Genomic DNA, 484,588 nt, shown 5'->3' on the forward strand with positions numbered 1-484,588 from the left:
AATATCTTGTCGATACAGTATGAGGCCATAGTGAGGATGGGTGTGTGATGAGAGAGCACAGTATAAAGACTGGGCAGTATAGGGGGACACAGTGTAAAGGACAGTGTGAAGAGTGGGCTCAGTATGGAAACGAGAGGGTAGTGTGTGGGGCATGCATAATAAGAGGGACACTGTGTGGATCATATTTTGTGCAGAGAACACAATGAGGGGCCATTATTTATTCTGGGGCAGATATTTTTTAAAGAGGAGTATTCTAATCATTCTGCTATTTTTAGGGCATCGTGTCGGGACGTGCTTCAGAAGACCGGAGAAGATGGAAATCTGCAGAGACGAAATGTGAACGTGAAAAGTCATCATGGCTCAGGACAAGATGAAGAATAGAAAGAAATGACTCAGAGACAACATCATCTATAAGGTACCTGAATGTAAATGTTTATTTGTGATACTGACTATGTACCATCATTAGGTCTTGGTCCCACTTGCGCATTGCTTCTGATGTGAGCACAATGGGACCCCCACTGATCAGCTGTACTTGGTTCAGGTGGCCGGGAATTCTTATTTCTGAATCTACTCCATCCTCTGATTGTGTCTGCAGCCTGGTACTGCACATCCGCCTCATTGATTTTAATAGGAGGCTGATGCCACTATCAGAAGATGGAGCAGATCCAGAACTGAGCACTTCCGGCTACCTGCCACCACTGACACGGCACCTAGAACAGGTGATTGGCTGGGGTGCCAGGTGCCGGACCCCAACCAATCAGACATTGGTGACCTATCCTAAGGAAAGGCCATCAATGTTAAAGTAGTGGACAATCTCTTTAATAAAATCTTGTGCCGTCTGATAAATTAAGGGTTACTAGGCTTTTATTTATGTTGTTAGGACAATTAAAGGGGTAAGTTTGTGATGAGCCTGCAGTCACTCTATGTGTCATGCTATGTGACTGCAGACTTCTGAATTCTCACAGTGCGCACACTGCATGCTGTCAGGATTCTCTGGTGTCGGCGGTGAACGTGGGAGGTTACAAAGCTGCATGTATTTGGTTTACATACACTGTGCAGAATTATTACGCAAGTTGTATTTTAGAGGATTTTTTTTATTATTGATCAACAACTATGTTCTCAATCAACCCAAAAGACTCATAAATATCAAAGCTTAATATTTTTGGAAGTTGGAGTGTTTTTTTTTTTAGATTTGGCTATCTTAAGAGGATATCTGTTTGTGCAATTAACTATTGCTGTGCAGAATTATTAGGCGACTTAATAAAAACAAATATATTCCCATCTCACTTGTTTATTTTCACCAGGTGAACCAATATAACTGCACAAAATTTAGATATAAACATTTCTGACATGCAAAAACAAAACCCCAAAAAATTGGTGACCAATATAGCCACCTTTCTTTATGATGACACTCAACAGCCCACCATCCATAGATTCTATCAGTTGATTGATCTGTTTACGATCAACATTGCGTGCAGCAGCCACCACAGCCTCCAGACACTGTTCCGAGAGGTGGACTGTTTTTCCTCCCTGTAGATCTCACATTTTATGAGGGACCACAGGTTCTCTATGTGGTTCAGATTCGGTGAATAAGGGGGCCATGTCATTATTTTTTCATCTTTTAGATCTTTACTGGCCAGCCACACTGTGGAGTAGTTGGATGCATGTGATGGAGCACTGTCCTGCATGAAAATCATGTATTTCTTGAACAATACCGACTTCTTCCTGTACCACTGCTTGAAGAAGTTGTCTTCCAGAAACTGGCAGTAGGTCTGGAAGTTGAGCTTCACTCCATCCTCAACCCGAAAAGGTCCCACAAGTTCATCTTTGATGCTACTAGCCCATACCAGTACCCCACCTCCACCTTGCTGGCGTCTGAGTCGGAGTGGAGCTCCCTGCTCTTTACAGATTAGCCTCTGGCCCATCCATCTGGCCCATTAAGAGTCACTCTCATTTCATCAGTCTATAAAACCTTTGAAAAATCAGTCTTCAGATATTTCTTGGCCCAGTCTTGACGTTTTATCTTATGTTTCTTGTTCAAAGGTGGTAGTTTTTCAGCCTTCCTTACCTTGGCCATGTCCCTGAGTATGGCACTCCTTGTGCTTTTTGATACTCCAGTAATGTTGCAGCTCTGAAATATGAAAATAGCAACAAAAAGAGGACAATGTCCTCCAAAAATTAAGTATTTCTCACAGCAAGTTGGGCTGCAGTGTGTACATCGCCCAGGCCAAAAGCTAATGCTCTACCAGGATACAGCTAAACCCCCACTAATGTGGAAGCGTCACAGGTGCAGGAGAAGCAGATCACACACACACCTCCATGGAATGGAGGGGAGGCGAATGCTAGATGATAAGACTGCACACTGGTCGGCGGCGTCGCTGTGACTGCCGAACAATCCCTCCTTCAAGGGGGAGGGACGTTTGGCATCACAGCGACGTCACCGCAACATCACTAAGCGGCCGGCCAATCAAAGCGGAGGGGCGGAGATGAGCAGGACGTAACATCCCGCCCACCTCCTTCCTTCCGCATTGGAGCCGGCGGCAGGTAAGGAGACGTTCCTCGCTCCTGCGGTGTCACACATAGCGATGTGTGCTGCCGCATGAGCGATGAACTACCTGGATAAACAACCCTTACCGATTTTTGAGTTTGGGATGACCTCTCCATGGTGAACGATTTTCACCATTTTTGAGGTCGCTTAAGGTCGCTGGTCAGTGTCACACGCTGCAATATCGTTAATGACGCCGGATGTGCGTCACTAACAACTTGACCCCGACGACAAAACATTAACGATATCGTAGCGTGTAAAGCCCCCTTTAGTGATTTAAAGCACATGTGCTATTGTGTTGATCGTACTATGTAATCTGAATGATGATAATGGATTACATGTGAAGGTCTATATTGCTCAGCCACCATTTTCACGTCCAGTTTGGAGGTGTAATATTTACTTATACTGGTTCATATAAGTGGTGATTGTATTTTACTATATCCATTGTTTTGACCAGATATAGTGGATATATTCACTTTTTGGGAAACTTAGCAATAATTAACCTGTTGTTTGCACTAAGCACTTTAATTGTATTATCCAGGTGATCTGTACACTATGGGCATACCCGTTTGGATGCACGGATGCACTTTATGAGCCAACACCCGCTTATGTCTACAACAAGACACAGTATTTTGGGAGGCTCGTTTCACTTATATATACACTGTGTTCCAAATTATTATGCAAAAAGAGTTTAGGAGTGATAAGGTTAGAATTTTTTTGTATGTCATTTAAACTCATTGCTGGTGATGTGTGTCAGGGCTCTTTATATCACTGAAAGCAAATGCAGATACCTGTGCAAATTAGTTTGGAAGTTGTGTCCAAATAAAGGCAAGACTACTTAAGAGGGATGTTCCACATTATTAAGAAGCCTACATTTTTTGCCAAAATGGGAAAGAAAAAGGATGTGTCAGCTGCTGAGAAGCAACAAATTGTAGAGTATTTAAGGTAAGGTATGAGTACAATCAACATTGCCAAGACACTTCATCGTAATCATCGCACAATCAAGAAGTATGTACAGTAGCTGATTCACAGCACACACGTGTGCGTGCTGATAAGGAGAAATTGAGGACTCTTTCCAACAGGCAATTGCATCAAGTTAAAAGAGCAGCTGCTAAAATGCCTAGTCATAGCAGCAGACAAGCTTTTGAAGATGCTGGTGCCTCCAACGTCCCCCAAACAACAAAATGCAGGGTACTTCAGAGGTTTGCAGCTGTGCGTAAGCCATCCTGTCGACCACCTCTATCCACTGCACACAAGCAGAAACGGCTCCAGTGGGCCAAACGATACATGAAGACTGATTTCCAAACTGTTTTGTTCACCGATGAGTGCCGTGCAACGCTCGATGGTCCAGATGGATGGAGTGGAGGACGGCTGGTTGATGCACACCCCATGAAAACACGGCTAAGGTGCCAACAAGGAGGAGATGGAGAAATGTTTTGGGCTGGAATCATGGGGAGAGAGATTGTCGGACCCTTTAGGATCCCTGAAGGGGTAAAGATGAACTCCATAATCTATGTGGAGTTTCTAAAACAGCACTTCCTGCCATGGTTCAGGAGGAAGAACCGTGTATTCCGCAGCAAGGTCATTTTCATGCATGATAATGCACCGTCTCATGCTGCATATAACACATCTGCATCTCTGTCTGCTATGGGCATAAAAGAGGACAAACTTATGGCGTGGCCACCATCTTCCCCTGACCTCAACCCCATTGAGAACCTCTGGAGCATCATCAAAAGGAGTGTCTATGATGGCGGGAGGAAGATCACATCTAAGCAACCGCTCTGGGAGGGTATTCTGTCCACATGCAAAACAATTGAAGCACAAACCATCCAAAAACTGACAAATTCAATGGACGAGAGAGTTCAGAAGCTTTTTTCAAACAAGGGGTCCTATGTACAAATGTAACATCACCTAGAATTAAGTTTTGACTTGAAAACTGTTTGATTTCATTTTGTAATAAGCTGATAATGCTTATAATTTCACAATTGACCATTTTGTTTTTCAAAATAAAAATAAAAAGGTTGAAAACTCTGCTGTACATAATAATTTGGAACATGCATTTTGAGTGCATTTTGAGTGTTTATTATTTTAAAAAATATACTGTTTTCATAGGCAGTTTGATCAAAAACATTTCAATTATACTCGAATAGTAGATGACTGGAAAATAACAATGACTGCAATTCATAAAGTTAATTTAGGAAAATATGAAAAAATATTTTTTGCATAATAATTTGGAACACAGTGTATATATATATATATATATATATATATATATATATACGAGGCATCCTTGTGTATGCTCTACAGTCCATCTATCTGTTGCTACGCATTAGCAGGAGGAATAGACCAATGCAGGCTCCTCCTGTTTGTCATATCAACTACATTACTGCAACAGATATTCAGCCATTTTTTGTCCTCCGCATCTATGTGTGTTTTGTACTGTCACACTTCAACCTTTTAATGTTCATGTACGGTTTTTATACTTGTCAGTATATGTGTTCAATAAAATTATGTATTTTTGATATGCGTAAGTGCTCCGGTGTTCTCTTTGTTTAAAATATACAGTAGTGGAGTTAGCATACAACTATTGATAATGAAAATCTGGATATATGTATTAAATATCGCATACTTAGGGACACCTGACTGCCGTTCCCAGCTCTAACACCGGAGAATCTTTAGGGTATGTTCACACAGTGCATCTTTTTTTTTACCACAAGGGTGAAGCGTTTTTGTCCCAAAAATGCACCGCAGCAAAAAGACACGTTTTTACCACGTTGTGCTCAATGTGTTTTTTAAATCAAATCTATTGAATGGAAGGGCTCAAAAATGCTGGACAAACGCAAAAAGAATTGACATGCTGCATCTTCAAAAACGCAGCCAAGATGCAGACAAAAAAAGATGCAGTGTGGCAGCAAAATAGAAATCTCATAGACTTTGCTGGGGGAAGAAAATGAATGCATTTAGGTGCATCTTTTTGACCTCAAAAATGCACTAAAAACGCAGTAAAAGATGCCCTGTGTGAACATTGCCTAATGCGGGCGTCACACGGTACGATATATCTGGCGATATGTCGTCGGGGTCGCGTCGTTAGTGACGCACATCCGGCATCGTCAGAGATATCGTACCGTGTGACACCTATGAACGAGCAGAAATACTCACCTTCTCGTTCATCGTTGACACGTCGCTCATTTTTATAATCTCATTCCTTCTTCTGGGCTCCGGTTGTTCGTCGCTCCCGTGGCAGCACACATCGCTCCGTGTGACACCCCGGGAGCGACGAACACAGCTTACCCACGTCCCGCTGGCTATGCGGAAGAAGGAGGTGGGTGGGATGCGACGTCCCGCTCATCTCCGCCCGTCCGCTTCTATTGGCCGGCTGCCGTGTGACGTCGCTGTGACGCCGAACGTCCCTCCCCCTTCAGGAAGAGGATGTTCGCCGCCCACAGCGACGTCGCCCGGGAGGTAAGTACGTGTGATGGGGGGTTAACGACTTTGTGCGCCACGGGCAACTAATTGCCCGTGATGCACAAACGACGGGGCCTGGTGTGATCGCTTATGCGATCGCACGATTTATTGTCCCGTGTGATGCCCGCATAACAGTGCGTGCAGTGTGAAGATTCACAAGTATGCAGTCACGTAGAGTAACTCCAGACTTGTCATTTTAGACATAATTGACAACCCCTTTAACCTACGTTTGAAATGAAGAACTAGAGATCAATACAGTCATAGAAAACCTCAGAGAATTATACATCTTTTCTGGGCAATTACAGGCTTAGTAGCACATGACATTCATGGTAAATTAAGCTTTTGAGAAAGATTTTTTCAAAGTTGGAGAACTTAAATTATAAGATTCCCATGTTTCATGGTCTGTGTATGGACCTTGATTTCCTGACCCAAACTTTACAGCATCATACACAAGTGGCTGCTGATAAGTGTTTGGCTTTACCCAGAAAGAAACGAGATAGGATGATGAAACTTGACATTTATTGCACATACTCAACACACTTCTTACATCGGTAGTCCAAGTTTTGTAAACCTAGCAAAAAGAAAGATTTCAGGTGTGCCTCAAACCAGGCGTCCGTAGCAGCCATGGCATCAGAAATGGTGTGATATTTGGTACCATTAAAGTGTTTCTTCACGTTTGGAAACAGATGATAGTCGTAGGGAGCTAGATTTGGTGAATAAGGTGGGTGGTCAACAAGCTGGAAGCCCAGCTCTGCCAGTTTTGCCGTGGTTGCTTGTGCAGTGTGAGCAGAAGAGTTGTCTTGCAGGAACAAGATTCTTTTGGACAGCTTGCCGTGCCCTTTGGCCTTCATAGCTGCCTTCAATTGGTCCAAAAGTTCAAAGTAATACCTTGCATTGATGGTGGAACCCTTTTGAAGGTAATCCACTAACAGCACGCCCTCCTTATCCCAGAATACATACGCCCTCACTTTAGTGGCTGATTTTTGCACCCTGAACTTCTTTGGATGAAGAGAACGACTGTGCCTCTCCTCTTTTGACTGATTCTGGTATTAGGGTCATTCAAATAAATCTAGGTCTCATCCATAGTGACCAGTCGATCCAGGAAGTTCTTATCAGTCCGGAAACGCTGACAAATGGAGCGGAAAGTTTTCACTCGCATGCTTCTTTAATCTGTTTGCAAATATTTGGGGACCCACTTTGCAGATAGCTTCCTCATGTCCAAATGTTCATGGATAATGACACAAACACGTTCATGGGAAATCCCCATGATGTCTGCTATTGCTTTAGCTGAAATTCATCGATTCTCAAGTATGAGGTTGTGCACAGCATCGACGATCTCCGGAACAATAGGTTGTCCAGGACGTTCTTCATCATTGGTGCTGGAGTGGCTCATTTTAAATTTGGCAACCCAGTTCTTAACTGTGGAATATGAAGGGCATTGATCCCCCAATGTCTGCGACATATCACTATGAGTATCTTTCACGGACTTTCCTTGCAGAAACAAGAATTTTATCACTCCTCTGCTCTCAGTTGCTGTGAATATCGCATTAGACTCCGATATTTTGTTCTCCTGTGCGCATAGAACACTGTTGCCACAAGCAACAAATACTAAATTGTGAAAACATATATTAGACACATAAGGCTTTCATGTGATGTAACATTTGTTACTATAGAAACAAAAAAAGATAAAACAAAAGACTTATCAGCAGACCCTTGTATGCCTATGAGACTGTTGAGGTAGGGCTAAGGCTAAATGCGCACGCTGCTTTTTTTGCGGCGTTTTTGGTGCTTTTTTGGCTGCAGTTTTGTCAGCAGAACTTTCTGACATTTGACTTCCCAGCAAAGTCTATGAGAAGTCAGATTTGTCATGTGCACATTGCAGTTTATTTGTCAGCGTTTTTTTTTGTCAAAAGTTTGTGCCTAAAAAAATGCAGCATGTTCATTCTTCCTGCGTTTTTGTCAACATTTGTCACCCATTGAAATCAATGAGGGCATCAAAAACGCAGGAAAAATGCACGCTAATCAAAAGTGGTGCATTTTACCTGCCTTTTACCTGCGTTTTTGGTACCAAAAACGCAGGTGATTTGTCAGGAAGTGAAGTACCGCTGTCCCCAGGGGAAATGATGTGTAGGACGGGACCATCAGCGGCGGCGGCAGCGAGAGGGAAAAATCAATGTTTTCAGCTGCCAATGCTGCCAATGTCCATCCCCCTCTCGCTGCCACCGCCGCTGCTGATAGTCCCGTCCTCCAAGCTCCTGTCAGCTCCACGCAGTAGCGCGTCGCTTCCAGCTCTGCTGCATGGAGGTGACCGGAGAAGCAGCAGACACCGCCGCTCCGGTCAGGTCCACGCAGCAACTGAAGAGAGCCGCGCGATCAGCTGAGCTGTCACTGAGGTTACTCGAGGCCACCGCTGGATTCAGCGGTGGCCGCGGGTAACCTCAGTGACAGCTCAGCTGATCGCGCGGCTCTCTTCAGTTGCTGCGTGGAGCTGACCGGAGCGGCGGTGTCTGCTGCTTCTCCGGTCACCTCCATGCAGCAGAGCTGGGAGCGATGCTGGACCATCCTGGATTACGCCAGACATGGAGGGCTTTGTCGGGCTTATTAAATGGGAGAACGAGGGAATTTGTTAGTGTTTTTTATTTCTAATAAAGGATTTTTTCAGGTGGGTGTTTATTTACTGTAACTTACAGATTAATCATGGAAGGTATCTCGGGGAGACGCCTGACATGATTAATCTATGACTTATTGGCAGCTATGGGCTGCCAATAACTCCTTATTACCCCAATTTGCCAACGCACCAGGGCAAATCGGGAAGAGCCGGGTACTGTCCAATAACAGCCGCATCTAATGGATGCAGCCATTCTGGGCGGCTGCTGACTGATATTGTTAGGCTGGGGGGCTCCCCATAACGTGGAGCTCCCCATCCTGAGAATACCAGCCTTCAGCCGTATGGCTTTATCTGGCTGGCATTAAAATTGGGGGGGACCGCACGCCGTTTTTTTTTAATTATTTATTTATTTCTAATTTTTTTTTTTCAATTCAACAAGCTTTATGGGCTTGTTTGAACTGAAAAATACATGAAACAATTGTTGACAAAACTGCAGCCAAAAACGCACCAAAAAAGCAGCAAAAACGCACCAAAAAAAGCACCTACATTTTTTGTGACATTTCCAGGCTCTCTCTGACAAGGTGCAGTTTTGGCTGCAGTTTGTGAACACGAAAAAGAAGCAGCGTGCGCATGTAGCCATGGCTGCTTTCACACATCCGTTTTTTGCTGAGCGGCACAATACGGCGCTTTGCAGAAAAAACGCCGGTTGCGTTTTTTTCTGCATAGACTTGCATTAGCGCCGTATTGTGCCGCATGGCCTTACGTTGCGTCCGTTTTTTGCCGGATGCAGCATATTTAGCCCATGCGGCGGCCGGATGGAACGTTGCCTGGCACGTTTTTTTGTGCGGCGAAAAAAACGCATTGCGCCGGATCCGGCGCCATTTACAATGCAAGCCTATGGATGCCGGATGCGGCGTCCTGCGGCAAAAACCGCATCCGGCCACTGGATGCGGTTTTTTGCACTGCGCATGCCCAGTATCAAGCCGCATCCGTCAAAAAAAACGGACGGGCTGCATGGAAAAACTTATGAAACGGATCAGTTTTTTTCGCCGCATCCGTTGCATAGGTTTTTGAGCCGGATTGAGCCGCACTGCAAAAAACGGATGTGTGAAAGCAGCCTAAGAGATCGCAACTAGGACTGTGAAACAAAGATGTGTGATGCGGCCTTATTTTTAAATACACCTCCATGCTAAAGGGTACAGTGGGCTCTAAACATGAGAATGTAAGCTATTGATGCTTAACCTATATAAAGTATTCTAATGCAGTTGCTCCTACATATGGTATGTTTCGGCATTCTCGTCCAGACATGTTTCCTTACACCTAACCCATTCACTCTCTTACATGCCTACTAAATTACACATATGCATTGGCACAAAAGAACATCGTACCATGTACAGATTATACTAAACCATTTTCATAGACAAGGCCCCTGTTAATCTAAGTGAAATACGTTATGTTGGGAGCTCCTGTCATGTTATTCAGTGTAGAATTAAAGGAAGGGTAGGCACAAAAGAGGGGGAAATGTTTGTGTCGCCTGGTCACAGATGGCATACCATAAGGTTTGCTGTGCGTTACAGTACGGTAGTAGGGCTGGAACTGCCCTTTATTTATTGATTTCTTGTGTTCACATTCCTACAGCTATTTTAATCTATCTGGGATTTAAAAGAGATCCATCACAAGATTTCACATTGCAAACTTTTAGTCTCAAATGTTCTAACTTTATTAGAGAGATTTGCACATTTTAGTACATTTTGCACAATTTAAACCAACACCGGTTGTTACAAATCTGCCCTATAATCCGGGGTGGTAGTTGGAGTATCTCCTATATTATATTTTATGTCCTATTTGGGAAGGGTTTGACTATTGAACTCCATAAGGAAGTAACAAAAATACAGCCAGCTAAACCAGTGACTCATCTGTTTCAGGATTTCTGCCCTGCACATCAGGGAAGGCAAAAAAAATGAAAGAGCAAAAATAAAAAAAAAAAAAATAAATTGATGTCTTGAAAAATGTTAAATAAAATTGTACCCTTTTTTTAAGCTGCTGCCTAGCACTCTGAAACTGGAAATGGTAGAGGCCCATAAAGCAAGAGAAGGCTATAAGAAAATAGCAAAGCGATTTCAAGTTGCCATTTTCTCAGTTGGAAATGTAATTAAGAGATGGCAGCAACCAGAACAGTGGAGGTCAGGATAAGGTCTGGAAAATCCGTTCTAACAGATGATTACAGGACATGTGAACTCAGCCTAATAACATTCATGTGGCCTACACCATGGGCTTGCATTGGTCATACAGACAGCATGTGAACGAATTCTATAGATGTCTGAACGAGCCCTAATGCAGAGAAAAATACAGAATTAAGTACTGTCCTTGACATGAGATCTCAAGAACCACCTCTCATATAAAATGGCCATTCCTTCATGTCTATCTTCACATACCAGCCAATATGAGTCATGATGTTAGTTACTTTCTTATCGGGTTCTGTTCACATGTTCATTTATTTTTTTGCTTTTCTGTTGAATTTTTTTCTTTCATCCTAAAAAAATTGAAATCAAATAGACCCCCTATAATAACCAATTGGGCCCCTCTGTCTGTTTAAAACAGTGATGCATTGGGTGACAACTACAGTGGGTACGGAAAGTATTCAGACCCCTTTACATTTTTCACTCTTTGTTTCATTGCAGTTACTTGGTAAATTCAAAAAAGTTATTTTTTTTCTCATTAATGTACACTCTGCACCCCATCTTGACAGAAAAAAAAACAAATGTAGAAATTTTTGCTAATTTTTTCAAACAAGTAAAACTGAAATATCACATGGACATAAGTATTCAGCCCCTTTGCTCAGACACTCATATTTAAGTCACATGTTGTCCATTTACTTGTGATCCTCCTTGAGATGGTTCTACTCCTTCATTGGAGTCCAACTGTGTTTAATTAAACTGATATGACTTGGAAAGGCGCACACCTGTCTATATAAGACCTCACAGCTCACAGTGCATGTCAGACCAAATGAGAATCATGAGGTCAAAAGGAACTACTCAAGGAGCTCAGAGACAGCATTGTAGCAAAGCACAGATCTGGCCAAGGTTACAAAAGAATTTCTGCAGTACTCAAGGTTGCTAAGAGCACAGTGGCCTCCATAATCCTTAAATGGAAGACGTTTGGGACCACCAGAACTCTTCCTAGACCTGGCTGTCCAGCCAAACTGAGCAATTGTGGGAGAAGAGCCTTGGTGAGAGAGGTAAAGAAGAACCCCAAGATCACTGTGGCTAAACTCCAGAGATGCAGTAGGGAGATGGGAGAAAGTTGCACAAAGTCAACTATCACTGCAGTCGTCCACCAGTCAGGCCTTTAAAAAAAAAACATACATGACGGACTCCCAGACTATGAGAAATAAGATTCTCTGATCTGATGAGATGAAGATAGAATGTTTTGGTGATAATTCTAAGTGGTATTTTTTAGCTGCAGGGACAGGATGACTGGTTGCAATTGAAGGAAAGATGAATGCGGCCAAATACAGAGCTATCCTGGAAGAAAACCTCTTCCAGAGTGCTCTTGACCTCAGACTTTGCTGAAGGTTCACCTTCCAACAAGACAATGACCCTGAGCAAACAGCTAAAATAACAAAGGAGTGGCTTCAGGACAACTCAGTGACCATTCTTGACTGGCCCAGCCAGAGCCCTGACCTAAACCCAATTGATCATCTCTGGAAAGACCTGAAAATGGCTGTGCACCATCCAACCTGACGGAACTGGAGAGGATCTGCAAGGAAGAATGGCAGAGGATGCCAAAATCCAGGTGTGAAAAACTTGTTGCATCATTCCCAAGAAGACTCATGGCTGTACTAGCTCAAAAGGATGCTTCTACTCACTACTGAGCAAAGGGTCAATACTTATGACCATGTGGTATTTCAGTTTTTCTTGTTTAAAAAAAATGTGCAAAAAATTCTACACTTCTGGGTTTTTTTCTGTCAAGATGGGGTGCAGAGTGTACATTAATGAGAAAATAAATTAACTTTTGAATTTACCAAAATGGCTACAATGAATCAAAGAGTGAAAAATGTAAAGGGGTCTGAATACTTTTCATACCCACTGTATTATCTGTTCCATTTGCCCGTTCTAAGCAAAACTGAGATGGAAAGGATGAACGGACATGTGACAGAGCCCAAAATGACCATCACAAGTAACACCAATTTGCCAAATACACTTTCCTTTTTAGCATAGAATCGTTTTTATTGCATGTAGCTCCAGAAACAATGACCGGCAAGGGGCTGTGTACTGCATTGAGGAATATATTGGCATCATATATGTAACAGAGAAAAAAAAAGTAGTGTTTCAGTGCAATGAGGCAACGCTATGATTGTAAGAGCATGCAGGCACCACTTTAGCGTTTGTTTGTTTTTTCGGGAAGGGGGGAGGCAGTTGTCAGTGCTGGAGTGATGCTTTAAATCTAAGCTCTTACTATTATACTTACCCTTCTGCATTTTCATGCTTTTCCGTGCCGCTCCGGTCTTGAGGGTGCCATCCCTCTGACTGTAACTTCTGACTGGCCAGAAGTCAGAAGTTATGTCTACGAGAGTCTGACTAGTATTGAGTTGTGGCCTCCGGCTCCATGAAACATTGTAGCTGCTGGCTGCTCACAAATCGCTGGAGACCAACAGGGGCGGCGGCGATAAAAGATGAAGACTGTGGAAGGCAAGTATAGGAAAATTATCGCTACAGCTTCACATGCACATATCTGCCCTGCGACGTCGCTCTGGCCGGTGAACCGCCTACTTCCTAAGGGGGCGGGTCGTGCGGCGTCACAGCGGCGTCACATGGCAGGTGGCCAATAGAAGCAGGGGGGCGGAGATGAGCAGGACGTAAACATCCCGCCCACCTCCTTCCTTCCTCATTTTAGCCGGGACGCAGGTAGGAGATGTTCCTCGCTCCTGCGGCTTCATACACAGCGATGTGTGCTGCCGCAGGGGAATGAGGAACAACATCGTACCTGTCGCTGCAGCGACATTATGGAAATGCCCGACACTACACCGATCATACAATTTCGACACTTTTGCGCTCGTTAATCATAGTAAAGAGGATTCACATACTCCGATGTCGACAACGACGCCGGATGTGCGTCACTTTCGACTTGACCCCACCGACCGTAGTGTGCAAAGTACCCCTTAGATTTAAAGCACCAGTTCAGCAGTGCAATAAGAAAAAAACCTATTGGAGTGCTGCTTTGAGAAACCACAATAGAGGTGAATGAGTCAAACCACTGAATTTAGAGTAGTCTGGAGAGGTGCCAACCTCATGCCTCTGGAAGTGTCCAGCATACTCAAACATTTTGGTTAATTTAATAATTTGGAAATCTGGGATTTTTTTTTAAACACTGGAGGAGGCTGGATCCGGTGAGGGTGTGGGTATGAGATTACAACTTCCAAAATGCTCCCAAATTTGTTAACACTCCCTTTCATCATGCATACATTTTGGCACCAGTGACAAGTCTAGACAGTCTCTTGGGAAGTCATTAGTCCTACATTTTAATGTAGTTTTCAAGCAAGATAAATATAGATAAATCAACTTTAAATAGTAAGTTATGTGATTTATTAACTGCCATAGAGATAGTTCTGTTTCATATAACTTGTTCTTTTTTTTTTTTTTTTTTTTTTACTGCACTATTCTAAGTCCTGTTGTGTATAAATACGTGACTCTTCAGATTTTGTGTTATACCATGCCTGATGAAGAGACCTGAGTAGTCTCGAAAGCTTGCAATTATTACCATCTTTTCAGTTAGCCATTAAAAGGTATCAACCACTGAGGACTCTCTGTTCTTTTAAACAATTTTTTTGTGATTTATTAAGGCAGTTCAGATTGCTTAAAAGCCCCCATAATCCAATACTCAAATCATCCAGAGTCGCTGTTCTTCCGGTCCTGTTTCAGCACATGACAAGTGCTGTGTGCGAAGGAGCTGGTTATTTCAATAGGTCAGGCAGACCTCTTTTCTCTGTTATATCTGATGCACATAAGCAAGCATTGTTGACCTTAGGGAGATCAACATATCCACTGCGGAGACACCATCACGTGTTTCTCAACGCAGTGATTCTAGAGCAACGCCCCCTGGGAAGTATGCAAATAAGAAAGCCGCGGAGACACCATCACGTGTTTCTCAACGCTGCCAGGAAACTAGCCAGGTCTTTCACCGGGAAGGAACAACCACGGGAAGGGCAGTCTCCAGTCAAGGAGACCACCTATACCAAACATGGTATCCATCCACAGACAGCCGTTTCGGGGTATTTGCCCCTCATCAGTGTGGAGTAGGAATCTGGCTAGTGGGGGCAATGCCTAGTAAAAGACTACTTAAGCAAGCATTGTTGACCTTAGGGATATAACTGAAACCCAAGGTATGTACTGTGTTTACCTAAGCATATAAAGTCTTTTGTTAGGCTAAATACATGGATTTTTTATTTTTTTTAAACCATGTTAGTGATGCACATTGCATCATTTAATGCATATTGGGGGCAATTTAATCTAAAAAGAAAATGACATGATAGGTTCTCATTAATATGAACAATGGGAGCCGACTCCTGTCTGAGAGCTGAATTAAGTTTTGTGTTTTTTGCATCACTTTGATGTGACCGGGAGTGACGAGGAAGACTTCAGCATTGCAATGTACGTGTGAATATGCGTCAGCGAACCCCGTCTTTCAATTGCCAATGTATGTACTATGCATACAATAGATAAAATGAAGATTGTGAGGGTAAGTTGGCCCACTGGGGAGCTGATGAATTCCCAAGTGGAAAACTGAAACTAAAGCTGGGTTCACACTAAGCGACAGCGACAACGACGTCGCTGTTACGTCACCATTTTCTGTGACGTAACAGCGACCTTGTAAGTCGCTGTTATGATCGCTGCTTAGCTGTCAAACACAGCGACGCAGCAGCGATCATAACGTCGCTGTGCTACATGTGCAGAGAGCAGGGAGCCGCGCTTAGCGCTGGCTCCTTGCTCTCCTAGGTACAGTACACATCGGGTTAATTAACCCGATGTGTACTGCAGCTATATGTCACAGTGCAGAAAGCAGGGAGCCGCGCACACTGCTTAGCGCTGGCTCCTTGCTACAGTATACATCGGGTTAATTACCCGATGTGTACTGCAGCCACATGTGCACAGAGCAGGAGCCGGCACTGGCAGCAAGGGCGGAGGCTGGTAACGAAGGTAAATATCGGGTAACCAGGGAAAGGCCTTCCCTTGGTTACCCGATGTTTACGCTGGTTACAGCTTACCGCAGCTGCCAGACGCCGGCTCCTGCTCCCTGCTCGCTTCATTTCGTCGCTCTCTCGCTGTCACACACAGCGATGTGTGTGTCACAGCGGGAGAGTGACGACCAAAAAATGAAGCTGGACATTCAGCAACGACCGGCGACCTCACAGCAGGGGCCAGGTCGTTGCTGGATGTCACACACAGCGACAGCGACGGGACGTTGCTGCAACGTCACAGAAAATGGTGACGTAGCAGCGACGTCGTTGTCACTGTGTGTGACACCAGCTTAAAAGTGGTCTCCCATTTTTAATGACCGTGCAATCTCCAGTGTGAAAAGTACTTCTCCTCTGCAGCACTACACACTACCTACGACGGGGAGTAGTGATATTAGATAGCCATTCGGGAGTCAAAAATGCCAGCTCTTAGGTAGCTGAGCCACATATGGTAATCCAGCTCAGAGGAATAAGCTACAATGCCCATCACTAGTGCCGACACAAAGTGCTGCACCCACATGATGGATCGACTTCAAAACACTAATTCATTAATTTTCACGAATAAATCACTAATTCTCAGCAAGTTAGAATATTGGCACATTTATTAAAAAAAACAAAAACAAAAAAAAAACACTTTATAAACTTCCCATACATATATATTATTTAAATACCAAATGTGTTATACAAGTGTATCTCAATAAGTTAGACTATCATCAAATATTCATTTATTTCAATACAAAAAGGAAACATTATATAGAGTCATTACACACACAGTGATCTATTTCATGTGTTTATTTCTGTTAATGTTGTTGATTATGGCTTACAGCCAATGAAAACTCAAAACTCATTATCTCAGAAAATTAGAATAATTACCACAAGACACCTGCAAAGGCTTCCTAAGCATATAAAATGGTCCCTTAGTCTGGTTCAGTAGGCTACACAATCATGGGCAAGTCTGCTGACTTGACAGATGTCCAGAAGGCAGTCATTGACACACTTCACAAAAGGTCATTGCTAAAAAAGCCGGCTGTTCACAGAGTGCTGTATCCAAGCATATTAATGGAAAGTCGAGTGGAAGGAAAAAAATGTGCTAGAAAAAGGTGCACAAGCAACCGGGATAACCGGAACCTTGATAGGTTTGTTAAGAAAAGGCCATTCAAAAATTTTGGGGGAGATTCACAAGGAGTGGACTGCTGCTGGAGTTAGTGCTTCAAGAGCCACCACACACAGACGTATCCAGGACATGGGCTACAAGTGTCACATCCCTTGTGTCAAGCCGCTCATGACCAATAGACGACACCAGAAGCCTCTTACCTGGGCCAAGGAGAAAAAGAGCTGGACTGTTCTCAGTGGTCCAAGATGTTGTTTTCAGTTGAAAGTAAATTTTGCATTTAATTTGGAAATTGCGGTCCCAGAGTCTGGAGGAAGAGTGGAGAGGCCACAATCCAAGCTGCTTGAGGTCTAAGATGAAGTTTCCACAATCAGTAATGGTTTGGGGAGCCATGTCATCTGCTGGTGTAGTGTTTTGTCAAGAACAAAGTCAGCGCAGCCGTCTATCAGAAAATTTTAGAGCACTTCATGATTCCCTCTGCCGACAAGCTTTTTGGAGATGGAAATGTAATTTTCCAGCAGGACTTGGCACCGGTCCACACTGCCAAAAGTACCAATACCTGGTTTACTAACCACAGTATCACTGTGCTTTATTGGCCTGCAAACTCGCTTGACCTAAACCCCATAGAGAATCTATGGGGTATTGTCAAGAGGAAGATGAGAGACACCAGACCCAACAATGCAGATGAGCTGATGCTTTTAATGTGAATAAAAGATATGAAAAATATCCCTATGGTGTGAACAGTCCTCTTCATCTCATATTCTTGTTGGATGCCGAACACTTGGGAGTTAAGTATACTAGACGAGCTGAAGGCTCCTATCAAAGCAACCTGGGCTTCCATAACACCTCAGCAGTGCCACAGGCTGATCGCCTCCATGCCACGCCGCATTGATGCAGTAATTCACGCAAAATGTAGTATTGAGGCATTTACTGTACAGACTTTTCAGTAGGCGCCAACATTTCTGAGTGTAAAATCATGTTTTCAGTTGGTCTTATATAATATTCTAATTTTCTGAGATAATGACTTCTGGGTTTTCATTGGCTGTAAGCCATAAATATCAACCTTAACAGAAATAAGCACATGAAATAGATCACTGTGTGTGTGTAATGACTCTATATAATATATAGGAATAGATCCCTCTGTGTGTAATGACTCTATATAATATATAGGAATAGATCCCTATGAGTGTAATGACTCTATATAATATAGAAATAGATCCCTCTGTGTGTAATGATTCTATATAATATATAGGAATAGATCCCTCTGTGTGTAATGACTATATATTATATAGGAATAGATCCCTCTGTGTGTAATGACTCTATATATAGGAATAGATCCCTCTGTGTGTAATGATTCTAAATAATATATAGGAATAGATCCCTATGAGTGTAATGACTCTATATAATATATAGGAATAGATCCCTCTGTGTGTAATGACTCTATATAATATATAGGAATAGATCCCTCTGTGTGTAATGACTCTATATAATATATAGGAATAGATCACTCTGTGTGTAATGGCTCTATATAATATATAGGAATAGATCCCTATGAGTGTAATGACTCTATATAATATATAGGAATAGATCCCTAGGAGTGTAATGACTCTATATAATATAGAAATAGATCCCTCTGTGTGTAATGACTCTATATAATATATAGGAATAGATCCCTCTGTGTGTAATGACTATATAATATATGAGTTTCCCTTTTTGTATTGAATTACTGAAATAAATTAACTTTTTGATGATATGCTATTTTATTGAGATGCAATTGTATAGAGAAAAATCTGTGCCCTTATCCTGAAGGTCACATCCTTTAGTCCACAACTCCTGCATTCTGTACACTGGCGGACACAGACGGAAAAGGCTCCTGTGCAAGAACAATATATGGGCCCTTTGCAGTCCAATAACTCATCTGAATGCCAAATTCAACACACTCTTGAGGTATTAGTGAGCCCCTTACCTCTTGGGACCCCCGTGCAGCTGCACAGATTGCACCAATGGTATATCCTCCCCTGATTCTGTAGGACACTATTTTTCCATAAAAGCCAGGAGAATAAAATGCAAGTGGAAGAGTAGAGCGCACTCTCTTGCTGCCCCCTCACGCCCCCGTTCATGTCCTCCTTCCCACACACCTCCACAGCCATCCTCTGGGTTGTAGACCCCCCATCACGCTCAAGCAGTAGTCGCCACGGTAACTGAGTGATAATACCCACCAGCAAGTTTGCAGCCTTGTAACTCGTTGGCCTTTGCAGTTTATATAATCTCCTTGTACAGTGTTAACAAAACTGAAAGCGTCCTTGCAGGTTACATCTTTCTTTAGATGCAGAAGGCTGATTGCACGCACAGCGTTGTGCCCACACACATCCGTATACATGCAATGCTTAGGCTTCTGCAGCAAATGGTTTAACGTGAGCTGGTCTGCAATGCACCATATACAGTAGCACTGCAAAATATAGGGCTGTGTGGTCCAGTGACATGCGGGAGGGGGTTATATACTCCGCTAGAAGCCATGTAACAGAGGAACACGTATTATCTGATATAGATTGAAGAGAGTATACTATATAAATAAAAATGCAGTAAACCTAGTAACAAAAGGATATATACAGTAGTCAAAGATAGAAATAATAACTTTATTAAATTACATATAATAGGTCACATTTAACACTAGAACTACTGAGGTAGTCATTTTGACTACTTTGCACCATGTATTTCTATATAGGTGTCACGAGTCCAGTAGTTCTAGTGTTAAAGGGAACCTGTCAGTGCAATATGCAGTCAGAACCACCAGCAGCTCGGTTGGGGGGCATATTGCTAATCATTTCTTTACAGTTTATGAATAGTGTTGAGCGGACCCGAACTGTAAAAGTCAGGATCCACGCGGTTTCAGGGTCCGACCTGTACCCGTGAATAATAATCCTCCTCCTCTCCCCATTCACTTACATGGGTCCGGATTTCCGGATTGGATCCGGACTTGTTTGACAACCCGCAACGGATCCGCCAGACCCGGATTATAAGCAATCCGCTCAACTCTATTTATGAACTACAAATGCAAGGCCAGTTTGGCTGAGGGACTCGAGTGTCCAGTGTAGTACTGAGGCTATCCATACCTTTTGTTACCCACTTGTCCCAATGCAACAAGCACTTCCTCGCATCTCCTCTTGGCCAGTTTGGCATCCTCTGTTGTGCATTGAGTTACTGCATCAACCCTGTGTGGACCGATGTGGCTCTCTCCCTGGATTTCATAACCCGACTCAGGCGGTGCAGCATAGCCTGAGTTTTCAGGTAGTTTGCATTCTTCCATTGATTTGTACTGGTAACCGCTGCTATAACACTGCTATTCTGAGCATGATATTGTTCCAGCTCTGGTTCATCAGTCATCGTTGTTCCAGCACCAATACAATCACGCTATTCCAGTCATCGTTCTTCTAGCACCACATTGTTGACCACCCATCATTGCTACAACTTTGCTTTTTCAGATCTGTATCATCAGTCATCATTGTACCAGTTCTGCTACATCAGTCATCGGGGTTCCAGCTCTGCATCCCTCTTCAGCCAGTTATTAGGGCAGCAAGGTGGCTCAGTGGTTAGCACTGCAGTCTTACAGCGCTGGGGTCCTGGGTTCAAATCCCACCAAGGACACTATCTGCAAGGAGTTTGTATGTTCTCCCCGTGTTTGTGTGGGTTTCCTGCGGGTACTCCGGATTCCTCCCACACTCCAAAGACATACAGATAGGGAAACTAGATTGTGAGCCCCAATGGGGACAGTGTTGCCAATGTATGTAAAGCGCTGTGGAATTAATAGTGCTATATAAATGAATAAAATTATTATTATAGCTTCAATAGCTCTGCAGCCTGTCTCAGCATTTAGCTCTACTAGCGCCATCTGTCCATATTGCTAAAGAACTAATCATCGTGACCACCATTCTCAGATATCAGACTTCGACTACAGCTGATAATATAACATATACACGTTACAATTCCCAAACCACTGACAAATAATTGATTCTCTGAAGAAAAAAAAAATATGTATGAGCGTTGGATGGTGATATCCATTATTGTAACTTTTCTAGATTATCAACACCTTTGAAAGCAAATTTGATCATGGTGGAAAAGTTGGACCTACATACATTTACAATATGAAACAGATAAATAATACATCTCTAAAATAATGAAACTAGTGAATAATACTGGCTCAGAGCAGAATCACTTGTAGTGGTGGAGAGCAGAGCACCATATTATAGATGGACCATGAGGAGGCAGATGGTGTGCTTACTCTTCCGTAATACTGAGCTCTATGGACCTGGTGTGCCTCTATAATGGCTGCATGCACACATCTTAGCTAAATACATGGGGCATAGAGACTACCATACACAACGGATAGCTGTAAGATGATAATTCGGCTGATCATTCAGCCATCAGAAATTTAGTAAGTTGCCCTGCAGCCTCCATGTCTTGCCATACGGGCTCTGTTGGATGTATCTGTGCAGAGACTTGTGTCTGAAGGGATATTCGCTTCATAAATTTGGTCTCCAGCAGAGCAAGTCACATTTTTTTTCTGACAAAGTATATCACAAAAGTGACATTTTTGTAACTATTCTATTATATCTTTTCGTGGGACAACACTGAAGATGTAATGCGCCCCGATGAGGAGGTGGCGAGCGGGAGTGGACCCAGTGGACCACAGTGGGGACCCGGACTTACCCTAATGTGGAAGGGGCTTGACTAAGCACCTACCAAATAGACGCCAGGTGCCACTCCCAGGGAAGAGCCCTGGACTGTGACAGCTGAACAGAGCCGGGTGACAGCAGGAGAATAGGGCAGAACCAGGAACACAGACTGGACGGGAACTGGAGCACCGATACAGGACATCAGGCTGAGCACATCAGGAGAGACTCTGGTCATCACAGCACAGGTTCAAGGCTTCATACATCAGGTTCGGAATTGAGGTACGGAACATCAGGAGGGAGACCGAACATTGGGCATAGGTCATCAGGCACGAATCACCAGGCACAGGACATCATACAGGTGCAGCTGGAACGGCTGAGGCAGACAAGACAACAGGTGCAGGAGAGGCACAAACAGGACAGGTCCAGAGACACAGACAAGGAAGACACAGCAGACTCACAGCTGGTTACGTGAGCTGGTTACATGCAGGAATGGTGCCGGATACTGGTAGTAAGGTAGAAACCTAATGACTAGTTCTGGCCCCTCGTTTTGGCCCTTCCCATCAGAGGGAAGGGAACCTTAAATACCTAGTGTCTCCCAGCGAGGGGGGGGGGGAGGCGAGCTGAGCGCTACACAAAACGTGGGCGGCTATGAAGAGGACTACTAGCCTGAGGATGGCCGTGCAGGAGTGCAGCAGACCCCGTGATAAGTGTCGGATACATAGATATGCAGAACACCATGCAGCATGAGCATGGTCGTGCAGCGGGACAAGGAACCAAGAGTGCAGGGACAAGGACGATGGCGCGACTGAAGATCTGACACTTTGATGCAATGAACAGTAATCAGTGTGCAGCTTGTATAACACGGTAAATTTGGTGCCCTCTAAATAACTCAACACACAGTCATTAGAGAGGAGGAAGACGCTGGATAGCTTTGAACTTGCGGTTTATTCTACATTTCATCCATTGATGTTTCCTGGACTATTCCATCATGAGGTCTTCAACAGAAGCACAGACAAAAACATGTTTTTTTTCCCTTCTGCTATAACACGTTGGTTGGAGATGGCTTACTTTCACATGTTGGTAGGGCATTGAGTTGGTCAGACGTTATTTAATTTAACACATCACTGATATAATTGAAGTGTACTTGGAGTCAGAACACTGTATGGTTTATACTTAAGAAAAAAAATGATCACAAAAACAAAAATGGGTTTCACATCCTCCTCTACCTGCATTTTTTTTTTCACCAAAAATGCACTGAAAAACTGAGATTAGCCTTTTTGCACTTACTCATTGCTTTATTTGGGTGAAAGAAACACTGCAAAAATGCTGACATGTTGCAGTTTTCAAAAAACGCAGCCGTTTTACAATTCGGTCAAGAGAAAAAAAAAGGTCTGTGTGTGAGATTTCCAAAATCTCAGCTTACTGGTGCTATAAAAAGCAGCTTTAAGTTTGGTTTACAAAAAAAAAAAAATGCCGCAAAAGTGCAACATGTGCACACAGCCTAAAAGTCCCAGTCGGTGATGTAACTTGAAGCTCGTAAATCCAATGCAAAATCTTCTTAAGTTTAATGGGTCCTTAAAGGGAACCTGTCAGGTGCAATATGCACCCAAAACCACGAGCAGTTCTGTGTATATTGCTAATCCCTGCCTAACTGTCCCTGTATATAGCAACATAGATAAAGAGATCTATAGAAAAAGTACTGTATTTCTAAAGATCCCATATGATAGGCTAATGAGGCCAGTGACTAGTCACAAGGGCGTCAGTTTCCTTGGCTAGTCGGCCCCCTAAGCATTGAAGCATGACCCTGTGGGTGTACTAATATGCTAATGAATGTGTAGCTTCAGAGGATGGTCACTCACCTCTCTGCTGCCATCGCATGCAACTCCTGGATTTTAGCTCCTGTAGAGCGCATGACCCTAAGTCCGGGATCATGCGCACTGAGCCAAAGTCCAGGACTTGGACGTGATGGCAGCAGAGAGGTGAGCGCGACCATCCTCTGACGCTGCACATTCATTAGAATGTTAGCATGCCCACAGGGTCGTGCTTCAATGCTCAGGGGGCCAACTAGCCAAGGAAACTGACGCCCTTGTGACTAGTCACTGGTCTCATTAGCATATCATATGGGATCTTTAGAAATACTTTTTCTAAAGATCTCTTTATCTGTGTTACTACATACAGGGACAGTTAGGCAGGGATTAGCAATATACACCCAGAACTGCTCGTGGTTCTGGGTGCATATTGTACCTGACAGGTTCCTTTTAAAATGGACTTCTCATAAGGGCTGTAAAGAACTTTTGGGCACCATTACGCACTAGGGCCTGATGCCCCTGCAACCTCTGCACCTACAATAGTTACGTCCCTAGTCATAGCACCTCTATGGGAAACACATTAGGCCAAAATGTGCATGAACACTAAAAGCTATGTGCGCACTAGGCGTTTTTTCCACACTGTGTTTTTTGTGCGTGTTTGTCCACAAAAAACGCACCCGCAGCAAAAAAAGCGGCATTTTTACCGCGTTTTTGTGCACTACATTCAATGAGTGAAAACCGCAGAAATAATTGACATGCTGCGTTTTTGTGGTCACCACAAAAATGCAGCTACAAAAAAAAACACTGTGTGCGGACAGGACTTGTGAAAACCCATAGACATTGCTGGGGAAGCAATGTCACAGCCTTTTCTGCACAAAAACGCGGTAAAAAACGCTGCAATAAACGCAGCAAAAACGTCTAGTCCGCACAGGGCCTAACATGACACCAAAAGATACCTCCCTAGTAAATCTTTAGAGATTTCTATAGCTTAAGTGAAAATGTATTTTGTCCCTTAAAACATGTTATGGGACTGTGATATCTGTATATTGCCAACTTAAAAGATGAAGCCTCCCCTGACATTCCTGGAAGCAATTTTACAATCTGCCCACTAGGGAGTACAATTGGTATCAGAAGAAAGGAAATGATAAGGAATGTTGCAAAGCTCCACAGTTGTGATTAATGCAAATTCACACAAACTAATTATCTAAGAACATTCCACAGGCCCAAACCCTTAACCCTTTCCCGTCCAATACATCTTAAAAGTCTCTGCAATGCAATCTTTCTTACATCTTTACAAAAGTAAGAGAAAATAGGTCTACAAAGGAAAATACGAATAAAATACTGGTTATTAATGAATAATTACAATGGAAGGGAATGCCATATTATAGCTCTGTGGCTGTCCTGATAAGCAGTGGCGCCAGTATGACCTTCTTCTACTTTGTGCGATCCTTGTATTCTTTTGGGTGGACTTATTTGACCTGCTTCTAAAGCGGAGGTGCACAACCTGCAGCCCAGCGACCATATGCAGCACATCAAGTCATTCTAGGTGGCTCGTAACCACCCGGAAGCAGAAATGCTCACCTGTGGCTATTCAGAGTCAGAGAATGTGTGGTGCTTGACAGGAACAAGGACGGGCAAGTACAAATGGTGCACTGTATAGCCATCTTGGAGTTCTTCATATATCAGAAAAATGGAATCCTCTAAAGGGGTTTTCTACTCTTTATTAACAGCATCTGATGGGATGCCACCCTTGTAAAAGGAGGTATGCTTATACCAGGGGTGAACATATCATTGCTGGAACTGTGTAGCCATAGAGGGCCCAAGCCCACTTCCACCTCCAAATCGGGAGGAATTCAGCATTAGGATGAGCTATTGGACTACAAAGGACCCATATATTGTTCTTACACAGGTGCCCTTTTCTGTCTGTGTTCAGTAGAGTTACTGCTCCTGAGGACAATAATGCTCTTGAAAATGCTGCGGGCTGATGCTGTCCACTGCCGGACCAGCCAGTCAAGCCCCGATTCCAAAATACAGTGGAACCTTGGATTAAGAGTAACTTGGTTTGAGAGAGTTTTGCAAGACAAGCAAAGCTTTTAAAAATGTGTAACTTGGTTTAAGAGCAATGATTTGCAATAAGAGCAAATACTCACACTTCCGGTTCTGTCCTTTCACCGCGCTCTGACCCACTCTGGAGGTAACTTTCTGTACATATGTTCTGTATACTGTACACAGTAAACCACTGTACAGTACAGTATATACTATATAAGAGCCCAGGCCACCGTATAGAACATAAAAAACACTTTATAATATTCACCTTGAAGGTCGCTCCGGTACACAACAGTCGGATGGGTGTCTTCGTTCTCCGGGACCGGCGCCTCCCCTTTCGGCCATCTTTGTCTTCCTTATTCTGAAGCCTGTGTGCATGACGCGTCTATGTCATACACACGCGTCGGCATTGAGGTCCTGCGCAGGCGCACTACAATACTTTAATCTGCCCTGAGAAGGGCAGATCAAAGTGCGCCTGTGCAGGACCAATACCACGTGCATTTTTTTATATTCTTACTCATATTTTTAGAACAAAAAAAGTTTTAAATTTTTTTTTATGCAGGATGCAGCCAAGTCCTTTAGTGTTGGTTGGGAGAACTGTGGGGTCTGTCCTGTGGGATGCACTTATATAATGCTGGGCAGGCGCCTGATCTAATAGTATGGGCGTCATCAATAGGCTGTAAGCCGGACATTGTGCATCACATGTACTTGTGTGACTGTCGATCTATGTAAATGTCATTGTTGTACTTGTCTAATACTTCGTCAAGAATTGGTAGGTTGTCAATGATTGTTTCATCAGTATATTGCACCTCTGCTGCCCCCACCATAGGCCTCTTTCACACGTCAGTGATTCTAGTACGTATGTGCTAGTTTTTAAACGTACCAGAATCACGGACATACGCAGACCCATTATAATGAATGGGTCTGCTCACACATCAGTGATTTTTCACTGACAGTGTCTCTGTGCGGCGTACACGCGTGTCCGTGATTGCCGCACGGAGACATCCATTTTTTTCTGGCATCGCCGATGTCCCACGGACCACACTATGGTGTGATCTGTGAAGCACGTACCAGAAAAACATGGACATTGATAATAAAAAGCATTTTAAACTCACCTTCTCCAGCGACGCTCTCCCCGGCCTCTGCGGTCTGCAGCTTCAGAGCCGGGTCATTACTGGCATGCATATTTATGTATGCAGCCAGAGCCAACCCGGAAGTGGCTGCAGAGGTCAGACAGCGGCAACAGGAAATGCAGCAGAGACGAAGAGTTCAGCACCACAGACAGCAGGAGCAGGGATAGGTGAGTTTATCGCAATGTGCAGATCAAGTCTCACGGATTGCACATGGGCAACCCACATGTGTCGTGAATCACGTAACACGGAGGAACATATGAGTTTTTAAAACGTCAGTGAAAAATGTCTTTTATACACTGACGTGTGAAACAGGCCTTATCATGGTGACCTGTGGCATCCTGCTAGTGCATTGGTAATCTGGTCTTCTGATAGTAATGGCTGCTGCTTCTACGATGTTTTTTTGAGTTTATGTCATATGTAAGCCATTCTCCTGGTATACCATTACGTCCATTTGTATTAGCAGCACCAGAATTTGCACATAATGGTTCGTCCATCTGCTGTACATGGTTAATTTTCAAGGCACATTTTCAGAGTTTAATAAATAAATAAGAATAAGTTGTAGATGTATGAAGGGGAAAAGTTGTGGCCAAGTTATGTGTCTTTAACAATTTTAGGTTAAAGGGGCTGTCCAGCCTATGAAGAAAAGACTGCAGTCACTGAAGGGAATCATAGCAGAGCGTGATGTGTCCACAGTCACGGTTCCTCTGTATCCTCCGTGTGGATGGGAGGTCATGTGATCACAAGTATGAGATCTGTGCACTTGCAGTCATGGTGTGAGCAGACCATCCTCTGTTTTCCAATATTCTATTGTAGGGGTCTAGTCGGCACATGACCACAAGTATTCAAATCGCAGACCCATGGTGACGTGACCACCCACACATAGAACACAAGGGGATTGTAACAGTGTGAGCATCGCCGGCTGCCAGCAGGTTATGTGCAGAATTGAAGTTTGGCCAACATGAAAAGTGCACCAGATTCCCTAACATGCCTGCATTAGCCATTGTTTCCTATCCTTATCAGTATAAACCTACAAGAACTACTCCAAATTCATAATAAAATATAATCTTTATTGGAACATACCAAAAATTTAAAATTCATACAAATAATTTGCAAAACAACGCACAGTAATGGGGAATGACATAAAAGGAACAGCAAAAGCGGTAAAATAATTGATGTCTATCTGCTATATCCTCCTTCTCCTCTCGCTTCCTAAAGCTCAATGTGGCCAAAACTGAACTGATCATCTTTCCTCCGTCTCACCTACACTCTCCACCTGATCTATCTATTCCAATAAATAACACCAGGATCTCGCCAGTACCCAAAGTTTGCTGCCTCGGAGTGACCTTTGACTCTGCCTTGTCCTTCATACCACACATCCAATCCCTCACCACCTCCTGCCGTCTTCAACTCAAAAATATTTCCAGAACCCGCCCTTTCCTCAATTCTCATTCTACAAAAATGCTAGTGCTCCCCTCATAATCTCCCGCCTCGACTACTGCAACATCCTCCTATGTGGCCTCCCTGCTAACACGCTCGCCCCTCTCCAGTCCATCCTTAACTCTGCTGCCCGACTGATCCACCTCTTTCCTCACTACCACCCCGCTTCTCCTCTCTGCAAATCCCTCCATTGGCTCCCAATCTTCCACCGTATCCAATTTAAACTACTAACACTGACCTACAAAGCCATCCATAATCTGTCTCCTCCGTATATCTCTGAACTAATCTCCCACTACACTCCAACAAGTCACCTCCGGTCCTCCCAAGATCTCATTCTCTCCTCCTCTCTCATTCGCTCCTCATGCAACCGACTCCAAGACTTCTCCCGAGCATCCCCAGTCTCCTGGAACTCGCTGCCTCAACACGTCAGATTATCTGCTACCCTTGCAAGCTTCAAACGGAACCTGAAAACTCATCTGTTCAGAAATGCCTATAATCTACAATGACCTCACTGCTTCACTATCGTGCAAAGCTTTCGCCCCACCACCGTGCGGAGCCGCCGCCCGACCACCGGGCGGGGCTGCTGCCTCACCACCGTGCGGAGCTGCCGCTTCACCACCGTGCGGAGCTGCCGCCCGACCTACACCCCACCTACTGTCTCCTCCCCAAAATCCTATAGAATGTAAGCCCGCAAGGGCAGGGCCCTCTTCCCTCTGTACTAGTCTGTCTACTGTAACTTGTGTATGTGTTCTGTATGTAACCCCCTTCTCATGTACAGCACCATGGAATCAATGGTGCTCTATAAATAATTAATAATAATAATGTAAGAAAATGATGTGGCAAAGATTATGAAAAAAAAAATATAATAATGAATAGTGAATATCCAGATATACTAAACGTCTCTCCCTAAAAAACAATTGTAAAGTATACAACATTGAAATATAATATAACAATCAACCTTAGTGATAAATAGTACCCACAAGAGTAACCAGATAATGATGGTGATTGAAAGAGGAAGAGTTGATAAATATACCAAGAAAAAAAATAATTTTTACAAAAATAAATCAGCCACATACATTATAATTGTTAGAAAACTGATACATATGCTGACAATCCTTACCAATGAAACACCCTGACGTGTTTCGCCATGGCTTTCTCCAAGAGTGTGTGAAAAGCCATGGCGAAACGCGCCATTTCAATCACTGTCATTATCTGGTTACTCTTGTGGTTAATATTTATCACTAAGGTTGATTGTTATATTATATTTCAATGTTGTACACTTTACAATTATTTTTTTTAGGGAGAGATGTTTAGTATACCTGACTATTCATTATTATATAATCTTTGCCACATCATTTTCTTATATCAATTATTTTACCGCTTTTGCTGTTCCTTTTATGCCATTCCCCATTACTGTGCATTGTTTGGTAGATTATTTCTATGAATTTAATATTTTTGGTATGTTCCAATAAAGATTATATTTTATTATGAATTTGAGTAGTTCTTGTAGGTTTATATTCATGTCAGCCAAGTGACACTACTCTGTCCTCCTCCTGGACCTGTCCTCTGCCTTTGACACAGTAGACAACTCCCTTCTACTAGAAAGTCTCTCGTCTCTGTGCATCACAGACTTGGCACTATCTTGGATCTCCTCATACTTAACCAACCGAACTTTCAGCGTCTCCCACTCTCACACCACTTCCTCATCTCGCCCCCTATCTGTCGGTGTCCCCCAAAGGTTCAGTTCTTGGACCCCTGCTGTTCTCCATCTACACCTTTGGCCTGGAACAGCTCATAGAGTCCCACGGCTTTCAGTATCATCTCTATGCTGATGATACTCAGCTCTACCTCTCTGGACCTGACATCACCTCCCTACTAACCAGAATCCCACAATGTCTGTCTGCTATATCATCCTTTTTCTCTGCTCGATTCCTAAAACTGAACATGGACAAAACAGAATTCATTGTCTTTCCTCCTCCTCACTCATCTCCTCCAATCGACCTATCCCTCAATGTCAATAGCTGCTCACTTTCCCCGGTCCCACATGCTCGCTGCCTGGGAATAACTCTATAGACTCTAATCTCTCCTTCAAGCCACACATCCAACATCCAAGCCCTCTTCACCTCCAACTCAAAAATATTTCTCGGATTCGTACATTTCTTTCCCAAGAAGCCGCAAAAACCCTAGTACATGCCCTTATCTCCCGCCTGGATTATTGCAACCTCCATCTTTGTGGCCTCTCTTCTAACAGTCGCGCACCCCTACAAACTATTCTAAACTATGCTGCCCGGCTAATCCACCTCTCCTCCCGCTACTCCCCGACCTCTCCTCTCTGTCAATCCCTTCACTGGCTTCCCATTGCCAAACAACTCCAGTTCAAAACACTAACCATGACATACAAAGCCATCCACAACCTGTCTCCTCCTTACATCTGTGACCTAGTCTCCCGGTACTTACCTGCACGTAAGCTTCAATCTTCACAAGATCTCCTTCTCTACTCCTTTCTTATCTCCTCTTCTCACAATCGCATCCAAGATTTCTCCCGTGCCTCCCCCATACTCTGGAATGCTCTGCCACAACTTATTAGACTCTCGCCTACCTTGACAAGCTTCAAAAGGAACCTGAAGACCCACCTCTTCCGACAAGCCTACAACCTGCTGTAACCCTCAGTCTGATGCAGCGCCGCACAATCAGCTCTACCCTCATCTACTGTATCCTCACCTATCCCTTGTAGACTGTGAGCCCTCGTGGGCAGGGACCTCTCTCCTCCTGTACCAGTCTGTGTCTTGTATTGTTTATAATTATTGTACTTGTCCCTATTATGTATACCCCTTTCACATGTAAAGCGCCATGGAATTGATGGCGCTATAATAATAAATAATAATAATGTCACTGGTGGACTATTTTTTCTTGATTAGTTAGGTGGCTCATTTTTGAGTAGTGACCAAAATTGTAGTTTTTTTCTATCCTTATCAGTGTATAAACTCTCAGCTGGTGTTCAAATGTATTTATGCCATCAAACAGACTTGTTTTCCCTCTGCATTTTGAGTTTCAGGTCTATAAACCTGTGCATAAAGATGGAGGAGGTACCCATAGCAAGCAATAGCCCCTATATCCATAGCAACCAATAGGCTAGCAGCTGTCATTCTTCCCGTGCAGGATCCGAACTGAAAGACATGATGTGATTGGTTCCTACAAGAAGCAGTAATACACTAATAGCCAATCCCCTCACCAATGTCGAAGATGTCATGCCCTTAGTCAAGATGGCGCCGCCGGCTTCAGCCGGGGGCCCGCACCAGTCGTAGATGCGCAGGACGCACACGCAGGAAGAGGAGGAGAAGGTTGGGCTGAGGCAGCGAGAACGAGAGGGAAGAAGAGGGGCGAGCAGAGCGGAGGAGGGTGAGGAGCGGCAGAGAGCGGGTTGACTGTGAGGCGGGCAGCCCGAAGGAAGAAGGAGGAGGCGGAGGGAGTCCCGGGCTCAGGGGCTGACGGAAGCCGAGAGGAGGCAGTTGCAGAAGGCTTCTGTGAGCGCGAAGGAGGAGAAGAAGATGGCGGACGGGGATAGCGGGAGCGAGAGAGGGGGCAGCAGCGGAGGAGGCGGAGGCCCCGGCGGCTTCCAGCAGCACATGTCCCGGGAGCAGGAGACGCAGGAGCTGGCCTCTAAGCGGCTGGACATCCAGAACAAGCGCTTCTACCTGGACGTGAAGCAGAACGCCAAGGGCCGCTTCATCAAGATCGCAGAGGTCGGCGCCGGGGGCTCCAAGAGCCGCCTCACCCTGTCCATGGCCGTGGCCGCAGAGTTCCGCGACTACCTGGGCGACTTCATCGAGCACTACGCCCAGCTGGGCCCCAGCAGCCCCGAGCAGATCGCGCAGTCCTCCGGGGATGACGGCTCCGGGGCCGGGGGTCCGCGCCGGGCCCTGAAGAGCGAATTCCTGGTCCGGGAGAACCGCAAATATTACCTGGACCTGAAGGAGAACCAGCGCGGCCGCTTCCTGCGCATCCGCCAGACCATCAACCGCGGGCCGGGCTTCAGCGGCGGCGCGGGCGGGGGCGCCGGCCTGCAGAGCGGACAGACCATCGCGCTGCCCGCCCAGGGCCTGATCGAGTTCCGCGACGCCCTGGCCAAGCTCATAGACGACTACGGCGGCGAGGACGACGAGCTGGGCGTGGGGCTGGGCCCCGGCGGAGGGGGCGGCGCGGCCGGCGGGCTGTACGGGGAGCTGCCGGAGGGCACGTCCATAACCGTGGACTCCAAGCGCTTCTTCTTCGATGTCGGCTGCAACAAGTACGGCGTGTTCCTGCGGGTGAGCGAGGTGAAGCCCAGCTACCGCAACTCCATCACCGTGCCGCTCAAGGCCTGGGGCAAGTTCGGCGGCGCCTTCTGCCGCTACGCCGAGGAGATGAAGGAGATCCAGGAGCGGCAGCGGGACAAGCTGTACGACCGCCGGGGCCCCGGGGAGAGAGGCGGCCTGGGCTCCGGGGGCGGCGAAGACTCCGAGACAGAGGACGTGGACGACGACTGAGCTCAGAGGAAGGCGGAGGAGAAAGCGGAGAGCGACGGTGGGAGGGGGGAGGTCAGTACCAACATACCACAACCAGCCGGCGGACTGCGAGGACCACAAGTCCCAGCGTGCTCCTGTTATCTGTAGGGCCTGAGCGACCTATGAAAACTGGCCAATAGAAACGGTTGCCCGTAGCAACCAATCACAGCGCAGCTTTCATTTTACACAAGTTTTCTGTATGAAGAGAAAGCTGCGCTGTGATTGGTTGCTGGCAAGGCAAGCTCAGAATGTTGCCAGCAGCAACCAATCACAGTGCCGCTTTCATCTGACAAAAATACATCAAATGAAAGCGGCACTGTGGTTGGTTGCGGTGGGCAGCAGGCACGCTCAGAATGTTGCCAGCAGCAACCAATCAGCACAGGTTTCATTTGACAAAAATATTGTATCAAATGAAAGCGCTGTAATTGGTTGCTGTGAGCATCAGGCAAGGTCAGAATGTTGCCAGGAGCAACCAATGACAGTGCAGCTTTCATCTGACAAAAATATCAAATGAAAGCGGCACTGTGGTTGCTGTGAGCAACAGGCAAGCCCTAAAAGAATCTATTGCCAATTGCAACCAATCACAGCACATCTTTCATTTGACAAGAGTACTGTATGAAATGAAAGCTGCACTGTGATTGGTTGCTTTAAGCAACACATAGGCAAGCTCTGAAAACGTAATCTGATGCCCCTTAGCAACCAATCACAGCACAGCTTTCATTTTACAAGAGCACTGTACTAAAGGGAAGCTGCGTTGTGATAGGTTGCTACGAGGAACATAGTTTGTCAGTTTTGCTAGATCTTTCATTATACTTGTATGAGAGCCCCACAGATGGGAGCACAGGCTGGGACTTGTTGTTCTACCACCTCCGGAGAGCAAGCAGGTTGTCAGCTGGGGGTTATAGGATCCCAGATATTATAGTCTCATCACACATGAACCATTATATGTTACATATAACAGCCTGTGGTGTATAAATATGTTAAGTGACTCAAGGCTTAAAGGGGTTGTCCACTTATGGGGACTGTTTAACTTGCATGTATTTGGGGCTAAACAAAAAAAAAATTGCAGTTTGGTTGCATTAAAAGTGTAGTGCCGTTTTCCTCCTATAGCCTCTACTGCCCTGTGCAGAGTCATCTGAGAATCAGTCAGTGAGCTCCTCCTGACCGGATAAGTGCGTACCTGTTATCCGTCTTTTTCCGAGCTCCTCTCTGCTGATTTTAGATAACGGACTACATCAAGGTTGAACCTTTAGGGGAAGCAAATAAGTCTGTAACAGCAAAACGGTGCAAAAGTCTTAATGACGCCCAATTGCAAAATGGATTATTAGCCCAAAATAGATGCAGTTAAGAAAAAGTGTCGTAAAGGTGAACGACCCCTTTAAATCTCGTTAGGCTTTAGAGCAGTGCTCCCCGTCTATAGAAGTAAAGCTCCCCTCCCCCGCACATTTCCACCATATATGATGTGAGTACTGGCATCGGTCAGCCTGTGCCCGGTCACCGCCACCACTGGGCAGTGACTGAGGACTAATTGTTTTTATTTTTTTGGATTTGTACGCACCAGCGGCAGGAGTAGGAGTACCCCACCCCTAGATGGTGCTAGGTCATACTACAAGCCACTGGGATAGGCAAAGCTAGACGTCCCGTGTGTTCTCCTGGGCAGGGGAGTGAGCAGAGGGTACAGGGTGGGCTAGAATAAAGGGAAACGAAGGCTAGTCCAGGCGCAGGCTCACCCCTTTCTCCCTTGCCTCTTCTCACCACCAATGTCAGTTTGCTTCAAGGGGCTTTCCATTGATGCCCCCTTCCCCCAAAGAGAAAAACCAGCAGTTCTGTTCCTACCACACTCTGCAGTTACCTAAAGACGTCACCCATTCCTAAAGCACAAGGAAAAAAAAAAACAAAAAAAAGAAGATAAATCTCATTTTCGGATTTCTTGGCAAAGCTTTTTCTTCTCCAGTCTGCAGAGTGACCGGACCAGCGTTACCATTCCTACCAGGACTGAACTCTTGATCCCGCCAATCATGGATTATTTCCGACTGCCATACGGTCACCGTCGCGTGTTTTTTCAATACCAGCACTAAGAGCAAAATTTGACATCTCAACATAAATTCGAGGGGGAAAAGAAAAAAAACAATCTGAAATCTGTGACTTCTCCCAATCTATAAACCCTTCCGACCCCCGGAAGAGAAAAAGACAAAAAAAAGACCTTTAGGTTCATGCAAACGGACAAACGTCAAATAAAAGCTAAGCTCAGGTCCATGATTCTTCACAGGCTTTCTATTCTTGAAAAGACCTGCATTCAGTTCTCAGTACCTCGGAGGGTAATGGTGCCTCCAAAAATAAAACTGTCCAGGTGGTGAACAGTCCACAGCACTACAAGTAACGGGGGAGAAGCGCGTGCGGCCTGTGACCACCCCAGGCCTCCTACTTGATTCTACGAACTTACTGCCTACAAGATGCTCTCATATTGCCCCCCTCTGGTGGAGTAAAGATGGCGGAGGGGGCGCTCCGGCATCTCGATCTCATCCTTTGCTTTTACTGTGACTTCTACAGAATTATGGTTTTTAACTCTACTGGACGGCTCCCTCGCTTCTACTCATTATGACGAGAAATGAAACTTTTTGGGAACGGGGGCGCCTGTCGTTTCCCGCAGCCGCCTCCGTCCCCAAAGAGTCGAATGAAACCCTAGTATTTTTTATCTTGTGTGTACATGTATGAGCTGATCATGATCTCTCCCCCCTTTCTAGGTGTGTGATTTCTCGCCATCTCCGGAGCCTCGGCAGTATGGCCTCCTCTATAGGAGGCTCTCGGAGATGTGGCAGCTTTCAGTATATAAGGCATAGACGTCATCCATCTTTTTTTTTTTCTTTTCAATTAAGCTGCCTTTTTTATTTTTTTTCCTCCTGTCTGCACCACTTCATGATTTTAATGTATTTATTGTGCTCTGACCTGATTAGATTGACCCTGCCGGCCCCCCCGAGGGTCCACGTGTGCTCGGTATAGACAGGGAACGGATTTTGGCAGGTGACTAATGGTAGAGGAGAGGCCTGCTGCTTGGACGCATCCGGGGCAGCCATCTTTCTTCATGTTTTGGTGATCCGACATCTCTGGGTCCTCGAATTTGTCATCTCGGGGTCCTCGAATTTGTCTGCCTCCGGGTGTGTGTCAATGGCAGGTCTACTTATAGGTGCAAGAATTGGAGCTGCTGCCGGTTATTACCCCAGCGTACCCTCACGTCATCCGATTACCTGTTGGAAATGTTTTTATTCTTTTCTTTTTTTTGTTTTTCAGAACTGTATGGGAGCAATAGTATTTCTTGATGTTTTAATCACATCAGTATATTGTACTGTATTTTTGTACCTGCAAGGCAGCTGTATAGTGTGTCCTGCTGTACCATCCTTACGTGGATATTTTATTATTTTTTTCCTTTCTGTTACATGTCATGCTTTCATCCACAGCGAAGATATATATATATATTATAGCCCCATCATGCAGGGGCTCATAGGAAAGTCCTTTATTTCCCCCTTTATTTTTTTGCGTGTGTGTCGGGCGCACAGATCATGCAAGAGGCTGTGCGTGCCGGGCTCCAAAGTTTATTTATAGTTGCACCCGATTGTAAACCAAGGACGGGCATATATTACATATAGATATATAACATGCTCAATGAGCAGCCGGTAGTCCTGTGCATAACTCTTAACCTCTTACTGGGGAGGTTGTAAAATTCTACCCAGACCTGCCTCTTCCTGCTCACTGTGGCTTCAGCCCCTGAATTTAGTGGTTCACCATTACATAAATAAGCTATTGCGTATGACAGGGGTTTAAAAAAAAACAACCAAAATATCGATCCTGCCCCCTTCCTTACCCAACCCATGCCCCTTCCAAGCACTATGGTGCTCCAGAAACTGGTATCTTCTCCACTTTGGAGAATCTTTTCTTAGAAGGGTCCTCAATAAAAAGCTGTCACTTCTTCGGCTGTGATCTGTTGGAAAATTTGTCAGGGTTCATTTTCCCTGTAACATCGGCACAGGAGAAATTAAAGGGGACCAACCACCAGGATTTTCCTATAGAAACTAAAGCCAGTGCTATACTTGCACTATCCTGCTGATTCTATACTTACCTTTAGTTGTGAGATCGGATGTATAGTTTCCGAAGTACAGGCAAGTAAAGTTTGTGAAATACACTGTTACTTGATTGATAGGTGCAACAGAATATCTAATAGGTGGGTCGGGTTTTGCTAGTTATTCCCACCCCTGTCTGCTTGACTGTCCTTCCTTTTCCCTGTCCTTCCTCCTCCTTCCCTGTAATAACAGAGACAGGGGGAGGAAGGACAGGGAGACAGGGGCGGGATTAATTAGCAAAGCCGACCCACCTACTAGATATTCCGTTGCACCTATCAATCAAGTAACAGTGTATTTCACAAACTTGCCTATATTTCAGAAAGTATACAGCCGATCTCAGAACTAAAAGTATTTATAGAATCAACATGATAGCGCCATTATAGCACTGGCTTTAGTTTATATAAGAAAATCCTGGCAGTCGGTCCTCTTTAAGTACTGCACAAGTGAACATTCAAATCAATGGATTCAATCTGTAAAAAAGGAGAGGTCGTCCACAGATCTGGCCAAGAAAACAGATGACCTCCTTTTTATTGATGCAGAATTCCCAAATAAAGTGGGAGAACCCTTTTAATACCCAGAGAAAGGTTGACCTTGATGGACCTATGTCCTTTTTAACCTATATAACCTGTTTCAGTAGTGCAAAAATCCAAGGCAGCAAACAGACCGGCACTCCCATGGATGGCGCGCGGCACTCCCATGGATGGCGCGCGGCACTCCCATGGATGGCGCGCGGCACTCCCATGGATGGCGCGCGGCACTCCCATGGATGGCGCGCGGCACTCCCATGGATGGCGCGCGGCACTCCCATGGATGGCGCGCGGCACTCCCATGGATGGCGCGCGGCACTCCCATGGATGGCGCGCGGCACTCCCATGGATGGCGCGCGGCACTCCCATGGATGGCGCGCGGCACTCCCATGGATGGCGCGTGGCACTCCCATGGATGGCGCGCGGCACCGTTTCCTGCACAGGTCGATCTTGTGAAATATGGGTAGATCCCTCAAGTCAACAAATGGATTAAGAAATCACATTTGGCATTCAAATCTTGACAGTTGCGATTTGGGCCAGCGGGGTAGTGAGAGTATCGTTACTGAGGCTGTTATAAAGGCCGGTACTCGTCTAAGCCAAGAACCACAGTTCTGTTCCTTATTTTTGGCCACATCACTTGTTCGGGAAAACTCAACCCCCGTCATACGCAGGTTGTTCATAATATCAAATGCCTGTATAAAATAGCAGATTCTTATCTGTAAATGTTGTATAGCCTCTTAAATATATATCTGTATATAAATAATACAGGGGGTGACTGTAAGCTGAATGTTTTACAGATGTGCTCCTCCATCTTCACCCCCCAAGAAATAGTTTTTGTTTTTTTCTTCTTCTCGTGCTCAGAAACTACTCCAACCCAAAACTGATCCAGTGCTGGGAACACGGAGGATATAGTGATATATTTTAATGTAATGGGTCATCGTAGGTTCACCAGGTTTCAAGCTTATACCTAATAGTAATCCCTGCAAGCGCAGAACAGGTTTGGAGCCTCAAATCGTGCATCGAGGGGCGGGGGTCAGATTCATTACGTAGGAAACACGATGGAGGTTGTCCGTATCTTGTAGAAAAAGCGGGCAGGGAGTATATGTAAAGCTATTATGTGTACAGAGATTATATAAATGTACAACTAAACAGTGACTTATGTCGGGGTCAGCAATTCAAGTCCTTTTAACTCTCCTGGTGTTGACGAAATTAACATTGAGCGTAAGAAACGGTAATATGGCTCCTATGTACAGACAGTGATTGTACCCAAAGTAGTTTCCCATCATTTTGGTGATATGCTCCTCGTATGGTCCAATGACCTATGTATAATTCCCCCCCTACCTATGAGATTATAAGAAAGGTGTGCTGCTTTAAAGATTGTGGTAATATTTTGGGAGTCGCGGGTTGAATGCCTTGGCAGAAATGATCTCCGTCCCCCATCGCGGAGCCGTTTCCGCCACTATTTTTAGGATTCCCTTAATTTCAATCCCATTACTCCCCAAATCGAGTTTCTCCAAACCAGCAATCACGTCGAATAATGGTGTATTAGACTGAGAGCGTCGCGTTCTGATATATTATCGATAGCTTTATAAAGTTGTGCCGTTTGGGTCGGTGGGGGGGGGAGACGGAGCAAGCCATTATCGCAAACTGCACTACAGATTTTTCGATTGCCCCCTTTTTTTTTTTATTGTGGCGCATAGAGTAGAAGTAGCGGGCACATTAGGCGGTTAAGAGGAAAGCACAGATTCACGCGGATGAAAAAAGGAGGAGAAATGTGCCGGCCGCACGCACAGAGGTCGTCCTCGTACGGGGCGGGCGGGCGTAGTTTGGGTGCAATGTAGAGCTCTACCCTACTTAGATGAGTAAACCATTTCTGCCGTAGGCATTTAATCTACGTATTCTTCAAATACATTTAGATGACTAATAAAAAAAGAATTATATGGAAAAAAATATATATATATTTTTTGTTTCTGTTTAAAAGCACTTTAAATAGTAAAACAGCGTAAGCGGCTGTACCCTTAGTGATACAAGCAGAGTCTGTCCTTCAGTCTACCCCTTTTGAGGTTACACGGTTGTTCCTCAGACCCTCCTGCTGACCACAGCTAATATCTCGGCCTTTCCCCAACTCTCCTCAGGGCATCCAGGCTAGGTTTTGCACAATAAACGCTTGCACCTTTCCTCTTAACGTTGGGCTCATTTGGGTATTGTAAAAACCTCTTCTGGGTGAGACGTCCCTCCGGGAGGCAGCTGAGAAGGTTCTGGCCCTCTTGCCAATCCCCTGATTTTAAAGTAGCCAGCACTCCTGGCCAGATTCTTAAATATTATTTTTCTTTTTGGATTTACCACTAGCTTTCCAAAGCCGGGGAAATTTTAACCTTTTAAAAGAACAAGTAATAACACGGAAGAAGCATAAGGTTCAGAACTCATGCTCGTCAGCACTCCTTACAATAACAGAATTTTGCAAATTGAGTTTTACAATCTATATATTTAAAAATTGTATGTTTGTAACAAATAAAGTATGCGGAAAAGTGAATGAAACAATAGTTACCTGTGTCCTGTGGTTTGTGTGTTTCGTCTTCTCATTTTGGGTTGCTGAAACGGGCACAGTTTGGGAATTAGATCAGTTTGAATGGATCCGTCAGAATTTACACCATTAAGCCTTAAGCTTTACACGCTACAATATATCTTACGATGTGTCGGCGGGTTCACGTCGTAAGTGACGCACATCCGGCATCGTAAGGTACATTGCAGTGTGTGACAGATACGTGCGATTGAACGTTAAAACGTTCATCGCATACACGTCGTTGAATCCTGACGAATTGCACGTCGGGTTGTTCAATGTTCCCGAGGTACCACACATCGCAATGTGTGACACCCCGGGAACGATGAACAGATCTTACCTGCCTCCCGTGGCTCCAGCCGGCAATGTGTAAGGAAAGAGGTGGGAGGGATGTTTACGTCCCGCTCATCTCCTCCCCTCCGCTTCTATTGGCCGGCTGCCGCGTAACCATGTGACGCCGAACGTCCCTCCCACTCCAGGAAGTGGACGTTCGCTGCCCACATCGAGGTCATATGGACGGGTAAGTACGTGTGACGGGGGTTAATCGTTTGTGCAGCACATTCAACAAATTGAACGTGCCACACATACGATGGGGCGTTGCAAATCGCATACAATATCGTATACGAAATTGCAACGTGTAAAGCAGGCTTGTTGGCTTTTATCAAAGGTGTACATTTAATTAACTAACACGGGGATGCTTTCAGCAAGACCCCTTTCACATCGCGTTTCAGTGGCGCCGTTGGGCCATACGTCCGAAATCCCGCCCCGCCCCCCACAACGTGTTTGAACGTATGCACTGAAAGGGCCATTGAGTATAATGGGGCAGGCAGAGCAAGCGTATGCTCTGTCTTGCACCATTTTCCGGTCTATACGCTTTCTGCAGGCGGATGCGCAGACGTAGCAGACTACGTTCGGGTGTCTACCTGCAAAAAGCGTATACACCTGAAAATGGTGCAAGACATAGAATACGCTTGCTCTGTCTGCTCCATTATACTTAATGGTTCTGTCAGCGCATACGTCCGAAACACGTTTTGTGGGAGGAGGGGTGGGATTTCTGACATATGCCCCGACGGAGCCACTGAAATGCAATGTAAAAGGGGCCTAAGGGTACATGCCCACAATCTGGACCCGCTGTGTCCTGAATACGGCAGGTCCTGATCTGCGGAGCCGCGAGTCTCCACAGGAGACCGCAGCTGCCTGTGCCCACAATCAGGGATCGGGACACTCGGGTCTCGCGCTTTTCTCCCTACAGAAGGCGCTTGCGACTCCGCGGCAAACCTATTTACATTCTTACAGCTCAGGAAGCCACACCACAGGTAAGTTTTCGCTGCGGACCGCAAACGCACAGTGGGCATGGGGATTTCTAGAAATCCCATCCACTGTGCTTGTACTGTAGAATGCAGTGTCTTCGATGCACCAAAAACACGTTGCATCCAAAACACTACAAACTGTGATCGTGGGCACGTACCCTTAGGTTGTATGGTGGGATCACAGAAGTATTCCTATCTGTCACACTGAGTTTTGCTCAAAACTTGCCTAGTGTCACACTACAGATTAATGCCATCAATATATAAGGGAACTCTGGTACTGCATTACTGCCTATATGAAAAAATGAGATTTTTAGTTTATGAATTGGCCAATGCATGTAAGCCCAGAAACCAACGGCAAGGTAAATCTCAATATTCCGGGTACCTAACTAAAATACCACTATCTAGGTTAAAAACATCCGTGTCTGGGCAGCTAGACTAAAAAATCTAACTTGAAATGCCACTATCTGTTGCCGTGCTGCCATTGTACTGTATCACACTGTACTGGAGTGCGCCAGATCCGCCAATCCAGCGGAAAGCCGGATGTGTGAAACGGCCCTTACCTCTAATTGTCTTAACTTTATGTGAGTGTGCTGTGAGATAGTTTTGGGTTTTCGCTGTTTATCTCTGTTGGTTTTATCACATTCCTGTCCCGGCCCTCCCCTGAGGTAGGCAGGAAGAGGGTATTAGATCAGGGCTGGTCAGGAGCAGGGTCAGGTTGGTGGCTCAGACATCCTCACCTTCAGAACTGAGATCAGGGTCCCCCTAGTTTGATCGCCCATCTAGGAGCTTCCATCCCCTGCTCTCGCCATTCACCATGACACTATCACTTCAGGGGGAGGTCAGATCCTGACCTCTATGAATGAAGCGGCCGCAGATCTGTTGTCTTTACTTTCACAGCAGCACTTTTGGGGACTGCAGGTCCCTGTACAGCAGACAACCAGGAGGCACCTTGGTTCTCTGCGATGGTCGGAGCACCATCGGTCGGGCTCTTACCAACTGTAAGATTATGGCATATTATAGCAATATGACATTTTATGAGATGGAAATAACCCTTTCAACAAACTAGTACATTAAGGAAAATCCCAAGAAACAATATAGTTTTCAGCTTGGAATAGCAAATATCGTGGGTCTTATGGGGTTCAAGTGTTGCAGTCACATTACAGCCCCTTGAATTTGGCTTTAGGTTGGATTCACACAAGGCATCATTTTATATCATGGCCAAATTCGCCAGGGAATTACATAAGGATTTCACTGTTTGCAAATCAGCATTTAAAACCTTTTTGCTGCAGATTTGCTTATGGTGCAAAATTACACTCCAGATGAATCCACCCTTTTAGGAGAACTTGCCTAAAACATTTTATGTTCTTAAAGTGAACCTGTCATGTCCCATTTGCCCTCTAACCTAGCAGCAGGGACATGTGTGAGCAAAACCATCCCTGTATAATAATATTGTATAAAAGCAAAGTATAAAAAGGGTTTATAACTTATGTTTTCCTTATGCTAAAAAGTGCTGGGAATAGTTGCATGGGTGTTGCTTTGCCTCGACTAGTCTGCCCTCTTTCCGTGGTATCAAGCCCCTGTGGCCATGATTTTCAAAAGCCGACGTCGCCGCCGGCTCATGGCAATCTCGTGCATCTCATTCCCGGCTTCAGACGTGCTCTGGACATGGTTGGAAGCGCAGGAGACTTCGGATCATGCGCAGTACGCTTGTGAAGCTGACGAGTGTACACCCGGCTAAGGAGGCCAAGTGACGCTGCAAGAATAAGGCTTAAGACACGCGGCATGAAAATCGGAGGAGCGAGTGGAATGCGATAAAACATCACATTCCACTCGGACTAATATTACTCTATGGGCCCGCTCCCATGAGCGATTATTTTCTCAGCCCTAATGTGACCGAGAAAACAGTCGCAGCATGCTACGGTTTCTCTCGCACCCATTCAAGTCTATGGGGCGAGAGAAACATCGCACTGCACTCGCAGTACACCGGTGTACCGCGATAGCAGTGCGAGAATGGCAATAGCCGGCAACGGAGGAGAGAGGGAGATAAATCCCTCCCTCCCCTTCACAGCATCGGCTCTCTCCTCCTCAGTACCGGCCCGCCCCCCGCAACTGTGGTCCGATCGCACGATCAGACCTCAGTCGCAATGACACGGCTCCTGCTGTGCTGCGAGCGTGAGCTGAGTATCATGTGAAGACGCACACATGCGCAAGATTTTCATGAGCTAGCGGTGACGTCAGCTCATTGTAATCATGTATCACGCCCACAGGGGCAGCATAACACGGAAAGAGAGTGGACCAATCGAGGCAAAGCAATGCCCTTGTGACTAGTCACAGCCCTCATTTGCATAGGGAACACTTAACTCATAAATCCTTATATTAAACATTGCTTTTACACAATATTATAACACAGGTATGGTTAGGCAGGGATTTAGCCCATACATGTCCCTGCTGCTAGGGTAGAGGGAATAGGGGACCTGACAGGTTCCCTTTAATAAATAGAACAAATTGTACATCAGTTGAAGGTTTTTCTTAGTCCATAAAAAGTATTTCTGTTGGGAATGAACTGGTTTCAGGATCGGATATGGAGCACATACTGCCATCACTGGTTTGACACTGAGGGGAACTTTGCACACTACGACATCGCAATCCGATGCTTGCGATCCCGAGCGCGATAGTCCCCGCCCCCGTCGCAGCAGCGATATCTTGTGATAGCTGCCGTAACGAACATTATCGCTACAGCAGCTTCACATGCACTCACCTGCCCTGCGACGTCGCTCTGGCCGGCGACCCGCCTCCTTATTAAGGGGGCGGGTCGTGTGGCGTTATAGCGACGTCACACGGCAGGCGGCCAATAGAAGCGGAGGGGCGGAGATGAGCGGGATGTAAACATCCCGCCCACCTCCTTCCTTCCGCATAGCTGGCGTGATCCGCAGGACGCAGGTAGGAGATGTTCCTCGCTCCTACGGCTTCACACACAGCGATGTGTGATGCCGCTGGAACGAGGAACAACATCGTAACATCGGTCATTTCCAAATTATGGAAATGACCGACGCTGCACCGATGATACGATTACGACGATTTTGCGCTCGTTAATCGTATCAAAAAGGCTTTACACACTCCGATATCACCTGCGACGCCGGAAGTGCGTCACTTTCAATTTGACCCCACCGACATCGCACCTGCGATGTCGTAGTGTGCAAAGTGCCCCTTAGGCCGGATTCACAAATCTGAACCTCACATCTATACATGGACCAGCCGTGGATCTCATGACTCGACATTAACAGCCTCATATATGCCTATGAAGCTGACCACAACAGGTTTGTGACAGGAATAAGTGAATATACAGTGTAAAGTGCAGCCTCCTGTGTTATGCAGCCAATCTGGTCAAGTTTTATGAATCGCCATTGCTCAGACATCTTAAAGGGAATCTGTCACCAGGTTTTTGCTCCCCCATGTGAGAGCAGCATAATGTACAGACAGAGACCCTGATTCCAGCGATGTGTCACTTACTGAGCTGTTTGCTGTCACTTTGATAAAATCATTGTTTTCTCTGCTGCAGATCTATCAGTTATACCTAGCTCATGAATATGCTGGACTACCTGCAGCACGCCAAGTAGTCCTGTAATGATAATCTACTGCTGATTAAACAGTGATTGTCTCAACACTACACTAAGCAGCCCAGTAAGTGACACATTGCTGGAATCAGGATCTCTGCCCCAACCTTATGCTGCTCTAAGATTCTGTTAAAAACATGGTGACAGATTCCCTTTACGAGTAGACTCACACTGGTGTATGACTTGCACGTGTGCAATGCGAGAAAATCTCACATTGCACTCGGATCTATGTAAGATCACACTGACGTTCTTCACTGACGTGTAAAACACGCACATGTCCCTCCGTGTTCCGTGATTCACGGCACACGTGGGTTGTCTAAGTGCAATCCGGGCTCCGTTCTCCGTGGTCCGTGATTGCACATAGAGATTAACTCACCTGTGCCCGCTCCCGCTCTCCATGGTGCTGATCGCTCCCGCGGTGCAACATCCGGCCGGCGCTGACCCCTGCAGCAGCTGCTTCCGGGTCGGCTGTGTTGTGCATTCATGAATATGCACGACAGTAATGAGCCGGCTCAGAAGCAGCAGGCTGCACGGGCTGCAGAGAGCGTCGCTGGAGCCGGGTGAGTAAAAATGATTTTTATTTTAAAAGCACGTTTTTTTATGGCACGTGTTTCACGGACCACACCACTGCGTGGTCCGTGAGACATCAGTGATGCCAGAAAAAAAATGGACATGTCTCTGTGCGGCAATCATGGACACGCGGGTTCGCCGCACGGAGACACGTGCAGTGAAAAATCACTGACGTGTGAGCAGACCCATTCATTATAATAGGTCTGCGTATGTCAGTGATTCTGGTACGTTTAAAAAAAGCACAAACGTACCAGAATCACTGACGTGTGAAACAGGCCTAAGACAATGCTATAGGTCAGATCTGCGAGTTTTCCCTCAGCTCTAATTGGACTGACAACAAATTGCAGCATGCAGCGATTGTCTGCGAGTCTCAGATCACACGCACCCATACAAGTGTATGGGTGAAACATCGGACTGTATACGCCCAGGCTGACAATGGAGGAGATGGGGAGATCACTCTCTCCCTCTCCTCCGCAGCTGTGATCCGATCACATAGCGAGATCACTCTCTCCCTCTCCTCCACAGCTGAGATCCGATCACATAGCACGTTCGTTGCTCTCTCGTTGCATGCCATACGCCAGTGTGACGCTGGCCTATAGGGAACCTGACCATAGGATTTACATCTATTTAATTACAGTGCTGCATTTGTCATTAAATGCTCGTTTTAAGCAACCCCAACGTTAACACAAAGTTGCTTGTATATATAACATAAGATCATCATTTTAATAGTTTTTGCAGCATATTCTAATTAGTTTCATTAGTCGTACTAGTGTGTACCTCTGCTGAGCAGCCCAACCGGCCGATATCACGCCCATAGAGGCAGTTATGGGCTTTATAGTGCCTCTCTTTCCGCCCAACTTTATCCCAAATCCCTGGTGGCCGCTGTGACCTTGGGTGTGCACAATGCTCTGCCTAAGTCCCATTACTGTGGCGTCACTGCATACTCGAAATCTGTCCGCTCTTCCCTTTGCAGTCGGTTACTGTATGTCGTCTTATTTCTTCTTTTTGCAGCTTTGAATGCATTGTACCCTTTTTCGAATATTAAATCTAAAATTTAGTATGTTTCTTCCTTGCTCCTCAAAGCGGAACCACAACCTCAAAGAGGGAATGTAATGTATATCATGAATGTGTTACTCTGTGTGTGCCAGTGTACCTGTCTGGTGCCTGGGAAAGCTGGGTGAGTACCAAGAAAGGAATATCGCTGGCCTAACAGAACGGAAAGTGATGTGAGCAAGAAATTTCTGGATGTGTGAACTGACGGGTGCACTTAGGTCATTGTCCACCTATTACAATAGGTAAGTGTATGAGTGAATAAGGCCTAAGCCAAATGGCATGAAAATCAGAGCGAGTGGAATGTGATAAAACATCGCATTCCACTTGGACCAATTCTAGCCTGTGTGTCAGCGCACATGAGCGATTATTTTCTCAGCCCTAATCGGACCGAGAAAACAATCGCAGCATGCTGCGGGTGCAATGTGAGTCTTGTTTCTCTCGCACCCATTCAAGTCTATGGGGCGAGAAAAAAATCGCACTACACTCGCGTTACACTGGTGTACCACGAGTGCAGTGCGAGAATGGCAATAACTGGCAACGGAGGAGAGAGGGAGATAAATCCCTCCCGCCCCTCCTCAGTGCCGGCCCTCCCCTCCTCAGCGCCGGCCCGTCCCCCGCAGCTGAGGTCCAATCGCATGATCGGACCTCAATCACAGTGACACCCGCATGACACTCGGCTCCTGCTGTGCTGCCAGCGTGAGCCAAGTGTCATGAGAGGATCACAGTAGTCCCCGTGTGGCCCCGGCCTAAGAAGTCCCCCTTCACTGTTCTATCTGAGTCTGCAGCAAGTGGACAGAGTTCATGACAACGCACAATAATAGAGAAGGCAATTTTTCTGTCTCAAAGGGCTTTTATGAAGCTAATATCATAGTAGATGACTTATACAGTGGCACGTAAAAGTGTGAACACTCATGGTCAAAATTTCTGTTATTGTGAATAGTTAAGCAAGTTACATAGTTCCATAGGTTTAAAAAGACCTAGGTCCATCTAGTTCAACCTTCCCCCACCAGTTCTACATTTTGTCACTAAGTCATTTATAACCAACAATGTTTTGTGTACTGAGGAAATCATCCAGCCCTTTTTTGAAAGCTGTTATAGTATCTGCCATTACTACCTCTTGTGGTCGGCATTCCACAGTCTGACCGCTCTAACTGTAAAGAACCCTTTCCTATTTAGGTGTCGGAATCGCTTTTCTTCCACTCGCAGTGAGTGTCCCCTGGTCCTTAGTATTGTCTTTGGAAGAAATAAGTCATGTGCCAGTCCTTTATATTGACCACACATGTATTTATACATATAAATGAGATCTCCTCTGAGACATTTTTTTCTAAGTTAAACAAATCCAACTTTTTCAACCTCATCATATGGGAGGCCTTCCATTCCTTGTAGTAGTCTAGTTGCCCGCCTTTTAACTGACTCTAACTTTTGAATATCCTTTTTAAAATGTGGAGCCCAAAACTGGATCCCTTATTCCAGATGTGGCCTTACAAGTGATTTATAGAGGGGTAACAATACGTTGGGATCACGGGATCTAATCTCTCTTCTTATACACCCTAAAATCTTGTTTGCTTTAGCAGCTGCTACCTGACATTGAGTGCTGCTGCTCAGCTTATTTGTAATGAGAATACCCAAGTCCTTCTCCTGTTCTGTAGTCCTGAGTTTACTTCCATTTAATGTATATGCAGTTATAGGATTACTCCGTCCTAGGTGCATTACTTTACATTTATCAACATTAAATCTCATTTGACAAGTATCTGCCCATTCTGACATCTTATCCAGATTGTTTTGTAATATTGTACTATCTAGGTCAGTTTTTAATATCCTACATAGTTTGGTGTCATCAGCAAAGATTTACACTTTACTATCAATCCCATCCACAAGGTCATTAATAAAGAGATTTAAAAAGAATTTGGTCCTAGCACAGATCCCTGCGGCCCCCATTGATGACTATAGCCTATAGCCCATTTAGAGAATGTACCATTTATGACTAATCTTTGTTTCCTATCTTTTAGCCAATTTCTTACCCAGTTGCATATAGTTTGCTCTAGTCCAGGCCTGGGCAAGGGGCTGTCCGGGAGCCGCATGCGGCCCGCCTGCTGTCTGTGACCGGCCCATCTTACTGACGGTTGGAGGCGTGGCCTGATCTATGCCTCAGCCTCGCTCTCACTGCCAGGAGCTATGTATCCCGCAGTGCAGTGATAATCAGCTTCCACGCCCCCACTCTGCCAGTCATGCACCCTGTGGATGCTGATCACACTCTCTGGATGCCTTCTACGGCATCTATGCTGCTAGCCACGCCCGCCCCCTTTTGCTGTCGTCCATGCCCCCTTTCAGTGCTGGACACACACACTACTCGGGTGCCTGCCTTGTCCAGTCCTCCTGCTCTGTCGATGCTGGCCACGCCCCCTTTGCATGCCCCTTCTACCCTGGGATCCTCATGTGACCGGCTCAGCTCCACAGCGGCCACTTCAAAAACGTTTGTTCTACAAACTGCGGTAAGTGCACCAGTAGCAGCAGGGAGAGTGCAGAGTGCATGCAGGAAGGGGGAGCCCGGGAGCAGCACTTGTGTCTTCTCAGGTCCCCCTATGCCTGCAATAGAAGAAGCAGACACACAGGGGACTCAGAGAAGGCAGCCAGAGGAGCCCTCAGGCTCTGCTGCTGCAGTACTGCCTGCCTGTGCCCTCAGCATCCCCAGGGCCAGTATAAATGCCCCTCTGGCCACCACTGTCAGTATGCATGCCCCACTAGCCACCACTGTCAGTATGCATGCCCCACTAGCCACCACTGTCAGTATGCATGCCCTACTGGCCACCACTGTCAGTATGCATGCCCCACTGGCCACCACTGTCAGTATGCATGCTCCACTGGCCACCACTGTCAGTATGTCTGCTCCACTGGCCACCAGGGCCAGAATGTATGCTGGTGGCCAGTATGTATGCTCCACAGGCCACCAGGGCCAGTATGTATGCTCCACAGGCCACCAAGGCCAGTATGCATGCTTCACAGGTCCCAGTAATGTGTATGCCCCCTACTGACCCCAGTAATGTCTATGCCAGTTACTGACCCCATTAATGTGTATGTCCCCCACTGCCCCCAGTAATGTCTGCCACTTACTGACCCCAGTAATGTCTATGCCCCCTACTGACCCCAGTAATGTCTATGCCCCCTACTGACCCCAGTAATGTGTATGCCCCCCCACCAATCCCAGTAATGTATATGCCCCCCACTGATCCCAGTAATCTGTATGCCCCCCACTGATCCCAGTAATATCTATGCCCCCCCCCCCCGACCCCAGTAATGTCTATACCCCCCACTGACCCAAGTAATGTCTATGGCCCCCACATTTTCATTGAATCTTATTATTGTTTAACTTACTGTTTGTTTATGAAGGAATAGTATATATACTATATACAGTATTGGGCAGAAAACCATCCCAATTTCTCATGCGGCCCCATGGGAAAATTAATTGCCCACCCCTGATCTAGTCCTTGCTTCTGGAGCTTTAGTATAAGGTTATTATGTGGTACAGTATCAAATGCCTTTGCAAAGTCCAAATAAATCACATCAGCTGCATTACCAATATCCAGGTTTGCACTTACCCCCTCATAGAACCCCAACATGTTAAGCCCGCTACACACGTTTCAATATATCTCACAATCCGTCGTTGCGGTCAAGTTGTAAGTGACGCACATCCGGCATCGTTTGTGAGGTATCTGCGTGTGACATCTACGTGCGATCAGGATTGAACGCAAAACCGTTGATCGCAAACACATCGTATCATTCTCTAGAATTGAGCGTTTTGTTGCAGGAACCTAGTCAATTGTAACGTGTGACATCCCTCATACGATTTTTGTGTCTGATGCTATGTGCGCAGGTGTGCGCTCTGCACCGCAGCTTAAAAAAGGTCCGCTTCAGAGCGCAGCTGAAAAGCTGAGTTCTGAAGCGCCTCACAATGTCTGTCATTCACTAATCTCTGTCAGTCGGTCACTATCTCTGTCCCTCACTCTCTGTCCATGTCAGTCTATCCCCCTCTCTCATATACTCACTGATCCCCGATCCCCGGCGCTGCACGGCATTCACACTGCTCCAGCGGCTTTTACTGTTTTGAAAAAGCCGGCCGCCCATTAAACAATCTCCTATTCCCTGCTTTCCCCGCCCACCGGCGCCTATGATTGGTTACAGTGAGACACGCCCCCACGCTGAGTGACAGGTGTCACACTGCACCCAATCACAGCAGCCGGTGGGCGTGTCTATACTGTGTAGTGAAATAAATAAATAATTAAAAAAAACGGCGTGCGGTCCCCCCCAATTTTAAAACCAGCCAGATAAAGCCATACGGCTGAAGGCTGGTATTCTCAGGATGGGGAGCTCCACGTTATGGGGAGCCCCCCAGCCTAACAATATCAGTCAGCAGCCGCCCAGAATTGCCGCATACATTAGATGCAACAGTTCTGGGACTGTACCCGGCTCTTCCCGATTTGCCCTGGTGCGTTGGCAAATCGGGGTAATAAGGAGTTATTGGCAGCCAGGGCCGGCTCCAGGTTTTTGTGGGCCCCGGGCGGAAGAGTCCCAGTGGGCCCCATCCACACACAGACACCGATACGAACATATACATATTTAAAGACAAACTCACAAAAATACATATAAACAGACAAATATATACAGTCATATACACTTACAGACACACACACACACACACACACAAGTCTGCTGCATACAGACAGACACACACACACACAACTCTGCTACATACAGACAAACACATACAGCTCTGCTACATACAGACAAACACACACACAAACTCTGCTACATACAGACAAACACATACAACTCTGCTACATACAGACAAACACATACAACTCTGCTACATACAGACAAACACATACAACTCTGCTACATACAGACAAACACATACAACTCTGCTACATACAGACAAACACATACAACTCTGCTACATACAGACAAACACATACAACTCTGCTACATACAGATAAACACATACAACTCTGCTACATACAGAAAAACACATACAACTCTGCTACATACAGACAAACACATACAACTCTGCTACATACAGACAAACACATACAACTCTGCTACATACAGACAAACACATACAACTCTGCTACATACAGACAAACACATACAACTCTGCTACATACAGACAAACACATACAACTCTGCTACATACAAACACATACAACTCTGCTACATACAGACAAACACACACAACTCTGCTACATACAGACAAACACATACAACTCTGCTACATACAAACACATACAACTCTGCTACATACAAACACATACAACTCTGCTACATACAGACAAACACACACAACTCTGCTACATACAAACACATACAACTCTGCTACATTCAGACAAACACATACAACTCTGCTACATTCAGACAAATGCACACAACTCTGCTGCTCTGTGGGGCCCACACCCGCGGCTCGGCAGGGCCCACACCCGCGGCTCGGCGGGTACAGCACCCGCGGCACTGGCAGCACCCGCGGCTCGGCGGGTACAGCACCCGCGGCACTGGCAGCACCCGCGGCTCGGCAGGGCCCACACCCGCGGCTCGGCGGGGCCAGCACCCGCGGCTCGGCGGGGCCCACACCCGCGGAATCGGCGGGTGGGGGCATTGGCAGGGGCCAGGGCATACATCCAGGGGGTGAAGCAGCTCACCGGGGCCTATAATGGGGAGGCGGGGAGGGCACTTACCCGATTAGGTCACGGTGGAGAGGGGGCCCACACAGCGCCGGACAGAAGCTCGCCTCCTTCATCTGTGGGACTGAGAAGGCGGTAGCTCCGCCCACAGATGAAATTCAAACGAGGATGTCTGCGCGCCTTAAAGTGACGGCGCCGCAGATTGCTGCCGAGGACTGCGGTCCCCGGAACTCGGCCGGGGACCGCAGAACTGTAAAGGCGAGTGGGCCCCGGCCAAGGGACAGGAGAACTGACGAGGCCGAGTGGGCCCCCCCGGCTCTCCAGGGCCCCGGCATTTGCCCGGGTTTGCCGGGTGCTGACGCCGGCCCTGTTGGCAGCCCATAGCTGCCAATAAGTCCTAGATTAATCATGTCAGGCGTCTATGAGACACCTTCCATGATTAATCTGTAAATTACAGTAAATAAACACACACACCCGAAAAAAATCCTTTATTAGAAATAAAAAACACACACATATACCCTGGTTCACCACTTTAATCAGCCCCAAAAAGCCCTCCATGTCCGGCGTAATCCAGGATGCTCCAGCGTCGCTTCCAGCGCTGCTGCATGGAGGTGACCGGAGCTGCAGCAGACACAGCCGCTCCGGTCACCTCCACACAGCAAATGAAGACAGCCGCGCGATCAGCTGAGCTGTCACTGAGGTTACCCGCTGTCACTGGATCCAGCGGTGGCCGCGGGTAACCTCAGTGACAGCTCAGCTGATCGCGCTACTCACCTCAGTTGCTGCGTGGAGGTGATAGGAGCGGATGTGTCTGCTGCAGCTCCGGTCACCTCCATGCAGCAGCGCTGGAAGCGACGCTGGAGCATCCTGGATTACGCCGGACATGGAGGGCTTTTGGGGGCTGATTAAAGTGGTTAACCAGGGTATATGTTTGTGTTTTTTATTTCTAATAAAGGATTTTTTTGGGCGTGTGTGTGTTTATTTACTGTAATTTACAGATTAATCATGGAAGGTGTCTCATAGACGCCTGACATGATTAATCTAGGACTTATTGGCAGCTATGGGCTGCCAATAACTCCTTATTACCCCAATTTGCCAACGCACCAGGGCAAATCGGGAAGAGCCGGGTACAGTCCCAGAACTGTCGCATCTAATGTATGCGGCAATTCTGGGCGGCTGCTGACTGATATTGTTAGGCTGGGGGGCTCCCCATAACGTGGAGCTCCCCATCCTGAGAATACCAGCCTTCAGCCGTATGGCTTTATCTGGCTGGTTTTAAAATTGGGGGGGACCGCACGCCGTTTTTTTTAATTATTTAATTATTTATTTCACTACACAGTATAGACACGCCCACCGGCTGCTGTGATTGGGTGCAGTGTGACACCTGTCACTCAGCGTGGGGGCGTGTCTCACTGTAACCAATCATAGGCGCCGGTGGGCGGGGAAAGCAGGGAATACGAGATTGTTTAATGGGCGGCCGGCTTTTTCAAAACAGTAAAAGCCGCCGGAGCAGTGTGAACGCCGTGCAGTGCCGGGGATCGGGGATTGGTGAGTATGAGAGAGGGCTGCTAACTTCAGTCACTTAGGAGATTAGCGGTCACCGGTGAGCCCTTCACAGGTGACCGCTAATCAGGGCGCGACACAGACAGAGCCGCAGCATGACCGTGAAGTCGGGTGAAGTTCACCCGAGTTCATTCTGACAGTGCGGCTCTGTCTGTGTCTGCTGTCATCTGCCATTCAGCTCTGCTACATGGCTGTCTGTGTCTGCTGTTAGCGGCCATGTAGCAGAGCTGAATGGCAGATGACATAGTAAAAACGCCTCCCTACACATTACACACGCTTGGCAAGTCAATAAATAAAAAAAAAAAAAAAAGGTGCCCAATGCATACGTCACAGAACACATGATCTAAAGGATCGCACACAAAATTGACCAATTTAACATAGACTACTAACGCTCGTGTGACAGCAAATGAACGACCTACGTGCAATCTCATAAGATCCCGTATGCAACCTGGGCGTGTCACATCGCAAATGCAATTGTACAACTAATTGCAACGTGTAAAGTGGGCTTTAGTTACAGATTAAAGATTAAATAATTTCAAAACGGCATAAAGTTAAAGATGAAGCATTTCTTTTGTATTTTAGGCACAAAATAATATTTTCAGCTTTTAAATTTTAAAATAAAAAAAAAGAAAAATGGTGTATGTTAAAGTCTGGGCACCCTGCATGGCAAGTACCTAGTAGCACCCCCTTTGTAAAATATCACAGCTTGTAAACACTTTTTGTAGCTGCCAAGAGTCTTTCATTTGTTCTTTGAGGGATTTTCATCCATTCTTCCTTGGAAAAGTCTTTAAGTTCTGTGAGATTCCTGGCTTGTCTTGCATGCACTGATCTTTTGAGGTCTAGCCATAGGTTTTAAATGATGTTCAGATCAGGGGACTGTGAGGGCCATAATGTAACCTTCAGGTTGCGCCTTTTGAGGTCGTCTATTGTGGATTTAGACAGGTGTTTAGGATCATTAGCCATTTGTAAACGCCATCCTCTTTTCACCTTCAGCTTTTTTACAGATGGTGTTATATCTGCATCAAGAATTTGTTGATATTTCATTGAATCCATTCTTCCCTCTACACATAAAATGTTCCCCGTGCCATTATCTGCAACACAACCCCAAAGCATGATTGATCCACCCCCCATGCTTAATGGTTGGCAAGATACAGTGGCATGCAAAAGTTTGAGCACCCCTGGTCAAGTTTGCTGATATTCTGAACAATTAAGCAAGTTGAAGATGAAATTATCTGTAAAAGCCATAAAGTTAAGGATAACACATATCCTCTGCATTTTAGACAAATATATATGTATATATATATATGTGTGTGTATGTGTGTATATATATATATATATATATATATATATATATATATATATATATATATATATATATATATATATATAATTTTTTACATTTTTAAATTCACAACAAAAAATAAAGTTGGGAAAATATTGGGTACCCTGCATGGTTAGTACCCTGCAGCACCCCTTTGGCAAGTATCATATCAGAGCTTGTAAATGTTTTTTGTAGCCAGCCAAGAGTCTTTCAATTCTTGTTTGAGGGATTTTCATGCTTTCTTCCTTGGAAAAGTCTTCTTGTTCTGTAAGATTCCTGGGTCCTCTTGCATGCACTGCTCTTTTGCGGTCTAGCCACAGATTTTCAATGATGTTCAGATCAGGGGACTGTGAGGGCCATTGTAAAACCTTCAGCTTGTACCTTTTGACATAGGCTAATGTGGATTTTGAATTGTGTTTAGGATCCTTATCCATTTGTAGAAGTCATCCTCTTTTCAACTTCAGCTTTTTTACAGATGGTGTTATGTTTACTTGAAGAATTTGTTAAATTTTAATTGAATCCATTCTTCCCTCTACCCGTGAAATCTTCCCAGTGCCATTGGATAGAACACAACCCAAAGCATGATTAATCCATCCCCATGCTTAATGGTTGGCGAGATATTCTTGTCATGACATTCTGTCTCCTTTTTTTCACAAACATTTGGTTTGATCATTGTGGCCAAGGAGTTCTATTTTAACCATCAGTTAACACGACTTGTTTCCAAAATACATCAGTCTTGTTTAGATGTTATTTTGCATACTTCTGATGCTAAATTTTATGGTTAGGACGCAGGAGAGGTTTTCTTCAGATGACTCTTCCATAAAGGCCATTTTTCTGTAGGTGTCTCTGAACAGTAGAACAATGTACCACAACTCCAGAGTCGGCTAAATCTTCCTGAAGGACTTTTGCAGTGAAGTGAAGGTTCTGATTTGCCTCTCTAGCAATTCTACGAGCAGCTCTCACAGAAATTTTGCTTGGTTTTCCAGACCTTATCCTGACCTCAGAAACTTTATATAGGGGAAAATCAAATATGTAGACCAAAAAACAAACCCCTTAAAATTACAATTTTATTAATAAAGTTAAGACATTCCCCAAACAAACAAAACACATATCTAGGACAAACAATCCCAAGTTCGCCAATATGCAATCAGACCCTTCTATATAATTGACAGGTCAAAAATGGCGAAAATGAGGAGGACTCAATTGTCCCTATTTGAACAAACGGTTAGTACTGCTCATTGAACAATCAAGTATTGCGTAAGAGTACCAAAACCAATATGAAAAGTGCAACCAGGGTATGGTCAATAGATCCCTATAGTGGCCCTACCTCACCGCGGAGGTTGGCACCCTAGACCTGAACGCTGTGGCGCTCCCGCTCCACGAAGACTCACCCTACTTGCCCTTCGCTGGTCTAATGTGCAGCTGATCTGGGAAAGGGGGAGGTGAGGGAAGGTTTCAATTAAGGGAGACACTCAAAAATGATCTCACACATACATACCAATGAAACAGTAAAGGTTCAATAATTTATAATGTTTAGGACGGACCATATCAACAGAGTTGTTACTCTCCAAAAAACAGGCACATAACTAATCATTAAGTGCTCAATAATTCCACTTATATATATCTGCAAATGCCCAAGGGAAATCTTATTAAACAGATAAATACACAGAAGTGCATAAATGCCTTATCTATGTCTCTTGAAGTACGTGAAAATATTTTATGAATACCTTCTGAATATAGAGAGAATGGAGACAATGGTAATTTTTCTTGGCGTTAAACCAGAACAAACGTTAACCTAAGTAGAGTCTCCTAGAGACTCAATAGTCCCATACCAGTCCTCCCTAAAAATATTGGGAGACGTCAAACAATATTCTCCGAAAATAAAGCGGGTCCGTGCCTGCGTGCTGCCGGCCAAAAACTGACATGTCGTTCGTGTAGAAAAGCGCACACACGTACTTACCACACGGACACACGTTCTGTGTGATTTTACGTGTGTGTGCCATGTACCATTGAATAACATGGGTCTCCGTGTGTACGTGTCTCCGGTACGTGCAAATACGTACCGCACACGTACAAAGTAAACGGATGTGTGTTGCGGGTCTAAGTGCCATTTCTGAATTACTTTTCGAACTGAGGAAAGGGCAACTTGAAAACGCTTTGCTTTTTTCTTCTAGCTTTCTTCTGCTTTGTGGGCCTTCACCATTTTGATTTTCAGAGTGCTAGGCAGCTGCTTTGAAAAACCCATGGCTGTTATTTTATTTGCACAAGGTTAGAGGAAGCTGGGTTTTTATAAAGCTGTGAAATTTGCATCACCTGCCCTTTCCTAACTATGATAATGAAGAAGCCACAAACCTAACAGGCTAATTAAGGTCTGAAATGATAGTCAAATTTATCTGAGCACACAAATCTCCAAGGGTGTTCAAACTTTTGCATTGGCCCATTTTCATTTTTGTAGTTTTTAAAATGTTAAAGATGAAAATATTTTTTTTGTTCTTACCTAAAATATGAAGGAAATGTGTCATCTTTAACTTTATGCCTTTTAGAGATCATTTCATTTTCAACTTGATTAACTGTTCACAATAACAGTAATTTTGACCAGTGGTGCCCAAACTTCTGCATAGCGCTGTATTATTTTCCTGAAATTCTCTGCCCTTTTTTCTCCACACATACCTTTGATCATTGTGGCCAAAGAGTTCTGTTTTATCCTCATTGATCTACAGGACTTGTTTCCAAAATACATCAGGCTTGTTTAGATTCTCTTTTGCATTTTTTTAACCTTGAATTTTATGGTGAGGATGCAGAAGTTTTCTCCAGATTACCCTTCTTTGAAGGCCACATTTGTGCAGCTGTCTCTGAACATTAGAGCACTGTACACAACTCCAGAGTCTGCTAAATCTTCCTGAAGGTCTTTTGCAGTTTTATGTAGATTCTGATTTGCCTCTGTAGCAAACTCACCAGCAGCTCACCAAGAAATTTAGCTTGGTCTTTCAGACCTTTTCTTGACCTCCACTATTCTTAATAACTGGCATTTCTTAATTACATTTTGAACTGAGGAAAGGGCAACTTTCTTATCTTCTTACAGCCTTCTGCTGCTTTGTGGGCCTCCACCATTTTCAGAGTGCTGGGCAGCTGCGTAGAAAAACCATGGTTGCTATTTTTTGGCACAAGGTTAGAGGAGGCAGGGTTTTTATAAAGCTGTGACATTTGTATTAGCTGGCCTTTCCTAACAATGATAGTGTACAAGCCATAACCCTAACAGGCTAATTAAGGTTTGAAACCTTGGTCAATGTTATCTGAGCACACAAATCTCCGAAGTTGCCCAAACCTTTGCATTAGCCCATTCTCCTTTTTGTTATCTTCCAAATACAAAAGATGAAATTATGTTTTATTTTGCCTAAAATACAATGGATATATGTCATATTTAACTTTATGCCTTTTAGAGATAATTTACAAGCTTAACTATTCACAATAACAGTAATTTTCAGAAATGCCTATAACCTTCAATGACCTCACTGCTTCACCACCGTGCGGAGCTGCCGCCCCACCACCGTGCGGAGCTGCCGCCCCACCACCGTGCGGAGCTGCCGCCCCACCACCGTGCGGAGCTGCCGCCCCACCACCGTGCGGAGCTGCCGCCCCACCACCGTGCGGAGCAGCCGCCCCACCACCGTGCGGAGCAGCCGCCCCACCACCGTGCGGAGCTGCCGCCCCACCACCGTGCGGAGCTGCCGCCCCACCACCGTGCGGAGCTGCCGCCCCACCACCGTGCGGAGCTGCCGCCCCACCACCGTGCGGAGCTGCCGCCCCACCACCGTGCGGAGCTGCCGCCCCACCACCGTGCGGAGCTGCCGCCCCACCTACACCCCACCTACTGTCTCCTCCCCAAAATCCTTTAGGATGTAAGCCCGCAAGGGCAGGGCCCTCTTCCCCCTGTGCTAGTCTGTCTATTGTAACGTGTACATGTATTCTGTATGTAACCCCCTCATGTACAGCACCATGGAATCAATGGTGCTCTATAAATAAACAATAATAATAATAATAATAATAATAATAATTTTGACCAGGATTGCCCAAACTTTTGCATGCCACTGTATATGCTTGGCCTTGTACAACGGCACATGGAATCCATGGTAATGCATGTCATTATTATTTTCTAGTGGTTTACATATTAAATGGAAGGCACACAAAAATACAGTATAGGCACATAGTCTGGCGGAACTGTGCTTTGGATGCATAAAGTGATGACATCCTGGTAGTGGATATCCTCTTGGTAGCTATAAATTGTGAATATTTCAACAAGAAATGTGAACCTTGTGCATCTGTTTTAATATTTAGGCTAACTATTTTTTACCAGAAAGACCCATTTTTTTAATTGAATTTCTTACAATAAAAAGTGAATGGATAGAGTGGTGCACAATACATGCTCTGGTTGGATGCGGCCACCTCACTATGGTGGCTGAGTGTCCCCCGTTGATAAAATAGATATGGGTGCTATAATTTGCAGCAATGGACTGGAACTCTTTCCCCATCCATAGCAATTCAAATCCCAGCTCTGCCCAGTACTCTGAAGGCACAGATATGGGTGATTTTACTGCCTGGTTCTGCACAAGTCCTGTATTTTGTCTTCATTTACTATGGACTGAGAAAATGTGACAAATCCATAGCTTATTGTGTGTTATCGATCTTCTGCTGACGGAAGAGTGAAAACATAGACTTTAAATCCACAACGTTTCCCACCAAAAGCAGAGAATTCGGGGGGTGGGTGGCTTTCATCTGATGTATGGGCAGCTGTGGTGCTCTTACAGGTTTGTACTCCACGAACCTGAAGGTACTCAAATAAAGATACTAGTGTAGAAAGAGAGAACAATGAGGTTTTGGAAACTACCGGTTGTCAATGGTTTCTCCTTAGAGCGTTGCTTTTACAGAACAGAACTTTTTACTCTACAATTCTGTTGAAATAGAAATAATGTTGTTGGCTTGGTGCAGACCTCGATGATCGCCGGCACCGGCTGTGGTCAGATGGCAGGTCGCAGCTGTTCTCCAGACTCAATGCTGGTTCAGAGGCTTATTGAATTTTTTCCTTCAGTCTTAACAGATCCTCACTTTTTTGTTCACCACAGCTGCCATTAAGACCACCTGTCAGCGAGACACAGTTGCTGGGATGTGGAAGTCTCATGTACATTAATGGGAAAAGTAGTCATTACTTATCTCGGATAGGTGCCTACTATAGTAGGATGAAAAATCTAATAATACACTTTATAATACTCACACAGGGGGCGGTCTGATCTGATGAGTGTCGCTGCTCTCTGTTCAGTGTCTCCTCCATTTTGTGTGATCTCCGTCATCCTGCCCAGCCCTGTGTGCATGACACGTCCTGGGTCATTCTCAGAGAGGCCTGCATTGTGCTCCCGCACATGCACACTTTGATCTGCCCAACTGAGGGCAGAACAAAGTACTGTAGTGCACATACGGTCTTTGACTTTTCCTCGCAACTGTGAGCAGGGCAGGGCACATCAGCAGGGCAGATCAAAGTGCGAATTCATAGGAGTGCAATGGAGGCCTGTGTGTGAGTGACGCAGGACACATCTTGCACACGGGGCTGGGCAGGAGGACAGAGATCGCACAAGATGGAAGTGGTGCCGGACCGAGAGCAGTGACACCCATCGGACCGCCCTACCCCCTAGGTGAGTATTTTTGAGACTGTGGTCCCAGCTCTCTTCAGGTCATTGACCAGGTACTCCCATGTAGTTCTGGGCTCCTTCTTGATCTTTCTCAAAATCATTCTTACCCCACGAGGTGAGATCATGCATAGAGCCCCAGACCAAATAAGACTGACAGTCATCTTGCGTTTCTTCCATTTTCTAATAATTGCTCAAACAGTTGTTGCCTTCTCACCAATCTGCTTGCCTATTTTCCTGTAGCACATCCAAGCCTTGTGCAGGTCTACAATTTTGTCCCTGATGTCCTTAGGCAGCTCTATTGTCTTGGTCATGGTGGAGATGTTGGAGTATGATTGATTGTGTGGACAGGTGTCTTTTATACATGTAACAGGTACAATTAATACAGGTAATGAGTGCAGAGTAGGAGGGCTTCTTAAAGAAAAAAAATAGCAGGTCTGAGAGCGTCAGAATTCTTGCTGATTGTGTCACGGAGGTGCCACGGCCGGCTGACAATCCAGTGGAAGCAAGTGCTAGAAAATCCCAGAGATTGGCACACATGTTGTTATCGGAGAGTTCCCTGTTTCTGCAGCTACGAGCTATGTGACCCTGGGAAACTCAGTTTTTCCTCTCAGTTGCCAGCCTCTTACTTCCTTTATTAACCTCACCCTGGGGTGGTTTGGGTGCGGTTTATAGTTTGTTCCTTGCTAAGTTCTGGAGAGGTCATCTTTTGTTGCTCCAGAATTCTGTTGTTGATGCAGATCAGGTAAATGCTTGTCTTTTGCTATCCACCAGGGCTCTAGTGGTTGCAGGTGTGTTTTCCCTGTATTGTTCCCTTGTATCTTCCTTTAGTGTTAGTGGAGTTGACTTAGAGATCATACCCTCCATCCTTACTTAGGGCCAATTTGCCAGGATAAGACCGGTCTCCAGGTATTTCAGCTTAGCAACAAGTGCGGAACCTGTACAGGTTCGTTGAGGGTAGTGAGGTTGAGCTGCAGGTTGTAGTCAGGGATCACCACTTGTCCTTTTTCCTAGCTATAAGGCATTCCTCCCCCTTCTTGTGTGTTGTTTTATACGGCTGGTATACCCTCTCTCCCCTGCCATGACAGGTTGGTAGGTGATCAAATACTTATTTCATGCAATAAAATGCAAAATAATTCTTTAAAAATCATACTATGTCATTTTCTAGATTTTTAGGGGGGTTTCTGTCTGTCACAGTTGAAGTGTACCTACGATAAAAATTACAGACCTCTCCATTCTTTGTAGGTGGAAAAACATGTATCAAATACTTATTTTTCCCTACTGTATTTATCTAATTAAGGGTGAATAAATATATTCAAGAGTTACTTTGTAGGCACAGGGTTTGCGGTAATTTTTTTTTCTTTTTCTTTTTTGCCAAAACTAAAATTGGTCAAAAAAGGAAAACAGAACTGGCAAGGAGGCTACCAACGACGTGCATTTCGGCTCCGCGGCCTCATGGAATGGATCTGTAATCTGCTCCTACTTTCCAGCAGTTTCTACATACTTTTATTGTGTTTGGAATGAAATGTGAGTAATTTCCTAAGCAGGAGATGATTCTTGGATGATTCACCATGTGTCAGTAGGCTTAATCTTCCTTGGATGTAGAGAAAGCTGTCAACTAGTCAGTGGTAACACAATCATATATTGTGTGCACTGTAATAAACGGTTCTGGGGAAAAGGAGGGAGGGGAGCAGCAATTATCAAACTTTTACGATAGAAAGAAATCTTTTGTAAAATATTTGATGATCTATTGGAAGCTAAACCTATACTGGATTGACACAACAGAATAAATTCCGCAGATCAGGCTGAAGATTTTTCTTGTATGTATTTTTCCAGTCTGAAAATGAATGGAGGGGACTGTTAGATCCTATAAAGGGTAGCAATCAAGGTTCAGCGTTCACCGCTGCCGGTTGTCAATTACTAAGCTCGATTGTTTAATGTGAAAAAGGAAGGCCACATTCACACATCCGTGTCTAGTTTTATTTCCATGCAGAACGGATCCTTTTTTTCTCCTGTGTGTCGTCTGTTTTGCACCTGGACTGTGAATTTGTATATATCCACAATGGATCAGTGGATCATGCCATGCACTAAGAGAAATCCACAGCAATTCTGAGATGTAGCACCCAACAAAATGTTTTTGGTGGGAAGTCACTGTAAGGTTAACTTCACACGTAAAGTTCAAGTGTCTTTTTTTACAAGCATCCAGATTCTGGTTTTGAAATACACTTGATTTTTTTCGAGCTTCTTATTAATTAATGATACTTTTAATTCATTGAGTTTTATTATGTAACTAAGAAAACATAGTGTGGAGACACAGGGGTCAGTGGATGCTCTCGTCCGCTGGCTTGGCCGCCTTTAGAAGACCGCATGGATCAGGGCTCATCCCAACTGAATGCACAAACTCATTACCCGGTGGGCACAACAATACTCAGACAACACAGGATGCGGGAACGACAAGAATTAGTCTTTATTGGATGCCCAACAGTCAAAGGCATAAAACACAAAACCCCGCAAATCACACAATGTAACAGGCAACAGAGTCTCACCTTTCCGCTGGCTCACCAGGGATTAGAATATTTGGGCTTTCGGAGCTTCCAGGGCCACATACCCCAAACCAGCAGGGCCCTGCTTTTGGCAGGCACCCACTGGGAGTAGGATAGTGACAAGCGTAGGAAGCTTCATGAACACAGCAAAGTCCATAGCCAGGTAACCAAATTGTCCCAACCTGGGTTTCTTCCAGCTGAATCCCAAAATCCTCGGCGGTTCTTCTACACAATGTAATCCAGTTTCTGATCACCTAACCAGTGCTGAAGTGCCTAGGATGGGTAAAGGACTTCCAACTGGGACCAAAACCTCCAGGTTGAAGCCATCTAGCAAAGGAACACTCCAGTAACTCAAGCAGTCTCTTTTTATAGCTCCCGACACATCCCAGGGTATGGTGGTTTTACCGGATTGGTGGAACAAGGCTGTGCTCTTATTGGGTGGCATTCCAATCCACATAGTTAGTTCTCCTGTATAATTCTCCTCCGAGTGAGGTAGACAGGGAGGCTGAGGGGATTTACATTAAATTAGCAATACACATCCTCAGACAATGGACGGCTCCGATAAGTCCAGTTGAAAACAATGACTTAACAAACACGAGTTAATACACCACAGGGACCCATTTCTGGCCAAATTAAGAACATTACCCCTGACAGACATTGAACAGGGCTGTGTCTTCACACATGGTGGTTTGCTATATCACTTTCTTTTGTTATTGCAGTGATTTTCATAAAATTCCTGTTTGTTGGCTGCAGTGGGAATTAAGCACAGTCCTTCTATTCATGAGTGGGGGGCTACCCCTCAGAAAACACAAGTCTCCCATCTTGGAACCATAGAAAAAGCAATTTTTGTTTCAGCCAAAGATCTTTCCTAAACCTTGCTTAGTCCTCTATGTGTCCGCATAGAAATATTGCTCCTACTAAAGTCATTAGTGTTGGCACACAGTGAGATACTCCTTTCCTGGTCCTTTTTGTGCCCCTCACACAGTATGATGCCTCCACAGTACGTCCCTCCAACACATTATGAATCTCTTCACAAAAAGTACAATGGCCCCATAGTACATTTCTCCAGACAATGTGATTGTCATGATGACTACGCGAGAGCGGGAACCAGGGCTCCTACACTGACCCTAAAGCTAGGGGGCTCTATGCTGTCTCTAACCTCAGGATAGCAGGGAACTGGGTTCATAAATTGACTCTAAAGCTAGGGGGCCCTATTCTGTCCCTAACCTCAGGGATACTCCTAATTGTAGAGAGGCCTGAGTTTCCTTCCTGACCCTGCTCCTGACCAGTCCTAATATTATTCCCCCTAGGGAGGGACGAGACAGGAGTGTGTCAAAAAACAAAGAAATAGACAAACAGAGGAAACACTCAGCACGCACAGAGGTAAAAGACAATTAGAGGAAAACAAGAGCAGGAAGGAAGCAACAAGACAACAGGGGTGCAATCCATAACCACTCCAAGCAAAAGCAACACTTTCGCCAGAAAGTCTGAGACACCAAAGCTCATAGACTAAGACAAGATAAACTATAGCTGGCATGGGTAGAAGATTTCATTCAGCTTAAATAGAAGGAGAGCATATGTGATTGGCCTCCCCACAACATGTGATCAAAGGAACCTAACAAGCAGACTAGCTGAGATTAACTCTTGCTAGCCTGCCTATGAATCAGCACACAGCAGGTCGACGCCTGAGTCTGCCTGTGTTGATCCCATACACAAGAGAAACCATTGTCCGGAGTGTCAGAATCTGTAATGTGAACAGAGCCCAATGTCACAATGACAGTCGGTGAAGTTTGTGCAAAACTGTTTGTGACAGTAATGCACTCCACAGAGCCTTCATGCACACTGTATGAAGTTCCCAAAGTTGTTGCAACGTGCCTCTGTATACTATCACAACCCTGCTCCTCCTCTATTTAGCCGGTCTCTGCTGCCCAATCACATGACCCGAGAATGTAACAAAACCTAAAGTTCCTTCAGTCTCTACTCAAATAGAGTAATGGAGTCTGACATCCCCATCCTTCACCATTATATTCAACTGTATATGTGTCCCGAGGACGTCAGGACATATCTTTGACCTCCCGGGACAGCGGGACAGCTACCCATCTTCTGCAATGTTCAGCTAGATCCGGGATGGTTCGGACGTATGCAACCTCTGCTGATTGACAGCTTCCTCTCTTTACTGTGCATCAAATAAAAGTTGATAGGCAGATTTATCCCACCACCATGAATATGCATGTGCATTATATGAAGAGTTCTCGGCTCTTAGAAATAAGCATACATTTTATTAAACTAATGCACCAACAAAAGTGCAAATAAATGATACAGTGCTTATATTAGTGCGTTATCATAACTTTTACAGCCTTCAGACATGGCAGCCTACACCCTGTGACAGATTATTTTAAAGAGAACGATTCCTCCCAAGAACATCCACTCCTAGCATTGATTTCAAAACGAGAGTAGGCCCTTATTAAAGATGAAGTCACAGATACATATTACAGTTAGGTCCAGAAATATTTGGACAGTGACACAAGTTTTGTTATTTTAGCTGTTTACAAAAACATGTTCAGAAATACAATTATATATATAATATGGGCTGAAAGTGCACACTCCCAGCTGCAATATGAGAGTTTTCACATCCAAATCGGAGAAAGGGTTTAGGTATCATAGCTCTGTAATGCATAGCCTCCTCTTTTTAAAGGGACCAAAAGTAATTGGACAAGGGACTCTAAGGGCTGCAATTAACTCTGAAGGCGTCTCCCTCGTTAACCTGTAATCAATGAAGTAGTTAAAAGGTCTGGGGTTGATTACAGGTGTGTGGTTTTGCATTTGGAAGCTGTTGCTGTGACCAGACAACATGCGGTCTAAGGAACTCTCAATTGAGGTGAAGCAGAACATCCTGAGGCTGAAAAAAAAGAAAAAATCCATCAGAGAGATAGCAGACATGCTTGGAGTAGCAAAATCAGCAATCGGGTACATTCTGATAAAAAAGGAATTGACTGGTGAGCTTGGGAACTCAAAAAGGCCTGGGCGTCCACGGATGACAACAGTGGTGGATGATCGCCGCATACTTTCTTTGGTGAAGAAGAACCCGTTCACAACATCAACTGAAGCCCAGAACACTCTCAGTGAAGTAGGTGTATCTGTCTCTAAGTCAACTGTAAAGAGAAGACTCCATGAAAGTAAATACAAAGGGTTCACATCTAGATGCAAACCATTCATCAATTCCAAAAATAGACAGGCCAGAGTTAAATTTGCTGAAAAACACCTCATGAAGCCAGCTCAGTTCTGGAAAAGTATTCTATGGACAGATGAGACAAAGATCAACCTGTACCAGAATGATGGGAAGAAAAAAGTTTGGAGAAGAAAGGGAACGGCACATGATCCAAGGCACACCACATCCTCTGTAAAACATGGTGGAGGCAACGTGATGGCATGGGCATGCATGGCTTTCAATGGCACTGGGTCACTTGTGTTTATTGATGACATAACAGCAGACAAGAGTAGCCGGATGAATTCTGAAGTGTACCGGGATATACTTTCAGCCCAGATTCAGCCAAATGCCGCAAAGTTGATCGGACGGCGCTTCATAGTACAGATGGACAATGACCCCAAGCATACAGCCAAAGCTACCCAGGAGTTCATGAGTGCAAAAAAGTGGAACATTCTGCAATGGCCAAGTCAATCACCAGATCTTAACCCAATTGAGCATGCATTTCACTTGCTCAAATCCAGACTTAAGACAGAAAGACCCACAAACAAGCAAGACCTGAAGGCTGCGGCTGTAAAGGCCTGGCAAAGCATTAAGAAGGAGGACACCCAGCGTTTGGTGATGTCCATGGGTTCCAGACTTAAGGCAGTGATTGCCTCCAAAGGATTCGCAACAAAATATTGAAAATAAAAATATTTTGTTTGGGTTTGGTTTATTTGTCCAATTACTTTTGACCTCCTAAAATGTGGAGTGTTTGTAAAGAAATGTGTACAATTCCTACAATTTCTATCAGATATTTTTGTTCAAACCTTCAAATTAAACGTTACAATCTGCACTTGAATTCTGTTGTAGAGGTTTCATTTCAAATCCAATGTGGTGGCATGCAGAGCCCAACTCGCGAAAATTGTGTCACTGTCCAAATATTTCTGGACCTAACTGTATATGGTCCATGCTCAGCCCGATCACAGGTCTCCTAACCATACATCAGACTGCTATCAGACGCGCGTTTCAAGCGATCTTTTCCTCAGGGAGAGCACCCCCTAATGAAAAGATCGCTTGAAACGCGCATCGGGGTATAGCGGCATGCAGGACCTCTTTGACCAATTTGAAGGTATACTAATTTCTAATTGATTTGTACATTTCAGCTCTTTATATTTTTTCAGGCATTATTTAATATACCTCATATCTTTTTATATATAACTATTTATTACTTCAATATTAATTTTGCACTTTGCACTTTGTTATATATAATTAATTGATATTTATACATGGTTGGTTTTTGCATTAAGCACTTTATAACCTGATAAACCGCTGCTAATATTTTTGGGAATTTGATCCAGTCTTATATTTTCTATGAATATCTAATATATGTTATTTTAATGAATTGAATAAAAATACTATTTTATCATAAAATGGTCACCATCCCCTTTATTATGAATCCTTCATGGTTTCTCTTTTTAAGGCTTTTTGATATTTAGGAATATTTAATGGTGATTTTATACGGAATATTTTGATTATTTTTTTTATCAACTGAAAGCAGCATGACGCAGGCAAAGAGATTCTGAATCCAACGATGTATCACTTAGATTCCCTTTAACTTTAAGCCAGTAATCTATCAGCAGATTTTTGCTACCTCATCTGAAAGCAGCATGATGTAGGCAAAGAGATTCTGAATCCAACAATGTATCATTTAGATTACTGGGTGCAGCCGTTCTGACACAATCAAACATTAAGTTTTTATATGTAGCAGAGCTTAACAAGCTGCCCACACCAGGCTTTCAGTGCACATTTCTATAGACAGAAGCTGATAATCACAGAGAACAGAGTCGTACTTGAGCTCACAGCTGCTGGGTTCAACTAATGATAAAGCTAGGAAGCTTAAACTAATATTGCAGGTAAGCAAAAACACACTTTGTAATAAGAGACTCCTGGCTGTAATCTTTATGTTAACCTTTGCAGCATGCTGTCTTCAGATTACATAGCAAAAACCTGCTGACAGATTCCCTTTAAAAAAGTCTTATTAGGCTACGTGCGCACATTGCCTTTTTTCTGACCACAAAGATGCAGCGTTTTTGTGCATTTTTGGCCGCACAAAAACGCACCCGCAGTAAAAGAATTGACATGTTGCATCTTTGTGGTCACCAGAAAAAAAGTGCCTAAAACAAAACTGCACTGTGCGGACAGCAAAAATGAAAACTCATAGACTTTGCTGGGGAAGCAAAGTCATGCAGTTTTAAGACCAAAAACGCACCCGAAAAACAACGCGAAAAACGCACCATGCGCACATAGCCTAAAAGGTAAGAATGAGCTGCAAAAGTGAGGAGCCAAAGATGTATGTGCTGGAAATTCTGCACTATAGAGTCATAGTTGGAAGAAACCTTCCTGATTGTGTAGGCCAGATGGAGCAAACTAAGCGGCTATAATCAGAACACGTCACCTGTGAATCATTGGATTTCATTGTAATAATGTGGCTGTGACTGTTTAGTAGTGTATTTGTTTTTCAGCTCCTGCCACTTTACCTTACAACACCCTTCTCTTACGGGAAGTCTTTTTTCAGTATTTGTAATTTGGGCTCTTTTAGCCAAAAAAGCATTTGTGAGGTCTGGTGCTTGTTACTGCTAGATTGCACTCAGTGCTCCAAATCAGCTCAAAGGTATGAGATGAGGTTGAGAATCTTTGTAAGGGCTCTTCTCCACTTGCGTTTACAAATTCACAGCGACACTCGGCTACAAATGTGAGTCGAGTGTCCTGTGTATGATCTGCGTGTGGTCTGCGTACGGTGTGTTTTTTTTCCTCACATAGCATCCGTATTACATGCGAGCGTCATGCGAGTGCTATGTGAGTGTTCATACAAGCAGCGGTGGACTGGCTACCGGAGGAATCTCCAGTAATACCAGGCCTGGCCGCGGTTACCTGCACTGAACTCCGGAGCTGTCACCTGAGCTCCAGAGATCAGCCCGCTCTGTCCGCAGCTGTGCTGAACTGAACAGCAATCGCCGGGGAATCAATCACTCGGCACTCGATGTTCAGGCTGCACTCTGGAGCTCAGGTGACAGCTTCGGAGTTCAGTGCATTTAACCGCGGTCAGACCTGGTATTACTGGAGATTCCTCCGGTAGACAGTCTGACGCGGTATGCAAGTGTCAAGGATCCGTGTGACATGCGTATGCCATCTGTATGACATGCGCATGCCACCCGGAGTCTGATTTTTTTCTCGCTCCCATAGGATTGCACGGAGGTGCGAGAGCTGAGACTCGGTGCAAATCGCAGCATGCTGCAATTTCACCGAGAGCACGAGACGTGCCGTAAAACATTTAACAAGAGGACACGGCCTCATTGATGAACACTGGTGTGAGTGCGATCCAATTTCTATCGGATCGCACTCGCACATAGAAATCGCAAGTGGAGAAGAGCCCTAAGTCTCTCCACACCACCGCACTTTGCAGTTCAATTCTACAGTGTGTAATTCACTGCGTGTGCGTCTCAGAACGCAGCCAAAAAAGCTGCGTTCTGAGACGCATTCGGCAGAACACAAAGTGCGCGGACATTCCTGGTGAGAATTCATGCGTTCTGGATGCTTTCTCTGCTATAGACAGAGTGGGAAAAGCATCCAGAACGCACATTTTTCTCAGAACGCACCCATTCGGCTCTGCAGCATCCCCATAGACTTGCAGCAGAGCCGAGTGGGACCGCACTGTCACTGTCATGGCTGGGTGCGGGACAGTGCCGCGCGATCAGAATGAACTCGGATGAACTTCACCCGACTTCATTGTGATCGCGCGACTCTGTGCGTGTGCCGCGGCTTGATTTGCGGTCACACGTGAAGGACTCACCTGTGATCGCAAATCCCCTATGTGACTGCAGTGAGCCGCGCGATCAGCTGTGCTTTCACTCAGGTTACTTGCGGCCACAGCTGCAGTCCTCCAAAGGAGAGCGGTGGCCGCGAGTAACTTCAGTGACAGCACAGCTAATCGTGCGACTCACTTCAGTTGCTGCTTGGAGCTCACAGGAGCAGTGGTGTTCTACTGCCGCTCCTGTCAGCTTCTGATGTAGCAGAGCTGGAGCTGTCGAGGGACCTTGCGTGGATTACGTCGGACCTGGAGGTGTTTTTGTGGGGTTAATAAAGTGGCGAAAGAGGGTGTTTTTTTGTCTTTCATTCTAAATAAAGAATTTTTTGGATGTGTGTGTTTATTTACTTTAACTTACAGGTTCATCATGGAAGGTATCTCGGGGAGACGCCTGCCATGATTAACCTAGGACTTAGTGGCAGCTATGGGCTACTGCCATTAACTCCTTATTACCCCGTTTGCCACCGCACCAGGGCAATTCGGGATGAGCTGCTGGCTGATATTGTTAGGCTGGGGAGCTCCCCATAACGTGGAGCTTCCCATCCTGAGAATACCAGCCTTCAGCCGTGTGGCTTTACCCTGGCTGGTATCCAAATGGGGGGAGAACCGCACGTCATTTTTTTTCATTTATTTATTTTTTTTTTTTTACTGCTCAATATAGACACGACCACCGGCGGCTAGGTTCAGGTGACACCGAAGAGGAGGAAAAGGTTTCCAGAATGCCACGGATGTGCGGGAGGCCTCCGTGGGACTTATTCCACCAAGAACACCGGGGTGGAGGAATCTGGTCGCAACAACGGGGACGGTCCCCAGGCTAAAGGAGGAAAACATTTCCCTTTAGTAATCCGAAGGCTCGGGAGATAGCTTCAGGCACCTGAGGCCACAACCTGTCACCCATCACCTGCAAGAGGGAGCAATAAAAGGACTGAGGTCAGCCACCCTTTGGACAGGCTCGGTGGCGGAGGTGCAGGACAGTCTAGTGAAGGTCGGCGCTAGTGAGACGGCCAGGGAAGGCACATTGAGGGTTGCATCGGTACTGACCTTTGACCTACTCGGGATCGGCGGAGGCCTGGAACAGTGAATCCCGGCATACCACGGGTAACCGGTCAACACAACAGTGAGTAAAAACACCTTAACTGCAAGCCCTGTGTCGTCTGCTTTGTCCTGCACCTCATCAACATTCACCATAGACTTTGTGCCAATGGGACTTAAGGCCCCATAACTAGGTATACTGGTCGCTACTCCCAGCATTAATGGGGTACCTGCCTTAAACCCTGACTCATTGTGTGACCTAACAATTGGTGTGTGCAGGTTTTGTCTGTGAACCGGTAGATGACCCCCTTCTTACTCAGGATGGGATACAATACCTCTGGCTGAGGTGCAGTACCTCTGTGGCGACGAAAGCCTCAGGGGCGCCACACTGGCACATAGCCTAAAAGTGAGAAATTTTCTCCTAGAGCAACATTTTTGTGATACCCCTGGGGGTTCAAAATGCTCACTATACCCTTGAATAAAATCCTTGAGGGGTCCAGTTTCCAAATCGGGGTCACTTGTGGGGATTTCTGCTGTATAGGTTCCCTAAGGGTCCTGCAAATGCAACATGGTACCCACAATTTATTTCAGCTTTTCCAAAATTCAAATGGTGCTCCTTCCATTCCAAGCCCTCCCGTTTGTCCAAACAGAGGTTTTTGGACACATGTGGGGTATCCCTGCTTTCATAAGAAATTGGATAACAAACTGTGGGGTCCACTTTTTGGTGTTTCCTCTTGATAAAGTGAGAAATTTGGTGCTAAAGCCACATTTTTGTGAAAAAAATAAAAATTTTCAATATGACGACCTAAGGTTATCAAATTATATGAAGTCATTGTGGGTTCAAAATGCTGACTATACCACTGAATAAAATCCTTGAGCGGTCTAGGTTCCAGAATAAGGTCTCTTGTGGGGGAGCTCTACTGTTTAGGCACAGCAGGGACTCTCCAAACGCGACATGATTCCAGCCAATTTTGCAGTCAAATGGCGCACCTTTCCCTTCCGAGCCCTGCCGTGTCAGTTGATTTCCAGAACATATGAGGTATCGGCAAACTCAGGAGAAATTGCACAATACATTTTATGGTGCATTTTTTCCTGATACCCTTGTGAAAAAAAGCTACATGGTTGAAGTAACAATTTTGTGGTAAAAAAAAAAAATATTTTCACGGCTGAACATTATAAACTTCTGTGAAGCCCGCGAAGGTTCAAAGTTTTCACCAAATATCTAAATAAATTCCTTGAGGGGTCTAGTTTCCAAAATGGGGTAAGTTGTGGGGGGGTTTCTGCTGTCTAGGTACCTTAGTGGCCCTAAAATTCAACATGGTACTCACAATCTTTTTTAGGCAAATTTGCTTTCCAAAATTCAATTATTGCTCTTTTTGTTCCAGGCCCTCCTATTTGTCCAAACAGAGGTTTCTGACCACATGTGGGGTATCGGCGCGCTCAGGAGAAACTGGGGTAAAACGCTTGCATTTCATTTTGTTGTGTTACTTCTTCTAAAAGTGAATAAACTGGTGCTAGAGTAACATTTTTAGGTAATATATACCCCCGCCCCAATCACCAGATCACCACCAAACCAGTAAATTAAGGGATCCATAACCCCATGAAATCCCAGAGACCAATTTAAACCAACTCCGAGGACCCGCCCCGACTGCTACTAGCCACCATGACCCTACAACTTCTCAACAGGGAGGGCAGGCAGGACTGTTCCAGGCAGCGCGGGAAAAAGTGCCTCTACCCCCAAGTTCCCCCCTATATATTCCCCTAAAGGTCCCTAACTCCCCACCCCTTGAACATTGTCACCTTTCTCCCTAACCAAAGTCATGGCCGGCCTCCACACACCAGGGGTGAGGTTCCGGCCTCAGACTTTTCTACTGCTTCAGAGTCCAGTGATGATATTCTTTATGGCCTCCAGCTGGCATGTGGCATTGTGTATGTTGATCTCAGACTTATGGGCAGCTGCTCGAGCATGATGACCCATGTGGCACGTAGTTTGTGGGCTCTTGTCACTTCCAGACAGGGCTGTATTTTGCCTTCATGCTGCCCTAGGCACTTTAAGTGGTCGCGCCCCTTAGTGACAACGTAAAACTGAGTTTTCGCACACGACATCTGTTTAAGGCAGATCTACTCTGTAAAACACTTTAAAAAGTATCAATGAGAAATGAAGGGCACTAACCCCCCCCAATGGGGATCACCACAGGCACATCAAAACATAGCATGAGTATAAAATATTCCCACCACACCGTCCCCACTTATATACTGTGACTGTCACACTGCCCCTAATAAACTAAAACACCACACTGTCCTCACTTATAAATTATACCCACCACACCTTCCTCGATTATAAAATATGATCTGTACATTGTGAGGAGGGAGCAGCATTATGTGAGGACAATGTCCCATGCATACTGCCCCCTCCTCATAATGTCCCATGCATGCTGCCCCCTCCTCACAATGTCCCATGCATGCTGCCCCTTCCTCACAGTTTCGCATGCATGCTGCCCCTCTCCATGAGCTCCTAATGCTGCCTTCCTCTTTTTCATAATGACACCTCCATGCTGCCCCATTCATCATACTAAGACCACCACACTAACGCTTATGCTGAGACACCCCTCCCACACACACAAACACACACACAACCCCACTCTTGATATTGACTCCCCTACATTGCTCCACTCCATACTGAGCCCACACATGCTGCCCCTTCTCCATAATGAGCTCCCAATACTGCCCCCCTCTCATTCTGAGTCCTTACACTCCCCTGCCATCGATTTTGTCATTGCACTATCCCTCAACCCTTGTCCTCTGTCTCTAGGATTGGCCCCTCTCTCCCATTCCCCCAGCAGCAGACGCTCTCCCCCGCCTTCACCAGCAGCCTCTCCCCCAGCATCAGCCTCTCCCCCCCAGCCCCCCCAGCATCAACCTCTCTCCCCCCAGCGTCCCCCAGCTTCAGCCTCTCTCCCCCCAGCCTCCCCCAGCTTCAGCCTCTCTCCCCCCAGCCTCCCCAGCTTCAGCCTCTCTCCCCCAGCCTCCTCCAACTTCAGCCTCTCTCCCCCAGCTTCCCCCAGCATCAGCCTCTCTCCTCCAGCTTCCCCCAGCATCAGCCTCTCTCCCCCAGCTTCCCACAGCATCAGCCTCTCTGCCCCCAGCATCAATCTCTCTCCCCCCAGCCTCCCCCAGCTTCAGCCTCTCTCTCCCAGCCTCCTCCAACTTCAGCCTCTCTCCCCCAGCTTCCCCAGCATCAGCCTCTCTTCTCCCAGCCTCCCCCAGCATCAGCCTCACTCCTCCCAGCCTCCCCCAGCATCAGCCCCCCCAGCATCAACCTCCACCCTCCCAGCCTCCCCCAGCATCAGCCTCCCCCTCCCAGCCTCCCCCTCACAGCCTCTCCCAGTATCAGCCTCCCCCAGCATCAGCCTCTCTCCTCCCAGCCTCCCCCAGCATCAGCCTCCCCCAGCATCAGCCTCCCCCAGCATCAGCCTCTCTCCTCCCAGCCTCCCCCAGCATCAGCCTCCTCCTCCCAGCCTCCCCCAGCATCAGCCTCCCCCTCCCAGCCTCCCCCAGCATCAGCCTCTCTCTTCCCAGCCTCCCCCAGCATCAGCCTCCCTCCTCACAGCCTCCCCCAGCATCAGCCTCCCCCCTCCCAGCCTCCCCCAGCAAAACCCTCCCCCCTCCTAGCCTCCCCCAGCATCAGCCTCTCTCCTCCCAGCCTCCCCCAGCATCAGCCTCCCTTAGCATCAGCCTCTCTCCTCCGAGCCTCCCGCAGCATCAGCCTCTCCCAGCATCAGCCTTCCTCAACATCAGCCTCTTTCTTCCCAGCCTCCCCCAGCATCAGCCTCTCTCCTCCCAGCCTCCCCCAGCATCAGCCTCCCTCAGCATCAGCCTCCCTCCTCCCTGCCTCCCCCAGCATCAGCCTCTCTCCTCCCAGCCTCCCCCCTTCCAGCCTCCCTCAGCATCAGCCTCCCTCCTCCCAGCCTCCCCCAGCATCAGCCTCCCTCCTCCTAGCCTCCACCAGCATCATCCTCCCCCAGCATCAGCCTCTCTCCTCCTAGCCTCCCCTAGCATCAGCCTCCCTCAGCATCAGCCTCCCTCCTCCCAGCCTCCCCCAGCATCAGCCTCCCACCTCCTAACCTCCCCCAGCATCAGCCTCTCTCCTCCCAGCCTCCCCCAGCATCAGCCTCCCTCAGCATCAGCCTCTCTCCTCTGAGCCTCCCGCAGCATCAGCCTCTCCCAGCATCAGCCTCCCTCAGCATCAGCCTCTTTCCTCCCAGCCTCCCCCAGCATCAGCCTCCCTCAGCATCAGCCTCCCTCCTCCCAGCCTCCACCAGCATCAGCCTCTCTCCTCCCAGCCTCCCCCAGCATCAGCCTCCCTCAGCATCAGCCTCTCTCCTCTGAGCCTCCCGCAGCATCAGCCTCTCCCAGCATCAGCCTCCCTCAGCATCAGCCTCTTTCCTCCCAGCCTCCCCCAGCATCAGCCTCCCTCAGCATCAGCCTCCCTCCTCCCAGCCTCCCCAGCATTAGCCTCTTTCCTCCCAGCCTCCCCCAGCATCAGCCTCCTCCCAGCCTCCCCCCTCCCAGACTCCCTCCTCCCAGCCTCCCCCAGCATCAGCCTCCCTCCTCCCAGCCTCCCCCAGCATCAGCCTCTCTCCTCCCAGCCTCCCCCAGCATCAGTCTCCCTCAGCATCAGCCTCCCTCCTCCCAGCCTCCCCCAGCATCAGCCTCCCCCCTCCTAGCCGCCCCCAGCATCAGCCTCTCTCCTCCCAGCCTCCCCCAGCGTCAGCCTCCCCCCATCCCAGCCTTCCGCAACATCAGCCTCCCCGAGCATCATACTCTCTCCTCCCAGCCTCCCCCAGTATTAGCTTCTCTTCCCCCAAGCCTCCCCCAGTATCAGCCTCTCTCCTCCCACCCCATACGCAGATCTCCAGTCTGCATTAGAGACACCCCCACGCTCCTTATGAATCTTCAGCTCTGCGAGCACTTACCTGCTCCAGGGCCCGCCGTCATCTTCCTGGCTCACGTGAGTATCCTCTTCTGACACCGGCTTCCATCGCGGCGTCCTCTGCGGCGTCCTGCTGTGAGCTCTGCATGTGAAATCCACACAGCATTGGACGCAGCACAGAGGAAGGAGCTGATTGGCGCGCCTGTGACCCCGGAAGTGCAGGCGCCGGCAGTTCCGGGGTCAATCATCTCTCTGTGCCCGGCCGCCGCAGTTTGTCTGAATTCGCGTCTTAATTGACGCGGATACAAATAAATAAAGGTGCGCCTCTCCCCCCTCCGAAAATACAGCGGATTTAATGAATGTGTAAAAAAAAATTATTTTTTTTTAACTGCTAGAAGGTGCCGCCCCCTGCATCCTGCCGCCCTAGGCACGGGACCACGGGTGCCTAATGGTAAATACGGCCCTGCTTCCAGAGGCAGTTTTTGGCTCTGTTGTGAGTGATCTAAAAGAGCATTGATGATTTTTACATACAATTCACTTCAGCACTCAGTGGCCGCACTCTGTGGATTTTAGTATTCTTTTCATAGTTACATGTTTGTGTTTTTTCTTCTATATGCATTCATTTCACAATAATAGCATTTGTAGGTGACCTGGAGGATCTACACTGTGTGCAGAATTATTAGGCAAGTTATATTTTAAAGGATTTTTTTTATTATTGATTAACAACTATGTTCTCAATCAACCCAAAAGACTCATAAATATCAAAGCTTAATATTTTTGAAAGTTGGGGTGTTTTTTTTTTATAGATTTGGCTATCTTAGGAGGATATCTGTTTGTGTAGGTAACTATTACTGTGCAGAATTATTAGGCAACTTAATAAAAACCAAATATATTCCCATCTCACTTGTTTGTTTTCACCAGGTAAACCAATATAACTGCACAAAATTTAGAAATAAACATTTCTGACATGCAAAAACAAAACCCCCAAAAATTAGTGACCAATATAGCCACCGTTCTTTATGATGATACTCAACAGCCTACCATCCATAGATTCTGTCAGTTGCTTGATCTGTTTACGATCAACATTGCGTGCAGCAGCCACCACAGCCTCCAGACACTGTTCCGAGAGGTGTACTGTTTTCCCTCCCTGTAGATCTCACATTTTATGAGGGACCACAAGTTCAAATATATTCCCATCTCACTTGCTTATTTTCACCAGGTAAACCAATATAACTGCAAAAAATTTAGAAATAAACATTTCTGACATGCACAGGTTCTCTATGGGGTTCAGATCAGGTGAACAAGGGGGCCTTGTCATTATTTTTTCATCTTTTAGACCTTTACTGGCCAGCCACTCTATGGACTAGTTGGATGAATGTGATGGAGCATTGTCTTGCATGAAAATCATGTTTTTCTTGAATGATCCTGTACCACTGCTTGAAGAAATTGTCTTCCAGAAACTGGCAGTAGGTCTGGGAGTTGAGCTTCACTCCATCCTCAACCCAAAAAGGTCCCACAAGTTCATATTTGATGATACCAGCCTATAAGAGTACCCCCTCTCCACCTTTCTGGCATCTGAGTCGGAGTGGAGCTCTCTGCCCTTTACTGATCCAGCCTCTGGCTCATCCATCTGGCCCATCAAGAGTCACTCTGATTTCATCAGTCCATAAAACCTTTGATAAAAACAGTCTTAAGATATTTTTTGGCCGAGTCTTGACGTTTTATCTTATGTTTCTTGTTCAAAGGTGGTCGTTTTTCAGCCTTCCTTACCTTGGCCATGTCCCTGAGTATGGCACACCTTGTGCTTTTTAATACTCCAGTAACGTTGCAGCTAAGAAATATGGCCAAACTGGTGGCAAATGGCATCTTGGCAGCTTCACACTTGATTTTCCTCAATTCAAGGGCAGTTAATTTGCGCCTTTTTGCCCAACATGCTTTTTGTGACCCTGTTGGCTATTTCCCATGAAATGCTTGATTGTTCGGTGATCACGCTTCAAATGTTTGGCAGTTTCAAGACTGCTGCATCCCTCTGCAAGACATCTGACTTTTCAGAGCCCATCAAATTTCTCTTCTGACCCATTTTGCCAAAGGAAATTAAGTTGCCTAATAATTAAGCATACCTCATATAGGGTGTTGATGTCATTAGACCACACCCCTCCTCATTACAGAGATGCACATCACCTGATTTACTTAATTGGTAGTTGGCTCTCAAGCCTATACAGCTTGGAGTAGGACAACATGTATAAAAAGTATCATGTGATCAAAATACTCATTTGCCTAATAATTCTGCACACAGTGTAGCTGATCACAAACTGGAAACTTGAGACAAAGGTGGAATTAAATAGCTGTCATGTAAAAGGTCAATAAGATGACACATTCTGCTACCAATGTTTGTCTATGGAGATTGTATGGCTGTGTGCTGGATTCTATGCATGTATTTATTATTATTATTATTATTTATTTATAGAGCACCATTAATTCCATGGTGCTGTACATGAGAAGGGGGTTACATACAAAATACGTATACAAGTTACAGTAGACAGACTAGTACAGAGGGAAGAGGGCCCTACCCTTGCGGGCTTACATTCTATAGGATTATGGGGAGGAGACAATAGGTGGGGTGTAGGTCAGGCGGCAGCTCCGCACGGAGGTCGGGCGGCAGCTCCGCACGGTGGTCGGGCGGCAGCTCCGCACGGTGGTCGGGCGGCAGCTCCGCACGGTGGTCGGGCGGCAGCTCCGCACGGTGGTCGGGCGGCAGCTCCGCACGGTGGTCGGGCGGCAGCGAGTTCATTGTAGATTGTAGGCATTTCTGAACAGGTGCGTTTTCAGGTTCCGTTTGAAGTTTGCAAGGGTAGGGGATAGTCTGACGTGTTGAGGCAGCGAGTTCCAGGAGACTGGGGATGCTCGGGAGAAGTCTTGGAGTCGGTTGTGTGAGGAGCGAATGAGAGAGGAGGAGAGGAGGAGATCTTGGGAGGACCGGAGGTGACGTGTTGGAGTGTAGTGGGAGAGTAGTTCGGAGATGTACGGAGGGGAAAGATTATGCACAGCTTTGTAGGTCAGTGTTAGAAGTTTGAATTGGATACGGTGGAAGATTGGAAGCCAGTGGAGGGACATGCAGAGAGGAGAAGCGGGGTGGTATTGAGGAGAGAGGTGGATAAGTCGGGCAGCAGAGTTAAGGATGGACTGGAGAGGGGCAAGCGTGTTGGCAGGGAGGCCACAGAGGAGGATGTTACAGTAGTCGAGGCGGGAGATTATGAGGGCATGCACTAGCATTTTAGTAGATTGCAAATTGAGGAAAGGGCGGATTCTGGAAATATTTTTGAGTTGAAGACGGCAGGAGGTGGTGAGGGATTGGATGTGTGGTATGAAGGATAAGGCAGAGTCAAAGGTCACTCCGAGGCAGCGAACTTTGGGTACTGGCGAGAGCGTGGTGTTATTTATTGTAATAGATAGATCAGGTGGAGAGTGTAGGTGAGACGGAGGAAAGATGATTAGTTCAGTTTTGGCCACATTGAGCTTTAGGAAGCGAGAGGAGAAGAAGGAGGATATAGCAGATAGACATTTCGGGATTTTGGACAGCAGAGATGTGGCATCTGGGCCAGAGAGGTAGATCTGGGTGTCGTCGGCATATAGGTGGTATTGGAAGCCATGGGACTTTATGAGTTGTCCCAGGCCAAATGTGTAGATAGAGAAAAGTAGGGGTCCTAGGACAGAGCCTTGAGGGACGCCAACAGAGAGATGGTGGGATGAAGAGGTTGTGTGGGAGTGGGAGACACTAAAAGTGCGATTTGAGAGGTATGAAGAGATCCAAGAGAGGGCAAGATCTCTGACACCAAGGGAAGAGAGGGTCTGTAATAGGAGGGAGTGGTCAACGGTATCGAAGGCTGAGGACAGGTCTAGGAGTAGGAGTATAGAGAAGTGCTTGTTCGCTTTGGCAGTAAGCAAGTCATTTGTGATTTTAGTCAGGGCAGTTTCGGTGGAGTGATGTGGACGGAAGCCGGACTGTAGGTTGTCAAAGAGAGCGTTAGAGGAGAGGTGGGAGGAAAGTTCAGTATGGACATGCTGTTCCAGGAGTTTTGAGGCAAGTGGGAGTAGTGATATGGGGCGGTAGCTGGTAGTAGAGGTTGGATCGAGGGAAGGTTTCTTTAGGATAGGTGTGACTGTTGCATGTTTAAAGGCAGAGGGGAAGGTTCCAGTCGTTAAAGATAGGTTGAAGAGATGGGTTAAGGCTGGAATAAGGATGGTGGTGAGGTTGGGAAGGAGGTGGGATGGCATGGGGTCAAGTGCGCAGGTGGTGAGGTGCGCTTTTGAGAGCAGACGTACAAGCTCTCCTTCGGTGATGGTGGGGAGGAAGTTTATGGGGGAGGGGCAGTGGTCAGCTACATGAAGGGGTTGTGGTGGCTGAGCAGAGAAGACTTGCCTTATTAGGTCGATTTTTTCTTGGAAATAGGTGGCAAAGTCTTCTGCAGAAATGAGGGAGGTTGGAGGGGGCAGTGGTGGGCGAAGGAGGGAGTTGAAAGTGTTGAATAACTGTTTGGGGTTGTGTGTTAGAGAGGATATGAGGTTTCTGAAGTAATCGTGTTTAGCGGAGGTGAGGACTGAACGAAATGTGTGAATTGCATTTTTGAATGTGGTGAAGTCTTCCTGGGAGTGCGTTTTCTTCCACCGCCGCTCTGCAGCCCTAGACCTTTGCCTAAGTTTTTTAGTGAGGCTGTTGTGCCAGGGCTGTCTATTGATTCGTCTCACTCTGCCATGCACAAGGGGAGCGACTGAATCAATAGCTGATGTGAGGGTGGTGTTGTAGAAAGTGGTGGCGCTGTCTGTGTCGTGGAGGGACGATATGGAGGACAGTGGGAGGATAGAGTCGGCGAGGGTGTGCATGTTGAGGTGTGCAAGGTTTCTGCGGGGATGTGCTAGGTGCTGGACAGGGGGGGTAGGTGAGGAGGACAGGGCTGAAAAGGTCAGAAGATGGTGGTCAGATAGGGGGAGGGGGGAAGTTGTGAAGTCAGAAAGGGGACAGAGGCGGGTGAAGATAAGGTCTAGTGTGTGTCCATCTTTGTGGGTGGCAGAGGTGGACCACTGAGTTAAGCCAAAAGACGAAGCAAGGGAGAGGAGTTTGGAAGCAGCTTGTTGGCGAGTGTCAGTGGGGATGTTGAAGTCACCCATGATGATGGTGGGAATGTCAGCAGAGAGAAAGTGTAGAAGCCAGGCAGAGAAGTGGTCGAGGAAGGCAGTGGTGGCGCCCGGGGGTCTGTATATGACAGCCACTTGGAGGTTGGAGGGAGAATAGATTCGGACAGAGTGCACTTCAAAGGAAGGCAGGTCGAGGGAGGGTAGAGGTGGGATTGTGGTGAAGTTGTAGTTGTTAGAAAGAAGGAGGCCCACTCCTCCACCTTGTCTATTGCCAGGGCGAGGAGTGTGGGAGAAGTGCAGGCCACCGTAACATAGTGCAGCTGGGGAGGCAGAGTTGGATGGTGTCAGCCATGTTTCGGTGATGCCCAGAAAGGATAGATTGCTGGAGGTAAAGAGATCATGAATGATGTGCAGTTTATTACACACTGAACGGGCATTCCAGAGTGCTCCTGAGAGAGGGGGCGGCGGAGTCGGTGAGAGGGGAATAGTTTTTATGTTGGATGGATTGCGGTAGTTACTATTATGTGGAGAGTGGTGGGTGGGTGATAGAGAGGGGTGTACCATCCACGGGGGGCCAGGATTGGGGGCTATGTCACCAGCAGTGAGAAGGAGTAGAGAAAGGGAGAGCAGGTGGGAGAAGGAGAGTGGACGGCATGGTCTGCGCGATATTAGGAGCGACCTGAGGTTCAGGAGTAGGTCAGCAGATGAGGACAGATGAGAAGGCAGGAGGGAGGGGGAGATGAATATTTGCTTAGAGGGTGCTGGGGTGTGGGGATAGTGAAGGAGAGTGAGGAGGAGAGGGGCAAAGACTGTGAGGGCATAGGTGAACATGGTGGGGGTAGTGTGGTAAGTATATGATTTAACAAGTAAGTTGTGTCAGTGGAAAACTTGCATTTGAACTCAATAACTTGTAAGGGTGTACAATTAATTTTGGCTATAAAGTGTACTATATTTCCTCCTTTTACTCACCTGCCCTGATTAAGGCGATAGCACTTTCTTCCCCTAGCCCTGGGGGCATTTCCCTTTGTGCAAGTCTGCATAGGGCTGCTGTGGTGCAGGAACTATCTTTGACATCATCACCCAAGGCCTTTAAAAGCCAATTAAGGGAACTATCTACTGTCAGAGTATTCAGTAAGCTTTACAGTGCCTTACCATAAAGGGGGCTTTACATGCTAACAATTTATCGTCGGGGTCACGGAGTTTGTGACGGACATCCGGCGTCGTTAGCGACATCGCAGCGTGTAACACGTACAAGCGACCTTAATCGATCGCAAAAAGAGACAAAAATCGCATGTTCCGGCCGCTCATCTCCGCCCCTCTTCTGCTATTGGACGGCTGCCATGTGACGTTGCTGTGACGCCACACGAACCGCCCCCTTAGAAAGGAGGCAGATCGCCGGCCAGAGCGACGTCGCAGGGCAGGTAAGTGTGTGTGACGGTGTTAGCGATGTTGTGCACCGCGGGCAGCGATTTGCCCGTGACGCACAACTGACTGGGGCGGGTACACTCGCTAGCAATATCGATACCGATATCGCAGTGTGTAAAGCCCCCTTTACTCTCAGCTGGACAATCATCTCTTCAGAAAACTCCTGTTTGTTATCATCCATCTGCATTTACTTCTTGAATTACACCTGCAGTTATCTATTTGTCTGCTACAAGCATAACACACCCTTCTTTGTTAATATTGGTGCTGTTTACAATGCTGCTGCCACAGTGTGCAACCTTTTATGCAAGTGTGAAGCCCAGGTGTAGCGGTGCATTACCTTCAGGGACTCCACATATAGGGACAGTCTGGTCACAGGTAGGTTATCTTCTTTAGAATTTCGTGACGCCACTCTCGGTATTGCAGTCAGGGGACCGCCACTGCAGGTTAGGGGATGCCTGGGACTGTTGGTAGAGGCAGTTAGATGGTGTGGTCCCCCGAGAGTGAGGCTAGCCCCAGGGCCCGGTTTGAGTGTGTGGAACCACAGGTCGCAGAATGACTCACACGCACAATCAGAATGTCTTTCAGGGGTTTTACTCATATCAGGTGGCAGGGTGAGTAACCCGGGCGTAGCTGTGATGAACCAGGGGAAACCAGGAATTCCTTCAGGCTGACTTGTGAGGGTGACTACCGACTCGCCTTCCTAGTCCTTGTGTTTTTGGGGTGACCCCGACTTGTAGTCCTGCTGGGGTCACCCAGGAAAGTTGCTGCTGCCTGTTCTCCACTTTTTTCGGCCCGTCTGCTTGTAGCCTGGACCAGGTCACTCCGGCTGCTTGCCTCTTGTGAACTATGGGCCCTCTCTTCGCTATGTGGCTGCGGACTCTGTGGTGTTATGGTGACGGTCTGAAGTGCCCCCACTGGCAGGTTGAGCAGGCCAACTGAATGGGCTCCTGCTCTGGGAACCTGTAACCCGTACGGGCCTGGTACCTCCCTGGCAGTCCCCGTACTCAGCCTCCGCTTTGCCTCCAGCCTCGGGTGGTTTTCGGGCGGCACTACCAGGTGACCGTTCTCCCCTGTCAGTAGCCACTGCACATGCGTTGTCAGGATCGTGACAGCCTTCAGGGTCTGCTTCTTGCGACTGCTCTCCCTGAGCTGCACTAACTGACTGGTTCACTACTCCCTCCCCTCTGTGCCTGCCTACGCCACCTAGCAAACAGACTCTCTACCACACCCCTTGAGTGGAGATGGAGGCCGCGCCCCCTCCTGGATTTCCCAGGGGTCCACTCAAAGGTCCATGTGGGAGACCTGATTACTATGCGCCTGTGTAACCACACCTCGGTCAGCCTTCTGGATTACCTGTGTTGTACTGCCCCCAGCATGGGTGAAGTACTCAGTGGTGCCTGCCCAGGTCAGGGGCGCCACACAAGCATTGTTTTTGTGTGTTTGTTCTTCTGCCAGCACTCAACCATTTGTTTGCTTGTTGTCTAAGTAGTACCCAGGGGGCAGGGGTCGTCAGGCACGGGGAATCTCGTACTTGAGTTACTTGTCACTGGGCTGGTGTGATGATCTGGGATGTCGCAGTGGCCTGCCCGGCTTCGTGCCCTGAGGTGTACACCAATAAGGAGGGAAGATGGTGGGGAGAGTAGTAGGATAAATGTTGTGACGCCACCTGTGCTATGTGGCCAGAGATTAGCCACCGCTGCTGTCGCTGTCCTCTTGGGCAGATGGTAGTAGCAGCCGAGATGGTGTCGCTGCCCACAGGCGGAGCGAGCCCCGGGGAGGATGATGAGGGGAGTAGTGATGGCGAGGGCCTTTGGCACTAAGGCACAGTGTGGTGGCGCCGGTAATAAGAGTCCGAGTCGGTTGCTGCAGTTCCAGGTGTCTTTACTCATAGTTCGTGTCGCTCGCCCAGGTAGTACTGGTCACCTACTGTGATGGGCCCCGTCGACCCTGGATAAGTTAGGAGAAGTCTCCGGTGTTTGACAGAAGAAGAAAGTGCTTTCTCAGAGTTTCCCTTCCTGCCAGGAGGAACCTGGGCTGAGCACTCCGCTCCAAGCCACAGGCCCTGTGAAGAGAAGAAAATGGTGCTGGTGTCGTGTCCCAGAACTGATGTCCTGGGTAGACTGACTAGTGATTGTGTGTGTTTGCTCCTATTTCTACCCCAAGTGGAATATGACCCCCAGGTGATTGTCCTAGTGACCGTGACATTCCCAAGCTTTGTGTTGGCCAAACCCCTGCCTACACTTGCCCAGCTCCCCAGTGAGAAGGCTCCTGAGCTGTATGTAAAGTGTGAATGTGGAACACCGGTGATTAACCCCCTCCTTACCCAAGGTGAATATCGCAGCTTAAATGAGTTGGAATACTCTGTGGCGACTGGAGCCTCAGGGGCGCCACACCTATATTACTGCCATTCACCATTTGCTGATATCATACAACTTTGCCATTAACCATTTGTTTGCTGCAGGTCCTGGGATAACTATACATCTGCACTTCTTATGTATATCCACCCTCCTTGCTGTGTGTTTTGGTGTTTACTGCTCCAATTGTCTGCTTGCCACCCTACATATCTCGTTGACCTCGTGCTCGCTTTTCCACGTGTTATCCATCAAGTGCTAACTGCTGTGCCATCACCTTCGGGCTGTGTTGCTCACCATGATTTATAGATAAGAGAAACCACCACATTAGGTGAGAGCGGAAACAGATTTTAGTAAAATTCATGAAATGCCAAAACCACAGTTTTTGAATACATTTTATTAAAGGGAGCCGGTCAGTGCAAAAAACTGTTCAATCCAAACACAGGCACTTGGTGCAACCTTAGCACAGCCAATATCAGTGCAACTTATTTTTTCCTTATTTTCCTTCTGTCTCCGTTGTCTTCTGCTCTCCAGAGCTGTTAAACAAGGTAGAATAGAGCGGATATAGTGTACCGCGTCCGTGTCAGCAGCCAAGCCACTCGGATACGGAACCACGGTGGCTCGAGGGGTCTCCGGACCCGGAGGGAGGTCGCGCGGACACTCGAATTTAAAAGGGGGGATATGTACAGGGGGGTTAGAAGTTCGTGACGCCACCCATGGTGCGTGGTAAGCTGGAGTACCACCGCTGCTGTTGGGAGCGCCCGGTGGCGGTGGTATGGCAGCAAGGTGTTTAACCCCTCTGTGGGTAGGGGGTTTGCCCCGGTGCCCGGTGATGGTAGTGAAGGGGTGCCGTTGGGGAGGAAAGGGTTTTCTGCGTACTCACTCAGTCCAAGAATACTGACACCGACAACTTGTAAACCAGAATTCTGAGCACCGCTGCAGCAGGGAGGGAGCATGCGTGGATCCGTGCCCCTTGGTGTTGCTTGTTCGCCTGTGACCTTTTCCGTGGCACTTTCTTCACTATTTGGATCCTGTAGTATGCAACTAGTCAGGTCCCGCTCACCCGTATGGCTAACGGAGTGGTCTTGCTCTCAGGGTTCACGCTTGGGATTTTCTGGACTGTGTATTGGGAAAGTCCTATCCCATCGTTGCGCTAGTACCCCGATTTTGGAGCGGGTGGAGGATGAATCTCGAAGACTTCACCCTCGTCGGGTAAATTACCAGGATGCGTGAAGCTATTTCCCGGCCTAGGGTCCACATACCCCGTCGCGCCCTGGCCCCTGCCCGGAGATGGCTCAAGGCCGCTGGCTGCCTTCCTTGGCAGATCCGTGCCCCTTGACACGATCCCCTGCGACCGGGTTTCCAGCTCCTACCAGGCCCAGACCAACGTCTGCCACCTAGTATTTTTAGGGAGCCCTGCTCCTGACCTCCTCTCTCCTGTTCCTAACACTTTCCGAGCTCCCCCTACCAACTCCCCAAGTGGGTGGCCCTATTACCTTCAAGCCCACCAATGGTGTGTCTGGTGGGTGTAGTGCAGAGTGTTCTTAGGGTTTTAACTGGCTCTGCTCTTAGCAACACCGAAGGCCAAGGATCCGTAACCAAGGAGGATTTGGGTACTGTGCAGAAGGGCAGATTGCACAATACCCTGTCACGACCTGATAGTCCAGGGCGTCACATTCTCCCTTGGTTAAACGTAGCTCGTCCCCGAGCTACAGGACACCAGAGGTTTATTTTGTTTTAACTGTAGAAAAAGGTAAAGTAACATTAGCAAAGCATTTATTAACAGGTTCATCTCACACAGGGGAGTCACTTTTCTTAAACGTTACTAACTTTTTAAGAGTTCATCGTCCAACAGTGGGACGCTACTGGTTTTAATGGTAACGGAGGTTCAACCTCCTCCGTTGCAGCCCTTTCCTGCGACAGTCCTGCGTACTGCGGACGTAAACATCTCGCCCACCTCCTTCCTTCCTCATTGCAGCCGGGACGCAGGTAAGGCGATGTTCCTCGCTCCTGCGGATTCACACACAGCGAAGTGTGCTGCCGCAGGAACAAGGAACAACATCGTAACATCTGTCCTTCCGAAATTATGGAAATGACCGACGCTACACCGATCATAAGATTTCGACGCTTTTGCGCTCGTTAATCGTAGTAAAAAGGATTCACATACTCCGATGTCAACAGCGACGCCGGATGTGCATCACTTTAGATTTTAATCCACCGACATCGCACCTGCGATGTCGTAGTGTGCAAAGTACCCCTAAGTGTGATGTCTCAATATCAGAACCTAAATTACTCTTATGTACGTTAAGACGTCCCAGTCAGCATAGAGCCGACACAGATAGATGTACATTATAAAGCTATGAAACATTACATTGGACCCTGAGACCTACATAGCACATTTACCCCTTGTCCTGCCATGCAGTCAGGGATGATACCTTGCAATATAGGGGCCCTGATCACCACTGCAGACATTTCTCCTTGGCAGCATCCAGCAGTGCACCCCCTCCCACGTACCATGGTTTATGAACTGCAGCATGGAGAGAAAGGAATGCATTCAGTAACCAGGGTGCTATGTATGTAAGCGCACATATACTCCCCCAGCCCGTAACTATCCTGTTATATAGCAGGGATGGTGGGCTCACTAAGCATCATACTGGATATTCTCTTGTGCAAACAGATAGTAATGCCAATTACACCCCGTCCCCAATATTATCTATACACAGGTCCTACAGATTATTTGCAATCACTACTCTAGGCTAGGCTATGTGCACACCTTGCGTATTTGTTGCATTTATTCCACCCAATTTTGTCATAAAACCTGAAGGATTTCCTAGTGCCAGCAAAGCAGATGAGATTCCTGAAAGTTCTAGCACACGTTGCTTATTTTATCCTTGCAAATTTCACAAAGTGAGGTAAAATAGACAACAACAAAAACACGGCAAAAAATAAGTCTTTTATGCAGCCTTTTTCCTGCCAACACATCAGGATTTGCAGCAGAATTTTCTGTTTGAAATATTGAACGTGCGCACATACCCTAAAGCCTCACATACACCTTACATGGTTGTTGACTGAATGATGATTTAGCCCAGGGGTGGGGAACCCCTGGCCTGTGGGCCGTATGGGCCCGCGATGACCTTTTCTGCGGCTCCCAGGCAGATTCCCAGGGACCACAGTTCCTCTGGCGGGAGCCGCATCTTGGTTGCTGCTGTCCCTTTAAACTCTGTAGGCAATGCACGCCCACCAACCTGGAAGAAGCCCATACATTCTAGGCTTAACCATGCATACACTGGAGGATTACGTCCTCATGCTGGCCAATGCCAGTGTGAGGAGGTACTTTGTGGGCAGGGTAAGCCAGTAATGTGCTCTCGTCCCACAGAAGAGGAACGGCTTCCCCAGCATCCACCATATTTGTTTGTGCCCCTGCAGCCTCCCAAGACCTGTGTGTGCTGTATATACCACCAGCAATGTTTATGCCCCCCAACTATGTCTGTGCCCTCCAGTGATGTATATGCCCCCAGTGAAGTTTAAGCCCCACAGCTTCCCTAGTGATGTATATTCCTCCCAGCCTCCCCAGTGATGTATATGCCCTCAATGCCTACTGTGAGGTCTATGAACCTCAGCCTCCCCAGTCATGTCTATGCTTCCCAGCCTCCACAGTCATGTATGTTTCTACCAACTCTCCCTTGTGATGTATATTCCCCCAGCGTCTCCTGTGATGCATATGCCCCCAGCAGTCCCAGCCAACACAAACCTGGTAAAGCAGTTGTGAGAAGCAACAAGATCAATATCACCTAATATCATGGCCGCACCAAAGAGCAGCAGCTCCAGCTGTCACAGTGAGTTAATTTTTTGACCAACTATAGTATTGTAATTTTCAAGTTGATAATTTTGTGATGGTAGAAATTTTCAAATGGCTCCCGACAGGAGAAAGGTTCCCCACCCCTGATTGGGCCAATCTTTTGTCCAGTATCTATCTTGTTGGACTCTCCCATACACAGAGAGCTGCTGCAAGACATATCTGGCTGCAGCTTATCTATTAGAGAACAAATTATTATTAATTAATCATTAATCCAACCAAAAATTGGACATGCCAGATACTTATCTCCCCTGACATCATCTCTCTGGCGCCTCCCTACATATTAGACTCTCTGCCGAACCCATTGATATAGGCAGGTTTGTCCAACATTAGTTTAAGGTATTAAAGGTGCTTAAAGGGAATCTGCCAGCAGGTTTTTGCTATGTAATCTGAGGATAGCTTGCTGCAAAGGTTAAAACATAGAATTCAGGGATGCCTGTCTTGTCAAAGTTTGATCTGTTGTTTATCTGTTATGTTCCTTTAAGTCCTAATGCTTACCATTGCTCGGACTACAATGTCATCGCATGATAGTCTGGCATGCCTCCTCCTCTGATTGACACCTCACTGCCAATGTACATTCTCTATAGAGAGCCTGGTGTGGGCAGGGGCAGCTCTCTCAGCTCTGCTACATGGCTAAATCTAAAAATTCTGATTGTGTGAGCCAATAATCTAAATGATACATTGTTGGATTCAGGATCTTTGTCTCTACATCCTGCAACTCTCAGATGAGGTGGCAATAACTTGCTGACCGATTCCCTTTAAGGCCAATTTCACACATCCAACATTGATGGTCCGTGTATGGGGCACTCTGTTATTATTAATAATAATAATCATAATAATAAGTATTTATAGAGCACCATTGATTCCATAGTGCTATACATGGGGGGTTACATACAAAATACATATACAAGTTACAATAGGCAGACTAGTACAGAGTGAAGAGGACCCCGCCCTTGCGAGCTTATATTCTATAAGATATTGGGGAAGAGACAGTAGGTGGAGTGTTGGTCGGGCAGCAGCTCCAGCACGATGGTGAGGCAGCAGCTCTGCCACGGTGGGGAGGCAGCAGCTCCGCAACGGTGGGGAGGCAGCAGCTCCGCCACGGTGGGGAGGCAGCAGCTCCGCCGCGGTGGGGAGGCAGCAGCTCCGGCGCGGTGTGGAGGCAGCAGCTCCGGCGCGGTGGGGATGTAACGGGGTGACGGGGGTGCCTCGGGGATTGTAGTCGTGGCCCCTTTTTCTCTCAGGCTAACCCCCGGCTCCACCGTCATTATTGGGACAGGGGATTGTTCTGTGGGGCAGAGTGTGGTGGAAAAGAGCATACTAACAGCCGCAGGAAGACTCTTCAGGCAGGGATCAGATAAACCAAACGACATGTTTATTGCACAGAGTTTCACAGACAGCGCAATGCACGGATCTTGTAGCGCACGGTCACAATTCCTGTCCGGGGAAATCTTTCCTTGTCGTCTCCTCTAGTGGGGATGTGCCCGGCTACTCTACTTCACCTAGGCTCCCACTCCAGCTATCACAGACTTGACCCACACAAATTCTGCTTCACCATTGAGGACACTTCTTCTCTCCTTCCCTTCATTCTTTCTGTCCACTCAGCTCCACACTCTGCCCCTGGCTGTTCCTTCTCCCCCGTCCCGGAATCAACTGCCTTCAACACACACTTCTCTCCCTTCCCCCTAAGCTGCCGGCTCCTCCTCCCTCCTGTACTGTTTCTATGGGGACAGCCGCCCCACCCGGCCACTAGGGGAACCCAGCTATACAGTGCAAATACAATAAAATATCAACATAAAACATTAACAGCTTTGTCTACCCCAGCGGGGGTATCTTCAGGGGGAAACACTGCACCTCCTTGTAAGGGGTCTGCCCACCCCTTACATTCCTCCCCTCTTTTAGCCTTAGCCTCCCGGCAAGGCCCGTACCTGCAAAACACGGTTTTTAACAGCAAGACATTTTTCAAAACCTTAAAAGCTTTCATATAAAACCACAATCAATAAGTGCATGAGTTCTGTACCCGGAGTCCCTCCCAGGGAGCTCCCGGTCCTTGCAGCAGGTTTGCCCAGAGGCCATAGCAGGCACTCCCGGTCTTTGCTGGTTTTCTGCCCGGAGTCTCTCACAGTACTCCCAGTCTTAGAAGGCAGGAGCACAAACAATAAAGTTCTCCTTGACATCACAGAAGGAGTCCTCGCTCAGTTCAGCATCAGGCTCCTTCCGGGCTCGGTAACTTGAACATGGTTACAACCTGTAAAACTTCACCGGTTCTTCAACACTACCGGTCTTAACACAAATATGTCCCCCTTCTCCGGTCACTGGGGTTCACACGGGGTGATAAGCTCGGAGCCATTCGGCCCGCTGGGCCCGCACATAATCAGAAAGTGACTGACCTGGCAAGCGGCGCAGCCTCCGGAACGGTTCGTAGTTAACCGGTACCTCCGATCTTTCTGGCTCCGGCTTTGGCTCCTCGACTCCCGGTGGAGGTGACGGAGTCGCGAGTCGAGACGGCTGTGGACTTCCCACGACGACCACCGGGTGTGTCACCATGTTTTGCCGAATTGCTAACACCGCCGGCATCTCCTTTTCCGGCTCGGCTAACAGTCCGGTTTTGACTTCAGGCGACACCGCCAGCGTGTACCTCGGCCGGGTAGCCTCGGCCAGCACCGGTCTCCGCTGTGTACGTCTCCGGTTCTGACACTCTTCCCACTCAATTTCTTGTTGCAATAGTGCGGCCTCTTGAGCAGTGGGCATCCGGGTTACCCCTACGGCAAATAGGCCCCGGCATCCCACTTCTCTCCAGAATTTCACTTTTTCTCCCGGGTATAGGGTCTGCAGGCGTTGGGGCAAGCCCTCAGTGTCCAGGTTAACCCGGTTGTAGAAAAAATGATCCCCGGTCTCTTCGTCCTCTATAAATCCATAGCCTTCCGCCTGGTTGAATTTGACCACGGTGCCAACGGTGCATTGCCGATCAAACTCGTCGCTAAGAGGACCGGCCATCATCTCGCGGGCCACGGTCTCGGCCAGTAACCTTTCCTGCACCGGATCGGGTTCAGGCGGTGGGGACTTTCGCTGAGTCAGGGGCGTCGGCTTTACCGGCTCCCAAAAGAATCCCCACTCATCTTCTTCTAGCTCCCAGGCATGTTGCTCTTCCGGGGCTGGAACTGCTGTGTGGGTTGGAGGTCTCACCTCGACTGGCGTGATCACCTCCGGACACTGGAGTGGTGCTCCCAGGACTTCGCTTCCCGGCTGCAGTTGTGTCTTGTAAGTAGTCCGGACTTCAGTAGAGGTTTCACCGGTCGCTGCATCCCAGGAAGTGACCCACGTTATTTTTGCAGGTCGCTCTGGACCTTCTGGCACAGCCGGCAACTTTATGGTAAACGCCTCCTCGGCTACACTTTGCCGCAGGCGTCCTCTTCCCAGGCTGGCCGCTACCAGTGCACCCACTGCAGCTCTCTGTTTTGTCTGGGTCTCCATCTCGTTCCTAGTCGTTTGCTGAGTTGGCGTCTCTTTCTGTAATGGCGCCGGGGACAGTGGAGATGCTGGGGAAGGTGGAGGCGGGCCTTCTTTTCCCGCTCTTGGATACACTCCACCCCCAGTCTCGCACATTGATTCAACCCAGCATAGGCGGCCCTTCTTTTTTCCTGTAACGCCGCCCACTTCACATGTCTGCAGCATCATCCTGGGGCCAGCACCTCCCCTCTTTAAGCGGCGCACTCCGCACTTCTTTTTCTTCGCCGGCCAGCTCGGGGTTCTTCTTTTGGCGCCAATTCTTCGCGCGCTCACTGTGTTTGTAAAGACGGCGGCCATCTTACCGCCATCTTGTGCCTGGTCCAACGCCTTAGGCACCACTTGTTCTTCCCAATATGGAACCGGGACCCTTCGCCAATAGTCCGGATCCTGCCGACTACGCCACATGTATATGAAGAAGAAAACGGCACTTCCTTCATATATATTTTCAAAAGATGTCGGGGTGCACTTCAGGTTCCAAAGCCATAAAACAAGAAGTAACAAGGCACTCCCAAAGTGTGATGAAAAAGTGTATTTATTGTGCTTGAAGAACGTTTTCGGTCCAAATTGGACCTTCCTCAGTAGCACAAATGTGAGGAGTAATGTGGCATGGACTGCGGGCACGGAATCCACCGCTGCATGGATGGCAGCCCCCATGCAGCGGTGGATTCCGACTACGCCACATGTAACGGGGTGACGGGGGTGCCTCGGGGATTGTAGTCGTGGCCCCTTTTTCTCTCAGGCTAACCCCCGGCTCCGCCGTCACTATTGGGACAGGGGATTGTTCTGTGGGGCAGAGTGTGGTGGAAAAGAGCATACTAACAGCCGCAGGAAGACTCTTCAGGCAGGGATCAGATAAACCAAACGACATGTTTATTGCACAGAGTTTCACAGACAGCTCAATGCACGGATCTTGTAGCGCACGGTCACAATTCCTGTCCGGGGAAATCTTTCCTTGTTGTCTCCTCTAGTGGGGATGTGCCCGGCTACTCTACTTCACCTAGGCTCCCACTCCGGCTATCACAGACTTGACCCACACAAATTCTGCTTCACCATTGAGGACACTTCTTCTCTCCTTCCCTTCATTCTTTCTGTCCACTCAGCTCCACACTCTGCCCCTGGCTGTTCCTTCTCCCCCGTCCCGGAATCAACTGCCTTCAACACACACTTCTCTCCCTTCCCCCTAAGCTGCCGGCTCCTCCTCCCTCCTGTACTGTTTCTATGGGGACAGCCGCCCCACCCGGCCACTAGGGGAACCCAGCTATACAGTGCAAATACAATAAAATATCAACATAAAACATTAACAGCTTTGTCTACCCCAGCGGGGGTATCTTCAGGGGGAAACACTGCACCTCCTTGTAAGGGGTCTGCCCACCCCTTACAGGGAGGCAGCAGCTCCGACACTATATCCGCAGCGGCTGAGGGTGTATTAACCTAAATAAATCAGCTTTGTAAATGCAAGTGATTACTCAAACCGTAAGTGTCGGAGGTGTGAAACCGGACGTATAGACGAGCCAGCACAATAATAACATCCACACAGTCATTTTGCCCACAACATAAAGATGTGTCAGCCATATTGCAAAAGAAAAAAGTGTGGTACCATATGAGGCCGTAAAATGAAGTTTATTGCCTTGCTATAAATCAAATATAAAATATATCTTAATAGTAATATGTAATCCCATTTTAATAAGGGATTATATATTACTTGTATAACCCTCACTTAATGATTGCTGTTGATTCAATCTTTGGGCCTCCCAGAATGAAGCTCTTTCCTGCACAGCAGCTCCCGGCTGTGCAGAGATCTGCAACCAGCCCTATTCATACAATACAGCTGCACTGAGGTGGGCTGCCAGAGGCTCCCCTGTGCAGAGGAAACTATAAAGGGGGCTACAGTACTTTCACTCTTAAAGGTAACCAGCAGATTTACGCCGCCCCCCAACGCTGAATTTCATATCTCAGGACGCTGCCCCTGGGCGCCCAGGGTCCCGCGCATGCGCTGTGCGACTGTAGCGGGACTGTGCACTGTGTGCACATGTGACCGCTGGTGACGTTTTGTGCAGGCACGAGGTTATGGGCGGCTCTGTGAGTGTCATAAGCAAGTGCCGCCCATAACCTCGTGACCGCACTTTCCCCTCTTCCTCCAGCGTTCTGCGCAAGCGCTTGCTGGCCAGATGACCTGACGTCACCTCTTTCCCATCTTGCCCTGCTGCAAGGTAAGATGGGAAGGAGGTAACGTCGGGTCATTCGGCCGGCGAGCGCTTGCGCAGAACGCTGGAGGCAGTGGGGGAAAGCGCGTCCACGAGATTATGGGCAGGCAATTGCGATGCAATCACAGCGCCGCCCATAATCTCGTGCTTGTGACACACGTCACCAGCGATCCTGGCGTGGGCGGCACCTCGGGCGCAGTGGGCGGTGTCCTGATGGATGAAATGGAGCGTGGGGGGACGGCGTCAATGTGCTGGAGGAACAGCAACGGTCAGCAGAGAGCCCGCCCCCATGGACGATTTACAAAATTTACATAGCAAAAGGTACAAGTTTATAAAGTATTTCATTTGGTTTAAAAGGGGCCACAACAAGTACAGGAACCTTGCTAGAATGCAGCCCAGGAGCTGCAGAGGGGGAAACTTTTAGGTTTCAAGCTAAATTTCTGATGACAGGTTCCCTTTAAAGGTCTGTTCACATGGACCAACCGGCAGCACCATACAACAGCCGATCGGTAAACGTCTATGGATTGGTGTTTGCTTAAATGCCTGATGAAAGTAAACAATGCGTACTGAGTGATGTATTACAGTTCGCTGCCATTGTTCTTGGCAGTGCAAGTTCTGTTTACACAGGACGATCTATAAAAGATCATTTCACCCAATGAACGAGCTTTTTTCCTCTTTCATCAGATCATCAGCAGCCTGTTTACATGGAAAGATAGGAGCGGACATACTACTGGTGCAGCTGCACAGTGGTCCAGTCTATGTGTTTCCGCCAATGGGCAAGATAATAGTGAAATGAGTGTTGTTAACAAAGCTCGATCATCATTGACTTGCAAAGGTATGTGTCCACGTAGCAGATTTGTTTGCAGATTTTTTTGCACACAAAATTGCATGTTTTGACAGTAAAAACACAGCAGAAAAAAAATGCAAGTTTTTTATTGCCTTTTCACTTTTTTATACATTCTTTCTGTGTTTGTATGTCATGGTGATCGTGGGGGTTCCTGCGCTGCACCCCCGTGATCTCTGCCGACTGATGTAACAGCTGAGAACCGACTCTCACAGGAGCGGTGCCTGCGCCACTCCTGGTAGTTTAACCCCCTAAATGCTGCGATCAATTGTGATCGCAGCATTAAGGAGGCAGGTAGAGGGATTGCTTACCTCTCCCTCGCGATCGGGTCCCTGTAATGCGATCAGAGGGACCCGATGGCTGCCCTGGTTCGTTACCATGATGACTCCGGGTTACTGAGCTATGGATTACCACACAGACCATGCCGGATACATGGTGTGTGAGGCAAAGTGTCAGTGCTGCGAGTGCAGCACTGACAGATATAATCCACTGCAGTGATTTGAGCACAAAAAGAAAAAATTGCAGGGAAAACAGCGGTGGATGCAGCGGTGGCCGCGGGTAACCTCAGTGACAGCTCAGCTGATTGCGCTACTCACCGCCGCTCCGGTCAGCTCCACGCAGCAACTGAGGTGAGTAGCGCGATCAGCTGAGCTGTCACTGAGGTTACTCGCAGCCACCGCTGCATCCACCGCTGGATCCAGGTAACCTCAGTAACAGCTCAGCCGATCACGCGGCTCTCTTCATTTGCTGCGTGGAGGTGACAGGAGCGGCGGTTTCTTTTGCTGCTCCGGTCACCTTCATGCAGCAGAGCTGGAAGCGACGCTGGACCATCCTGGATTATGCCGGACATGGAGGGCTTTTTGGGGCTGATTAAAGTGGTGAACCAGGGAATGTGTTTGTGTTTTTTATTTCTAATAAAGGATTTTTCAGTTGCTTGTGTTTATTTACTGTAATTTACAGATTAATCATGGAAGGTATCTCGGGGAGACGCCTGACATGATTAATCTAGGACTTATTGGCAGCTATGGGCTGCCAATAACTCCTTATTACCCCGATTTGCCAACGCACCAGGGTAACTCGGGAAGAGCCGGGTACAGTCCCAGAACAGTCGCATCTAATGTATGCGGCCATTCTGGGCGCCTGCTGACTGATATTGTTAGGCTGGGGGGCTCCCCATAACGTGGAGCTCCCCATCCTGAGAATACCAGCCTTCAGCCGTATGGCTTTATCTGGCTGGTATTAAATTTGGGGGGAACCGCATGCCGGTTTTTTTAATTATTTATTTATTTACTAGAAGGTGGCCCGATTCTACGCATCGGGTATTCTAGAATTTACGTATTGTGTAGTTCATGTATGATTTTTGTTATATATATATATATAGATGTTGTTGTGTGTAGTTACCAAGTGTTTGTGTAGGGGCTGTACATGTTGTGGGTGTTGTCTGGGTGTGATGGGGGGTGAGAGCAGTGTTGTTTGTGTGTTGCGTTGTTTGTGGAGCGCTGTGTGTGTAGCGTTGTGTGTGTGTGTTGCGCGGTTTGTGTGTGTGTGGTGTGTTTTGGGGGGAGGTATGTTTTGTGCAATGTGTGTGTTGTGCGGTATGTGCGTATATTTGTGTGTGCAGCGTTGTCTGTGTGTGGGTGTCTGTGTAGGGCAGTTGTTTGTGGTTCCCAGTGTGTGTGTGTGGTGTGTTGTGCAGTGCGCGCGCGCGTGTGTGTGTGTGTGTTGGGGGGAGGTGTGCACTTCCCATCGTGCTCCATCCCCCATGCAGCGCACTCCCCATCGTGCTCCATCCCCCATGCAGCGCACTCCCTATCATGCTCCATCTCCCATCCTGCGCACTCCCAAACGTGCTCCATCCGCCATGCTGCGCACTCCGAAACGTGCTCCATCCGCCATGCTGCGCACTCCCAAACGTGCTCCATCCGCCATGCTGCGCACTCCCAAACGTGCTCCATCCGCCATGCTGCGCACTCCCCATCGTGCTCCATCCCCCATGCTGCGCACTCCCAAACGTGCTCCATCCGCCATGCTGCGCACTCCCCATCGTGCTCCATCTTCCATGCTGCGCACTCCCAAACGAGCTCCATCCGCCATGCTGCGCACTCCCAAACGTGCTCCATCCCCTATGCTGCGCACCCTCCATCGTGCTCCATCTCCCATCCTGCGCACTCCCAAACGTGCTCCATCCGCCATGCTGCGCACTCCCAAACGTGCTTCATCCGCCATACTCCGCACTCCCCATCGTGCTCCATCCCCCATGCAGCGCACTCCCCATCGTGCTCCATCTCCTATGCTGCGCACCCCCCATCGTGCTCCATCTCCCATGCTGCGCACTCCCAAACGTGCTCCATCCGCCATGCTGCGCACTCCCAAACGTGGTCCATCCGCCATGCTGCGCACTCCCAAACGTGCTCCATCCGCCATACTCCGCACTCCCCATCGTGCTGAATCCCCCATGCTGCGCACTCCCAAACGTGCTCCATCCGCCATGCTGCGCACTCCCAAACGTGCTCCATCCGCCATGCTGCGCACTCCCAAACGTGCTCCATCCGCCATGCTGCGCACTCCCAAACGTGCTCCATCCGCCATGCTGCGCACTCCCAAACGTGCTCCATCCGCCATGCTGCGCACTCCCAAACGTGCTCCATCCGCCATGCTGCGCACTTCCAAACGTGCTCCATCCGCCATGCTGCGCACTCCCAAACGTGCTCCATCTGCCATGCTGTGCCAGCATCAGCCTCTCTGTCCCCAGCATCAGCCTCTCTGTCCCCAGCATCAGCCTCTCTGTCCCCAGCATCAGCCTCTCTGTCCCCAGCATCAGCCTCTCTCATCCCAGCATCAGCCTCTCTGTCCCCAGCATCAGCCTCTCTGTCCCCAGCATCAGCCTCTCTGTCCCCAGCATCAGCCTCTCCTCTCTGTCCCCAGCATCAGCCTCTCTCCTCCCAGCCTTCCCCAGCATCAGCCTCTCTCCTCCCAGCCTCCCCCAGCATCAGCCTCTCTCATCCCAGCCTCCCCCAGCATCAGCCTCTCTTCTTCCAGCCTCCCCCAGCATCAGCCTCTCTCCTTCCAGCCTCCCCCAGCATCAGCCTCTCTCCTTCCAGCCTCCCCCAGCATCAGCCTCCCTCTCCCAGCCTTCCCCAGGATCAGCCTCTCTCCTCCCAGCCTCCGTCCTCCCAGCCTTCCCCAGCATCAGCTTTCCCCTCCCAGCCTCCCTCAGCATCAGCCTTCCCCAGCATCAGCCTCTCTCCTCCCAGCCTCAGCCTCTCTCCTTCCAGCCTCCCCCAGCATCAGCCTCTCTCCTTCCAGCCTCCCTCAGCATCAGCCTCCCCTTCCCAGCCTTCCCCTGGATCAGCCTCTCTCCTCCCAGCCTCCTTTCTCCCAGCCTCCTCCTCCCAGCCTCCTTCAGCATCAGCCTTCCCCTCCCAGTCTCCCCCAGCATCAGCCTCCCCCTCCCAGCCTTCCCCAAGATCAGCCTCTCTGCTCCCAGCCTCCTCCAGCACGCCGTGCTCCTCTGGCGACACTCACACACACGATCGCATCCACTCACACACACGATCGCATCCACTCACACACACGATCGCATCCACTCACACACACCCGATCCCGACACTCACACACACGATCGCATCCACTCACACACACGATCGCATCCACTCACACACACGATCGCATACACTCACACACACCCGATCCCGACACTCACACACACCCGATCGCATACACTCACACACACAGACACTGACGATATCGCACATACGCGCTTACAGTCACAACATCCGGAGATACCACATGCTTCTGGCCATGTGATCCTCCGTCAGGTCCTGAAAGGTCACAACAGCACAGTATCGAGGCCGAGAAGCAAGCGATATCGCCGGATGCTGTGAGTGTGTGGATGCGATGTGATGTGTGTGTGATGTGTGTGTGAGGTGTGTGTGAGGTGTGTGTGAGAGTGAGTGTGAGCTGATGTGTGTGTATGTGTGTGTGTGTGTGTGTGCGTGTGGATCTTCCGCCGCTACAGGACCTCGATGCGCTTGTAACCATGCCAACGTATCCCGTCCCCCGCTCGCACGGGAGCCCACACCACTCCCGTGCGAGCGGGGGATGGGGGATGGGGGGGGAGTACAGTACTCACCCCCCTTAAGAGCCGTGTCAGTTCGGGGAATGCGCGGGGGGGGAGAGGGGGGGGGGGGGGAGTACAGTACTCACCTCCGTGACAGCCCTGTCAGTTCGGGGAATGCGCGGGGGGAGGTGGGCGGGGCCAGAGCTAACGTGCGTTGCGTGAGGGGGGCGGGGCGGGGCCGAATTGCCAATGCCTGCAGGGTGCCGGGGCGAGAGGCCAATCTGTGGGGGGGGTGGAGGCTGGGCGAGCGGCTGGCCAATCCGTGTGGGGGCGCAGCCTGGGCGAGCGGCCAATCGGTGTGGGGGGGCGGGGCCATGGCGAGCCCAGCGGCCAATCAGCTTTGTGTCACCGTAAGGACACAATGTCACCGGAAGGACACAATTTTGAAGCATGACAGACAGACAGACAGACAGACAGACAGAATAAGGCAATTATATATATAGATTTCTATACTCCATAGTGACACGCCCACCGGCTGCTGTGATTGGGTGCAGTGAGACACCTGTCACTCAACGTGGGGGCGTGTCTCACTGCAACCAATCATAGGCGCCGGTGGGCGGGAAAACAGGGAATACGAGATTGTTTAATGAGCGGCCGGCTTTTTCAAATTAGAAAAACCCGCCGGAGCAGTGTGAACGCCGTGCAGCGCCGGTGATCGGGGATCGGTGAGTATGAGACAGGGGGGGACACTTCAGTCACTCGGAGGATTAGCGGTCACCGGTGAATCCTTCACAGGTGACCGCTAATCAGTACACGGCACACAGACAGAGCCGCGGCATGACAATGAAGTCGGGTGAAGTTCACCCGAGTTCATTCTCATCGCGCTACTCTGTCTGCTGTCTGCCGACATGTAGTAAACGACATTTTGCATCACACACGGACATTCCACACGGACAATAGAAACACATGTCAGTTAAGTTTCACACGCACACACGTACATTTCACACGCACATTTCACACGCACATACGGCTAGCATACGGGATACATACGCAGGCCACACAAACCATAAAAACGGACCTAAAAAACGGAAAACGGACCCGAAAAACGGCCCGTTTTACACGGACGTGGTTTTCACGGATGTGTGTTTTAGGCCATAGACAGAGCGGGGACTGCATCCAAAGCACATGAAAGAAGTGACATGTTGCTTTTTAGAACGCAGCGCTTCGGCAGTAGCGTTCTAATACGCCACGTGGGCATGGATTAGGCACAATCTTCATATATTGTGCTGGGGACGCAGGACACATGCAGTTACGCTGCGGTGCAGAACGCAGCGTAACTGCATAAAAATACGCTACGTGGGCACATAGCCTAAAGAAGACACAGAGAGCACATACATGGGGAAAGCGCATGAACAACTTAGCTCCAGATGCCTCAGGAAGAAATTCAGCAACAATCCTACAGATGACTGCAAGCTGCCTGCTTACATCCAGAGCTTGTGAAGGAACTGAATATCACCAGTACAAGTCCAGGGAAAATGAGAGTATTTAAACCCAAGGGGAAATATAGATGATTAACAGCTGAATTGAAGAGGAGCTCAGCAGGGTCCTAAAGGGAAAAGGATGAAAATCCAGCAGAGGTACACTAGTACACTGAAAACTAACAGCAGGGATCATTTTGCGCCGCCAAATGCTATGACCTTCTATTGCCGGACATCACAAGACTGTCTGACACCTGTGACAGCACCATACTGGGGTTGAAGAAGGCACTGTGGGGCATTGTAATGTTTGTGAGGGGCACTGTAGGAGCTTCATATAACGAAATCATACTATGTGGGTGGTCACTATAGGTGTTTCATATGTGGGTATGACAATGTTTGGGAGTTCACTATTGGGCATCATACTGTACAGAGGGTATTGGGGGTATATACTCTGTGGGGGGCACTTTATCTGCTCCATGTGTTGTCACATACATTGGGGGGACTTGTAGGGGTTTCATATACTGGCATTGTACTGTATGGGGGGGGCACTATAGGGGTTTCATGTGTGGGCATCATATAATGTGGAGGGGCACTGTAGGTGCGTCATGTGCCAGCATCATACTGTGTGGGCATCTGTAGGGGCTTCATTTAGAGAACATCTACATGTGGGGTGCACATACTGTGTATAGTGGCATTGTGGTGTTGTCATACTTTTGGGGTGAGGTTGAATACCTCCATTAGAGAATGCAAAACAATATGGAACAAGTCACATTATTTTATAGGATTCTTTATGAATCCTAAAAAAAAAAAAAAGATCTCTATACATTCATAGAGGCAGTACGGTATGTAATATGGCCCCGATACAGTGTTATTTCCCTACAGATGTGGATTGCTCTCTTCTGTTTTCTCCTGAGTCTTGGATATTTCTGCCTATATAAACCGCTTCTCCTGAGCTTCGTGCTGGCCCCATGCGCATGCTGAAGTGGTGACAGCTGGGAAACCGAGTGCTGTATGTATGCAGCTGCAGGAGGCACAGCTATATATAACCAGCCTACGAGTAGGGGGATGGGAGCTGCATGCTATAAACTGTGCAGGCCCCCGCTCCAATGCAGCCTATTAAATTCAGAAAAAGGAGGTCAAAGCAAATCCATAGGGTATCCCCTTACCTACTGTGAGCAGTTCATCCAAGGCAACAGTACAGTACTAATGAGCTGGAGGTAAATCGCAGCCGCAGCCCGGCCCCGGTATTAGGAGATCAGTCTCATGCTGCTAAGGTGATTTTAGGCTAATGCTGACCATACATAAGAGAACAAAGTGCATATATCATTTACAAGAGCACTACAAGCCCGAAAAATAATACTCAGCAGAGTAGGTGGGTTTATGCCTCACAACTTTTAAAAACGGAGAGCGACGTATTGTGGTACATACATAGTAATCATGCCCTTGCTGAAGCTCCGATTTTAATACCCCTGTTATGGTCCTATAATGTATGATGCCACCCCTCTCCCCAAACACATGCACAATATGATAATCCTACAGTAAATGTGTGTGTGGCGCCCCAGGACCTGGTCGCCACAACAGCATTGCCCTCCCAAAGGGTTAATGCTGAGCCTGGAGGTAATTGGGAGATCTATTGGCCAGTAAGTTAACACCCAACACAGTTCTCCCTCCGGCCAGCAGAGGGAGCTCTGAACCTGGAACTTCAGGGAGCATTCCTTAAGTCTGGCTGAAGGGAGGAAGTGGTGGTTAGTCTGGAGACAGGAGTGAAAGGGTGCAGACGCAGAGTAGTGCTGCCTTGTGAAACTGGGGCCTAGAGCTGGGATAGCTTGGCCCAGTGAAGCAAGGGGAGCAGTGAGGCACAGCAGAGACTTGGACATCGGAGTCTGTAGTTGCCAGGGCATAAAATCCATCCCTGGTAGCTGAATCCGGAGGGCAGGAGAGCTGCAAGCCCCCTGGCCCAGAAAGTAAACTGAGGGTACAGCTGCATCCCAAGGGCCCGGTGTGGACTCCAGCAGAGAAGCACCAGAGAGGGCCTGCGCAGTCTACCCCACAGAAAAAGGGACGAACCACCAGTCCCAGCAGCAGGAGGGCAATTGCTAACCCAAAGTGCAGTGTCCTAAAACAGCAAAGAAAGATTAAGGAGTAGGCCTCATACTCAACTGGCCAAAGATCACCCCAGGCACTTCCAGGCCGGCCGGATCATCTTTACCATCTGTGACGGTCTCCCTGGACTAAACTTCTGCCGAGTAAAAGAGGAGAAGGTAAAGAGACTACTGTTTGTGCCTGTTTCTTTCATTGCTTGTCGGCCCTGCACCGTGCTAGTCACACAATACCATAGACTTCCACAAGCACCAACTGTGTCCCGGGGCACCGCTCCACCTGTGGGGAGCAGTACCACCATAGCTGCCATCACATCATCCCGGTGGCCTCACCCAGCAGCGGCGGCTTATTAGCCGCATACCACAGGTGGCGTCACGAACACAACCATTAACAAGCAAGCCACATATTCTACTGACACCCACCAGGGCCACGGAGCCGGGCCCAGCCACCACTGACTACCACCGGACTAGTCCGGCCCGGCACCGGGTGTCCCATAGCCCTGGGGTGGGCGAGTCAATTTTTGGCGTCACGAACAGGATTTCGTGCCCTGTCCCACCGGGTACTGTGCGCCTGAAGAATTGCGCTTAAAAGACTGTGTTACTACGTGTTTCATTGTTTGAAAACTGCCGCCGCCATTAGCCTCGCTGAGCGCAGGAAAAAGGGGGGCGTGCCTGACAAAGAGCGCGAAGGGAGCGCGCCATCAGAGCAGAGCGCTGTTAACCCCGCGCGACCCAGAAGGAAATTTGAAAAGTGAACGGAGCCTGGTAAGGTTCACTAAGGGGGAAGAAGATGTCCGACTCAGAGGGAGAGCAGGTGGCTGCCATAGCCCGAGACGCCGCAGCACCAGCCGAAGCAATCCCAGTCGCCGTCGCCCCAGCCCCCGCTGCAGCGCCGGTAATGCCGATCACAATGCCGTACATCCCGGGAGCAGAATGGCTACCGCAGTACTCCGGGGAGTCCCATACCTTGAGTGACTTCAGGGAAAGCCTGCACAGCTTGTTCCGGGTGTATCCTCTGACTGAGAGCCAGAAGGTGGGCATATTAATGGGACAGCTAGCCGGCGCAGCCCAGCGTGAAGTGAAGTCCTGGCCTGATACAGATAAAGGGACAGTAACCCAGATATTGGCCAAGCTAAAGAGTACTTTTGACACCCGCACCGCAGCAGAGATAAAGATGAGATTCTTTGGGTGCAAGCAACGGGCCACAGACAGCATAAGGGACTATGCCTTAAACTTGCAGGAGGCCCTGAAAGCAGTTAAACAGGTGGACCCAGAGAGTGTACGTGAGGAACACAAACTCCTAACTGAGCAGTTCATAGAGGGGCTCCTGTCAGATGCCCACAGGACCCAGCTGCGTATCATGGTCCTGCAGAACCCTGCTCTGGACTTTGCAAAGTTTAAGGACCAGGCCATCCGGGTACTGAGAGAATCTACACCGAATGACCCGGCCTCTTGCTATCACGTACCCCGGGGTGGTGCCTGCAACACGAGCCGCTGCAGGGGCTGAGGCGCAGTCCCTGGATAAGGACCCCACTGCAGAGCTCAGACAGCAGGTCCAGGAGCTGACCAAGACTGTAGCTGCCCTGGCCAAGACCGTGCAGTCTCTACAAGTGACCCCATCGCCTGCAAGACTCGAGTTGGCCTCCAGCCCAGATGACGTCCCCTGGATGCGACAGAGGAGGATTCCGCCGACCCGAGGCAGAGACACAGACCGGTATGATTCAACGGGACAACCGATCTGCCGCCGCTGCAGCCAGGCGGGCCACATTGCACGACGCTGTCCTTTAAATGGGCCGAGCCTGGGGCCAGGAGCCAACCCCCAGGTGTGAGGAAGCCCGGCTCGACCCCCAGCCGCAGCAAGTATGTGGGAGGACGCCCGGTCCTTCCTATTGTGCTGGATGGGATCCCTTTGAATGCCCTCCTGGATACAGGGTCCCAGGTAACAACCATCCCCTACAAACTGTACAAAAGATATTGGGCTGATTCAGACATTGACCATGGCCCAGATGATGATTTAACAATTGTGGCCAGTAATGGTCAGCCCTTACCCCAAATTGGGTACAAAGAAGTAACCATTAAAGTGGGGCGGGTAGAATTGCCATGTCAGGGGATGATAATTGTAGATATTGATCGCAAAGAATCTGAACCACTGCTAACCATTGGTACCAATGTGATAGAAAATTGTATTGCCGAAGTGATAATTTTGTTGCAACAGGCGTCTGAAACCGCCAGCTCCGGGCAGCAGCGTGCCTTACAGAGGGAGATCAGAGCCCTGATGAGGAGGCAGCAGGTAGAGCTGGCCGGAGGAGAAATTGGCAGTGTGAGGGTAAGTGACCCCCTCCCCATTGCAATACCCCCAAGAAGTGAAATGTTGATATGGTGTCGGGCAGCAATAGGCCTCAAGGGTCAGGATTACCATGCCTTGGTAGAACCGGTGTATTCAGACAGTAGGCCGGGAGTCCTGGTAGCCAGAGGGGTAGCAGACGTCCGCAAGGGGAGAGTGCCCGTCCGTGTCCTGAATTGTGGGGAGGAGGAGGCCAAATTGCCCCGGTACGCCACTGTAGCAAAACTGTACACTGTCAGCAACAATACCATCAAAGCAGTGGAACCCTTGATCCCGTCCGACCAGGCGGAAGACAATGGCTCCAAGGGGCAGCTGGAAGACTGGTGTCAAAAATTACATGTGGGCACCGACTCCACCCCCTCACACCAAAAGCATGGGGTTTACCGGGTGGTACAGGAGTACGAGCGGGTCTTCAGCAAACACCCCCTAGATTTTGGGCAAGTGAAAGGGGTTAAACATCAAATCCCCACGGGTGATCATCATCCCATTAAAGAGAGATACCGCCCTGTACCCCCGCACAGTATCAGCGTGCCAAAGAAATGTTGCGGGAAATGAAGGAGGCTGGGGTTATCAGAGATAGTTGTAGCCCCTGGGCAGCTCCCCTAGTGCTCGTAAAGAAAAAAGATGGTACAATGAGAATGTGCGTAGATTACAGGCAAATTAACCGCATTACACATAAAGATGCTTATCCACTGCCCAGAATAGAGGAGTCACTAACAGCCTTAAAGTCACCTAACTATTTCTCCACCTTGGATCTCACCAGTGGGTATTGGCAGGTTCCCGTGGCAGAGGCGGACAAGGAGAAGACTGCATTCACGACACCAATGGGCCTCTGTGAGTTCAACTGTATGCCATTCGGGCTCTGCAACGCCCCAGGGACATTCCAAAGGTTGATGGAGTGCTGCTTGGGCCACCACAACTTTGAAACTGTGCTATTGTACCTGGATGACGTCATAGTCTACTCCAAGACTTATGAAGACCACCTGAGGCACTTAGCAGAAGTGTTTGAGTCCTTGTCGAAATATGGCCTGAAGATAAAGCCGTCCAAGTGTCACCTCTTGAAGCCAAAGGTACAGTACCTGGGTCATGTGGTCAGCGCAGAAGGTGTGGCACCTGATCCGGAGAAAGTCACCGTAATCAAGGACTGGCCCAGACCCACCACGGTAAAGGAGGTGCGGCAGTTCCTTGGGCTGGTGGGCTACTACCGAAGGTTCATTGATGGTTTCACCAAGGTAGCAGCGCCCCTTCAAGATCTGCTGGTGGGCCAGCCAAAACAGGCTAAGAAGCAGAGCCCTCCATTTGAATGGAGCAGCCAACTAGAAACATCCTTTGTCCGGCTGAAAGGGGCTCTCATGGGAGAAGAGATTCTGGCCTACCCTGACTACAGCCAGCCGTTTGTACTGTACACAGATGCCAGCAACGTGGGACTGGGAGCAGTTCTGTCCCAGGTGCAGGGAGGCAGAGAGAGGGTGATAGCGTACGCCAGTAGGAAGCTTCGGCCCACAGAAAGGAATCCAGGAAACTACAGTTCCTTCAAGCTGGAGTTCCTCGCTATTGTTTGGGCAGTGACTGAACGCTTCAAGCACTATCTGGCGTCGGCCAAGTTCACCATCTTCACGGACAACAATCCGTTGACACACCTGGCAACAGCCAAGTTAGGTGCGTTGGAACAGCGATGGATGGCCCGGCTGTCTAACTTTGACTTTACCATCAAGTATCGGGCTGGCAAGAAGAATAACAATGTTGATGCGCTGTCCAGAATGCCTCACTTACCCGAATCTGGAGAAGACCTGGATGAACTCGAAGAGATAGAGTTACCGGCTTTCCATCATCAGGGTGTTTCCCAGTGTGAGCATGCTGTGGGAGTGAAGCGCTCGAGCCAACACGAGGTCTCGGTTAACCCATTACTCCACCATAATTGGGAAGAGACACAGAACGGTGACCCGGCTGTGCGATTGGTCAAAGAAAAGCTAGCACAAGCTGAGACTCATCTTGGCCTAGATGCTCCAGAAGAAGCCCAGCAGTTGTGGAAAGAGAGGGGACGACTGTTCACCTACCAAGGCAAGCTCTGCAAGAGATATGTCAACTGGCGAACAAATGAACTTGTCTGGCAGATAGTGGTTCCGCAGAGGGATGCTCCAATGGTCCTAGCAGCGTATCATGATAACGCAGGACACTTCGGGTGGAAGAAGTTGGAGGCCCTACTCCGTGATCGGTTCTATTGGGTGCACATGAGAAAGATGATCGAGAAGTGGTGCCGAGACTGTGGCCCGTGTAACCTGAGGCGGAAGGATGATGCCAGCCAAAGGTCTCCCCTACAGCCAATTGTCACGAAGCAGCCCCTGGAGTTGGTGGCCCTGGACCACGTGAAGTTAACACCAAGCCGGTCAGGCTATGTGTACGCCCTCACCATTGTGGACCATTACTCTCGTTTCCTGGTAGTAGTGCCTGTGAAGGACCAGACAGCCAGAACAGCAGCTAGAGCGTTCCAGGCATCCTTTTGTCGACCTCACGGTTATCCGGAAAGGGTACTGACTGATCAAGGTCCTGCATTCGAGGCCGAAGTGTTCCAAGAGTTCTGTAACATGTACGGCTGTAAGAAAATCCGAACCACACCGTACCACCCCCAAACCAATGGACTGTGCGAGAAAATGAACCATGTGGTTATTGATATGCTGAAGACCCTACCTCTGGAAGAAAGGAACCAATGGCCAGAGAAGTTGCCAGATCTGGTAGACCTGTACAACCATATCCCAGTAAATTCGACCAACTGCAGCCCCGCTTACCTGATGCGAGCCAGACCTGGCAAGTTGCCTGTAGACTTTGAGATGGGGACTGTGTCGCCTGAGGCGGTTCAAGAAATAGAGGATTGGGATACAGAACGGCAGCAGCGGTACCGTAAGGTCCAGGAATGCGTAGAGAGGAGCCTGTCTCAAGCAAGAACGAGACAAGAGCAGCATTACAATCAAACAGCCCCAGCAACTCCCTTAGCACCTGGAGAACAAGTCCTCAAGAAGAAGCGGAGGACGCATAAATTGGATGATCAGTGGGAAAACGAGCCCTACACCATTATCCCCTCCAACTTTGACAATAGTAAGGTATGCCTCATAAGCAAGGATGAAGGCAAGACCTATCAAGCAATTTCTCGAGACCACCTGAAAGCGTGCCCTGAACGGTGCAGAATCCAAAGAGAAATGGAAGAAGTACAAGGAAGTCCCCAAAGTCAAGAGAAAGAGGGGGAGATGATCCAAACCATCCTTGGAAAATTCCCCAAAACTTGGACCCGAATAAACAATGCCATAGTGGTACCAGTTTTGATGTTTCCGCAGTTGGTCGAGCCAGAAACAGAAAAGATTCCGGATCCACCTAAAGAACCGTCCGCTTCAACACGAGATGACACGCCAGCAGTGGAACAGGAGGATCAACCCCCTGTCAGTGGTGAACCTGTCATACCCTTGGCGACTCTTAAACCACATAGGCAACCATCACACTTACCTATCGGGGTTAGGCCCACCTGTAGTGCTGAGGTAGAAGACACACCAAGTAGTCAGGGGCAAACACCAGAACTACGCATGTCCCAACGCAGCACTCGGGGACAACCCCCTCCAAGGTATAGAGAGTCAACTGTATAAGGGAAAAAGAAGGAGTACTTATTAGAATGTACATAGTTATGCAAAATGTCTGTAATGTTGTGTACAAAATGTTTTTCTTTTTCTTTGATTGCGAAAATGGACAATTGGGCCACTGGACTATGGGTGGCCAACACCTAAATTGTTCATAGTTAGCACCAGTGTGCTCAACACCCCTGAAGAAAAACCCGTCCGGCGTGCATAGAGTGGGGTCATCAATGCTCTGACGCACGCCCAGAGCCTACGTTGGGGGTTTGATCGCGGCGGGTCCCCCATGGAGCAGTGTAATGGACACCCGGCAGGGAGCCACACTGGACTCTTATAGTAATGTTTAAGTTTGTAACGTTAAAGTATTTGCACCTCCCATAATGGGATGAAATGTTCTAACATGTCATGTTTGTTTCTACAGTCCGGGAGTACTGAATTTAACTAAGGGGGAGTGTGGCGCCCCAGGACCTGGTCGCCACAACAGCATTACCCTCCCAAAGGGTTAATGCTGAGCCTGGAGGTAATTGGGAGATCTATTGGCCAGTAAGTTAACACCCAACACAGTTCTCCCTCCGGCCAGCAGAGGGAGCTCTGAACCTGGAACTTCAGGGAGCATTCCTTAAGTCTGGCTGAAGGGAGGAAGTGGTGGTAAGTCGGGAGACAGGAGTGAAAGAGGACAGACGGAGAGTAGTGCTGCCTTGTGAAACTGGGGCCTAGAGCTGGGATAGCTTGGCCCAGTGAAGCAAGGGGAGCAGTGAGGCACAGCAGAGACTCGGACATCGGAGTCTGTAGTTGCCAGGGCATAAAATCCATCCCTGGTAGCTGAATCCGGAGGGCAGGAGAGCTGCAAGCCCCCTGGCCCAGAAAGTAAACTGAGGGTACAGCTGCATCCCAAGGGCCCGGTGTGGACTCCAGCAGAGAAGCACCAGAGAGGGCCTGCGCAATCTACCCCACAGAAAAAGGAACGAACCACCAGTCCCAGCAGCAGGAGGGCAATTGCTAACCCAAAGTGCAGTGTCCTAAAACAGCAAAGAAAGATTAAGGAGTAGGCCTCATACTCAACTGGCCAAAGATCACCCCAGGCACTTCCAGGCCGGCCGGATCATCTTTACCATCTGTGACGGTCTCCCTGGACTAAACTTCTGCCGAGTAAAAGAGGAGAAGGTAAAGAGACTACTGTTTGTGCCTGTTTCTTTCATTGCTTGTCGGCCCTGCACCGTGCTAGTCACACAACACCATAGACTTCCACAAGCACCAACTGTGTCCCGGGGCACCGCTCCACCTGTGGGGAGCAGTACCACCATAGCTGCCATCACATCATCCCGGTGGCCTCACCCAGCAGCGGCGGCTTATTAGCCGCATACCACAGGTGGCGTCACGAACACAACCATTAACAAGCAAGCCACATATTCTACTGACACCCACCAGGGCCACGGAGCCGGGCCCAGCCACCACTGACTACCACCGGACTAGTCCGGCCCGGCACCGGGTGTCCCATAGCCCTGGGGTGGGCGAGTCATGTGTCGCCTTGGAGAATCAGGTGGCCACACAATAGGCCCCCGCATAACACCATCCCTCACCTAGGTTACACACAGCCGACCTGAAACCCTAGTCACCCCCCTCAGGGCAAGACAGGCACACCAGTAAGCGGGACCAGGTGGTTATGGAACGCCCACCTAGGGGTCTAGACAGCTAGGGGCGGAAAAAACAGTAGTTCTGAGTGGAGTAAGTTGAGAGGAGTGTGGGCTGGAGCTAGGTGTAGCTCCCGCAGAGGAGTGAGTTCACGTTGAACGGTGCCAGGGTCGGAGCCCTGGTGCTTTGGCTAGGTGGCAGACGGTGGTCTCCGTCAGCAGGAGATGGGAAGACGTCTCGGCAGAACCGAGGTGGACCGGGACAGGGTTGGAGCCTGCTGGTACCTACACCAGAGACCCGACCGGAAAACGTGCACAGAGGGGGTACTCGGACCCTGAAGCCAGGACCGGAACTAACGGCCTAGCTAATCAACCGATTGAGGGCAGGATTATAGATTCTGTCCCAACCAAAGTTCCAAAAGAAGACAACCACCCACAGAGAGGGATAGGGCAACCGCCAGCGCCCATAGATCCATAGGGTCAGCGTCAGCGGGCACGGCTCCTCAGGCACACAAAAAGCCGGGAGCGGACTCCCGTGTTCCATACCGGGAAGTCTAAAACACAAACACACACAGTGCAGAGGAAAGAAACGGCGACCACTGTGACGCCCCGGACTAGTCGAGTCGTCCCAGGTAGTCACACACAACACCACACCCCCTCCCAGTTAGGTGACACCAGCCAACCTAAAAACCTTGTCACCACCCTCCAGGTTTGATGTCCACACCAGGGGGCGGAGCCAAGCGGTTGGCTCCACCCACCGAGGAGTTCACAGGCCTGGTGTTAGGGCCAGGTGGACGGGCAGACCCAGGAGGTGGATCCACTGGGCCGAACTCCTTGATGATGGTAAGGGGTCCGGTAGCTGGAGCACTACAGGTAGCAGGACAGTCCGTGTACAAGAGGAGAATGCAGAAGTCCCTGGGACCACTGAGTCACTGATGGTAGTCCGGGCGACGGAGCTCAGGTTCGGAGGCCAAGATGTTGTCAGGCGGAGTCCGGAACCGATGGAGCGAGCAGACGGGTCACCGCAGGGATCAGAGATGGAACGGACTGTCAGGATGGCAGATAGGCAGCGTTCGGGGTTCGGGATTCGGCAGGACCGGATGGCGAAGCAGGATCGGCTCTAGAAGAGAGAGAGGTGAATATCTCACAGGAACACAAGGAGACCTGACTCCTAGCTTGGGAAACACGAAGAATAGGCCCCGCCCACTTGGACACTAAACCCCTTTATACCCTGTACCTGTGTGCCCAATTTCCTGTTAGTGGACGCTGGCCCTTTAAGAAAGGGTCAATGACCGCGCGCGCGCCCTAATGCGCATGCGCGAGGCCCGGGTGCCAGAAGCCAGGGCAGGGAGCGGTGAGGAGGAAGCAGCAGAGCCGGGCTGGGGCTGAGAAGCCGACGGGCGCCGGGAGCGGGGACCAGGACGCCTGGGAACCGCCAGCAATGGAGGCTGGAGACCGGGGAGCGGCGGAGACCGGACAGAAGAACCGGGGAGCGACGCAGGGAAGCCGGGGAGCGTGGCAGGTGAGCCGGGGAACAGAGCAGGGGACCCGGGGAGCGTGACAGTACCCCCCCCCACGCCCCCCTCCCCGCAACCGGGACAGGAAGGCACGGATCAAAGGAGTACCCACATTCTCCCGGGGTTCCCAGGACCTATCCTCAGGACCATAGCCTGCCCAGTCCACCAGGAAGAACTGTCGGCCCCGTACAGTTTTCATGGCCACGATATCCCTTACCGCATAGATGTCGTCATCGGCAATAGGAGGAGGAGCCGAACTGGCAGCAGCGAAGAAGGGACCAAGGACAACCGGCTTGAGCAGGGAGACGTGGAAGGAGTTGGGTATCTTCATCGTGGCCGGGAGCTGCAGCTTGTAGGAGACCTCATTGATCTTGCCGAGGACTTTAAACGGCCCGATGTAGCGAGGTCCCAGCTTGTAGGATGGTAGCTTCAATCGGACGTACTTGGAAGCAAGCCAGACGAGATCTCCTGGAGAGAAACACGGAGGGTCCAGACGCCTCTTGTCTGCGTGTCTTTTCATCCGCAGGGAAGCACGTCCAAGGGACGCCTTAACAGAGTCCCAAATGGTTGCAAAGTCACGGGCTACAGCATCAGCAGCAGGGACATCCGAGGAAGAGGATACAGGTAATGGGACGGAAGGCTGAAGTCCGTAAACGACATGGAAGGGAGAGCTGGAGGAGGACTCACTGACGTGGTGGTTATGGGAGAATTCAGCCCAAGGAAGAAGCGTGGACCAGTCGTCATGATGGGCGTTGACGTAGTGACGTAAGAAGGAGGTCAAGATCTGATTGACCCGTTCCACTTGGCCGTTCGACTGAGGATGGTAGGCTGAAGAAAAGTCCAGAGTCACTCCCATATGTTTGCAGAGAGCCCTCCAGAAGCGGGAGGTGAACTGAGTTCCTCTGTCGGACACAATGTGTGATGGAAAGCCATGCAAGCGGAAGATGTGTTGTACATAGGCGTCAGCGAGTTCCTGGGCAGAGGGCAGTCCAGCCATAGGGACGAAATGAGCCATTTTAGAGAACCGATCCACCACGACCCATATGACTGTGTGTCCGGAGGACAATGGCAAGTCCGTAATAAAGTCCATTGCAATGTGTTGCCACGGAACAGAGGGTATTGGCAGAGGCAGAAGACGGCCATATGGCAGATGTTTGGGCGTCTTATTCCTGGCACAAGAGGAGCAGGCTGAGACAAAAGAAGCGACGTCCGTGCGAAGGGATGGTCACCAGTAATGACGTACAATCGTACTCCATGTTCTCTTCTGACCAGCATGACCGGCTATTTTCGAGGCATGGCCCCAGTGTAGCACTTTTTGCCTGTCAGTCTCAGAGACATAGGTCTTCCCGGGCGGTATCAGGGCCAGAGTGACAGGAGTCACCGGAATGATCTTACTAGGGCAAATGATGGGCTGGGATGTCTCCTCCTCCTGCTCCATGGGCATGAAAGACCTGGACAAGGCATCTCGCGTACATTCTTGTCCGCGGGTCGGAAATGGAGCTGGAAATCAAATCTGGCAAAGAACAAGGACCACCTGGCTTGCCGTGGGTTCAGTCGCTGAGCAGACCGCAGGTATTCCAGGTTCTTGTGGTCCGTGTAAATAATAACGGGGTACACTGCTCCTTCCAGAAGGTAGCGCCATTCCTCCAGAGCCAGTTTGACTGCCAATAGTTCTCGGTCACCGATGGTGTAGTTGCGTTCAGGCGCTGAGAAGCTCTTGGAGAAGAAACCGCAAGTCACCATCCTCCCGGAGGAGGACTTCTGCATGAGCACTGCTCCAGCTCCCGAGGAGGAGGCATCCACCTCCAAGGTGAACTGTCGGTTTAACTCCGGACGGTGGAGCACAGGAGAGGAGGCAAATGCCCGCTTCAGAGAGCCAAATGTGGCGTCGGCCGCAGGTGACCAGTCCTTTGGATTAGCCCCCTTCTTGGTCAAGGCGGAGAGAGGAGCAGTCAGAGCAGAGAAGTGAGGGATGAACTGGCGGTAATAGTTGGCGAATTCCAGAAAGCGTTGGATTGCCTTCAGTCCAGAAGGAGGGGGCCAGTTGAGAATGGAAGAGACCTTCTTCGGATCCATCTGCAGTCCGGTATCGGAGATGACGTAACCCAGGAAGGGAAGAGAAGACTCCTCGAAGACACACTTCTCGTACTTGGCGTACAGACGATTCTCCCTCAGTCGTCGTAGTACCAGCTGCACGTTCTCTCTGTGGGTCTGGAGGTCCGGAGAAAAGACCAGGATGTCATCGAGATACACCACCACACAGATGTAAAGAAGGTCCCGGAACACGTCGTTCACCAATTCCTGAAAGACTGCTGGTGCGTTACACAGGCCGAAGGGCATCACACAGTATTCATAGTGCCCATCGCGAGTATTGAACGCGGTCTTCCATTCGTCCCCCGAGCGGATGCGGACCAGGTTGTAGGCACCCCGAAGATCCAACTTGGTGAACACACGAGCTCCTCTAAGCCGATCAAACAATTCGGGGATGAGCGGCAGAGGGTACTTGTTTTTAACGGTGATTTGGTTTAATCCCCGGTAGTCTATGCATGGACGTAGATCACCTTCTTTCTTCTTAACGAAGAAGAAGCCTGCTCCAGCAGGAGAGGAGGATCTCCGAATGAATCCCCTTGCCAGGCTCTCTGTGATGTAAGTAGACATGGCCCTTGTTTCGGCTGGAGACAGCGGATATATCCGTCCTCGAGGTGGTGTAGTTCCCGGGAGCAGGTCGATGGCACAATTGTAAGGACGATGTGGCGGAAGTACCTCTGATTCCTTTTTGTCGAAGACATCCGCGAAGGACCAATAGGCCGAGGGCAGTCCCGGTAGGGACTCTGGAACCGGAGGTCGTCGGATGGGTTGTATGGTCTTCAGACACTTCTCATGGCAAGAGGAGCCCCATCGGGTGATTTCACCAGTACCCCAGCTGACTGATGGTTCGTGTGTCCGTAACCAGGGAAGTCCCAGCAGGATTTGATGGGACATGTGTGGAAGGACGTAGAGAGTGATGTTCTCGGTGTGCAGGGCACCGATACGCAGTTCGACCGGCCTGGTGATCCACGAGATGGTGTCAGAGAGGGGTCTCCCATCCACAGAGGCAATCACGAGGGGTTTGTCGAGTGGAGTAACAGGCACCTGGTACTTGTCCACCGTGGCCTGCTGGATGAAATTGCCTGCTGCCCCAGAATCGAGGTACGCCTCAGCCGTGAACCGCGTCTCTCCCGTTGTCACTTGCACAGTCCAGGTAACCGGGTCTGAGAGAGTCCCAGCACCTAGGGTGGCCTCTCCTACCAACCCTAGGCTTTGGAGTTTCCCGGCCTTTCTGGACAGGAGCGTAGCAGGTGTGTGCCCTCTCCGCAGTAGAAGCAGAGGCCCTTGGCGAGCCGCTCTGCTCGGCGTTGTTCAGACTGCCGCACACGGTCGATCTGCATGGGCTCGTGGACGGAGACACCAGATGCCGTTGACTGAAGTACGGCGGGCTTCTGCGGAGGAGAGGAATGCCGTACCGGACGTCTCTAACGGGACACCTCTTAGGATCGCTCCTGAAAGCGAATGTCCACTCGAGTCGCTAGGGTAATCAGGGCATCCAGGGTGGACGGTACGTCATGACCAGCCAGCTCATCTTTAATTCGACCCGAGAGTCCTTCCCAGAAGGCGGCGGTTAGAGCCTCGTTGTTCCACCCGAGTTCCGAAGCCAAGGTGCGAAAACGTATGGCGTATTGACCCACCGTCAGAGTCCCCTGACGTAACCGGAGAAGAGATGAGGCAGACGCGGAGGCGCGTCCGGGCTCGTCAAAGGTGCCACGAAATGCCTGCAGGAACTCCTGGATGTTCGTGGTCACAGGATCCTCCTTTTCCCACAAGGGGTTCATCCACGCCAGTGCCTCACCCTCTAGATGGGACATGATGAACGCGACCTTGGCTTGGTCGGAGGCAAACAAATGCGGCAGCTGCGTGAAATGGAGGGAGCATTGGTTAATGAATCCCCTGCAGGTCTTGGGATCTCCGGCGTACCGGGGTGGTGAGGCCAAACGAAGTCTGGAAGCATCCGAAGAGGCTGCCACGGGGGCTGGAGCCGTGGATTGTCTAGTGGAAGCCCGAGATGCTGAAGATGTAACCGACGCTTGTAGCGTGTTCAGGCGGTCGTCCACAGAAGACATGAATTGCAGCATGCGGGTCTGAGTCTCACGCTGGCGTGTGAGTTCCTCCTGCAGGGCTGCTAGTGCTTCAGCGGGATCCATGGCCTGTTCTTACTGTTAGGGCCAGGTGGACGGGCAGACCCAGGAGGTGGATCCACTAGGCCGAACTCCTTGATGATGGTAAGGGGTCCGGTAGCTGGAGCACTACAGGTAGCAGGACAGTCCGTGTACAAGAGGAGAATGCAGAAGTCCCTGGGACCACGGAGTCACTGATGGTAGTCCGTGTGACGGAGCTCAGGTTCGGAGGCCAAGATGTTGTCAGGCGGAGTCCGGAACCGATGGAGCGAGCAGACGGGTCACCGCAGGGATCAGAGATGGAACGGACTGTCAGGATGGCAGATAGGCAGCGTTCGGGGTTCGGGATTCGGCAGGACCGGATGGCGAAGCAGGATCGGCTCTAGAAGAGAGAGAGGTGAGTATCTCACAGGAACACAAGGAGACCTGACTCCTAGCTTGGGAAACACGAAGAACAGGCCCCGCCCACTTGGACACTAAACCCCTTTATACCCTGTACCTGTGTGCCCAATTTCCTGTTAGTGTACGCTGGCCCTTTAAGAAAGGGTCAATGACCGCGCGTGCGCCCTAATGCGCATGCGCGAGGCCCGGGTGCCAGAAGCCAGGGCAGGGAGCGGTGAGGAGGAAGCAGCAGAGCCGGGCTGGGGCTGAGAAGCCGACGGGCGCCGGGAGCGGGGACCAGGACGCCTGGGAACCGCCAGCAATGGAGGCTGGAGACCGGGGAGTGGCGGAGACCGGACAGAAGAACCGGGGAGCGACGCAGGGAAGCCGGGGAGCGTGGCAGGTGAGCCGGGGAACAGAGCAGGGGACCCGGGGAGTGTGACACCTGGAGGCGGGAAAACAGTTAGTAGAGTCAAGTTCAGGGTCTAGTGAAGAGCAGTCAAGGTCACGGGCAGTCCTGTGTCCGTACCCTGATAAGAGACTACCAGGTGGCTGGGTCGGAGACCAGTCGCCATTGTCAAGGAGGCAGACGGTGGTGGCCGCCTGTAGGAGACCGGGAATACGACCGGTGGAACCGTAAGGGACCGGGACAGGGTAGTGGCCCGCCGGAACCGAACCGGGGAGCCAACTGGATACCGGAGCACCAGGCAGGGTATTCAGACCCAGTACAAAGCCCTGAACCGACAGGGCCGAGTCGAATCAACTGATTGTGGACTGGACTTAAGGGCCTATCCCACACAAGTCCCTTTAGAAGACAACAGCCCAACCATACAGGGTAAAGCCACCACCAAGGCATAGAGACCCAAAGGGCCAGCGTCTGCGGGAAAACGGGCTCCTACGGCATATACAAGTCGGGGAGTGGACTACCGGTGTCTAGGCATAGGAGTCAAACATTTACACACAGAGGTGCAGGAGAAAGGCGGAAACCACCAACCTATTCTGGGAGAAGCTCCAGCCGGCTGCAGGCCCCGTTCATCACTCCGTTTGGTTTACCAGCGACTCCAGTGTCTTGTGTCAGAGTGAGTACACCAGTGCCATCAGGCACCGCACCGCACTGCACCGCAACACTCCACCCTGCACCCTGGCCCTCGCCTACCAGGCCCCGGGACCAACACCCCCTACCCACGGAGGGGTCAACACCTAGCTGCGCCATTACACCGCTCCCGGGAGCCCCTGTACCCTCACCGCTGCGGTGGTGTCCACAATCACCACAACCCATGGGTGGCGTCACGAACTATCATCCCAAACCACCGCGGCCCAGGCCGCGGGACTCCTCACCCAAATCCCCGTGTGTAGCGTCAACTCCCTTTCAGAGCGACGTGACCCCCGGGTCCGTGAGAGGCTCGAGCCACCACCCGCAGTACGAGCACAGATCCGAGCGGCTCGGCGGTCGCAGCCAATCCCGCGGGGCGTTACACCACCACCCCGGATGGGGGACCAGAGTACAACCGGCTGCGGCGGCCGGCCACCAGCACCTTGGTTTACCAAAGGACTCGTGTGATTCATTGACTCGTGAGTAACCCAACATCTCCCGGTCCATCCGGGCGCGCAAGACTCAGCCATCGACATAACCTGCACAGAGATACTGGGCCCCGGGGCAACCAGCCCTACCCACGGAGGGGTTAACATCCGGCTGCCATTACATCGCCCCCGGGGTGTCCCGCAACAGCAGCAGTGGTGTCCCACTTCACCACACACCATGGGTTGTGTGCCGCCCCCGTGCCAGCAGCCGGCGCTGCTTGGGTCCGGGCCTTCTGGGGTGGTGGCTCGAGGGTTTCCGGACCCGGGGGTCTCGCAGACATACCGAATAAATGGGGGGGACGTAGATATACGGGCTAGGCCGTAGTAAGTTCGTGACGCCACCCACGGTGTGTGGTGAGGTGGGTCACCACCGCTGCTGTTATGGGCACCCGGGGGAGATGTTGTGCAGCAAGTTGTTAACCCCTCCGTGGGCAGGGATGGTGGCCCCGGGACCCAGTGGCTCGGTGCAGCGGATAGCGACCGCAGGGGTTGCTGGTGTACTCACTGTTAGTAACACACACAAGTCTCTGGTAAACCAAAATAGTGGTGGCTAGTGCCGCGGCCAGTTGCGTTCGGGGTCCCCCACCCGGCTGGTGATCTCTATCCTTTTCCTGCACTTCTTTGTGTAAGGTGGACGTTCCTAGTATGAAATTCAGGAGTCTGCTCCCAGCTGGATGTGGCCTAAGGAGCCGTGCCCACACACGGTGGTCCGTGGGATCTATGGGCCTTGGCGGTGACCTCTTATCCCTAATCGGTGGGCTGTTGTCTTCTATGAGGGACTTTGGGTGGGACAGGACCTAGTCTAGTCCTGGCCTCAATCGGTTAATTAACCAGTTCCAGTAGGTTCTGGTCTTGGCTTCAGGGTCCGAGTACCCCCCTTTGTGCACGGTTTCCGGTCGGGTCTCCGGTATAGGTACCAGCGGGCTACAACCCTGTCCTGGTCCACCTCGGTTCTGCCGAGCCATGTTTCCGTCTCCTGCTGACGGAGACCACCATCTGCCTCCTAGCCAGTGGCACCAGGGCTCCTACCCTGGTACCGTTCAACTTGAACTTCACTGCTGGAGCTACACTTCGCTCCAGCCCACACTCCTCTCCAAAGTGAACTCTAAGCACTTTCTGCCTGTTTTCCCGCCCTGAGCTGTCTAGACCCCTGGGTGGGCGTGTTCCAACCGCCTGGTCACACCCACTGGTGTGTCTATCTGTCCCTAGGGGGGGTGACTAGGGTTTCTGGTCGGCTGTGTGTTTCCTAATGAGGGAACGGTGTTATGCAGGGGCCTAACTGTGACTACCTGGTTTTGCCAGGGCGTCACAGGTGGCGTCATGGACAATCTCCCTTTTTTTAAACAAAAACCCCTTTTTCACTTGTGGGCGGCGGACCGCTGCTCGAGCCCGGGTCCGGCTCCCACTCGAGCCACAGCAAAGCCACCGGATCCGAGCGTCCCCGAGCAGCCCTCCTTAGCTGCGGTCTGGCCCCCACCCGCAACAAATGCTCCCACACATTTTATCCTAAAAGTAACACCACTCACATTATGATGCCCACACACGGACTCCAGCAAAGTATGATGCTGCCATACTGCCCTCAACATAGTTTGATGCCACTACATTGCCCCCAACACATTGTGATGTCCCCACAGTTGCTCCTGAACATTATGATGGTGTCAGAGTGTCCCCAAAACAGTAAAATGCCACCAACTGGTCCCCAACAAAGCATAATGTGACGCCCTGGCCGGGCCAGGTAGTCACAGATAGGGCCCCGCATTACACCTGTCTCTCATAGGTAACATACAGCCAAACACTTAAACCCTAGTCACCCCCCTCAGGGCATGATGGACACACCAGGGGTCAGAACCAGGTGGTTGGAAGACGCCCACCGAGGAGTTCAGACAGCCTGAGGCGGGAAAGTAAACAGAACAGTTTCAGAGTCCAAGTTGGAGAGGTGTGTGGGCTGGAGCTTTGTGCAGCTCCAGCACAGGAGAGAAAACAATTTGAGCAGGTGCAGGGGTAGGAGCCCTGGTACCTTTGGCTAGGAGGCAGATGGCGGTCTCCGTCTGCTTGAGCTTGGGAAGACGGCTTGGTGGAACCGAGGTGGACCAGGACAGGGTAGTGGCCCACCGGTACTGACCCGGGGAACCGACTCGGAAACCGGAGCACAAAGGGGGGTACTCAGACCCTGAAGCTAGGTCCAGAAGCTACTGGGGGCTAGCTAATTAACTGATTGCGGCCAGAACTAGAGGTCCTGTCCCATCCAAAGTCCCGACTGAAGGCAACAGCCCAACGAGGGGGATAAACGGCCACCGACACGGCTCAGAGATCTCACGGGCCAGCGTCTGCGGGCAAAGGGGTCCTTAGGCAACCACAAGCCAGGAGCGGACTCCTGAAGTTGCAAGCACAGGCAGTCCACCATCCAACACAGGTGAGGTAGAAAGACAGAGACCACCAGCCGGGTGGGGGACCAGACTGCAGCCGGCTGCGGGCACCGACCACCATTACCTTGGTTTACCAGAGACTCGTGTGTTTACTAATAGTGAGTACAACAGCACCCTCCGGTCGCCCATCTGCCTGCACCGACAAACATCTCAACCCAATGGGTCCCGGGCCACCATCCCTGCCCACGGAGAGGTTAACAACTTGCTGCCAAACATCTCCCCCGGGTGCCCCGTAACTGCAGCGGTTGTGTCCACCTTCACCACATCCCGTGGGTGGCGTCACGAACTTAGCACGGCTCCGGCCGTACATCTACATCCCGAAACCACAACCCCCCCTTTCAGTTGAAGTAACCGCGAGACCCCCGGGTCTCGAGACTCTCGAGCCACCCACTGAAGGTCCGGATCTGAGCTGCTCGGCTGCCGAGCATGGGGCGGTGCAATAATATCCCCTACAGCATAATGTCCGTATAGTGCCTCTCACACAGTATGATGTCCCCATACTTCCCCTACGCACAGTATTATGTAGCACTCACATTTCTCCACATGCGGTATCATGGCCCACACAACCCTCTACAGTCTACACACAGTGTTATGCACCCTCCTCATAGCATGATGGCCCCCACAGCCGGAATGCACAATATTATGGCCCACGGAGCCACACCAAACACAGTATTATGTTTCTGACTCAGTATGATGCCCACACATAGTATGATGGCCCCTGCAGTACCCCATACATTATGGTGGTCTTCACACGCACAGTCATGGCTGCCTTTCAGTATGATGGCACCCACATGCTTATTAAACAATATTATGGCTCATTCAGCCCCCCAAACAAAGTATCATCTTACTGACACAGTATGATACCCACATATAAAATGATAGCCCTTGCAGTACCCCATACAGTATGGTGGCCTTCACACACAGAATCATGGCCCCTCAGTATGATGGTCCATACAGCAACTCACTCAGAATGACCAGCCCCCACAATATGATGGCTACCACTCTCTGAAGCTGGGACATGTACACCCGGCTTCAGAAGCTCAGTTATGTGAGCTGAGCGCATGCACTAGCCATGATGCCATCTTTTCTAAGTCATGTTATCATGCCCACAGGGGTGTGATAACATGCTAGGTGGGCTGACTAATCTGGGGAACTAACGCCCCATTGACTAGTCAAAGGGGTCATTTACATATCATAAGCTGACTTTAGAAATACTTTTTAAAAAGATCTGTTTATGGGTGCAACATAGTAAAGGGACTGCTAGGCAGGAAATTTAGATAGGTTCACACAGCTGCTAGTGGTTCTGGGGGCATGTGACAGGTTGCCTTTAAGGGTCAAGTGATTTAAAGGATATCTGTCACTAGGTTTTCCCCATATAAAGTAGGGCTACCTGGCTACCACCTGTATGCCCATATATACAGTGCATGCACAGTCGCTCTTTGACTTTTCTCCTCACATGCGCATTTCAGTACTTTGCTCTGCCCTTAGTAGGGCAGAGAAGTGCACTTACGAAGGAGCATGATGGAGGACACCGTGTGGATAATGTAGGATACATTATCCATGTGAAGCAAGAAAAGAGAATGCGCTGGATCAAGAGCAGCGACACCCATCAGACCGTCCCGTGGGTGTCTATAATAAAAGATCTTTTTTATGTTATACAAGATTGGCAGATAGGCATTGGGAGATACAATATACAATGGAACCTCGGTTTACGAGTAACTTGGTGTGCGAGTATTTCACTATACGAGCAAAGCTTGCTGTAAATTTGTAACTCAGTTTACGAGCAATCTTTGCTGTACGAGCAAATACTCACCGCACACACTTCCGGTTGCGTACTTTCACCGTGCTCTGACCCGCTCTTGCAGTCCACACACACACACATGCACAAACACACAGGCACACACATTTTATGCTCACCTTACCTTCCGTTTCCTCGCCGGCCTCCTGGTTCTTGTAGTCCGCAGGTACAATATGTGTATTGGGTAACCATCGCGACGATGGAGGAACCTCTGCTGTCAGCCGCTTCTCAAACTGATGATCCAGTTTATTCTTGGGCCGCACCAGCACTCGATCCCCCGTGTGTAAGGGTGCCTCTTCCACTGGGGACACGTTTGGATGGCTCAGCTCCCCGAATCTTTGTTCTACAAGCCGCCGCAGGACCCGGAGATGATGTCAATGCTCACGCACCCACGTAGGCGTGTCCGCTGTACCACATTTGGTGAGGATAACTGTGGAAAGAAAAGGCGCAAAAATAGGGTCTTACCCGGTATGACACGTGTGGCAAGTGTGGGTTAGAATACTCACCTGATGGGGTTGTGCAAGTCACAACCCCTATAAAGACACGTAGTAAATGTGGAAGGCAGCGGTCCCGCAGTGTAGATATAATCCAAGAGGTAGAGCAGAAAGCAGGTTTAAAATTCCTTGCCAAACCACAGAGAATCCAGATGCTTGTTAGTAAATCCCTTTCTTTATTATTTTTTACACAGATCTACGCGTTTCGAGGACACATCCGTCCTCATCATCAGGACAATGTACAAAGAAAGACTATAACTATATAGTCTTTCTTTGTACATTGTCCTGATGATGAGGGCGGATGTGTCCTCGAAACGCGTAGATCTGTGTAAAAAATAATAAAGAAAGGGATTTACTAACAAGCATCTGGATTCTCTGTGGTTTGGCAAGGAATTTTAAACCTGCTTTCTGCTCTACCTCTTGGATTATACGCTGTACCACATTGGCGGGAGTTGCTGTGCAGTAAAGAGCTTCATTCACGAGATCATTGGCGGTCCCAAAGATCGAATCAACAGCGATCATTAAGTAGTGGCATATCCTAGTAATATATGTCATGCCTTATTAAAGGGCATGTTACACGCTACCATATATCTAACGATATGTCGTCGGGGTCACGTCGTAAGTGACGCACATCTGGCATCGTTTGACATATCGTAGCGTGTGACAGCTACGAGCGACTGCGATCGTGCAAAAATACCTTATCGTTGCTCGTTGACACGTCGCTCATTATCAAAGAATTGAACGTTCTTCTGTGCGCCGGTTGTTCATTGTTCCCGAGGCAGCACACATCGCTCCGTGTGACACACCGGGAACGATGACCTGCAGCTTACCTGCGTCCCGTCGGCAATGCGGAAGCAAGGAGGTGGGCGGGATGTTACGTCCCGCTCATCTCCGCCCCTCCGCTTCTATTGGAGTGCTGCCGTGTGACGTCGCTGTGACGCCAAACGTCCCTCCCCCTTCAGGATGAGGAAGTTCGCCGCCCACAGCGAGGTCGTTTAGAAGGTAAGTACGTGTGACGGGGTTACCGACTTTGTGTGACACTGGCAACAAATTGCCCGTGCCGCACAAATGATGGGGGCGGGTGCGATCGCACATACGATCGCACAAGAAATCGACACTTGTAAAGCAGCCTTTAGATGGAAAATCCGATTTTACAGACCATGAATAAATGTGCACTACGTGTGATGTTTTTGTAGTATTTCTGCTGTACCTGCTCTGTAGGCACTCATTTTATATTATATTTTATATTTGTTTTATCACATGGCAATAAACTTCATTTTACTGCCTCATATGGTACCAAACTTGTTTTCTTTTGCAATATGGGTGACACATCTTTATGTTGTGGGCAAAATGATTGTGTGGATTTTATTACTGTGCTGGCTCGTCTATACATACGGTTTCACACCTCCGACATTCACAGTTGAGTAATCACCTGCATATATGAAGCTGATTTATTTAGGTCAGTAAATCCCCTAACCGGTCCATAGCGCCCATGGACCATGAATGTTGGATGTGAAAACTGGCCTTAAAGGGAATCTGTCAGCAGGTTTTTGCTACCTCATCTGACAGCAGCATAATGTAGGCAAAGAAACTCCAGGTATGTATCAATTAGATTACTGAGTGCAGCCATTCTGACACAATCAGAATTTTGAGCTTTGTATGCATGCCTTGAGCAGCCATTTAAAGGTGATGCCAGTCCCCATATAAGTCTATAGGGACCAGAATCCAGCTCTTAAAAATGGTGGTAAAAGGGAAAGGGGAATTAGAGCAAGCGCACTATATTTACCAAATCTCCTGTGCAGCTCTATCTGCTTCTGGGTCGCTCACCCTCCTTCCGGGACCGCTCATTAGCCTCATACATATTTACAGGTTCCTCCGCCCGCGGGCTGTCCTGGCGTCTGTGATTGGTTGCAGTCAGACGTGCCCCTAGCCTGTGTGACAGTGTGTCTGGCTGCTTGCAATCACAGACCCTGTCTGCAGGTCACTGTAGATTGGAGTAAAAATAAATAAAAGAAAAATATTGGCATAACGTCCCCCCCATATTATGATACTCAGCACAGATAAAGCAGATAGAGCATACGGCTACAGGCTGCAGCCCCCAGCCGTGCGCTTATCTTGGCTATGTATCAGAATAAGAGGAACTGCATGCGCCTTTTTTTTTTTATTATTTAAACAAATAATTTAAAAAACCGGCATGCTTTCCCCTCCAATTTTGATACCCAGCCATGATAAAGCCATGAGAGAGTCAGTTCAAAGGCGGCAACTAGATTATTATAAAGAATGGAAGTGCTCCCATATGATGAGAGTTTGGAAAAGTTGGGTTTCCAGAGGAGATCTCATTTATATGTATAAATTCATGTGTGGTCAATACAAAGGACTGACACATGAATTATTCCTTCCAAAGACAATACCAAGGACCAGGGGGCATTCACTGTGAGTGGACGAAAGGTGATTCCGGCAGCTAAATAGGAAAGAGTTCTTTACAGTTAGAGCAGTCAGACTGTGGAATGCCCTACCACAAGAGGTAGTAATGGCAGAAACTAAGGGAAAATGGACAAATTGTGCCCAAGGTGTCAATATTTTGTGTGGCCACCATTATTTTCAAGCATTGCCTTAAGGGGAATCTGTCAGCAGGTTTTTGCTATGTAATCTGAAGACAGCATGCTGCACGGGTTAACATACAGATTATAGCCAGGTGTCTCTTATGACAAAGTGTGTTTTTGTTTACCTGCAATGTTAGTTTGAGCTTCAGTAGCTTCATCACTAGTGGACTCAGGAGCCTGTAAGCTCAAGTCCAATTCCGCCCCTTTCTGTGATTAGCAGCTTCAGTCTATCAAAATGTATACTGAAAACCTGGTGTGGGTCAGGGCAGCTTATTAAGCTCTGCTACATGCTAAAACTAAAATCTTTGATTTTGTCAGAATGTCTGCAGCCAGTAATCTAAGTAATACATAGTTGGATTAGGGATCTCTTTGCCTACATAATTCTGCTCTTAGATGAGGTAGCAAAAACCTGCTGACAGATTCCCTTTAAGTCTCTTGGGCATGGAGTTCACTAGAGCTTCACAGGAGCTACTGTAATCCTCTTCCACTCCTATATGATGATATCACGGAGCTGGTGGATGTTAGAAATCTTGCGCTCCTCCATCTTCAGTTTGAGGATGCCCCACAGATGCTTAATAAGGTTTAGGTCTGGAGACATGCTTAGTCAGACCAGCACCTTTACCTTCAGTTTCTTTAGCAAGGCAGTGGTCGTCTTGGAGGTGTTTTAGATTGTCCTTATCATGTCAGAATAATAGACAAAGGCCCAGGCTCCAAAAGAAGGGGTTCATGTTGACATTCATGGTTCCCTCAATAAACTTTCACAGCCGACAGCATTAATGTAGCCCCAAACCATTACACACCCACCAGCATGCTTGACTGTAGGCAACACACACTTGTCTTTGTACTTCTCACCTGATTGCCACCACAGGTCTCATTAGACCATAGAGCATGATTCCAGTAATCCATGTCGTAAGCCTGCTTGCCTTCAGCAAACTGTTTGTGGGTTTTTCTGTGCATCATCTTTAGATGCTTCCTTCTGGGATGACAGTCATGGAGACCAATTTTATGTAGTTGTGTAACATATAGTTTGAACACTAACAGGCTGCCCCCCCCCCCCTCCACTCTGCAGCAATGCAATGATGGCAGCACTCATAGTCTGTTGTGAAAAGACAACCTCTGGATATAAACTGAGAACGTGTACTCAACGTGTTTGGTCAGCCATGGCGAGGCCTGTTCTGAGTGGAACCTTTCTTGTTAAACTGCTGTATAGTCTTGGCCACTGTGCTGCAGCTCAGGTTCAGGGTGTTGGCAATCTTCTTATAGCCTAGGTCATCTTTATGTAGAGCAACAATTCTTTTTTTTTCAGATCCTCATAGAATTCTTTGCCATGAGGGGCCATGTTGATCTTCCAGTGACCAGTATGAGAGAGCTTGTGAGTGATAACACCAAATGTAACACCCCTGCTCCCCATTCACATCTGAGACATTCTAACACTAATGAGTCCCATGACACTGAGGAGCAGGGTTCCCCAACTCCAGTCCTCGAGGGCTGCCAACAGTGCATGTTTTCAGGATTTCCTTAGCATTGCATGGGTGTTGGAATCATCAGCTGTGCAGGTGATTAAATTATCACATGTGCAATACTAAGGAAATCCTGAAAACATGCACTGTTGGTGGCCCTTGAGGCCTGGAATTGGGGACCCATGCTGAGGAGGCTAGATGGCTAAGTGGGCACAATTGGGTGATTTGGGTGATATGCTGTCACAGGTGGAGGACTCCAGCTCTGTGTGTAACCTGAGTGACATCACCGCTACCACGTGGCTCACTTCAGTTGTTACGTGGAGCTCACAGCGGGCAGTCATGTTTTATGGCACTCGCTGTGAGCTTCAGATGTAGCAGTAGTGGAAGCATCGTGGGACCTCGTGTGGATTACGTTGGACCTGCAGGGGTGTTAATAAAGTGGTGAAAGAGGGTGCTTTTGTGTCTTTTATTTCAAATAAAGGATTTTTTGGGTGTTTGTGTTTATTTACTTTAATTTACAGATTAGTCATGTGGTCTCTGATAGCCGCCTGCCATTATGAATCTAGGACTTAGTGGTTATTGTGGGCTGCCATTAACTCCCTCATTACCCCAATTACTACCACACCAGGGCAATTGAGAAGAGCTGGGTTAAGTGCCAGAACTGTCACATCTAATGGATGCGTCAATTCCGGACGATATTTTTAGGCTGGGGTGCGCCCAATAACCATGGGTATCTCCAGCCTGAGAATACCAGTCCACAGCTGTTGGGCTTTACCTGTGCTGGTATCATAATATGGGGGGATCCTACGCCAATTTACTTATTTATTCATTTATTTTACTGTACGATATATGAGCACACCGACGTCTGTGATTGGAAGCCTCAGACACAATCTCACTCAGACTGGGGGCTCATCTGACTGCAATCAATCACAGCAGCCGATGTGCAGGGAAGCAGTGAATATGTATGAGCCTATTGACCGGCCTGGGAAGAAGAATGAGAGGCAGTGGGAGCAATGTGACAGTGTGACGTGGCGAAATGATTGCTGGAACCATCATTCCAGCCAACATATCATGATTCCGCTGACACGTTCCCCATAATCTGTTATGACTATTTTTCTCTTTTGGGTTACAGTGTCATTGTTTATACATGAAAGTATGTCTTCAAACTCATTGGAGACCTGCTTAACGAAGAGACCAATGTTGACACATGTTCCTTGATAGAGAAGAGTGGATTGCTTAGATTTGGGATGTACATATTTCAGCTAGAAACCTACCTGTGAACATCTTCAGCTGCTAGATCTTCCATGGTCAGCCATGGAGCGATCAAATGTATCAGATTGGTCATTGAGTGATGACCTACACGACAGTGATGTCTACTGAAGTTGATGTTGATGTCTTTCAACAATAAATGTCTTTCTGTTGCACATCTCCCAAGTCACATGAGAGTTTCTGTTTGATTTTCAGGTATTTCTTTCTCCCACTCATCAAAATATTTGTCCATCTGTTGGTAACAAATTGTTGTTTTCCAAAGATATTTCATGTTTCAGCCACGTAAACATATAATCAATCAAAGAAGTTCAACAAATTTTTATCAAGTTGTTGAAAATTTCCTCCCACTGGGTAACAAACAGTTCATCATAAATTGCAAAGCAGGAAAAAACTAGGATCCTCAATCCTCTGGGAGCGAGCTGTCTGTGTCGGTTGTTCTCCAGAAATCCCCTGTTCTACTTGATTTGCCAGCATTCTACTAAAGGCGGTGTCACACGCAACGACGGATCTAACGATATATCGCCGGAGTCACGGATTCCGTGACGCACATCTGGCATCGTTAGCGACGTCGTTGCGTGTGACAGCAAGGAACGACCGTTAACGATGGAAAATACTCACCTTATCGTCTATCATTGGCACGTCATTCCTTTTTAAAATATCGTTGATTGTAGAGGACGCAGATTGTTCTTCGTTCCCGAGGCAGCACACATGGCTACGCGTGACACCTCGGGAACGACGACCTGCAGCTTACCTGCGTCCTCCGGCAATGTGGAAGGAAGGAGGTGGGCGGGATGTTATGTCCCGCTCATCTCCGCCCCTCCGCTTCTATTCGGCGGCCGCTGTGTGACGTCGCTGTGACGCCAAACGTCCCTCCCCCTTGAGGAAGAGGATTTTCGCCGCCGACAGCGACGTCGTTAGGGAGGTAAGTACGTGTGATGGGGGTTAACGACTTTGTGCGCCACAGGCAACTAATTGACCGTGACGCACAAACGACGGGGGCGGGTGCGATCGCTAATGCGATCGCACGATATATTGTCGCGTGTGACGGGGCCTTAACAGTCACTTAACTCCTTCACTGCCAAGCAATTTTTTAGTTTTTGCTCTTTCACTTTTTCCTTCTTTTCTTCCAAAAGATGATATATATATATATATTGTGAGACTGTGACCGGGGTTATCTATGACGGCCGGTATGTCTCGCCCCGATTGTGCTCACTCCATGATAGAAAGTACATCCACTCTAGGGTTAATGCTGTTTCCTTACAGGCTGAAGGAAGGGTTAAATGCAAACAGGAACAAGGGCAGGTGTGCCGGGTGTGAGGGAGTGAACACAACTCCCTGAGTTCTCTGCTGGAGAAGGCACATGTATATTGGTGTGGACTTTTGTTTGGACATTAAACCGTGTGCTGTGAAACTTAATGCCTGGATCCCGTGTCTTCTGCTGCGCAGCCGACCACGCTACCTCACATATGGTGGAGAATGCGGGCATCCCAGCCGGTGAGGTGTAGCTTCCTTTTTTGGTGACCCGGTAGCACATGTCCTGGATTCAAGCGGCTATACTACGGCCCAAACCCAGCAACGCCATGGAGGACATACTAAAGCATTTGGCTCAGGCTAATGCACAGCAACAACAGGCTAATGCACAGCAACAACAGGCTAATGCACAGCAGCAACAGACCAATGCACACCTGCTCCAATCCTTGAAATCGCAGGAACAAAGACACCAAGAACAGCTGGTTCAGGCCAATGCACGTCAGCAGCAAGCCTTACAATTGCAGGAACAAAGACATCAAGAACAGATGGTTCTCCTGGCCAAGTCGATCCGTGCCGGACCGGCAGCAACAACCCCGGGACCGGGTGATGACGGCAGCGTCCGGAAAGCGGTGAGACAAGCGTTGCAAAAGATGACCCCGGGGGATGATGTGGAAGCGTTCCTGGCGGTGTTTGAGCGGGTGGCCGAGCGGGAAAAGCTGCCGACCCCCCAGTGGGCTGAGGTATTGTCGCCCTATCTGACGGGGGAACCCCAAAAAGCGTACCTGGACCTCTGTACCGAGGACGCCATTGACTATGTGACCCTAAAAGCTGAAATACTGGCACGGTTGGGGGTGAATACCTATGTACGGGCTCAGCGGGTAAATCAGTGGTTCTATGAGGAAGCCAAACCCGTACGCTCCCAGGCCTATGACTTATTGCATCTTGTAAAAAAGTGGTTGCAGCCTGACACTCTGAGCCCGGCGCAGATGGTGGAAAGGGTAGTAGTGGATCGTTTTGTGCGCACTTTACCCGTCACCGTTCAACGGTGGGTAGGACAGGGTGACCCGAGTACCCTGGACCAATTAGTGTCCCTGGTAGAGCGGCATGTGGCTACGCAAGACTTGATACGGGACACTGAGACTTTGCGTACCGCACGTCGGTCCGGCCCCTCCAAGCCTAGGGCCAAGGACCCACCACTGACAACGGTGCAGGAGTCCCCTACCGTCCCGTCTGAGGCCGCGGCCGCCAATCCTGAGGTCCGGAAGGTTCTGTACCTTAAACGACAACCCGTCAAGGGGGTTTCCATCCCCATTAGATGTTGGCGGTGCCAGCGGGTGGGACATATGGAAGCCCAGTGTCCACTCACCACGGAGCCCATGGATTGTGGGGTTACCCGGCGGGGTTCAATGTATGCTCAGGTGGTGTGTACCGCTGACCTGGTCTCCCCAGAGACGGAGCCCCACTTGTGCCAAATACAGGTGAATGGATGTCCGGTTACAGGATTGTTGGATTCCGGAAGCTTAGTGACCCTTGTGCGATCCACCTTGAGGGCTAAAGTAAAGGCCACAGGACGTACCGTGGGGGTGGTTTGCATACATGGGGACCGCCGAGACTATCCCACGGGGATTGTCACCATCACAGCACCTTGCGGTCAGGTGCAACATGAGGTGGGACTTCTTAACACTCTTCCTTATGACGTGATCCTAGGAAGAGATCTGCCCTATTTTTGGACTTTATGGAGGGGACCCCCTAAGTCCCCTCAGATATTGGTCAGTCCGGGACCTGAGCCCTATAATCCTGAATCCGGGATGCCTGCCGTAGGGGTCACCATGATAGGGACAGAGTGTGAACCCGATAGGTCACCCCTAGAGGTATTGGCAGGAGAGGCTGAAATGGTCGAGCCCATCCCGGAGTTGGAGGCGTCCCCGGATACGTTTGGGACTGCCCAACTCCAGGACCCTACATTAATACATGCCCGGAGTCGGGTGACAGTAGTTGACGGGGTGGCACAGCTGCCCGGTGCCCAGGTAAGGTACCCCCATTTCGCTCTTAAGCAGGATCTACTCTACCGGGTAGATGAAATACGGGGCGTGGGGGTAGAGCAGTTGGTGGTGCCCCAGCCGCATCGTCGGCGGGTCCTCGACTTGGCTCATAAACACCTGATGAGTGGCCACCTAGGGGTCAAGAAAACGCAGGAGCGAATATTGCAAAGGTTCTATTGGCCCGGAGTCTTTGGGGAGGTAAAACGGTTCTGCGAAACCTGCCCGGAGTGTCAGCTTACCGCACCCCTGACCCACTTTCGCAGTCCGTTGGTACCGTTACCCATTATAGAAGTCCCTTTTGAACGGATAGGGATGGATCTGGTGGGGCCCCTCGTAAAGTCCGCTCGAGGGCACCAACACATCCTAGTGATCGTTGACTATGCCACCCGGTATCCCGAGGCGATACCTCTCAGACATACTGCAGCAAAGCTTATAGCTCGGGAGTTGTTTGCTGTGTTCTGCCGGGTGGGGTTGCCCAAGGAGATCCTTACGGATCAGGGGACCCCATTCATGTCTAAAGTGACCAAAGAGCTATGCCGGCTACTCCAGATCAAGCAGTTGCGTACGTCTGTGTATCATCCTCAAACGGACGGTTTAGTCGAGCGTTTCAATAAAACCCTGAAAACCATGCTAAAAAGGGTAATTTCAAAAGACGGGAAAGACTGGGATATGATGCTTCCCTATTTGATGTTTGCCATCCGTGAGGTGCCACAGGCATCCACGGGGTTTTCGCCTTTTGAGTTGTTATACGGGCGACATCCCCGGGGATTGTTGGACCTGGCAAAGGAAACATGGGAGCAAGAGCCCACCCCCCATAAAAGTGTGATTGAACACATTTTAGGAATGCAGAACCGCATAAGCGCGGTCATGCCAATTGTGAAGGAGCATTTACAGGAGACTCAGGCCGCGCAAAGCGGCCGCTACAATAGACAAGCCACCGTGCGGACCTTTAAACCCGGGGATCGGGTGTTGGTATTAATCCCCACGGCGGAGAGTAAATTCCTGGCTCAGTGGCAAGGCCCCTACGAGATAAAGGAAAGAGTCGGGGTGGTTAACTATAAAGTATTGCAGCCCGGTAGGCGGAAACCTGAACAAATATACTATGTCAACCTATTAAAACCTTGGCAGGAACGGGAAAGCCTGATGGCTGTTTTTTCCCCATCTCCCTCCTCTTCGGGTCGTTCACCTCCGGCTCCAGCGACCTCCGGAGAGGACGAACCGGAAGTAAGGATTGGAGAAGCCCTCACCAAGACTCAGAGGCGAGAGGCCAGACGGTTGGTTCAGCAGAACCCCGATGTCTTCTCCGAGCTGCCCGGTAGGACCAGTCTGATACGACATGATATTGTCACCGAGCCCCACCTGAAGGTACGCCTGAAGTCATACCGGGTACCGGAGGCTCGACGACAAGCCATATCGGAGGAAGTAAAGACAATGTTACGCCTGGGGGTCATCGAAAAATCCCGGAGTGAATGGGCTAGTCCGATTGTCCTAATACCAAAACCCGATGGCTCCTTAAGGTTCTGCAATGACTTTAGGAGATTGAACGAAATATCCAAGTTTGATCTCTACCCCATGCCCAGGGTGGATGAGCTGATTGATAGGCTGGGACAGGCGCGGTATTTTACCACGCTCGACCTGACCAAGGGGTACTGGCAGGTGCCACTGACGGAGTCCGCCAAAGAGAAAACCGCTTTTGTTACGCCGGAGGGTCTCTTCCACTATGTTGTCTTGCCTTTTGTGTTACATGGCGCTCCGGCCACGTTCCAGAGGTTGATGGACTTAGTGCTGGAACCCCACCAGGCGTATGCATCAGCGTACCTTGATGACATCATTATTTACAGCTCCGATTGGCAGACCCACTTGGAACAGGTACAAGCGGTGGTGGACGCGCTTCGAACAGCCGGATTGACAGCCAATCCCAAGAAATGTGAGTTGGGACTCACGGACGCCCGCAACTTGGGCTACGTGATAGGCCAAGGAGTGATTAAGCCCCAAATTAACAAGGTTGAGGCGATCCAGAAGTGGCCTAGACCCCTGACCACGAAGCAGGTTAGGGCCTTCCTGGGTATCGTGGGGTACTACAGGAGGTTTGTAAAGGATTTTGCGGGACTATCAGCCCCCTTGACGGACCTTCTCAAAGGCAAGAAGTCCGTCATGGTGCGCTGGACTCCGCAGGCCGAGGACTCCTTCCGGGCCCTGAAGGGGGTCCTGTGCGGACAGCCCGTTCTCGTACACCCTGATTTCCGGAAGGAGTTCATAGTACAGACTGACGCCTCAGAGGTCGGCCTGGGGGCAGTGTTGTCTCAGGTGGTTCAGGGGGAGGAACACCCCGTCACCTTCTTAAGTAGGAAGCTCACCCCTCCCGAGCGGAATTATAGCGTAGTGGAGAAGGAGTGCCTGGCGATCAAGTGGGCCTTGGAGTCCCTACGCTATTACCTGCTGGGACGGCAGTTTCGCTTGGTGACGGATCACTCTCCACTGGTCTGGATGAGATCCGCCAAGGAACGGAATGCCCGGGTTACCCGGTGGTTCCTTTCTCTGCAGAACTTCCGGTTTACGGTTGAACATAGGGCCGGTGGGTTGCAGGGCAACGCCGATGCCTTGTCCCGCGGCCCGTGTTTGATGGCGGGAGTTCAACCCCGCACGCTTGAACTGAGGGGGGGGGGTATGTGAGACTGTGACCGGGGTTATCTATGACGACCGGTATGTCTCGCCCCGATTGTGCTCACTCCATGATAGAAAGTACATCCACTCTAGGGTTAATGCTGTTTCCTTACAGGCTGAAGGAAGGGTTAAATGCAAACAGGAACAAGGGCAGGTGTGCCGGGTGTGAGGGAGTGAACACAACTCCCTGAGTTCTCTGCTGGAGAAGGCACATGTATATTGGTGTGGACTTTTGTTTGGACATTAAACCGTGTGCTGTGAAACTTAATGCCTGGATCCCGTGTCTTCTGCTGCGCAGCCGACCACGCTACCTCACAATATATATACATATATATATATATATGCATATGAGGGTTTTGTTTTTTTTATTGGATGACTTGCAATTTTGAATCCCACCATTGATTTTACCATGCAATGTACAGAATAAAGTGAGACCAATATTCAAACTAGAATAAAATGATGAAAAAACACAATTTTGCCATCTTTTTTTTCTGGGTTTTGTTTTTACAGCATTCATTGTGCAGTATAAATGACCCAGCAATACGAACTTTCTAAATAAATAAATAAATACATTTTTTGTTGCAGTTTGTTATCTGGTTTTTAAAATTCGATCTATGGGGCCCAGAATTGAGTAATTAACACTGTTGGTAGAAGGCATAGGGAGATGGGAGCAAGCACACTGTACTTACCAAGGTCCCTGGTCGGCTGTACATTGTTCCCTTGGCAGCGCATTCACTTCCGAGGCCGATAATTTACCTTCATTACATATGCCCTGCTTTCCCCGCCCACCGCGCCTGTGATTGGTTGCAGTCAGACGTCACAGCCTGACAGATACTTCCAATCAAAGGCATTGTCTGCGTGTCTATCCTACAGTAAAAATGAATAAATAAAATATTTGGCATAGGGCCCTCCATATTAAGATACCAGCTCAGATATAGCCTACGGCTACAGAATGCAACATTCTGTCCCCCCCAATTTTGATACCCAGCTATGATAAAGCCCAACAGCTGGGGGCTGGTGTTCTCAGTCTGTGGATTCCCATGGTTATTGGGCTCCCCCAGCCTAAGAATAGCAGCCTGCAGCCGCCCAGGGTTGTCGCATCCATTAGATAAGACATTCCCAGTGCTTTTCCAGGCTCTTCCCGATTGCCCTGGTGCGGAGGCAATCGAGGTAATAGGGGTTAATGACAGTGCACAACTGTTGTAAAGCCCAGAATTTATGATGGGTAGGGGTCTATGAGACCCCCATCACTAATCCTACAAGTAAAAAGAAAATAAAACAAACACAGAGAAAAATCCTTTATTTGAAATAAAATACAGTACCCTTTCCTCTCTTTATTAAACCCAAAAAGACCCTTGAAGTTCTGCCGCAATCTATGTGACGTCCCACAAAAGTCCTGGCTCCACCTGGTCCTGGAGAGACCAAAAATATGTCTGATCTCTCCAGGCTCCAGCAAACACTGACAAGGTGGACCCGGCTGGCAGCAGTGATGTCACTTAGTTCACTGAAGGCCATACCCGGATTCCCACGATATGACCTCCGGTGAACTGAGTGTGCCGCCCCGTGCCAGCAGCCGGGCTGCTCGGATCCGGATCCGCGGTGGCTCGAGGGGTCTCCGAACCTGGAGGTCGTGCGGCTACTCAGAATATAGGGGAGGGGGATATTATATACAGGGGGAATGGAAAGTTCGTGATGCCACCCACGGTGTGTAGTAATGTGAGGGACCACCGCTGCCATTGGGGAGCCCGGTGACGATGGTGTGGCAGCCTGATGTTTAACCACTCCGTGGGTAGGGGGTTTGTGTCCCGTTGGATAGCTGGTGCTCGGGTGCCGTGGGGGGAATAAGAACAGGGATTTTCAGTGTACTCACTCAGTCCAGGAAATAACAACACCAACAGCTAGTAAACCAGAATTCTGAGCACCACTGCAGCTTGTAGGGAGCACGCTTGGGTCCGTGCCCTTGGTGTTGCTGTTAGCCTGTGGCCCTGTCCTTGGCACCTCTGTCTCTGTTGGACCCTTGGGTATAAAACTCTTTGGGTCCCGCTCACCCGTATGGCTAATGGAGTGAGCTTGCTCTCAGGGTTCATGCGTAGGATTTCTTTGGACTGTAGTGGGAAAGTCCTATCCCTTCGGTGTGCTTGTACCCTGATTTTGGAGCGGGTGGGGGATGAATCTTGAAGTCTTCACCCCCGTCGGGTAAATTACCGGAACGCGTGAAGCTACTTTCCGGCCTGGGGTCCACATACCCCGTCGTGCCCTGGCCCCTGCCCAGTGATAGCTCAAGGCCGCCGGCTGCCCTCCTCGGTTGTCCGTGCACCTTGACACTACCCCCTGCGACCGGGGTTCCAGCTCCTACCAGGCCCAGACCAACATCTGCCACCTAGTACTACAGGAGCCCTGCTCCCAGCCGGTGACCTCTCCCTCTCAGAGAGTCACCGCTTCACACTCCTCTCCCTTGCTCAAGTCCAGCTCAACTCTCTAGCTCAACGATCAGATCACTTCCTTCACTTTCCCCTCACCAACCCCCCATGTGGGCGGCCCTATTCCCTTCAGGCCCCCCAATGGTGTGTCTAGTGGGTAAAGTGCAAAGTGTTCCTAGGATTTTGATTGGCTAAGCTGTTAGCAACACCAAAGAACCAGGACCCGTAACAAAGGAGGGTGGATACCGTGCAGAAGGGCAGGTTGCACGATACCCTGCGATGACCTGATAGGCCAGGGCATCACATGAGAACCACACTTTGGCTTAAAGTGCGGGGCCATGCCAGCTTTTTAACAGTGACAGTGACAGCCTGGGGTCGGGGAATGCGGGGCAGCTTTGCACCCCAGCTGGCACTGTCACTGTTAAAGTGTGGGGCCATTCCCCGCACCCCACCAATTCTTTCACACTGACAGTACCAACCAGGAGGAGTGAGGGGCTGCCCTGCCCTTTCCCTGGCCGGCATTGTTAGTGTTAAAGGGCTGGCGGGGTGTGGGGCATGGCCCCGCACCACAGTTCTTCAGGTAATTAGAGGTGGGAACCAGGGTATAAACATTAGTGAACAGAGTGACATCACTGCTGTCAGCCGGGTCCCCCTTGTCAGTGTTTCCTGGAGCCTGGAGAGTATCAGACATGTGTTCGGTCTTTCCAGGATCAGATGAGGCAGAGTCAGGACCGTCGTGGGACTGGATGCTGCAGCCTGTAGCCGTATCTTTTATCTGTGCTGGGTATCATAATACGGGGGACCCTACACCAATTGTTTTAATTATTTATGTATTTTTACACCATGATACTGACCCGCAGACAGCGCCTGTGATTAGTTGCAGTCAGACGCTGTCACACAGGCTGGGGGCGCATCTGACTGCAACCAATCATAGACGCCAGGACGGCCGGTGGGTGGGGAAGCAGTGCATATGGATGAGCAACAATGAGCGGCCTAGGAAGTGAAAGAGAGGCTATGCGAGCAGTTACAGCCGTGATGAAGCCTTCGTGGTATGAAGCATTCGCTTCATTCTTATTTTCTTTATTTTTCCTTTATTTTTTTTTATTTCCTAAGTGTCAGATTTGGATCCCGGGACCTGGTTGGGCACTTGGGTACCTTTGAAACTGCGTGGATCTGCGGATTCTATTTGTTGTGAGTGGTCCAGTGACTGAAAAACGTCAATCCGATATATATATATATATATATATATCTATATATATAATTGCCTTATTCTGTCTGTCTGTCTGTCTGTCTGTCATGCTCCAAAATTGTGTCCTTACGGTGACACAAAGCTGATTGGCCGCTGGGCTCGCCATGGCCCCGCCCCCCCCCACGGATTGGCCTCTCGCCCCGGCTCTCTGCAGGCCCCGCCCCTCTCACGCAATGCACGCTTGCTCTTGCCCAACTGACACGTAGCTCCGACTCCCAGGTGAGTACACACACATCAGATCACACTCACTCTCACACACACCTCACACATCATATCCACACACTCACAACATCCTGGGATATCGCTTGCTTCTACACCGGCTCCGTCAGGATCCCAGCAGCGCCAGACATAACCTTGCGATGCTGGGATCTTCACGGAGCCCGTGAACGCTGGTAACCATTATACACATCGGGTAACTAAGGTCCCTTGGTTACCCGATGTGTATCATAGTTAACAGTGTACACCGGCTCACACTCACTCTCGCACACACCTCACACATACATCACATCGCATCCACACACTCACAGCATCCGGCGATATCGCTTGCTTCTCGGCCTCGATACTGTGCTGTTGTTACCTTCCAGGACCTGTCGGAGGATCACATGGCCAGAAGCATGTGGTATCTCCGGATGTTGTGAGTATGGGCGCGTATGTGCAATATCGTCAATGTGTGTGTGCGTGAGTGTATGCGATCGGGTGTGTGTGGGTGTGTGTGAGTGTATGCGATCGGGTGTGTGAGTGTCGGCAGAGGAGCATGGCGTGCTGGAGGAGGCTGGGAGGAGAGAGGCTGATCCTGGGGAAGGCTGGGATGGAGAGGCTGATGCTGGGGACAGAGAGGCTGATGCTGGGATGAGAGAGGCTGATGCTGGGGACAGAGAGGCTGATGCTGGGGACAGAGAGGCTGATGCTGGGGACAGAGAGGCTGATGCTGGGGACAGAGAGGCTGATGCTGCGGGGAGAGAGGCTGATGCTGGGAGGAGAGAGGCTGATGCTGCGGGCAGAGAGGCTTATGCTGCGGGTAGAGAGGCTGATGCTGGCGCAGCATGGCGGATGGAGCACGTTTGGGAGTGCGCAGCATGGCGGATGGAGCACGTTTGGGAGTGCGCAGCATGGCGGATGGAGCACGTTTGGGAGTGCGCAGCATGGCGGATGGAGCACGTTTGGGAGTGCGCAGCATGGCGGATGGAGCACGTTTGGGAGTGCGCAGCATGGCGGATGGAGCACGTTTGGGAGTGCGCAGCATGGGGGATGCAGCACGATGGGGAGTGCACAGCATGGCGGATGGAGCACGTTTGGGAGTGCGCAGCATGGGAGATGGAGCACGATGGGGAGTGCGCAGCATGGCGGATGGAGCACGTTTGGGAGTGCGCAGCATGGGGGATGGAGCACGATGGGGAGTGCGCAGCATGGCGGATGGAGCACGTTTGGGAGTGCAGAGGCAGAGTCAGGACCGTCGTGGGACTGGATGCTGCAGCCTGTAGCCGTATCTTTTATCTGTGCTGGGTATCATAATACGGGGGGACCCTACACCAATTGTTTTAATTATTTATGTATTTTTACACCATGATACTGACCCGCAGACAGCGCCTGTGATTAGTTGCAGTCAGACGCTGTCACACAGGCTGGGGGCGCATCTGACTGCAACCAATCATAGACGCCAGGACGGCCGGTGGGTGGGGAAGCAGTGCATATGGATGAGCAACAATGAGCGGCCTAGGAAGTGAAAGAGAGGCTATGCGAGCAGTTACAGCCGTGATGAAGCCTTCGTGGTATGAAGCATTCGCTTCATTCTTATTTTCTTTATTTTTCCTTTATTTTTTTTTATTTCCTAAGTGTCAGATTTGGATCCCGGGACCTGGTTGGGCACTTGGGTACCTTTGAAACTGCGTGGATCCGCGGATTCTATTTGTTGTGAGTGGTCCAGTGACTGAAAAACGTCAATCCGATATATATATATATATATATATCTATATATATAATTGCCTTATTCTGTCTGTCTGTCTGTCTGTCATGCTCCAAAATTGTGTCCTTACGGTGACACAAAGCTGATTGGCCGCTGGGCTCGCCATGGCCCCGCCCCCCCCCACGGATTGGCCTCTCGCCCCGGCTCTCTGCAGGCCCCGCCCCTCTCACGCAATGCACGCTTGCTCTTGCCCAACTGACACGTAGCTCTGACTCCCAGGCGGATGGAGCACGTTTGGGAGTGCGCAGCATGGCGGATGGAGCACGTTTGGGAATGCGCAGCATGGGGGATGCAGCACGATGGGGAGTGCGGAGTATGGCGGATGGAGCACGTTTGGGAGTGCGCAGCATGGCGGATGGACCACGTTTGGGAGTGCGCAGCATGGCGGATGGAGCACGTTTGGGAGTGCGCAGCATGGGAGATGGAGCACGATGGGGGGTGCGCAGCATAGGGGATAGAGCACGATGGGGAGTGCGCTGCATGGGGGATGGAGCACGATGGGGAGTGCGGAGTATGGCGGATGGAGCACGTTTGGGAGTGCGCAGCATGGTGGATGGAGCATGTTTGGGAGTGCGCAGCATGGCGGATGGAGCACGTTTGGGAGTGCGCAGCATGGGAGATGGAGCACGATGGGAAGTGCGCAGCATGGCGGATGGAGCACGTTTGGGAGTGCACAGCATGGCGGATGGAGCACGTTTGGGAGTGCGCAGCATGGGGGATGGAGCACAATGGGGAGTGCGCAGCATGGCGGATGGAGCACGTTTGGGAGTGCGCAGCATGGCGGATGGAGCACGTTTGGGAGTGCGCAGCATGGCGGATGGAGCACGTTTGGGAGTGCGCAGGATGGGAGATGTAGCACGATGGGGGGTGCGCAGCATAGGGGATGGAGCACGATGGGGAGTGCACACCTCCCCCCAACACACACACACACGCGCGCGTGCACTGCACAACACACCACACACACACACACACACACACACACACACACACACACACTGGGAACCACAAACAACTGCCCTACACAGACACCCACACACAGACAACGCTGCACACACAAATATACGCACATACCGCACAACACACACATTGCACAAAACATACCTCCCCCCAAAACACACCACACACACACAAACCGCGCAACACACACACACAACGCTACAGACACACAGCGCTCCACAAACAACGCAACACACAAACAACACCGCTCTCACCCCCCGCCACACCCAGACAACACCCAGAACATGTACAGCGCCCTACACAAACACTTGGTAACTACACACAACAACATCTATATATATATATATATATATATATATATATATATATATATATATATAACAAAAATCATACATGAACTACACAATACGTAAATTCTAGAATACCCGATGCGTAGAATCGGGCCACCTTCTAGTATACATATATATGTATATATGTGATAGCACCAAAAGTGAAAGCACCCTTGAAGTTGTTTCAGAAAATGATGAAGTATTTCCTTCAGAAAATAATACACCACCACTTTCCATAATATCTCTCCCACACTGCCCCATGTAACAGAGAGCAGTAGATGGAGGGTTTTCCAGCCGCGCCAAGGACCAGCCAATAAAGGTAGTAGATTAATGTTGCTTTTTATTCCATATACAGGTCAACGCGTTTCGGAAGGTACCCCTTCCTTCTTCAGGACCAACAGGCAAGAAAACATCAAATCAATTGTTACCTGCTGCAGACAGTGTGGTGAGGTCGCAGAGTGATGACTTCATCACAGTACTGCGCGCTGGGAAGCGGGATGACGCGCCTGCACCCTGCTCAACTCACCTTGCCTGCAGCACATATGGCTAATTTGCATGTGATGCCCTGGAAAAGGCTTCACTTGCAACTTAGTAATGTGTTTTAGTGACCAAAGCAACACCGCCGGGTTGCTCTGCTGCGGCTGTGACTGGGGCCCGTTGAAGAGGGGGGCACCGGGGTTTAACACAGCTACTGTAAGTAATTACCCCGGGCCCGCCGGGCCCCCCCTCTTCACCGGGCCTGTACATCAGTCATACTAGTTATAATGCCCTGATGGCGGCCCTGACTTCTATTTGTTGATATATTATACTAATGGATGCGGCAATGCCAGATATATTTTTTCTTTCTTTATTTTTTACTTATAAACATAGTAAAAAGGCAATATAATTTACCAGCCAGTAGAAACAACTGCACAGACAGGATGCAGCATTCCCGCTCAATAAAGGAGGTAACAGAGGTGCAAAATACTGATGAAACAATAACTCTCAGGGGCATGTAACATGCTGCTGGCTTGGCGCGATGCTTCATGTGTGTGACTTGCGACCTATTGCAAGCTTTATCTTCTGCAATTCTAATGCGGACCCGAGGCGGGGTCGCACGGCCTCTCGAAAATAAAAAGGTTTTTTTTTGAAGGAGTGGATTGGATAGTGTTCGTGACGCCACCCACATTGTGTGGTAAGGCAGGATACCACCGCTGCTGCATTTGGAGAGGGAGCGCCCGGGAGCGATGGGCTTGCAGCTTAAGGTGCTAACCCCTCCGTGGGCAGGGGGAAGGTGTCCCGGGACTCGGTGATAAGGATGGCTGGGGACCCATTGGGGCAAAGGGGTCACAACATACTCACACAGTCCAGATATGCTGACACAGACACCGGGTAAACCAAAGTCCTGGAATGTCCTGCTGCTGTTGTTAGAGCACGCTGGGTCCGTGCCCTTTTGGTGTTGCTGGTTGCTCTGAAGCCTTGTCCCTTGGCACAGTGTTTAACTCTTTGTGGATCCATTTTCCCTATGACTACTGGGGTCCCGCTCACCTGCGTGGCTAGCAGGGTGATCTTGCTCTCAGGGTTCACGCTTGGGACTTTCTGGACAGTTTTGGAAAGTCCTATCCCCCTCGTTGCGCTAGTACCCTGATTCTGGAGCGGGTGGAGAACGGCTCGTGAAGACTCCGTCCTCATCTGGTGATTTACTGGGCTGCGTGAAGCTACTTCCCAGCCTAGAGTTTGCGTACCCCGTTGTGCCCTGGCCCCTGCCCGGTTGTAGCACAAGGCCGCCGAACTGCCCTCCTTGGCAGTACCGTGCCCCTTGCCACTACCCCCTTCGACCGGGGATCCAGCTCCTTCTGGCCAGGCCAACATCTGGCACCTGGGACGGGTACAGGAGCCCAGCTCCGCAGCGTGACCTCTCACTGTCACTGCTGAACTACAACTCTCTACTCACTAACTGACACTTCTGGCCCTCCTTCTACCATCCCTCCATCTCGGTGGCCCTATTCCCCTCAGGCTGCCCAATGGGTGTCTGGTGGGTGTGGTGCACAGTGTTCCCCAGGATTTGTATATACCTGTTGTTAGCAACACCAAATGGACAGGACCCGTAACCAAGGAGGAGCGGGTACCATGCAGTAGGGCAGGTTGCACTGCACCCTTGTGACGACCTGATAGGACAGGGCGTCACACAACTGCAATGCGATTCTGTGATTTTTCTCTAGATTGTAGTCCATGTATGATCCGTATGTGATCCGTTTTTATTCTCAGCAGCTATGTCATCTGCCATTCAGCTCTGCTACATGGCCGCTGACAGCAGACACAGACAGAGCTGCGCAATTAGAATGAACTCGGATGAACTTCACCCGACTTCATTGTCATCCCACGGCTCTGTCTGTGTGTCGGGACCTGATTTTCGGTCTCACCGGTCTCACCGGTGGCCGCAAATCCCCTGAGTGACTGAAGTGATCTGCGCGATCAGCGGTGCCGTCACTGAGGTTACCCGCGGCCACAGCTGAAGTGTTCCACCTGTCATCTGTGGCCGCGGATAACCTGAGTGATGTCATCGCTGATAGCGCAACTCACTTCAGTTGCTGCGGGGAGCTCACAGAGAGCGGTCGTGGTCTGTGGCCGCTCTCTGTCAGCTTCCGATGTAGCAGGGCTGAAAGCGTCGTGGGACCTCTGTGGATTACGTCGGACCTGGAGGGGTATTTGGGGATGTTAATAAAGTGGTGAATGAGGGTGTTTTTTTGTTTGTCATTTATTCCAAATTAAGAATTTTTGGGTGTATGTGTTTACTTTCTTTAATTTACAGGTTAATCATGGAAGGTATCTCGGGGAGACGCCTGCTATGATTAACCTAGGACTTAGTGGCAGCTATGGGCTGCCATTAACTCCTTATTACCCCAATTGCCACCGCACCAGGGCAATTCGGGATGAGCCGGGTAAAGTCCAGGGACTGTCGCATCTAATGGATGCGGCAACTCCGGGCGGCTGCTAGCTGATATTTTTAGGGTGGGGGGCTCCCCGGAACGTGGGGCTCCCCATCCTGACAATACCAGCCTCCAGCCGTATAGCTTTACCTTGGCTGGTATGAAAATTGGGGGGGACCGCACGCCGTTTTTTTTAAATGATTTATTTATTTTACTGCACGATATAGACCCGTCCACGGCAGCTGTGATTAGTTGCAGTGAGACAGCTGTCACTCAACGTGGGGGCGTGTCTGACTGCAACCAATCATATGCGCCGGTGGGCAGGGAAAGCGGTGAATAAGAGATGAAATAATGAGCAGCCGGCATTTTCAAAAGAGGAAAAGCCGCCAGAACTTTGTGACAACCGTGCAGCGCCGCGTCGGTGATCGGTGAGAGGGAGAGACCAACAGAGAGAGATAGAGACTGAGAGGGAGAGACTGACTGACAGAGAGAGAAATTGACCGACATCGACAGACCTCATTTATTTACAGTGTTCTCTGCAACATGCGATAAATGTATTTAGAAAAACGCATGTCACTAGGATGGTGTGTGTGCCGTCCGTGTGACATCCATTTTTTTTCTCGCACCCATAGACTTGCATTGGAGTGACTCGTGTGAGAAACTCTAAAAATCGCAGCACGCTGCGTTTTTTTTCTCAGTCCGATTTGAGCTGAGAAAAAAATAGCAGATCTGAGCTGCCTCATTGATTAACATTGGTCGGAGTGCAATGCGAGATTTTCTCGCATTGCACTCATGCGATTCAATCGCAAGTGTGACTCCGGCCGAAGCAGCTGCCTAGCACTCTGAAAATGAAAATGGTGGAGGTCACAAAGCAGGAGAAGGCTATAAGAAGATAGCAAAGCATTTTCAAGTTTCCCTTTACTCAGTTCGAAAAGTAATTAACAAATGACAGCTAACAGGAAAAGTGGAGATCAAGATAAGATCTAATTTTTCCTCATGAAGGAGAGGGTGTCTCTCTGAAACGCATAGAAATAAATCACCTTTAATAATATATGTGGAATGATCTTTCACAATGGCGGCTCAGCATCTATACCCAGTCTCTTGTTTGGTTTTCTAGATCAATTTAGAGACATATGCAGTTTTTAGACTAATATCTGGTGACAGATCCTCTTTTGCTCGTTTAAGCAGATAGGAGCCGTGTGATTTATTTATTTTCTTGACTTATATAGCGCTATTAATTCCATTGCGCTTAACAGATGTGATTATGTCTGTTTTTTTTCACTGACCCATTGATTTGAATGGGTCAGTTTGATGAGTGTCTTGGAACAAATATGGACGTCTTCCTTTTCTCTGAAACCTCCCCTTGCCCCCTAAAACACGGACAAGGGAAAAGCCCCAGAGAATATAACATCTACATGTTCTATTTGTAAAAAACACGGATAGATCATGTATGTGAAAAATGGATGCCCGAACACAATGTGTATCTCAGTGGAAATGGCCCCGAGGTCGGAGACCCTGCTATACAGATGTCTGTACTGTGATATGGAATTAATAGCGCTATATAAGTAAATAAATCATATATTCATATAAATTATTCAGTCATAAAAGAAAAGGGGCTAGGACCATCCAGGACTGTGCAGCCCCCTCTCTCCATGCGATCTATGGCACCTCCATGGACCACCCTACTGCACCTTACCCTGGTGGTCTGTTTTCTGCTTTAATGCCTTGTTATTGCCTCTACTGCAATCTCTATGGTGACTGAAACCTGAGCCTGCTGTATTTTTAGCTCTGTTCACCCGCATTGCCTTTCATCCTGAAAACTGCATGGGCAGACATTTATCTGATCTATAGCTGGATTTCTCATGTGGTTTCCTATGTGTCCTACTGACCTCTCGCACGATGTAACGTAAGACATAAGGGCCGTTGCTCTGCAGCACTTACACCTGTGTGTAACACCAGATTCCTGGAAAATTGTGCGTTTTCTTCCACAGAGAAAAGTCCTATAACAGCATCCAGCAAGTGAACTGTCAGCAGGTTTTGTGTATGCACCTCGTCACTGGAGGATACAGACAGTTGAAGGTCCCTGTGTAAGAACAATATATGGGCCCTTTGTTGCCAAGAACACATAAAAATGCAAAATTGTACCTGCCTTGGAGGCAGAAATGTACCCCTACCACTTGGGCCACTGTGCGGGAACGCAGGTTGCACCAATGATATGTCCGCCCCTGCACCTGGTATCTGTTCTTCTCAGAATGGTCAAGTGAGGTACAAGTTGCTGTCTTCAGGTTGTATCGCGGGCGGGTAGGGCGCTGTCGCTGCTGCGTTCTTACTAGCGCTCGGGTCCGGCGCTGCTGCGATGGCTGCCCGGTGGCTCGAGCGGTGGGCCGGATCCGGGGACTCGAGCGGCGCTCCTCGCCCGTGAGTGAAAGGGGTGGTTTGGTTTGGGGATGTAGTCCGTGACGCCACCCACGGGTTGTGGTGAGGTTGGGCACCACCGCTGCTGGTGACGGGGATCCCGGGAGCGATGGTAGGGAGCAGCTGGGATATTGTTTTCCCCCCTCCGAGGGTAGGGGTTGGTGGTCCCGGGGCCCGGTGAGGTGACGGGGAGGTAGGGTTGGTGAGGTGCAGGGTCGCAAGGACAGCGCAGCGTGGTGCCAGATGGCACGGTTGTACTCACTCAGCCACAAATGTACGCAAAGTCTCTGGTAAACCAAACGGCTGGATGGACGGGTCCCGCAGCCGGCTGCTGTGGTTTCTCCCGGACGGTTGGTGGTGGCTGCATTTCCCTGCACCTTTGTGTATGTTCGGTCCCGATGGCTTCCCAACGGTAACCTGCTCCCCAGCGTGTATATGTGCCGGAGGAGCCCTTTTGCCCGCAGGCTCTGGCCCTTGGAACTCTAGCTGTGGCGGTAGCTGTATTTCCTTCTACTGGTCGGACGGTTGCCTTCTATCGGGTCTTGGCTGTTAGGAAACCCTTGGGGTTCCGGTCACTGACGGATTTGACCTCTTAACGGCGACTCCAAGCCTTGTCTGCCAACCTTGCTCTTAGTGCCCGGGCCGCACACCTGGACACGGTCAGTTTACTCCTCACACTTGCTCTCTCTAACTCAACTCGAGCTCTGCCCGAGCTTAACTGACTACTGTTTCCTGTCTCCAGGACTGTGAACTCCTCAGTGGGTGGGGCCAACCACCTGGCTCCACCCCACCTGGTGTGGACATCAGCCCCTGGAGGGAGGCAACAAGGATTTTGTGTCTGGCTGATGTGCCTGTCTCGGGGTGGGGGTGTGTGTTGCAGTACCTGTGACGACCTGGCTAGTCCAGGGCGCCACAGCTGCATTCATGTAGCCCCCGGTCCGGGTCCCAGTGCGGCACCCCCACACACTCCCACTCCCAGGCCTCGGGTCGCTTCTCTCGTCACCTGCCCAGTACTTCCACACTCTTCTCTCCTGCCCTGGTTTCTTCCTGCTTCTACGCAATGCACAGGCTTTCAGTGGGTGCCATCAGTGTTTCTTAAAGGGCCAGCATCCCATTACCCGGAAGGGATCCTTGAGGTCACCTATTACCTTAAGGTATTTAAAAACACCTCCTCTCACAGGAGGCGCCTGTGCAACGTTGCCTCATAGTGCATTGCTAGTTCTCAGGTCCCATTACGCTACTCTAATTCTAGAGCCTGCCTATTACCATCACCTTCGAGCTGTCACGTCTGAGCCACCATCTCCGTGCTGCCACGTCTGAGCCACCATCTCCGTGTTGCCATATCTGAGCCACCATCTCCGAGCTGCCACGTCTGAGCCATCATCTCCGTGCTGCCACGTCTGAGCCACCATCTCCGAGCTACCATGTTTGAGACACCATCTACTTGCTGCCACGTCTGAACCACTATCTCTGAGCTGCCATGTCTGAGCCACTATCTCTGTGCTACCAAGTCCGAGTTACTATCTCCGTGCTTCCAGATCAGAGCACACCAGCACCGGACACTAAAGGCCGCTTTACACGCTGCAATCTCGCTAGCGAGATCACTAGCGTGCGTACCCGTCCCCATCGTTTGTGCGTCACAGGCAAATCACTGCCCGTGGCGCAGAAAATCGCGCAGACCTGTCACACTACTTACCTGCCTAGCGACGTCTCTGTGACCGGCGAACCACCTCCTTTCTAAGGGGGCGGTTTGTTCGGCGTCACAGCAACGTCACTAAGCGGCCGCCCAATAGAAGCGGAGGGGTGGAGATGAGTGTGACGGAACATCCCGCCCATCTGCTTCCTTCCTCATTGCCGGCGGCGTTGCAGGTAAGGTGAGGTTCCTCGTTCCTGCGGTGTCACACATAGCGATGTGTGCTGCCGCAGGAACGACGAACAACATTGTACCTGCAGCAGCAACGATAATTCGGAATAGGGGAGCATGTCAACGATTAGCGATTTTGCACGTGTTTGCGACGATTTTCGATCGCACTTAGGTGTCACACGCAACGACATCGGTAACGCGGCCGGATGTGTGTCACGAATTCCGTGACCCCAACGACATCGCTTTAGCGATGTCGCAGCGTGTAAAGCGGCCTTAAGAGACTTTACCAGTCTGTACAAGCCAACCTCCACTGGTTCCTGGCAGTCGTGCATTTAAACCGCCTGTTGCTGTGCCAGACAGACCCTGTATAGGGTTTGTGTCGCGGGCGGAGGGGTTGGGAACGCCGCTCACCTGGGAATCGCTGGCGCTCGGGTCCGGTGCTTCTGCTCCTCGGTGGCTCGAGCACGAGGCCAGACCCGGGGGCTCGAGCAGCGCCTCCTCGCCCACGAGTGAAAAGGGGAGGTTTGTGGTGGGATGTCGGTCATGACGCCATCCACGGGGTTGTGGTGATGGTGGGCACCACCGCTGCTGGTGACGGAGGTTCCCGGGAGCGATGGCGGAGAGCAGCTGAGGTGTTGGCCCCTCCGTGGGTAGGGGCTGTTGGTCCCGGGGCCCCGGTTGGTGAGGGAAGGAGGTATAGGGGCAGGTGCAGGGGCCGGATGCGGGGAGGCAGCGTGGGCGCGGGTGCAATGTTGCGGTGCAGCGCGGTGCCGGATGGCACTGTTGTACTCACTCAGACACAAAAGGACAGAGTCTCTAGTAAACCAAACGGCTGGATGGACGGGGCCCACAGTCGGCTGCGGTGTTTTCACTCTCCCCGGACGGGTTGATGGTGGCTGTTGTTTCCCTGCACCTGTATGTGTGTTTGACTCCTATGGCTTCCCACGGGTAGTCCGCTCCCCGGCGTGTATGTCGCGGGCGGGGAGGAGGGTGTCAGCACACCGCGCTCACCCCTTCTGCTCGGGTCCGGCAGCTGCTCCTGGTGGCTCGAGCCGTGGGCCGGATCCCGGGGTGTCTCGAGCGACACTCCTCGCCCGTGAGTGAAAGGGGGTGTTTGTTGGGTGAAGGGATTGTTATAGTTCGTGACGCCACCCACGGTTGTGGCGATTGCACCACCGCTGCTCAGTGTGGGGGTCCCGGGGATGGTGATGCGGAGCAGCCAGGTGTTGTGTTGCCCCTCCGTGGGTAGGGGTTAGTGATCCCGGGGCCCGGTGATGAGATGTGAAGTGTAAGGCCCGGTGGGCGCAGGGACGCGGGGGCAGCGCTGTGCCTTGCGGCACTGTGGTACTCACTCAGCCTGAGACACGGACACAGTTTGTACGGTAAACCAACGGCTGGTAGGACGGTCCCACCGACGGCTGCACCTGCACTCCCGGTAGGTAACGGTGACGTCTCTCTTCCTTGCACCTGTGTTGTCTGATGGTAGCGGTGGATTCCCTCCGGTTACCCGCTCCCCGACTGCAATCTGGGCCGGAGGAGCTCTACACTTTGCCCGCAGGCGCTGGCCCTGGGGAAACTGGTGCCCTGGTGGTGGCGGTGTCTCCCCGGTAATGGTCGGGCTGTTGCCGTCAATCGGGACTTGGTTGTTGGGGGATCTGCGTCCCCGTCACTGACGGATTTGGCAAATCTGGCGACTCCTAGCCTTGCCGGGGTCCGAGAGGCCCCTGCCCTGGTGCTGACTGTCCTTCGGAACACTGCTCCAGACCACCGGGCACACAGCCAACGGGGTCCTTCCAGGAACTTCCAAACGGTCCCCCTCCGGACAGTCACCGCCGTCACTGACCTTGCTGATCTGGCCCTTCACAAAGCTGGGCTCTCAGGCTTTCTTTCCTTCTGTCACTTTCACTTAGCTGTTTACTTTTCTACTTAGCTCCTCACACTTGCCCTGCCTGGGCTTCACTTCACTCCTTCCACTTCCTCCTCCCTGACAGAACTGCACTCTTGCCCTGCCTGGGCTAATCTGCCTGGTTACTTCCTGCCTCCAGAGCTGTGAGCTCCTAGGTGGGCGGAGCCAACCGCCTGGCCCACCCCCTGGTGTGCATCAACAGACTCCTGGAGGAAGGCAACAAGGATTTGTAGGTTAGCAGATGTGCCTACCTGGAGTGTGGGGTGTGGTGGTGTTGTGACCCGTGTCCCCTGGCTTGCCCAGGGCGACACATGTACGTGTCGGGAGAGCCTGGTTGCCCGCAGGCGCTGGCCCTTGGATCTCTGGCCCTTGGAGGTGGCTCTTATCCGGACGGGTTGGGCTGTTGCCTTCTGACGGGACTTGGTTGGGAATGAATCCCTGAGGTCCAGACCGCAATCAGAGAATTTGACCTTTACAGCGTCTCCTAGCCTAGTCGGGGTCTGAGTACCCTGCCTTGGTGCTTGGCTTCAATCTGCTCCCCAGTTCGGTACCGGCGGGCCACCGCCCGACCCCGGTCCTACGGTTCCGCTGACCTCCACCAACTCCTGCAGATGGCCACCACCGTCTGCCGACCTTGCTGATTGTGCCTGGGCTCCAACCCAGACACACACAGTCTTTGCTCCTCTCACTTCCACTCTCTACTCAACAACTCCTCCACTTAACTCAACTCACTGACTTTTCCCGCCTCCAGGCCTGTGAACTCCTCGGTGGGTGGGGCCAACCACCTGGCTCCGCCCCACATCAGATCCTGGAGGGAGGCAACAAGGATTTTGTTTGACTGATGTACCTAACCAGGGGAGGGGGTGTGTGTATGTGGTGGTATTCTGTGACCCCTGGGGGCCCAGGACGTCACACTTGCTACTGGTTAGCTCCTTCAAGGTAGTCCAGTGTACGGCCCAGTGGGTCTACTGCCAAACGCTCCTCACTACTCAGCAACCGTAACAGTTCACACCATGTTTAAGTCTTTTGTGTAGCATGTACTGAAGTAAAGCAACCATTTTACATGATAAACCTGTCCTACAGGGCTCGATTGTGAGGGTGTCCTCTTGGCTTTCATCTGGTCAACATACATTAACTACATTATTCCATCCCAAAGGGTCAAGTAAAAAAAAAGCATCAGTTAAAAGGAACCAGTCACCATGTTTTTCCAACATAAAATATGGTCATCACCTTTAAAGTTTTTTATAAAGCATTCTAGTAAGCCGTATGTACGTGTGACGACCCTGCGGTAACCAGGTGTCACAAAAATAAGGTAATAGCCCAAGTCCAACACTAGCTGTACCCGGCTGGGAGCCTCACCTACCCAGATGACAGGGCTGGGCACTGTGAGATAACAGGCAGCCAATTGGGAGGAAGAGACCAGACCTGGGGGAGGAGATAGTGTCCTGGGGAGTGTGGGTAGACAGTGAGACAGTCAGTTGAGTTTAGGAGGAGGAAGTAGTAGGTTGTGAGGAGAGGAGTACTAAGAAAGGTGTCAAGACAGACCAGAGACTCTTGAGACACAGAGAGAAAGTGTAAGGAACCAGAAAGGAAAGTGAGGAGTAAGGAAGTCGACAGAGTGGTAGTAAAGACACTGCAAAGACCTGAGGAGAAAGATCAGCCACTCAGAGGAGGAAAGTAGCTGCAGAGCGAGAGAGCAAGCTCCAAGGACAGAGAGATCCTGTGGGGTGGACATCCAGGGCTCACAGTACTTTGCACGCACGGGTTGCAGATCCCAGAATAGACTAGCACTTCAAGCCATCTGTTAACTCTGGCAGGCGGGTGGGTTTTCAAGACTCATCTGCCACCACTAACGTCCGAGGCATCAGCAGCAAAGAGGGGACCGGGACATATTCTCTTAAATAGTCCAAGCTGCCTGCGGCAGGACCTAGACACCAGGAGGACCTCCAAGTGCTCCACGCCAGGGAGGACCCACATACACCAGAGTGCAAAGGTGGAGAGGGGCATCAGGTCGGCAGGCACAGTCATCAGGGACATGGGCGCACCTGGGATCCTGTACGTCTCCAGGGCGTGAATCCAGTGAGTAAAAACCATCAAACTGCCCTCTTTGTCTGGACTGCTTCATTGCCGCGTGCCTCCATGTTAACCCTTCACCTACCCCTGGGGAAAAGCCCTGCTCGCGGAGGGCTCCACCATCCACGCTGCCCCCATCCATCATCCCCAGTGGGAACCCGCAGGGGCAGCCCTACTATTCCTGGCCGCAAATCACGAGTGGCGTAGTCGGACTTTATTTTTATTTTTTTATTTTTCATTTCAAACTGTTTGACGGTGCCCGGGTCCGGAACCCCTAGAGCCACGGACCGTCCGGATCCGAGCAGCTCAGCTGCCCCGGGGCGCGACATACGCTGCTCACAAAAAGTTATATAGAGATATTTGGCTTTCGGGTGAAATTTCAGGATGATCCTAACCTTTCCAGGTGAACTTAGTGTGACCTTCTCTAAAGTTTTGGATGCTCATATCCAACTGTTGAATGCTTGAGCACTTATTACCCAAGTTGCTGTTGTCTAAGGGTACCTGCCCACGATCAGGATTCACAGCTGGATTGTATAGTACAAGCATAGTGGATGGGATTTATAGAAATCCTGTGCCCACTGTGCTTTTTTTTTTACCGCAGCAAAAACTGACCTGAGCAGCAGCATGTCAATTCTTTTCCACAGGGAGAAGACAGCCGGAGACTGCAACAGCCCGAGCCCAGATCGTAGGCACACGCATCTCCGGTCTCCTGCGGAAGAGACTCACAGCCCCACAGGTCAGGATCCCCCACATCCAGGACGCAGCGGATCCTGATCATGTGCACATACCCTACCAAAGAGCTTAATGGCAAAATTCACAGCAGGTGTTTGATTCATTAATTGCCTAATAAATTTTGGGTTCAATTAGAATTGGTATTAATCAGTCCTCCTCATCATGCTGTTCACATGTTAACATCATGAGACCAAGTAGACACCAAACAATTCATAAGCAGTACCTCGCCATTGTGAAGCTTAAAGCCTGCTTTACATGTTACGATTCGATATCGTATGCAATCGTAACCGCCCCCATCGTATGTGCGGCACGTTCAATTTTGTTGAATGTGCCGCACAAACGAATAACCCCCGTCACACGTACTTACCCGTCCATATGACCTCGATGTGGGCGGCGAACGTCCACTTCCTGAAGTGGGAGGGACGTTCGGCGTCACATCGACGTCACGCGGCAGCCGGCCAATAGAAGCGGAGGGGCGGAGATGAGCGGGACGTAAACATCCCGCCCACCTCCTTCCTTCCGCACTGCTGGCCGGGAGCCGCAGGACGCAGGTAAGATCTGTTCATCGTTCCCGTGGTGTCACACGTGCTACCCCGGGTACGATGAACAACCTGACGTTCAATTCATGAGGAATGAACGACGTGCGTGCGATGAACGTTTTACCGTTCATTCGCAATCGCATGTAGCTGTTACACACTACAATGTACCTTATGATGCCAGATGTGCGTCACTTACGACGTGACCCCGCCGACACATCGTAAGATATATTGTAGTGTGTAAAGCGGGCTTTAAGCAGAATGTTCTCAGACAGAAGTGGCCACTGAGCTTAGAGTGTTACAGAGTATCATCAGCAGGTTAAAAGAGAGATACAGAGAGAAAGGCATAGAAGTGTATGTCCTTTGGCCACATCCTATACTTATGACCGCTTCAATATGAAGCATGCCCTTCGGAACCAGATAAATGCCACACAACTCCAGGCACATTTAAGGGAGGTGAGAGATACCCAAATGCATGCTGAATAACCTGCAAGGATACCTAATCACACCACCATGCGCAGGTGTCATCGTCTTGCTGGACGAGGGACCAGTGGGCCTCTGTGCTGTTCACTGATGAAAGTTGCTGAGCAGAAATAATGGCTGCCAACGATGTTGGAAGCGTCAAGGAGCGCACTATGCATCAGCCACTGTTGTCATCAGATGAGTCTTTGGTGGCAGTGGTGTTACAGTGTGAGCAGCTGTGTCTAATCAACACAGAACGACTCTATACTTTCTGAATGGTCCAATGGTAGCCCATACTTTTGGAATAACATCATTAATCCAGTCATTGTGCCTCTACATGAACAACACAGACCTAATTTCATCTTCATGGTCAAAAATGCTTCAGCTCATCGAGGCCGCATTATTAGAGAATGGCTGCTGGAAACTGGGGGACCTCAAATTGAGTGGCTGCACTTTCTCCAGACCTGAATCCTATAGAAAACATATGGGATCAGCTGAGTCGCTGTACAGAGGCTGTAACTCTGTACCTCAGAACTTCAATGACCTGAAAGTCGCCCTTCAAGAACAGTGGGATGCCATGCCTCAGCAGACAGTAACTCCATTTGTGATCAGCAGGAGGAGTTGTTGTCAGGCTTTTTTCTCAATGCCACATGACAAGTTATTGGGACATTATTAAGATTTTTTATGGGGTATACCCAGCACTGTTGTTGGCTTTTGTTTCAATAAATATTTGAGATAAGGAAATCACCATTTCTGCTTCTACTTAAAGACCCTAGTCTCATGATAAAATATCCCTGTAGTGTGAACTTTACATTTTACATAAATTTCACCATAAAGCCAAATATCCTTAACTTAGTAGTGTAGTGTAGAGTAGTGAATGTGTGACGCCCTGGACTAGCCAGGTAGTCACAGACAGGCCCTTGCACAAACACCCATTCCCAAACAAGGTAACAGCAGCCAACCTAAAAACCCTGAGTCACCCCTCTCAGGTCTTGACGTTCACACCAGGGGGCGGAGCCAGGCGGTTGGCCACGCCCACCGAGCAGTGCGGATAGCCTGAGGTGGGAAATACACAGACCTGTTAGGAGGGAGAGGAGAGTGGAGTAGTTGGAGAGGAGTTAAGAGTAAACGTCTGTCAGGGATCTGGGTCGTAGCCCGGATACCCTGTGGCCAGGAGGCAGACGGTGGTTGCTGCCTGCAGGAGCCGGGAAGACGGCTGGTGGAACCGTAAGGGACCAGGACAGGGTAGTTGCCCGCCGGTACCGAACCGGGGAACCGACTGGAAACCGGAGCACCAGAAGGGGTACTCAGATCAAGAACGAGGCCCAGAAGCCACTGGACCGAGTCGAATTCACTGATTGGGGTCTGGACCTTAGGTTCTTTCCCACCCAAGTCCCGACTGAAGACAACAGACCAACGAGGGGGATAGAAAGCCACCGCTCAGGCAGAGAGATCCCATGGGCCAGCGTCTGCGGGCAAACGGGCTCTCCCGGCACACACAAAGCCGGGGAGTAGACTACTGTCGCTGAAGCATAGGCAGTCAAAATCTACAAAACGAGGTGCAGGAGAAAGGCGGGAACCACTGAACCGGGTGGGGGACCAGACGCAGCTGGCTGCGGGCACCGACCACCATCTTTTTGGTTTACCAGAGACTCTGTTGTATATGTCATAGTGAGCACAACAGTGCCCTCGGGCCGCGCACCGCACCGCACTAACACGCCCGCACCCCGCAACCACCGGGCCACGGGAACATCAACCCCTGCCCACGGAGGGGTCAACACCAGGTTGCACAACACCGTCCCCGGGAGCCTAGTTAACGGCAGCGGTGATGTCCACACTCACCACAACCCGTAAGTGGCGTCACAAACTTAAATCCCTAAACACCACGGCCCCGGCCGTGAACGTCCCCACCGAAGACCAACCCCTCTCACGTAGTGCCAGCTTCCCTTCAGAGCGACGTGACCCCCCGGGTCCGGAGGCGCTCGAGCCACCCACCGACGAGCCCGGATCCGAGCGGCTCGGCTGCCAGCCGAGCCCCGGGGCGGTACAAATGTCCTCAGTCTAATTCTGCATACCAAAAAAAACCCTTTTATTATACGCACAGATGTTGCCGTCTGGCCCGATGGATGTCTCTGGTCTTGATCAAGCTCCTCCTCTCTTTCTACCATTACCTTCCTCCTTCTCCTCTTCATGTGGCTGACATGTCCTACTTCATTCACACAGTGTCTCCTAATAGTGCTGCTGCGCATGTGTACCGCCCCACGGGGGAGGTGGTTAACCTATTTGTCACTGGGCAGTCGCGGGTCGGGTCAGGCGATGTCACGGGTGGCCTTGCCTGGTTCTGTTGCCCCGAGGTGTAAACCAAGTGGTGGGGAAGCGGGGTGAATGGGGAAAGTTTGTTGTGACGCCACCTGTGGTATGCGGCCAAGGAGTAGTCGCCGCTGCAGAATTCCTCGCCGGGGCAGGTGTTATGGCAGCCAACGGTATCGCTCCTCACAGGCGAAGCGGGCCCCGGGTGGATGATGAGAGAGTGATAATGGTGGTCGACGCCTAGGCGCGGGGCGGTGACGCCGGTAAGGACAAGCCGACACAGTCTCTGTGGGTTCAAGGGGTCTTTACTCATGACTTCAGTTGCCAACCCAGTGGTACCGGTCACTGCCATGACTGGCTCAGATTGATCCTGGATCCGTGGGAGGTCAGAACCGGTGCAGTAGTCTGGGGGCCCTTCCTCACTGCGCTTTGTAGTGCGGGTCCCTGTGGCTTGAAGCACTTACAGTCCCTTCCGTAATAGGTAGAGTACTGTTCCCTATGCCAGTAGCGTGGATCCCCTTAAGTCTGACCATGATCGAGGCCCCGGAGTCCTAGGTGCCACTTGGCTCTGGAAACTTCTGTGGTCGGAGAAGCATAGAACCTCTCCATCCGGCAGATTCTGGTTATGCAACGTTGAATTACACCACCCTAGTGTGCTGCACCCTGAATTGCGCTGGTCCCGGGGGAACTGACACGGTATCCTCCACAGCGACCGTTAAAGTCCTATGTCCCACAGGAGATACCGGGAAAGACATCCGCTCACGGTCACTCCTGCTGGAGAACTCTCTAAATTGCTGTGTGTGTGACTACTAACTCCCCCTGGTGGCCACTCCTCCCACTAACCCAGGTCCTAAACTAGTGGATTGGGGTCCCTGGTGTGATGACATCCTGTAAATGCCACACTGTAAGCGACCCCTTTGGTACTCAACCCTAGCCCAGTCCTCAGTGGGGAAGGGGTAACCCTTGTGTGTATGTGGTTGTGTATGATGATACCGGCACCGACCTCCCTTGGATCCATGATCACTGATCAGTAATACACCTCAAGTGGAGTGCAGTACCCTGTGGCGACCAGAGCCTCAGGGGCGCCACACATGCGAACTTTGCTCTGACCTGCTGAGGGCAGTTCAAAGTACTGTAATGCTCATGAGCCAGGAAAGGCCAAAGAGCCATGATGACTTGGAAGTACAGATGGCACATTCACACTACAGTACTTTGTTCTGTCCTCAGCAGGGCAGAGCAAAGTATGTCTGTGCAGTAGTGCAATTGGGAGACACTGTATGGATGATGGAGGTTATTCACATGAAGAAGAGAAGGAAGACGGCGATTGTAGGAAAAGAGGAGGCGCCGGATCAAGACCAAAGACGCCCATCGGACCAGACCACACTGTCTGTAGGTGTAATAAAAGTGGGGTTTTTTTTGCTATGCAGAGGGGACTGAGAGGACATACTAGAATTACTAGAATGCTGTAAAAGCAGCTTTAAAAGTGATGGCCATGCTTCTTGGTAACAAGTTCCCTTTATAAAGAAAAAAAGTATCAGTTCTGTGAAAATATATGGAATGTATGGCATCCCTCACAGTCATCCGTTTATCAAAACATCATGAGCGTCTTAGTAACTTTTCATGACAGATCGCTAATTGTGATGCCATTATAGCTATTGTATCCATCACACATAGGTGATGAAGGCATTTGATTAACCATGGTGTCATAAAAATGGTGTCATTATGACGTGTTATTCAAATGGATCCCGTATTATTCCATAGGTGACAGGCGCCAATGTCAGGTATCAGTCACTGCCTTCGTTTAGCATATATCATTGTGAGGTTATCCTGGTAAATATATGTAGCGTGGCACGGGGCTGTAGTCGTGGGCGAGGTGCAGTTTGTAGCGCCAGCTTCCCTAGTACACCAGCACTCTGCGGCGTCCTAGCGCCATGTCCCTGCCCCTTCTCTTATCTTCATTTCCCTCCACGTGCAGTGCGGTCCCCGGCTGACCCCACCCGCGGATGCCCATGTGTGGTGTCTTCAGCTCCTGCCTAGGCCCTGCACATGTTTGTGGTTTCCTGGCCTACAACCTAGGGGGCGCGAGCACATGGTTCCTTTCTTTTTTTAGGAGGCAGGCGCATCTTGCTAAGGTGTCCCCAGCCTATGGTTGGGAGGCATCTGGTATAACACTTCCTCTTCCCTGATGGGTGTCACTGAGAAACTTCCTTAGGTTACTAAACCTAGCTTTGTGTTGGTCCTGCCACGTTGCTCTGGTGTGCCCGTATTCTGCGCCAGTCCTCATTCTATCTAGTTCTGGCATTCTGATGTCAGCCCTGGAATTGTCCTGTCCATATGTTCTCCTGGTACTGTAACACCCCTGTAGCATAGTAGTTACCGGGTATTGTATAATATCCCTTCCCGGGCAGGAGGAGGTAAGTACACACACACACACACACACACACGCACACACACACACACACACACACACACACACACACACACACACACACACACACACACACATCACATCACCAGGAAGGGGGTTAATAGATTTTTAGCATGTAGCTCAGGTTTGCATGACTCATCCTGTCTCCTAAATGAGCAGCAAGCAGGTGGCTTCACACAGACAAGTCACCATGATGACGTCCTGGTAGCGTGGGGGCCTGAGCTAGGAGTGAGCTGCAGAGCAGGCAGTTAGTCTAATCAGATCCACCTGGAATTTGAAAGAGGACAGACCTCTGCAGGGGTAGTTCCTGTAGAGGGGAGCCAGCCAGACCAGGGCTAGTAACACCTGGAGGAAGGGAACGAGGACAAGTACTGGGGATCGTGCAGAATGAGAGAGCTGAGAGCAAAGGTGGGAGGAGTGACAGATGGCGAAGGAGGTTGGCTGTAGAGAAAGGCCCGAGAGAGATCAGTTATGCAAAGTAGTGATGGCCAGTCAGGCTCTCTTTGATGATCCGGCTCACATGGTTCCGTTCACCAAAAAGAGCCACATCTTATGGATCCCTATTAAATATGTGTTCACCCCAGGTGAGCACTTACTTAAAATTATATTAACATGGCCGAAACCTCTCCCACCTGCTGCTAAAACCCAACCCACCTGAACAAAATCCCTCCTGCACAACAATTTAATTGGCTTGTTGCAAGTGGGTGGAGTTTTGTTCAGGTGGGTAGGGATTTGACCACCAAATACCGGACTTTTACGCCCAGTGAGAGCCATTAAGACAATTTAGTGGCTCTCACTGGTGTGTCTGCCCTCTGTGCCGGAAGGTCACGATTGAGACATCACTACTACAAAGGGGTTCCTTGAGTTAAAACAGGACTTTGTAATTTGGGTCCAACAAGGAACTCAGGGGTATCCTCCAAGGGTCCGGAGCCTACAGCTCACTTCGGGACGGGCTTAGAAGAGTCTACGGACTAGATGGACATGCCCGGGAGAGATAGTCTCTTGGGACAGGCTTATGGAAGTCAAGAGACTAGGAGCCATCCAAGGCAGTGAGTAGACCATGGGTAGCCTCCGAGAGAAGAACAGGAGGAAGCGGAGGCTTAGGCGCAGCAGCTGGAAGGCTAGGTTCCAGGCAGCGGGATAGGCCAGACAAAGTACCCTGGGAAACAGTGGCAACAGAAATGTGTGGAACAACAATTGATACAAAAAGGCACCAGGGTTCAGGATGATAAATAACAACTTGGCATGGACCTTGATTAGTGCAAATAATATAAATTTTATTATACATGGGGTGAAAAAACACTCACATTTAAAATCATTTAAAAACAGACATACCAAATACTGTTTCCTGCATGGTTCAAACCTGGCACATGTTCAATAATTCAGGGTAAACATATATAATCCAAGATGGAGAATGGACTCTGTCCCCTAGGGAACTCTAAGTACTCTATATATGCATCCCATATACAATCAAGTGTGCCTGCATTGCACCTACTGGTTTTGAAAAGCCCGAAGACTACCACCAAGTAATATAAATCACAGCTGAAATAGCCAGATTTAAGTCTAAATAACGACTATACAGGATTACCCAGGCAGCAATGCAAGGTGCAGGAAACTCAGTACAGGACCCGACGCGTTGCGCCAGTCAAGCTGGCTTCATCAGGAGAATATCCTGTATAGTCGTTATTTAGACTTGTTCTTCCAATGTTTTGTTAGATACTTGGCACAGTGGTTTTCATATTATTCATTGGTGGTGCTGAGGCTCTCTTTTGGAAACAGAAATGTGTGGCCATGTCTGTTGTGAAGATGAAAGAGTTAAATAAATGTTTACAGTTGTTTTGTTCAGACCTCTCCGGTTTCCTGTGTTTAACTAAATCATCCAAGATGGCCACCGGCTGCGGGATGATGGACGCTACCCTGAAGACTATAGTAAATGCCGAAGCAGGCTACAAGCTTCGGCTCTCTGCCAAAGGAGTGCGGAGCCCCTACGGCCCGACATCCGCACCTCCTTTCCCATAATCGTCCCAATTCTCTCGTATGAGGGAATATACGCTTGTCTGCACTCCCCTGGACTATCAGGTCGTCACAGGGTATTGTACAATCTGCCCTCTTGTGCAATATCTAACTCCTTCTTGGTTATGGGTCCCCAACTACATGGTGTTGCCTACTGTACACCAGCTAATCAAAATCCTAGGTACACTCTGCACCACACCCACCAGACACCAGTGGACGGCCTGAGTGGAATAGGGTCGCCCACTTGGGGGATTGGTTAGGGGAGGTCAGGAGAGTGAGTCGAGGGTTGAGTGTTGGAAGTGAAGGAGAGAGGAGGTCAGGAGCCGGGCTCCTAGGAAGTCATCTAGGTAGCAGACGGTGGTCTGGGCCTAGAAGGAACTGGACCCCCGGTCGCAGGGGATCATGGCAAGGGACACGGAACTGTCGAGGAGGACAGCCGGCGGCCTTGCACCATCATCGGGCTGGGACCAGGGCACGATGGGGTACGTGGACCCTAGGTCAGGGAGTAGCTTCAGGCAACCTGACAATTTACTCGACGAGAACTGAGCCTTCAAGATCCGCTCTCCACATGCTCCAAAATCGGGGTACTAGCGCAACAAGGGGGATAGGACTTTACACTCAAACGGTCCAGAAAATCCCAAGCGTGAACGCTGAGAGCAAGCTCCCACACTTAGCCATAGTGGGGAGTGGAACCCGACTAGTTCCATACTAGCAGGAGTTTTCATTTGTCTAATTTTCTAATTAACCTTTTGTGGGTACATTATTATTAGAGCACAACCAACATCATTAACAGCTTAAAAGAAAACTTCGGATCTCATTTACTGCTTCAGTTCCGGCCTGTATTACTCTGACAGGACTCTCACAGATGCACAAATTACTGATGCAAATACTGTACATGGCTGCTCATTCATGGAGGGTGAAGAAAGAGAGTCAGCCATTTCTAAATGCACTAGATTTCTGGAGAGTTGTGCACCTTTTAATAAATTAGGCCCAATTCTAGCCAACTTCCCTCTCACATGTCACTGACAACACACGCGTCATTATTAATAAATGTGCAGTAATGAGTACAGAGTGCAGGTGAGGGAAAAGCCCTAACATGCTCTGGATACCAGCAGCATACAGCAATGTCAGCATGAATGTCTGGTCATGTATTATACATACATACTCTTGTTTTAAGTGTGAGGTCTGGTTTCTTAAATGGGTCTTAAATCTCTAAAAGGAACCTGTCTCCAAAAAACTGCAATTTACTTTCAGTTATGGGGTTAATCTGAAGGTTAATAGCATTTGAACCTGCCCAGCAGCCACACTTAGATCCCCGCTGACGGGAGGAAATTAACTTTAATTTCCCTTCGCAGATTCAGTCACCTCTCAGTGCATCGTTGTCAAGGGTGAGCAGGGAATCGTGTACTGGCCCTAAGGCTCGGGCCCCTGTGCTCAGCCTACCACCTGGAGGTACCCTTGAAGGTAGAGAGGTCCGGGCCTCAAACCTAGGCCTTATCTCCTGTCCTCGTCCCTGATGATAAGACCCCCCTCCACAACCCACCACTCAGGGGGAAGGGACAAGAACAGAAATCTACAAACCCATCGACAAATAAAGACAAAACAGGGGCAACTATGACAACTCGTACACACAGCAACCACACACAAAGGAGCCACTAAAAGTGCACAAGGGGAAACAACATAAAAGGGGGGAAAGAAAATATACTACTGGGGAACATCCATACCATACAAACAGTACACCTAGAACTGCTGCAGCCTTGCACCAATGCTGCAGCCCACAACACACGTCTGAGAGAGAAATTCACCAGCTCCTTTCTCCTCCTAGTCAACCTACCAAATGATGAAAATAACCAGCACCCTCTGGTGGAAGTAGAGGGTATTTATAGGACCTGGACGTGGGCCCAACTGGAAACACCTCCCCAGGAGTCAGGAGCAGCTGGAAGGTAAACGGACATTAACCCTCTCCTCCCCAAAGAAAAGGGAATCCATTTAATCAGCAGAGTCTCACAAGATAAAGTGAGATTCTGACCCAGAACCTGTCACAAAACTCAACAACAGAGAAAAGACTGGGATAATCGTGAGCCGCGGATGTGACTGCACTCCCCGCATTGACTGACAGAAGGAGCAGCCATCAGTGTGGGGGCGCAGTTACAGCCACTGCTCTTGATATACTGAGCGGTGACGGAACCCACGTCGTCCCCATGACTGAAACCCAACCGCTGTCGGTGGGATTAAAGTTTATTTCCTCCCAGCAGCGGGGTTTAATGTGTAGGCACCAGACAGGTTCAGAATGATAATATCCTGTAGATTAACCCCATATCAGCAGGGTAATAAATATTTTTCACGTGACAAGTCCCCTTCAACCTACTACAGTGAGACACACCGTGAACAACATCCTTCATTACCAGTAACTTATTTTTTATATTCTGACATCTAGTGGTAAGTGAGAAAACTGCAATATTTCATGTAGACTGTAAGAGTTTTCCCACGAACAAAGTTTATTGTAATCAATACATCTTGGAATAATAATAATTTCCACAATTGGATGTGTTTAAAAAAATATTCCTGTGCTGAGATAATCTTATATAATGTGTGTGCCCCTGCTGTGTACTGTGTAATGGACGTGTCTGACCGCACATGGACATGGTCTGATCATACCACAGCTCCTATATCTTATATACAGTATAAGATTATTTCAGTACAGGAACTTTTTTTAAAAAAAATGCACATCAAATTGTGGAAATTATTATTATTCCAAGATATATTGATTAAAGGGAATCTATCACCAGGTTTTTGCCACCTAATCTGAGAGCAGCATAATGTAGAAACAGAGACCCTGATTCCAGCGATGTGTCAGTTACTGGGCTGCTTAGTGTAGTTTTGATAAAGTCACTGATTAATCAGCAGGAGATTATCATTACAGGACTACTTGGCGTGCTGCAGGTAGTCCAGCGTATTCATGAGCTCTGTATAACTGCTAGATCTACAGCAGAGAAAACATTAATTTTATCAAAATGACAGCAAACAGCTCAGTAAATGACACATCGCTGGAATCAGGGTCTCTGTCTCTACATTATGCTGCTCTCAGATGGGGGAGCAAAAACCTAGTGACAGATTCCCTTTAAAATGAACTTTAAAATTAATTTTGTAGGAAAACCCCTTCAAAGCACCACTCCAGCATTTTTGGGTTTTTTTCAACGCTGGAGTGGTGCTTCTGATTTAAGGTCCCTGATTTTCCCACCAGCGTCTTCATCTTTTATCGGTGCCGCTCTGGTCTCACGGCGCCATCTTGTGAAAGCAGAAAGTCAGAGGTGACAGTCACATGGCCTATATGCAATTCTATGAGACCCATAATGAGGCTCTCATAGTCTTGCATTGAAAAGTGACCTACGGCGTGCTCCATGAAACACTGAAGAGATCTGGCAGGTCCCAAACTGCTGGAAACCAACGGGAGTGGCGGCAGGTAAGGCTACTTTCACACATCCGGTTTTTGCCGTCAGGCACAATCTGGTTTGTGCCTGATACAACGGATCCGTCGCAGATTGTGTAAAAACTGATGCGACATATCCAGCAAAAAACTGATCCGTTTTTTTTTTTTTCTTTTTCGTGCCAAAGGGAGAGAGAGAGAGAGACCCCATCATCACCACACATACGCAGGCAGTACCACCCCTATCACCGCACACACACCGGCACTACTGCCCCCATCATCACAGCACACACACAGGCACTACCACCCCCATCATCACCGCACACACACCGGCACTACCGCCCCCATCATCACAGCACACACACAGGCACTACCACCCCCTTCATCACCGTGCACACCGGCACTACCACTCCCATTATCACCGCACACATGCAGGCACTACCGCCCCTATCACCGCACACACACCGGCACTACCGCCCCCATCATCACTGCACACACACAGGCACTACTGCCCCCATCATCACTGCACACACCGGCACTACTGCCCCTATCATCACCGCACACACCGGCACTACCGCCCCCATCATCACCGCACACACACAGGCACTACCACCCCCATTATCACTGCACACACAGGCACTACCGCCCCCATCATCACTGCACACATGCAGGCACTACTACCCCCATCATCACCGCAAACATCAGCACTACCATCCCCATCATGACCGCACACACACCGGCACTACCGCCCCCATCATCATCGCACACATGCAGGCAGCGCGACTCACTTCAGTTGCTGTGTGGAGCTCACAGCGAGCGGCGATGTTCTATGGCCGCTCCTCTCAGGTTCTGATGTAGCAGAGCTGAAAGCATCGTGGGACCTCGTGTGGATTACGTCGGACCTGGAGGGGTTTTTGAGGATTAATAAAGTGGTGAAAGAGGGTGTTTTGTGTCTTTTATTTCAAATAAAGGATTTTTTGTTTTTTGTGTTTATTTATTTTCACTACAGTTTAGTGATGGGGGTGTCTCATAGACGCCTGCCATCACTAAGCTTGGACTTAGTGGAAGCTATGGGCTGGCATTAACTTCTTATCACCCCGATTGCCACCGCATCAGGGCAATTGGGATGAGCCGGGTAGAGTCCTGGGACTGTTGCATCTAATGGATGCGGCATATCCGAACGGCTGCTATTTTTAGGCTGGGGGGCTCCCCATAACGTGGGGCTACCTTACCTTGGCTAGTATCAAAATTTGTGGGGGACCGCACACTGGTTTTTTTTTTTAAATTATTTATTTATTTATTTTACTGCAAGATATAGACCCGCCCAGCGGCGGCTGTGATTAGTTGCAGTGAGACCGCTATCACTCAGCGTGAGGGGGTGTCTGACTGCAACCAATCATAGGTGCCGGTGGGCGGAGGAAGCAGTGAATACGAGATGGAATAATGAGCGGCCGGCATTTTCAAAAGCAGGAGAAGCTGTCAGAGCAGTGTGACAGCCATGCAGCACCGGTGATCGGTGAGTATGAAGGAGGGAGAGAGAGGGAGAGACCGACCGACCGACAGACAGAGAGAGACCGACAGAGAGAGAGAGAGAGACCGACCGACAGAGAAAGACACCGACAGAGAAAGAGACTGACCGACAGAGAGAGACCGACTGAAATAAAGAGACCGACTGACAGAGAAAGAGGCCGACCGACAGAGAAAGAGACCGACCGACAGAGAAAGAGACCAACCAAAAGAGAGAGACCAACCGACACAGAAAGAGACCGACCGACAGAGAAAGAGACCGACCGACAAAGAGACCGACCAACCGAGAAAGAGACCGACCGACCGACATCGACAGAGAGACTTTTTCTGTGACCAGAAGTGAATTTACACAACGTCTGGGCATGCCCAGAAACAAAACCCGGACCCATCGTTGGTTTCTGGCATATGCCGGATGACACCGGATACGGCGCCCATAGGCTTCCATTATACAACATGCCGGGCGGTGCCGTTGTCAAAAAACGTTCCATGCTGCGTCCTTTCCGGCAGCCGGACGAAGACATTTTGCCGGATCCGGCGGATGCCGCATGCAAAGCAAGGCCATCTGGCACAATCCGGCGCTAATACAAGTCAATGGGGAATAAAAGGGATCCGGCGCCAGATCCGTTTTATCCGCATTTCGCCGGAGTGTGCCTGACGGCAAAAACCGGATGTGTGAAAGCAGCCTTAGTATTAGGGTATGCTCATACTAGCATATAGACGCTCATGCAAGAGAATAGGATCGATTATAGTAATGACAGAAAAAATGTAGAAGAGCTGACGCTTCCAAAGATATTTAAATATTTAAATTCCTACATTTGTTCCTCCATTAAATAGTTACATGCATTGCTCCGGCTTTAATGGAGTAACAAATAAAGGAATTTGAACTTTAATACATCTTCTGAAGTGCCAGGTCTTCTACATTTTTCTGTGATATTCTGCTATCCAGCAGTGAGTTGACACCCACGCATGCAGCAGCGGAGAGATTTATATACACGTGAGTCCAGAAATAACCCTTGCTTTACTATGGTAATGACACTGGGCTCAGATTCCGCAGCTAGCGTGATCCAAGTGTCATTTTACCGTGGTCCGATTTTATCACGTATGAGAATTGGAGCACAGTTGAGAAAAAGACGGAGAACATTATTTCTCTATCTTTTCCATTGTCTGTCTCGGTGTATATATTGGACTGCACTTGGATGTCATCTGAGTGCAGTCTGATGTCTCATACACTTCTATGATCCGATATACACTGCCAATCGCAGCATCCAGCAGTTTCTTTCTCATGCTAATTCAGCATTTGGTGCTTTTTTTCTTTATAATCTTCAGCATTCACATCTGCAACAAACTTATATCAAATAAGGGGACAATGCATAAAAAATACCGCAAACACACAATAGTTCGAGGAGATTGTTATTGCACTCATGGTGCAGACACCTGCAGCAAAAACGCAGCATTTATATGCTACGTCTGAACACGGCCTCAGTGATACATTTTTATTACATTTTTTATGGGTTTTAATAAAGAAAAATGATAACATGCGCCATTTTTTTTTACGGCATTTACCAATCCCTATCAATAATCTGATCTCTATGTTGCTTGGGTCATTACGATTACAGGGACACCAAATATGTCCATGTTATTTGCTGATTTGTGATGTTTATTATTTTATAAAAAAAAGTGTAATAAAATTACATTATTCTATTTTTTTAAATTATTTTTAGTAATTTTATTAGAAGAAAAAAAAAATCTATTTTCATTTCCCTCTAGAATAGAGGAGATAGAGACACTGCTCTGTACAATGCAGCTCTGTGTCCTGTGTAATCAGAGGCTGCATTGTAGGTTTCTACATATAAAATCCTCCCTCTTAAATCAATTCCTAGTGGCTCAACAACTTAGATCAGCTAGGAAAGCTAGGAGGCTGCTGGAGACATGTTTGAAAGTTGCTGGCTTGAATCCAAGGTGGTGAAAATACAAAAAAAATTGTATTTGTATTTGTTTCCCTTATTTCTTTATAGTAGTTTAATGGGAAGAAATGAATCTGACTCTTTCCTTCACCTGCAAAGAGATGCAGTATCTATCTATCTATATTTATCCCTCTATCTATCTATTTATCTATCTATCCCTCTATCTATCCCTCTATCTATCTATCTATCTATTATCTATTATCTATCCCTCTATCTATCCCTCTATCTATCTATCTATCTATCTATCTATCTATCCCTCTATCTATCATCTATCTATCTATCTATCTATTTATCTATCCCTCTATCTATCCCTCTATCTATCTATCTATCTATCTATCCCTCTATCTATCTATCTATCATCTATCTATCTATCCCTCTACTATCTATCTATCTATCTATCCCTCTACTATCTATCTATCTATCTATCTATCCATCTATCGATATGTCTATCTATCTATCTATCATGTATCTGTGAAGCCCCACAGGTGTAGTGTCGGTGCATTACCTTCAGGGACTCCACGTAGCTGGATCTGGTCACAGGTAGGAGATCTTCTTCTTGTCGTGACGCCACTCTCAGTATTGCGGCCAGTAGGGACCGCCACTGCAGGTTGAGGGTCGCCTGGGGCTGATGGTATGTGCAGTTAGTTGAAATAGCCTCCTGAGAGTGAGGCAAGCCCCAGGGCCCGATGTAGGTGCGTAGTACCACAAGGCGCAGAATAACTCCACACAGGCAGAATGTCTTTCAGGGTTTTTACTCACTTCAGGTGGCAGGGTGAGTAACCCGGGCGTAGCTGGGATGAACCAGGCGGGAACCAGGTGTCCTTCAGGCTGACTTGTGAGGGTGACTACTAACTCGCCTTCCTTAGCCCTTGGTGGTTTGGGGTGACCCCGACTTTGAGTCCCTATGGGGGTCACCCAGGGAAGTTGCTGCAGCCTCACTCCCCTTCGTTTGCCGTGTGCTTGTTGCCTGGGCCAGATCACTCCAGCTTCTTGCCTCCTGTGAGCTATGGGCCCTAACTGTGGCTACGTGGCTGCGGCTTTTGTGGTGTTGTGGCGTGGGCTTTGAGAGCCCCACACCGGCAGGTTTAGCAAAAGAAAGCTGGATCTATCTCCGCTTCGGGATCTGCCGCCCGTTTGGGCCTGGTACTCTCTAGCAGTCTCCTTACTTCCCACTCCGTTGCTCTCTCTCTAGCTGAAGATGGATTTCAGGTAGCACTCCTAGTTGACCGTTCTCCCCCGTCGGTAGCCACTGCGCGGACGCTGTTAGACAGCAACAGCCCCACAGGTCTGCTCCTCACTGAGCCCTATGGAGTTCTGCTCTAACTGACTCACTGCCCCTCCTCTCCTGTTCTTGCCTACGCCACCTAGCAACCAGACTCTCTTACCACACCCCTTGAGAGGAGATGGAGGCTTTTGGCCCCCTCCACTATTCCAGTGAAGGTCAAGGCTTTTCCCTCCTGGGATCCCCAGGGGTCCTCTCATGGGTACATGTGTGAGAGCTGATTACTATGCGCCTGTGTACCACACCCCTGTCAGCCTTCTGGATTACCTGTGTTGTACTGTCCCCAGCATGGGTGCAGTACTCAGTGGTGCCTGACCAGGTCAGGGGCGCCACATTCCCCCTTAGTTATCACCAGCACGTCCTCGGGCTGCAAGACAACATTTTAAAATGCATAAAACATTAAAACATGTAAAACATTTTTAAAAGCACCAGGTACCATACATCACCACCCTCCACCCACAAGTCCGTTAACCCACCCAAAACCCTCTCACGTTGGCCGCGGCTTCAGCCACTTCTGGCAGGATGTAGAGGCGGCTTACATGGGCTGGTGGTTTTCAGGGTATACCTGGCCTGGTGGATCCGCGCCTTCAGCCTCTTCTGGCAGGATGCAGAGGCGGCCTCCACAGTTGGTGCTGACCAGGTACCCTCTTTGTGGTGGAGAGCCAGGCCCCATAAACAGGCATGCTCTCTGGTCGCAGGCGAGCCAAGGCCCTATATACGGACGGGCTCCTCCTGGTTGCAGACGAGCCAAGCCCCTAAACAGGCTGACTCTGGTGGTGGTGGTGCCCTCTGGTGTAACTATTTACACTGCGAGAGTTTGTGGCTATAGCCAGTTCATAGCCTTAAGGTTTATGGTTTTCTCACAATAGTTTTTGTGGGCACATTACTTGAACTTGAGAACGTTGCAAAACAAACTTTTTCAAAACTTTAACTGATAACTTCTTTCTTTACTTTACTCCTCCATTTCACCAGGGCTTGGGCCTGTAGGGCTGCGGCACCTGTTGCTTTCTTGGCCTCTTTCTTCATCTGTTGTTGTCTCATCTGCAGGTTCCTTGTCTCTGCTTTCTCTATCTTCATCTGTTTCCTTTCCTGTATCTGTTTCTCTTTCCTGTAGCATGGGGTGGCTGTAAGGTTTGCTGGTACATAGTGCTACGTCAAGCGCGTACAGTCCTCTTTCGCCTTGATGCATGGTAAACTGTACTGAATCCCCCATCTTTAGGTTTCTGCCAGGGTGTCCTCTAGGCAGATGAGCGCTCACATCTCTTCGGTTGACAAATATCCCTTCCTTCACACCAGGTGCTACAATGAATCCATATCCACTTCTCAAATTGAAATCCTCCACTACTCCTCTGCAAAGGGGTCCTCTGACCTGGGCTTTGGCTCTTCTCAGGAACCTTTTCTCCTGTAGGTCTCTGGCTGTGACTTCTCTCTGCTCTGGAGACTGTGGTGCAGGGGACAGCGTTGTTCTGTTGCGACGCCTGGTCTTGCGGGCTGGGTTCTGCTGGGCTGTTACCTCAATGCCTGCAGGGCCCCAGGTGAGGTTTCTGGGCTGGTCTTCATCAGCAGACGGTGTCAAGTCCTCCTCATCCCAACGGGAATAGGGTAACATCTCCGGCTCTGAGTATTGCTCCACTGCCGGTGGCTCCGGAGTCAGCTCCTCAGCTTCCTGGCCTCCTCTCCCCCTTAGTTCTTCTTGGCACTCCTTTGGTGGCAGTGCTGGGGATGGGCTTTCTTCAGCAGGCCCAGGCGGGGGACTCTTTGGCGTGGTTGCTGCAGGGGTTGCCGGAACCCTCTTGGGGGTGTGCGGAGGGAGCAGATACCGATCCACCATCTCTTGTGGGAACTGGGCCTCTAGGTCAGCCTTCAGCTTCCAGTATTCGGGGTCCTCTCCTATCAGGGACTTCCTAGCAGGGTCCTCTTTGGACTGGGGAGCGGTGTCTGCTCTGGCCTTGCAGGCCGGGGTAAATGGTGATGCAATCTCTTTGCGGGCCGCGCCCTGTATGGCGGCGGCCTGGTCTTGGCGGGCCGCGCCCGGCATGGCGGCGGCCTGGTCTTGGCGGGCCGCGCCCTGTTTGGCGGCGGCCTGGTCTTGGCGGGCCGCGCCCTGTATGGCGGCGGCCTGGATCGGCGTCGCAGCTGTGATGGGATCTGTGCAGGCTGGGCTGGGCGTCGCTGCAGGGACCGGGTCTTGGTGGGCCGAGCAGGGCATCGCTGCGGCGGCCGGGGCTTGGCGGGCCGCGCCTGGCGTGGCTGCGGCCTGGTTCAGCACCTCACTTGCGGCGCGGACGAGCGTTGCTGCGGCGGTGGGGTCTTGGCGGGCCGGGCCTAGCAGGGCGGCGGCCTGGGTCAGCGTTACGCCTGCGGCGCGGATGAGGGTCGCGGTGGCAGCCGGTTCTTTGCGGGCCGGGCAGGGCATCACTGCGGCGGCCTGGGCTTGGCGGGCCGCACCTGGCGTGGCTGCGGCCTGGCTCAGCGTCGCCGCGCCGGGCGCCTCTTCAGGGACCGCGGGCGTGGCAGCAGGGGTCAGGGCATCCGGGCCGGCAGGGGTAATACTGGACTCACCCATCGGTGGCAGCATCGGGGTCTGAGTCGTCGCCGTCCGGTCTGGCACTCGTCGTGCGGTTCCCCTCTCATAGGCCTGAACCGCGGCAGCCATCTCCAGAAGTTCCATACGTTCTTCTCGGATCTGCTCCACGACCCGGGTCTCCAGTCGGTCGCAGAACTGGGCCAGCTCCCGATACCACCAGGCAGCGGAGCCCGGTTCTGGATTTCTGCGGTCAGACGCCATTTCTTCTGCGCCCTCTTCTGCACGACTCTCCAGCTGTGGACTCGCCGTTGCCTCTAATAGCAAGCTGTTCAGTTTCCGCTCTGCCTCTTTCAGCAGCTCCTCTCCCAGCAGCAGGCTTCTGGCTCCCTTTCTGTCCCGACGTCTCTGGACGCTTCCACTCTCATAGCTGGCAAGGTCAGAACTCTGCAGGGGATCTCTGGGTAGCCACACCTCTTCGTGGGCGGTAACTTCTTCCAGCGCGGGCTGCTGTTGTTTTTCAGCGCGCTTTTCATGGTGGCAATATGGCGGCGCTTCCAATTTTTCAAGCGGACCGCCCAGGCACATGGTCACCTGTCTGAACAGGTCTAGTCCTTATCCTGTTCGTGACGCCAGATGTGAAGCCCCACAGGTGTAGTGTCGGTGCATTACCTTCAGGGACTCCACGTAGCTGGATCTGGTCACAGGTAGGAGATCTTCTTCTTGTCGTGACGCCACTCTCAGTATTGCGGCCAGTAGGGACCGCCACTGCAGGTTGAGGGTCGCCTGGGGCTGATGGTATGTGCAGTTAGTTGAAATAGCCTCCTGAGAGTGAGGCAAGCCCCAGGGCCCGATGTAGGTGCGTAGTACCACAAGGCGCAGAATAACTCCACACAGGCAGAATGTCTTTCAGGGTTTTTACTCACTTCAGGTGGCAGGGTGAGTAACCCGGGCGTAGCTGGGATGAACCAGGCGGGAACCAGGTGTCCTTCAGGCTGACTTGTGAGGGTGACTACTAACTCGCCTTCCTTAGCCCTTGGTGGTTTGTGGTGACCCCGACTTTGAGTCCCTATGGGGGTCACTCAGGGAAGTTGCTGCAGCCTCACTCCCCTTCGTTTGCCGTGTGCTTGTTGCCTGGGCCAGATCACTCCAGCTTCTTGCCTCCTGTGAGCTATGGGCCCTAACTGTGGCTACGTGGCTGCGGCTTTTGTGGTGTTGTGGCGTGGGCTTTGAGAGCCCCACACCGGCAGGTTTAGCAAAAGAAAGCTGGATCTATCTCCGCTTCGGGATCTGCCGCCCGTTTGGGCCTGGTACTCTCTAGCAGTCTCCTTACTTCCCACTCCGTTGCTCTCTCTCTAGCTGAAGATGGATTTCGGGTAGCACTCCTAGTTGACCGTTCTCCCCCGTCGGTAGCCACTGCACGGACGCTGTTAGACAGCAACAGCCCCACAGGTCTGCTCCTCACTGAGCCCTATGGAGTTCTGCTCTAACTGACTCACTGCCCCTCCTCTCCTGTTCTTGCCTACGCCACCTAGCAACCAGACTCTCTTACCACACCCCTTGAGAGGAGATGGAGGCTTTTGGCCCCCTCCACTATTCCAGTGAAGGTCAAGGCTTTTCCCCCTCCTGGGATCCCCAGGGGTCCTCTCATGGGTACATGTGTGAGAGCTGATTACTATGCGCCTGTGTACCACACCCCTGTCAGCCTTCTGGATTACCTGTGTTGTACTGTCCCCAGCATGGGTGCAGTACTCAGTGGTGCCTGACCAGGTCAGGGGCGCCACATATCTAGATATCCCTCTATCATCCATCCATCCATCCATCCCTCTATCCATCCCTGTATCCATCCCTCTATCATCCATCCCTCTATCATCCATCCCTCTATCATCCATCTCTATCATCCATCCCTCCATCCATCCATCTTTGTAGCTGAATAATCTGCTTCTGGTTTCTCTACTGCAATATAGAGGTCAAGATTACCAAATCTTTTCAAGCTTTTCAATACAGGCAGTGGCTCAGTGGTAGAGCTGCTGCCTATGGAACACTGAGCTCACGGGTTTGAGTCCTGAGTCTGACTGCCCCAATAATCCAGAGCAGATGAGTATTTAATTTAATTTATTCACTGCACTGAGGGGGAGGAGCCGGGAGATCAGCTGTGAGCCGCGGGACACACCTCTAAAAGCGGGGCAGTTGGGAGGTATGGTGGTGTGTGATAGCGGGATGCGGCACGTAAATTCTTCCGCGTGTTACGCAGCCCTGGAGATTTGGGATGCTGCCTTGCTTGGTGTAAGTCAATGGTGGGAATGTCTGCACCCTGCTGTACAGCAGAGCAGAGAGTGTCTCCCTATACCTGACTGGGAGGGGTGCATCACCTGAGTTTAATATTTAGCATTGGGCTGGCTATTTCAACCTTGTCTTGTGCCAAATGCATCTGTGACTGCGCTAATGCTGTTCTGATGCGAGTCTGAATAGGCTTGGTTTCCTGAAAAAATTGGAAAATTTATTTTTCTTACAAACTTTCAATTTTTTTCACCACTTACCGTATTTTTCAGATTATGAGATGCACTAATGAGATCCAATAATTTAGGAGGAGAATGAGAGGTGCTTCTTATAATCTGAATGTAGCTTACCGGGAGGTGATGGAAAGGGGACGTAGAAAGCAGGGGTAATGCTGTGGGCTGTGCTGCGCGGGCTGTGCTGCAAGCAGTGAGGCAGGGGCCATTCTGAAAAAGTTGGCGGTGCAGGCTTCAAATAATGGTGCCCAAAGTCGACATGTGTGCAGATGGAGTGCTTGGCACAAGATCTACTATGTGCACGCGCCGCCTCTGGCCCATTGATCTCCAGATAAATGGTGCCCAGAGGTGGCGCGTGCCCAGATGACATCTAGGCTTGTCATTGAGATGATAGCTCAATCTGCGCACGCGCTGACTCTGGGCACTATTTCTTTTGCCGACAGTTTCTAGATGTTCCCTATCTCACAGCACCTGCAGAGAGCATCCGGACACTCGCTTCACCGCCCACAGCATCGCCCTGCTCCACCCCCACCCCTGCCTCCTCTAACCCCTCTCCACCACCGCTGCCGCCCCATCCCCAGCAAGACACCACCGGATTATAAAACGGACACCTTTTTTTCCCTCTAAATTTGGGGTGCAGTTTATAATCCGATGCGTTTTATAAAACAAAAATTACAGTAAATAAAAAAATGATACAATTGGTATCTGCATATCCATACTGACCTGGAGAATCATACTGCCAAATTAGTTTTTACCATATAGTGAACATGGTAAATAATAGTAATAAAAATAATTGTGGAATTGCACTTTTTTTTGCAATTTTAAAGCACTTGGAATTTTTTTTCCCATCTAAGGCTATGTGCCCCGAGAGTTTGTACCTGCGGATATATCCACAGGTACCACCGCAGGTTTCTCGCAGCTTCTCGCCGGAATCTGCAGATATTTTAGCTGCGGTAGTACAGCGAAATATCTGCGGTAAACCTGTGGACATTCATGCGGCTTACCTGCGGAAGTCCTGACCTCTATCTCCATAGTGGAGGGCCGGGATTTCCGCAGGTAATTCCGCAGAAATAATTGACATGCTTTACGTGCGGCTGCGGGACATCCGCAGCATGTTCCGCAGCCGCACGTATCCGCAGCATGGACACAGCACTCCCAAAATCCCATAGGGTAACATGGGGAGTGTCTGTACATGCTGAAACCTGCAGATTTATCTAGAAAATGCAGAAAATCCGTGGATTTTCCACAGATAAATCTGCAGGTTTCATTTCCCGTGGGCACATAGCCTAACAGTGCACTACGGGTTATAATAAATGGGGTCATTCAAAACTGCAACTCATCCTACAAAAAACAAGCTCTGAAATGGAAAATATTGTTATGAATCTTGTAAGGAAAGGAAAAAAAGGAAAATGGCCCTGGGGTGAAGGGGTTAAGAGCCTCTGCACAGGAATAACCTTGTTACATTGAATAAATGAGCTTTGTTTTATATGTAATAATGTGCAAACAAGGGTCTGTTAAATATTTAGAGTCTGTTAATTATTCAGGCTCCCACCGCTTCTGGATCACATAAAATTTATGAAATGATGCATGAGGGTCGTAGAGAATAGGACCCTTATTTTTAAAAAGGAGGTTACGTGATCTCACAGGACTTCTCACCTTTATGTGCCATGTTTGTAGCTGCTTTAGCAAAAATGGCACATCCATGCGTTAGATAAAAGGTCATTAATTTGAATGTCTGATTTGTCATTGTACACTTATGTGCTTAGAAAAGGCTTCCACCAGCAATAGCAGTATGATAATGTCATTATAACCCTGCCCCAATGCCCCCCACAGATAACCCGTGAAGATATGATATCGAGCATAAGATATAGGAGATGGGTAACAGAGCGCTTGGTTCTGTGTAGATCAGATATTTGGCATGGCTCCCGTGGATTCATCAGCTTTCTCCTTTGTTGTGTTGCTTGACCTATCTACATCATATTTAGCAATTACGTGAACCCTAATAAAATGTACAGATGTATCAGAGAAAAACTAGATCAGAAGCTTCTCTAGAGGTAAAATCCAGTGAAGTGGCACTTATACTGTATCTGACAGCAGTGAGCTGCACTATGTACCCAGTGTCCTCTATAAGCCATTAGTGTTTTCTGTCCCGGATTTAATAAAATATATACTCCCTTTGTTGTTCAGCTGTGTACACATTCCCTGGACTGACAATGACATCTACATGCATTCACTCCTCTTGTTTGCTGCAGTTCTGGAGCATTACAAATGTTTTGTGAAGACAGTGTAATTCAGAATTGCTTGTACTCCTCCAATTAAAGGGAAGGTTCAACTCTGAAAATTAGCGGGGGAGGGGGGGTTGTTTCAGCGCTGGTGTGGCGCTTTAAATCTTAGACCCTTGCCCTTAGTATTACTCTCACCTTTCGGAGTCTTCTCGTTTTTCGGCAGCGCTCATCTCCCGCGGTGCCATCTTGTCACGAACTACTGACTATCTGGAAGTCAGCAGTTAGGTCCCAAGGTCCCAATGTATCTCTATGAGAGCCACAATGAGGCTCTCAGAGATTTGTATTTAGTTGCGATCTCCGGATTCATGAAACACTGGAACTGACGGCAGGTCACAAATCACCAAGACCGACTCAAGCAAAGCTGGAAAAATATGAAGCCGTCGAAAGATGAGTATATCACAGGGGCCAGGGGACTTAAGGCCGCTTTACACGCTACGATATATCTAACGATATGTCGTCGGGGTCACGTCGTTAGTGACGCACATCCGGCATCATTTGACATATCGTAGCGTGTGACAGCTACGTGCGACTGTGAACGAGCAAAAATACTCACCTTATCGTTGCTCGTTGACACGTCGCTCATTTTCTAAAAATCAAACGTCCTTCTGTGCTCCGGTTGTTCATTGTTCCCGAGGCAGCACACATCGCTCCGTGTGATACCCCGGGAACGATGAACTGCAGCTTACCTACAGCCGCCGGCAATGCGGAAGGAAGGAGGTGGGCGGGATGTTTACGTCCCGCTCATCTCCGCCCCTCCGCTTCTATTGGCCGGCCGCTGTGTGACGTCGCTGTAATGCCGAACGTCCCTCCCTGTTAAGGAAGAGGATGTTCGCCGCCCACAGCGAGGTCGTTTGGAAGGTAAGTACGTGTGACGGGGGTTTATGACTTTGTGCGACACGGGCAACAAATTGCCCGTGCTGAACAAACGATGGGGGCGGGTGCGATCGCAAATGCGATCGCACGACATATCGACACGTGTAAAGCAGGCTTTAGATCTAAAGCACCATGCCAACAGTGCGATATAGAAAAAGCTGGAGTGCTGCTATAATGCTCTTTTTGTGCCAATTTTATACTCATAACTTATTCTGCCTGAATAAACTAAAAGTCAGGTCTATATAATATGTTGGGATTACAGGAATATTCACCCTTTTATCTCCCATGTAACTAGAGCAGGGTTGAACAGGAGATAACTAATCCCTGAAAAAAAAAAACGCAAAAGATTTAACGACCATTACAGTGTAATTCTAGAACTTTTGACAACTTTCCCAGAATATCCCGGCTGATTGGCACATTAATAACAACTCCCGGAAAGTTGGCAAAAATATAATTTACACTTATTTGAAGAACTGATCAGGATCTGCATCTCAGGCTGAACAATTAAACTGCTGCTAGTGATGGGCGGACCCCGTGCATGGTCCATGTTACTGTTTAGGTTAAGCCGCCTGCATAAAGATAAAAAAAGGAAGGTAAAAGGAAGCAAAATTTGATTAAAGAAGAACAATTATACTTACCAAGTTTCCATGCGGCTGTCACACTGCTTGGGGGTTCGCTCATTAAAGCTTCTTAATATTCACAACTTCCCCCTCCCACCCTCTGTGACTGCATCTGTGATTGGTTGCAGTCAGACTGCTATCTTCTGTGATTGGTTGCCCTCACACTAGGTGTCTGGGTCCTGAAGTGGAGTGTAAAACTAAATAATTGGAAAAAATGGAGTAGGGTCCCCCTTATTTTGATACCCAGAACAGATAAAGCATTCAGCTACAGGCTGCAGCCCTCTGTTGTTGTGTATCTTGGCTGTGTATCAAAATATGAGGGAATCCATGCGAGGTTTTTTTTTACAATTATTTAAATAATTTTTAAAAACGGCATGTAGTTCCCCCCCTTCCCCCCCAATTTTGATACCCAGCCATAATAAAACTGACAGCTGAGGGTTGGTTGTTGTGAATGTCATCCAAGTGTGTGCTGGTGTGGAGCTCCCTCTGCTGGCCAGGAATGGTATTGAAGCTGAGTCTGAATCTGTGACTCAAACAGGTGTTGGAATTAATTAGGAATCCAGGAAGTCCTATTGCAGACCAGCCTGGTTTATATAGGTGAGCTTCTGCTTGGCTGCTGCCGGTGATACATTTTTGCTTCTGCCTCTGAAGATGGCTTGAAGTTTGTCCTTCAGTTTCCTCTACTTATCCTGCGCCAGAATTCACTCCAGATAAGTCTGCAGGTTTTCTTTGCTTAATTGCTGGTTTTGCACCTACGGGTGTCTGTGTTATTCTTTTTCTATTTTGTTCTGTGTTTGTTTTCTTGCATGTGAGGATCTGGCTCTCTGCTATTTTTGAGACGGCAGTTCCTTCTGCAAGAAAGTGAGTTTCTCCCTGTTCTGATTTTGATTATTTTTACTTTTGAATATTATTTGTTCTGTGATTTTGTTCCTTCCCATTATATCTGCAGTTCTGTTTAAAGTGTCTGGCACAAGAGTACCTGATATAGTGGGGGAAAGACCGTGTGCTCTTAGGCCTTTTTTCTATCAGGAGTTTGGTATTTTTTGCAGGGTTTTTTGGTGACTGCAATCAGTTATCTTTCCTGTCCTGTTTCTAGTAAGTTGGGCCTCACCTTTGCTAATCTATATTTTCTATCTGTGTATTGTGTTTCCTTACCGTTGTTACATGTTGGGGGCTTGCTATTCCTTTGGGGACTGCTCCAAGGCAAGTTAAGATTCTTCATTTCTATCTTTGAGGTGTAGCAGGTTTCTCCGGCAGTGACGAGGTGTGTTAGGAACATCCCACTGCTACTTCTAGTGTTGTCCGATAGATAGGGGATTGCGATCAGCTTAGTTTCCAACTACTCTTGTGATTTTTGTTTTTTCCTGATTAACACTAGAACTACTGGACTCGTGACACCTATATAGAAATACATGGTGCAAAGTAGTCAAAATGACTACCTCAGTAGTTCTAGTGTTAATGGGATTTTTTTGTGATTGTCCACGATTACCAGTTCATAACAGCTGGTATTCTCAGGTTTGGGAGGCCCATGGGTATTGGGCCCCCCCCAGCATAAAAATAGCAGCATACAGCTGCTCCAGAATTGGATGCGTCAATCCTAGCACTTTATCCGGCTCCTCAAGATTGCCCTGATGCAATGGCAATCAGGGTAATATAAGGGGTTAATGACAGCTGTGATGTCAAAAAATCACAGCTGTCATTAAGCCTGAGGTTACTAATGGAGTAATTGAAGGGGGCCAAGACACCCCTATTACTAATTGTGTAAAAAGAAATAAACAGAAATGATAGACTATTCTATCTTTAAAAAAACTAAAAACACTCTCTCCAATTTATTAACTCCCAAAACACCTCTGCAGGTCCGGCGTAATCCATACCACAACGTCCCCCGATTTTGTTTCATCTAAGGTCGCAGTGCACGGTAACATTAGAAAACACGACCAAACACTGCGGACTGTGGGACACACTGAAGCTGCAGCTGTGAGAGCGGGTGACGTCAGTAGGTTTACCTGAGGTCACAGCTGGCGGTTTCCATGGTGCCCCAGCTGTCCACTCTATTAACTCACCTGAGGTAAATTCAATTAACTCAATGCTGGATTACTGACTTAGGCTATGTGTGTGCGCACATTGAGTAATTGTTTGCAAAATATCTGCATCTCCTGCCAGAAAAAGGCTGTAACGGATCCTGGCATGCTGCTCCACACTCTGCCGCTCACCCCTCCCTCCCACTCTGCCGGTCACCCCCCCTCCCACTCTGCCGCTCACCCCCCCTCCCACTCCGCTTTCTCCCCTTCCCCAAGTGTGCTCACCTCGGACCTTTGCTGCTATGTACTATGATCGCTGACAGGACAGGCTGCCGGGGGCGCAGGTCTGAGGTGAGTGCATGCGGCTGGGAGCGGTAATCTGCAGCCTGAGCAGCACTGTACAACATATCACCCCACCTCGCCACATGTCACCTCGGACCTCCGATCCCGGCTGCCAGCACAGTATATGGGTGCCAGGGATACAGTGGGTCATTGGGATACAGTCAGTGGGTCATTGGGATACAGTCAGTGGGTCATTGCGATACAGTCAGTGGGACTTTGGGAAACAGTCAGTGGGGCATTGGGATACAGTGCTGCATGGGATACAGTGGAGCACTATGCAGCTGGCCTTAGTGACACTTTAGACATATTAGGATCACTTTGCGGTCACCAACAAAATGGTTCCGCACTGTGATCTTAAACTTCATTCTCTCCTATCCTTTTGGAAACACCCAGATTGGGAGGGGAAGGTGTGACATCACACACAGGAGAGCAGATTCCACCCACTTTTACTGCAGTTGTAATGTGAGCTAGTTCTACAGTAGGATTTCAGCAGCTGCTCCCCCTAGTGTTTAAGAGTGGAAAATATCAAACTTTTAATTTTTTGTGTTATTTTTCTCAATTAAAAACAAATATTATTTAAACATAACATTAAAAACATTAATACTTTATATTTTTTCAGTTATTGAAAAACAATTTTTTATGACACCTTCCCATTAAGAGGCTCCTGTGTCCACCACTCATTATCTGTAGTAATTGCACCTGTTTGAACTTGTTATCAGTAGAAAAGACACACCACACCCTGTCAGGCACACCAGTGGGTGGTCTAGCTGGAAAAGGGCCACACGCCTAGGGGTCAGGCAGACTGGTGGGAGGGAGGAAGTCAGTCGAGTAGTAGCCCTCAGACAGTGAGGAGCTGAGGGAGTTGGAGCTCCCTGTGTGACCTTGGTTGGGTTGCAGACGGTGGTCTGGGACCAGAGGAGTCGGAGACCCGGTCGCAGGGTATTGGAAAACAATGTACTGACTATGTTTTGGAGAACGGTCGGCACCGGAAAGTCCAGTAACCGGACCGGTACCGAGCACGGTGGGGTGCAGGACCCTAGATCAGGGAGTAGCTTCACGCAACTTAATGGAGGATAGTCTCTTTATGAACTTTCCACTAGAGCTCAGAGATCGAAGGCACCAACACAATGAGGGGGATAGGGCTTTCCAGCTTATGCGGCCTACAGAAATCCCAAGTGTCAAACATCGAGATTGTGACGCCCTGGCAGAACCAGGTTGTCACAGAGACTGCACAAATTTTCCAGGTGCAGGACTCCATCCTCCTTGGCATACTAACACAAACACACACCTAGATACACAACATCAGCCAGCAAAGCCTAGTCACCCCCCATGACAATAGGGACACACCAGTGGGCGGGGCCAAGCGGATGGTAATACCCACCTAGGGGTTCTGAGGTGTCAGGGTAGGGAACACATCAGTCAGTTGAAGTTAGTGGAAGTGAGAGGAGTGAAGTGACAGGGTGGTCAGGGGTTGCAGCCGCTGGACTAACAGACGACTGACTAGGTGGCAGTCGGCAGACAGGGCCACAGGCGACGGAGATCCGGTCACAGGAAACCTTAAGTGGAGCGGGGCAGGGTTGTAGCCCGCCGGTGCCGACAGCGGGAATCCGGTCCAGAGGCTGTGCACAGTCGGGGTGCCTGGATCCTAGGGCGAGGACAGCTTCAAGCCCCTTGTCAATTAGCCAGCAAGGGACAAGATTCTACGTCTTGTCCCACCAGTAAGCCCAGTGAGCGAGACGGAAGCCCAACGAGGGGGGATAGGGGTTCGCAATTGCCTGCTAAGATCCCACGGGTCAGTTCTCGCGGGCCACAGCTCCCAACACACAGAATCACCGGGAGTGGACTTCCCCGTTTCAAGCGGAGTAGTCAAACTAAGGACACAAACACTAAGTGCAGGAGGAAGGGACCCCTGTTTGCTGTACCAGGGTGTGGGACCCGAATACACCCGCCGGAGGTCACCGGTCACTGGCAATTTGGTTTACCATTCGGACTCTGTGTGAATTCCTCTGGAACTGGAGTACACCAATACCACCCGGTCCAGCCCTGCAGAATACGCTCCGCAGCATCGTTCCCCGCACACCTGGGCCCCGGAACAACACCTCCCGTACCTGTGGAGGGGATACCATGCTGCTGCCCCGCTCCTTCAGCCCCGGGCGTCCCATACCAAGGCAGCGGCGGTGTCACCAACCATCACCGCAACCCACGGGTGGCGTCACTGACCAACTTTTCCCCTGTAAATACCCCTTTTTATTATTGTTGTGGGCAACTGGCCGCTGCACGAGCCCCGGATCCGGTCGCCACTTGAGCCCCAGCCACGATCCCAGATCCGCGCACCTCGGGTAGCCCCCCCATGACGCGGTCTACGCCCCCCGCCCGTTACAAGAGCACAGCTCCACTATACCATTATAGGGAGCGGGACCCTGACAGCTTCAGGCCGAAGGATCACTTAGGAAAATCTACAAAATTGTGCATGGAGGGAGGCTCCGGACCACTAAGCAATACCAGCGGGAACGGACACCCGGACGGGCTCCCCAGAGTGGCAGCAGTACCCAGAGACTTGGTGTATTCCTGTGTCAGAGTCTGCTTAATGGTTGCACCAATGTCTACACCACCTGAGTTAGTACACTGCACACCCTGCGTCCTGCCTGCCCGCATAGCCTGCACAACGCTATCCGCTACTTATCTCCAGAATCCCGGGGTCTCTCCTGCCCGTGGAGGTATCACCATCTGGCTGCCCCACTCCATCTCCCCTGGGTACTCCCAGCGACGATACTCCTCTTACCGCGAACCACGGGTGGCGTCACGAACTATCCCTTGTAAATAACCCCCCTTTACATTTGAAGTGGCCGCAAGCCTCCGGGTCCGGAGACCCTCGAGCCACAGCAGCCCCGGATCTGAGCAGTTTGACTGCTGCAGGGGCGGCACACTAGCAGAATCTCACACCTACTGCCCTATGGTTCAAAGACCTAAGGTACCGTCACACTAAGCAACGCTCCAGCGATCACACCAGCAACCTGAACTGGCAGGGATCGCTGGAGCGTCGCTACACGGGTTGCTGGTGAGCTGTCAAACAGGCAGATCTCACCAGCAACCAGTGACCAGCCCCCAGCCAGTAGCGACGCGTGGAAGCGATGCTGCGCTTGGTAATTAAGGTAAATATCGGGTAACCAACCCGATATTTACCTTGGTTACCAGCGCACACCACTTAGCGCTGGCTCCCTGCACTTCTAGCCACAGTACACAGCGGGTTAATTACCCGATGTGTAGTCTGGCTATGTGTGCAGGGAGCAAGGATCCGGCACTGACAGCCTGAGAGCGGCGGACGCTGGTAACGAAGGTAAATATCGGGTAACCAAGGAAATGGCTTCTTGGTTACCCGATATTTACATTGGTTACCAGCGTCTGCAGAAGCCGGCTCCCTGCTCACTGCACATTCAGTTGTTGCTCTCTCGCTGTCACACACAGCGATGTGTGCTTCACAGCGGGAGAGCAACAACTAAAAAATGGTCCAGGACATTCAGCAACAACCAGCGACCTCACAGCAGGGGCCAGGTTGTTGCTGGATGTCACACACAGCAACATCGCTAGCAAGTCGTGCCTCAGCAGCGATATTGCTAGCAATGTTGCTTAGTGAGACGTGGCCTTTACTTGTCATGAGTGTGTCTCGCCCGGGGGGGACCTCGGGCTAGTCTGGAATCAGAAGGTCACAGAATTAAGTTACACAAAGTTTTGTGTTTGCATTGTTATAAAACACAATGGCATTGCTTTTTTCTTGTTTATATTTTCCTTTATTGAGATTTTGATACCATCATTCATTTTGTAAAACAATTCATTTTAATAGTGTTTTCCAAAGTTGTCCTTTAAAGGGAACCTGTCACCACTTTTTTGGCCTATAAGCTGCGGCCACCACCACCAGGCTCTTATATACAGCATTCTAACATGCTGTATATAAGAGCCCAGGCTGCTGTGACAACATAAAAAACACTTTATAATACTTACCTAACGGTTGCGCTGCGGTGGAATAGGGCCTAATGGGCGTCTCCGTTGTCTGGTTCCGGCGCCGCCTCTTTCGGCCATCTTTGTTTTCCTTCTTCTCTAGCCGCGGTGCATGATGGGTCCGACGTCATACACACTCGCCGGAATTCCAGTCCTGAGCAGGCCAGATCAAAGTATTGTAGTGCTCCTGCGCAGGACCGTCGAGTGTGTATGACGCAGCCCCGTCATGCACCCAGGCTTCAGAAAGAGGACTAAGCGGGCCGAAAGAGGAGGCACCCGCACCAGACAATGGAGACGCCCATTAGGCCCTATTTCACCGCAGATCGACCATTAGGTAAGTATTATAAAGTGTTTTTTATGTTGTCACAGCGGCCTTGGCTCTTATATATAGCATGTTAGAATGCTGTATATAAGAGCCCAGTGGTGGTGGCCGCAGCTTATAGGCCAAAAAAGTGGTAACAAGGTTCCCTTTAAAGTGAACCTGTCAGGTGCAATAAGCACCCAGTACCACAAGCAGTTCTGGGTGTATATTGCTAATCCCTGCCTAACCGTCCCTGTATCTACAGTAGTGGTATAGATAAAGAGATCTTTAGAAAAAGTATTTCTGAAGATCCTATATGATATACTAATGAGCGCATTACTTCCCCTGGCTAGTCGGCGCCATTAGCATTTTAGTATGCCCCTGTGGGTGTGCTAATATGCTAATGAATGTGCAGTGTCAGAGGATGGTCGCGCTCACCTCTCTGCTGCCTCGCGTTCGAGTTCTGAATTTTGGCTCAGTGAGCATGATCCCTGACTTTCGGTTATGCACACTATGAAGCTGGGTGTACAAGTCCTGGCTTCAAACTCATGTAGTGCACATGACCAAAAGTCTGGGATCATGCGCACTGAGCCGAAATCCAGGACTCAGACGTGATGGCGGCAGAGAGGTGAGCGCGACTATCCTTTGATGCTACGCATTCATTAGCATGTTAGCACATCCACAGGGGCGTACTAACATGCTAAGGGGGCCGACTAGCCAGGGGAAGTAACGCCCTTGCGACAAGTCACTGGCCTAATTAGCATATCAAATGGGATCATTAGACATACTTTTTGTAAAGATCTCTTTATGCTACTAGATGCTTGGACTGCTATGCAGGGATTAGCAATATGCACCCAGAACATGTTAGTACTCTCAAAGGGGCCTGACTAGCCAGGGGAAGTAATGCCCTTGAGACTAGTCGCTGGCCTCATTAGCATATCATAAACGATCTTTAGAAATACTTTTTCTAAAGATCTCTTTACCTATGCTAGTACATACAGGGACGGTTAGGCAGAGATTAGCAATATGCAGCCTGAACTGTTCATGGTTCTGGGTGCATATTGCACCTGACAGGTTTTCTTTAACGCCCCCCCCGATCCCCGAAGAAGTGGCAAAACATATGTTGGGGTGACGGGACGTGGACTGAAGTAATCTTTAGTGAGTATTTTGCAATTCTATGTGTCTCCTATGTTTATTTGGTCACTAGTGGCTGGGCTATCAGCCTCAAATAGGGAAGAGCATGAATTTTGCACACCTTGCTATTTAAAACTGGTTTATAGTTTACAGTGATTTAAGCACAGCATTAGACACTTTAACTACTGTATATGGATTACATGGGATTGTGGTCATAGGAGATGTCAGTGTGACGCCCTGGCAAAACCAGGTAGTCACAGATAGGCCCCCGCATAACATCTTCCCTCACCTAGGAAACACACAGCCGACCTAAAACCCTAGTCACCCCCCTTAGGGAAAGACGGACACACCAGTGGGCGGAACCAGGCGGTTGGACACGCCCACCCAGGGGTCTAGACAGCCCAGGGCGGGAAAACAAGCAGTTAGGCAGTAATCGAGTTTGCAGTTCGAGTGGAGAGGAGTGTGGGCTGGAGCTAGGGGTAGCTCCAGCAGAGGAAGTTCAAGTTGAACGGTGCCAGGGTTAGAGCCCTGGTGCCTTGACTAGGAGGCATATATTAGAAAAAACACTGCACACTTTTGTTTTAAAGAAAAATGCGTAAGCCAAAATAGTTTTGCTTTGCAAAATTAGATGAGTTTTATTTCGTATGGCGACATACGAAATAAAACTCACCTAATTTTGCAAAGCAAAACTATTTAACTATTTTGTCGTATGCATTTTTCTTTAAAAAAAAGTGTGCAGTGTTTTTTCTAATATATGATTTCCGGACCATGATCCCCTCAATGCCACCTTTATAAACCTAGCTGAGTGCATACCAAAAATCTATACCCATTTTTGGCTAAAAGACAGACGGTGGTCTCCGTCAGCAGGAGATGGGAAGACGGCTCGGCAGAACCGAAGTGGACCAAGACAGTAGCCCGCCGGTACCGACACGGAGAACCGACCCGGAAACCGTAGCACAGACGGGGTACTCGGACCCTGAAGCCAGGACCGAAACCAGCGGCCTAGCTAATTAATCGATTGAGGCCAGGATTATAGGTCCTGTCCCACCCCAGGTCACATCCAGCCGGGAGCGAACTCCTGAGTTCCAGACCAGGCAGTCCACCTTACACAAAGTTAGTGCAGAGGAAAAGGACAGAGACCACCAGCCCGGGTGGGGGACCTGAATGCAACCGGCCGCGGCGGCCGGCCACCAGCACCTTTGTTTACCAAAAGACTCGTGTGATTTATTTACTGTGAGTAACCAAACATCACCCTGTTTGCTTGGGCGCGCTGGCCCCTGTTGTTGCTATACCCTGCACTAAGACACTGGGTCCCGGGGCAACCATCCCTACCCACGGAGGGGTTAACATCTAGCTGCCAGTACATCTCCCCCGGGTGCCCACAGCAGCAGCGGTGGTGGTGTCCCACCTCATCACACACCGTGGGTGGTGTCACAAACTTAATACGGCCTAGCCCGTACATCTACGTCCACGTCCCCCTTTTTATTTGGCATGTCCGCGAGACCCCCGGGTCCGGAGACCCTCGAGCCACCCCCCTAGAAGGTCCAGATCCGTGCAGCGGCGGCTGCTGGCACGGGGGCGGCACACCCGTAAGGGTGTAACATACTATAATGCTTTTATAAGTTATTTTGGATTGTTATATATGTTTTAAACAATATTAATTAACTTTTTTAATCAGCATAGAGCACTTTATATGTATGTATTTATATGTACATTAATATTTATATATTTATTGTGATCCAAATCCTAAATTATGTATGCCTGATATAATGCTGAAAGTAATAGGTTACTGTCACTTTAACCTTTTTTGACTCATTTCTATTTCCCTGGTTGTGGTACTCTCGACTTAGAATTTTATATATGTGAATTTATTTTATGAATTTTTTAATACAAATTAATATTTTTAATATCATATTGTTTGATTTCTGTAGCTTCATTTGGTTTGGAATATCATATTCAGACCATGTTGTGTAATGGTTAATTTTGAAGCTTTACCACATATGTGGGGAAATAAAATTTATTTAGGCATATTGTGAATGATTAGGTTCCCTTTAAGAGCTTTGGTTTGCATATATTTCTTCAGTCCTTTGACTGTTGTTAGTGTCTTCTTTAGATACTGATACATGTGTGTTCCATACTGTGAGGCAAACCCCGGGATATGAAGATGAATTATGACTCCAGTCATAATCCCTCATCACTCCCTGGCAGTGCCCCCTCCCTTCTTGTTCTCAGTGTTCCACTTACACCTCCATGGCCATGTCCTGTGATATGGAAATGAGGTGGTGTGGGAACAATGGACACAGGATGACTCCCTGCCGTCACCCTGTAGTAGGAGCTGCTAGCTAGTTAGCAAGGCTATGGAAATAGCCAGACAGAACGACTCCAGTAAAAAATGGTTCATATCTCGCAAGCCATATTTCCGATAAATATGGCAACCATAAAAATGGTGTCTCTGCATGCGGACGATGCCGGCACACCCTTTTTATGGGAGCAGGACATTGGGAAATGCCCCAGGCGTGATATCAGCCAATGGGGAACTGGCAGACAGGTCATGAGTCCCCTCGTTCTGTAGCTAAATTCATAACTGTCACAATGAGAGCGTTGGCATCCGCCTACGACGCTCCCAGGCAAAGTTATGGCCCATATTCCATGTTGGGATATTGTCCATAACTCAAGCCAGGGGTGGAGCAGTGCTCCCTGTGAGGTCACGAAGGTAGGAGGGGACCTGGACTTGCCCAGGTTGATAACCCTACTTCGGCCATTTTCCAGCGTTCTTTCGCTGGGGGTCACGTGCAGGAAACATCTGTGGGAGTTCCTAGAAACCTGGTCTACAGCGCCCCCCTGTGGCCAGACGCACAAGGTAACTGATTGAATTGCATACCTGTTTGTAAAACATGCTTTATCTGTAACTGTACTCTGACATATGTATATTCTGTAGATTCCCTATTGTATATATTGTAGTTTCTAGTGTGCTTTAGGCTGATTAAATTATATAATTAATCTTGGGCTGTTCTGTTATCTCGATCTTGAATCCCACGTCTGTGTGTTCGGCTAATAGTTACCGTGAAGCGGTTGGTGGCAGCGAGTTTGTGCCAAGGATTATTGTGGGGAGGCCAGTGAGATTCAGGGAGGTTTTATATATTCCGCCCGCGGAGGTCGGGGGAATATATACCCTACTCTCACCGGGGACCCTTCAATAATCGGCATAAGTAGTATAGCGGCCTCCTTGCTTATTGTCGGGCAATTCCATAATTGGCCTGACTATAAGAGGGGCGCTAGAGAGCGCGTCACGTGCTCTGTCTGTCGGTCGGGAGGTATAAAGGAGGGGTGACCCCCACTTGTTACCCCCCGATTGTGACGTACTGGTAGCCAGCGCGGGGGATTTCTGAGTGACCCCCCCGGTGGTTTGTGACATATTGGTGGCATAGCGGTGGGATCGAGATAATAGTGTGTGTGAGTGTGAGACCCATACTCCCAGACACTAAAGACTGCCTGCAGCAGCTGTGGCTGCTGGGGTCTTCAGACTAGCTCAACACTAGAGTGTCAGAGTGCAGATACTGTAAGGTGTGTGGAGGCATCAGGTGTCAGTTCTGTGTCAGTGACCAAAAGTCTGCAAGAATGGCTGATGGCACCAGGAGCAGAGCTATGCAACTGGCCAATGCTAAGGCAGGAGCCGAAGAGAGGGAGGACGGTGCTGTGGACAGCAATGAGGAGGTTGCCCACGAGTCCTCCAGGAGCTCGACGCCAGAAAACCGTTCTGCCGAGGACATTGCGCAACCTGGCACTGCTGGACAAGATGAGGAGGAGCTCACCCAAGGTTCCTCAACGAGCCAGATGCCAGCCCTCCGCTCTGAAAGGGACAGTGAATCGCCTAGCTCTGCAGCGTGCCGCAGATCACCACGTGCCATTCCACCGAGCCTGGGAGGCTCGGATAGCCTTCTTCAAATGGCTATGGCCCTTCTCCAGGCTGGAGACCAGAAGGGCTACAAGGAACTCCTGGCAGAGCGCAGGGCAGAGCGGCAGGCAGCGCGTGACGCTGAGGCTGCGGAGCGGCACGCAGAGCGTGAGGCTGCGGAGCGAGAGCGGCAGGCAGCGCGTGAAGAGCGAGAGCGAGAGCGACAGGCAGACCGTGACTACCAGCTGCAGCTAGCTCAGCTCCGGCCCTCATCAGCCACACGTGACCTTCGAGACACCAAACTTCCAAAGGTCCGTGTTGAGGACTTCCCAGTGCTGGAGAAGGATGGAGACTTGGACTCTTTCTTGACTGCTTTTGAACGGACTTGCCTGCAGCACCATCTGGACAAGGACCAGTGGGCCAAATACCTGACCCCCCGTTTAAGGGGTAAGGCCCTGGATATCCTTGGGGACTTGCCTGCGGAGGCAGATCAGGGCTACGACACCATCAAGCGGGCCCTGATCCAACAGTACAACCTCACTCCAGAGTCCTACCGCAAGAAGTTCCGGAGCCTACAGAAGGGACCAAAGGACTCCTGGGCTGACCACCGGCGGGCACTTGCCCGAGCTGCCGACCACTGGACCCAAGGCCTGCAGCTTTCCACCGGACCGGAGATCCTGGACTTGTTCATCACGGAGCAACTCTTGTGGAACTGCCCTGAGGATCTCCGCCAGTTCATCCGAGACCAGAAGCCAAAGGGGTCCACGGCTACAGCTGCCCTGGCCGATGACTACACCAACAATCGGGCTCCTGAAGCCAGGAGAGCAGCCACCAGCAGCACCTGGAGAGGGGGTAAGATGAATTCTGCGACTGCCCCACCTGCCCCTAGACTGCAGGGGGTGTCCCCCTCAACTCCCCTCTCCAGGCCCGTGGCAGAGCCAAGACGGTGCCACCAGTGCAACCTACCTGGACACTTCAAGGCCATGTGCCCTCAGCGTCCCAAGGCCCCGGCTCCGTCCCCGTCCCAAGGGCCGCCCAAGGTGTATTGTGTGGGTGGGGGTGGTGGTAGGTCCCTGGACAGCTTCCAACCTGTCACCGTCGGCTGGTCTGTGACCATAGGACTGCGAGACAGCGCCTCGGAGGTGACTCTGGTGCGGCCTGAGATGGTGTCCCCCCAAGACTTGATCCCTGGAAAAACCCTCGCTGTCTCCGGGATTGGAGGCACTGACCCGGCGCTGCCTGTTGCTGACATTTATGTGGACTGGGGCGCAGGGCGAGGGGTGAGGGAGGTGGGGGTAACTGATCGGATCCCGGCAAACGTGCTACTTGGGACAGATTTGGGGCAGATAACCTCCCAGTTTGGGCCCCAACCAAGGGCTGAACCTTCAGCCCGTACTGACATGCCTCCGGACAATGTTAATGTGTTATCTATGAATGATGTAAGGGAGGAGGGAGTGAACTCTGATATTTCTGCTTGCATAGACACCATAGACACACACTCAGCTGCAGCTGTGACAGGGGAGGGGGTCAGAGAAAGGTGTGACAATGCCTCTACAAGTAACCAGCCTGTGAGCTGGGATCTGTTGCCCTCTGCAGGGATAAGCAGAGAGCAGGGTGCTGCAGGGGGAGGACCAGTGTGTGGGGTGGGGGCTACCACAGCAAATGTGGGGTCCCCAGAGATTTCACAGCGGGGTTCTGTTGCTGCAGGAGGGGAACAGGCAGGTGAGATTGGGGCCGGTCCAGGAGCGGAAGTGCTCCCAGGTAAGATCTCGGTGCATGGTTCCCCCACAACCGGGGTGTCAGGAAGCCAGGTAGGTCTGCCTGAACCGGCGACTTGGTCAGGAACGGAGGAGGAGCAGGCACGACCCACGGTCGCAGCGGCTGTGGCCGCTGTCACCCGCAGTGGGAGTGCTGGAAGCCAAGGGGCCTCCCGGAGGTCCGATAGCTCTTCCCCTTCTGACCAAGTGGCAGCCGAGTCAGGTGGAGGCCAGGACACAGGTCCCGGGGTACTGACTGAAGATGTGACAGTCTCGTCGATTCTGGCCACATCTAGTCAGGGGTTTCAGGCAGCGTTAGAAGCTGACGACAGCCTGAAAGCTCTTAAGGAGCAGGCGGCACAGCCTCCCTCGGACTCGGACCCGGAGCGAGTGGTCTGGGACCAAGGACGGCTGTACCGGGCCACGGTCCAGCAGGGTTCACCGGAGGCGTGGCCCAGGGACCGACAGTTGGTGGTACCCTATCCGTTCCGGACGGAGTTGTTGCGGATCGCACATGAGATTCCGATGGCCGGACACCTAGGGATCGCTAAGACCAAGGCCAGGTTAAACCAGCATTTCTACTGGCCAAAAATGGGGGCCGATGTGGCTGCCTACTGCCGTTCGTGTGAAACCTGTCAGAGAGTGGGGAAGGCGGGGCCACGCCCCAAAGCCCCACTGGTATCTCTGCCAATCATCGATGAGCCTTTCAGGAGGGTGGCTGTGGATCTGGTCGGCCCGCTGGCCATCCCCAGCAGCTCCGGGAAACGCTTCATACTGACGGTAGTGGACTATGCCACCCGGTACCCAGAAGCCGTGGCCTTGTCGTCCATTCGGGCTGACAAGGTGGCCACCGCATTGCTGGAGATTTTCTCCCGAGTGGGTTTTCCCCAGGAAATGCTCACTGACCGGGGGACCCAATTCATGTCCCAGCTGATGGAGGCCCTCTGTAAGCAAGTCCAGGTGCGACATCTGGTGGCCAGCCCGTACCATCCACAGACTAATGGCCTGTGCGAGCGGTTCAATGGCACCTTAAAGCAGATGCTTAAGATGTTGGTCGACTCCCATGGGCGTGACTGGGAGCGGTATCTCCCACACCTGTTATTTGCTTACCGGGAGGTTCCACAGGCCTCAACAGGATTCTCACCGTTTGAGCTCCTGTACGGGCGACGTGTGCGGGGCCCCCTGGCTCTGGTGAAAGAGGCTTGGGAAGGGGATTTGGCCACCCCTGGAGTGTCGGTTATCGAGTATGTCATGCGCTTCCGGGACAAAATGCAGGCCTTGACGCAACTGGTACACGACAATATGGCTCAAGCCCAGGCCGATCAGAAGCGTTGGTACGACCAGAACGCTTGTGAGAGGACCTACCAAGTGGGTCAAAAGGTGTGGGTACTGGTCCCCGTACCACAGGACAAGCTTCAGGCAGCCTGGGAAGGCCCATACCTCGTGTACCAGCAGCTCAACCCTGTGACGTACCTGGTCACCCTGGACCCTGCCCGTGGAAGGCGGAAGCCCTTCCATGTGAACATGATGAAGGCACATCATGAGCGGGAGGCATGTGCGCTCCCCGTGTGCAACCTGCCCGAGGAGGGAGAAGCGGAAACCCTCTTGGATATGCTAGCCCAGGTTAGGGCAGGCGGATCCATTGAGGATGTGGAGGTTGGCCACCAGCTCTTGGAAGACCAACGGTCCCAGCTGTGGGCCACCCTCCTCCCCTTCCGGGGGTTGTTTACCAACCAGCCCGGAAGGACTGACTTGGCTGTCCATCACGTGGACACTGGGGATCATCCCCCGATCCGGCGTTCAGCATATCGGGTCTCCCTGGAGGTGCAGCAACACATGCGCCAGGAGATTGACGAGATGCTGAAGCTGGGGGTGATCCAGGCATCCAACAGCGCTTGGGCCTCGCCTGTAGTCCTCGTCCCTAAGAAGGACCGAACCACTCGGTTCTGCGTGGACTACAGGGGGCTCAATGCGGTCACGGTCGCCAATGCGTACCCAATGCCACGCATCGATGACCTGCTCGATCAGTTGGCCGGGGCTCAGTACCTGACCATCATGGATCTGAGCCGGGGATATTGGCAGATCCCCCTGACTCGCAAGGCCAGGGAACGCTCTGCCTTTATTACCCCATTTGGACTATACGAGTCCACGGTGATGCCATTCGGGATGAGGAATGCCCCTGCCACTTTCCAGCGGATGGTCAACACCCTGCTCAAGGGACTTGAAGGGTACGCGGCCGCGTACCTAGATGACATTGCCGTCTTCAGTCCCACCTGGGAGGACCACCTAGAGCATCTAGCACAGGTGCTCAGGCGGATCCACCGGGCAGGTTTGACCATCAAGCCGGGAAAGTGTCAGCTGGCCATGAGCGAGGTCCAGTACCTCGGTCACCGGGTAGGTGGGAGAACACTGAAGCCCGAGCCTGAGAAAGTGGAAGCCATCGCATCCTGGCCCACCCCCAGGACCAAGAAGCAGGTGATGTCCTTCTTGGGGACCGCTGGGTACTATAGGAGGTTTGTTCCATGCTATAGTAGCCTGGCAAAGCCCTTGACGGACCTCACCAAGAAGAAGCTGCCCTCTGCAGTCGATTGGACAACGGACTGCGAGACAGCCTTCCGGGCCCTAAAGGACGCCCTGTCCAGCCCGCCCGTGCTACAGGCAGCCGACTTCACGCGGCCGTTTGTAGTACAGACCGACGCCAGTGACTTCGGCCTCGGTGCGGTGCTCAGCCAGGTGGACTCTGCGAGCCAAGAGCACCCAGTCTTGTACCTGAGCAGGAAGCTGTTACCAAGGGAAGTTGCCTATTCCACGATGGAGAAGGAGTGCCTGGCCATAGTGTGGGCCCTGCAGCGTCTGCAACCCTATCTATACGGGCGCCACTTCATCGTGGAGACGGACCACAATCCCCTCAGCTGGTTGCACACCGTCTCTGGGACGAATGGGCGATTGTTGCGATGGAGCCTTGCGCTCCAGCAATACAACTTCACCATTCGCCACAAAAGGGGCCGTGACCACGGTAACGCAGACGGGCTGTCCCGACAAGGAGAGGTCGCGGACGGGCGCACGGGGGAACACCGGAGTGTGCTGCCCCCTAGCGCCCTCAAAAGGGGGGAGGTGTGAGGCAAACCCCGGGATATGAAGATGAATTATGACTCCAGTCATAATCCCTCATCACTCCCTGGCAGTGCCCCCTCCCTTCTTGTTCTCAGTGTTCCACTTACACCTCCATGGCCATGTCCTGTGATATGGAAATGAGGTGGTGTGGGAACAATGGACACAGGATGACTCCCTGCCGTCACCCTGTAGTAGGAGCTGCTAGCTAGTTAGCAAGGCTATGGAAATAGCCAGACAGAACGACTCCAGTAAAAAATGGTTCATATCTCGCAAGCCATATTTCCGATAAATATGGCAACCATAAAAATGGTGTCTCTGCATGCGGACGATGCCGGCACACCCTTTTTATGGGAGCAGGACATTGGGAAATGCCCCAGGCGTGATATCAGCCAATGGGGAACTGGCAGACAGGTCATGAGTCCCCTCGTTCTGTAGCTAAATTCATAACTGTCACAATGAGAGCGTTGGCGTCCGCCTACGACACTCCCAGGCAAAGTTATGGCCCATATTCCATGTTGGGATATTGTCCATAACTCAAGCCAGGGGTGGAGCAGTGCTCCCTGTGAGGTCACGAAGGTAGGAGGGGACCTGGACTTGCCCAGGTTGATAACCCTACTTCGGCCATTTTCCAGCGTTCTTTCGCTGGGGGTCACGTGCAGGAAACATCTGTGGGAGTTCCTAGAAACCTGGTCTACAGCGCCCCCCTGTGGCCAGACGCACAAGGTAACTGATTGAATTGCATACCTGTTTGTAAAACATGCTTTATCTGTAACTGTACTCTGACCTATGTATATTCTTTAGATTCCCTATTGTATATATTGTAGTTTCTAGTGTGCTTTAGGCTGATTAAATTATATAATTAATCTTGGGCTGTTCTGTTATCTCGATCTTGAATCCCACGTCTGTGTGTTCGGCTAATAGTTACCGTGAAGCGGTTGGTGGCAGCGAGTTTGTGCCAAGGATTATTGTGGGGAGGCCAGTGAGATTCAGGGAGGTTTTATATATTCCGCCCGCGGAGGTCGGGGGAATATATACCCTACTCTCACCGGGGACCCTTCAATAATCGGCATAAGTAGTATAGCGGCCTCCTTGCTTATTGTCGGGCAATTCCATAATTGGCCTGACTATAAGAGGGGCGCTAGAGAGCGCGTCACGTGCTCTGTCTGTCGGTCGGGAGGTATAAAGGAGGGGTGACCCCCACTTGTTACCCCCCGATTGTGACGTACTGGTAGCCAGCGCGGGGGATTTCTGAGTGACCCCCCCGGTGGTTTGTGACACATACATTGGCACAGTTGTTCAATTTTGTTTGTGAAATCTTACAAAACAAAAGAATTTACAAAAAAAGAACTGTTTCCAATGTAAAGGAGAACAAGGAATGATGATTTGACCCCACAGAGCCCTGATCTCAACATCATCGAGTCTGTCTGGGTTTACATTAATGGACAGAAGGATTTATGCAGGACTACATTCACAGAAGATCACTGGTTATGTGACACCCCTGAACTAATTAGGGTGTCACAGGGAACTCTACTACTTTCTCTAATGGTCCAGAACTCACCCTCCATGGTTCTGGGATCCTAACCTTTGGTATTGCTCCATCAACATTCAAATCACATCACACCCTGTCAGGCACACCAATGGGTGGTCTAGCTGGAAAAGGGCCACCCACCTAGGGGTCAGATAGACTGGTGGGAGGGAGATAGTCAGTGAAGTGGTAGCCCTCAGAGAGTGAGGAGCTGAGGGAGTTGGATCTCCCTGGGAGACTTTGCTTGGGTCGCAGACAGTGGTCTTTGACCGGAGGAGTCGGAGACCCGCTCACAGGGTATTGGAAAAGGGTGCCCAGACTTAGTTTTGGAGAACAGTCGGCACCGGAAAATCTAGGAGCCGGACTGGTACCAAGCACGGCGGGGTACTGGACCCTAGATCAGGGAGTAGCTTCATGCAACCTGATAATTAACCTGTGGAGGATAGTCTCTTTATGAACTTTCCCCAAGAGCTCAGAGATCGAAGGCACCAACACAACGAGGGGGATAGAGTTTTCCAGCTTATGCAGCCCACTGAGATTCCAAGTGTCAGCCATTAAGAGCACAGCTCCTCTAACTAATTGTAGGGAGCGGGACCCCGAAAGCTCCAGGCTGAGGGGTGACTCAGAAAAGTCTAAACATAGTGCATGGAGGCAGGTCCAGAACCATCAGCAATACCAACGGGGACGGATTCCCGGACGAGCTCCCCCGAGTGGCAGTGGCACCCAGAGACTTGGTTTACTCCTATGTGAGAGTCTGCTTAATGGTCGCACCAACACCCACACGGCCTGAGCGAGTACGCTGCTCTCCCCTGAATCTCCCCGCCTTGCCTGCACCACACTCCTCTACATCTCCACCAACCAGAGTCCCGGGGCCTACCCTACCCGTGGAGGAAAGTCATCTGGCTGCCCCGCTCCATCTCCCCCAGGTACTCCCATCAGCAGCGGCGGTACTCCCCTTACCGCGAACCATGGGTGGCGTCACGAACAGTAAACCCCCTGTAAATAGTTCCCCTTTTATTTTCGAGTGGCTGTAACCCCCCGGGTCTGGTGACTCTCGAGCCACAGCCATCCCTGATCCGAGCAGTCCGACTGCTGCAGGGGCGGTATAAATACAGCATAAATGGACAGAAGGATTTATGCAGGACTACATTCACAGAAGATCAGTGGTTACTTCTCCAAGATGCTTGGAACAATCTCCCTGCAGAATTCCTTCAAGAATTTAAAAAATTGTGAGCAATTGTACCTAGAAAATTGATGTTTTTATGCTGTTTTGAAGGCAAATGGCGATCATAGCAAATATTGATCTGGTTTAGATTTTTCTTTTGTTCATTTACTTAGAATTTTGTTGCCGTAATTTATAAAAATAATCTATTAACACTTCTATTTTTTTTAAAGTATTTTTACTTTGCACCAATGTTTTTACACACCTGCATAAAACTAATGTACAGTACTGTAGGATAAGAGATTGAAGGATTGAAGGTTGAAGTTGCAATTTTGCAGCAATTGTTTTCCCCGTTTATCAGTACATTATATAGTAAAATGAATGTTGTAACAGAAAACTACAAATCATCCTTCCAAAAAATGTCCTAATATGGCTATATTGATAGAAGAAATGTAAAAACGTTATGGCTCTTGGAAAAAGAGGAGAAAAAAAAAGCCTGACAAAAAAAATTCACAGGTTTTTTGAAGGGAATCTGTCACCAGGTTTTTGCCACCTAATCTAAGAGCAGTATAACGTAGGGACGGAGACCTTGATTCCAGCAATGTGTCACTTACTGAGCTGCTTAGTGTAGTTTTGATAATAATCACTGATTAATCAGCAGGAGATTATCATTAGAGGACTACTTGGCATGCTGCAGGTAGTCCAGCATATACATGAGCTCTGTATAACTGCTAGATCTGCAGCAGAGAAAACAGTGATTTTATCAAAATGACAGCAAACAGCTCAGTAACTGACACATCGCTGGAATCAGGGTCTCTGTCTCTATATTATGCTGCTCTCAGATGAGGGAGCAAAAACCTGGTATCGGATTCCCTTTGAAGGGAATTTGTCAGCAGGTTTTTGCTATGTAAGCTGAAGACAGCATGCTACAAGGGTTAACACAGAAAGAACAGAGCTGCCTGTCTTGTCACAGTTGATCTTCTGTTTACTTGCTATGTTTGTTTAAGCAGCATGAACCTTATCATTGCAGGAGAACAATGGTATGAGCAGGCAATCCCCATGGGGAAGCAAAAACCTAGTGACAGATTCCCCTTAAGGGGTGAAAGAGAATCTATCAGCTACTTCATGTTGCCCTCTGTGACTGAAGAAGGCCGTAGTGACAGGCACTCTGTCTTGAATAATGTGTGTTATGTAGAATTTATTCTTAACAGCGTGCGGTCAGCTCTGTACAGCAAGGAATTAGTGACATTCACAGGGAGATATCTGTCTATCCAGACCACCGGTTCCGATCACAGAGCTCTCCTATGTCAGGACATTTATTATACATCATGCTCTGGTCTCCTAGAAGCCAAAATGGCACAAATAGGCCCTTTCCCTTCTTTTCTGAACTCTCTGGGCAGCGTCGGACAGACTGCCCTGTCACACAGCCGCCTGACAGTCACTGCGGAGCGGTGGGAGAGGTGGACACCATATCCTCATGAATAAAATATGCTTCTAGTGTGTTCTTTCAGCGCTCCTGTAACCCGGCCATTCACTACTAGGACTCAGATCTGTATCTGGAATTCGGTAATTCGTTGTCCGTATGTTGGTCAACCTATAAATTCAACAGAAAGGGGAATTTTCATTTTTAATACCATTTTTTTACTTTTCCAAGTCTTTTGAACTTCAGTAGAAAAGATATAGAACCCCCCCAGAAAAATAAAACATACAAGGAGAATGTTGTATACACCACATCTGAACACCTCAGGAGAGTTACCCCACTGTAGAGTGGGATAGAAACCGCAGATCACCAAAAGTAAAAAAAACTCCCAGATACATAGTAAACCTATAGAAAAGTAGAGTCATGAAATCACCATGATTTTAGCAAAAAATGACAACCTTTATTAAATATAATTATACATGTAGAATACATAACATATGCAATTAAAAGTGCATAGTGCAGAACAGGAGCAAAAAAATGGTAAAGTGCCAGTGCTGAGACTAAAGGGTACTTTACACGCTGCGATCTCGCTAGCGTGCGTACCCGCCCCCGTCGGTTGTGCGTCACGGGCACATCGCTGCCCGTGGCGCACATCGCTAAGAACAGTCACACATACTTACCTGCCTAGCGACGTTGCTGTGACCGGCGAACCGCCTCCTTTCTAAGGGGGCAGTTCGTTCGGCGTCACAGCGACGTCACTAAGCGGCCGCCCAATAGAAGCGGAGGGTCGGAGATGAGCGGGACGTAACATCCCGCCCACCTCGTTCCTTCCTCATTGCCGGCGGACACAGGTAAGGAGATATTCGTTGCTCCTGCGGTGTCACATATAGCGATGTGTGCTGCCGCAGGAACAAGGAACAACCTCGTTACTGCACACACAACGATATTTGGTGTTTGAACGACCTCTCCAAAACCAACGATTTTTACCACTTTTGCGATCGTTGAAGGTCGCTCGTACGTGTCACACGTTACGATGTCGCTAACGACGCCAGATGTGCGTCACAAACACCGTGACCCCGACGATAAATCGTTAGCAATGTCGCAGCATGTAAAGTACCCTTAAAGCGAGAAGGGTTAAACTATTGTGCAGGCATTGTAGTCAAAACACATATTACATGCAGGATCACATATGCCTGTCAAAATGAATGAACATGATGGTAACCAATGCCAATTTTACATTCACCCATAGAATCCCTCTTCAGCAATGAGCACCACCGCAACCCCAACGCACATTTCGCTTGGGCTTCGCATGGCTTTGGTTACCGTCATCTTCATTCATTCTCACAGGCTTTTGTGTTCCTGCATGTAATATGCGTTTTGACTACCATGCCTGCATAGTACCGTAGTTTAACCCTCTTTGCTTTAGTCTTAGCACTGGCACTTTACCAATTTTTTGCTCTTCTTCTGCACTATGCACTTTCAATTGTGTATGTTATGTATTCTACATGTATAATTATATTTAATAAACATTGTCATTTTTTGGTAAAATCATGGTGATTTCATGACTCCACTTTTCTATAGGTTTACCAAGGAAAATGTTGTAACAAAAAACATTACGTATTTACACGTTTCAATATTTGCTAAGAAAAGTAACGACTGAATATAGTATTAAAAAATAATTGGAAAAACCTATTAAAGAAGGAAAAATCCAACAAAAGTGTTTGTTATAGATCAAGGTATATTATAAATACATATATCCTATCTAATACCCTGAATACAAAATTATACGCAGTAATTTAATAGTACAAAAACAATTATGTTTTATTGTATTAAACAAAGACAGTTAAAAACAGCAAAAAAAAACATAAAATACAAGAGATTCAGAAACAGGATATACTGTACATCAGATACATCACAAAAAATAAACAATAATATACATATTTAGTGAAAGTAAATAAACTAGTAAGAATATATGGGCTAGTAAAGGCATATAATGGAACTGATTAACACTAAATAGCACCACATCCAAAGAAAAAAATCATTAGATTAAACACTGACCAATAACAAGTGCAGGCGCGCACCTCCGGGTAGTCAATCTTGCACTCCAATGTGCCAATCCTTGAAGAAGCGTCTTGCGAAACGTGTGTCAGAGTATGAGGTTGATAGCAGAAAATGTGTCACAGGGCTTTTGGGGTCAGTATTTAACTATTTTTTTTTTTACTATGGAGCTATTTATAGTTAATCAATTTCTTTATATGCCCTTACTAGCTAATATATTCCTAGTTTATGCGCTTTCACTAATTATTTTAGGATAACTTTTCATATCCACAACTATTTTTACACCCCTATTTATATACATATAGTGTATTGAGTTATTTATGAAATTACCGTATATAAAATATATGTTTTTATTTATTGTATGTATAGTAAGGCAGCACGGCGGCTCAGTGGTTAGCACTGTTGCTGAGCAGCGCCGGGGTGCAAATCCCACCAAAGACAACATTTGCAGTGAGTTTGTATGGGTTTCCTCCCAGACTCTAAAGACATATTGATAGGGAACTTAGGGGCACTTTGCACACTACGACATCGCAGGTGCGATGTCGGTGGGGTCAAATCGAAAGTGACGCACATCCAGTATCGCTCTCGAAATCGTAGTGTGTAAATCCTTTATGATACGATTAACGAGCGCAAAAGCGTCGTAATCGTATCATCGGTTTAGCGTCGGTCATTTCCATTAATTAGGAAATACCGATGTTACGATGTTGTTCCTCGTTCCAGCGGCAGCACACATCGCTGTGTATGAAGCCACAGGAGCGAGGAACATCTCCTACCTGCGTCCTGCGGCTCACGCCGGCTATGCGGAGGGAAGGAGGTGGGCGGGATGTTTACGTCCCGCTCATCTCCGCCCCTCTTCTATTGGCCGCCTGCTGTGTGACGTCGCTATGATGCCGCACGACCTGCCCCCTTAATAAGGAGGCGGGTCGCCGGCCAGAGCGACGTCGCAGGGCAGGTGAGTGCATGTGAAGCTACCGTAGCGATAATGTTCGCTACGGCAGCTATCACCATGATATCGCAGCTGCAACGGGGGCGGGGACTATCGCGCTCGGCATCGCAAGCATCGGCTTGCGATGTCGTAGTGTGCAAAGTGCCCCTTAGATTGTGAGCCCTAATGGGGACAGTGATGATGTCTGTAAAGTGCTGTGCAAATTATGTTGTTTTAAAAGGGAGTAAACAAGCAGTATTTTGCTATATAAAGTAAAGGCGGTGCCATACAAGCACTAAGGCGGGCTTTGCACGTTGCGACATTGCAAGCCGTTGCTGCGATGTCGCACGCGATAGTCCCCGCCCCCGTCGCAGGTACGATATCTTGTGATAGCTGGCGTAGCGATAATTATCGCTACGCCAGCTTCACATGCACTCACCTGCCCTGTGACCGTCGCTCTGGCCGGCGACCCGCCTCCTTCCTGAGGGGGCAGGTCGTGCGGCGTCACAGCGACGTCACACGGCAGGCGGCCAATGGCGGCGGAGGGGCGGAGATGAGCAGAATGTAAACATCCCGCCCACCTCCTTCCTTCCGTATAGCCGGCGGCGGCAGGTAAGGTGATGTTCCTCGCTCCTACGGCTTCACACACAGCGATGTGTGCTGCCACAGGAACGAGGAACTACATCGTACCTGTCATTATGGAAATGTCGGAGCCTGCACCGATGATACGATAACGACGCTTTTGCGCTCGTTCATCGTATCATCTAGGATTTACACACTACGACATCGCAAGTGACGCCGGATGTGCGTCACTTTCGATTTGACCCCACCGACATTGCACCTGCGATGTCGTACTGGGCAAAGCCGCCCTAAGATCTGGAAATCCAGGGCGTACCTGTTATAGAAAGATCAGATGCTTAATTACTGAAATATGTGTAATCAAAGTTCCAGAAATGCTCTGCATCTTTAATTGACATGTGCAGCGGTGCGGGCCTTTGTGGGTTGGGTCCTCGGTGCATATTCCTCCTCTGGTGTGCACCCTTTTTTTTAAGTTAAATATTGTGCCGTCATTGCTGCTTTTGATGGCGTGTGCGCATTACCACAGTAATGATGTCTTCAGAGTCTGTGCATGCGCGTATCGCGATCTAAGGTACCAATTTATTAAAGACACTGTGGAGAAGACTATGAGCGGGATCAGCGCGTGTGCAGATTTATTTATTTTTTACATCTGCGCACGCAGCTCTGCCGCTAATAGCCTTTTCCACAGTGTCTTTAATAAAGTGGTGTTGGAGATTGCGCTACATGCATGCGCGGACTCCAGCGCCATTTTAATAAAGACATCATTACTGTGGCAGCACAATATTTAAATAAAGAAAAGGGGACATGCAATACAAGTGCAGGAAGAGGAAAATACACGGAGGACACGATCCACAAAGGCTCGCGCCCGCTGCACATGTCAAAGTACAGAGAATTTCTGCAACTCTGATTAAAGATATTTCAGCAACTAAGCATCCGATCTGGTATGTCTGCAATCAGCATCCGAGTGCCTGTATGGCACTGCCTTTACTTCATATAGCAAAATCCTGGTGGTTGGTCCTCTTTAACTGCCTTTCTTTACAATAATAAAATATAATCATTTTTTGATCTATTAAGTTGTTCTGTAAAATGTTATTTTCAGGACATTAGATAGAATACTGTCTACAGTGGTGGCCAAAAGTTTTGAGACTGACACAAGTTTTGATTTTCACACAGTTTGCTGCCTCAGTGTTTTTAGATCTTTTATAAAGCCCACATAGAAAAACTCCACACATAAGTACATTAAAATAATATATTTTTATTAATTTCCAAAGATAAAAAACAATTAAAAAGAGAAATAGACACAAGATACACCTTGGTCCATGCGGTATAACAGTAGAGAATTCACAGTCAAAAATCCATGGAAAAAATGGATTTTTGACTGTGAATTTTCTACTGTTATACCGCATGGACCAAGGTGTATCTTGTGTCTATTTCTCTTTTTAATTGGTTTTTATCTTTGGAAATTAATAAAAATATATTATTTTTACTGTACTTATGTGTGGAGTTTTTCTATGTAGGCTTTATAGTTATTATAAACTCCCTTACTGATTTTTTGATTGGTTTGTCTTTTTTTTAGATCTTTTAAGTTCACACTTCCGTTGTTTTGCATCAGTCACAATCCGTCGCCTTGAGGAATTACGCTATCCTGCAAAATATTTTGCAGGAATCCTGTTTTTCCCCATAGGCTTCTATTAGTGACGGATTGTGACTGATGATGCTGCGTTGCATCTGCTGCGTCGCGGTCAGTCGTTTTTTAACTGACCGCCGGGCAGGAGCAACGCAGCATGTAACGTTTTTTGAGCAGCGCGATCTGTAGGATTTCGCTGCGCATGCGCTCTCTGGCTCCCCGCCCCCGTAACCAGGATAAACATCAGGTAACCAAGCAATGCGCTTTGGTTAGTTACCCGATATTTACAGTGGTTACGGGTGCAGGGAGCCCGCGCTAAGCTGGTATCCAAGATAAATATCGGGTAACCAAGCAAAAAGTGCTTTGCTTTTAGTTACCCGATATTTACCCTGGATACAGTGTGCAAGGAGGCCAACACTTCACCACTTGGCTTCGCCCCCTGCCGCACTCCGCATGTGTACACACACACTCACACACACACACACTCACACACACACACTCACACACACTCACTTGTCCCCAGCCCTGCAGTCCCCGCGGCACTGACGTCCTCAGCTCCACGGCTCCGCTCGGCTCCGCCCCCTCGCGCTCCACCCCCTCCCTCACTCCGCATGTACACACGCATGTAGACACACACACACACACACACACATACACACACACTCACTCACCTGTCCCCAGCCATGCAGACCGCGGCACTGACGTCCTCAGCTCCGCCCCTCGAACTCCGCCCCCAAACTCCACCCCCCACACACAACGGAGTCCGACAAAGAAATTCTTTTCTTTGTCACCGTTGTCATCCGTTGTACAACGCATCAGTCACATGCGTCAAGAAACGCATGTGACTGATGCAAAACAACGGAAGTGTGAACTTAGCCTTAGTTGGATGTCTCTATGGTTATTGTTGTACAATTATCAGCAATTTATAAGTTTTTACACTTTTATTGACAAAAACGTCAAATTTATGTAAAGGCTCAATATTTACAGTGTTCTTCCAGTCTTCTGCAATTCTCCCTGACATGCTGGAGATCAGCTTCTGGGCCAAATCTTGACTAATTTCAACCCTTTCTTGTCTAAATAAAAATGTAAAACCCTGCTTCACTACTGATTGCAGCTTTCTATGTACACTGTATATGGGCAGACGTCTGCCAATCAGTAGTGTTGGCGGGGTTATAGTACTCCACATTCAAATAATTGCTACCGTATGCGCGGGCGGTCTTTAACCTTTCCTTGCGCCTGCGCATTATAGTACCTTTATCTGCCCTCAGCAGGCAGATCAAAGTGCGCCTGCGCAAGACTGTAATGTCGGCTAATGTGCATGATGTAGGATGCGTCATGTAGACATGTTGCGGGCAGAGGGACAGGCGGTGGCAAAGGGGGGGAGGGCTGCTCGAGACGCTCGGATCCGGGGTCGTTGCGGTGGCTCGAGGGGAAGCCGGATCCGGGCCTGAGCACCCGTCTGTCGCCCGCAAGTGAAAAAGGGGTTTATTTATATAGGGGAGGTTTGTCAGTGACGCCACCCGTGGGGTGCGGTGATTGTTGGTGACACCGCCGCTGCCGCTGGAGGTGATGCCTGGGACCAGTGGAGTGGGGCAGCTAGATGTTATCCCCTCCACGGGTAGGGGAGGTGTTGTCCCGAACCCCTTTACAGGGGGATGGTGCTACGGAGTGCAATTTACAGGGACGGACCGGCTGATGTTGGTGTACTCACAGTTCCTGAATAAATTCACACAGAGTCCAGATGGTAAACCAAATTGCCAGGGACCGGTGACCTCCGGCAGTTGTGTTCGGATCCCGGACCCGGTACATCAGATAGGGGTCCCTTCCTCCTGCACTTAGTGTTTGTGTCCTTGTTGTTAACTACTCCACATGTAACGGGGAAGTCCACTCCCAGTGATACTGTGTGTTGGGAGCTGTGGCTCGCGAGAACTGACCCATGGGATCTCAGGAGGCAATTGAGGAGCCCTATCCTCCTCGTTGGGCTTCCATCTCGCTCTATCTGGGCCTCCTGTAGGACAAGACCTGAAATCTTGTCCCCGGCTGGTCAATTAGTAAGGTGCTTGAAGCTGTCCTTGCCCTAGTGTGTAGGTACCCCGTCGTGCACGGCTCCGGACTGGATTCCCGCTGTCGGCACCGGCGGGCTACAACCCTGCCCCGGTCCACTTAAGATCCCCCGCGACCGGATTTCCGGCGCCTGTGGCCCTGTCTGCCAACTGCCACCTAGTCCGTTTGTCAGTAGTCCGGTAGTCCAGGAGCTCCAACCCCTGACTACCCTGTTCACTCCACACTCTTCTGTGTCTGCACTCTCCAAACTCTAACTCAGACTGTCTCTGTTCCCTCCCATCACACCTCACAACCCCTAGGTGGGTGTCACCATCCGCTTGGCCCCGCCCACTGGTGTGTCCCTATTGTCATGGGTGGGTGACTAGGATGTGTCCTGCCTCAGGAACGACAAACAACCTGAGCCCAGAACGAGCAACGATATTTGGGAAATGAACGACGTGTCAACATTCAACAATGTGATGAGTATTTGTGATCGTTAGCGGTCGCTCGTAAGTGTCACATGCTACGACTTCACTAATGAGGCCGGATGTGCGTCAAGAATTCCGTGACCCCAGCGATATTTTGTTAGAGATGTCGTTGCGTGTAACGGGGCCTTAAAGGAATTGTCTCATGCAGTCAGTTTTGATGAAAGGTTGAATTTTTTCGATTTCTTTGAGAGCAAGTGAAAAATTTTGCTGAAATATGGTCAATCTGCTGCTATAGGAGACGGAGTGAAATCAAAATGAACACCACCAAAATGAACACTGACTCCATCTCCACAGCCCTGGTGCTGAGCGGGATGAATAGAACTGGAGTTACAGAGGCTTCAGATCTACAAATAGCTCTTCAGTCTCATTTGCATATCCATTCAAACGCTGATTTCTCACTAATAGAGGAACAGACTGGCCAAGTAAAAATATTGCTGTTTTTGACTTGTCTTTGAAAGAACTACAAGCACACATAGATTGTTTTGTTGTTTTTTTTTGACGGGGGGAGGGGTTTTACTCCTGCTGACAGATTCCCTTTAAAGGGGTTTTTGCATCTATAACGTGATGTCATATATAAGATCGGTGTATGACCTCTGGAACTATAATGAGGACACATTGCTAGCTTAGTAGTGTTCCCTTTCCAAGTTTTTCCTGCGCTCCTGTGGCCACTAAAGCTGCTTTCACATATCCGGTTTGAGCCGTGCGGCTCAATCCGGCTGTGAAACCTATGCAACGGATGCGGTGAAAACACCGCATCCTTTGCATAAGTTTTTTACATGCGGCCCGTCCGGGTTTTGCCGCTTGTGGCACGCTACTGAGCATGCACAGTGGCAAAAACCGCATGCGGCGGCCGGATGCGGCTTTTGCCGCATCGCGCCGCATTTAGCATTCATAGGGATGCATTGAGAAAAGCGCCGCATCGGCCGGATACGGCGTGATGCGTTTTTTTTTTGCCGCACAAAAAACCGTGCCAGGCAACGTTCCATCCGGCCGCCGCATCGGCTAAATCTGCCGCATGCGGCAAAAACCGGACCGAACGCAAGCCCATGCGGCACAATGCGGCACTAATTAAAGTCTATGCAGGAAAAACGCAACCGGCAGCAAATAAAACGGTTGCGTTTTTCCTGCTAAGTGCCGGATTGTGCCGCATAGCAAAAAACGGAGGTGTGAAAGCAGCCTTAGCTGTACAAGGAATTGTCACACAGCCCCTTCCACTTGAACGACAGGCCCACTACGAGTCTTTGCACAGCGGCACTTAGGAGACCTCCTCCCAGGTAAAGGAGACACAACACTTCAGGGGTAATGGTGGTCCCAAAAGTCAGACCCATACCAATCATAAAAGATGGCATTTCCTCGTAATCTGCCATCCCTTTCCTTCCTATGGAAAATAATCCTAAAACTGCTTCTGTGTAAAACAGAAATTGACCTAGTATACTATAGAAAATGTGCCTTAGGCCCCCTTCACACGTCCGTGAAAAACACGCACGTGTGTTACGGGCCGTTATTCGGGTCCGTGTCCCGTTTTTGTGTCCGTTTTTATGGTCCGTGTGGCACCTGTGTGAATTGCGTATGCTAGCCGTGTTTGTGTGCAGAACGTCCGTGTGTGCGTGTGGAATTAACGTGTATGTGTACGTGGAATGTCCGTGTGGAATGTCCGTGTGTGTGATGCACAATGTCGTTTATAAATGTCGGCTGACAGCAGACAGAGTTGCGCGATGAGAATGAACTCGGGTGAACTTCACCCGACTTCATCCTCATACCGCGGCTCTGTCTGTGTCGAGTACTGATTAGCGGTCACCTGTGAAGGATTCACCGGTGACCGCTAATCCCCCGAGTGACTGAAGTTCCCCCCCTCTCTCATACTCACCGTTCCTCGATCCCCGGCGCTGCACGGCATTCACACTGCTGCGGCGGCTTTTACTATTTTGAAAAAGCCGGCGGCTCATTAAACAATCTCCTATTCCCTGCTTTCCCCGCCCACCGGCGCCTATGATTGGTTGCAGTGAGACACGCCCCCACGCTGAGTGACAGGTGTCACACTGCACCCAATCACAGCAGCCGGTGGGCGTGTCTATACTGTGCAGTAAAATAAATAAATAAATAATTAAAAAAAAACGGCGTGCGGTCCCCCCTAATTTTAATGCCAGCCAGATAAAGCCATACGGCTGAAGGCTGGTATTCTCAGGATGGGGAGCTCCACGTTATGGGGAGCCCCCCACCCTAACAATATCAGTCAGCAGCCGCCCAGAATTGCCGCATAGATTATATGCGACAGTTCTGGGGCTGTACCCGGCTCTTCCCGATTTGCCCTGGTGCTTTGGCAAATCGGGGTAATAAGGAGTTATTGGCAGCCCATAGCTGCCAATAAGTCCTAGATTAATCATGTCAGGCGTCTATGAGACACCCTCCATGATTAATCTGTAAGTTACAGTAAATAAACACACACACCAGAAAAAATCCTTTATTAGAAATAAAAAACACACACATATACCCTGGTTCACCACTTTAATCAGCCCCAAAAAGCCCTCCATGTCCGGCGTACTCCACAGTCCTCCAGCGTCGCTTCCAGCGCTGCTGCATGGAGGTGACAGGAGCTGCAGCAGACACAGCCGCTCCGGTCACCTCCACGCAGCTAATGAAGACAGCCGTGCGATCAGCTGCTGTCACTGAGGTTACCCGCTGTCACTGGATCCAGCGGTGGATGAGGCGGTGGCCGCGGGTAACCTCAGTGACAGCAGCTGATCGCCGGCTGTCTTCATTAGCTGCGTGGAGGTGACCGGAGCGGCTGTGTCTGCTGCAGCTCCTGTCACCTCCATGCAGCAGCGCTGGAAGCGACGCTGGAGGACTGTGGAGTACGCCGGACATGGAGGGCTTTTTGGGGCTGATTAAAGTGGTGAACCAGGGTATATGTGTGTGTTTTTTATTTCTAATAAAGGATTTTTTCTGGTGTGTGTGTTTATTTACTGTAACTTACAGATTAATCATGGAGGGTGTCTCATAGACGCCTGACATGATTAATCTAGGATTTATTGGCAGCTATGGGCTGCCAATAACTCCTTATTACCCCGATTTGCCAAAGCACCAGGGCAAATCGGGAAGAGCCGGGTACAGCCCCAGAACTGTCGCATATAATCTATGCGGCAATTCTGGGCGGCTGCTGACTGATATTGTTAGGGTGGGGGGCTCCCCATAACGTGGAGCTCCCCATCCTGAGAATACCAGCCTTCAGCCGTATGGCTTTATCTGGCTGGCATTAAAATTAGGGGGGACCGCACGCCGTTTTTTTTTAATTATTTATTTATTTATTTTACTGCACAGTATAGACACGCCCACCGGCTGCTGTGATTGTGTGCAGTGTGACACCTGTCACTCAGCGTGGGGGCGTGTCTCACTGCAACCAATCATAGGCGCCGGTGGGCGGGGAAAGCAGGGAATAGGAGATTGTTTAATGAGCGGCCGGCTTTTTCAAAATAGTAAAAGCCGCCGCAGCAGTGTGAATGCCGTGCAGCGCTGCGCCGGGGATCGAGGAACGGTAAGTATGAGAGAGGGGGGGAAACTGACCGACAGACTGTGAGAGAGGGACAGACAGACAGAGAGACCGACAGAGAGACAGAGAGACCGACCGACGGACTCAGGGAGATTGACCGACATACACAGAAATAGAAAGAATAGCCGACATCACTAGAAATAAAAACACCAAACGGACACGGACTATAGGTAGATGCATACGTGTTTACTAACGTGTGTGCACATACCCATAGACTTTCATTGTGTCCACGTGTGCGTGCTCCGTGCAGATAACGGACATGCATCCGTGCCAAACGCACACACATACGGATCACGGACACGCACACACGGACATAATGAAATAACGGACGTGTGACCACAATCATAGATTAACATTGGTGCACGTTTGGCCGTGTCTCCGGCATATACGGAAACGGACCAAACACGCACGTGTTTCACGGACGTGTGAAGGGGGCCTTAGATAGTAATCACTGGACCTCGGTGTAATAGCACCGTGCACAATCACTGCAGTGGCATAAACTAGGCAGAGACGCAGGGCTAACTGCGCTGGTAATGATCTGCTGCGGTGCATTTATGTGAAGCACTCGGCCTTCTCTGCCACCATGTGGGCTGCATGCGACAGACAGCTGAGAAAGACGCTTAGTAGTTGTTGTATATTACTTTTATAACTGTGCGTTACCTTTCTATTCAGTGCAGAGGAATCGGTTATATAATATCTGACATACCTGACAATAGCTGACAAATCTGATCCATTACAAGCACAATGGATACTTTATCACAGCTGTAAAGGCTGAGACACATCTATATTTCCCCATATATTTGGGATGCTCCTTGGGGCGCCTATTATGATTTCTTACCCCCTCTTCCTGGCATAAAATAAGGGTTGTTTTACATTTTTAGCTGCATAATGATTTATATTTTAGTCGGAATATGAGACCGGTGATTTATTAGTTGCGCTCCTATACAGCAAACTCATCTCAATGTTAAATACCCGCATTGCAAGAAAAAAAGGATACAATTAAAGGGGTTGTCCAGAGTAAGATGTTGCAGCAGAAACTTCTTCCACCAGAAATGAATATTTTGGCAGGAAAAACGCTGCCTTAGACCTGCAACACACATCCGTTTTTTTTTGTACGTGTGTGGTACGTATTTGCACGTACCGGAGACACGTACACACGGAGACCCATGTTATTCAATGGTAGATGGCACACACACGTAAAATCACACGGAACGTGTGTCCGTGTGGTAAGTACGTGTGTGCGCTTTTCTACACGGACGACATGTCCGTTTTTGTCCGGCAGCACGCAGGCATGGACCCGCTTTAGTCTATGGATCCGTGTCTGCACGTACCGCACACGGAGTATGTCCGTGTTCAGCATGTATCGTCCGTGTCCGTTTTTCATCACGAAATCTGAAACACTTGTTACCAATCTATCAGGTCAATTGATGGCAAACAAAGACACCGGGATCTCATGATGAAGGATTAACAACGTTAATTGGGTAAGAATGCGGGCCTTTATAAACGGACAGCACACGGACAGCACACGTACGTATTTTATGTCAATACGGACATTACACACGCACACACGGCTCGCATACGCCATCACACGGATGCCATACGTACCGGAGAAACGCCCCTAATAAACGGAACACGGACCTGAAAAACGCAGAAGTGTGTTTTAGGCCTTAAATACAAGTGTTTTTCCAGGTCATCAATGTCTGATCTGCTGGGGTCTGACATCAGTTGTTCTCGGTGCCAGCGACGGCAGCATGTGGCTGGAAATGCTCAGTTTCGGAGTTGCCCCATCTTCTGATAGTGGCTGAGGCCGGGTGCAGCACCTCCGCCTCCCATTCAAATCAATAGGAGGTGGATGTACATTCCCCTACCGCAACAGCTAGCAGAAGACGGGGCAACTCCGAAAATGAGCCTCTCCGGCTGCCGGCACCAAGCACAGTTGAATGGCGGGGTGTCGGGTGTAGGACCCCTGCTGATCAGACATTGATGACCTATCCTAAGGATAGCTCATTAATGTTAAAGTAGTGGAAAACCCCTTTAACATGTGTACAAACGCTAAAGGTAAAAGTCTGTAATGACTTTTTGTAACTGCAGGTTGCTGAATTGCAACAGCGCACGGTGAACACGCAGTCACCATTCCCCGGTATTACGGGCAATCACGTGGCTACATGTTTATGATTTCAATACTAGCGCTCTTGTGCAGACTAGAAATATTAATCTTCTCACCATGGATTGGAATCGAAAGAAACCAAATGAGTTTAGTTAGCAAATTATCACAAGTATGCGAATCAGCCAATAACGGGGAATTGTAGCAATGTGCGAACTACACACTGTCACAATTCTGCAATTGTCACAAAGAGTGTCTCAAGCATGGATAACCCCTTTAAATGATGGTTATGAATAAATAATAAGATGCTCACCATTTCTTTGTACAGTCCTATGGGAAGGTATACTGCTACATGAATCTGGATATTGTGTAATAGTAATCATTGCTCCTAAGAAGTGATCATTGTAATCCTAATTGCCCTAAAATGGGAAAGGTTTATTCTGATTTCATGTCAGATAGTGAGAAAAACCTGCAGATGTCTCTTTTTAGATAGTGTGTGTAAACTTCTGGTTTCAATTGTAGTTATTACAGCTGTAAAGGCCCAGTCACACTAAACAACTTACCAGCGATCCCAACAACGATACAACCTGATAGGGATCGCTGGTAAGTTGCTAGGAGGTCGCTAGTGAGATGTCACACTTAGCGACGCTTCAGCGATCCCACCAGCAACCTGACCTGGCAGGGATCGCTGGAGCGTCGCTACACGTGGAAGCATGCTGCACTTGGTAACTAAGGTAAATATCGGGTAACCAACCCGATATTTACCTTGGTTACCAGCACACACCGCTTAGCGCTGGCTCCCTGCACACCTAGCCACAGTACACATCGGGTTAATTACCCGATGTGTACTCTGCTACGTGTGCAGGGAGCCGGCTTCTGCGGACGCTGGTAACCACGGTAAACATCAGGTAACCAAGAAGCCCTTCCCTTGGTTACCCGATATTTACCTTCGTTACCAGCGTCCGCCGCTCTCAGCTGTCAGTGCCGGCTCCCTGTTTCCTGCACTCCTAGCCACAGTACACATCGAGTTAATTACCCGATGTGTACTCCAGCTACGTGTGCAGAGAGCAGGGAGCCGGCACTGACAGCTCAGAGCAGCGGACGCTGGTAACGAAGGTAAATATCGGGTAACCAAGGTAAGGGCTTCTTGGTTACCCGATGTTTACCGTGGTTACCAGCGTCCGCAGAAGCCGGCTCCTGCTGCCTGCACATTTAGTTGTTGCTCTGTCGCTGTCACACACAGCGATCTGTGCTTCACAGCGGGACAGCAACAACTAAAAAATGGTCCAGGACATTCAGCAACAACCAACGACCTCACAGCAGGGGCCGGGTTGTTGCTGGATGTCACACACAGCAACATCGCTAGCAAGTTGTGCCTCAGCAGTGATGTTGCTAACGATGTTGCTTAGTGTGACGGTACCTTAAGAAGACAAATGTCCATTCAGGTCAACAGAGAAATGGGAAAAGAAAGTGAGGGGGGCAAATGTACAACCACAATGCACGATTCGGTCCGCCCCAGAGGAGCTGATCTTTCCATTCTGATCCCATTTGTTGATCCACTGAAAGCAATTGTTCAGAAAAGAGCTTTATACATGTACATCGTCTAAATCATTTAGGTATGTTATTTTCTTATAAAAAGTAAAACAAAAAAAATCATCTAAGCCCTTTCTTGAAACCATCAATGGTTGTCACGCTCCCGGTCCGACCCGCCGCCCACCACCTGTCGCTCCAACCTTTGGGGTCCTTGCTCCCCGCCGAGCCCGCTCTCCTGCTACCTCGTCCGTACTTTTTCCCCGTCGGTCCCCACCGCACACTCACTGCAGCCACCTGCGCTCCAGCGTCCTGCCTCTCCTCCTGTGGTCTCAGCTTTGACTTCCGGGTTGCGGGTCTCTCACATGCACACTGGAGGGCGCGCGCGTGCACTCACCTAGAATTAAAGAGCCAGCACAGCTGTCCAGGATATGACTCCTAATTAACCTTGGGTATTTAAGGCTAGTTTCACACTTGCGTTGAGTTGAATCCGCTGGGTCCGTTGCTGCGTCGTTTTGATGCATCTGTTATTTCTGTGGTGTCAACAGATGCAACGGATCCGTTATTTCACAGTAATCCGTTAGCTGATTCCTGTGAAATAACGGACCGTTGCATCCGTTTGGCGTCCATTAGGTGTCCGTCTAACGGAATCCGTCTGCTCTGTTTTTTTTACTTTTTTCATTTTTTTCATTCTGGGCATGCTCAGTAGAAATTAGCGGAATCCAGCAGCGGATTCCGTTGTTAAGCACTTAGCAACAGAATCCGCTACCATAGGGAAACATTAAAAATGTTAACGGAAGCAACGGAATCCGCTGGTCGGCGTCATTTTGACGCAAGCATGTAACGTTACATTCAGCGTTGCTTCCGCTCGGTGGAAGCAACGGAGCGTCGGCCAACGGAAGCAACGCAGGTACTTTTGGCACAATCCGTCATCAATGCAAGTCTATGGGAAACAGCGGAATCCGTTAACGGATTCCGCTGTTTCCCAAGACAGCGGATTGCGCCAAAATAAAAATAACGCAAGTGTGAAAGTACCCTAAGACTTCCTATTCACCATGGACAGTGCTTGATAAACGCGTCCTTGTAGCTTGTCTCTTGTACCAGTTGTTCAGGTCCCTCTATGCCTGTGCTTGGTGTAACTCTGTCTCTGCTTGCAGATCCTGAGTACCGTTCTGAGCACACACTCCAGCCTGATCCCTGTGTCCTGCACCAGTCTTCGGTTCTGGACTTAAGCCTGATCCCGTTAACTTGTACCTGGTTCAGATCGGATCCTGTATCTATAAGACTCTATCCTGTGAATCCTGCTGATCCAAGCTGCCGTGCATCTAGGCCCTCTGCGGTTACGCCCGACAGTCCCTGTATAGGAGTTCGCTCGAGGCGGCGCCGCAGGGGCGCCGGCCTGTGCACGGTCCAGTGGGTCCACTCCCAGGACTATCGTTAGAATGGTTCCCGCTTTGACCTGCTCCCGAGTTAGACTATTCCACAAATCACTGGCGGACGCAGACAGAAAAGAAACAGTATATGTGTGACGCCCTGGACCCCAGGGGTCACAGGTAACAACACCTACCACATTACACACACCCCCATCCCTTGTGAGGACACATCAGTCACCCGAAAGGGAGACCTGATGCCTCCCTCAGGGCCAGTAGGGCACACCAGGTGGGTGGAGTCAGGCGGAAAGGCACGCCCACCGAGGAGACTACTGTCCTGAGGCAGGAAACACAAACAGTTAAGTTGTAGTCAGAGAGTTGACAGGAGGTGTGAGGAGACGTAGAGCTGTCAGGGACCTGGGTTGGAGCCTGGGATCCCCGTAACGTCAGGCAGGCAGACGGTGGTGGCCACCTCCAGGAGTACCGTACAGCAACCGGCGGAATCGTAGGGACCGGGCCTGGGTTGGAGCCCGCCGGCCCTGAACCGGGGAGGGGAGTCAACCGTGTACCGGAGCACCAAAAACTGGGTACTCAGACCCCGTCCTAGCTTAGAAGCCACTGAGTATAGGCAAATTAACTGATTGCAGTCTGGACCTCACGGGTTCATCCTCACCCAAAGTCCCGAAAGAAGGCAAAAGCCCACCGATACCGGGTGAGAGCCACCGCCAAGGTTCAAACATCCAACGGGCCAGCGCCTGCGGGCAACCGAGGGCTCCTCCGGCAGCTTAACGCCGGGGAGCGGGCTACCACTGCCCAGGCAGGGGAGCCAACAAGCAAACAAGAGGTGCAAGGGAAAGGGGCCACCATCAGCCTCACAAGGGACACAAGCAGCCGACTGCGGGACCCGACCATACCTGAACTTTGGTTTACCAGTGACTCTGAGTGTGAATTAATCGTGAGTACACCAGTGCCATCTGGGCACGACACTGCACCGCAGCACGGCACCCTGCACCCCGACAACAACACCGACGCCAGTCCCCCACTGGGCCCCGGGACACACCGGCCCTACCCACGGAGGGGCTAACATCTAGACTGCAGCCACAACACCGATCCCGGACGAGCCCCCTTCACTCCAGCCGCAGCGGTGGTGCATCCTGTCACCACGACCCGTGGGTGGCGTCACGACCCGTCCGACCACAACAGGCCCCCCCCCCCGGCTGCGCACCTCGTCCCACACCACCACCCCACTGCCTCCCCTTAACAGAGCGACGTGGCCCCCGGTCCGGAGGCGCTCGTGCCACCGACAACCCGAGCCCGGACCTCGAGCGGCTCGGCCCGAGCTGCGGAGAGCGGCCGGGCCCCTCTCAGGGCGGTACACATGGACCCTTTGTAGTCCAACAACTCATTGTAATGCACAATTCCACCTGCTTTGGAAGCAGAAATGTCCCCTTTACCTCTTGGGCCCTTGAACTGCACATGTTGCACCAATGATATATCTGCCCCTGCCACAGATTTAGGCCTGGGCTACACTGCGACTTTTTGTAGCACTTCTGATTGATTTTAACTAATCAGCTGTTCTTGATCCGATTACACACAACTCTGAGATTTGATTTGGACGCAGCTGTTCCAGTTGATCTACAGAAAGTCTCAGGGTCTTATTAATTTGTGTTTTATTGAAGACGCTTTACTTTTTTTTGTGTGTTGTTATTTCCTGAAGTTAATTTGCGCCGAAATCTTTCAAATGCCGCACACAGTTCTTGAATTTGATACAAAATTTAAAAAAATGCTCTTTATTTTGTCTTTCACCAGTTTTTTTGTGACTTTTTAGCACCAAAAGGCGAAAAATGCACCAAATGGAAAACTCCTCAAAAAAAATTGACTCTGTTGAGGAGGGACTGGAGTGAGATGAGCCAAAAATTGTAAAGTTTGGTAAAAGTCGCATTTCATAAATCCGTCTAAAACATCTAGATAAGCAAAGTTGTTGGGGGGGGGACTTAACCCCTTAATGACCTCAAATACGTATTAAAACGGCGGCCGTTAAGGGGCCTTTCTCCTCAGAATAAGTGAATAGCGCCCTCTCGGGGAAAATACCGATCAGTTAGTTGCTCTTGGTTGTAACCATGGATACCTAAGCTACAATACCCTGCACATGAGGTAAGAGACGTGGCTTTATCAGCAGAACTATACTACATTTCTAATTTGAGGTATTTGCTAATATTATTATTATTACACCTACTACATATCGGGATAGGATCTTTGATATAGGAATAACTCTTAAGGCCCTGTGCGCACACTGCGTTTTTATCCGCGTTTTTTGTGCGTTTTTGCTGCAGAAATTTCTTGAGAAAATTCTTGTACCCTTTCTGCAGACATTCCTCAGCAAAACCTATGGAAAAAAAATTAGCTGTGCACACACTGCGTGTTTTTCTCAAGAAAATTCTTTCAGTAGATTTTCTTGAGAAAAAGAATGAGCATGTCACTACTTTTCTGCAGCTAACTGCGTTATTCACTCCATTGACTGCAATGTAATCATGAAATCACGCAGGGAATAACGCAGGCAGCAAATTATGTGCGTTTCATTGCGTTTTCCTGCGTTATTTCACGTTTTTCGGGACATAATGTTCATCACTTCCTGCGTTTTGCAGGGAACTGATGTCATTATGGGCTCATTAAATGTCCGTTCCGTGTGTCCTGGTCAGTTCCTGTTTTTTTGCGGACCTACGGACAGGATCATCTTTTCAATGTCTTTTGTGTAGGATCGGATGGCACACGGAAGAACTTCCGTATGCATCCAATCCTACAAAAAAAACACATCGGATGCCGTATGTCCATTCCGTTATTATGGAACATGTCCTATTCTGTTCCGTAATAACGGACCGTGACTCAATACAAGACAATGGGCCCGCAAAATCCCTGGAAGCCGCACGGAAGCACTTCCGTGTGACCTCCGTCGGGTGCCCGTGCAGTCTATGTCCCGCTCCAGCCCCACGGCTGCCCGCACAGCAGTGTGTCAGTGTCTGCCCGCACTGCAGTATCAGCAGCTTCTCACACTGCAGTGCGGGCAGCCGCGAGGATGACGAGCGCTGCTGTCAGGAGGTTAGATGAGATCATTACCCGCTGTGACGATCTCCTGCACTCCTGATGTCAGCGCTGTCACTGCTTTCTGTGCCCACCGCATTCTCACATCATGTCTCGCAGGCGGGCCGAGAATGTCACTAGCGGTGACGTCACGGGATCTCGCGATTCTTCACTGTGAACGCGGCGGGCAAAGAAGTCAGTGACAGCGCTGACGTCAGGCGTGCAAAAGTTCGTCACAGCAAGTAATGATCTCATCTAACCTCCTGACGTCGGCGCTTGTCATCCCCATCCCCTCTTCATCCCCTGCAGTGACCTGGGCTGACCTATTGATGTTAGCTCAGGTCACTGCACTACTCTCCCAGCCAATGGGGAACTTTCTGTTCTTCATTGACTGGGACAGTGACTATGGTATGGATCGTCATGGGACCCCCTTATTAGATTACGCCAGACCCGGATTTGATTGTTCTTGTAAAAATATTGGTGAAAGAGGGAATGTTTTGGGGAGTGTTTTTTCAAATAATACTTTTTTTGTTGTCTATTTTTTTTTTATTACTGACTGGGTAGTGATGTCTGGTATCTGATAGATGCTTGACATCACTAACCCCAGAGCTTGATGCCAGGTGACATTACACATCTGGCATCAACCCCATATATTAGCCCATTTGCCACCACACCAGAGCAATGAGTTGGGGCGAAGTGCCAGGATTGGCACATCTAATGGATGTGCCACTTCTGGGGCGGCTGTGGTCAGCTATTTTTAGGCTGGGGAGTGTCCAATAACGGTGGACACTTAGTCTGAGAATACCAGACCACAGCTGTCCGCTTTACCTTAGCTGGTGATCCAATTTGTGGGGGACCCCACGTTTTTTGTTTTAAATTATATATTTAATTTAAAATAAAAGCATGGGGTGCCCTCTGTTTTGGATTACCAGCCAAGGTAAAGCTGCCAGCTGTGGTCTGCAGGCTGCAGCCGTCTGCTTTACCCTAGCTGGCTACAAAAGATAGGGGGGAGCCCACATCGTTTTTTTTTTTTATTTCTTTTTTGGCTAAATACAAAGCTAAGCACCCTTTAGTTCCACATGAAAGTCACTAAAGGGTGCCAGCTTAGAATATGCATGGGGATGGGACATTATATATGTCTTTCTCATCTATTATCTATTTATCTATCCATCTTTCTATCTATCCATTATCTATCTACGGTATCTATCGATTATCTATATTATTTATTGCTGTTAAAGCTTTAAAAAACGCAGGGACCAACCTGCAAAAAAACACACCAAAAACGCACGCGTTTTTCGGTGCGTTAGGCCGCTTTCACACTTGCGTTGTGCGGCATCCGTTACAATGCGTTGTGTGACGCATGTGACGGATACGTTGCAAACAGTGTGCTAATAAAGGCAACGGATTCCTGGGAAATAACGCATTGCATTAAGTTTTCTAGCCGCAAGAGAGAGAGAGAGCCCCCATCATCACCGCACACGCAGGCACTACCGCACTTATCAACATCACACACATCCCGGTACTACGCCCCCATCATCACCGCACACGCAGGCACTACCGCACTTATCATCATCACACACATCCCGGCACTGCGCCCCCATCATCACCGCACACGCAGGCACTACTGCACTCATCATCATCACATACACCCCGGCACTACTGCGCCCATCATCCCCGCACACACCCCGGCACTACTGCACCCATCATCACCGCACACGCAGGCACTACCGCACCCATCATCACCGCACACATAGGCATTACCTCAGTGACGTCCCCGCTGACAGCACGACTCCCTTCAGTTTCTGCGTGGAGCTGACAGTGAGCGGCGGTGTTCTACTGCCGCTCCTGTGAGCTTCATGCAGCAGAGATGGATGCGTCGCGGGACCTCGTCTGGATTACGTCGGACTTGGAGGTGTATTTGGGGATTTTAATAAAGTGGTAAAAGAGGGGTTTTTTTTGTCTTTTATTCCAAATAAAGTATTTTTTCGGGTGTATGTGTTTATTTACTTTCACTTACAGGTTAATCATGGAATGTGTCTAATAGACGCCTGCCATGATTAACCTAGGACTTAGTGGCAGCTATGGGCTGCCATTAACTCCTTATTACCCCGATTGCCACCGCACCAGGGCAGTTCGGGATGATCAGGGTAAAGTCCCGGGACTGTCGCATCTAATGGATGTGGCAATTCCGGGAGGCTGCTGACTGATATTTTTAGGCTGGGGGACTCCCCATAACGTGTGGCTCCTCATCCTGAGAATACCAGCCTTCAGCCGTGTGGCTTTATCTTGGCTGGTATCAAAATTGGGGGGGACCGCACGCCGTTTTTTTAAATTATTTATTTATTGTACTACACGATATAGACCCGCCCACTGGCGGCTGTGATTGGTTGCAGTGAGAGAGCTGTTACTCAGCGTGGGGGCGTGTCTGACTGCAACCAATCATAGGCGCCGGTGGGCGGGGAAAGCAGTGCATACTAGATGGAATAATGAGCGGCCGGCAGTTTCAAAAGCTGGAGAAGCCGCCAGAGGAGTGTGACAGCTGTACAGCACTGCGCCTGTGATCGGTGAGTATGAGAGAGAGGGAGAGAGGGGGGTGAGAGGGGGTAGAGAGACCAGGAGTGATTTTAAACGATTTAGATCGTTCTGCTGGACATGATGAGCATGTGCAGTAGAATGTGATGGAATCTGTCTGCGGATTCCGCCGCTTAGTGCATTGCGGCGGAATCCGCCCCATAGACAATCATTAGACACCTTGGCGGATTCTAACGAAATCCGTCAAGGTGCGTTATTTTAACGACCCAAAAAACGCTACATGCAGCGTTCCCTCCGCCCGATGCTGCGTCAAAATAACGAAGCAGCGTCGTCCAGCGGATGCAACGCAGACACTTGCGTTAGGTGCGTCGTCAATACAAGTCTATGGAGAATAGCACAGTGCGTTAACGGACTGCGCTATTCTCCATAGCAGCAGATTGCACTGAACGCAAGTGTGAAAGCGGCCTTATTGGTGCGTTTTTTACCGCAGGTGCGCTAATCCTTCACTCTCAAGAAATTTCTTAAGAAACTTTCTTGAGAAAAATCATTTTTGTAGAGCGCACATAGCCTTAGGCATGTCCAATAATCATCCGCAGGGAAAAAAGGTCTGTAAAAACAACTTTTTTGTCCATTGGTAAATAACTGATATCTGCCGGAACCGGTTTTTTTTATCATTAGAGTCTATGGAGAACGGAACCATTAACTGATTGCTATTTAGTCATCCGTTATTCTTGCATTTCTAACTGATCAGCTTTTTTCTTACAAGATCCATTTCAAATGCAAGATAAATATCAATCAGTTATCGAATCCATTCTCCCTAAACTCCCATGTTAAAAAAAAAAAAAAAAGAATCCTGCAGACATAATTTTACCAATGGTTCTCTGCAGGATCTGTTCTAATGGATGATTCCAGGACATGTGAACTCAGCCTAATTCTAGATCCTACCTGCCTATAAATTTTTATGCTTTTAACCTGGGAGGAGCATAATATTAGGTTAGGATCCCGTCAAGGAAGGACACCTTGCTGCAGCAGATGGGCTCTCATGAATTGGCCAATTTATGCGCTAGGTACCTTCATTTTTAAAAGTATACTCCATTTAGCAGTGATGCAATTCAAATTTCAGATGTTGAATCTTCACATATATGTGAGAAATCTGAAAAGACACATCTGCAGGTTTTTCTCACTATCTGACCTTAAATCAGAATAAACCTTTCCCGTTTTAGGTCAATTAGGAACCAAAATTATTTATATTTGCCAAATGCCAGAATAATGAGAGAGAATGTTTTAAGGATTTTTTATTACTTTCTGCAAAGTCAAAAGTTTACATACACTAAAAGTACTATGCCTTTAAACAATATGGGACAGCCCATATAATGATGTCATGTCTTTGGAAGCTTCTGATAGGTTTATTGGCAACATCTGAGTTAATTAGAGTCACACCTGTGGATGTATTTTAATGAACACCTGAAATACACTGCTTCTTTGTGTAGCATCATGGGAAAGTCATAAGAAATCAGCCAAGATCTCAGGAAGAAAACTGTGAACTTGCACATGTTTGCTTCATCCTTGGGTGCAATTTCCATATACCTGAAGGTGCCTCGTTCATCTGTCAAACATGATGGGACTATCCAGCCATCATACCACTCAGGAAGGAATGGGTTCTGTGTACTAGAGATGAACGTGCTTTGGTCAGACATGTGCATATCAACCTAAGAACAAAAGCAAAAGACCTTATGAAGATGCTGGCGGAAGCTGGTAAGATTGTGTCATTATCCACAGTGAAACGAGTACTGAATCAACATGGGCTGAAAGTCCACTCTGCCAGGAAAAAGCCATTACTGCAAAATAAACATAAAAAAAGCAGATTAATGTTTGCAAATGCACACAGGAACAAAGACTTTAATTTTTGGAGAAGTGGTCTGCTGAAACTAAAATTGAACTGTTTGGCCATAAGGATCATCGTTACGTTTGGAAGAAAAAGGGAGAAGCTTTGGAGCCTAAGAACACCATCCCAACTGTGAAACACGGGGGTGCGGCATCATGTTGTGGGGTTGTTTTGCTGCAGGAGGGACTGGTGTAGTTCATAAAATAGATGGCATCATGAGGAAAGATGTTTATGACACAATACTGAAGCAACATCTCAAGACTTAAAGCTTGGAAGGAAATGGGTCTTCCAAATAGACAATGACCTGAAGCATACTGCCGAACTAGTTACAAAGTGGCTTAAAGCTGGGTTCACACATAGCGACAGGGACAACGACGTTAATTACCCGATGTGTACTGCAGCTACATGTGCAGAGAGCAGGGAGCCGGCACTGGCAGCGTGAGAGCGGCGGACGTTGGTAACGAAGGTAAATATTGGGTAACCAGAGAAAGGTCTTCCCTTGGTTACCCGATGTTTACCCTGGTTACAGCTTACCGCAGCTGCCAGATGCCGGCTCCTGCTCCCTTCATTTCGTCACTCTCTCGCTGTCACACACAGCGATGTGTGTGTCACAGCGGGGAGAGCGACGACCAAAAAATGAAGCTGGACATTCAGCAACGACCGGCGACCTCACAGCAGGGGCCAGGTCGTTGCTGGATGTCACACACAGTGACAGGACGTCGCTGCAACGTCACAGAAAATGGTGACGTAGCAACGACGTCGTTATCGTCGTCACTGTGTGACACTACCCTAAGATAACAAAGGTAATGTTTTGGAGTGGCCATCATAAAGCCCTGATCTCAATCCTATTGAAAATTTATGGGCAAAGCTGAAAAGGCAGGTGCGAAAAAGTGACCTACAAACATGGCTCAGTTACACCAGTTCTGTCAGGATGAATGAGCCCAAATTCCTACCAACTATTGTGAGAAGCTTGTGGAAGGATATCAAAAACGTTTGACCCAAGTCCTACAGTTTAAGGGCAATGGTACCAAACACTAATGAAATGTATGTAAATGTATTACTTTGTTTTAAGGCATTTTTAATTACTTTCTGCATTCTCTCTCTCTCTCTCTCTCATTATTCTGGCATTTGGCACATATAAATAATTTTGGTTCCTAATTGTCCTAAAACAGGAAAGGTTTATTTTGATTTCATGTCAGATAGTGGAAAAACATCAAACAAAGGAACAAGAGCTTTAATGGCTAAACATTATATTGATTTTTATTATACCACAGTTTAAAAACATTGATGAAAAACATATATACATACAAATTAGACACAAAAAAATGGAAGGGGTCTGTTGGGGCCTGTGAGGGACTAAGCTTGGCTTGTGTCTTCATGGGTAAGCAGCTATAATCATTTTTCCATTTCATCCCATTACTGCCACTTTTAGTATAGATGATACTGCTGATCCCTCTACAGATGTGAGAGTGGATTTGATGATGGATGGTAATTCTGGCTGTTGTAGTAATTTAATATAGATTTGAGATACATGGGATTGCAGGACATTAATATTTAGTCATTGCAATCACCTCCTCACTAGCTGTGGGAACCGGACCTACGACGACGTATCACAGATGCTTGTGCAAACGTGTCACCTACCATATTGCACAACGTGCAGCAAGATACAGTATGCTGTCCAGAGTCCAGATGTGCATTGCAGCTGACGGTGGCCACTATGAGCATCAAAGTTAAATGAGCGCCATTTGTGTGACCAGCATTCAATGTTTTAGGGGGGGGGGCATGGGTTTCGTATCATAGCATTTCTGTATGCAAGGTGTCGATTCGTATTGAATTGATGATGCCCTACAACTTTTTAATTCACTTTTTTTCTCTATCTCGTTCCATTTTTTTAGATAAAAATACTACCCCCGTTGTTTTCCACCAGGTGGCGCTGTAGGTGGTTTCATTGCGTAGCGCATGGCTACTTTACTATACCTAGACACCACTTCTATGCCTATAGCTGCCGCCGTTTTAAAGGTAATGGCGGTGGACGGAAAATGGGGGGACACACTGTATACTAAGTCATTAGGGGACAATGTGCAATATGAAAATCTTGCTATATCTATAAGAGAAAAACATGCAGCTGTGTCTTGTAGATGTAAACTTCTGGTTTCAAATGTATCTTGGCACTTACAGAGGCGGCTGTATCCTCTTCTTTCTGTATTACGCAGTCGTAGCAGCTTGCAACTGTTCACACTTGTTTTATTCTGTTTGGAAGGGTTGGTCAGTTTTTTTTTTAGTTTTTGTATTAACTACTTTAAATAATTCACTGCACCATACTCCAATGAGTCTTTCATTATTACCGGCCTATGCAACGTCAATCTTAAGCCATGTGCACACGGTGAATATTTGGTGACTTTTTGTACCTATTTGTAAGCTAAGGCCATCAGAGGAAAAGTAGCATAGAAACACGGGCACCACTTCTGCATTTTTTACCCCCTCCTGGTTTTGGCTACAAATACTGAGGTAAAAACTCACCAAATACTCAACGTGTGAATGTGACCTTAATGACTCGGCTCCTATGTACCTTTTTTCTAAAATGCGACCCTATGGGAGTTGTATGACCCTCTGTGACTAAACACTAAAGGAAATCCTCCTGACATGAAACTGCGGCATCCTCTGCATAACCGGACCTGGATGTGGATATTTATGAACTTTTCCTTTCATTATTACTCACTTCTGTTTATTTCTCAATGAAACTGAAGTGAATTATTTTACAGAATAACAAATTTTTACATTAACCCTTTCACAGCCAATGACATATCTATACGTCATTAGTCGTGTATGGCTTTTAATACGGGCTCACATAGCGAGCTTGCATTATTGCCCACATGTCTGCTGATCTGATCAGCAGATTTGCGGCTAACAGGCGCGAGTGGATCACCGATCCACCCATGCCTGTTAACCTCTTAAGCTAGTGTCACACATAACGACGACGACAACGACGTCGCTGCAACGTCACCATATTCTGTGACGTAGCAGCGACCATAGATGATCGTTCGTAAGCTGTCAAACATGTTAGAAAAAGCAGCGACGGAGCAGCGATCATAGCGACGTCGACGGTCGTTGTGTGGTTTCAGACGTAGCGTAGCGTCGCTGCTGTGGTGTCAAACACAAGGATTATCAGCTTATCAGCATGGCGCAGCGGGATAGCAGCGATCAAAAAATGACTTAGAGCATTCAGGAGCGAGCAACGATTTCGCAGCAGGGGTCTGATCGTTGTTATGTGTCACACACAGCGACGTCGCTGTTGAGGTCGCTGCAACGTCACCGAATATGGTGACGTTGCAGCGACGTCGTTGTCGTCGTCGTTATGTGTGACACCAGCTTTAGTTTGTGCTGTGTGGTTCAATGTGCTCCGGTGGAGATCACGCTGTTCCCCACTGCCATCGGAGGCCCTGTGATGCAATCACAGGGTGCCAATGGGTTGCCATGACATTGTGTGGTCAGATGACTCCTGTCATTGTCATGTTGTGCTTCCTGTGAATGGTGACAGAGCGCCGACACTCACAGGAGAGCAGCATTTTTGCTGATCAGGGTGAGAAAATCTCTCATTGCACTCGGCCCCATGTTACACAATGCTGCAGCTCAGAGATTTTTTTCTCGGCTCTAAACGGACTGAGGAAAAAATTGCAGCATGCTGGAATTGTTTGTGAGAGCCGTGTCACTCGCACCCATACAAGTGAATGGGTGCGAAAGAAACATCAGACTGCACTCTGATGTTATCCCAGTGCAGTGTTATATATGCACAGGCTGATAACAGAGATGGGGGGAATTAACCCCTTCCTCTCCTCCACAGCGCCCGCCCTCAGCTTCGCAACTGTGACCCAATCGCAAGATCCGGTCACAGTGGCATGACACCCGGCGCACGCTCGCAGCAGACCCTGAGCCAAGGGTTATTAGCATATCGCAACTGATGCTCTCGCATCGGATGACATACACTAATGTGTCTGCAGCCTCAGAGCGATGCTTCAGCATTGGTCTGATCAGCACAAGTGGACTGTGCAGTGATAAAGTCCCCTAGAAGGGCTAGTAAGATCATTAAAAAAAAAAAGTTTTTAAAAAATATTAAAAAATAAAAAAAAGTTCAAATCGCCTCCTTTTTGCTCCATTGAGAATAGAACAATAAATATAATAATAATAATAATAATAATAATAAAAAATACACATATTAGGCATTGTCATATTAGGCAAATGCCCGATCTATCAAAATATAATAATCTAATCGGTAAACGGCATAGCGAGAAAATAATTAAAACGCTAAAATTACATTTTTTTTTGCTTGCTGCAACATTGCATTAAAAATGCAAAAATAGGAGATCAAAACATCACATCTAACCACAAATGGGATAATTGAAAATGTCAGCTCAAGACGCAAAAAAAAAGCCGTCACTGAGCCCCAGATACTAAAAAATGAGATCGCTACACGTCTCGGAAAATGGCGCAATTCTGTCTTTTGACAAATTTCAGATATTTGTTTAACCCCTTAGATAAAAGTAAACCTATACATGTTTGGTGTCTATGAACTCGCACCGACCCGAGGCATCACAGCGACACATCCGTTTTACCATATAGTGAACACGGTGAATGACATACTCCAAAAACAATCATGCAATTGCACTTTTTTGCAATTTCACCGCACTTTGGAGTTTTTTTCCCCCCATTTTCCAGTACAATATGGGGCAGAATGGCTTTGTTCAAAAGTACAACTCATCCCGCAAAAAACAAGCCCTCGTATGGCGATATGGACGGAAAAATAAAAAAGTTGTCACTTGGAAGAGGAAAAAACGAAAAATGGAAAATCGCCAGGTGGTGAAAGGGTTAATTGTAATGCTATTTTGAGGTAATTTTCCCTCCTTCTCTATGTTCGGTGCCTCCATGTCTGTCACACACGGAGATGTCAGGTATTATTACTATTTATTTGCCATATCAGTGTGGATAACGCTGTGTGACACGCCAGCAGCTCTGCTGGAGATAACACTCGTATCAGTGAGCCTCTGGAGTGCGGGCTTTGCATTTATCCGGCCGCTTTTGCTGGCATTCTCCTCACGCGTCTGCAGGACGCGCCGTCCCGCACCGTCTGTCGCTAGCGATTAGCCGCCATTTTCGCTTTTTCCCAAAGCAAACAAGGCAACGAGGGCGGGAACGTGATGAACCCGCCCCTCTCTATAAGCCATTCATCCTATTGGTTAATGATCCACAAAACTTCAGGAGTGGTCCGCCTACAGGGTGTTCCCTCACATGATTGGCGAACGTAGCTATCAATCTGCTTTACACGTCTCTAATGATTGGCTATCGCCCTCCCGCTGACGCGCTGTGCTCACGCCCACTTATTAGCGGGCCGTGTGCAAAAACAAGCTGAGGGGCCTTGGGAGGGAAACAGCCGTTAAGTGAAGGGGGCGGGATCTCTCCAGGCACCTGGGGAAGAAGCCAGCATCTGATTGGTGAAGACGCGGTTTCAAACCAGGAAGGCACGCTGTGATTGGTTGCACTGTGTCCTCTCGATCGGGCCTGACGGGCGGGGGGGGGTTATTGTGTGTGTGAGGCGAAGAGTACGCGGTACCGGCACCAGTGAGGAGCGGAGAAACGGAGGCAACGGCATTTTCTAACGGCGACGCTTGAAGTTCCGCAACATGGTAATTATCTTAGTTGTCCTCCGCAGGGGATGGTGGGTCTGTGGCGCCGCTCACACTAGAGGCTGCAGGCGGCTCGTAAAGCGTCCCGGTCCAGGGAAAAAGGCGGGAAGAGCTCAGTCCTGGTGCTGTGTGCGGAACCGCCGGCACCGGGCGACCATTCGTGTATGACCCAGGGCTCCGCTCCGGGATATCCGCGCATTGTCCTGCCCAGAACCGCCACACACCGGGCGCCCTGCACGGGGAGCAGACACAACCGGCCGCAGGGCAGCGACAGTCACCTCCTGCACTGACAGAACAGCGACAGTTACCGCCTGCACCGACAGAACGGCGACATTTATCACCTGCACCGACAGCTCACACGTACGGCGGCAGTGAGGAGCGGCAGGTACCCGGGACGGTTGGGACATGTCGCACAGAACGGTCCCAGTAATTGTGCGGTTTTGCTGCTTTTCTCATCCAATGAGACAAATAAATAGCTGTCACCAGCAGAGCCCGCTGCCAGCCCTGTCCTGACATAACCCCGGGAGGAGAGTGCAGGGCTCCAGCATCGATCCTGGAAGTCAGCACATAAAGAAATAAAGCGATGTTTATACAGAGTGCGCCTTTTATTAGAGCACAGACTGCTCCTCACACTGTCTGAGGGGATTAGCAGAAGCCCCTCTAAGCCCCCTGCCCCCAGCTGATTGCAGGGGCTGCCAGATCAGCTGATGGTGACAGTGATGGGTGCTGCTTAGGGCAGATACCATCATCAATGGCAGTATAATATATGGTATATATTCAATACATACCCTCCACACCGCATCATTAGTCGGATAAATATAATATGTGTATATATATATATATATAATGTAATTTATTATTTTTTTTTTATACATCACACCCGCTGAGCAAGAGAATCATCATTGACAAAATGATATATATAATTTATTTTTCTATACATGTCCTCCACTTTGTGCAGATCCCATCACTGATTGGATATAATATATCGTATATACATATATTTAGTCATTCTATACATGCCTTCCGACCCATGCACTGAGGGCAAGGGACTGCAGACCCCATCATTGGCAGAAAAAAAATTCTATACTATACATGCCATCTGGTACAGTATCATTTGCAAAGTGTGTGTCTGTTAGATAGATATATTCATTCATTCATTCATTCATTCATTCTATACATGCTGTCCACTGTGTATACCCAATTACTGACAGGACACATATATTCTACATATGCCCTCCACTCCGGAGACCCCACTTATATACACTGGAAGCTTGGTTTATGAGAACAATCCGTTCAAGTAACTCGTCCAGCAAAGCACAATTTCCCATAGGAAATAATTGAAACTCCAGATAATTCCTTCTACAACTAGTGCAATGTCCCATCCTGGTCCCCTATTGTGCCATTCCACACAGGCACAAAAACACATATTACGCTCACCTTACCCTCCGTTCGCTCGGCGGCCTCTTGGTTCTTGTAGTCCGCAGGTATGTGTATCCGGTAACCATCGCGACGATGCAGGAGCTTCCGCTGTCAATGTCATATGCATGAGCCACTTGCCTTTGATTGGTCAGTGCGCTGCCTTTGAGAAGCGCTGACAGCAGAAGCTCCTACATCGTTGCGATGGTTACCGGATACACATACCTGCAGACTACAAGAACCAAGAGGCCACCAAGTGAACGGAGGTGAGCATAATATGTGTTTGTGCGGACTGCAAGAGCGAGTCAGAGCGTGGTGAAAGTACAGAACCGGAAGTGTGTGCGGTGAGTATTTGCTTGTACAGCAAAGCTTGCTCGTAAACTGAGTTACAAATTTACAGCAAGCTTTGCTCGTATAGCGAAATACTCGCACACCAAGTTACTAGTAAACAGAGGTTCCACTGTATTCTATACATGCCATCTGCTACACACAGACGTCATTGGCAGGATTATATATTTGCTATACATGCTGTTCCATAATTGATAGTAAATTATATATTTCTTCAGCGCTCTATTGGGAGACCCAGACGATTGGGGTATAGCTACTGCCCTCTGGAGGCCACACAAAGCACTACATTAAAAGTGCAAGGCCCCTCCCCCTCTGGCTATACCCCCCCCGTGGTATCACGGGTTCTCCAGTTTTTAGCTTTGTGTGCGAAGGAGGTCAGACATTCCATGCATAGCTCCACAGATTTTAGTCAGCAGTAGCTGCTGACTATTTCGGATGGAAGAAAAGAGGACACATATAGTGTCCCCAGCATGCTCCCTTCTCACCCCTGGATGGTGTTGTAAGGTTGAGGTACCTATTGCTGGTACAGGGCTGGAGCCTGACATGCTGTTTTCCTTCCACATCCCCTGGTAGGGCTCTGTGGAAGTGGGATCCTGCCGGCCTCTCAGCTCTGATGCCGGGCTCCATCCACAGACCCATTAGAACCTGATGGATTCGGAGCAGGAGTACGATCAGGGACAGGGCCCTGCATCTTACAGGTACTCTGTGTCCCCGGCAGGCACAGACACACTCCGGGCTGGCTGGGTGTTGTAGTGCGCCGGGGACCGCAACGTGGAGTTGGTGTCCCTACAGATTACTGGGGGATTGTTTGTTTGGGAACGCAGCGCCGACCCCCTCTGGACCGGGCGGCGCTGCTGTGACTTGTGGTGCGCCGGGGATCCGCCGTCCGCGCTTTTGCGGCGGTTATAACTTTAGTCCCAGGCTTTTTGGGCCTAGGACGCCGGCTGCTCCGTTTCGTTCCCGCCCCCACCCTGTCATTCAGGGTAGGGGAGAGACGCTGTTCGCAAGCAGCGACGAGGGCTGGAGCCTGATTTACATGCTCCAGCCCTCTCACTATGCACAGAGGGAAGCAGGCTTCCCGCTCTTGGCCAGGAACGCCCAGGGCCCGCCCCCCTTCCTCTCTCGAGACGCCGGCAGCCATTACATGCATGCCTGGCTGGAGGAAGGACGCAAGGCTCTGGGAGACCTGGACTAGGGGCTATCTGGGACCACACACCCGCTTTTTAAGCGGGCGGTAAGCGATTTTTCTGTGCTGGTCCCTCTAGTGCCTCACTGTGTGTCAGTGTACTGGGTACATATATATATAGATATTGTATTTCTTGCACTGTGAGGTGCGCTTCTGGCTGCATATCCCAGATCGCTCTGTGGAAGCAGCAACATGTCATCCTCAAAACGCAAGGCAGCCAAGGCAAAAAGGGCTGTGTATACTGCGTGTGCTGCATGTGGGGCTAATCTACCAGCAGGCTCTGATGACCCCCATTGTGTGCAATGCTCCGACCCGGTGCTGCTTCGCCAGCCGGAGTCAGGAGAGGTAGCGACCCAGGCTGAGACGCTTGTAAGTTCTGCCCCGGTGACAGGGACGGACTTTGCAGTTTTTGCAGATAATATGGCTGTATCTATGGCAAAAATCCTTGAGACCTTGCAATCTATGCATGGGGCTCAGTCTCTGGGCACGGCGAGGCCTCTGTCCTCAGGTCCCCCTTACTTGGAATGTATCCAGCCCACAGGGGGGTCCCCGGCTTCACAGGCCGAGGATTATGACTCAGATGATGGCCCCAGCCACCCTAAGCGAGCTCACTGGGAAAGACCCTCGACGTCTTCACACTGCTCAGGGTCTCAGCGCAATCAGTCTCCCTGTGATGTGTCTGATGAGAGTGATCAGGAATCCACTCCTGGAACCCCTCTCAACCTGGATACCCCGGATGGGGATGCCATGGTAGACGACCTTATCTCAGCCATAAATAGGCTGTTGGATATTTCTCCCCCAGCCCCTTCAGCAGAAGAGGCGGCTGCGGAGCAGGAAAAGTTTCGTTTCCTTTATCCTAAGCGTAAATTGAGTGCTTTGTTAGATCACTCTGACTTCAGAGAATCAATCCAGAAGCACGACGCTCACCCAGAAAGGCGTTTCTCTAAACGATCTAAAGATACGCGTTTCCCTTTCCCCCCTGAGGTGGTCAAGCGCTGGACACAGTGTCCAAAGGTAGACCCCCCGATTTCCAAACTTGCAGCTAGATCCATAGTTGCAGTGGAGGATGGCGCTTCACTTAAAGATGCCAATGACAGACAGATGGACCTTTGGTTAAAATCTGTCTATGAAGCTATAGGCGCGTCGTTTGCTCCGGCATTCGCAGCCGTATGGGCACTCCAGGCTATTTCAGCTGGCTTAGCAAAAGTGGATGCTATCATGCATCCAGCAGTGCCGCAAGTGGCGCACCTTACCACGCAGATGTCGGCGTTTGCGTCTTACGCTATCAATGCGGTCCTAGAATCTACCAGTCGCACCTCAATGGCGTCCGCCAATTCGGTAGTTTTGCGCAGAGCCTTGTGGTTAAAGGACTGGAAAGCAGATGCTGGTTCCAAAAAATGTTTAACCAGTTTGCCTTTGTCTAGAGAGAGACTGTTTGGCGAGCCATTGGCTGACATCATTAAGCAGTCCAAGGGTAAAGACTCCTCTTTACCACAACCCAGAACACCCAAACCTCAGCAGAAAAAGTGGCAGCAGAGGTTTCAGTCCTTTCGAGGTTCGGGCAAGACACCATTTACCTCGTCCAAAGGGACTCAGAGGACGCAAAGAAACTCAGATTCGTGGCGGACTCACGCACGCCCCAAGAAAGCAAATGGAGGTACCGCTTCCAAAGCGACTACCTCATGACTTCCAGCCCCCCCCCTCCGCATCGCCGGTCGGGGGCAGGCTCTCCCGCTTTTCCGGCATTTGGATGTCACAGGTCAAAGACCGGTGGGTGACGGACATTTTGTCTCGCGGGTACAGAATCGAGTTCAATTCTCGTCCTCCAGCTCGGTTCTTCAGAACCTCCCCACGTCCAGACCGAGCAGATGCTCTGCTGCAGGCGGTGGATTCCCTAAAAGCGGAAGGAGTGGTTATCCCAGTCCCTCCTCAGGAACAAGGGCAAGGGTTTTACTCCAATCTCTTTGTGGTTCCAAAAAAGGACGGCTCGTTCCGTCCTGTTCTGGACCTAAAACGGCTCAACAAACATGTGCACGCCAGGAGGTTCCGGATGGAAACCCTCCGCTCTGTCATTGCCTCAATGTCCAGAGGAGACTTCCTTGCCTCAATAGACATCAAAGATGCTTATCTCCACGTGCCAATTGCTGCAGAACATCAACGTTTTCTACGATTTGTGATAGGAGACGACCATTTTCAGTTCGTAGCTCTTCCATTTGGTCTGGCGACAGCCCCACGGGTCTTCACCAAGGTCATGGCGGCGGTGGTAGCAGTCTTGCACTCTCAGGGACACTCGGTGATTCCTTACCTAGACGACTTATTGGTCAAAGCTCCCTCTCAGGAGGCATGCCAACTCAGCCTGAATGCTACGCTGGAGACTCTACAGTCTTTCGGATGGATCATCAACTTTCCAAAGTCGATCCTATCACCGACTCAGTCACTAACGTATCTTGGCATGGAGTTTCATACTCTAGCAGCGATAGTGAAGCTTCCGCTGGACAAGCAGCGGTCACTACAGACAGGGGTGCAATCTCTCCTGCAGGGCCAGTTGCATCCCTTGCGGCGCCTCATGCATTTCCTAGGGAAGATGGTGGCAGCCATGGAAGCAGTTCCCTTTGCGCAGTTTCATCTGCGCCCACTTCAATGGGACATTCTCCGCCAATGGGACGGGAAGTCAACGTCCCTGGACAGGAAAGTCTCGCTTTCCCAGACGGCCAAAGACTCTCTACAATGGTGGCTCCTTCCCACATCATTGTCTCAGGGAAGATCCTTCCTGCCTCCATCCTGGGCAGTAGTCACGACAGATGCGAGTCTGTCAGGGTGGGGAGCAGTATTTCTCCACCACAGGGCCCAGGGGACGTGGACTCCGCAGGAGTCCACCCTTCAGATCAATGTTCTGGAGATCAGAGCAGTGTATCTTGCTCTACTGGCCTTCCAACAGTGGCTGGAAGGAAAGCAGATCCGAATCCAATCGGACAACTCCACAGCGGTGGCATACATCAACCACCAAGGAGGGACGCGCAGTCGGCAAGCCTTCCAAGAAGTCCGGCGCATTCTAATGTGGGTGGAGGACAGAGCATCCACCATATCCGCGGTTCACATCCCAGGCGTAGAAAACTGGGAAGCAGACTTCCTCAGTCGCCAGGGCATGGACGCAGGGGAATGGTCCCTTCACCCGGACGTGTTTCAGGAAATCTGTCGCCGCTGGGGAGTGCCGGACGTCGACCTAATGGCATCCCGGCACAACAACAAGGTCCCGGCATTCATGGCGAGGTCGCGCGATCAAAGAGCTCTGGCGGCAGACGCCTTGGTTCAAGATTGGTCGCAGTTTCAGCTCCCATACGTGTTTCCGCCTCTGGCGCTCTTGCCCAGAGTGCTACGCAAGATCAGATCCGAGTGCAGCCGCGTCATACTCGTCGCTCTAGACTGGCCGAGGAGGTCGTGGTATCCGGATCTGTGGCATCTCACGATCGGTCGACCGTGGTCACTGCCAGACCGACCAGACTTACTGTCCCAAGGGCCGTTTTTCCATCAGAATTCTGCGGCCCTGAACCTGACTGTGTGGCCATTGAGTCCTGGATCCTAGCATCTGCTGGATTATCTCAGGGAGTCATTGCCACAATGAGACAAGCTAGAAAGTCGAATTCGGCTAAGATCTACCACAGAACGTGGAAGATTTTCTTGTCCTGGTGCTCTGCTCAGGGAGTGTCTCCCTGGCCATTTGCATTGCCCAAGTTTCTTTCCTTCCTGCAATCGGGGTTAGAAAAGGGCTTGTCGCTCAGCTCCCTTAAAGGGCAAGTTTCGGCACTATCCGTGTTTTTTCAGAAGCGTCTAGCACGTCTTCCTAAGGTGCGCACGTTCCTGCAGGGGGTCTGTCATATTGTGCCCCCGTACAAGCGACCGTTAGATCCATGGGATCTGAACAGGGTACTAGTTGCTCTCCAGAAACCGCCCTTCGAGCCTCTGAAGGAAGTTTCCTTTTCTCGGCTGTCGCAGAAAGTGGCGTTTCTTGTTGCAATCACATCGCTTCGGCGAGTGTCTGAGCTGGCAGCTCTGTCATCTAAGGCTCCCTTCCTGGTGTTCCACCAGGACAAGGTTGTGCTGCGCCCCATTCCGGAGTTTCTCCCTAAGGTCGTATCCTCTTTTCATCTTAATCAGGATATTTCCTTGCCTTCTTTTTGCCCTCATCCGGTTCACCGGTATGAAAAGGCCTTACGTTTGCTAGATCTGGTGAGAGCACTCAGAATCTACATTTCCCGCACGGCGCCCATACGCCGTGCCGATGCACTTTTCGTCCTTGTCGCTGGTCCGCGCAAGGGGTTGCAGGCTTCTAAAGCCACCCTGGCTCGATGGATCAAAGAACCAATTCTAGAGGCCTACCGTTCTGCGGGGCTTCCGGTTCCTTCAGGGCTAAAAGCCCACTCAACCAGAGCCGTGGGTGCGTCCTGGGCATTACGTCACCAGGCTTCGGCTCAACAGGTGTGCCAGGCAGCTACCTGGTCCAGTCTGCACACTTTCACCAAGCATTATCAGGTGCATACCTATGCTTCGGCGGATGCCAGCTTAGGTAGAAGAGTCCTGCAGGCGGCAGTGACACCCCCGTAGGGGAGGGCTGTTTTGCAGCTCTAACATGAGGTATTTATTTACCCACCCAGGGACAGCTTTTGGACGTCCCAATCGTCTGGGTCTCCCAATAGAGCGCTGAAGAAGAAGGGAATTTTGTTACTTACCGTAAATTCCTTTTCTTCTAGCTCTTATTGGGAGACCCAGCACCCGCCCTGTTGTCCTTCGGGATGTTTTTTGTTGTTTGCGGGTACACATGTTGTTCATGTTGAACGGTTTTTCAGTTCTCCGATGTTATTCGGAGTTAATTTGTTTAAACCAGTTATTGGCTTCCTCCTTCTTGCTTTGGCACTAAAACTGGAGAACCCGTGATACCACGGGGGGGTATAGCCAGAGGGGGAGGGGCCTTGCACTTTTAATGTAGTGCTTTGTGTGGCCTCCAGAGGGCAGTAGCTATACCCCAATCGTCTGGGTCTCCCAATAAGAGCTAGAAGAAAAGGAATTTACGGTAAGTAACAAAATTCCCTTCTTATTGTATACATGCCCTCTTCCCCATGTTCTGCTTAGAGCAAGGGATATACAGACCACCCATATTTCTGTATACATGCATGCCACACAGTGCCCCGCTCTCTGCCGCAATCTTCTATGATGACTTATAACATGAACAAGCACTGGAAGGTTAAGATCACATAAGTGCGGTGGAAAAAATTTGTGTCCTAATTTCATTCAGAAAAAAATATTTATTCTGTTCCATTTTTGTACAGTTAAGAATAATTACAAGACTAAACATCACACCATACTGAAAATCCATATGGGATCAGATTTCTTTTTTTCTGCACATATGTAGACTTGAATAAGCAAAAATCTCATCCGAAATACATAAGCCAGTGCACGCCGCCATTCTGTTATCTTCCATTTAGTCAATGTATAATTAAAAACTCCTTTGCACAGACCAATTGGATAACATTGGTCAGAGTTGTTTTTTTTTTTTCCTTTTTCTCTTTTGCAAGGACATCAAACAGCCCAAAAATACAGTCATATACATTACTGCGACCTATCATCTATAGCCTGCTAAAGGAAAAAACTTTGTCACCAGATTTGGGGCCTATAAGCTGCTGCCACCACCAGTGGGCTCTTATATACAGCATGTTAGAATGATGTATATAAGAGCCTAGGCCGCTGTGTAGAACGTAAAAATCACTTTATAATACCTAGGTAAACTGTCGCTGCGGTGGAGTTGGGTCATATGGGTGTCTCTAGTACTGGTGCCTCTTTCAGCCATCTTTGTCGTCCTTCCTCTGACGTCGGGGTGCATGACACGTCCTACGTCATCCTCACTCGCCAGCATTGAGGTCCTGAGCAGGCGCACTTTGATCTGTCCTGAGCAGGGCAGATCAAAGTATTGTAGTGCACCTGCGCGGGACCGGCAAGTGTGTATGACGTAGGACACATCATGCAGACAGGCTTCAGAAAGAGGACGAAGATGGCCGAATGAAGAGGCGCCGGCACCAGAGACACCCATATGACCCAGCTCCACTGCAGCGACCGTTTAGGTGAGTATTATAAAGCGATTTATACGTTCTACACAGCGGCCGGGGCTCTTATATACAGCATTCTAACATGCTGTATATAAGAGCCCACTGGTGGTGGCCGCAGCTTATAGGCCCCAAATCTGCTGACAGGTTTCCTTTAAATCTGCTTAGAGGTTCACAGGTTATCAGAAATGACTTGAAAGCCACTGGTCTCAACAATAAGTGAAATATTTCTTTTATGACCGTGTGACTTAGGTCTCGTTCAGATATTTGCTCAGACCAACTTTCACCCATTTCCATATGAAAAACAATTTCTAAGTGTATTTTATGCATTATACTATAAACCATGCAACACTCAAGACTACATCCCATTGGCCTCTGTGTGATTTCACAAATCCATTTACTGCATTGTAAAGTGATTCAGGTTAGGGTACTTTCACACTTGCGTTTTTTTCCTTCAGTCGCAATCCGCCGTTTTGGAAAACAGCGGAATCCGTTAACTGAGTCTGCTGCTTCCCATAGACTTGTATGGACGACGCATTGCGACTGATGGTCCTGCGTTGCATCCGCGGGGCGGAAAGAACGCAGCATGTAGCGTCTTTTTCTGCGCTTCCCAGAGCGTCAAAAAAACGCGATGTGCTGGATTTAGTCGGCATCTGTCATTTTTATAATGGAAGCCTATGGTGGCGAAATCAGTCATTTGACGGATTCCTTTGACGGATCCATCTTTACACAACTGCGCATGCTCAGTTGCGTAAATTGCTGGTAAAGGTACAGCGGATTCCGTTTTTTTGTAGGATCCGTCGCATCAGTTGTGCCACTATATGCAACGCATCCGTTACATCAGTCACACAACGCAAGTGTGAAACTAGCCTTATAAATGCAACACAAAGAAAGTCACTCGTGATTAATACACAAATCTAGTAAAATACATTTATTAAGAAAATTGCAAATATACAAAATTAAAACCATTTAATGAATAAAATTGCTTCAGATCAAAAACGGATTTCTGCAAAAAAAAAAACAAATACATAGAAATGTGAATAGACTCATGTGTATTAGAAACAAACACAGAGCAAGTGCCTGAGAAATAAGCTTCCTGACTGAGGCCATACTGGGAAATATTTCCCATTATGTACCGAAACCACCCAAATACCCAGAGCAGAAGTCCCAGACTGGTTTTCAGTTTGAGACCACTTTCCAGTGTGATTGTGGGTGGCTCAGACTGTTACAAAAAGGGTTCATGTATCAGTCGGATGATGTTGGTGCCCGGATTCAGGATTTTAAACCCTAACAAACGGCACTGCACAACCCCTGTATGAGTCCTCGACGAGGCTCCGCTGTTTCGGGCTGTCTCTGACATGGACGTCACATGATCAACGGCTCCGCCAGAGTAAATGGAAGGTTCCCGTCAGAGCCAACAAGCTCACTGATCAGCTGACAACGTGACATCAGTACACACAGCCAATGCCAGCCATTGGGAGCATTTGTAGAGATTCACTGGTGGATTTAGGGGAAGGTGACTGCAGTGCAATTTATGTTTTAACTAACTATAGCCTGGTAAGAAATGGTCTTTAAAGGTAACAATCCCTTTAATAGTAACACTTTTCTGACTGAGAATATTACCTTAAAAGGGAACCTGTCACCAGATTTGGGCCCCTATAAGCTGCGGCCACCACCACTGAGCCCTTATATACTGCATTCTGGAATGCTGTATATAAGAGCCCAGACCGCGCTGTATAACATAAAAAGTGATTTTTATAATACTCACCTAGGCTGCGGGCTGGTCCGATAGGTGTCGCTGCTTTCCGGTCCTGCGCCTCCTCTCCGCTGTGATCGCTGTCCTTCTGAGGCCCCTTGTGCATGACGTATGCCAAGTCATCCACACAAGCTGGCATTGCAGTCCGGCGGAGGTGCACGTTGATCTGCCCTGCTCAGATCTTTAACCTTTCTTTGCGCCTGCACATTACAGTACTTGTAAATATGCCTGCGCAGGACCGCAAGGTTTGCTTGTGTGGATGACGTAAGATGCGTCATGCACACGGGCCTCAGAAGAAGGACAGCGAACCGCAACAGAGAGGAGGCGTCGGACTGGACAGCAGTGACACCCATTAGAACGGACCGCGCACTGTAAGCATTATAAAAGTGATTTTACGTTACACAGCTCGGCCTAGGTTATTATACACAGTATTCTGGAATGCTGTATATAAGAGCTCACTGGTGGTGGCCACAACTTACAGTCGCCAAATCTGGTGATAGGTTCCCTTTAAAGGCAATCTGTCACCAGGTTTTTACTACCTAATCTGTTGGCAGTATAATGCAGAAAAAGAGATCCTGATTCCAACCATGTATCACTCACTGGGCTGCTTAGTGTAGTTTTAATTAAATCACTGCTTAAGCAGCAGTAAATTATCATTGAAGGACTACTTGGTGTGCTGCCAGGTAGTCCAGCATATTAATGAGCTCGATACTGATTGCAGCTTTCGATGTACACTGTATATGGACAGATGTCTACCAATCAGTGGTGTTGGCGGTGTTATAGCAGTCCACAGTGAAATAATTGCTACCGTAGATCTGCTGCAGAGGAAACCTTGATTTTATAAAAATGACAGGAAACAAGTGACATAGCTGGAATCAGTCTCTGCACCTATATTTGTACCCAGCTCTCAGATGGCGTAGCAACAACCTGGTGACAGATTCCCTTTAAGGGCTCATTAAGCAGTCCGAAGAAATCGGTCTGAGATCAGACAGCAATGCACGGATTGACCCAACCGCAACAGCTTCATATATTTCTATGAGGCTCTCACAATTGAGTTGAGACCCATGTCCACTGTGGGCATTGCTGTACAATCTCAGACCAATTTGTAAGGGCGACTGAACGAGCACTGATAGTGCATAACCCACTACATTTTACTTATGGGGCCTCGTTCAGATGAGCATTATTTTCTTGCACCTAAATTCACGGACTGTTGGTCATTAGTTTCTGAACCAGATTTTCTTCTGTTTGTCATTTTTTACCATCTTTGTTTCATTAGTATTTTCACATATGGAAAAATAAATACCAAAAACCTACAAACTGACCAAGTGCATCGTAATATTAATTAAGAACAGCATACTGCTGACATCTGTGCGCTCTGGGATTTTCATAAAATTTACAGGTAATTTTCATCAAAAATGAACATATCTGCATTATCTTTTACAGACCAGTCGATTAGCAAAAAACAAGGACATACGAACAGCCCCAATCTATACCAAGTACGTGTTCTGTGACAATGACGGATAAACATAGGATTCAGGAATGACTGAATGAGGCCTTATATAGTACAAAGTCATTAAGATTGAGCAGTTCCAGGATTATTAGTGGGGGTTTTTTTTGTCTGTTTTTAAAAGCTAAAGCGATATTCTAATTTCATTTCTAGACATTAGTATTTCATAGTATGTGTAGTGCAGTATACTCACCACAATGATGGGGAGAGGGGATAATTTACATATTCAGTTGAAAGCACAAGTTTACATACACTAAAAAAGACACATCTGCATGTGTTTCTCACTATCTGACATGAAATCAGAATAAACCTCCTGTTTTAGGGCAATTAGGAACCAAAATTATCTATATTTGCCAAATGCCAGAATAATGAGAGAGAATGTTTTAAGGCATTTTAATTACTTTCTGCAAGGTCAAAAGTTTACATCCATTCATTAGTATTTGGTACCATTGCCCTTAAAAAGGGAACCGGTCACTACTTTATCAGTCTATAAGCTGCAGCCACCACCACCGGGTTCTTATATACAGTATTCTAACATGCTGTATATAAGAGCCCAGGCCGCTGTGTAGAACATAACAAAAAACAACACTTTATAATACTCACCTAGAAGGTCGCTCCGGTGCACAACAGTCGGATGGGTGGCGCCGTTCTCCGGTATTGGCGCCTCCCTTTCAGCCATCTTGGTCTTCCTTATTCTGAACCCGCGGTGCATGACGTGTCTACATCATACACACGCGCCGGCATTGACGTCCTGCACAGGCGCAATTGATCTGTCCTGCTCAGGGCAGATCAAAGTATTGTAGTACGCCTGTGCAAGACCTCAATGCTGGTACGTGTGTATGACGTAGATAAAAAGATATACAAGAGCCCAGTGGTGGTGGCCGCAGCTTATAGAGCCCAAATTTAGTGATAGGTTCCCTTTAAACTGTATGACTCGAGTCAAACGTTTTGGATCTCCATCCACAAGCTTCTCTTAATAGGAGGAATGGGCCCAGATTCCTACCTGACAGAACTGGTGTAACTGAGCCATGTTTTGAGGTTGTCTTGCTTGCACCCACCTTTTTAGCTTTGCCCATAAATTTTAAATAGGATTGAGATCAGGGCTTTGTGATGGCCACGCCAAACATTGACTTTGTTATCCTTTAGCCACTTTGTAACCAGTAATGGAAGACTCATTTACACCTAAGCTTTAAGTTCCTGGCTGATGTCTTGAGATGTTGCTTCAGTATTGCCACAATCTTCTTTCCTCATGATGCCATTTATTTTGTGAAGTGCATCAGTCCCTCCTGCAGCAAAAGAACCCCACAACATGATGCTGCCACCCCCATGTTTCGCAGTTGGGATGGTGTTCTTGGGCTTCAAAGCTTCTCCCTCTTTCCTCCAAATGTAACGATGGTCTTTATGGCCAAACAGTTCAATTTTAGATTTGTCAGATCACAGGATGTCGCCAAAAATTAAAGTATTTGTACCTGTGTGCAGTTGCAAACATTAATCTGCCTTTTCTTGTTTCTTTTTGAGTAATGGCTTCTTCCTGGCAGAGTGGCCTGTCAGCCCATGTTGATACAATGACACAAACCAGCTTCCGGCAGCATCTTCCTAAGGTCTTTTGCTTTTGTTCTTGGTTTAATATGCACATGTCTGATCAAAGCACGTTTAGAACCCATCTCGTTCCTGAGTGGTATGATGGCTGCACATTCCCATCTTGTTTGTACGTGCATATAATTGTTTGTACAGATGAACGAGGCACCTTCAGTTATCTGGAAATTGCACCCGAGGATGAACCAGACTTGTGTAAGTCCACAATTCTCTTCCAGAGATCTTGGCTAATTTCTATTGACTTTCCCATGATGCTACACAAAAAAGCTGTGTGTTTCAGGTGTGCCTATAATTACCTCAGATGTTGCCAATAAACCCATCAGAAGCTTCCAAAGACATATCATACAGGCTGTCCCATATTGTTTAAAGGCATAGTATTCATAGTGTATGTAAACTTTTGACTTTGCAGAAAGTAATAAAAATGCCTTAAACCATCCTCTCTCTCTCTCATTATTCTGGTGTTTGGCAAATGTAAATAGTTTTGGTTCTTAATTGACCTAAAACGGGAAAGGATTATTCGGATATCATGTCAGATAGTGAGAAAACGTGTATTCATCCCCCCAGTACAGGCTTTGTTGGTCAGTGACTACATTTTAACAATGACTGTAACAAGTAATTTCAAAAGGCATCTAATCAGCAGGATCATCCATTCTAAGCAGTCTATATAGGCACACAGGTCATAGAAAGGTGAATAAAATAATAACTTGATATCTACAATCCGATGTCTTATTCGAAGAGAAATCCACATTTCTCAATATGTAAGGGAGCGGTTGTGGGCCAGACACTGATCTGCCTGAGAACTGCCTCCAGAGATTATAAATAAAAGGAGGAGTCACCAGTGTGAGACATGTAATGACAGTTTTTTTTTTTTTGCGGGAAAAGTTGGACTTGAGAATGACACTATTCATTTTACCAGATAATGTATTAAAAAAATGGAAAAAAAATCCCAAGTGCGGTGGAATTGTATTAAAAAAAATAAAACAAAAACACAATTGACAGATTTTTATAAATTGTCTTGACGAAGTGCAATAAGTGGTAAAAGTGACCAGAGATTCCAGCAATGCCAAACATGTCCAGTTTATTGTTATTATAGTGGTACAAAAAAAAAACCTGAGGGTTTCTAAACAAAAAATTGGGGTTGGTCTCCATTTTCCAATACGTGTATCGTTTTCATTTTTCGGTTGATAGCGCAGTATAAGGGCTTTTATTTTGCGGGGCAAGATGACGTTTTTATCAGTACTATTTTGGGATAGATATGACATTTTGATCTCTTGGTACAGCAGTTTTATGTGGTATTGCATCCACACACAAAAATAAAATGTAATTTTGGCATTCTTGAATTAGTTTCTGTTTTTGGTGTTTAATAATCAGGTTAGTTATTTTAGCTTGATAAATCAGACTCTTCTAAACATGGCAATACCACATGTATATTTTTATTATTTGTTTAATTGGAGGGGGGGGGGGGAAGTGATTAACTTTTTTTTTTACATTTCATAAGTTTAACTTTACTTGAAGGTTTCACTGTATTTGTTATTCCCATTTAGAGTAAGTCAACCTGCAGTCGTCTTAAATCGCTCATGCCATGTATAGCAATACTAAAGTATTGCTGTTTATAGTAAAAATCAGTCTCCTCTGAATGTGGGCGGCACGGTGGCTCAGTGGTTAGCACTGCAGTCTTGCAGTGCTGGGGTCCTGGGTTCAAATCCTACCAAGGACACCATATGCAAGGAGTTTGTATGTTCTCCCCGTGTTTGCGTGGGTTTCCTCCCACACTCCAAAGACATACAGATAGGGACTTTAGATTCTAAGCCTCAATGGGGACAGTGTTGCCAATGTATGTAAAGCGCTGTGGAATTAATAGCGCTATATAAATGAATACAATTATTATTAACTAGAAGGTGGCCCGATTCTACGCATCGGGTATTCTAGAATTTACGTATTGTGTAGTTCATGTATGATTTTTGTTATATATATATATATATATATATATATATATATATATATATATATATATATATATATATATATATATATATATATATATATATATATATATATATATATATATATATATATATATATATATATATATATATATATATATATATATATATATATATATATATATATATATATATATATATATATATATATATGTTGTTGTGTGTAGTTACCAAGTGTTTGTGTAGGGCGCTGTACATGTTCTGGATGTTGTCTGGGTGTGGCGGGGGGTGAGAGCGGTGTTGTTTGTGTGTTGCGTTGTTTGTGGAGCGCTGTGTGTCTGTAGCGTTGTGTGTGTGTTGCGCGGTTTGTGTGTGTGTGGTGTGTTTTGGGGGGAGGTATGTTTTGTGCAATGTGTGTGTTGTGCGGTATGTGCGTATATTTGTGTGTGCAGCGTTGTCTGTGTGTGTGGGTGTCTGTGTAGGGCAGTTGTTTGTGGTTCCCAGTGTGTGTGTGTTGTGCAGTGCGCGCGCGCGTGCGTGTGTGTGTGTGTGTGTGTGTTGGGGGGAGGTGTGCACTTCCCATCGTGCTCCATCCCCCATGCAGCGCACTCCCCATCGTGCTCCATCCCCTATGCTGCGCACCCCCCATCGTGCTCCATCTCCCATCCTGCGCACTCCCAAACGTGCTCCATCCGCCATGCTGCGCACTCCCAAACGTGCTCCATCCGCCATGCTGCGCACTCCCAAACGTGCTCCATCCGCCATGCTGCGCACTCCCTATCGTGCTCCATCCCCCATGCTGCGCACTCCCAAACGTGCTCCATCCGCCATGCTGCGCACTCCCCATCGTGCTCCATCTCCCATGCTGCGCACTCCCAAACGTGCTCCATCCGCCATGCTGCGCACTCCCAAACGTGCTCCATCCGCCATACTCCGCACTCCCCATCGTGCTCCATCCCCCATGCAGCGCACTCCCCATCGTGCTCCATCCCCTATGCTGCGCACCCCCCATCGTGCTCCATCTCCCATGCTGCGCACTCCCAAACGTGCTCCATCCGCCATGCTGCGCACTCCCAAACGTGCTCCATCCGCCATGCTGCGCACTCCCAAACGTGCTCCATCCGCCATGCTGCGCACTCCCAAACGTGCTCCATCCGCCATGCTGCGCACTCCCAAACGTGCTCCATCCGCCATGCTGCGCACTCCCTATCGTGCTCCATCCCCCATGCTGCGCACTCCCAAACGTGCTCCATCTCCCATGCTGCGCACTCCCAAACGTGCTCCATCCGCCATGCTGCGCACTCCCCAACGTGCTCCATCCGCCATGCTGCGCACTCCCCATCGTGCTCCATCCGCCATGCTGCGCACTCCCCATCGTGCGCCATCTCCCATGCTGCGCACTCCCAAACGTGCTCCATCCGCCATGCTGCGCACTCCCAAACGTGCTCCATCCGCCATGCTGCGCACTCCCAAACGTGCTCCATCCGCCATGCTGCGCACTCCCAAACGTGCTCCATCCGCCATGCTGCGCACTCCCAAACGTGCTCCATCCGCCATGCTGCGCACTCCCAAACGTGCTCCATCCGCCATGCTGCGCACTCCCAAACGTGCTCCATCCGCCATACTCCGCACTCCCTATCGTGCTCCATCCCCCATGCAGCGCACTCCCCATCGTGCTCCATCCCCTATGCTGCGCACCCCCCATCGTGCTCCATCTCCCATGCTGCGCACCCCCCATCGTGCTCCATCCGCCATGCTGCGCACTCCCAAACGTGGTCCATCCGCCATGCTGCGCACTCCCAAACGTGCTCCATCCGCCATACTCCGCACTCCCCATCGTGCTGCATCCCCCATGCTGCGCACTCCCAAACGTGCTCCATCCGCCATGCTGCGCACTCCCAAACGTGGTCCAATCGCCATGCTGCGCACTCCCAAACGTGCTCCATCCGCCATGCTGCGCACTCCCAAACGTGCTCCATCCGCCATGCTGCGCACTCCCAAACGTGCTCCATCCGCCATGCTGCGCCAGCATCAGCCTCTCTACCCGCAGCATCAGCCTCTCTCCCCCCAGCATCAGTCTCTCTCCCCCCAGCATCAGCCTCTCTGTCCCCAGCATCAGCCTCTCTGTCCCCAGCATCAGCCTCTCTGTCCCCAGCATCAGCCTCTCTGTCCCCAGCATCAGCCTCTCTGTCCCCAGCATCAGCCTCTCTGTCCCCAGCATCAGCCTCTCTGTCCCCAGCATCAGCCTCTCTGTCCCCAGCATCAGCCTCTCTGTCCCCAGCATCAGCCTCTCTGTCTCCAGCATCAGCCTCTCTGTCTCCAGCATCAGCCTCTCTGTCTCCAGCCTCTCTCTGTCTCCAGCATCAGCCTCTCTGTCTCCAGCATCAGCCTCTCTGTCTCCAGCATCAGCCTCTCTGTCTCCAGCATCAGCCTCTCTGTCTCCAGCATCAGCCTCTCTGTCCCCAGCATCAGCCTACCCATCCCAGCCTTCCCCAGGATCAGCCTCTCTCCTCCCAGCCTCCTCCAGCACGCCATGCTCCTTTGCCGACACTCACAGATCCGATCGCATACACTCACACACACTCACACACACCCGATCGCATACACTCACACACACACACACTGACGATATTGCACATACGCGCTCATACTCACAACATCCGGGATACCACATGCTTCTGGCCATGTGATCCTCCGGCAGGTCCTGGAAGCTCACAGCACAGTATCGAGGCCGAGAAGCAAGCGATATCCCAGGATGTTGTGAGTATGTGGATGCGATGTGAGTGTGAGAGTGAGTGTGATCTGATTTGTGTGTGTGTCTGTGTGTGCTGTTATGTGTGTGCGTGTGTGTATTTTCCGCCGCTGCAGGACCTTGATGTGTGGATGCGATGTGATGTGTGTGTGAGGTGTGTGTGAGAGTGAGTGGGAGCTGGTGTACACTCGTAACTATGATACACATCGGGTAACTAAGGGACCTTAGTTACCCGATGTGTATAATGGTTACCAGCTTTCACGGCCTCCGTCAAGATCCCAGCATCGCAAGGTTATGTCTGGCGCTGCTGGGATCCTGACGGAGCCGGTGTAGAAGCAAGCGATATCCCAGGATGTTGTGATGTGTGAGGTGAGAGTGAGTGTGAGAGTGAGTGTGATCTGATGTGTGTGTGTGTACTCACCTGGGAATCGGAGCTCTGTGTCAGTTGGGCCAGAGCGAGCGTGCATTGCGTGAGGGGGGCGGGGCCTGCAGAGAGCCGGGGCGAGAGGCCAATCCGTGTGGGGGGGCGGGGCCATGGCGAGCCCAGCGGCCAATCAGCTTTGTGTCACCGTAAGGACACAATTTCGGAGCATGACAGACAGACAGACAGACAGAATAAGGCAATTATATATATAGATTATTAATCCCTGCCACAGGCAGATAAGCACTTCTTAATGAGAAGCCCAGAGGTCTTCAGCAGACCCTCAGCTGTCATAGCAATCTTATCGGCACCCCATGATCACGTGATGCCACATGTTAAATGCCACTGTCAATGGCATGTAACAGGTTAACAATTAGGGGCAGTACTTTTTGCTACTAGCGATTGTTAGTGGCAGGTCCAGGCTGTAACATATACCTTTTTTGCAGAGTATGGGGCAAGCTCACCCCTTCAACCTGCAACATACACTCACACGTGTGGCAGATGTCATTAATATGTTAAACTACAGAACCCATCTAATAAGATCTTCTTACTTTCACTAGATAAGAGCTCCAAGAAGAAAAGGGAAAAGAAAAATATACCCCTAAGATGTTGAAACGTTGCTCTGGGGCTCCTACCTTCAGTCGTAAACTCAGGACTGCTGTTTGTCACAGATACTAAAAATATTTCCGCTCCCCTGCTTTTAATAAAGGAGAATGCACTCATTTAGGGTCTAATCACATAAATGAAATATGCAGATTATGTTCCAAAATCAAAGTGGATCCTACTCTCCCATTAATTAGAAAAAAAAAAGGTGGTGTGTGAGGTACCCACACGCAAATCTGCAGCAGAAATCAGATTTCAGGCAGTGTACAAACAAAAAAAAAAAAAAGTCCATCTTTTGCGTAGATTTCAGATACACCTTGCTAGTCATGGACTGGCCCCATATTGTTACGCGAGAACTTCAAAAGAAAAGTCACCAGTTCACCGAATACTAAAAAAACGTCAGCTACGTAACCCAACATCACGTGTGGATCCAGACATTTGTGGTTTAATTTTTGTGACAGTGGTGGAGGAATAGTGCCATTAACCACATCCCAGGAATATTTTGTTTTAACTGTTTCTTGCAAGAGGCATAAGGGTTTTATTTTTCCATTTATGTGATGGCTTTGTTTTTTTGCGGTTGTAGCTGTGACAGACACTGTTCATTCTATCATAATTTACTGCAAAATGGAAAAATAAAATTCCAAGTGTGAAAGAACTGTTATAACTGCGTTATTGTCCGATATATACTGTATGACCTGCCAATATGAATCTGCAGGTCAGCACAATTACAGTAGTGATAAATAACAAAGAAAAATGTTTGGTTAAGTGGTGAAATAATTGTGAAAGTTTTGAAAAAAAATTAATAAAATCACCTTTTTCGGACACCCGTAACTTTTCTTTTTCCTTCCATAGTGTATTTATGGGGGGGGTATTTTGAATTTATATACAGTATGTAACAAAATGTATTATTTTTTTAGTCCCTTAGGGGACTTGAAGTTGTGAGCATTCGGGCGATTCGTAACATCGCAGCTCTGTGGAGTGAGGCTGAGGACCAAGCTAGCACTTATGGGGCCCTTCTGCAAACTCCCGAATGCCATGCTAACCCATCAGCTCCCTGTGGTGAACACGAGCACTGAAATGAAATCTTGCTGTCAGATCAATGGTCACTTTAGAGTTGTTAAACTACAGCAATCAGAGAAAGCTCCAGTCACTGTAGTGTGTCTGCCTGGTATGACGCAGGTCCAGCTCCTCAGCCAGCTTTATACATCCCTTACTGTCCCTGCCGTTGCCCCGGATTGCCTGCAGCATGGAAACATTCAGCAGAGCAGTGGTCCTTTTGTGCATCACTGCTCCATTTCTATATAGAAAATGGGTACACCACTGCAATTTCAGCCCGGGCAGAGGCCTATGAATGAAGCAGCATCATGCATGCACCATCCCCACTGCAGGGAAACCTTTTGCACACAATGGTAGTAAAAACAACACTAAAAAGGTCATTAATCGTTTAAACTGCAGTTTTGGTTTTTTTTTTGTTTGTTCAAACATCACTAAATAAAAACTGTCCAAATGTGGGGAAAATGGAAGCTTTATACAAAACTGATCCCCTGTGTATTGGGGCCTGAGGGTCAGAGCAAATATCAAAGGATAGCAGAGAGAATCCACGGCCTGCAGTGAGCCACAGTGGATGCGTCTGTTCTGCACCAAGTGTCCTCCATCACCGAGCTTGATTTAGAACCGAACATCCCAAAAAATATTAGGAATGCGAAAGTGTAAAAATCATCACTACAGTATATAATTACACACAATACGCCCTATTATACGGGTCAGAATAAGTGGACACCACCATCAACCACAATGTCTGCAAATATCAGCCACAGAAATTCAGAAAATGCCACCTCTAGATTAGCTGCAGAACACGATTGAAGTTTTATAACCAATGTTTTCACCATTTCTCGTGGGCACACTGCCCAGGGTCTTTGTCCCCATTGAAAAAGTGCAATGAAGAAGACTTCACCTGTATATTTAGGACTAGAAATGAGCGTACCTGAACTTTAAATGTTCGTACCGAACAGACTTTTCCTCCCCACCCGAAAAAAAAAAAATTAAAATCAGACTTCGAATGCTTTATGTACGTGGACCACTTGAGCGATCGTTGATGTGCTTGCATACGCTCGGTGCTCAGCCATTCAGAGACTGCAAGCGGCCGGCACTGGGCTTTCACTGGGGGTAAAAATCAGCGTTATTCGATGTAGTGTGTACAAAAAAATATTATAATCCCACCTTCAGAAGTGATCTGTTTATGGCCAGCAACATGTGGGCGGAGACCCGAACTGCCCAATCAGTGACTTCAATTGGAGTTCAGGTCAAGTCCGGGTCCTGAACTTTAAGTCCGGATGAACCCGCACTTCCATGGGTCCGCTCATCTCTATTTAGCACTTTATTTTTCAAGCTCAGTTCTGCCAGAATTTTAGCAAAATTTTCTATAATTTTTCAGACCAAACTTTTTTTTTTTTCTTCAAAAGAGTGAAAATACAATAATAAAACAGATGATATTTACCACCGGTCAACTCCAGAATAATGACAGATAAGATTGTGTAAACAACCAGAAAATCCCCAGGAGTGGTGTATGGTTTATAGAATACAGTGGAACCTTTATGAGAACAATCCGTTCTGGGACTGTGCTTGTTACCCAAGTTACTCTTCTAGCAAAGCAAAATGTCCCATAGGAAATAATGCAAGCTCAGACAATTCGTTCCACAACTTGTTCAATGTCCCATCCTGGTCCCCTATTGTGCCATTCCACACATGCACAAACAGGCACACACACACATTATGCTCTCCTTACCTTCCGTTCCCTCACCGGCCTCATGGTTCTTGTAGTTTGCCGGTACAGGATGTGTATCGGGTAACCATTGCGACAGATGCCGGCGCTTCCACTGCCAGAGCGCGGACGTCAAAAGGTATGAGCCGCTTGCCTCTGACTGGCCAGCTCGCTGCCTTTGAGAAGCGGCTGATAGCGGATATTCTTCCATCGTCGTGATGGTTACCCGATACACATCCTGTACTGGCGAACTAAAAGAACCAGGAGGCCGGCGATGGAACAGAAGGTAAGGTGAGCATAATGTATGTTTGTGTGCGTGTTGGTGCGGACTGCAAGAGCGGGTCAGAGCGCGGTGAAAGTACGGAACCGGAAGTGTGAGCGGTGAGTATTTGCTCGTACAGCAAAGCATTGCTCGTAAACTGAGTTACAAAATTTACAGCAAGCTTTGCTCGTATAGCGAAATACTCGCACACCAAGTTACTAGGAAACAGAGGTTCCACTGTAATACAATTTCCATAGTTAAGTGCTGGTCCTGCAGTTATCTGCCTGGCTGGAAGAGCTAAAACTTTTTTTTTTCCCTCCACTTTAAGGCTACATGCGCACACTGAGTATTTAGTTGCAGAAATGTCCACCAAATCTGCATCTCTTGGCAGAAAAAAAAATACCATGCGTTTTTTCCATGCATTGTGGGGTAGAAAAAAGCTGAAAGAATTGACATGCTTCAGATTTCTGCATCAAATCTGCAAGAAAAAAAAAAAAAGCATCATGTGCACAACACTTCAGGATTATCACCGACTTTGCTGACATAAGGCTTTGCATGCAGTTTTGTGACAATTGCACTACAAACTGCATCAAAAAACAGTGTGCACATAACCTAAAACTGGTTATACTGTACATACAGCAAAGCAGGTCCAGTGCCCTCCCCAACAGATAAGGCTAAGTTCACACTTCAGTTGTTTTAAATCCGTCAAGTCCGTCAGCAACGGATCAGTCGTTTTCAAGATGTCAACTGATTCAACGGATGTGTTTTTTATAGGATTCCTTTCACAGGAATCCTGTGAAAAAACTGATCCGTTGCGTCCGTTACATCCGTTATGCGTCCGTTTTTTGACAGATCGCTCATGATCCGTTTGTGTTTGGGACAGCCCAGGGGGTGTGCCAAACATACTGGGCATGCTCAGTAGAGCATGACGGAATCCTGCGCTGGATTCCGTCGTAAGACGGATTACGACGGAATCCAGCACCATAGACATACATTACAAGCTTGACGGATGGCAACGGATTCCTGCGGGGCGCGTTTATTTTGACGGCCCGAAAAACGTTACATTCTGCATTGCTCCCGGCTCGGCGGTCAAAAACGACGGACCGCGACGCAGCGGATGCAACGCAGGGTCATCAGTCGCAATCCGTCACTAATAGAAGTCTATGGGGAAATACTGGATTCCTGCAAAATATTTTGCAGGATTCCGTAATTCCTCAAGGCTACGGATTGTGACTGATGCAAAACAACTGAAGTGTGAACTTAGCCTAAGGCTAAGTTCACATTTCCGCTAAAATGTATCAGTCACAATCCGCTGCTCTTGTAAACAACGGAATCCGTTTAGCGGATTCCGACGCTCCCATAGACTTGTATGAGCAGCGGATTGTGACTGATTATGCTGCGTTGCACCCTCCGCCCGACTGATCAGTCGTGGAACGACTGACCGCCGGGCGGGAGGAACGCAGCATGTAACGTTTTTTGAGCAGCGAGATCCGTCGGATTTCGCTGCGCATGCTCTCTGGCTCCCTGCACACGTCACCAGCTTTGGTTGGTTACCCGATATTTACCCTGGTTACGGTGCAAGGAGCCAGTGCTAAGCGGTGTAGGCCCGTAACCAAGGTAAATATCGGGTAACCAAGGTAAACATCAGGTGCTTTGCTGTTACCCGATATTTAGGCTGGTTACGTGTGCAGGGAGGCCGACACTTCCCCGCTCGGCCCCGCCCCCTCCCGCACTCCGCTTATGTACACACACACACACACACACACACACACGTCCCCAGCCATGCAGACAAGCACTGCCACTGACGCCCTCGTCTGGCCCCGCCCCCCGCTCGGCTCCGCCCGCTCCCGCACTCCGCATGTGCACATACATACATACATACATACATACATACATGCATGCACACACACTCACACATGCACTCACCTGTCCCCAGCTATGCAGACCGCAGCACTTCCACTGACATCCTCAGCGCCTGGCCCCGCCCCCCGCTCGGCTCCGCCCCCTCCCGCATTCAGCATGTGTATACACACACACACACACACACACACTCACCTACACACACACTCACCTGTCCTGCAGTCCCTGCGGCACTGACGTCCTCAGTGCCGCGGCCCTGCTCGGCTCCCCCACCCCCCCCCCCCGAACTCCGCCCCCCGCACACAACGGAATCCGACAAAGAATTCTGTTCTTTGTCATCCGTTGTACAGCGTTGTACAGCGCATCAGTCACATGCGTCAAGCGACGCATGTGACTGATACAAAACAACTGAAGTGTGAACTTAGCCTAAGACACCACCCGGGGTGTACAGCAGCGACTTCCCTCCACCACTGGAAACATGCAAGATCTGGTATAGTTAATCTGTCACTATATAAAAGTCTGTAAATAAGACGGGGGCACTACCTGGTCATCGCGCTCTGTGTGCAGCTCATGCAAACGCTGTGGACTTCAGAGCGGTATTTTGACTGATGGGTGGGTGTCTCAAGTAAGGTGTATGGGCATCTTAAGAATCAAGTATCTAGTTGTCCCCTCTTTGGGCTAGTCTCATACAAAGTGCAGGGTTATCTGCGCACAACAGGGATAACCATGTATACATAGCAAGTCATTTAAGTGTTAGAGCTGGGGCTCCAGGTCTACACTTCGGAGTTGTGATAAAATTGCCGGTTCATGATGCCCAAGTTGCGGACAGCATAAATCATTGCATCCGCACATTTGCAGCCAGGTATGTTTTTGTCTCCTTAGCGATTTAGGTGTTTCAGGCAAAATATACTTTAACGCTTTGAAGCCAATAGCTAGAGTCCAGGTCAGGCCAGATCCTCCTGAGAGAAACCAATTGGGGGCAGCACCGGACTAGTGTAGTCTCTGGCTGTGGTCCTGCTGTCAAAGTAAAAATATACCTGGCTGCAATTGTACAGCTTGGCTATGATTTATATTGCCCATTGATTATTCGGGTAACATGAATCCCTTTAATTTTCTCTTAAGATTTGAGAGGGGAACGGTGCAGTTAAGTCCAGCATGGTTAGATCACATCTTTTTACCATAGAGAAATATGAAGGCTGCAGTTTTGCTTTTGAGTGATGTCCAATCTCAGTCTCATTCAGCATTTAGCTTCCAGTCTTGTATTCAATGAATACTATTCATACAATACACTTACCCCAAAAGTGATGACACTTGTGAAGCAGCTCATCCTCCTTGAAGTTTCAAATGCAGGAAAATAGTAATATTTGTAACTTTTGTTGTTTTCTCATACAGGCTGGTGGTAAGGCTGGGAAGGACAGTGGGAAGGCGAAGGCCAAGGCAGTATCTCGCTCACAGAGAGCAGGACTGCAGGTAAGATCATATTTGGTTGACATTATAGATTTTGGTGATAATAGGGAATACTTAACTAATAGACAGTGGCTCACTTAAAGGGAATTTGTCACCAGGTTTTTCCTCCCCTATCTAAGAGCAGCATAATTTAGACACAGAGACCCTGATTCCAGCGATGTGTCACTTACTGAGCGGTTTGCTGTCATTTTGATAAAATCATTGTTTTCTCTGCTGCAGGTCTAGCAGTTATACAGACCTCATGAATATGTTGGACTACCTGCAGCACGCAAAGTAGTCCTGTCATGCTAATTTACTATTAATTAATCAGTGATTTTATCAAAACTACACTGAGCAGCTCAGTAAATGACATAACTGGAATCAGGGTCTCTGCCCCTACATCTTGCTGCTCTCAGATTAGGTGACAGATTCCCTTTGAAGAAAAAGTTTTTTCGTTATTGGCTGTATAAACACTTGTCCATCCCAATACAAGTTTGTGGGGGGTTTTTTCATTAAATTTACAAATCATGAGAAATCTAGTGTAGAAGTCATAATGAGGCCTTATTCACTCATCAGTATTTGTGAGATTATATATTATAAAACCCAAAAACCAGAGTAGATCCTTAAAAGTTAATTTAGATCTTTTATACATCTGTGAATCTTGGCTTAAAATGTAGGATGAAACGCCCTACTCAAATACTGAAGTGTGCATGAGGCCTACAGCTGCGTATCTTAGGGGTACTTGTACTATCATAACTTGGCTTTTAATAGATGGATTTGGGGGAACTTTGATGTAATTTGAGTAGGTGGGATACTTGGCCTAAAGACATTGGGAGGCACTGTTATTTACTGTTATATCTAAAGGACAACTGGGAATGCAGGAGGAGAGGCAGTGTGGGGATATATGGAATGCAGGAGGAGAGGCAGTGTGGGGATATATGGAATGCAGGAGGAGAGGCAGTGTGGGGATATATGGAATGCAGGAGGAGAGGCAGTGTGGGGATATATGGAATGCAGGAGGAGAGGCAGTGTGGGGATATATGGAATGCAGGAGGAGAGGCAGTGTGGGGATATATGGAATGCAGGAGGAGAGGCAGTGTGGGGATATATGGAATGCAGGAGGAGAGGCAGTGTGGGGATATATGGAATGCAGGAGGAGAGGCAGTGTGGGGATATATGGAATGCAGGAGGAGAGGCAGTGTGGGGATATATGGAATGCAGGAGGAGAGGCAGTGTGGGGATATATGGAATGCAGGAGGAGAGGCAGTGTGGGGATATATGGAATGCAGGAGGAGAGGCAGTGTGGGGATATATGGAATGCAGGAGGAGAGGCAGTGTGGGGATATATGGAATGCAGGAGGAGAGGCAGTGTGGGGATATATGGAATGCAGGAGGAGAGGCAGTGTGGGGATATATGGAATGCAGGAGGAGAGGCAGTGTGGGGATATATGGAATGCAGGAGGAGAGGCAGTGTGGGGATATATGGAATGCAGGAGGAGAGGCAGTGTGGGGATATATGGAATGCAGGAGGAGAGGCAGTGTGGGGATATATGGAATGCAGGAGGAGAGGCAGTGTGGGGATATATGGAATGCAGGAGGAGAGGCAGTGTGGGGATATATGGAATGCAGGAGGAGAGGCAGTGTGGGGATATATGGAATGCAGGAGGAGAGGCAGTGTGGGGATATATGGAATGCAGGAGGAGAGGCAGTGTGGGGATATATGGAATGCAGGAGGAGAGGCAGTGTGGGGATATATGGAATGCAGGAGGAGAGGCAGTGTGGGGATATATGGAATGCAGGAGGAGAGGCAGTGTGGGGATATATGGAATGCAGGAGGAGAGGCAGTGTGGGGATATATGGAATGCAGGAGGAGAGGCAGTGTGGGGATATATGGAATGCAGGAGGAGAGGCAGTGTGGGGATATATGGAATGCAGGAGGAGAGGCAGTGTGGGGATATATGGAATGCAGGAGGAGAGGCAGTGTGGGGATATATGGAATGCAGGAGGAGAGGCAGTGTGGGGATATATGGAATGCAGGAGGAGAGGCAGTGTGGGGATATATGGAATGCAGGAGGAGAGGCAGTGTGGGGATATATGGAATGCAGGAGGAGAGGCAGTGTGGGGATATATGGAATGCAGAAGGAGAGGCAGTGTGGGGATATATGGAATGTAGGAGGAGAGGCAGTGTGGGGATATATGGAATGTAAGAGAGGCAGTGTGGGGATATATGGAATGTAGGAGGAGAGGCAGTGTGGGGGGATATGTCGTTCTCATGTATATCTGCTGCCAGACTCTTGTCCCAGACACAGTGACTGACAGCTTGTGTATTGGGATACTGCAAGGCTGTCACTCAGCAGGGTGGGAGGGTAAACAGCACTTTTGATACAGATCACACAAAATCTGTCCACCCTCAGGGTAGCATGGAAATGTAATACAGGTCGGTGTAAAAGCGGATATATTTAGACTATATTGACACTGACTAGCTTTCTTGTGGGTTATGAAATACAGTATTAGACATGCTGTATGACTGTACCCATTCTTAGTTTCCAGTGGGCCGTATCCACAGACACTTGAAGACACGCACTACAAGCCACGGAAGAGTTGGTGCTACAGCAGCAGTGTACAGTGCTGCCATCCTGGAATACCTTACGGCTGAGGTAAGTGGTCCTACAGGAAAGATTCACAGCACCATGGTCCACGGCCGCCGGATCAGAGGACTCCAAACGTCCTACTGCCTGCCACATCAGAGTGTCCGAATAATCAGAAGTGACATTGGGGGTGTAATAGGAGGATTGCAGGGCTTTGGTCCTTCCGCAGAGGACTACCAACATTACTGGATCAGGGTCATGTGACTTTTTGCTTTAGGACATATAAATATTTGATTACATAAAACCAGTTTAATAGTGTCAAAGCACAAGTGATACTTTATAAATACAAAATTATACAATTATTCTCGTTAAATACAGGTGTTGGAGTTAGCAGGAAACGCCTCTAAAGATCTGAAGGTGAAGCGTATCACTCCTCGTCACTTGCAGCTAGCCATTCGTGGGGATGAAGAGTTGGACTCCCTCATCAAGGCCACAATTGCAGGAGGAGGTATATTTTCCTGTTATCTATTTACTTATTAGCCTTTATATCCAGAGTCTTACATATAAAAAGAGTAAGGCTGCATTCACACAGCCTTGTGTCATGGGTCTCCTAATCCAAACTCATCAGCCCAATATACATCTATGAGGCGGTCACGTGCAGGTCAGGAGATCTGCAAGTACGGATGTGCAAATCTGGCATCAGACAGGAAACAGTCAGATGTGCATTGTCATATGTGTTATTTGTTTTGTTATATGCATAGTATACAGTAATGTAGTCTAAATTCAGCCCTGGACACCGCAGATAATAATGGGTGCTGCTATCTCGCTAATATAAGATGACCTCAGATTACAGCACGAATATATGTCACGTTGCACAGGACAGACCAGTGACTATTCTTCTCTTCTTTGCAGGTGTTATTCCTCACATCCACAAATCTCTCATTGGAAAGAAGGGACAGCAGAAAACTGCATAAAGTACACAACCTGCTGCCCTCTGCCATTGTACTGTAACTGGGACAGAAAAAAAAAAAGGGGATATGTGGAATTTGTTTTGTTTATTTTCGTTGAAAATGTTACTTTTTCTAAAAGAAATAGATAAATGGAAGGCAATAGAGCGTAGACTTCAAGGAAAACCTTTGTATGTTCTTTAGGTGAAGAGTTTCACAAAAAAAAAAAAAAATCCTAAAGTCTTGTGAATGGAATTTGTGTGTTGATTGGCTAGGTTTCTCCAGTGTGTTTTATACAAAAATGGAACAGATAAACCATTTTTTACATAAGCTTCGACTCTGTGTGATAAATCTCATCTGGCTAGGAGTCGTCTTCCTCAAATCAAGTGTTTATATCCACAGTTTCTTCACAATCTGCTTATTACAGTGTCTACATGGCCATAAAAGCCATGTGAGGCTGGGTTCAGATATCGTATGAAAAGTCGGGGCAGTTAGGCCGGGGCCACACGAGGATTACTACGATCCCCTCGCATGACACTCAGCTCACGCTGGCAGTACAGCAGAGCCAAGAGTCATGCGAGTGTCCCTGCAACTGAGGTCCGACTGTGCGAGCGGACCTCAGCTGCGGTAGGTCGGGCCGGCGCTGAGGAGGGAGGGATTTATCTCCTCTGTAGCCGACCATTGCCATTCTCGCCCTGCACTCGCGGTACACCGGTGTACTGCGAGTGCAGTGCTATTTTTTTCTCACCCCATACACTTGAATGGGTGCGAGAGAGAGTCTCGCATTACAATCGTAGCATGCTGCGATTGTTTTCTCGGTCCGATTAGGGCTGAGAAAATAATCGTTCGTGTGCTTAATATTGGTCTGAGTGAAATGCGATTTTTTTTTATTGCACTCCACTCGCACCGATTTTCATTTAAGGCTTAGGCCTTATATCCATAAATTGCAGAAGTACCGTATTTTTCGGACCATAAGACGCACTTTTTTTCCCCCAAATGTTGGGGGAAAGTTGGGGGTGCGTCTTATGGTCTGACTATAGGGCTGCGGCTGGGAATGAGGGTGCTGCGGGTCATCGGGGGCACGAGCAGGCAGCAGCAGCGCCTGCCGTGACCACGTGGGCCCGCTCATTACATATGCACGCCCATCCTCCCGCCCATCTCTCAGTGCAGAAGCCGGCGCTGACAGGTGGGCGGGAGGACGAGCGGTGACGCGCACATAGCAAAGAGCCGGCCGCATGATCACCCCTGGCAATTACAGCCTGGAGTGATCATGTGCGGCTGTATTCACTGCCCCCGCACATCATTACCAGCGCGGGGTGCAGTGAATCAGTGCACTCACCCGTCCCCTTGTGTGGAGCCGTCCCCCTGCTGCACGCGATGTCTTCCTGTCTGTGCCGGTCAGCTGATCTGTGCTGAGCTGGTCAGCTGATCGGCACAGACAGGAAGACATCGCGATGCAGCAGGGGAACGGCTCCACACACGCAGGTCAGTGGCGCAGAGAGGAAGATGATCGGTGCTGGAGGGAGTGAGGAAAAGGTGAGTATAAACGTTTGTTTTTTTTCTCTGTGCTATAGGATACAGGCAATATACCAGGATGGTATATGAGCACGATGGGGGCATATAGCAGGATGGGAGTATATGAGCAGGCAGGATGGGGGGGTATATGAACAGGATGGGGGGTATATGAACAGGATGGGAGTATATGAACAGGATGGGAGTATATGAACAGGATGGGGGGGTATATGAACAGGATGGGGGGGGTATATGAACAGGATGGGGGGGTATATGAACAGGATGGGGGGGTATATGAACAGGATGGGGGGTATATGAACAGGATGGGGGGTATATGAACAGGATGGGGGGTATATGAACAGGATGGGGGGTATATGAACAGGATGGGAGTGTATATGAACAGGATGGGGGGTATATGAACAGGATGGGGGGTATATGAACAGGATGGGAGTATATGAACAGGATGGGGGTATATGAACAGGATGGGAGTATATGAGCAGGCAGGATGGGGGTATATGAACAGGATGGGGGTATATGAACAGGATGGGAGTATATGAACAGGCAGGATGGGGGTATATGAACAGGATGGGGGTATATGAACAGGATGGATGGGGGAATATGAGCAGGATGGATGGGGGGGTATACCAATAGGATGGGGGTATATCAATAGGATCGGGGTATATGAACAGGATGGGGTATATGAACAGGATGGGAGTATATGAGCAGAATGGGGGAATATGAGCAGGATGCTGGTATAGGAGCAGGATGGGGGTTTATAGCAGGATCATATACAAGGCAGGAGGATCATTATCAGGATGGGGTACCTTAGTAGAGAATTTGGGGACATTACCCCCATAACAGTGTCAGCAGCAGATCCTCGCCCCATAACAGTGTGTCATGACCACATTTTTTGCTTAAAGTTTTATTTTCCCATTTTCCTCCTCTAAAACCAGGGTGCGTCTTATAGTCCGAAAAATACGGTAATTAGCTCTGCGTTCTCATGCGCACTGCAGATGGGTGCAGGGGCTGCATTCTGGTCCATAAAATAACCCAGCATAGTGCACGCTGCAATTTATTTTTCCAGAACTGTTCATAGGGACTAACAGATTGGCTACAATTGGTCCGTGTGCATACTATTGTGCGCACAGACTGCAAACAAGACAGTCTGAACAAGCTGTAAGGCCATAAATCCCATGCAGTTTTTTTGTGTAGAAAATCTATGTTCAACAAATTAAAGCAAATTGGATGTGACTTGGGTAAAACTGATACTAATTTCCTTTTTTAAAATGTATATAGGAGGCTAAAGCATGTAAAAAAATGTATTTTCATTTCACCCCTTCACAATTAAGGACATACAGTACATGTACATCGGCCATGTCCCTGACTTTGATGCAGACTCACACGCTGAGCCCGCATCTTTCCCAGCAATTGACAGCTAATTTAATCAGCCATCATGAGCCTCTAACAGCCACGGGTGGACCAGAGTGCTGATGCTCTGTATACTACAGCTGATCGGATGATTGAATCTTAAAGTCACCTAAGTGGGGAATATAAAACTTTTTTTTCACTACACTATTTAATGTGTTCACGACCCTTTATGTACCTATATAGTGCTGGCCAAAAGTATTAGCACCCCTGCAATTCTGTCAGATAATACTTAGTTTCTTCTTGAAAATGATATCACAAATTCTTTGGTATTATTATCTTCATTTATTTTGCTTGCAATGAAAAAACACAAAAGAGAATGAAACAAAAATCAAATCATTGATCATTTCACACAAAACTCCAAAAATGGGCCAGACAAAAGTATTGGCACCCTTAGCCTAAAATTTGTTTGCACAACCTTTAGCCAAAATCACTGTGAACAACTGCTTCCGGTAACCATCCATGAGTTTCTTACAATGCTCTGCTGGAATTTTAGACCATTCTTCTTTGGCAAACTGCTCCAGGTCCCTGAGATTTGAAGGTGCCTTCTCCAAACTGCCATTCTGAGATCTCTCCACAGGTGTTCTATGGGATTCAGGTCTGGACTCATTGCTGGCCACTTTAGTAGTCTCCAGTGCTTTTTCTCAAACCATTTTCTAGTGCTTTTTGAAGTGTGTTTTGGGTCATTGTCCTGCTGGAAGACCCATGACCTCTGATGGGAGACCCAGCTTTCTCACACTGGGCCCTACATTATGCTTCAAAATTTGTTGGTAGTCTTCAGACTTCATAATGCCATGCACACGGTCAAGCAGTCCAGTGCCAGAGGCAGCGACGCAACCCCAAAACATCAGGGAACCTCCACCATGTTTGACTGTAGGGACTGTGTTCTTTTCTTTAAATGCCTCTTTTTTTTCCTGTAAACTCCATGTTGATGGCTTTCCCCAAAAAGCTCTACTTTTGTCTCATCTGACCAGAGAACATTCTTCCAAAACATTTTAGGCTTTCTCAGGTAAGTTTTGGCAAACTCCAGCCTGGCTTTTGTAGGTCTCTGGGTAAGAAGTGGGGTCTTCCTGGGTATCCTACCATACAGTCCTTTTTCATTCAGACGCAGACGGATAGTACGGGTTGACACTGTTGCACCCTCGGACTGCAGGGCAGCTTGAACTTGTTTGGATGTTAGTCGAGGTTATTTATCCACCATCCGCACAATCTTGCGTTGAAGAAGGGAATTTTGTTACTTACCGTAAATTCCTTTTCTTCTAGCTCCAATTGGGAGACCCAGACGATTGGGTGTATAGCTACTGCCTCCGGAGGCCACACAAAGTATTACACTAAAAAGTGTAAGGCCCCTCCCCTTCTGCATATACACCCCCCGTGGATCACGGGCTGCTTCAGTTTTAGTGCAAAAGCAAGAAGGAGGAAAGCCAATAACTGGTTAAACAATTCAATCCGAAGGAACATCGGAGAACCGAAACCATTCAACATGAACAACATGTGTACCCGAACAACCAAAAAATCCCGAAGGAACAGGGGCGGGTGCTGGGTCTCCCAATTGGAGCTAGAAGAAAAGGAATTTACGGTAAGTAACAAAATTCCCTTCTTCTTCGGCGCTCCATTGGGAGACCCAGACGATTGGGACGTCCAAAAGCAGTCCCTGGGTGGGTAAATTAATACCTCAAGTTTGGACTGTAAAAACAGCCCTTCCCTACATGGAGGCAACCGCCGCCTGCAGGACTCTTCTACTTAGGCTGGCATCCGCCTAAGCGTAGGCATGCACCTGATAACGCTTGGTGAAGGTGTGCAGACTCGCCCAGGTAGCCGTCTGGTACACCTGCTGAGCCGTAGCCTGGTGCCGTAATGTCCAGGACGCACCCACGGCTCTGGTAGAATGGGCCTTCAGCCCTGATGGAACCGGAAGCCCAGCAGAACGGTAGGCTTCAAGAATTGGTTCCTTGATACATCGAGCCAGGGTGGATTTGGAAGCCTGCGACCCTTTGCGCTGACCAGCGACAAGTACCAAGGGTGCATCCGAGCGACGCAGGGGCGTCGTGCGGGAAATGTAGATTCTGAGCGCTCTCATCAGATCCAACAAATACAAATCCAATTCATATCGATGAACTGGATGAGGACAAAAGGAAGGTAAGGAGATATCCTGACTGAGATGAAAAGGGGGATACCACCTTAGGGAGAAACCCCGGAATCAGGCGCAGCACTACCTTGTCTTGGTGAAACACCAAGAAGGGAGCTTTGGATGACCGCGCTGCGAGCTCGGACACTCTCTGAAGAGACGTGACCGCTACCAAAAAGGCCACTTTCTGTGAAAGTCGAGAAAGTGAAACATCCCTCAGAGGCTCAAAGGGCGGCTCCTAGAGAGCAATTAGTACCCTGTGCAGATCCCATGGGTCTAACGGCCTCTTGTACGGAGGGACAATGTGACAAACCCCCTGCAGGAACGTGCGTACCTGAGGAAGTCGCCCTATGCGCTTCTGAAAGAATACAGACAGCGCTGGGACTCGTCCGTTAAGGGAGCCGAGCGACAAACCTTTTCCCAAACCAGATTGCAGGAAGGAAGGAAAAGTAGGCAATGCAAATGTCCAGGGAGACACTCCCTGAGCAGAGCACTAAGATAAGAATATCTTCCACGTCTTGTGGTGGATCTCGGCAGACGTCGGCTTCCTAGCCCGTCTCATGGTGACAATGACGTCTTGAGATAATCCTGAAGACGCTAGGATCCAGGACTCAATGGCCACCAGTCAGGTTCAGGGATGTAGAATTCAGATGGAAAAAACGGCCCTTGGGACAGTAAGTCTGGCCGGTCTGGTAGTGCCCACGGTTGGCCGACCGTGAGATGCCACAGATGCAGGTACCACGACCTCCTCGGCCAGTCTGGGGCGACGAGGATGGCGCGGCGGCAATTGGAGCTGATCTTGCGTAGCCCTCTGGGCAACAGTGTCAGAGGGGGAAACACATAGGGTAGCTGGAACTGCGACCAATCCTGAACTAAGGCGCCTGCCGCCAGAGCTCTTTGATCGTGAGACCGCGCCATGAAAATCGGGCCCTTGTTGTTGTGCCGAGACGCCATTAGGGCGACGTCCGGCCTCCCCCAGCGGCTACAGATTTCTTGAGACCCGTCCGGGTGCAGAGACCATTCCCCTGCGTCCATGATCTGGCGACTGAGGAAGTCTGCTTCCCAGTTTTCTACGCCCGGGATGTGAACTGCGGATATGGTGTATGCTCTGTCTTCCACCCACATCAGAATCCGCCGGACTTCCTGGGAGGCTTGCCGACTGCGTGTTCCGCCTTGGTGGTTGATGTATGCCACCGCTGCGAAGTCGTCCGACTGAATTCGGATCTGTTTGCCTTCCAGCCTCTGCTGGAAGGCTTGCAGGGCAAGATACCCTGCCCAGATTTCCAGAACATTGATCTGAAGGGTGGACTCCTCTGAAGAGAGTCCTTGCCCGTCTGAGAAAGGGGTACGTTCCTGTCTAGGGACGTTGACTTCCCATCCCATTGGCGAAGAATGTCCTATAGAAGTGGACGCAGATGAAACTGCGCGAAAAGGACTGCCTCTGCATGAGGCGTCTTAAGGGGTGTGACTGGCCTTGAAGGAGAGACTGCACCCCCGTCTGTAGTGAACGCTGTATGTCCAGCGGGAGCTGCACTATCGCAGAGAGAGTGTGAAGCTCCATGCCAAGATATGTCAGCGATTGGGTCGGTGTCAGATTTAACTTTGAAAAGTTTCTGATCCACCCGAAACTCTGGAGAGTCTCCAGCGCCACATTCAGGCTGTGTCGGCATGCCTCTTGAGAGGGTGCCTTGACAAGTAGATCGTCCAAGTAAGGGATCACAGAGTGACCCTGAGAGTGCAGGACTACTCCCACTGCTGCCATGAACTTGGTGAAAAGCCGTGGGGCTGTCGCCAGACCGAAGGGCAGGGCTACGAACTGAAGATGCTCGTCTTCAATAACGAATCGTAGCCAACACCGGTGCTCTGGAGCAATCGGCACGTGGAGATAAGCATCCTGATGTCTATTGACGATAGGAAATCTCCTTGAGATATGGAGGCAATGACGGAGCGGAGGGATTCCATCCGGAACCGCCTGGTTTTCCCGTGCTTGTTGAGCAGGTTTAGGTCCAAAACGGAACGGAAGAGCCGTCGTTTTTTGGTACCACAACCAGATTGGAGTAAAAACCGTATCTTGTTCCTGAGGAGGAACAGGGATTACCACTCCTTCTGCCTGCAGAAGAGCATCGGCTCGGTCGGGAGGTGAGGAAGTTCTGAAAATCTAGTCGGAGGACGAGAACAGAACTCTATCCTGTACACGTGAGACAAAATGTCTCTCACCCACCGGTCTTTGACCTGTGGCAGCTAAATGTCGCCAAAGCGGGAGAGTCTGCCACCGACCGCGGATGCGGAGAGAGAGAGTTGAACGTCATGAGGAAACCGCCTTGGTAGCGGTTCCTCCGGCTGCCTTCCTTGGGCGTGATTGAGCCTGCCAGGAATCTGCGCCTCTCTGAGCCTTTTGAGTCCTTTTGGACGAGGACAATTGGGACCTGCCCGAGCCTGGGAAGGACCGAAACCTCGACTGTCCCTTCCTCTTGTTGTTTGATCTGGGCTGGTGTAAGGAAGAGTCCTTACCCTTGGACTGTTTAATGATTTCATCCAATCGCTCACCAACAGTCTGTCACCAGATAACGGCAAACTGGTTAAGCACTTTTTTGGAAGCAGAATCTGCTTTCCATTCCCTCAACCACAAGGCTCTGCGTAAAACCACGGAGTTGGCGAACGCCACTGACGTACGGCTCGTAGAGTGCAGGACAGCATTAATAGCGTAAGTCGCAATGCAGACATTGCGAGGTTAAGGACGCCATCTGCGGCACAGATGTACATGTGACAGTGTCCACGTGCGCAAGACCAGCTGAAAAAGCTTGGAATGCCCATACGGCTGCGAATGCCGGAGCAACCGACACGCCGATAGCTTCATAGACAGAATTCAACCAGAGGACCATCTGTCTGTCAATGGCATCTTTAAGTGAAGTCCCATCTTCCACTGCAACTATGGATCTAGCCGCAAGCCTGGAGATAGGGGAATCCACCTTTGGACACTGGGTCCAGCGCTTGACCACGTCAGGGAGAAAAAAGGATAACGTGTATCCTTAATACGATTGGAGAACGCTTATCTGGATAAGTATGGTGTTTCCGGATTGCTTCTCTGAAGTCAGAGTGGCCAGAAAAGTACTCAATATACATTTGAGATACTGAAAAGGGATTTCTCCTGCTGTGAGGCTGAGTCCTCCACCGGAGGAGCTGAGGGAGAAATATCCAACATTCCCTTGATGGACGCTAGAAGATCATTCACTATGGCGTCACTATCCGGAGTATCCGGATTGAGAGCGGTCTCAGGAGCAGAGTCCTGATCAGCTACGTCTGCCTTATCATACAGAGAGTCCCGCTGGGACCCTAACCAGTGATGAAGCCGAGTGCCGCTCCCAGCGAGCTCGCTTAGGCTGTCTGGGACTGTCGTCCGTGTCAGAGCCTGCGCCCTGGGATGCATGGGACCCCCCCGGAGCACTGATTTGTTCCAAATGAGGGCGTATCAACATTGCCCATGGTCCGTCTGGACTGCAAAGTCTCTAAGATGTTAGTCACAGTCACAGACCTATCAGCCGAAACTGCAACTCCGTCCCTGTCCCTGGACAGGGTTCACAGGTGGTTCCTTTAGCCACCTCTAGCAGAGACCCCGGCTGACCAAATGCTACGGGGGAGCATTGCACACAATGGGGACAGTGGAGCCTGCCGTGTGGAACAGTATCACGTGCAGTACAAGCAGCATAGAAAGCCTGTGCCTTGGCACCCTTTCTTTTTTGCTGCTGTTGTCTAGCCATCTAGAAGCATATAGCCAAGAATAGCGACCGTACAGTGCAATGTATAGCATACAAGCAGAAAGTACAAATGAACACTTCAGCACATGCAGTACAAGCAGCATAGAAAGCCTGTGCCTTAGCACCCTTGCTTTTTTGCTGCTGTTGTCTAGCCATCTAGGAGTATATAGCCAAGAATAGCGACCGTACAGTGCAGTGTATAGCATACCAGCATAAAGTACAAATGAACACTTCAGCACATGCAATACAAGCAGCCTAGAAAGCCTGTGCCTTAGCACCCTTGCTTTTTGCTGCTGTAGTCTAGCCATCTAGGCATAAAGTTCAAATGGCATTAGTGGGGTCAGCACTTCAGGTGCTGCTTACCGCCCGCCCAAAGGCGGGTGTGTGGTCACCCGATCCTGTAACTGGTTGCCCAGAGCTTGTCTCCCTTCTCCAGCCCAGACTGCGTGCAGGAATGGCTGCCGGCGTCCTGTGAAGAGGGGCGGGCCCTGGGCGTGCCCCAGCCAAGAGCGGGAAACTGGCGTCCCACTGTGTCCAGTGAAGGGGGCTGGAGAATGCAAAGCAGACTCCAGCTCTCGGCGCTGACTTTCTGTACAGCGTCCCGCCCCTCCCCTGACTGGCAGGGCTGGGGGCGGGAACGAAGCGAAAAACTAGGCCGCAAAGCCGGGGACTCGAGTAATAAGCGCGGCCGTCCTATGTGCACGGCCAGCGCGGAAGTCCCCGGCGCACCACAAGTCCCAGCCGCGCCACAGTGTAAAACACCCCGCAGCGGCCGGCGCGGCAGTTTCTAACACATAAATTCACTCAGCTAAGCTGCAGTGAATAATAGCACAAGCGCTCCGCGCTGTTGTCCCCGGCGCACTAACACTCCCAGCAATGCTGGTGTGTGTGTGCGCGATGTGTACGGGGACACAGAGTACCTTAATGTAGCAGGGCCCTGTCCCTGACGATACCCAGCTCCATATCCAGCAGGATCTCCGGGTCTGTGGATGGAGCCCGGTCTCAGTGCCTGGAGACCGGTAAGATCCCACTTCACCCAGAGCCCCGAGGGGGGATGGGGAAGGAAAACAGCATGTGGGCTCCAGCCTCCGTACCCGCAATGGGTACCTCAACCTTAACAAACACCCGACAAAAGTGGGGTGAGAAGGGAGCATGCTGGGGGCCCTAGTATGGGCCCTCTTCTTCCATCCGACATAGTCAGCAGCTGCTGCTGACTAAAACAGTGGAGCTATGCGTGGATGTCTGACCTCCTTCGCACAAAGCATAAAACTGAAGCAGCCCGTGATCCACGGGGGGTGTATATGCAGAAGGGGAGGGGCCTTACACTTTTTAGTGTAATACTTTGTGTGGCCTCCGGAGGCAGTAGCTATACACCCAATCGTCTGGGTCTCCCAATGGAGCGCCGAAGAAATCTCTCGTCAATTTTTCTTTTCCTTCCACATCTAGGAAGGTTAGCCACAGTGCCATGGGCTTTACACTTCTTGATGACACTGTGCACCGTAGACACAGGAACTTTCAGGTCTTTGGAGATGGACTTGTAGCCTTGAGATTGCTCATGCTTCCTCACAATTTGGATTCTCAAGTCCTCAGACAGTTCTTTGGTCTTCTTTCTTTCCACCATGCTCAATGTGGTACACACAAGGACACAGGACAGAGGTTGAGTCAACTTTAATCCATGTCAACTGGCTGCAAGTGTCATTTAGTTATTGCCAACACCTGTTCGGTGCCACAGGTAAGTTACAGGTGTTGTTAATTACCCAAATTAGAGAAGCATCACATGATTTTTCAAACATTTGTCCACCCCCTCTTTTATGTTTGGTGTGGAATTATATCCAATTTGGCTTTATGACAATTATTTTTCATTGAAGACAAATTAAATGAAGATAATACCAAATAATTTGTGATTGCAATCATTTTCAAGAAGAAACTGAGTATTATCTGACAGAATTGCAGGGGTGCCAATACTTTTGACCAGCACTGTACGTCATAGAGGTCTGCCTGTTTCCGACCAATGACTTATAGGTACGTCATGGCAATCGCGGGAGTTCCTGACTGCGCTGTACCCTCGCCGAGTCTCCGGCTGATGTTCCAGCCAGTACCCTACTCTCACTGCCAGGAGTGGTGCCTGGCAGATTAACCCCCTAAATGCTGTAATCAAGGCATTCAGGAGGCAGGGAGAAGGATTTCTTACCTCTCCCCGGCGATCTGATCCCTGTAATGTGATCACAGGGACTCAATTACTGCCATAGTAACCTGGAGTTCGTCATCATGAAGTCCCCGGGTTACTGAGCTACAGAGAGCCTCACGCACCATGCCGGATGCAGAGTGTGTGCACTCACTGAGTGTGAGTGCAGTACTGACATGTAATTCACTGCAGTGATCAAAGTGCTTAAAAGTGATGTCCCACAAAGGGACTAAGTCAAATAAGTTTTAAAAAGTGGTAAAAATAAATTAATCTGAAAATAAAGAACAAAAAAAATAAAATAATAATATTCCAATAAATATGTAAATTTAGTGTAAAAAAATAAACACATTTGGTACTGCCACGTCCATAACAACCCGATCTATAAAAAAACTAGTTAACTCTCAGTGAAAAATAAAAAAAAGTTGCAAAAACTGTGTCTTTCATCATACAGCTGAAAAAAAAGTTAAATAAAACATGATCAAAAAGTCATAAATATATGAAAATGGTACAGCTGAAAATATCAGCAGCAAATCAAGCCGCCATACAGCTCAGTCAGTGAAAAAAGAAGGGAATTTTGTTACTTACCGTAAATTCCTTTTCTTCTAGCTCCAATTGGGAGACCCAGACGATTGGGTGTATAGCTACTGTCTCCGGAGGCCACACAAAGTATTACACTAAAAAGTGTAAGGCCCCTCCCCTTCTGCATATACACCCCCCGTGGGATCACGGGCTCTCAGTTTTAGTGCAAAAGCAAGAAGGAGGAAAGCCAATAACTGGTTAAACAAATTCAATCCGAAGGAACATCGGAGAACTGAAACCATTCAACATGAACAACATGTGTACCCGAAAAACCAAAAAATCCCGAAGGAAACAGGGCGGGTGCTGGGTCTCCCAATTGGAGCTAGAAGAAAAGGAATTTACGGTAAGTAACAAAATTCCCTTCTTCTTCGGCGCTCCATTGGGAGACCCAGACGATTGGGACGTCCAAAAGCAGTCCCTGGGTGGGTAAATTAATACCTCAAGTTAGGGCCGTAAAACAGCCCTTCCCTACATGGAGGCAACCGCCGCCTGCAGGACTCTTCTACCTAGGCTGGCATCCGCCTAAGCGTAGGCATGCACCTGATAATGCTTGGTGAAAGTGTGCAGACTCGACCAGGTAGCTGCCTGGCACACCTGCTGAGCCGTAGCCTGGTGCCGTAATGCCCAGGACGCACCCACGGCTCTGGTAGAATGGGCCTTCAGCCCTGATGGAACCGGAAGCCCAGCAGAACGGTAGGCTTCAAGAATTGGTTCCTTGATCCATCGAGCCAGGGTGGATTTGGAAGCCTGCGACCCTTTGCGCTGACCAGCGACAATTACAAAGAGTGCATCCGAGCGGCGCAGGGGCGCCGTGCGGGAAATGTAGATTCTGAGCGCTCTCATCAGATCCAACAAATGCAAATCCAATTCATATCGATGAACTGGATGAGGACAAAAGGAAGGTAAGGAGATATCCTGACTGAGATGAAAGGGGGATACCACCTTAGGGAGAAACCCCGGAATCAGGCGCAGCACTACCCTGTCTTGGTGAAACACCAGGAAGGGAGCTTTGGATGACCGCGCTGCTAGCCCGGACACTCCCTGAAGAGACGTGACCGCTACCAAAAAAGGCCACTTTCTGTGAAAGTCGAGAAAGTGAAACATCCCTCAGAGGCTCAAAGGGCGGCTCCTGGAGAGCAATTAGTACCCTGTTCAGATCCCATGGGTCTAACGGCCTCTTGTACGGAGGGACAATGTGACAAACCCCCTGCAGGAACGTGCGTACCTAAGGAAGTCGTACTATGCGCTTCTGAAAGAATACAGACAGCGCTGGGACTCGTCCGTTAAGGGAGCCGAGCGATAAACCTTTTCCCAAACCAGATTGCAGGAAGGAAGGAAAAGTAGGCAATGCAAATGTCCAGGGAGACACTCCCTGAGCAGAGCACTAAGATAAGAATATCTTCCACGTCTTGTGGTAGATCTTGGCAGACGTCGGCTTCCTAGCCCGTCTCATGGTGGCAATGACGTCTTGAGATAATCCTGAAGACGCTAGGATCCAGGACTCAATGGCCACACAGTCAGGTTCAGGGCCGTCGAATTCAGATGGAAAAAACGGCCCTTGGGACAGTAAGTCTGGCCGGTCTGGTAGTGCCCACGGTTGGCCAACCGTGAGATGCCACAGATGCGGGTACCACGACCTCCTCGGCCAGTCTGGGGCGACGAGGATGGCGCGGCGGCAATCGGAGCTGATCTTGCGTAGCCCTCTGGGCAACAGTGCCAGAGGGGGAAACACATAGGGTAGCTGGAACTGCGACCAATCCTGAACTAAGGCGCCTGCCGCCAGAGGTCTTTGATCGCGAGACCGCGCCATGAAAATCGGGCCCTTGTTGTTGTGCCGAGACGCCATTAGGTCGACGTCCGGCCTCCCCCAGCGGCTACAGATTTCTTGAAACCCGTCCGGGTGCAGAGACCATTCCCCTGCGTCCATGCCCTGGCGACTGAGGAAGTCTGCTTCCCAGTTTTCTACGCCCGGGATGTGAACTGCGGATATGGTGTATGCTCTGTCTTCCACCCACATCAGAATCCGCCGGACTTCCTGGGAGACTTGCCGGCTGCGTGTTCCGCCTTGGTGGTTGATGTATGTCACCGCTGTGAAGTTGTCCGACTGAATTCGGATCTGTTTGCCTTCCAGCCTCTGCTGGAAGGCTTGCAGGGCAAGATACCCTACCCAGATTTCCAGAACATTGACCTGAAGGGTGGACTCCTCTGAAGAGAGTCCTTGCCCGTCTGAGAAAGGGGTACGTTCCTGTCTAGGGACGTCGACTTCCCATCCCAGTGGCGAAGAATGTCCTATAGAAGTGGACGCAGATGAAACTGCGCGAAAGGGACTGCCTCTGCATGAGGCGCCTTAAGGGGTGTGACTGGCCTTGAAGGAGAGACTGCACCCCCGTCTGTAGTGAACGCTGTATGTCCAGCGGGAGCTGCACTATCGCTGAGAGAGTGTGAAGCTCCATGCCAAGATATGTCAGCGATTGGGTCGGTGTCAGATTTCACTTTGAAAAGTTTATGATCCACCCGAAACTCTGGAGAGTCTCCAGCGCCACGTTCAGGCTGTGTTGACATGCCTCTTGAGAGGGTGCCTTGACAAGTAGATCGTCCAAGTAAGGGATCACAGAGTGACCCTGAGAGTGCAGGACTGCTCCCACTGCTGCCATGAACTTGGTGAAAATCCGTGGGGCTGTCGCCAGACCGAAGGGCAGGGCTACGAACTGAAGATGCTCGTCTTCAATAACGAATCGTAGCCAACACCGGTGCTCTGGAGCAATCGGCACGTGGAGATAAGCATCCTGATGTCTATTGACGCTAGGAAATCTCCTTGAGACATTGAGGCAATGACGGAGCGGAGGGATTCCATCCGGAACCGCCTGGTTTTCACGTGCTTGTTGAGCAGTTTTAGGTCCAAAACGGAACGGAAAGAGCCGTCCTTTTTTGGTACCACAACCAGATTGGAGTAAAAACCGTATCTTGTTCCTGAGGAGGAACAGGGATTACCACTCCTTCTGCCTGCAGAAGAGCATCGGCTCGGTCGGGAGGTGAGGAATTTCTGAAGATCTAGCCGGAGGACGAGAAGAGAAGTCTATCCTGTACACGTGAGACAAAATGTCTCTCACCCACCGGTCTTTGACCTTTGGCAGCTAAATGTCGCCAAAGCGGGAGAGTCTGCCACCGACCGCGGATGCGGAGAGAGAGAGCTGAACGTCATGAGGAAACCGCCTTGGTAGCGGTTCCTCCGGCTGCCTTCCTTGGGCGTGATTGAGCCCGCCAGGAATCTGCGCCTCTCTGAGCCTTTTGAGTCCTTTTGGACGAGGACAATTGGGACCTGCCCGAGCCTGTGAAGGACCGAAACCTCGACTGTCCCTTCCTCTGTTGGGTGTTGTTTGATCTGGGCTGGTGTAAGGAAGAGTCCTTACCCTTGGACTGTTTAATGATTTCATCCAATCGCTCACCAAACAGTCTGTCACCAGATAATGGCAAACTAGTTAAGCACTTTTTTGGAAGCAGAATCTGCATTCCATTCCCTCAACCACAAGGCTCTGCGTAAAACCACGGAGTTGGCGGACGCCACTGACGTACGGCTCGTAGAGTGCAGGACAGCATTAATAGCGGAAGTCGCAATGCAGACATTGCGAGGTTAAGGACGCCATCTGCGGCACAGATGTACATGTGACAGTGTCCACGTGCGCAAGACCAGCCGAAATAGCTTGGAATGCCCGTACGGCTGCGAATGCCGGAGCAACCGACACGCCGATAGCTTCATAGACAGAATTCAACCAGAGGACCATCTGTCTGTCAATGGCATCTTTAAGTGAAGTCCCATCTTCCACTGCCACTATGGATCTAGCCGCAAGCCTGGAGATTGGGGGATCCACCTTTGGACACTGGGTCCAGCGCTTGACCACGTCAGGGGGAAAAAGGATAACGTGTATCCTTAATACGATTGGAGAACGCTTATCTGGATAAGTGTGGTGTTTCCGGATTGCTTCTCTGAAGTCAGAGTGGCCAGAAAAGTACTCAATATACATTTGAGATACTGAAAAGGGATTTCTCCTGCTGTGAAGCTGACTCCTCCACTGGAGGAGCTGAGGGAGAAATATCCAACATTCCATTGATGGACGCTAGAAGATCATTCACTATGGCGTCACCATCCGGTGTATCCGGAGTGAGAGCGGTCTCAGGATCAGAGTCCTGATCAGCTACGTCTGCCTCATCATACAGAGAGTCCTGCTGGGACCCTAACCAGTGATGAAGCCGAGTGCCGCTCCCAGCGAGCTCGCTTAGGCTGTCTGGGACTGTCGTCCGTGTCAGAGCCTGCGCCCTGGGATGCATGGGACCCCCCCGGAGCACTGATTTGTTCCAAATGAGGGTGGTCAGGGAGCATTGTATCAACATTGCCCATGGTCCGTCTGGACTGCAAAGTCTCTAAGATGTTAGTCACAGTCACAGACAATCTATCAGCCGAAACTGCAACTCCGTCCCTGTCCCTGGACAGGGTTCACCGGTGGTCCTTTGGCCACCTCTAGCAGAGACCCCGGCTGACCAAGTGATACAGGGGAGCATTGCACACAATGGGGACAGTGGAACCTGTCGTGTGGAACAGTATCACGTGCAGTACAAGCAGCATAGAAAGCCTGTGCCTTGGCACCCTTGCTTTTTTGCTGCCGTTGTCTAGCCATCTAGAAGTATATAGCCAAGAATAGCGACCGTACAGTGCAATGTATAGCATACAAGCAGAAAGTACAAATGAACACTTCAGCACATGCAGTACAAGCAGCATAGAAAACCTGTGCCTTAGCACCCTTGCTTTTTTGCTGCTGTTGTCTAGCCATCTAGGAGTATATAGCCAAGAATAGCGACCGTACAGTGCAGTGTATAGCATACCAGCATGAAGTACAAATGAACACTTCAGCACATGCAATACAAGCAGCCTAGAAAGCCTGTGCCCTAGCACCCTTGCTTTTTTGCTGCTGTAGTCGAGCCATCTAGGCATAAAGTACAAATGGCATTAGTGGGGTCAGCACTTCAGGTGCCGCTTACCGCCCGCAGAAAAGCGGGTGTGTGGTCGCCCGAATCCTGTGACTGGTTGCCCAGAGCTTGTCTCCCTTCTCCAGCCCAGACTGCGTGCAGGAATGGCTGCCGGCGTCCTGTGAAGAGGGGCGGGCCCTGGGCGTGCCCCAGCCAAGAGCGGGAAACTGGCGTCCCACTGTGTCCAGTGAAGGGGGCTGGAGAATGCAAAGCAGACTCCAGCTCTCGGCGCTGACTTTCTGTACAGCGTCCCGCCCCTCCCCTGACTGGCAGGGCTGGGGGCGGGAACGAAGCGAAAACTAGGCCGCAAAGCCGGGGACTCGAGTAATAAGCGCGGCCGTCCTATGTGCACGGCCAGCGCGGAAGTCCCCGGCGCACCACAAGTCCCAGCCGCGCCACAGTGTAAAACACCCCGCAGCGGCCGGCGCGGCAGTTTCTAATACATAAATTCACTCAGCTAAGCTGCAGTGAATAATAGCACAAACGCTCCGCGCTGCTGTCCCCGGCGCACTAGCACTCCCAGCAATGCTGGCGTGTGTGTGCGTGCGCGATGTGTACGGGGACACAGAGTACCTTAATGTAGCAGGGCCCTGTCCCTGACGATATCCAGCTCCATATCCAGCAGGATCTCCGGGTCTGTGGATGGAGCCCGGCCTCAGAGCCTGGAGACCGGTAAGATCCCACTTCACCCAGAGTCCTGAGGGGGGATGGGGAAGGAAAGCAGCATGTGGGCTCCAGCCTCCGTACCCGCAATGGGTACCTCAACCTTACAAACACCGCCGACAAAAGTGGGGTGAGAAGGGAGCATGCTGGGGGCCCCATATGGGCCCACTTTTCTTCCAACCGACATAGTCAGCAGCTGCTGCTGACTAAAAAGAGTGGAGCTATGCTGGATGTCTGACCTCCTTCGCACAAAGCATGAAAACTGAGAGCCCGTGATCCCACGGGGGGTGTATATGCAGAAGGGGAGGGGCCTTACACTTTTTAGTGTAATACTTTGTGTGGCCTCCGGAGGCAGTAGCTATACACCCAATCGTCTGGGTCTCCCAATGGAGCGCCGAAGAAATAAAGCTATAGCTCTCCACACAGTAGTGCAAAAAGTGGGTTTTTTTCTCAATAAAATAGTTTTTATGGTGTAAAAGCGACTGATTGCAGACAATTTTGAAGTCAAATGGCGCTCCTTCCTCCAATCCCTGCACCAAAACAGTTACGGAGACGGCACCAGAGTTCTTGCACGGTTCCGGTCTCTGCTATAAGATTTTACTCAGAAACTACTGGTTTTACAAATAATTTTATAAACCATATATCAGTGCACATTAAATCAGGCCGGTACCTTGACAATGACAAATTCTGCCACATTCTTCACAGTGATAATCAGGCATTCCTGTATGGAGGCGGCACGTACTGCAGACCCAGAAGTGCAAATATCTCCTCCTCAGATGTTGCAGGGATGGAGCAGTCCTGCAGAAAAGAAAAAATAAAGGAGCAAATAATCAAGTCTTGAAGTGAATATTTCACAATTTAAAATGTATGCGTTTATAATTGTTGAGCACGACATTTGCACACGGTGACTTTGGCATCCCCAGGCCATAGGAAACAGGTCAATGTCCGACTGCATCTTGTACAATGCGGCTGCTTCAGCTGAGAATTGGGCGCGACCCCAACACTATCCAGTTCGTAGCCTTGGGGAGAGCAAGGCGCCATTTTTTATTTTTTTTTTTTTTTTTGCAGCCCATAGTCAAGCTCTGAGCTACAATCTCTACCTATTGCCAGTGTTCAGCAGCGAGTGGTGACAGAAGATCCAGACAGCGGAAGTGAGAACAAGTCAGCAGCCTGGTATTGTACTACTACTCAGGCTACTGAGCTGTTCTTACCACTAAAAAGGACTTACCGCCACAGCCATGCTTTAAAGGTAAGGTGTCGTGTTTTTTTATTTTTGTATTAATAATAGTGATTATGAAATCAAGTGTTTTTAATACAAAATTAAACTCATTGTTTATTTAGTTTTTATGTAACTCCAGTTTTACTGAAGCACTGGGGGCTGCCATCATGGATTTGGTGTTTGTAACGACAGCTGCCTCACCTCCAGCGCTCTGGGCATAGAAGACCGTTGTCGGGCTACGACCCTATATTGTAACAGAGAAGGCGTCTGCTGTGAAATGGACACGCCCCCTGGGCTGTCCAGATCACAGCAGAGGGGAGATCGGCGCCATCTTTGTGGAGCACACAGCGTATGGTGTGTACTGCACTTTCCCCCTGTCACTCGCCGGGATGGATGGGGTGAGTACCGACACCGGGCATTGTACCCGTTACTGATCCTGGCATGCTACTCCCCGCTCTGCCGCTCACCCCCCTCCCCCTTTGCTCACCCCCCACTCCACTCATACCCCCTCTGATGACTTTCCCCTTCCCTCCTCACATGTACTCACCTCGGGCCTCTGCTGCTTGCTGCTATGGACTGTGACCGCTGACAGGACAAGCTGGTGGGGGCTCTGGTCTGAGGTGAGTATGCGGCTGGGAGCGGTAATCGCGGCTGACCTCTGCAGCCTGAGCAGCACTGCACTACCGATCAACCCTCTTCGCTGCATGTCATCTTGGACCGTCGATCCCGGCCGGCAGCACAGTATATGGGGGCGCGGGATACTGAGAGGCACTGGGACACAGTCGAGCGAGCACTGGGGCACTATACAGCTGGCCTTAGTGTCACTTTAGACCAGAGGTCTCAAACACGCGGGCCGCATGCAGCACCCCAGGCTGCTTGTTTCGGCCTGCAGACCCCGTGACAATTGCAGTTCTATGCCCGGGGTCGGCGCCGGCAAGACTTTACTACTAATTTACTAATTGAATCATTTGCGGTGCCGCGCAGAGGAGCTCTCTGCACTATATCAATGGCTGCTGCCCGCCAATCTGATGCAAGGAAGTGACGTCACTGTGTGACATAATCTCCTTGCATCTGATTGGCCGGCAGTAGCCATTGGTATAACAGACAGCTCCTCTGTGCGGCACCGCAAATCATTAAATTGTAGTAAAGTTTTGCTGGTGCCGACCCCGGGCAAAGAGCTGCAATTGTCACGGGCTGCAACACGCAGGTACATGCTCACAATCAGGACCCGCTACGTCCTGGATGCGGTGGGTCCTGACCTGTGGGGCCGCAAGTCTCCTCCTCAGGAGACTGCAGCTGCCTGCGATCAGGGTTCGGGGTGCTGTGGTCTCCTAGCTGTTTTCTCCCTAGGGAGCGCATGTGACTCCGCAGCATAAATTTACATGTTGCGGCCTCTGAAAGCCGCAACGCAAGTCAGTTTTCACTGCGGGCCGTACACGCACAGTGGGCATGGGATTTTTAGAAATCCCATCCACTCTGTACGGTACATCGCAGCGTTTTGGACGCAGCTGAAACATGCTGCATTCAAAACTCTGCAAACACTAATCATGGGCACACAGGGAATGGAGAAAAGGTGAGGAGAATTTTTTTTTTGCGTATTACTAAATGATGGCCACAAAACCACAAGGTGAAGGTCATATGAATCAAGCTGCATATAAGATTATCCTGGAACAACAGCTCTTCCCTTTGTCAAGGGAGGAATTTAGGTAAAGACTGCTAATGGAGTTTTCGTTCGGGATACAGAGACGGTGCTGTATTAGCTGTATATCAGTGCCGATATATCAATGTATAAGACAATGAACACAGACATGTTCTCCTTGAGCCAGCGTCATCAACTGAACTCGTGTATTGCAAGACACCCAATTATACAGTTTGCATCTCTAACCTTGAAGCTAGAACAAGGGAGTAAGGAGTATTTCACTCCCTATTTTCTCCCAGCACATTGTTTGTTTTTTTGTACATTCTGTGTGAAAGCTACTGATAAGACTTTGCAGCTTCATATTCTGGCTTCGTTATCTTTGGTTAACTCCTTCATGACTATACAGCTTAGAATTATATTATGGGTCTATGCGATGGCTACATAGACAGACAGGTAATTATGCAACTACATCTACATTTTGATTATATACACAGATATTCTTATTACGTTTGAACAAACAAGCTATAGCTCAGGCAACCTCCACACCTTCTCAGGCAATGTTCCACAACTCTGAGGACTGGTTTTTCCAGCAGGACAATAAGCCATGCCACACTGCTAGGTCAATCAATGTGTGGATTAAGGACCAAACACATCAAAACCCTGTCATGGCCAGCCCAATCTCCAGTCCTGAACCCCACTGAAAACCTCTGGAATGTAATCAAGAGGAAGATGGATAGTCACAAGCCATCAAACAGAAGAACTGCTTACATTTTTGCACCAGGAGTGGCATAAGGTCACCCAAAAGCAGTGGAAAGACTGGTGGAAAGCAGCCAAGACACATGAAAGCTGGGATTAAAAATCATGGTTATTCCACAAAATATTGATGTCTGAACTCTTCCTCAGGTAAAACTATTAGTATTGTTGTTTCTAAATGATTCTGAACTTGTTTTCTTTGCATTATTTGAGGTCTGAAGGCAATGCATTGTTTTGTTATTTTGACCATTTCTCATTTTCTAAAAATACAAAATGTATTGCTTAGAAATTCGGAGACATTGTCAGTAGTTTATAGAATAAAAGAACAATTTACATTTTACTCAAAAATATATCTATAAAGAGAAAAAAAATTTTGAAAAACTGAACATTTGGAAGTGGTCTCTTAATTTTAGCCAGAGCTGTCTGCACATTGGGAATCAACATGTGTAATTTAAGTCTGATCACATACCGCACAAAATAAAATAAGAGGAGATCAAAACATCAGCTCATGGCACAAATCGCAAACCCTCAACACAGCTCCATCTCCGGAAAAGTGACAATGTTATGGGTCTCCTCTTGGAATCATAGTCCTCTTTCTCTACTTCCTGTGAATGATGCGTCCTCCATCAGCAACAGTGTCCTCCATCGCGCTCCTGCACAGGCACACATCTGTCCTGCTGAGAGCAAAGCAAAGCACCATTAAGTGCATGCGTTGGGAAAGGCGAAGAAGAGTGCCGGCACATGCGCATTACAATACTTTGCTCTGCGCTTGGCAGGACAGAGACGTTCTCAATGGAGGAGATTGCGTGGATGACGTAGGTTGCGTCATATACAAAGGAAAGGACAGCACTAGCAAGAAAATTAGGAGGCGCTGGATCAAGACCAGAGAGGCCCATCACACTGGACCACGCAGTGTAAACAGGCCGCCAATCACCCGATGAATGAGAATTTTCCTCAATCATTAAGACTGAAGCTGGCTTGAAAATGATCATTGTTGGCAGCACATCGTCCTGTGCATACACTGCTGTCGAGAAGAATGGTGGCCTACGCACAGAGACCGATCTGTTACTGCCGTCTTACAGAACACAGAACACCGCACCCATAGGAAGTGCAGCCTATCTAAACAGACTTAAAGGACTGCTGCCTTGCCTTCAGATAGCTGATCGGCTGTTGCTTTATGCCACATATTTACAGTGTAAGCCGGCCTGAAAGTCACATTACAATTCTGAGCATGTACATTTATTTATAAAACAAACAACCAACAACAACTAATGAGGCCACATTAAATTTTTTTTTTTAAAAAAAAAAGGTGGTGTGGAAAAGCACCTTCATCCGATTCGGTTCTCGGATTTCTGCCCAGTTCCATTCCTTTACATGCATATTAAAGCGTAACTGTCTGTTTCATTTTTAATTCATAAATAAATAGCACACATGAAAATAAGCAGCTTTACAATATTGATTATCAGTCAAATCTGCCTCTATCTCTGCCAGAATTAAACAGTTATTATCAAACTTATCAATTCTGAGGTAGCATGTGAGCATAATAAATCTTCAGGTAAATGGCATTTAAAGGGAACCTGTCACTAGTTTTTGCACTATTAAATCAAAAGTATCACCTTCTACAGCTCCTGTGCTGCTTTCTATGAGGGTGCACCTTGTTGCTGACCCCCCCTTGCAGACCCCAAAAAGAATTTTTTATAAAATCTCAGTTTCCTATGCAAGTGAACTGTGTTGGCCAGATGGGCGGGCTCTATTTCAGCTCCTATTCCCCCTCCTGACACTGTTCGCCGTTGTCCTGTCATGATTGACATGGATGACTATGACATCCACGCTGCTGGCGAAGACTCGCGCTGGCGCAGTTCGCTGTGCTCCTATCGCGGGCCGAGCATAAAAACAGTTTCCCGCACGCCAGTGATGTAATATCATACTCACCTGTCTGCAGACTCCCGGGACAAGTCAGATCGCTCCAGGACCTGCCGGTGATCAGCTGATGCGGTCACCTGACAGCATCATCTGATCATACAAGTCCAGAGGTGAGGCCGGCTTTTTACTGCCCAGCCAGCTTAAACGATCAGCTGATGCCGTCAGGTGACCGCATCAGCTGATTACCGGCGGGTCCTGCAGCGATCGGACGGGAGTCTGCACAGAGGAGTATAGTTGGTGGCTGCGGACTGCAATTCGCAGCAGGGGGGGGGGGAAGAAAGCTCGGTCCAATCCCCAGCTGCCTAGTTGTACCTGACTGGACACAAAAATTGGCTCACATCAGGTTTTTTTTTTAATTATTTAATTAAATAAATTTTAAAAAAAGCCCATGTCGATTTTTTTTAAAATCATTAAAAAAAAATAAAAGAAAAAACCCAAACACACAACCCTAACCCAAGGGTTAGAGGTAAAAAAAATAAATAAAAATACGTAGGCTACTGCTTCATTTTCTATTACTGGCTAAGAGTAACCCAAGTAGTTACTGGCTGTTAACCCCCACTGCTTGGTGTTATCTTCACTGGCAATGGAAAATCCAGGGAAGCCTTAAGTTTTTTTTCCAAAAAAAAAAAAAAAAGTGGGCTTCGCCATATGTTTGTATGCTAGCCAGGTACAGCAAGCAGGAATGGGCTGCCCCAAATCCCTAGCTGCCTATTTGTGCCCAGCTGGAAACCAAAAATATAAGGAAGCCCTTTTTTTTTTTTAATTATTTCATGAATTTCATGAAATTAGAAAAAAAAAAAAATAATATATATAAAAAAAAAAAAAAATGAAGTGGGCTTCACCCAATTTTTGTGTCCAGCCAGGTACAACTAGGCAGCTGGAGATTGGAATCCGCAGCGCAGGTTGGCCCAAGCTTCCCCCCCGCGAATTGCAGTCCACAGCCGCTCCATAAAATGTCGCTTTCACAAAAGGGCCATCTCCTGGCGCTGTACCCAACTCTTCCAGCGGCCCTAGTGCTGGGTGGCACGCTGGGCAATAAAGGAGTTAATACCAGCTTTGTTTTACCAGCTGGTATTAAGCCTGAGATTCTTAATGTCAGGCCAAATTTGACCTGGCCATTAAAATCTCCAATAAAAATTTAAAAAAAAACAAAAACAAAACCCACACAGAAAAAAATACTTTATTATAAATAAATACACAGACACACTTAGGGACTCCTCCCCGTGCTGTGTAATCGTGCAGAGGCTGTGGCGGGTTGGTAGGCGGTGACGTCCCCGCTGCTACCATTGCAATAGTAACCTACCGAGCGGGTTACTACAGCAACGGTGATCTCAGATCAGCCGATTCCCGGCGCCGCTATTCAGCAGCTCCTGCAGGAGCCAGTGCATAGCGGCCCCAGTAATCAGGTGATCGGAGATCACCGATGCTATAGTAACCCGCTCGGTAGGTTACATCACCTAGTACCTACACTACCTAAGACACACACTATCCCTATCTTAGCAGCACCTCCCCCTACACTAGCTGACTGTGGATCACACTGCAGAGCACAGCGCCTTCAGCTGTCATATAGAGCTGATGACGCTGTGCAGCCAGCCAATCACTAATGTCACAGCCATGTTGGTTGTGGCATTAGAGTGTGTGACAGCCAATCCCTGCATGTGGCCTGACTCTGTAAACAGCGCCCACATGAAGGGAGGGGGAGCCGAGCAGCTCACCAGTACTCGGAGCTCACAGAGTATACCGAGCACTGAGATGCTCGGGTGAGCACAGAGTAGCGGCAAGCACGCTTGCTCATCCCTATTGGTAAGGTCATGCACAGCGCCGCTCCTAATTTCGCGCCTCTGCAAATACATCACCGGCGCGCGATAGGGGCACAGAGAACTGCGCCTGCGTGAGACTTCGCCAGCAGCGTGGATGATGACGGAGGCGTCATCCATGTCAATCATGACAGGAGGACGGCGAACAGCGAGAGGAGGGAGGACAGGAGCCGAAAGAGCCCGCGGTGAGATTTTATAAAGTTCTTTTTCGGGTCTGCAAGGGGGGTCAGCAACAAGGTGCACCTTCATAGAAAGCAGCCCCGGAGCTGCAGAAGGTGATACTTTTGTTTTAATAGTGCAAAAACTGGTGACCGGTTCCCTTTAAACCCTAACGTATTGGAACAGTGGCTACAGTAATATCTTCTACTAACTACTAATATATCTGCAGATAAACAGCGGTTTTTAGAGGTGACCGGTTCCCTTTAGGTAATGGAGCGCTATTAAATCCCAGTCTTAGAAATATACATACGGCCACACCGCATCCCGACAGTGCAAAGTGTGTATATTCCCTAGATATTGGGGGTGTTCTGTTCTGTCAGGTAGTCTCTTACCTGCTCAGTATCATAAAGTCCATGACTGTTTAATGACAGATTTTTCTCATGCCAAGAAAAGCGACGCAGTTCTCTTTCAAAATGCTGCAAGAGAATTTATGTGCAATTTTACATCCTGGACTACTGCACACAATCACAAAGCAAGTGAAAGCCTGTATGAGGCATTTTATTCATTTATTTATATTCTCTTAAAGACGATCTTTGACAAAGTTTTTCATGTTGAACTAGATACAATGTAATAATGGCTGAAAAGCAGAGAAAAAAAAAAATTAACCTCTCCATTGAGGATATATTAGCAATCAAAGTATTTGGCACCTAATGAGTTAATTTTCTTTAAAGAGGACCATCAGATTTTTGCTATATGAAGTAATGGCAGTGCCATACAGGCAGTAAGATGCTGCTTACAGGCAAACCTGTGGTAGAAAGATCGGATGGTTGATTGCTGAAATATCTTTAATCAAAGTTGCAGAAATGCACTGCACTTCGATGGACGTGTGCTGCGGGTGCAGGCCTTTGTGGGTCGGGTCCTCTGTTTATTCCTCCTCCTGGTTTTCCCCCTTTTCTGTACTTGAATATCACGCCGCGTCTCCAGTGCTGTTGGTGGCACGAGCGCATTGCCACAGGAATTAGATCTTCATTAAAATGGCGCCGGAGACCGCGCATGCGCGTACCGTAATCTCCGATGCAATTTTAGTGAAGACACTGCAGTGAAGACTATGAGAGGCATCGGCGTGTGCAGAGAAAAATAAATAAATAAAAATATATATATTATATATTTATTTTTATTACACGTCTGCACACGCGCCCCTGCCGCTCAGTCTTCACTGCAGTGTGTTTAATAAAATGGCGCTGGGGATCGAAATACACGCATTTGTGGACTCCAGTGCCATTCTAGTGAAGCCATAATTCCTGTGGCAATGCGCGCGCGCTGCCAACAACAGCAATGGCGGCACGTTATTCAAATAGAGAAAAGAGAGCAAGCCAGGAGGACACCGGAGGAGGAATAAATGCCAGGACCCGACCCACAAAGGCCTGCACCCGCAGCACATTTTAAAGTGCAGTGCTTCTCTGCATATTTGATAAAAGATATTTCATCAACCAAGCATCCCATCTTTCTGCAACAGGTATGCCAGCAAACAGCATCTTAGTGGCAGTATGGCACTGGCTTTATTTTACATATAAAAAATCCTGGTGGTTAGTTCTCTTTAAGAGTGAGATTTCACTGGGGGTGTGTACTTCTTCCCTCTGTACAATGCTGACCAATCATAAGCAGGCTGCAACATATGCAAAAAATTAACATGCTCCCACCATAGCCTAGAGCAGGCTACTCCTTTATGAGATGTAATGATACAGCCTGGAGGAAGTTGGGCCGATAACGGAGGAGGTGTGGGAGACTATCTTCGAGTATGTCCCGAAACTTTCCATGAGCGAATCGGCCCGACTATCTCACCTATACGTGATTCACCGGGTATATAGGTCTCCCTTACTGATGTTTAAAATGGGGTTGAAAAGGAATTCGGAGTGTCCAAGGTGTCAGGGATCTGACGCAGGTATTTTTCATATGATGTGGTCTTGTCCGAGACTGGTCTCCTTTTGGACTAAGGTTATCCACAAGATAGGAAGAACATATGGGTGTGTCCTTCCCATGGAACCATTGATATGCCTATTGGGATATGTTGAGGAGCTTGGGGTGGAAAATACTATGAAAATTGACATTGCTAGGCTGCTGTATGCGGCAAGAAAGCTAATTGCCAGGTCCTGGATTAAAAATGACCCCCCCCGACCAGGGGAGAGTACATTAAAAGGGTTAAATGTATTCTTCAGCTGGAACAGGGAGTGTATAAAAGAAGGGGGAATGTTAAAATGTTTGAGAAGCTATGGTCTCCTTGGCTGCAATGTGAATAGGACGAGTGATGGACCAGTAAACTGGTTTGGGACCGGGATAGCCGTCGGAGACCTCAGATGTATGTGTTTTGTTTTATTTGTGTTACTAGTAGTTCCTCCTGCACATAGGGGTAAACGGGATGGTTGCTATACTGCAGTTGGAGGGTATTCTAAGTGTGTACTAAATGGGATGTAGTATTGGGGAGGAGTGTTGCTGCCGGGGTGGGGGAGGGAAAGAGGTAATAGATGTGATAAACTTAATTTGGATGCAGATTTGTTATTCTGTTGTATGTATTCTGTTTCAATAAAAAAGTATCTGATTTAAAAAAAAAAAAAAAAAAAAAAAATGATATAGCCTGATGTCACTACAGTGTGATTAACACAACAGAAATAACTTATTAGGACACCGCTCATCTCTATAAAGTGTGGGTAGAGGGGCAGTACACCATAGGTGGCATTGCTAGGAGAGGAGAGTTGATAAAAGGGCTTGTAAAGTGCAATAACTAACTCAGCTATCCTGCCCCTTCCCATAATAAATGATAGGCATCAGCGGTGACACTCTAATATGCTCTGCTCACAGCAACTTACACTCAGAGCAATCAGGCTGTTCTTATATGGCCTCTAAGCTATGTTGGGGGTGTGTTCTTTATCCAGTGTGTTGCTGCTTGCATATGATTGGGCAAAGTCATACAGGGGGAAGAAGTACACGCCTCCAGTGAAAACGCCCACTTGGAATGAGCTAATGCTAAATACTTTGATTATTAATATCTCCATAACAGAATGGAGAAATTTAAAACAAACATTTCTTATTGGCCAGGGCTACATACTGACTTTTAGCCATGTGACATTGAAACTCAATGCTGTGTTGTTATATAGAAATTAATGCCAGGAAATTTGGTCACGTAGAAATCCAGCAGGATTGGATTTCTGTTATGCTGTGTTACGTTGCCTCATATATTACTGTTAGTTGCATGTTAGCAGCTGAACATTAATATTACTGTTGCAGAGCCAAATTGTAGAGTAACCCTTGTGTATGGTGCCTGATCATTTGGGAGACATCATCCATGTTCTCTTTTGGCATACTTTATGGCTTTTTTTTTAAAAAAATGGAAGACCCCTTTATAAAGAAACCTGACAACCGAGACATGCTTCCCAAAATATATAGCGTACATCTGCCACTAGTTGCACGACTTCAGCCAGGCATGGTTCACTCAGATTCAGAGAAAAAAAACAAATGTTTCAAGTTGTCGGGAAGTGACCACACGGGAGTCTGGTCACACAGGCGGGTCCCTGGTGGCTTCTCCCCACCCACTCCTCTTGACTGATAGGTCACTCTCTATACACTTGCAAGGAGAGACGCATCATTCCAGGGGCAGTTGACGGGAAGACCCACTTGTCAGACTACTCCCCAGTGGCTTTTCAACTATGGGTCTGGCAGCAAGCATCAGTGGTCAGGTACCATTTACAGTTCCGTTGTAATGAGTTTATGCAATGTAGTGGCATCCATCTGAAAAGGAAATGTGGGAGGAGATCCCTGACCATTCCCTGCTCTCAGCCAATCCCTGGTACTGATGACTGGCTTACAGCAGACTCCTCCCCGTTGTCCTCTCAAGCTGGATCCAGGCACAGCCCCTTATGACAAAAATTCAGCAATGGCGACCTCTCTACAACACTAAAAGCAACGTATGAGAAAATGCCCTGACATAGAAAATATCTATAAGTTGTGTTCTAAGGAATTAACCTTTCCCTGTATGAATGAGAAGGGCTACATGCAGTGATACAGTAATCTCGTGGACACCATTACTCTTACAATGCCAGAATCCATTAAAGGCTGTAAATGGAGTTTAGGATCACTGACCTTTGATCCAGTCCAGCCCAGAAGGGCAAAGGGATATTCATCATGTGGCGTGACTACTAAGTCCACCCTGACCGCTCTCCATGTATGAGCTCCAGGGGAGGCCAGATCGCTATGTGTCGCACCGGGAGCTCCGGCTTCACATTCAGACCTCCCAGTGTCACAGTTTGGCAGGGCAAATATCGCATAACAGGTTTCATGGCCATCCATGTGTGTGCTGCGCCTAGGAGCGTGCACATGAGAGCGCACTTTTGTATGGTGGTACAACAACAAGCCCTGTAATGATATACAGCAGAAAGATCACCTTTAAAATGAGGCAGAGGCTTATGCTCAACTGTAAGACAAGCTCCTACACCAACCGTGCATCCAAAACCAGGAGTTTTACAGCCATGAACAGCTGAAATGTCTAAGACGCCCACATTTCTTGAGGTGCATTTTCCCACTACGGCTCTGGCTACTCGTGTGATGCTGTTACCGTTAACCTAGTCGAGCAAGGCCAATTTACATTTTTGCCATTAGTTGTTTTCCTCCCCATCTTCCAAGAGCCATAACCTTTTTATTTTTTCCTTTAACATAGCCAAGTGACTCGTTTTTGTGACGGTGCAGAGTATTAGTTTTGAATAACACCATCCTTTACCATATAAAAACTGAAAAATGGGAAAAAACATTCTGCATTGTCTGAGGGAAGGTCACACTGGTCCTACTCCCAGGATAATGGTATGGGGTGGCATAATATACGGTAGCCAGACCTCTCTGGTCTTCATTACACGTACACTAACAGCTCAGCATTAATACTTGTTTGGTAGTGGAACAAGAGGTATGGTCATCTTGCCAAATTGTCTAGGGAGCCGATTTTCAAGCCTGTGTGCCCCAAACGAGCTACAATAGCCTGGGCAGAAATTGCAAAGGAAGCTGCCAGCAGCGGATCTTGATGATTTACCCAAGTGCATTCAGAAAGGCAGAACATTCCTCAACCATTAATATCCTCATTGATTGCTACCAAACCCAATTTCTGCAAAACGCTCATACTTCATACTGAATATATCAAGAGGTTTTGAACATTTTCACCAACAAGTCTATCCATCCTGTGATTTCCATAATTCCCCGACTATCGCATCTTGATGTGTGTTCATGTGCATGAATGTACTATACAATATCACAGCACTTTTTTGCTTGCCTACCTGGCTATCCATCCAGTCTACAGCTTTTTCCAGCACCCCACTAAGTGATTCTTGGTCTGGGTGCGTTATGAGGAAATCCACATCGTGTCCCTGCTGCTTCCCCCTGTTAGGTGCCAGGACAAAAAAGAAGAAATAATCTGCACACAGCAAAGTATTAACACTGTTCTTCTAATCACTATTGCCATACACTGTGTGCAGAATTATTAGGCAAATGAGTATTTTGATCACGATACTTTTTATACATGTTGTCCTACTCCAAGCTGTATAGGCTGAGAGCCAACTACCAATTAAGTAAATCAGGTGATGTGCATCTCTAATGAGGAGGGGTGTGGTGTAATGACATCAACACCCTATATAAGGTGTGCTTAATTATTAGGCAACTTCCTTTCCTTTGGCAAAATGGGTCAGAAGAGAGATTTGACGGGCTCTGAAAAGTCTACGACTGTGAGCTGTCTTGCAGAGGGATGCAGCAGTCTTGAAATTGCCAAACTTTTGAAGCGTGATGACCGAACAATCAAGTGTTTCATGGCAAATAGCCAACAGGGTCGCAAGAAGAGTGTTGGGCAAAAAAGGCACAAAATTACTGCCCATGAATTGAGGAAAATAAAGTGTGAAGCTGCCAAGATGCCATTTGCCACCAGTTTGGCCATATTTCAGAGCTGCAACGTTACTGGAGTATCAAAAAGCACAAGGTGTGCCATACTCCGGGACATGGCCAAGGTAAGGAAGGCTGAAAAACGACCATCTTTGAACAAGAAACATAAGATAAAACATCAAGACTGGGCCAAGAAAAATCCAAAGACTGATTTTTCAAAGGTTTTATGGACTGATAAAATGAGAGTGACTCTTGATGGGCCAGATGGATGGGCCAGAGGCTGGATCAGTAAAGGGCAGAGAGCTCCACTCCGACTCAGACGCCAGCAAGGTGGAGGTGGGGTTTTGGTATGGGCTGGTATCATCAAAGATGAACTTGTGGGACCTTTTCGGGTTGAGGATGGAGTGAAGCTCAACTCCCAGACCTACTGCCAGTTTCTGGAAGACAACTTCTTCCAGCAGTGGTACAGGAAGACGTTGGTATCGTTCAAGAAAAACATGATTTTCATGCAGGACAATGCCCCATCACATGCATCCAACTACTCCACAGCGTGGCTGGCAAGTAAAACTCTAAAAAATGAAAAAAAAAAGAGAATTTTGTTTACTTACCGTAAATTCTTTTTCTTATAGTTCCGTCATGGGAGACCCAGACCATGGGTGTATAGCTACTGCCCCCGGAGGACACACAAAGTTACTACACTCAAAAACGTGTAGCTCCTCCCTCCTAGCATATACACCCCCTGCTAGCCAGATCTAGCCAGTTTAGTGCAAAAGCTGAAGGAGGACATCCACCCACAAGAGAGACAGAGTAAAAACCGGAAGAACCGGAACCTCTGTCTACAACAAGAACAGCCGGTGAAGACACACGGAACAAGAAACCTGCCAACAGGCATAGGGAGGGTGCTGGGTCTCCCATGACGGAACTATAAGAAAAAGAATTTACGGTAAGTAAACAAAATTCTCTTTTTCTTTATCGTTCCTATGGGAGACCCAGACCATGGGACGTTCAAAAGCAGTCCATGGGTGGGAATAAACAGACAACTGAGAAGCAGGCAAACCTAACTTCACAAATGGGCGACAGACGCCGGAAAAATGCGTCTGTCCAAGCCCACGTCTGCCAAAGCATGAGCATGCGTTGGGAGTGCTTCGAAAAAGCATGCAGACTAATTTGAGCTGCAGTCTGACAGACCTATTGAGCCGCAACCTGGTGCCTGAAAGCCCAAAAATAAAGGCGCCGACAGGTCTGACCAAATGTGCCCCGATCCCCAGCGGGGAAGGCACCTGAGTACACTCATAGGTCTCGGAAATGGCCGACCTAGGCCAACATCAGGGTCAGCTTAGATGCCGAGAGACCGTTACGCTGACTACCAGTCAGCACTAGAGAGGTGCACCGCCTAATAACGGCGGTGCGAGACACATAGATCCGGAGCGCCCGCACCCGATCCAGGATATGCAACGCTTCCTCAAGCGATGAACAGGAGCCGGACAAAAGGAAGGCAGGAAAATTGCCCCGGATAAGGTGGAGGCAGAAACCACCTTAGGGAAAAAAAATCCGGAGTCGGACGAAGACCACCTTGTCTTGATGCAAAAGACCAAAAAAGGGGGACGACTCCGAGAGAGTGCAGCCAGAACTCTCAGGCGGGAAATTATAGCCACTAGAAGGTGTACCTTTCTGTGAAAGATGAAACAACAAAACCTCCCCAAGAGGCGCAAAGGGGGGTTTCCGGGAACCGGGAGGACCGGATTAAGGTCCCAGGTCTCCATAGGCCGCCGGAAAAGCGGAATGATGTGAGATGCGCCCTTAAAGGAGCGCACCGGAGCCAGCCGGGCGATACGCCGCTGGCACATACTGACAGGGCCGAGACCTGTCCCTTAATGAGGGATAGTCCTAGCTGTAGACCGGACTGTGGAAGGGACAGGAGGGTCGGCTAGGCCAAAAAGGTCAAAGGACACTTTGGAGCTCGAGTCAAGGCAGAGATGACTTCGGGAAGGATATCAGAAGTCGCTAAGATCCAGGACTCAAGAGCTATGCCGTCAAGAACTCTGACGGGAAAAACGGACCTTTTGAGAAAAGGTCTGAACGGTCCGGAAGATGCCATGGCAACCCAACGGACAGAAGGAGCAGGTCAGAGGACCAAGCCCGCTTGGGTCAGTCTGGAAGAATGACCCGACGGCCCCCTTTACCGATCTTGCGCAGGACTCTGGACAAGAGGTAGAGGGTGAAATTCGAAAAGAGACAAGCTGGGATCAAACATGAACCAGTGTGTCTACCGCAAAACCTGAGGATTGTGGACCGCGGTTGGACAGCTGAAATAGCCTGCCTCGTAGTTTTCACATCTAGGATGTGGACTGCGGATACGGTGGACTAGGAGTCCCTTGTCCACTGAGGAATGTTGAGCCGCCAAGATTGCCAGGCGGCTGAGCGTCCCGCCCTGGAAGCTGAAATAGGAAAACGCTGTCACGTTGTCCGACTGGACTCGAATGTGCCTAGCCGCTCACAGATGGGGAAGGCTTGGAGAGCCAGAAATACAGCAGTGATTTCCAGCACATTGATCCAGAGGGCTGATTCGGACAGAGTCCAAGCGCCCTGCGCTCCACGGTGGAGATATCCTGCTCCCCAGGCGGATAGGCTAGCATCCTGGTGAGGATCACCCGGGACGGGCCAGAGAGGAGCGCCCTTGAGACAGAGTGGCCGAAGCCACCACTGAAAACGAGCCTCTGGTCAGTGGCGAAGCCACCACCCCGTGGGAGGATTGAGTTCGCTTGTACAGCGGAAAACATCCAGTCTCAGAGGACGCAGGGGAAACTGGGCAAGGAACCGCTTCCATTGACGCCCCTGCTTCGAAGTCAGAGTGGACTTAGACAGAAAGACAAGCCACCCGAATAGGTCAGCGTGGCGAGAGTGAGCGAAGCACTCTGCTAAGAGTCAGCACTGGATGAAGCCCCAACAAGAAGGCTGACCAGGGCAAAAGATCACTGCCAAACCCTAGGGGGGCAAGGACCGTAATCACAGCTGCCTCAATGATAATACTCGAGGGGCCTTGGCTAATCCCAAGGGAAGAGCCACGAATTGGACCACTCAGATTGTCAAAACGTAGTCAACGCTGGTGAGAAACTGCGATTGACTCCTGCCGATAGGCAGCTCTGATGCCGATGGCTGCTAAGGAATCTCCTTGGGCTCTTGATTGATCCGGTGCGAAAAACACACGGAACAAAACCGAGACTCCATGTGAAAACGCCCCACCTGGCTATGCTTGAAAAGCTAAAGATCCAGGTCGGAAGGCACCGCCCTCTTCGGGGACTAGGAATAGATTTAAGCAAAATCTCAGAACCGTTCCCAGTCGAGAACCGGTACAATTACTCCATTGGCCAGCAAGAAATGCCACAGCCTGTGAGAAGGCGGCGGCCTTGGAGCCGGGAGGAGTTGACAGAAAAAATCTGTTTGGCGGGTGGACAGAAGTCCATCCTGTAGCCCAGGGAGATATAATGTCGCCCCCATTTAACGGAGACGTGTTAGAACCCTACGTCGCCAAGTGGAGAGAGCCTGCCAACGACCAAGGAGGTTGTTGGCGTGGCTAAATAGCTCGGAGGAAACTGACTCAGTGACAGCATCTCCTGCGGTTTTCTGAAGACGCAGCTTCGAGCCATTTGGTTCCATGAACCTAGGCTGAGCTAGAGGACGATCAGATGGAGGAACGGAAACCATCGAAACCTCAACTGATTCCTGCCCTGGACAGGTTCCCTGGTTTAGGTTTGTGGCGAGGAAGCACACTCCCTGCCAAGAGCTTCCTTAATTTTACCCAGCTTGGTTCCGGGGAAACTGGGCCCACCAAGGGGGAGCCCAGCCAGGAACCTCCATAGAGGCATCTGCCTTCCAATTTCGAAGCCACAGGAGCCTGCGGATAGCGAGGAAGGTAGCCCAAACCACCGCCGTGCGGCGTCTAGCATGGCAGACCTGGCAGAGGATGAAAAGACTCAAGTCTGGAGTTCAGGCAACCGTTTTGGGGATAGAGTCCCTGTGAGAGAATGCATCTCCTCCAGAGAAGCAGAGAAGTTACAAAAAAACCGCACTGCTGTAAGCTGAGGAGAACAAGCTCCTGCCGTTCCCATACCGACTTGGCCCAAAGGACAACCGGGCGGACCGCAGAACCTTAAGTGAGGAGCCATCAGCCACTGACATAACGGTCCGGGCTGAGCCACCTGAAGTGAATGAGCCCGCTTCTTGACCACCATTGGTGGACAGGGGAAACACAGTCCTCAGAAACACGCTTCATCTCAGAGCGGATTGAGGTCCAGTACAAAATGAATGTACGGTAGAATCCTATAGAGGTGCCGTCAGCCACTGATACAACTAACCGGGCAGTCTAGACCGGAGTGGCTACCCTCTCTGAAGGGAGGGGGAGACAGGCAGCAGAACCCCGCTGTGGGGTCTGCAGGATAGGCTGTGGGCTTGGACGCAGCGGGCTGAAAACTGGAGTGGTTAAGTAACACACTCCTTGACCTGCTAAAGGTAAACTGTGCCTTTCTGCCAGCGGGGAATACTCCCCTGATCAGGCGGACACAAGAATAATGGACGCAAGCCAATCATTCGCATCTGCGTCACCTACGGACGGATCAATGTACATAAAGTAGCGTCCGTGTCCGCGGTAGAGACATCTTCCTCGTCCGGTGAATCAGCTCGTAATCGGAGCTGCGGGACGGGGAGGACAGGGGACCCTGCGTCTCCCTGTCAGGAGAACGGGGTCTGAGCCCAGAAGGAGAGTCCCTTGTGAGCTTGGCCGAGCGAGCAGAAAACGCCCTGAGAGGGGGACTGCATGCTCAGCAGATGCCGGGACAGCCGACCCCTGGAAATAGGAATCCCATGGGGGTCAGCCACCGAAACCGGAGCAGCTGGAGGGACCATTAATGAGCCCCCATGCTGAGGGGCCACAGTGGTTAGGAGCTCGGTATAGCCGTACGAGACTAATAAAAAAACAGCCTGCAGCCTCGCTCTGTGAGACATGCTGCAGAGGTGGGGGCTCTGTCTAGCATGCGTAGAATACCCAAGACAGGGGTTCAGCCTGGGGAGACTCCCACCTAAGAACCATTACAGTGTGCCGGTTCAGGCAATATGAGGTTACATGCAGCACATGTAGAGTACAGCCTTGTAGCTTTGCTGCTAGAGTGAGACATGCTGCTGAGGAGGAGATTCTATGATAAAGAATTAACTCCTTCAGAATGCCTGAGAGTGTATAAAAAGTGCACAACCAGAGGTTGTGACTTATCAGGCCATATTATGAGTGCCCTCCGGATTCCAAGCCTGGACCCAAAGCCAGTATTCCCTCCCTGTGCTGCAGGGCAGCCAGCGCCGACCAGTGTACTAAGACGCTGAGAAAATGGCGCCAGAGTGAGGGGGGACAATAAGAGGATAATGTCCTCCAAAAATCAAGTATTACTCACAGCAAGTTGGGCTGCAGTGTGTACATCGCCCTGGCCAAAAACTGATGCTCTAGCAGGATACAGCTAAACCCCCACTAAGTGAAGGCATCACAGGTGCAGGAGAAGCAGATCACACACACACCTTCATGGAATGGAGGGGAGGTGACTGCTAGATGATAAAACTGCACACAAGTGGCTTGCATAGAGCGCTGTTCACATGCAGATGACACAGTCACAAACCCGCAGCCTATTAGGTAACGCCCTTCTATTAGATCAGGCGGGCTGCCAAGCCGTACTCCACTGTATATCATGCACGGACAGACACTCTACAATGCAAGGCCCAACAGAAAGGGGCCTGGCTGTATCCTGTACAAACAAAAAAATATGAGGTTTTTGTTGGTATTTATGGCCATAAAACGTAAGCCTACACCCTCGTCAAGGGACCTCATGTCTGTAGGTCCCTACACTAAATATAAAAAAAGCAACAATAAGAGGATAATGTCCTCCAAAAATCAAGTATTACTCACAGCAAGTTGGGCTGCAGTGTGTACATCGCCCTGGCCAAAAACTGATGCTCTAGCAGGATACAGCTAAACCCCCACTAAGTGAAGGCATCACAGGTGCAGGAGAAGCAGATCACACACACACCTTCATGGAATGGAGGGGAGGTGACTGCTAGATGATAAAACTGCACACAAGTGGCTTGCATAGAGCGCTGTTCACATGCAGATGACACAGTCACAAACCCGCAGCCTATTAGGTAACGCCCTTCTATTAGATCAGGCGGGCTGCCAAGCCGTACTCCACTGTATATCATGCACGGACAGACACTCTACAATGCAAGGCCCAACAGAAAGGGGCCTGGCTGTATCCTGTACAAACAAAAAAATATGAGGTTTTTGTTGGTATTTATGGCCATAAAACGTAAGCCTACACCCTCGTCAAGGGACCTCATGTCTGTAGGTCCCTACACTAAATATAAAAAAAGCAACAATAAGAGGATAATGTCCTCCAAAAATCAAGTATTACTCACAGCAAGTTGGGCTGCAGTGTGTACATCGCCCTGGCCAAAAACTGATGCTCTAGCAGGATACAGCTAAACCCCCACTAAGTGAAGGCATCACAGGTGCAGGAGAAGCAGATCACACACACACCTTCATGGAATGGAGGGGAGGTGACTGCTAGATGATAAAACTGCACACAAGTGGCTTGCATAGAGCGCTGTTCACATGCAGATGACACAGTCACAAACCCGCAGCCTATTAGGTAACGCCCTTCTATTAGATCAGGCGGGCTGCCAAGCCGTACTCCACTGTATATCATGCACGGACAGACACTCTACAATGCAAGGCCCAACAGAAAGGGGCCTGGCTGTATCCTGTACAAACAAAAAAATATGAGGTTTTTGTTGGTATTTATGGCCATAAAACGTAAGCCTACACCCTCGTCAAGGGACCTCATGTCTGTAGGTCCCTACACTAAATATAAAAAAAGCAACAATAAGAGGATAATGTCCTCCAAAAATCAAGTATTACTCACAGCAAGTTGGGCTGCAGTGTGTACATCGCCCTGGCCAAAAACTGATGCTCTAGCAGGATACAGCTAAACCCCCACTAAGTGAAGGCATCACAGGTGCAGGAGAAGCAGATCACACACACACCTTCATGGAATGGAGGGGAGGTGACTGCTAGATGATAAAACTGCACACAAGTGGCTTGCATAGAGCGCTGTTCACATGCAGATGACACAGTCACAAACCCGCAGCCTATTAGGTAACGCCCTTCTATTAGATCAGGCGGGCTGCCAAGCCGTACTCCACTGTATATCATGCACGGACAGACACTCTACAATGCAAGGCCCAACAGAAAGGGGCCTGGCTGTATCCTGTACAAACAAAAAAATATGAGGTTTTTGTTGGTATTTATGGCCATAAAACGTAAGCCTACACCCTCGTCAAGGGACCTCATGTCTGTAGGTCCCTACACTAAATATAAAAAAAGCAACAATAAGAGGATAATGTCCTCCAAAAATATCTAATAGAAGGGCGTTACCTAATAGGCTGCGGGTTTGTGACTGTGTCATCTGCATGTGAACAGCGCTCTATGCAAGCCACTTGTGTGCAGTTTTATCATCTAGCAGTCACCTCCCCTCCATTCCATGAAGGTGTGTGTGTGATCTGCTTCTCCTGCACCTGTGATGCCTTCACTTAGTGGGGGTTTAGCTGTATCCTGCTAGAGCATCAGTTTTTGGCCAGGGCGATGTACACACTGCAGCCCAACTTGCTGTGAGTAATACTTGATTTTTGGAGGACATTATCCTCTTATTGTTGCTTTTTTTATATTTAGTGTAGGGACCTACAGACATGAGGTCCCTTGACGAGGGTGTAGGCTTACGTTTTATGGCCATAAATACCAACAAAAACCTCATATTTTTTTGTTTGTACAGGATACAGCCAGGCCCCTTTCTGTTGGGCCTTGCATTGTAGAGTGTCTGTCCGTGCATGATATACAGTGGAGTACGGCTTGGCAGCCCGCCTGATCTAATAGAAGGGCGTTACCTAATAGGCTGCGGGTTTGTGACTGTGTCATCTGCATGTGAACAGCGCTCTATGCAAGCCACTTGTGTGCAGTTTTATCATCTAGCAGTCACCTCCCCTCCATTCCATGAAGGTGTGTGTGTGATCTGCTTCTCCTGCACCTGTGATGCCTTCACTTAGTGGGGGTTTAGCTGTATCCTGCTAGAGCATCAGTTTTTGGCCAGGGCGATGTACACACTGCAGCCCAACTTGCTGTGAGTAACAGAGTGAGGGGGGGAGGCGGGGGTTAACCCAGGAGCGGGAATCGGAGGGCGAAGGAGATGTACAGGGGAGGGAATCATCACCTCAAAAAGGAGCGTCCTCCCCTGTGCAGAGCGGCCGGCGGGCGGCTCTGCAGCGTCCCCCTGCATGCCTGACATGCAGGGGAACGAAACGAAACTAGGCCGCGGCTGAAGCCGGGGCCTAAAGTTATGCATGCGGCCGAAAATCAGGCCTCATCGGCGCGGTTCTCAGTAAAAACTGTGGAACCGGCCGGAAACACAGTAAACAAGGCAGCATTATTCAGCAATCACTGTCCCCCCCAATAAAAGAGCCCCACATTGCAGAAAGACCCTCTGAATAAACGTCTCTATACTTAGCTTTGAGACGCAGGGTCCAGTCCCTGTGGGGTGGGGGTCAGTGCTCCGTCCAGCAGGGTCCTGCACAAGGGCTGCGGATGGAGGCCGGTCTCCTGCAAGGCAGTGAGAACCGTGTTGGCTCCCACTTCAAATCAGAGCCCCTAAGGGATGTTGAAGGAGCGCGGCATGAAGGGCTCCTGCCCTGAAGTCAACCTTAACAGCACCGCCGCCAGGGGGGTGAGAAGGGACATGCCGGGAGTCCAGTGGACCCGCTTTTCTTCCAAATCTTTGTAAAAATGAAAAATCAAAAAGGGATGCATGTGTGTGTGTGGATCCTCCTGACACAAAGCAAGAAACTGGCTAGATCTGGCTAGCAGGGGGTGTATATGCTAGGAGGGAGGAGCTACACGTTTTTGAGTGTAGTAACTTTGTGTGTCCTCCGGGGGCAGTAGCTATACACCCATGGTCTGGGTCTCCCATAGGAACGATAAAGAAATAAATGACATGGCCCCCTTGTTCACCTGATCTGAACCCCATAGAGAACCTGTGGTCCCTCATAAAATGTGAGATCTACAGGGAGGGAAAACAGTACACCTCTCGGAACAGTGTCTGGAGGCTGTGGTGGCTGCTGCACGCAATGTTGATCGTAAAACGATCAAGCAACTGACAGAATCTATGGATGGTAGGCTATTGAGTCATCATAAAGAAACGCGGCTATATTGGTCACTAATTTTTTGGGGTTTTGTTTTTGCATGTCAGAAATGTTTATTTCTAACTTTTGTGCAGTTATATTGGTTTACCTGGTGAAAATAAACAAGTGAGATGGGAATATATTTGGTTTTTATTAAGTTGCCTAATAATTCTGCACAGTAATAGTTACCTGCACAAACAGATATCCTCCTAAGATAGCCAAATCTAGAAAAAACTCACTCCAACTTCCAAAAATATTAAGCCTTGATATTTATGAGTCTTTTGGGTTGATTGAGAACATAGTTGTTGACCAATAATGAAAAAAAAAACCTCCAAAATACAACTTGCCTAATTCTGCACAGTGTAGAAAAAAAATCATTCCTTGTGGTTGGCACTCCTTTATACACAGAAGCCAATTTGTAAGAGCAGAGGGGAAAGATTGCACTTCAGGCCATTGCTATTCCCTTTACACTCTGTAGCTAAGCTGAAATCACCGATAGTTGCAAATTGGTAAAATAGATGAACGATTAAGAAGAAATTAGCAGGTAATCATTGCTCATGCACAGAGAAAGTTCCTTAAAAATAAAACACTTTACCATTGATTTGGCATTAAATTCTCCTCTACCTGCGAAATCCACCGGTCATTGTAATCGTCAGGTCTGGAACAAATCTGCACAGAGCATCTTTTATTAAATGCTGGACACGTTCGGCCTCCTCGAGGGTCACCGGCTGCTTTAGGTCTGCGTAATGTTCTATCCCTATGGGAAAAGTAGCATTAGTTAATATATAGATAGACCCTCCATTCACAAACCCCCCACACCCGGCCTCTACCTGCTCTCTGGTCTGCAGTCAGTTTAATATTAAGTTCCTCCAAGTCGCTTAGTTTCCGCACACCATCCTTGTACCATCGCTCTGCTGTGCGCACCCCAACACCAAAAACACTTGTTAGGAGCTAAACCGTAAAGCGAGAACACAGATTATGTCATACGCAAAGTAGACGTGGGTAAAAATAATGGCAATTTACAGCCCAAAATGCACTTAGAGGGTGTCCGGAGACACTACGCTATCAATTGCCCTTTGGATAGGCGATAGCTTATTGATCGTGGGGATCCGACCGCTGGGATCTGCAAGATTCAACAGAAAGGGGCATTTTTATCCCAGTTACAAAATAGAGGGACAGGTCGGATGCCCAAATGCCGCTCCACTCTCGCTCTATGGGGCTGAAGGAAGAAAAGGGGGAAGCAGAGAATAAAAGAGTGAAGCAGCGGTCCAGTATGGGCACTGCAAATCCATACTAACAGAAAGAGTGCCCAATTGTAAAGAATTGGTGGAGGTCCCAGTAGTAAGACCCCCTGAGATCAGTAAGTTATCAGTGTCCTCAGGAGAACTTGTTTTCACTGTACAGTGTCCGTCCAGGAATATTCTCCCACCGTCAGTGTAAGGCTAGGTTCACATTTCCATTAAAATGTATCAGTCACAATCCGCGGCTATGGTAAACAACGCAATCCATTTAGCGGATTCCGTTGTGTCCCATAGACTTGTATTAGTGGCGGATTGCGACTGATTACCTTACGTTGCATCCGCTGCATCGCGGTCAGTTTTTCATCTGACCGCCGGGCGGGAGCAACGCAGAATGTAACGTTTTTCTGGCCGTCAAAATGAACGCGCCGCGCAGGAATCCGTCGCAATCAGTCGTCAAGCTTGTAATGGATGTCTATGGTGCTGGATTCCGTCGTAATCCGTCTTACGACGGAATCCAGCGCTGGATTCCGTCATGCTCTACTGAGCATGCCCAGCATGTTTGGCACACCCACTGGGCTGTCCCATACACAAACGGATCATGACTAATCCGTCAAAAAACGGACGCACAGCGGATGTAACGGACGCAACGGATCAGTTTTTTCACAGGATTCCTGTGAAAAACACATCCGTTGCATCAGTTGACATCTTAAAAACGACTGATCCGTTGTTGACGGACCTGACAGATTTAAAATAACAGAAATGTCAACCTAGCCTTAGAGTGGAGAGACGCCGCTGCACACCGGGCGGACGTATGATGGGTACTGGTCTGTGCACACATTAAGTATTTTGTGCAGAAATTTCTGTTTCTCTTCGTTGGAAAACACACATGCTTTTTACGCGTTTTCAGTGCAGATTTTTCCCACAGATTAGTACGAATGAAATCTGCATCAAAAAAACACTGAAAGTCTTAACATCTGCATCAAATCTGAAAGGAGAAAATAACCAACCTGCGCATGAGACTGCAGGATTCTCATTCAATTTGCTGCCAGCAGGAAATGTGCAACAAAAAAAGAAAACAGCAACAAATCTGCAATGTGCGCACAGGCCCTAAAATGTCAGATCAGGTGGGGAAGTATGCCTGGAGGACACCAAAGCTGGCAATATATAGAAGGTAATTTCATGGGGCAGACCACGCTCTCTTCCACCCCTTCCCCATGAGCACCTGGAGAGAGGAGAAAGCCGCTGCCAAACACCTCTGAAGTCAGCAGCGTCTAACTCCAGAGAATGACAGGACGGACATTGAAATTTCAACTACCCAACCCTATCAGGAGGCCTCCATACACGTCAGATGGTCGGCTGGTGCTGCAAAAATCATCTAACCTTTATCTAATGTGTCAGGGGGTTGGAGGGGGGGGGGGGATGACTAATATACTGCACATCATGTACCAAAATACAGTGACAAGCTTGCAGATCTAAATCCCCCCCACCCTCAAAGTCTAGAAAGCAAAAGCAACCCCCGACCAGTAAGACCTGAGCCACACGGCATGAAAATTGGACCGAGTGGAGTGCGATAAAACATTGCATTCCACTCTGACTAATATTAACTTATGTGCCAGTACCCATGAGCGATTATTTTCTCGGCCCCAATCGGACCGAGAAAACAATTGCGGCATGCTACTGTAATGAGAGACTCTTTCTCTCGCACCCATTCAAGTCTATAGGGCGAGAGAAAGATCGCACTGCACTCGCAGAACACCGGTGTACCTCGAGTGCAGGGCGAGAATGGCAATAGCCAGCAACGGAGGAGAGAGGGAGATGAATCCCACCCTCCCCTCCTCCGTGCCGGCCCACCCCTCCTCAGCGCCGGCCTGTCCCCTGCAGCTGAGGTCCGATCGCATGATCCGACCTCAGTCGCAGTGACACTCTACTCCTGCTGTGCTGCCAGCGTGAGCCAAGTGTCATGCGAAGGTCGCATCAGTCCCCGTGTGGCCTTGGCCTAAGGCTACATGCGCACGCTGCTTCTTTTTCGTGTTCACAAACTGCAGCCAAAACTGCAGCCAAAACTGCACCTTGTCAGAGAGAGCCTGGAAATGTCACAAAAAATGTAGGTGCTTTTTTGGTGCATTTTTGCTGCTTTTTTGGTGCGTTTTTGGCTGCAGTTTTGTCAACAATTGTTTCATGTATTTTTCAGTTCAAACAAGCCCATAAAGCTTGTTGAATTGAAAAAAAAAAAAAATTAGAAATAAATAAATAATTAAAAAAAACCGGCGTGCGGTCCCCCCCAATTTTAATGCCAGCCAGATAAAGCCATACGGCTGAAGGCTGGTATTCCCAGGATGGGGAGCTCCACGTTATGGGGAGCCCCCCAGCCTAACAATATCAGCCAACAGCCGCCCAGAATTGCCGCATACATTAGATGCGACAGTTCTGGGACTGTACCCGGCTCTTCCCGATTTGCCCTGGTGCGTTGGCAAATCGGGGTAATAAGGAGTTATTGGCAGCCCATAGCTGCCAATAAGTCCTAGATTAATCATGTCAGGCGTCTATGAGACACCCTCCATGATTAATCTGTAAATTACAGTAAAATAAACACACACACCCGAAAATCCTTTATTAGAAATAAAAAACACAAACACATTCCCTCATTACCAATTTATTAACCCCGACAAACCCTCCATGTCCGGCGTAATCCAGCATGCTCCAGCGTCGCTTCCAGCTCTGCTGCATGCAGGTGACCGGAGAAGCAGCAGACACCGCCGCTCCGGTCACCTCCATGCAGCAACTGAAGACAGCCGCGCGATCAGCTGAGCTGTCACCGAGGTTACCCGCGGCCACCGCTGAATCCAGCGGTGGCCGCGAGTAACCTCAGTGACAGCTCAGCTGATCGCGCTACAGCGTGGAGCCGGCAGGAGCGTGGAGCCGGCAGGAGCGTGGAGCCGGCAGGAGCGTGGAGCCGGCAGGAGCGTGGAGCCGGCAGGAGCGTGGAGCCGGCAGGAGCGTGGAGCCGGCAGGAGCGTGGAGCCGGCAGGAGCGTGGAGCCGGCAGGAGCGTGGACGGGACTTTCAGCGGTGGCGGTGGTGGCGGTGAGAGGGGTCCATCATCTCCCCTGTGCGTACACGCTGGGGACAGCGGTACTTCAGGGAACACGTGGAGGACGGGACTATCAGCGGCGGCGGCAGCGAGAGGGGGGATGGACGTTGGCAGCTGAAAACATTGATTTTTCCCTCTTGCTGCCGCCGCTGCTGATAGTCCCGTCCTCCACATCATCTCCCCTGTGCGTGCACGCTGGGGACAGTGGTACTTCGGGGAACACGTGGAGGACGGGACTATCAGCGGCGGCGGCAGCAAGAGGGAAAAATCAATGTTTTCAGCTGCCAATGTCCATCCCCCTCTCGCTGCTGCCGCTGCTGATAGTCCCCGTCCTCCACATCATCTCCCCTGGGGACAGCGGTACTTCGGTGAACACATGGAGGACGGGACCACTTGCCTGACCTAACTTCCTGACAAATCACCTGCGTTTTTGCTAGCAAAAACGCAGGTAAAATGCAGGTAAAATGCACCACTTTTGATTAGCATGCATTTTTCCTGCGTTTTTGATGCCCTCATTGATTTCAATGGGTGACAAATGTTGACAAAGAAGGGAATTTTGTTACTTACCGTAAATTCCTTTTCTTCTAGCTCTTATTGGGAGACCCAGACGATTGGTGTATAGCACTGCCTCCGGAGGCCACACAAAGCAATTACACTAAAAAGTGTAAGGCCCCTCCCCTTCTGGCTATACACCCCCAGTGGGATCACTGGCTCACCAGTTTTAGTGCAAAAGCAAGAAGGAGGAAAGCCAATAACTGGTTTAAACAAATCCTCTCCGAGTAACCTCGGAGAACTGAAAACCGTTTAACATGAACAACATGTGTACCCGCAAACAAACCAAAAATCCCGAAGGACAACAGGGCGGGTGCTGGGTCTCCCAATAAGAGCTAGAAGAAAAGGAATTTACGGTAAGTAACAAAATTCCCTTCTTCTTCAGCGCTCTATTGGGAGACCCAGACGATTGGGACGTCCAAAAGCTGTCCCTGGGTGGGTAAAGAAATACCTCATGTTAGAGCTGCAAGACAGCCCTCCCCTATGGGGAGGCAACTGCCGCCTGCAGGACTCTTCTACCTAGGCTGGCGTCCGCCGAAGCATAGGTATGCACCTGATAATGTTTGGTGAAAGTGTGCAAACTCGACCAGGTAGCTGCCTGGCACACCTGTTGAGCCGTAGCCTGGTGTCGTAATGCCCAGGATGCACCCACGGCTCTGGTAGAATGGGCCTTCAGCCCTGATGGAACCGGAAGCCCAGCAGAACGGTAGGCTTCAAGAATTGGTTCTTTGAGCCATCGAGCCAGGGTGGCCTTAGAAGCCTGCGACCCTTTGCGCTGACCAGCGACAAGGACAAAGAGTGCATCCGAACGGCGCAAGGGCGCCGTGCGGGAGATGTAGATTCTGAGTGCTCTCACCAGATCTAACAAATGTAAATCTTTCTCATACCGATGAACTGCATGAGGACAAAACGAAGGCAAAGAGATATCCTGATTAAGATGAAAAGAGGATACCACCTTCGGGAGAAACTCCTGAATGGGGCGCAGCACAACCTTGTCCTGGTGGAAGACCAGGAAGGGAGCCTTGGATGATAGTGCTGCCAGCTCAGACACTCTCCGAAGAGATGTGATCGCTACCAGAAAAGCCACTTTCTGTGATAGTCTAGAAAGTGAAACCTCCCTCAGAGGCTCGAACGGCGGCTTCTGGAGGGCAACTAGTACCCTGTTCAGATCCCATGGATCTAACGGCCGCTTGTACGGGGGTACGATATGGCAAACCCCCTGTAGGAACGTGCGCACCTTAGGAAGGCGTGCCAAACGCCTCTGAAAAAAGACGGATAGCGCCGAGACCTGACCTTTAAGGGAGCTGAGCGACAAACCTTTTTCTAACCCAGATTGCAGGAAAGAAAGAAAGGTAGGCAATGCAAATGGCCAGGGAGACACTCCCTGAGCAGAGGACCAGGATAAGAATATCCTCCACGTTCTGTGGTAGATCTTAGCGGACGTGGGCTTCCTAGCCTGTCTCATGGTGGCAACGACCCCTTGGGACAATCCTGAAGACGCTAGGATCCAGGACTCAATGGCCACACAGTCAGGTTCAGGGCCGCAGAATTCCGATGGAAAAACGGCCCTTGGGACAGTAAGTCTGGTCGGTCTGGGAGTGCCCACGGTTGGCCGACCGTGAGCTGCCACAGATCCGGATACCACGCCCTCCTCGGCCAGTCTGGGGCGACAAGTATGACGTGGCTGCAATCGGATCTGATCTTGCGTAGCACTCTGGGCAAGAGTGCCAGAGGTGGAAACACATAAGGGAGCCGGAACTGCGACCAATCTTGCACTAGGGCGTCTGCCGCCAGTGCTCTTTGATCGCGAGACCGTGCCATGAAGGTTGGGACCTTGTTGTTGTGCCGTGACGCCATTAGGTCGACGTCCAGCACCCCCCAGCGGCGACAGATTTCCTGAAACACGTCTGGGTGAAGGGACCATTCCCCTGCGTCCATGCCCTGGCGACTGAGGAAGTCTGCTTCCCAGTTTTCTACGCCGGGGATGTGAACTGCGGATATGGTGGAGGCTGTGGCTTCCACCCACAACAGAATCCGCCGGACTTCCTGGAAGGCTTGCCGACTGCGTGTCCCCCCTTGGTGGTTGATGTATGCCACCGCTGTGGAGTTGTCCGACTGAATTCGGATCTGCCTTCCTTCCAGCCACTGCTGGAAGGCTAGTAGGGCAAGATACACTGCTCTGATTTCCAGAACATTGATCTGAAGGGTGGACTCCTGCTGAGTCCACGTACCCTGAGCCCTGTGGTGGAGAAACACTGCTCCCCACCCTGACAGACTCGCGTCTGTCGTGACCACTGCCCAGGATGGGGGCAGGAATGATCTTCCCTGTGATGAGGTGGGAAGAAGCCACCACTGCAGGGAGTCTTTGGCCGTCTGGGAAAGGGAGACTTTCCTGTCCAGGGATGTTGACTTCCCGTCCCATTGGCGGAGAATGTCCCATTGAAGTGGACGCAGACGAAACTGCGCAAACGGAACCGCCTCTATTGCCGCCACCATCTTCCCGAGGAAGTGCATGAGGCGTCTTAAGGAGTGCGACTGACTTTGAAGGAGAGCCTGCACCCCAGTCTGTAGAGACCGCTGCTTGTGCAGCGGAAGCTTCACTATCGCTGAGAGAGTATGAAACTCCATGCCAAGATACGTTAGTGATTGGGTCGGTGACAGATTTGACTTTGGGAAGTTGATGATCCACCCGAACGCCTGGAGAGTCTCCAGTGCAACATTCAGGCTGAGTTGGCATGCCTCTTGAGAGGGTGCCTTGACCAGTAGATCGTCCAAGTAAGGGATCACAGAGTGTCCGTGAGAGTGCAAGACTGCTACCACTGCCGCCATGATCTTGGTGAACACCCGAGGGGCTGTCGCCAGACCAAATGGCAGAGCTACGAACTGAAGATGGTCGTCTCCTATCACGAAGCGTAGAAAGCGTTGGTGCTCTGTAGCAATCGGCACGTGGAGATAAGCATCTTTGATGTCTATTGATGCTATGAAATCTCCTTGAGACATTGAGGCAATGACTGAGCGGAGGGATTCCATCCGGAACCGCCTGGCGTTCACATGCTTGTTGAGCAGTTTTAGGTCCAGAACAGGACGGAAGGAGCCGTCCTTTTTTGGAACCACAAAGAGATTGGAGTAAAATCCTCGCCCCCGTTCCTGAGGGGGGACAGGGATCACGACTCCTTCTGCTCTTAGAGAGTCCACCGCCTGCAGCAGGGCATCTGCTCGGTTGGGGTGTGGGGAGGTTCTGAAGAACCGAAGTGGAGGTCGAGAACTGAACTCGATTCTGTACCCGCGAGACAAAATGTCTGTTACCCACCGGTCCTTGACCTGTGACAGCCAAATGTCGCAAAAGCGGGAGAGCCTGCCACCGACCGAGGATGCGGAGGGAGGAGGCCGAAAGTCATGAGGTAGCCGCTTTGGAAGCGGTTCCTCCATTTGCTTTCCTGGGGCGTGAGTGAGCCCGCCAGGAATCTGAGCTCCCTTGTTCTTTCTGAGTCCTTTTGGACGAGGAGAATTGGGCCTTGCCCGAGCCTCGAAAGGACCGAAACCTCGACTGCCACCTTTTCTGTTGGGGTTTACTTGCTCTGGGCTGTGGTAAGGAAGAGTCCTTACCCTTGGACTGTTTTATGATTTCAGCCAATGGCTCACCAAACAGTCTGTCTCTAGATAATGGCAAGCTGGTTAAGCATTTTTTGGAACCAGCATCTGCTTTCCAGTCCTTTAACCACAAGGCTCTGCGCAAAACCACAGAATTGGCGGACGCCATAGCGGTACGGCTCGTAGATTCTAGGACAGCATTGATAGCATAGGTCGCAAACGCAGACATTTGCGAAGTTAGGGACGCAACCTGCGGCACCGCTGGATGTATGATAGCATCCACCTGTGCTAAACCAGCTGAAATAGCTTGGAGTGCCCACACGGCCGCGAATGCTGGAGCAAACGACGCGCCGATAGCTTCATAGACAGATTTCAACCAAAGGTCCATCTGTCTGTCGTTGGCATCCTTAAGTGAAGCGCCATCCTCTACTGCGACTATGGATCTAGCCGCAAGCTTGGAAATTGGGGGATCCACCTTTGGACACTGGGTCCAGCGTTTGGCCACCTCAGAGGGAAAAGGATAACGGGTATCCTTAGAACGTTTAGAGAAACGCTTGTCTGGATGAGCGTCGTGTTTCTGGATCGATTCTCTGAAGTCAGAGTGGTCCAAAAAAGCACTTAGTTTACGCTTGGGATACAGGAAATGGAACTTCTCCTGCTGTGCCGCTGCCTCCTCTGCAGAAGGGGCTGGGGGAGAAATATCCAACAGTCTATTAATTGCCGATATAAGGTCATTAACCATGGCGTCACCATCAGGGGCATCCAGATTGAAAGGAGCCTCAGGATTAGAATCCTGATCACCGTCCTCAGTCTCATCACAGAGAGACTCTTCTCGCTGAGACCCTGAGCAGTGTGATGACGTTGAGGGTCTTTCCCAGCGAGCTCGCTTAGGCTGCCTGGGACTGTCATCTGAGTCAGAGACCTCAGCCTGTGATGCTTGAGACCCCCTTGAAGTACGGATTAGTTCCAACTGAGGGGGACCGGAGAGCAGAGACACAGCAGTGTCCATGGTCTGAGTAACTGGCCTGGACTGCAAGGTCTCCAGGATTTTTGACATAGTCACAGACATTTTATCAGCAAAAACTGCAAAGTCTGTCCCCGTCACCGGGGCAGGGTTCACAGGCGTCTCTGCCTGGGCTACCACCACATTAGGCTCTGGCTGACGAAGCGCCACTGGGACTGAACATTGCATACAATGTGAGTCTTTGGAGCCTGCCGGTAGATCACCCCCACATGCAGTACAAACAGTGTACACAGCCTGTGCCTTGGCACCCTTGCGTTTTGCGGATGACATGTTGCTGCCTCCTCAGAGCAGTACAGGGTGTCCAGCCAAGAAGCGACCTTACAGTGCAACTATATATATATATATGGTACTAAGAAAAAAGTACACTAATATAACACTGAGGCACTAGTGGGGCCAGCACTAAAGTGCAGCTTACCGCCCGCTTAGGAGCGGGTGTGTGGTCGCCGAATTCCCTTTAGTCTGGGTCTCCCAGAGCCTGCTGCCTCTCCCCAGCCAGACCGCATGTGTAATGGCTGCCGGCGTCCTTGTGGAGAGGGGGGGGCGGGCCCTGGGCGTATACAGACGAAGAGCGGGAAGCCTGCTTCCCACTGTGCCTAGTGAGAGGGCTGGAGCATGTAAATAAGCTCCAGCCCTCGGCGCTGCCAATTGAGCAGCGTCTCTCCCCTACCCTGATTGACAGGGTGGGGGCGGGAACGAAGCGGCGCTAGGCCGCAGAAGCCGGGGGCTAAAGTTAGAAGCGCCGCCGCCGTAAAAGCGCGGTCGGCGCAAAGTCCCCGGCGCACCACAAGTCGCAGCTGCGCCGCCGCTCCAGTAGCGGTCGGCGCAGTAGTTCCCAACATGAAACGTCACTCAGCAAAGCTGCAGTGACCTAACCCCAGCGCACAGCGCTACTGTCCCCGGCGCACTATAACGCTCAGCAAGCCCTGAGAGTGTCCGTGCCTGCCGGGGACACAGAGTACCTGAAAGTTGCAGGGCCTTGTCCCTGAACGGCACTCCCGCTCCAAATCCAGCAGGTTCTCTGGGTCTGTGGATGGAGCCCGGCCTCAGGGCTTGGAGGCCGGTAAGATCCCACTTCCACAGAGCCCTCCAGGGGATGTGGAAGGAAAACAGCATGTGGGCTCCAGCCTCCGTACCAGCAATAGGTACCTCAACCTTACAAGCACCACCACGGGTGAGAAGGGAGCATGCTGGGGGCCCCATATGGGCCCTCTTTTCTTCCATCCGATATAGCCAGCAGCTACTGCTGACTACAAACAGTGGAGCTATGCGTGGATGTCTGACCTCCTTCGCACAAAGCAGAAAACTGGTGAGCCAGTGATCCCACTGGGGGTGTATAGCCAGAAGGGGAGGGGCCTTACACTTTTTAGTGTAATTGCTTTGTGTGGCCTCCGGAGGCAGTGCTATACACCAATCGTCTGGGTCTCCCAATAGAGCGCTGAAGAAAACGCAGGAAAGAATGAACATGGTGCATTTTTTTTGTCACAAACTTTTGACAAAAAAAACGCTGACAAATAAACTGCAGTGTGCGCATGACAAATCTGACTTCTCATAGACTTTGCTGGGAAGTCAAATGTCAGAAAGTTCAGCTGACAAAACTGCAGCCAAAAAAGCAGCAAAAAAGCAGCAAAAAAAGCAGCGTGCGCATGTAGCCTAACAGTCAGCAATGCACAAAACAGCAGAGGACTTCACCGATCAGGTACGGTACACTAAATCCCGGCAGCTGTATAGCCTGATGGGGGGGGGGGGAGCTACTGAAGCATTTAAGGTAAGTGTACAAGCTGCAGATTTGGTGCAAAAAATTTCTGAATGAAATCTGCAGTTTCTGGCAGAATAACGCATGCATTGTTATTGCATTTTTTTGCCGGTTTTTGTTTGTTTTGTTTTTTTTAATAAAGTCAATGGGTGTAAGGGCTTAAAAAAAAAAAAAAAAAAAATCATTGCAGGAAAAACGCACCAACAATTGACATGCTGCAAATTATTTCTGCACCAAAAGGCTGCACCAAATCTGCAAGGAGAAGAAAAAAGCAACATGCGCACAGCACTTCAGAAATCTCTGACTTTGCTGGCTTCAGGATAGGCGAGCAGATTTTGATTCAGATTTGTAAAAAAAAAAAAAAAAAAAAAGAAGAGAATTTTGTTTACTTACCGTAAATTCTTTTTCTTATAGTTCCGTCATGGGAGACCCAGACCATGGGTGTATAGCTACTGCCTCCGGAGGACACACAAAGTTACTACACTCAAAACGTGTAGCTCCTCCCTCCCAGTATATACACCCCCTGCTAGCCAGTCCTAGCCAGTTTAGTGCAAAAGCTGAAGGAGGACATCCACCCACAAGAAGAGACAGAGTAAAAACCGGAAGAACCGGAACCTCTGTCTACAACAATAACAGCCGGTGAAGACACCGGAACAAGAAACCTGCCAACAGGCAATAGGGAGGGTGCTGGGTCTCCCATGACGGAACTATAAGAAAAAGAATTTACGGTAAGTAAACAAAATTCTCTTTTTCTTTATCGTTCCTATGGGAGACCCAGACCATGGGACGTTCCAAAGCAGTCCATGGGTGGGAATAAACAGACAACTGAGAAGCAGGCAAAACCTAACTTCACAAATGGGCGACAGACGCCTGAAAGATGCGTCTGCCTAAGCCCGCGTCTGCCAAAGCATAAGCATGCCTTGGATAGAGCTTCGAAAAAAGTATGCAGACTAATTCGAGCTGCAGTCTGACAGACCTACTGAGCCGTAGCCTGGAGCCTGAAAGCCCAAAAGGCACCGACAGGTCTGATCAAATGTGCTCTGATCCCCGGCGGGGAAGGCACTTGAGTACACTTGTTGGGCCTCGGAAATGGCCGACCTAAGCCAACGAACCAGGGTCGGCTTAGATGCCGAGAGACCGCTACGCTGACTAGCGGTCAGCACCAGAGAGAGGTGCACTGCCTAATAACGGCGGTGCAAGACACATAGATCCGGAGCGCCCGCACCAGATCCAGGATATGCAACGCTTTCTCAAGCGATGAACAGGAGCCGGACAAAAGGAAGGCAGGAAAATTGCCCCGGATAAGGTGGAAGCAGTAACCACCTCAGGGAAAAAAGTCCGGAGTCGGACGGAGACCACCTTGTCTTGATGCAAAAGGCCAAGAAGGGGGTGACTCCGAGAGAGTACAGCCAGAACTCTCTGGCGGGAAATTATAGCCACTAGAAGACTACTTTCTGTGAAAGATGAAACAAAGAAACCTCCCTAAGAGGCGCAAAGGGGGGTTTCCGGGAACCGAGAGGACCGGATTAAGGTCCCAGGGCTCCATAGGCCGCAGGAAAGGCGGAATAATGTGAGATGCGCCCTGAAAGGAGCGCACCGGAGCCAGCCGGACGATACGCCGCTGGCACATACTGACAGAGCCGAGACCTGTCCCTTAATGAGGGATAGTCCTAGCTGTAAACCGGACTGTGAAAGAGACAGGAGGGTCGGCAAAGCTAAAAAGGTCAAAGGACACTTTGAAGCTCGAGTCATAGCGGAGATGACTTCAGGAAGGATACCAGAAGTCGCCAAGATCCAGGACTCAAGAGCTACGCCGTCAATCTGAGAATCCAGAATTCTGACGGAAAACACGGACCCTTTTGAGAAAAGGTCTGAACGGTCCGGAAGATGCCATGGCAACCCAACGGACAGAAGGAGCAGGTCAGGGTACCAAGCCTGCCTGGGTCAGTCTGGAGAATGAGAATGACCCGACGGCCCCCTTAACTGATCTTGCGCAGGACTCTGGGCAAGAGGTAGAGACGAAGCTGGGATCAAACATGAACCAGTGTGCCTACCGCAAAACCTGAGGATTGTGGACCACGGTTGGACAGCTGAAATAGTCTGCCTCGCAGTTTTCACATCTAGGATGTGGGCTGCGGATATGGTGGACTAGGAGTCCCTTGTCCACTGAAGAATGATGAGCCGCCAAGATTGCCAGACGGCTGAATGTCCCGCCCTGGAAGTTGATGTAGGAAAACGCTGTCACGTTGTCCGACTGGACTCGAATGTGCCTAGCCGCCAACAGATGGTGAAGGCTTAGAGAGCTAGAAATACAGCTCTGATTTCCAGCACATTGAACCAGAGGGCTGATTCGGACAGAGTCCAAGCGCCCTGCGCTCCACGGTGGAGATATACTGCTCCCAAGGCGGAAAGACCTGCACCCTGGTGAGGATCACCCGGGACGGGGCCAGGAAGGAGCATCCCTGAGACAGAGTGGCCGAAACCACCACTGCAACGAGCCCCTGGTCAGTGGCGAAGCCACCACTCCGAGAAGGAGGGAGGTCGCGTGTACAGCGGAAACCCTCCAGTCTCAGAGGACGCAGGAGAAACTGGGCAAGGAATCGCTTCCATTGACGCCACCGTCTGACCAGCACCTTATTTGGTGTCTGATAGAACGACGTCGACCGCCAGCGGAGGGACTACTGATCGACTAAGAGCAGCTTCACAAGTGCCGACAGAGTCTCGAATTGCGTCCCTGAAAACCTCTGGTGCGAAGTCAGAGTGGACCTGGACAGAATGACAAGCCACCCGAATAGATTAGAGTGGCGAGAGTAAGCGAAGTACTCTACTAAGAGTCTGCACTGGATGAAACCCCGAGAAGAAAACCGTCCAGGGCAAACGATCACTGCCAATCCCTAGGGGTGCAGGACCCTAATCACAGCAGCCCCAAGGAGAATACTCGAGGGGCCGTGGCTAACCCCAAGGGAAGAGCCACGAATTGGACCACTCCGATGGCAAAACGTAGTCAACGCTGGTGTGAAACTGCGATTGACCCTTGCCGAAAGGCATCCCTGATGCCGATGGCTGCTAGGGAATCTCCTTGGGTTCTTGATTGATCCGGTGAAAAACACACGGAACAAGACCGAGACTCCATGTGAAAACGCCACACCTGACCATGCTTGAAAAGCTAAAGATCCAGGTCGGAAGGCACCGCCCTCTTCGGGGACTAGAAATAGATTTAAGCAAAAATCTCAGAACCGTTCCCAGTCGGGAACCGGAACAATTACTCCGTTGGCCTGCAAGAAATGCCACGGCCTGTGAGAAGGCGGCGGCCTTGGAGCCGGGAGGAGTTGACAGAAAAAATCTGTTTGGCGGGTGGACAGAATTCCATCCTGTAGCCATGGGAGATATAAACTCGCCCCCACTGAACGGAGACGTGGTAGAACCATACGTCGCCAAGTGGAGAGAGCCTGCCACCGACCAAGGAGGTGGTTGGCGTGGCCAGATAGCTCGGAGGAAGCTGACTCCGTGGTAGCATCTCCTGCGGTCTTCTGAAGACGCAGCTTCAAGCCATTTGGTTCTATGAACTAAGGCCGAGCTAGAGGACGATCAGAAGGAGGAACGGAAACCACCGAAACCTCAACTGATTCCTGCCCTGGTTTAGGTTTGTGGCAAGGAAGAACTCTCGTCGCCGAGAGCTTCCTAAATTTCATCTAGTTGGTTCCGAAGAGACTGGTCCCACCAAAGGGGAGCCCAGCAAGGAACCTCTATAGAGGCATCTGCCTTCCATTGCCGAAGCCACACCTGCGGATAGCGAGGAAAGTAGCCAAAACCACCGCTGTGCGGTGTCCAGCATGGCAGACTTGGCAGAGGATGGAAAGACTGAAGTCTGGAAGTTCAGGCAACCGTCTTGGGCATAGAGTCCCTGTGAGGGAATGCATCTCCTCTGAGGAGCCATCAGCCACTGACATAACGGTCCGGGCTGAGCCACCTGAGGTGAATGAGCCCACCTCTTGACCACCATTGGTGAACGGGGGAAACCCAGTCCTCAGAATCACGCTTCATGGGAAGCGACTGTCAGAGCGGACCCTGGGCTGGTCACAGGGGCCTGAAAACTGGAGTGGTTAAGGAACACACGTTGTGTTCACCTAGATAAGGTAACTCCGGCGGATTGAGGTCCAGTACAAAATTAATGTACCGTGGGATCCTTATAGAGGTGCCGTCAGCCACTGATACAACTATCCGGGCTGAAAGTCTGGACACCGGAGTGGCCACGCTTGGCGAATGAGTACACTCCTTGACCACCTCTGATGGGAGGGGGAGACAGGCAGCAGAACCCCGCTGTGGGATCTGCAGGACAGGCTGCAGGCTTGGACGCAGCAGGCTGAAAACTGGAGTGGTTAAGGAACACACTCCTCGTCTTGTTAAAGGTATACTGATGCCTTTTTGCTAGCGGGGAATACTCCCCTGATACAGGCGGATGGAGGTCCAATACAAGTATAATGGACGCAATCTAATCATTCGCATCCCCGTCATCTACGGACGGATCAAAGTACGTAAAGCAGCGTCCGAGCCCCTGATAGAGACATCCTCCTCGTCCAGTGAGTCAGCTCGTATCGGAGCTGCGGGACGGGGAGGACAGGGGACCCTGCGTCTCCCTGTCAGGAGGACGGGGTCTGTGAGCTTTGCTGAGCAAGCAGAAAACGCCCTGAGAAGGGGGTTGCATGCTCAGCGGATGCCGGGACAGCCGACCCCTGGAAAGAAGGGAATTTTGTTTACTTACCGTAAATTCCTTTTCTTCTAGCTCCAATTGGGAGACCCAGACAATTGGGTGTATAGCTACTGCCTCCGGAGGCCACACAAAGCACTACACTTAAAAGTGTAAAGCCCCTCCCCTTCTGCCTATACACCCCCCGTGGGATCACGGGCTCCTCAGTTTTAGTGCAAGAGCAAGAAGGAGGAAAGCCAATAACTGGTTTAAAAACCAATTCGATCCGAAGAAACATCGGAGAACTGAAACCATTCAACATGAACAACATGTGTACCCGAAAAAACAAAAATCCCTAAGAAAACAGGGCGGGTGCTGGGTCTCCCAATTGGAGCTAGAAGAAAAGGAATTTACGGTAAGTAAACAAAATTCCCTTCTTCTTTGTCGCTCCTAATTGGGAGACCCAGACAATTGGGACGTCCAAAAGCAGTCCCTGGGTGGGTAAAATAACACCTCGTGATAGGGCCGTAAAAACAGCCCTTTCCTACAGGTGGGCAACCGCCGCCTGAAGGACTTGTCTACCTAGGCTGGCGTCCGCCGAAGCGTAGGTATGCACCTGATAATGCTTGGTAAAAGTGTGCAGACTCGACCAGGTAGCCGCCTGGCACACCTGCTGAGCCGTAGCCTGGTGCCGTAATGCCCAGGATGCACCCACGGCTCTGGTAGAATGGGCCTTCAGCCCTGAGGGAACCGGAATCCCAGCAGAACGGTAGGCTTCAAGAATTGGTTCCTTGATCCACCGAGCCAGGGTGGATTTGGAAGCTTGCGACCCTTTACGCTGACCAGCGACAAGGACAAAGAGTGCATCCGAGCGGCGCAGAGGCGCCGTGCGGGAAATGTAGATTCTGAGTGCTCTCACCAGATCCAACAAATGCAAATCCTTTTCACATTGATGAACTGGATGAGGACACAAAGAAGGTAAGACGATATCCTGATTGAGATGAAAGGGGGATACCACCTTAGGGAGAAACTCCGGAATCGGGCGCAGAACCACCTTGTCCTGGTGAAACACCAGGAAGGGAGATTTGCATGACAGCGCTGCTAGCTCGGACACTCTCCGAAGAGACGTGACCGCTACTAGAAAGGCCACTTTCTGTGAAAGGCGAGAAAGGGAAACATCCCTCATAGGCTCGAAAGGCGGCTTCTGGAGAGCAATTAGAACCCTGTTCAGATCCCAGGGCTCTAACGGCCGCTTGTAAGGAGGGACGATATGACAAACCCCTTGCAGGAACGTGCGTACCTGAGGAAGTCGTGCTAGGCGTTTCTGAAAAAATACAGATAGCGCTGAGACTTGTCCTTTAAGGGAGCCTAGCGACAAACCTTTTTCCAAACCGGATTGCAGGAAGGAAAGAAGAGTAGGCAATGCAAATGGCCAGGGAGAAACTCCCTGAGCAGAGCACCAAGATAAGAATATCTTCCACGTCCTGTGGTAGATCTTGGCGGAGGATGGTTTTCTAGCCTGTCTCATGGTGGCAATGACCTCTTGAGAAAATCCTGAAGACGCTAGGATCCAGGACTCAATGGCCACACAGTCAGGTTCAGGGCCGCAGAATTCCGATGGAAAAACGGCCCTTGGGACAACAAGTCTGGTCGGTCTGGTAGTGCCCACGGTTGGCCTACCGTGAGGTGCCACAGATCCGGGTACCACGACCTCCTCGGCCAGTCTGGAGCGACGAGGATGGCGCGGCGGCAGTCGGACCTGATCTTGCGCAGCACTCTGGGCAACAGTGCCAGAGGTGGGAACACATAAGGTAGCCGGAACTGCGACCAATCTTGAACTAAGGCGTCCGCCGCCAGAGCTCTGTGATCGTGAGACCGTGCCATGAAAGCCGGGACCTTGTTGTTGTGCCGGGACGCCATTAGGTCGACGTCCGGCATCCCCCCGCGGCGACAGATCTCCTGAAACACGTCCGGGTGAAGAGACCATTCCCCTGCGTCCATACCCTGGCGACTGAGGAAGTCTGCTTCCCAGTTTTCCACGCCTGGGATGTGAACTGCGGATATGGTGGATGCCATATCTTCCACCCACGTCAGAATCCGCCGGACTTCCCGGAAGGCTTGCCGACTGCGTGTTCCTCCTTGGTGGTTGATGTATGCCACCGCTGTGGAGTTGTCCGACTGAATTCGGATCTGCTTGCCTTCCAGCCACTGCTGGAAGGCTTGTAGGGCAAGATACACTGCTCTGATTTCCAGAACATTGATCTGAAGGGTGGACTCTTGCTGAGTCCACGTACCTTGAGCCCTGTGGTGGAGAAAAACTGCTCCCCACCCTAAAAGACTCGCGTCTGTCGTAACCACCGCCCAGGATGGGGGTAGAAAGGACTTTCCTTTTGACAATGAGGTGGGAAGAAGCCACCACCGAAGAGATTCCTTGGCCGCCTGAGAAAGGGAGACGTTCCTGTCGAGGGACGTCGACTTCCCGTCCCATTGGCGGAGAATGTCCCATTGTAGTGGACGCAGATGAAACTGCGCGAAAGGGACTGCCTCCATTGTTGCTACCATCTTCCCTAGGAAGTGCATGAGGCGTCTCAAGGGGTGTGACTGGCCTTGAAGGAGAGATTGCACCCCTGTCTGTAGTGAACGCTGTTTGTCCAGCGGAAGCTTCACTATCGCTGAGAGAGTATGAAACTCCATGCCAAGGTATGTTAGCGATTGGGTCGGGGTCAGATTTGACTTTGAAAAGTTGATGATCCACCCGAAACTCTGGAGAGTCTCCAGCGCAACGTTCAGGCTGTGTTGGCATGCCTCTTGAGAGGGTGCCTTGACAAGTAGATCGTCCAAATACGGGATCACAGAGTGACCTTGAGAGTGCAGGACTGCTACTACTGCTGCCATGACCTTGGTGAAGACCCGTGGGGCTGTCGCCAGCCCGAAAGGCAGAGCTACGAACTGAAGGTGTTCGTCTCCTATAACGAAGCGTAGAAAACGCTGGTGCTCTGGAGCAATCGGCACGTGGAGATAAGCATCCTTGATGTCTATTGATGCTAGGAAATCTCCTTGAGACATTGAGGCGATGACGGAGCGGAGGGATTCCATCCGGAACCGCCTGGTTTTCACGTGCTTGTTGAGCAGTTTTAGATCCAGAACGGGACGGAAAGACCCGTCCTTTTTTTGGCACCACAAACAAATTGGAGTAAAAACCGTGACCTTGCTCCTGAAGAGGAACAGGGGTCACCACTCCTTCTGCCTTTAGAGTGCACACCGCTTGCAGAAGAGCATCGGCTCAGTCGGGAGGTGGAGAAGTTCTGAAGAATCGAGTTGGAGGACGAGAACTGAACTCTATCCTGTACCCGTGAGACAGAATGTCTCTCACCCAACGGTCTTTGACCTGTGGCAGCCAAATGTCGCCAAAGCGGGAGAGCCTGCCACCGACCGAGGATGCGGAGAGAGGAGGCCGAAAGTCATGAGGAAGCCGCCTTGGTAGCGGGTCTTCCGGCTGTCTTATTTGGGCGTGACTGAGCCCGCCAAGAATCTGAGCTCCTCTGATCCTTTTGAGTCCTTTTGGACGAGGAGAATTGGGACCTGCCGGAGCCTCGAAAGGACCGAAACCCCGACTGTCCCCTCCTCTGTTGGGGTTTGTTTTGTCTGGGCTGAGGTAAGGATGAATCCTTACCCTTGGACTGTTTAATGATTTCATCCAAACGCTCACCAAACAGTCGGTCACCAGACAATGGCAAACTGGTTAAGCACTTTTTGGAAGCAGAATCTGCCTTCCATTCCCTTAACCACAAGGCTCTGCGTAAAACCACGGAGTTGGCGGACGCCACTGCCGTACGGCTCGTAGAGTCCAGGACAGCATTAATCGCGTAAGACGCAAATGCAGACATTTGAGAGGTTAAGGATGCCACCTGCGGAACAGATGTACGTGTGACCGTGTCAATCTGTGTAAGACCAGCTGAAATAGCTTGGAGTGCCCATACGGCTGCGAATGCTGGAGCAAACGACGCGCCGATAGCTTCATAGATGGATTTCAACCAGAGCTCCATCTGTCTGTCAGTGGCATCTTTAAGTGCAGCCCCATCTTCCACTGCAACTATGGATCTAGCCGCAAGCCTGGAGATTGGAGGATCCACCTTGGGACACTGGGTCCAGCCCTTGACCACATCAGGGGGAAAGGGATAACGTGTATCCTTAAGCCGTTTGGAGAAACGCTTATCTGGATAAGCGTGGTGTTTCTGGACTGCCTCTCTAAAGTCAGAGTGGTCCAGAAAAGTACTTAATTTACGCTTGGGATACCTGAAATGGAATTTCTCCTGCTGTGAAGCTGACTCCTCTACTGGAGGAGCTGGGGGAGAAATATCCAACATTCTATTGATGGACGCTATAAGATCATTCACTATGGCGTCACCATCAGGAGTATCCAGATTGAGAGCGGTCTCAGGATCAGAATCCTGATCAGCTACCTCCGCCTCATCATACAGAGAGTCCTCCTGCTGGGACCCTGACCAGTGTGATGAAGTCGAGGGCCGCTCATAGCGAGCTCGCTTAGGCTGTCTGGGACTGTCGTCCGTGTCAGATCCTTCACCCTGGGATGCATGGGACACCCCCGGAGCCCGGAGCTGTTCCAACTGAGGGGGACCAGGGAGCAATGATTCAACAGTGCCCATGGTCTGAGTTACTGGTCTAGACTGCAAAGTTTCTAGAATTTTAGTCATAGTCACAGACAATCTATCAGCAAAAACTGCAAACTCCGTCCCCGTCACCTGGACAGTATTCACAGGTGGTTCTCCCTGGGTCACCTCTAGCAGAGGCCCCGGCCGAGCAAGTGCCACAGGGGCCGAGCACTGCACACAATGGGGGTCAGTGGAACCTGCCGGTAGAGTAGCCTCACATGCGGTACAAGCAGCATAGAAAGCCTGTGCCTTGGCACCCTTGCTTTTTGCGGATGACATGCTGTTGTCTCCTCTGAGCAATCTAGGAGGGTATATAGCCAAAAATCACCAGCGACCGTACAGTGCAATGTATAGCATGTAAGCATAAAAATACAAATGTACACTTCGGCACTAGTGGGGTCAGCACCAGAGGTGCCGCTTACCGCCCGCTCAAACGCGGGTGTGTGGTCGCCAGAATCCCGTGTCTGGGTCTCCCAGAACTTGTTTCCCCTCTCCAGCTCAGACTGCACACAGGAATGGCTGCCGGCGTTCTGTGAAGAGGGGCGGACCGTGGGCGTGCCTCAGACAAAGTGCGGGAAACTGGCGTCCCACTGTGCCCAGTGTGAGGGCTGGAGTATGTAAAGTAGACTCCAGCCCTCGGCGCTGACGTTCTGTACAGCGTCCCGCCCTTCCCCTGACTGGCAGGCCTGGGGGCGGGAACAAAACGAAACTAGGCCGCAAAAGCCGGGGACTCGAGTAATAAGCGCGGCCGTAATATATGCACGGCCAGCGCGGAAGTCCCCGGCGCACCACAAGTCCCAGCCGCGCCGCAGCGTGAACTGACAGCAGCGGCCGGCGCGGCAGTTCCCAATACATTGACTCACTCAGCAGAGCTGTAGCTAGTAATGGCACAAGCGCGCAGCGCTGTTGTCCCCGGCGCACTAACACACCCAGCAATGCTGCAGTGTGTCTGCGCGCGGTCTGTACGGGGACACAGAGTACCTTGACGTAGCAGGGCCCTGTCCCTGACGATACTCAGCTCCATATCCAGCAGAATCCCCAGGGGCTGTGGATGGAGCACGGTCTCAGTGCCTGGAGACCGGTAAAATCCCACTTCACCCAGAGCCCTAAGGGGGATGGGGAAGGAAGCAGCATGTGGGCTCCAGCCTCCGTACCCGCAATGGGTACCTCAACCTTAACAAACACCGCCGACAAAAGTGGGGTGAGAAGGGAGCATGCTGGGGGCCCTAGTATGGGCCCTCTTTTCTTCCATCCGATATAGTCAGCAGCTGCTGCTGACTAAACAGTGGAGCTATGCGTGGATGTCTGACCTCCTTCGCACAAAGCATGAAAACAGAGGAGCCCGTGATCCCACGGGGGGTGTATAGGCAGAAGGGGAGGGGCCTTACACTTTTAAGTGTAGTGCTTTGTGTGGCCTCCGGAGGCAGTAGCTATACACCCAATTGTCTGGGTCTCCCAATTAGGAGCGACAAAGAAAAGAGATTCCCCCAGGGGTCAGCCACCGAACCCGGAGCAGCTGGAGGGACCATGCATGAGCCTCCAAGCTGAGGGGCCACAGCGGTTATGAGCTCGGTACAGCCGTACGAGACTACCAGCAGTGGATAATAAAAAACAGCCTGCAGCCTCGCTCTGTGAGACCTGCTGCAGAGGTGGGGGGGCTCTGTCTAGAATGTCTAGAAAACACAAGACAGGGGTTCAGCCTGGGGAGACTCCAGGCTGAGGCACCACCACCTAAGAACCATTACAGTATGGGTCTGTGCCGGTTCAGGCAATATGAGCCTACATGCAGAACATGTAGTGTACAGCCTCGGAGCTTTGCTCCTAGTGAGACATGCTGCTGAGGAGGAGGTTCTATAATAAAGAATTAACTCCTTCACAATGCCCTGATAGTATATAAAAGTGCACAACCAGAGGTTGTGACTTGTCAGGCCGCTATTGTGAGTGCCCCCCCAGGTTCCAAGCCTGGACCCCCAGCCAGATATTCACTCCCTCTGCACTGCAGAGCAGCCAGCGCCGATCAGCGTACTAAGAACGCTGAGAAAATGGCGCTAGAGTGAGGGGGGAGGGCGGGGGTTAACCCAGGAGCGGGAATCGGAGGGCTAAGAAATGTACAGGGGAGGGAATCATCTCCTCAACAAGGAGTGTCCTCCCCTGTGCAGAGCGGCAGTTGGGCGGCACTGCAGCGTCCCTCTGCATGACTGACATGCAGGGGAACGAGACGAAACTAGGCCGCGGCTGAAGCCGGGGCCTAGAGTTAAACATGCGGCCGAAAATCAGGCATCATCGGCGCGGTACACAGAAGAAAACAGTGGAACCGGCCGGAAACACAGTAAAAGCAGCATTATCAAAGTCAAACACTGTCCCCCTAATAAAGTGCCCCACATTGCAGAAGGACCCTCTGAATAACGTCTCTATACTTAGCTTTGAGACGCAGGGTCCAGTCCCTGGGTGGGGTGGGGGTCCAGTGCTCCGTCCAGCAGGGTCCTGTCAAAGGGCTGCGGATGGAGGCCGGTCTCCTGCAAAGCAGTGAGAACCGTGTTGGCTCCCACTTCAAGCCAGAGCCCCAGCATGGGATGGTGAAGGAGCGCGGCATGAAGGGCTCTTGCCCTGAATCAACCTTAACAGCACCGCCGCCAGGGGGGTGTGAAGGGACATGCCGGGGGTCCAGTGGACCCGCTTTTCTTCCAAATCTGTAGAAAAAATGAAAATCAAAAAAGGATGCATGTGTGTGTGTGTGTGATCCTCCTGACACAAAGCATGAAACTGGCTAGGACTGGCTAGCAGGGGGTGTATATACTGGGAGGGAGGAGCTACACGTTTTGAGTGTAGTAACTTTGTGTGTCCTCCGGAGGCAGTAGCTATACACCCATGGTCTGGGTCTCCCATAGGAACGATAAAGAAAAAAAAAAAAGTATCAAAAACTGCATTACAAAACATAACGTGTGCACATAGCCTTACGTGTGCGGGAAAACGTTCAAAATACCCTTACAGGGGTATTTCCATCTCCAAGATCCTATGGGTAATAATACTAGCAAATCCCTCCAATTAGAAATGTAGTATAGTTCTCCTGATATAGCCATGTCTCTTACCTCATGTGCAGGGCATTGCAGGACCTTAGGGATCCATGCTTACAACCATGCATATAGTTACAGTTAGTTGCTCGTGGTCGTAACCTTGGATACCTAAGGTCCTGCAATGCCCAGAACATGAAGGGTTATAGTGAATCAGAAGAACTATACTACATTCCTAATTGGAGGAATTAGTTTTTGAGATTTGGGGCTAAGTGATAACTTATTTTTCTGTACACTAAGCTGATGTTTTTACCAATTCTATGGACAAAAAGGGGGGGTGATTTGAACTTGTTTCTATTTATTTTTTTTCATATTTTTTAAAAAAAAACAAACACATCTTTTTTCCCCCCCACTTTTTATTGTTTTTACTATAGATTTGAAGCGGTGATCATCCGAGCGGGGCATCAGCACTCTCCGATCCAGTCGCGGCTGTTAGAGGCCCATGTCGGCTGATGAGATCAGACGTGCAGGGAAAGACGCGGGCTCAGAGTGTGAGCCCGCATCAAAGGCAGGGACACGACCTTTGACATAAATATGTCAAAGATCGTGAAGGGGATTTTATTTTGCAAAAAACGGCAGTTAAAGATACAATTATCCATTTATCTCGGAAACCTGAATGTAGCAGATGCAGCTTCTCATAGGCTAGAGGTTCACATTTCCGTTGTTTTAAATCCGTCAGGTCTGTCAGCGACGGATCAGTTGTTTTTTAGATGTCAACTGACGCAACGGATGTGTTTTTCACAGGATTCCTTTCACATGTAGTAGAGCATGACGGAATCCAGCGCTGGATTCCGTTGTAAAACGGATTACGACGGAAGCCAGCACCATAGACATCCATTACAAGCTTGATGGATGGCGACGGATTCCTGCGCGCCGCGTTAATTTTGACGGCCAGAAAAACGTTACATTCTGCGTTGCTCCCGCCCGGCGGTCAGTCAAAAAATGCAAGGACATCAGTCGCAATCCGCCACTAATACAAGTCTATGGGACACAACGGAATCCGCTAAACGGATGCCGTTGTTTACCAGAGCCACGGATGATTGCTACATTTTAACGGAAATGTGAACCTAGCCTTAATCTGACTCCATTTATATAGATATAAAAGCCTATATACCGCACCTCCATACACCGGTACTGTTCACTGACTTTAAGCTCTTCTACTTCATGACACGTTCCATCTTCCAAGATCTCCTGGTAAAGAAAAGAAAAATCAATGAAATTCAAGAAAAAAAAAAAAAAAAAGGGGGCCCAGAGTGGTCCCTGCACTCCGGCAGTAATCATGTCCCACCCAAAGACCACAGATTGGGGGTATTCCTTTATTAGGAGAACATTCCCTAAGGATTCCATGACTCACACTTACTGAGGGATTGGCATCACCGGCTGGGATTCTTAGATATGCATTTGGAGGAGCCATGAGAGGTACCACCACCCATCAGATTAAGAGAAGAGCCACATTATTTCGTCTGTCTTTAGCACATTACCTGGATGACTGCCTGGCAATGGCCCCCGCACCACACCAGATTTTTGGCTTCATTAGCGGATCGTAGCTTGATCGGTAGAGACTTGATCACAGACGCCGCTCTTGCGAAAGCCAAACTTCGGACTTCAGAGCCCTGTAAAGCGGCTGCTTTTCCCAACATCTCCAGGGCGTCCTACAAATGAGGAGTACCACAGCCCAAATCACACAAAGTGGGTCAAAAAGAGAAAAACCCTGCAAGGGACTCAACCTGTTCACTGTAGGGATCATTGCGGGTCCCAAATTATGGTGGGGAAACCCTCTACCGTTACAGATTAATGAACCAATCTGCCCCAACAGTTAGATTTCTTTCTGAACTGATCAGAGAATGGATGAGCCAAATACCTGCCCTCATACCATGGACATCACTGGATGTGACCTGCCCTTCACTACAGAAAAGAGGCTTTATTATGGAATCACCATCCAAAATAATAGCATCAATATATCCAAAAAAGAATCACTGGAATTTGGTCAGTTCGATATACACTTAAAGGGAACCTGTCATGAGAAATGTCCCCTAAAACCTCACAGATTCCCCCTCTGCAGCTCCTGGGCTGCATTCTATAAAGGTCCCTGTTATGATTGTGGCCACTTTCTGACCTAAAAAAAGTGTTTATAAAGTTGTACCTTTTTTGCTTCTGATTCTGTAAATACGTCCCGGGGGCGGGCTGCCTGATGGCCGTTAGTCTGCCCCCTGGTCCTGTATGCCGCCCCCCTCGCTGATTACAATAATGCTGGACGCCGCCCCCTGCTACATCCATCGCCGCGCATGCCCAGTGCCCATCTGTCGGGGATGAGCACTGTGCCTAGCGTCACCGCTGGTGACGTGCACGCAGGGTTAAGATTATGGGCGGTGCTGTGATGTTTATTCCTAAGCAACCGCCCATAATCGCGGGGCCGCGCTTGCCCCCTCGGCCTGCTTCGTTCTGCGCAAGCGCGCTGCTGCTGACCCCCACGTCACCTCCTTCCCATCTTGCCCCGAGGCAGGAAATAGATGGGAGGAGCGGTGACTACACCGATCAGGAGGAGACGCGGAGATCAGATTACCAGCAGCGCGCTTGCGCAGAACGAAGCAGGCCGATAAACATCACAGCACCGCCCATAATCTTAACCCTGCGTGCACGTCACCAGCGGTGACGCTAGGCACAGTGCTCATCCCCGACAGATGGGCACTGGGCATGCGCGGCGATGGATGTAGCAGGGGGCGGCGTCCAGCATTATTGTAATCAGCGAGGGGGGCGGCATACAGGACCAGGGGGCAGACTAACGGCCATCAGGCAGCCCGCCCCCGGGACGTATTTACAGAATCAGAAGCAAAAAAGGTACAACTTTATAAACACTTTTTTTAGGTCAGAAAGTGGCCACAATCATAACAGGGACCTTTATAGAATGCAGCCCAGGAGCTGCAGAGGGGGAATCTGTGAGGTTTTAGGGGACATTTCTCATGACAGGTTCCCTTTAAGTGGATTGTTCCTTTTCAAATAAATTTCTCCTCTGGATGCACTTTACTAAAAACGGCACTGTACTCACCTTTCCCAGATCCACTGGTGGAGTCTCAGACAGTTCCGGATGGCTGCCAAGCCAACGTCAACTTAAAGCGGCAGCCAATCAGTGAGCTCAGCATCCGCATAAGGAGCATTCACTCTACATCATGGGAACACCTCGTTTAGAGCTCACCGACTACGGCGCCATTGATGTGACATCAAGGCAGCAGCCAATGCCAGACACTGGGAGCAGTGACAGACTGGTGACCTGGGAAAGGTGAGTACAGCACAGTTTGTTTGTTTTTTTTATAGTACACTGCAGCAAGAGGGGAAATTTAGCTGAAAAGGGAACAACCCCTTTAAGTGGCGGTAATACAAACTCTCAATCATTGCTGCTGTGGAATGCCATATAAGCTGTACCGACAGTCCAACAAAACCCGCTTTCAGTGGCAAACATTCATGGGATATCCATATAGTATATTTGGTAAAGTGGAGAAAACAAGTCACAAGACCCTGGTGAACCGGCCACATTGGTTGCCCATGGCCGACGGGCCAAAGCCCTTTGATTCTCCCCCTCCGTGTTACCAACACCAGCGATTCTTCAGATTAGTTATATCATCATCACACTGCAATGATGACCTTGTGCTGGGCCTACTAATAAGAAGAGGAGCCAGCAATGCCGGCAGCTAGGAGGAGGTTTAAAGAGCTGTGGTCGAGCGGCTAAGGACTACTGGTATGGCCACTGGACCAGGGTCCAGAGAATCTGGTTTTCTTGGAATGCCGTGTTTTTTTTGCCTCCATGCATAACGCCTTTTTGTATGACTAAACAACTCAATCTTTGTTTCATCAGTCCACAGGACCTTCTTCCAAAATGTAACTGGCTTGTCCAAATGTGCTTTTGCATACCTCAGGCGACTGTTTGTGGCGTGCTTGCAGAAACTGCTTCTTTCGAATCACTCTCCCATACAGCTTCTCCTTGTGCAACGTGCGCTGTATTGTTGACCGATGCACAGTGACACCATCTGCAGCAAGATGATGCTGCAGGTCTTTGGAGGTGGTCTGTGGATTGTCCTTGACTGTTCACTATTCTTCTTCTCTGCCTTTCTGATATTTTTCTTGGCCTGCCACTTCTGGGCTTAACAAGAACTGTACCTGTGTTCTTACATTTCCTTACTATGTTCCTCACAGTGGAAACTGACAGTTTAAATCTGAGACAAATTTTTGTATCCTTCCCCTGAACAACTATGTTGAATAATCTTTGGTTTTCAGATCATTTGAGAGTTGTTTTGAGGAGCCCATGATGCCACTCTTCATAGGAGATTCAAATAGGAGAACAACTTCAAGTGGCCACCTTAAATACCTTTTCTCATGATTGGATACACCTGCCTATGAAGTTCAAAGCTCAATGAGGTTACAATATCAATTTAGTGGTTTAGTAAGTCAGTAAAAAGTAATGAGTGATTCACTACTAACATGTAAGCAGAGCCTGGATGCCTTTCTTGAAAAATATAATATTACCAGTTATGTATATTAGATTTTATGACAGGGTGTTGATCCAGGGAACTAGTCTGATTGCCGTATGTGGAGTCAGGAAGGAATTTTTTTCCCCATTGGAGCTTATTTGACACATTGGGTTTTTTTGCCTTCCTCTGGATCAACATGTTAGGCTACAGGTTGAACTAGATGGACTTAGAGTCTCCCTTCAACCTTAAAAACTATGAAACTATGAAACTAGGAGTGTTCAAATCAAGAAATTGATAAGGGTGCCCATACTTTTGCACCGGTCAAATTTTGTTTAAAAGCGGATTGCACATTTTCTGTTCGTACAATAAACCTCATTTCAATGCAGAAATATTACGCAGTCCAATCAGTTATTAGAAACGGTTATAAAGTTATATGAAACTGAAATAGCTGTTGATATGCCTCCCAACGCGTTTCATTCTGAAAGAACTCTTCTGACAGAGCGAGAAGCACGGCCGCTCCTGCCACGTGCATGATCAGGTGCTGGGTCCATGTTGTATGGGACCTGATTTGGATTCACCGCTTATGACTCTGTGATGAGTCTGTGTCTATTGCATGTCTATTGGATATAACGGGCTCATGATGTTATGAGACCCGGAATGGATTCATAAGCTCCCCTGAAGAGTTCTTTCAGAATGAAACGCGTTGGGAGGCATATCCTTCTGCTTATAAGGTTCCGCCATGAGATGGTTTGAACCACTTTGAATCTTAAAATATTTGGTGAGATAAATCCAATTAATTATTTTTGGACTTTGATCTAAGTGGCACCTAGTTATTTGGTGAGACAAGTCCCAATCACCATAGCGGTATTAGCTGAATCTATTGGCCTGCACATATCTCCTTGTTAGGCGGGGCCAAACCTTATATGTATTGTTTGTCTGTTTTTATTGGTTGAGGACCTTTTAATGAATTTAATAAAGGTTAAATTTTAATTTTGTATTTGGAGACTTTGGCACTTCAAACTTGCTGGTTTTCTTGATAATTCAGAATTAACCCATTGGCTAGATTTACCATATTTTTCGCTTTATAAGACGCACCCCAAATTTAGACATAAAAAAAGGTAAAAAAAAGAAAAATGGGGTCCGTCTTATACTCCGGTGTTCTCTTACCGGAGGGGGGCAGCAGTGGTGGTGAAGCGGGGGTCACAGGAGGCACAGGTTGTGCTGGCAGGAGCGGCGGGTCAGTGTCAGCGGGGTCCGTGGTTGCAGGTGCCGTGGCGTCCGTGGTTGCAGGTGCGGTGGCGTCCGTGGTGGCGGCAGCAGCGGCGGTGGGTAAACCGTGCAGCAGGCCGGTGCAGTGAGTGTCCGCGGTCCCGGTTCAGTGGTGGGAGCGGCGGCGGCGACTGCTCAGTGGTGGCAGCAGCGGCGGGGACTGCTCAGTGGTGGGAGCGGCGGGGACTGCTCAGTGGTGGAGCAGACGGATGCGGTGTTTTCCCAGTGTGTCCGCGGTCCCGTTCAAGTAATGGCGCCCGGAGCAGCGCGTGCGCAGATTGAGCGCTCATCCAAGAGCTCCACCGGCGCCATCATTTGAAAGTGGGACCGCGGACACCTGGTAACTTGCTGCACAGCCGCCCGCCCTGCACGCACAGAGTGGCAGCCAGCAGGCTGCCCGCCCACCCTGCGTGCAAGCCGCCGGGTACCTGTGCTTGTGTGCAGTGGCAGCCGGGTACCCGTGGCTGTGTGCGGGCGGCAGCCAGGTGCTGTGTGAGGGCGGCAGCCGGGTGCCTGTGTGAGGGCGGCAGCCTGGTGCCGCCCGGACGGGCACCCGGCTGCCGCCCCCACACAGCACCCGGCTGCCGCCCGCACACAGCCATGGGTACCCGGCTGCCACTGCACGCAAGCACAGGTACCCGGCTGCCGACCCCACACAGCACCCGGCTGCCGCCCGCACACAGCCACGGGTACCCGGCTGCCACCGCACGCAAGCACAGGTACCCGGCCGCTTGCATGCAGCCACAGGCACCCGGCCGCCTCAGACAGGAACCCCCCCAGGTACCGCTTTATAAGACGCACCCCCCATTTTCCTCCCAAATTTTTGGGAGGAAAAGTGCGTCTTATAAAGCGAATAACACGGTATATAAAAATCTAAATTGTTGTAAAGAAAAAAGGTTAAGATTAATAGGGGTGCCCAAACTTTTTCATATGACTATGTCTGCAAGCCCAAATGTAAATGCCTACGGTGAGGTATGGGAAGGAATGATGTCATCAGAGGATATAACTAGAGGATCCTTGCCAACTATCTAAGGTATGGAAATGTAATGAGGATAGAAGTTATAATCCAGGGACAATATGAGTATCCTGTAGGTGACAGAGGTCAGTCCTGGATTTGAATTGCAGGGAATCTGCAGTAGGGACAAGGACCCAGCATGTAAGAAAGTACGTCTGTAGTATTAAGGTGGATAATTAAGAGAACCAGGTGTGTGTCAAATTGACTAATAAACAAATGGATCCTGGATGTGGAAAAAAAAAAGTATGCAATAAAACACCTGTGTTTCTTCATCTTTTATTGGGGAAAATTGAGTGCCGGAGTTCCTTTTTGTAGATGGTTCTTTTTCCTGAGCACCGACTTGGTGATGCTGGGTCTTAACTAATCTTGGCAGGAGCAGTTACAGCCACTTGCTCCTACCACCATTTTTTACGCCGGATATTGGTGACCATAGACTTATATAGGGACCAGCGTCTGGTCCAGAACAGTTTTTTTTTTGTGTTTGTTTTATAATCCGGTTAGGTGCGCCGGTCCTGGTTATTAGTGAGTCCGCCCATCACTATGCAAATACATGGGACCTTCTCTATAAACACTTTATAGAAAAAAAAATGAAAGATTTCTAAGATTGTGAATTTTTTATCATATTTCCAGAGTTAATTTTTCAGTTTTAAGTCACATTCCCCATCATCTAGATCGTATATGAGGGGCTGCTGATAAGTCTTTGGCTTTACCCAGAAAGAAACGAGATAGGATGATGAAACTTTACATTTATTCCACATACTCTCCACAGATGACAAATAGACTTCTTACATCGGTATTCCAAGTTCTATAAGCCTAGTAAAAAGAAGGATTTCGGTTGTGCCTCAAACCAGGCATCCATAGCAGCCATGGCATCAGAAATGTGAAATTTTGTACCCTTGAGGTGTTTCTTCAGGTTTGGAAACAGAAGATAGTCAGAGAGAACTAGATCTGGTGAATAAGGTGGGTGGTCAACCAGCTGGAAGCCCAGCTCTGCCAGTTTTGCCATGGTTGCTTGTGCAGTGTGAGTGGAGGCGTTGTCTTGCAGGAACAAGATTGCTTTGGACAGCTTGCCGTGCCTTTTGGCCTTCAGAGCTGCCTTCAATTGGTCCAAAAGTTCAATGTAATACCTCGCATTGATGGTGGAACCCGTTTGAAGGTAGTCCTTTAGCAGCACGCCCTCCTTATCCCAGAACACAGGCACCATAACCTTAGTGGATGATTTCTGCACCCTGAACTTCTTTGGACGAGGAGAACCACTGTGCCTCTACTCTTGACTGCGCCTTGTTTTCAGGGTCATACAAATAATTCCAGGTCTCATCCATAGTGACCAGTCGATCCAGGAAGTTCTTATCAGTCCAGAAACGCTGACAAATGGACCAGGAAGTTTTCACTCGCATGCTTCTCTGATCTGTTGTCAAACATTTGGGGACCCCCTTTGCAGATCGCTGCCTAATATCCAAATGTTCATCCATAATGACACAAACACGTTCACGGGAAATCCCCATGATGTCTGCTATTGCTTTATCTGAAATTCGTTGATTCTCCAGTATGAGGTACAACCTCCGGAACAACAACCACTCTCGGTCGTCCAGGACATTCCTCATCATTGGTGCTGAAGTGGCCCGCTTTAAATTTGGCAACCCAGTTCTTAACGATGGAATATGAAGGGCATTGATCCCCCAATGTCTGCGACATATCACCATGAATATCCTCTGTGGACTTTCCTTGCAGAAACAAGAATTTTATCACTCCTCTGCTCTCAGTTGCTGTGAATATCGCATTAGACTCCGCCATTTTGGTTTCCCGCGTGTGTAGAACATTGTTGCCATAAGCAACAAACACAAAATTTTGAAAACATATATTAGACACACAAGGCTTTCATGTGATGTAACATTCATTACCATAGAAACAAAAAAAGATCACAAAGCCAAAGACTTATCAGCAGCCCCTCGTATATGTACTAGACATAAGGGGAAGAAAACTAGGGAGCATAAAACAGCAGCCACAACTTCAAATCGTAAAAAATTTAAAATTTAAGGTTAATAATATTCACAGATATTTTATTAAGGGGGGACTGTGGAGGTCACCTGAGCTGTAGTATGTTTGTTTAAACGTAATAACGTAATAAGAATATCTGTGTATATAACTAATCAAAATGTAGATGCAAAATGATCTGTCTGTCTATGTAGCCATTGCACAGACCTATAGTATAATTCAAAGTTGTATAAACATGAAGGAGTTAACCAAAGATGAAGCCAGAATGTGAAGCTGTAAGAAGTGTTATCAGTAATGTTCACATAGAAGGAATGTACGGGAGGCAGGCAATGTGATGTGAGAAAATGGGGAGTGAAAGCACTCCTTGTTAGCTTCAAGGTTATTCATGCTTACGGTATAATTGGATCTATCTTATTAAACCAGTTCAGTTGGTGACGCTGGCTGAAAAGAGAGCATGTCTGTGTTCTTTGTCTTATATACATTGATATATATATATATATATTGGCACCGATACACAGCTAATACGGCATCGTCTCTGGATATCCCAAATGAGGACTCCATTAGCAGTCTTCAACGCAAATTCCTCCCTTGACAACATGCACCACGCACAAGTCACTTACTGTAATCTCTGAATTCGGGTGGGTTAATGGCGTCTGACGCTGGCAGGCATACGGCGCCACCGATGGCAGAGCGGCTCTATCTTCACACATCTGGGACCCTAAAATCTACAATTTAATAAAATATAAACATGAGAATTGGAGCTTATTAGAAAAATCGGGATACACAAATGATAAACTTTACGTGCCGGTTTAGTATCTTTAACCCCTTCCTGTCATCGGCCAGTTTTTAAACTCAGAGGTGGAAACACAAGGTTTTTCATGAGACATTGAACTTTACGCCAGTGGTGAATTTAGGTTTGTGTGTTTGTTTACGAACCCATCTCAAATTTGCCAAGAATTTACCAAAAAAAAAAAAAAACAATAAAAAAACAGCAAATTTTCAAACTAACATTTTTATGCTTTTTAAAAGGGAACCTGTCAGGTGCAATATGAAACCAGACCCACGAGCAGTTCTGGGTGTATATAGCTAATCTCTGCCTAACCGTCCCTGTATACACTAGCTTAGATAAAAGGGATCTATAGAAAAAGTATTTCTAAAGATCTTTTATCGTATGCTAATGAGGCCAGGGACTAGTCCCCTGGGCATTACTTCCCTGGCTAGTCGACTCCATTAGCATGTTAGCACACCCACAGGGGCGTACTATTATGCTAATGTATATGCAGCGTCACAGGATGATCTCACTCACCTCTCCGCTGCCATCACGTACGACGTTGGATTTCAGCTCAGTGTGCATGACCCCGAAGTTTGGGTCATGCGCACTATGAAGCCGGGTGTACGCGTCCTGGCTTCAAACTGAAGTAGTGCCCATGACCGAAACTCCGGGGTCATGCGCAGTGAGCAGAAATACAGCATCAGACGCGATATTCATTAGCATTAGTATTAATTAGCATGTTAGCAAGCCCACAGGGACTTATTAACCTGCTAATGGAGCCAACTAGCCAGGGAAACTAACGCCCAGGGGACTAGTCCACGCGCTCATTAGCATACGTTAAATGATCTTTAGAAATACTTTTTCTATAGATCTCTTTATCTATGCTAGTGTATACAGGGACGGTTAGGCAGGGATTAGCGATATACACCCAGATCTGTTCGTGGCTCTGGTGCATATTGGACCCGACAGGTTCCCTTTAACCCCTTACTCCAGAGCATGGTTTCACCTTCCTGACCAGGCCAAATGTCACAATTCTGACCAGTGTCAATTTATACGCGAATAACTCTGGAACGCTTCAAAGGATCCCAGTGATTCCGAAACGGTTTTTCGCGACATATTGTACTTCACGATAGGGGTAACTTTAGATTGAATTTTTAAACGTTTGTGAAAATAAATCGGAATCTTGACAAAATTTTTGAAAATATCGGAATTTTCAAACTTTGAATTTTTATAAATATAAAGCAAGGACTAAAACTTGGTGTTGTGCATTTTTGCACTGATCTCTGCCTCTGCAGGTTAATTCATTCCGTCTCTTATCTCCCCTAATGAACTTTCTCACCTGAGAGGGAAACGCGTCGGGAGGGGCCTTATTTGCTTTTGGGACAGCCATCACACTTGGGTGCTGCCCTTGTCAGGGCGGAAGTATCTGCACTACAGGGGTTAGCTATAATCATCTTACCCTTGGACTAGGAAGCATATCTTCCGCCTGTGGATTTTCATCATATTGGTGTGTACGGTGTATCCTCTCGTGGAGAAGGATCGGGTCAGATCGTGGACAATTTGTTTACTTGCACTTTATATTTATGCACTGCACTTTTTGTATATTCATGAATGATTTTAGAGAAACAGTCTATAGTAAAAGTTACATTTTAATCCTTGCTTTATATTGCTAAATTATCGGACTTGTCTTTGTTTTGCAGAGAATTTGCTTTGATTTTGAATGTTTATGCCCTTAAACCAGATATTTATTAACTACTAGCTGTAATACCCAACATTGCCCAGGATAGTAACTGTCTCTGTCCCCATCTCTCTCTTTCCCTGTCTGTGTCAGTCTGCCTCTGTCTCTTTGTCGGTCTGTCTCTCACTCACTCTGTCTGTGCCTATGTCAGTCTGTCTCTCTCTGTCTCTATCCTTCTCCACCGATATATTACCTCACAAATAAGCTTCTTATACTATGAATGTCTTTTGTTCCTATAGCAACCACTCACAGCTCCTATTAATAAGCTGTAGCTCCTATCTCCATTGACTTTAATGGAGGCAGGTTTTTTGGAGAGTAACTGTAAAGCGCAGGGTTAAATTTTCCCGTCAAAACATAGTCTATGACGTTCCCTGAGTCACATGGGGTGTCTGTGCAAAATTTTATGATTTTAAGGAGAAGGTGAGGATTACTTTAGCGGAAAGACACACATATACACACATACATACAGCTTTATATATTAGATTTTGTGTGACAAAACTAACATTTTCCACATGTCTACTTTACATAGTTACATAGTTACTTAGGTTGAAAAAAGACCTAGGTCCATCTAGTTCAACCTTCCACCCTCACATCAGCACCATTTTTGAAATATTTTTTTTTTTGTTAGCAAGTTGGAAGGGTTAAAAAAAAAAAAAAAAAAATAAATTATCTGCAATTTCTCATTTTTCCAACATTTACAAGACTACATTATTTTAGGGACCACATCAGATTTGAAGTGATTTGAGAGGGCTAGTTGACAGAAAAAACCCAAAAGTGACCCCATTCTAAAAACTGCACCCCTCACACTGCTCAAAACCACATCCTAGCAATTTATTAACCCTTCATGTGCTTCACAGGAAATAAAAGCAATATGGATGGAAAAAATGAAAAAATGTTTTCCCCACAAAAATGTTGCTTTGGTCCCCAATTTTGTGTTTTTACAAGGGTAACAGGAGAAAAAGCACCATAGGATGTGTTGTGCAATTTCTCCTGAGCCCTGGGGACAGCCCCTTTAAACCAGATCGCCATATTGCACACACAAGTTAAATAATACTGATAATGTGCTGACTTTACGCCAACATCATGTTTAATACATTTTTTTATTTTGATAGTATGTTAGTATGTTAGAGAGGTTAATCGCAAACGGCAGCAATTTTTCTACATTTTCAAAAATTTTTTTTTTTTTTTTTAAAGGACCGATTCATATGGAAACAGGCTTTGATGGGTGTTTCACAGAAATTAGAGTGGAATGAAATAAAAAAAAAAAAAAATGAAAACGTTAAGAAAGGTTGTTTTTTTTTCACCCAAATATTGATTTAGTCCTTTCTAATTTTCACAATTAGTAAAAAATTGTTTGGGTACATGGCAGAGCTCAGAAGGTAGGGGGCACCATTTAGCTTTGGAAGCATAGATTTTATTAGATTCATTCCTTCTGAGTCCATGTGATTTTCGCAGCACCTTTAGGTCCTGTGCGCACGCTGCAGTTTTTATTGCAGTTTTGCTGCAGAAAATGTTAATAACCTTGCTGCAGTCCTTCCCTAGCAAAACCTATGGTAAAAAAAAAAAAAAAAAAAAAAATATAATGCTGTGCGCACACTGCGTTTTTCTCACCAACAGGTTTTGCTGAAGGATTTCTGCAGCAAAGAGAATTGCATGTCACTTCTTTTCCGCAGGTACTTGCGGTTTTTGCCACAGATAATGGTCAAAAAAACCACAGGGAACGACCTGCGGAAAACCCGCGGCAATATCGCAGCAAATCATGGTAAAACCGCATGCTCTTTTTGGGTGCGGTTTGCTGCGTTTTTTTAGTGCAGGTGCAGTAATCTTTCAGAGGGTCTGTGCTCACAGGGCCTTAAACAGCCAGTAAAGTGGAATCCTCCAGAAAAATGTCCCCAACATGAAAAATAAGCCCCTTCATTCATTCATCCAGAGTTTTGCGCATTAATGCTATTTTTCAAAAAAATAATTTATTTTTTGCATTACCATTTTCCTACAGATTTAACTTTTTAATTTTCTGCCAACAGATGTGCGGTCTCTTTTTGTAGCACAAGTTGTCATTTTCAGGAATAATATTTTGCTGCGCATACGACTTTTTGATTCCATTTTTTTCTTTTGACTGGCTGAAGAATTAAAATAAAAAACAGCATTTTGGCTTTTTTTTGTTTGTTTTTTTTAAAGAGATCACCACATGGACTAAATAATGTGACAGTTTTATAGTGTTCTTTTTTTTTGCATATTTGTTTTAGCACAATCATTTTCAATGGTAAAACTTTACTTTATTGAAAATTTTTTGTATTATTGCAAATTTTATTCAAAGACTAAAAAGGCTATTGCTTTGCTGCAAAATGCCATCTGGACCCTAAAATCAAAAACCATCAGCAGCCTGCAATCAGTTAGGGCAAGTGGAGGATATGGAGTGAAAGAGGGAAACACCTCATTCTCTGAACCATCTACAGTGCCTTGCGAAAGTATTCGGCCGCCTTAATTTTTTCAACCTTTTCCCACATTTCAGGCTTCTAACAAAGATAAAAAAGAGAATTTTGTTTACTTACCGTAAATTCTTTTTCTTATAGTTCCGAAATGGGAGACCCAGACCATGGGTGTATAGCTTCTGCCTCCGGAGGACACACAAAGTACTACACTAAAAGTGTAGCTCCTCCCTCCGAGCATATACACCCCCTGGATGACAATCTAACCAGTTTAGTGCAAAAGCTGAAGGAGGACATCCACCCACAAGTAGAGATAGAGTAAACACCCGGAATAACCGGAACCTCTGTCTACAACAACAGCCGGTGAAAACACACGGAACAAGAACTGCCAACAGGCAACAGGGAGGGTGCTGGGTCTCCCATGTCGGAACTATAAGAAAAAGAATTTACGGTAAGTAAACAAAATTCTTTTTCTTCATCGTTCCTTATGGGAGACCCAGACCATGGGACGTCTCAAAGCAGTCCATGGGTGGGAAATAACAGAAAACTGAGAAGTAGGCAAAACCTAACTTCACAAATGGGCGACAGCCGCCTGAAGGATGCGTCTGCCCAAGCTCGCATCTGCCGAAGCATGAGCATGCACTTGATAGTGCTTCGAAAAGGTGTGCAGACTAGACCAAGTGGCAGCCTGACAGACTTGCTGAGCCGTAGCCTGGTGCCTGAAAGCCCAAGAGGCACCGACAGCTCTGGTCGAGTGCGCCTTAATCCCCGGCGGGGGAGGCACCTGAGTACATTGGTAGGCATCGGAGATGGCCGACCTAATCCAACGAGCTAGGGTCGGTTTAGAAGTCGAGAGACCCTTGCGCTGACCTGTGGTCAGCACAAAAAGAGAGGTGCACCGCCTAAGAGCAGCGGTGCGAGACACATAGATCCGGAGCGCCCGCACCAGATCCAGAGTATGCAGCGCTTTCTCAAAGCGATGCACAGGGGCCGGACAAAGGGAAGGCAATGAAATGTCCTGGTTAAGGTGGAAAGGAGACACCACCTTAGGGAGAAAGTCCGGAGTCGGACGGAGAACCACCTTGTCTTGGTGAAAAACCAAAAAGGGTGACTCCGAAGAGAGCGCAGCCAAATCCGAAACTCTCCTGAGAGAAGTTATGGCCACCAGAAAGACCACTTTCTGTGAAAGTCGAAACAAGGGAACCTCCTTAAGAGGTTCAAATGGGGGTTTCTGTAAAGCCGTGAGGACCAGATTAAGGTCCCAGGGATCCAAAGGCCGCCGGTATGGGGGAATGATGTGAGATGCGCCCTGCATGAAGGTGCGCACCTGGGCCAGTCGGGCGATACGCCGCTGGAACAACACTGACAGCGCCGAGACCTGTCCCTTGAGGGAATTGAGGGATAGTCCTAGGTGCAGACCGGACTGTAGAAAGACAGGATGGTCGGCAAGGAAAAAGGCCAAGGAGAATGGCCGGAAGAGCGACACCAGGACAGGAAAATCCTCCAAGTCCTGTGGTAAATCTTGGCCGAGGAAGACTTCCGAGCCTGAGTCATAGTGGAGAGGACTTCAGAAGGAATGCCGGAAGCCGTCAGGATCCAGGACTCAAGAGCCACGCCGTCAATCTGAGAGCCGCAGAATTCTGGCGGAAAAACGGACCTTGAGAGAGAAGGTCTGGTCGGTCCGGGAGATGCCACGGCACCTCTACGGACACACGGAGCAGGTCTGGGTACCAAGATCGCCTGGGCCAGTCTGGAGCAATGATTATGACCCGACGACCCTCCATCCTGATCTTGCGCAGGACCCTGGGCAAGAGAGCTAGAGGGGGAAACACGTAAGCCAGACGGAACTGGGACCAATCCTGAACCAGCGCGTCCGCTGCCAAGGCCTGAGGATCGTGGGAGCGAGCCACGTAAACCGGAACCTTGTTGTTGTGCCGGGATGCCATTAGGTCCACTTCCGGAGTGCCCCACTTGCGGCAGATTGACTGGAATAGTGCCGGATGCAGGGCCCACTCGCCGTTGTCTACGGTTTGACGGCTGAGATAGTCTGCCTCCCAGTTTTCTATGCCTGGGATGTGGACCGCGGATATGGTGGACTTGGAGTCCTCCGTCCACTGAAGGATGCGTTGAACCTCCAACATTGCCAGGCGGCTGCGAGTCCCGCCCTGGTGATTGATGTAGGCAACCGCTGTCTCGTTGTCTGACTGGACTCGAATGTGCTTGCCCGCCAACAGGTGGTGAAAGGCTACGAGAGCTAGGAGCACAGCTCTGATTTCCAGCACATTGATCGAGAGGGCTGATTCGGACGGAGTCCAAGTGCCCTGTGCTCGGTGGTGGAGAAACACTGCTCCCCAGCCGGATAGACTGGCATCCGTGGTGAGAATCACCCAGGACGGGATCAGAAAGGAGCGTCCCTGGGACAGAGAGAGGGGCTGAAGCCACCACTGAAGAGAGTTCCTGGTCTGTGGCGACAGAGCCACTAGCCTGTGCAAGGAAGAGGTCCGCTTGTCCCAACAGCGGAGAATGTCCAGCAGCAGAGGACGCAGATGGAACTGGGCAAAGGGAACCGCTTCCATTGACGCCACCATCTGACCCAGCACCTGCATAAGGTGCCTGATGGAATGATGGTGTGGCCTCAACAGAGAGCGAACCGCCAGATGAAGGGACTGCTGTTTGACTAAGGGCAGCCTCACAAGTGCCGGCAGAGTCTCGAATTGCATCCCTAGGTACGTGAGTTTCTGTGTCGGGGTCAGAGTGGACTTGGGCAGATTGACAAGCCACCCGAATTGAACAAGTGTGGCGAGAGTGAGCGAGACACTCCGCTGACAGTCTGCACTGGATGAAGCCTTGACTAGAAGGTCGTCCAGGTAAGGAATCACTGTCAACCCCTGTAGGTGCAGAACCGCAACCACTGCTGCCATGACTTTGGTGAATACTCGAGGGGCCGTGGCTAGCCCGAAGGGGAGAGCCACGAATTGGAAATGTTCCTCTCCGATTGCAAAACGTAGCCAACGCTGGTGCGAAACTGCAATTGGCACATGCAAATAGGCATCTCTGATGTCGATGGATGCTAGAAAATCTCCTTGGGTCATTGAGGCAATGACTGAACGCAGAGATTCCATGCGAAAGTGCCGCACCTGAACATGCTTGTTGAGAAGCTTGAGATCCAGGATGGGCCGGAAGGAACCGTCCTTCTTGGGGACTAGGAAGAGATTTGAGTAGAACCCTCTGAACCGTTCCTGGGCGGGAACCGGTACGATTACTCCGTTGGCCTGCAGGGATGCCACGGCCTGAGAGAAGGCGGCGGCCTTGGAGCAGGGGGGGAGTGGACAGAAAAAAATCTGTTTGGCGGGCTGGAAGAAAATTCTATCCTGTAGCCGTGGGAGATGATATCCCGCACCCACTGATCGGAGACGTGTTGAAACCACACGTCGCCAAAGTGGGAGAGCCTGCCACCAACTAAGGACGTTGCTGGCGCGGCCAAATAGTCAAGAGGAGGCTGCCTTAGTGGCAGCGGCTCCTCCGTTCTTCTGAGGACGCGGCTTCGTGCGCCAGCTGGGTTTACGATCCTTGGCTGAGTTAGTGAACGAGGCTGAGGGCTTAGAGGATGACCAGTTAGAGGAACGAAAGGAACAAAACCTCGACTGGTTCCTGCCCTGGACAGGTTTCCTGGTTTTAGTTTGTGGCAAGGAAGTACTCTACCCGCCAGTAGCTTCCTTAATAATTTCATCCAGTTGTTCACCGAACAGCCGGGACCCAGCAAAAGGGAGCCCAGCAAGGTACTTCTTGGAAGAAGCATCTGCTTTCCACTCTCGAAGCCACAAGATCCTGCGGATCGCGAGGGAATTAGCGGAAGCCACCGCCGTGCGGTGAGAAGCCTCCAGAACGGCAGACATGGCATAGGATGAAAAAGCCAAAGCCTGGGAAGTTAAGGCCACCATTTCGGGCAAAGAGTATCTGGTGAGGGAATGCATCTCTGCCAGAGAAGCAGAGAAGGCCTTAAGAGCCCACACTGCTGCAAAAGACGGGGAGAACGAGGCCCCTGCCGCTTCATATACAGATTTGGCCAGCAGGTCAACCTGGCGGTCAGTGGGATCCTTAAGTGAGGTGCCATCCGCCACAGAAACAACTGTCCGGGCTGAGATTCTAGACACTGGAGGGTCTACCTTAGGTGAATGAGCCCACTCCTTGACCACCTCTGGTGGAAAGGGAAAACGGTCATCAGAACTACGCTTTGGAAAGCGTTTGTCAGGACAGGCCCTGGGCTTAGTCACAGTGGCCTGAAAACTGGAGTGGTTGAAAAACATACTCCTTGTTCTCTTAGGTGAGGTAAACTGGTGTCTTTCTACCAGAGAGGCTTGTTCCTCTGACACTGGTGGATTGAGGTTCAGAACGGAGTTAATGGATGCAATCAAATCACTAACATCCGCATCACCCTCAGATAGATCAATGGGGTACATAGAGGTAGCATCTGAGCCCACAGTAAAAGTATCCTCCTCGCCCTGCAATTCAGCTCGTGAATCAGAGCCGTGGGACGAGGAAGGAGAAGAATCCCTGCGTCTCCGTTTAGGAGGACGGGGTCCTAAAACATGCTCTGTTAGCTCTGCAGAGCAAGTCGGAGCAGCAGAGGCTCCCTGAGAAGGGGGCTGATGCATGGTCAGCAGAGTCCGAGACAGCTGGCCCATGGAGTCGGCAAAAGACTGGGAGATTGCATTAGAAAACGATGCTACCCAAGCCGGGGGTTCAGCCACCGGGGCCGGAGCAGCCGGAGGGACCCCTGAGGAGGCTGCAGGCTGAGGCACCACCATGTTAGAGTAGGCATCACAATGTGGATATGTGCTCGGTTCAGGCAAAATGAGCTTACATGCAGTGCATATAGCATATAGCCTTGCAGCGTTGCTCCTAGTGACAGCCATGCTGCTGAGGTGGTGAGCCCACTTCTACAGTAAAAATACACTCCTTTAGAATGACCCCCTGAGAGCGTATAATAAAGCCCACAACCAGAGGTTGTGGCTTACCAGACCGGTTTTTGTGTGCCCTCCGGATTCCACAGCTCGGACCCCCAGACAGATGCAGTAGCTGCAGCAGCCAGCGCCGATCAGCATGTGAACGCTGAGAAAATGGCGCCGGAGTGAGGAGGGGGGGCGGAATTTAGCCCAAGAGTGGGAACCGGAGGGCCAAGGAGAGATACAGGGGAGGGAAACATCTCCTCAGAGAGGAGTGTCCTCCCCTCTGCTGAACGGCCGGTGGGCGGCGCCGCACTGATCCCCTGCATGACTGACATGCAGGGGAACTGGAAACGAAACTAGGCCGCATCTGAAGCCGGGGCCTAGATTTTTCTATGCGGCCGACGAGCAGGCACCCTCGGCGCGGTTCTCAGGAAAAAAAAACAGAGAACCGGCCGGAAATCATAGTAAAGTGACAAAACACACTCTCCCCACAATAAATATACCCGGGACCCCTGAATAACGTCTCAATACTTAGCTTATGAGACGCAGGGCCAGGTCCCTGGGGGGGGGGGGGGGGGTAAACGCTCCGTCCGGCAGGATCCTGACAGGGCTGCGGATGGAGACCGGTCTCCTGCAAAGCAGAGAGAACCGTGATGGCTCCCACTTCAAGCCAGAGCCTCAGGGGATGGTGAAGGAGCGCGGCATGTGAAGGCTCCAGCCTTGTAAAGTCAACCTTAACAGCACCGCCGACACAGTGGGGTGAGAAGGGACATGCCGGGAGTCCAGGCTGGACCCGCTTTTCTTCCAAATCTTTGAAATCAAAAATCATAAAAATCAAAAATCAGAGAATGCATGTGTGTGTGTGACCTCCTGAACACAAAGCATTGAACTGGTTAGATTTGTCATCCAGGGGGTGTATATGCTCGGAGGGAGGAGCTACACTTTTAGTGTAGTACTTTGTGTGTCCTCCAGAGGCAGAAGCTATACACCCATGGTCTGGGTCTCCCATAAGGAACGATGAAGAAAAAAATTTTTATGGTGAAGAATCAACAAAAAGTGGGACACAATTGTGAAGCTGAACGATATTTATTGCTTATTTTAAACATTTATAAATAATAAACTGAAAATTGGGGCCTGCAATATTATTCGTCCCCTTTAAGTTAATACTTTGTAGCGCCACCTTTTGCTGCGATTGCAGCTGCAGTCGGTTGGGGTATATCTCTATCAGTTTTGCACATCGAGAGACTGAAATTCTTGCCCATTCTTCCTTTGTAAACAGCTGGAGCTGAGTGAGGTTGGATGGAGAGCGTTTGCGAACAGCAGTTTTCAGCTCTTTCCACAGACTCTCGATTGGATTCAGGTCTGGACTGTGACTTGGCCATTCTAAAAGGCCCCTTTACACACTGCAACATCGCAAACGACATCGCTATAACGTCACCGGTTTTGTGACGTAATAGCGACCTCCCCAGCGACATTTCAGTGTGTGAAACGCATCAGCGACCTGGCCCCTGCTGTGAGGTTGCTGATCACTACACATCTCTCAGGACCATTCTTTGGTCCTTTGTTTCCCGCTGTGCAGCATGCATTGGTGTTTTTGACACCGTTACAGCAACTTCGTTAGCGACTTCCCTTTCAAAAAGCTGCTTTACAACGTCCCCAATGACTAGCTAGGTCATTCTGCAGGTCCGTATCGCTGTTGCGTGATTTTCCAGGTATGCCTGTTTGACAGCTCACCAGCAACTCACCAGAGACTTTGTAGCTGGTGGGATCACTAGAAAGTCTCAGTGTGTAAAGGGGTCTTAACTCCTGGATACATTTATTTGTGAACCATTCCATTGTAGATTTTGCTTTATGTTTGGGATCATTGTCTTGTTGGAAGACAAATCTCCGTCCCAGTCTCAGGTCTTTTGCAGCCTCAAACAGGTTTTCTTCAAGAATGGTCCTGTATTTGGCTCCATCCATCTTCCCATCAATTTTAACCATCTCCCCTGTCCCTGCTGAAGAAAATCAGGCCCAAACCATGATGCTGCCACCACCATGTTTGACAGTGGGGATGGTGTGTCCAGGGTGATGAGCTGTGTTGCTTTTATGACAAACATATCGTTTGGCATTGGCCCAAATAAAGAGAATTTTCTTTACTTACCGTAAATTCTTTTTCTTATAGTTCCGACATGGGAGACCCAGACCATGGGTGTATAGCTTCTGCCTCCGGAGGACACACAAAGTACTACACTAAAAAGTGTAGCTCCTCCCTCCGAGCATATACACCCCCTGGATGACCAAATCGAGCCAGTTTAGTGCAAAAGCTGAAGGAGGACATCCACCCACAAGTAGAGATAGAGTAAACACCCGGAATAACCGGAACCTCTGTCTACAACAACAGCCGGTGAAAACACACGGAACAAGAACTGCCAACAGGCAACAGGGAGGGTGCTGGGTCTCCCATGTCGGAACTATAAGAAAAAGAATTTACGGTAAGTAAACAAAATTCTTTTTCTTCATCGTTCCTTATGGGAGACCCAGACCATGGGACGTCTCAAAGCAGTCCATGGGTGGGAAATAACAAAACTGAGAAGTAGGCAAAACCTAACTTCACAAATGGGCGACAGCCGCCTGAAGGATGCGTCTGCCCAAGCTCGCATCTGCCGAAGCATGAGCATGCACTTGATAGTGCTTCGAAAAGGTGTGCAGACTAGACCAAGTGGCAGCCTGACAGACCTGCTGAGCCGTAGCCTGGTGCCTGAAAGCCCAAGAGGCACCGACAGCTCTGGTCGAGTGTGCCTTGATCCCCGGCGGGGGAGGCACCTGAGTACATTGGTAGGCATCGGATATGGCCGACCTAATCCAACGAGCTAGGGTCGGTTTAGAAGCCGAGAGACCCTTGCGCTGACCTGTGGTCAGCACAAAAAGAGAGGTGCACCGCCTAAGAGCAGCGGTGCGTGACACATAGATCCGGAGCGCCCGCACCAAATCTAAAGTATGCAACGCTTTCTCAAAGCGATGCACAGGGGCCGGACAAAGGGAAGGCAATGAAATGTCCTGGTTAAGGTGGAAAGGAGACACCACCTTAGGGAGAAAGTCCGGAATCGGACGGAGAACCACCTTGTCTTTGTGAAAAACCAAAAAGGGTGACTCCGAAGAGAGCGCAGCCAAATCAGAGACTCTCCTGAGGAGAAGTTATGGCCACCAGAAAGACCACTTTCTGTGAAAGTCGAAACAAAGAAAGCTCCCTAAGAGGCTCAAAGGGGGGTTTCTGTAAGGCAGTGAGGACCAGATTAAGGTCCCAGGGATCCAAAGGCCGCCGATAAGGAGGAATGATGTGAGATGCGCCCTGCATGAAGGTGCGCACCTGGGCCAGTCGGGCGATACACCGCTGGAACAACACTGACAGAGCCGAGACCTGTCCCTTGAGGGAATTGAGGGACAGTCCTAGCTGCAGACCGGACTGTAGAAAGGACAGGATGGTCGGCAAGGAAAAAGGCCAAGGAGCATGGCCGGAAGAGCGACACCAGGACAGGAAAATTCTCCAAGTCCTGTGGTAAATCCTGGCCGAGGAAGACTTCCGAGCATGAGTCATAGTGGAGATGACCTCGGAAGGAATGCCTGAAGCCGTCAGGATCCAGGACTCAAGAGCCACGCCGTCAATCTGAGAGCCACAGAATTCTGGCGGAAAAACGGACCTTGTGAGAGAAGGTCTGGACAGTCCGGGAGATGCCACGGCACCTCTACGGACAGACGGAGCAGGTCTGGGTACCAAACTCGCCTGGGCCAGTCTGGAGCAATGATTATGACCCGACGGCCCTCCGTTCTGATCTTGCGCAGGACTCTGGGCAAGAGAGCTAGAGGGGGAAACACGTAGGCCAGACGGAACTGGGACCAATCCTGAACCAGCGCGTCCGCTGCCAAGGCCTGAGGATCGTGGGAGCGAGCCACGTAAACCGGAACCTTGTTGTTGTGCCGGGATGCCATTAGGTCCACTTCCGGAGTGCCCCACTTGCGGCAGATTGACCGGAACACTGCCGGATGCAGGGCCCACTCGCCGCTGTCCACGGTTTGACGGCTGAGATAGTCTGCCTCCCAGTTTTCTACGCCTGGGATGTGGACTGCGGATATGGTGGACTTGGAGTCCTCCGTCCACTGAAGGATACGTTGAACCTCCAACATTGCTAGGCGGCTGCGAGTCCCGCCCTGGTGATTGATGTAGGCAACTGCTGTCGCGTTGTCTGACTGGACTCGAATGTGCTTGCCCGCCAACAGGTGGTGAAAGGCTACAAGAGCTAGGAGCACAGCTCTGATTTCCAGCACATTGATCGAGAGGGCTGATTCGGACGGAGTCCAAGTGCCCTGTGCTCGGTGGTGGAGAAACACTGCTCCCCAGCCGGATAGACTGGCATCCGTGGTGAGAATCACCCAGGACGGGATCAGAAAGGAGCGTCCCTGGGATAGAGAGAGGGGCCGAAGCCACCACTGAAGAGAGCTCCTGGTCTGTGGCGACAGAGCCACTAGCCTGTGCAAGGAAGAGGTCCGCTTGTCCCAACAGCGGAGAATGTCCAGCTGCAGGGGACACAGATGGAACTGGGCAAAGGGAACCGCTTCCATTGAAGCCACCATCTGACCCAGCACCTGCATGAGGTGCCTGATGGAATGATGGTGTGGCCTCAACAGAGAGCGCACCGCCAGATGAAGGGACTGCTGTTTGACTAAGGGCAGCTTCACAAGTGCCGGCAGAGTCTCGAATTGCATCCCTAGGTACGTAAGTTTCTGGGTCGGGGTCAGAGTGGACTTGGGCAGATTGACAAGCCACCCGAATTGAACAAGCGTGGCGAGAGTGAGCGAGACACTCCGCTGACAGTCTGCACTGGATGAAGCCTTGACTAGAAGGTCGTCCAGGTAAGGAATCACTGCCAACCCCTGGAAGTGCAGAACCGCAACCACTGCTGCCATGACCTTGGTGAATACTCGAGGGGCCGTGGCTAACCCGAAGGGGAGAGCCACGAATTGGAAATGTTCCTCTCAGATTGCAAAACGTAGCCAACGCTGGTGTGAAACTGCAATTGGCACATGCAAATAGGCATCTCTGATGTCGATGGATGCTAGAAAATCTCCTTGGGTCATTGAGGCAATGACTGATCGCAGAGATTCCATGCGAAAGTGCCGCACCTGAACATGCTTGTTGAGAAGCTTGAGATCCAGGATGGGCCGGAAGGAACCGTCCTTCTTGGGGACTAGGAAGAGATTTGAGTAGAAACCTCTGAACCGTTCCCGGGCGGGAACCGGTACAATTACTCCGTTGGCCTGCAAGGATGCCACGGCCTGAGAGAAGGCGTCGGCTTTGGAGCAGGGGGGAGTGGACAGAAAAAATCTGTTTGGCGGGCTGGAAGAGAATTCTATCCTGTAGCCGTGGGAAATGATATCCCGCACCCACTGATCGGAGACGTGTTGATAGTCAAAAAGAGGCTGCCTTAGTGGCAGCGGCTCCTGCGTTCTTCTGAGGACGCGGCTTCATGCGCCAGCTGGGTTTTCGATCCTTGGCTGAGTTAGTGGACGAGGCTGAGGGCTTAGAGGATGACCAGTTAGAGGACCGAAAGGAACGAAACCTCGACTGGTTCCTGCCCTGGACAGGTTTCCTGGGTTTAGTTTGTGGCAAGGAAGTACTCTTCCCGCCAGTAGCTTCCTTAATAATTTCATCCAGTTGTTCACCGAACAGCCGGGACCCAGCAAAAGGGAGCCCAGCAAGGTACTTCTTGGAAGAAGCGTCTGCTTTCCACTCTCGAAGCCACAAGATCCTGCGAATCGCGAGGGAATTAGCGGAAGCCACCGCCGTGCGGTGAGAAGCCTCCAGAATGGCAGACATAGCATAGGATGAAAAAGCCGAAGCCTGGGAAGTTAAAGGGAACCTGTCAGCAGAAATTTCCCCTAAAACCTCACAGATTCCCCCTCTGCAGCTCCTGGGCTGCATTCTATAAAGGTCCCTGTTATGATTGTGCCCACTTTCTGACCGAAAAAAAGTGTTTATAAAGTTGTACCTTTTTGGCTTCTGATTCTGTAAATCTGTCACAGGGGCGGGCAGCCTGATGGCCGTTATTCTGCCCCCTGGTCCTGTATGCCGCCCCCATCGCTGATTTCAATACTTCTGGACGCCGCCCACTGCTCCAGCCATCCCCGCGCATGCCCAGTGCCCATCTCTCGGGGATGAGCACTGTGCCCAGCGTCACCGCTGGTGACGTGCACGCAGGGTTAAGATTATGGGCGGTGCTGTGATGTTTATTCCTAAGCAACCGCCCATAATCGCGGGACCGCGCTTTCCCCCTCGGCCTGCTTCTTTCTGCGCAAGCGCGCTGCTGCTGACCTCACTTCGCCTCCTTCCCATCTTGCCCCGAGGCAGGAAGCAGAAGCAGGCCGAGGGGGAAAGCGCGGTCCCGCGATTATGGGCGGTTGCTTAGGAATAAACATCACAGCACCGCCCATAATCTTAACCCTGCGTGCACGTCACTAGCGGTGACGCTGGGCACAGTGCTCATCCCCGAGAGATGGGCACTGGGCATGCGCGGGGATGGCTGGAGCAGTGGGCGGCGTCCAGAAGTATTGAAATCAGCGATGGGGGCGGCATACAGGACCATGGGGCAGAATAACGGCCATCAGGCAGCCCGCCCCCGTGACAGATTTACAGAATCAGAAGCCAAAAAGGTACAACTTTATAAACACTTTTTTTCGGTCAGAAAGTGGGCACAATCATAACAGGGACCTTTCTAGAATGCAGCCCAGGAGCTGCAGAGGGGGAATCTGTTAGGTTTTAGGGGACATTTCTGCTGACAGGTTCCCTTTAAGGCAACCATTTCAGGCATAAAGTCCCTGGTGAGGGAATGCATCTCCGCCAGAGAAGCAGAGACGGCCTTAAGAGCCCACACTGCTGCAAAAGACGGGGAGAACGAGGCCCCTGCCGCTTCATATACAGATTTGGCCAGAAGGTCAGCCTGGCGGTCAGTGGAATCCTTAAGTGAGGTGCCATCAGCCACTGATACAACTGTCCGGGCTGAGAGTCTAGACACCGGAGGATCTACCTTTGGTGAATGAGCCCACCTCTTGACCACCTCTGGTGGAAAAGGAAAACGGTCATCAGAACTACGCTTAGGAAAGCGTTTGTCAGGACAGGCCCTGGGTTTGGTCACAGTGGCCTGAAAACTGGAGTGGTTAAAAAAAAAAAAACAAACATACTCCTTGCTCTCTTAGGTGAGGTAAACTGGTGTTTTTCTACCAGAGAGGCTTGTTCCTCTGACACTGGTGGATTGAGGTCCAGTACGGAATTAATGGACGCAATCAAATCACTAACATCTGCATCACCTTCGGTTAGATCAATGGGATACATAGAGGTAGCGTCCGAGCCCACAGTAAAGGCATCCTCCTCGCCCTGCGATTCAGCTCGTGAATCAGAGCCGTGGGACGAGGAAGGAGAAGAGTCCCTGCGTCTCCGTTTAGGAGGACGGGGTCTGGGAACAGATGAAAAATCTTCTGTGAGCTCTGCAGGGCGAGTCGGAGCAGCAGAGGCGCCCTGAGAAGGGGGCTGATGCATGGTCAGCAGAGATCGGGACAGCTGTCCCATGGAGTCGGCAAAGGACTGGGAGATAGCTTTAGAAAACGATGCTACCCAAGCCGGGGGATCAGCCACCGGGGCTGGAGCAGCCGGAGGGACCCCTGGGGAGACTCCAGGCTGAGGCACCGCCATGTTAGAGCAGGCATCACAATGTGGATATGTGCTCGGTTCAGGCAGTATGAGCTTACATGCAGTGCATATAGAGTAAAGCCTTGCAGCCTTGCTCCTAGTGAGAGACATGCTGCTGAGGTGGAGGCTGTGCAGTAAAGAACACACTCCTTCAGAATGACCCCCAGAGAGTGTATAAGAAAGTCCACAACCAGAGGTTGTGGCTTACCAGACCGTTTTGTGTGCCCTCCGGATTCCCCAGCTTGGACCCCCAGACAGATTGCAGAGTTGCAGCAGCCAGCGCCGATCAGTGTGTGAACGCTGATAAAATGGTGCCGGAGTGAGGAGGGGGGGCGGGGTTTCGTCCAAGAGCGGGAACCGGAGGGCCAAGGAGAAATACAGGGGAGGGAAACATCTCCTCAGAGAGGAGTGTCCTCCCCTGTGCTGAACGGCCGGTGGGCGGCGCCGCACTGTACCCCCTGCATGACTGACATGCAGGGGCAGTGAAAACGAAAGTAGGCCGCAGCCGAAGCCGGGGCCTAAATTTTTCCATGCGGCCGACAAGCAGGCACCCTCGGCGCAGTTCTCAGGAAAAAAACAGAGAACCGGCCGGAAACCACAGCAAGTTAAATAACACACTCTCCCCACAATAAATGTACAAGGGACCCCTCAATAACGTCTCAATACTTAGCTTATGAGACGCAGGGCCAGGTCCCTGAGGGAGGAGCGCTCCGTCCAGGTAGGGACCTAAAAGGGCTGCGGATGGAGACCGGTCTCCTGCAAAGCAGTGAGAACCGTGATGGCTCCCACTTCAAGCCAGAGCCCGAGGGATGGTGAAGGAGCGCGGCATGTAAGGCTCCAGCCTTGTAAAATCAACCTTAACAACACCGCCGACACAGTGGGGTGAGAAGGGACATGCCGGGAGTCCAGGTTGGACCCGCTTTTCTTCCAATTCTTTAAAATCAAAAATCAGATGAGAATGCATGTGTGTGTGACCTCCTGAACACAAAGCATTGAACTGGCTCGATTTGGTCATCCAGGGTGTGTATATGCTCGGAGGGAGGAGCTACACTTTTTAGTGTAGTACTTTGTGTGTCCTCCGGAGGCAGAAGCTATACACCCATGGTCTGGGTCTCCCATAAGGAACGATGAAGAAAGTTCGATTTAGGTTTCATCTGACCAGAGCACCTTCTTCTAAATGTTTGCTGTGTCTCCCAGGTGGCTTGTGGCAAACTGTAAACAACACTTTTTATGGATATCTTTGAGAAATAGCTTTCTTCTTGCCACTCTTCCATAAATGCCAGATTTGTGCAGTGTACGACTGATTGTTGTCCTATGGACAGACTCTCCCACCTCAGCTGTAGATCTCTGCAGTTCATCCAGAGTGATCATGGGCCTCTTGACTGCATCTCTGATCACTCTTCTCCTTGTTTGAGATGAAAGTTTTGAGGGATGGCCGGGTCTTGGTAGATTTGCAGTGGTAGGATACTCCTTCCATTTCAATATGATCGCTTGCACAGTGCTCCTAGGGATGTTTAAAGTTGTGGAAATCTTTTTGCAACCAAATCCGAATTTAAACTTCACAACATTATCACGGACCTGCCTGTTGTGTTCCTTGGTCTTCATGATGCTATCTGTGCTTTAAACAGAACACTGAGACTACCACAGAGCAGGTGCATTTATACGGAGACTTGATTACACAAAGGGGGATTATATTTATCATCATCAGTCATTTACGACAACATTGGATCATTCAGAGATCCTCAATGAACTTCTGGAGTGAGTTTGCTGCATTGAAAGTAAAGGGGACGAATAATATTGCACGCCCCAATTTTCAATTTATTCTTTTTACAAAAAAACAAAATAAGCAATAAATTTCGCTCAACTACACTATTGTGTCCTACTTGTTGTTGATTCTTCACCATAACATTAAAATTTTTAGCTTTACGTTTGAAGCCTGAAATGTGGGAAAAGGTTGAAAGATTCAAGGGGGCCCAAATACTTTTGCAAGGCAATGTAAATCATGAATGTCCAGTAAAATTGAAATACAAAGAGAACTAAAGTTAAAAACTTTAATAAAGCCATGGGCCACCCTATTCACAGGCCCCACACAGCCCTCCAGACAGAAAAGCGGGCCCCACTCAGCCCTCCTTTACAGAATAAATGGGCCCCCCCATAGCCCTCCATGCAGAATCATGGGCCCCCCCATAGCCCTCCATGCAGAATCATGGGCCCCCCCCCATAGCCCTCCATGCAGAATCATTAGCCCTCCATGCAGAATCATTAGCCCTCCATGCAGAATCATGAGCCCCCCCCCCATAGCCCTCCATGCAGAATCATGAGCCCCCCCCCCATAGCCCTCCATGCAGAATCATGGGCCCCCCCCATAGCCCTCCGTGCAGAATCATGGGCCCCCCCATAGCCCTCCGTGCAGAATCATGGGCCCCCCCCATAGCCCTCCATGCAGAATCATGCCCCCCCCCCCCCCCATAGCCCTCCATGCAGAATCATGGCCCCCCCCCCCCCCATAGCCCTCCATGCAGAATCATGGGCCCCCCCCCCATAGCCCTCCATGCAGAATCATGGGCCCCCCCCCCCATAGCCCTCCATGCAGAATCATGGCCCCCCCCCCATAGCCCTCCATGCAGAATCATGGGCCCCCCCCCCCATAGCCCTCCATGCAGAATCATGGCCCCCCCCCCATAGCCCTCCATGCAGAATCATGGGCCCCCCCCCCATAGCCCTCCATGCAGAATCATGGGCCCCCCCCCCATAGCCCTCCATGCAGAATCATGGCCCCCCCCCACATAGCCCTCCATGCAGAATCATGGCCCCCCCCCCACATAGCCCTCCATGCAGAATCATGGCCCCCCCCCACATAGCCCTCCATGCAGAATCATGGGCCCCACATAGCCCTCCATACAGAATCATGGGCCCCACATAGCCCTCCATGCAGAATCATGGGCCCCACATAGCCCTCCATACAGAACCATGGGCCCCACATAGCCCTCCATGCAGAATCATGGGCCCCACATAGCCCTCCATACAGAATCATGGGCCCCACATAGCCCTCCATACAGAATCATGGGCCCCACATAGCCCTCCATACAGAATCATGGGCCCCACATAGCCCTCCATACAGAACCATGGGCCCCACATAGCTTGTATTATAGAATATTTATAAAGAGACCATCCCAGGCAGGCAGATAGTACATTAAGCCAGCAGTGCACATTCGGTAAGAGTTGGCTTAATCCCCACTGCAATACACAGGAGTGAGAGGCGGTATGATGTGCAGAGCCCACGTGTACGGCAGCGCTCTCTGCTGCTGTTAGCGGGACATGGAGGTTTCCAAGCTCTGCCCCTGGTCACATACACAGAAAGATAATATGATGAATCACACACACAAGAACAAATCCTTTACCCCTAATCGGTGTCTGGCCTCCACTGTCGCGGGCTTTCCTAAACTCATGCTCTCTGTAAACCAGCCGATGTCCAGGATATGCGGTGACGTCTGATCGGCGGCGCTTTGCATCGGTTTCCCAGTCTTCCTTTCAATCCAGCTGAGGACGTCGGTGAATGAGTTCTGTTCTGACACCACATGCGTCACCGCACCGCTGCCAGAAATACGAGCACACCGGTATCACACAGAGACATCACCGGACTCATCGTAATACAGGACAATCTTTTCTTAAGTAACTGCCTGAAAAAAGACACACATTTTCCATACACCTGTGTTACTGTGTTTCCCCGAAAATCAGACACTATTATTTTTTTGCCCCGAAAAACATGCTAGGGCTTATATTCGTTGAAACATGAGTTGGGGGTAAGTTTACCCCCAAAAATAGGCAGAATCAAACCTACCAGACCCCGGACATCTACGTCGCTCCCACATCCTCAAAGGGCGCTCCCTGAAGGTCCTTGTCTTCTCCACAGCGGTCCTCCCCTGCTCCCAGCCGGCCGGCACTCATACATATACACATCTGGTAATACCACACTGCTTCCGGCAGACATGGAGACCAGGGACGCTGTGAATGTGAGGACCTGTGGTGGAGCGCATTGAGGACCTGCTGTGGAACTCCACCACAGGTCCATGTATTCCACAGTGCCCCAGGTCACCTGAGCAGTACAGTATCACCAGATCTGTGTGTGTGTGGTGTGCAACCGCAGGTCCTCACCAGATGTGTGTGGTACTTCCACTGCAGGTCATCGCGTTCCACAGCGTCCCGATCTGTTGAGTATGATTGAGGGGGTCTTCTGTCTTCTCTTTTGGGGGTGTCTGTTTCTATAATGAAGTGTCCTGCAGTATTCTTTTTTTTTTTTTTTTTTTTTTTTTAGCTGCACAGACACTTCATTATTGAACCGTGACTACGGCTTATTCCCAGGGTAGGGTTAATATTTAAAGTTGAACCTGTCAGGTGCAATATGCAGCCAGAGCCACGAGCAGTTCTGGGTATATATTGCCAATCCCAGTCTAACTATCCCTGCGTACACTAGCATGCTATACTAGTGATGCTGAATTGAATAGAATGTTAGTACACCCCTGCTGTGGGCGTACTGACATGCTAAGAAGGCGGACTAGACAGGGGTATAAAGCCTTTGGAACTAGTCCCCGCACTCATTAGCACAAGTTAAAAGATCTTTAGAAATACTTTTTCTAAAAATCTCTTTATCTATTCTACTAGATACAGGGACAGGTATACAGGGATTAGCGATATACACCCAGAACTGCTCATGATTCTGGGTGCATATTGTACCTGACAGGTTCCCTTTAAGCCTAAGGCTATGTGCGCACGTAGCGTTCTGTCCCTGCAGAAATTTCTGCAGTGATTTGAACAGCACACGTGCGCTTCAAATCGCTGCAGAAAGAGTCCGTAGTGAAAAAAAAAGCCGATTCCATGTGCTCTGAGTGCAGCCCCTCCCAGACAGAGCGGGGGCTGCAGGCAGAGCGCACGGAATAAGTGACATGTCACTCCTTAGAACGCGCGCTTCGGGCAGCAGCCGAAGCGCTGCGCTCTAATACGCCACGTGCGCACGGCTCCTGCATAATCTTCATAGATTGTGCAGGGGACGCAGGACGCATGCAGTTACGCTGCGGTGCCGATCGCAGCGCAACTGCATGCAAATACGCAACGTGCGCACATAGCCTTAGTGTACGGTCTCACTAAACAACGTACCAGCGATTCCGACCATGATATGACCTGGTCAGGATCGCTGGTGCGTCACTACATGATCGCTGGTGAGCTGTCAATCAGGCAGATCTCACCAGCGACCAGCGACTCTGTGCTTGGTAACCAGGGTAAATAACGGTAACTAAGCAAAGCGCTTTGCTTGGTTACCCGATATTTACCCTGGTTACCAGCGTACACCGCTTAGCGCTGGCTCCCTGTATACGTAGCTAGGGTACACATCGGGTTACTAAGCAAAGCACTTTGCTTAGTTAGCCGTTATTTACCCTGGTTACCCTCTCCCCTCCGTCAGTTGATTACCGAGAATGAGAGGACCTCCAATCGTTAGAACTTACTCCATCACCACTAAATACACAGAAGCACCCCCAGAAGTGCACACCAAGGATGAGAAAGGGAGGGATTATATGGGTGCTGTCATGGGTTCTGGAAAAACCGGCTACCGGTAAGTAACCGTGGTGTTTTCCCCTCACCCATGACAGCACCACGTGAGAGATTTCCAGAGAAAACTAATTAGGGAGGGACCACCGCCTCAAGCACCCGTCTACCAAACGAAAGAGCAGCCGAGGAGGATAGGTCCAACCGATAGCTGCCGGTTTTCAGAATGGGGGGTCCCCCATCAAGGACAGGAAACCAACTGACGAAGGGGAGAGGTACTGCCCTTTTATTCAGAATGGTTTCCTGTCCTCGCTGGGCGGATCCCTCTCTCACGTGGTGCTGTCATGGGTGAGTGGAAAACAAAACTCGAGACCGGTATAGACCTTCACGCAGGCTAATGAGCCAGGACTAGTCCACAACCGCGACTTCTCCTGGACTTGTGTACTGTTGCGCCTCCCTGAGTGTGACCCACGCCTTGCATACAGTACTGATAAATGATAGTACCATTAGGATGTCAATCACATGCAAGGTGGCGTGATCAGAAGGTCAGAGGCAGGACTAGTCCAGGGGAAGAGACAACCTAGTAGACTAGTCCTGCATTATTAACACGTGTGACACTGCAGGATAAAAATCACATTCTTCAAACATAAATAATACACATCCAATGCCTGAATAGTCACACTTTGGGACAGTCAGGGGTAAAGACGGGCTCTCTTTAATTGTCTACCTTGTGGACCATGACCATAAGAGTGAGCAGGGGCTGCCCTATGGCTGGCAAATGTCCATAGGTGCCCAGCATCCCTCAGTTCCCACCATTATATACTGTGCCATGCTGAAGCCGGGTGGGTGCATTATACCTGAACTCCGGTGCCACACAGAATCCTTTCCTCTGTGCCAGTGATGTGAGGAAGCCCCTTCGTGCAGCCCCCATTCTTCGCTCAACCAAGAATATCCAGACATCAGGAAACAAAACTGGTGGGGCGACTGGACCAGGGGGAGCCGCGGCCTCTTTCCTCCTCTTTTTATGTGGGAACATCACAAGACCTGGGCCGCCCTGAAAACAAATGAGAAGACTGAGGACATGGCGATTGTTCACCTGTGCGTATACGGCACCATAGAGCGGCCCCTACATACAGGACAGGAGGGGTGAATGGAGGACCGCGGCCGCACTCCTGTACGGAGAGGATCCCGGAGCACTGATCATGGGGCGGACATTTCTGTGGAAATCGCAGTCAGCCCCTCCCTGCCCTGATAGCAGGAAACAATGGACTGTATTCAGCCACGCAACAAACGATAAGATTATGGCAGCCTGTACTGATTAGATGTTTGGGATGTTTTACAAGCACAAATGATGATCTGACTGTCCCTGTAGTGAGTCCTCAATCCTGTTCCCATAACCCCTTCAGCCCCGGGCATTTTGCGTTTTTCCGTTTTTTTTCCCTCCCTTTCTTCCGAGAGCCGTAACTTTTTATTTTCCGTCAATCTTGCCATTTGAGGGCTTATTTTGTTGCGGGACAAGTTGTAGTTTTAAATGAAACCATAAGTTTTACCATATAGTGTACTGGAAAATGGCAAAAATACAATAGTTTTTGGGATATTTTATTCACCGTGTTCACTATATGGTAAAACTGATGTCTGGGTATGATGCCTCAGGTCGGTGCGAGTTTGTAGACACCAAACATGTATAGGTTTACTTGTATCTAAGGGGTTAAAAAAAATTCTCAAGCATGTCCAAAAAGAAGGGAATTTTGTTACTTACCGTAAATTCCTTTTCTTCTAGCTCCTATTGGGAGACCCAGACGATTGGGTGTATAGCTACTGCCTCCGGAGGCCACACAAAGCATTACACTAAAAAGTGTAAGGCCCCTCCCCTTCTGGCTATACACCCCCAGTGGGATCACTGGCTCACCAGTTTTAGTGCAAAAGCAAGAAGGAGGAAAGCCAATAACTGGTTTAAACAAATTCACTCCGAAGTAACATCGGAGAACTGAAAACCATTCAACATGAACAACATGTGTACCCGAAAACAACCAAAAATCCCGAAGGACAACAGGGCGGGTGCTGGGTCTCCCAATAGGAGCTAGAAGAAAAGGAATTTACGGTAAGTAACAAAATTCCCTTCTTCTTCGGCGCTCCATTGGGAGACCCAGACGATTGGGACGTCCAAAAGCTGTCCCTGGGTGGGTAAAGAAATACCTCATGTTAGAGCTGCAAGACAGCCTTCCCCTACGGGGAGGCAACTGCCGCCTGCAGGACTCTTCTACCTAGGCTGGCGTCCGCCGAAGCATAGGTATGCACCTGATAATGTTTGGTGAAAGTGTGCAGACTCGACCAGGTAGCTGCCTGGCACACCTGTTGAGCCGTAGCCTGGGGCCGTAATGCCCAGGACGCACCCACGGCTCTGGTAGAATGGGCCTTCAGCCCTGATGAAACCGGAAGCCCAGTAGAACGGTAGGCTTCAAGGATTGGTTCCTTGATCCATTGAGCCAGGGTGGATGTTGCAGCCTGCGATCCCTTGCGCTGACCAGTGGCAAGGACAAAGAGTGCATCCGAGCGGCGCAGGAGCGCCGTGCGGGAATGTAGATTCTGGGTGCTCTACACCAGATCCAACAATGCAAAGCCATTACATATCGATGAAATGGAGAAAAGGAAGGTAAGGAGATATCCTGATTGTGATAAAAAGGGGATACCACCTTAGGGAGAAACTCTGGGATCGGACGCAGCACTACCTTATCTTGGTGAACACCAGGAAGGGAGCTCTGGATGACCGCGCTGCTAGTTCTGACACTCTCCAAAGAGACGTGACCGCTACCAGAAAGGCCACTTTCTGTGAAAGTCGAGAAAGTGAAAACAACCCTCAGAGGCTCGAAGGGCGGCTCCTAGAGAGCAATTAATACCCTGTGCAGATCCCATGGGTCTGACGGCCTCTTGTACGGAGGGACAATGTGATAATCCCCCTGCAGGAACGTGCGTACCTGAGGAAGTCGTACTAGGCGCTTCTGAAAGAATACCGACAGCGCTGCGACTTGTCCTTTAAGGGAGCCGAGCGACAAACCTTTTCCCAATCCAGATGCAGGAAGGGGGGAAAAAGGAGACAATGCAAATGGCCAGGGAGACACTCCCTAAGCAGAGCACCAAGAGAAGAATAACTTCCACGTCTTGTGGGAGATTTTGGCAGACGTCGGCTTCCTAGCCCGTCTCATGGTGGCAATGACGTCTTGAGATAATCCTGAAGACGCTAGGATCTCGGACTCGATGGCCACACAGTCCGGATCAGGGCCGTAGAATTCAGTGGAAAGAACGGCCCTTGGGACAGTAAGTCTGGCCGGTCTGAGAGTGCCCACGGTTGGCCGACCGTGAGATGCCACAGATCCGGGACCACGACCTCCTCGGTCAGTCTGGGACGACGAGGATGGCGCGGCGGCAAGCGGAGCTGAGCTTGCGTAGCACTCTGGGCAACAGTGCCAGAGTAGGAAACACATAGAGTAGCTGGAACTGCGACCAATCCTGAACTAGGGCGCCTGCCGCCAGAGCTCTTTGCTCGTGAGACCGCGCCATGAAAATCGGGACCTTGTTGTTGTGCCGAGACGCCATTAGGTCGACGTCCGGCATCCTCCAGCGGCTATAGATTTCCTGACACCATACTGGGTGCAGAGGCCATTCCCCTGCGTCCATGCCCAGGCGACTGAGGAAGTCTGCTTCCCAATTTTCTACGCCCGGGATGTGAACTGCGGATATGGTGGATGCTCTGTCCCCCACCCACATCAGAATCCGCCGGATTGCCTGGTAGGCTTGGCGATGCGTGTTCCGCCTTGGTGGGCGATGTCTGCCACCGCTGTGGAATTGTCCGACTGAATTCGGATCTGTTTTCCTTCCAGCCACTGCTGGAAGGCTTGCAGGGCAAGATGCACTGCCCAGATTTCCAGAACATTGATCTGAAGGATGGACTCCTCTGAGAGAGTCCTTGACCGTCTGAGAAGGGAAACGTTCCTTTCTAGGGACGTCGACTCCCCAACCCATTGGCAAAGCCTGTCCCATTGAAGTGGACGCAGTGAAACTGCGCGAAAGTGACTGCCTCTGCATGAGGCGTCTTAAGGGGTGTGACTGGCCTTGAAGGAGAGACTGCACCCCCCGTCTGTAGTGAACGCTGCTTGTCCAGCGGAAGCTTCACTATCGCTGAGGGAGTGTGAAACTCCATGCCCAGATATGTCAGCGATTGGGTCGGTGCCCGATGTAACCTTGAAAAGTTGATGATCCACCCGAAACTCTGGAGAGTCTCCAGCGCCACGTTCAGGCTGTGTCGGCATGCCTCTTGAGAGGGTGCCTTGACAAGTGGATCGTCCAGTAAGGATCACAGAGTGACCCTGAGAGTGCAGGACTGCTCCCACTGCTGCCCTGAACTTGGTGAAAACCCGTAGGGCTGTCGCCAGACCGAAGGGCAGGGCTACGCACTGAAGATGCTCGTCTTCAATAACGAAACGTAGCAAACGCTGGTGCTCTGGAGCAATCGGCACGAGGAGATAAGCATCCTGATGTCTATTGATGCTAGGAAAATCTCCTTGAGACATTGAGGCAATGACGGAGCGGAGGGTTACATCCGGAACCGCCTGGCCTTCACGTGCTTGGTGAGCAGTTTTAGGTCCAGAACGGAACGGAAAAAAACCACCCTTTTTTGGCACCCCAATAAGATTGGAGGAAAAAACCGTGTCTTGTTCCTGAAGAGGAACAGGGATTACCACTCCTTCTGCCTGCAGAAGAGCATCGGCTCGGTGGGGGGGGTGGGGGGGGGGGGGGGGGGAGTTCTGCAGAATCGAGCCGGAGGACGAGAACAGAGCTCTATCCTGTACACGTGAGACACAATGTCTCTCACCCACCGGTCTGTGACCTGTGGCAGCTAAATGTACCCAGAAGCGGGAGATTCTGCCACCAACCGCGGATGCGGGGAGAGAGAGCTGAAATACATGAGGGGATCGCCTTGGCAGCGGTTCCTCCTGCTGCCTTCCTTGGGCGTGAATGAGCCCGGCCGGAAACTGAGCCCCTCTGAGCCTTTTGAGCCCTTTTAGACGAGTACAATTGGGACTTGCCCGAGCCTGGGAAGGACCAACCTCGACTGTCCCCCCAGGACAGCATTACTAGGGTAAGTCGCAATGCAGACATTGCGAGGTTAAGGACACCACCTGCGGCACAGATGTACATGTGCTCAAGACCAGCTGCGCAAGACCAGCTGAAATAGGTTAGGGTGCCCATACGGCTGCGAATGCCGGAGCAACCGACACGCTGATAGCTTCACAGACAGATTTCAACCAGAGGTCTATCTGTCTGTCAATGGCATCTTTAAGTGAATTCCCATCTCCCCTGCAACTATGGATCTAGCCGCAAGCTTGGAGATTGGGGGATCCACCTTTGGACCCTGGGTCCAGGGCTGTACCACATCAGGGTAAAGGGATAACGTGCATCCTTAATACGTTTGGAGAAAACGTTTATCTGGTAGCGTGGTGTTTCTGAACTGCGTCTCTGAAGTCAGCGTGGTCAGAAAAAGTACTCAATCTACGCATGAGTACTGAAAAAGGATTTCTCCTGCTGTGAAGCTGACTCCTCCACTGGGGGAGCTGAGGGAGAAATATGCAACATTCCATTGATGGACGCTATAAGATCCTTCACTATGGCGTCCCCATCCGGTGTATCCGGATTGAGAGCGGTGTCAGGACCAAAGCCCTGATCAGCTACGTCTGCCTCATCATACAGAGAGTCGTCCTGCTGGGACCTTGACCAGTGATGAAGCCGAGTGTCGTACCCAGCGAGCTAGCTTAGGCTGTCTGGGACTGCCGTCCGTGTCAGAGCCTTCACCCTGGAATGCCTGGGACCCCCCCGGAGTACTGAGTACGTTCCAAATGAGTGTGGCCAGGGAGCATTAATCAAGATTGCCCATGGCCTGTCTGGAGTGCAAAGTCTCCATCCCATGACAATCTCCGTCCCTGTCCCTGGACAGGGTTCACAGGTGGTTTCTTTGGCCACTTCTAGTAGAGACCCCGGCTGACCAAGTGCTACAGGGGAGCATTGCCCACAATGGGGGTCAGTGAAACCTGCCGGTGGAACAGTATCTGCAGGAAAAGCAGCATAGAAAGCCTGTGTTGCTTTTTTGCTGCTGTATTCTAGTCATCTATGCAATGTACAACATACAAGCATAAACACTTCAGCACATGCAATACAAGCAGCATAGAAAGCCTGTGCCTTGGCACCCTTGCTTTTTTGCTGCTGTTGTCCAGCCATCTAGGAGAATATAGCCCAGAGTAGCGACCGTACAGTGCAATGTATAGCATACAAGTATATATACAAATGAACACTTCAGCACATGCAGTGCAAGCAGCCTATAAAGCCTGTGCCTTGGCACCCATGCTTTTTTGCTGCAGTTGTCCAGCCCTCTAGGAGAATATAGCCAAGAGTAGCGACCGTACAGTGCAATGTATGCATACAAGCATAAGTACAAATGAACACTTCAGCCATGTAATACAAGCAGCCTAGAAAACCTGTGCCTTAGCACCCTTGCGTTTTTGCTGCTGTTATCTCGCCATCTAGAAGGGCATATAGCCAAAGACAGCGACCTACAGTGCAGTGTATAGCATACAAGCATAAAATACAAATGGACACTTCGGTATTTAGTGGGGTCAGCACTTCAGGTGCTGCTTACCGCCCGCCTATAACGCGGGTGTGTGGTCGCCAGAGCCCTGTGTTGGTTGCCCAGAGCATGTCTCCGTTCCCCAGCTCGGACGGCGTGCAGGAATGGCTGCCGGCGTCCTTCTCCAGCTCGTGTGACGAGGGGCGGGCCGTGGGCGTGCCCCAGACAAGAGCGGGAAACTGGCGTCCCACTGTGTCCAGTGAAGGGGGCTGGAGAATGCAAAGCAGACTCCAGCCCTCGGCGCTGACTGTCTGTACAGCGTCCCGCCTCTCCCCTGACTGGCAGGGCTGGAGGCGGGAACGAAACGAAAACTAGGCCGCAAAGCCGGGGACTCGAGTAATAAGCGCGGCCGTCCATGTGCACGGCCAGCGCGGAAGTCCCCGGCGCACCACAAGTCCCAGCCGCGCCACAGTGTAAAAAACACCCAGCAACGGCCGGCGCGGCAGTTCCCAATACATAAAGTCACTCAGCAAAGCTGTAGTGACTAATAGCACGAGCGCTCTGCGCTGTTGCCCCCGGCGCACTAACACTCCCAGCAATGCTGGTGTGTGTGTGCGCGCTTGCCCGGGGACACAGAGTACCTTAATGTAGCAGGGCCTGTCCCTGACGATACTCAGCTCCATATCCAGCAGGTTCTCTGGGTCTGTGGATGGAGCCCGGTCTCAGTGCCTGGAGACCTGTAAGATCCCACTTCACCCAGAGCCCTGAGGGGGGATGGGGAAGGAAAACAGCATGTGGGCTCCAGCCTCCGTACCCGCAATGGGTACCTCAACCTTACAAACCGCAAGTGGGGTGAGAAGGGAGCATGCTGGGGACCCCATATGGGCCCACTTTTCTTCCATCCGACATAGTCAGCAGCTGCTGCTGACTAAACAGTGGAGCTATGCGTGGATGTCTGACCTCCTTCGCACAAAGCAGAAAACTGGTGAGCCAGTGATCCCACTGGGGGTGTATAGCCAGAAGGGGAGGGGCCTTACACTTTTTAGTGTAATGCTTTGTGTGGCCTCCGGAGGCAGTAGCTATACACCCAATCGTCTGGGTCTCCCAATGGAGCGCCGAAGAAAATAGTGGTGCACGTTTTGCGCCATTTTCCAAAACCCGTAGCGTTCTCATTTTTCGGGATCTATGGCTCAGTGACGGCTTATTTTTTGTGTCTCGAGCTGACGTTTTTAACTGTACCATTTTTGCGCAGATGCTACATTTTGATCGCCTGTTATTGCATTTTGCGCAAAATTTGCAGCGACCAAAAAAAGTAATTTTGGCGTTTGGTAAATGAAGTAGCAGCAAAAAAATTCCAATCAGATTAACTGATTTTATATTTTGATAGATCGGGCATTTCTGAACGCAACGATAACAAATGTGTATATTTTTTTTATTGTTTTAACCCTTTAATTTTCAATGGGATGAAAGGGGGGTGATTTGAACTTTTAGGGTTTTTTTATTTTTTTTTTTTAATTCTTTAAAAGTTTTTATTTTTTTTTATTTTACTAGTCGCCCTAGGGGGCTATAGCGATCAGCAATCCGATCGCTCTGCCATATCTCCAGATCACAGCTACAGAGCCAAGATCTGCAGATATGCTGCTTTACTTTCAATGCCGGCAGTATTCCGGCATTGAGTGGAAGTGACTCATGTAAGCTACAGGCGTCATCACATGACCCTGTGCTACCATGGCAATCACCGGAAGTCACGTCATCATGTCACGTGACTTTCGATGGGGCGGGGTAAGTCAGCATAATGGCGGCGCGCATATACATCCTTCTGCCAGATTTTGGCAGCGAGATGTAAGGGGTTATAGTGTCGGGTGGAACGCGATTCCACTCGCGACTAGCAGGCACACGTGTCAGCTGATATGTGCGCGGATCGCCGCGGACTACCCACGGCAGGGGTCGGGATTAACCTCACACAATCCATGAAGTATCCAGGACATCATGGGTCGTTAAGGGGTTAATTTGCCCTTTTTTTCCCTTTCTCCTGCAGCCATGCTTGTGGAGTGTTAAACATTTGTAGCCTGAACTGTGTGTCAGCTCTCCCTCTGAGCTTCTAGACTACATTTCCCAGGAGGCAGTGCACTCAGAACTCAAAAACTCGTGTGTTCCACCACTCACACCACGGACAAAGCACCATCCTGAGACTCCTATACAGTGGAACCTCGGTTTACGAGTAAATTGGTGTGCGAGTATTTCGCTCTACGAGCAAAGCTTGCTGTAAATTTGTAACTGTTTACGAGCAAATACTCACCGCACACACTTCCGGTTCCGTACTGTCACCGCGCTCTGACCCGCTCTTGCAGTCCACACAAACACACATTATGCTCACCTTACCTTCCGTTCCATTGACGGCCTCCTGGTTCTTGCAGTCCGCAGGTACAGGATGTGTATCGGATAAATATCGCGACGATGGAAGAACTTCCGCTGTCAGACGCTTCTCAAAGGCAGTGCGCTGACCAATCAGAGGCAAGCGGCTCCTGCCTTTGACGTCAGCGCTCTGGCAGCAGAAACTCCAGGGCAGTGTCGTGATGGTTACCTGATACACATCCTGTACCGGCGAACTACAAGTACCAGGGGGCCGGCGATGGAACGGAAGGTAAGGTGAGCATAATGTGTGTTTGTGCTTGTGTGGAATGGCACAATAGGGGACCACGATGGGACATGGAACAAGTTGTCTGAGTTTGCATTATTTCCTATGGTAAATCTTGCTTTGCTAGACGAGTAACTTGGTTTACAAGCACAGTCCCAGAACGGATTGTTCTCGTAAACCAAGGGTCCACTGTACAGTCTCAAGATGGACAACTCGCTGCATATAGTTTCTTCCCTTCTATGAGGCTTTCCTGCAGCCAAAAATGCTACAGGCGACACTGGCACCCCCGGGTACTGCAGGGGAGCAACTGGTCATATCATTTAATCTCGCACTTTGGCCACCAGTTGATAAGCTTACTATGCTACGGGTTCTACTCGCCCTTTCTCCAAAACTCCCTGGCCACACCCCCATGACATCACCATTCAGCGCACCTGGCTGACCCCACCTCCTGCATGGAGATCTGTGCTTGAGTGACAGGCTACATTCTGTTCTACTCTGTGCTTTGAACGGACTAAAGAATGATGTAAGCAGCCGGACGCCACACAAACAGAAATGTAAACAGCAAGTAATTTAGAAAAGTTTTTCTTATGTCACATAGATTAAAATATTTTACTCTATGTGCCTGAAAATTCCTATTAAATTTACCCATACACCCCCAACAGCCGTCACCCAGAAAAAGCCTTCTATATTATCCCGTATGCTACACCAGGACTGAGTCTGATCCTGACAAATACTTGAGGGTTTTTGTTTTTTTGGGGATTTTTTTGGGATGGGGGGGGGGTGACTATTCAGATATTTACAACACAGTCCCATGATTTATCTGTTCACCATGGTCTGAATCCCTTAAGATCTTGATTCTTACAGAATCCACGACAGCCATCGAGATAATGACGCAACGGGAGGTCAATGTATGGAACTCTGGCCCCCATTGTGCTCCTTCCCAGTATTGCCCGTTATTGGATGGGCACAAGAAGGTTCTTGTGCTCTGGGAAGAGTTTCATACTTTAAAAGGGAACCTGTCACCAGATTTGTCCCCTATAAGCTGCAGCCACCGCCAGTGAGCTCTTATATACAGCATTCTAGAAAACTGTATATAAGAGCCCAGGTCGCTCTATATAACATAGAAAACAATTTTTACTATACTCACCTGCATGGTGGTCTGGTCTGGGCATCACTGGTCTTGGTCCGGCGAATCCTCTCTCCTTGCAATCACCGTCCTCTTTCCCTGCTTCGTGTCTATGACACGTCCTATGTCATCCTCACAGAGGCCGCCGTTGCGCTCCTGCGCACTTCTCTCTGCCCGGCTGAGGCCAAAGCAAAGTATTGTAGTGCGCATGCGCGGGGAACAGGTCAAAGAACGCCTGCGCATGCGCACCACAATACTTTCAGGAGGGCAGAGAGATGTGCACCTGCACAAAAGTGCAATGGAAGACTCTGTGGGGAGGACGCCGGACGCATCATTCACACAGAGCACAGAAAGAAGATGGCGATTGCAAGCAGAGAGGAGGAACCAGATCAAGATCAGCGATGTCCTTTGGACCGGACCACCCCGCAGGTGAGTGTAATAAAAGGACCGATTTATGCTCTACAGAGCAGCCTGGGCTCTTATATACAGTATTCCAAAACGATGTAATATAATATATATATAATATTTATTAATTTATATAGCGCCATTAATTCCCCAGCACTTTACATACATTGGAAACACTGTCCCCATTGGGGCTCAAAATCTAAATTCCCTATCAGAATGTCTTTGGAGTGTGGGAGGAAACTGGAGAACCCGGAGGAAATCCACGCAAACACGGGGAGAACATACAAACTCCTTGCAGATGTTGTCCTTGGTGGGAATTGAACCCAGGATCCCAGCGCTGCAAGACTGCAGTGCTAACCACTGAGCCACCGTGCTGTATATATGGAATTAATGGTGGGGGCTGCAGCTTATAGGGGACAAATCTGGTGACAGGGTCGCTTTAACCCTCAACTGGTGAGGTGGGATTTTTGTCACGCAAATGGTGATGTGGGGCTTCCTATACCCCAGTGTTTAGAAACCTCTAATTTTTACAGAAAATGCAAAGATCATATTTGTTTTAGGCTAGTTTCACACTTGTGTTGGACGGCTTCCGTTGCATTGCGTTGTGTGACGGATGCTATGGATCGTACAAAACGCCGCAAAGCTTTTTTTTTTTTCTCTTCTTCTTCTTTACAGTTTTACCGGCAGCAGACTATTGTGAACGATCAGCTGATTGCTCTCAATAGCCGGCGGCCGGTCGATCAGCTGAGCGCTCTCAATAGCCGGCTGCCGGGCGATCAGCTGAGCGCTCACACGCCGGCTGCCGGGCGCTCAGCTGATCGTTCGGCCGCCGAGAATGTGTGCGGGGGGCGGAGTGCGGAGTGGGTGGAGCCGTGCGGGCCATGGCGCTGAGGACAGGTGAGTGTGCGTGTGTATGTATGTGTGTGTGTGTACATACATGCGGAGTGGAGTGCGGGAGGGGGAGGAGCCAAGTGGGGAAGTGTCGAGCTCCCTGCACACGTAGCAAGGGTAAATATCGGCAAAGTACTTTGCTTGGCTACCCGATATTTACCTTGGTTACGGGTGCAGGGAGCCAGAGAGAGCATGCACAGTGAAATCCAACGGATTGCACTGCTCAAAAAAAGTTACATGCTGCGTTCCTCCCGCCCGGCGCAGCGTCAAAATAACGACGCTGCGTCGTCCAGCGGATGCAACGTTGATACTTGCGTTACAGTGTGTCGTCCATACAAGTCTATGGAGAATAGCGCAGTGCGTTAACGGACTGCGCTATTCTCCATAGTGACAGACTGCGCTGAACGCAAGTGTGAAAGTAGCCTTAATCGTTTTCTTATTGGCGAGTGATTACACATGAGTATAACAAATTATTGACACCCACAAGTATCGGGAAATGTAACACATTGATGATTCATACCAGCGTTTTCCAATGAAGGCCAGCTGAACAGAATTTCCCCGGGTGCTGCACACCCCACCTCACCAGTTGAGGGTTAATCTCCGGTTGTGTCGCTGATCCTGGATAATCCCCCCATGTCGCTTCAGTCGCCGCTCTGACTTACTTGTCCCGTGCACGTTGCGCTGAATGATGCGTCCCGTTTCCGCCGTTCGACCACAGATCACAATCTCCTGGTTACAGATAAACAAAAGGAAATAAAGTTACAACATGGAAGTGACCAGCAGCTCGTGCAGAATGTGGCACACTTCTTCTGCCGGTCACCTCGCACCGTAGCACATACCAGGAGCGGACGGCAGATATATAGACGGTGCCGTCATGGGGGGGAGGGGGGGGAATTTACCAGGAAGCAGCAAAATTCCACATTCTGTGCAACCTCGCAGCATTGACAGTCGCCATCTCCGCCTGAATGTCCCCTTTAAGAAAAATAATCATCCAAAATTACAAAGGAAATTATTGAGCAACTTTAAAGCCATCATACACAGCACACAATATTACCCAATGTGAACAGGCCCCTAGCCCACACACCTGCACCCCTCCCCCACACTGCACCCAGGCACCTGTATATAACCCAGCCAGTCAGGAGCACTGACCCCACTACACGTGGCCAGTCTGTGCCCACCATGTGAGCCCCTGGCCCCCGCCCTCCATACTTGGCCTCCTGTCCTCATCACCTACTGTGCAGCCATAGACTTCCGCTTCTGGGACCACGCCCCTATGCAAATGACTTAGTACACGCAACCATATAAGCCCCGCCCTTTATTTAAACTATCGCACTAGTCCTTAATAGACCGAGACGTCCATCAAAAGAAGCCCCGCCCACCAGAAGGGTCGCGCATGTCCGGAGGCCCCCAGCAGCGCTCTGCCACCTGCGTCTCCCAGTATAGCGCTGGTGCTCCATGCTGGGAGCTGTGGTGACCGCAGGGGGCGGAGGTGACCAGTGTCATGGCCGCACACAGTCTGTGCCAGGCAGCTATTCAAATCCACGCATAACCGCAGCTCCGTCCATTATCTGCTGTTCCTTCCTCTTAGTTAAAACTGAAAAATGCAAATATACACAAATAATGGGAACAAGACTCAGTGTGCAGAGGAGAAGCGAGCACAGCCCCGGCGAGGAGAGGAGAGGTATATACTGCACCTATATACACAGCCCCGGCGAGGAGAGGAGAGGTATATACTGCACCTATATACACAGCCCCGGCGAGGAGAGGAGAGGTATATACTGCACCTATATACACAGCCCCGGAGAGGAGAGGAGAGGAGAGGTATATACTGCACCTATACACACAGCCCCGGCGAGGAGAGGAGAGGTATATACTGCACCTATATACACAGCCCCGGAGAGGAGAGGAGAGGTATATACTGCACCTATATACACAGCCCCGGCGAGGAGAGGAGAGGTATATACTGCACCTATATACACAGCCCCGGTGAGGAGAGGAGAGGTATATACTGCACCTATATACACAGCCCCGGAGAGGAGAGGAGAGGAGAGGTATATACTGCACCTATACACACAGCCCCGGCGAGGAGAGGAGAGGTATATACTGCACCTATATACACAGCCCCGGAGAGGAGAGGAGAGGAGAGGTATATACTGCACCTATACACACAGCCCCGGCGAGGAGAGGAGAGGTATATACTGCATCTATACACACAGCCCCGGCGAGGAGAGGAGAGGTATATACTGCATCTATACACACAGCCCCGGAGAGGAGAGGAGAGGTATATACTGCATCTATACACACAGCCCCGGCGAGGAGAGGAGAGGTATATACTGCACCTATACACACAGCCCCGGAGAGGAGAGGAGAGGAGAGGTATATACTGCACCTATACACACAGCCCCGGCGAGGAGAGGAGAGGTATATACTGCATCTATACACACAGCCCCGGCGAGGAGAGGAGAGGTATATACTGCATCTATACACACAGCCCCGGAGAGGAGAGGAGAGGTATATACTGCATCTATACACACAGCCCCGGCGAGGAGAGGAGAGGTATATACTGCATCTATACACACAGCCCCGGAGAGGAGAGGAGAGGTATATACTGCATCTATACACACAGCCCCGGCGAGGAGAGGAGAGGTATATACTGCACCTATACACACAGCCCCGGCGAGGAGAGGAGAGGTATATACTGCATCTATACACACAGCCCCGGCGAGGAGAGGAGAGGTATATACTGCACCTATACACACAGCCCAGGAGAGGAGAGGGATATACATCTATACACACAGCCCCGGCGAGGAGAGGAGAGGTATATACTGCATCTATACACACAGCCCCGGCGAGGAGAGGAGAGGTATATACTGCATCTATACACACAGCCCCGGCGAGGAGAGGAGAGGTATATACTGCATCTATACACACAGCCCTGCGAGGAGAGGAGAGGTATATACTGCACCTATATACACAGCCCCGGCGAGGAGAGGTATATACTGCATCTATACACACAGCCCCGGAGAGGAGAGGAGAGGTATATACTGCACCTATATACACAGCCCCGGCGAGGAGAGGAGAGGTATATACTGCATCTATACACACAGCCCCGGAGAGGAGAGGTATATACTGCACCTATATACACAGCCCCGGCGAGGAGAGGAGAGGTATATACTGCACCTATATACACAGCCCCGGCGAGGAGAGGAGAGGAGAGGTATATACTGCACCTATACACACAGCCCCGCGAGGAGAGGAGAGGTATATACTGCACCTATATACACAGCCCTGGCGAGGAGAGGAGAGGTATATACTGCATCTATACACACAGCCGAGGAGAGGAGAGGTATATACTGCACCTATACACACAGCCCCGGCGAGGAGAGGAGAGGTATATACTGCACCTATATACACAGCCCCGGCGAGGAGAGGAGAGGTATATACTGCACCTATATACACAGCCCCGGCGAGGAGAGGAGAGGTATATACTGCACCTATATACACAGCCCCGGCGAGGAGAGGAGAGGTATATACTGCACCTATACACACAGCCCCGCGAGGAGAGGAGAGGTATATACTGCACCTATATACACACAGCCCCGGCGAGGAGAGGAGAGGTATATACTGCATCTATACACACAGCCCCGGCGAGGAGAGGAGAGGTATATACTGCACCTATATACACAGCCCCGGCGAGGAGAGGAGAGGTATATACTGCACCTATATACACAGCCCCGGAGAGGAGAGGTATATACTGCACCTATATACACAGCCCAGGAGAGGAGAGGGATATACATCTATACACACAGCCCCGGCGAGGAGAGGACAGGTATATACTGCATCTATACACACAGCCCCGGCGAGGAGAGGAGAGGTATATACTGCACCTATATACACAGCCCCGGCGAGGAGAGCACAGGTGTATATACTGCACCTATACACAGCTGAGGAGAGGAGAGGTATATACTGCATCTATACACACAGCCCCGGCGAGGAGAGGAGAGGAGAGGTATATACTGCACCTATATACACAGCCCCGGCGAGGAGAGCACAGGTATATACTGCACCTATATACACAGCCCCGGAGAGGAGAGGTATATACTGCACCTATATACACAGCCCCGGCGAGGAGAGCACAGGTATATACTGCACCTATATACACAGCCCCGGAGAGGAGAGGTATATACTGCACCTATATACACAGCCCCGGCGAGGAGAGCACAGGTATATACTGCACCTATATACACAGCCCCGGCGAGGAGAGGAGAGGTATATACTGCACCTATATACACAGCCCCGGCGAGGAGAGGAGAGGTATATACTGCACCTATACACACAGCCCCGGAGAGGAGAGGAGAGGTATATACTGCATCTATACACACAGCCCCGGCGAGGAGAGGTATATACTGCACCTATATACACAGCCCCGGCGAGGAGAGCACAGGTATATACTGCACCTATATACACAGCCCCGGAGAGGAGAGGTATATACTGCACCTATACACACAGCCCCGGCGAGGAGAGCACAGGTATATACTGCATCTATACACACAGCCCCGGAGAGGAGAGGTATATACTGCATCTATACTCACAGCCCCGGAGAGGAGAGGTATATACTGCATCTATACACACAGCCCCGGCGAGGAGAGCACAGGTATATACTGCATCTATACACACAGCCCCGGAGAGGAGAGGAGAGGTATATACTGCATCTATACACACAGCCCCGGCGAGGAGAGGTATATACTGCACCTATATACACAGCCCTGTCGAGGAGAGGAGAGGTATATACTGCACCTATATACACAGCCCCGGAGAGGAGAGCACAGGTATATACTGCATCTATATACACAGCCCCGGAGTGGAGAGGTATATACTGCATCTATACACACAGCCCCGGCGAGGAGAGCACAGGTATATACTGCATCTATACACACAGCCCCGGAGAGGAGAGGAGAGGTATATACTGCATCTATACACACAGCCCCGGAGAGGAGAGGAGAGGTATATACTGCATCTATACACACAGCCCCGGAGAGGAGAGGAGAGGTATATACTGCATCTATACACACAGCCCCGGCGAGGAGAGCACAGGTATATACTGCATCTATACACACAGCCCCGGAGAGGAGAGGAGAGGTATATACTGCATCTATACACACAGCCCCGGCGAGGAGAGGTATATACTGCACCTATATACACAGCCCTGTCGAGGAGAGGAGAGGTATATACTGCACCTATATACACAGCCCCGGAGAGGAGAGCACAGGTATATACTGCATCTATATACACAGCCCCGGAGTGGAGAGGTATATACTGCATCTATACACACAGCCCCGGCGAGGAGAGCACAGGTATATACTGCATCTATACACACAGCCCCGGAGAGGAGAGGAGAGGTATATACTGCATCTATACACACAGCCCCGGAGAGGAGAGGAGAGGTATATACTGCATCTATACACACAGCCCCGGAGAGGAGAGGAGAGGTATATACTGCATCTATACACACAGCCCCGGCGAGGAGAGCACAGGTATATACTGCATCTATACACACAGCCCCGGAGAGGAGAGGAGAGGTATATACTGCATCTATACACACAGCCCCGGAGAGGAGAGCACAGGTATATACTGCATCTATACACACAGCCCCAGCGAGGAGAGGAGAGGTATATACTGCACCTATATACACAGCCCCGGCGAGGAGAGGAGAGGGATATACTGCACCTATATGCACAGCCTCGGCGAGGAGAGGACAGATATATACTGCCCCTATATACTCGTACACAGCCCCTGCGAGGAGAGGACAGGTATATACTGCCCCTATATACAGCTCTGGCAAAAATTAAGAGACCACTGGAATATTTTCAGATTTTCTGATTTTTCTCTTTATAGATATATTTTTGAGTAAAATGTAAATAGTTCTGTTATTCTATAAACTACTGACAATGTCTCTGAATTTTCAAGCAATAAGTTTTGTTTTTTTTATTTTCTGATAATGAGAAATGGTCAAAATAACCGCACAATGCATTGCTTTCACTCCTCAAATAATGCAAAGAAAACAAGTTCATAATCATTTAGACACAACAATACTAATAATGTTTTACCTCAGGAAGAGATTAGAAATCAATGTTTTGTGGAATAACCATGATTTTTAATCACAGCTTTCATGTGTCTTGGCTGCTTTCCACCAGTCGTTCCACTGCTTTTGGGTGACCTTATACCACTGCTGGTGCAATAATGTAAGCAGTTCTTTGTTTGATGGCTTGTGACTATCCATCTTCCTCTTGATTACAGTCCAGAGGTTTTCAATGGGGTTCAGGTCTGCAGATTGAGCTAGCCATGACAGTGACCTACAAAAGGAATGGCAAATGGCAGCTGGGGTGAAGTGCACGGCAAGAACATTTTTTAATAGGCTCCTAGAGGCATGGCTTAAGTCATGCAAAGCTTTAAAGAAGCCTTTCATCAATCAGAAGCAAAGGAGAGCCAGGCTGAAGTTTGCCAAAGACCATAAGGATTGGACCATAGAGGACTAGAGTAAGGTAATCTTCTCTAAAGGGGGCTTTACACACTACAACATCGCTAATGCGAACTTGTTGGGGGTCACGGAATTGGTGACGCACATCCGGCCGCATTAGCGATGCCGTTGCGTGTGACACCTATGAGCGATTTTGCATCGTTGCAAAAACGTGCAAAATTGCTCATCGGTGACATGGGGGTCCATTCTCAAAAATCGTTACTGCAGCAGTAACGAGGTTGTTCCTCGTTCCTGAGGCAACACACATCGCTCCATGTGACACCGCAGGAACGAGGAACCTCGCCTTACCTGCTTCCCGGCCGCTATGCGTAAGGAAAGAGGTGGGCGGGATGTTACGTCCCGCTCATCTCCGCCCCTCCGCTTCTATTGGGCGGCGGTTCAGTGACGCAGCTGTGACGTCACTGTGACACTGAACGAACTGCCCCCTTAGAAAGGAGGTGGTTCGCCGGTCACAGCGACGTCGCCGGGCAGGTAAGTACGTGTGACGGGTCCGGGCGATGTTGTGTGGCACGGGCAGCGATTTGCCCGTGTCGCACAACAGATGGGGGCGGGTACCCACGCTAGCGATATCGGGAACGATATCGCAGCGTGTAAAGCGGCCTTAAGTCTAATTTTCAGCTTTGCCCAACACCTGGTCGTCTAATGGTTAGACGGAGACCTGTAGATGCATACAAGCCACAGTATATTGCACCCACTGTGAAATTTGGTGGAGGATCGGTGATGCTTCAGCAAGGCTGCAATTGGGCAGATTAAACTTTGCGAAGGACGTATGACTGATGCTGCATACAAGGCTATCCTGGAAAAACAGTTGCTTCCTTCTGCTCAGGCAATGTTCCACAACTCTGAGGACTGCTTTTTCCAGCAGCACAATGCATCATGCCACACAGCTAGGTCAATCAATGTGTGGATGAAGGACCAAAACATCAAAACCCTGTCATGGCCAGCCCAATCTCCAGACCTGAACCTTACTGAAAACCTCTGTAATGTAATCAAGAGGAAGATGGATAGTCACAAGCCATCAAACAAAGAAGAACTGCTTTCATTTTTGCACCAGCAGTGGCATAAGGTCACCCAAAAGCAGTGGAAAGACTGGTGGAAAGCAGCCAAGACGCATGAAAGCTGGGATTAAAAATTATGGTTATTACACAAAATATTGATTTCTGAAATCTCCCTGAGGTAAAACATTATTCGTATTGTTGTTTCTAAATGATTCTGAACTTGTTTTCTTTGCATTATTTGAGGTCTGAAAGCAATGCATTGTTTTGTTATTTTGACCATTTCTCATTATCAGAAAATAAATAAAATACAAAATGTATTGCTTTGAAATACGGAGACGTTGTCAGTTTATAGAATATAAGAACAATTTACATTTTACTCAAAAATATACCTAGAAAGAGAAAAATCAGAAAATCTGAAAATATTGCATTGGTCTCTTAATTTTTGTCACAGCAATATATATATATATATATATATATATATATATATATATATATATATATCAGTATCTCTATAGTGTCAAGATGTAACTTCGGGATAGCGAGTGACAAGGGGATCCTATGCATTCCCTTACGCTAGTGGACCCTAGGCTATCCCTCACCTCTGAATTACTCCTAATGGTGGAGACGCCGGAGTCCTGTGATTTCCTATATTCCTGAAAAATACTACTCTAATACCCCCTCCCCCCAGGGAAGGACTGGCAGGAGTGAGATGGTAAACAGATAAGGACAGACAAGGGAAAACCTAAACTCTGACACACTATACATACACAGGACTAGACAAAGAGACTCGGGGGAAAAACAAGAGCAGGAGGGTAGAAACAAATAGGAAATAAGGGTTAACTCCACAACCACACACAGCAAAAGGTTTCATACCAGATAGTCTGGTTCACCACACCTTCCCAGACCAATGTGACCAATGAGTGTAAGAATCTGTATTCTGAACAGAACCCAAAGCCGCCCTGACAGTCGGTGAAGTTTTTGAAAATCTCTATGTGACATAGGGAGCATATATCTGTAGGGAATGGAACCCACAATATGTATCTGCAGAAAGCCAAACTGTCAGGCTCTACACGTTACATTCATAGCTATTTATCGGAGGAGCCACCACATGATACTATCACCATGTCCGCTCTCATATGAATGGGGACTCCTCTTGAGAGACACAAATATTTTTGTCTTCTGCATAATATCTAACTAGTATATATATATATTTTCCTTTCCCTTCAGATTATGTACGGAAGCAATAGGAAGCAGTAAGTATAAGTGATAACTATCATCATGTATATTGTTTTTATGGCATTATATTTTATACATTGCTTCTCTTTCAGGTCTGTTGCACCTCCTTGCCCTGTCTACCAATACGGTAACTTAAAATCTAGCGTGACTTTTTAAAGAGGTTTTCATATCAATAGGAAATGTCATAATTATCTGATAGGTAGGGATCCGGAAACTGGAGCTCTGAAAATAGAGAAATGAATGAGCTGCAGCGCTCCTCCAAGCAGCAAGGCCTTTCAGTGTTTAGGCCCTCGTGCAGACTAAGATTTTCCTGCCAGGTATTCAAAGACACAGATTCTGTTTTCTTTATCAACAGTCTTTTACTGAGGCCGGCGTCACACGGGAAGGTCTATCGTGCGATTGCACCCACCCTAGTCGTTTGTGCGTCACGGGCAATTAGTTGCCCTTGGCGCACAAAGTCGTTAACCCCCGTCACACGGACTTACCTCCCTAACAACGTCACTGTGGGCGGCGAACATCCTCTTTCTGAAGGGGGGGGGGGGTGTTCGGCGTCACAGTGACCGGCCAATAGAAGCGGAGGGGCGGAGATGAGCGGGACGTAACATCCCGCCCACCTCCTTCCTTCCGCATTTCCGGCGGGATGCAGGTAAGCTGTCTTTGTTGTTCCCGGGGCGTCACACGGAGCGATGTGTGCTGCCTCGGGAACGATGAACAACCTGCGCACAGAAGAAGAAATTACTTTTTGAAAATGAGCGACGTGTCAACGAGGAACGATAAGGTGAGTATTTTTGCTCGTTCACCGTCGCTCATAGCTGTCACACGCTACGATATATCAAGTGATGCTGGATGTGCGTCACTAACGACGTGACCCCGCCGACATATCGTACCATGTGACACCGGCATAACAGCTACGCACAGTATATCTGTCACATCATCACAGCACACTTTTACTGCAAGCTGCTCCATAGTTCCTGGTACTACTGCTGGTGGCACATCCTCCTCTTCACTTTCTGACACCCTGTTTTCACTCAATGAAATCATAAAGTCCCACCAACAGGGATCGTTCTGTATAACGGTGATCCTCAGCCACAACTAGTCTACCAGTGATTCTGTGTTGACCTGTTCACCTAGATCTATGCCAAACCTCTGCTCTAGGACCATACCTCCCAACTGTCCCAGATTTTGCGGGACTGTCCCTCTCTGGGTAATCAGGATGGCCAGGACTCAAACTCAGGACCTCATTGTCCATAGGCAGCAGCTCTACCAATAAGCCACTGCCTGTAATGAAAAACATAGGAAGATTTGGTAATCTTCTTCAAATCTCTGTATTGCAGTAGAGAAACCAGAACCAGATTATTCAGCTACAAAGATAGATAGATAAATAGAGGGATAGATAGATAAACAGAGGGATAGATAGATATATAATAGATACATGATAGATAGATGGATAGATAGATAGATAGATCGATAGATAAACAGAGAGATAGATAGATAGATACATGATAGATAGATGGATAGATACATGATAGATATATAGATAGACATATAGATGGATAGATAAATGATATATGATAAATAGATAGATAAATACTGGATTTCTTTGCAGGTGAAGGAAAGAGTCAGATTCATTTGTTACCATAAAACTACTATAAAGAAATGAGAGGAAAAAACACAAATATATATATAATTTTTTATTTTTTTTACCATCTTGGATTCAAACCAGCAACTTTCAAACATGTGTCCAGCAGCCCTCCTAGCTTTTCTAGCTGTTAAGCCACTAGGAATGATGATATAAATGCTGCGTTTTTTCTGCAGGTGTCCGCACCACGAGCGCAATAACAATTTTCTCTGATTACTGCGTGTTTGTGGTATTATTTATGCATTGTCCCCTTATTTGATATAAATTTGTTGCAGATGTGAATCCTGAAGCTTATAAAGAAAAAAAACTACCAAAACCGCACAGTTCAGCGGCGTCTTTAGACGCCAAGGCTGGAGATTTCATGACGTCTGATCCACTTTGCTTGGACAATTAGTTCGTGTTCACATATAGTGTAAATGCTGCATTTTTTATGCAGTTTTTTTGCACATATATTCTGCTGTGTTTAATTGTCCAAGCAAAGTGGATGTGATTCCATGAAAAGACGCCGCTGAACTCTGGTTTTGGTGCTTTTTTCCTCTGGAGGTTTCTATGTGTAGTTTAAAAAAATGCAGGAAAAAGTGTCTCTGTACAATAAAAACACTTGAAAACGCAGATTCACATCTGAACCAAAAACGCATTAAATAATGGAGGAAAGGCCTAAAAAATGCAGCAAGAATGGATTGTGTAGTTTGGTGCAGACAGCAGCAGAAACAAAAAGAAACAGAATTTATGCAACAAGGAACACGGCTTTATAAGCACAAATAAGCAACATGTCATATAGTGACACATATAAATATAAGAAAATTCTGGCTGCTATGAGTATGAATGAACAGTCCGGGGCATCTGCTGAATGACCCTGAGTGCCAAATGGGTGTGGCTAGGGGCGTGGTCAAAATTTGTCGCGATGTGCTGCGCACACCACAGACTTTGTCCCTTTTTTCTGTCTTCAAAAGTTGGGAGGTACTGGTTGTCTAGGACTCCTCCTTTGGGCGACCCACAGATATTAAGGGGTACTTTGCACACTGCGACATCGCTAGCCGATGATAGCGAGCCGAGCGCGATAGTCCCCGCCCCCGTCGCACATGCGATATCTTGTGATAGTTGCCGTAGCGAACATTATCGCTACGCTACGCAGCTTCACACGCACTTACCTGCTTTGCAACGTCGCTCTGGCCGGCAACCCGCCTCCTTCCTAAGGGGGCGGGTCGTGCGGCGTCACAACGACGTCACACGGCAGGCGGCCAATAGAAGCGGAGGGGCAGAGATGAGCGGGACGTAAACATCCCGCTCACCTCCATCCTTCCGCATAGCCGGTGGAGGCAGGTAAGGAGATGTTCCTCGCTCCTGCGGTTTCACACACAGCGATGTGTGCTGCCGCAGGAACAAGGAACAACATCGTATCTCCTATTGGTGCGACATTATGGAAATGACCGACACTACACAGATCACCGATTTACGACGCTTTTGCGATAGTTTATCGGTGCATCTAGGCTTTAAGCGTTGCAACGTCGTTACTGGTGGCGGATGTGCGTCACTTTCGATTTGACCCCGATGATATCGCAGTAGCGATGTCGCAACGTGCAAAGTACCCCTTACTGTTCCCTGCCTATTCTCTTTACCTGGGAGCAGTACCTAAGCTGGCCACTAGATGGCCACACTTACACTTAGGCCTTGTTCACACACTGCGTTTTTACTCGTGGTTTTTTTGTGTTTTTGCTGCAGAAATTTCTTGAGAAAATGGTTGTTACCTTTCTGCAGACATTCCCCAGCAAAACCTATGGAAAAACAAAATAGCTGTGCGCACACTGTTTTTTTTCCTCAAGAACATTCTTTCTGCAGAATTTCTTGAGAAAAAGAATGAGCATGTCACTTTTCTGCAGGTACCTGCGTTTTTTGTCATAGATAATGGTAATAAAACGCAGGGACCAACCTGCGGAAAAAACGCACCAAAAACACATGCGGTTTCGGTGCGGTATTGGTGCGTTTTTTGACCGCAAGTGCGCTAAGCTTTCAGAGGCTCAATAAATTTCTTGAGAAAAATCCTTTTTCTAGTGTGAACAGAGCCTAAAGGCAGGAACACATACACATAAACATGATTCACATTAGTATAATATAACGTTGATTAGTGTCTTCAGGGCAAGGGCACATAAGATTCTCCCCTCTTTGTCTCCAAGCAGATACCCTGCAAGACACAAAACAGCTATACACACATGGCATAAAACATTAGCATTTTTAATTCCCAGCATCAGGTGCTTGGTTCTCTGAAGTGGGTCATCCTGACCCCCTCCTCTCCTCTTTGTGACCAGCAGTCCCGGTAAGTGTCCCGATACTGCTTTGAGCCGGCGGCTCTGATGAGAGTGTTCTTTACTAACTGGCACCTGTGAATAGCTGTACTTTGCTGCTATTCACAGTTGTCTGAGCTGCATTTCAGGATTGTGTTTTACAACAGAACTTCGTGGGAACATTTTTGATAATAAATTAGTGAACGAGCAATAGTGTGGGGGAGTCTTTATTCAAATAAACAATATTTTCCTGTGTGTTTTTTGTTTTTGTTTTGCCTTACTGGGTTAGTAATGTGAGTGTCTGATAGACACCTTTCCATTACTAACCCCTGGGTTTGATGCCAGCTGATACTACACAGCTGACATCAACCCCCCAAAATATTACTACCGATTGCAACCGCAACAGGGCAATTGGGAAGAGCCGGGCAAAGGGCCAAAACTGACGCATGTAATGTGATGCGTCAATTCTGGGGTGGCTGTGGGCTGGTATTTTTAGGCTGGGGAGGGTCAAATAACCATGGACCTTCCCAGCCTGATAATAGCCTCCAGCTGTCTGCTTTACCTTGCCTGGTTAGCAAAAATAAGGGGACGCCACCTCGTTTTTTTAAAAAAAAAATTTATTTATTTCCGAGCAGTGACCTGGAAGTCATAGATGTGTCCAGGCATCTTTCCCATGCTCTTTCTATCAATTTCAGCGATTTTTCCTGTTAGGGGCTTCCGGAAAATGCTTGAGTTCCCCATAGACGTCCATTATATTCATTATTAGAGTTGAGTCTGTCTGATGTCCGACTTGCTCGATTTAAGCATGTTAGTGCTTGCGCATCACGTCAAAATATGGTGGGGGGGTATTTTTTGCAGCTTATGTGCAGCAAAGTCAGCAGAAATTCCTGCAGAAAAATCTGTGCTTGTTACACGCTGATTTTTCAGTGAATTTTGTTGCGCATTATCCACCGATTTCACCTATCCATTGCAAAAGGGTGAAAGCTCAAATGTTTAACCTGTTCTGTATTAAGTTTCAAATCTGCACTGAAAATCTGCATCAGATATGCGCTGTATGAACATACACTTACTGTCTTCCTTCATACTGAATCAGAACTCTGCTTTCATTTCTAAAACTCCTCAGGTAAGATGAAAGCTGAGCTCTGATTGGTTGTTATGGGCATCAAACACAGTTTTACTGTCACAGTTGATACACGAAGCCCGATGACTGCACAATGAGGCTGTAGGGGGTTGTCTGCTGCCATGGAAACGCATAGTCTTGCATAGGAGCTGCAGACAAAATTATTAATCATTTGTCTCATTACTGTTTACATTTGAAAAGGAAAACGACTAAGACTATGTGCGCACAGTGCGTTTTTGCACGTTTTTCGGGTGCGTTTTTTGTGCGTTTTTGGGCTCCAAACTGCATGACTTTACTTCCCCAGCAAAGTCTGAGTTTTCATTTTTGCTGTCCGCATACAGCTTTTTTTTTTAGCTACGTTTTTGAGCTGGAAAAAAAAATGGTCATGTCAATTCTTTTCTGTGTTTTCCACCCATGCAATGTATTGGAAAAATCCAGTGATCCAAAACGCAGCCAAAAACACACCGAAACGCGGTAAAAACGCAGCGAAAAAACAAAAACGCAGCGTTTAAAAAAAAAAAGCAATGTGCCCCTGGATTAAAGGAAAGACTTAGACATATGTTACATGTTACTGCATGAGTCATATAACCTTTCTCTCAGGTTGCTTACTATACACTTGGAGTTAAAGTCTACAGTCATTCTACATGACTGCAGATTTGTGAATTCTCACAGCGCGCAGTCTGCGCTTTTTCAATATCCTTCAGCTCCGGGAGAGTTCAGTCATGTGACCAGCAAGTATGCGATTTGCGTACTGCCGGACACATTCCAACTAGACGTCACCAGTCTTGCTCAATTCACTGTATTGAGCGAACCTGCACAAGATTAGTCGGCATGTGACCACATGTATTCAAAGACATACTTGTGGTCATGTGCCCACTTGCTGCCTGCCGGCAACGGAGAGTCTACATAGGTAAGGATGGTTGACCTCGGGGAAATCAATATCCAACACCGCGGAGACACCATCACACGTTTCTCAAAGCAGTGACACTAGAACAAGGCCCCCTGGGAAAATATGCAAAACAAGAATGTCGCGGAGACACCATCACATGTTTCTCAACGCTTGCAGGAAACTTGCCAGGTCTTCCACCAGGAAGGAACAACCACGGGAAGGGAAGTCTCCAGTCAAGGAAACCGCCTATACCAAAACATGGTATCCATCCACAGGCAGCTGTTTCGGGGTTTTTGCCCCTCATCAGTGTGGAGTAGGAAACTGGCTAGTGGGAGCAATGCCTAGTAGAAGACTCCATAGGTAAGGATGGTTGACCTTGGGGAGATCAACAGCCAACACCGCGGAGACACCATCACGTGTTTCTCAAAGCAGTGACACTAGAACAAGGCCTCCCGGGAAATTATGCAAAACAACAATGCCGCGGAGACACCATCACATGTTTCTCAACGCTGGCTGGAAACTAGCCAGGTCTTTCACTGGGAAGGAACAACCACGGAATACCCCAAAACAGCTCTCTGTGGATGGATACCATGTTTTGGTATAGGCGGTTTCCTTGACTGGAGACTTCCCTTCCCGTGGTTGTTCCTTCCCGGTGAAAGACCTGGCTAGTTTTCTGCCAGCGTTGAGAAACATGTGATGGTGTCTCCGCAGCATTCTTGTTTTGGCAACAGAGAGTCTGACAGTGCTCACACAGCGCGCTGTGAGTCTGCTGTTACATGAGTGACTGCAGGCTTCTGACCTAAGCCTGGGCAACCCTTTTAGTGAGGTTGGGTCACGGAATAATTGGCCCACGACAATGTATGTAGCTGTGACAGCTAATGTATTAATTCAGACCTCGTTCTTCAGTAAATGTGCAATCATAGATGTCCATAGATAGTCAAGAAATTTATGTGGCTTGAACAAGACCATATTTCAAGCCTGCACAACATATGGCCCATGGGCCGCATACAGTCCGTCAAAGGGTTTGCTGTGGCCTGCGGAGCTGTCCTGCAGACCCTGCTCCCTTCTTCCTATATTCAAATGTATTTGTGCCTTTGTCAATACCTTAAAGGGGTGGTTCACCCATATTTATTATTGTCTAGTTCGATATTATATTGAGAAACAATGTTTCTCTCAAATACCTTGTGTTGGCAATAGTGCCTGTGAGAGGTGCTATTGCAGACCACTGTTCCCGCTCCAGTGACCTCACCGTCAAGTGCCGCACACGTCACATCCGTGCAGCCGGCTGCATTCTTCTAGACTCCGAGCTGTGGGTGGTGTTTCACCGCTGTCACAGCCCATCTGCTCCCTGCTCCCCCTCCCTCCTACCTCACAGCACAGAGCGTCGCGTCTCCTGCTTGCAGCATTCTGCTGTGAGGGAGGGGGGAGGGGGGAGCAGATGGGCTGTGACAGCGGTGAAACACCGCCCACAGCTCAGTGAGTCTGGAAGAATGCAGCCGGCTGCACGGATGTGACGTGTGCGGCACTTGACGGTGACGTCACTGGAGCGGCAATAACGGTCTGCAATAACGCCTCTCACAGGCACTATTGCCAACACAAAGTATTTGAGAGAAACATTCTTTCTCAATATATCGAACTAGACAATAAAAAATATGGGTGAGCCACTTTTTTAAACCAATCTCTTCCATAATGAAGGGAAAACTCAGATCCTTTTTGGCGGGAAATTTTTACACCAAAAACAATCTCAGTTAAACAACAAGATCCAATCGAATAACAAATAGTCCATTGCGGATCCCTCCATGACAGCCATACACATCTCCGCAGTGATCGTCCACATGTAGAAGTAGGTTGTGAACCTTTAGCCATTATATAACAATTTGTGTTCTTCCTCTTTTCTTTTTTTCTTCAGAGAATGACTTGATAGAGGTAAGTGCCAATGTGTTCTCCATCACATATAGATTTTTTTTCCTGGATTTGTCATTGTCACAGTTTTGTATTTTTTTTTTTTTATTTATCAGGAAGAAGAAGATGACTTGTACGAGGCCCCACCATGTGAGCTGCAGAGTCGTGCCTTGCCGTGCATCTGGACGGCACAGGACAATCAAAGCACATATTTAGGTCAGTGGTACTGGTATTCGGAAGTCAGTGGAGTCAGTGGTACTGGTATTCAGAAGTCAGTGGTACTGGTATTCAGAAGTCAGTGGTACTGGTATTCAGAAGTCAGTGGTACTGGTATTCAGAAGTCCGTGGTACTGGTATTTAGAAGTCCGTGGTACTGGTATTTAGAAGTCCAGTGGTACTGGTATTTAGAAGTCCAGTGGTACTGGTATTTAGAAGTCCAGTGGTACTGGTATTTAGAAGTCCAGTGGTACTGGTATTTAGAAGTCCAGTGGTACTGGTATTTAGAAGTCCAGTGGTACTGGTATTTAGAAGTCCAGTGGTACTGGTATTTAGAAGTCCAGTGGTACTGGTATTTAGAAGTCCGTGGTACTGGTATTTAGAAGTCCAGTGGTACTGGTATTTAGAAGTCCAGTGGTACTGGTATTTAGAAGTCCAGTGGTACTGGTATTTAGAAGTCCAGTGGTACTGGTATTTAGAAGTCCAGTGGTACTGGTATTTAGAAGTCCAGTGGTACTGGTATTTAGAAGTCCAGTGGTACTGGTATTTAGAAGTCCAGTGGTACTGGTATTTAGAAGTCCAGTGGTACTGGTATTTAGAAGTCCAGTGGTACTGGTATTTAGAAGTCCAGTGGTACTGGTATTTAGAAGTCCAGTAATACTGGTATTTAGAAGTCCAGTGGTACTGGTATTCTGAACACAGTGGTACTGGTATTGGGGTATGTACACATACACATTCATGCATGCGTGATAATATAGAGGGCGCTGATGTTGGTGGGGGTATAATTTATGATAACATTAACAGTGCGATTCAAACTACAATTTCTCTCCAGCAATAAAACCCTCTCATATGGATATGTTGATGGAAAAATGTAAGTAAAAGTTATGGCTTTTGGATTAAGAAGAAAAAAACATAAAAGCAAAAACAAAAATTGGTGGCAGCGGGAAGGGGTTAATGAGCCTTGTACCCGTTCTATAAACTGGGCCTGACCAGGACAATTGCGTGATCTCCTTGTCAGGATCACTTAAGCGGGCTTTACACGCTACAAGATCGCTACATTGATCTCGTTGGGGTCACGGATTTTGTGACGCACATCCGGCCGCTGTAGCGATCTCGTTGTGTGTGACTCCTAGGAGCGATTTTGGATCGTTGCAAAAACGTCCAAAATCGCTCCTCGTTGACATGGGGGTCCATTCTCAAATATCGCTGCTGTCGCATGGGCGAAGTTGATCCTCGTCCCTGCGGCAGCACACATCGCTACGTGTGACGCCGCAGGAACGACGAACATCTCCTTACCTGCCACACGCCAGCAATGAGGAAGGAAGAAGGTGGGCGGGATGTTCGTCCCGCTCATCTCCGCCCCTCCGCTTTGATTGGCCAGCCGCTTAGTGACGTCGTGGTGACGTCGCTGTGATGCCGAATGTCCCTCCCCCTTGAGGGAGGGATTGTTCGGCAGTCACAGCGACGCCGCCGAACAGGTAAGTATGTGTGACGCTGCCGTAGCGATAATGTTCGCTGCGGCAGCGATCACCAAATATCGGCATAACGATAGGGCGGGTGCTATCACGCTCACCGTCGCTAACATCGGCTAGCGATGTCGCAGCGTGAAAAGCCCGCTTTAGGCTTCTTCTGAGGCATCCTCCACCTGCAGCGCTATTCTCCCTCTCCGGGGTGATGGGCTCAGCATTTCCGGAGCCATATTGTGCCATGAACTGTCAGATATAGTTCTAGGTATTGGAAGTAATCACTTATTGACTAAGGTTGTAAGAGGGGATCAAGTAAAGGCCGCTTTACACGCAACGACATCGCTAAAGAGATGCTGTTGGGGTCACGGAATCTGTGACACACACCCGGACTTTTTAGCAACGTCGTTGCGTGTGACACCAACGAGCAACCGTTAACGAGCGATAATACTCACCATATACGTTGCTCGTTGACACGCTGTCCAGTTCCCATTTATCGTTGCTGCTGCAGGTACGATGTTGTTCGTCGTTCCTGCGGCAGCACACAACGAGGAACCTCACCGTACCTGCGGCTGCCCGCAATGAGGAAGGAAGAAGGTGGGCGGGATGTTCGTCCCGCTCATCTCCGCCCCTCCGCTTCTATTGGGTGGCCGCTTAGTGACGTCGCTGTGACGCCGAACGAACAACCCCCTTAGAAAGGAGGCGGTTCGCCGGTCACAGCGACGACGCTAGGCAGTTAAGTAGTGTGACGGGTCCGAGCGATGTTGTGTGCCACGGGCAGCGATTTGCCCGTGACGCACAACCGATGGGGGCGGGTACGCTCGCTAGCGATATCGCAGCGTGTAAAGCGGCCTTAAGGGTATCAGAGGATTGCAGCATTATATGACGGTTACATGGCTAGAGACATTATAGTTTGCACATTCTAAAGTGTTTCGCACATTGTCCTCATAGGTCGCTCTGCCGCTGTTCCTCCTCCACAGAAAGCTCCTATGCCAGACAGGACTCAGCAGGTATGGGTTATAGTTACCACCCCTGAAGTACAAGATCACTGTTTTTGAAGGTTTTGATTTATTTCTCTTTAATATAACATCGTGGGGTTTATTTCTTAAGGCCCTGTCACACACAGAGATAAATCTGTGGCAGATCTGTGGCAGATCTGTGGCAGATCTGTGGCAGATCTGTGGCAGATCTGTGTTAGATCTGTGGTTGCAGTGAAATTGTGGACAATCAGTGGCAGGTTTGTCACTGTGTACAAATGGAACAATGTGTCCATGATTTCACTGCAACCACAGATCTGCCAAAGATTTATCTCTGTGTGTGACGGGGCCTTTACAATACACATCATTCACCACCGGCAGCCAATACACTGCACTGTTCACCTGTACAGAGGTGCATCTACCAGTAATACACTGGTGCTTTACGCTCAGTTGCTGGTTATGTGTTAAAATTTTCTACTGCCACAAGGTGTCGTCGTCTGAGCATGCATTGTAAAGAGGACGTTTCACTTTCTCATAGGCTATGTGCGCACAGTGCATTTTTCGCGGCGTTTTTGCGCGTTTTTCGGGTGCGCTTTTGGCCTCAAAACTGCAGGACTTTGCTTCCCCAGCAAAGTCTATGAGTTTTCATTTTTGCTGTCCGCACACATCTGTTTTTTTTACCTGCGTTTTTGAGTTAAAAAAGAAAAATGGACATGTCAGTTCTTTCCTGCGTTTTTCTGCGTTTTCCGCCCATGCAATGCATTTGAAAAACGCAGCAAAACGCAGAGATCAAAAACGCAGCAAAACGCAGCCAAAAACGCACCATATCGTGGCAAAAACGCATGCGTTTTTTCGACGCAGGTGCGTTTTTGTGCCTTTTTAGCGGCTAAAAACGCACAAAAACGCAGCGTCAAAAAGACGCAGTGTGCGAACCTAGCCATATACTGTATATGCCTTGTTTTTCAAAATTCTAAATGATTTCTATTACAATGACATATGCTGCAGCGCTATACACGAGATGTATCTATAATTTCCCTATGGCAGAGCTACATACACATAGATTGTACATGGTAAAGTTGTTTTCATATCTTCCATAGTCTTTAATGAGAACTTGTATATTATTATTCACTTATGTAGTGCTATTAATTCCATAGCGCTTTACATACATTATCTACACTGTCCCTATTGGGGCTCACAATCTACATTCCCTATCTTATGTTCCGTATCTTTGGAGTTTGGAAGGAAATCCACACAAACACGGGGAGAACATATAAACTCCTTGCAGATGTTATCCTTGGAGGGATTTGAAGTCAGGACCTCAGCGCTGCAAGACTACAGTGCTAACCACTGAGCCACCGTGCCGCTCTTGACAGCCGATGCATGCTGTCCAATCCTTGTTATACTATAGAACGAGAGTGGGGAGAGGGAAGTGTCACAATTCTCTATGCAGAGCATCTCACAGACCTTACAGATCTGACAGTGTGTCCATTCCTTGTGCAGAGCATCTTGCCTTTGGAGATGCTGTGCAGCACTTAGAGATCTTGCAGTGTTTCTATTACTTTGTGCAGAGCATCTTTCCTTTGGAAATGCTCTGTGGCACTTACAGATCTGACAGTGTGTCCATTCCTTGTACAGAGCATCTTGCCTTGGGGGGTGCTCTGCAGCACTTACAGATCTGGCAGTGTGTCTATTCCTTTGTGCCGAGCATCTTGCCCTTGGAGATGCTCTGCGGCACCGTCCTTGTTAGGCTAGTTTCACACATCCGGCTTTTCGCTGGATTGGCGGATCCGGCGCACTCAAGTACAGTATGATACAGTACAATGGCAGCGCAGCAACTTCCGGGTCACATGACAGCATGTGACCGGAGCTTGTCGCGCTGCCATTGTACTGTATACACTGTACTGGTGTGCAGCGGATCCGCCAATCCAGCGAAAAGCCGGATGTGTGAAACTAGCCTTAAAGAACTAGCTGCTTGGTTACTACACAGGAGTCCAGGTTGGTTCTGGTAGGTGCGGGTTACTCAGCTGTTCCGTCTTCCGGGTAATTGCTCAGGCTTCTTTACAGAGCATGCTCCCCCAGAGCTCTGCCAGTTGTGTTCTCTGGCTCTGCTGTGTTGCCATAGTTTGTGTGTCTGCTAGTATTCTGATCCTGGTATTCTTACCCCGAACTGTTATTGGACTTCCCTCTGACCGCTCCCTATTCCTGTCGTGTTCTCCTGTCTTAAGCGGGCTTTACACGCTACGAGATCGCTACAGCGATCTCGTTGGGGTCACGGATTTTGTGACGCACATCCGGCCGCTGTAGCGATCTCGTTGTGTGTGACTCCTAGGAGTGATTTTGGATCGTTGCAAAAACGTCCAAAATCGCTCCTCGTTGACATGGGGATCCGCTCCCAATTATCAGTTCTGTCGCTTGTGCGAAGTTGTTCCTCGTCCCTGCGGCAGCACACATCGCTACGTGTGACACCGCAGGAACGAGGAACCTCTCCTTACCTGCCACACGCCAGCAATGAGGAAGGAAGAAGGTGGGCGGGATGTTCGTCCCGCTCATCTCCGCCCCTCCGCTTTGATTGGCCGGCTGCTTGGTGACGTTGCTGTGATGCCGAACGTCCCTCCCCCTTGAGGGAGGGATTGTTTGGCAGTTACAGCGACGACGCCGACCAGGTAAGTGCGGGTGACGCTGCCGTAGCGATAATGTTCGCAGCGGCAGCGATCACCAAATATCGGCATAACAATAGGGGCGGGTGCTATCATGCTCGCCATTGCTAGCATCGGCTAGCGATGTCGCAGCGTGTAAAGCCAACCTTAGACTCCGAACTGTTATCTGACTACGTCTTTGCTTGCTCCCTTTTACTACTATCTGCTCTTCTGGTATTGTGACCCTCAGATTGTGCCCTGACTACGTCTCTGTTTACCCCTTATGATTATATGTGACCTCCTGTTACCAGACCCCGACTCTCCTGGCTACCCTTCCGCTCATGCGACCCCATAAGGTAGTGACAAGCGTTACGGGAAGAAAGTGCATATGGGCACCGGAACTTTATATGTTAAAAATACAGTCCTGAACCTGCATAAATATTGTTCATAAAACCTTTTATTAAGCATAAAACATTATTAAAACTACCTTAAAAAAATCACAAAAACATGTAAAAACCTGTGTGCAAAATTCCCACACATGGATCTTCCAAACTGAACACACAATCCGATTGTATAATATAATGATAATGACACATGGATACACCCCGGGTATGATTACACAAGTAGTATAGGTCACCTGTTACCTTGACTATTTAGGGTCTGGCTACCGGAGTCCTGCACCAGTAGAAGTCACTCGGTACCTTCTTTTATTTTTCAGGGGTAGTTTTCATGAGACAACCCCTTTGAGGGAGATATTTGATAATTCTCCAATTTTTCAGAAATACATTAATGATAATTAAATTGACAACTGACAAAAGAGAGAATAACTAATATGCAAACATTAAAGAAGGTAAAAAATTGGTTTTACTAATAACCTTTATTCTTAACATTTCAGAGTCCTTGGCAGCAGAGACCACGTGAGTTATTTATGTTAGTTATTTATGTGCATTTAGGTGATTGATGATAAGAATCCTGCGCAATCATTCATCTCTCTGGTGGGCCGTATGAATGAACTAAACTTTTTGAGGTTTGCGATATGCTTGCCCTCTCGGCACCCAATAACAAGAATACATACAGCGGCTGAAATAAGTATTAAACGCGTCACCAATTTTCTAAGTAAATATATTTCTAAAGGTGTTATTGACTTGAATTTTCACCAGATGTCGGTACCAACCCATCCAATCCACACATACAAATATAGTAAACCATAGATGCCCATGGATTAAGGTATATGTGATAATGAGAAATGGCACAGGGAAAAAGTATTGAACATAAAAATGTATTTAATACTTCATACAAAAGCCTTTGTTGTTGATGACCGCTTCGAGACACCTCCTGCTTGAAGAAACTAGTGGCATTTATTGCTCAGGTGTGATTTTGGTCCCTTCTTCCACACAAATACTCTTCACATCCTGTGGGTTCCTTCTATGTACTCTGAGTTTTAGTTCTTTCCATAAATTTTCTCTTGGATTCAGGTCCTGTGGTTGGCTGGGCCATGCTAGCATCTTTATTTTTTCTTTGAAACCAATTGAGTTACCTTGGCTGTGTGTTTGGGATCATTGTCTTGCTGAAATGTCCACCCTTGTTTCATCTTTACCATCCTGGTAGAGAGCAGAAGATTTTTATCCAGAATGTCTCTGTACATTTGTCCATTCATCTTTCCTTCAATTAAATTAAGTATGTCAGTGCTTTATGCTGAAAATCAGCCCCCCACCCTGATGTTCCCACCTCCAAACTTCATTGTTAGTATGATGTTTTTGGGTGATATGCAGTGCCTTTTGGCCTCCAAACATGGTGTGTATTATGCAATCCAAATAGTTCAATTAGGTCTCATCTGGCCGGACTATATTCTCCAGTATTTCACATCTTTATCTAAATATTGCTGAGCAAACATTAAATGCCCTTGACCATGCTTTTTGTTCAACAATGGAGTCTTTTGTGGTGAGCGTGCATATAGGCCATGACAGTTGAGTGCATTATTTGTTTTCTTTAAAATAATTGTTTCTACTGATTCCAGGTGTTGAGGTTCTTGGGTCTTGGACAACTCCTCTGATAATTCTGTTCACCCCTTTGTTTGAAATCTCACAGGAAGCATTTGGTCGTGACCGGTTTATGGTGAAATTATGTTCCTTCCACTTCTGGATTATGGCCCCAACAGTGCTCACTGGAACCCTCAGTAGTTTAGAAATTCTTATGTAACCAATACCATTAGTATATTTTGCAACAGTAAGGTTACAAAGGTCTTGAGACAGCTCACTGGTTTTACCCATTTTGAGATGTTTCTTGTGTGGCACCTTGGTGATCTTTTTATAGCCCATCAATTGAACCAGCTGATATTATTGACAGGATTGCTTTTAGATTATTGATAGAGTTCAGCTGGTGTCATGACTTTCTAAGGCATTTTGCATTTCTCTTTCTTCATGTGTTCAATACTTTTTTCCTGTGTCATTTCTCATTACACATCACTAAATTTATGGACAGGAGAGGAACACTCAGAGGACATAATACAATAGTAATATATATATATATATATATATATATATATATCTATATATATATATATATATATATATGTGTAATACAGAGTATAATAGAAATACAGGCGCCACTTCTGTATTTTTTACCTTCTTCTGGTAACTGATGATGTGTTTCGAAGTGGAACAGCACAGCTCCATCAGCTGTATAGTGGCCGCAGCGGGGTACTACAGATCCACTTCTGGTCATTCAAATAGGGGCGGATGTGCAGTACCCGGCTGATCTGTGGAGTTGCTGGGAGCCGCAGCCCCAAACATCTGATATTGATGACTTATGCTAACGATAAGCCATCAATATAAAAGTACCAGACAACCCCTTTTACTGGCTATAGGACATTGCTGTGTTGCAAAGGTAGTCTTATCTACTCATTTTTTTATTTTGCAGTACCAAAACAGAGCAGACCAGCACCACCAGTAAAGCGTGGTCCCCCTCTACCCCTTCCTGATCGCAGGATGTCTCTACCCTGTACAGCCATGCGTGCACCACCAACATGCAATAACAACTTTTCCAAAGGAATGGACGGTGAGAGTGACATATTCCATAAAATCTAACACTGAGCCCATACAGCATTGGAAGCTAAACAGGTTTTCTGTGCTGATAAATTTCACTAGATATATATTTGTTAGTTTCGAGATTTAATTTTTTGCTACAGAGCTTCAGATCCTGTGCATATGTATCAGAGTTGAATGGTAAAATTCTGCATGTCTTCAGCTGCCACTAGGGGGAGTGTGTGAGCTCACCACATACTGTTTGTATATGGAACTCACGAGGAAAGATGCACTTAGCTCCCCCTAGTGGTAGCTGCAGGCAGCCAGAATCTTATTATTGAACTCTGATGTCTAGAATTCTCCCCATAATTAGCACAATATATGAACAAACACATGTTGAGTCACCTTTATAATGCATCCATTCTAAACCCATAAGCATTAATATGGATTTACCATCCCTGATTTGCATCTACAACAATTTCCAATCTTCTAGGAAGGGTTTCTATAAGATTTTGGAGGTGTCTGTGGGAATTTTTCCCTCTTCAGCTAGAAGATGTGTGAGGTCAGATGATGGAGAGGGCCGGGCTCACCATCTTTGATGTAGTTTATCACAGTGGTGTTGGCTGCTGTCGACGTCTGGGCTCTTTGTGACCGCCCATGTTCTTCCACACCAAGCTCCCCCAACCATGTCTTTATCTTTATGCACCAAAACACAATCATGGGGAACAGAAAAAGGGTCCTCCTCAAATTGTTCCCAAAAAGTTTGAAGCTACATCCAAAATATTTTGTCTGCTGAAGAACTAAGTTGGCCCCTTCACTTCAAATAAGGGAATAAGGCCGAATATTGAAGAACAACCCAATAGTATTATCAGTCTTCCATCACATTGTTAGGTTGGCACAGTGCGGTCAGGCAGGTAACATTCTCCTGGCATTTACCTATTCCAGACTCATCCATGAGATGCCAGCTGGAGAAGTGTGATCCTTCACTTCACAGAATACGTTTCCTCTGCTCCAGAGTCCAGTGTTGGCGGCTTTACACTACTTCAGCCAATGTTGGGCACTGTGCTTGATGATGTAAGAATTGCATACAGCTGTTCGGACATGATAAACCATTAAGTCCCGGTGCACGGTGTTTGTAATTATGTTAATGCCAGAAGAGGTTTGAACTCAGTAATTATATAATCAGCAGAGTATTGTTGACTTTTCTGCCCTCCGTGTAATGCCTGCCTGGATCAACAGACTCAGATGGGATGTAATGGACAGGCTGGAGGGAAGCCACTCACCAAGCAGGACCCCCAGAACCCTGAAACCCTTTAACCCTTATAGAGGGATTTGGAATTACACATGGCCCTGGAGATCACTACCTGTGGAAGGCTGCAGTCCGATGAGAGTAGTCGTCAGGCAGGGTCAAACCAGGAATAGCAGAACAGGGACAGAATCGGCAGACAAGGACGTAATCAGAAAACGTAGCAGAGATCAAATCCGGATCGGGCAGCGAGGTACAAAAACAGCAGGCAGGAGGGTAGTCAGAAAACACACAGAAGTCAGCACACAGGAATAACCAAACAGAATAGGGCGGACCAGGAGCCAGGAAATCAGAACTATCTCTGGCAGAGGTCAGCAGACAGGAGGGGAACTAAGAAGGGTGTGGTGTCTTCCCATTGGCTGTAGCTGAACGCTGGTAACTTCAGCTGGAAGACACATGCCACCCACAGTCAGCCAGCGGTACTGCAGATCCCAAGATAACCCAGCCCAGTGGATGAGCGGAGCCTGCGCCCACCGGTGCCGCTGGCATCGATTCCTCTCCCATCACCAGCACCATCCACGGCAGGAACACGGCGTCGCCTGGCGATCGGAGCAGAAGTCGCTGGAGCGGACTCTGGTGGGGACGTAACACTCTGCTCCTCATCACTCGTGTGTTCCCGCTCTGTAACGTTACATGATCTTCACTTTATGGCTGAGTTGCTGCGGTTCTAAAAAGATTCTAGTTGCAAGTAGGAACATAATGACAAAAGATGTACCTTCTTTTAAGAGTGTAAAAAATACACTCTTTTAATATAGGGAGTGTACCCATCAAGAGTTCCCTGTAACCATCGAGAGGTCCCTGTAACCATCGAGAGGTCCCTGTAACCATCGAGAGGTCCCTGTAACCATCGAGAGGTCCCTGTACCCATCGAGAGGTCCCTGTACCCATCGAGAGGTCCCTGTACCCATCGAGAGGTCCCTGTACCCATCGAGAGGTCCCTGTACCCATCGAGAGGTCCCTGTACCCATCAAGTGATCCCTGTACCCATCAAGTGGTCCCAGTACCCATGAAGAGAGGCCTGTATGACCCCCAATAAGAATTCCTATTGATCTTTAATTTAGGCATAACCCCACAGATTTACGTAACACACAGCTGTTTTTTATTTTATTGTGACATTGCCTCCCTACACAAAAAATGGTTTGATTGTAGCAAAAATTAGGGAACTGTTATGTGTAACATGGGCACATACTCATTTGAATTGATATAATATTTTCCTTGTAGAGATGCCGTAGGTGAAGCGTGCAGGTGTGAGAATTTTTTGGTCGCATGGAGACATCTGCAGAGTTACGCCATTATCAACTAATGTTAAGGGAAAGGTATATTAGTAAGAATTAGAATCATAGAATAGTAGAGTTGGAAGGGACCTCAAGGGCTATAGGGTCCAACCCCCTGGGAGCACAGGTTTTCTTAAATCATCCCAGCTATATGTTTATCCAGTTTCTGCTTGAAGATTTCCATTGATGGAGAGCTCACCACCTCCCGTGGTCGCCTGTTCCACTCTCTGACTTCCCTCACCGTCAGGAAGGTTTTCCTAATGACTAATCTGAATCTCCTTCCTTTCAGTTTCATCCCATTGCTTCTTGAACTTCCCTGTGCTAATGAGAATAGGGCAGTCCCCTCTGCACTGTGACCACCTGTCAGATATTTGTAGACCGCTATTAAGTCTCCTCTCAGCCTTCTCTTTTGCAAACTAAACAGTCTTAGTTCTTTTAGCCGTTCTTCATAGGACATGGTTTGCAGACCTACCATCTTGGTTGCTCTTCTCTGGACTTTCTCCAATATATCGATATCTTTCTTGAATTGGGGCGCCCAGGTGGGGTCTGACCAGGGAAGAGTATAGGGGAATAATTACCTCTCTTAATCTAGATTCAGTGCTTGTCTTGATACACCCCAGAATTGTGTTGGCCTTTTTAGCTGCAGCTCCACATTGTTGGCTCATGTTGAATCTGGGATCCACTATTATGCCCAAGTCCTTTTCTAAGAGATAGTCTGTGATTGACAACTCTTAATTCATTCTCCTCTTGCCATTGCAGGGGCTGTGTCTACACTTGGGGGGTAATTTTTACTTGTAATTGGATTATATGAAACATTTTGTACAACTTGCCTTCTACAGCCTCTGTGTTGCTTTGTCTACTGTTGGCTGCAGAATGGAGAAACTGAGAATGCATTGGTCAGCCCGCTATGACTGTCTAATGGGGAGTTTGTTTTAGCCACAAATAAGTAAAAATATATCATCCCCAAAAGGAAAATCCCTTTAACCTTTCCCAGACGCCTTATTCGCCTTGGCCGTATTTCTGGCTCCCATGTATATATGCAGGCAATCATATGGACGTCCTACCACAGTGTACGTGACCCCAACCAATGAGAACTCATCCAGTTAGAAACCTTTAGGCCTGGTGTTGTATGGTCCATATGGCCAGCACCTGTTCCAATGGATTGTATCTATTGTGGATGCCATTTTATTATGGCTCAAAAAACAAAAGAATTCTTTACAGGACAACAAGGTTGAGTCCTGCAGATTTTTATTTCTCTATTTGCGCTGCTGAACCTTAATGGCCGCTTGTATTCCTCTAGGTGCAATGAAGGACATCCGCAAATAATTAGCTCCGTACATGAGTCAAAATGTGAGACTTTAAACCAATCTTTTGCAAATAACAAAATTATATTATCCTTTCTTGCAGATCTGTACTTGACCGTATTGGACTCCCAGGTATTAACTCCTTAGTGTCTCATTTTTTATGTCTTTGCATTGTTACGTTCCAAGAGCCAGAACCTTTTCGTTTTTCTGTTGTCAGAGCCCCGAGGGCTTGTTTTATTGTTATGAGTTGTGGTTTTCATTAATAACATTTCTTTGTCGCTCCATTGGGAGACCCAGACAATTGGGTGCATAGCTTCTGCCTCCGGAGGCCACACAAAGTATTACACTTAAAAGTGTAAACCCCTCCCCTCTGCCTATACACCCCCCCGTGCATCACGGGCTCCTCAGTTTTTATGCTTTGTGTTGAAGGAGGCACACATGCACGCAAGCTCCACAATTTAGTCAGCAGCAGCTGCTGATTTTATCGGATGGAAGAAAAGAGGGCCATAACAGGGCCCCCGGCATGCTCCCTTCTCACCCCACTCTGGTCGGCGGTGCTGTTAAGGTTGAGGTACCCATTGCGGGTACACAGGCAGGAGCCACATGCCGTTTTCCTTCCCCATCCCTTAGGGGCTCTGGGTGAAGTGGGATCCTATCCGGTCACCAGACACTGGGACCGTGCTCCCTCCGCAGCCCCTGGGGGAATCTGCTGGACAGGAGACCGGGTATCGTCAGGGACAGGCCCTGCTCCTCTGAGGTACTCTGTGTCCCCTTGGGGACGGCGCATAGAGCGCCTGTCTAATGGACGCTGCAGCCGTTGCTGGTTGTGTTAGTGCGCCGGGACTACCGCGCTGACCGCGCTTGTTTGCCGGCCGCGCTTATAACTTTAGTCCCCGGCTTTTGCGGCCTAGTACCGCATATTCCCGCCCCCAGGCCTGCCAGTCAGGGGTAAGGGTGGGACGCTGCACTGGACGTCAGCGCTGAGGGCTGGAGCATACTTTGTATCCTCCTCCCCCCTCACTGAGCACCGTGGGGCACCAGATTCCCGCACTTTCTGAGGCACGCCCACGGATCCCTCCTCCTCTCAGAACGCTGGCAGCCATTCCTATCAGCACTTCTGACGCTGGGGAACTTCAGAGACGAGCTCTAACAGCTCTGGGAGGCCCAGGCAGGGAATCTGGTGATCACACAAACGCTGAGGGCGGTCGGTAAGCAGCACCTGTTACTAGGTGCTTGCCCCCCTGGGTGCTGAAGTGTATATTTATATGCTTATATTGTATACATTTACGCTGTACGGCCGCACTACTGCTTTGGCTATATACCCTCTCTGATTGCTCTAAGAGGAGACAACAGCATGTCGTCCGCAAAAAGCAAGGGTGCCAAGGCACAGGCTTACTTTGCAACCTGTACCTCATGTGCGGCTATGCTACCTGCAGGTTCCACCTACCCTCATTGTGTGCAATGCTCGGCCCCTGTGACACTCACTCAGCCGGAGCCTCTGCCACTGGTGGGGCCCTCGGCCCAGGTGGAACCACCTGCTGCCACTATCCAGGTGACAGGGACAGAGTTTGCAGTATTCGCTGACAAACTTTCTGAGTCTATGGATAAATGGTCTGCTAAGATACTAGAAGCTTTGCAGTCCAGACCTGTAACACAAGCCCCGGGCACTGTTGTACCTTTTCCCTCAGACCCCCCTCGGTCGGCGCAGCAAAGTGCTCCTGGGGCGACTCATAGGTCCCACGGTGAGGACTCCGACACGGACCGCAGTCCCAGACCGGCTAAGCGGGCTCGCAGGGAGCTTCCCTCGACTTCATCACAGTGTTCAGGGTCTCAGCATGAGGACTCTCTGGATGATGAAACGGAGGTGGCAGATCAGGGCTCTGATTCTGACGCCGCTCTCAACCTTGATACACCTGAAGGGGATGCCATAGTGAACGACCTTATAGCGTCCATCAATCAGGTGTTGGATCTTTCTCCTCCAACTCCTCAGATTGAGGAGTCAGCTTCTCAGCAGGAGAAGTTCCATTTTAGGTTTCCCAAACGTACACGGAGTGCGTTTCTTGATCACTCCGACTTCAAAGATACAGTCCAGAAACACCGGGCTTATCCAGATAAGCGCTTTACTAAGCGCCTTAATGACACACGTTATCCCTTCCCCCCTGACGTAGTCAAGGGTTGGGCTCAGTGTCCCAAGGTGGATCCTCCATTCTCTAGACTGGCGGCTAGATCCATAGTTGCAGTGGCAGACGGTGCATCACTCAAGGATGCCACTGACAGGCAGATAGAGCTCCTGATGAAATCCATCTATGAAGCTATCGGCGCGTCCTTTGCTCCGGCATTCGCAGCCGTATGGGCACTCCAAGCTATCTCAGCCTGTCAGTCTGAGATTAATGCAGTCACACGTGCCTCTACTCCGCAGGTTGTGTCCTTAACCTCTCAGGCGTCGGCATTTGCGTCCTACGCCATGAATGCTGTCCTGGACTCTGCGAGCCGTACGGCGGTAGCATCCGCCAATTCGGTGGCAGTCCGCAGGGCCATGTGGCTACGTGAATGGAAGGCAGACTCTGCTTCCAAAAAGTTCTTAACCGGTTTGCCATTTTCTGGCGACCGCCTGTTTGGCGAGCAATTGGATGAAATCATTAAACAATCCAAGGGAAAGGACTCGTCCTTACCCCAGTCCAAACCAAACAGACCTCAACAACGAAAGGTACAATCGAGGTTTCGGTCCTTTCGGCCCGCAGCCAGGTCTCAATTCTCCTCGTCCAACAGGCCACAGAAGGGTCAGAGGAACTCTGATTCATGGCGGTCTAAGTCACGTCCTAAAAAGACCGCCGGAGGAACCGCTCCCAAAGCGGCGTCCTCATGACTTTCGGCCTCCCCAAACCGCATCCTCGGTCGGTGGCAGGCTCTCCCGCTTTTGCGACGCCTGGTTGCCACATGTCCAAGACCGATGGGTGAGAGACATTTTGTCTCACGGTTACAGGATAGAGTTCCGCTCGCGTCCTCAGACTCGTTTCTTCAGAACATCTCCGCCCCCCGAACGAGCCGATGCTCTTCTTCAGGCGGTGAGCACTCTGAAGGCAGAAGGAGTGGTGATCCCTGTTCCCCTTCAGCAATGGGGTCGCGGTTTTTACTCCAACTTGTTTGTGGTGCCAAAAAAGGACGGCTCATTCCGTCCCGTTCTGGACCTCAAACTGCTCAACAGACACGTGAAAACCAGACGGTTCCGGATGGAATCTCTCCGCTCCGTCATCGCCTCGATGTCCCAAGGAGACTTCCTAGCATCAATCGACATCAGGGATGCTTATCTCCACGTGCCGATTGCACCAGAGCATCAGCGCTTCCTGCGTTTCGCCATCGGGGACGAACACCTTCAGTTCGTGGCACTGCCTTTCGGCCTGGCGACAGCCCCACGGGTCTTCACCAAGGTCATGGCATCCGTGGTGGCGGTCCTACACTCTCAGGGACACTCGGTGATCCCTTACTTAGACGATCTCCTTGTCAAGGCCCCCTCTCGGGTGGCATGCCAACACAGCCTGAACATTGCTCTGGAGACTCTCCAGAGATTCGGGTGGATCATCAATTTCCCAAAGTCAAAATTGACACCGACCCAATCGCTGACATATCTCGGGATGGAGTTTCATACTCTCTCAGCGATAGTGAAACTTCCGCGGGACAAACAGCGTTCACTGCAGACAGGGGTGCAATCTCTCCTTCGAGCCCAGTCGCACCCCTTGAGGCGCCTCATGCACTTCCTAGGGAAGATGGTGGCAGCAATGGAGGCAGTTCCCTTTGCGCAGTTTCATCTGCGTCCACTTCAATGGGACATTCTCCGCAAATGGGACAGGAAGTCGACGTCCCTCGACAGGAACGTCTCTCTTTCTCGGGCAGCCAAGGCCTCCCTTCAGTGGTGGCTTCTTCCCACTTCCTTGTCGAAGGGGAAATCATTCCTACCCCCATCCTGGGCTGTGGTCACGACGGACGCGAGTCTGTCAGGGTGGGGAGCGGTGTTCCTCCACCACAGGGCTCAGGATACCTGGACTCAGCCAGAGTCCTCCCTTCAGATCAATGTTCTGGAGATAAGGGCAGTGTATCTAGCCCTAAAGGCGTTCCAGCCGTGGCTGGAAGGCAGGCAGATCCGAATTCAGTCGGACAACGCCACGGCGGTGGCATACATCAACCACCAAGGCGGCACACGCAGTCGCGAAGCCTTCCAGGAAGTTCGGCGGATTCTGCTGTGGGTGGAAACCACAGCCTCCACCATCTCCGCAGTTCACATCCCGGGCGTAGAAAACTGGGAAGCAGACTTTCTCAGTCGCCAGGGCATGGACGCAGGGGAATGGTCTCTTCACCCGGACGTGTTTCAAGAGATCTGTTGCCGCTGGGGGAAGCCGGACGTCGACCTAATGGCGTCCCGGCACAACAACAAGGTCCCGGCATTCATGGCACGGTCTCAAGATCACAGAGCTCTGGCGGCAGACACATTAGTTCAGGATTGGTCGCAGTTTCGGCTGCCTTATGTATTTCCTCCTCTGGCACTGCTGCCCAGAGTATTACGCAAGATCAGGTCCGAATGCCGCCGCGCCATCCTCATCGCCCCAGACTGGCCGAGGAGGTCGTGGTACCCGGATCTGTGGCATCTCACGGTGGGTCAACCGTGGGCACTACCAGACCGTCCAGACTTACTGTCTCAAGGGCCATTTTTCCATCTGAATTCTGCGGCCCTCAACCTGACTGTGTGGCCATTGAGTCCTGGATCCTAGCGTCTTCAGGGTTATCTCAAGAGGTCATTGCCACTATGAGACAGGCCAGGAAACCAACGTCCGCCAAGATCTACCACAGGACGTGGAGGATCTTCTTATCCTGGTGCTCTGATCAGGGTTTTACTCCCTGGCCATTTGCCTTGCCCCCTTTTCTGTCCTTCCTTCAATCCGGAATGGAAAAGGGTTTGTCTCTCGGCTCTCTTAAGGGACAAGTCTCGGCGCTCTCTGTGTTTTTTCAAAAGCGTCTAGCCAGGCTTCCGCAGGTACGCACGTTCCTGCAGGGAGTTTGCCACATTGTCCCTCCTTACAAGCGCCCGTTAGAACCCTGGGATCTGAACAAGGTGCTAACGGCTCTTCAGAAACCACCTTTCGAGCCAATGAGAGATATTTCTCTTTCACGCCTTTCACAGAAGGTGGTCTTCCTAGTGGCAGTCACATCACTTCGGAGAGTGTCTGAGCTAGCTGCACTGTCATGCAAAGCCCCCTTCCTGGTGTTTCACCAGGACAAGGTGGTTCTGCGTCCGGTTCCGGAATTTCTCCCTAAGGTGGTATCCCCTTTTCATCTCAATCAGGATATCTCCTTACCTTCTTTTTGCCCTCATCCAGTTCACCAATGTGAAAAGGATTTGCACTCGTTAGATCTTGTGAGAGCACTTAGACTCTACATTTCTCGTACGGCGCCCCTGCGCCGCTCGGATGCGCTCTTTGTCCTTGTCACTGGCCAGCGTAAAGGGTCGCAGGCTTCCAAGTCAACCTTGGCTCGGTGGATCAAGGAACCAATTCTTGAAGCTTACCGTTCTTCGGGGCTTCCGGTTCCTTCAGGGCTGAAAGCCCATTCTACCAGAGCCGTGGGTGCGTCCTGGGCATTGCGGCACCAGGCTACGGCTCAGCAGGTGTGTCAGGCGGCTACCTGGTCGAGTCTGCACACTTTCACGAAACACTATCAGGTGCATACCTACGCTTCGGCAGATGCCAGCCTAGGTAGGCAAGTCCTTCAGGCGGCGGTAGCCCACCTGTAGGAAGGGGCCGTTTTACGGCTCTATTACCGAGGTATTCTTTTACCCACCCAGGGACTGCTTTTGGACGTCCCAATTGTCTGGGTCTCCCAATGGAGCGACAAAGAAGAAGGGAATTTTGTTTACTTACCGTAAATTCCTTTTCTTCTAGCTCCTATTGGGAGACCCAGCACCCGCCCCTGTTCCCTTCGGGCTGTTGTTCTTTTGTGTACACATGTTGTTCATGTTGAATTGTTCTGGGTTCATTGTTTTCAGTTCTCCGAACATCCTTTGGATTGAATTTACCTTAGACCAATTTATAAGTTTCCTCCTTCCTGCTTTTGCACCAAAACTGAGGAGCCCGTGATGCACGGGGGGGTGTATAGGCAGAGGGGAGGGGTTTACACTTTTAAGTGTAATACTTTGTGTGGCCTCCGGAGGCAGAAGCTATACACCCAATTGTCTGGGTCTCCCAATAGGAGCTAGAAGAAAAGGAATTTACGGTAAGTAAACAAAATTCCCTTCTTTGGAATACATGACTTTTTAATTACTTTATATAAAAAACACACTTTATTAAACTTTTTTTTTAATATTTTATTAGTCTCCGTAGAAGACATTCAGCGAGACATCATCTGATTGCTTCCATCGTACGTTGCAATACTTCTGTATTGAAATTTCTCGTGTCTGTCAGTATTACAGTGAGAGGCAACTTATACTGTCTGTCACACTATTGACCACTCCCTGACATGGTTGCAGGGTGCCGACAGCTTATGGCATCAGGGGGTCTAAAAATGTCCATTAGACCTGTCATATACTCTAATGCCGGCATCACACGGGACGATCCATTGTGCGATTGCAGGAGTGATCATACCCGCCCCCATTGTTTGTGCGTCACGGGCAATTAGTTGCCCGTGTCGTATAAAGTCGGTAACCCCCGTCACACGTACTTACCTCCCGGGCGACGTCGCTGTGGGCGGCGAACATCCTCTTACTGAAGGGGGAGGGACGTTCGGCGTCACAGCGACGTCACACGGCAGCCGGCCAATAGAAGCGGAGGGGCGGAGATGAGCGGGACGTAACATCCCGCCCACCTCCTTCCTTCCGCATTGACTGCGGTCGCAGGTAAGCTGTGTTCGTCGTTCCCGGGGTGTCACACGGAGCAACATGTGCTGCCACGGGAACGATGAACAACCGGATGGTCAATTTTTTTAAACTGAGCGACGTGTCAATGATGAACGAGAAGGTGAGTATTCTGCTCGTTCACCGTCGCACGTAGCTGTCACACGCTACGATATATCAGACGATGCCGGATGTGCGTCACTACCGACATAACCCCGACGACATATCGCCCGATATATCGTACCGTGTGACGCCCGCATAACAACCAATGAATGGCCAAAATCATATAGTGGCTAACTCTAAAATGAGAACCAAATCCTACAAAGAACATAGAGTAAATAGCCCCAAAAAAATTGAATCACATAATATATCTTTATTGAAACAAAAATCAGCAGACTAACAAAAAACAGAAAACAAGAAACAAACAATGGGGGATAAGCCATGAAACAATAATCATCCTAAAAAAAACACATATGTATCACCAATGAATATTTAATGAGAAGTTTATAGATTGACCACTAATCTGAAATTAATGTGAATTTTACACTTTCTCTAAAAAGATTTTTTGTTATTAAATATTGTACTCTCTAAAAAAATTGCACGATCACGAGAAAATTCTTTCTGACACTCTCAAGAAATCCTAGCTGAACAGGAAGGACCTAAAAAGAGACACGGACTCAAACAGTGCATGCAAAAATGGATCAAGCATATAAAACAAGCCCACCTGTGCAAAATATACAAAATAGAGGGGAAGGGCAGTATATAAGCTATAGTGAAATTATTAACAAAGAACCAAAGATTGGTATAAATAACATTGCCCAATATTTATTGCACCAACCCAAATATCATAAATAAATAGCAGCAAGATGGACAAAAAAGTGCAAGGAGATATTGGTATATAGGATATAACCCAATACTTATTGCACTGACCCAGAATACCTAAATAGCAGCAGAAAAGCAATGATTATTGCACTGATCCAAAGCACCAAAAAGCAGCAAATAGCAGCAGAAGAGGCAAATAATTATTGCATTGGCCCAAAGTCCTGGAATAGCAGCAAAAGAAGCATGGAGAAGCAAGGGGATACAAATGCAGCCATACAGACCAGCAGCGTCGGACTGGCTACCGGAGGAATCTCCAGTAATGCCAGGCCTGGGTTCAGGTACATGCATTGCACTCCGGAGCTCTCACCTGAGCTCCGGTGGGCAGCCTAGACTGTACCGCGAGCGCCGAGTGATTCCCCGGCGCTTGCGGTTCAGTTCATGACAGCTGCAGACAGGCCGGGCTGATCTCCGGAGTTCAGGTGAGAGTACCGGAGATCAGCCCGGCCTGTCTGCAGCTGACATGAACTGAACCGCAAGCACCGGGGAATCATTCACTCGGCACTCGCGGTACAGTCTAGGCTGCACGCCGGAGCTCAGGTGAGAGCTCCGGAGTGCAATGCAGGTACCTGAATCCAGGCCTGGCATTACTGGAGTTTCCTCCGGTAGCCAGTCCGACACTGCAGACCAGTGTCAGGCTGCCAGAGTAAAGTGCAAGGAGTAAAGTGAGAAGAAGCCCCTGGCAAAACGTTCGTTAGGGTATTCTATTTTCATATTTTCATCCTCTGCCCCTTGCACTTTACTCTGGCAGCCTGACACTGGTCTGTATGGCTGCATTTGCATCCCCTTGCTTCCCCTTGCTTCTCCATTTTTAGACCCCCTGATGCCATAACAAGCTGTCGGCACCCTGCAATCATGTCAGGGGGTGGTCAATAGCGTGACAGGCAGGTGTAAACCGTAAATCTTCAAATTTCAAAGGTTAAATGGATTCAAGGCTCTCCCGACCTTAGCCATTAGAGCACATGCTGGCAGTCATTAGACAAACTAGAATTTGGCCACCGAAAAAAGGAACATTGGCCGTAACTAAGAGGCCAAAAATGATTTTTATATATATATATATATATATATATATATATATATATATATATATAATAGTGTGTGTGTGTGTGTGTATATATTAATTTATATTAAATTTTATTTTATTTCTCCAATTTGCCATTCTGTGTGTCTATGTTCATTTTCAATATAAAAGAGGTTGTACATGACTGTTTTTAGGTCCATGCTAAAAAAAAAAAAGACCAGGTCGGTATTTACTAACCTGCCTGCTGTGCTCGCCGCAGATCTTTGCTGGCACATAGTAGTCACGGACTGCTCTTGCTAGCAAATCACCTACTCCATGTCAGCAGACCAGCTCTTTCTCTTCCAGTCTGCTCTGTCCATTGGGTGTGACACCAATGTCCCGCTGCAGTTAGGCAGAGGGAAACTGTCTGTCAATCCGCTTGACGTCAGCAGTTACACCCTGTCAACAAGGCAGCGCAGAAGACAAGCCGGTGCTCTATCAATGTGGCGTCCAGCAGAAGTGGTCTGTGTCCAGTCTGTGCCAGTAGAGGTCAGCTCCGGGCAGAATAAGCAGAAAAAAAAAAATAGTCATAATATCACACACAATAGAACAAGTATTGGGCTAAAAAATATATGTATCAATAAGTATTAAAACAGAAAAAAATTAATATAAAATATCCATAAACTCAAAGCTGCAAGATATGCCAGGGACAGGGTGGTATTCAAACACAATAAATTACCGGCAGTCAGAAATATGACATAGTATAATCCATTAATATGTATAAATATAAACCCACTTAAGCAGAGTATAAAAGATGAAAGAGGACCCTGTATTAGCATTATATAAGCAAGTGCTTGGGAAAAAACAGTACCTACATGCAAAGTGTCATGAGAGAAATAAGAATACACTTAGGGGTACTTTGCACGTTGCAATATCGCTACTGCGATATCGCCAGGGTCAAATAGAAAGTGACGCACATCCGGCGCCGGTAACGACGTCGCAACGTGTAAAGCCTAGGTACGCCGATAAACGATCGCAAAAGTGTCGTAAATCGGTGATCTGTGTAGTGTCGGACATTTCCGTAATATTGCTGCAGCGACAGGTACGATGTTGTTGCTCGTTCCTGCAGCAGCATACATCGCTGTGTATTGAGCAGCAGGAGCGAGGAACACTTCCTTACCTGCCTCCAGCGGCTATGCAGAAGGAAGGAGGTGAGCGGGATGTTTACATCCCGCTCATCTCTGCCCCCTCCGCTTCTATTGGCTGCCTGCCGTGTGACGCCGCACGACCCACCCCCTTAGGAAGAAGGCGGGTCGCCGGCAAGAGCGACATCGCAGGGCAGGTAAGTGCGTGTGAAGCTGCCATAGCGATAATGTTCGTTACGACAGCTATCACAAGATATCGTATGTGCGACGGGGGCGGGTACTATTACGCTCGGCATCGCTATCATCGGCTATCGATGTCGCAGTGTGCAAAGTACCCCTTACTTAGTGGGGAAAAGAGCAGACCAACAACCTGTCCCGACTCCTGATGATGTTTTGATGAAACGTGCGTTGGAGCGGTTGGGATAGGTTGATGGTCTGCTCATTTTTTTTCCAAGTACTTGCTTATATACTGCTAAAACAGGGTGCTCCTTCATCTTTTATACTCTACTTATGTGGATTTATACCTATTAATGGACTATACTATGTCAGATTTCTGACTGTCTGTAATTTATTGTGTTTGAATACCAGCCTGTTCCTGGCATATCTTGCAGCTTTGTATTTATGGATGTTTTCTATGAAATTTATTTCTGTTTTAATATTAATTAATAAATATATTTTTTAGCCCAATTCTTGTTCAATTGTTTGTGATATGAATTCTTGAGTTTATAAGCTGATAGATATTTTTATACTATTTTTCTTTGTCGCTCCATTGGAAGACCCAGACAATTGGGTGTATAGCTTCTGCCTCCGGAGGCCACACAAAGTATTACACTTTAAAAAGTGTAACCCCTCCCCTCTGCCTATACTCCCTCCCGTGCATCACGGGCTCCTCAGTTTTATGCTTTGTGTGGAAGGAGGCACACATCCACTCATGCTCCCATTTTAGTCAGCAGCAGCTGCTGATTTTATCGGTTGGAAGAAAAGAGGGCCCCCACAGGGCTCCCGGCATGCTCCCTTCTCACCCCACTAAGTCGGCGGTGCTGTTAAGGTTGAGGTACCCATTGCGGGTACAGAGGCTGGAGCCACATGCCGTTTTCCTTCACCATCCCTTAGAGGCTCTGGGAAAAGTGGGATCCTAACCGGTCATCCATTCACTGGGACCGGGCTCCCTCCGCAGCCCCTGTGGGAATCTGCCGGACAGGAGACTTTGTATCATCAGGGACAGGGCCCTGCATCTAAAGGTACTCTGTGTCCCCATGGGGACGGTGCATGGAGCGCTTGTCTCACAGACGCTGCAGCTGCTGCTGGTTTTGTGACGACCGGGACTTCCGCGCCGACCGCGCCTGTTTGTCGGCCGCAGTATTAAATTTAGTCCCCGGCTTCATGTGGCCTAGTACCATAACTCCCGCCCCCGGGCCTGCCAGTCAGGGGTAAGGGCGGGACGGTCGACCTGACGTCGGCAGTGAGGGCTGGAGCATACTTTAGGTTTCCCCCCCCCCCTCACTGATCACTGTGGGGCACCAGATTCCCGCACTTTTCTAGTCGCCGCCCACGGCTCCCTCCTCCCCTGAGAGCTCCGGCAGCCATTTTTACAACACATTCTGCCGGTGGAGGATTTCAGGAACGAGCCCTGCAGCTCTGGGAGACCCAAGGCAGGGAATCTGGTGGACACACACCGCTTTGGGCGGTCGGTAAGCCACACCGGTCACCCGGTGCTGGTCCCCCTAGGGTGCCGAAGTATGTATATATATATATATATATATAATATATATATATATATATATTTGTATATATTTTCTCTGTTCGGCCAAGTTGTTTTGCTTTTGGCTATATACCCTCAGTGATCACTCTCCTAGGAGACAACAGCATGTCGTCCACAAGGAGCAAGGGCGCTAAGGCAAAGGGTTATTTTGCAACCTGTACCTCTTGTGCGGCTATGTTACCTGCAGGTTCCACCTACCCTCACTGTGAGCAATGCTCGGCCCCTGTTGCACTTGCTCAGCCGGAGCCTCGGGCACTAGTGGGACCCTCGGCTCAGGCAGACCCGCCTGCTTCCCCTGTCCAGGTGGCAGGGACAGAGTTTGCAGTTTTTGCTGAGAAACTCTCTGAGTCGCTTTCACAATCCATGGCTCAGTCTATGGACAAATGGTCTGCTAAGCTACTAGAAGCCTTGCAGTCCAGATCGGTCCTTACACAGGCCCCGGGCACTGTTGGATCATCACCTCCAGGCCCCTCTCGGTCTGCGCCGCAGCGTGCTCCCGGGGTGGCCCCTAGGTCTCACGTGGAGGACTCCGGCACGGACCACAGTCCCAGACCGGCTAAGCGGGCTCGCTGGGAATATTCCCCGACTTCCTCACGCTGCTCGGGGTCTCAGCTTGAGGACTCTCTGGAGGATGAGGCGGACGTCGCAGCTCAGGGCTCTGACCCTGACGTTGCTCTCAATCTTGATACACCTGAAGGGGACGCCATAGTAAATGACCTTATAGCGTCCATCAACCAGGTGCTAGATCTTTCTCCCCCAACTCCACCTATAGAGGAGTCGGCTTCGCAGCAGGAGAAACACCAGTTTAGGTTTCCCAAACGTACACGGAGTGCGTTTTTCGATCACTCTAACTTCAGAGATGCTGTCCAGAAGCACAGAGCTTTTCCGGACAAGTGCTTTACTAAGCGCCTTAATGACACACGTTACCCCTTCCCCTCTGTCGTAGTTAAGGGTTGGGCTGAATGTCCCAAGGTGGATCCTCCAGTCTCTAGACTGGCGGCTAGATCTGTAGTATCAGTTGCAGATGGCTCATCGCTCAAGGATGCCACTGACAGGCAGATAGAGCTCCTGGTGAAATCCATCTATGAAGCCACAGGCGCGTCTTTTGCCCCGGCCTTTGCAGCCGTGTGGGCACTCCAAGCTATCTCAGCTTGTCTGTCTGAGATTAATGCGGTCACACGTACCTCTGCTCCGCAAGTTGCGTCTTTGACTTCTCAGGCGTCGGCTTTTTCGTCCTACGCCATGAACGCCGTCCTGGACTCTGCTAGCCGTACAGCGGTAGCATCCGCTAATTCGGTGGCAGTCCGCAGGGCCATGTGGCTACGCGAATGGAAAGCAGACTCTGCTTCCAAGAAGTTCTTAACCGGTTTGCCGTTTTCTGGCGACCGATTGTTTGGCGAGCGATTGGATGAAATTATTCAGGAATCCAAGGGAAAGGACTCGTCCTTACCCCAGTCCAAACCGAAGAGACCTCAGCAACGGAAAATACAATCGAGGTTTCGGTCCTTTCGGCCCTCAGCCAAGTCCCAATCCTCCTCGTCCAACAGGCCAGAGAAGGGCCAGAGGAACTCTTATGCGTGGCGGTCTAAGTCACGTCCCCAAAAAAAAACCGCCGGAGGCACTGCCTCCAGGGCGGCCTCCTCATGACTTTCGGCCTCCCCAAACCGCATCCTCGGTCGGTGGCAGGCTCTCCCGCTTTTGCGACGCCTGGTGGCCACATGTCCAAGACCGATGGGTGAGAGACATTCTGTCTCACGGTTACAGGATAGAGTTCAGCTCTCGTCCTCCGACTCGTTTCTTCAGAACATCTCCGCCCCCATCTCGGGCCGGCGCACTTTTTCAGGCTGTGGGCGTCCTGAAGTCAGAGGGAGTGGTGATTCCCGTTCCCCCTCAGGAACATGGTCACGGTTTCTACTCCAGCTTGTTCGTGGTGCCAAAGAAGGACGGATCATTCCGTCCCGTTCTGGACCTCAAACTGCTCAACTTGCATGTGAGCACCAGAAGGTTTCGGATGGAATCTCTCCGCTCGGTCATCGCTTCGATGTCATAAGGAGACTTCCTAGCATCAATCGACATCAAGGATGCTTATCTCCATGTGCCGATCGCACCCGAGCATCAACGCTTCCTGCGTTTCGCCATCGGGGACGAACACCTTCAGTTCGTGGCACTGCCTTTCGGCCTGGCGACAGCCCCACGGGTCTTCACCAAGGTCATGGCATCCATTGTGGCGGTCCTACACTCTCAGGGCCACTCGGTGATCCCTTACTTAGACGATCTCCTAGTCAGGGCACCCTCCCGGGTGGCGTGTCAACACAGCCTGACCGTCGCTCTGGAGACTCTCCAGCGGTTCGGGTGGATCATCAATTTCCCAAAGTCCAAGTTGACACCGACCCAATCACTGACTTACCTCGGGATGGAGTTTCATACTCTCTCAGCGATAGTCAAGCTACCGCTGGACAAACAGCTTTCGCTGCAGACAGGGGTGCAATCTCTTCTTTGGGGCCAGTCACACCCCTTGAGGCGCCTCATGCACTTCCTGGGGAAGATGGTGGCAGCAATGGAGGCAGTCCCCTTCGCGCAGTTTCATCTGCGCCCACTCCAATGGGACATTCTCCGCAAATGGGACAGGAGGTCGACGTCCCTCGACAGGAACGTCTCTCTTTCCCTTGCAGCCAAAACCTCTCTTCAGTGGTGGCTTCTTCCCACTTCTCTATCGCAGGGAAAGTCCTTCCTGCCCCCATCCTGGGCTGTGGTCACGACGGACGCGAGTCTGTCAGGGTGGGGAGCGGTTTTTCTCCACCACAGGGCTCAGGGAACCTGGACTCCGACAGAGTCCTCCCTTCAGCTCAATGTTCTGGAGATAAGGGCAGTGTATCTAGCCCTAAAGGCGTTCCATCGGTGGCTGGAGGGCAGGCAGATCCGCATACAGTCGGACAACGCCACGGCGGTAGCGTACATCAACCACCAGGGCGGCACGCGCAGCAGTCAAGCCTTCCAGGAAGTCCGGCGGATTCTGCTGTGGGCGGAGGCCACAGCCTCCACCATCTCCGCAGTTCACATCCCGGGCGTAGAAAACTGGGAAGCAGACTTTCTCAGTCGTCAGGGCATGGATGCGGGGGAATGGTCTCTTCACCCAGACGTGTTTCGAGAGATCTGTCGCCGCTGGGGAACGCCGGACGTCGATCTCATGGCGTCACGGCACAACAACAAAGTCCCGGCATTCATGGCACGGTCTCAAGATCACAGAGCTCTCGCGGCGGACGCATTAGTTCAGGATTGGTCGCAGTTTCGACTGCCTTATGTATTTCCCCCTCTGGCGATGCTGCCCAGAGTGCTGCGCAAAATCAGGTCCGACTGTCGTCGCGCCATTCTCGTCGCTCCAGATTCGCCGAGGCGGTCGTGGTACCCGGATCTGTGGCATCTCACGGTGGGTCAACCGTGGGCGCTCCCAGACCGCCCAGACTTGCTGTCACAAGGGCCGTTTTTCCATCTGAATTCTGTGGCCCTCAACCTGACTGTGTGGCCATTGAGTCCTGGCTCCTAGCGTCCTCAGGGTTATCTCAAGATGTCATTGCCACCATGAGACAGGCCAGGAAACCAACGTCCGCCAAGATCTATCACAGGTCTTGGAGGATCTTCTTATCCTGGTGCTCTGATAATGGTTTTGCTCCCTGGCCGTTTGCCTTACCCACTTTTCTTTCATTCCTTCAATCCGGAATGGACAAGGGTTTGTCTCTCGGCTCTCTCAAGGGACAAGTATCGGCGCTATCCGTATTTTTTCAAAAGCGTCTAGCCAGGCTTCCGCAGGTCCGCACGTTCCTGCAGGGAGTTTGCCACATAGTCCCACCTTACAAGCGTCCGCTGGAACCCTGGGACCTTAACAAGGTGCTAACGGCTCTTCAGAAACCACCTTTCGAGCCGCTGCGGGATGTCTCTTTATCACGTCTTTCGCAGAAGGTGGCATTTCTAGTGGCAGTTACATCGCTCCGTAGAGTGTCGGAGCTGGCAGCGCTGTCATGCAAAGCCCCCTTCCTGGTTTTTCACCAGGATAAGGTGGTTCTGCGTCCTGTTCCGGAATTTCTCCCTAAGGTGGTATCTCCTTTTCATCTCAATCAGGATATCTCCTTACCTTCATTTTGCCCTAATCCGGTTCACCAATGTGAAAAGGATTTGCACTCATTAGATCTGGTGAGAGCACTCCGGTTCTACGTGTCTCGCACGGCGCCCCTGCGCCGTTCTGATGCGCTCTTTGTCCTTGTCGCTGGCCATCGTAAGGGTTCGCAGGCTTCCAAGTCAACCTTGGCTCGGTGGATCAAGGAACCGATTCTTGAAGCCTACCGTTCTTCTGGGCTTCCGCTTCCTTTGGGGCTGAAAGCCCATTCTACCAGAGCCGTGGGTGCGTCCTGGGCATTGCGGCACCGGGCTACGGCTCAGCAGGTGTGTCAGGCAGCTACCTGGTCTAGTCTGCACACTTTCACGAAACACTATCAGGTGCATACCTATGCTTTGGCAGACGCCAGTCTAGGTAGGCGAGTCCTTCAGGCGGCGGTTGCCCACCTGTAAGAGGGGGCCGTTTCGGCTCTTTTTATTGAGGTATTCTTTTACCCACCCAGGGACTGCTTTTGGACGTCCCAATTGTCTGGGTCTCCCAATGGAGCGACAAAGAAGGGAATTTTGTTTACTTACCGTAAATTCCTTTTCTTCTAGCTCCTATTGGGAGACCCAGCACCCGCCCCTGTTCCCTTCGGGCTGTTTGTTCTTTTGTGTACACATGTTGTTCATGTTGAATCGTTTCTTTTGGTTCATGGTTTTCAGTTCTCCGAACATCCTTCGGATTGATTTTACCTTAGACCAATTTATAAGTTTCCTCCTTCCTGCTTTTGCACCAAAACTGAGGAGCCCGTGATGCATGGGAGGGTGTATAGGCAGAGGGGAGGGGTTACACTTTTTAAAGTGTAATACTTTGTGTGGCCTCCGGAGGCAGAAGCTATACACCCAATTGTCTGGGTCTCCCAATAGGAGCTAGAAGAAAAGGAATTTACGGTAAGTAAACAAAATTCCCTTCATTCAATGTGCTGTGTTAAAAAAAAAAGTAGTCGTGGATAACCCCTTTAACAACAAAACGGTAAATGTACCCTCCTGAGAGACCTAGAAATTATTTTCAGGCAGGTACATTCCAAGAAAGCCAGCTAAACTCAAAATGGCATGTATTAGAAGATATGCACTGCACTAAAAATTCAGAACTGTACTGTTATAAATTTGAGATTTTTGGCAAAAAATTGCAATTTCTTGAGCTACCCCGCTACGTCACGGCAAATCTCTTTGCGGCAGTCCGACTCTGAAATATTTTTATATAAAATGTGCCATACGGCCTCACATATGAAAAAGTAGAACTGATTATAGCAGCACTTACCTGGTGCTTTTCAATCCCGTACCCATGACTGAGTCATGGCTGTGGGTGGGATAGGCCCAAGCAAATGCTGCATGAAATAAATAGCCTGAGGACAGGGCCTGATGGCTGAATGTGAACAGCCACCAATTGCCAAAATCAAGATAGGTCGAAAAAGAAACCAAATTGAGGTGAACGGCAAGGTGGGGGTCAGCCACCGACCAATTCAACAAAAAAAACAAGAAAACCAGCTAAACTCAAAATGGCAAATATTATAAGATGTGCACTGCACTAAACATGCCATAACTCACCTGAATAAATGTGCTAAAAAGACTAAATATATGCACTACAATGTAAAAACGACTTTCTGTGCACACGTTCCACCTTGTTGAGATTCTTTTAACTGATTTTAGTTTGCGAAGACGAGAAGCAGTTAAAAAAAAAAGTGACCTGACCATTCTTCAGGCGGCTTCTGCTAGGAAGATGTTCATTACGTTGTATAAAAAACATAAAAGAAGAACACAGATTATGAAGACGATGCAAAAAGCTGAAGAAATAATCGAAAAAAAAGCCTAAAAAGATGCATATCCTTAAGCTTCTTCCTTCTCTGAAACTCGGCTGATATGTGGGCATCTAAAGACATGGTGTGCACATACTCTCACAGGGTCTTCAGGATGATGCCCATAAAAAAGTCAACAAACAATTGAATATTGTTCTACTTTCCAGATATAGTTGTCATTCGAGCAGTTTAGGCCTTGTTCAGATGGCCGCTTTTTTTCCCATTTTTGTGTAAAATAGAGTACACGCTGATGGTATGCAGCTGAATAGTAGTTTATAAAGAGGAGAAAAGCTGCTCCCGCCATAAAATAACATGCAGACATTATTGAAAGTGGTGCATAAAAATGATGGCGGTCCGGGGCCAGGCGCTGGAACCCAAAAGCACTTTAGGGTTCCAGCGCCTGGCCCTAGACGTCCATTACTATCTCTATAAGGTCTTCTGTCTGAATTCCCAAATGATGGGATAAAAAAATTGTTTAAAAGAACTGAGAGTCCTCAGTGGTTGATACCTTTTAGGCTAGGATCATATTTCCGTTGTTTTTCATCAGTCACATGCATTGCTTGACGCTTGTGACTGATGCGTTGTACAACGGGTGACATGAATTGGAATTGATTGTCACGAGAAAGTAGATTCCATTGTAAAACGAGTGATTGTTCACAATAGCCGGCCGCTGGCTTTTGAGAGCGATCAGCTGATCTCCGGGCGGCCGGCTAATGAGAGCGATCAGCTGATCTCCCGGCGGCTGGCTAATGAGAGCGATCAGCTGATCTCCCGGCGGCTGGCTAATGAGAGCGATCAGCTGATCTCCCGGCCGCTGGCTTTTGAGACTGAACAGATGATCTCCCAGCGGCCGGCTATTGTGAACGATCAGCTGATCGCTCTCATTAGCCGGCCGCCGGGAGATCAGCTGATCGCTCTCATTAGCCAGCCGCCGGGAGATCAGCTGATCGCTCACAGAAGCCGGCCACCGGGAGATCAGCTGATCGCTCTCATTAGCCAACCACCGGGAGATCAGCTGATCGCTCATAGAAGCCGGTCGCCGGGTGATCAGCTGATCGCTCATAGAAGCCGGCCGCCGGGTGATCAGCTGATCGCTCACAGAAGGCGGCTGCCGGGCGATCAGCTCATCGTTCGGCCACTGAGAGAGAGCATGCGCAGCGAAATCAAAAGGATTCCGCTGTTCAAAAAACGTGACATTCTGCATTCCTGCCGCCCGACGGTCAGTCGTTCCATGACTGATCAGTCGGGCGGTAGATGCAACGCAAGGGCATCAGTCACGATCCGCCGCTCATACAAGCCTATAGCAGACAACGGAATCTGCCAAACGGATTGCGTTGTTTATCAGAACGGCGGATTGTGACTGATCATAATCCACGGAAATGAGGACCTAGCCTTAATGACTAACTGAAAAGATAATAATATATAGCAAGCTTTCCAGACTACTCAGGTGTCTTCATCAGGCTCAGTATAACACAAAATCTGAAGAGTCACATATTTATACACCACAGGACATAGAATGGAGCAGTAAATAAGACAAGTTATGTGAAGCAGAACTATCACTATGGCAAGAGGACAAACTATTGCAGCAGTTCATAACATTTCTTATCCAAATGACGGGATTCAGATGAGTCCCCAACAGAGCCATTGATATCAATTAGGCAAACAGGGTCCAAAACATGAATTAGCCTCTGCTTGATCTTCTTTCCGGTGGTGTCTGCATTATTAGCCAGACACAATAGAGTAGGAGGCTGCAATGGAAGTTTCTGAAACGGAGGAGAGAAAATCCATGTGATTTCTGCCAGGAGGTCTCGGTGTTGAGCAGGAGACGCATTCATCTGAGCAAAAAAAAAAAAAAAACAGTGAGAAATCCCCGTAAGCTGGGGGTTAAATGACATCTAGGCACAAAATTACTTTTCTGCCTTTGGGCTAGAGTGCCACTTAAAGGAAAACTTTTCAAACTTATGTACAGTTATTTTAAGAATTATAGAATGGTAGAGTTGGAAGGGACCTCAAGGGTCATCAGGTCCAACCCCCTGCGAGTGCAGGCTTTCCTAAACCATCCAAGCTATATGTTTATCCGCCTTCCGCTTGTAGATTTCCATTGATGGAGAGCTCACTGAACATAGAAAGAGCTTATACCATACGCTATATACTACCATAGTAATAATAATCTTTATTTCTTTGTCGCTCCATTGGGAGACCCAGACAATTGGGTGTATAGCTTCTGCCTCCGGAGGCCACACAAAGTATTACACTTTAAAAAGTGTAACCCCTCCCCTCTGCCTATACACCCTCCCGTGCATCACGGGCTCCTCAGTTTTATGCTTTGTGTTGAAGGAGGCACACATTCACTCAAGCTCCCATTTTAGTCAGCAGCAGCTGCTGATTGTATCGGATGGAAGAAAAGAGGGCCCTAACAGGGCCCCCGGCATGCTCCCTTCTCACCCCACTAAGTCGGCGGTGCTGTTAAGGTTGAGGTACCCATTGCGGGTACAAAGGCTGGAGCCACATGCCGTTTTTCCTTTCCCATCCCTTAGAGGCTCTGGGAGAAGTGGGATCCTAACCGGTCACCATTCACTGGGACCGGGCTCCCTCCGCAGCCCCTGGGGGAATCTGACGGACAGGACACTGAGTATCATCAGGGACAGGCCCTGCATCTATAAGGTACTCTGTGTCCCCTTGGGGACGGTGCATGGAGCGCCTGTGTTACAGACGCTGCAGCGGCTGCTGTTTTTTTCTGACGACCGGGACTACCGCGCCGACCGGGACTACCGCGCCGACCGCGCCTGTTTGCCGGCCGCGTTATTAAATTTAGTCCCCGGCTTCTGCGGCCTAGTACCATAACTCCCGCCCCCGGGCCTGCCAGTCAGGGGTAAGGGCGGGACGGTCGACTGGACGTCGGCAGTGAGGGCTGGAGCATACTTAGGTGTTCTCCTCCCCCCTCACTGAGCACTGTGGGGCACCAGATTCCCGCACTTTATTAGTCACGCCCACGGCTCCCTCCTCCCCTGAGAGCTCTGGCAGCCATATTTACAATCACTTCTGCCGGTGGAGGATTTCAGAACGAGCTCTACAGCTCTGGGAGGCCCAGGCAGGGAATCTGGTGGACACACAACCGCTTTGGGCGGTCGGTAAGCCACACCGGTTACCCGGTGCTGGCCCCCCTTGGGTGCCGAAGTGTATATATATATATATATATATATATATATATATATATATATATATATATATATATATTTGTATACATTTTCTCTGTTCGGCCGCATTGTTTTGCTTTTGGCTATATACCCTCAGTGATCACTCTCAGAGGAGACAACAGCATGTCGTCCGCAAAGAGCAAGGGTGCCAAGGCACAGGCTTATTTTGCAACCTGTACCTCTTGTGCGGCTATGTTACCTGCAGGTTCCACCTACCCTCACTGTGTGCAATGCTCGGCCCCTGTGGCACTCACTCAGCCGGAGCCTCGGGCACTGGTGGGACCCTCGGCTCAGGTAGAACCGCTGGCTTCCACTGTTCAGGTGGCAGGGACAGAGTTTGCAGTTTTGGCTGAGAAACTCTCTGAGTCGCTTTCACAATCCATGGCTCAGTCTATGGACAAATGGTCTGCTAAGATACTAGAAGCCTTGCAGTCCAGATCGGTCACACAGGCCCCGGGCACTGTGAGTTCATCGCCCCCAGGCCCCTCTCGGTCGGTGCAGCGGAGTGCTCCTGGGGTGACACCTAGGTCCCACGGGGAGGACTCCGACACGGACCGCAGTCCCAGACCGGCTAAGCGGGCTCGCTGGGAACCTTCCCCGGCTTCATCACGCTGTTCGGGGTCTCAGCATGAGGACTCTCTAGAGGATGAGGCGGAGGTTGCAGCTCAGGGCTCTGATCCTGACGTTGCTCTCAATCTTGATACACCTGAAGGGGACGCCATAGTAAATGACCTTATAGCGTCCATCAACCAGGTGCTAGATCTTTCTCCCCCAACTCCACCTATAGAGGAGTCGGCTTCACAGCAGGAGAAACACAAGTTTAGGTTTCCCAAACGTACACGGAGTGCGTTTTTCGATCACTCTAACTTCAGAGATGCTGTCCAGAAGCACAGAGCATTTCCGGACAAGCGCTTTACTAAGCGCCTTAATGACACACGTTACCCCTTCCCCCCTGACGTAGTTAAGGGTTGGGCTCAGTGTCCCAAGGTGGATCCTCCAGTCTCTAGACTGGCGGCTAGATCCGTAGTATCAGTGGCAGATGGTTCATCGCTCAAGGATGCCACTGACAGGCAAATAGAGCTCCTGATGAAATCCATCTATGAAGCCATAGGCGCGTCTTTTGCTCCGGCCTTTGCAGCCGTGTGGGCACTCCAAGCTATCTCGGCTTGTCTGTCTGAGATTAATGCAGTCACACGTACCTCTGCTCCGCAAGTTGTGTCTTTGACTTCTCAGGCATCGGCCTTTTCGTCCTACGCCATGAACGCCGTCCTGGACTCAGCGAGCCGTACAGCGGTAGCGTCCGCCAATTCGGTGGCAGTCCGCAGGGCCATGTGGCTACGCGAATGGAAGGCAGACTCTGCTTCCAAGAAGTTCTTAACCGGTTTGCCATTTTCTGGCGACCGTTTGTTTGGCGAGCAATTGGATGAAATTATTAAACAATCCAAGGGAAAGGACTCGTCCTTACCCCAGTCCAAACCAAACAGACCTCAGCAACGAAAAATTCAATCGAGGTTTTGGTCCTTTCGGCCCTCAGCCAGGTCCCAATCCTCCACGTCCAACAGGTCAGAGAAGGGCCAGAGGAACTCTTCTGCATGGCGGTCTAAGTCACGTCCTCCAAAGACCGCCGGAGGAACCGCCTCCAAGGCGGCCTCCTCATGACTTTCGGCCTCCCCAAACCGCATCCTCGGTCGGTGGCAGGCTCTCCCGCTTTTGCGACGCCTGGTGGCCACATGTCCAAGACCGATGGGTGAGAGACATTCTGTCGCACGGTTACAGGATAGAGCTCAGCTCTCGTCCTCCGACTCGTTTCTTCAGAACATCTCCGCCCCCCGAGCGAGCCAATACCTTTCGGCCTGGCGACAGCCCCACGGGTCTTCACCAAGGTCATGGCATCCGTGGTGGCGGTCCTACACTCTCAGGGCCACTCGGTGATCCCTTACTTAGACGATCTCCTAGTCAAGGCACCCTCCTGGGTGGCTTGCCAGCACAGCCTGACCATTGCCCTGGAGACTCTCCAGAGGTTCGGGTGGATCATCAATTTCCCAAAGTCAAAATTGACACCGACCCAATCACTGACTTACCTCGGGATGGAGTTTCATACTCTCTCAGCGATAGTGAAGCTTCCGCTGGACAAACAGCGTTCGCTGCAGACAGGGGTGCACTCTCTCCTTCGGACCCAGTCACACCCCTTGAGGCGCCTCATGCACTTCCTAGGGAAGATGGTGGCAGCAATGGAGGCAGTTCCCTTTGCGCAGTTTCATCTGCGTCCACTTCAATGGGACATTCTCCGCAAATGGGACAGGAGGTCGACGTCCATAAACAGGAACGTTTCTCTTTCACTGGCAGCCAAAACCTCTCTTCAGTGGTGGCTTCTTCCCACTTCCTTGTCGAAGGGAAAATCATTCCTGCCCCCATCCTGGGCTGTGGTCACGACGGACGCGAGTCTGTCAGGGTGGGGAGCGGTCTTCCTCCACCACAGGGCTCAGGGAACCTGGACTCCGACAGAGTCCTCCCTTCAGATCAATGTTCTGGAGATAAGGGCAGTGTATCTAGCCCTAAAGGCGTTCCATCGGTGGCTGGAGGGCAGACAGATCCGCATACAGTCGGACAACGCCACGGCGGTCGCGTACATCAACCACCAGGGCGGCACACACAGTCGTCAGGCCTTCCAAGAAGTTCGGCGGATTCTGCTGTGGGCGGAAGCCACAGCCTCCACCATCTCCGCAGTTCACATCCCGGGCGTAGAAAACTGGGAAGCAGACTTTCTCAGTCGCCAGGGCATGGACGCAGGGGAATGGTCTCTTCACCCGGACGTGTTTCAAGAGATCTGTTGCCGCTGGGGAACGCCAGACGTCGACCTCATGGCGTCTCGGCACAACAACAAAGTCCCGGCATTCATGGCACGGTCTCAAGATCACAGAGCTCTGGCGGCGGACGCATTAGTTCAGGATTGGTCGCAGTTTCGACTGCCTTATGTATTTCCTCCTCTGGCACTGCTGCCCAGAGTGTTGCGCAAGATCAGGTCCGACTGCCGCCGCGCCATCCTCGTCGCTCCAGACTGGCCGAGGAGGTCGTGGTACCCGGATCTGTGGCACCTCACGGTGGGTCAACCGTGGGCACTCCCAGACCGACCAGACTTGCTGTCTCAAGGGCCGTTTTTCCATCTGAATTCTGCGGCCCTCAACCTGACTGTGTGGCCATTGAGTCCTGGCTCCTAGCGTCCTCAGGGTTATCTCAAGATGTCATTGCCACTATGAGACAGGCCAGGAAACCAACGTCCGCCAAGATCTATCACAGGGCTTGGAGGATCTTCTTATCCTGGTGCTCTGATCGGGGTTTTACCCCCTGGCCGTTTGCCTTACCCACTTTTCTTTCTTTCCTTCAATCCGGAATGGACAAGGGTTTGTCTCTCAGCTCTCTCAAGGGACAAGTATCGGCGCTTTCCGTGTTTTTTCAAAAGCGTCTAGCCAGGCTTCCGCAGGTCCGCACGTTCCTGCAGGGAGTTTGCCACATAGTCCCACCTTACAAGCGTCCGCTGGAACCCTGGGATCTTAACAGGGTGCTAACGGCTCTTCAGAAACCACCTTTCGAGCCGATGCGGGATGTCTCTCTATCACGCCTTTCGCAGAAGGTGGCCTTCCTAGTGGCAGTCACATCACTTCGGAGAGTGTCTGAGCTAGCAGCGCTGTCATGCAAAGCCCCCTTCCTGGTGTTTCACCAGGATAAGGTGGTTCTGCGTCCGGTCCCGGAATTTCTCCCTAAGGTGGTATCCTCTTTTCATCTCAATCAGGATATCTCCTTACCTTCCTTTTGCCCTCATCCAGTTCACCAATGTGAAAAGGATTTGCACTTGTTAGATCTCGTGAGAGCACTCCGGCTCTACATTTCTCACACGGCGCCCCTGCGCCGTTCGGATGCACTCTTTATCCTTGTCGCTGGCCAGCGTAAGGGGTCGCAGGCTTCCAAGTCAACCTTGGCTCGGTGGATCAAGGAACCGATTCTTGAAGCCTACCGTTCTTCTGGGCTTCCGATTCCTTCAGGGCTGAAGGCCCATTCTATCAGAGCCGTGGGTGCATCCTGGGCATTGCGGCACCAGGCTACGGCTCAGCAGGTGTGTCAGGCGGCTACCTCGTCGAGTCTGCACACTTTCACGAAACACTATCAGGTGCATGCCTATGCTTCGGCAGATGCCAGCCTAGGTAGGCGAGTCCTTCAGGCGGCGGTCGCCCACCTGTAAGAGGGGGCCGTTTTTCGGCTCTTTTTATCGAGGTATTCTTTTACCCACCCAGGGACTGCTTTTGGACGTCCCAATTGTCTGGGTCTCCCAATGGAGCGACAAAGAAGAAGGGAATTTTGTTTACTTACCGTAAATTCCTTTTCTTCTAGCTCCTATTGGGAGACCCAGCACCCGCCCCTGTTCCCTTCGGGCTGTTGTTCTTTTGTGTACACATGTTGTTCATGTTGAATTGTTCTTTTGGTTCATGGTTTCAGTTCTCCGAACATCCTTCGGATTGAATTTACCTTAGACCAATTTATAAGTTTCCTCCTTCCTGCTTTTGGACCAAAACTGAGGAGCCCGTGATGCACGGGAGGGTGTATAGGCAGAGGGGAGGGGTTACACTTTTTAAAGTGTAATACTTTGTGTGGCCTCCGGAGGCAGAAGCTATACACCCAATTGCCTGGGTCTCCCAATAGGAGCTAGAAGAAAAGGAATTTACGGTAAGTAAACAAAATTCCCTTCTTCTATAGCATAAACATATTCCGTGGCGCTTTACAATTCAGAGGTTCTTATACAAAGAGTTATAGAAGAAACAATAATTAGAGCAAAAATAAAGACAACCCTGTTTGTGCGAGCTTACAAGGTACAATGTGGGGGAACAAGGTACAACTGCTTATTTACAACGATGGTCCAACCATCTTAAAAAAAATGGGGGATAGGTAAAGGCTGCATGAGCCAGTCACCAGACAATCTTTGTGATGCTTTTTGGTGCGGTGGAGTTTGATGGAGAATTATGTTCTGAGAAATAGTGGAGGGGAGATATATGCATTGCCTTCAATAGGTCACCCTAAAAAGATGTGTTTAGGGAGCGTCTGAAGCTGTGCAAGTTGTCAATCTACCTAGTTTCTTGGGGTAGAGCATTCCAGAGGATTGGTGCAGCTCGGAAGAAGTTTTGGATTAATGTGGATGTTAGTCGAAAGTCATTTGCAGAGTGTAGAGAATGGGTGGGGTGATAGACAGAGAGGAGGGTGGAGATGTAGGGGGGGCAACACTGTGGAGAGATTTGTGGGTGAGAACAAGCAATTTAAATTGGATTCTGTGATATATGGGCAGCCAGTGCAATGACTGGCACAGAGCGAAAGTGTCCGAGTGATGGTTAGCCAGATAATTGACCCTGGCTGCTGCGTTAAGGATGGACTGTAGAGGAGAGGGTCTAGTGAGGAGAAGACCAATTAATAGAGAGTTACAGTAATCAACAGTAACCATAAGATAACTACTTCCTTATTTTCTTCTCAGCAGACCAACACACGTAGTGATGTCACCACAGGTAAGAACATAAAAGTTTAGCATTAAAGCCCCCGTCACATTTAACAACTTACCAGCGATCCCAAAAACGATGTGACTTGATAAGGATTGCTGGTAAGTCGCTGGGAGGTCGCTGGTGAGATGTCACACAGTCAGATCTTACCAACGACACAGTAACGATCAGCGACCTGTATAACGATCTCGGCGGGCGTTGGGACTGTGTTAGGAGGTCGTTGGTATCCGTCAAACACAGCGATGCGTCCCGCCCAGCAGGACATCGCCTTTGAAGAAAATGGTCCCAACCATTCAGCAACGACTAGCGATCTCACAGCAGGGGCCTGATCGCTGGTAGGTGTCACACATAACGAGATCGCTGCTACGTCACGGAAACGGTGACGCCGCAACGATCTCGTTAGCAATTTCGTTGTGTGATGGGGCCTTAATACCACCATTTTAGATTAATGGATTAATGGATCATACAGTAGATGCAGCACAACCTGTACAACTGTAATATTGGGCAATATTTGTACAGTTCTTGATTGTGATATTATAGAGGTCATAGATCTAACAGACAAATTATCGATTCCCTACAGGGAGTGAGGGGAAGTACAATCAGCGGTCAGAGGTGAGTAGGTCGATTATTCTGGAGATTTATTTATTTTAACACATCGATTATAATATATTTATCATCTTGATCTCGCTATAAACCTGAATTAGCAATAATTAGCCATGGCTGCCTCTGCTGTGTTATAATTCAGTATAGAGAATAACGATATATGACCAAAAGATGCCGCCCTACTAGAGTGCAACGTGCCCTGCCTGTCAGAAAGGCAGGGACTGTTCTCCAAAGAAGTATTTAACCTCATGGAGGGCACTCCAGGCTGTGAGCTTTCTTGAAGAGATGGGTTTTCAGGTTCTGTCTGAACGTTCCAAATGTGGTGGACAATTGGACTTGTTGGGCACAGAATTCCAGAGGATGGGGATAATCGGGAGAAGTCTTGGAGGCAATTAGGCAAGAAACATAAGTGTGGAGAAGTGAAGAAGGTCTTGGGAGGATCAGAGATTACATGTTGAAGCATATTGGGAGATTAGTTCAAAGAAATATGGAGGGGACATGTTATGGTTGGCTTTGTAGGTCAGTGTTAGTAGTTTGAGTTGGATACGTTGAGGAATTGGGAGCAAATGAAGGGTTTGCAAAGTGGAGAAGCAGGGAAGTAGTGAGGAGAGAGGTGGATTAGTCTGGTAGCAGAGTTAAGGATGGACTGGAGAGGTACAAGAGTGTTAGCAGGGAGACCACAGAGGAGGATATTGCAGTAGCCAAGGTGGGAAATGATGAGGGCATGCACCAACAATTTAATAGATGTAGGGTTTAGGAACGGACGGATTCTGGAAATATTTTTGAGTTGGAGATGGCAGGAGGTGGTAAGAGCTTTGATGTGCGGAGTCGAGGGTTACACTGAGGCAGCAGACTTCAGGTACAGAGCAAAGCATGATGTCATTTATTGTGATAGATTGGGTAGAGGAGTGAGAGGAGATGGAGGAAAGATGAGGAGTTCAGTTTTGCCCCCATTGAGCTTTAGGAAGTGAGAGGAGAAGGAGGAGGATATGGCTGATGGACACTGCGGGATTCTGGACAACAGAAATGTAAAGTCTGGGCCAGAGAGTGTCATCAGCATATAGGTGGTAATGGAAGCCATGGGACTTTGAGTTGTCCCAGGCAAAAGGTATAGATAAAAACTGTTTCTGAACACGGTACAGTATATTATATCATATATAATGATTACCCTGGAACTAAAACAGGGACTATTGACATTAAATGGGCTTCAGGTTTTATGCAAATAAAAAATATAATACAAATATCTGCAAGTTTTTTCATAGTTTTTTCATATAATTAAAACGGTCACCTTTTTTAGGACCTCCATTTGCTTTCAGAGGATGGAGATGATATAGCAGTGTCCATTAATAGAAAATAAATGGGTCAATAGTTAAACATTTTTTAAAGGGAATCTGTCACCACTAGTGATGGTCGGACCTGGACTCGGCACATTCGAATCAAGACTTTGTGTAAGGCCTCCTTCACAAATACGTGTTTCCGGTACATATGACGTTCGTTTTCATATGTACCGGAGACACAGACATACGTAGACCCATTAAACTTAATGGGCTTGCGCACACGTTAGTGTTTTAACACATACCATGTGTCCGTGAGCAACACACGTGTGTCCATGTGCTCCACACTCAAAATGGTAATTTTCTACCGACAGCACGAATGTCACATGGGACCGCACACTGATGTGATCCATGTAACACATACCGGAGGAAACAATTGTCACTGAGAAATAAATGTGTTTTTATACTTGCCTATCTCTGGCGCTGCTGTCTCCAGCGCTACTGTCTCCGGCGCTGCTGTCACACTTGCTTCCGGGCCTGCTCATTATGCCTCATGAATATTCACTGCACTGACTGCAGCCCCGGAAGCAAGTTTGACAGCAGTGCCGGAGACAGGCAAGTATACAAGTTTGTGCTATCTGTGTGTTCTCACATGGATAGCACACGGGACACACATATACGGACGGACACATGGACCTACACCACGGATCGTGCAAAACGTTACATTTTTGCACGGACGCGTGAAGGGGGCCTAAAGAGGTTAGTGTTGAGGAGAGCCATTGGATTAAATACATAATTAACCTCTGGACATAGAGGATTGCGGGAAGTGTGTTCAATGAAATTGATTCTTTATACGTAAGCCAGTCTTCAGAGATACCCAAGATGCTCCCCGATGACATCACAGACCCGCCCATCAGCGTCACCATGGATCCACCCCAATGATGTTATAAACCCACCCATCAGCATTACTGCAAATCCGCCTCGATGACGTCATAGACTCGCCTGCAATGACGGCCACCAATCAGCCTATGGACTAACACATTGTTCAACCCACTGACCAATGGGCACATCCGAACATGCCTACAGAGCTAACCACACCCCATACCCTAGTTTATATAAGAGCCCGCCACTAATAAAGAGCTCTCTGTCTCTTGGGGCCATTTTTGCTCTGATCAAGAAGAGAGCTCACATCTGATCCTTTGACCGGTGTAAATTCTTTTAAGCATGCACTTGATCCACACCAATTAGGGCTGGCAGTAGGCAACAAGTGAAACCTGATTAAGAGTTCACCCTAACCTTAGGATTCAGCTCCACTTGGCGATTCCGGGGGTTGTCATCTGATGAGTCTTAAAAGGAACCTGTCAGCAGAAATTTCGCCCAAAACCTAAAAGATTCCCCCTCTGCAGCTCCTGGGCTGCATTCTAGCAAGGTTCCTGTTATTATTGTACCCCCTGTGAGATCAAAATAAAGACTTTATAAAGTCTTACCTTTTCGTATGGCAATCTTTTTTTATAGTCACGGGGGCGGGCTTTCTTGCATCCGTTATTCTCCTTCCTGGTCCTTATTGCCATCCCCCATCGCTCCTCTGCATAGCTGATGACGCCGCCCACTGCTCCAGCGGTCCTCGCGCATGCCCAGTGCCAGTCACACGGGACTGAGCAGTGTGACTGCTGGCGATGTGTGCGCAGGCAAGAGATTATGGGCGACGCTGTGATTTTCATCAGCAAGTACCCGCCCATAATGTCGTGCCCGCGCTTTCCCCTCTGCCTCCACCGTTCTGTGCAAGCGCTGGCCAGATGACCCCACGTCACCTCCTACCCATCTTTCCCTGGAGCAGGAAATAGATGGGAGGTGACGTGGGGCCATATGGCCAGCGTTTGCGCAGAACGGTGGAGGCAGAGAGGAAAGCGCGGGCACGACATTATGGGCGAGTACTTGCTGATGAAAATCACAGCGTCGCCCATATCTCTTGCCTGCGCACACGTCACCAGCGGTCACACTGCTCAGTCCCGTGAGACTGGCACTGGGCATGCGCGGGGACCACTGGAGCAGTGGGCGGCGTCATCAGCTATGCAAAGGAGAGATGGGGGACGGCATAAAAGACCAGGAGGGAGAATAACGGACGCCAGAAAGCCCGCCCCCGTGACTATAAAAAAAGATTGCCATACGAAAAGGTAAGACTTTATAAAGTCTTTATTTTGCTCTCACAGGGGGTACAATAATAACAGGAACCTTGCTAGAATGCAGCCAGGAGCTGCAGAGGGGGAATCTTTTAGGTTTTGTGAGACATTTCTGCTGATAGGTTCCCTTTAAAAATTCTGATGAATTTAAATGAAAAAAAAAAAATTCATGACAAAATTTGCTTAAATTATACAAAATTTGTTTTTACTTTTGAACATGTGTATAGGTGGCGACAACTACTGTCACCTGTTATAATTCCCATAAAGCTTATTACCAATCTTTCCCAAGGCCCTGAATGGTATATGAGTCTGTCTCTCTTCCATCATTATGTCTCTGCAATGAATTCTGTGCTGTATTGTAATGCAGGATCTGATGGGCCGCCCCTGGTACGGGGGAGAGATGGAGCGCAGAGAAGCAGAGAGAGCACTTCGCAGAATTAATAAGGTACAGATTACCGGCTCGGGGCCTATATAAAGATTCTTGGCAACAAGCTGTGAGATCACAACTATTAGCCCGGGCACGTCCCTCGTATCTCCACCTCTCCCCATAAACAACTTCCCATTGCACAATAACCTGGAACATATGTACCTTATATCACAAAAGTGAGTACACCCCTCACATTTTTGTAAATATTTCATTATATCTTTTCATTTGACAACACTGAAGATCTGACCCTGTGATACAATGAACAGCTTGTATAACTGTGTAAATTTGGTGCCCTCTAAATAAATCAGCAAACAACCATTACTGTCTAAACCGATGGCAGCAAAAGTGAGTACACCCCTAAGTGAAAATGGCCAAATTGTGCCCAAAGTGTCAATATCTTATGTGGCCACCATTATTTTCAAGCACTGCCTTAACGCTCTTCGGCATGGAGTTCACTAGAGCTTCACAGGAGCCGCTGGATCCTCTTCCATCCTCCATAACAACATCGCGGAGGTGGTGGACACCTTGTCCTCCTCCACCTTCTGTTTGATTAGGTCCCACAGATGCTCAAAAGGGTTTAGGTCTGGAGATATGCTTGGCCTGTCCAGCACCTTTACACTCAAGTTTATTTAGCAAGGTAGTGGTCATCTTGGAGATGTGTTTGGTGTCATTATCATATTGGAATATGAAGGGAGGGGATCATGCTCTGCTTCAGTATGTCACAGTACATGTTGGTTCCTTCAACGAACTGTAGCTCCACACAGCCAGCAGCACTCATGCAGCCACAAATCATGACACTCCCACCACCATGCTTGACTGTAGGCAGGACACACTTGTCTTTGTACTCCTCACCTGGTTGCCACCACACATGCTTGACATCATGTGAACCAAATAATTTCTCCTCTCATCAGACCACAGGACATGGTTGCAGTAATGCATGACATATGATCTTAGCACTTACAGGCTGCACCCCACCCCTTTAACCTCTGCAGTAATGCTGGCAAGACTCATTTGTCTATTTTCAAAAGACAACCCCTGGATATGACGCTGAGGACGTGCACTCATCTTCTTTGGTTGACCATGGCGAGGCCCATTCTGAGTAGAACCTGTCTTGTTAAATCACTGTATAATCTTGGCCACCGTGCTGCAGCTCAGTTTATTTTTTTCAGATTCTCAGAGAATTCTTTTCCATGAGGAGCCATGTTGATCTGCCAGTGACCAGTGTCAGAGAGTTTGTGAGCGTTAACACCAAATGTAACACTCCTGCTCCCCATTCACACCTGAGACCTTGTAACACTAATAAGTCACATGACACTGGGGAGGGTAAATATCTAAATGGGCACAATTTGGCCATTTTTGCTGAGGGGTGTACTCACTTTTGTTGTGAGTACCATTTTGCTGTATTTATGCCATTTTGATAGTAGGGATTGTAGGAAAAATGTGCGGCGACTGCAAAACAGCAATTCCGACATTTTTATATTTTTTTCTTTATAGTATGTACCTTACGGGTTAAATAATTTTTATTTATATTTCAGGGCAATTAAAACCTTTATGTTTTTATAACTTTTTTTTTTAATTTCAAAAACTTTTTTTTTTTTTTTTACTTCTAGTTACATAGGTTGAATAAAGACACAGAGCCATCAAATTCCGTTTTTCTCCACAAGTTATACATTCTCTGTCCCTAGATTATTTAGATCTCACAATGCCATTTGTTGGAAAAAAACATTCGGCCTGTTCTTAAATGTTGTTAGGTATTTGTAAGCCCAAACCAGGAGAGGAACAATCAGTGGAAAAGTATAATAGAAACTCGGGCATCACTTCTGTATTTATGACTCTCCTGGTTTTGGCTACAAATACTGAGGTAAAAAACTCATCAAATACTGAGGTAAAATCTCGCCAAATACTGAGGTAAAAAAACCTCACCAAATACTCAATATGTGTATGTGGCCTTCGTGTCTTCAATCACTGCCTCTTGTGGGTGGGCATTTCACATTCTAACTGCTCTAACTGTAAGGGGTACTTTGCACACTGCGACATCGCTAGCCGATGATAGCGATGCCGAGCGCGATAGTCCCCGCCCCCGTCGCACATGCGATATCTTGTGATAGCTGCCGTAGCGAACATTATCGCTACGGCAACTTCACACGCACTTACCTGGTCGGCAACGTCGCTGTGACTGCCGAACAATCCCTTCTTCAAGGAGGCGGTGCGTTCGGCGTCACAGCAACATCACCGCGACGTCACTAATCGGCCAGCCAATAGTAGCGGAGGGGCAGAGATGAGCGGGATGTAAACATCCCGCCCACCTTCTCCCTTCCACATTGCCGGTGGACAGCGGGCGCAGGTAAGCAGATGTTTGTCGCTCCTGCAGCTTCACACACAGCGATATGTGGAGCTGCAGGAGCGACAAACAACATCATACCTGCGGACGCACCGACATTATGAAAATGAACGACGTGACACAGATCACCGATTTTTGACTGTTTCACGCTCGTTCATCTTCTCTCCTAGGCTTTACACGTTGCGACATCGTTACCGACGCCGGATGTACGTCACTTTCGATTTGACCCAGACGATATCGCAGTAGCGATGTCGCAACGTGCAAAGTACCCCTAAAGAACCATTTCCAATTTATCTGCCAGAATCATCTTTCCTTAAAATTAAATTTAATAAATTAAAAAGTTAATTTATTTCAGTAATTAAATACAAAAAGGAAAACACATATATTATATAGCGTCATTACACACAGAGGGATCTATTCCTATATATTATATAGAGTCATTACACACACACAGAGGGATCTATTCCTATATATTATATAGAGTCATTACACACAGAGGGACCTATTCCTATATATTATATAGTCATTACACACAGAGGGATCTATTCCTATATATTATATAGTCATTACACACAGAGGGATCTATTCCTATATATTATATAGAGTCATTACACACAGAGGGATCTATTCCTATATATTATATAGAGTCATTACACACAGAGGGATCTATTTCTATATATTATATAGAGTCATTACACACAGAGGGATCTATTTCTATATATTATATAGTCATTACACACAGAGGCATCAACTTCTATATATTATAGAGTCATTACACACAGTGATCTATTTATATATATTTTATATAGTCATTACACACAGAGGGATCTATTTCAAGTGTTTATTTCTGTTAATGTTGATGATTATTACTTACAACCAATGAAAAAATGAAAACCCAAAAGTCATTATCTCAGCAAATTAGAATAATTACCACAAAACACCTGTAAAGGCTTCCTAAGTGTTTAAAATGGTCCCTTAGTCTGGTTCAGTAGGCTGCAAAATCATGGGGAAGACATGAATGATGACCATGATTAGTGGGACAGTTAAGGCTCCCATACACATTAGACTAACATTGGCAGAAACCGGCAATATTGACGTGATCAGTCGACGGTTTAATGTGTACGGGGGTGCAGGCCGAGTAATGTTTATTGCGAATGTCTGATTCCAGAAGGCTGAGTGCATTGTCCTCCACGAGATAAGCTGCTGGCCAACATGTCAGCCTGCGGCTTAGAGAACACAGGAGCACTCGGCTGAGTGAGACCGCCTGTGTGTGGGAGAGTCGGGGGGATGACTGTCAGATGAACGATTGGCCGAAGCATTGTTCGGCTGCTAGCCATGTAATGTGTAAGACCAGAAGATTAGTTGCCCACTGATTTGCATAGTCCTGGCCAATTCAAAGATACAGTTTTAAAGAAAGTAATTAAACAAAAAACTAAAAAAAAGATGCTCGTTTAAAGTAGTAGAAAGACTGGGATATAAACATGGAGTCAATGTCTGGGACATTAGGTTCCCTTTACGTCCCATTAGAGAACAAAAACCTGCAATTATTTGCCGGTACTTCATACTATAATAACTCAGTATTGCAGTATATAGTAAATATAATGGTTTTCCATGAGGCCTACAATAAAAAAAAAAAAATCGTCACTCTTTCAAATTGCAAAGTGTAGTTGTCATGTTTATTGTTAAGCTGGTGTCACACTAAACGACAGCGACAACGACGTCGCTGTTACGTCACCATTTTCGGTGACGTAACAGCGACCTTGTAAGTCGCTGTTATGATCGCTGCTTAGCTGTCAAACACAGCAGAAGCAGCGATCATAAGGTCGCTGTGCTACATGTTCAGAGAGCAGGGAGCCGCGCTTAGCGCTGGCTCCTTGCTCTCCTGCAGCACACATCGGGTTAATTAACCCGATGTGTGCTGCAGCTACATGTCACAGTTCAGAGAGCAGGGAGCCGCGCTTAGCGCTGGCTCCTTGCTCTCCTGCAGCACACATCGGGTTAATTAACCCGATGTGTGCTGCAGCTACATGTCACAGTGCAGAGAGCAGGGAGCCGCGCGCACTGCTTAGCGCTGGCTCCTTGCTCTCCTTGCTACAGTATACATCTGGTTAATTACCCGATGCATACTGCAGCCACATGTCACAGTGCAGGAGCCGGCACTGGCAGCAAGAGCGGAGGCTGGTAACCAGCGTAAACATCGGGTAACCAGGGAAAGGTCTTCCCTTGGTTACCCGATGTTTACGCTGGTTACAGCTTACCGCAGCTGCCAGTGCCGGCTCCTGATCGCTTCATTTCGTCGCTCTCTCGCTGTCACACACAGCGATGTGTGTGTCACAGCGGGAGAGTGACGACCAAAAAATGAAGCTGGACATTCAGCAACGACCGGCGACCTCACAGCAGGGGCCAGGTCGTTGCTGGATGTCACACACAGCGACAGCGACGGGACGTCGCTGCAACGTCACAGAAAATGGTGACGTAGCAGCGACGTCGTTGTCGTCGTCGTTATGTGTGACACCAGCTTTAGGTGATCCAAAAATGTGACATTTTTGGGTCCGATATTATGACCTTTCTCAAATATAGTGGAGAAGATGATCAGAATGTAGAACAGAAGTGCAGTGAGTGGCGGTATTACCACTCTGATGACAGGTGCTCATCAGATATATTATTGAATGTATTGATTTATACATATTTTGTTGAACGTACAGTTCCCATTTAAAAGGAATCTGCCACCAGGTTTTTATCATCTAGTTTGAGAGCAGCATAATGTAGAGATTCCAGTGATGTCACTTACTGGGCTGCTTAGTGTAGATTTGATAAATTCACAGTTTAATCAGCAGTAGATTATCATTACAGGACTGCTTTGCATGCTGCAGGTAGTCCAGCATATTCATGAGCTCTGTATAACTGCTAGATGTGCAGCAGAGAAAACATTGATTTTATCAAAATGACAGCAAGCAGCTCAGTAACTGACACATCCCTGGAATCAGGGTCCCTGTCTCTACATTATACTGCTCTCATATGGGGGAGCAAAATCCTGGTGACAGATTCCCTTTAAGTGCAGATGCCTTAAAATAACGTCAGCATTTACCTATCAACAATTGGAGTTAGCTCTGGTTGCTGCTGTATAATACAGCCGGCGCCTGCCCTTGTGTAGACCAAGCTCCGCTCCTGAGCCCACTCTATACACCTGCACTCTAGCCCATGGTAATGCACAAGATATATCCATAGCTTTTCACAAACCTCCAAAATGTATTGAATTTGTCTTTATTATGAGCCATTTATATAGATTGGCAGCATAAAAAAAATAACCCCCTCTCTGCAGTCAAAATCCTGAAAATCTTCAAGATCCACTCTCAGGGTCAGTTCACAGTCACATATCTACAAATAGCCGTAGGCCTATGTTCCCAGCCCATTCTCCTTCACTGTCTAAATTGTTGGTGACTATATATAGACTAGATTTTACGCGTCACCACCATTTTATCATCCCAGAATATCAGGTTGTGTTTCCATTTTTAAGGCTATGGACACACACAGCGTTTTTTGACGCTGCATTTCTTTGTCGCTCTATTGGGAGACCCAGACAATTGGGTGTATAGCTACTGCCTCCGGAGGCCACACAAAGTATTACACTTAAAAGTGTAAGGCCCTTCCCCTTCTGCCTATACACCCCCCGTGGGATCACGGGCTCCTCAGTTTTCATGCTTTGTGCGAAGGAGGTCAGACATCCACGCATAGCTCCACTGTTTAGTCAGCAGCAGCTGCTGACTATGTCGGATGGAAGAAAAGAGGGCCCATACTAGGGCCCCCAGCATGCTCCCTTCTCACCCCACTTTTGTCGGCGGTGTTTGTTAAGGTTGAGGTACCCATTGCGGGTACGGAGGCTGGAGCCCACATGCTGCTTTCCTTCCCCATCCCCTTAGGGCTCTGAGTGAAGTGGGATCTTATCGGTCTCCAGGCACTGAGGCCGTGCTCCATCCACAGCCCCTGGGAATCTGCTGGACATGGAGCTGAGTATCCTCAGGGACATGGCCCTGCTACGTTGAGGTACTCTGTGTCCCCATGAAGGGGACCGCGCACAGACACACGGCAGCACTGCTGGGTGTGTTAGTGCGCCAGGGATGGCGGCGCTGCCCGCACTGGTGCCATCGCACACTACAGCGTGCTGGGTGTGTTAGAGTATTGAGGGACTGCCGCGCTAACCGCCGCTGCCATTTTTATCTCAGGCGCGGCTGGGACTTGTGGTGCGCCGGGGACTTCCGCGCCGACCAGGGCTTATATGCCGGGCCGCGCTTATCACTCTAGTCCCCGGCTTTTGCGGCCTACTCTCACTTCGTTACCGCCCACTGGCCTGCCAGTCAGGGTAAGGGCGTGACGCTGCACAGCACGGCAGCGCTGAGAGATGGAGCATGCTTTGCATACTCCACCCCTCTCACTGTACACAGTGTGAAACCGGATTCCCGCACTTTCTGGGGCACGCCCACGGCCTCCTCCTCTACACAGGACGCCGGCAGCCATTCATGTCAGTTTTTTCTGTGACTGAGAAAAGAGACAAGTTTGGGAAGACCCTGGCAGGGATTCTGGTGGTCACACACCCGCTGTGACCGGGCGGTAAGCAGCACCTGTGGTGCTGACCCCACTAGTGCCGAAATGCACATATAGATATATGCTTGTACGCTATACATTGCACTGTTCGGTCGCACTTTTGTATTTTGGCTATATACCCTCCTTGATGGTCGGGGGAGATAACAGCATATCGTCTGTGAAAAACAAGGGTGCAAAAGCACAGGTTTTTCTATGCAGCCTGTACAGCATGTACGGCTATACTGCCGGCAGGTTACACAGACCCCAATTGTATGCAATGCACGGCCCTTGTGGAACTTACTCAGCCGGAGTCTCTGCTAATGGTCCAGGTGATGGGGACGGAGTTTGCAGTATTTACTTCAGACTTTCTGAGACTATGGCTAAGATACTAGAAGCCTTGCAGTCCAGACCGGTCCCTCAGACCATGGGCTCTGTTGATTCATTGCCCCTGGTCCCCCCCCCCCCAGTTGGTACAACAAGGTGCTCCTGGAGTGTCTCAGGGATCCCAGGGTGAGGGGTCTGACTCGGACCGCAGTCCCAGACCCCCTAAGCGACCTCGCTGGGAGCATCCCTCGACGTCACCGCATCATTCAGGGTCTCAGCATGCGGACTCTCTCTATGATAAGGCGGAGGTATCTGATCAGGATTCTGATCCTGAGAACGTTCTCTACCTGGATACACCTGATTGTGACACCGTAGTGAACGATCTTACGGCGTCCATCAATCATATGTTGGTTATTTCTCCCTCAGCTCCTACGCCTGAGGAGTCAGCTTCTCAGCAGGAGAAGTTCCGTTTCAGGTTCCCCAAGCGTACATGGAGTACGCTTTCTGGATCACTCTGACTTCAGGGAGGCAGTCCAGAACCACCAGGCTTGTCCAGATATCGTTTTTTCAAAACGCCTTAAGGATACACGTTATCTCTTCCCTTTTGACCTTGTCAAGGGCTGGGTTCAGTGTTCCAATGTGGACCTCCTATCTCCAGCGGCTAAATCCTTAGTTGCAGTGGAAGATATGGCTTCACTCAAAGATGCCACTGACAGACAGATGGAGCTCTGGTTGAAATCCATCTATGAAGCTATTGCCGTGTCTTTGCTCCAGCTTTCGCAGCCGTCTGGGCGCTCCAAGCGGTCTCAGCGGCTCAAGCGCAAATTGAGGCAGTCACACGTATGTCTGCGTCGCAGGCTGCGTCTTTAACGTCTCAAACGTCAGCGTTTGCGTCATACGCCATTAATGCTGTCCTGGACTCGGCGAGCCGGAAGGCGGTTGCGTCCGACAATTCAGTGGTAATACGCAGAGCCTTCTGGTTGTGGGAATGGAAGGCAGATTCTGCTTCCAAAAAAGTGCCTAACCAGTTTGCCATTCTCTGGCGACCGCTTGTTTGGTGAGCGACTGGATGAAATCATCAAACAATCCAAGGCAAAGGATACATCCTTTCCTCAGGCTACACCGATCATACCCCAACAGAGGAGGGGACAGTCGAGGTTCGGTCCTTGCGGGGCGCAGGCAGGTCCAATTCTCCTGGTCCAAAAGGCCTCAGAATGATCAGAAGAACTCCGACGCGTAGCGGTCTAAATCACGCCCTAAAAAGACCGCCGGAGGCGCCGCTACAAAGGCGGCTTCCTCATGACTTACGGCCTCCTCACACCGCATCCTCGGTCGGTGGCAGGCTCTCCCGCTTTTGCGACACCTGGCTGCCACAAGTAAAAGACCGTTGGGTGAGAGACATTTTGTCTCATGGTTACAGGATAGAGTTCAGCTCTCGTCCTCCGACTCGATTCTTCACAACATCCCCGCCTCCCGAGCGAGCCAAGGCTCTGCTGCAGGCAGTGGGCATTCTGAAGGCAGAAGGAGTGGTGGTCCCGGTTCCTCTTCAGCAACAGGGTCACGGTTTCTACTCCAACCTGTTTGTGGTTCCAAAGATGGACAGGTCCTTCTGTCCTGTTTTGGACCTAACGCAGGCATCCGCCGAAACTGACGTCCGTCGGGTGGGGGGCTCTGGTGAGTTTATTATGTCCATGTGGGTGATGTACATATATGTGATAAGTAAATATTGTTGTGCCTCTTGGTGGCGGTGTGTCCCTGTGGAGCCCATCGGCATTGATATGTGAGTCATACCCCATTGTAGGGGATTCAATATTGAGGCCATTACCATTGTTTGTGGTGTTCCCCGGGCACTTCCTGCCACCATTGGTGTCATTAGCACTGTCGGTACTATTATGATGGATTGACATCACCGTTTATGCCCCCTTTATATGTCTATTCCTATGCCATGCACTTGCACTAATAATAATAAAAATATATATTTTAACTGCATTGGATGTCTGATCGCTTTTTCTTTGGTTGTGGTTGTTTGCTATGCGATTTATCCAAGGTCTTCATATGCGCAGGCACCATTTACATAATATATATTGAATGGAAATTGGTAATATTTATGATGGTGGTGTGTATGTCAAAAAGTTTATTTATTGCCACAAGTAAAAGACCGTTGGGTGAGAGACATTTTGTCTCATGGTTACAGGATAGAGTTCAGCTCTCGTCCTCCGACTCGATTCTTCACAACATCCCCGCCTCCCGAGCGAGCCAAGGCTCTGCTGCAGGCAGTGGGCATTCTGAAGGCAGAAGGAGTGGTGGTCCCGGTTCCTCTTCAGCAACAGGGTCACGGTTTCTACTCCAACCTGTTTGTGGTTCCAAAGATGGACAGGTCCTTCTGTCCTGTTTTGGACCTAAAACTGCTCAACAAACACGTAAGGACCAGGCGGTTCCGGATGGAATCCCTCCGCTCCGTCATCGCCTCAATGTCCCAAGGAGATTTCCTAGCATCGATCGATATCAGGATGCTTATCTCCACGTACCAATTGCTCCTGAGCATCAGCGCTTCTTGCGCTTCGCCATAGGAGACGAACACCTTCAGTTCGCAGCACTGCCGTTCGGCCTGGCGACAGCCCCAAGGGTTTTCACCAAGGTCATGGCTACAGTAGTTGCGGTCCTCCACTCTCAGGGTCACTCAGTGATACCCTACTTAGACGATCTGCTGGTCAAGGCACCCTCTCAAGAGGCATGCCAACACAGCCTCAACGTTACTCTGGAGATTCTACAGAGTTTCAGGTGGATCATCAATTTTCCAAAGTCAAATCTGACACCGGTCCAATCGCTGACATATCTTGGCATGGAGTTTTCTTACTCTTCCAGCGATAGTGAAGCTTCTGCTGGACAAACAGCGTTCACTACAGACAGGGGTACAATCTCTCCTTCAAGGTCGGTCACACCCCTTGAGGCGCCTCATGCACTTCCTGGGGAAGATGGTGGCAGCAATGGAAGCAGTCCCTTTCGCGCAGTTTCACCTGCGTCCTCTTCAATGGGACATCCTACGCAAGTGGGACAGGATGCCGACGTCCCTAGACAGGAACGTCTCCCTCTCTCAAGCAACCAAAGCTTCCCTTCGGTGGTGGCTTCTTCCCACCTCATTATCGAAAGGGAAATCTTGCCTAACCCCGTCCTGGGCGGTGGTCACGACGGACGCGAGTCTGTCAGGGTGGGGAGCGATCTTTCTCCACCACAGGGCTCAGGGTACGTGGACTCAGCAAGAGTCCTCACTTCAGATCAATGTTCTGGAGATCAGGGCAGTGTATCTTGCCCTAAAAGCGTTCCAGCAGTGGCTGGAAGGCAGGCAGATCCGAATTCAGTCGGACAACTCCACAGCGGTGGCTTACATCAACCACCAAGGTGGGACACGCAGTCGGCAAGCCTTCCAGGAAGTCCGGCGGATTCTGCTGTGGGTGGAAGCCACAGCACCCACCATATCCGCAGTTCACATCCCGAGCGTAGAAAACTGGGAAGCAGACTTTCTCAGTCGCCAGGGCATGGATGCAGGGGAATGGTCCCTTCACCCGGACGTGTTTCAGGAGATCTGTTGCCGCTGGGGGATGCCGGACGTCGACCTAATGGCGTCTCAGCACAACAACAAGGTCCCGGCATTCATGGCGCGGTCTCACGATCACAGAGCTCTGGCGGCAGACGCCTTCGTTCAGGATTGGTCGCAGTTTCAACTCCCTTATGCGTTCCCACCTCTGGCACTGTTGCCCAGAGTGTTACGCAAAATCAGGTCCGACTGCCGCCGCGCCATCCTCGTCGCTCCAAAATGGCCAACGAGGTCGTGGTACCCGGATCTGTGGCATCTCACGGTAGGCCAACCGGGGGAACTATCAGACCGACCAGACTTGCTGTCTCAAGGGTCGTTTTTTCCTTCTGAATTCTGCGACCCTCAACCTGACTGTGTGGCCATTGAGTCCTGGATCCTAGCATCTGCAGGGTTATCTCAAGGGGTCATTACCACTATGAGACAGGCCAGAAAACACACATCTGCCAAGATCTACCACAGAACGTGGAAGATATTCTTATCTTGGTCCTCTGCTCAGGGAGTTTCTCCCTGGCCAATTGCCTTGCCTACTTTCTTTCCTTCCTGCAATTCGGTTGGAAAAAGGTTTGTCGCTCGGTTCCCTTAAGGGACAAATCTCAGCGCTCTCTGTTTTTTTTTTTTTCAGAAGCGCCTAGCAAGACTACCTCAAGTACGCACGTTCCTGCAGGGGGTTTGCCGCTTAGTCCTTCCTTACAAACGACTGTTAGAACCCTGTGATTTGAACAGGGTGCTGATGGTTCTGCAGAAACCACCATTCGAGCCTATGAGGGATTTTTCTCTCTCACGCCTTTCGCAGAAAGTGGTTTTCCTAGGGACAGTCACTTCACTTCGGAGAGTGTCTGTCGGGGCAGCATTGTCGTGCAAAGTCCCCTTCCCGGTGTCTCACCAGGTCAAGGGGTTCTGCGTCCGGTTCCGGAATTTCTCCCTAAGGTGGAATCCCCCCTTTCATCTCAATCAGGGTATCCGTACCCTCTGTTTGTCTTCATCCAGTTCACCAATGTGAAAAGGATTTGCACTTGATTAGATCTGGTGAGAGCACTCAGACTCTTCATCGATCGTACGGCGTCCCTGCGCCGCTCGGAAGCACTCTTGTCCTTGTCGCTAGCCAGCGTAAAGGGTTGCAGGCTTCCAAATCAAGACTGGCTCGGTGGTTCAAGGAACCAATTCTCTAGCTTATCGTGCTGCTGGCCTTACGGTTCCCTCAGGGCTGAAGGTCCATTCTACCAGAGCGGTGGATGCGTCCTGGGCTTGAGGCACCAGGCTACGGCTCAGCTTGTGTGTCAGGCGGCTACCTGGTCCAGCCTCCACACTTTCACGAAACACTGTCAGGTGCATACCTATGTTTTGGCGGATGCCAACATAGGCAGACGAGTCCTTCAGGCGGCGGTTGCCCACCTGTAGAAAGGGGCCGTTTTACGGCTCTATTACGAGGTATTATTTTACCCACCCAGGGATTGCTTTTGGACATCCCAATTGTCTGGGTCTCCCAATAGAGCGACAAAGAAGAAGGGAATTTTGTTTACTTACCGTAAATTCCTTTTCTTCTAGCTCTAATTGGGAGACCCAGCACCCGCCCCTGTTTTTTTGTATACACATGTTGTTCATGTTGAATGGTTTCAGTTCTCCGATATTCCTTCGGATTGAATTTGCTTAAACCAGTTTATTGGCTTTCCTCCTTCTTGCTTTTGCACTAAAACTGAGGAGCCCGTGATCCCACGGGGGGTGTATAGGCAGAAGGGGAGGGGCCTTACACTTTTAAGTGTAATACTTTGTGTGGCCTCCGGAGGCAGTAGCTATACACCCAATTGTCTGGGTCTCCCAATTAGAGCTAGAAGAAAAGGAATTTACGGTAAGTAAACAAAATTCCCTTCTTTTGTGCGTTTTTGGCCGTAAAAAAAAAAAACGCACAAAAACGTGAAAAAACGCACCCGCGGCAAATACGCACGCGTTTTTACCTCATTTTGGCACGTTTTTGGCTGCGTTTTGCTGCGTTTTTGATCTCTGCGTTTTGCTGCTTTTTCCAATGCATTGCATGGGTGAAAAACGCAGTAAAACGCAGGAAAGAATTGACATGTCTTTTTTTTTTTTTTTTTTAGCTCAAAAACATAGCTAAAAAAAAAAAAGTTGTGTGCGGACAGCAAAAATGAAAAGTCATAGACTTTGGTGGAGAAGCAAAGTCATGCAGTTTTGAGCCCAAAAAAGCACCCGAAAAACGCGCAAAAATGCTCTTTCCTGACACCCTGCTTTTTGTCTCACACAGGACGGCTGCTTTTTGGTGCGTCACAGCTCTTCCCAAAATCAGACCCAGCCCTATACCCTGGCTGTTCTCTACCACGACCACATTTACAATATTCCCATACGAGTCGTGGGCAACCATGGTTATTCATTGGGGAAGGAGGGCAAACGGTATGAGGAGGTAAGTGGTGTCGATACATTTGGGGGAAAAATGGCTTCTTGATACTTTATTCTAAATATAAAAAAATTTGGTTTATACCATTAAGGGGAATGAAATCTAAAATTTGCTAATATCAATCACACATATGGAAATAAATCTTTCCGGAGGGTCTTAAGGCCCCGTTACACGAAGCGACGGATCTCACGATATATCGCCGGGGTCACGGATTCCGTGACGCACATCCGGCATCGTTAGCGACGTCGTTGCGTGTGACATCAACGAGTGGCCGTTAACGATTGAAAATACTCACCAAATCGTCCATCGTTGATACGTCGTTCATTTTCATAAAATCGTTGATTGTTGAGGACGCAGGTTGTTCGTCGTTCCCGAGACAGCACACATCGCTACATGTGACACCTCGGTAACGACGAACTACAGCTTACCTGCGCCCGCCGGCAATGAAGAAGGAAGGAGATGGGCGGGATGTTACGGCTGCTCATCTCCGCCCCTCCGCTTCTATTGGCTGACCGCTTAGTGACGCCGCTGTGACGCCGCACGAACCGCCCCCTTAGAAAGGAGGCGGTTCGCAGGCAACAGCGACGTCGCTAGGCAGGTAAGTCCGTATGACGGCTCCTAACGATATTGTGCGCCCCGGGCAACAAATCGCCCGTGACGCACAAATGACGGGGGCGGGTGCAATCGCTAGCGATGTTGCTGCGGGTGACGGGGCCTTTAGAATTGGAGATATGCAGCTTAAAACATTGAGGGCACTTATCCCCCAGACTAGAATAGACCTGGCTTTGTTCAGCCAAGACTGTATGTGCTTTCCATAGGACCATAGGAAGAGGGGAATAAGCCACTGCCACACACCTCCATGTTGCCGTATGTTCTTGAAGACAAGGGATAAGGAATGTTGAAATTCAGCATCATTCCCTCTTATTCCCCCATGGTAAGCCACACTGTGCTCTCAGCATCTTGAATTGCAATGAAAATTATGAAACCAGCATTGCATAGTAGGTATTTTACCAAAATTTACAATAAAAAAATAATTTAAATATCTTAACAAAATAATATAATATAAGTGGTTTCTCCAAATGTAACACAAAATGCCACTTTTACTAACTAATGTGGTCTGAGAAATATTTAAAGGAGATAACCACTTCTTGGACAAGTCATACTCAATCCCCTTGTTAAACCCTGTAAAGATAAGTAAGCTTATACTCGCCACCAATGCGGCCGTGGTTTTAGCTATGTCTGAAGTTACATTCCCATGGCCCACGTGACATTGTAATGGCATGAAGGCCTCGTGACCGATCAGCGATCCGCGTCTGTACACCAGGTTTTGACAGGAGTCATAGACCTCCAGTGACTGCAAAAGAACTGCAGCAAGATGTGCTGCTACTAGGCAGTGAGGTTTCAGTTTATACAGTAAGGTCCATAGTAAACGCTGAAAGTCTCCATGCCTGAACTCCAAGACATCACCACTACAGTCCTAAAAACACAAGAAAAGTCGACTCCAAATGCTCCAAACCATAAAAATAAGTCTCAGAAGTTTTGGCGTTCTGTTCTGTGGAGTGATGCGTGTCTGTTTGAAGAAGAATAAAGCATTCACTGAACAGAACACCCAACCTACATCGAATCATGACAATAGCTCGGTGATCCCTACAGTGAAGCATAGTGGTGACTCGTTGATGCCTACTGTAAAGCATGGTGGTGGCTTGGTGATGCCTACACTGAAGGATGCTGGTGACTTGGTGATATCCACAGTAAAGCATGGTGGAAGCTCACTGATGCCTACGTTGAAGCATGGCGGTGGCTGTTATGCCTACAATGAAGCATAGCAGTGGCTCGGTGATATCTACAGTGAAGCATGGCAGTGACATGGTGATGCCTACAGTGAAGCATGTCAGTAGCTAAGTTATGCCAACAGTGAAGCATGTCAGTGGCTCGGGGATCCCTACAGTGAAGCATGGTGGTAGCTCAGTTATGCTTACAGTTAAGCATGGTAGTGCCGGCGTGATGACTTCAATGAGGCACAGCATTAACTTGATGATGCCTACAAATAAAACAAGGCGGTGACTTGGTGATGCCTACAGTTAGGCATGATTGTGACTTGGTCATGCCTACAGTGAAGCAGAGCAGTGGCTCTTGATATCTACAGTGAAGCATAGTGGTGGCTCGATGATGCCTACAGTCAAGCATGGCAGTGGCCTAGTGATGCCTATAATGTGGCATGGCGGTAAATTGGTGATGCCTATAGCAAGATATGGCAGTGGCTAGGTGATGCCTACAGTAAAGCATGGTGGGGGTTTGCTTCCTCTGGCACTGGACACCTGCATGGTGGAGGGCAAGATGCAGTAATCATTTAGCAGAAAATAATAAGAGAAAATGTGATAGCATCTGTAAGGAATGCAAAATTTTGGCATCATTGGACCTTCCAACATGGCAGTGATGTCAAGTATACCGCAGAGTCCACCTAAGCTTGGTTTCAGAAGTCCTGGAAGATTCTGGAGTGGCCGTCACAGTTGCCTGACTTTAACCCCACAGAAAATATTTGATGGGATTTGAGGGAGCAGATTGCAGCACAAAAACAAAGAATATTAGTGACCTGGAGGCCATTGTCCATGAGGTATGTGCTAAGAGTCCTCAGGAAAATTGCCAGAAGCTGGTGTCTGGTTCAGGGGTGGACTTATCATTAGTGCAACTGGTGTGGCCACACAGGGTCCCAAGAGGTCGGTGGCCCATCTCTACCTCTATAAAAGGTGGAATTGGGCATTATGATGAATTATTGGACTGAAAAGGGCCCATATAGTGTCCTTGCACAAGGGCCTCTTCTGCCGGTTTCCTCCAGTGATCTGGTAATGTATCGTGTTCACAGCAGGTCATAACAGCTTTGCTAAGTATTAAAAATGCTTGCCATGAATGGGTGAATAATTCTGATTCTTCAGTAGCCAGTAAAAGTGGCATTTTGTGGTGAATTTGGAGAAACCACCTGGTGTATTAGTTGTGTTGAGCTATTTAGCGTATTGCAAACAGCAGAAAGTTGAACATTTTGCTGAAAAAAAACCCCTAATTTTTCATGGGGGCTGAATAATTTTTATTGGAACCGTAACACACAATAAATGGTGGCCAGTCCCACTGAAATTGGGGGATTTGGCCAACTTTAGTTATCCCACTGAAAAACACTGCAGTCAACCTCTCCCCAGGCCGAAATTTTTGATAACAGAAAACAATAGATTTGATTTAAAGGTAATCTGTCAGCAAGTTTTTGCTATGTAAGCTGAAGCCAGCATGCTGCAAGAGTTAACACAGAGAGTTCAGGGAAGCCTGTTTTGTCACAGTCCAGATCTTTTGTTTATTTGTTATGTTTGTTTAAGCAGCAGGACCGTTATCATTACAGGACTAGAAACTCACATGCATGGCAGTCCAACACACCCCTGCATTGATTGATACCTCAGTCAATGTACAATCTCTATAGAGAGCCTGGTGTGGGCGGGGGCAGCTTTCTCAGCTCTGCTACATGACAAAAGGCCGCTTTACACGCTGCGACATCGCTCAAGCAATCTCGTTGTGGTCATGGAATTTGTGACGCACATCCGGTTGCTTTAGCGATGCCGTTGCATGTGACACCCATGAGCGATTTTGCATCGTTGCAAAAACGTGCAAAATCGCTCATCGGTGACATGGGGGTCCATTCTCTAATATCGTTACTGCAGCAGTAACGAAGTTGTTCCTCGTTCCTGCGGCAGCACACATCGCTCCGTGTGACACCGCAGGAACGAGGAACCTCTCCTTACCTGCCTCCTGCCCGCAATGCGGAAGGAAGAAGGTGGGCGGGATGTTTGTCCCGCTCATCTCCGCCCCTCCGCTGCTATTGGGCGGCGGTTCAGTGACGCTGCTGTGACGTCGCTGTGACGCTGAACGAACCGCCCCCTTAGAAAGGAGGCGGATCGCTGGTCACAGCGACGTCGCCGAGCAGGTAAGTACGTGTGACGGGTCTGGGCGATGTTGTGCGCCACGGGCAGCGATTTGCCCATATCGCACAACAGATGGGGGCGGGTACCCACGCTAGCGATATCGGGACCGATATCGCAGCGTGTAAAGTGGCCTAAAAGCTAAAAATTCAGATTGTGTCAGAATGGTTGCATCTAGTTATCTAAGTGATACATTGTTGGATTCAGAGTCTCCTTGCCTACATCATGCTGCTTTCAGATGAAGTAGCAAAAACCTGCTGACAGATTCCCTTTAACTACACAGCATATATAGATTTTAGTTTTCGCGCCTCTAAGTTATTATTGCATACCATAGGTCAGCTTTATTACTGTTGTGTGATGGGTACACAGTGTTCCTGCCAGGTAGCACGGCGGTACATTGATAAATTATGCCACGTTGTGCAATCAGCTCCACAATAGAAAACATCCTGAGCCGGCATTATGGAGTCTTTTTTTCCTCCACCCTTTTAGATTTTCCATCTTGTGAATGCCCTGGCCTTAAGGCTTTTGTGTCAGCTTTGCGGTGCTCGGTGTACATGATGGAAGCTCATAGGCATTTACTAGTACCTGCATGTGTGAGGCGGATATGTAATACCTCTTATATCACAAGTCATTACGAAACTGAATACAGGGGTAGATAACTAATGCATAGTCAATGCACACACCTGATTAAGAACATTTTCGGATCCCATATTCAAGATCTTTCCGAACGTTTCCCATTAGTTTTGTCATGATGGCGAAATATAATTTCCTGTGTTCATTTTGAGGATCACTAATAATGTTTTTATGTCCTCCTGTGTTTAGAAGTTTATTATAAGTCATGGTCGGCTGCATCGTTACCAAACATTTTCATACATTACATAAGCGAAGGGAATTCGTTGTTTAAGGAAAAGTTTTGCGACTTTATAACATTTTTTATTTTTTTCACAATCCCCCCTCCTTGCATTTTTCTTTAGCTTCTGGTTGGGTTCAAACATTGTGACCCAATGTCACGCACGTGACTAGCAGGGTTTACCCGATATCTGGTAAACCCCTGGAAGATGAAGCAACACACGGGTCACGATTAGTGTTGAGCGGATCCGAACTATAAAAATCTGGATCCGGTTTCAGCGTCCGATCTGGGTCCGACCCGGACGCGGGATTCCGGCTGCACGATCCGAATCTGGGATTTTTTGGGGGTTTTTTCCCATTCCCTCTCTGTCTCCCCCTCTCTCTCTCTCTCTCCCCCTCTCTCTCCTTTTCCAACCCGCGCCGGACCCAGATTATTAGAAGTCCGCTCAACTCTAGTCACGATACAACGAAGGTCCCTGCTGCTTAGAAGAGGGGTGAACTCTCCTCAAGCGGAATCCTGAGCTCTTTAGCATCCCTATACAGGTTCTGACAACCTGCCTTCAAGCCACATACCTTAGGCCCTCAGGTAGCCCTATACTTACCCTGGCTAGTGAGCAAGACAACAAGATCAGTAGTCTCACCACTGCAATACAAAAACACGAGGGTAGGTATACAAACAGGGGAAATAGACTTGCAAAGGAAAAACACTCCAGGCGGCTTCAGTGCAGCAAACACCACAGCTGCACACAACAATACAAACTTCTTCCAGAGCAGGGTCCTTCCAAAGTGGACCACATAGAAATGAGAAATTCAGTTTCTATCCCAGGCATCATGTTATCAGCTCACAAGACTTAAATAGGGAAGGGCAGTGATCCCAAAGAGTCACACCTGAGATAGGAAGCTACAGCCAGCAGCCAGGCAGGCAAGGGTGCTTAACCCTTACAGCACCACAAGCAAGGAGATGTTATCAAATAACAGTAGTGAACATGCCAGCGGCAAGGCTCTGAGACCTTCTGACACCAGATTCACCCAGGGTCTCCCCAACCCCCCACACACACGGGATACACTCATGGCAAGTTGTGCCGACCTGAAGATAGTTTTTCCGATTTGATTGCTGCTAAAAGCTGTTTACTATTAATTGGCCCCTTAGTAAATTGGTGGGACACGTGTACTGGTTGGCACATGGTGAAGATGTGTCATTTTCATGGCGGTCACTACCAAATAGATTATAAGTAAGAATAAATTAATTGCTAACTGTTAATAATCACTTGAATTCTCCAAAAACTGTGGATGCCACAAAAGGGAATGTTTAATCAGAAAATGAACTATTGTTTAAACCGGGTGACTGTGTTTTTTAAGAATACGTAGCTATTTTTTTCATATCACAATTTGAATTAACCCCTTCAGGACATATGACGTCATATGTTGTGTTCCTGATTTTGATGAGAGCTTGCACGTTGAGCCAGCATCTTTCCTGGCAGATAATGGCTGAATTATTCAGCTATTATCTGCCTCTAACAGGTGCAGGAGAGGAGCTTCGTCGGCGGCTGTTAGCATATTAAATAGTGCAGTCAATCTTTGACAACAGCATTTAACACACATCGGCATGGGGGCACGCCATTCTAGGTGCTCATCGCGCCGACGTGATGTGATCATAGAGCGCCGATGGGTTGCCATGACAGAAGGAGGCCTGCTGAAGATCCCCGTGCTTGTCATAATGGTTCTCTTCTGAAAGCCAGCATTTACCTTGTGTTCATAGGTGATTGTGATTTTTGCTATACATAGCAGTGCTGATGCACTTCTGTGTAAAGTACAAACGATTAGATGATCGCAAGTTCAGTCCCCTAAGGGACTAACAAATACAGTAAAAGGTGAAAGAGATGTTTTTAAAAATGTGCATGTTTTTCTCACTATCAGACATGAAATCAGATACCTATGGTATTTGGTACCATTGCCCTCAAACTGTATGACTTGGGTCAATATTTTGGATCTCCTTCCACTCGCTTCTCACAATAGTTGGTAAGAATCTGGGCCCATTCCTTCTGACAGAACTGATGTAACTGAGCCATGTTTGTAGGTCTCCTTGCTTGCACCTGACTTTTCAGCTTTGCCCATAAATTTTCAATAGGCTTGAGATCAGGGTTTTGTGATGGCCACTCCAAAACATTGACTTTGTTATCCTTAAAGGGAACCTGTCACCAGATTATGCAAATAAAACTACCACCTTCTGCAGCTCCTGGGCTGCATTTTATGAAGGTGCGCCTTGTTGCTGGCCCCTTTTCAGACCTCCAAAACAACTTTCTAAAATATTACCTTTTCGTATGTAAATTATTTCGGTGGGCCTTATGGGCGGGCTCTATTTCTCCTTCGTTCCCCCCTCCTGCCGCTGTACGCCATCCCCTGTCTCGATTTGCATTGATGACGACGGCCCCGTCATCCTCCTGATGCCGAAGTCTCGCGCATGCGCAGTTATCATAGGCCACTATTGCGGGCCTGAGCAGAAACTATCCCTCACGCACACTGGGGATGTATTTGCGCAGGCACAAGATTATGGCAGCGCAGTGCATGACCTCACCAGCATCATGCTAGTACCCGCCTATAATCTCATGCCTGCGCAAATATATTCCCGATGCGCATGAGGGATAGTTTGTGCTCAGGCATGCGATAGTGGCCTATGATAACTGCGCAATGCGTGAGACTTCGGCACAGCGTGGAGGATGACGAGGCCGTCGTCATCAATGCAAATCAAGACAGGGGACGGCGTACAGTGGGAGGAGGGGGAATGAAGGAGAAATAGAGCCCGCCCATAAGGCCCACTGAAGTAATTAACATACAAAAAGGTAATATTTTCTAAAGTTGTTTTGGAGGTTTTAAAAGGGGGGCCAGCAACAAGGTGCACCTTCATAGAATGCAGCCCAGGAGCTGCAGAAGGTGGTAGTTTTAGTTGCATAGGGAAAAATCTGGTGACAGGTTCCCTTTAAGCCACTTTGTAACCAGTTTGGCAGTATGTTTTGGGTCATTGTCTATTTGGAAGACCCATTTCCACCCAAGATTTAAGTTCCTGGCTGATCTCTTGAGATGTTGCTTCAGTATTGCCATATAATCTTCTTTCCTCATGATGCCATCAATTTTGTGAAGTGCACCAGTCCCTCCTGCAGCAAAACAACTCCACAATATGATGCTGCCACCCCCGTGTTTAACAGTTGGGATTGTATTCTTATTCAGAAAAAAGACTGACTGGAACACCTATGTGTGTGAATTAGGAGCTAGCTTAAAAATACATGACTATAAGGCCGGGACCACACGGGGACTAATGCAATCCTAGCATGACTCGGCTCACGCTGGCAGCACAGCAGGAGCCGAATGTCATGCGAGTGTCACTGCGACTGAGGTCCGATCATGCGAGCGGACCTCAGCTGCGGGGGGCGGGCCGGCACTGAGGAGGGGAGGGAGGTATTTATCTCCCTCTCTCCTCCGTAGACTGCTATTGTCATTCTTGCCCTTCACTCGCGGTACACCGGTGTACCGCAAGTGGATTGCGATTTTTCTCCCCATAGACTTGAAAGGGTGCGAGAGAAAACAGGAACGCATTACAGTTGCAGCATGCTGCGATTATTTTCTTGGTCCGATTAGGGCTATGAAAATAATCACTCATGTGCGCTGACACACAGGCTAATATAGGTCCGAGTGGAATGCGATGTTTTATCGCCCTCCACTCGCTCCGCTTTTCATGCCGTGTGTCTTAGGCCTAATACAGATAAGCTGCATACTAACAACTATAAAAATATAAACATGAAAAATGGCAAAGCATTACTGCTATAGGGATAATATGAACAATGAAAAATACATTTAGCTATATGGAAAAAATGAATATATTAAAATGGTATTGCAAAACTACTATGAATGGCATGTAGCAACCACCGGGGATCACAGGGAGGACCTGGCAGCCACGCAGACGTCCGGTTCTGGTAAGTGTGAGTCTCCTGGGAAGGGAGGGGTCTGCTTTTTTGGGGGGTACACTTACCCCCAACATGTTTCTCCAAAAATAAGACCTCCTCCAAGAATAAGCCCTAGCGCTTTTTTGAGGGTAAAAAAAGTATAAGACAGTGTCTTATTTTTGGAAAAACACGGTAATTGATCTAAAACGGGAACATTTTAATCTCATTTCATGTCAGATAGTGAGATAAACCTGCAGATGTGTCTTTTTAGATAAGTGTATGTAAATGTCTGGTTTCAGCCGTATGTGAGACAAGCCCTAATTGTCCAGACTCCTGTATACAACATCTATTTGACTTTTATCAGTCGATTGCTATGGAGCCATAATGTCTGTCTCTCCCCTCAGGTATTCCCCAGCGTCACTCACCTGATTGAGCATTATCAGCATGAACCACTGAACCTGGTGAATCGCCAGACCGCTGAGCGAGAGTGCACCACCCTGCTGTATCCTGCGCTCCTATGAGACACCCGTGTTGCCACTGTAAAATGTCTTTATATTTTTTTATCTTATGGTATATTCACATGTTGTGCTGTGATTATTTTTTTTTTTTACCACATGGTGAGGCATATGAATGTTATACCTCACTTGGGAGCTGCCCTATATGACCCTCTCTCATGCTTTAGTATAATATTGGCCAGTCATCAGACATATAATACTATGCAGGGGAGAAGCCCGGCGGGCCTTAGGGGTGCTGAGGAGATAGCCATGTTAAGGCATGCAAGCCAATGTGTAAATGTCCAGAAGGAAGTGTATGGTTTAGAGGACACATTGTGTAGCTAAAATTAAATATGAACTTTAAGAATATGCGCCCACGATCAGGGTTCACAGCATTTTGGACGCAGCATGTTTCAGCCCTGATCGTGGGCACGAGCAGCTGCGGTCTTTTTGATGAGGAGACTCGCAGCCCCGCAGGTCTGGGACACAGCGGGTCCTGATCGTGTGCACATACTCTAAAGGCCACTTTACATGCTGCGATATCGGTACCGATATCGCTAGCGTGGGTACCCCGCCCCCATCGGTTGTGCGACACGGGCAAGTCGCTGCCTGTGGCGCACAACATCGCCCGTACCCGTCACACTACTTACCTGCTCGGCGACATCGCTGTGACCGGCAAACCGCCTCCTTTCTAAGGGGCGGTCCGTGCGGCGTCACAGCGACGTCACTAAGCGGCCGCCCAATCAAAGCGGAGGGGCGGAGATGAGTGGGACGTAACATCTCGCCCACCTCCTTCCTTCCGCATTGCGGGCGGCGGCAGGTAAGGTAAGGTTCCTCGTTCCTGCAGCGTCACACGGAGCGATGTGTGCTGCCGCAGCAACGAGGAACTACATTGTACACGCTACAGCAGCGATATTTGAGAAGGGACCCCCCATGTCACCCATGAGCGATTTTGAACGTTTTTGCGACGATTCAAAATCGCTCGTAGGTGTCACACGCAACGACATCGCTAATGCGGCCGGATGTGCGTCACAAATTCCGTGACCCCAACGAGATCGCATTAGCAATGTCGTAGCGTGTAAAGCGGCCTTAACACCTATCACCTCAAAAAAACGCCACTTACCTGCAGATATAGGGGTAATCTGCAGGTAAATAACATTCAGAAGTTACTGGGAGAAAAGGAAGTTTTATTCTCCCTGCAGCTGCTCACTTCCAGTCATAGTCGTGGTGCAGTGAGTGGTTACAGTACCCACTCACTACGCAGAAAACATGGCTATAATCACTTTTGGGTATATTGATTGACAGCGTGTATGGAGTGCATGCACAGCAGGCTTTCAATCAATCCGCCATGGAATGATTACAGCACGCTCTCTGTATAGTGAGCGGTGACTGTTACAGCTTCCTGCTCCGCGTCGATAACTGAAAGCGGCTGTAAGGAGAATAAAACTTCCTTTTCTCCCTGTAGCTGCTGCTCCAATAAGCGGACTGCACTGATTAACACTAGAAGTCCCAGGTATCTCGAGCTCTATAGGGTTCCAATGGTAGAAATGTTAAATGACCCCTCTCTGGGACTTCTAGTGTTAAAACTATATGTACCTTCATATTACCTACGCCTATACCTGCATGTAAACTATAAATATAATGGTCATTTTACGCACTTATAACATTCACTTTTCTGTCCTGCACTGGAAACATTAAGGCTGTAATAAAACTGATTGCTGTGAGCACTATATGTATTGTGTCCTTATTATTATTCCTCACTTTTACTGCAATGATATAATTTCCTAATCCTAGTGTGAAATTAGAATGTGACCCCAGTGGAAACAAGTGGAGATGTAAATATGACCTCTGTACAACGCTTAGGGAATATTTGGCGCTAAGTGCACTGGAAAATAATTAACTACACATTTTTTTTTAAAGGTAATCTGTCACCAAGTTTTTTTCCACCTAATCTTCATGCAGGATATATACGGGGCAGAGACCCTGATTCCAGCAATGTGTCTCTTACTGTGCTACATTTATCAGCAGGAGATTATCAGTAGAGGACTAGTAAACTTGTTGTCGGGTAGTCACACATATTCATGATCCACACCACTGATTGGCGGCTTTAAGCATACATTGTTCATGGGCAGAAAGCTGCCAATCAGTGGTAGGGTGGGGTTTTACAGAGCTCAGCATTCAGAGAACTGGTAAATATGCATCAGGTAAAACACTGATTGCATCAAAATTACAGCAAGCAGCCCAATAAGTGACATCAAAGTCTTTGCCCCTACATCATGCTGAGCTCAGATGGGGTAGCAAAAACCTGGTCACAGATTCCCTTTATTGCATTGGGGCTGCAGTTCCTCTTTTGGTCACAGTGTGGCATGAGATCTTACATTTCCAATGAGGTTTTCCCCAAAATGATTTACATCATTTACTTCCTGTTGCTTTTGGCGCCGATATTTTGCAGCGCTGCACCGAGACCTCACCACTTATTAAAATATGTATGTGATATAGAGAATGATTGAGAACTTAAAATGTAGACTTGTTACCGTACAGACTGGAAAAGTGTGAAAATATCACTATCAGTGGGATCAAGACACCATCAACATGTGACCCTAAAGTGAAAAGTGATAGAAAGATGAATCCGGGCAGATCCTCCCAGCTACGTACAGTATTACGTGCATTATTGCTCACGACTGAGAAACCAAATGGGGTGCTCGCCCGTGAATGTGTGGGTTGATCAATAAAAGGATAATAGGGTGCACTCACCTATGGATGTTGTGAGAGTCACAACACCTCATTTAGCATAGAAGTCTGTGGAGACAGCTGCGGACCCGTAACAGTGAGATAGAAGTTTCTAGAGGAAATTGGGGATCAACGCCGCGCTTATCACCATTCAATCCAAAGGATAATTTTCCAAGTCATTTATTAGCAAGCATGAACAAGTGTACGCGTTTCAGGGGTCACTGCCCCCTTCCTCAGGACAATTTAACAATGTGTCATTTCCCATACAGGAGATCATACCAATAAATCTCTATAACAAGTGCCAACTACCCACAACACTGCCAGCTACAGACAGCTCTGACTAAGGCCTCCTTCACACGTTCGTGCAAAACACAAACGTTTTGCAGGTTCTGTTGTGGAGTTCCTTGGGCCATCCATGTGTCAGCGTGTGTGTGTGTGTGTCTGTCATCATTTGCTATCCTTGTGACCGGATAGTACACGGAGAGCGCACAAACTTGTATACCTACCTGTCCCCGGCGCTGCTGTCACACTTGCTTCCGGGTCCACAGTCTCACTGACTATAGTGAATATTCATGAGCGGGCCCCGGAAACAACAGCAGTGCCGAAGTCAGTTAAGTATAAAAATCCTCTTTTTTTTTTTAGTGACTTTCTTGTCTTCCAGTACATGTCACAGTGATCAGATCAGTGTGCGATCTGTGACATCCATGTTGCCAGCTAGAAACGGACATGTCACTGTGTGGAGCGCAGCTGTACCGCCCCACGGCCTCGGCTGCGACCGCCGAGCCGCTCGGATCCGTGCTCGTGTACTGCGGTTGGTGGCTCGAGCCTCTCACGGACCCGGGGGCCACGTCGCTCTGCAAGGGGGGGTTGGGGCTACGCGCGGGGGATGCGGGTATTTGGTTTTGGGATGATAGTTTGTGACGCCACCCACGGGTTGTGGTGATCGTGGATACCACCGCTGCGGTGAAGGTACGGGGACTCCCGGGATCGATGTAGTGGCGCAGCTAGGTATTGACCCCTCCGTGGGTAGGGGGATGTTGGTCCCGGGGCCAGCTTGCGGGGGCCGGGGTGCAGGACGCGGTGATGCGGTGCGGTGCCTGATGGCACTGGTGTACTCACTCTGATACAAGACACTGGAGTCGCTGGTAAACCAAACAGAGTGATGAACGGGGCTTGCAGCCAGCTGCAGCTTTTACTGTCAGGTTGGCATTGTCCGCCTTTCTCCTGCACTCTGTGTGTGTATCTTGACTCCTGTGCCTGGGCACCAGTAGTCCGCTCCTCGGCGTATAAGTGTCGTAGGAGCCCGTTTGCCCGCAGACGCTGGCCCTTTGGATCTCTGGCTTTTGGCGGTGGCACTCATCCGGAATGGTTGGGCTGTTGCCTTCAATCGGGACTTAGGTGGGAATGAACCCCTGAGGTCCAGACCGCAATCAGTTAATTTGGCTATGGTGGTGGCTTATAGCCTAGTTCGGGGTCTGAGTACCCTGCCTGGTGCTCCGGTATCCAGTTGGCTCCCCGGTTCGGTTCCGGCGGGCCACTACCCTGCCCCGGTCCCTTACGGTTCCACCGGTCGTATTCCCGGTCTCCTGCAGGCGGCTACTACCGTCTGCCTCCTTGCCAATGGTGACTGGGCTCCAACCCAGCCACCGAAGTAGTCTTTGGCAGCCTGAGCACAGGTCTGCTTCTGGACACAACCTCTCTCAACTCTCTCCTCCACTCGCCTCTCTGAGCCAAACTACAACTCTGCTTTCCCGCCTCCAGGCCTGTGAACTCCTCGGTGGGTGGGGTCAACCGCCTGGCTCCACTCCCCCTGGTGTGGACATCAAACCTGGAGGGTGGTGACAAGGTTTTTGTTTGACTGCTGTTACCTAACTGGAAGGGGTGTGATGTTGTGTGTGTGACTACCTGGGACGACCTGGATAGTCCAGGGCGTCACACAGACATGTGACCAAACCCATTGAATGTAATGGGTCTACGTGTATCCATGTGTCCAGTACATGTGCAAACACACACCACATGTACCAGAAACACGGACTTGTGAAGAGGTCCTTACTTAGCTTTTCAAATTGAAAGCTAATTATAGATGTCCCTATAGGGTACACCTGTGACATCCATCCCCTGAAACTCCCATAGAAAACTTCACAGAAACTACAATAGAAAACACACCCAGCACTTAGTCCAGAACATCTGAGGACAGGGAACCTGTCACCAGGTTTTTGCTTTACAACATGATGTAAGAGCAGAGATCTTTTTTCTTTTTTCTAACGATGTATAACTTACTGGGCTGCTTGCTACAGTTTTGATAAAATCACTGTTTTATCTGCTTCAGATATACCAGTTCCCTGAATGCTGAGCTCTGTATATCTCCACCCACACCACTGATTGATAGCTTTCTTTGGCAACTTTCTGCCTATGCACAGTGTACAATCAGTGTTGGGGCAGAGCTATACAGAGCTCATGAATACATAGGACTACGAGGCAGCTGGTTTACTAGTCCTCTAATAATAATAATAATAATAATAATAATAATAATAATCTTCTGCTGGTAAAACAGTGATTTTATCAAAGCTACAGAAAGTGACACATTGCTGGAATCAGGGTCTCTTGCCTCTATATTATCCTGCTTTAAGATTAGGTGGTAATATCTGGTGACTAGAGGTGAGAGAATTGATTTGCAAGACTTAAGGCCCCTTTCCACACTGAGTTTTTCAGCGATCCCACCAGCGATCCCAACCTGATAGGGATCGCTGGTAAGTTGCTAGGAGGTTGCTGGTGAGAGGTCACACAGTCAGACACTCCAGCGATCCCACCAGCAACCTGACCTGGCAGGGATCGCTGGAGCATCGCTACACGGGTTGCTGGTGAGCTGTCACCAGCAACCAGTGACCAGCCCCCAGCCAGCAGCGACGCACTGAAGCGATGCTGCGCTTGGTAACTAAGGTAAATATCGGGTAACCAACCCGATATTTACCTTGGTTACCAGCGCACGCAGCTACACGAGCAGGGAGCAGAGCACACCGCTTAGCGCTGGCTCCCTGCTCTCCTAATTACAGCATACATCGGGTTAATTACCCGATGTGTACTCTGCTACACGTGCAAGGAGCAGGAGCCGGCACTGACAGTGAGAGCGGCGGACGCTGGTAACGAAGGTAAATATCGGGTAACCAAGGACAGGGCTTCTTGGTTACCCGATGTTTAACGTGGTTACCAGTGTCCGCAGAAGCCGGCTCCTGCTGCCTGCACATTAAAGTCCCCTTTACACACTGAAACTTTCTAGCGATCATGCTGCACAGCGGGAAACAAAGGACCAAAGAATGGTCCTGAACGATTTGTAGCGATCAGCAGCTTCACAGCAGGGGCCAGGTCGCTGATGTGTTTCACACACTGCAATGTCGCTGGGGAGGTCGCTATTACGTCACAAAACCGGTGACGTTACAGCGATGTCGTTTGCGATGTTGCAGTGTGTAAAGCCACCTTTAGGGGGTCTTTACACGTTGTGACATCGCTACTGATATATCGTCGGGGTCACGTCGTTAGTGACGCACATCCGGCACCGGTAGCGACATCGCAATGTGTAAATCCTAGCTGCAACGATGAACGAGCGCAAAAGTGACAAAAAGCGCTGATTTGTGTTACGTCGTTCATTTTCATAATGTCGTTCCTGCTGCAGATACAATGTTGTTTGTCGTTCCTACAGCACCACACATCGCTGTGTGCGAAGCCGCAGGAACGACAAACATCTCCTTACCTGCGTCCACCAGCTATGCGGAAAGAAGGAGGTGGGCGGGATGTTTTGTCCCGCTCATCTCCGCCCCTCCGCTTCTATTGGCCGGCCGTTTGGTGACGTCGCTGTGACGCCGAACGCACCTCCCCCTTGAAGGAGGGATTGTTCGGCAGTCACAGCAACGTTGCCGACCAGGTATGTGTGTGTGACGCTGCCGTAGCGATAATGTTCGCTACAGCAGCAAACACCATATATTGCATGTATGATTTGGGCGTGTGCTATCGCGCTGGACATCGCTAGCCGATGCTAGCGATGTCGCAGCGTGTAAAGCCCGCCTTAAGGGTGCTTTACACGCTGCGACATCGCTAACGATATATAGTCGGGGTCACGTCGTTAGTGACGCACATACGACATCGTTAGCGACATCGCAGCGTGTGACACCAAGGAGCGACGATCAACGAGCGCAAAAACGTGAAAAATCGTTGCTCATTGACACGTCGCTCCTTTTCCAAATATCGTTGCTGCTGCAGATACGATGTTGTTCGTCGTTCCTGCGGCAGCACACATCGCTATGTGTGACACCGCAGGAACGACGAACATCTCCTTACCTGCCTCCACTTGCAATAAGGAAGTAAAGAGGTGGGCGGGATATTCCGGCCGCTCATCTCCGCCCCTCCTCTGCTATTGGACGGGTGCCGTGTTATGTTGCTGTGACGCCGCATGAACCGCCCCCTTAAAAAGGAGGCGGATCGCCGGCCAGAGCGACGTCGCAGGGTAGGTAAGTCCGTGTGATGGGTGATAGCGATGTTGTGCGCCACGGGCAGCGATTTGCCCATGATGCACAACCGACGGGGGCGGGTACGCTCGCTAGCGATATCGGTACCGATATCGCAGCGTGTAAAGTGCCCTTTAGTCTATCAATCAGGTCGGTAATCTGTGAATGTCATTACCTCCCGACTCTTCTTTTGATTAGCCAGACTGATACGGCATTGTATGTGCGTCACGCTGCAATGATGATACGGCTCCAGCCAAGGTAATCAAATGAAGAGCCAGGAATGCCAGGAGATAAGGAGATTGCAGGCCTCTCGTCTAGCAGTCACAGATTACTAACCCGGCTGATGGACCGGAGGCCTGCACAGATATTCTCCCATCTCTACCCTTAAATCCCCTTAATTATAAATACCTAAATTCCATGAACATCTTTGCTTTAAAAAATAATAATAATAATTAATAATAATAATAAAGGACCGTCATATAAAATAGTTTTGTGTCCACAGCTCCCATGCAGACTATGCATCTCCACGGTAACAAAGAGCAAAGCTTTAACCTGCAGTCTTAAGGCCCCGTCACACGCATCGATATATCGTGCGATCGCACCCGCCCCCGTCGTTTGTGCGTCAGGGGCAATTCGTTGCCCGTGGCGCACGTCGTCAATCCCCGTCACACGTACTTAGCTCCCTAATGACGTCGCTGTGGGCGGCGAACTTGCTCTTCCTGAAGGGGGAGGGACGTTCAGCGTCACAGCGACGTCACACAGCGGCCGCCCAATAGAAGCGGAGGGGCAGAAATGAGCGGGACGTAACATCCCGCCCACCTCCTTCCTTCCTCATTGCCGGCGGCCGCAGGTAAGCTGTAGTTCGTTGGTCCCGAGGTGTCACATGTAGCGATGTGTGCTGCCTCAGGAACGACAAACAACATGCGTCCTCTTCAATCAACGATACTTTAAAAAGGAACGACGTGTCAACGATGGACGATAAGGTGAGTATTTTCCATCGCTAACGGTCGTTCCTTACAGTCACAAGCAACGACGTCGCTAACGATGCCGGATGTGCGTCACGGAATCAGTGACCCCGGCGATATATTGTTAGATCCGTCGTTGCGTGTGACGCTGCCTTTACGCTTTCCTCCATTTGTCCCCTACTTTGGGCTAAAATATATTGGGGAGATCAGCCAGAAATAAAAGACAAAGCAGAAGGGAGTGTGACAGCAGGATCAGACTGCGCAGAGTTGTTGTTATCGTTATCAGTTGCCATGGAGACGCATAATCTTCACCCGTCTTAAGGTTTCTATTTCTTTAGTTCTTAAGCAGCAAGAGAATAAAAAATTGTTCATGGATAGTGGCACAAATGTATAATTTAGAGCATTGATGGGTAATTAATTCTCCCAAGGGGCCACATGAGACATGGGTCTGTACAGGCAGGCCGAACCAGTAGGCTGAACTATGTGTCATAGTCACCTGTTGCAGATGGTAATCAGGCATTGAATCAGCAGCAGAGACGCAACGCAGGAGAAGAGGAGTAAATTCTCAATTTGTTATTTTCATTTGATTTCTGTCCATTTGGCTATGCCTGTCTATGGGTTTGAGAGGGATAGCTAAGGAGCTGGATGTGATCCAAGGGCCAAAATTTGCCAAGGTGTAATAGGCTCTGGTGTCAGGTGACTTTTCAGCATAAACTGTCATATATGTTTACATGAGGAATTCACTATTTCTGGTAACTCTAAAGCCCCTCATACATATTAGACTATAGTGGGCCAATCCCACCGATATCTGGACGATAGACTGACAGTAACGTGGAAGGGGGTCCCGACTCTGCCCAGATAGATGATGCTGACGGAGAAAAGGACCTGGATTTCTGAATCCTTTTTTCTCCAGAAGATAAGCCTCTGCCAGAGAGCACCGCAGTGTCGCGGGCGGAGGAGGGGACGCTGCGCTCACCCACTGCTCGGGTCCGGCTACTGCTGCGGCTGCTGCTCGGTGGTGGCTCGAGTGGTGGGCCGGATCCCGGGGACTCGAGCGGCGTTCCTCGCCCGTGAGTGAAAGGGGGTGGTTTGGTTTAGGGATATTGTCCGTGACGCCACCCACGGTTGTGGTGAGGTTGGTGACACCACCGCTGCTCTGGACGGGGATCCCGGGAGCGGTGACAGGGAGCAGCTTGGATGTTGGTTCTCCCCTCCGTGGGTAGGGGGGTTGGTTGTCCCAGGGCCCGGTGATGGGGTAGGGATGGTTGGCAGGCGGGTTACGGGGCCTGGTGAGGTACAGGGTCGCGGGGGCAGCGCTGTGCCGCACGGCACGGTGGTACCCACTCAGCCAGTAATTCACACGGAGTCTCCAGTCAAACAAACGGCTGGATGGACGGGTCCCACAGACGGCTGTGGTTGTTCTCCCGGTAGGTTGATGGTGACTGCCTTTCCCTGCACCTGTGTTGTGTTTACGGTTCCAATGGCTTCCCACCGGTAACCCGCTCCCCAGCTTGGATGGATGCTGAAGGAGCCCCTTTTTGCCCGCAGGCTCTGGCCCTGGGAACTGTAGCCTTGGCGGTGACTGTGTTTCCCTTTTCGCTGTGAGCTGTTGCCTTCAATCGGGTCTTGACTGCTGGGAAACCCCGGAGGTTCCCTTCGCTAACGGATTTGACCAATTTTACGGCGACTCCTAGCCTGGTCGGGGTCTGTAAGCCCTGCCGGATGGTGCTGGCTTCTCTTTGCTCTCCGATCCAGTACCATCGGGCCACCGCCCGTCCACGGTCCTTACGGTTCGCTCCAATCAGCCTCTCCTGCAGACGGTCACCACCGTCTGCCAACCTTGCTGTTCCGTCCGAGCCACACACCCGGACGCCTTCAGTCTCCTCTCCTACCACTTCACTTCACTCCTCCTCAACTCCTCTCCAAAACTAATCTGACTCCTTTTCCCGCCTCCAGGACTGTGAACTCCTCGGTGGGCGGGGCCAACTGCCTGGCCCACCCCCTGGTGTGGACATCAGCCCCTGGAGGGAGGCAACAAGGATTTGTGTTTAGCTTCGGTGTGCCTAGCCGGGGTGTGGGGTGTGTTGGTGTAGTGCCTGTGACGACCTGGCTTGTCCAGGGCGCCACAGCAGCACAGCTGAGCATTTCTGTGTATGGGCACCTAAGATTTGTATTCCGCATATCGAGGAGAAGAAGGTGATATGACGAAAGAAGATTTTTTTTTACTAATAAGATATATTAATTTCTTAAAGGGATCCTGTGAGGTGCAATATGCACCCAGAGCCACGAGCAGTTCTGGGTGTATATTGCTAATCCCTGCCTAACTGTCTCTGTATACTCTAGCATAGATGAAGAGATCTTTAGATAAAGTATTTCTAAAGATCCTTCATTATATGCTAATTGGGCCAGTGATTAGTCGTAAGCAGAATCGGACTGGCTAACGGAAGAACCGCTAGTAATACCAGGCCTGGCTGCGGTTACCTGAATTGAACTCCGGAGCTCTCACCTGAGCTCCGGAGTGCAACCTGAATTGAACTCAGGGTTTGCAGGACTGAACTGCGAGTGCCGATTGATTCCCCGGCGATTGCGGTTCAGTTCATGTCACAGCTGCGAACAGGCCGAGCTGAACTCTGGAGCTCAGATGAGACCTCCGGAGTGCAATGTAGGTAACCGCAGCCAGGCCTGGTATTACTGGCGGTTCCTCCAGTAGCCAGTCCAACACTGGTCGTAAGGGTGTTTGTTCCCTTGGCTAGTCAGCCCCCTTAGCATGTAAGCACGCCCCTGTGGGTGTGCTAACATGCTAATGAATACGTAGCGTCAGAAGATGGTCGCATTCACCTCTCTGCTGCTATCGCATCCAACTCCTGGATTTTGGCTCAGAGTGCATGATCCCAAACTTTCGGTCATGTGCACTATGAAGCCGGGCTATATGCATCCTGGCTTCAAACTCGTGCACTGCGCATGACTGAAAGTCCGGGATCATGCACATTGAGCCAAAATCCAGCGTCGGATGCAATGGCAGTAAAGAGATGAGTATGACCATCCTCTGACGCTGCATATTCATTAGCATTTTACTCCGCCCACAGGGTCGTGCTTACATGCTAAGGGGGCCGACTAGCCAAGGGAACGAATGCCCTTACAACTGGTCCCTGGCCTCATTAGCATATTATAAAGTATCTTTAGAAATACTTTTTCTAAAGATCTCTTTATCTATGCTACTGTATACAGGGACAGTTAGGCTGGGAATAGCAATATACACCCAGAAATGCTCGTGGTGCTGGTTGTATATGTGGCGCCCCTGACCTGGTCAGGCACCACTGAGTACTGCACCCATGCTGGGGACAGTACAAAACAGGTAATCCAGAAGGCTGACCGAGGTGTGACTACACAGGCGCATAGTGATCAGGTCTCACACATGTACCTTTGGGAGGACCCCTGGGGATCCCAGGAGGGGGCGAGGCCTCCATCTCCACTCAAGGGGTGTGGTAGAGAGCTTGGTTGCTAGGTGACGTAGGCGGGAACAGGAGTGAGGAGTGAGCCGAGAGGAGTTGGGTAGTGAAGTTCAGGGAGAGCAGAAGCCGACCCTGGAGCTCGACACAATTCTGACAACGTACGCGCAGTGACTACCGACGGGGGAGAACGGTCACCTGGTAGTGCTGCCCGAAATCCACCCACGGCTAAAGAGAGAGCAACGGAGTGGGGAGTAAGGAGACTGTCAGGGAGTTACCAGGCCCAACCGGGTAACAGGTCCCAGTGCAGGGATAGATTCACCTGTCCTTTGCCAAACCTGCATGAGGGGGCACTTTACACCCCCAAGACAACACCACAGAGTCCGCAGCCACGTAGCAAAGTGAGGGCCCATAGCTCACAGGAGGCAAGCAGCCGGAGTGACCTGGTCCAGGCTACAAGCAAACGGGCCAAAAGGAAGGGGAGAGAGGCACCAGCAACTTCCCTGGGCGACCCCAGCAGGGCTTCAAGCAGGGGTTACCCCAAAACACAAAGGGCTAAGGAAGGCGAGTCGGTAGCCACCCTCATCAGTCAGCCTGAAGGACACCTGGTTCCAGCCTGGTTCATCCCAGCTACGCCCGGGTTACTCACCCTGCCACCCTCAGTGAGTAAAACCCTTGAAAGACATTCTGCTTGTGCGTGTGAGTCATTCTGCGACTTGTAGTTCCACACATCTACACGGGGCCCTGGGGCATGCCTTACTCTCAGGAGGCTATTACAACTGACTGCACCCACTATCGGCCCCAGGCACCCCTAACCTGCAGTGGCGGTCTCCACTGACCGCAATTCTGAGAGTGGCGTCACGACAATCAAAATAGAGGATTTCCTACCTGTGACAAGATCCAGCCGCGTGGAGTCCCTGAAGGTAATGCACAGCTGCACCGACACCGCACCTCGGGGCCCCACATCCCTGGCGTCACGAACAGGATAAGGACTAGACCTGTTCAGACAGGTGACCATGTGCCTGGGCGGTCCGCTTGAAAAATTGGAAGCGCCGCCATATTGCCACCATGAAAAGCGCGCTGAAAAACAACAGCAGCCCGCGCTGGGAGAAGTTACCGCCCACGAAGAGGTGTGGCTACCCAGAGATCCCCTGCAGGGTCCTGGTCTCGCAAGTGATGAGAGCGGAGGCGTTCAGGGACGTCGGGAAGGAAAGGGAGCCAGAAGCCTGCTGCTGGAAAAGGCAGAGCAGAAACTGATAAGCCTGCTGTTGGGAGAAGAGTTCAAGGCAGTGAAGGAACTGGCACTGAGGCTGCAAGGAAGAGTCGGAGGCCTGCTGCTGAGAAAAGATCTGCAGAGCAGCGACGACGTGGTGAAGATGGCGTCTGAAGATAGGAGCCCAGAGCCGGGTTCCGCTGCCTGGTGGTCCTGGGAGCTTGCCCAGTTCAATAACTGACTGGAAGCGAGGATCGTGCAGCAGATCCGAGAGGGACGTGCGGAGCTGCAGGAGATGGCTGCGGCGGTTCAGGCCTACGAGAGGGGAACCGCACGACGGGTGCCAGACCGAGCGGCGACGACTCAGGCCTCGATGATGCTACCGATGGGTGAGTCCTGTGTTGCCCCTGCCAGCGCGAGTGCCCCGACCCCTGCTGCCATGCCTGCGCTCCCTGGAGAGATGCCCGGCGCGGCGGCGCTGACCCAGGCCGCCGCCAAGTCAGGTGCGGTCCGCCAAGCCCAGACCGCTGCAGCGACGCCCAGCCCGGCCCGCCAAGAACCGGCCACAACAGTGACGCTGATTCAGGCCGCCGCCCTGCCCGTCGCGGCCCGCCAAGGCAAGACTGTACAATTATCTACCCCGGCCTGCAAGGCCAGAGCAGACATCACTCCCCAGCCCAAGGAAGTCCCTGCTGGGAAGTCCATGCTGGGGGAGGACCCCGAATACTGGAAGCTGAAGGCTGATCTAGAGGCCCACTTCCCAAAGGAGATGGTGGACCGGTATCTGCTCCCCCCGCACACCCACAGGAAGACTCCTGCAACATCCACGCCAAAGAGTCCACCGCCCTGGCCTGCTGATGAACATCCATCCCTAGCGCTGCCACAAGAGGAGTGCTCAGAAGAACTAAGGGGGAGGGGAGGCCAGAAAGCTGAGAAGCTGACCCCAGAGCCGTCAGCAGCGGATGCAGCACCAGTCCAAGAGCCAGAGATGCTGCCGTACTCCCGCTGGGATGAAGAGGGCCCGACATCCTCCGCTGAAGAAGATCTGTCCAAATACATCACCTGGGAGCCTGCAAGCGGTGAGGTGGCAGTCAGGCAGGACCCAGCCCGCAGGACACGGCGCCGCAGTAGGACAAGGGATCCACCTGCACAGCAGTCTCCCGAGGAGAAGGACGAGGTCACGGCCAGAGACTTAGAGGAAAAGCGGTCCTTGAGAAGAGCCAAATCCCAGGTCAGAGGCCCACTTTGTCGAGGAGTTGTAGAAGACTTCAGTCTAAGGTCTGGATATGGCTTTATAGTAGCACCTGGTGTAAAGGAGGGCATCTTTGTGAACAGAAGGGATGTAAGAGCACATTTACCTAGAGGACATCCAGGAAGAAACCTACAGATAGGAGACCCGGTAGAATTCACCAAACACCAAGGAGAACGCGGATGGTACGCACTAGATGTCACACCATGCCCCAGACGTCTCTACAGTAAACCTGCTATCTCAACAACAGAAGATGAAGATAGAGATACAGAACAAGAGAAAGAAACAGACGACAGAAACACAGAAAATGTCAGGTGCCAAAGCCCAATAGGCAAAAGCCCTGGTGGAACGGAGTAGAGAAAAGTAAAGAAAAGTACAGCAGTTTGAAAAGTTTTGCAACGTTTACATGTTCAAGAAATGTGCCCACATGAACTAATGTGAGAAACCTCTTTTTGCACTTTAACCCATGAACCTTAAGGCTATGAACTGGCTATAGCCACAAACTCTCGCAGTGTACATAGTTACCCCAGAGGTACAACCACTACCAGGGAGCACGCCTGTTGACGGGGCCTGGCTCTCCACCACAAAGAGGGTACCTGGTCGGCACCAACTGTGGAGGCCGCCTCTACATCCTGCTAGAAGAGGCTGAAGGCGCGGCTCCACCAGGCCAGGTATACCCTGAAACCACCAGACCATGAAAGCCGCCTCCACATCCTGCCAGAAGTGGCTGAAGGCGCGGCCAACGGGAGAGGCAGATTGGAGGAAAGGTCTGGGGAAACGGATGGCCCAGACCTGGTTACCAAAAGAAACCGGTGACCTGCCTCCTGAGAGGGTTTTGGGTGGGTTAACGGACTTGTGGGTGGAGGGTGGTGATGTATGGTACCTGGTGGTTTTAAAATGTTTTACTGTTTTACGCATTTTAAAATGTTGTCTTGCAGCCCGAGGACGTGCTGGTGATAACTAAGGGGGAATGTGGCGCCCCTGACCTGGTCAGGCACCACTGAGTACTGCACCCATGCTGGGGACAGTACAAAACAGGTAATCCAGAAGGCTGACCGAGGTGTGACTACACAGGCGCATAGTGATCAGGTCTCACACATGTACCTTTGGGAGGACCCCTGGGGATCCCAGGAGGGGGCGAGGCCTCCATCTCCACTCAAGGGGTGTGGTAGAGAGCTTGGTTGCTAGGTGACGTAGGCGGGAACAGGAGTGAGGAGTGAGCCGAGAGGAGTTGGGTAGTGAAGTTCAGGGAGAGCAGAAGCCGACCCTGGAGCTCGACACAATTCTGACAACGTACGCGCAGTGACTACCGACGGGGGAGAACGGTCACCTGGTAGTGCTGCCCGAAATCCACCCACGGCTAAAGAGAGAGCAACGGAGTGGGGAGTAAGGAGACTGTCAGGGAGTTACCAGGCCCAACCGGGTAACAGGTCCCAGTGCAGGGATAGATTCACCTGTCCTTTGCCAAACCTGCATGAGGGGGCACTTTACACCCCCAAGACAACACCACAGAGTCCGCAGCCACGTAGCAAAGTGAGGGCCCATAGCTCACAGGAGGCAAGCAGCCGGAGTGACCTGGTCCAGGCTACAAGCAAACGGGCCAAAAGGAAGGGGAGAGAGGCACCAGCAACTTCCCTGGGCGACCCCAGCAGGGCTTCAAGCAGGGGTTACCCCAAAACACAAAGGGCTAAGGAAGGCGAGTCGGTAGCCACCCTCATCAGTCAGCCTGAAGGACACCTGGTTCCAGCCTGGTTCATCCCAGCTACGCCCGGGTTACTCACCCTGCCACCCTCAGTGAGTAAAACCCTTGAAAGACATTCTGCTTGTGCGTGTGAGTCATTCTGCGACTTGTAGTTCCACACATCTACACGGGGCCCTGGGGCATGCCTTACTCTCAGGAGGCTATTACAACTGACTGCACCCACTATCGGCCCCAGGCACCCCTAACCTGCAGTGGCGGTCTCCACTGACCGCAATTCTGAGAGTGGCGTCACGACAATCAAAATAGAGGATTTCCTACCTGTGACAAGATCCAGCCGCGTGGAGTCCCTGAAGGTAATGCACAGCTGCACCGACACTGCACCTCGGGGCCCCACATATATTGCACCTGACAGGTTCCCTTTAATTTTTGATTGTACTTTTGCACACCCCTCACATAGTTAATTATGTAACTTTGGATGAAAGCCGGCAATCCTATGAAGTTTATTTGGCATTCTTGGGCAGATGAGAGTGGTACAGCATTGTACCGAGAGGGAAAGTATCACGAAACATGCTGGCTGTAAGGTATAGTTTGATTTTGATAAAAAACACTAGCAAGGGCTCAGACTGCACATACTATTCATCTGAAATCAGAGATTGCTACGTATTATAAAATACCATATAAATGTAATGTGTGGTCCACACAGAAGATCAATAATTTCCTTAATATTCCCAATACGTATATTGTGTAACACCCCGGTGACATTTGCCAGTGATTAGTTCCTAGCTGAATACATTCACCTAGATTTCCAATTTCTCAGTTTCATATGGGAATTTTTTAATCTAGGCTAAAAGTCCTAAAATAGCACCTTGTCCTAGATTTATATGTGGGTCAATCTGACCGAGGCTTATCGTACGCACCAGCCTCCCATACTGGAGATCATGTATCAGTCAGAGCTGTCAGTGTGATCCAGACAATACAGAAAATATAGGGTTAATCAAAAGTACTAGTATACGGAACATCTATCTATCTATATCTATCTATCTATCTATCTATCTATCCCTCTACCTATCTATCTATCTATCTATCTATCCCTCTATCTACCTATCTATCTATCCCTCTATCTACCTATCTATCTATCTATCTATCTATCTATCTATCTATCTATCCCTCTATCCTTCTATCTATCTCTCTACCTATCTATCTACCTATCTATCTATCTATCCCTCTACCTATCTATCTATCTATCTATCTATCTCTCTACCTATCTATCTATCTATATATCTCTCTATCTATCTATCTATCTATCCCTCTATCTATCTATCTATCTATCTATCTATCTATCTATCTATCTCTCTACCTATTTATCTATCTATCTATCTATCTATCTATCTATCTATCTATCTATCTATCTCTCTATCTATCTATCTATCTATCTATCTATCCCTCTATCTATCTATCTATCTATCTATCTATCTATCTATCTCTCTACCTATCAAATCAAATCAAATCAAATCAAATAAGCTTTATTGGCAGGACCAAATACAAATTAGTTTTGCCAAAGCAAGTGTACATTAGGGGCTGGGGCTGTGGGGATGGTGGGTGGGGACTGTAGGAAGGATGGATGGGGCTCATCCAGGGTGGGGACTGTGGGGGCACTTCTAGGATGGGGGCTATGGAAGTCCATGGCTTATGATGGGGCATATCCACGGTGGGACTGTGGTAACGGTGGATGGGACATATCCAGGGTGGGGATTGGGGGGCCACATCTGGGATGGGGGGCTATGGAAGTCTATGACTTATCATAGTTCTCTTTCTCGAAGTCTATGGCATTCGCTCACATACTGCGCTGCTATCTCCACTGCGCTCTCTTCTTCCCCCAGCAGGATATATATTTTCTCTTCCTCCTTCATGGAGCTGAAATCCGGGAAGAGATGGGAGAGTCTCCTGAAGTGAGTGTCCCTCACTGCTGAGTACTTGGTGCAGTGTAGCAGGAAGTGGGTTTCATCCTCCACGGCCTCCAGGTCACAGTGTTGGCACAGTCTGTCCTCCCTGGGCTTGTAGCTCTGCTTGTGACGTCCGGATTCGATGGCTAGACTGTGGGCACTGAGTCTATATCGGCTCAGGGTCCTGCGGTCTCTGGGGTCCGGGATTTTCTCCAGATACGGGGCCAGTCTGTAGTCTCTCTGTAGTCTCTGGTACGTGGTCAGTTTCTGTGAGGTGTTGATGTCGGTCCTCCAGTCACTGACATACCTCTCCTGGCCCTCGTCTACCATCTTCCTGATTCTGGTTCTTGTCAGGCTGCTGTGATTGGTTATTTTGTCCAGTTGGGTTTGGGAGGGCTGTGCCCGGGGTCCTGGTTCATCTGGCCCACGTATATATATCAGAGCTTTGTGGTGATGGGAGTTTGGATTGCTACTCTGTAGGTGAGCCTGAAATGATAGTGACCTCTTCAGAGCTGCTAGGTGTAGAGGGAATCTGCCCAGCTCAGCTCGACAGGCACTGTTGGAGGTGCTTCGATGGACCTGGAGAAGGTGCTTACAGAATTCCAGGTGGAATATTTCTGTTGGGCTGGAATCCCACCTTGACCAATCTGGGTAAGTGTGAGGGCCCCAGACTTCGCTGCCGTACAGGAGGATTGGGGCAATGATGGAATCGAAGATTTTTAGCCAGACCCTCACTGGTGGCTTCAGATGATACAATGTCCTTCGGATGGCATAAAAGGTTTTGCAGGCCTTGTTTTTCAGGGTCTCTATGGCTTGTTTGAAGCTCCCTGACTGGTGAATTTCCAGGCCCAAGTAGGTGTATTTGTCTGTTCCTGTTAGAGTGTAGCCGTTTAGGACAAATGAAGGATGCTGGTCAAATCTTCTTTTTCTCTTCTGGAACACCATGATGTTGGTTTTCTTTAGATTGATCGGTAGTGCCCATGTGGAGCTGAATTTCTCCAAGATTTGTAGGTTGTCTTGGAGACCTTTCTCGGTTGGTGACACCAGCAGTAGGTCATCTGCATAGAGCAAGAATTTCACCTGGGCATCATGGAGTGTGAGACCTGGAGCAGGTGAAGATTCTAGAGCAGTAGCCAGCTCATTGATGTAAATATTGAAGAGCGTTGGACTTAGGCTGCAGCCCTGTCTGACTCCTCGGCTCTGCTGGAAATAAGCCGTTCTTCTACCTTTCACCCTCACGCTGCAGAGGTTCTCGGTGTAGGAGCTTTTGATGACATCATAGGTCTTTCCTCCTATTCCGCTTTCCAGCATTTTTAAGAACAAGCCCGGGTGCCACACTGAGTCAAAGGCCTTTTTAAAGTCTACAAAGCAGGCGTATATCTTCCCATGCTTTGTATTGTGGACGTGGCTCTGAATGAGACTGTGCAGGGTGTAGATGTGGTCCGTGGTGCGGTGGTTTGGCACGAACCCTGCTTGGCTTTTGCTCAAGACATTGTGCTCGGTAAGGAAACTGATGATCCTTTTGTTTAGGATGCTGTTGAACAGTTTTCCCAAGTTACTGCTGACACATATGCCTCTGTAGTTGGCAGGGTCATACCTGTCCCCACTCTTGTGGATCGGTGTAATGAGTCCTTGGTTCCAGGTACGAGGGAAGTAACCAGCACTCAGCACAATGTTGAACAGTTTAACCATTGCAGCTTGAATTTCTGGTGGGCTGTACTTCAACATCTCTGGGGGGATTCCATCCAGACCACTAGATTTTTTACACTTTATGGAAGTGATTTTCTCTGCAACTTCCTGTAATGTAATTGGTGTGTCCAGTGGGTTTTGGAAGTTTTTGATTTTCTCTTCCATTGCCTTTAGTTTTGATGTTATGTTTTCCTGCTCTTGGCTTAGTCCTTCTTTTGGGATGTCTTTGTAGAGGTCTCTGAAGTACTGGAGCCAGATGTTGCCATTTTGGATATGGGTGTCATTCTTTTTCTTGCTCTTTGTGTCCATGTGGTTCCATATTTCCCAGAAGGAGTTGTCTTGGAGGGCGTCTTGGAGTTGGCTAAGTTTGGTAGAGATGTAGCTCTGCTTCTTCCTCCTGAGGATGGTTTTGTACTGCTTTTGTATGGTGTCATAGGCTTCCCTCAGGTCTGGGTTGTTGGGGTCTCTGTGTTTATTGTTTGAGGCTGTTCTCAGGGTCTTTCGAACGGCTTTACACTCTTTGTCAAACCAACCATTGATCTGCTTTTCTTTTGGCCTCTTGTAGTTGACTTGTTTGAGGTCGGACAATTTGGCCATGGTGTGGAATATTTTGTTGAGGTCTTTTGCAGCTTGATTCACTCCTTCTGGGTTTGACTTATACTTGTAGCTGTAGAAGTTGTGGAGCATCTCCTGTAATTCCGGTCTGTTGGGAGCCTCTTTATATTTTATTTCTGACGTCTTGGACCATTTATAGGATGGAGGTCGCTTGTAGAGGCTGCTCTGCTGTGGCTTTTGTGTGGATGGTTTCTCTGTAGATTTTATGTACAGGAGAAGTTGGCTGTGGTCTGACAGGTGCGTTTGTGGGGTGACTATGAAGGCGCTAATATTTGCCGGGTCCATATCTGTAATGGCGTAGTCTACTACACTCCTTCCTACATGGGAGTTTAGTGTGTATCTTCCCAGTGAGTCTCCCTTTGTACGTCCATTAAGAATATGAAGACCTAAACTTTTACATAAGTTCAGGAGCTTTTTGCCACTTTTGTTGACTGTACTGTCATAGCTGTTTCTCTCTGAGTGTTCTGAGTCGTGACTGTCATTCTCTGCCCCAAATATGTAGATGTTTCCATCTGTGGTCAGAAAGTCTTTTTCTCTCCCTGTTCTTGCATTGAGGTCTCCAAAGATGAGAACTTTGCCCAGGACCTGATAATGGGTGGCTTCTTCTTGTAAGATCTCAAAGCTGTCTGGATTGAAGTAGGGGGACTCTGGCGGTGGTATATAGGTGGTGCAGAGGTAGACATCGGACTGAGAGGTGAGGATGGAGCTGCTGATTCTGATCCATATGTGGCTGCCTCCTCTCTTCACTGGTGTGATGTACTGGTGGAGCTCTTCTTTATACCAGATCAGTATTCCTCCTGAGCAGCGGCCCTGTTTGATGTTTTTATTTTTAAGGGCAGGGACAGAGATTTCCCTGTATCCGATTGGCACCGGAGATTCGTTTTCAGCTCTGGTCCATGTTTCCAGGAGGATCTGAATGTCTATATTTTTCAGTCTTTGAATAAAGTCGGGGTCATTTGTTTTACATCCAAAGGCCGAGGTGCTCAGGCCTTGGATGTTCCAGCTGCTGATTGTGAATGAGGTCATTTTTTTTTTTTTTTCTATTATACCTCATGTGTATATACCTTGTAATGAGTGCGGCTGTGTAAGACACTCTGGATTTACGACTGGTTTATAGGTGTGTTAGATCCAGTCACATTAGTTTCCTGCACAATGTGCTGAGCAGGGTTCTAATCTCTTCCATATCTCTGCCCTGCATGTCTCTGTGTGGGGCTGATGGTCCCCTCCATGGTGGTCTCCTCCTCTGATGGCCCGATGTTGGGTGAAGGGCTTTGTTTCTGGCCTCCTGTGATGAAATTGGGGTTTCCTGTCTTTTTATTGTTGGGGGTCTTTCCATGGGTTTGTTGTTGTTGTTGAGTCCAGGCATGGGGTCTCTGTTTAGTATAATGTCCTTCAGCTCTTTGGCCAGTAGGCTGACCCCTTGTTTGTTTAGGTGCTTGTAGTCATAGAGGTGTTGGTGATTTATAGAGGGGTGTTGTGCCAGGATCACGTCGGGCACAGCCTTGATTCTGGTGGTCAGGTCCGTGTTGATGTTCTGGATAGTTTGGCTTGATACATCATTTCTTGGGAGCAGAGATGATAGAATTATTTTGCTGTCCGGGAATTTTAGTTTTGCCGTCTTTGCTAGTTGGGTCAGTTGTCCTGCGATCTGCTGGTGTTGGTCTGGCAGATTGTTTGTTCCTGTGTGTATAAAAATATGATTTGGGCTTGTAAACCGTGGGGTATTGATGACGGCTGTCACCTGCTCAATAGTTGCACAGCGGATTTGTTTGACCCTTTTGCCTGGGAATAGTCGCAGTGTATTCAGGTATTTCCCATTTGAGTCCATTATTAGGATGGTATCAAAACTTTGTGAGGTCACGGGTGGGGTACGTGGGTGAAGCTGGGGGTCTGTGCTGGAGATTTTGCTGGTGGCTGGTTCTCTTCTCTTTTCTGTTTTTCTGGTTTGTAGTTCACTTATGTTATTTTCAGGAGCATTCATATTGTTGGAGTTATTTGGTATCTCAGTGTCCTGGCCAGTGGAGGCCATGGTGTCTGTACTGGTGTTAGTTACCATAGCTCCCTCCTGGTCAGTGGAGGCCATGTTGTCTTCACTCCTCTGTGTTTCTATGGCGTCCTCCTGTTTCAGGCGTCCAGGAGTCTTCAGCTCTGTTATCTCCAGTCTCAGTCGGGCATTTTCTTGCTGCAGTTCACACATTTTGCTTCTTATTTCCTGCAGAGCCAACGTGTATTCACATCTCAGTTTGTTTATCTCTTTCATTACTTGGTCATTTGCATTTCTGTCACCAAGGTTTCTTTGAAGTTCTTCTTTAAATTGTATAAAGTCTCTTTCTAGTTGAGATAAACAGTCTCTGAGGGTCTCGGGTGAGGGGTGTGAAGTGTTGGGGGCTGCAGTTCTGTCTCTGGAGGTCTCTGTAGAGGTGATGGTGGCTGCTGGGGTTTGTTGTTCTTTGCAATTTTGTGCCTGGAGTTTAATTTGAGAAAAGCGGTCTTTAAATTTCTGTAAGTTTTCCTCAGTCCCTTGTACCATGATTGTGCCATTATCTATCTATCCCTCTATCTATCTATCTATCCCTCTATCTACCTATCTATCTATCTATCTATCTATCTCTCTACCTATCTATCTATCTATCTCTCTCTCTACCTATCTATCTATCTATCCCTCTATCTATCTATCTATCTATCTATCTCTCTACCTATCTATCTATCCCTCCCTCTATCTATCTATCCCTCTACCTATCTATCTATCTATCTATCTATCCCTCTACCTATCTATCTATCCCTCTACCTATCTATCTATCTATCTATCCCTCTATCTATCTATCCCTCTATCTATCTATCCCTCTATCTATCCCTCTATCTATCTATCTATCCCTCTATCTATCTATCTATCAAATCAAATCAAATCAAATCAAATCAAATAAGCTTTATTGGCAGGACCAAATACAAATTAGTTTTGCCAAAGCAAGTGTACATTAGGGACTGGGGCTGTGGGGATGGTGGGTGGGGACTGTAGGAAGGATGGATGGGGCACATCCAGGGTGGAGACTGTGGGGGCACTTCTAGGATGGGGGCTATGGAAGTCCATGGCTTATGATGGGGCATATCCACGGTGGGACTGTGGTAACGGTGGATGGGACATATCCAGGGTGGGGATTGGGGGGCCACATCTGGGATGGGGGGCTATGGAAGTCCATGGCTTATCATAGTTCTCTTTCTCGAAGTCTATGGCATTCGCTCACATACTGCGCTGCTATCTCCACAGCGCTCTCTTCTTCCCCCAGCAGGATATATATTTTCTCTTCCTCCTTCATGGAGCTGAAATCCGGGAAGAGATGGGAGAGTCTCCTGAAGTGAGTGTCCCTCACTGCTGAGTACTTGGTGCAGTGTAGCAGGAAGTGGGTTTCATCCTCCAGGGCCTCCAGGTCACAGTGTTGGCACAGTCTGTCCTCCCTGGGCTTGTAGCTCTGCTTGTGACGGCCGGATTCGATGGCTAGACTGTGGGCACTGAGTCTATATCGGCTCAGGGTCCTGCGGTCTCTGGGGTCCGGGAGTTTCTCCAGATATGGGGCCAGTCTGTAGTCTCTCTGTAGTCTCTGGTACGTGGTCAGTTTCTGTGAGGTGTTGATGTCGGTCCTCCAGTCACTGACATACCTCTCCTGGCCCTCGTCTACCATCTTCCTGATTCTGGTTCTTGTCAGGCTGCTGTGATTGGTTATTTTGTCCAGTTGGGTTTGGGAGAGCTGTGCCAGGGGTCCTGGTTCATCTGGCCCACGTATATATATCAGAGCTTTGTGGTGATGGGAGCTTGGATTGCTCCTCTGTAGGTGAGCCTGAAATGATAGTGACCTCTTCAGAGCTGCTAGGTGTAGAGGGAATCTGCCCAGCTCAGCTCGACAGGCGCTGTTGGAGGTGCTTCGATGGACCTGGAGAAGGTGCTTACAGAATTCCAGGTGGAATATTTCTGTTGGGCTGGAATCCCACCTTGACCAATCTGGGTAAGTGTGAGGGCCCCAGACTTCGCTGCCGTACAGGAGGATTGGGGCAATGATGGAATCGAAGATTTTTAGCCAGACCCTCACTGGTGGCTTCAGATGATACAATTTCCTTCGGATGGCATAAAAGGTTTTGCAGACCTTGTTTTTCAGGGTCTCTATGGCTTGTTTGAAGCTCCCTGACTGGTGAATTTCCAGGCCCAAGTAGGTGTATTTGTCTGTTCCTGTTAGAGTGCAGCCGTTTAGGACAAATGAAGGATGCTGGTCAAATCTTCTTTTTCTCTTCTGGAACACCATGATGTTGGTTTTCTTTAGATTGATCGGTAGTGCCCATGTGGAGCTGAATTTCTCCAAGATTTGTAGGTTGTCTTGGAGACCTTTCTCGGTTGGTGACACCAGCAGTAGGTCATCTGCATAGAGCAAGAATTTCACCTGGGCGTCATGGAGTGTGAGACCTGGAGCAGGTGAAGATTCTAGAGCAGTAGCCAGCTCATTGATGTAAATATTGAAGAGCGTTGGACTTAGGCTGCAGCCCTGTCTGACTCCTCGGCTCTGCTGGAAATAGGCCGTTCTTCTACCGTTCACACTCACGCTGCAGAGGTTCTCGGTGTAGGAGCTTTTGATGACATCATAGGTCTTTCCTCCTATTCCGCTTTCCAGCATTTTTAAGAACAAGCCCGGGTGCCACACTGAGTCAAAGGCCTTTTTAAAGTCTACAAAGCAGGCGTATATCTTCCCATGCTTTGTATTGTGGACGTGGCTCTGAATGAGACTGTGCAGGGTGTAGATGTGGTCCGTGGTGCGGTGGTTTGGCACGAACCCTGCTTGGCTTTTGCTCAAGACATTGTGCTCGGTAAGGAAACTGATGATCCTTTTGTTTAGGATGCTGTTGAACAGTTTTCCCAAGTTACTGCTGACACATATGCCTCTGTAGTTGGCAGGGTCATACCTGTCCCCACTCTTGTGGATCGGTGTAATGAGTCCTTGGTTCCAGGTACGAGGGAAGTAACCAGCACTCAGCACAATGTTGAACAGTTTAACCATTGCAGCTTGAATTTCTGGTGGGCTGTACTTCAACATCTCTGGGGGGATTCCATCCAGACCACTAGATTTTTTACACTTTATGGAAGTGATTTTCTCTGCAACTTCCTGTAATGTAATTGGTGTGTCCAGTGGGTTTTGGAAGTTTTTGATTTTCTCTTCCATTGCCTTTAGTTTTGATGTTATGTTTTCCTGCTCTTGGCTAAGTCCTTCTTTTGGGATGTCTTTGTAGAGGTCTCTGAAGTACTGGAGCCAGATGTTGCCATTTTGGATATGGGTGTCATTCTTTTTCTTGCTCTTTGCGTCCATGTGGTTCCATATTTCCCAGAAGGAGTTGTCTTGGAGGGCGTCTTGGAGTTGGCTAAGTTTGGTAGAGATGTAGCTCTGCTTCTTCCTCCTGAGGATGGTTTTGTACTGCTTTTGTATGGTGTCATAGGCTTCCCTCAGGTCTGGGTTGTTGGGGTCTCTGTGTTTATTGTTTGAGGCTGTTCTCAGGGTCTTTCGAACGGCTTTACACTCTTTGTCAAACCAACCATTGATCTGCTTTTCTTTTGGCCTCTTGTAGTTGACTTGTTTGAGGTCGGACAATTTGGCCATGGTGTGGAATATTTTGTTGAGGTCTTTTGCAGCTTGATTCACTCCTTCTGGGTTTGACTTATACTTGTAGCTGTAGAAGTTGTGGAGCATCTCCTGTAATTCCGGTCTGTTGGGAGCCTCTTTATATTTTATTTCTGACGTCTTGGACCATTTATAGGATGGAGGTCGCTTGTAGAGGCTGCTCTGCTGTGGCTTTTGTGTGGATGGTTTCTCTGTAGATTTCATGTACAGGAGAAGTTGGCTGTGGTCTGACAGGTGCGTTTGTGGGGTGACTATGAAGGCGCTAATATTTGCCGGGTCCATATCTGTAATGGCGTAGTCTACTACACTCCTTCCTACATGGGAGTTTAGTGTATATCTTCCCAGTGAGTCTCCCTTTGTACGTCCATTAAGAATATGAAGACCTAAACTTTTACATAAGTTCAGGAGCTTTTTGCCACTTTTGTTGACTGTACTGTCATAGCTGTTTCTCTCTGAGTGTTCTGAGTCGTGACTGTCATTCTCTGCCCCAAATATGTAGATGTTTCCATCTGTGGTCAGAAAGTCTTTTTCTCTCCCTGTTCTTGCATTGAGGTCTCCAAAGATGAGAACTTTGCCCAGGACCTGATAATGGGTGGCTTCTTCTTGTAAGATCTCAAAGCTGTCTGGATTGAAGTAGGGGGACTCTGGCGGTGGTATATAGGTGGTGCAGAGGTAGACATCGGACTGAGAGGTGAGGATGGAGCTGCTGATTCTGATCCATATGTGGCTGCCTCCTCTCTTCACTGGTGTGATGTACTGGTGGAGCTCTTCTTTATACCAGATCAATATTCCTCCTGAGCAGCGGCCCTGTTTGGTGTTTTTATTTTTAAGGGCAGGGACAGAGATTTCTCTGTATCCGATTGGCACCAGAGATTCGTTTTCAGCTCTGGTCCATGTTTCCAGGAGGATCTGAATGTCTATATTCTTCAGTCTTTGAATAAAGTCGGGGTCATTTGTTTTACATCCAAAGGCCGAGGTGCTCAGGCCTTGGATGTTCCAGCTGCTGATTGTGAATGAGGTCATTTTTTTTTTTTTTTTCTATTATACCTCATGTGTATATACCTTGTAATGAGTGCGGCTGTGTAAGACACTCTGGATTTACGACTGGTTTATAGGTGTGTTAGATCCAGTCACATTAGTTTCCTGCACAATGTGCTGAGCAGGGTTCTAATCTCTTCCATATCTCTGCCCTGCATGTCTCTGTGTGGGGCTGATGGTCCCCTCCATGGTGGTCTCCTCCTCTGATGGCCCGATGTTGGGTGAAGGGCTTTGTTTCTGGCCTCCTGTGATGAAATTGGGGTTTCCTGTCTTTTTATTGTTGGGGGTCTTTCCATGGGTTTGTTGTTGTTGTTGAGTCCAGGCATGGGGTCTCTGTTTAGTATAATGTCCTTCAGCTCTTTGGCCAGTAGGCTGACCCCTTGTTTGTTTAGGTGCTTGTAGTCATAGAGGTGTTGGTGATTTATAGAGGGGTGTTGTGCCAGGATCACGTCGGGCACAGCCTTGATTCTGGTGGTCAGGTCCGTGTTGATGTTCTGGATAGTTTGGCTTGATACATCATTTCTTGGGAGCAGAGATGATAGAATTATTTTGCTGTCCGGGAATTTTAGTTTTGCCGTCTTTGCTAGTTGGGTCAGTTGTCCTGCGATCTGCTGGTGTTGGTCTGGCAGATTGTTTGTTCCTGTGTGTATAAAAATATGATTTGGGCTTGTAAACCGTGGGGTATTGATGACGGCTGTCACCTGCTCAATAGTTGCACAGCGGATTTGTTTGACCCTTTTGCCTGGGAATAGTCGCAGTGTATTCAGGTATTTCCCATTTGAGTCCATTATTAGGATGGTATCAAAACTTTGTGAGGTCACGGGTGGGGTACGTGGGTGAAGCTGGGGGTCTGTGCTGGAGATTTTGCTGGTGGCTGGTTCTCTTCTCTTTTCTGTTTTTCTGGTTTGTGGTTCACTTATGTTATTTTCAGGAGCATTCATATTGTTGGAGTTATTTGGTATCTCAGTGTCCTGGTCAGTGGAGGCCATTGTGTCTGTACTGGTGTTAGTTACCATAGCTCCCTCCTGGCCAGTGGGGGCCATGTTGTCTTCACTCCTCTGTGTTTCTATGGCGTCCTCCTGTTTCAGGCGTCCAGGAGTCTTCAGCTCTGTTATCTCCAGTCTCAGTTGGGCATTTTCTTGCTGCAGTTCACACATTTTGCTTCTTATTTCCTGCAGGGCCACCCTGTATTCACATCTCAGTTTGTTTATCTCTTTCATTACTTGGTCATTTGCATTTCTGTCACCAAGGTTTCTTTGAAGTTCTTCTTTAAATTGTATAAAGTCTCTTTCTAGTTGAGATAAACAGTCTCTGAGGGTCTCTGGTGAAGGGTGTGAAGTGTTGGGGGCTGCAGTTCTGTCTCTGGAGGTCTCTGTAGAGGTGATGGTGGCTGCTGGGGTTTGTTGTTCTTTGCAATTTTGTGCCTGGAGTTTAATTTGAGAAAAGCGGTCTTTAAATTTCTGTAAGTTTTCCTCAGTCCCTTGTACCATGATTGTGCCATTATTATACACGTTTATGGTCAGTGAGTTGGTCTCGTCTTCTTTTTGGTTTCTAATTCTGATCTGCCGGCCCTTATTAATGCCGTTCTTGTATGTATGCTTATATTGTTTGCACAGAGCGGTGTGCCAGGCTAAGGGTTGGTCTGTGAAAAATAATAAATTGGTTTTTCTTTTATCTTTCTCTTTAGAGGTAAAATCAGTAAAGAGGGTCTCTGGATCTTCTCTAATCTTTGCATGTTTTATGGCTTTTTGCGCATGAATGCTTTTCTGCCCTTCAGAGTATGTGATTTCCAGAGTTTGTGACCCCCTGGTGTCCCGTGTCTCCAGCTCTGCTCTCTGCCCAGTTACTTGTATTACATTTATTTCTTCCATTTTTATAGTAATCCTTATTTATCAGAGATGTAATTACAGCACTGTCTGTAGGTTGTGGTATGGATGGAGGATGGTCCTACCTTTTGGATGTGCAGATCTCTGGGAGTCAGTCTGGAGTCCTCCTGTTGTATGTGATCTGTCCTTCAACAGGTTTTTTCTTATGTCCTTTAAATCCTCTATTTCCTCTTTTTTCATAAAAATCTTTAGTCCAGCTCAGTCCAGCTCACTTTCCTCTTCCACGGAGTCCAATTTTTCCAGGTTTTGTCTTACTGTTTGCTCATTACAAGGTATAAATGATGAAAAACTCAGGAGCTCATCTTCGATGCTGCTTACTCCTAGGAATGGTGGGCGGGATCTATCCCTCTATCTATCTATCCCTCTATCTATCTATCCCTCTATCTATCTATCCCTCTATCTATCTATCTATCCCTCTATCTATCCCGCTATCTATCTATCTATCCCTCTATCTATCTATCCCTCTATCTATCTATCCCTCTATCTATCTATCCCTCTATCTATCTATCTATCTATCTATCTATCCCTCTATCTATCTATCCCTCTATCTATCTATCCCTCTATCTATCTATCTATCTATCCCTCTATCTATCCCGCTATCTATCTATCTATCTATCTATCTATCTATCTATCTATCTATCTCTCTATCTATCCCTCTATCTATCTATCTATCTATCCCTCTATCTATCCCGCTATCTATCTATCTATCTATCTATCTATCTATCTATCTATCTATCTAACTATCTCTCTATCTATCCCTCTATCTATCTATCTATCCCTCTACCTATCTATCTATCTCTCTATCTATCCCTCTATCTATCTATCTATCTATCTATCTATCTATCTCTCTATCTATCTATCCCTCTACCTATCTATCTATCTATCCCTCTATCTATCTATCTATCTATCTATCTATCCCTCTATCTATCTATCCCTCTATCTATCCCTTTATCTATCCCTCTACCTATCTATCTATCTATCTATCTATCCCTCTATTTATCCCGCTATCTATCTATCTATCTATCTATCTCTCTATCTATCTATCCCTCTATCTATCTATCTATCTCTCTATCTATCTATCCCTCTACCTATCTATCTATCTATCTATCCCTCTATCTATCTATCCCTCTATCTATCCCTTTATCTATCCCTCTATCTATCTATCCCTCTATCTATCCCTTTATCTATCCCTCTATCTATCTATCTATCTATCCCTCTATCTATCCCTTTATCTATCCCTCTATTTATCTATCCCTCTATCTATCTATCTATCTATCTATCTATCCCTCTACCTACCTATCTATCTATCTATCCCTCTATCTATCTATCCCTCTATCCCTCTATCTATCTATCCCTCTATCTATCTATCTATCCCTCTATCTATCCCGCTATCTATTGTCACGCTCCCCGGGTCCCCTGCCCCGCTCCCCCGGCTCACCTGCCACGCTCCCCGGCTTCCCTGCTTCGCTCCCCGGCTCCTCTGTTAGGCGTCCCCCGCTCCACAGCCTCCAGCCCCCCATCACCTGCGGTCTCCAGGCGGCCCGGTCCCCGCTCCCGGCACCCGTCGGCAGCTCTGCTCCAGGCCGGCTCCCCTGCTTCCTATTCACCGCTCCCTGCCCTGGCTTCTGGCACCCGGGCCTCACGCATGCGCATTAGGGCGCTCGCGCGGTCATTGACCCTCTCTTAAAGGGCCAGCGTCCACTGACAGGATATTGAACACACAGGTACAGGGTATAAAGAGGTTTAATGTCCAAGTGGGCGGGGCCTGTTCTTCGTGTTTCCCTAAGCTAGGAGTCAGGTCTCCTTGCCTCTGCTGGTATACTTACCTATCTCTCTTCTAGAGCCGCTCCTGCCTCGCCATCCGGTCCTGACGATTCCCGAACCCCCGAACGCTGACTGTCTGCCATCCCGTCAGTCCGTACCATTCCTGATCCCTGTGGTGATCCGTCCTCTCGCTCCATCGGTTCCGGACTCTGCCTGACAACATCTCGGCCTCCGAACCTGAGCTCCGTCACCCGGACTACCATCAGTGACTCCGTGGTCCCAGGGACTTTTCCACTCCACTCTTTTGAACGGACTGTCCTGCTACCTGTAGTGCTCCGGCTACCGGACCCCTTGCCGTCAGTAAGGTGTTCGGCCCAGTGGATCCACCTCCTGGGTCTGCCCGTCCACCTGGCCCTAACATCTATCTATCTATCTATCTATCTATCTATCTATCCCTCTATCTATCTATCCCTCTATCTATCCCTCTATCTATCTATCTATCCCTCTATCTATCTATCTATCTATCTATCCCTCTACCTATCTATCTCTCTACCTATCTATCTATCCCTCTATCTATCCATCTATCTATCCTTCTATCTATCTATCTATCCCTCTATCTATCCCTCTATCAAATCAAATCAAATAAGCTTTATTGGCAGGACCAAATACAAATTAGTTTTGCCAAAGCAAGTGTACATCAGGGGCTGGGGCTGTGGGGATGGTGGGTGGGGACTGTAGGAAGGATGGATGGAGGCACATCCATCCAGGGTGGGGGACTGTGGGGGGCACTTCTAGGGTGGGGGGCTATGGGAAGTCCATGGCTTATGATGGGGCACATATCCACGGGTGGGGACTGTGGTAACGGTGGAGATGGGACATATCCAGGGTGGGGGATTGGGGGGGCCACATCTGGGATGGGGGGGCTATGGAAGTCCATGACTTATCATAGTTCTCTTTCTCGAAGTCTATGACATTCGCTCACCATACTGCGCTGCTATCTCCACTGCGCTCTCTTCTTCCCCCCAGCAGGATATATATTTTCTCTTCCTCCTTCATGGAGCTGAAATCCGGGAAGAAATGGGAGAGTCTCCTGAAGTGAGTGTCCCTCACTGCTGAGTACTTGGTGCAGTGTAGCAGGAAGTGGGTCTCATCCTCCAGGGCCCTCCAGGTCACAGTGTTGGCACAGTCTGTCCTCCCTGGGCTTGTAGCTGTGCTTGTGTCGGCCGGATTCGATGGCTAGACTGTGGGCACTGAGTCTATATCGGTTCAGGGTCCTGCGGTCTCTGGGGTCCGGGAGTTTCTCCAGATATTGGGCCAGTCTGTAGTCTCTCTTTAGACTCTGGGTACGTGTGTCAGTTTCTGTGAGGTGTTGATGTCGGTCCTCCAGTCACTGACATACCTCTCCTGGCCCTCGTCTACCATCTTCCTGATTCTGGTTCTTGTCAGGCTGCTGTGATTGGTTGTTTTGTCCAGTTGGGTTTGGGAGAGCTGTGCCAGGGGTCCTGGTTCATCTGGCCCACGTATAATATATCAGAGCTTTGTGGTGATGGGAGCTTGCATTGCTGCTCTGTAGGTGAGCCTGAAATGATAGTGACCTCTTCAGAGCTGCTAGGTGTAGAGGGAATCTGCCCAGCTCAGCTCGACAGGCGCTGTTGGAGGTGCTTCGATGGGACCTGGAGAAGGTGCTTACAGAATTCCAGGTGAAATATTTCTGTTGGGCTGGAATCCACACCTTGACCAATCTGGGTAAGTGTGAGGGCCCCCAGACTTCGCTGCCGTACAGGAGAGATTGTGGACGATGATGGAATCGAAGATTTTTAGCCAGGACCCTCACTGGTGGCTTCAGATGATACAATTTCCTTCGGATGGCATAAAAGGTTTTGCAGGCCTTGTTTTTCAGGGTCTCTATGGCTTGTTTGAAGCTCCCTGACTGGTGAATTTCCAGGCCCAGGTAGTTGTATTTGTCTGTTCCTGTTAGAGTGCAGCCGTTTAGGACGCAAATGAAGGATGCTGGTCAAATCTTCTTTTTCTCTTCTGGAACACCATGTGTTGCTTTTCTTTAGATTGATCGGTAGTGCCCATGTGGAGCTGAATTTCTCCAAGATTTGTAGGTTGTCTTGGAGACCCTTTCCTCGGTTGGTGACACCAGCAGTAGGTCATCTGCATAGAGCAAGAATTTCACCTGGGCGTCATGGAGTGTGAGACCTGGAGCAGGTGAAGATTCTAGAGCAGTAGCCAGCTCATTGATGTAAATATTGAAGAGCGTTGGGACTTAGGCTGCAGCCCTGTCTGACTCCTCGGCTCTGCTGGAAATAAGCCGTTCTTCTACCCGTTCACACTCACGCTGCAGAGGTTCTCGGTGTAGGAGCTTTTGATGACATCGTAGGTCTTTCCTCCTATTCCGCTTTCCAGCAGTTTCAAGAACAAGCCCGGGGTACCACACTGAGTCAAAGGCCTTTTTAAAGTCTACAAAGCAGGCGTATATCTTCCCATGCTTTGTATTGTGGACGTGGCTCTGAATGAGACTGTGCAGGGTGTAGATGTGGTCCGTGGTGCGGTGGTTTGGCCCGAACCCTGCTTGGCTTTTGCTCAAGACATTGTGCTCGGTAAGGAAACTGATGATCCTTTTGTTTAGGATGCTGTTGAACAGTTTTCCCAAGTTACTGCTGACACATATGCCTCTGTAGTTGGCAGGGTCATACCTGTCCCCCACTCTTGTGGATCGGTGTAATGAGTCCTTGGGTTCCAGGTACGAGGGAAGTAACCAGCACTCAGCACAATGTTGAACAGTTTAACCATTGCAGCTTGAATTTCTGGTGGGCTGTACTTCAACATCTCTGGGGGGATTCCATCCAGACCACTAGATTTATTTACACTTTATGGAAGTAATTTTCTCTCTGCAACTTCCTGTAATGTAATTGGTGTGTCCATTGGGTTTTGGAAGTTTTTGATTTTCTCTTCCATTGCCTTTAGTTTTGATGTTATGTTTTCCTGCTCTTGGCTAAGTCCTTCTTTTGGGATGTCTTTGTAGAGGTCTCTGAAGTACTTGAGCCAGATGTTGCCATTTTGGATATGGGTGTCATTCTTTCTCTTGCTCTTTGTGTCCATGTGGTTCCATATTTCCCAGAAGGAGTTGTCTTGGAGGGCGTCTTGGAGTTGGCTAAGTTTGGTAGAGATGTAGCTCTGCTTCTTCCTCCTGAGGATGGTTTTATACTGCTTTTGTATGGTGTCATAGGCTTCCCTCAGGTCTGGGGTTGTTGGGGGTCTCTGTGTTTATTGTTTGAGGCTGTTCTCAGGGTCTTTCGAACGGCTTTACACTCTCTTTGTCAAACCAACCATTGATCTGCTTTTCTTTTTGGCCTCTTGTAGTTGACTTGTTTGAGGTCGGGACAATTTGGCCCATGGTGTGGAATATTTTGTTGAGGTCTTTTGCAGCTTGATTCACTCCTTCTGGGTTTTGACTTTATACTTGTAGCTGTAGAAGTTGTGGAGACATCTCCTGTAATTCCGGTCTGTTGGGAGCCTCTTTATATTTTATTTCTGACGTCTTGGACCATTTATAGGATGGAGGTCACTTGTAGAGGCTGCTCTGCTGTGTGCTTTTGTGTGGATGGTTTCTCTGTAGATTTCATGTACAGGAGAAGTTGGCTGTGGTCTGACAGGTGCGTTTGTGGGGGTGACTATGAAGGCGCTAATATTTGCCGGGTCCATATCTGTAATGGCGTAGTCTACTACACTCCTTCCTACATGGGAGTTTAGTGTGTATCTTCCCAGTGAGTCTCCCCCTTTGTACGTCCATTAAGAATATGAAGGCCTAAACTTTTTACATAAGTTCAGGAGCTTTTTGCCACTTTTGTTGACTGTACTGTCATAGCTGTTTCTCTCTGAGTGTTCTGAGTCGTGACTGTCATTCTCTGCCCCAAATATGTAGATGTTTCCCATCTGTGGTCAGAAAGTCTTTTTTCTCTCCCTGTTCTTGCATTGAGGTCTCCAAAGATGAGAACTTTGCCCCAGGACCTGATAATGGGTGGCTTCTTCTTGTAAGATCTCAAAGCTGTCTGGATTGAAGTAGGGGGACTCTGGCGGTGGTATATAGGTGGTGTGCAGAGGTAGACATCGGACTGAGAGGTGAGGGATGGAGCTGCTGATTCTGATCCATACTGTGGCTGCCTCCTCTCTTCACTGGTGTGATGTACTGGTGGAGCTCTTCTTTATACCAGATCAGTATTCCTCCTGAGCATCGGCCCTGTTTGATGTTTTTATTTTTAAGGGCAGGGACAGAGATTTCCCTGTATCCGATTGGCACCGGAGATTCGTTTTCAGCTCTGGTCCATGTTTCCAGGGAGGATCTGAATGTCTATATTTTTCAGTCTTTGAATAAATCTATATATCTATCTATACTATCCATCTATCTATCCCTCTATCTATATATCCCTCTATCTATCTAATCATCTATCTATCTATCTCCTATCTATCTATCTCTATCTATCTATCTATCTATCTATCTATCCCTCTATCTAGCCCTATCTATCTCATCTACCTCTATCAATCCCTCTAACTATCTATCTATCCCTCTAATCTATCCTCTATCTATCCTACTCCTCTATCTAACTATCTATCTATCCTCTATCTATCTCATCTATCCCTCATACCTATCTATCTATCACTCTCCCTCCCTCTATCTATCCCTCCCCTAATCTATCTCTCTACCTCTACTATCTATTTATCTATCTATCTATCCCTCTCTACCTATCTATCTATCTATCTATCCCTCTACCTATCTATCTATCTATCTATCCCTCTACCTATCTATCTATCTATCCCTCTACCTATCTATCCCTCTACCTCATCTATCTAACTATCTACTCTCTATCCCTCTACACTATCTATCTATCTATCCCTCTACCTATCTATCTATCTATCTATCTACCTATCTATCCCAACTCTATCTATCTATCTATCTATCTATCCCTCTATCTATCTATCCCTCTAATCTATCCCTCTATCTATCTATCAATCTATCTATTCATCCCTCTATCTATCTATCCCTCTATCTATCTATCTATCCCTCTATCTATCCCTCTATCTATCCCTCTATCTATCCCTCTATATATCCCCTTATCTATCCCTCTATCTATCCCTCTATCTATCCCTCTATCTATCTATCCTATCTATCTATCCCTCTATCTATCTATCTATCCCTCTATCTATCTATCTACTCATCCTCTATCTATCTATCTATCTATCCCCTACTATCTATCTATCTATCCCTCTATCTATCTATCTATCTATCTATCCCTCTATCTATCTATCTATCTATCCCTCTATCTATCTATCCCTCTATCTATCTATCTATCCCTCTATCTATCTATCTATATCTATCTATCTATCTATCCCTCTATCTACCTATCTATCTATCTATCTATCTATCTATCTATCTAATCTATCTATCTCTCTACCTATCTATCTATCTATCTACTCTATCTATCTATCTATCTCTATCTATCTATCCCTCTATCTATCTATCTATCTATCCCTCTATCTACCTATCTATCTATCTATCTATCTCTCTACCTATCTATCTATCTATCTCTCTCTCTACCTATCTATCTATCTATCTATCCTCTATCTATCTATCTATCTATCTATCTATCTATCTCCTCTATCTATCTATCCCTCTACCTATCTATCTATCCCTCTACCTATCTATCTATCCCTCTAACCTATCTATCTATCTATCTATCCCCTCTATCTATCTATCCCTCTATCTATCTATCCCTCTATCTATCCCCGCTATCTATCTATCTATCCCTCTATCTATCTATCCCTCTATCTATCTATCTATCTATCTATCTATCTATCTATCTATCCCTCTATCTATCCCTCTATCTATCTATCCCTCTATCTATCCCGCTATCTATCTCTATCTATCTATCTATCTCTCTATCTCTCTATCTATCTATCCCTCTATCTATCTATCCCTCTATCTATCTATCTATCTATCTATCTATCTATCTATCCCTCTATCTATCCCGCTATCTATCTATCTAATCCCTCTATCTATCTATCCCTCTATCTATCTATCCCTCTATCTATCTATCTATCTATCCCTCTATCTATCTATCCCTCTATCTATCTATCCTCTATCTATCTATCTATCTATCTATCTATCCCTCTATCTATCCCGCTATCTATCTATCTATCTATCTATCTCTCTATCTATCCCTCTATCTATCCCTCTATCTATCTATCTCTCTATCTATCTATCCCTCTACCTATCTATCTATCTAGTCCCTCTATCTATCTATCTATCTATCTATCCCTCTATCTATCTATCCCTCTATCTATCCCTTATCTATCCCTCTACCTATCTATCTATCTATCTATCCCTCTATCTATCTATCTATCTATCCCTCTATCTATCCCTCTATCTATCTATCTATCTATCTATCTCTCTATCTATCCCCTCTATCTATCTATCTATCTATCTCCTCTATCTATCTATCTATCTATCTATCCCTCTATCTATCTATCTATCTCTCTATCTATCTATCCCTCTACCTATCTATCTATCTATCTATCTATCCCTCTATCTATCTATCTATCTATCTATCTATCTATCCCTCTATCTATCTATCCCTCTATCTATCCCTTTATCTATCCCCTCTATCTATCTATCCCTCTATCTATCCCTTTATCTATCCCTCTATCTATCTATCTATCTATCTATCCCTCTATCTATCCCTTTATCTATCCCCTCTATCTATCTATCCCTCTATCTATCTATCTATCTATCTATCTATCTATCCCTCTACCTACCTATCTATCTATCTTTTGAACTCCGAGAACAAGAGTCCTTTAAATTTACCAATATATAAAGATACCCCCAAAGACACCCGTGATGCAAATATATAAAACATTTTATTTTTATTTTATAGCGCACAGGGTATTACAGTACATACAAGATAACAGTCATAAATAACCGGAATGAGTGAGTGAAGGAAGAGGGGAGACCCCCACGTGACCCCAGGATGTATCTCAAAATTTATATCGGACCTGCCAGAGCAGATGAATATAGGTCATTATTGAAGCAGCCTTATGCCCATACCAAAGGCCCTAAAAGGGGGGCCCAAAATCAGTTGTGCCGCTAGGTTAATGGGCCCCATTACCTAAAGCCTAGGGCTTTATACCCAATCATAGCTCCCAAAGCCTGTATGTATGACTAGTATAATGGCCAAAAATACCCTCTGAGGCAAAACTGTACCCTCAAAAATGATTAGGAGGTGCCCAGGTGGTATCACATT

The 484,588-nt window shown here is 49.0% G+C and overlaps 4 protein-coding genes across 11 annotated transcripts; 3 read left to right on the top strand and 1 right to left on the bottom strand.

Annotated features, from left to right (window-relative positions):
* Positions 1-31,375: 31,375 nt before the first annotated feature.
* Positions 31,376-33,108, top strand: PURB (purine rich element binding protein B). Its single transcript, XM_075346217.1, has one exon. The coding sequence runs from the start codon at positions 31,609-31,611 to the stop codon at positions 32,584-32,586; it is 978 nt and encodes a 325-aa protein (XP_075202332.1). The 5' UTR covers positions 31,376-31,608; the 3' UTR covers positions 32,587-33,108.
* A 188,745-nt stretch (positions 33,109-221,853) lies between these two features.
* LOC142304143 (DNA-directed DNA/RNA polymerase mu-like) lies at positions 221,854-366,035 on the bottom strand. Of its 6 annotated transcripts, none has more exons than XM_075346222.1 (15): positions 366,003-366,035; positions 365,668-365,740; positions 365,431-365,497; positions 353,950-354,146; positions 350,953-351,145; positions 330,564-330,668; positions 322,683-322,853; positions 322,321-322,392; positions 298,350-298,470; positions 298,144-298,276; positions 287,664-287,766; positions 286,486-286,758; positions 282,744-282,827; positions 275,512-275,639; positions 221,854-222,231 (listed from the first exon to the last, which is right to left on the bottom strand). In XM_075346222.1, the coding sequence occupies exons 4-14, from the start codon at positions 354,126-354,128 to the stop codon at positions 275,553-275,555; spliced, it is 1,521 nt and encodes a 506-aa protein (XP_075202337.1). In that variant the 5' UTR covers positions 354,129-354,146; positions 365,431-365,497; positions 365,668-365,740; positions 366,003-366,035; the 3' UTR covers positions 221,854-222,231; positions 275,512-275,552. The 6 variants fall into 6 exon arrangements, with proteins under 6 accessions (XP_075202337.1, XP_075202333.1, XP_075202335.1 ...); XM_075346218.1 differs by having other exon boundaries at positions 221,854-222,360; XM_075346220.1 differs by lacking the exon at positions 366,003-366,035 and adding an exon at positions 365,918-365,990 and having other exon boundaries at positions 221,854-222,360.
* H2AZ2 (H2A.Z variant histone 2) lies at positions 227,954-257,902 on the top strand. The gene is made up of 5 exons (XM_075346225.1): positions 227,954-228,085; positions 253,984-254,061; positions 256,581-256,694; positions 257,004-257,133; positions 257,538-257,902. Exons 1-5 carry the CDS (start codon positions 228,083-228,085, stop codon positions 257,597-257,599), a joined length of 387 nt encoding a protein of 128 aa, XP_075202340.1. The 5' UTR covers positions 227,954-228,082; the 3' UTR covers positions 257,600-257,902.
* Positions 366,036-366,154: 119 nt separating the features above from the next.
* SH2D6 (SH2 domain containing 6) lies at positions 366,155-448,612 on the top strand. 3 transcript variants are annotated; one of them, XM_075346226.1, is made up of 14 exons: positions 366,156-366,449; positions 373,532-373,557; positions 373,633-373,667; positions 381,380-381,396; positions 381,489-381,588; positions 384,003-384,061; positions 387,560-387,581; positions 389,584-389,721; positions 393,675-393,703; positions 419,895-419,925; positions 420,497-420,528; positions 424,341-424,418; positions 437,499-437,654; positions 446,799-448,612. In XM_075346226.1, the coding sequence occupies exons 2-14, from the start codon at positions 373,535-373,537 to the stop codon at positions 446,913-446,915; spliced, it is 837 nt and encodes a 278-aa protein (XP_075202341.1). In that variant the 5' UTR covers positions 366,156-366,449; positions 373,532-373,534; the 3' UTR covers positions 446,916-448,612. The 3 variants fall into 3 exon arrangements, with proteins under 3 accessions (XP_075202343.1, XP_075202341.1, XP_075202342.1); XM_075346227.1 differs by having other exon boundaries at positions 419,898-419,925; XM_075346228.1 differs by lacking the exons at positions 419,895-419,925; positions 420,497-420,528 and having other exon boundaries at positions 366,155-366,449.
* The last annotated feature ends 35,976 nt before the right edge of the window (positions 448,613-484,588 follow it).

The sequence above is a fragment of the Anomaloglossus baeobatrachus genome, chromosome 4 (genome assembly GCF_048569485.1).
Source record: "Anomaloglossus baeobatrachus isolate aAnoBae1 chromosome 4, aAnoBae1.hap1, whole genome shotgun sequence".
Classification (NCBI taxonomy): Eukaryota; Metazoa; Chordata; class Amphibia; order Anura; family Aromobatidae; genus Anomaloglossus; species Anomaloglossus baeobatrachus.

Coding starts and splice junctions, on each gene's coding strand:
- LOC142304143 (XM_075346222.1), bottom strand. CDS start 354,128: ATGTTCCCACATAAAAAGAGGAGGAAAGAGGCCGCGGCTCCCCCTGGT. Junction 351,146..353,949: donor TGTGTGGCACCGGAGTTCAG/GTATAATGCACC, acceptor TATTTCTGGCAG/CGGTGCGGTGACGCATGTGG. Junction 298,471..322,320: donor AACAGTACCGGTGTATGGAG/GTGCGGTATATA, acceptor TTTACGGTTTAG/CTCCTAACAAGTGTTTTTGG.
- SH2D6 (XM_075346226.1), top strand. CDS start 373,535: ATGTACGGAAGCAATAGGAAGCA. Junction 387,582..389,583: donor TCCTTGGCAGCAGAGACCAC/GTGAGTTATTTA, acceptor TTTATTTTGCAG/TACCAAAACAGAGCAGACCA. Junction 437,655..446,798: donor AGGGCAAACGGTATGAGGAG/GTAAGTGGTGTC, acceptor CTCTCCCCTCAG/GTATTCCCCAGCGTCACTCA.
- H2AZ2 (XM_075346225.1), top strand. Junction 254,062..256,580: donor CACAGAGAGCAGGACTGCAG/GTAAGATCATAT, acceptor ACCCATTCTTAG/TTTCCAGTGGGCCGTATCCA. Junction 257,134..257,537: donor GGCCACAATTGCAGGAGGAG/GTATATTTTCCT, acceptor TCTTCTTTGCAG/GTGTTATTCCTCACATCCAC.
- PURB (XM_075346217.1), top strand. CDS start 31,609: ATGGCGGACGGGGATAGCGGGAGCGAGAGAGGGGGCAGCAGCGGAGGA.